Here is a 471856-nt window from a genome sequence, read left to right as displayed (position 1 = left end):
TTATTGTTCATTCGGGTGAGTTGAGTGATGTTTTCTCTATTAACCTTCGCTGTTTTCCACAAGTTGAATTACGAGAGTGCGAGGAGTGGCGGGAGTGAAGGGGTCAGAGGTATTGATGATGGCCAGGATGTCCGTAGTTATTCATGTCTGAGTAACCACTCTGAAGCTATAAGTATGGGCGGGGTGGAACCAGTTATAAAATGTACATATGAATTCATTACCGTTTTGAAAATGCGAAGTTGTGTAGCATTGTATCGAATGTTGATTTTCATCACACGGGATTCGTAGCCTGAATGGTTTAGTGCCTTTAACAAAGGATTCGGCTTCCCCCCCCCCCCCCCCCCCCCCGGACATGCTGAGCAAACCATTGTGTGTGATAGTTGATGCATAGCTTCGTCTGTTGAGAAGAATACAAAAAAAAACTACCTTATCATAATTAAATGTCTTCTCGTTGGAGGAATGGTAACTAGAAAGGGGACTGCTTTGGCCAGGCTAGAGGGAGCTGCAGGTACCACAAATATTGTTTGCGCAGATTCAGATCCTCCTCGCTCTGTAATTGGAAATCGAGTCGGCTCCCAGTCGGTGTGACTGCAGTCCAGTGTTGGCTACAGTTTGCCTCCAGAGGGGAGATCTGCCACCGTGGGTGCCGCTTTTCTTCTTGCTGACGCCACTAAGGAGCAGGACACGGGGCTCCACGGGGAAGGGCGTCGAGGCGGTCACTTTCGGGAATGGTGTCACCCGACGTGCTTTTTTAGAGTATTTCGATGCAGTAGAAATGGTTATCGGGGTGGGAAATTGGTTAATTAAGTGTACCCAGTACAAAGGTTTAGCAGCGTTATCGTCACGCGCTCCCTTTATTTGTAATACCAATGCAGCTTCCCACATGGCTTTGATGTTGACTCTAGAATCACCACGAAGGCACGAGGGTGCGTCCGTGTCTTTTTAGTTCGCGCTCGGAACTTAAAAACAAGAACAAAAAGCATTTGTGCCACACTTAAGCGGTGCACGTGTTAATTGATACGAGCCGTCGGAATCTGCACGTCGCTGTCCGATGATTTGCGTTGCGTGTTTTAAGGGCCGTGCCTCAACATTGTTCGGCGCGATGTCCAGCCGCTTCATTCCACGTGCCAGGGGATTCAGAAGGAGGTTTCCCGAAACGTCGGACACCGTGGCCGAAACAACGCGCGGTGCAACCCGAAAACACATCGGAGAGCCGCGTGGCACGACAGCGGGAAGAAATTAAAAAAAACAACCTACACAGAAAGCTGTACGTTGTTCACAAGGCGACGCACGTGCAGCCATCTTCATTATTTTCTTTTGATTGTCTCGGACAAGAGACCCCCATGAGGCTTAGTTTAAGAAAATGGGCTAAGTGCATCCGGCATCTGCTTTTCAGCAATCAACGCTGAAAATAATAATGATAAAAAAAAATACGAAATACAAACGTATTTACAAAGGAAAATCACATTTCACCGCAGGATTTTCTGACAGGGTTCTGCTTTTTAGATGTGAGGCTGATTGCCTGTGGCTTATTCGGTGCTCTCGCGCTAACAGGGGAGACAAGAATGTGTCTTTGAATTGAGCTCCTATTCTCACACCCCCCCCCCCCCCCCCCGGTTACCCAGATATCACCACTCCCCTATTTAAACAAATCACAAGAACAAAACATTACTTCTCTGTCAAAGTACATATCATGGCTTTGTGTGTGTGTGTGCTTTGGTGTAATGGACACAAATTATAAGATAACTCATTGATGTATATCTATGTGTACGCGCATGCGTATATGCAAGCACAAGCGCTTGTGTGTATGTGTTTGTGTCTGAGGCCGGTAGTGTAGTGGTTAGCACGCTGGGCTATGAACCAGGTGACCTGAGTTCGATTTCTGGTCGTGGCTGACAGAAGTGACGAATTTTTGAAACCGGTCTTGGGCCTCCCCTAGGTCGACTTAGCCTAAAATGAGTACCTCATATGGTGTGTAAGAATCACTATTGGGGAGACAAAGGCGGTCGGGTGTGGTGCTGGCCACCCACCCCCTGATGTGCCATGTCGGCCTTCATAGGTGCCACTTGCCCTAGCAGTCCATTAAGGCTGCATGTGGGATCTTTATATTTGTGTCTGAAAAGAATGGCAATCCGAAGTCTGACCTCCGGTATCGAGTCTGCAGCTTTGCAGGGCATTTTCTGTGGATTATTTGAGAAGGAAAAAACTCCTCGTGCCCAAACCTGCGAGAGTTGCAATTATCAAAAGTTGGAGGAAGTAGCCCCCCACTGCGGCTGGCTGGGAGATTTCCAGTCTGCCAAGGAGGTGCGAAGAGATATCAGGGGCTCGAGACCTCCAAATAAATTTGCTGTGGGAGCGTGGCGATTGTGTTTTTCAGGCTGACTTAGGTGGCATCATTTCAACTGCTTGGACCACGAGATGGGTTCTGCAGGAATGGAATGATTCTCACAGTGATTGTACAACTGCCCGGGGCATCTCGCTCCTTAGCATGCTGAGAAATGCCCTGACAGCATCGTCTTGCCGGGCAGGACTGAAGAAATATTTTCTGAAACCGAATGCGGTTTCAAGCAAGGGTGGTCCTCCACAGACACCCATGTTTTCCGTATGTCTGCTCCATCTGAGGTGTGAGGATATCACTGATCCTTGAACAATACGGATACATAGTCCTTACCAAGTTCCTGCAGCAAGCAAGGTTGCACTGATTGGATGGGTCATGTAGCCCAAATGTCCAGTCGATGCATACCCAAGCTTCTCTTTCACCAAACAGAGGGGAATAAATGGGAATTAATTGGTGAGAGAAGAGATGGGTAGATGCAGTACAGAATCATTTTGGTGCCGAGTGTCCTTTCCAATGACTGGAACCAGAAGGTGTCAAAATCGACTTCTGTGGAGGAGGCCGATGACGGACTAGGAGATAGATGAGGCAGAGGCTCAACAGTTACAACAATGAGCAAACCATCCTGCAGCAACACACAGCAATTTGCACAGTCGGAAGCAGAGGTGGTGCATCTGCCCGCGATCTCGGGCGTTTAACCCATGGGACCTAAGTCTGTCCCATAACCTCCTGCCAGGGAGCCTTCCAAACTTAATATGGCCTCAAGGGTGCACCGAGCCTGCCTGACATGCTGTGGTGATGCTTCCGCCACTGAGCGATGAATGGCAGCTGTTGTTGCTGTGCATGCGTGTTGCACACCCAAGTGGTTAGGGCAAGTGCACTTCGTATCCCAGTGACCTGGGATCAAGTCCTGAGCCAAGAATGACGTCAGTGGCAAGCGGTATCTGAATCTCTCCTGGGCCTCCCCTCGGCTGTCTCAAGATTAAACGAGAACCTGCCGAGTACAGACTCGGAATATTGATTTATACTGGAGGAATCCGATGAGCTATAAAGCTTTTTTTCACAGATGTTCAGTAGGGGGCGGGTAAGAACGTTACAACAACAAACAACACAACAACAACACGTGACAGGAGTGCAAAGTACAAGCAAGGCAAACAAATCACCCAAACACACAAACAAATACAAAACACTAAACCATCCCCATCCTACCAGGCAAAGCCTACTGAGGTATTAACTCATATTTTAGAAGGCACCTGGCCACAAGTGATAGCTCGACAAAGTGGCCCATGATTTGGACATTTATTGTACCAAAATAATCTAAATATTCTCAATGCATGCTTCTAAATGTGGAATGCAAAACCGGAGGACCTGGAGAGAAAAAAAAATCCATGCGACCACAGGGAGAAAACACAAACTCCAAATATACAGGCGTCAGGGTCAGGATCCAACCCCCGACCTTCCTGTATACTAGGCGGGGAAGATCACATCACACCACTCTCATCAACAATGTGAAGACAGAGGCGGCTGGGTGTGGAACTGGCTGTACCCTCCCTTCGCTGTATTATTACAGCCGTAATGGGTGTGTTCGCTAACAGCACTTGCCCCAACAATCTATCTGGCGAAATGATATAGCTCGGTGTGCGGCTGTGGTCACTAATGCAGCACCTAATAATGCCTCTGCCCACTTTGTTCATTCGCCGGCAGCATTTCAGATGTTCACCATGAGGCTACCCGTGAAGCCGTCCCTAACACAACCTACGGTCATCCTCGCAGCAGCGGCTTTCGGCCAGCCCTCGATCAAAGACGGCCACTGCATCGTGCGCTTTCAGATGCGCTTCTGCGGCCGTCTGGAACGCTCTTCCTTCCGATATTAGGAAGCCACTGGAGCTAAGCACTTTTACATCATCTGGGTTGACAACTCATTTTTTTAGAACACATTTTTGTGTTTAGTTTGTTGCCCTTCTCCCGCATCTCCGATTAGCGCAGTTGGTTATGCACGGTGCGAAAGAAGTTCAGTGTACGTACGTACATACATACACTGGATCGCCAACCTTGGCACGAACATACAAGTGTTGCTGACACATTCCCTAGCTTTATAAAAGAAGAATAGATGATGTTCTTCTTTGTGTCGCACACTCAGCATAGCTTCTCCACAAAACCAGCTCGCAGTAGTCAGGGCGACTATCTGTGACCAGCTGGACTGGCTGCCAGCCTAGCAGAGGATTGAATAGAAGCTGCGCGTCCTCCTCAAGTGTTCACACCAATATGCGCCATCCTGTGTGGCAGAAATGTGCGTGTCTAGTACCAGTCGTCCTAAACTCCAGTCGGCAAGCACACGACGACCTGGCCGTGACATGCACTCAGACGTCGAAGTCTAACCACCGTGGTTTAGCGGTGTCCTACCCATCTGATCACCTACCCACCGACTCACTAATTTACCCACTCGTTCACCAACTCACTCACCAACTCACTCGGTCACTCACCCACTTACACACCCACCCCTCACTCATCCAACCACCCACTCACTCAGTCACCCACACATCCACTCACGCAATCACTAGCTCATTTGCTCAATCATGCACCCCACTCACATTCCCATCCATTCACCTACTCAGCCACATACTATTGCGACGTCCGGCCAATCTACTCACCTACCTCCCCATCCACTCACCCACTTAACCACCCACTCTCACACCCACCCACCCACTCACACACCCATTCACTCGCTCATCTGCTCACTCATGCACTCCCTCACACTCAACGGTGTCCTTTCCTTGTCGGTGGAACTTACCGCTGTTCACTCTCCCTCATTTGCCACTAACCCTCATCCAGTTCTGCAGTCAACCCGAGGCACTAACCTTGACGGAACAATCGACCCTAGAAATGTTCTACAAAGCTTGCAAAGAATAACCTCGGCGTGTTCGAAATAGCCGCTCTGCTACCAGAATGGCACAAATACCAAATGTGCTTGCTGACTGCACCTCACGGCCCAAGGTCCCCTTGTCCGGTAGCCCACCAGGCCGCGGCGATATGTGGCTGAGCACAGCATGCATTCGCGGATCCTCACTTGGGGATCGCAGACCTTTATACAGATACCCATCGCTCTCCACGACGGCGGGCCACGGTATTGGTCACGTGTTTTGCTCCACCCACGTTAAAGTATTTGTTTCACGAAAGAGCAGTGGTGTTGCGCAAGCACACTGAGCGGATGGGCCTTTTACCATTCCATGCAAAAGACGTGCGACACAGACGAAAGGCATCCGTAGCGTACGGAAAATGCACCTCTGCTTTCACTCGTTTTTGATTGCAGCAACGATAAGGCCACTTGTGATCATTAGAGTGTTTGTGGTCCTGATAAGGAAGATGCTTTTATTTGGGAATGCTTGCAAAATTAGAAACGGAGAGCAATGGCAGGAGGAGATACTGTATGTTGGTACCAAATGGCAAGCAGTGATTGGCATTTTACAGGGCATTTTGCAGCATGATTAGGGCTTTTGTTTCGTTCGTGGTGCCTTGGACCAATCTTTAAAGCCAATAAAAAAAATTCCAATAATGTAAGGCTCTCTTAGCAGTTTTCACTGTTACATTACTTGTGAGAGATTAAATGAAAATGTGTTACCGTAGCATTTCATCTTTCCCCGTATTTGATATTAATGCAGACAATTACCATATCACCTGCTTCAAAGTGGAAGTTATTCCATCAATGGATTGGATTTGCTGCTTATAATATATATGCAGTATAACCTCTATAACAATAATTTACAAGCCACCTTTGGCTATTGTTTGATTCCTGTCAATGACTGATAAATAATTTCAGTGCCATTACCCAGTTATCTGAGTTAAATTCCCAGCCGCGGCTTACATCACTTGTGAGCGATATCGAACCAGTCCTGGGCCTCCTATTCACGAACCTCCGGTGAACCAGTGTGGTGAGGTATGGTCATAAAACCTCCCACAACCAACATGGCATGAGTGATAAATTACTATAAATCATGATTATTATTGTGGCACAGTGGTTAGTGCATTGTGCCACAAACCTGACAAACTCACTTTGATTATTACCAGCCATGGCTAAAAGCAATGACGAAGTAATATCTCAACGGTTCTGTGCCCGACTTTTACCAAACTAACCAGCATGATGGTGTATGGTTAAACAACCTCCATGAAGATATGGCGTGGGGAGGGATATATTCAGCAATGTATTGGTAAAAAGGCTGTATATTATTATGGGTATCATTACCAAATTGTGTACAATTTTAACATAAAAATATGTTTATGACAATGTGACCTTTTTTTACAAGACTAATCTTGCCTCGTCTGACTGTGGTTTACATTTGTGAATTATCTTAATGAATAAACCAATAAAAAATTGTATTTCTTTGCAGGGGTAAACAATCATGAAAATGAGATACAACTTCGCAGGTGAAGCTATGATTATTACTAAACAAAGATTTTCCTATAAACCAGTAACAACGTGTGGACCTTTTCCTAACCAGTTAGCAACAGTCACTGCTGGTAAGAATAAAACAAAGTAGGTAAAAGTGCAGACCCTGCAATTTCTTGTTCGTACCACTGCTGGCAGAAAGACGCCCACTGGGGGGACCCTCAGGTGAACTCCTCTGGGCTCTCGTGAGTATTTGGCCTCTTGATTCGCTCTTGACCCACCTGATTAGAGAAACGTTTGTCCTTTGTTTCGACTGCCATGCTTGGTTAACAAGAATGAATGTACGATTTTTTTAACGATATTTTTCGTCGGATAATTTATCAGCTGAATATTACAGTACGATCACAGATTTACACCTTCCTGTCATATTTATTGAAGTTTTTTTTTTGAATGATGTCTGAAATGCAATTTATTTGTCAAAGTTATGTTACGCAAATACAGATTCGCCTATTCAACTGCAATGGCGGATTTGCAATTAAAATCACAATCGGTGCAAATGTGCAACGTAAATAAATAATTTGCAAGCAGACAAATGCAATTTAAAATAAGAAGCAAGCAATATATAGTCTTAAAACAAATGTACAATACACTGCAAATATGAAAATCCAATATCTTATTAAAAATATATCTGATCAATTTCAATTTGCTTTTCGTGTTTTTTTCTCATTATGAACATTTAATAAAGGACTGTGCATATACGGCAACATAAAGTTATTTTAAATCAGTACTATTAGCACCATGCTGGATACCAGCCAGCATGACAGTCTATTGTCTTGCAAATGGGGCTTTTAATTGGTGCTTCAGAACGGAGGCCAAATCCATCAATTTAATTTGGCTGCTTATGGTAATATTAGCAGTATTATGGTGCATATACTCTTGTGCAGTATTCCAGTGCCCTTGGAATTCTTCAACTCTGACCTTTTCTCTCACACTCACGGCCCTCATTAAGTTTCCGTCTCCGCACTTGCCATCTGTTATATCCCACAATGCATATTCATTTCCATTTCAAAAGCAGTTAATTACACTCCACCGCATAAATTAAATGGCAACTGCGATTACCTCGACTTTGCTTGCTGATAGAAAGAGGTCTTCGTCTACAATCGTCGTCGACAAGTTTGGTGCCGTTTGTATCTACGTTATTTATTTTTTCTCCGCCCGTGAGAAGCATCAGCAGTGTGTGTGTGTGTTCCCAGGAGCAAGGTCTTCGTTAAATGAGACCATAGCGCTGTGGTTCGGATAAAAAAAAAACAGGAACAACAACAGTAAAAAAAACATGGTCAGCCTTTATCACTGAACGTCTCATTAAGACTAAGACATAAAAGAACAAATATACATATTTGTTGGGTTGTACCGTATTTTTTTTCAGCATGTTGTCAAAACGAGGGTTAGTTGGATGCAGGTAAGGGGGGGGCGGGGGAAGGGCAGTGGAGGTCACGTGGGGGTCCGTGGGATTTTGAGTGGTTTTGGCGGGTTCCGAAAAATATTCAGCCTAAAGATGCTCCCAGGGCACAGAGCGAAACGTCGGACATCGTGCCGAGCAGCGCGCGTGGCACGACACTAAGATTCGCGCGTCGGAGCGGTGTCGAGCACGATTGTGTGAAACTGCGTTTTAAAAGACGAATGTCTGAAGAAGATGCCCCGTGTAATTTACCAGACACAGGTCAATGTCTCTCGGAGTGCAGGATGCCATCGTGTATTGGGTTCTCGCTATGCCAGTGCTCTCGTCTGATGTATACGATTCCTCCCTGCCAATGCCATAAGGGGGGGGGGGAGTGGTAGCACAGTCGTTAGTGCACTGCAATATCAGCCCAATGTGCTGTGGAGTTAAGACTCCCAGCCACGGCTAGCATCAGACTGTGTTGACTGATTTATGAACCGGTTCAGAGAGCCCCGCTCCTTTCCCCCCCACACCCTTCACCCACCTTGCACTGTCTATCGTGGTGAAGTATGGTCATAATAACCTCCAATGACTTCCACGGCGTGGGGAGGCCTTCATTCAGCAGTGGATTGGTAAATGGGCAGTAAAAAAATATACCATTCTGTTTGGAGCCCCAAGTTTTACTGAACAAAAATCATGAAGTTTAACACAGGCTTTTGCAACTAATATAAATAATATAGGTTTTTGGGTTAGATAAAAACATGATGATTAAGACCGAAACAGGAGGCTTTCTCCACAACTCTGGCTGTCGCCTGATGAAGCTAGTTGTAATTACTGGCGAAACATCGTACTCGAATTGTAAACGTTGTGGGTTTACTTTCCAACACACCTGTGTCCTGTACTAGTAACGAATTGGCATGTTCTGTTTACGTGACAAACCTTACTAATTGGCTGTGTCGGGTGGTGGCGGATTTAATGACACATTCATATTCATCTAACCCAAACACCTATGTTATGGATAAAAAATCATGAATCCTTAAGGCTTTATTTTTAGTCTTGGATGTGAAAAGCATCATCCAGTGACGAGACCCAGCACTCGTGAAGCTGAACACGCTGGAGCTCACTGCCAGCTCACTCACCGCTCCGTGACGACTACAAAGATTGCCACTGCGTGTGAAGCAAGGAGGGTGTCTTCAGGGTCCAGCTACTATTGGCATAGGTGAGAGAAGTCACTCACACTCTGGTGCTCGTTCGTGTACCTGCACTGCCGTGAAACGGTTAACGGTGCATCCCGGCAGTTGCTTGCTCACACCGCTGTTGCTGGGAAGGCCTCCCAACTTGGAAGACATTTTCTAGAGAGGTCCTCTGGAAGGTGTTTGGCCTACTCTTACAAGCTGGCAACACATCTTGCATTGATAACTCGTGGAAAAAAATCGATTAAGTTCTAAATTAATACTGCGTCATGTTCATTTTTATTCTGAGCTTTGCGGTTGGATTGCCTTGCTGTTGTGAAATAAAATCAATCAGTCGACATGTTTCTGTGGGGGAGAGAGGGTGGTTGTATGTATGTTCGAAATTTTATTTCTAAAAGTAGTTTATTTCTATATGTTCGTTGTTTATTTGGGCACAATGCTGTACCCACATGCAAGCTAACTGGCGGTGGTGCACAAGCACAAATTGTAAAAAAAAAAAACCTCAGCACGTTTGTCAATGACACTGTGGCCTTGAAAGGAAAAGTTTTTAACAGGTGACGCTTTGCCTTCTTCACAGCGACACTTCTTCACATGACGAAGGACCCATTGCCCCAAAAACGTTTCCTTCTTTATTTTGATTTAGATACAGTGTTATTGGCAAGGTATTGAGTGGGTTTTTTTCGTTGCTAATATGTAAGCTATTAACCTCGGATCCTTTGTGTGCACCTAAGATGAGTAGATTATTTACGGACTAAGGTATTGCGAGTCCTGTTACAGTGCTGCCATGACACAACTCAATGGCACAAGGGAGGCGTTCAGAGGATCTGCATAGACCGGGGATCAGAGGTAAAGCCCTTCCCTAGTACCGCAGACACACCAACTACGGGCGCGCAGACGGACGTTTCAAATTGCTCGGCTAAGCAAATGCCTTGCAGAAATATTAATGCGGGATGTTGCGAAGTTAACGAGACATCTCACCGTGGTGCTTCTGGCACGACGATATCTGTAGGGCCTCTGCTTTAGTGCAGCTCACAATGTTTGCACGGGATTTAAAATAGATAACATCTCCAGAGGGTAACGCCTAAGGTAATACGCCAGATGCCCCTCTTCCCCCCCCCCCCCCCCCTGATTGCGGTAAAGCCTCCTGCAGTTGCCTTTAACAAAACATATCGCAACGCGTGTCCGTCGATGCGAATAAACCTTGCGAGAGGGCACGCGTTACACAAATTTCTCCCGAATTTGCGGTGCGTACGTACGCTGAACTTCTTTCGCACCAGACGTAACCAACCGTACTCTTTGGTTCTATTCGGTAAAGTCACGTAGGTAAAAAATAAAACAACGAAAAATCACGACGTTTCGGCCACAACACGAGCGGCCTTCATCAGGTGAAGGGACCAGGCTGTCTCGAGGACAGCGCTGGAGTGTAACACAGCCACGCTCAGACCGCGACCTTTAAGCTGTGTTCCACTCCAGCGCTGTCCTCGAGACAGCCTGATCCCTTCACCTGATGAAGGCCGCTTGTGTTGTGGCCGAAGCGTCGTGATTTTTTGGTCGTTTTACTTACCGAATAGAACCAAAGAGTATGGATCCTTGCAGTCACGAAAGCTTTAAATCTAGTAACCAACCGTGCTCATCGGAGGTGGGTTTTTTGCTGCCATGCCAACCGTAGAGCGATGTCTCTCTTCTCATTTGTAAAAATGTGTAAATTACAAATCTGAGACCAATGACCAAAACAATAGGCCAGTGCCTCATCAGTACAATGAGCATTGCTTGACGCTAATGCCTTGCACTAGTCGGTGGTAGAAATTATAATTTCCGTAAAATGTGTTTGTATTTTACCTGAGTTTATACCCACTGTGCTATCGCGTCAAGTGGGGTGCAGGGTCGATGTGGAATGCCTGCAAAGGAGTATATCGACCCTTGCTAGAGAACGATCCGTGGAATGTGATGCCATAGACCTACTTATGAGATCCATTAAGTGATCTTTCCCATCTACACACTGAGGGGTCATATATTCTCTCATACCTGGCTAAAAGAGAAATGTTTGTGGCATAGCAAGTGTTCTTTTATTTTCAAAGCTAAATTTTAGCCATAGCAAGTGAATTCCAAATGTAACATGATTAATTTGCTTTGTGTATTCATTGGTGACTGGGCTGAGAGAATCAACTCGCGATATTTGAGAACCCAGTTTAACCACTTGATTCTGACCCAGGACATTACCAATGCCAGATTTGCACTCTGACTTTAGTCACGTTGAAATATCCAAATTGGTATGATTAGAACCGAGTCTATCTATAGAACAAGTGCAGTTGACTTTCTATGAAAGCAGAACTAATTTGACCCTTGGAAATGTAATAGCCTGACACAACCTTCAGCAGGCATTTTAACGAATGACCTTTGCGATTGTCATCTTGCCACTGTACCATCCAGATCGTTTGTATTTACCATTCATGTATATAAATTACAGTTTAGTTTATATAACATTTCAGGATATATGGTGGCATACTTCGCAATTAAAATACTTAAACATACTGACTTTCATCCTTTTCTCCACAAAAAGCTAAACATTGTTTTAGATTGGCAAGCCTATGGGCCTTTTGGATTATTGTTATCAAGTGGCATTTGTTTCAGCGAGCAATTTCAGAGTCAGGCTTTTTAAACAAACACTGCTGTGTTGCCTGACGCTATTGGCAAGATCACTCCACAATTAGGTTGGGGCTCCGTTTCAGTGCACACGGAGATATTTTTTTACTTTTATGATGACTAGAGCTTGTTAATATTTGCTGCACTTTTTATGACATTCACGATATTCTCAATAAATGAATACGTAAATCTAGTCAAACGCATACACACACGCACATGCACACGCACCGGATTATAAGATGCTTGGGGTCGGGAGGAGGGAGGGATGTCTTATAATCCAGAGCATACAGTAATTGGCAATTTTTTAACGTCCTTTGCACAAGCATATTATAAGCGTCCACAGTGGTGCCCCTAAAATTTTAATTGCATTTTAAAACACGCGTTCCCCAACGTGGTTAGTCGCTTTTTTTTTTTTAAAGCACCCTGTTTCGTTGTTGCGTAAAAATAAATGTTACACGTGCACTTCATCAATCGTCGGCTGCCTCTCCCGTGCTGTCCTCTGAGTGCCAGTGGACATGACTGCAGAATGTACATCATTCTTCTTAATTACTAAACATCAATCCACGAGCCTGTACAGACTAACCCTGGGCCACACTCGAATCTTGCTCAAACCTGGCTATGCATCGGTAAACTGAATAACTGAAAACGCATAAGCCGAGCAATACTAGTAATAATGGTGATAACGGCACGTGATGAAATTAAGCACAACCAATGAAAGGATTTAGATGGGGTTTTATCTGCAGTGCGCTTTGTGTTTTGGAAGTGGGGGCGGGGCGGGGTGGTAAATATTTAATGCGCGTGTCAGACAGAGTCAGTTTGGCACTCTTTCGATAGCTGTTCTGGTGGGGCTAGCATCGTGTTACAAAACAGCATTACTCTTACACCCCATCTTGTTTCACTACAATATTCGAGGTTCCCAGAGGGTGTCCTCTGCCCAATGCTGCTCCATTCTTCGTACAACGAACGCACTTTGTTGTTGTCACGTCATTTGTTGGGACGTGACTGGACAACGCTGCCGAATATGCGTACCTTGGTGAATTATTCGAAGGCTGGATCAAGTTACAGATTATGACAAAATAGAGGTGAACAAGAGCAGTTTGGGGAGTTGTTATACGTTGTTGTTTTTTACCGAGTTTGATCATGAAAATTAACGTTTGCCATCGTGCCCGAGGAAAACGAAGGCATTTCACCCGCTGTGACTTATGGGTCAAGACAACATTGAGACTTGAAGCGCAAGGAACAAACGTTGAGAAGGGCACACGTGGTGTCAAGGAACGGATACAGTTCGTACCGAGACAGCACACAGACCGTCGAGGACAAGTGGGGGGGGGGGGGCTTGTGTAGGACACCTCACTGGAAGCGATGATGAGCCAATGGACGAGACTGGTGATGGAATCAAGTTCAATGGTTTCGAGTTGTTGTTGTTTTGTTCAATCAGGGTGAACGCTCGCGAGGCCGCAGAGTGAGCCTTCGTCCGCGAGAGGGGTCTGGGGTCGCCGAAGGTTGACGAATGTAAAAACAAGCAAAAAAATCAAATGCAGCAATGAAGTGACAAAATCTGAACGAAAATAACCATCACCACACGAGGTATAGCAGTCGGAGGAGATGCAACACCGGAGAATTTAACCAATGGGAGTATTGAGATTAGTTCGTGTGATTCAGATGGGATTCAGGATGGACGTGGGGAGGCTTTTATCCAGCATTGGCTAGGCAGTGGCTCATGTTCATGGTAATGCTGTATTTAGAGTCAGACATTCACGTGCTGTATTTGAATGAGAACTTTGTATTTATTAATTATCCTGTGTGTCCGTATTTCAATGTGCGGTGAGCACAATGACATTACCGCACTCCGCTATGAACCCGACGATCCGATTGCGATTCAAGTTCACGGCCAACAACAGCGGTGGATATTTTAACTAGTCCTGGGCCTCCCCTAGGTCAACTCGGCCTTTAAAAAATAATTTTTATACCTGGTGCGATATGTAAACATCAGCAATGGGTCGACAAAGACGGCCAGGCTGACCACCCACCCTGTCGTACGCCATGCCGGCCTTCACAGGTGTTCGCTAAAAGCACTCGCCCCAACAGTTTGTTTCGGCTGCATGGTGATCTCTGTCTTTGTATTGCAGCATGGTACTGCGTCACATAATACCTTCCTTAATAAATGGCAGTGAGTGTAAATTGATGATTGCTATCGTGCTGCAACAGGAATATTAATGTGCCACGTAATGCACTCACACTCATCATCACTTTAGAATATACGGTGTTAACATGAATATTTATTTTTTTATGTAGTCGAGTGTCTCTGTTTTGTTTCGCGTGTTAATATATATAAAAACATGTTGGCACTCCACGGAAACAAAGTAATCGTCTATACAACGCTGATGCTATTGTTCATGTTGTTGTGAAGAGAACGCCTTAAGCTCAAGTGCCTCTGCAGATCTCTCACAACATCTTAAGAGAGGCCCACTCCACTGACTAGCTCTCCCAGCTTGCTTTAAGCTAAATTATAAAATGTCACATTCAATGTGCATTGAAGGTTAGGATTACAGTAAGAGTGTGGGTTAGGAGTCAAGCTGACCCAAAAGCTCATTACCACAGTTTCATCTTGATTTGAAGCTTTCGTGACTTGCAGGAAATCCATACTCTTTGGTTCTTTCGGTAAAGTCGCGTAGGTAGAAAAAATAAAATAATCGATCACGACGTTTCGATCGCAGTGCGAGCAATCGCTATCAGGCGTAAGAAAGGCCGGCATGGCGTTCGATAGGGTGGGTGGTCCGCCTGGCCGTCTTTGTCCACCCTTTGCTGATGTTTACACATCGCACCGGGTATGGAAATTATTTTTAAGGCCGAGTTGACCTAGGACTAGTTAAAATATCCACCCGCTGTTGTTGGCCGTGAACTTGAATCGCAATCGGATCGTCGGGTTCATAGCGGAGTGCGGTAATTTCATTGTGCTCACGGCACATTGAAATACGGACACACAGGATAAGAAAGGCCGCCTCATGACGATTGCTTTGCTTTGCTATCAAAACGTCGTGATCGATTATTTTTTCTACCTACGTGACTTTACCGAAAGAACCAAAGAGTATGTCACAGTTATTATTGTTGAAATATACCGACAGTCTATATTTTTTACATTTCATATCAAAAAAACAATTCTAACTCTTCACATTTGAGCATTCTGCCACTCTCTTGTAAATACATTGTGAGGACGAATCTGAACACTGGCCTTGGATGCAACCAGTCAACTTCTGTATTTGTGTGCTTGTAGGTACGAATGTACGCATGTCAACGTGTCTAATGCGGTTAGCGCAGTGATTGGGGTGTTCGTTTTGCATGAAATTGTACCGTGTCTATCGATCATATCTACATTAAGTCTGTTCACTGAATTTGAATACAAATCTGAAGGCCGTATTTACGATCGAGTGCCTCTGTTGATCTTGCCTGGAGGCCGTCCGAAAACAGCGTGGAGGCTGCCGCTTGCGAGTTAGGCAAGGAGTTAAAGTTCAAGCGGGCAAGGCTGGCTCAGGGAATATAAAAACATGTTCAATGCTGACTTTCATGTCTGCCGCTGTCGCTGCTTTCTAAACAAATTTCACTGCGATTAAATTTTACAAATATATTTTGTATCTTACCAGGTAAGGCACCACTGAGCTATATATCTATTTTTAAGATGCGACCTGGCCACAAACGATGGCCCAATGTGGAAGTTTACAGCGGCCAAATCCTATTAACTGGCGTCGATTCTAAATGTTGAGGGAAAAACCGGAGGACCCCGAGAAAAATTCCACGCGACCACGGGGAGAACATACAAACTCCAAATATACAAGCATTAGGGTCCGGATCGAACCCATGACCTCCGGCATGCTGCCAGGCGAGATAGTTAACATCTCGCCACCACTGCTGTCAATCTACGTCCAGGCCATAGTCACTGGGAAGAGGACCTCAAGTCCGTCACTGCATTCATTTGAGCTCTGCGGGACAATTGATTTCTGAGAAAGTGTGTGGCATTGAAGGGGCAACTTTCCCTTTATGCACAGATGAATATTGTTTCAAAATTGGCTTTTGCGTTAATTAAATTATGAAAGAGCCTTGGTAAAAACGTATCACAGGGACTCTCATTTAAGGTCGGGCTTTGGGGTTATTTGGCCGTACTTCACACACGCTGGTCAGTGCGGAATGGTAAATGCAGGCATCATAGACATTAAAGCATAGAAAGAGCAGTACAACAATAGATTTTTCTGCACTGCCCTCTGAAACGATGTTTCGCCAGTAATTATAACAAGCATTGTCAGGTGACAGCCAGATATTGTAAGGGATTGGCATGTTTTGTTTACGTGACAAACCTTACTAATTGGCTGTGCCGGGTGGTGGCAGGTTTAACGACACATTTATATATTTATGCGATCTAACCTAAACACTTATGTCATGGATACAAATCATGAATCCTTAAGTTTTTTAGTTTTAGATGTGAAAAGCACCATCCGGTGACCAGACCCAACGGTCGTGAAGCCGAGCACGCTGGAGCTCACTGCCAGCTTGCTCACCGTGACGACTACAAAGATTGCCACTGCGTGTGAAACAAGGAGGGTAGTATCTTCAGGGTCCAGCTACTATTGGCATAGGTGAGAGAAGTGACTCACGCTCTGGTGCTCGATCGTGTACCTGCACTGCCGTGAGTTGCGGATAAATCCTCCTGTTTCGGTCTTAAACCTCTTGTTTCGATCTAACCCCCAAAAAAAACCCCCGATTATGGATGATAATATTGGTCGCAAAAGCCTTCGTGTTAAACTGCCCTCTGGTGTCTATCACGCAACCCTGCGTGCTGTTCTTCACCCGCACCTCCGATTAGCACGGTTGGCTATGTACGGTGCGAAAGAAGTGGAACGTGCTCACATGCACACGTACATACCGTAGCAGCCTACAACAACCTGAAGTGCACTGTGCTTGCCCATTTAGGCGCTAGCCAGGCTCAAGTCCGCTTAGCTTCCGAGCTCTGACGAGATCCAGGCACATTCTGGGTGAATTTCGTTGCAGGCAGCGAAGGATTGAATTCATGTGATGGAAGTGAAAAGACGAGAGGAAGAACAAGGTGAACACAGGAGCGCAAAAAACAAATATCCCAAAAAATGCACAAACACTGAAGTTCAAATTTCAACAGTTTGCGCACAGCAGGCTCCAAGAAACACATTTCAGGAGACATTACGTTACCGCCGCCATGCACGGTAAAATTAGCGCACAGTCCGGGAAAATTGCTGATTGCAGGTGAGAAGAGAGAACCAGACTTGATACACTCACCATTCGGACGAAAAGAGAAAGAACTCGACCAAGAATAGCCATTGCCGTGGACTCGACAAATAATTGCGTCTGCACTAAATGAACTCCACGCTTCTGTGAATTCCTTTTGTTCCTCGTAATGATCGAGCAAGAGAATGCTGCTAGTCAGCTAACGGGGATCAGAGGAGCTTATAGCGCACAATCCAATATCCACGTCGCTCTGCACCTAGCAATTACCGCAGTTTCTATCGCAGGAATCTACGCCAGTGCGCGAACGGCAGACTGAGTATTAGTGCAAGATTTAAAGCGGCAGTTCTACAAGATATAATATTAAGCCCGGGCTAAAATGTGATGTGCATTTGTTTTTTCCCCCCCCCCCCCAAGGGAGTCACAATGTTTTGCAGTAGCAACAACAACAAAATACGACTCCAATGGCAGAGGAGCAAAAAGCAATGCACGCTGTCAAAAAAGTGACAGCTTATTCACTATAATTAATGTTTTTCAACCATCAGCCAAGTGAATAATTATACATTTAAACTCCGTGACCCTTGGACTCAAAAGGTGGCCTGTCGGCTGGATTGATGTGTAAATTGTTAGATCAGTTAGAGAGAGTGTGTGTGTTATCTGCTCAGAAAATGTCAAAATGCAAGCAGCATAATAACTGCACCCTTTTACCGATGTGAAGCCGAATTTTTTTTGGTGTGGGGAAACATTGCGGCTTATTTGACTGCAACTGTTCAAAATGTCGCGAACCATACCATTTATTCATACCGTTACCAATTTATAAATTTGCTGTGTTTCACGTGAACCAAGCTATTTTATTTACCAGCTAAAACCCACTGAGCTATTACCTCTTTTTCAGTGGCGACCTGGCCACACGTGATGGTAGCTCATAGAAATGGCTTATATCATCATCATCATCACACATTGTAATGTATAGTAGCAAGCCAAATAATACAAATGCATGTTTCTGAATGTAGAGAGTTAAACCGAAGGAACCCAGGGAATAATCCACACGACCACCACAGGGAGAGAGATAACAAGGGAGCTCCAAATATACAACAGGCATCGTCAACACCTGGGGTCGAAACCTCGACCTCCTGTATACCAGCGGAGGGAGATAACATCTCACCACCTTGGCGCCTATAGGCATACTCTGAAAACAAATGCTGCATAAAAGACAACAGAGCATATGCAAGGAAATGTATGGGAAATGTTGATGCCGTGCAGGTGGATTCCATTTAAATCGTAGCTGAGAGACGAGCATTACTCTTAGTGGGAGAGCGAGTAGGAAAGTAAGGATCATAGGTCATGTGAATGAATTTCAGAAAGGGCTCTGTGGTATCCAGTTCCGTGAGCCGTTCTGTGATGCAAAGGGTTGGATGGCACTGCGAGAGAGATCTGGAACCTTTCGAGTCGGGATGCTTTTTCTCATGGCTTGACACTGAGAGCACACTCAGCATACAATTTGGGCACAAAGACAAACAAGAAAAAAGGAAAATCAAATCCTATCACAAGGAATGGATGTTGAATTACGCAACTGTGATTCAAGGTATTATTTGAAGGTCGTGTCTTTTTTGTTTGTTTTACAAGATGTATGAAGTGGCAGCTGATTCCTGCTGCGTGCAGCTCGCAATGCTGCTCATTGTCAGTCGCCATTACCCAAACATCCACTGCTGTTTGCTAATTTCTCTCCGTGCTACTGTTGCCTGAACATTGTACGCAGCTCACTGTCAAATGCTCTACATCGTGGAGAGCGAGGATCATCAACGGCAGCGGAATGTTGCGTGCGTTTCATTACAGTAAACAGACGTACTAATTTTGGTTTCGTGTACAATGATCATTCACTTGCTGTGTTCTGTTTCCGCGGGAGACTTTGGCGGCAGCGGTGGGATACCGTGTTGCCTGGCGGCACGAGCAGTGTGAGTTCGCTTCCATGACAACCAGAGATTTTTTTTAAGATTCAGTCCGTCGCTCGCTGCCCATGGCTCACACCATTTGATTTACTTACAAGTCGCGTGGTCAGGCTTCCCAAGTAGCGTTGCGCAGTAACTCGCCAAAACTACACGAGCCTTTATTTATTTTTTTCTGCACGCGGGCAGTCACGGTTGACTTTCTCATTTGTTTTGGCTCTGTTATTGTCGCTAGAATTGTTTATTTCAGCAATCGCTCCCTTTGCAAGGTGGGCGCACACTCAATGAAGCCACATGTCTGTTTGTCAGGACGGGGCATTGCTGAGCACGAGGAAACCTCAGCGCACGTATTCCCATTCTTTGAGCAATTCTGATACGTGCAGGGGGGCGTGCGACGGCGTGTCTGTGCATTCGTAACGCAAACATAAGCTGAACTCTGTTCTGTATATATTTAAATAAAACATGTGTTTTGGTCCATCGGTCTCTTGGTTTCATCGAGCAGAATTTTGTTGACAGCAAGCAAACTCTGGACCGCGGTTTCGACATTCGCAAGATGATCAAGCGAATGTTTGCCTGGATTTACCAGATGTTTTTTGTTTGTTGTTGTTAGCAAGGGCACTCAATACGCGATACGTGACCGCATTCAACAGCTCTAAGCGTCGCGGTAATGAGCCTGTGCGCAATCCGTCTGCAGCGCGGAGCGACGCAAGTGTCATAGGTTGCGTTTGTTTTCGTAAAATAACCAAAACAAACCGAAGCGCGCCCGTGTACACGTGCGTGCGACGAGGTGCACCTACGCCCTTGGCGGGGCTTTGCGAGCCACGTGCTCGGCTGGTCCACGCAAGTTGTAATGCTGACACTGTCAATCGCCTAAAAATCTATATTTAATCAAGCGTGAGCCTATTTCAATTCCTTGTGGGGTTTTTTTTTAAGAGGTAGAACGTGAGTGAGTGTAGTTACGCAGGAACGCTGTAGTTATATATTTTTTTTTGTCGTAGGGTTTAAACCCCCTCCTGAATGTAATTGTTTATTTCTTTCTGATTTCCGATGCGCTCACATCTTGGGTTCAAATCTCGCCGGTTCCATCCGTCATCTCATTGCCTCTGTGGTGTAACCGTCATCGAAAATATATGCGCCATTCCCAAACAGCAACAATCAGTTTTCTTCCACTTTGGCTTGTTTGAGGATTATCTGTGTATACATATATAGCACTGTATACACAGATCACTCATCTGCTATTGTACGCCTGTGTTCCACATATACAACATTTTCATGTAAGTCCCAAATTCCCCAAAGTACAATTGCCAAAAATTGTGCCCTGCTGTGTCCACAGTCATCCATATGGAGCTGGGGAATGTCACACATTAATAATATCACACATTAATAATACACACTAATGATAATGTGTGACATTACGGATGTGTGGTTCGCGTGATTTTTTTTCATCCGATCGGTGTGGCCTGTTTTTGTATCGGATATCTGACTGGCAAAAAACGCCTAGCCTAACCCACAATTATTGGAAATTGATCAGGATCGACCCGGTCAGTCAAATCAAGCGTGGTTTAAATCCAGTTGTAATTGCATCAGAGGCTCGGATCGATTCATTAACGTGAATCGTTTGATTGGATTATACATGCATTAAATTGAGTGTTGTGTGAGAAATCAATGGCAGTGTTTTTAGGATCCACACCATTTGTGTGAAAGTGTTGCATTAAGCCTCGTGAATGGGAGGAAAATAAGCGAAGAGACAGAACAAACTTGACAGTAAAAAAATTACAAAACAATGGATTACTGGATCCACGTGCGATGCTGAATCGTGAAAAATCTATTAATCATGTGGGAGATAGTGATTTGTTTTTTTAATAAATTAACAAATCAGAGATAGTGTTCTTAAATTCAAGACTGTTGAATTAAAATGCTGTTTGATATTCGATATTTACTGCGTATTCTTCTTATAACTTTTTTTATCCACAATATAACTCGAAAGTTAATACACAACCGTAAGCATTTAGTGTGATTAGACACCGTTTTGTGTATGACTGCCACGGAATATATTTCATGGATTTAACTGCTTCCCCCGTGCACAAAATCAATATCGTTTTTTTTCGTGACTAGATCCGGCAAAACCTGATTAAACTACTATTTTGTAAAAATCCGATTTTCATTCTCATCAAAGACGATCTTCTCAACCGGCCGATCAGACGGGTCAGGGATCGTGCACGCTCCAACCACGACCCGATCCTGAGGTTCACGCGCTGTGAATGCTCCATCACTGCAAGGCCGGAGGTGCCACTGGGCGCCCCTGGTGGCCTTTAATGTGGCTCCCTGGTGTGCGGCCCCCGGCAATACGCAGAATGTGATAACGCCCCTTGCAGGCGGTGTGGTGGCCCTCACGCTGCTGAGTAAAGAACACTGCTGTATATGTGTAATGACGAGTTGACACACTTCTCTTGAGGTACCACTTTATTGGAGACACGCTCACTTGACATCAGGCGGAGATCCCCACTGCAACAGCCCCGAGTCTCCCGCGCATCTCCCCCTTATATACCGACACGAAGCCACGCCCCCCCTACTCGAACCTTCTCGCTGACTCTGGACGCTCGCTTCACCGGCAGACTCCACCGTCCTCTTCCGTCACCTGACCACGCTCCCTTCTCGAACATTCCCGTAGCCACTAGTACCTTCGCACTCAGCTGACTCCCCTGTCATTACCTCCCGTGGGCACCAGTCCCCTCACACTCACAGCTGACTTCCCTGTCATTCCCTGCCGTGGCCACCAGTCCCTTCGCACTCACAGCTAACTCCCCTGTCATTACCTCCCGTGGCAAACAGTTCCTTCGCACTCACAGCTGACTCTCCTGTCATTACCTCCCGTGGCCATTCGTCCCCTCACACTCACAGCTGACTCCCCTGTCATTCCCTGCCGTGGCCACCAGTCCCTTCACACTCACAGCTGACTCCCCTGTCATTCCCTGCCGTGGCCACCAGTCCCTTCACACTCACAGCTGACTCCCCTTTCATTCCCTGCCGTGGCCACTCGTCCCTTCACACCGCATGCAGGCTCTATTGTCATTACAGATGTATCGGGCAAAGGTTAAAGGTGCAGCGCTGTAATTGCCTGCTCACACCACTGCTGAGTTCAACATGGAGTAGGCTTTCGCAATCATTATCATCCATGATACATGTGTTGTTGGGTTAGCCGCCACCCGCCACAGCCAATTAGTGTGGTTTTTCACGTAAACAGAACATGCCAATTCGTTACTAGCACAGCACACCGATGTGTTGGAGATCCAAGCCTCTGGAGGGCATTTGGCCTACCTTTCTACGGTGTCTTGGAAGAGCTGGCAAAACCCAAACTTTTCCACACCACGTGAGACTAGCCGATTGACTAACTGTGATATGCCCATATACAGATATATAGGGGTTACACCTTTATATGATTATCTATGACAGTTCCAAAACCTACATGGGCGATTGTGAACATAGTAGGGCATAACGTTGAATTAACTCTGCTTTTGGGAATTTGGAAATTAGATAACATATATATGTAAACACATGTATACATATGAGGTAGGGGAGTTGGTGGGAAAAGAGTGAGGTTGATTTCCTGGCCACGCCTCTAACGTCAGCGGTGAGGGATATGTGAACCAGTCCGGGCAAGTCTCCACCTTTCACCAACCAAGCACTGATCAACGTGGTGAATTATGGGTTAAATAAATCACCCCCTGACCGATACGGCGACGTGGGGTACGCGATCTCACCCAATAAATAATATTTAAAAATACTTTTTTTTTAAAACACGCTTTAATGAAATGTACCGTACGAGTAATGGCAAAACAGCCAACGTTAGTTGAGCGTTGACAATTAGACCCAAGCCGAAACATAACATATGAAAAAGGTGGTTTAAAAATATATATTTTTAATGATAGAATATAGTATTGTCATCAGTATGTCATAAGTATACCAAGTTTGCAGTCGATAGCACATTGGGAAGTGGGTTAAAATTGAGTTACAAGATTTGAGGATACAACAACAACAACAGACAGAGTGAGTTCAATAAAAGCGTGTAAAAACACTTCTATTGTGGATGATATTCGTCGCAAAAGCCTCCGTGTTGAACTGGGGTGGAGATGCCGTCGTTCAGCAGTGGATTGGCACCGGAGGGCCGGTTGTTGGATGTTTAGATAACCAAATCATACACATCTAAACAAATGAGTGCATGGGAGCGCAGTAATGACCCAAACAGAACAAGACTTCGAGTGTATACATGACTGATAACGGTACTCACAATGAAACGTTGTCATTTCCCAAAGGCGTGAGATAAGATGACGAGCTAACCCAATGCTTAGCAGTCTGACGATACAGCTTCAGAACATCAATACGGCAATTTGCCCCAATTAAATGTACAGGGTGCTTCAAAAATATGTTAACACTTCCGAGAACGTATTTTCATCTCCGATAGTGCCGTATAAATGTTAAACAAAAATTTAAGCACCCCGTATATGCCCCAAGGGCCTACCTGCAGTGCTGTTCTATTGTTTCTAGCAGGACAGCCACCGCCTTATCTTCTTCACTAATAACTGCTTATCCATATTTACATCCATGAGGGTGCGCTTAATACGATAACTTTGACGTACCATTGCACATGCGTGCAATGCTGTTTAACAAAGCCACTCATGAACACATAGACACCCAGCGTATGCGAGTACTTGTGTTGACGCAGGCTTCTTGCTCAAGCGTGAATATTTTTTTTATATTTTTTTAAACAAATTTTATCTGATGTGGTGGAGCAGTGCCGGCGTTTAGCGCACGGCGCTGTGAACCAGGCGATCGAGTTTGATTTCCGATCACGGCTAACATCAGTGGCGAGCGATATCTTGTCCGGTCCTGGTGAAGTATGCTAAAACAGCCCCCCACAATCGCTAGAGTTTGGTGACGCTTTCATTCATGCAGCATTGAATTGAGAACGGGCGCACACATATATATCCTGGATAACAATATGCAACTACTGAAGCAGCGTTAATTTACATTCATGCATGCATACATAATTAATACAGGTTGACAGATACAGTGAGGGAAAAAAAGTATTTGATCCCCTGCTGATTTTGTACGTTTTCCCACTGACAAAGAAATGATCAGTTTATTATTTTAATGGTAAGTTTATTTGAACAGTGAGAGACAGAATAACAAAAAAAAACATAAAAACGCATATCAAAAATGTTATAAATTGATTTGCATTTTAATTAGGGAAATAAGTATTTGACCCCTCTGCAAACCATGACTTAGTACTTGGTGGCAAAACCCTTGTTGGCAATCACAGAGGTCAGACGTTTCTTGTAGTTGGCCACCAGGTTTGCACACATCTCTGGAGGGATTTTATCCCACTCCTCTTTGCAGATCTTCTCCAAGTCATTAAGGTTTCGAGGCTGGCGTTTGGCAACTCGAACCTTCAGCTCCCTCCACAGATTTTCTATGGGATTAAGGTCTGGAGACTGGCTAGGCCACTCCAGGACCTTAATGTGCTTCTTCTTGAGCCACTCCTTTGTTGCCTTGGCCGTGTGTTTTGGGTCATTGTCATGTTTGAATACCCATCCACGACCCATTTTCAATGCCCTGGCTGAAGGAAAGAGGTTCTCACCCACGATTTGACGGTACATGGCTTCGTCCATCGTCCCTTTGATGTGGTGAAGTTGTCCTGTCCCCTTAGCAGAAAAACACCCCCAAAGCATAATGTTTCCACCTCCATGTTTGACGGTGGAGATGGTGTTCTTGGGGTCATAGGCAGCATTCCTCCTCCTCCAAACACGGCGAGTTGAGTTGATGCCAAAGAGCTCCATTTTGGTCTCATCTGACCCCAACACTTTCACCCAGTTGTCCTCTGAATCATTCAGATGTTCATTGGCAAACTTCAGACGGGCATGTATATGTGCTTTCTTGAGCAGGGGGACCTTGCGGGCGCTGCAGGATTTCAGTCCTTCACGGCGTAGTGTGCTACCAATTGTTTTCTTGGTGACTATGGTCCCAGCTGCCTTGAGATCATTGACAAGATCCTCCCGTGTAGTTCTGGTCTGATTCCTCACCGTTCTCATGATCATTGCAACTCCACGAGGTGAGATCTTGCATGGAGCCCCAGGCTGAGGGAGATTGACAGTTCTTTTGTGTTTCTTCCATTTGCGAATAATCGCACCAACTGTTGTCACCTTCTCACCAAGCTGCTTGGCAATGGTCTTGTAGCCCATTCCTGCCTTGTGTAGGTCTACAATCTTGTCCCTGACATCCTTGGAGAGCTCTTTGGTCTTGGCCATGGTGGAGAGTTTGGAATCTGATTGATTGATTGATTGCTTCTGTGGACAGGTGTCTTTTATACAGGTAACAAGCTGAGATTAGAAGCACTCCCTTTAAGAGTGTGCTCCTAATCTCAGCTCGTTACCTGTATAAAATACACCTGGGAGCCATAAATCTTTCTAATTGAGAGGGGGTCAAATACTTATTTCCCTCATTAAAATGCTAATCAATTTATAACATTTTTGACATGCGTTTTTCTGGATTTTTTGTTGTTATTCTGTCTCTCACTTCTCAACTAAACCTACCATTAAAATTATAGACTGATCATTTCTTTTCAGTGGGCAAACATACAAAATCAGCGGGGGATCAAATACTTTTTTTCCCTCACTGTAGATTGGGAGACAAGAAGATAAATATATTTTTTTAAATCTGTAAATACTATATTATTTATGATCCAGAGCAGTGGATCATGATGAACAAGGGAGGGCTGTTGCTTATATGCAAAAAAAAATTCTACCAGCTTGCAAACCTCATGCTCTCATAATGCCTGCACACACTTTACAGTTCTGCTCATGTGCCGCTGATGCGCAAAGCAACAAAGCAACGGTGCGTGGTGCCGTCTGCGAAGGGCGCCTCTTGGAGATGGAGGGCTGGAAAGGGGTGGTGGGTGGGGGGGGGTTTGTGTGTGGAGGTTTTGGAGGGCGCACCGTGTCAGGAAAGGAGATGGGGTTGGGCCATGGATGGCGAGATTGGACGGTTAGTTATCTGCAGGCAGCCTTCGTGTATTCCTGCTGGCTGTGTCCGACACTCGTAACATGACATCTGCCCACACAGCCAATAATGGCACGGGAGCTTGGAGAGAAACAGGCGAGCTGCCATTTAGCCTTTCATCGCACAGTACGCATTACCATATGTCCTTTAATGCCTGACGTTTAATGGAGATGGTGCGGCGAGAATTAAGCGACGCATTTACATATTGTAATGTTTGCCTTATGTCGCACGTGGCGTAAATACGAAGGAATTTACGCAACGTGCGACGGAGCGAGCGCCAGCCAACGGGTGGATCGCACGAGAGGGCAGGGGAGGGGGATTGCTTTGGTTGACGGGGCAAGCAGATAGGAGCTGCAGCGGTGGCAGCTTCGTCAGAATCGAAGGCAATAACGCATATATCAACATGTGTTGTGGCTTTTTTTTATTTGGAAATGCGCAGAGAAGAGAACGGTGATCTGTGCTGATCGGTGTGTGTCCGCAGTTTTGATCGAGAATCCTCCTGTGGTGGGGATTGTTTATATATTTATTTTTCTTCCACTCATTGGTATTATGCTTTTTCTTATCAAGTTCAGTTTTTATTTTCAAAAGTGCTCCGTCTGGCCGCAGCTTTATTTCTTAAGTTCGTTTTTTAAATCCGAATCTGTCTTCAATCAATTGCCCCGACCACACTTAAAACCGGCCCTGCCGTGTGGATCACACGAACACCGACAAAGAAGTGAAAAGGAAGCAACGCACACGGCAGCAGAGAGGATCAGTGCTCGGCCAATGCACCGACAAACCCGTGAGACGATCACATGCATCAGGGAACAACTACAGTGTGTCTATGTTGTGTGTCTCTCTCTCTGTGTCTCTGCGTTGTCTCTCTCTCTATGCTTGTGTGTCTGACTGTGCGTCTCCGTGTCTGTGTTTTGTCTCTCTCTCAAATTGAGTTCTACCTGATGACGATTGCTTGTGTTGCAATCGAAACGCCGTATTCTATTACTTAATTTAATTTTTAATTCTACGTGACTTTACCGAAAGAACCAAAGAGTAATTCCTGCAGTCACGAAAGCTTCAACTCAAGCGTCTTATTCACCCATTCGTAGTCGATCACTTTCCTTTTTTGCGGATGCATGGTGCACCGCACCAACCGCTCTGCACACCGCTGCAACAGGCAAACACGATGAACGAGCACGATCCACGGCGTTCGCCAAGAAGCAGCGGGGACATCACCGCCACGCTTGTGCTGGGCTCAGGGCACCTTGAGGCCAGTTAGGTGCAGTTGTAGGAGGCTCCCTGCTGGCAGGAGGTCACGGTACAGACCCAGGTGCCATGGATCGACTGACTGAGATGACTGGCAGATGCACCGCCCGTGCTCCTCGCTGTGGCAACTTGCCGAGTATTTTTTTTTATCCGCACGGAGCTCCGCTCGTTGTTGTGTGCTTCGCTCCTCCCGCCCTCCGCTCTTTTGCTGGAGTGCGACTGCCTCCAACTGCCCAGCAGTTCAAGTTTCATTTTCATTTATTTAGGTATAGCCCTGTGAGCCATGCGGCTCTTGAGTCGGGTGCAACCACAACAAACAAAAAATGAACAGAGAACATCTTAAAGCGACAACGCGTAACAGAAACATCCTGGATAAACCAGCAAATCTTCCAGGAAAAAAAACACCGTATTACAACGCTGTGTGCAAAAATCCCAGTGTGATGCAAGACAAACAATAACAACCATGAGACAATTTAGATTCAAGTTATCAGGCCAACTCCGCACTTCCGCAAGAAAACATGGCTTAACCATATGTTTTAGAAATCACCAAATAAAAGCTATAAAATACAATGTAACAACAGTAATCATAGGAACTTTGATTCAAATTTAACAATAAACGATATACATAACATGTACGAACAAACTTGCAGCCATATCTGTCAGCATGACACTCCCCGTGTATGATGTGTGAGTGAGTCAATGGTAGTGAGTGTACAGTATGATGTGTGAGTCAGCGTATGATAAGTGAGTCAGTGTATGATGTGTGAGTCAGTGGTAGTGTGAGTGAGTGTATGATGTGTGACTGAGTCAGCATGTTATGAGTGAGTGTATGATGAGCGAATCATTGTATGATGAGTGAATGGGTCAGTGGTTGTGTGAGTGTATGATGTGTGAGTAAGTCAGCGTATGATGAGTGAGTCAGTGTATGATGTGTGAGTGAGTCAGTGTAAGATGAGTGAGTGTATCACGGCATCCTCCCCGCCATCGCGGCCTCCTCCACGCCAATATGATGGCTGGAACTGCTTCTCTTTGGTGAGGCGTATAGGCAATTACCCGTCAAACCAGACTTCCTCTGCGGGATAAAGATGCATGTATCGCCGTTGCATGGATGGACGCCAGGGCTCTCCACTTTTGGATGGCCGCAGCCATTCGGCAGTGTCCTTCACGTGCCACCAACTCCACCGCCCAATTCACCAGCCCAATGAAGCAACAAGATAATCAACGCAGCAGAATATACATATTTATTCCCTGAATTTAAAAAAAACAACACTGCAAATTAAAGCAGTCCACGTACAGTTTAATGGCACTTACATACAGAAGGACTCAAACGCATTCGATCGGGCATTCACTGAGTAGACAGAGCGTTGACATAAGTAAAATTTGCAGGCGATAGGTAGATTATTAGATCGCAGGATTGTGTGACAGGTGCTGGTGCCTTGGGGAGCTGTAGTTCAAGCAGTGGATTGACCATGGATGATGGTGGTGATGATGAACTTGCTTCAAGATTTTCTAAGAAGCATTTGTGGGCTCATACTGATGCAATGTACCCTACGGAGGTAATCTCGGCGCTGTTATCTTCTCAAATGTCTAAGCCCACGCAGGCCACCGCATTCTAAAAGTGTGTCGTTTCGATGCAATATTCGGGGGGAAGAAAACTACTTGAAATAATAATAGGGTGTTGGCGAGAGAAAAAAGCCACACGTGATCCTCCACGAAGTGTTGGCAGTGGCACGGTGGCATTGGCAGTTACGGGCCGAATTCAGGAGTGCGTGCATTGCCTGAGCGGAGGGTTGACTTCCCCCTCGTGAATATGGCTCCCTGTTAAAGCGGGGAGCGATGAGATGAATCGGCGGTGATTTTTTTCCTCTCCCCCCCCCATTTGCGGCGAGAGGCTCAGCAGACGATGGAACGCTGGCCCAATTTAAAATCAAAACACACGATGGAACGCTGGCCCAATTTAAAATAAAAACACACGATGGAACGCTGGCCCAATTTAAAATAAAAAAAAACCTCGCGCCCTTTTATTCAACTCCACATCGGCTGTCACTGCAATCGGCGCAGTCGTGGGGGGGTTCGCCCCCCCCCCCCCCCCGCGACGTGAGCACGGTACGTACGGCGCACTTGCGAGTTTCCACGTTTTCTCTGACGGCACGAGCAGCCGACAAGGGCAGTGGGGGAAATGCGACATTCATATCCCAGGTCCCGTTAATAATAATAATGACTTTAAATCGCCTCTTTTTGCATATTTTTGTACATGCACGGTATAATTTTTTTTTATCTTTACAATATTTGAAGCTGTTTTACCCTTTGTACGCAAAGTGAACGACACTTCAGGTGCATGCGTGTGTGTACGTTGAACTTCTTTGAGCAACCACCAGTGCCAGATTATCCTCGTAGCAAAAGTAGCTACACATGTAGTAGCTACGGGCCCCGCACTTTCATGGGCAATGCGCGAAATGCTTTTGAGCTATCAATTCCGGTTCAGTGATTCTGCACTTGCTCTATTACTATAGTACTATACCGCCTTCAACTTTTATGAACGACTGGGTGTTTAAGGTTTGCGATTTGCCGTATTATCTGGCTGTATAGCAAATGAAAACATCCAATTACTTTACTATGTAAATTTTAAAAAATGTGTTTTTTTCATATTTACGTGGTTTTTTTTAATAACATATGCTACAGGCCCCGCACTAGCTTAATCCGGCACTGGCAACAATACGTAGCCAACCGTGCTAATCGGAGGTGAGTTGGCAATGAGAAGGGCTGGCTCACACGTTCACGTGTGAGCCAGCCCTTCTGCTTTTGTCATCGCCCTCCGAGCATTCATTTTCTGTACGACCTCCGCGTAACCTCGCCACGCAAGAACTAAGGGCGCAGTCTCGTTACCGCAGTTCGCCTGGCTGCTGGGAAGATAATTGCCATCGAAAGTTCCATTGCCATGGCCTCTGCATCGGGAGTTGATTTTTTTTTGTTGGTGTCTTTTCGATGCCCAACAAAGCAGGAAACGCAGGCCGTGCGTCAAATCGCTCACACAGACTTAAAGGGTAAGCCAGGTTTGAAGTTTTAATCAACGAACCCAGCATTCTCTTACAGTTACCACCCCGGGACAATGCACAGCCCATTTTTTGTAGTATTAATAGTTGTAACAATTATAATATTTCACATTTGTAAGGCACATTTCACCTATAGCTCCCAATCCACTACCGGATGGGGGGGGGGGGGACTTGCAGGATCACGTGGGTTATTTGGTTAAGGAAGCGATATTGATGTAGGGACGAGTCTTCTTCAGTTTCCATAGCTCTTCTCTTTAGAGATGACGAGGCCGAATGGGATCATTTCCACCTCTGTCTTGCATCAGCTGCGCAGCTTCGTTTGCTTGTGGGGGTAGCATAGAAATACAATACAACTATAGATTATCCTGCTCTGTCCTCTTGTCCATCACCTAGCCTCGAAAGCCTATGGCAATATTCAGGCTCAACCCTGCTTAGCTTCTGAGATACGATAAGATGGGACGCATCCTTGGTAATTTGGTCACAGTTTGTGACAATCAACGGTGGTTACGGGACCTAAATCCCAATGTTCGCATCGCGACTCGCATGCTGCCTTTACCATTTGCTTATGAGCGTTTATGAGAGTTCATGAAGCATATTGATTACATTGTATCTTCATTTACATACTTTTAATTAGACAATTATCCGAGTTAAGTTAAGGGCAGTGTTTGGAAAATTGCCGTTAGTATTTTAGTAATGGAGACCTATAATGTGTTGTTACATTTAAGACCCGTGTTTTAATGAGGATTAACGAAAAGTGTTACGCGACCGTGAAATAATGGAACACCTCACATTTTTAAGTTCATTATGATTAGTAATATTGATCATGATCGTCATCAGCCATGGTCTATCCACTGCTGAATGAAGCCCTCCTCACATCCGTTGTCGTCTCCTCGCGGTGCTGCGATTCCGCGACCCATCTGCCTCTGGCACCTGAACTGATCCTACCTCCGTCATGGTCAATCTCCCTGGGAAATTTCAACCCCTTTGGTTGCCATTCTGTCACCAGCTTCGCCCATCGGCCATCTGGGCCCCCATGGACTATGCCTGGAAGTACATTGACTGCAACATTGGGCACCGGGGTTGCGATGTGTTAACTCCCTCGCCTGGTATATATTTGAAGTAAGCATGTTCTCCCCGTGGTCGTATGGATTTTTTTCCGGGTCCTCCTGTCTTTTACCTCCACATTCAGAAACATGCGTTTAGAGTATTTGGCTGTCCTGGCATATGCTGGATAATAGGCATTTACATTATAGGCATTTACATCATTGTCCTAACGGCTCGTAACTTTTTGGCCACTCCACCACCCCTCCAGTGAAGGTTCTCCAAAATCAGGCTAAATATTGGGATTGTAGTCTGGGGTATGGAGACCGAATTGATTTTTGTTTTCTTTCTCTGCGATACATGTTCTTGTTAAGTGCATTTTTCTCGTGATTTATATATTCTTTTTTTTCTAAGTAGTGGGGTTTTATTTTTATTTTTTTGTACGGAACTGGATAACTAATGTGCAGCGTTGTGGAATGCAATTGCATGAATGATGCAAAACTATTTTAATTATTATTATGCATTTCTACATGATGAGCCACTTTGTTAAGCTATCATTTGTCGCCAAGTCGTTTCTGAAAAAGAGCTACATTAGCTCAGTGGAACTTACCTGGTAAAAAAATAGTATCTCCCTCTCAGTGTACTTCAAAGCTCACGTTATTTAATGTTTTTATTTGACCTCTTCAGCTTGTGCTAAATACACTCATTCAAAAACTGTCTTCTGCAGGCACATCGGCATTTTGCTTTTCATTCTCAATTCAGTTTTCCACAAGGACTCCCTGCTGCTCATGTGCGTGCACTTATTGCTTTATTGGTGTTCGGTTTGTATGATACAGCACGCAAGTTCATGTATGCATATGATAACAATGATAATTCATAGCCCCTTTTTCAATACACTGCTGGATGAAGGCCTTGCCACACCATGTCAGTTATGAGCGTTCTTTGACCATGCTTCACCATGCTGATCAGTGCAGGTTGGTGAAGGTGGCACCGAGGACCGATTAAAAAATCACTTGCCACTGATGGTGGCAGTGGCTGGGAATCAGATTCATGTCACTAGCCTCCCCACTTTATATATGTTCGGATTTTTTTATGACAATGTTATGCAGATGTGTGAATTTTAAGATACTTTAAATCATTTATTAGTTTAACTCATCTTTGTGCTAACCAGAGTGATGTCACCCGATTGATGCCAAACGACAGATAGCACATTGGCGGGAAATGTGTACACACACGTGATCGCTGAAGTGACATCATTCTCCGTGACATTTTATCTTCTGATCTATCCAAAACCTGTTTTTTTTTCTTTTTGGATCGCCCCAAGCACCTCCGATTTGCCCTGAACCTCCGATTAGCGTGGTTGACTACGTAGAGTACGAAAGAAGTTCAACGTAGTACATATATACATAACATTTCATGCCACGGTCCAATTTTTTTTTTATTTTTGTGGATTTTTCAGATGAGAAATGCTCTTAAAAGCTGCCCGTTTGGCACAGCCATGATGAGCGCTGCCCCCTTCTCCTTCGCGGCGTGGGAGGAATCCTCGTCCACCAATACATTTTTGAGGATTAACCAGAACATCAAGGAACATTCCGAATAAACACACTCTGCACACACACACACTGCGTGGCACTCGAAACGCGTAGAGGATGGGCAATGAAAACTCAGTCTTTAACGTTTAATATCCTGAAACTGAACATAGATCACGTTTGGACGCTTTTCAAAAGCAAAGCCATCCCTGAGTTGGCCCCATTAACAAAATGTAAACGTGTAGGTGCATCCTTTTCGTGAATCGTGTCCGTGAAAGCTGCAATGTTCTATTCAAATAGGTCGGCTACCCACTAAACTGCCATTCCCGTAATTCCCAGGCAACACTTGGTTTGCATGAGTTTGTAGTCATTATTTTCTACTCAACCTGTTAATTAGAAACAAATACGGTTATTATCTTTCGGTTACCGTGGGCGAATGGCAGACCTGCGAAGCTCGGAGCTACACGACTTGTGTCATGTAATCAGCAATTCAATTACATACGGGGAATCAGTCATATGCATTATACACATTATAGCCAGTAGCAATGGATAATATTGCACGGCGATATTTTATTTTGAATGTGACGCCGAAATGCACTTATCTAATATGGCTAGAATTTTTCACGCAAATATTTTTTGTTTGTTTTAAATCTTGGTATCTGCTCGTAGTCTTTGGTCATAATCATCGTCAGCCACGGTCAAGCCACTGCTGGATGAAGGCCTCCCCAAGCTTTCACCACGTCTTCACAATCCCGCGATTTAATAATGTGCCTAGTACGTGTACATGAACTGATTTCAGTGCTTGATATCCGCATTTTATATCTTCTCAGGCGCATTTCACTCCACGCATGCGAGTTACAAGATATCAATGAGATTACTGCTGTACCATAATTGTATATTTTCGCTGCTTTAATTTCAAATACGGTTCAACTTCTTAATTTCATCAACAGCTTGCCATTGTGCCTCCCGCAATACAGTTTCCAGAAGCCAGGGTAGGTGGATTGCTTTTTATTGGGTGGGATCACTAGATGAATATCAATGTGACATTCCCACAGATAGACCTGTGTTTTTTTATGAATTAGCAGGTGGTTTGGCCAGTCAAGTAGAGGTAGATGCAATTCATCCTTAATTTCACGTCAGTGTTTTGCATTTAGTATGCCTGCCAAAGTGGAATAATGTGTTTTGACCAATTTTGACGAAATATGTACACGTGATAAGCTGTTTTTTTGTATTCATATGTTTAACTGGATAATCCCTTGAGACGGAACATCTCATTTGCAAGGTAATTCTTACCTATTTTTAAAAATGACATCAATAATCTGATGCATTGGATTAGTACCTCTGAATGAATCCTCTCTCTCTGAACAAATTCAGAGCAATTTTCTTTTGTGCAAAATGCTGCACGGTTAATTTTGCTCCCCAAATATTGCACGATACACTTTTACACTTGTATACTTTATCTATTTACGTATTTATTTAAGCGATTCCCTTACCTTTCCTATACTTTGCACTCCAATCGTGTTTTGTTGTTGTGCTGGACTACTGGGCATCTGTGAAAAATAGCCTCATAGCTCATCGGATTTCTTGAGGATAAACACAGATTCTGATTCTGTGTCCGACTGTCAAACACACGTATGTAGATACACCCGTGCGCAGTTGTACATCAACACCGAATGATTCAACCCGTCAGTATCTGATGTAGTACAAAAATGTGGTACTCACTGCGACTGCGTTCGCCACCCGGTTTAATTAATGAGTCCCACGCACTATTTATCCACGGCGTGAACTACGTCGCCATTCGCGGTATAATTACGCAGCAGTTTCATGAGCCAATTGCAATACATTTCACTCTCAAGACAGTTGCTGATCACAGATTCTGGGTGACCTACAAAGAAGGTAATTAAACAACCGCTCTGGCCGTTTGCCCCAGGAATGTGTGTCACGTTATCCCATTAAATTTTCTCTCCGCTTCAAGGCACAGTGTTTTCGAGTCCCCTGTGCACTTTGTGTGTGCACAGTGATTTAACGTACTGGCAACTCACCGCACGTTTGTCCACTGCACCCGGAATACAACTGCGTTCACTGGGGGGCTGGAGGCAGCATCGAGAGCTGAAACCTACGAATGTAAAATGGTAAAGGTGCAGCGATTGCTTGCAAACTCCACTTGCTGGCAAAAGGGCCTCCGCTAGACAGAGCTCTGGTGCTCTTCACTCATTTTCAGAGGGCGGCCACTTTCGCCGATAAAAAAAAAATCATCGGTGCGAGGGCCGCCGCACCGCCTGCAAGGGGTGTTTTCACATTTGTGGATTGCCGTGGGCCGCACTAAAAACCGACCAGGGGCCGCCAGTGGCCCGCGGGCCTTGCAACGAAGAACACTGCCCTCGGAAGTTCCTCTAAGTGCGGTATTTGCGGCCAGACATTTAGGAAGAGATGGGAGTACCCACACCTTTACCCCTCTGCAAGTGACCCGCCAATTGAACAACTGTCGTGAACCCATTTATACCGCTCGCTGCACAGAGGTGGAGGGGATTAAACGAACATCCGCCGCATCAAATGCCCTGCCGGGAGATGGAATCGAGCCGCCGACCTCTTGATTGCACGTCCAGTCTGTCAACCATTATCTTGCGACGGCATACAAAGCCCTTCTTTAATTGTCGAGCCGGCATGGATGAGTAGGCGTTCTCTGGATTCCCCTCTAGCAGTGTAGCAGTGTGGTATGAGCTGGTTATTTGAGGGCTGCACCTTTATAATAATGCAATAAACAAGGAGAAATGGGTGAATGTGAGCTTTGTAAGGATGTGATCTATTGCTGCAGTTTTAAAGGGGAGTTTTCAATAGACCACAGTAGCATCTTCATATTTGAGGGCAATCTCTGACCGCTACGTGCAAGAACACCTTTCTCTCTGCATTGCATTTTGCAGTGCTATCTTGCATTGTCTCTGTTTCTTTGCTTGGCAGATCCCCTGGTGGCACCACAGAATATCGTTCCAAGGAGCCATCTGCTTCCCGCACCGTATGCTGGTAACCACTCTTAAATTCGTGCATTCAACGCGGTGCAGTAAACGCCACCAATAATCCAGGGATCAATTCGTGTGGGGGCCACTACACCAGGTGACACTAATAGCCGCTTTTTCCACTGGCCACATCCGAGCCGAGCCAGCGCAACGCCCACACGGTGCGAGTAGATTTCCACTGGCCATTGGCCATGCCGAGCTGGAACCAAACCATGATACGCTGGCCTCACTGGATACCTGAATCTGGCTCGCGGGCCAAGCAGGTGTTAAGATGTTAAAACACCAAACTGAAACCTTCTACAAGGAATCATGTCTGCATTCACCACAATACTTGTGGTCAGAATGCAAACAAAAAACATGAGAATAGGTTTTCCCCTTTTTTCTGGCAACAAAACAGGTCTAACACCGTTTTGAGACTAGGCTCAAAAGAAAGCTGTCTCTGGTGTGGACCAATCAGTTTCAAGGACAATGCATATGTTATCAGAGTATGTTTTTTTGTTTGCATTCTGACCACAAGTATTGTGGTTAATGCAGACATGATTCCTTGTAAAAGGTTTTAGTTTGGTGTTTTAACATCTTAACACCTGTTTGATTGCCAGAGAAAAGGGGAAAACCTACTCTCACGGTACTACTATGTGTTTATCTTACTGAAGTATCCATTTGATTTATTAGAACCAGAATAAGCATTCTTTTTTTAAACGGCATAATTCATTAATACGTTAAGCAATTCTACTATTCACGAACAGAGTGTTTACTTGCTTAGTCTCAGCCCGAAAAGATAAATTAAAGGTGACATTTTGACCTAAACTTTTTTGGACAAATAAGCTCGTGATTTCGGAGCATTTTAGGCGATGAAAGGTTAATGGGATTCCGTTCCTGGTGGAGAATTAAAGCAACGAACCTGCAGTTGAGCTTGAAAGTGATCTTACCCATAATACACTGACAATTGAGATGCACGGCAGAGTAAGGTATGCACGCCAGCCAAGTGGAATGTTTTCATGACATTTGTCTTCAGTGATTTCAAGTACATACGAGTATGTCATTTACCAATTTCACAGTGGTAAACGTAATGTTTTCGAGATTTAATTTACGACTGCGGTAAGCGCATACATGTTAAATAATGTAACGTTGAATAAAAAAACAAATCTGATTGTGGCATTGTAATATTTCGCTTTTGGAAATCAAATCGTAGTTCCCGTACGATACCCCGGCGTTATGTTGCTATGTACTGTATGCAAGCAATACAAATATATAATGCATTGTTTTTCCTACCTATGCCGTCATGTTTATTTTATGCAACGGATGAACTCCAAAAAATAGCTCGGATAATACGATGATTTTTCGATAACTTACGGAGAAAATAATTGGATTATAAATAGAAAAAAAAAGTGCCTCTTTAGTGTCACGACTTTTCGATGCCATTATCAAACTGAAAGCAATTAAATCGAATCCAAGGAGCGGCATTGTAAATGTGCACTATAATTAATAAAGCACGCGCTTCGACTTTGGAAAACTCACGACTTCAAACAAAAAAAGGGTATCATAAAATTACATTATCAGGCAGGGACGAAGAGTGAAAATGGGTCTCGGGGAGAGAGGAAAAATTCTTGCTATGTCCTCGCTTTTCTGATGGGGAAGGAGTGTCAGCTACTGTAGGTGGGATAATCGTATTATTCAAACAAATGAACACTGACTGATGTATGCTTACTGTGCTTGGAATTTATGTGACTTGACAGGCTTGGAGGCTCTAAAATTATTTTGCATGACAATGTCGAAACCCCTGAGAGAAGTCATGCAAAGAAGCAGTTCTGGAATAATTGGCGAGAATGGCGCGTGCAGAAGCAGCGTCTGGGTGCTCGCACAGCCACGTCTAGTTACAGAATCTCGCATCGCCCACTGCACGTTACACGTGTCAGTGCATACACATTGGCTTGCGGCAGTTTCATTCAAGTGGGGGGGGGGGGGGGGGGGGCAAACCTCATTGGCGCCACACTGCAATGGGACTTCCTTGCCTGGCAAGCATTTAAGGGAAAGATCCACTATATATGCAGGCTTGCCGTGAATAAGAGTAAAAACCAAGGCACATGGACATACAACAGACGTTGCATTATTTTAAAATGTCAGTGTGGTTATATTTGGGAAGTGTTCGCAGTAGTGTGGGTGTATCGTGTGTGTCTGTGTGTCAAAGAAAATCTAATTTTATTAGGATTATGCTGTCGGCTTGATGATACAAAATAACTATTCATTTGAAACTCTTGCAGAGCGGTTAGAGAAAACTTGATCAAATAATGGACTCCTAACTCTTTTTTCAAGTGACCTTTTTTACACTGGAGGGCACGCTTTCCCATACGTCCTGCGACAGAAATCGTCGTAAGAAAGTCAAGTATGTATATTATTATTCTTACAGCTGAAAATGCACCATATTAAGTTACATATAAAAATTAGATGTTATTGTTGTCCAGGCACGGGTGACCAGGCTGAGACCATTGAGTAACTATTTATTCATAGGTGGCCAAAGCCCACATTCAAAATCAAGATGAACATATCATCATGGCGAAAGCCATTGATATCACCATCCCTTGCCAGTGCTCTCGACCCTCCACCAGATCCCCGCATCTGTTGCACAGTACAAACACAACATCCAAAACATTCCCTTGCAGTAATTCCACCATCTGTTCTTTTGGTCTTCCGCTCGCTCGCTGGACTCGTGTCGATGCCTGTCCCAGGAATTGGCCCTCCCCGATCCCGAACGCACGGTCGTTTGTGCCTCGTCCATATCCAGAACGCCGGATTCAAACCCAAGAACCTCAGCGGTTGCCGGCTTCTAGTGTGCACATCTAAACTCCGTGAGTAGAAGCAGGAATTTGGTTCTGGGGGGGGGGGGGCGGGGGTGGCGGTTATGACACAACGCCTTTCGGAGCCTCGTGCTTGATTTATTTTTGGCTGCGATGAGCTGTGAGAGGAAGGAGCTCGGGGGAGAGGCGATTAATGGGAAATGTTTTGCCCGGCGGCACAAGAGGACCTAGATTCGTGGCACAAATAGTAAACTTCACTTTAATTGTGCAATATAGAAGACATTTAGAATTTACTTCAGCCAAGAATATTTAGTTTTGGACGCGCAGGCATAGTAGGCCTCGAAAACTCACAAATGTTTGGCTTCGCAAGGGTGTTTAGTATTTAAAATTGTTGCATTTCACAATTGTTTTCATGTGTACGCATGTCGCGTGTGTTGATGCAATCACTGTACGTGTAAGCAAACCTCTGCGCACCGTTCCTGCGTGCATCTATGCCGCTTCCTTCAGTCACACCTGTAACGCAGAAACACTCGATGCAATTTACATTTTTTTGCACAACTAATTTGCCGGAAGACAGTAATGGTGTCATTTCTTAAAACAATCACGGCAGAGGCTGAATTATTCCTCCGATTGCAAATGTGCATTTAGTATTAATCCAAATAGTTATTGCGAGCACGCACGCACGCACATGCGCCCACACGGTTCCCAGCGTTGGGAGGAATTTTCTGTATTGGTCTAATAGCCCTCACAAATAACAGACTCTGTCCCATAAGTATGGTGTGCACCACGGCATAAGACAAACTGCCATTATTATTGGTAAGCTGTGAGCCTCCAGAGTGTGATTTCCCTGTTTTAGATGGATTTCAGGTATTCTGGCTTGTCACAGGTGGCCCTAGAGAGCCAATTAATGCGAAAAATGGGAATATTTTGGCCACTCGTTAGTAGTAAATCATAGGCCGTTGACTCTGCATTGGCTTAACAAATTGAAAATATAAACTGTGGACCAAGCCAGGGTTTATGCTTTTTTAGCCCCAAACATGCTTGTGCCATTACAGATTACAGTTTAATCCTGTCAAATAATAACGATTGTAAATAGTGTGCTTTTAATGCTATTCATAAGAAGCAAGTGCCAAATGGTAACACGTGCAAATGTGCACTACATTTTACAAAAACAAAGACAAAGATTTCCTCCCCCCCCCCCCCCCCCGTGTGTGGCCTACGCAGGCTGTTGTTGGGGCAAGTGCTGTTACAGCGAGCCACTTACAAAGGCCGGAATTGTACACAAGGATGTGGTGTGGAGATCATGCCCGGCTGCCTTTGTCTTCCCAGTGTTGATGTTCACACACACTCCGCACCTCCGACGAGCACGGTTGGCTGCGTACGGTGCGAAAGAAGTGCAATATACGTACACACATACATACCGCATCGGGTTAGCTTTTAGGCAAAATTGAAATCAATTGATTTGTTTAAAAGCCTAAACATTTTGAAACAATACTTTAATAATAATGTTAACATTTCCCAACTTGATTTGAGTCCCAGTTATTTCTTAACAAATGAGAGCATTACCCTCAAATGGTCTCATACCCGGTTTAAATATAGGACACAGAATCGATAATCTCATTCGACATAATGACTTTATACGTTTGGCGCTATTATCATAATTATCATTGTTACGTAAATCAATCGATACCAGTTTCACCGTGAGGTTTTTGCAGCCCCATATATATATTTTTTTATATATACGAACCAATGCCAGCAATTCACCCCGAAATTGATATTATGCTCAAAAGAGCTCATTTGACAGACAGGTGGAGTAACAGCTGGTGATGAATGACCACATTTCGCATCTCCCCATTGCTTTTTGGCATTTGAAAAAAAAAACAACAATGCTCCTCTTTCTGCACCACCCACTTCGCCTCCCCATCCAGATTGGCAGGAATACGGAGCCAGTCGATTTTTGGCGGGGGGTTTGTTTTTCTGCGCCCGCTCGCGAACCGATGTTTCTTCCGCGTACCCCACGCTCCGCACGGCTGCTCGCTCACGGACACCTCCGTTGGGCAGGATGTGCGGCGCTGTGACGGGACGGCTCGCCCCGCGGTGAGCGCCGCTCTTGGGAGGGCGGCGAGGAGGCGATCGCGCCCGACAGATGGAGGCCATGCGCTGCTCTCGGAAGCGGGTGCGCACGCAGTTCGGAGTGGGCCTCGTCACCTGTGTGCTGTCCACGCTGCTGCTCCTCTTCCTTATCGACGAGGAGCTCTCGGGGTTTGGCGAGGTGAGTGTGACATTCCTGGTTGGGGTTTTTTTGTTTTTTTTCTTTCTCTCTTTTCCGTTTGAATATCATCGTTCCCATTGTCACCATCAGCCATGATCTCGGTCCGCTGCTGGATTAAGGCCTCCCCAAGCCATCGCCACTTCTCTGCGGCTCTACGGTATATCAATCGGCCGTGCACCGTCGCGCGAGCCGACGTAATGTTTTGGTGGATGTCCACTCAGAAGTATTTCATTCCTTGGCATGTCATTCTGTCACTGTTCGTTACCATCGGTAGTAATCTCTTGGAGCGATATGTCCTGCCCCCAAGCCTGCTTAGTTTTTATTTTAACCGTCAATGGTTTCTGGTTTGTGTTTGTCCCCTGATCCATGTATGCCTACTTTTTTCTGTCTCTCAATGCAATTCCAAAAATGCAGATTTCCACGCTTTCTTTGCACTACAGTAAAACCTTGGATTGCGAGTAACTTGGTCTGCGAGTGTTTTGCAAGACGAGCAAAAATTTTAAGTAAATATTAATTTGATAAACGAGCGAGGGTCTTGCAATACGAGTAGTACGTATACGCTTTGTCTGCCGAGCGTCACGTGATCACAACTGATATACGAGTGCTTTGATATACGAGTGCTTTGGATTACAAACACGTTTCCGGAACAAATTATGCTCGCAATCCAAGGTTTTACTGTATTAAAAAAATTATCCCAATTGTTCGGTACTGACCATGCTTTTAAACCATGTCATTGCAGTTAAGTACCAACTGATTAAAAACACAAATCATCATTGTCACCGGTTTATTATTTATAAGCGTTATCAGTAATTGGTGCAATCATCTAAATTGCATTCAGCAATACAAATTTCGTTGAGATTTAACCGAATGAAGTACTCAATACCTTTGCATTTGTTGCTAATGCAGTGCATGGCATTCCACAACACGGATGAAACATGTGATCAATCGTACGCAGAAGATGCGACACATTTCAAAGAAGCTCAGTCAACCTGATGATCGTCCTGTCTCATTTGGCTAGGGGCATCAATCGGCCAGTGGCATATGGGAAGGTATGAATGGCTAAAGAAGGTTTTGAAATTGCTTTCGAGTGTAGACATTCTCGTATATATTTTATTCATGAAGGAAAACTATTCTAAAGTTCTGAAGTTGCAACAAAGCATTCTCTCTCCATTTTCTTGAATTGGAAGGAACTTCCAAAAAAGCAAATGTACGTGCAAAATGCGCATAAGTTTTTACCGATAATTTGTCTCTCAATTGATCTGTTATTCAGTTATATGTTTACAACATTCGACTCGACGTTCTAGTGTCATATACCAATTGTCAGCAAAGAAGGGCATTCGTATCGGTTACATTTACGATGCAAAAAAGTGCTAAAGGTCACAAATGTTGTATGATAATGAAACGAATAATAATAATAATACAGTATTCTTAGCTCATTTCGGTAAAGTCACGTTGAAGGGAAACAATAAAATAATAAAATATATAAACAATAAAAAAATCTCACGACGTTTCGACCATAACACAAACGGTCGTCATCAGGTGTGTCGGTTCGCATAAATGTATTTATTTATAAACGGTGTATTTATTTATAAAGAACGTCAGCGCCACGCGCAGCGATTTGGCAGTTTATTTAGAAGGACTAGTCCATCTATGTTCTGAAAAGAGGAGGGGGGAGACGAAAAATTAATGTATGCTGTCTGATTGCTAAGCCAGAATCCATCTTCTCGGTTGAAATTGTCTCGATGTTTGTATATGTGGATAGCCTCATGAACGAATCTCTCATGGTAGCCAGATGGCTTACAAAGAACCTCTGTCTTGGAAAAGTCAATGCCATGTGAGCCTACTGAATTATAACAATGATCTGCCACGGCCGAGGTGTTGGTCCTACCATGTTTAAGGTCTGCTTTGTGTTCACGAATGCGGTCTGAGACATGGCGTTTGGTTTCTCCAATGTAACTACTACCACAGAGGCAACTTAGTTTGTGGACACCAGGGTACTGTATGTCCGGAATCACATCTTTTACAGACGGAACCAGATCACGGAGTTTATGTAATGTGTTGAAACGGACCTGGATCTTATTCAAGATTTTGGAGATCTTTTTTGTGATCCCCGCAATGTAGGGTAAAGTGATGGTTTTGAAAGGCTCCTCAAGAGGGTCCTTCTTCATGGTTTGAGTGATAGCTTTGCAGATTGTATAGTCAGAGTAACCATTAGCCTTAAGAGCTTGGTGTACGTGCTTGAGTTCACTGCCTATGTGTTCCTGGTCGGATATGCATTGGGCTCTATGATACAGAGTCTTGATGAGAGAATTCTTCTGTGACGGATGATGGTGGGAATCCGGTTTCAGATAAGCATCCGTTTGGGTAGCTTTCCTGTAGACAGAGTGGCTCATTGAACCATCAGGTCTCTTTTTAATTAGGACATCCAAAAAAGGTAGCTTGCCATCTTTTTCGACTTCCATGGTAAATCTGATGGCTAATGGTTACTCCGACTATACAATCCGCAAAGCTATCACTCAAACCATGAAGAAGGACCCTCTTGAGGAGCATTTCAAAACCATCACTTTACCATACATTGCGGGGATCACAAAAAAGATCTCCAAAATCTTGAATAAACACAAGATCCAGGTCCGTTTCAACACATTACATAAAATCCGTGATCTGGTTCCGTCTGTAAAAGATGTGATTCCGGACATACAGTACCCTGGTGTCTACAAACTAAGTTGCCTCTGTGGTAGTAGTTACATTGGAGAAACCAAACGCCATGTCTCGGACCGCATTCGTGAACACAAAGCAGACCTTAAACACGGTAGGACCAACACCTCGGCCGTGGCAGATCATTGTTATAATTCAGTAGGCTCACATGACATTGACTTTTCCAAGACAGAGGTTCTTTGTAAGCCATCTGGCTACCATGAGAGATTCGTTCATGAGGCTATCCACATATACAAGCATAGAGACAATTTCAACCGAGAAGATGGATTATGGCTTAGCAATCATTGGAAAGATTTGATTAACCATTTCAGGTCTTAATTGATTGTTCATGCTTACAGTGGCTTTCAGGCAGCATACATTAATTTTTCGTCTCCCCCCTCCTCTTTTCAGAACATAGATGGACTAGTCCTTCTAAATAAACTGCCAAATCGCTGCACGTGGCACTGACGTTTTTTATAAATAAATACACCGTTTAAAAATAAATTAATGCAAACCGACACACCTGATGACGACCGTTTGTGTTATGGTCGAAACGTCGTGAGAATTTGTATTGGTTTATATATATTTTATTATTTTATTGCTTCCCTTCAACGTGACTTTACCGAAAGAGCTAAGAATATGAATTACTGCAGTCACGAAAGCTTTAAATCAAAATAATACAGTAATACAATCATAATTTACAGTGCCTTGTCAATCCACTGTTGGATGAAGGCCTCTCCGTGCCGTTTGGGTCAATGGGATTATTTTTTGTGGGTTTTGGTGAAGGGAGGGAGTTAGCCCAGGACTGGTTCGACTTTCACTCACCACTGACATTAAGCCGTGGCAGGGAATCGAATGCAGGTGGGTGGGACCATTAACACATTGCACTAACCACCGCCACCACCACTCCACCAGCAAGTGTTGAATATCTGAAGGATATTTAAATAGTGCGTGCGCTTATATCACAAGTCTAGTAATGATACACTGAGAAATGAATATTAAATTACACGTATAAAATTCACAATTTCATCTTAAATCTAGACTCAATAACATTTATTTTCTGGCTTTGCAAAAGCATAATATTTAAATCACGATGTTTCGATCGCAACACAAGCGATCGTCTTCAGGTGAAACAATACAGCAGGCAGACTGCTGAGGCAGGATGAAATGTCGCGAGAGAGCTTCTGCAGACAAAGGTTATATAGGTTTGAGGTGGGTACAACCCATGGGTAAGTGGGCGGGGCTAGAGATGGCATTTGCAAGTGAATGTAAGATCGCAGAGCTAGGCATGCCTCGGTAATCCGAGGGGGGAGAGGGGAGGGGGATGGGCTGCCCTAACGGGCGAGAGGGTGGGGGTGAAATTCACAGATGGAACAAGGTGAGAGACAAAGAAAAAAGATCAAATTTAGCAAAATTTAGAAATGTAATGCAACTCAGAGGGTCGGCCAACAAAATAGTTAACACTTTACCTGGTTGATCAACGTCCTTCCAAAAATTGCAAAACAAAATTAATCCATCTTCTCGGTTGATGTCGTATCTATTAGTTATTTTTCTATCTACGTGACTTTACCGAATGAACCAAAGAGTATTAATTCTTGCATCCACGAAAGCTTAAGATCAAGATAATTATATGTATCTTTCTCTATCTTGCCAATATATGTCTTGACATGTATATATACACTTTTTTAAGTTAAAGGTGCAGCCCTGAAATGGCGTGATCATGCCACCGCTGGTGGGAGGGCCTCCTCTATAGATCCCCTCGAGAGCGTAATTGGCCAAACGTCTTAGAAGAAATGGGAGTACCCACACTTTATCCCACCACACACAACCTGCCAATCGACTAACTGCGATGTAACCATCGGGTGTACAGAAATGTAAGAAACTTGCACATTACTTTAAACTACCACGGCGGGAAATCGAACCGGCGATGTCTGGATTGCAAGCCCAGTGCGCTAACCATTACACCACGGCAACTTCCCATTTATAAGTGCCCGCTTTAAGAATAAGGTCACTTGCCAACGCTGATAGGATAGTGCAGGGGAATAAAACAACAGCCCAGCCACCCTGATTGACACTTAATTGAGGCAATAGGTGAGTAAGTAGTGCATTTCTCACATTGCGATTGATTTGGAATGACTCCAGCCTCCGCCACTGTCACGTAATCAGTCTGTTCACCATCCCGCGAACGCATGTCGTGCTCACCTATCGTAACATGTAATTGTCACTCAGGCCAGTAGCCGCTGGTGCTGTGCACGCCTGCGATAAAGCCGGAGACATATCACACACGCAGTATGCCCGCCATGAATTATGTGTGAGTGTCTCGACGCAACAAAACACGTGTAAGGATAAATTGCGATGTCGCAAAAGGAGTTCATTACATACTCTTTGGGTCTTTCGGTAAAGTCACGTAGATAGAAAATAAATAAATAAATAAAATTCACGACGTTTCGAGTGCAACACAAGCAATCGTCTTCAGGTGAAAAAAATTATCCTGCCTCAGCAGTTCGCCTGCTGTATTTTTTCACCTGAAGACGATTGCTTGTGTTGCACTCGAAACGTCGTGATTTTTTTTCTATCCACGTGATTTTACCGAAAGACCCAAAGAGTGTGAATTCCTGCAGTCACGAAAGCTTTAAGTCAAAGTTCATTACAGTCGCGTTTATTAACGGGGCAACGCCGCGCGTTCTGATGCTCCCAAATAGTTTAACAAAGTGAGTCGAGGTGCAACGTATCATTTGCAGTTAATGGCCCTGCCCTGATCTGGAGCGCTTGTGCGTTTCACCTCCACCGACGAAGTTCAGCGGCACAAGCTCCTAACGGACGCTCCCCCGATGTTGCATTACGAGCGCGAGATCAAACTGTGCGGTACCTTAATTACTTGTGGACATTGAAGCTCCCACAACTCTCCGGGCGAGAGCCGCCCGTTGTGCCCGGTGTCACGGCCAAAATTAACCGCCGTCAATAAATGTGCGACATCACTGGCGCAATGAGAAGCCTCATTGTAAACGGGCAGCACGTACGCCGCCTCCTGCCACCAAGAAATAATAAAAAAAAAAGCTATTATATTTCTATTTATGATCATGATAATAATGCTAAAACAACCAGCTGTCGACAACTAGCGTCAGAACAATTGCTGGCGCTCGCTCGCAGGAAGGTCGTAGGTTCAATCTGTGATGACCGCATGAGATCTGTTTAAACTTGTGGGCCAGAATAGTGAAGGTGCAACCCCGAAATTGTTTGTTCCTGCCACTGCTGAAGAAGGGCGTCCACTCGTGGAAAACTCTGGAGAGCCCCTTGTAGAGGACATTTAGCCCACTCGTCAACATTGGCCAGACATATTGGTCGAGGTTGAAATACCCACACTTTACCCAACCACACGCGACCTTCCGGTCAACTAAACTGCTGGTGTACCGATTTATACTGCCGGGTAGGCAGAGACCAGGGGGATTTAAGAATCATGCCCATATTTTTTTAACTGCCACACTGGGAGATTGAACCGGAGACCTATGGTTTGTCCATTGTGCGAACCGTTACACCACGGTAGCATCTGGGCTGATTATTGGCTATGTGAAACTCCCATTTGGAACGAATGGTAGGTGACTTACTATGGCGATTATAAGTATGACTCATATTAAGGCTCATCAATCTATCCCATCCGTGGACAATTTATGTGAGCACCTACCCCAGGCCGTGTCAAGTAAAAAAAATAAAAGTAGTTTCTGTTCAAAGTTTAATCTCAAATAGGTAGGAAGTCATCTACAGTTTACAGCCCTGAGCGAGTGATTAAAAATAATCCAAATTTATTTTGTGAGAATGAGTAAATCCACAGGACAATCACTGCAGACTTTCCACAAAGTGGGTACGCATTTTATTGACCCTGAAGGCATGAAGGGCTGAGCTCCCGACCAATTGCAAGTCGCCTGCTCTAGACACTGTAATTCCATCATGTTCCGAGGTAAAGGTACAGCCATTGCTGGTCGAAGGGCACCACCCCCCCCCCCCTCTAGAGAGCACTTGGCCTACTTTTCCACACTGGTCAGACATCTTCGAAGAGGTAGGAGTACCCACACTTTACCCCACCACCAATCAACCTGCTGCTAGTCGACTGTGGTGTGGTGTGAGCCACTTTTAGTAGCCCTTGCCGGACAGGCGACCTCTGGGCTGGTAAGTCCAGCATGTGATCCGTTACACACCACGGCAGCATGGGTATAATGGGATTTTGTAAAATCATTCAAGAAAACTGGTGGCTGATAAAGGCGGGCAAAGTAATCCGTTTAATGTGTCGTAAACCCTAATGAACATGTCATCAGGAAGACTTTGACAGTTTTCATGACCTATTTGGAATTCAAAAGAAAAAAAGATATATCTAATTTGCATGATTGGCTTCATTGAAATGGAATAGAAATTGTTTGTAATGAATATCCTGCAAGGTCATTGTAACCCGATTATGATTTATGGGATTGTTCAAACTAATTATATAATGAAATATATTAAGGCACATGCTATGGGTGTGTTAACATGTGCTTTGAGCCTTTGAGCAATAGATAGTCAACCATCTTCAGCGTATCTTTATAGTCAAATACAATGTAGCACGCTGCCACACAAAGACAAAGATGCCCATATTGCCTAACCAGACTGTTTTAGTCAAGTGCTGTTCGCGAGCACCTATTAAGGTTGAGACGGCGGTGTGCCCAGACAATGCCTAGCCACCTTTGTCTTCCTAGTGTTGATGTTTACACATGACACCAAGTGATGGCAGGACTGGTTCAGATATCACTCGCCACTGATGTTAGCCGGGGCCAGGAATCAAACTCAGGTGGTCAGGTTCATAGCACAGTGTGCTAACTAATGTGCCACTGCTCCACCCCCTGTGATTGGATATTGCAGATGATCAATTAATTGTTTACTCTGAACTCGGTGTTCAACATTCTACATGGCAAATATTGCAATCCTCAATTCTTTATAGGAATTCTTAATTATTATACAGCGAAAGGGACCCGACTTACGGAAATCCAACTTTACGGAAATGCTCCCAAAAAGCATGTAAAAAAGAATGCAATATGCGGACATTTTTTTGCGTTAATTGCGTAAGCACAAACGTTGCAGCTCGCTGAGGTTGTGGCCGAATACCGCCTTCACCGAGCCTAAGGCTCAAGGTAAATGGATTTTTTTGTAGCGTACGTAATTAGTTTCCTTTTGTATGATACAGTACTGAGAGAAAACGAACTAGTAATCGGGTAGGGGAGGCACAACTATATCTGGCTATGGGATTTTATCTTGATTTGGGGGGGGGGGGGAGATTGTTCAGGGTTACAGATCTTTCTGGGGAACCGAACCCTTTTGTAACCCGGGGACTGCATGCATTGATTCACACAATACAATGCTGGTCTTCTGTCTGGGCTGTTGAAGTCATGCACTTAGGTTAACTTGCCAACGTGGCAGCAGAGTCGTTAGTGCACTTGCCACGAACCGGCTCTACCTGAGTTTGATTCCTAGCCTCAGCTAACACCAGTGGCAAACCGGTGCTGGGCCACTCCCCCTTCAACCCACACAGATCAGCATGGTGAAGTATGGTCTTACAACCCTATATTACTGACACAGCATGGTGAGGCCTTCATATAGTTGTGGATTAACAATGAGCTGTAAATTACTTTATTATTAGTAGCAGTAGTAAATTTTACGTGGATTATTACATTGCAGGATCATGAGAAATAGTATCAACTCGAGGGTTCTTCATCCAGCAGTGGATTTATCATAGCTGATGATGAATGCCCAAATGAATAGCACATGAATTGTTACTTGAGGGTATACAGTATATGTAATTGTTTTATAAAGATTTCCCATGCCAAAAAATAACACCATTATCTGCCTTAAATTCCCTATAACTGTGCCGTGTAATGGTTTGTTGATTTGGGTGAAACGAACATGAATAGCTTTAAAAGCTAAGATATTTTTCTTCTATCCTTCAAGAGGGAAATAAACTTCCGATTACAGTGATAACCCAGGCTTCTCTTTCATTAACCTTAAGAATAGCCCTTAGACTCGTCCTGACCCGAGTTTAGACCTTCAGATATTGGGGTTGTTGCAAAGTCAATTGACCATTCTTTGCTCCCTGCTGCTTTTCACCCCAATCATATAACACTGACATTTTATATATATATAAATATTTCTTATATCGTGGTTGCGTGGATTTTTCTCCAGGGTCCTCCGGTTTCTCCCCTCCACATTTATAAACAACTTCACGCGTTTGGAGTGTTTGGCTGCTTTACATTTCCACAAGATACAGTGAGGGAAAAAAGTATTTGATCCCCTGCTGATTTTGTACGTTTGCCCACTTACAAAGAAATGATCAGTCTATAATTTTAATGGTAGGTTTATTTGAACAGTGAGAGACAGAATAACAACAAAATCCAGAAAAACGCATGTCAAAAATGTTATAAATTGATTTGCATTTTAATGAGGGAAATAAGTATTTGACCCCCTCTCAATCAGAACTATTTCTGGGTCCCAGGTGTATTTTATACAGGTAACGAGCTGAGATTAGGAGCACACTCTTAAAGGGAGTGCTCCTAATGTCAGCATGTTACCTGTATAAAAGACACCTGTCCACAGAAGCAATCAATCAATCAGATTCCAAACTCTCCACCATGGCCAAGACCAAAGAGCTCTCCAAGGATGTCAGGGACAAGATTGTAGATCTACACAAGGCAGGAATGGGCTACAAGACCATTGCTAAGCAGCTTGGTGAGAAGGTGACAACAGTTGGTGCGATTATTCGCAAATGGAAGAAACACAAAATAACTGTCAATCTCCCTCGGCCTGGGGCTCCATGCAAGATCTCACCTCGTGGAGTTGCAATGGTCATGAGAATGGTGAGGAATCAGCCCAGAACTACACGGGAGGATCTTGTCAATGATCTCAAGGCAGCTGGGACCATAGTCACCAAGAAAACAATTGGTAACACACTACGCCGTGAAGGACTGAAATCCTGCAGCACCCGCAAGGTTCCCCTGCTCAAGAAAGCGCATACACATGCCCGTCTGAAGTTTGCCAATGAACATCTGAATGAATTCAGAGGACAACTGGGTGAAAGTGTTGTGGTCAGATGAGACCAAAATGAAGCTCTTTGGTATCAACTCAACTCGCCGTGTTTGGAGGAGGAATGCTGCCTATGACCCCAAGAACACCATCCCCACCGTCAAAAATTGAGGGGGTGTTTTTCTGCTAAGGGGACAGGACAACTTCACCGCATCAAAGGGACGATGGACGGGGCCATGTACCGTCAAATCTTGGATAAGAACCTCCTTCCCTCAGCCAGGGCATTGAAAATGGGTCGTGGATGGGTAGTCCAGCATGACAATGACCCAAAACACACGGCCAAGGCAACAAAGGAGTGGCTCAAGAAGAAGCACATTAAGGTCCTGGAGTGGCCTAGCCAGTCTCCAGACCTTAATCCCATAGAAAATCTGTGGAGGGAGCTGAAGGTTCGAGTTGCCAAATGTCAGCCTCGAAACATTAATGACTTGGAGAAGATCTGCAAAGAGGAGTGGGACAAAATCCCGTCTGAGATGTGTGCAAACCTGGTGGCCAACTACAAGAAACGTCTGACCTCTGTGATTGCCAACAAGGGTTTTGCCACCAAGTACTAAGTCATGTTTTGCAGAGGGGTCAAATACTTATTTTCCTCATTAAAATGCCAATCAATTGATAACATTTTTGACATGCGTTTTTCTGGATTTTTTTGTTGTCATTCTGTCTCTCACTGTTCAAATAAACCTACCAATAAAAATATAGACTGATCATTTCGTTGTCAGTGGGCAAACGTGCAAAATCAGCAGGGGATCAAATACTTTTTTCCCTCACTGTAAGCCACTTCATTGAGCTATCATTTGTGGTCAGGTCGCTTCTAAAAAAAAGAGCTTTTCAGCTCAGTGGGCTTTACCTGGTGAAGCATAAACATAGTTTAGACAATAGTTTAGTTTCATAGTTTGAAGAATAAAACGATGATGGTGACAATGTGTGTATTTTTATTCATGTCCCTTTAGAATGAAGAGCAAAGAATCGCAAAAGAGGTTCTTCTGAAACAGCTCTACTCCGAGAAGAATGAACTGTCCTTCAGAAATCTTTCAGACATCGGCTCCCTTCTGAACATAACGTACTACCACCTCGCTGGTTATCCTTCAAATAAGAAAAGTAAGACGGTTAATGTTACAAAGTGGTTGACGCTGCTTGAGATTTATTTGAGTTTTAAAACAATGTCAGCGGTTCTTACTGGGCCCACGTAAACACACCGTATGTCTTTTTTAATATTGTATATAAATATGTTGTATTTGTTTACCTTGAGTGAATTTTACGATCACCGCACACTAAGAAATGAATGAGGCCGTTTGACAGTTTAAAATCTGACTGTGGTAACATGAATCACCATGCGTGTAATGTCTACTTTGCTGCTCACGTTTGATTTTGTGCTCGGGCGGGACTTTGCGAGTGGGCCGGTGGTAAATTCTCCTGCACCAAGGCATCTCAATGTATTACTCAGCTCAAACGATGCGAACAATCATTGATTCTCAAAATATGTGTGACTTTCTTGCGCAATGGCCGTTTTTCATTGCAGTGAAGAAGGCCATTTCCTGAAGAATGGACAATGTACCGCAACGTCACCTATTTATATAACTTTTCCTCTCTCGAGCAGTGTCATTGACGAATATGTCGAGATTTATTTACGCTTTTGCGCCACTGTCGAGGAAGTATGACTATTATTTTTTCGTTCGATTCGATTCGTTGTCGCAGAGTACCTGACGATCGGCATCTCGTCGGTGAAGAGGGCGAGGGGCAACTACCTGCTGCAGACGCTCAAGTCGATCTTCGAGCAGTCGAGCGACGAGGAGCTCGCGGACATGGTGATCGTCGTGCACCTCGCCGACTTCGACACGGAGTGGTGCGAGGGCACGGCGCGCGCCGTCGCCCGCAAGTTCTCGCAGCACGTCATGCGGGGCCGCCTGGTGGTCATCCACGCCCCGCGGCACACCTACCCGCCGCTGCAGGGCCTCAAGAGGAACTTCGACGACCCCGACGATAGGGTGACCTTCCGCTCCAAGCAGAACGTCGACTACGCCTTCCTCACCAACTTCTGCGCTAACCTGTCGGAGAACTACCTGATGCTGGAGGACGACGTGGCGTGCTCGCGCAACTTCCTTACCTACGTGCGCAAGTTCGTGTCCTCGCTCGAGGGCCAGCCCTGGGCCACGCTCGAGTTCTCCAAGCTGGGCTACATCGGCAAGCTGTACCGCTCGTGCGACCTGCCCCGCCTCGCCCGCTTCCTGCTCATGTTCTACCAGGAGATGCCGTGCGACTGGCTCCTCAACCACTTCCGCACGCTGTTGGCGCAGGGCGACGCCATCCGCTTCAAGCCGTCGCTCTTCCAGCACATGGGGTACTACTCGTCCTTCCGGGGCACGGCCAACAAGCTCAAGGACGACGACTTCGAGGACGAGCCGTCCGACGTGCCCGACAACCCGCCCGCCCTCCTCAGGACCAACATCGAGGTGTTCGAGGCCTACCACCCGTACAAGGCCTACGGCCTGGGCGGCGAGTACTTCTGGGGGAAGGCGCCGAGCGCCGGCAAGTTCTTCCTGCTCGTCTTCAAGAAGGCGGCGAAGATCGAGAGGATCAAGGTGCGCACGGGAACGGAGGACAGGAAAGGGGACGTGCTACGTCACGCCGCGCTGGCCGTGGGGGACGGCCTGAAGCCCACGTCCACGGGGAGAGACTGCAGCAACTACGTGCCACTCGGGGAGTTCGCCGACGGGCAATTTGACTCCATAGACGTGTTGAAAATGGCCCCTTTCGAAATCACATGCCTGCGCATCAATGTTCTTAGCGAGCAGTCGGATTGGGTCATCATAAGAAACATAGGCGTGTGGACAGCGCAGACTCCGTAGACGCCCCGAAGCAACCAAATGCAAAGCACAACTTGCAAAGATGTTCTCCTCTCAAGCCAAATTTGTAAAAAGTAAAAATTTTACTCGGGTTCAGAAGCATAGAATAAATTGTCAGCAGGGCAGCGTTTGCGGGCTTACCGGCAGCCGCTTCTTTAATGCCAGCTTTCGTCCAACTCCCTTCCTGCAGCAGGAAGCCTGCCCTTTGCATTTGTTATCTGTTGTGCTTCTGGATGTACACACCACTTTTGCTGTGGAATGGAATTTTAGGGAGGATGTTACGCCTTGAAGCAGTTAGCCGTTTAGCTGTTTTAGCTCGCAGGAAAACGTAAGCTCTTCGTCGACGTGAAAGGACTGCAGTCGTTTTGCCTCCCTCGTAAAAATCACTTTTTACCTTTTATACGTGCATTGGTACTAGTCTTTATATGCTACCAGCCGCGTGACGTTTTCACTAAATAAATACAAATCACCGTGTATAGACGCTTGTGTTTGCCGATGTAAATTATTTGATGAATAATGAGCTTGTATGCTGTGTTTCACAGAGCACTCTTACGTGACTTGAGGTGGGGCCATGTTTCCTCTCGGTGTCCATGCGGAGTTGTGACTCGCTCCTAGTGAAACATTTATAAATAACAAGCAATTTTTTTGTTGTTGAAACGATGCCCACTCTCTGCAGTACCAAGTTGTGATGGGAAAATGAATCGGGCTGGATTTTCCAACGGGCCCAATGTTGTGGTTGTCCAGCAAAGTGTGCACGAAATTGTCTAGAAAACTCTCGATAGAAGGTTAATCCCCAGTGCACAAAACAGTTGACATAATCTCAGTGGAAAAATCCAGACTGACTCATTTTTGTCCCGTTCATGCAGGCAAACATTGTGGTTTTAATTGAATCTTGGACCTGGTTTCTCTTAGCCTGCATTTGTTCTGAAGCAGAAACTCCAACCCCTAATATTTGCAGAAGTGCACAAGCTAGTTTTTAATTTGCAACTTGAAGATACATGTTTCTTTCTTAATTGATTGCAATTATTTATTATTGTGCTGTGACTAAAGTGATGTGACTAATGAAAACATTGTGGTTAGACCTGAGTAAACTCACTCTCGACGCATGTTTTATTCCCTACTCGGTATCATTTTACAGATAAGGTCTACAAGGAACATCCTTGCGTCGTTATTTTTGCCAACGAAATTGCCTCCGTGGACCCACTGTACCGCGGAGTGACTTTCACTGCTGCGGAAATATTCATATTTCCATCACTCTTCATTGACACATGGATAACGCTGCTTTAATAAAGAGAATAGGAAACACTGATTTGCCCGTTTCAATGGAAGCGTTTTCTCTCCCCCCCCCCTCCCCCCGTTTGCTGGCATCCCAAACACACTGAATTTTCAGATCGCGTATTGATCAGCCTTCAAGGTGTGTGGATTTGTAACATCTGCTGTGTAGTGGTGCAACTAATTGCACTAGCCCAAGTGAATGTGAATGAAGGAGTGTGCTTAAATTTATATTGCTGCCGTTACAAAGGTTGATCTATCCAAACTAAACCCTTGACCCATCCCATGAAAATTGTAAACGTCTAATTGTTTAACTGCTTGTTTATTCCCCCACGGTGGACCGTGACGTCTGATTAGAAAAAAAATGGGGCTTTTAATTTTGTTCATATTTTTTTTAGGGCAGCAGCAATCTGCACAGACAATGCACAGCCGTTTTCGCCCTGGCCACCATGAGGCTTAATTTGAATACACATAATGTAAATGATAAGCAGGGCTGTGTGTGTGCGGTAGATTTGGGGATTGGAAAAAAAAGATTAAAGATGCCACACGTTACTATATAAAGACACACGGGGGCCTTTTGGTAGCTCGCCCATATGCATGTGAGCCATTGAGTTGCCAAACGCATGTCATTCCTTTTAAATCTGATTACGCTAAATCCTAGCTTCATGGCTGTTATCTATAAGGAGACATACCCTATTACAATTGGCTTCAAACATGCAGCAGCATTCATGTGTGTGCAGCTTACTGCATTAAATTAGCTACAAACTCTCATCGCACCTGAGTAAAAGACTCATTTTTATAACGTTGGTTATGGGTGCAGCCCTGCACTATTACACCACTGCTGGCAGAAGGGTCTCTGTTCAGGGAGAGCTCCAGACAGCTCCTCTACAGAGGATATTATGCCTCCTCTTCCACGTTGGACAGTATTTTTTTTTTATTACTCCAAATCAAGTTTATTTTTTTATTGTTAATTACAAATATTTTTTCCAGGATACATATTCTATGGGTCTTTCGGTAAAGCCACGTAGATAGAAAAATAATTAACAAAAAATATCAGGACGTTTCGATCGCAACACAAACAATCGTCTTATCTCATCCGAAAACACAAGCAATCGTCTTCAGGTGAGAGAAGTCACGAAAGCTCTAAGTCAAGATTTTTCCAGGATAATCCCCTGAGATGGAACATCTCATTTAAAATATTGAGAACAGTGACTCTTAACCTGGGGTGCATGCACCTCCTGGGAGTGCGAGATGTCCCTTTCTGGGGGTGCGAGACATGTCCAGATTTTTTTAGAAGGTAAATAATTGAAAACACAAATTAAGCATGGGCACGTAAGTACGAACACTTTGTTTCATCAAACCAATGTATGTATTAACATCCGTGTGGATTTAATTTCACGTGTTTTACGATTGAGAAACAAAGGGGGTGCAAGGCTTCAGTAAAGGTTAAGACCCACTATTTCCGAGGTTGTCAAGTGACACATAGACGTTTTGGAAAAGTTGGGAGTACCCACGCTTTACCCCACCACATCCGACATGCCGATTGACTGTGGTGTGCCCGTTTATATCGCTGGATGGACATAGGCGGTGGGGGAGGTGGGGGGTTTTAATAACTTGCCATCTATTTAAACTGACACACAGGGAAATGGAATCGAACCAGCGACCAAGTGCGGTGTGCTGGCCATTACATCATGGCAGCGTCCCATCGCAACTGGGACAGAGAGAAGGAAAATCGTTTTAGTATTTTCAATGACATTTAATCACATTTTACATTTAAAAAAAAATACACTTTGTAGAATGTTCTGCTGGCTGGCTCAGTTTTAGCAATTTCACTGACAGAGAACTTCTGAGATGTAATTAAAATGATCATGGAAGTTGCTAGCACACAAGATTTATTTCTGTAAATGTTGGTTGAAAAAAAATGGAGTTTAACAAATGAAAATGCGTAAACACGAGTTAATTTAAATCCACAGACATTTAGAACTCCTCATGGTTGACAAAATATATATGAAGCTGAGCATGTGCTAAGTGTGTAAGTAAGCCTATAAGTCGCCTTAGGCATTATGGAATTGTAATGACTTTATTACTTTCTTTAAAATTATAATCTCGTTCCGTCATTAAAGAGGAATAAATATTTGAATGTCTTTGACTTGGCATTGGAACAGCAAGATAATATGAGAATTAAGCAATTAACCTTATTTTTTATGTTTTATAGCAAAACACAGCTGGCGAAATAGGTTTTTCATTTTCTTTTTATTTGTGCTTATTAGCATTACAATTGCTCTCTTACTATCTCAGAACTGTACGTTTGTTAACGGGAATAATGTATTTTTGTGTCTCAGTAAATCTTATGCATCAACAAGTTCTGCTTATATTTTAAAAGCAACTCTGAAGAGATGACGAGGCATTCGTGAACAATTTCATTTAGTTGAATGTGTATGTGCATCGTTTAAATATCAATACATATTTACAGGACAGTGGCAATAAATCAATTGCCATTTTGTGCAAATTATGCTGTTCATTCAAAATACACTTAACTAACAGAGGGTGCAATAATTGGTTCGTAAGTATTGATTATTAGTGACAGATTAAATAAAATGTGCAAAATATTGGCAATATAAATTGAGTGCCACAAACTAGTCTCCATAACCTTGTGTGCACTTAAGCTACCTTTAGTAACAGATAGTCACGTATTTTGGCAAAATAAAGTCTTTGCACATCACAACTTTAAAAAGATCGCAGGTGTCGTGACAAGTGTGGAAGATTGCCGAAGTGATAACACGTGTGCCTCACGGAAATAAGTTCCCTGGGTTGGATTCCAGACTCGAGCGCCTTTATGCGTGGAGCTTCAATGTTCTCCCACTGTTTTGCATGAGTTTACTTCGGGTTCTTTCGTTTCCCCGGGAGGTAAATGAACCAAACACACGCCGTAACTGGCATGGGCCACATATCCCAATGCTGAATATTTGACCTCCAAATTGCTCGTTTGGAATTACACAGCAGTAAAATCGCCCCCCATACTCAGAAAACTTGGCAGGGCCCTCCCGAAAATAATCTTGAGACTTCGGTGAGGCTTTCCCGTTTAAACAAGAATAATGATAATATACAGTATGCTACATAGGTTAATCGCAAAAAAAAACCTGAATCACTACTCATGGCTCAGCTTATGCTTTGAGCACGTTAATGTTTAGTAAAATTCATGGCTGAGGTGAGGAAACCTCCTCCTGCCCACCCCCCAAAAAAATATTAGAAAGGTCATGGAATAAGGTGTGGCAATGTGTTAAAGTGCCAGCTTGGAGTTTTTTTAAGGAAATAAAGGCAAGGAAATAAAAGCAATTGCCTTGAATGGAATGTGTTTTTGTTACAGCCATTGTCAAAATTTAGCGGACTAAATTTGCAATTTCCATCACCACCGTGACCTCCGTGCCAATATCTCTGCCTTACTTGAGGCCCAGTGGCAAGTTATCGGGTCACTGCTGGCTGATCTGAGTTTTGAACAGTGTAATCCATTTAACTAGCTCAAGCACCCATCGGAATGTGTCATGAGCTGCACCAGTTTCAAGGGCCAGGCAAGCAACAAAGTGCCCTGCTACAAAGTTGCTTTGGTCTGTTACTTTCTTTGACTGGGGTTTAGAGCACCTAATCATTAAAATGTTGAATAACATGAAGGGATAGATAACACACGTGCACACCACAACGTAAAAAGTGCACAATCCCTCTGTCTGTGAACCACCTTCCTGACAATGCCTATCTCCCACCAATGGGTGACGTGACCTTGTTTACTGAGGGATGACGCAGCAAAAAGCAAACTTCAAGTCGATCATACCACGAGTCATGGTGTCTATCGCGAATTCTGCGCGAGCTCTCTCACCCCGTGTGCATGAGCAAAGACCAGCGACAAGCAACGCTTACTTTTTAGAAATTATATTAGAATAACCTTGCAGATGAATTGAAGAAAATAACGCAGCAGATCAGTTGGTTTGTGAGCTGTCATTGCAATGCAGAAACCTCTCTCGCCTCTCTCCGTGCTTTGAATAAGGGTCACTTTACTTGAGCGTAGCCTATGCTGTACTTTTCCTTTTTAAGGCCACAGCGTTGTTGACGAATGTTTTGAGTTTATTACTTGTGCTTGTGCACCACTTCCACCGCAGCAGCAGCAGCAGCATCACCCAATAATAATGTGTGGAGCGTCCGTTACCCCCTCAGCGTATATCCAACACACCATACCCCGGGGCCCCTTGAAACGAGATAATTATTATCTCACAACGCTGTACAAGACAACAACGATAACACAATACGAAGAACAAAAACATTGCCTCTCGAAAGACACAAAGCATGTAAAATAAACAAAGAGATATTTAGAAAAAAAAATACCCAGGTCTATTTCGCCTTTGGCATTGTTTTTGATAGTCATCTTGGTGCCAAGTAGTTGTTTTGACTTAAAACTTTCGTGGCTGCAGGAATTCATATTCTTGGTTCTTACGGTAAAGTCACGTAAATAGAAGAAAAAGAAAAACCAAGAATATAAGTAGTTGTTTTTAGTAACGAGGCACTCTCGCCTTCATCCTGGATGAAACAACGAAATGCTCATCGCGTGAAAACTAAATGTGCCGTTAAACCCGCCACCACCCGACACAGCCAATTAGTAAGGTTTGTCACATAAACAGAACATGGCAATTCGTTGCGAATAAAGCACACCGGTGTGTTGGAGAATAAACTCCTTTAAAATAAGTTTTTAAAAAACAACGATTTTATTCAACGGTTCGTTTAACTCGTGGTCGAGAAGTGCGTCAATGACGCCTGAGACACGTGGCGCCTGCTTCTTGTGCGAGCCGATTCCACAGTTTAGCGACTGCAGCGTTTTTGACCTAAACAAATATATGTAAATAATAAGGCGTCCATTTAAAATGTAAATTGCTTTAAAGTAGCGAATTAATTGATTAATTGATGCCGACTTTGATACAGGCATGCATTGTCACTGGATCTGAGTACGTGTGCAAAATGTGGAATTGATTGGACAACGGGAAGTGGACGGAATTTTGATTACAAGATTTAACCACGACAAACAGAGGAATCAAGTAAAACCGTTGAATAAAGCCACAACGTTTACCAATTCAAGTACGACGTTTCGCCAGTAATTGCAACCAGCCTCATCAGGCAACAGCCAGAGTTGTGGAGGAATCCTCCTCCTATTCCGTTCTTAAATAGACGGGGGAGGGGGGGAGGGTACATGTGCCGTCATCGCCTGCGAGCCAATCAGGTGCGAAGGCTAGAGGGGTAGGCGTGGTTAATGAATTCACAAACTCGCAATGGTTATACATTACCGGTCGGGTTATTCACAGGGTAACCAACACACGTTTGTGCATGCACGCTCTTAAGCCTACGAGTTAAACGGGCACGACGCAACACGTCGCCTGTCCACAGAACGGACGTGCGCGTGCAACGTTCTCTTCCAATGTTCTGCGTCGACCTCCGACGATGTCGAGCCTATTGGCCGCCATGAAAGCAACGCGAGTGGTCGGGAACACCCCTTGACGTGTTTTATTTTCTAGGTAAATAAATAAATAAAAACGCCTCAAGCGATCGAATGCATTAATAATGCAGCTGTTTCCATCGAGCACAGATCCGAATGGCTGCACCGCAGTTGGTCGATCGGCAAGGTGTGGCACTGAACACACTGGACACCAAGGCCGTAATAATTAGATATATATTGGGGGCACCCCCCCCCCAATATTCAAATATGCTCAAAATTTACCCCCCCCCCCCAATATATTGCTATAAAATAGATTTCTGTTTATATGATTGTGGCTATGGTTGTACTTTATGCATCCCTAATCTCTGCCATTACATACAATGAAACGAGAAAAGGTGAAAAAAATAAAAAAACAGAGCAATGTAATACAATATACACTATTAGACATTATTGTAAAAAATCAATTAAAAGTCCATCCTATCTATGTATTAGTGAATTTTGTAATATTTTAGGCAGGAAATTCGTTTTCAAATTGAGATTGTTTTTCTGGGACCCCCAGAACCTCTGGGAGATTTGGTCCCCCCCCCCCCCAATACTCTTTGGTTCTATTGGGTAAAGTCACGTAGGTGAAAATAAAATAACAAAAAATCACGACGTTTCGGCCACAACACAAGCGGCCTTCATCAGGTGAAGGGACGAGACTGTCTGGAGGACAGCGCTGGAGTGGAAGAAGCCACGCTTAGATCACGACCTTTAAGCTGTGTGAGAAGAAAAAGGCCACGCGCCTTGACAAAGGAATTAGCATAGAATTTAGCATTGAAATGGCTCATTGAAATAGCTAAGTTAAAGTATACACATCCGCAGAGGTGCCCCTTGACAAAGGAATTAGCGATCAATGGCTACGGCCTTGCTGGACACCATTGCAAACGAGATGTTTAGTGGAGGCCCTTGTGTCGGCAGCGGTGTGAGCGACCAATTGCAGGGCTGCCTGCACCTTCGCCTTGCTCCACACCCTTCACCCGAACGGACATTCGGCTCACCCAACCGGGCTTACGACGATTCCGCGAGACCTCTCTGGGGGTCCGGCCCTCTCGCTCGTCTGCGTTTTCGTTTTCCACGGCGCTGCTTCAGGAGGGCGCGCTCCAAATTCGCGGGCAGCCAGCCTGTGCTGTGCGCGCCTGAGCATAAAACGACGCTCTTTCGAAACCAAAAATAACGCGTCCCTGTCGCGTATCCTCCCATCTCGCGTCCTTGTCAAGCGCAAAGCCCCAGCGACCAGCAAATCGCAACCAGCCGTTGTCCAATTCCCGCACTTTGAGCCCGTGTCTGTGCATGAATGAGGATGGAAAGGTCCTTCGAGCCGCGGGAAGTTTGTAGAGAATCTTAACAGTCATAAGAATCCAGGCTTTCCAAACGACGACGAACGTGGGGGGGGAGGGGGCCCGTGAACACCGTGCCACTTTGAAGGCCACTCGCAAAAGCGAGACCTATTTATTGTTTTGATCACAAACGCCTCATCCAGTGGCTGGTTCAACGCGAGGTTGCCACCTCTTGAGGTCCGAATAAGAAAACACTTCCCGTGTGACGAGAGTACGGATGTTTCACAATCCCGGATGAGGTGACAAGTACATGTTAGTGCATTGTCTTGAGTGGCGTATTCATAATCCTATATCACTCTGCCCTATATTTGTTATACTGCTATGAACAGTTTTATATATCAAAACAACATATATAGGGGTCGACTCAACATTTCTGCAGCATTATGAGGACAAAATAAGGCGAAATGGATGTGACGCGCCAAAATCATTCCTGGAACGGCCTTTCCGGTCTGCCCCGGCTTTAGATTAACTCGCCATGGTGCACTGTAGCACAACTGGAAAGTAACCGGGACGGCGGATGTCCCAGAAAAACATACAGATTTGCCAAAGTGAGGACGATCTTGGGCGAAAAAACCCGGGGCAGGTGTGCAAGGCCACTCGTTTAAGGCTGTCGCTACACCCGAGATTTTATTGGGCAAGCCACGGCGGGCCCTTCAGCAGCGTCTCAGCAAATAAAGCAGCAGAATGAAATAGGGCTGATGGACATTTACAAGATGTGAAGATACATTTTGATTCATGTGACTGCGGGTCAGCGAGGCGGAAAAGTTTATATAGAATATGCATCAGGCGCACGGGACTACCATCATTCTTGCAGATATGACATTGTCACGCATTAATAAATCATCCCTTGGTTTATTGCCTCGCCCGTGAGCTGATTTCAAAACCGTGAGAAAGGAGCAGCTTCAGGTGTCCTTGCTGGGTGCAGGGCACGAATTGGGAGACATACTTTATCAGAATCTGCATTTAGACTGGAGGAATCCGGTGAGCTATGAAGCTCGTTTTCACAGATGTCTCAGATGTCCATGCAGTGGGTGCAGATCTCGGTACTCATTAATTCCTGCCACCCTAACACAGATGCCAATTCCTGGACTGGGCAGGTCAAACTTGATTTAGGTTCGCGTACGATCAGCAACGAAATACACGCACTCCAATAGTCGGAGTCTTTCATTGCTATTGACAACGGTGGTAGTCTGTGCATAAAACATAGACAGGTGATGGTAACGTCTTTTATTAAATATACACGTTATATACCACATAACGCATGCTAGTGCATATAATATACATTATATACTACATAACGGTATCATAGTGCATTTAATGTAGCTTAAACATGCTGCGCAACTCAAAAAATGCAACTCAATTTGGTAGGAAGTCATCTCATGTAGTGCGAACATTTTTTTTTCCTCTGTTGCTTGTGCATAACGGTGCATATCGCCCAAATTTAAACACTGCTCAAACCTGAATACAGATTAGGATGACTCCGAAATCACGTTCAACCGTGAAGGTTGCTTTAAGGCTATCTCGATAGTCTGGTAAAAAGGAAATACCAGCAAGGAAGGCAATGGTCTATTTACATTTACTAATCATGTGACTAAATCAGGAATGCATTATACGTTTGGTAAAGATGTTCAGGAGGGCTGCGTGGGATAATATTGTGGAGTTAAAGTGCTGGGGGAACCAATTTGCAAGGAGACCTCTGAGAGAGAAAAAAACTGATTAGCGCCTGAAGAGCTGTGTGGGAGGACGGAGAACTTGAGTGAGATAGTGAATTGAAAGAGGGAGAGGGTGTGAACGTGGTGATGTGGATTGGTGTGAGAACACTTGGGGAATATCGGAGTCCGACACATCTAGAGACAGTGATTGGAGTCATGAGTTGTACGACATCAGCTCCCCTGCGTGTGTCTCCACAGAAATGGTGTCCAATGTTTCCCTACACATTTTCAGAGACCTTCTTCAGGAACTGATTTGGACATCATGCAAAACAAAAATGAATCATTATGCTTACCCAAAAATACGTTGGAGAGCGATTCAGCACAGCCGCGAACACATACACAGTAAGGTTGCACAACATTGCTAATGTTAATCAAATAAACGTTACATTGTTGTGGATATTGTTTTATGGGGTCTGCAAAAACTTGAAGCTCTACACAACCACAACTTCGCAAAGAAGCAACTAAGCTGCCAGGCACGCGCACAAACATGTAATAATTAAAATCACGTATGAAGTAAGAAACCCAATACAATCTTAATTAATTTAGTGAACTCACTAGACGTAGAAGTAAATATATAAATGGATATATCGCACTACTCACAGCCAAGTTTGTGGGCATCTTGATCATATTAGTCCTTTTTTGTAAATGTTTAACATTTAGATTTAATACGGTACGTGGCTGAGGTTTTAGCGCACTTAACATTGAACACATTTCTATTTGATGCTGGTGGCTGGTACATCGTGTCTTCAGCATCAAAGTTGGCTTGTGCTGGAGGCTGTGATATCCACCAAAGCCTGGTGCGAATGAACCAGACGCATAGCTGTTAACCACACGAGTTAAAGAAACCACATTTGTCACATAAAGGGGCACCACCGAAATATTGCCCCTTGTCTGTACAGCAATGGAGAAACAAGACAAATTTAACATTGTAATTGAAAATACTGTCAAGGCATTCGAAAGGAAAATCCTCACTGAGTCTCAAAGACCCCTTTTCAGGAGGTTCTGACATTGGAATGTTTAGCCAATTCCATGAATAATCGTTTTGCTTGTGGATGGAAATTCAAATAGCCGAAAAAAACCCACGGCTCTCACTCCGTACAGATAGATTTATAAATCCATAACTGTTCTGTCATCTTCTGGCCACCTCAGCTCAGGTCTATAACAACTGGTTGTTAATTGCCATGCAGCCGTTTCTGAGATTTGACAAAAGCCAGGACCATTCAAAATCAGTTTGGTTAAAGGCAAGCAGGGTGATTTAGTTATAGGCCAGGTAAACAAAAGATAAATCGACGTTTTCTTACAAATGGTGTACACTTATAGTGAGGGAAAAAAGTATTTGATCCCCTGCTGATTTGGTACGTTTGCCCACTGACAAATAAATTATCAGTCTATAATTTTAATGGTAGGTTTATTTGAACAGTGAGAGACAGAATAACAACAAAAAATCCAGAAAAACGCACGTCAAAAATGTTATAAATTGATTTGCATTTTAATGAGGGAAATAAGTATTTGGCCCCTCTGCAAAACATGACTTAGTACTTGGTGGCAAAACCCTTGTTGGCAATCACAGAGGTCAGACGTTTCTTGTAGTTGGCCACCAGGTTTGCACACTCAGAAGGGATTTTGTCCCACTCCTCTGCAGATCTTCTCCAAGTCATTAAGGTTTCGAGGCTGACGTTTGGCAACTCGAACCTTCAGCTCCCTCCACAGATTTTCTATGGGATTAAGGTCTGGAGACTGGCTAGGCCACTCCAGAAACTTAATGTGCTTCCTCTTGAGCCACTCCTTTGTTGCCTTGGCCGTGTGTTTTGGGTCATTGTCATGCTGGAATACCCATCCACGACCCATTTTCAATGCCCTGGCTGAGGGAAGGAGGTTCTCACCCAAGATTTGACGGTACATAGCCCCGTCCATCGTCCCTTTGATGTGGTGAAGTTGTCTTGTTCCCTTATCAGAAAAACACCCCCAAAGCATAATGTTTCCACCTCCATGTTTGACGGTGGGGATGGTGTTCTTGGGGTCATAGGCAGCATTCCTCCTCCTCCAAACACGGCGAGTTGAGTTGATGCCAAAGAGCTCCATTTTGGACTAATCTGACCACAACACTTTCACCCAGTTGTCCTCTGAATCATTCAGATGTTCATTGGCAAACTTCAGACGGGCATGCATATGTGCTAAAGAGCAGGGGGACCTTGCGGGTGCTGCAGGATTTCAGTCCTTCACGGCGTAGTGTGTTACCAATTGTTTTCTTGGTGACTATGGTCCCAGCTGCCTTGAGATCATTGACAAGATCCTTCCGTGTAGTTCTGGGCTGATTCCTCACCGTTCTCATGATCATTGCAACTCCATGAGGTGAGATTTTGCATGGAGCCCCAGGCCAAGGGAGATTAACAGTTATTTTGTGTTTCTTCCATTTGCGAATATTCGCACCAACTGTTGTCATCTTCTCACCAAGCTGCTTGGCAATGGTCTTGTAGCCCATTCCAGACTTGTGTAAGTCTACAATCTTGTCCCTGACATCCTTGGAGAGCTCTTTGGTCTTGGCCATGGTGGAGAGTTTGGAATCTGATTGATTGATTGCTTCTGTGGACAGGTGTCTTTTATACAGGTAACAAGCTGAGATTAGGAGCACTCCCTTTAAGAGTGTGCTCCGAATCTCAGCTCGTTACCTGTATAAAAGACACCTGGGCGCCAGAAATCTTTCTGATTGAGAGGGGGTCAAATACTTATTTCCCTCATTAAAATGTTATTCTGTCTCTCACTGTTCAAATAAACCTACCATTCAAATTATAGACTGATCATTTATTTGTCAGTGGGCAAACGTACGAAATCAGCAGGGGATCAAATACTTTTTTCCCTCACTGTATTAGAAGATTGGTCGAACGTGCCAGTGCAGGACCCTTTTGGAAAAGAGTTTCAATTTGCAATTACTTGTTTTCCCGGGCAAATAAAAAGCGTTATGGATATTAAGAATACGGCAATATTTATCTTCATTGCTGCTGTAGTGTAATGGTAAGCACACTGGACTTGAAATCCAGCAGTCACCGGTTGAAACATTGGGCACATTTCTTAAGTATCAATGCGCTCACCGGTTAGTGGACCGGCAGGATAAGATAATATGCAGATACCCTCACCTCTTCCAAGACGTCTGGACAGCGTGCAAGAGTAGGCCAATATATGAACTAAGATGGGCTCTCCAGAGCTCCCTCTGGTGGAGGCTTTTCGGCCAACAATTCCGCGAGCCATAAATTGCAGGGCGTCACCTTTACCTTTTATCACTTTAGTCATTACATCTGTCAGGGTTTACAGAGGTCAAGAGCTGCCTGTTGATGTGACGGCGCAAGCGACATCTGTGCAGTGCCACACGCGTGCCATTCTCTCACGTGCGGACGCCAAATATAGCACGGCCTGTAAAAAATACCGCAATGTTTTTTTTTTGTTACATAGCTAATGGCTCTTGTGTCACTGAGATGACCAATACCATGACAAACCCACTCATACTTGTCAGAATCGTGTTTTCAAAATATATACACTGATCCCCACTTTATCACCTGTCCTGTTTTAGTAATCATAGTTGTAAAATGGAACTTCTCTTACACGACATTCTTATTAATTGCAAAACCTGTAGGGCCTGCAGAAACTTCAATTGTCTGAGCTCCTACTTACTCTTATCCGCGATCATATGCAGTTGTGTTGTTGTTCCCATCCCGTTATTGCGGAACGGCTTATCCATGAATATTCCACTTATCCACAAGTATTTTGTGGATAAGTTACATAAATGTACAGATAACATCACGGATAATAGAATTCATGATTTTCAACCTTCAACATCATCAAAGATAAGAATAGTTCGACTGTAGTTCTCCATTGTCTGATGGAGTATTTTGTTTAGTTCTCTATACTCTTGTCCTTATGTTATGTATGACCTACCGCTGTCCAATGGGTAGCCTCAGATAAGAAACATCGGGATATTTATCCATGAAATGGGATGGAGTTAAATGAGAGCCATTCTCTTGCATGTATTTGCATGAGCATGTGAACAATGCTACTTAAATATCTTATGTTGAATGCATTTTAACACGTAGGCTTTCGCGACCAGTATCATTCATAATAAAGATTTTTGGGTTAGATCGCGTTATTCATAAATGCTGGATGTAATTTCCAGCGAAAGTCGTACTCAAATTGTAAATGTTGTGGATCCAATCTTCAACACACTGGTGGGCTAAAGTAGTGAACTATTTGTCTTTCGTCAACGTGACACATATTTTACTGATTGGCCGTGTCGGGTTGTGGAGGGTTGCGACACATTTAACTATAACGATATCTAACCCAAAAACCTTTATTATGTTAAATACATGCTATTCATTCCAGGTTACTCCGTAGTATTAACATTATAATTGCAAAAACGCACGTGCATTGGCAACTCATTTCAACCATAGTATAGTGGCATTGATCTTAGGTCATAATTACTTCCAACAAAAAGTAATAACATTTATTTTCATTATTCTTAAACTGCTAATATTTTTTTCATTAAATCAAAGTTTCATACTTTACAGGCAACAACTTTAAATGAAAATCTTCAATGGTTTCCCAATTAATTTGCAATTTAATCTTTCATCTCAGTAAATATAGTTGATATTTAATACGATATGAAGAATATTAAAATAGCCAATGAGTAGACATCATGACAAATGCTGAGACATCTATTAAAAAAAAATACTCGATCATATATGTGGTGACATTGAATGAGTCACTGGAGCGCGTGGCGCTGGGAGATTGGTAGACAATGGGATTGAGGGTAGCAGCCCGTTCTACCAGTTGGACCTGTGGGTGAAGCCCGGAACCTTCTGGGGGATCCAGAAGGGTGCGTGGCCGAGGGCGGAGCCTGGCCATGCCGGGGAGGATAAAAGGCGAGCTCCGACTCACAGTCAGGGCTGCTGCCATCTGGAGTGGAACTCGTCGTGCTATCATCATCGTGGTCTTCGCCTCTTTGAGCTGTGGGTCTGGAAGCATGTTGGCTGTCCTGACCCGGTATGGAGTTATCCCCTATGGCTGTGAAGGCCTGATTAAACAAGAGAGACTGCCTCCTACTAGTGTCTCTGAATTAGTACATGACATATATCAGCAAAGGCCTCGGGCCCCAATAAGCTGAAGGGGTCCTGGATTCATGACAATTATTGGGGTGAACAAATTATCAACTCGAATTTAAACCATAATAAACGAAGAGCTATTAAAATTAAACACGAATTAATCTCTCTCATCCCCACCTTGTTTGTATCTCTCCTCTCACTCTATCTCTGTATTTAGTCCACATCATTTCGATATGTCTCTCATCTGCATCTCTTTTTTTCCCCATCTCACTTCATCTCTTTTTTCTGTCCGTATCTTCTGTCGTGTCACTCGGATTTTATTTGACAGCAGAGGCCCAAAAAATAATTTCTGCTTTACATGCCAAGGGGCGACCGCCACCACTGATTAAATATGTCTGGCATTCAGCACTTGATAGAGCATGATGCTCTCGATGATTGGACGCAAATTGTATTTTGTTACCATTTCTCATTCATCATCCTAAACACCCCACACATCTATGAGATGCCCACTTCTCAAGGAAAATCTACAGAATGAACAGATGCATGCAAATATGAAGGCTGCATGAGCAATTTGGATAATAGTCACATGCCGGAGTGCCCACATATATTTTCAGCCAAGAGCCAGAACTAAATATTCAAACAAGATTACGGTCCAACTGATGGGTTTTGCACTTACCAGGGTCCATTGTCTGAACAGTGAGTCATATGAAAATTGCCAGCAATTGCTGTGCATAATACAGCAATTTGATTGTGTGCTGTAACTAAAACCAAGGAATAATTTTTAGATGGTACATTGCATCACAGTAAATATTTGTATTAACTACACGATTATTGGAATTCCTTCATCAACCGGCATTAACAAATGTGGTCAATTATGATCAAACAAACCCCCCCCCCCACTTCTTGACCGATGTAGCATGGAGAGGCCTTCACCCAGCAGTGGATGGACAAATTGCTATAAAAATGATTTTATTTCTATTACATTTCATTGTCGATCATTTGTTATTGAGAGTTGCGCTTGTATAGTGATTGTCCCACACGATCCCTGGGACAGAGCAATCAAGAAGGCTGTGGAGCAAACACTCCACGCTCTGATTGGTTAGGGCACGGGGAGCAAGATGATTGGCCGGAATATTCAAAAGGGGAAAGAGCTGAAGGGTTGGGTGAGAGTCAGGTGGGACGGTTAGGCCAGGTAAGGGTAAGAGAGGATGCATAATACAGGCTTTGTTTTGGGTTAGATCGCGTCAATATATAAATGTGCCGTTAAACCCGCCAACACCCGCCACGGACAATTAGTAAGGTTTGTCACGGAAACAGAACATGCCAATGCATCACTAGTACAGCACCGGTGTGTTGGAGAGTCAAGCCACAACATTTACAATCGGAGTACGACGTTTTGCCAGTAATTACATCTAGCTTAATCATAACTACAAATGGTTTCATCATAATTACTGGCGAAACGTCGTACTCAGATTGTAAATATTATGCCTTGGCTCTCTAACACACCGGTGTGATGTACGAGTAACGAATTGGCTTGTTCTGTTTACTTGACGAACCTTACATACCAATTGGTTGTGTCGGATGGTGGCGGCTTTAACGACACGTGTATATTTCCGCGATCTAACCTAAAAAAAAAACTGTACTATGGGCATGGCCGGATTAAGGCACGGGGCTTTAGGGACTACAGCCCAGGGGCCTCTGCCAGCTGGAGGGCCTCCAGAGTTTAAGTGAAAAGTGATTTCAGTTGTGAATGCTGAATTTTATTTGTTGTTAGCCTTGTAAAAAATAATTATATATTTATATTCTTGGTTCTTTCGGTAAAGTCACGTTGAAGGGAAACAATAAAATAATAAAATATTTTCTGGGGGCCTCACAGTACCTGTCGCCCAGGGGCCTACGAAATATTAATCGGGCCCTGACTATGGATGATATTGGTCGCGAAAGCCCGCTACTGCGTGTTAAACTACAGTGAGGGAAAAAAGTATTTGATCCCCTGCTGATTTTGTACGTTTTCCCACTGACTAAGAAATGATCAGTGTATAATTTTAATGGTAGGTTTATTTGAACAGTGAGAGACAGAATAACAACAAAATCCAGAAAAACGCATGTCAAAAATGTTATAAATTGATTTGCAAAAACATGACTTAGTACTGGTGGCAAAACCCTTGTTGGCAATCACAGAGGTCAGACGTTTCTTGTAGTTGGCCACCAAGTTTGCACACTCAGGAGAGATTTTGACCCACTCCTCTTTGCAGATCTTCTCCAAGTCATTAAGGTTTTGAGGCTGACGTTTGGCAACTCGAACCTTCAGCTCCTCCACAGATTTTCTATGGGATTAAGGTCTGGAGACTGGCTAGGCCACTCCAGGACCTTAATGTGCTTCTTCTTGAGCCACTCCTTTGTTGCCTTGGCTGTGTGTTTTGGGTCATTGTCATGCTGGAATACCCATCCACGACCCATTTTCAATGCCTTGGCTGAGGGAAGGAGGTTCTCACCCAAGATTTGACGGTACATGGCCCCGTCCATCGTCCCTTTGATGCGATGAAGTTGTCCTGTCCCCTTAGTAGAAAAACACCCCCAAAACATAATGTTTCTACCTCCATGTTTGACGGTGGGGATGGTGTTTTTGGGGTCATAGGCAGCATTCCTCCTCCTCCAAACACGGCGAGTTGAGTTGATGCCAAAGAGCTCCATTTTGGTCTCATCTGACCACAACACTTTCACCCAGTTGTCCTCTGAATCATTCTGATGTTCATTGGCAAACTTCAGACGGGCATGTATATGTACTTACTTGAGCAGAGGGACCTTGCGGGCGCTGCAGGATTTCAGTCCTTCACGACGTAGTGTGTTACCAAATGTTTTCTTGGTGACTATCGCCCCAGCTGCCTTGAGATCATTGACAAGATCCTCCCGTGTAGTTCTGGGCTGATTCCTCACCGTTCTCATGATCATTGCAACTCCACGAGGTGAGATCTTGCATGGAGCCCCAGGCCGAGGGAGATTGACAGTTCTTTTGTGTTTCTTCCATTTGCGAATAATCGCACCAACTGTTGTCACCTTCTCACCAAGCTGCTTAGCAATGGTCTTGTAGCCCATTCCTGCCTTGTGTAGGTCTGCAATCTTGTCCCTGACTTCCTTGGAGAGCTCTTTGAGATTAGGAGCACTCCCTTTAAGAGTGTGCTCCTAATCTCAGCTCGTATAAAAACATATGGTTAAGCCATGTTTCTTGTGGAAGTGCGGAGTTGGCCTGATAACTTGAATCTAAATAGTCTTATGGTTGTTATTGTTTGTCTTTCATCACACTGGGATTTTTGCACACAGCGTTGTAATACGGTGGTTTTTTTCTGGAAGATTTGCTGGTTTATCCAGGTTGTTTCTGTTGCGCGTCGTCGCTTTAAGATGTTTCTTTGTTCATATTTTTTGTTTGTTGCGGTTGCACCCGACTCAAGAGCCGCATGGCTCACAGGGCTATACCTAATAAATGAAAATTTGAAACTTGAGACGGAAGTGCGACGAGGTGCTAAGCCGGGAAGAGGTGAAAAAGAGGGAGCGGGAGGCTGAGCAGGGAGACGTTGCGGGAGAGAGCGCGGATGAAGGTGTGGACCCGTGCCGTAATATGAAGGGCCTCAAACCCTTGGTGGTCGAAGAAAAGGGCCCCCAAGAGGAGTGTAAGCACCCTGGCGAACATCATCAATGTTGAGCTTTGCAGTCTCTGATGACATCTCGTGGCCCTGTCGGGTACAATCCCGAAACGGAGTTGCTCAACATAAACACCGTCGCCGTGTATGCACCGAGCACCCCAATAAATAAACACCACTTTATTATTGTTGAACATATATTGTTTTTTTTATTTTATATAAAGCATGACGATCATAATCATCCTAAATCATCCAAAATCACCAGTTGTTCGTATTTACAGAGCAACGCTACTGGGCACGCCTATGACCAAATGAACTCAAAGTCAAAGCAGGCTTGAACGTGGGACCGGCGCTTTCGGAGCGGGCGGCTACCAATGCCTGGAGGTTTCGTGACGGGCTGCTGCGGAGACGAGCGGTGGGCAGCAGAGGGCAGGGCAGCACGATGCGTCTGTTGTACTGTGCTCTTGTTTCTATGCTGCAGCGTCTACGATCCCTGCCGCCACCGACACGCACTGACCAACGTGAAGTCCGGTCAATGTAAAGTCCCCTACAAGCCGCACGGCGTGGAGGGGACATCATCCAGCAGCGGATTCGACATAAGGGCTGTGCGTGTACATCACACGGTTACAGGCGTCCCTCGATGTACGAACGAACGTTCGGCTCACAAATAATGGGCACTTTTCGATGAACGAAATCGAATTTTCCGCGTGAGCGAAATTTCACGAACGGCACGCGCCACGTGATCGTCGAACGAGAAGCCCCTCCCGGGAGGCTGCGTCGTCCACCCGCGAAAGCGTCGCGGTGACCCTGCAGTGCTTGCAACAGGAACGCCTTCCACATCACCTTGCCAAGTCACTTCAACGTGCAGGTCTTTTGGTGAGCTTCCCCGAAAAGGTTATGTTTTTTATTAATTATTGTTCAATCGTTTTATATTCCTGTTTTATGTTTTGTTTTACGAACAGCGATATAGGTGTATATTTGTTAGGAGTAGAGTTTGAATGACCGTCCGAAACACATCCCTAGTTTTTAGCATTCAATTAATGGGAAAAGCCATTCCGATTTACCAAATTTCGTGTTTTTTTTAAGAACGCATCCCTTTCGTAAATAGAGGGATGCCCTGTACACCATGCACGCTCATGCATTCCGGTGGATGTCACCGGGCTCGAAGATCCACCAGAAAGCTATGACCGACCATTACCACTGGTGATGCAATGTTAACGTACTCTGTATATACTGTCTTTATTTAAAGGGGTGTCACGGTGGAGAGATGTTATCTTCCTTGCCGGGTATGCAGGAGGTATGGGGTTCGATCCCAATCCTGACGCCTGCTGTAGAATTTGAGTTTGCACTTTTTTCCCGTGGTATGGTGGATTTTTCCTCCACATTTAGAAATATGCGTTTAGACTACTTAGATTATTTTGCTGCTATAAATGTCCATGTGATAATCCACTTTGTTGAGCTATCATTTGTGGCCAGGTCGCTTTTTGAAAAATAACTTAATAACTCAGTGGGCTTTGGTTGGGGGGCTGTTTATATTTATGTGTTTGTGTTTAGGTGATTTGTTGATCTTTCTTGTACTTTGTACTCCTATCACGTGGTTTGTGTTGTTTGTTGTTGTAACGTTCTTACCCGCCCCGACTGAACATCTGTGAAAAAGAGGTTTACAGCTCAGATGATTCCTCCTGTATAAATAAATATTCTCAATCTGAGTAGAGACATAACGTACTAACGCCATCTATTGGTAGAAGATATATTTCTTTTCCGTGTATTAATTATTCTCTGGCGGATTGCTATTTTCCATCAGCCGCAATGAAAACTGCCATCTGCTTGTTGTGATTTGTCCTGAGATCCACGCAACAAAATGCTGTGATCCCCCTGTGGATCACGATCCATATGTTGACTACCACCGTTGATGTCCATGCCAGTCAACACGTTGACCTTGTTACTTATATTTAAAGTACAATAAATACTTTTACTTATTCTAAACACAGTAAAATGTATACAGTGCCTAAAGTGGCAACTGATAAGTTACTGTGTTTATAGACCTATACGCTAAGAGAGATACGGCCATTAATTTATTGAGCAAATTACATTAAGCCATTTGCCAACTGGGCGAAGGTCACGTGGGTTATATTTGGCAATCCTTGACCATGCCGGCCAACGCGGGTTGGTGAAGGTGAGATTGGGGGGGGGGAGGGCAAGACCGATTCAGATCTCACCTGCCACCAATGTTAGCCGTAGCTTGGAATCGATCGCAGATGGTCGGGTTCACAACGCAGTGTGCTAACAACTTCGCCCACCGGCTCCCAACCCCTTATTGATTAAATGCGATATTATATATTTATATATTTGAAACCAACCGGTTACAAATTTCCCCGGTAAGGGTAAATGGGGTAAATAATCAAGCCTCTGCCACCACAATCCCACCAGAATTGTTTGTCCAATCTGGATGAAGTGCCCAGCGATTGTGCTGTCCTAACACTTTCTCACATCCGATTGATTTTCCAGGTGAAAAGGTCAAATATCACGGTTGCAGGATTACAAAAAAGACCTGTATGTGACTCCGGGTTCTATTGTGTGTGGCCCTTGTCTTTGAATGCAAGAGCACAATGCATGTCACACGGACACAACGAACATACCAAGAACACAATGTACAACCACGCTATAGTAAAATCAGGTTTTTGTTGTGCTATTATTTGTGCTCGAGTGTATTATGACAGGATCACAAGTCGACAATTGGTAGGTCGACTGGGACAATTGCTGGCACGCGTGTAATACTATGATACATGATTTATATATTACGATATATATATTTACAATTTGGTTAAAATAAATGAATGTATATATATATCCTCTTGACATTATTGCACAGTTACAATATTGAACAAACCGATCTAACCAGTGTGGTGAAGTATGGTAAACAAAAAACTCATGACCGATATGGCACTGGGAGGCCTTCATCCATTGATGGATTGAGAATGGCTGGAATTTATTTAATATTTTACAACAGTGAAAACTGCATCATGTAACAAATTCAGAATTATTGCATCAAATGAGCACTACTTTCAGCAATATCCACAGTGACGTTATATCAATTACGTGTATTTCACAGTGGACCACTTTTGAACAGGCTGTTGTGCGTAATGTATTTAGAAAGCTAATTAACTGGGAGTGCAAAGTGCACAGCAAAGTTAAAAGCATCTTGTTCCCAGCACTGCCCAACATAGTCCGTGAACCCCAGACTAGATATTTGACGTTCCGGTACCACCTGAAGTGGCACAACTTTAGCTGTTCCATATTCTTCTTTACGTGGCCAACATCAGTGAGCTTCGTGATAACCGTTTGAAGGGAGTGGCTTGTCAAATAATTCACTCTCATTAGCCGTGCAAATAAATCGATGCTGCTAAACTGTTGCTACCTTAGTTGGTACCGATTTCTGCCATGGCCCATGGACTATAAAAGCAGGAAGTAAATTGAGACACAATTCTAATGGTGGCAGGGCACAGCTCACATTATACCGTGCCAGTGGCTCACACTGATTAAATATGTTGGGGTTCTGCTGAAATACATCACGGGCAAACTACTCACGGTGGTTGTATGAAAGTTTAAACATTTTTTCCCACACACACACACACACAAAGAAAAGTCAACTGGAATAAGCATTGAGGTGGTGATCATCTTCTATTACAGCCGTGAGCCAGTGGTGGAGATTCCACATTCCTATGATGAGGGCGCGTCTATTCATTGGACCACGGTTGACTGCCCCCCCCACCCCGGAAGTATTGTTGTGTTGATGAGGTTCAACCCTTAACCAAGATGTTAAGTTACAACCTTCTGATTGCGAGCCGCTGAGCAACCTGGTTGGATATTTATTTGACATATATATTTGTACTTATGCACATATCGTTTTACACACACGTGTATGAAAAAAAAAATCACATTTCGTGTATCCGATCTCATCAGATCTCAGACGCTAAGCAGGCCTGAGCCTGTATAGTCCTGGGATGGATGATCAAAATGCAAAGACCACCATGTGGGTATTACAGACACACACCGACCAGCATGATGAAGTGAAGTCAAATCACCCTCACACTGCTGTTTGAGAGACCCTCATGGATTAACACACGGGCTGGACATGTGCGGACAGTACAGCAAATTAGTTATAAATAGTGTGCATTATGCTTCATTGGGCAACTAAATATGCACGGGCAAAGAAGGTCCCTGACTTCTAATGGAAACATTTTGCTTTGTGGTCGCATTGGCAGCCGCACGGCACCGGTTTGATCGGGCAAACCTGCGCGCGGAAGTGTCTTTCAGCTTGTCCTCCAACAAGTCTGAAGAAGAAAGAAAGAAAAATAAATGCAACTTGTGCGGTTCATAAATTGGCTGAAAAAAAATAACCGGCGCCAAGAGACCGTGACCTTTTCCTTTTTAGGTATCGCCAGGCTCAGATTGGAGTCGCCGTGACGTGCCGAGCCTTTCAAATGGTCAGAGAAAGATCACTTTTTTCGTCTCTAATGGCCTCAAAGTCTGCGTCCCCCTATTAAAGGCCTCTCTCTCCTCGAGACGAGGTGGGGGGGGCACTGTCAAGAGAGAGAGAGAGAGAATGCGGCCCAATCACTTGGTTTTTGTTGGTGACGCGAGCGGGGTGCGGTTGATGCTTCGTTCCCTCGGTTTGGGAGGGCACGCGCACGTCTTCACGATCGCCTCGTCTCCACACGGACATTAAATAACGGCAGCACTGAGACAATTCTTCAAATGTCATCCGCCGAATAGGATTTTGTCGTAACGCAGTGCAAGCGTAACTGCGAAGTGGGCTTTGGTTGCCAGTCCTAGGACGGAAGCCGTAATATTTACGAAAAAATTGAGCAGAGTATAATGGTAACTTGTGTAAATATAATGGCAATGAATCATGCACAAAACTACGTGGTAAAACACTTCACTTCATGTCACTGTAGCGCTGTATATAAGTGACCTTCAATTTGTTCAAAGTCACTGCTCTGACACTTTATTCTCTTCTGCGTTTCGGTCGCTGGGGTTGAAATAAATTGGAATTCGATACAATATCTGGAAAATAACCGAGAAATGTCTATTGTACCATAATGTAGAAGCATAAATTAGACTTACCTTTTGTCTCAAGTGCTGAAGAAATAAATAAAGATACCAAATCCACTTTGTTGCTGCGTAGAATTATTTATTAGATTCACTTTCAATAAAGAAACGTCAAACTTAAAGCGAATTTGCGACAAAAAATTGTATTTCCGCTCGACCTTCTGTGTGAATGTAAAAATCCACCTGCTCATGAATATTAATGCAGGGGGGGTGGGGCATGTGGAGTGACGTCACGTACGTTACACACAAACATGCATTATTGGCTCATTGTATAATGTGCATGGATTGCATTACTTATGTTATATATATAATACTGTGTATACAAGCATGGTATAATTGTGTCATACACACTCGAGTGTGAAAACACAGCCAGACAATTATTTACAATTATACTGGTAGGAACGAAGTTGTAAACTGAGTGTACCAGCCTGCAATAGATTAATGTGTCCGTCCGTCCCCTTTCAATACTTTAACGAAGTGAAATCTCGTGCTGTTGGGTGTAAAATCAGCAATAGACAGCGCAGAGACTTGATATGTCTTATAAAATTGCGCAAAATTCCAATGTTCCTACCAGCCCACCCTGCAGGGACCTGTTAGGTGCAGTTAATTTTCGATTGCTAATAGTTTTCAATTCCTCATTCGTTTCAGTTTATTTTTTTTTGTATTATCTTTGCTCGTATTGCTGCACCTCGTTGCTGTACGTTGTTTTGTTTGGTGCTGATTTTTGCGACCCAGATCACTCTTGCAAATAAGACTCCTCCTGATTTGTCGAGTCCTCATCTGTATTCTTGCAAATAAGACTCCTCCTGATTTGTCGAGTCCTCATCTGTATTATTGAAATACACTTGGTACATTTGGTTTAGCGCGCTGCGTTAAAACAAAAACAAAAAAAACATCAGTCGCAAGTGGAATCTGAACCGGTCCTTGATCGCCCCTTTTACTAACCCACACTGACGGGCGTGGTGAAGTAAGGTCAATGGCCAATACGGCAATTGAATGCTTTCATCAATCAGCAGTGAAATAATAATAAAGTGCCGTACATATATTACGATTTACTCGAACACAACAGTTGTTTTTAAACCGTCGCAAATGACACTGCCCAGTCACACCAGTAAAATACTTTGCGATGGGTAATAGATAGGCGTTGCCTACGAAATACATTTCCATAATCCCTATATGCCTGGCTAATTAGTAATTAGCAAGCATGCAATCTTATCTCACAGGGTATCACATAAATTACTCTTTATAATTTTGTGATTTTCCTGCCTTTAATTATTTCACCCTGAAGGCTACGACTGTACGGGGAAAGAATTAGGATTTGAGGCATCTTCATTGGGACCATTTTCTGAGAGCACCATTTATATGATACATATCGTTAGTTGCTGCTCTACTGTCTCCTCATATATTTAAAATTAGCACCAGTTCGGAAATTCATTACCATAACGCCTAATCAGATACATCCCAAAAAATTGGATCATTGGAAATGTCATATCATGGCCCAATTGTCTGATTTTTAAAATGTTTTATTGTATTTTTTTTATTTCACATTTTAGATATAGGATTTTAAGATTTTTAGCCCCAATTTTGCATGTGTTAGTAATTTAGGCCTATTTATAAAATATTTAACTTTCATTGTTTATCCACTGAATTTAAAAAATGTCCATAGTTTTAAATGTTAACAGAGAGATTTACCTTAATGATACAGTAATGTTTCGTATATTTTAATAATCTAAGCAAAAGTGATGCCGCGTTTAAAAAAAGACACCACAGTACCTTTCGCAGACAAAAGCACGGACGTTACATTCATTCCTTGATGTCACATCCTTGCAACGATCCCAAAAAGTGTTTTGCCCAATTGTTCCGAAATGTCACATATTTCACCATTTTTTATTGATAAAAAAAAATCAGGAACATACGGTACTCACTATAGATAGATCAATCGTCCATTGCAATATCGTTAACCGATGCATGTGTAACAGGTGGGGTCTCCCTTCTGCAGTGCAGTGGGGAGCGGTGGTGTTGCGGTTAGCGCGCTGCGCGACGAACCCGATGTCCGAGTTCGATTCCCTGCTCACGGCCAACACCAGTGACGAGTATCTGAACCGGTCCTGGACCTCCCCTAGGTCGACTCAGCCTCAAATACGTACCTGTTGCGGTGTGTAAACATCGCCACTGGGGAGACAAAGGAGGTCGGGCGTGGTGCTGGCCACCCACCCCCTCGTGTACCGTTCCGGCCTTCATAGGTGCTCGCTAACAGCACTTGCCCCTACAGTCTGTTAAGGCTATACGGGGGATCTTTGTCTTTATTTTCTTTGTCTCCCTTGCTGTAAAATGTCATGTTTTCTGCAAACCTGACATCTATGGCACTCGTTAAGCAGTGCAATGTTTTCAAGCTTGGTGACAAATGGCAACAACGGGATCGTGGGGTAAGAGAGGAGGGAAGCAAAGTTAATTCAGTAAATGTGTTAAGGGCCTTTCTCTGCGGGAGAATGCGGAGGCTGCGGGTGCGGCTAAATTGACGGGCTTGGGGTGGAGGTAAAATCCCATCTCGCTCATCAATCGCGACGCATGCCTGACCAGATGTGTATCTCTTGGGGGGCCAACATGACGTGATGCTCGGCGTCAACACGGCGATTACCGAAGCCGGCGGTGTCGGAACACTAATGCGCTTAATGAGCGACGATCGGAGCGACATCAAAGCCTGCGGTCGGAGTGCAATTACAGCCTTCTAATTATGGACATTGTCTGTGTATATATATTGGAGATTTGTTTTGTTTGGGCCAATCCGAATTGCTAGACAATATGTGACTTGATGAGATGTATTAATGTTATATTTCTATTGCACGATAACGCAATTGGGGCAGTTTTAAAAATGTTGACGTAAATTGGCTAATGACTTCAGAATGGAATTGTTTTGCCTGCAGGCAAACCGCATTTATTTTAACTATTGATGGATTAGAGGGTTGGATATTCTTTGTAATGCCATAGAAGGACTTTCGTAGCGAGAGTTCAAGATTTTGTTGTGTAACATTACAACATACGTCTACATGCGCACAGGCAACAGATTTTAACTTACAAAAACCGAGCAAAACACTGACAATTTTTCTTTCATAATGTCTTTTCCATTTTGCAAAAAAAAATCAATTTGAAAATACAAGACAGAAATCGGTGGTAATTTTTTTAAATCTATTTTTTGTCTTTTACATATATATTTGGACGCCAATAACACTTCCTATTGCGAAGATTAAACAATACACATACAAATATATTATGAAATTGCGTCTTCGAAAATATATTTTTAAATGAATATAGCTTTCTGTTGAAATATACTTGGGATAGCATTCATGTCATGATTACAGCTCTGAGCCAATGGTGAACATTCCACATTCCTGTGGTGGGGGTGATTCTTTCCAATGAACAACCACTTGACTTTCCTACAAAGTGGTACTTATTTTATCACGCATGGAAAGGACAAAAAGCGCGAGTTGACCCCCCTCACCACGGGATTTCAATGCTCAACCTTAAATTGGAAGCTAAACACTTCCCCAATGCACCACCCAGCCAAATTACACATAGATAAAGAGTTGTTGGCATTTGTTGCTTTAATTACAGTGGTGAATTATATAAGTAAAACTAAAATAACAATATATACATGTTATTAAATATTGTGGGCTGCATGCTGGCACAGCAGTAACACGTGTGCCTCAGAAAAAAATGCCTCGGTTCTATTCTTTCTGTGTGGTGTTTGTATGTTCTCCCCCTGTTCTGCATGAGTTTCCTTCAGGTTCTCTGCCCCCCCCCCCGCCCCCATAGCAAAAAAAAATACCCAATGTAACAGCTATTGGCCACATATCCCTATATATACTCTTATATAAGCGCACAACTTTATCTGTGATGAACGCTGCACTTTCCGTAGTTTTCATGCAGGGGGCGCTGCAAATCTACACGTCCCCTGCATGAATGATGGAGGCGCAGGGACAGACGTTCGATTACGTTGGAATCGATCTGCAGACGGCGGTCTTCTCGCACGGCCAGCAGCTCCGTGTCGCCTTATCTCCATCCTGCAATCCCAAACGGGTGAAAGTCCCGCATCGAACCAAACCCCCCAGCAAGGCCATCTACTCAACGACGAGAGAAAATTCACACGAAACGTCCTTTTCAATGAAGTCTTCCAGATGTAAAATGATATAAGCTTTTAATTAAGAAATAATATTACCCAATTCAAAACGTAATACAATTCAAAGATGTTTCATTTTAAAACTTCAAAACGGAGCATCGGGTGCTTGCGTGAATGCGTCGTTCGTGTGCATCGTTGACACTACACATGTGTATAATGCTCTTGCAAGCGATGTTGAGCTGTTGATTAATGATGCAGCATAGTTTTCAGCCGAGGCTTTTTCCCAGTCGAGCTGTTTTTTTGGTATGGTTTTTAAAACCACTCTAGTTCTGCTCCCCCATTGTTTAAAAGCTAAAAAGACACCTTGTGGATGTAGTAATAAGCGTTTTGTTTTCCCAATCGCTTGGGCTGCATTATTACCAATGTGACCCAGATGATATAAACAATGATTTGTGGTTACCACTTGGAAACAAGCATACTTATAGATGACTCCACATTCAAATTGTCCTTCTATATATTTTTGCATTACTGTGTATTGGAATAGGCAACCACTCACCCAGGCAAGCATTTGCTTCACAAGACTGAGTCTGGTGATGAAACTCAGAGCGTTGATACAAGTCCAGAGTTTATCTGCTGAGACAAATGACGCTGTAAACCATTGGTCCAGATGACTAACAGGCTGACAGACTAAAATATACGTGTAATTACGACTTGACACACTTCTCTTGAGATGGCACTTTATTGAAGACACGCTCACTTGACATCAGGCGGAGATCCCCACTGCAACAGCCCCGAGTCTCCCGCGCATCTCCCCCTTATATACCAACACGAGGCCACGGCCCCCTTCTCGAACCTTCTCGCTGACTCTGGACGCTCGCTCGACCGGCAGATTCCACCGTCCTCTTCCATCACCTGACCACGCTCCCTTCTCGAACATTCCCGTAGCCACTAGTCCCTTCGCACTCACAGCTGACTCCTCTGTCATTACCTCCCGTGGCCACCAGTCCCTTCGCACTCACAGCTGACTCCCCTGTCATTACCTCCCGTGGCCACCAGTCCCTTCGCACTCACAGCTGACTCCCCTGTAATTACCTCCCGTGGCCGCCAGTCCCTTCGCACTCACAGCTGACTCCCCTGTCATTACCTCCCGTGGCCACCAGTCCCTTCGCACTCACAGCTGACTCCCCTGTCATTACCTCCCGTGGCCCATAGTGCACTCTTAATGTCGGCTGACTCCCCTGTCATTGCCTCCTGTGGCCACCAGTCCCTTCGCACTCACAGCTGACTCCCCTGTCATTACCTCCCGTAGCCACTAGTCCCTTCACGCTCACAGCTGACTCCCCTGTCATTACCTCCTGTGGCCACTCGTCCCCTCACACCACATGCTGGCTCTATTATCATTACAGATGTAATATAAGGTGGAAGTATGCATTTTTTTATGTTTATTATGTGTGCATGTACATGCAACAACCCTTTAGTCAATTCACTGCTGGATGAGTTTAAAGATAAGCATATGCGTGGCTCAATGTGAATCTGTGAAAATTGATATAGCTAATAAAAGGAAATTAGATGCATTTTACAAATTGCAAATTGTAACAGTGCACATGTCCAATGAGTAAAAAAGTCGAATTTCGTTCTGTCAGCTTTTTATCCACGGTTGATGTGGATTCCGTTGTAAAATATTGGAACCAAATCCACATCGTTTCGCTTTGTTGAAGGTGGTCAAGTAGGGTTGTGCAGCTCACCACCCCTGTAAGTCAAACAATGATTACAATTGAGAGATCATGATTTCCATTTGATAAGGCGTTATATTGTTTTACATTGCAGTTCAGTGATTGATAGGTCCTCTAGAAGCTGCACGGGTGGTGTTAATTAATACAAATCGACAAACGCGGATTCTTTCTTACATATGCAATGAGAATGTACGCATTATAAGCTTAAGATTAAATGTTAATCGATGAACCCGTGCATTGTTATATCATCCCTATGGTAGACATACATTCTTGGTACAACATAACTCCAAACTATAAATGTTTTGTAAGCCTGACATTTTAAAGACATACTTCACCACGAGAAGACTCATCTTCATAACAGTTTACAGACGTTTGTCCATCCACTGTTGGATGAAGTGTATTTGCATAGATTTAAAAGTGCATAGCCCACGCAACCGTCCGCATTTGAATTCCGCTCTTGGGGCTGGGGTGTGATCGTTGTCATATTAGAACAGCGTTTCTCATGCGCCTCAGACTCATTATACAATTATAGAGACGTTACATATACGATTAACATTTTTTCGTCACCATGCCTAAAACCCTAAATAAAAGCCACGTGTTCTGTATTGGAGCACTAAATTCTGCAACGCATGCTTTATGTTGGGCCGTTTGTCTAAAAATGTCAGCATGTTACCACAGGTAGAATATGTTCTAATGCAAGTATTAATCATACTTTCGTTTTATACAGCGTCATTTATGCCAACAGCATCCCACAACGCTGTACGTTAATTATATATAAGGACCAAATCCATTATACGCGGTTGACTACGCACAGCGCGAAAGAAGCCCAACACACACATTCGTACATGCTAAGCAAATGAAAATCCGACTACCAAGCAAAATAAAAAAATTATAATCGATTTAAGAAATGGTTCCTTTTGGGCTACAAATGTGTAGGTGTCATGTCGAGTACCGGTTTTTGCTTGATTTGCAACACAAACCAATTTCCTGAAGAAGAAGAAAAAAACTAATACATTTTTAACATTTGACCCACGTGACAACTTCATTTGTTTGGCTGTGTCGGGTGGTGGAGGGCTATAGCTCTAAATTACATCATACCTACGCAATTGAGCCCAAACACAACCAAATTAGAATCAGCCCTGCAATTGCGTATCCATGCCAATACATGCCAATGCATTGGCATGAATAAGCCCGTCAACAAGATATGTTCAACTATTCCGCACAAGTCAGACGTCTTTAAATACAGGTGTGAGTACCCAAACTTTACCCCACCACATCTTAAAACGTGTAACCATAATTTGTCTTGTTGTAATTCTAAACAATTCATTTCTATATGAACATTTTGTAAATAATACCGTATGTGCAAAATTTATCGTCGACTCTTACTTGGGTTTTTACATAAACATAAACTGGGCTGAACTAAAGTGAAACGAGGCTAACCATTGGTCTGCTTGTCTGCATGCTTATGATTCTCATCCTTGCTATTGTTGTTAAGCGCTGAAAAGGTATTGCCTTACCCATCAAAAATGTGCAATAGCAACTTTACAAATGGTCCAAGAATGCAGCTCTGACACCAACCAAAGCTCCTTGCCCTCCAGACTACACACTCAGCAAATATTTATTGCTCAGCGTGCAAGCGGAAAGAAATCATCTTTTGGACAAAAAAACATCATACAACGTACGAAACTAAGATAAAGGATTCAATTTGTAAAGTACAGTATGGCTGGCTTGTGTAATTCCAATGCTGGCAAATGTCCCATTTCTTTTGTTGTAAAGTGTGTGGCTGATTTATTTAGCAGCGCTAATGCGACTCGCACAATATTATTATTCACCGTAAAACTTGAAATGTTATGATACGTAAAAAGGTATTTTATTAAAATGTCCAGTATATAAAGAAACACAAAATGTAAATACACTCTAAGTAATTAACTTTTATGGTAAAAATAAACCCCCATTAGTGTATATGTGGCAATACCACATACTTTTTTGCGTATCTTTATTACTTGTAAATGTTTATAATAGCTAGAGAGAGCTGAGAGAATGGTGGTGGGAAAATGAGTGTAGGGTTTTACGAATATTTGTTATGTACAGTACATAGAAGTATTTAACACTTCAAATCAGACTCTTCATTTGTAGTAAATTTGACTGCTGGGTAATTTATTTTTTATTAATAAAGATATAGGGAGCATATTATAAAATGTTGTATTTCAAGGGAAATTTAAATATAACATCAGCTGTAATGTCGATTATAACATTCAAAAATGTTATGCTTTTACGCACTTATTTATAGTTCAGCAAATATATGCATCACACTAACATTTACCAAGAATGTTAGATTAGCTAATTTTGTAACGAGTGTTTGATATTTATTTTTAAATTTTTATTAATGAACCATTTTTATACCTGGGAGTTGGTATTATTATTGATATCAGTATTGCCTCGTATTTGTGTGATTTTTCCAGGATTGCTACTTTCCTCCCACAAAATATCATTATTGTTATTTCCTAAAGATGTGGAGATCAACACACAAACGAAGCAGTATAACAGTGCGAATGTTGTATATGTATTGCAATGTCATTTATAAATATCCACTGCTTGACATATTACCACACCCCACTATGTTGGCCACACTTGGCTGGCGGTATTAAAATTTGAAAGTTTTTGTCAGTTATTAAATGTAAAAATTGTAATAATATTTTACACTCAATATCCAAGTTTGTATGCACATTCAATGAAATTGAAATGGAAGAGAAATACGTTTTACACCAGCTGCAGAAACACTCTTCAGCATCACCACTGGAATAAATAGTTGCTACATGCAGCTAACATTTTGATTTAATAATTTGTCTGTTGGAAATGGACACTGGAAGAATGTGACCATGAGTTTGAGAGCTCCGCGGTTCTAGGCATTTGCCATTGCTAGTGGTTTCTATAGAAGGTCTTGCTTGCTAGCATTGTTGAAGTGTATGGCAGGTGGCTTCGCATGCACTTAAAAATGCGTAAAGGTGGATGGCCTTATTGATATTGTTCTACTTTTCAAATACATTGTGTGGAATCAAATAGGCCATCTAATGTAAAAGCAGTGCATTAGGGTTATGGCTTTAACACAATTCAATATCAGAACAAAAGTGTGCACTTATAAGTAATATTTCAGGAAACATTGTCTTTATTCGCTGAATAGTTTTTTTTCGCGAATGGCTTTCGCTCACGCGTACAAAGTATTGAATTGTCTCACCTTTATAAAGCTGAGCTATGTATAAAAATTCGGTCACCGTCCCTATGATCACTGTTGCGTTGCAATTATGGCTTTGTTTTTTGGTGATTTCGAAAACTTTTCTTATTTGGACATGTTTGTTTTGTTGTAGTACGGAGTTAGACTGACGGCCTTAATCTACGTTTCTTGTGGTTGTTGTTGTTTGACTTGCATCCCACTGGGATTTTTTGCACACAGCGTTGGTGTACGGTGCTTTTTTCAGGAATATTTTTCTGTTTTTTTCTGTTTGCACAGTCACATAGTCACTTTAAGATGTTTTCTTGTTCGTGTTTTGGTTTTTTTGTTTGTTGTGGTTGCACCCGATTCAAGAGCCGAATGGCTCACAGGGCTATACCAAAATAAATAAACTGAAACATTCTATGCAATTTCAAAAATGTGTAAGGCATGTTTACGGTTCTGTCATTCAATAAATTTTTGACCATGATTGACCACGCATGAGGACAGGCTGCACACGAGTTACAATAGCAAATCATAAAATATTATGATGACGGTATACCTTTACACCGCAGGTCTGCTAAAGCCATAACATGAATTTGTGAGCCAATTGTAGTGTCCTCAGCTAAGCTCTAGAATCGTACCGTGCCTTCGTCATAAAAGCCTGAGGCCACTCTTGTTGCATTTAAAAGAGGCTTGATGAGTACACAAGGAAGCAGGTGCAATGGCCATCTTCAAAGTCATTCCCTTTTTACTAACTTACCTGACTTTATGAGAATCCGAACGTGCGGGCTACCGAGTTGTATGGGTTTGTTTGAAAAGAGGCATGTGGCTTTGATGAATGAGCCGTTTAGTGCTGTTTGTTGCTAGCCGCTCGGCATGTTGTGCCTTTGAGGCTCTCTCTCTGTGCTTGGAAAACGTGGTAAAAAAAGCAGCCATTTTCACGAGGCACTGAACCCCAATTTAATCAATGACACACCGCGCTGCATTGTGGAGTATTGAACGCATACGCCCGAACGGAAAGCGACTCCATTAACTATTTCCACGTTGGCAGTTGGCTGAGATATTGACCTCTTGACATACGCGCCAGCTCTTGTGAAAGTCCGAGTTGCACGTTGCTAACCATTATTTATTTAAAAGTGTTTATCCAGGCATTACCCCGTGAGTTGAATAAAAGCTTCTGATGTGAGGGTCCTGGGGCAATCTTGAATGCACGCACACAACATTGAGACGTGACATCATATTTGTGCATTCTCCTCATGTGTATATTCAAAACGGTTCAGACTATTACACAGTACTGTATTTTAAATCATGTTTTTGATGAATATCTAGGTGAACAACCTAGATAGTGTATGTTCAGGAGGCACAAGAGACGCAATGTTTGGTTTCAGAGGTCATCCAAACATGGCTTAAAACTCAGTGCCATGATATGTCAGAGCCAGTGCGTAAATCATCGCTTCTCACATACCTGACCAAACGGAGTATGTAAATGAAATCTAATTAAATGTTTTACAAAGAATAAGCCACGATATGAACACATTTCACAAATTGTAAGATAAAATGTCCAATTAATATTTATGAATATTACCACTGGCTATGACAATTTCCCAAAACCTACCGCTCATCGGATCCCACTTGGATGGGTGTCCACCAGAAATGTCAAAATGTTGCAGGCATAGAGGCTGGGAGGTGGCCCGGAGATGGCAGTAGTGAGTGTCACCCCTGGTTATTTGTGCGTATTCTCGTGAGTTATTTAACTGGCCCACGTGAGATAAAATGCAGGACCTAGATGTGAATATATATTGATGAGATTCGATGACATTTTACTGGGTAAATACGGTCGCTGGCATTGCAAAAATGTTACATGCGATGCCAATTGATTGCTTTAAAAGTTCGTGATAACCAAGGCGTATACATAGTAAATAGCTCCCTTGGCCGTGAGATAAATTGTGTGTTTTGCAGATCTATAATCATGTCCCTTTGTCTTGTGCTGTCTTAGCAGCAGGTATGTCTGTTAAATACCGTACACGGACATTCACAGCCCTTTGTCAATCTGCTTCTCAATAGAGTCCCTCCCCCCATGAGTTGAGGGTTATTTGACCATACTTCACCACGTTGGTCAGTGGGGGTTGATGGTGGTGGAGAGCCCAGACTGGGGGGAGGGGGGGGCAGAGCGGTAAATGATCAGAAGAAATGTTTTGCACTGCCGTCTGCTGTTCACCACGCCGCCAAGACAACGTGTGGTCACCCATTCAAGGACTAACCAGGCTGAAACCTGCTTAGCTTCCGTGATCTGATGAAAACGTTGTACATTTCAGGTGATTTAGTAGCAAAATCGCTTTCACCCATCAAACATCCTAATATGTACACAAGTGGATGTCAAATTAAAAAAGCAACAATTTAGAAACGATTACGGCATTGAAAACGGTTCAAGTATTATCTTTGTGTATTGCCCCGGTAAATTGACAACTAAATGATCTGCAATGCTACCACCACATATAACCCCCTTCTTTCTTATGGTCTGTCAACCAGTCCGAACATGAGCGTTTGTGATTTGTTTGCTGCAGTAACAAACTTAATGTAATTTTGACCTGGTTATGTATTTGGATTTACAGCACCATGCCAATCTACTGCTGAATGAAGGCCTCCCCATGACTGTGTCAGTCATGCAGATTGTTTGGGCATACTTCTCTACCTTGGCCATTAAGGAATGGGGAAGGTGAGACCCAGAAAACCGGTTCAGCGATCACTCGTCACTGATGAGAGCCGTGGCTGCAGCTGGGTGGTATCAGGTGTGCAGGAGTGCAATTGAGGCAGGCAGGCTGGAGGGGCCAAGCTGCCGGGCTTCAAAGAGAGGGAAAATTGGACAGGGTGCCTCATTTTTGCAATAGGGGCCCATGCCAAGCGTGATATGCCAGTGTGTCTAGGAATCAAACTCAGGTGACTGGGTTCATAGGGCAGACCGCTCCACCCCAAAGATGTACTATATACAGTACCGTATTACAGAGTAGACTAAGCAATAATCTGAGACATCACACTTTTAATAAAAACAAGTGCACGGGAGCAGTGACATATAACCACAAAGGACAATAAGGCGTGACAAAAACAGTGATTGAAAGGCAGTAAAGAGAGGGACAGTGCATGGGGAAAAGCGCCAAAGGGGAGACATGGTGATTAAATCAAGGCACGTGAGAGAGATTACAACTGCACAGCGCAAATAACCGTAGGCGTGAGCATCAGCAATGGGTAGGGCCATCAACTAGTCGTGGTTAAATTAATAATATCTGTTATTCAAAGCCAGGTGAGAAACCAATTATAATGGAAGCTAGGCATCTTTTACGAGGCAGATCTGCAAGGTAACAAGGCGCAAGCAAATATGAACTTTTCCACCCTAATCGTTGTGAACGCAAGGCATTGTTTTCTGCTCGAATGATGTGCCAAGCAGCCGACGGATTTCAGGATTAATATATTGGAGAGAAGCCGCGGGCAAATAATTTAATGGTCAACGGTGTGAAGAGATTTCGCGGAGTCATTGAAGACAGCATCACAGATGCATCCTTGCTTGTTACGGAGGGGCATAAAGCCATGCTGTAAGTTGAGAAAAGTTTTCTGAAATGTAACTACAGTTCTAGTTGCCATATCTAAGGTACTAAAACTGGGACATGAGGTAGGGGAGGGGATCACAAGACCAAAAGAGGGGGTGACTGCACGTACGTCTATTGTCTTGAGTGGCGTATTATTACGCAAAGGACAAAAACCGGGATTTTTAAGGTCCCGGGAGGGCTTACAGATTTGCCAAGATTGCTGCCTCAAAGGGGGCATTCTGGGAAAAAAAGTCTGGGCAGGTGATAACCCTGTACAGTATTTCCTCATTGTTTCTTTTATTCGTGTCTCCACTATTTTCACTTTACATTTATTTATAGCCACAGGGCGACACACTGCGATGTTTCTGGCAAGGAAGAGCTGGGGTGATATGCAAGTCAAGCAGAATTACCACAAAGGGGGCCAAAACAGCAGAGGCAAACGTAGGTTTACAAAACATGTGCAAAGCGCCACTTCAAAGTAGAAAAGAACTATAAGTTGAAACCATTATATCCCGAATACAATGGTGTGTGTACTGGATTCTCTGGCTCGTTATTTGGTGTCTATGAATAGCACGCCAAAGTATAAACTGTCTCCCTCATGTTTTGTTGAATAATAATTATACTTATTAAAACATATCCTTCTGACCAAAAAAACACGACCACTGCTGTCAGGCCACATGTCCCCTTGTTCTCAGGGCCCTGAGTCCGACACTCCCCACGCATGCGCACAGAGAGTTCCCCCCCCCCACCACCTTGTTTTAAGCTACGCCCACTCCCCTAACTCGGCACCGCCCACAACCCCCACCCGCAGCCCCCACCGATCCACAGCTCCCACCGATCCACAGCCCCCACCGACCCATAGCCCCCACCCACCCACAGCTCCCACCGATCCACAGCCCCCACCGACCCACAGCCCCCACCGACCCACAGCCCCCACCGACCCACAGCCCCCACCCACCCACAGCCCCCACCCACCCACAGCCCCCAACCACCCCCAACCCCCCGACTGGTGGGGTTGTCTTCACAAGGCATGATGGGAGAAACCCACTGGTTTTTTCCTCTACATGCCCTCTGTTGGGCTGTAAACGCATAGCATTATGACCACTTGCCTTGCAGATGAAACAAGACGGAAAGTTCGTTTAAGCTGTAAAATATTTATTTTAAATGTGACAGTAAAACAATATTTGCAGGATTGTGATATATGGATGGCGACGGCTTCGAGAGGCCTTCAGCCAGGAAGTGAATTTATTGGTAGGGTTGGTGGTTGATGATGATGGTGAACAAATGATTAGGGATCAGCAGAAAAAAAATCTGTAACCCCCACTACATCACGGCAGTGCTTGGTTAATGAGACTAGATTTTCATACATTCTGCGGGACCTCCAGTAAAAATGGCATAACCTCATGGAAGTAAAACAGATTAGGGAGAGGCTTGATGATAAGTGGGGAAAGGGATACAATTACTGTAATCCTATGCTCAGGGAAAATCCCCAAAATTACCAGATATTTTTTAAAACATTTACACGTGAAGAGATGGGAGCCCCCCAGGCAGTATTAAGTACGCGGGCCCCAAATGTCTGATTAGGGATTTATTCAACAGCAACTGACATTAATCGGGCCAAGGATGGGAGTCTGTTGGGAGGAATGTTCACAATAACATTCCAGATGCAACTTATGACACAGTGAAAAAAGATGCATGAGTATAATTTCCGAATTGATTTTTCTATGAATAAAAAACCAAGGCCACAATTTAACATATTTTAATGTCTTCGGAATTAGACTATGATTCGTATTCAATTGGAGGCAGCATTGGGATAGTGCTGGGCTATGAACCCAAGCCAACTGAGTTCAATTCCCGGGGAAAGCTATCATCAGTCGGGAGTGATATCTGAACAGGTCCAGGACCCTTGTTGCAAACCTGCAGTGGCCAGCATGGTGAAACAGAAACTAGAAACTACAATGTTGTATTTTATGAGGTAAGACCCGCGGAGCTATACTGTATAGATCTTTTTGCAAAGCGATCTGGCAACAAATAATAGCTCAACAAAGTGGCTTATCATGGTCAAACTACCCACAAGTCTGACACGGTGTGGCGAGGCCTTCATCCAACAGTGCACTGATTATTTGATATCCTTATAAGGTACATGTTCTGAAACGTATTTGTATAAGAAATAATGTATAACATACCATTATTTCATATTCAAGAAACGTAATAATTTGTTTTAAAGATAATTGTTTGGGTGGAGCGGTGGTTAGCACACTGCGCTCTAAACCCGGCGATAGAGTTTGATTCCCCACCATGGCTAAGATCAGTGGCTAGTGATATCTGGACTGGCCCTGAGCATCTCAAGAGACACTGACCAGCACGATAAACTATGGTGAAATAACCCCCTGACTGACAGTGTGGTGAGGCCTTCATTCAGAACCAGACTGCCAAAAGGTTGTAAACTTTTATTCTTTTAGATTCATTGCTATGCAGATGTTTTAAATACATCTTAATAAAAATATACCTTTTGAAATAGTAATTGGAATCAATTATGATACTACGCTATAGGTAAACACGGTATTTAGTCAGGCTAAATACGTCGTTGAAATGGGGGTAAAATAAAATCAGATCAAATGGGATATTTTGATAGATCATTCAAGAGATATTTAACCAGATGAGAGGACATTGAAATTCACTCCATTTGCAGTGGAGACCAAGCAAATGCAGTATAAGCACAAAGAAAAAGGGTACACAATCGAGAACCAAACAGTAGAATGTAAGCATAACTCAAAATGTGCAAAATAAACAAATAAGGAAACACTTTGGAGCAATTAAACCACCCAACAAAACACACACACGTAAAAAAAATAATGATTGCGATTACAGGAGTAATAAAAAAGAACACGTCATCAGCTATAGCCAATCCATTGCTGAATGAAGGCCTTCCTAAGCCACCATGATCCAGTCCTATAATAATCCACCTGGTCACTGGGCATTAGCTGATTTTTCACTCCATCATATTCAAATAAAAACGTATCTTCCGAAACGATGGGTTTTAAATATAACAGTCACTAATGGCAGTGTGATGAAAGTATTGTTTTTACGGTATGTTAATGTCTGTCACTGGATAGAATCCATCCATTCAACAATATATGAAGGTCATATGTTTTATATGCTACTTTTAATCATGTGTGAAAGACATTGCGACTCAAGAATGGAACTGGCCAAACATTCCACTACCCGGACCCTCTAGAAATAGACTACAAAAACGCATATTTTTGGTGTCCATGCATTATGCCCGGGCAAATGTTTTTGTTGCTTTTGTGGTGCATTTCGGACAACAAAAATATACTTCCATTTTCATCTCGAGATAAAAAAATAAAATAACAGTATATTTTTTATGCCTCACCAATAGACTACCAAATCAATTCGGAAAAAAATTGTTGAAACTCTGCACTGGTTTGGACCGTTGGGGTCTCATCAGCAGACACGTTTATTCAATAGAAAGCAATCCAGACTTTGTTTCAACAAATGCTGCTAGATAATATATATATAGCCCTGCTGGATTGCAATATTTATTATTGGGAAACAAATAGTGGGTTATTTATTTATTTCATTCAGAAAAAAAAGTCTTGAGACTGTGAGGTTTTTTCTGGGGAAATAAGGGGAATTGTTATCGTATGTATCAACTTATATTCGTTATGCTTTGCGAAATTTTTTTGTCAAATAACTGTGACTTAGTTGAACGTAAAAACATGTAACAACAAATGTATAAACCAGTCCTGTTATTATTTTCATGCTAACGTTTGTTGTACGAATGCTCTTTGTTTATCTAGCAAAGCCTGAGTCTCGTGATTTTATCGCAAGAGGGTCCTGCACTGGGACGTTTGCCAAATTCAATAAAATAGTTATTTTGGCACCACTACTCTTAGTGACAAAGCGGGTGCGAGAGTCCATCGGACCATTGCACACAAACGTTTGTATTTATATGTGGAGACTTAGAAACGGAGTTTTTCTCATATTACGGTTGTTAAACGATAATCATTTTCAGAATTGATTACCGGTTCCGAAAATCAGGAAACGTTAACTGTTTCCAGTCGAATGTGGAAAAACAAATGCACCGATTGGCACAGTGCGTGAATGTACAAAAAAAACTACGTTTGAAAGTTGCGCTTCTTTATCATTTAATAAGTTAAGATACAACAACTCTTGCAATTGCGTGTTTGCTTAGGCCACTGCTGTTGGAAGAGCCTACTAAAGAGTGCTCCGTATTTGGTCTACTCTTTCACGTTGAGCAGACGCGCTGGGAAATGGAAGGGAAACAGTCACCCTCTGGATTGCAAGTACAACTCGTATCGGTGAGCTACCCATTACAGCTCCCTTCGTTTCTCCCTTCATTAATTTTGTTTGCAACGCCATACACTTCATATGTGCGGAAAACCGGCAACCGCTCTTTTTCATCTGATTACGGGCGATGTAATAAAAACACTTTCAATGACATTATTACACGTAATACCTCACTACAACGTATACATGTGCGGCAATGAGTTTGTGGCCCAGAGGTCATTTGAAGGTATGTCTGGGGTAGGTCTGTGACATACACTTCCGCGGGCCGAACTCAAACAACGTAAGCGGTCTGTGATGAGATCCGAATGACTCACGGCAAAAACGCCTCCCCCCCCTCCCCCCAACAATCTGGATTAAACAAATGTGCGGGGAGAATGACAACAACTTTAAAAGAGTTAGACCAGTAAACTACTGTAACTGCAAGCCGGGTATATATAAAAATAAAACCAGGGCTGGCCAATCAACAACTGACCCTGGCCATGGCAAGGCGAGAGAGAGGAGGACACGGTGGGGTGGGGTGGAGGATGTGGAGAGAGAAGGGGTTGGTGGGGTGGGTGAGTGGGGTGGGTGGGGTGAGTGGGGTTGGTGGGGTGGGTGAGTGGGGTGGGTGGGGTGAGTGGGGTTGGTGGGGTGGGTGAGTGGGGTTGGTGGGGTGGGTGAGTGGGGTGGGTGGGTGAGTGGGGTGGGTGGGTGAGTGGGGTTGGTGGGTGAGTGGGGTTGGTGGGGTGGGTGAGTGGGGTGGGTGAGTGGGGTGGGTGAGTGGGGGTGGGTGGGTGGGATGGGTGAGTGGGGGTGGGTGGGGGTGAGTGGGGGTGGATGGGGGTGAGTGGGGGTGGGTGGGGGTGAGTGGGGGTGGGTGGGGGTGGGTGGGGGTGAGTGGGGGTGGGTGGGGGTGAGTGGGGGTGGGTGCGGGTGAGTGGGGGTGGGTGGGGGTGGATGGGGTGGATGGGGTGGGTGGGTGAGTGGGTTGGAGGTGCCCCCCGGGTGGATGGATGGGAGGTGGCTCTCCTCCTCCCTCCCTCCCTCCCCCGGTGGTTCGCAGCCCGGGTCCCGCCTCTCGCTCCTCCTCTGTCCCCGCCCAGGGGCGCTCCGTCTCGCTCTCTCGCTGTCGCGGCGTTCATATCATTCCTTTTCTCATTCCTCGCATTCCTCGCGCCGCTCTATCATTTACAGCAAAAAAAAGAGAGAGAAAAAGAACCCCCTCGCCATAAAAAAACGATAAAGGCAGAAAATTTAAAAGCGGAAAACAATAGCAGCAACCAAATTGACATTTTGTTTTTGCCCTTCCAAACAATTTTTTTGTTTTAACTTACACATTTATACTCCGGTGTTTAAGTTCCGTGCCGGTATTGTTAGTGGTGGTTGGTGGTCGGTTGTTGGGTTTTTTTTTAAATTGACTTTGACTACACCGGATTTTTTTTTGCTCAGTTCTTGGTGGCTAGAGAGAGCGCGAGAGAGATAAAAGTGTTGTTGTTGTTGGTAGTGGTGGTGGTAGTAGTGGTAGTGGTGGGGGGCACACCCCCCCCCCACCTCGTGCAAGCCCCGCGGTTCCAGCGCGTTAAGGAGTAAAAAGGTGAGTAAAGTGTACCGGGAGCGTGAGTGGAGCCAGCCGCTCGCGGCGCGACAGGCGGAGGAGAGTGGCGTGGCGGCGGCGTTGTTGTTGTTGGTGGTGGTGGTGGGGGGCTCGTGTTGTTACCGCCGAATGATTCGCTTGCGAGAGTTGAGCGGCATAGGAGCGACGTGGGTGACTGTGCGAGTGAGTTGAGCCCCGTGTGGTGCGTGTGGTGTGAGTAGTGTCCGGGAAGAAGAGAGGAGAGAGAGAGAAAGGCTTGCCGATGTTTTCTGGCTGCCGCTTCGCTTGCCGCTCTCTCGGAGAGAGGCGACATTTTTCGGATTTTTCCAAAGGCGAACTTCCGGATGGTTGTGGAGGTGGGGGGGGGGGTGAAAAAACACAGAGAGAGAGAGAAGAGAGGGAAAAAAAGGCGCAGGGACGATGGAGTTTTGGCTCGAACGGCAGCAAAGAACGATTTTGATTAAAACTTCTTTTTTTTGTGTGTGTGTAAAAAAAAAATTCCCCAGTTTGCGCTTTGCTTCTTTGGCCCGATGTCTCTCTCTGCGTCTCTCGTGCTTAGCGGGAGTTGCCCTTGTGGGGTTTCGCTGTGGTTGCTGGATGGATGTTCTGTGTGGCTGTATGTGCTACTTGTGTGTGTGTGTATTACATGCTGTTGTACTCCGGTACGAATGTGTTGTGGAGTAGTATTGTACAGTTTACTGTAGTTGGAGGCTCGCTAACAAAACTTCACCACCACCACTCCCCCCCCCCGGGAGGTGACGAGGCTTAGCCCGGTAGAGAAGAGGAGAGACCCCCCCCCCCTTTGTCTCTTCAACTCATGCTAGTATATTACGGTACAAGTACATGCGAACTATTACCGTCTTATTTGCTCAGTAGATACCATGATTCGCGTGGGTATGCGATGTTCCGTTGTGTATCGCCGCGATGCCAGTCTGGGTCTACGTGCACTTGGCGTGCGCTTTCCCAACCGGGGTTTGAGTCGTTTTAAATCGGCTATGTCCGTCTGTACAAGAAAAAAAGTCCCGAGGAGGTTGTGTGTGTGTGTTGTGTGTTTAACTCTCGCAAAGACTTGATGATTCTAATTACTCGAATGGGATGATACGTAGCTGCGATCATCGCCCTCTGACAGACGAGAGGGGGCCCACACAGGGACAGCTGCCACTGGGGGGGGGGTGCCCCCCTTGAAACCGAGCTCCTGAAAACCACCACCTCTAATGTGCAATATTATAAAACAAACACAATCGTATGATTGTTCCAACGTGAACCAAAGATGTCAGTATACACGCGATCATTTTTCGTATTGTATTGAGACGTGCGATATTTTTTTTGCCGCGAGCGGACTTACGAACAGCGTGGGAAAGCCGGAAAAAAATTGTAGAGATAGTTTTGCCGGGTGAGCGAGTGAGCTTTTAGAGGTATATGTAACGTATGCAGATGTGTGTGTGTGTGCTTGTGTGTGTGTATAGTCGTGGTGGTTGCCGTGTGTCCTCCCGTGTGCTCAACTCGCTTAGCTTAGCAAGCGGAGGGGGGTCACGCCGTCGCTGGACTGGGACGAAGGAGGAAGTTTTTTTTTTGGGGGGGGGGGGTCTTTCTCTACTGCTAGATTCTAGCCGTGTGGGCCCCCCTTCCTACTCCTCCTCCCCGAGAGCTGGGGCATGGCAGACCTGCAAAACTTTATGCGAGAGGGGAGGGAGATGTGGTGGTGGAGGAGGGCCGAGGAGAAGTCTGTTGCGGGCCTTCTAGCAGCTTCAACAAAGAAAGGCAGGCGCTGGCTGGGCTTTGTGCCCGTGTGTTTGTGCGTGGTGTTTATATTTTTTTTTATTGTTATTTGGTTAGTTTTTTAAGAACCCCCCCTCTCTTTCTCTCCTATACCCCCCCACCACCACCCCCCCCCCCCCCACGTCTTCCCCAAGCCCGGTCTTGTACGAAGCGCACTTTGGTGACAATGTTGTGACCGGCAGTCGGAACGACGAGTTGGTGTTGGTTACATCGCCGCAGTAGTCTCGGGGAGTTTGCGCCCCCCGTGTTCCGATGTGATTGATGGTGAGTTGTTGTTGTTTGGGATTGTACGTTTATGACGGGGATTATTATACTACTACTACGGCTTGTTAGTTCATTCAAAATCCTCTTCTTTCAGCCACACTTTTGGGCCGATGTGCAACATCAAGAAGGGGGGGGGGCACCGATTGTTGTTTAATTTCGTCTCGGGAATCGGTTGCAACTCGTGCGGTGTCCGATGGTGATGCTGGTGGCGAGTTGCGTGTAACGTGGCGTTTCGTTGATCGCTCACCGATTATAAGAACGCGCGCAACTCTTTTTACCCTCTTGTGTTTTAAAAGCAAAGAAGTTGCGAGCGCGTCTTGAAATCCGATGTTCGCGTTTGTCTTTCTGGTCACAAATTGTACACGTTTGGTTGGGTACGTCTACGCAGAAGTCTTTTATTCGGGAGAGTTAGTAGGGTATATGATCATTTTGGTTGTTGGTTTCTTTAAAACCCTGTCTGCCAGATCCTCTCCATCTCTCTCCCATGCCCGGCGTAGAAGCGACTTGGTTAACAACGTGCAGTAGAACCCCGGAGGGTTTTTGGTTTTTAAAACCAGCCGAGTTTCGTTTGTGTGTGTGTGGCGTCTTCGCGAGTTGGTTGTGTGTGTGTGAGACTTGTGTGCGAGCCGTATTATTCACAGTAATTATTATTCGGTAGTTAATTAAAACGTCTGCCCATCAATAGTCTCGAAAGCGACTTTGGTTAAGAGATTGCGCCTTGTGTCAGATGGGATGTGATGATGATGGTGGTGGTGACGAGTCGAAACATGCAAGTGACAGATTTGGGATGTATCCGTTTGATTTGGGCTATATGGATGGAATTAGTTATTTTTAGATGTATATTTTTGTCGTTATAAATAAATACGTTGTGTGCAAATCATATATTTGTATTGGAATCCAGCAAGCCGTTACAGAACACAACTGCGTTGTCTGTTCTGTGTTCATATTTTCCCTTTTTCGGGTTTGAAAACAGAAAAAACTTAAACCGTATAAAGTAGCATTTATCGCAGCCGTAGGATTCTGTTACAGTAGTCATATTACCAAGCTTCAAAGTGCAATTACCCTATTATACAGTACAATCTAGTGGCTTACTATAATCTCCAGACTTTAAAGTCGTTTGCTTTTTGGGTCGTGATTAATTACCCAACTTTTGTTTGCAATTACATTTATTCTTATTTGAAGCTTTAGATGGACTTGTTAGGTTGTAGTTACGATATTTCATAGTATGATCAATGCGATGCGAGTTGTGTGCCTGTCTTTGTGCACGTTACAATTATAGGCGCAGAGTTCTATATATTACCGCCGAGTTGGACTTTAAAGGGTGTTTTGCAATCTCTTTGAAGCCACATTTGCTATATTGCTTCCTTATAAAGTTGGTTAGACCGAGGATGTGGCTAAGCATGGGGAAGTAATCAATTCCCCAACATTTGATTCAAATCACTCGAGCATTACGTTTTCTCAAGTGTTCTGCGATACGTTTACTGTCGTTAATGAGAAAGTCACCTGCAGATGTACACATACATCAAGGGTGTGTACAGTACGTATATGCCTTTTAAGCATTTGTAGAAATAGGTCAATTGTGTGTGTGTTTATGTATTTACAATATTTGGGCAATGTGGGTGTCTGTGATTTAAATGAGAGAAACACAATATGCAACAAGTCCCCTCTTAGTTGTCTATTTAAACATTGTAGCAAAACAACTTTACGCCCGGAAATTTGGCAATTTGTAAAAAAAAAAGTGTTGACATCGCCTTTGTTGCAAACCGACTTGATGGCCGAGTGTATCAATTTGCTTGTGAATCATAAGGTGAAAGTGTACATTTGTTGACAATGAATTGCAACATTGTTGTTTGCGTAGTGCGATTGCATCCAAATGTGTGATCGTTTGTGGCACAGAAAGCGTTGGTTTACAATCCCTGGCATATTCAGTTTTTCTTCTAAGCTAAACGCATACATTCTTTGGGGCCTCTTTGTGAAGTGGATTTCAATGTACACACGGCTATTTTACGCCGCAAACAAATTCTCGGGCAGTTGCCCGCTCGGATTTTTACAAGGTTTATTTTGTCGAAGCTAAACATGCCATGATGTTCCGTCTTTTTTTTTTAAACACAGCATCTGTTTCCGTACGCACAATGGCCACCTGCCGCTGTTTACACTGTTGAGATTAATTTTTGTACAGCCAAGTCATTAACCGGCCCTGGTCTGGCTTTTTTTTACGGCTTTGTCTCTGCGTGGTATATCAGTGGTGGACTTTTTTTTTGGGGGGGGGGGGGTAAAACGACTTGGTATAGGCATATTGCACATTAGAGGTACGGCCAAATGTCTTTGTGATGGTATATAACAACAAGTGGCAATTATGTAATAAGGTCATTATGTCCAATAGGAAAGGGTTGATATAAGGTAGCGTGGAATATTGACTGGTACGTCTAAATTTGCCTTTGTATGGTATGGGCTTGCTGGAGATTTGTCATTTAAATTTTGCCCAAATCTACTGTACACAGTACGTGGTTGTGTATCTACATTTACAGGTGACAGAATAGGGCCCAAGGCTTTATTGGATGACAGTTCTTATTGTCTTATTTTTTTACTTCGTTTAATGGACTGCAAGTGAAGCTGCATAATTTCATGGGCACTTTGTAAGTTTCATGAAACGTTATATCAAATGTCACTTGAGATGAGTGCAGCCTTATATGTGGGTCATTTTGTTTTAATTTAGCTTAGCATATTTTCTGAAACATTTTATTGTGGAACCAGCGGGTGTGTTGACGTAATGGCGCAGAAATGTCAGGAAAAATGTATTGCGTAAAAATTAATGACCTTTGCAAGATTCAACAAAATGATGACAACAGGACACTTTCACAGGCACAATTTGACGTTAAGAAAATGAACATAACGCAGAGGGACACGTGAATACATTTCGTCCTGTTTTTTAAGGTCTATAGTGATGCTTTTCTCTCCTGCCAAATTGATTTGTTTTTGCGTAGAGAATGATTATACACAGATTGTATCGTTACTGCTTCTTTCACTTCCCCGCTTAGGAAATTCGAGCCAACTCATTGTCATGTTATCAGGAAAGGCAGGCAGTTAGCCACCACCCTTATCCTTCCACCCGCTTGCCTTCTCTTTAGAACAAGTTATTTATTTTAACCGCCTACCCCCCCCCTCTCTCTCTGATTTCTGTGCTCCGAACCTCCTGTTGGCTCTTGTCAGCCGGGGGCCCCAGCTGCTCCCAATCTGAGCCGCCTGTGTACGTCTCTTCCCTCCTAATCCGTTCAGAGAGCGGCTCGTTCCTTCCATTAGCCAAACAGCTGCATCGTGCCAAACCAACGCTGCCTTTCACATAATGCTTTAAGCAAAAAGAAATGTTTTAGAAGAAATGAGGAACGCACAAAACAGCGCTAAGAACAAGTTTGGAAAAGGTTCGCTGTCTTTTTGAAGTGGCAAAGTTTGTACGTGTATCTTAAACTCACCCACAAGCACTGCAGTCAATACATCTTGCTTAGTGGTAAGTTAGTGTGCTCGGTTCGCAAAATCCTCAGCAGTAGAGTCCTAGCAACGGCACGATCAGTTTTGGCGACATTCCCAAACTACGGTTGATATTAATGACTAATTATGCCAAACTAATGTTTTAATCATTTATGATCTATCCCCTTTTGGAAGAATACCTCCCCAAGCCTTCGACATCTCTCGCGATGCAGCAATCCATTTGGCTCCTACACACGAATTGATTTCATCGCTCCATATTCACAACGGACGTCCTCATATAAATTACGAAAAGGCTCTTTAAACACAAAAGCTCCCAGATGTTTCTAAAGAGTTTTTATTTTCCCTTCCCTCAAGTCACCTTGCTCTAAATGAAAGAAAATGAATGTGTGTTCCTATACCCCCCCCCCCCACCTTGTACCGAAGTTTATATTATTATCATACTGCAAGGAAGGGTGGACGTGACGTTAATGGATTTCACTTGAATAGCTATATACAACACTCCAGCGTTGGCTTCATGTGCTGTGTGAATAACGTTGCTGAATGACCCCGGAAGTCACGTGATAGGGTTATATGCCCCCCCCCCCCAACACACCATGCCTTATCGCCATTGCGTCAAGTTCTGTAAAGCCTGTCGTTTTCTCAAGGAGACACTGAATTTTTTCGTTATGGGTGATGAAATTAAAAAATTCAAGCCCGTCACATTTTTGTTGCCGTCACATTGCGAACAAATTTAACTTTGCTCTTTTTTTTTGCTAAGCAATTTGAAAGCAACTTTGTAAACTACTCTTCCCAATTTGTCCGGTTTGTATTTCATTTAAATTATCGTTTTCGGTGCCAGCAAAAGGTTATTGTTTGCCGAGAACATTTATATTAGAGCCAGTAATAATTTGGTCTGATAGCACAAATTATCGTACGAATTATCTTGTAGCTAACCTTGAATGTATGAAACTTTGTTGCCATTAGAAGTGTATTAACAAGTTAAACACAAAGAGCACCATGTTCTTTCGTATGTTTTAGCTGTTCCTTGATTAAAGATTAATACACTCACAATTAGTGTTTCATATGCTTCAACGCCCTTTCTGCTTAGCGTCCATGTGAAGTTGTGTTATTAATATCCCTTAGGCTTTTTCGTTGCATGCAGACTGCACGCTTTATTTTACGTCGGTACTAATAATAGACGCGCTTAAAAGAAGCATTTCCCACCGCACTTGCTTTACTTGTGTGTTGAATATGTGAGGAGGCATTGCACAAAGTGCACCTTTAGAGATTAACTCACCTGCTTTATTTTAAATGGTACAGTGTGTTCTATGCAGCTCAGGGACACGGTGCACAGCATTTTGCTTGGCCAAATGACAATTCACCCACTTTCCTCGTCATTTGAGAATGGTCACAATTCTTTGTCTCAATTCTGTTTGAAACAATTACAACATTTTCTCCATTGTCAACTTACCTATTATCATTTTTTCATATCTCTTTGTTTGCATTGGTCCGTTAGCCTAAAATGTAACGCCATATAATTGGCAGTGAAATTTAAATATATCCTGACAATGATTTGGACGCACTTTTTTTGGTACATCTATTGAGGGAAGTGAAAGCCAAATGTTACTGATGAATCTCATGGATGCGTCGTGACGTGTTGGCTAATGCTCACCAGTAGGCCAGTTTGCAATAAGTTGATTCTTCGAGTACAGCACCTACCAGGTAACAATGCAGGTAATCATCGCAGTGTTGCAGTGTGCTGTAGATAGTGGGATTTAAAGATAGCCGTGCCGTTATCAAGAGGCACGCTATTGTGTGCAGGTGCCATTAGCCAAAATGTTAAATTCTAAATTATCTCAATTGGTATCAGAATAATACCACTTGCATTTCCCGATGTCCTCTTAACAAGATACATTATAGATACATTACGCCTAAATGGGATCTCAACTTGGTTCTTTAATAAAAGTTGAATGTGTGACATGGTGTTTATTTGCAAGGACTATTATTTTCTTTGGGCTCTTTTTGTCTCTTGTCCGAACACGACGAGGTGTGGTAAGGCGCATGCAGGGCTTATATATTTTTTTACAAGGCCGCAAGTCTGCTAAAAAAAATCTCTGCAGCCAATGGTGGTGCAGAAAGAAAGGTCTTCTCTCCGGCCTGACCATATTTGGCCAAAAGTGTGTGGGGTTGTTGTATTACCCGGCCTTCTTGCTGTTGGGGTTATTTCCACTGGCTGAGCCTCGGGGCCCCACAAAGTTGTCTGACGGGCTTTTCTCGTTTCCGTGATGAATCGTTTTTGAAACAACATGGCCAATGCACAGATTTTGTTTCTGGGGTGTGTGTGTGTGTGGTGGGGAAGGGGGGGGTCAGTTTTTAGACAGTCGCATGGACAGCCTTCGCTGGTGAAAAATGCACAATCGTCACCTGCTATAGTTAGTTGCACATGACCTTTTTTTTCCATGGCATTGCACCAACTTGTTCGGGTGCCTTTCCCCCCCCCCCTTACCAAGGATACAGCCTCGTTTTCTTTGTAGAGCAATCTAAGAGTTGACGTTAGGAAGAAGGCCTGCTTTGCACATTTCCTGTTTTCTTACCATTGTTCATTTCGCATACAGTATGGCTTTGAAGTGTGGGTTTTTTTCTCTTATAGGTAAAGCTATTTTGCCTGTGTTTTCACGGTTGTGGCTGTATATAGCTCTCTCCCAAGTGTTTTCGGGCTTGTAACCTCGTGGCTGTTCAAGATTCTGTCTGACGTTTCCCTTCGCTTACTGATAGCTTCTTCAGGAACTGAAACTAAACGCAATGTCACCTGAAAAAAAAACACGTCTGAGAGCCATAAAGCCATGGCATTGGCCTAGATTTTGCGGCAAGCTTTAACGTCGGCCAATGATTCACCGGCCGCTATTAATAAACGAACCCCTTTTTGCTCATGTGTCCATTCTTCACCGCGTCTGCTCTCGCTGCAGCGAGAATCTCATTCCGAAACAATGTTTAATTTGTTTCGAAATTTCTCAAAATTCCCGCAAACCTCATTTACGAACGAGCGGTGGCGTGAACGAAGTCACTTGCACAATTCTCAACTTGAAATGTGGGTGTTGTGATCATCAAGCGGGGGGTGCTAAGGGGGGGGGGGGGCTAAGTTCTCCGGTTACTACCGCCAACCTCTCTCCCCATGCCCTCCCCTTCCTTGCAAAAAAAAAAGTCTTTTGTCAGAAATATAAAAAAAAACTCCCGGCTCGCGCAGTAGAGCGAGCAGCTGTTTCCCCCCCCCCCCCCCGTGTGCTCGCAGTCAATAGCCTATTGTGTGGGTCGCGCGTAGAAAGAACGACACGCAGTCATTGCTCATAGAGACCCCCCTCCCCCTTCTTTTACTCCCCCTCCCCTTATTTTACTCCCCCCTCCCCCCCCCCATTTGCTCTCCCCCCTTTTTACCCCCCCCCCCCCTCTTCAGCTGTGTATGTGTGTGAAGCCTCAATGTGCGAGTCCGTGTACAGTACTGGTGGATTTCCTCGGTGCAGTTGAAACTCGGGAGATTAACCCACGGGGATAATAAATTCTGACTTAGTTTGAAATCCTAAAATGGGTGCAATTTTAGTTTAGGAGTGGGGGTGGAGGCGTAGGAAGGGGGGTATCCCCCCCCCCTACCCACCCCCATATGTAGCTCAATATATTTGTTGGCTATACAGCCCTCTTAACGTCATTTATTCGTGATAAATTGGCCTTGTGGAAGAAGCAAGTGCTTTGCAGCGAGCACCGTCATAAATATTGATGTTGCGTGTTTAATAATTGTTCTTTATAGAGTTAAGTATACATCGGAGACCACTGGTTGATTTTAAACAAACTAATTGTCTCTTAACCGGGTCGCAACTTTTAGTCAGGGCAGCGGTTGAAAAGTCAAAAACAAGATTTTAGGGTCAGAAAATATCGTGAGAAATGTAGTTTTGTTATTTTTTTAATAATATTAACAATAACTAATTTAGAAGCTTTATCATAATTAGTTTTTGTTTTGTTTTCTCCGTTCCTTAGCATATTTTTAATCCAATGTACACCAGTATTATTTTAAAAGTATTTCACAGTTTATTAAAATGCTGTATATGTTAAGCTTCGGATTAATGCGCCTTAACCGAGCAAAGCAATGTTTTATTGTTAAAGAAAATATTGAATTTTGCTTTAATTATTTGTTTTTAGTTCATATTCCATCCAAGGTTGGGAGGTGTGCACTTATTTTTAAACCCTCTTGCATTCAATTACGTGAGTTCGATAATTCGTTATAATTATGCACAGTACTGCTTGTGCTAATGCACACACAAACTCTATATATCTAACACTGTATTCAAGTAGTTAACTGTTTTTCTTTGAAATAAGAAATGGGTCACATTCACAAATCTGATTCGTGTTGTGCCTGCACTTGCAACAAATGTGCGTACACACAGCATCGGATTTTAAAGGAATAGCAAAACATGTGTGCACGCTTCATCTGGTGTGTGATGCCGGATATTTTTTCAAAGGCTAAACATCCACACGGACATTTAGCACGCTCCTGAAGATTCTTCAAGTTAAATTACCAAACAGCCCTAATAAAACTACACGCTACTTGTTCGGTGGTTTCTGTAGTGAAATTGAACGGTGAAATGGCTTTCCAATTATGAATGTAAAATAATGATAAGAATTGCATTTTTCGTGCCTTAGTTGATGAGGAAATTGATGTGAGAAAATATGCGACAGACTTTGTGGTTAGTTTGTGTGTCGGCATGGGTGGGGTCCATACAAAGTATATTTAACAATAGGAATCAATTGTTCCAAGAATTTGATTTATTCCAACACCATCTGGAATTGATTTCACACAACGCTCACGTTTAGACCAATAGGCCTTGATCACGTCTTGCCGTGAGCCAGATTGTTGACTTACTAATGTACTCCTAATAAGAGTTAATCATTGATGATGAAGGGTTTTTGACCTTGGCATGTCTTTTCCTATGTGAGTGCGTGTGGTCGTAAATCTTTTACGCATTTTTTTATTTAATGGCAACTATTATCATTGAACGAGCTAAAAAAATGGCATTCTTTTCGGGGTAGGAATTTTTCAAAACAATGTATATATCTATATGTATTTTTATATGTGTACGTATATAATGTGGGGAGCACATTGTATACGTTAGCGTGCTGTGCTACGAACCCGGCGGCCAGAGTTCGATTCCCACTCATGGCCCAAATTAGTGACGATTATCTGAATCGGTCCTGGGCCCTCCCCTAGGTCGACTCGGCCTCAAACGAGTACCTGGTGCGATGTGGAAACATCACCACTGGGGAGACAAAGGAGGCCGAGCATGGTGCTAGCCACTCACCCCCTCGTATGCCAGGCTGGCCTTCATAGGTACTCGGGTAGCAGCACTTGCTCCTACTGTCTGTTGAAGCTATATGAGGGAATTTGTCTTTGTATATAATGTGATGTGGACACACGCACAGAGTTGAACACGGCACAAGCCCAAGCCCCCACTTTCACGAGAACCCACACCATCATAGGGCCCCTCCCAGGCCATGTGACCTTGTGCCCTACAACTGGTGACCTGTGACCTGACTGGTTGCCACGTGACCAGCAAGCCACGATTGTCTCATGTTCATGTCACTTTATCGCCTTCCCTGCCGCACATGCTCGCATAAACAGCACTCGCATGCCTTGCATGTCACTGCACGTTACTGTATTGACCAGAGCTCGCCACTGCCACCTAGATAGCGAGTGTTTAGTAAATATGGTACAGTGCAAGCAGCAGTTTGGCCGATATTAAACTTTGAATTTTCACTGTAAGCATGCTTGAACTCTCCGTTAAGTAAATAATTATCTCGAGTCCATACCAATTCGTCATTCACCACCCCGCACTCCAGTGATTCATGGATTTCCACCGTTCAAGATCACTATTTGACTCGAGAACTACATGTTTTAAATGTTGCGAACTGAGCGCCTTCAAGTGGCTGCAGCGGTAGCATGAGGCTGTCACATGCGACAGGTGTGAATTTAAAATCGATTACGGCTCACGCGCGAATGTTCAACTTCTTTCGCACCGTACTTAGCCACCCATGCTAATCGGAGGTGCGGGATACCGCTGCTGACTGTGCCAGGCGCAGTATTTGGAAAATGATCTGTTTCAATATCAGTGGTTCTTAACCTTTACTGCAGCCTTGCACCCATTTGGTTCTCATTCGTATATATTTGTTTATGTAATGTTAATAAATACATATGTTTGATGAAACAAAGTAGTTGTACTTACATGTCCGTGCTTAATTTTCGCTCCAATGATTTACCTTCTAAAAAATATCTGGCATATTTTGCACCCCCAGAAAGGGCATCTTGCACCCCCAGGGGGTGTCTGCACCCCAGGTTAAGAACCACTGTTCTATATGAAATATATATTTAAGTATTTGTTGGTTTTTGCATTCCGTTGAACGTAACAGAGTCAAAATAGGTGGTTTGCTTACTTTTTCGGATTGTCCTTGAGAGTCTGGGTTTTCAGAAGCGGTGCGCCCTGAACAAAGGATATTGTTTTATGTGCTTAAAAACATAGTCTAATTGTTTCATGGATGTTCTGCACATCCTGTGTTCATGCTGCGTTGCATGTAAGCAAATGTGCACTTAGGATATAAACTGTAAATCTCACTTGGCCACGTGTTTGCTTCTCACGTATTTCCGTAGTTCCCCATCTTTATCTTTGGGGGTGGTGGGCGGGGTGGTGAACCTTTCTTACTGTGAATTCATCGTCCGGAGCCGAATGTTGAAGAGTGCAAGTCTGTCCATTACAATTAAGAGTGTCGGTGCAACTGTCACACAGTGACAAACATTACTCGGCCACGAGAGTTGTAATGGAATACTACTGCGTCAGGTTTTTTTTTTGCGGTTTGTGCTCGATAGCTCTCCCCATGTGTTTTCGGCTTGGACCCCGATGTATTGTTCGGCACGATGTCCGATGTTTCACTCGACGTTCCGGAAGCTTCTTCTGGAACTGAATACAGTATTCAGTTCCTGAAGGACATGGTAATGTCAGAAGCCATGCTGAAGAACACGCAGGTACATCCTGATAACACATCGGATAGTTGTAATGGATTGTTCAGATGTTTCTCTTGTGAGCACATTAACAGCCTGAGACACTGGACACACTCCACCTTTCAGGAGGAAGAATTACAATAGGGAACAGCGGTGTATTCAGGAACGATGGGAGTAGGCCTGTGAAGTTACTTATAACAAGGGGTGTGATGATAATCCCCTGCTTCGCAATGGAATGAAATGTCAGAAGTCAGGATCACGTCTCAAGATTTGATTCTTATTTTGAGCATTGTGATTGTGGTGGCTCGTCGTCGGTGTAGGGGTCACATCGTGAACCTATCACATGCAACATATACAACATATACAAATGTAAAAAACAAACACTGACAATTACGCAATTCAAGCCATTGTTCTGAGCATAAGGATGCATGTTAATAAATGCATCGTTGCATTCCCACCGATGACCAGCTGGCTTAAGGAAACTTGAACACATCCCTAGCTCCACAACTCCTCCATCCAACCAGTTGAAGTGCACAGTTGCTGGCAGCACGGCATCCGTGATCTGTTAATTAGATCCGAGACACGTCGAAGAGGTGGGGAAGTGGGTGCCTTTTGGGTGCCTTTTTAGCAACTCGTGTACGTGTGTGTATGTAGTGGGGGGGGGGGCCCAGCCCTTTCCTTGTTTGTTGTGATAGTTGTCCAGTACAGCGAGGAGAGAACAATGGCCAATTTATTTCCAGCGGATATGAAACACAAAAAAAAACTTTTTGGCCGCCGAAATGGTATGACGTCCCCTTTGCGCGGCGGGACGTTGCTCCCCATCTCACACTGCGCCGGCTTTGGCGTGCCGCTGCGCAGGCTGCCAGGTGATCGGGCCGCGCAGGTGTCGCCGGCGCTGCCAGCATGTCGGACTCGGTGGACAAGCCGATGGATAACGACGCCGAGGGGGTGTGGAGCCCCGACATCGAGCAAAGCTTCCAGGAGGCACTGGCCATCTACCCTCCCTGCGGACGACGGAAAATCATCCTGTCTGACGAGGGCAAGATGTATGGTGAGTGCCGCGCTGCCGTTTTTCAGGTGCCTTGCCAAGAGTTGGCAGGGGACGGGGGAGGGGGGTCCGGGAAGGACACTGGATCCTGGTGTAAACGGTGGGCACGCTCGACTTGCAATCCAGAGGTCCGCCGGTTGAGTTCGGCGCGGCAGTTGTGAAAAAGTGAAATCCTCTCGTCTCTGTCCACCCAGCGTTACAGAGTAACCGAGTGTTCCAAAGTTCGTCGATTGGCAGGTCGCGTGCGGTAGGGTGCAGTGTGGGTACTCTTACCTCTCCTGAAAGGTCTGGCTAGTGTGGGAAAGTCTGCCCCCATGATATATCCTCTTTGGGGGCTCTGGAGAGCTCTCTTTTAGCGAGGCCCTTCTGTCAGCAGTTGAGCAAGCAATTGTAGGGCTGCGCCTTTAACTTTTTGCCAAGACGAGGCCAGAGCTGGAAGCAATCTTGCTCAGAAAGCCCTTGGCGATGTGAAATTTTCGGGTAACAGCACCAAAATGGCTCCTTCTGGGATAGCATTTGCTGCTCTATCAAGGCCGTTGATAGAAAGGTCAAGTAGAGAGTACTTGTGTTCTATTCAATGGAGTGAGCTGTATTGCCATGTCGATTCCAAAAATTGTGTGCAGGTTTAAAACAAACTACGCTTGGACAGATATATTCTGCATAATCTATGTACACACACTTAGAAACGTAGATGTGTAATTTTCTCAAGGAGCCGTATGAAAAGGGACATTTTTGATAGACGACAAGTAGCTTTGCTTTTACATTTGCTCTAGGTTGGCAATTTCAAGCTTTGTGTGGGTAGATTTTCTACCGATAGCAGAATGCGTCATAAGCATTTTAATACATCATTACATCGTGTTTTATGTACGGCGTATATTAAAACATATATTTTCTAGGCCAGATTAATAATTTGACAGTTTGATGATAGGTATTGCTTTGCTGCGCATAACGAATATTATATTTTCACCATGACACACGCTTGCCATTTATGTTCTGATGTTGAAGATGATATATGCAGCCCATTGTTAATCCACCGCTGGATGAAAGCCTCCCCGACGCTGTGCAGGTCATGGCGACCTGAGTTTGATTCCCGGCCAGGGACTCTCAGCAGCCCCATGCCATGTCCGTCATTGGAGGGGGGGGGGGGGGTTTGACCATACTTCACCACCCTGGTCGGTTCGAATTGGTATAGGATGCCCCAGGACGATTTTAGATATCAATTTGGCACTGATATTAGCCGTTGCTTGGAATAACATCGCCAGGTTCATTGCGTAGGGCACTACCCACTGTTCTACCCCCGCCATCCCCTCCGTTCCCCCCTATCTTGTGATAAACGCAATTGATGTTTGTAATATGTGTAGGCATTGTGGACATTTGTATGTTTTTTACTGTGTGGCAGATTTCGGTCCACAGGAATCCATCTCAGCCGAGTTAGGGTCATCTAGTCCCAGAAAAGCATGCGGGAGATGACAGACTGATAATTTAGTGAGTGCAAGTGATTTTATTCCAGATCTGGCAATGACACCGCTACACAATGCCTGCCCCCGCCCCCCTCACGCTTGTGAACTGTGCTTTTGGATCTTTTCTTTTCTTACAAAACACAAATCGGCATGTCGAACATTAATCGGCGCTGTCTCGGCGGCACATATTATCACGGCGCAAGGCTTTATTCATATACAAAAAATAACCATGGAAATGGGTCAATGGGCTGACCGCCATGCCAACTGTGTTAGTCTGGTGGCATCGCTTGTTATGTGCACACGCATTAAGAAGGCCTTTGTGTTTGTGTGTGTGTTATATATAGATGAGTGTCGCCTTTACAGGTTGCCACCACTTCTTAAGTGAGGGTCCAGTCAAAGTGCCCACACGTGGCTTTGCATTTAAACGGACGTGGCTGCACGCTTAATTTATGTGTATGTGTTCAGTTTGACATGCCTCCCCCTGTTTATCACATGGAAGTCATTATGCAGGTTTCAATGGGAGAACTAGCCCATAGTTGTGGTGTGTAGGTGTAAATCACTCGTGGCTTAATCTAGTTGATACTTCCAAAATGTATTATTAATGAGCAGTCAAAAGTGTATTTAAAATATTCCCTATTCAACGACTGATTATAAACATATCCCATTATTTTATGATTAGTGCTGCATACACGATGATCAAAGTTATTGAATATTCCGCGTATTATGGGCTCTGTTAGATTCATGCTATGCTTGGGTAATGTGAAGTGCCGTTATGCACGTGGGCTCACAAAAGCAACGGGGGGTTTTAATGCAATACTTTCAGAGCATTACGATGTATTGAGTAGTCAGGTGCTTTAATTGATTTGCACATACATGTCGACCCTTAACATCAAACACGACTACAGCTTGGCGTCGCTTTAGATCAAATTAATAATCTGCAATGTGCCACGTGATTTCATTTCCAGCCCTGCAAATATTCAGAAATGTTCACGTGTTGGTATAATGCATGTTCTAGTATTATTGTGTTTGTGAGTTAGTCAGTGGTGGTTGTGCGCATGCACTACAGTATGTGATATGCAAAGAGTTGGTGTCCTATACAGCCATCACCATGCTAGCTTTTTAGAGACCCGAGTTAATTTGCAATTAATGCATAGCCATGATTCTTCTAGGTTGATTTGGCCTGAAAGAAATAATACCCGTACACTTTACGAGTGATGTGCGGAGTATATAACAATTAGTACACTGGACTTGATAGGTCGCTGGTTAAATCCATAAGGTCGCTGGTTAAATTCAATGTCCTTTCTGCAGCAGTTGAAACAATGGTGTACATTTAATTAAATACCCCTCTCCACATATGGCCTAAACTAACTAAACTAAACGTTTCATTTCACCAGGTAAGGCCCACTCAGCCATAGAGCTCTCTTTCAGAAGTGACCTGGTCACAAATGATAGCTGAACGAAGTGGCTTATGTGGAAATTAATAGCAGCCAAATACTGTAAACCCATGTTTCTAAATGTGGAGGGAAAAATTAGAGAACCCAGAGAAAAATCCACGCGAGCACGGGGAGAACATTCAAACTCCAAATTATACAAACGTCAGGTTTGGGATCGTAAACCCACGATATCCTCCATACCAGGCGAGGTAGTTAACATCTCGCCACCGCAGCGCCTTATAAATGGGTTCACCACAGTCAATCGATTGGCATGTTTAAGATCTTTGGCCATTGTGAGAAGATTCGGCTAAAATACCCTCAAGAAGGGCTCCCTAGAGCTCTGTCTAGTGCAGACCCTTTGGCCAGCAGTTGCCTGAGCAAGTGTAGACAATAGGAGGACATCACATTTGTGGTGGCTGGTCATCGTAGTAGGTGCACATAAGCGGAATATCCAAAAACAGTTTGACCATGGATTAGTAGTGAGAGATTGCGCATATATAATCCGTATAACCTCATGTGAAATTTAGATTTTAGTTTACTGCGAAGTAATTCACAAGTCATGATGGGCAATGTCCAGTTCATGTTTAGTGTTAACTATAAGGCAAAAAGCAGGTAATATTGTAGTGTGAATTATATATGGTAAATGTAATGTGTAAAAAAACCTTTAAAAAATATATCAAAAGGGCATGTTTCAGAAACTATCAATGCCAAATTAGACCCTGCAAATAATAAAGCCATGGCACTGATAAAATAATTAAATTCCTTTCAGCCTTTGTTGAAAATGTGAAAGTCCTTGTGCTTTCTAGGCAAATGAAGAATGCTGGCACAAAAAAAGTCTTAATCTTCCGTGATGTCATCCCTGCTCCAACACCCCTCCACATTTTTGCCACCTAACCTCTCCGTTCCGATTGCCAGGAGCCGCAATGCAACCCACAATTAATTATGGCTTCTATGTTATTGAGTGGCTCAAATCCTGGATCCACACAGTTAAAAATATCATTCGAATCTCTGTGAGAGACCATTTGTATAGGATGTCTTCCATTCTATCCTGCGCCTTCTGCTAGGATACCCCGCATCAAATGTACGTGTGTATGTACGTTAAACGTCTTTCGCACCGTACATAGCCAACTGTGCTGACGTTTTTCAATCTAGATTGAAGTAAAACATTTAGAGGCATCGTCAATTTCATCCGAAATGTGTTGCTTATGCATAGCTGTAGGGTTAACTACATCTCCTCCGATGAGCACAGTTGGCTACGTACGGTGCAAAAGAAGTTCAACATACATAGGGTAATGAGCTGAAAAGCTAAAGTATATTTTAACGACGTGTAATTGTTGTTCAAACGTTCATACTTGGCAAAATTAACGTTTCAGTTAACTAGAACTGTAGGGTTTCTGAGCAAATACAATGATCCGTGTTTGTTTTTTGGTGGGGGGCCAAATGTTGGACTTATTCCAAAATCTTGTAATGAACTCCCCAAGATCGTCACGTTTATAAATATATTATTTATATGTGCCAATGAAGCTCGCCGGTGGCTTAAGATTTTCATGACTGAATTTCAGTGATTTTCGTGAAGCCCTTGAAAAATGTACAAACTCTTTGCTTTGGGAGGTGTCAAATGTATTTATTTAGTTGTCATATTGATTCATGGCCTTTGATAACTCAACACCTATGGCAGTAAAGACCAACAAATGTAATCCTGGCAGCAACAACAACGACAACAATACATTTGCCCCTGAGAATTTTCATATTTCATTTAGCTTGCGAGCACGACTCAAGCGGGCCGCGTCCACGTCGCGGCCTTTGGGCTGCGGCAGGAAATGTGCGGAGGCCTTCCTCAAAGATGGTGTACATGTGGCCTGACCGGCCGGCCTACTGTGCGTGTGAAAAACAGATGGCAAAGGAAGTGGGACTCGAGGCAGAGGGGGCGGGGAAGGTGGGGGGAGCGTGAGTTGGATGAGGGAACTGGAGGGCGGGAGGGCAAGCGGCTGAGTCATCTCAAAGATTTACAAAGAATGGATTGGTGTGCGGAGACCCAATGAAAACGCGTTGGCACCGACAGAAGTAGGCGTTCCTTAGACGTAAGTTTTGCTGGTTTGTTAAAAAAATGGTTACTCAACTTTTATCCCCCCCCGCCGTCGCCCTTCAAACCCAGAAAGGAGGGTTGCAAGTTAAGTCCTGCATTCCGAGAAACAGAAATGCTATCGCAGGGAAAGTGAAATGTTTAACTTGAGCTTGGCCATTTGTGTCAGGAGCGGAGGAGTGCCACGAGATGTGAGTAGTTAATGACGTTAGGTTGAAGGAATGTGTGATAAGTATACGACACGCCACTGTCTCGCTCACAGGGGAGTCTTGCTTCCTGGCATTTTTATGATCTAATACCTTTACTGACTATAGTAGTGCCACTGTATTTTGGTTGTCTAATTCGTTTTACGGTTTACCTTTGTCCCCCAATTGTTGTAATACCGAATGGTTTATAGTGCCTTTTCATATTTTAAATGTACTACAGCCACCCTTTTTTTCACATAGATCGTTGGTATTATTACACAGTGACTACATCACCCATAAAATGTGCCCGATCTTATCAGATCGTGTAAGCCAAGCAAGGGGTGAGCCTGATGAATAGTGCTTGGATGAGGGAACCACCAAGCTCGACAGGTTGGCTGTAGTCTGCGGGGCAACGTTCACGGTTCTCATATCCATCTATGCTTCCACATGTATGCTCGCTGCCTTAATTGACCCGCACTGACCAGCGTGGTGAAGCGTGATCATATAACCCTCACAACCCGCATGGCACGAGGCTTACAAAAGGGCTGCACCGGTACATATTGTTAGTTTTGTGGAAGAGACGACCAATATTAATGCCGTAGCAGGGCGAATGAAGTTAGCGGGAATGATGAATCGCCTTCAATTTCGCGGGGAGGCTTTGACATTTATCCGCTACAATCTTCATGGGGAATTTCAAGGAACAAAAATAATAGCCGCTTCACGTTTGGCCTGGAGTAAAAAAAAATCGGACACAAAAGAGCACGGTCCCACTAAATATGTGCTCGTGAGAATAAGATGAATTACAGCCGTGTGTGGCCCGAGGCGATGGGCCCCCAGTGTCTGGCCGGCTCTCCTGCAGACATGGCAAAAGTGAGTGGTAAATGTTAGTTTTAATCTTGGCCACCTCGACAGCGTGGATATATTAAAGGGCAAAAGGAAGCATCGCAAGGATCGGATGTCCTACACACTGGGTCATGAGGGGCCAACTATTGAATGACATTGTGCAGTCTGGCGTCCTTGCTTGTTTGTTAGTAATGAACAAAGATACAAACAATTTTCTGTTTGGTCTTTGTAGTCCAATTTGGTCGGCATTTTGGAGAATTTAACATAATCTGGACGAAACATAGATCTCTCGTATTTTAATTATCAGACATATTCACCAAGTTTTCCTTATATCCAACTATCACATTTAATATATTTGAATTGATGTCGAAGCACTTCATGAATGATTGCCAATTATCGTTAAATGTAAATGTTGTTAGTCATTAGCATTGTTTTCTTATTATCATCTGATGTCTTTTTTATACCCCTGTACTACTAATAACCATAATAATTTACACCTCCTTGTTTTTTTTCAATGACCTACGAGAGGAAAGCCTTCCCATGTGGTGTGAGTAAGTGAGGTAGGTTGAACATAACTTCACCCAAGCTGGTTAGTAGTGCAGGTTAGTGAATTGGTCTGCCCAGGACCCATTCAGATATCACTCGCCACTGGCATTGGCCGTGGTCGGGAATCTAAACTCGAGTCACTGAGTTTTGTAACGCAGTGAGCTTACACCCCACCCTCCCACCCGTCCAGACCTCCAGATTTTTGTTTTGGGCCAGTAAAGATTGGTGCATAGCCATGCTGATAGAAACTGCCAGGTAATAATGGATCGTATTGTGTAAAGTAAGCGGTCTTATTAAACGTGTGCCAGAGTTTGCACGTCTTTCTCTTAAGTGCCCTTAACAGACGTATATGGAATTTGAATTCAAATGCTGCATACTGTTGACCTCTAACATGTGTGACTAATGGCTGAAAATAATTGCAACTTGTCTAAGGACAAAGGGGTCCCTGCTGGCAATTGGTTTTTCAACGATCATAAAAATGTCTTCATCTGTGGTTAAACTTGCCATCATCGGAACCACCTCTCTCATGCGTATGTAATTGATTATAAACACGTGTTATGTGTCATGGCCCCTTTCAATAATGCCTCCCTCACTTCAAAAGGGCATTAAGTTGGCAGACTTCGTTCACTCTGTTATTTGTGCTTTTCGGGAGATTAAACAGATTCTCGGCGAAAGAGGAAGCCAGCGGTGTTCTTGGCAGAGCAGCAAATCAAACGTGGCTTTTTCATCCGCTTAAAGTATACTTTTATCGTCATGTTCGATTGACGGTTCAATAAACCATCAGTATGATTTAGCTTGCTATTGTACGTGGATTGGTACGGACATCGCAGCATTTTTTTTAGGTAATCTTGAACTCCCATTGTGTTTTTTATTCAGTAGTTTGTGTTTTGATATTTCCACCAGAATGTAACACTGTATCTTTTAATCCTCCCTCGATAATGGCATCCTTAGAATGTGTCATTTACCATTTCTAAGAAGCACGGGTGTTTCTTAGAGATGCCATGCCCACCTTAATTTATCCCCCCCCCCCCCGCAGCAACGCCACAGCCGCCACCCAGATGGCACCTCGCTCCGACCCCCTCCCATTGTGTTACATATTCAACTTTGTCTCGGTGCATATTTACGCATATATACCCCCTCTCTTATGCATTTCCACCGCTGTGGTCAAAGACGGTAGTAGTAGTAGGACAAAAACAAAGATGAGTAAGGGATTGCGACTCTGCTTGCCATCTGCAAGGCTTTGTTGCCACAGGAAGGCATATGGACTGTGTTAACAGCTTGCGGTTTTGAGGTTGCCTGAGCATCGCTGAATGGAAACAAGAGGCGAAGCGGAGCCACGGTTTTTGTTTCTGCCACAGTCGGGTGGCGTCTGCTAATGAACACCGAGGAAGTGTTAGCCAGTCCACCTCCCGTCGGAAAGGCGGGCGGGGGGGTGGAAACACAGAAAGGAAGCGAGAGAGAGAGGGAGGAAAAAAAGGCACGCCGATAAATAACCCCGGCAACTGAGCCCCGCTGTAGCTATAGTGATTGTACGTGCGTGCGAGCCTTTGTATTGTGCATTCCGCTGGTCCACGTGATATCTTTTGAGCCTGTTGAGTCGCTCTCTTTGGATGTGGGGAGCGGAGGCGGTGGTGGGGGGGGGGGAGAGCTTTTTGGCCAAGAGATGAGCGGTGCCTCCCGGTACGGAGGGTGGGACCCAGAAGAGAGGAGTGGTGGGTGGGTGGGTGATGGGGGGGGGTCCAGGAAAAAAAGGAAAACCCTCCCTCACAGCAGCCCACGACAGAAGGCGAATGCACGCCAGGTATGAGAGGCATCTCGGGCGGCATTGTGAGGCTGCGAGCAGTGGTGGCTGCTCGTGAATAGCCACCCATGGCAGCTGGAGACGTCTGTTGTGAGGGGGTGCTGTTGGGTTGTGGGGTGGGAGGTGTAGCCCCCTCCTCATTCATTGACTCAAAGGGAAGGAAGCGGTGGGCGGGCTGGCAGTGGGGGGGGGGGGACTTTGGGGATGGGAGGGAGGGGGGCAGTGAGGGAAGAAGGGGGTGGGTGGAGCTCGGTTGGGAGAGGCTGTTGAGTTGTCGTGGATTTTGTGGAAGGTGGTTGTGTGGTTCGGGGAGTTGAGAGGGGAGGGAGGGAGGGAGGCAGAGAGGCAGGAGTGAGTGCAACACAGCAGATTAATGGGCGTTACCAGGGGGATCCGTCTGAGGTCGAACAATGCCCGCTTCAGGCCTCATTTATTTCTGTCTGGCTCCTTCCATTTGCCAGGGCCCCCACCACCCCTCCCGACTCTGCCGTCCCTACCATCCCCCACACCCCCCCCCCCTGCTCCCCACCACCACCAGCAAGTACCCCCCCTCGTCCACCCCAAGCACTGCTGCTGCTGCTGCACCTTGTGTGCTGACGCTCGGTGTTGTGTTGCCTGGGAAACAGGGCGTTTGGGAGATAACAAAGGCAGGCTGAGAGCGTTGGGAGCGCCAAGGGTCATTGCACCCTAAAGGGGATTTTGGTTTTGCTTTAAAGCCGCGAGACCGCACCCCCATCTTTTGTCGCTGCTTTTCCTCCTAAACAAAAAAAAATCGTCCCCTTCTTAAGTTGTTGCCAGTGTTGTCTATAAATTAAGAAACTTGTTTACATAACACCTGTGTGTGCAAGCTTTTTTTTCTCCTTTATATTTGTTTTTTCGTTTCTCGTCCATCGTACAAACACCACAAACTGGCTTCAACAATCAGAAACTTTTTCGTTGTTGAGGCGGCAGCAGGGGTGGGGGATCGTGCGCAGTTAAACGTAGCCTTGCTCCACTTCCACACAAATCTCGTTACTCGCACACGTTTTTGGAAGGAACTTATTACGTAAAACTTGATTTGCCCCCCCCACCACCACCGCCTTCCAGCCGCCTACTGTGTCACAATGTTCCTGGGTCCTTACAAATAACTACGTACCCTGTCCTACTTCACTTCGGTAGCAATTACGCAGTCACCATTGTCTCCGCCGGATAACCGTCGGGTGTCGAGTTCGTCACTGAGCCTCCTCTGCAGTGGAAATTTTAATTCTCAGGATAATGCTGGTGACGCTGCGTGACATCACTGCCGAGGAGCCCCCACTACATTAAAGCATCTGGTTTCGGACGGAGCCATCCGAGGTGGAGTTGGCAAGGCCTAAAAAAAAACCAACTAATTGTGGTGATTATTATGGCCCGGAATGCACCTGGGTACGACAGCCGGGGAAGAATCTGGAGCGGTTTTTTTTTTTAGGCCCTGCTTACAGTGGCCTCCCGCTTAAGGCTGTCACTGTCACATATTTGAATTGTTCCATTGATTATAGAATCTTTTGTTGTGTTTGGGTCAATTGAAACATGTTTGCGCGTACGTGTGGCCTGTGTCCTTCAACACGGAAGACCTGGCTTTGTGCTCATTGTACTTAAGCGCATGGCTTCGTGATCCGCAGTGGATTGATTGAATTATACTAAATTAATGTGCACCGCGTTCTCACGGACTGTTTGCGTTCTCCGCAACTAACTACATTTTTAGGGGAGAATATGAATGAAGCTGCTTTGTTAACAAAAAAAAATGCGTTTATACCAAGTGGGATTTTTGTGGGATTTTTTTTGTTAAAGAAACAATTCCTTTACTTTTATGAATAAAATTTCGACTTACAACTTTCGTGACTGCAGGAATTCATATTCTTGGTTCTTTCGGTAAAGTCACGTAGCTATAAAATTAATTAAAATTTAAAAATAAATTAAAAATAAAGGCATTTTATTATAAAAGCAAAAAAATAATTTTACATTTTATTTTCATTTTCTATCTACGTGACTTTGCCGAAAGAACCAAGAATATTTTTTTTATATATATAAATTATATGTATGTGTGTGGATTTTAAAGTCCAGGACAGTTTTTTTTATGGGGGTTCCCCCCCCTCACCTCATGAACATTTTCTAATTCAGCTTCTTGGCCACAATTGTATAACTTGTTGAAATAAAAAAATAATTGCATTCAAAGATGACGTACAAATACATTTCGCCGTCTATGAAAACGTCCTTGGACTGCCTCGCCGTCTGCCAGCTCACAAATGAATGGAGGAAAGTAACAATGTAATAAATTAGTTTTGTCTGTCAACTTGGTGAATCATACGATGGAAAGAAAGAGCCAGGAGGAGGGTAGAGGATAATGGGGTATGGAGAGAGGGGGGGCTTGCGGGGGATGGGGGCGGCGTGCTTTGGTGGTGGTTTAAAAAAAAATCTTGCTGTAAAAATACAGCCATCCATCTTGCACGCGGTTTGGGCAGTGCCGGTAGCTAAAAGCAGCTGGAAGCACTCTATTGGAGGCGGGCAGCGTTGGGTTACACCCGCCTTCTGTAAGAGGATAGGGTCCAGATTAGCTAAAACAGTCGCACGCAGCTGTCCCCCGCGGTCCGTGGGCTGTGCCTGCGATGATGGGGGCACGCTGTTGCGTAAACTTGGCGTGCTTCTACACCTGTCGAACGGCTAGCGGCGCTTGAGCGTGGCCTCCTTTTTTTTCTGTTGGCCACGCTCCGTGATGCCGCCACGTCGAATGCGTTGAGACGACCCCCCCCCCCCCTCTGCAGGTGTGGGCGATTTTTTTTTCCCCCGCAATTCGTGAAAAGTTTTTGGCGGACCTTACCGTCATCGTCAGCCTTGATCAATCTACTGCGCGGACGAAGGTTTTTTCCAAGCCCGTTGCCGTCTGTCATTGTTGCGGGATACACTGGTGCGCCTTGCGCCTGCTTACGCATGCGCAGATTTCATCGTTCCGTCTTCTTGGTTGGAGGCATTGTTGGATGTTGTTTCATTCCTTGCCTTGTCTTGGTCTCTATGGCTGTTATTAACCCCGATTAAACAATGTACAGTTCAATTTGAACTGCAGAAATTATCTGAGTGTAAAAAAAGTGCTAAATGCCAAGCATGTCTTGTGTGTTTCGTATTTCAAATATGAAGCCAATTTGAGACTGGAGCAATTTGAAAAACAGCAATAGCAAAGTTCCATCGTATAGAAAAATGCACAAATCCACATTAATTATTTATAAGCAAATATACAATCATATGCATATACATGTGTGCTTGTGCAAAGTTAAACCTGTCCAGTCTGCCAAGACCGTATTGTTTGGAGACTCTTTGCCAAAATATGCTCAAAATTTGTTTTAAACTTTCACATACGAAAACCAGTGTTTGTACTCCCGCGTAGGTTTTTGTTTCTTTGCGGTGATGCTGTTACAGCTCTCCAGTGTGTTTTCGGGTCATACCACACGCCGTTGAACACCGTGCCCAACGTTTCATATCCTGGAGAAGCTCCTGGCACGCAGAGTGAAATGTCGGACGTGATGCCGAAACAACGCGTGGTCCAACCCAAAAACGCAACGGACAGCCGAGCCGGTCTTCTTTTTTTTACTGTGCAAAACATAAATGCCAAATCACCACTTTTATCGGACCCATTGGTAGGAACAAAAAAAAAACCGCGTGCTTTTGTTCTTTTCTCAGCATGTTATTTTTCTCCAATGCTCGTGGAGTATTGTACAATTTTTGTTGGTTCGTGAATGTGGCATTGGAGGAGTGTGCATGCTTTAAAGGCATGCTGTACAAAACAAACAAACGAAAGTGACTCCATGTCATTTTCAGCAGGGGAGTTATTTTCCATTAAAGTTTGCCGTTCTATGTGACTAATGTACGGTCGACTTCTCACGGTGAATTATGTGACACGCGTGCTTTTGCAAGGTCCCTCACCTGTTCCCTTTCACTGCTTCACAATGCTTCCTGTACATTGCCTTCGTGTTGAATACATCCCTGATTTATTGACTGTGTGCACAAGAGGAGACCCAAGTCCTCGTTTTTGGTTCCAACACAACCCAAATGTGGGAAGGACGTCTTGAAACAAACCAGCTCGGTTTTACAGGGCACGCCTTGATGACGTTCAGTGCTGAGGGCCCTTGCGTGGAAATACAGTAGATGTCCCATGGGAAATTAATTTGGCACGTAAAAAAAATGAAACAAAAACTGGAAAGTGCACAGAAGAAGCATGGAGAGATGCATGCTTGGAATTATATTGAGTGACAGATGCATCACTTGGGTTAGAGAAAGTAAGCAGGTTAGTGATATCATAAAAACTATGAAAATCAAAGTAAGTGGGCTTGGGCAGGACACGTCGCCTGGAAAGTATGGTGACCGATGGTCAAGAATAATGAGGGAGTGGCAGCCAAGGCACAGGAGCGCATCTAAATGGATGTTCACCAAGGAGGTTGAGCGATTAAACCAGCTCACGTGCAGAGCTGGGTGGATTTCTCCATCGCAGGATTGCGAAGGATGTTGGGGGTGGGGGGGGTAGACCTTGATCCAGCAGTAGATTGACCGAGGCCAAAGGTGACGGATGATGAATGGCATAATCTTTCTAAAAAGCGTGGAGCGATCTCGCTGCCCACAGGTGGACGTGACGGCAGCGGTTAGCGCCCAGGCAACAGAAAATGCGTGCCACATGCCGCTACGCTGACCACGTGACACGGTGGAGGAGGCTAGGGTTACGGTAGTTGGCTTCAGATTTATGATGTACTCGGCATTCATATTAGCACTCTCGGTGTCTTTGCACCTATTCGGCATTCATATTAAGGAACCTTGAGCCTCTCCGTTGTTGCAATCATCTTGATTTACAGCTTTATGTCAATGCACTGCTGGATATGAAGCCTCTCCATGGCCTATCGGTCTTGGGGGTTGTTTGACCATACTTCATCATGCTGTTTGAAGAAGGTAGGTGGCCAGAGCTGGTTCCGGTGTTGCCTGCACCGATGTATCCGTGGCTGAGAACGGAAACTCTCGTCCGCCGGGTTCATAGCACATCGCGCTCACAGCTGTACCACCACTTCTGCACCCCCCCCCCCCCGATCGAATTTGACGAACGTTACAACAATTGTAGCAGTAGGGCTTTTCTTGTTTTTGACTTTATCTGTATAAGTAATAAACGTTTATTGAAAATAAAGATTGAACGTTCACGGAATAGTTTTTGCAAGAATTTCAGGAATGTTGTCCGCACTTTACATTTCCAAGTAGTGATGTTTTTATTTCCATATTCAGTATTTAAAATGAATTTACATTCCAATTTCTTTGTGCTATTGCAAAGTATGGGATATCGAAGTGGCTTTTAGAGCATGGTGTTTGCAGTTACTCTGAATCAAAACGTATTTTAAAAGCATGTGTGCTTACAATAATCAAAATGCCATATTTTCATAAGTACTATGTTTATAAATGACAAGGTCACCGGAGTGCTTTTAATGGAAGTGCAGGTGTAGAGCGTGTTTACCCCCCCCCCCCCACGTTCCCCCACTACCCATCCCCTCTCCACCATCATTTTTCCCTCGTCCCCCCCTCCCACCCCCCACCCCCTTTCATTTCAATTTGTTTTAACTCCCGCATCTGGGGATTGAACGCGTCTGCTTTGCATGGCTCTGCTTTTGAGCGGAGTATACAACCAGATTAGTGCAGATCACTTGGGTTGATTTTAGAACCGCCAGGAGCCAATGCTTTGCAGGCACCAGGGGCAGGTCTGAGAGGGGAAAGAGCGGGCGGGCGGGTGGAGGGCGGCCTGGTAAAGCCTGGATGGCTGGTAATACCAGCCCTAGAGGCAGTAACCAGATCTGGGCGAGAACTCTAAGCAGAGAAACGGGGTTAAGCACTAAAGGAGCCATTCAGTGTCTCGCAGATCTTCAGACTCATATGCGTGCCGTTTTCTCACGCGTTTTCTCTCGACGTGGGATCGCCTTCGAAATTAACAGCGGCTTTTGATTTTTACCAACTAAGCGTGGGTGGGTGGCTAACGTGCGGCAGTGGCGTCGGGTGTCAGGCCGCCAGCCACGGATGGATGCGAGCACTGTGCACAATATCATCGCGCTCTCTGTTGCCGGGCTGCTGCCACGTGTGCGACGTGGCGGTTGTGTTCCGTGTGCCGCGCGCGCGCTATGAATCGACGTCCGAACAAATCGCCCGGCAGCGCGCCCGAGCTCGTTGGGTCTCGGGAAGCTTAAGCGGGCTTTGGGCCTGCGCGGTGTTTGGAATGTGCGACCAACGCGCATTTAAGCAGGTTGTTGTAGGCTGCTGATGAGGGGGCAATGCAGCGAAATTCTCTGGATTGACAGTGCTGGCTGCGTGCCATGAATCGGATATTTATCGCCCCCTTGTTTTTCCGACATTGTCTCGGGATGTGGTCACATTTAGACGCTGCATCAACCCACAATTGTTTTGTATTTTATCGCCATTGCCTATGCTCTGTGGCACTTTGCGGAGTCTGCGTCTGTCGGTACATGTCACGGCATGTTGGATCCTGTTCCAAAACTGTTGTTGCCAGATGTTTTCAATTTTACGTTGATTTTGAATGGTTTAGTCTGTTTTGCTGTATGTGTTATTTTGAAAATATGCCAAAGACTAAAAGACGAGTGATAAATTACAAAGCTGACCACTTGCAACAGATGGTGAATGTGCGATTGGAACAATGCCTGTCCACTCCATATTAATACTATTTCTTGCAAAATAGGGCGAACATCCTTTGTTAGTACCGTATTTTGTACGACACACTTTTTCCCGTTGGTCACGTAATCTAAAAATGTATATATTCTGTTTGATATGGTGTAACATATTACTTGATGTGATCTTAAATGTTAAGGTCTGGCTAGACGTTATTCTCCTGAATTCGGCTTGATAAAAAAATAATTACGTGGATTGAAAGTTAGTACTGTAGATAAAACTGCTATTATAGTATTTCTTATGAAGTAATATAGGAATGCACTTTTAGGTTTCTACATTTTACACAGTGAATAGGTAACTTTAAGTAAGGAATGTTGAGAATAGGTTTTCCCATTTTTTCTGGAAACAAAACAGGTGTTAAGATGTTTAAACACCAAACTGAAACCTTTAACAAGGAATCATGTTTGCATTGACCACAATACTTGTGGTCAGAATGCAAACAAAAAACATACTCTGATAATATATGCATTGTCTTTGAAACTGATTGGTCCACACCAGAGACAGCTTTCTTTCGAGCCTCGTCTCAAACGGTGTTAGACCCAGAGGACGCCAAAAGGCGTACTGTATTATTTTATTATCTTAATAATAATTATTCTCAGCTTTTGTCAATGCCTGGTAGGTCTTTGTGGTTGGTTAACCATACTTTGCTATGCTGGTGAGTGCAGGTTGGTGAACGGGGGAATGGACTCGTCCGTATCTCTCTCGCCACTAATTTTATCTCTCGCTGAGAATCAAACTGGTCTCCAGGCTTGTAGCGCAGTGCACGAATAACTGCGCCACCACTCCGTCCCATTTTACTCTCTTGCACTATATTCCCCATATCTCTGATTAGCACGGTTGGCTATGTACTATGCGAAAGAAGTTCGACTTAGTTTCACAGTACAGTTTTTTGCCTCCCACCCATTGTGATATGTCGTGAGGCAAAGACTCCATTTGGAACTCACAGAGCAGTGCTACCCTTCCATGGAAGTAGATCTCACAGAATTACCACAGAAAGACCCTCTTCAACCGATCTCTGGTCTGGCAGTAGGGGTGGTGGGCAGCACTTTCCCACCTACTATGCATGTGAGCATAATTTTCGTCGCTTTACAGGTAAACCAAATACTTATAATTTCCTTTGCTGGATTATTCGCCAAATGAAGTGCAGAAGCAATTTAAAAATAAGCATCGTTGCGTTTGAGCGTTTCCAGCGTGGTATTCCTGTGCCTGATCGTTTCCAGTGTCCTCTATTCGCGGTCTGATTCCGCCTTCGATTCCGTCACCCAATTCCCCGCGTTGCGCCCATTTACACGTTTCCTGTGCTCGTGCGCAATGTGTCTCTTCGCAGGTTGTGCCGCAACACGCATGACATCTTTGCAAAGGGCAGGTGCTTTCCACGTCCCCCCTCCCCCACCGCCTTCCCCGTTAATATTTGTGCTGTGGCACGAGCTGTGGCTTTAGTGGCTAAGCACCCTTACTTCCTCCACCTTCACAAATTCCCCAGTCCCATAGGAACACTAACACACATGTACACAACACACACACGTGGGCACCCGGATTTAAGGAGTAAGCACACCACCGGCACAGGTTAAACGTTTTCAAGGTGCATCTAAATTGAGTTTTAACATTTCGGTATATATTTTTTTTTGCTGACCGCAAGCACAAGTAATAATTTGTGTCAGTGGTGTCTGAAACATTCAAAGCTTGCGTGTCCTTAATCTTGTTGGCCTTTATCTTGTTGGCCTTTGGTCTGGTTTAAGTTTCTGATTGTGCACTTGTTTTACATGTTTAGTTAAGTTGGAAAGATATAGCTTGGAATCAAGGTCTCGACTGACATGTGTTGGCATAGGCTACATGACTGAACAATGGTGATGAGAAATTGTGCTGTGTGTACATTTGGCTGTCGTTATTATATAAATAGGGCTTATAAAACGTGGTGGATGCCAAGATGTAAGTAATGTTTGCAGTGTGGCGAAGATGGTGGCACACTGCAGATAAGGTTATGAAACATGACAAATTATATTTCAGTCTGAACACAACCGACTTTAATGTTTAAACAGTCCAAACAAAAGCCGCCAAAGTCGTTTTAAGAGGAGAACTTGGGACATTACCAGTTGTGTTTCACGTTTCAGCCGCTGTTGCATTTCAAAGGCCTTTGCACTGCAAGTTTAAACATCGAAAAATCACGAAAGCATATTTTTTTAAGCAGCGGAAATTAAATAATGGGCAATATTTACAGCGATTCAACATTTCATTTATTTTTGTCCCAAGTCTGGGAAATCTGAGCCGTTTCTGGACAACCAATTTTTCTTTTAAAAAAATACTCTTGCTCACTTTTTACTGGGCAACTTGCCCAAGCATTTAAAAAAAAAAGGTACACTCATGATGCATTACATTTAAAAGGCATAACATAGACAATAGCGGTTTGGAGGGGCCGGAGAGTAGGAAAGATGGGGTGGAAGGATGCAGTGCATAAGACGCCGAGCCATATTTTTTTTGTAAAATTGTAAACAAGAAAAAAGTTTGGTCGCCACAAGAGAACTGCATGGTGTAATTGAAGCGACAGTAAATTCCCCCCCCCCCACCCCTCTCGGTTTGTCGAGAATATATTTTTTTTCTTTTGAGGCGTGCAGCGTGTCCCCTGGCCTTGGACTAAATCAATGAATGCACATGAAGGCAGTGATTAGCTGTCTCTGCATGTAGACGCATTGGGTGCTCCAGGTCTGTGAATCTTAATTGGTCTCAGGTGCGGCAGCTCAGTGACTCCCTACGGACGCGTTTATCACATCAATGCCAGGTGATTATTGTCCTGCATCGACTTGCTATTGATCGTCAGCAACCCATGCCAGCAGCGTTACGAGCGGCACGGAGGTTTTGTTTTGTGTGTAGGTTTTTTTTTTTTCTTAGGCGTCCGCCCTTGTGCAGAGGGGGAAGAAATGAAATAAAATACAAAAAATAGCGGCCGGGGATAGTATTTTTTCCTTCAAAATAAACTTTCCTTTCAACAAGTCGTTTAGCGACTCTACATTATTTAACATCGCCTTACAGATGTATCTTCGGAAGTGGGCGGGGGGGGGTGAGAGAGAAAAATAAATTAACGGCAAATTTCTACTTGGCTATTCATATGTGAAATACATTGTCAAAGGCAATTTGCAAGTGATGGATACGCCTTTGGCTGCTTAATAGGCGCACAAGAAGTCATGTTCATGAAAGCCAGAGCCTCCACAGCCACCGCGTGCTCTATTTTGCATGACTGCAGTGTTGCAGGCTGCTAACAGACCGGGCGGGATTGCTATAGAAACCTCTGCAGGTAGCATTACAGCACAAAAGCGGTCTGTACCCACGTGTGCTTTTTTCCATTGCCCAGAAAAACAAACAGAAAAATATTGTGTGGCTTAATTCATTGTGCAAAGATGGAATATTCCACCGAGAGTAAAAAGTAAATTAGTCGCCCATTGTGGAGCGTTAAAAGCCCAGTGACTGCCGCAATAATATCTATGCTGCGCTTCAAGCTGTTGGTTTTATCTTTTGAAATGTTGCTCTTAAAAAAAGATTTGCACACCAACCGGTAGTGCACTTTGCTGTGATTGCAGCCAAATGCGATGCACCTTTCCAATAAGGCATGCTCGAATATTTTTGTTGTAATCTTAATGGAAAAGAACGCGAATGCAAACCACGGGGCTTGAGTCCTCCAATTAATTCCGTATTGCGGCGTTGCTGCGGTTGCTTGCAGGTTTACCTGAAAAGCATAATCATGTGCGGGCAAGAGCCCCTCCGTGTGCCGGAATGCGCCAGGTATGCAGATGCTAGCAGTCGCGCGCCTTGATTGCTCCTGAAGCACTGAGCTGGCATAACTTCGTCGTCTGCCGAGACGTATATTGCACATCTGTCGGCATTTCGAGACACGCAGAAAGCGCGCGTCAATATGATCGTTTAATAGATCATCAGCATTGGCGTCGAGTTGCTCAAACATGTACTCAATAACACTGTGAGTGCTGCTAGGGCGAGTACATTCCTTGTTCGGTACGGGATGATGAAAATGCAATTCCTCCAAACCATATAACACCCCCCCCCCCCCCCCATTTATGCCAACGTGCGAATATTGGCCATTTTTATCACCGATCAACTTTTGTGGCCAGGCAGTGTGTCATCTCTGTGGCTTTAGCGATCTCAGAAGTTCTATCGGATTCCTCTGTTTTGTTGCGTCTCAGTTGAAGCTTGCAGGCCACCTCTGAATGGCTGGCCGTGCTTGAATCCTATCACTCGGCAAGACTTGTTAAAAGAGCTTCGTCTGCTCAGTGTTTGCCGCACTTGGTCCATCACTTTAAGACTCTCCACCAGTATTTGGCAACCTATTGCAGGGGGCCGTGGAGAGATTATTTGATGTTGTGAAGCAAATGAATGAATAAGCCACTCATCATAAACTTTGGGTGCACTTTCAAACTTCCCTCAAACTGTTGCTGCGCAATTAGTCCCATTGAGGTTTTTTTTCACATGCAATACACTAAATTTTGATTTAATGCTTTCGTGACTGCAGGGATTCATATTCTTGGTTCTTTCGGTAAAGTCACGTAGAAGGGAAACAATTAAATCATAAAAATACGTGGCTTTACCGAAGGAACCAAGAATAAGCAATACACTATAATAATATATCATCTTTGGTTCTTTCGGTAAAGTCACGTAGAATGAGAATAAATAATGTTTTATTTTATTATTATTTTATTCTCATTCTACGTGACTTTACCGAAAGAACCAAAGAAGATGAATCCTTGCAGTCACGAAAGCTTTAAATCGAAATAATAATATGTGGAACGGTGGTGGGTTTACGGTGGTTAGCCCACCACGCGATAAACCCAGCGACCCGAGTTTGATTTCCGACCACGGCTAACATCAGTGGCACGTGATGTCTGTACCACTCCTGGTCCCCTCCCTCCCTCCCTCCCCGCTTCCTCATCAACCCGCCGCACTGGCCACCATGGTGAAATATGGGGGGGACAAAACAACCCCCCCTATGCCTCCCCATGCACATAGCATAGGGGCAGGCCTTCATCCAGCAGTAGATTGACTGGAGTCTGTAACTGATTTGTAGTATTATTTTGATTATTTAATCTAGACAGCACGGGTATATACGTGTTTGCTGTGAGGTATACATTCCTAACATTTTTTTGGCCATGGTAAACCAAGCACGTGTGTGTGTGTGTTATTGTGTATGTCCGAGAATCAATTCCGCCGCACACATTTTTAACAAATAAATTTTTTTGTTGAAAACAAAACGCAAACGCCCCTCGCAGTGACCTGTCCATCTTGAATGGAATCTGTTGTGCCGTGGCTTTTCATGTTGAGTGGACGTATCCTGAGCTCGACGGCCAATCGATGCGTTCCTTTTGAAGCTCAATTCTGTGTTCTAAGCATTGGGAAAATGCACACTGGATTATGCAGCATTTGATGTTGTGAATGTTTTGTTCTATGTATTAAATTGCTTCCACTAGGTCTTGTTTTCAAGTACCTCATTAGATTTCGGGGATTGAGTGGTAATTGTTGCATAGTGATGTTCTAAGCAACTCAAACGTGTTGATGGATTCAGTTTAATATTGGTATTATACAACCCCCAGGCATTATCAAACCAAATATGCCATTGGGATTACCGGTATAATATATAAAGGATCGTGATCCGATTACTTTGCACTTTAAAATGGGGTAGATTTGAAGAGCCATTTTTATGTAACGGCAGAAAATCATTGTAAGTGGCTTAAAGTCTCTGATTTTAAAGCAGCCCGTTGCCTTCCGTGTTCTGGCAGGTTTGCCTTGTTGCTGTGGATACAAATGATGAAAGCAAGGCTGCGTATTTTTTTTTCAGCAGCAGCAACAGCAGCAACAGCAGCAAGCGAGATAAAAGTGAAGGAACATTTGCGCCCATTCACTTGCCTAATTAAACAACATGTGTTTCTTTGAAAAGGTGCTTTGCAGCGCTACCCTCCGTTATTGTTTTTCATTTGGTCCCTACGGGGGCACCAGATTACAAATGGGCGCACACGACACGCATTCGGAATGTCTCCCCGAAATAATTACATGTGTGGCGGGGACAATGTTATCAAGGAATTTTCAGCGGGCGTGCTTATGTCAGTCGCCATAACAAAATAACAATTTGAATTGGTGATTTTCATTTGCTGTCACATTCCCATTCTACATCGTCGGCAAGTCGAGGCAGCAGGAGGCTCGGTGATTACCCTCGAACAAAAATGCTTTTTTGAGAACTTCCCGAATTTTCTGCACGCGGTTTCGTACAAAAGTTACTGTGCAATGGCCGGGCCACATTTGTTGCCGTGTCTTGAACTTTTTTTGCAATTATTGTGTTAATGTGTGAATACAACGATGTTGTTAGGCTGCACGACTCGCGCGTAATTTGGACGTAGGTCTCCTATACACGACAGGCGAGAGTTAGCCAAATAAATTACCGTATAGCGAGCAGTGCAATGTAGCAGTGTGTCAATCTCTTGAAATCAGCAAACCTTGCTGCCCTTTGGATAATTGTCACGCGGCGCACAAAAATGACCTCTCGGCATGTGACACTTGGGGTAAGCAACTTTTTTTTTAAATGTTGACTTTGAATGCCGTCCATTTTTGAAATTCCACGTGGGTGACGGGTTTAGCCAGCTTTGCACTGTAAAGCGCAGATGGAGAGAGAGGCTCGCAACGCGACCCACCAAGTTTACATTGTGGCTGAAACAAAAAATTACAGAAACAAAGTGCGGGCACTTAGCAGACCGCTTGTGCATGCAAGGCGGATAGTCGTGGACCTGCGCACCGCGTTTCCTGCGACGGGAAGGAGAAACAGGCGCTGGATCTTGCCCCGGTGGAGGCTACCACCTCGCCCTTCTCTTCATGGCTTGGCAGAGACTCCGCCAGTCAAAGCGTTGTTTGTTCAGACCCAGGTCACATGATTCCCAGCCACAGTTGTTTCCTTGTGTCGTTGCTAGGCTCGGATAGCCCCCCCCCCCCCCGCATAAGGAATAAACGGCAGGCCTCAATTTTAACACACGGGCCAATTAGCAGATGGCCGTCTGCAATCTGACGCTTATTTGTAGCTGACGCGCGGGTTATTGTGGTTTGAAATTGAGTGTTGTTCCTTATTGAAATTTTCGGATTTTGTGAAAATAATTTATAGCACATCATGTGGGACATTGCTTCAGGTTATCACTATACTGTATGCGTACAGCATCTATAATGGAGAATTTACTGGCGGGTACGCTAAACAGAACCAGGTGGCTCAGCAGTAGAGCGAGCGGCGAGCAACTGGAAGGTTACGAGTTCTCATCCCAGTTGAAAGGTTGACTCATCTCATCATTCCTCCTGGGCCGCTAAAGTGAATACCACTCTGCGGGGAAGGCAACAGTGGTTGCAAGACCCAAAAAAAATGGGCCTTGTTTTTTTACGGTCAAGTTGGGTTACAGTTCCGCTCCATAATGAAAAGCTAATCCCGAGTGGGCTGAAGCAAAACACATGACAATTCGGCAAACGCTCTATTTCCGCGCGGGAACATTTGCCAACGTTTTAGACTTTAATCATCCTTTGATTGTAATTCCTTATTATTTTAATATCAGCAAGTTCCCTTTGTGGTGGTGGTTGTTGTTGCTGCTGCTGTTACAGCACTTAATCAAGAACAACTTGATGAAGGGCTGTAACAAGTAATTTATTTGTTTTCGCCCACGCTGCCAACACCCAAAATCGCCACTCTCCACCGCCCGCCACCCTGCCCGCAACCCGGCCCCAACTCGCCACCTCCCGCACCCCAACACAAACCCTCCTCGTGGCGAACGCGTCGGGGAGAGCACACAAGGAAGTGATGAAATCACGTGGGTGTTTCTGCCAGGTCCGTCGGCTGATCTGTGTGACAGCTGGCTGGCTGGCTGTCTTAGCCAGCAGGGTTAATGTTTAACGTGCTGGCAAATTCTGATCCTGCCAAATAACCAAGGGAAGGGTTGGGCTGTGGGGTAGCTCTCGGGGCTGCCGTAGCTGTGGGGCCAGAATTGGGGGGTGGGGTGGTGGTGGTGGTGGTCGGAGGATAAGAGTTGGGAGTTTGGTGGTTTGCTTGGAAGGGAGGGGGGAAAGAGGGGAGAGAAAAACAACTTTAAGCCAGGTGGTAAGCAGGGGGGGGGGGGGGAGGCCTTTGTTCATTCAACAAGCAGTTTGCCGCAGCAGCGTTTATTGCACAACTGGTCCCGTCGTCGTGCTGAGGATGTGCGCCTGAGATTTTTTTTTGCGTTGCGCGCGCGCGGCGTGGATGGGAACGGGGCTGCTGTACATAATCTTCGAGTAACACATTAAATGTTAATTGTTATTTTTCTTACAACATTGCTGACAATTTCCTTGTAATGTCATGCACGTGCGTGCGTGCGTCGGTAACTCCATGGTAACGTCTGAGCATTAGACATAACAGATTTGGCAAGTGATGGGCACAAACCAGTTTGATTTCTTATTCAAATCGTGCCTGTGGAAATCTGATAGCATTTATGTAATGCTTTAAATATAAAACTGCATCGGTGCGATCTGTGATCACGGGTGCGTAGTTTTTAACGCCGCTGCAGTATTTAGTTACCAAGAAATCGTGCAAATAAACACCGCTGCACTGTATCCTCGTACATTGCATGTAAACCACACGGATTGCTACGGAGGTGCGCCAAGGTTTTGCATCGGGCCCATATCTATCCGATCCATTTAGTATTTTAGACTTCTATCCGCACGCACAGAAGCGGCTTTTAGCGAGAGGACACCAACACAAAAACATGTTTAGCTCCTGCCGCAGCGTGTGTCCCTGTCTGCCCGGCCGCCTTTCCCCGCGCTCCCCCTTTTCCAAAAGGGGAGCAGGCGCACGTGGGTGTGTGGTAATGGCCTGAATCGGGGGATGACCCAAGCGGTTGTTGCTGCTGCCGCTGCCTGTGCCGCTGCCGCATCCCGTTTGGGCGTGGAATGCGCGGCACGCCGATCCTGCAGCGTGCACGCCAGCCGGGTCCGTGCTCTCGTATTTTAGACGCGCGGATCATCGGCCAGGAATGGCACGCCGGCGCATGCCAAGAGCTTGCGCTGGACACGCCATCCATCCCTCGCTAGCCCGCCCTCCCACTCAGTGTCGTCTCTACACAAGGAGGGTTTTTTTTTTTAATAACGAGCAGGCGCTGTATTAATAGCCAGCGCGCTTGTAGGTCGCGTGGGGATGCTGCCGTGGATGGAAGGGTTAGTGCGCCGGACTTACAATCCGGAGGGCACCAGTTCGTTTCGGTTCGATCTTGTGATGCAGGAGTTTAAAGCAATGCCGCAAATTTCTTAGGATCTCCCCTTGCTCCTCTCTCCAACATGGCAGTTTAAACGGGTGCACCCACAGCCCGTAGCAGATCGGCGGGGGTCGCTTTTGGTATATTTGGAGTTTGCATATTCTACCCGTGGTTGAGTGGATTTTTCTCCGGGCCCTCCGGTTTTTCCCTCCACATTTTAGAAACATTTCGGCTGCTATAAATTTCCACATGATCAGCCACTTCGTGGATATTATCATTTGTGGCCAGGTCGCTCCTGAAAAAATACCTATACAGCTCAGTTGGGCCTTACCCTGGTAAAAAAAAATTGTATCTAGTGGCGGAGTGAAGTTACCGTAACTCGCACTTCCAATGGTGTGTGGCCAGCGTGGAGGGGTCGGTCAAAATATTGGGAGGCCCTTCTGTTAGCATTGGCGTGAGCACGGATTTGCAGAACTGTCCGTTTTCACTTGGTCTCAGAATCTGAATATTTTTTTTGTTGGCAAATTTGCATGAATGGGCCAATACCTGAACATAAACACAAGTAGAACCATCAGTTGGGATTGCAAGACCTCAAGTCAAATTGTGATATATATTTTTTTGGTCCTGCTCCTGATTATATTTCCGGCACACGTATTGGCATCCGTGTCGGGAGACAACAAATCCATTGGGAATATCACAGAGTAGTGCGGACCCCCACGTGTCCGAGATTGGCTACCCAAAAGACTTTCACAGAGCTACTTCTGAAAATCACACTACTTATACAGTATTTATAGTTATACTGGAGGAATCCGATGAGCTATAATGCTCTTTTTTTCACAGATGTCCAGTTGGGGCTGATAAGAACTATACAACAAACAATACAAAAACACGGTGGGCGTGCAGAGTACAAGATAGATAAACAATTCGTCCAAACGCATACAAAATAAACTAAATCATCCCCATCTGACCAGACGTTGATGGTGTGCAGCGGCAGTCGGACACAAATCGGCCTTTAATGTTTTAATCGGCCTTGGGTCAATCCAATGCTGGATTAAAGCCCTCTGCATGCCGTGGGTGATAATCGGGGTTGTTTGCCCATACATCACCGCGCTGGGCAATGCAGGTCGGTGTGCAGTCGGGGTATGTGTACAACGTTAGCCGTGGCTAGAAATCAAATTTTGGTTACCGTGCTAATGCTTGGCCCCCAGTTTAATGGAACGCCATGCCCTGAAATTTAAAAGTACGTGTGCGTCTATTAAAGTGCAATGTCATTTTTAACTCCTTGATTTTATATCCATTCTTTTTTTTTGTATATTTGGTCACCCATCCCTCTTACAACTATCCAGTAGACTTGAGAGTTATGAATGTCCTTCACAGCTTTTTTTTACTAGTACAGCAGGATTCCCTTCATTTTTCCCCGTTGCGCTTCTATTGTCTGAAAGGGCCCATTATTGTCTCTCTTTCCCCTCCCATCTGTCTAGTTGGCCAAGCCAAGCGATAGACGACATCCCGAGACATGGGAAGGGAATTGCGATATCGATCGCCGAGGGTTAGCTTCAGAGAAATGTAATAAACTCGTGGTGGCAGAGTGATGATTGATGCGGGCTGTAGCAAAGCGCCTCTAAGTGACCGAGATCCTTGCCTTTCACACATCTAATTGTAGTCCACAGGAAACTTGTAGCCATGGAGGCTTTTTGCACCTGTATCATGGCAGGCCACGTGTGTGTGTGCCGAAAGAATCGTTTTCAGCTTCAAAGTGGTCTGTGTTGTTTGCTCGCGCTAACTAAAAGCGCCCTTTCTCTGTAAGTTCTATAAGTTATGCCTCAAGGTTACCTGCTGAAACTCTATGCTGTTGCAAAGGAAATACAACACGCTCGAATGTTTAGAATGCGATTTGATGGAGCATTCGGGTAGTTGGTTAGCTTTGCGCACCGTGAACCCAGCTAGCCGAGTTCAAATCCTAGTCATGGCTTATATTGGTGGCGATTTGATGTCTGAACCGGTCCTGGCCCCCCTGTATTTACCAACCCGCACTGACCAGCATAGTGAAGTATGGTTACACAAGCCACATGGCTGACGCGGCAGTGGATTGGCTCTGTAAAATGAAAGGCCGTATTTTACTCCTATTATTGACGATGTAAATGTATGGTTTCATACTTCAGGCACCAAGTATCAAACCGGGACCGAAATCTATAGTACTATGCGAGTGACAGAAGTTCATTGTGTACCGGTGGTGTGTGCCTTTGTTTAAATAATCTATTAAATATGGCAGGTGCCAGATGTCCCGGGGACAAAACGAATAGCTCGGTAAGTGTGCCAACTTTAATTTTCTCACTGGGTTCAATGGATACACGTCTGCTGTGCACACACCAACACTGTACAGCTTACTTTAACCCAGCTGAGTGAGTTCCTTGTATGGGTGTCCTCGGCAAGGCAACCGGCACAATTGTGGAATTAAATCGGGCCACGTGCTTTCTTAATGTTGATCGGAGTTGGGCTTTTCTTTTGCCGTTGTTGCTTTTTATATATTTAATAACGGTCTGATTGCTTACCAGAACAATTTTTTTAGCACAAGGGTTGCCATGGCTGTCTCTTGCTTGAGCTTTCAGATAAGGGCCGGCAAATTGCTGCTCTGGGATTTGTCAGGATAAAAAAGGCACGATAATTCCAATAAAAACTGCCCACCTGTCAAGATAGAGAGTGCCATTTGATGCAAGCTCCCGTGTGTTTTTTTTACAAGTAACTTACTTTGAAATGACAGAAGACCGGAACAATTTTGAGGATCCGCATTCACGTCCGTGCCGTTTTGGAAATGTTTACGGAGAGTCGAAAATATTTACCGTCAAATGCAAACGTGTCCTTGGTTTTGGGATGTAATAAGGTCAGAGAAGGTAAATGTGCAGCCCTGTAATTGCTTGCTCACTCCACTGCTGGCGAAAGGGCCTCCCACTAGAGGGAGCTCCAGAGAGGCCCCCAATCGGGGGTTATTGGTCTACTCTTCCACGCTATCCTAATGCATCGGAAGGGGTGAGAGTACACACACCATACCCCACCACACACGACCTGCCGATTGACTAACTCTGGTGTACCCATGTATACTGCTGGGTAGGCAGAGGTGGTGTTGTGGTGGTGGGGGGGGTATTTAATAAACTGCCACCATTGTTTTAACTTGCTGCGCTCGGAGATCGATCGAACTGGGAAAACTCTGGACTGCAAATCCAGCGTGCAAACCGCTACACCATGGCAGCATTCGGCTATAATAAGCGTCATTAAATATAACTGACTTGCAAAATGCTGAGAGAACACCGTTATGAAATAAAGCATTAGCCTCGTTCTTTTTTGTGAATAGGGTATGCAAAGGATTAATTTGAGAGTTTTATATTTCCAGTGCATTACTGTGTCGTAGACCTGCATATATTATTCATTGTCATATCAAGGTCGCTCGGAAATTGAAATATAGCATTTGATCAAACGCATGACCAACTTGTGTAGGTGTTTTATTTTTCATTGTCGTAATTTTTAAAAGGTTCATGGCAATGTCCACGTTGCTTAGCTTCGTCCAATAGTCGTGTAGTGGTTAACTTGCTGTTGTGTCATTTATAGTCACTTTGAGATGTTTTCTTGTTCATGTTTTTGTTTTTTTGTTTGTTGCGGTTGCACCCGATTCAAGAGCCGAATGGCTCACAGGGCTATACCAAATAAATGAAACTATGAGTGGTGCATATGTACGGTCTTAACGTAGAATCTAATTCACAGTTACTGAGCTGTCGAATGTATCCTGAGACCCATGATTAATCATGGAAGTATTATACGTGCTTACATGTATTTGGCACGTCATTGACACACGACTGTATAGGCTTTCGCGGATGTGCTGTGTAGCTTCCAATGTGTTTTTGAGCTGGTGCCGCGCGTCCTTCGGCACGATGTCTTGACGTTTCGCAGCATGCGCTGGGAGATTCTTCAGGAACCTGAATGTCTTCGGATGTTACTGTCGAGCCACGCGCGGTATAACCCGAGTGACGTTACCAATATGTTACCCTTCGCAAAGAGATTAATTCCAAATTACAGCAAAACCTCGCCATACCTGCCATGGTAAAACACAATCTTTGTTGTAGTCGCCACTGGATCCAGGAACTGATTATTAAGCAAGCATTTCAGTCTCCTTCAGAAAACCAAAAGGCAAAAGTTGAAAAGAAAGGGGCAGCCCTGTTATTGCTTGGTCACGCCACTGCTGACAGAAGGGCCTCCACTGGAGGCAGCTTTAGAGAGGCCCCTCTAGAGGGGAGGGTCATTTGGTTATACTCTTCCACGCTGACCAGAGGTCTTGGAAAGGGGTTATGGGACCATTGACACTTTATACCACCACCACCACCACACGCGACCCTACGATCGACTAATTACAGAGTGCTCATTCATTCTGCCGGGTGGACGAGGACAGAGGTGGGGGGGGGGGGGTTCTGTTTTTAAATCGAAACATTACGGAGATGGAGCAACTTGGTCTCTCGTGATTATGGTGGCTCACGCATTTGTCGTCGTTTTTTTTTGTCTTGCAGGGCGGAATGAGTTGATTGCACGCTACATTAAGTTGCGCACGGGAAAGACTCGTACCAGGAAACAGGTATGTTGGGTTAGGGACCAGCAGCTTTGGCGCAAAGTTGGAAATGAGCCATTGTGCCTTGATCCAGTGTCAGGTTGGGCCACCGTGACAATATGTAAAAGCTGCATGCCAAATAACCACGAGTGAGTGGGATATCACCGAATGTATATAGATACCATTAGAGCCCTCTTTCAGCCCACCGCCAGTTGAAGGCATCCCCTCAACGTGCACATTTGGGGAGTGTTTATTTGGCCCGGAAAAACCAGTTTTTTTATGAAGAGCGTTCACCCATCCAAGCACTATCCAGTCTCAACCCAGCTGAGACCGGTGTATTCTGGGTGATGTGATCACTCATGCAAAGTGATATACAGCCCTTCATCAGTCGACTGCTGGATAATGACTTCCCCACGCTGTGTGGGTTGTTTGACCATATTTTGCCACGCTGGTCAGCGCAGGTTGGTTGGAATATTACGTGCCAGTGGTTTTAACTGTGGCTGGAAGTCGAACTCAGTTGCCGGATTCATATCACGGCGAGCGCGCTAACCACTGCACTACTCCATGCTGCCTTTATATATACGAATTTTTGTACCTGGACATGTCACTTTTTCTATTTTGTCCTTCTATATGAAGGCTTCCCTTTATTTGTGCCTTTGTTTTCAGTACATTAAAGCCTCGTTGAATTGCAGTTTAATCGGTGGGATAGTGAACAATATGGCACATTAAATCTTGACTTAAAGCTATCGTGACTGCAGGAATTCTTATTCTTTGGGTCTTTCGGTAAAGTCACGTAGATGACGATTGCTTGTGGTGCGATCGAAACGTCGTGATATTTTCATAATTTTGTATTCACTTTATAATTTTTTTTATTATTTATTCTATCTATGTGACTTTACCGAAAGACCCAAAGAATATAAACATAACACATTATTAGACTTTTCCAGTATGATGAAAATCAAACTATGTAATGAATGCTTTTGCTAGAAATGCCATGTTTTTGTTTTGTAGAATTCCATAGGACACTACAGTTGACTGAAGGGGCCATTTTACCTTCGATCGATCAAGCAAATGAAAAGTTCCAAATAGAGAATGTAATTTGGTAGCATTGTTTGTTCTGCAGAGAAATGAAGTGATAAATGGCTGAATTCCAAATTGATGGTGTTGCATTGCATTTTTTATCATATATATTTTTTTAAGCTTGAGCATACTCAAACATATGTCATTTCTTTCCACCACTTAAGGACGTGGCTGAGAGTGACTGTATCATGACGTGCCATTTTGCTTACTTAATGTTTTGGATAAATGCCCCTAACTCAGCCATGTTGCTTAATAAATCTGGTGTGTCATAAAGATCTCGTTTTATATTTTCCCGTGAATAACAATGTTCGTGTTTATCTTAATTCATTAATTATATCTGTGCACTTGTTTTTAAAGTTCAATAACCTCGCCTTTGGCAGGCCTGAAATGTAGCCTGCGCTAGCGTGTGTGTGTGTGTGTGACAGAAAATGCTGGATGTTTCTTTGTTTTTCACCATGTTACCACTGCAGGTGTCTAGTCACATACAAGTGTTAGCCAGGAAGAAAATGCGCGAGTTTCAGACTTCCATCAAGGTACGTGCGTTCGGTCTTTTCGGCACTAAGCAATTCCAGGGTTGCACTCACCTCCAGGGTCCTGTCTCTTTCCTGCTCTCCCTCCATCTCTCCGGCAGGTGTCTAGTCACATACAGGTTCTGGCCCGGCGGAAATCTCGCGAGTTTCAGGCCAAGCTGAAGGTATGCGCTGCTGGTGGCTGCTCGGGACTTCCCTCTTCCCTCCGCCACTTCCTTGCCCCCCTACCCTTGCCCCGCCCCCCCCCCCCCCGAACTTTCCCTGGAACTGCGACTGGCTTCACCTGCTAGCTGCATGGCGCAGGGCTTCTGCTCAGGGGTTGCAAGTTTCTTATGGCCTGGCTCGCGAGATTGGACACCTTGCAGGACAACCTGCACCCGGGAGGGCAACCTGTAAACAAAACAACTGGAACAAAAACACATGGTGCATTCCTTTCTCAAGCAGGGGGGGGAGGGGCGAGGCGCGGTGTGTGTGTGTGTCTGTCTGTTCCTACCACGAGACTGATTTTCTGTTTCCTTAACGTCAGCACTATTACCTGATGCCCACGGACGTTTGGTTAATGTAAAGCCCCGTGTGTGTTGGTAATGTCTGTACGCGTGGGCTGTTATATTGTTCTCTGATGGCAGCAGCGTGCAAATGGCGTCTAATTCACCGACATTGGTGAAGATCCTCACGCAATCCGTTTTGTTCTGTGGCTCATAAAGCAATTTTATTGTATGCATGTATATGAAAAAGCATACGGCAATAATAATTAGTAGACCTTTATTTTAGCGATTTGCTTTAAACGTGTTCTTCTAAATTTCAAGTGTTCACTGGCCATGGTTCTTCTAAATTTCAAGTGTTCACTGGCCATTTTTTCACGATACAAAGACTTTATTCTTGGTTCTTTCGGTAAAGTCACGTAGAAGGGAAACAATAAAATAAAATAAAAAATCTAAAACAATAAAATTCTCACTTTTTTCAAATTTTCCTGCTGTGGTTTTAACACCTGATGATGATTGCTTGTGTTGCAGTCGAAACGTCGTGAGAATTTTATTGTTTTATATTTTTATTATTTTATTGTTTCCCTTCTACGTGACTTTACCGAAAGAACCAAGAATATGAATCTCCCTGCAGTCACGAAAGCTTTAAATCAAGATGCAAAGACTTTTGGCTAGACACGAGGTTCATCTCTGCTTCCGTTTCTTTGGCATGAATTTGCTTTGCATGTTCAGGCTACAGACTAAACAACGCAGACTTGGCCGCTTGTTTGATTAACCCTGTAGAGGCGGAATAGAGAGAGGGAGAGCAGCAAACTCGTCAGATCCTTCCACGCAGAGATGGTTTACCTCGTGGAACGAGGGCGATACCACACAACTTTTTTTTGGAGTCTTGCATTTCTTTCCCGAAAGAAAAGGAGGGGGGGGAGGAAATGACACTGGTTTGTCGATCACTTACAAAACATTTCTTGAACGTAATAATATTGATAACATATATTTGGTTTATTGTAAGTACGAGACGAAAACCATTCCATGGAGATGCAATACTATTCAAAGTGGATAAGTGATAACTTTGGTAATGAGTCAAGATGGTTATTGTTGCAGCTCTAGGTAATGTTCTGTTTATTAAATTCAATCAGTTGCTGGTCGCTATGGCATGCATTGGGTGATTGGCTGATTGGCTGCTAGTTTGTGCAGCAGGCTTTTAAGATCTTCCTTTGGCTGTTTCATTAACCAACAGCTTCAATTGACCTATTTACCGCTCACTCTTAGCTCACTCTTACCGTGACACCATCTTCATTCCTTTCAATTTCTAAACTCTTAAAACACATTTTTGTCTATCTTGTACAGTTATAAAGTAAAAAAAATCGCCTTTTTTGCCTCCTAAACATTTCAAACGTACACATATAACTATTACCGTATAATAATTGCTGTTTGTCTTATGGTCTTTTTTATGTTTCTTTTCAAATGTTATGCATGCTTACCGATAATCAAGTCATGATATATTTAATTAGGAGAAAATAATCCCACAAAGCTGAGATCTTCCAGTCTTGTGAATACAATGCTGTATTTAAAACGATAGCAGCCATTTCAGTTTTCTTAAATGTACAATGTTGTTGAGACAAAAGCCTACTGCATGCCTGCAATTGAGCAATGATTACGCATATTCTAAGCTAATTTATTCCTCTTGGTTATCACAACAATAGGTATTTTGCATCTTCTCATTATTAATATTAATTGTGAATTGCAGTCGCTAAATGTTTGCCTGTAGCAGGAAATTGTTTTGTAAGTGAAGGGATGGAAATAAAAAGGCTATATGCTCCTTTTTTTCACTTCTTCTGGATGGATACATTAACACGTCTTCTGTTGTTGTGCCCAGGGAATGAACATGGTAAGTTTATGTATCGCCATGCCCAACATTTCTAATGCCATTGTGCAATAATGCATTGTGGTGGAACCCTCGTAAAATGTTGTGCCAGCTTTGACGATTAAAAAAAAACTCCAACCCACACGGTACAGCCAAGCGCGTCACTTGGATGGCATTTCAACCCAAATTCTTGAACGGTGACGTGGCAATAACAAAGTAAATGAACTGCCCTCGCCGCGGGTTTTGTGCGCAACGCCGCCAAAATACACGCGAGTGAAAATGAGATTACAGGAAGGCAAAGAATGCCGGTTTGTATTTCAGTAGCCTTGCTTTGGGTCGTAAAACCTGTTAACAAGCTGACCACGTTGTGACAGTGAGAATTCGGCTATACTCGGCAAGCCGCTATTATTAAATTATTTAACAGCGATCCAGCTTGGCCACATGTAGAAAATTACCATATTGCCCCCCCCTCCCCTCTTGAATTCCTGAATGCCTCGTGGCTGAACCTTCCCGTGCCGAACCGGGAGGTCTCCCAGTGGGCCAAACTATTCCAAGACAACACTTAACAACGTATAATTATGAATACGGCAATATTAACGTGGGTTCTATTGCATTTTGCCTGTTGCACTTTCAGCCCGTCATGTTTTAATATCCCTTTGCCGTTGCCGATTGTTGTTACGATGCAGATGTTGTACGCGAAGTAGTTCAAGATGAAGTGCGTGTGCTTTGTGCCCCGTTAGCGCTACCAAAGTTGGAGGCGGCAGTGCAAACGGGCACGCTGACCTTTGCCTGCTGATTAAAGCCGCTTAATGTCATGTGACTGCCCTCCAGTGACCTTCCGTGGGTGGGGGGGGGGTTACACAAACCTCCCTGTCCGTGCCTCTTAGCGTCAGGCTGTAAGGAGGGCCGTTCCTCCTACCCCCCCCACCCCCTCACTTCGCCTGGCACACACACGCACTATATTAGCTGCTTAGTGGCAGTTCGCACCAAACTGCGAGAAATCGGTGGCTTCCATCATTTTGTGAGCGCCCGTGAATGCTGATTTTTGTGCCCTGTCGAACCTCCGAGACGGAGGTTTGTTGACGGCCCTGGGTCGGTGCCGCCCGTTAAAGTTCAGAAGGCGCTCCTCCGAGCCACAGGCACTTTGTTGTGGCACAAGTGGTTTTGTGTAAAACAATTAAAGCCGTGCTTTCTGTCTCCCAGTTTTTTGTTTTCTTGATCAAAATTGTTGGACTGTAAAATGTAATAATGTTTAACGTAATTCCTGCTAATGCCCGGGGCAAGCCTTCAGATTTACAGAAGCATTTAATCCTATTGGCATTATCTGGCTTTCTGGTCCACTGAATCTGTTTAACCTAATGAGGGAATGGCCAAATTGGCACTTAGTGTGAACCAGTGACCCTGTTTGAGCCAAAATGTACAGTGTGAGAATGACCCTGAATGCAGGTGAATGCAGACGAGCCAGTTTGTGATTGTGGTGGAAGTTGTTGCGTAATCCATGCTTTGTGCTGTTATTTTTTTCTTATCTGATATGACTTTCCAAATGTTTTGATTCATTTTTTGTTTGCCATGACAACTGATAAGTGATGCATTAATAATTTTGGATGTCAGAGTTATGAGCGGTCAATATGTTCTCACGTGTGATGTGTGTTTGTTTCTTGAATGCACCGTTTGTTAATGTAACCAAACATGTTCAATGAAAATATGTTATCTTTGTCCATTGCCTGGTTTAGCTTCATGATATAAGAAATGTTTATTCACTAAATAAATACATCCTAACGAGTGCATGTGTGCATAAAAGTCCAGGTAAGATGTGGACAAAAGGTTTAGGTTTTTAGACAGTCTTGAGACTTTTGAGTGTTTAGAAAATGTTTACACAAGCGACAGGATCTTAAGTGTCACTTTGTCACTTGAAAGATCGTCACCAAATCTTTTAGAGTTTGACTGCTATACATTTCCACATAAGCCACTTTGTTGAGCTATAATTGGTGATGGCCAGGTTGCATCTGAAAGAGTACTACATAGCTCAGTGAGCTTTACCTGGTAAAAAAAAAAAACTTGTAGTTGAAATCTTGATGTCGTTTGAATTTCATATATACATTTTCTGAATGTGAAAAAACAATCTCAGAAATGTGCCCCTGTTGTGCTCTACCTTTCCCTCAATAGTCCTTTCGTCCTTGTGCCTCTGAAGTGTAAACGTAACAACAGTTCCGTGCTCATACAGTGGAGGGCTCATTAAAGGAGCGGGCCTACAAACCTAAAATGTCACGACTCTGGAGCTTTACTGCACATCGGGATTTCACCCGTTAAATAAATAAATAACAACCTTTGTTCCACATTTCACAATATATAATGGATTTTACTGTGCAGTGGAATGGGAGAATTTAGCATGATACAAGGAAATGCAAGGAATTTGAATATCTCTTGATTTATGTATTACATGTGTTTTTTTTAATAATAGTGGGAAATGGATTACAACATTGTAAAATGGCCTGACAATCGGCTGTGTGACAAGCCTGAGCTTGTCTATATGTGATCCACTGCCATCGGCGTCCCACTGCTGTTGGTTGGTGTGAATGCTCATAGACATTGGTGCTGACACAGTGACCCTATCAACAAGTGGGCCCTAGCACGTGCCTCAGGTCCAAGGTGTAGTGCCCAAGTCTTAGACATCACCGATTTCAACCTGTGCTTTTTGTAGATGGCAAAGAGACTGCAAAAAGTTGCACCCAAACAAAGCAACCAGTTTTTTGCCGTAATGAGGCTAGGCTATAACTGACCGTCAGCCAGCCAGCCAAATGCATTGCACCTGTGTCAGGCTAAATTTATCCGGCGGTAGGCGCTGAAGGTGGCACGGTGGAGTGACGCCTGCGTTTGTGACATTCCCAGGATCAGACGACAAAGGAAAAAGCGATGCAGAGCATTGCCAACATGTCATCGGCACAGATCGTGTCAGCCACCGCTATCCACAACAAGGTGATGGGGCTCACGGCTCTGCCGCAGCCTTCCTACCCGACAGCAACCGGGGTGAGAACACTCGGCACACGTTCATTCGTTATCCACGAGCCAAAAATTACCTTGTGCCCGCAGAGGAATAATTGCAAGCGAGCTTCGCCGCTCCTTAAGCCACCCAGCGACGGGGCTGGGGGGGGGGGGAGTGCACCGTTGACACAGAACTCCGCTCGCCTCATAATTTGCTGAATTCTCAAATACGCCCCCCCCCCTGTACTCGCCTCTAGAGTAAAGTTGACGTGGCTGTCCTTTAAGTTAAAACCCATACCCTGCAGGTCATTCCTGATGGCGACCACGCCACAACAGCCCCTAAACCACGCCCCGCATGATAGAAAGACAGCTTTGTAAATCCAAATTGTATTGTAGTAAAGTTTACAAAGCTTTTGTTAGATCCGAGTATTGTAATTATTCTCCCCACCCCTGCTGTGATTCATTGAATTGTTATTCAAGGTTGCAGTTTGATTAGGGAATTGATGGAGCTGCCTCTTAGTGCTGTCACAAAGCCATTCCATGTAACGTTTACTAATATTAGAAACGCACATTCTTAGACGATGCGTGTATTGGGAGTTTAGCAATCAATGTTAAGTAATGCAACACAACCTATCATGTAATTTAAATTTAAAATATTGTTCAAATCTTAATCATATATACACAAAAAAGCAATGCGCTACATGTCTAAACATATTGCATCCAAATGTATTCATATTTCACATTCTGGTGTGAGGGCTAAAGCTGAATCTGATAGGTGAGATGTGCCGTATTTATGGAGGTTTTAAACATTCACTTTAGTAGATATGCACCGATGCAAATTCTGATAAACAAATAACGTGGTCCGCACATAAAGTTTGAAATGTAAGTAATTTGAAAGCCAATCACTTAAAAGTTACAACAAATATTTTGTCGGGCTTTGCTCCGTTCACGTTTTTCAGTGAGCACCATTTGGGAATGCTAAGTAGCGCTACTGCGCGGTGTCAAAAGCAAGATTGCGTTACATTTGTACGCGGGTTACCATACGCAAATTAATACCCACTCGTGATCATGTTATCCACAAGGGATATTTATTTCAAGTACTCAAAATAAACTCGTTATAAGCAATGAAAGACGCTCCTCATCAGTTGAACGTGATGCTTGAATTGTCAGTGTTACTGGAGTTTATTTTGTTGTTGAGAAAAACAAACATTGATTACTTGAAATGAAAGTATTGTTTTTAAATGACAAAGATAAACTGTAATTTGCTGGTACAGTTTACAGTAAGTGCTGGTGGTGAGATGTGAATTCCCTTTCCTGGTATACAGGAAGTCGTGGGTTCAACCTCGACCCAATATTTGGAGTTTGCGTGTCTCTCTCCCTGTGGTCGCTTGGATTTTTCTCTGGGTCCTCTGGTTTTTTTCCTCCGAATTTAGGAACATGCGTTTGGGAGTATTTGGCTGCTATCAATTTCCACATGATACTCCACTTCGTTGGCCAGATCTCTTCTGAGAAAGAGCAATATAGCTCAGTGGGCTTTACCTGGTAAAGTAATTATTGTTTATAGTTTACTATTTTTGTTGGCCCTGGCCTTTGTATATGGGATTTTTTTTTTCAGTATGGTTGGTAGAGATGGTATGTCAGTGAGCCATGCCAATCTCATAGAGATGTCCTCCTGATGGTTGGGTTAATCCAGGAAAATCTGAAAATTAGGGGAAGATATTTGTTATGAACGGGCTGATTTTTTGTAATTGGAAATGACATGGCAAACTGTCACTCCCTGTTTGTCCCGCCAAAAGTGGTGTCACGTGGCATTGCGTGATGTGGAGAGGCGTTAAATTATTCCATTCATGTAAACTATTTAGAAAATACAGAAATCTGACGAGATCTCCGAATAGCACGACTGGCTACGTACGGTGTGAAAGAAGTTATACAGACATACGTACGTCTGAAATTGTCCTAAACTCCAAAAATAGTTCTATTTTTACATCAGAAACTCATCCCTCCAAAATACAAAGAGAGTCGACCAGAAACAAACATTATGGAGATCTCCTGAAAGTTGCTGCAACGTACAGAATAGTATAAACAACCACCACACCAATGACGCTTCACTAAGGAATATAACGTATTTCGACACAATAAATAATGGCAATTACTGATGCAACCGCGTAATGCATTTATCTCGATCAGTTGTTCTTGTTATTTTAAAAGCCTGATTGGTTAGTTGGGGGGGGGGGGGGTATGTTTGTGTTACCATTAAAAATACCAAACCTGTTCGGGAGTGTTTCTATTCCCATTTAAAAAATATTAAACCTGTTCGCCAATGCACCTGTGAAGAAGCAAGTCGCCCATTTGCGTTATGAGAAAGGTATGCGCGCCCTAAACGTTCCTTGCGTTTGGTGTACATACGTCTTGTTTTGTGTATTTTTTTTGTTTGTTTTGCCGATGTTGGTGTTATTAACGTAAGCCTCTGAAACCACCCCCTCACCTCTCTTTTTGTAGTTCTGGCCAGGTGCTCTGCCAGGGCAGCCGGGGTCCTCACAAGAGTAAGTAATAATCCTCACTTCTGAATGCCGAAAAGCCAGATTTTCTGGTCACTTGATACTTACCAAGGGTGCCCGAGGCTTGTTACAACTCGCTCCACCTGTTTAAATTATAAATAACAATAAAAAAGACAGTAAAAAAATCTGCTCTGGCTGACATTTAAAAAAATGTCAGAAGTATATAAATGTCATTCTTTGATTTGTTTTCCATTTAAAATGTTGAGGGGGGGGGGAGTGTAGATGTGAGTTTAAGAGGCTAAACTTTGATCAAAATTGTATAATATCGTAAGACTTGTGTGTTTGGCCCATACATCTGTTGACAAGTCTTGAGTTGATGACGTGCACAATTCCTACTGCTTGCAGTAGCATTCGAGGCTGGCACAACATTGTTGCTCTTTTGTCATTGGTTAGTATCAGAGCAAGATTCCATTCAAACAAAGAAAAACCAAAAGAGCATAAGGTCATGCAGCTTTCAGCACATGGCTAAGATGCATTCAAGCATGCCGTTATATATACATACACCTTGTACAAAGTGGGTGTATACTGTATGTGAGTGTGCGTATGTATATATATGGGGAGCGGTAGTGTAGCGGTTAGCACGCTGCACTACGTGGGGGCCATGGTGCTGGCCATCCACCCCCTCAAGTGCCGTGCCGGCTTTCATTTGTGCTCGCTAACAGCACTTGCCCCAACAGTCTTTAAAGGCTATACGGGGGATAATTGTCTTTTTTTTTATATATATATAGCATGGAGCGATGACGAAATGGTTCATGTTCTGCGCTACAAAACCAACAGCCCAAGCTAAATTCCTGGCCACAGCTAACATCAGTGGCGAGTGAGATGCATGAACCGATCATGGCCTTAAAATGAGCACTCGATGCTGCTGTGTGTTAACATCAACACTGGGGAGACAAAGGTGGCTGGGCGTGGTGTCGGACACACCACACCCCCCTAATGTGCCAATGCCGGCCTTAATAGCTACTCACCAGCAGCACTTGCCCCGAAGGTATATTACGCAATTTGTGGATTTTCAATGTGTATATATATATTTATATATATAAATATCCTTTTTGCCCTTTTCGATGTGTGGAAATACTGAAGCACTGATGTAAACATTTGTGCACTTTTATCGCCTTTTGCAGCATCAAGCCCTTTGTGCAGCAGCCATATCCTCTGCAGGCAGTCGCCGCCATTCCAGGTGTGTTACATGCGCGCAGTGTTTGTCATGGGAGAGCTGACATCTGGGCTGGGTAGACTCAGTTGGTGGGCATACAGGCAACAGCCAAAGTTACTTCCTGCACAAATGAGAATTGATGCACTGGTTTCTACTGTTTTTACAGCTCTGAGACAGTGTCAGAAATTCCACATTCCTATGGCGGGGGAAAATCTAGACAAGGGACGACCACTGTTGATTCTCACCACAAAGTGGAATTAATTTTATTGACCACAGAGGGGAGGGATGATGGCCCAAGTCAATCCCCGTCTAGGATTTGAACTCGCAACTCTCCTTTTGCGTCTCGCTCGCTGCACCGCTGGGCCACATGGCCGGTAATCATTATTTTTTCTCGGCATAAATGTTGCACTTGACATCACAATGTGGCTTTGGTTCAAGCACGTTTTGGGAAAAAATTAGGCATTCAATTACTTATTTGAATTTCTGGAATACAATGCTTAAAAACACACACTTTGGACAATTTTAATCATTCTGGAATACTGTTTCTTGTCCCTCTGGTCTCTGTGGCATTAGAACTTCTTCCCCCCACACAAGAGGTTTGGATCGTTAGGATTGTTTTGAGTGGCTGCCAGGGAATGTGCACCTTGAGAAAAAAAGAGACGTTTGATTCTTTGCATCGGATGAACTATAAAGAGAATAAAAAGCACCGACTTGAAAGATACACGAGTATTTCGACAGAACACGTCTATACTTTTATTGGTTATATATATACACAGTACTCATGTGGTCGAATGTTTCATAAGGACAAGCTTTAAATGGGACCGTTGTCTAGTTTGCTATTTATATGTCTGATAAATGTTTCGGTTTAGTAAAGAAATATTGATGTGTTCGAGCTTGTCATGTTTTGGTATATTAGATGGGGTTTTTTTTTGCATGTTGTTGCACTTAGTCATAGCATTTTGGCAGGTTATTGGCTTTTTTGTGTGTACAGCTTCAGAGGTTGCGTGACTGCACGAGTTGGGTTGGTATTTTGAAAGTGCCTTCAGGCTTAGTGCGAGTCTTACCTTGAGCAGACGAATGTAAACCTTCTCTCAGCGCTCAACTGTCCAGGAGGGCTTACAGAGAAATCGACAGAGCCAGTTACTTCCTTTTAACAACCTTGTTTATATATATTTATTTTATTTACAAAGGCTGCCTTGCCATGCTTGGGGTTCAGTTCCAACCCGTGTTCATGTCAAAAGCAACTGGTACGCTTTCCTGTATGTCCACCACTGCATACCTACTTTTATGTTCAATCAGTACGGTGTATCACTGTGAAAGAAAAAAAAACCCATACTACTAAAATGGATTCTGATAACCCAGGATATCATGTTTCTAGCATATTCCATTTAAAAAAATATGTTTACAATGGAGAGCTCACTACAATACAACCCCGCCCGTGTAGGTATGTGCGTCTGTGGAACCACAAATGTCCATTTCATCTCTGGCATTAGCAATCAATTATTTAATCAGTCTAAGCTACCAATCACACTGAAAGGCTCCCCTGAGCAGTTGAGCCTTAGAGTGTGTACCAAAGTGGCACTGTTAGGGGAGAAAAGATGCCTCTGCAGTGTGACGAGAAACAGAGTATAAAAGTCAGATGCTATCTCAATGCCCCTTTTGCCCTGCTTAACGTCAACAGTGACTCAAAACATAAGCTGAAACTAAACTTGTCGCTGTCATTAAAGTACATGGTCTTATCATGGAAAACATGAATACGTTGACAATTCTGGAACGGTCCATTTTTTTGCTCTCACGAACGTTGGATATATTCTTCAGTCAAAAGGCTTTGCTTATAAATGAGTTATGGTGGTACATACATATTTTCAACCTGCGCTTCCACGCTTCTTCGGTTGCAGGCATTCTTGAGGTTTTCTTTAATTACTCAAAACACCTGCGCAGTTCATTGCCACATTACATTGATGAGTTGATCCTGGTTGATCCCAGTTATATAGAAAAAAATATCTAATAATTTTAAAGAAAATTAGACGACTTACTTTAGACTAGTCACTGCGACATTAAAACCCCAGCCTTCTTGCTTTTATATAGTATAATACATAACCTGATGTGCTTGAGCACCACTGCCGATGCAGTATCACCAAATAATTTGTTTCGTTTAGTATTGAGGTGTAGCTCTTTGAGCGACCATTGGGAATGTGCTTTTCATAGATATTTGCGCTGGGTTTGCAGCAAAGTGAGACGAACTCCATCGCCTACTTATAAATCGAAGATAATGCTGTTATGTTGTCAATGTATTTGTTAAAAAAAAAACCTGTACAGTCCACCAAGAAATTGGCATTGTGTTTACATTAGTCTGCTAAGCCCTGATTCACATCATGAGGCAGACTACAAAGACCCAACCCACAATCGTTGGAATATAGCCAGTGTTAAAACGACACCTTTTGCTGGTTGTCAGTGCCATCATTGTGGCATAAAAAAAAAAGAAAATCACGTATTTTTTTCTCTCTCCCTGTGTTTGTATAAATAAACGAACAAGCAAGGTGTCGTGCATTAATGATGTAGGTGCCGTTGATTATTTGGTACCTGTTTGAGCATACTCTACTGTGCTGGTTCGAGCGGGTAGTGAATGAAGCACATTTTGTCTTGCCTGTTGCCGAGCGACGGTGATGATCTGGGGATGCCTTCATCCAGCCGTGGATTGCTAACGGCAAATGATGGTGATAATGGTGACATTAATCCGCGGTGATTGGTGTTTTCTATTGCTATTAATTCGATGCATCATTGACGTGCCGAGGTTTTGGGTGTGTGTATGTATGTAATGAAAAGATTGCTTGTGTGATGCCCATTGGCATATGCAGCCAGGTTCTTGTAGGAGGCAGTACTGAGAGTAGGTTACTTAGCCTATCTTGTCCATCTTTGTCTTGCATGTGTGGGTTTTCTCGACACGTAGCAGTTTCTTTTGCGTACGTGAGAAATGCTGAAATAAAAAAAAATCCGAATATCAGTTTATTGGGCAACTGCTGAAAAGAGATTTCATTGATTAAAAATCAAAGATGAATATATGTTAATAACCTAAGACTAACACATCGTGTATTCATCGTGGATGATGATGGTAATATGCTGACATTTTAAATCGTTAACTTGTAACAGTCATATATGAATTTGACTGAGTGACCAATGTAATATCAAATACTTTTATAGTTAGGCTAGAAAGGTGAAAAATAGCACAATTGATCATCAAACTTTTTTTATTAAGTTTTCAATCATTTCCTGTAGTTCATTACCACATTCCCATTGGTTATTATTATGAATGTCATCAGCAATTCTGAGAGGGTTAATATTGTCACCATTTATCTCCAATCCTTTATTTCGGAAAATATTTTCTCGTGTGGCTGCGAAATAACCTTGGGGAGAGTGCTGTCCTTGCTTCAACCTCTTTGCTGATGTGTATTTTGTTACTTAATGTCATCTCAATACAGCTGTTTGTTCCAAAAGCTCAAATTATTTTGATATATTTTTTTTTATGAAAGCCTAATACAGTGAGGGAAAAAAGTATTTGATCCCCTGCTGATTTTGTACGTTTGCCCATTTACAAAGAAATGATCAGTCTAAAATTTTAATGGTAGGTTTATTTGAACAGTGAGAGAGAGAATAACAACAACAAAATCCAGAAAAACGCATGTCAAAAATGTTATAAATTGATTTGCATTTTAATGAGGGAAATAAGTATTTGACCCCCTCTCAATCAGAAATATTTCTGGCTCCCAGGTGTCTTTTATACAGGTAACGAGCTGAGATTAGGAGCACACTCTTAAAAGGAGTGCTCCTAATCTCAGCTTGTTACCTATATAAAATACACCTGTCCACAGAAGCAATCAATCAATCAGATTCCAAACTCTCCACCATGGCCAAGACCAAAGAGCTCTCCAAGGATGTCAGGGACAAGATTGTAGACCTACACAAGGCTGGAATGGGCTACAAGACCATTGCCAAGCAGCTTGGTGAGAAGGTGACAACAATTGGTGCGATTATTCGCAAATGGAAGAAACACAAAATAACTGTCAATCTCCCTCGGCCTGGGGCTCCATGCAAGATCTCACCTCGTGGAGTTGCAATGATCATGAGAACGGTGAGGAATCAGCCGAGAACTACACGGGAGGATCTTGTCAATGATCTCAAGGCAGCTGGGACCATAGTCACCAAAAAAACAATTGGTAGCACACTACGCCGTGAAGGACTGAAATCCTGCAGCGCCCGCAAGGTCCCCCTGCTCAAGAAAGCACATATCCATGCCCATCTAAAGTTTGCCAATGAACATCTGAATGATTCAGAGGACAACTGGGTAAACTTGTTGTGGTCAGATGAGACCAAAATGGAGCTCTTTGGCATCAACTCAACTCGCCGTGTTTGGAGGAGGAGGAATGCTGCTTATGACCCTAAGAACACCATCCCCACCGTCAAACATGGAGGTGGAAACATTATGCTTTGGGGGTGTTTTTCTGCTAAGGGGACAGGACAACTTCACCGCATCAAAGGGACGATGGACGGGGCCATGTACCGTCAAATATTGGGTGAGAACCTCCTTCCCTCAGCCAGGGCATTGAAAATGAGTCGTGGATGGGTATTCCAGCATGACAATGACCCAAAACACATGGCCAAGGCAACAAAGGAGTGGTATACTCTTTGGTTCTATTGGGTAAGGTCACGTAGGTGAAAATAAAATAACAAAAAATCACGACGTTTCGGCCACAACACAAGTGGCCTTCATCAGGTGAAGGGACGAGACTGTTCTAAATCTAGAACAAAGGAGTGGCTCAAGAAGAAGCACATTAAGGTCCTGGAGTGGCCTAGCCAGTCTCCAGACCTTAATCCCATAGCAAATCTGTGGAGGGAGCTGAAGGTTCGAGTTGCCAAACGTTAGCCTTGAAACCTTAATGACTTTGAGAAGATCTGCACAGAGGAGTGGGACAAAATCCCTCCTGAGATGTGTGCAAACCTGGTGGCCAACTACAAGAAACATCTGACCTCTGTGATTGCCAACAAGGGTTTTGCCACCAAGTACTAAGTCATGTTTTGCAGAGGGGTCAAATACTTATTTCCCTCATTAAAATGCAAATCAATTTATAACATTTTTGACATGCGTTTTTCTGGATTTTTTTGTTGTTATTCTGTCTCTCACTGTTCAAATAAACCTACCATTAAAATTATAGACTGATCATTTCTTTGTCAGTGGGAAAACGTACAAAATCAGCAGGGGATCAAATACTTTTTTCCCTCACTGTATGTGAGAGCTCTTATGAGTGCATTAGTTTCCCAATGCACTCATAGCCTGCAAAAGCCAGGCACAATGGTATTGGATATTCATTTGTTTTTTTCTGGAATCTGATGGAATTTGGTCAATGGTAGAATCATCATATCCTGAATCGGTGGCTGGGTGGTCTCTACATTGGCCACTATTCAGTTTTATGTGATCTTCATGAATAGTATGCATGTGATCTGTAATTTTTCGGGTCTGTTTTGGCTCTGTGTTTGAATAGACAAAGGATCGAGACAGTATTCCACGATCGATTTAACTCTTGCTATTTGTCTTCATATATACATTTAAAGAAGCATTTATATTTGTAGTTCAGCCTATTGGCCTTTTTTGAGGATGAGAATCCTGGGTTGGTTTCGACCTTTTGGGTCTCATCAGCAGAGTCAAGCGTTTGAATTAAATGCAGCCAGGATGTCAAATGTTATTGTAAAGAGCACTCCATCTAAACGATGGGGCCCTTTTCAACGCAAAAAGCAATGTTGTATACAAACTCTTACATTGTTTGAAACCTTTTGGGTAAAAACATACATATGCAGAACTCCGTCCTGTGTCTCCACATCACAAAAAACGATGTCCTGAACCTCCCCTATGTCAACTCAGCCTTGATATGAGTATCCGGTGTAGCGTGTGAACATCATCACTGGGGAGACAAAGGCAACTGGCTGGCTGTGGTGCTAACTACACCACCTCCTTGTGGGCTGTGGCAGCCTTACTGCAGATGCAGAGCACATGTCCAAAGGCCAACAATGGCAAATGGCCAGGAAAAAAACAGCACATTGATGGTACAATAGAAAAGAGTTTATAATTGTATTTGTTTTGTCTTGAGCAAGATTATAACAACGTGATAAAAGAGATGACGCAAGGCAATCCAAAGTCGGAGCGGCGTTACCGTTGTGTCCCCAACAGTCTGTTCAAGACCACGCACACACACGGCGGATCTCTGTCTTTGTCAGGATACGAGAGCGCGGCCGGCCTTAACCCTCCTCCTGGTGCGGGTCCCGCGTGGCAAGGCCGTGCCATCGGGACGTCAAAACTCCGCCTCGTGGAGTTCTCCGCCTTCCTGGAACAGGCGCGAGACCCAGACACGGTGAGTGACTCCCCCCCACCCATCACCACCACCCCCCCACCCACCCCCTTCACCACCACCCCCCCCACCCACCCCCATCACCACCACCCCCCCACCCACCCCCTTCACCACCACCGCGCACTCTCAGATGCGATGGCTGGCCATCGAACAAAGACCGTCACCGCATCGCGCGCTTTCAGATGCGCTTCCGCGGCCGTCTGGAACGCTCTTCCGAGATTAGGAAGCCACTGGAGCTTTGCACGTTTAAATAATCTAGATTGACAAACTAATTTCTTTAGCTCTGCCTTTTGTGTTTTAGTTTCTTATCCTTCCACCCCCACACCTCCGATTAGCACGGTTGGCTCCCTTTTGTGTGAAAGAAGTTCAACATGCATGCATGCATGCATACGTACACCCAGTCCCTCCCCCCCCCCCCCATTCCCAGTCCCCAAATCCTCACAATGGTGCAGGATGTGCCGTGATGGAGGAGCAACGCTGGTCCACTTGGGATGGGTTGAGCATGGCCTTTCCATGCACCAGCATAGGCCGCAAGCTGCGGTTACCTCGATCATATGGGCCACACACAGTTAAGGCTAAATACTACATGTGAACACTACTATGCATAGGTTAAATTACGTCCTTTATTTAAGCATGTACATGCGCAGCCCTTTCTGTCAATCGACTGCCTGATGACGGCCTCCCCATGCATCGTGGGTTGCGGGGGTCATTTGACCATGCTTCTCCACGCTGGTCATTGTGGGCGGCGAAGGAGGGGAGCACAAGTGTGCAGTCCAACAAGTACTGTCTTGTGCTGCACTCTTGACTACATTGTAGACTTGCAGTTGCTTTTTCATGCATGGTGGTCACCCGTCACACTTGCTCAGCTTGTGAGGTTTGATGAAATTTGCTGCATTTTTGGTGATTTTGGTATACACCAAGTTTTTGACTTATTTGACATAAAATTTTGATTTAAAGCTTTCGTGACTGCAGTAATTCATATTCTTAGTTTTTTCGGTAAAGTCACGTTGAAGAGAAACAACAAAATAATAAAATATATATAAAACAATAAACGTCGTGAAATTTTTTGTTTTATATATATTTTATTATTTTGTTGTTTATATGACATAGTTTTTCTGGTTGTTGGAGAGGCCAGGATGACCATAGCTACATACACAAGGTTTGCTTTTTTTGTTAGAATTTAGGTGTGAATGATTTTCCAATGTGAGATTTTGCCTGAATGGAGAAAAGTGCCAATCTCTTGCAAATTATTATAATACAGGGTCAAATGATATTGCCCATAGTCAGCCTGAATGTGTCCGGCCTCATCAGAGCTCGATAGCTAAGCAGGGTTGAGTCATGTTAGCAATTGGATGGGGAGTACTACTGGCTGGCATTGCCAGGAATTGTAGGCTTTGGCTGTGAGTTGGCCAACAAGGTAGCATTACGGCAACATCTCTGTGTGGAGAATTTTAGTGTTGTGCTCTCGTGAGCACGTGTTTTCTATGGGTGTTCCAGTTTACTCCCACAAGCCACGCGTTAATGGAATTGCTCAAACAACCCAAAGCAAAGTCCCTCGTGAAACTGAGTCTTAAGACTCAGGAGGGGGGGGTGGGGAGTCTTTGATGGATGTATGAAAGGCATTATTTGATGTATTCTAATACTTGATAACATATATGTATATGCTGTGTATATTTACACATGTATGCGTGCACGTTCATTCCTCCTTTGACAGTTTCCAATGCAATACAAGCAGCTTTATAAATCACAGATGCTCCAGTCATGTGCTTGGCACAGGCCGGCATGTACCGTGTGTATTAAGTGGCCTTCACAAAGCTGCGAGATCTGTAACTTTAGCCAGATGCCCTGTAGGAAAAGGTGACAAATCAATTCATCTGAGCAGGTGGCCGCTGCCTAATACACTGCTAATCATAACCGTGTTTATTTAGGATGCTCGGTCTTTAAAGTTGAATCCTCCAGAGTTAGGTCTGGGCACATTAAACAAACAACCTTAAAGTTATTTCCATTTTGTAGACAGTGAATCAATAAAGTTGGGACTCTGCCGTAACAGCCTCTCTTAGCTGAGTAGCTCGACACAAAATGAGCATCCTTGTTCACAAAGTAATAAAACTGTCGGCTGTTATTAGGTGGCATTCAATATACACTGTCTCATCACCTAACTTTAGAACTTGACCAGAGAATGCCACGGGCTTCATTACAGCAGTCACATAAGCTTGAAATAACGGGAAAGTTGGCAGCTTGTTGCTACAGGTCACCCAAAGTTCATGTTTTCTCGCCGGAATGTATGCAGCTCACTCAGCCTTTTGTAAAGTCTGCATTAAAAATCGCAAAGACTGAAAGCCTATATCCTGCAATGAATACTTTGCAAGAGTTAAGTGATGTTATACTGTTACTCTGCTTTAATGTATTTCCTTTTCTCTTTTCACCTCCCGTAAAGAATACTCCTGGAATATACAGTCACTAAATTTTGATTTAAAGCTTTCGTGACTGTAGTGATTCTTATTCTTGGTTCTTTCGGTAAAGTCACGTTGAAGGGAAACAATAAAATAATAAAATATATATAACGATAAAATTCTCACGACGTTTCGACTGCAACACAAGCAGTCAAACTAAGTTGCCTCTGTGGTAGTAGTTACATTGGAGAAACCAAACGACATGTCTCGGACCGCATTTGTGAACACAAAGCAGACCTTAAATACGGTAGGACCAACACCTCGGCCGTGGCAGATCACTGTTATAATTCAGTAGGCTCACATGACATTGACTTCTCCAAGACAGAGGTTCTTTGTAAGCCATCTGGCTACCATGAGAGATTCGTTCATGAGGCTACCCACATATACAAGCATAGAGACAATTTCAACCGAGAAGATGGATTCTGGCTTAGCAATCATTGGAAGGATTTGATAAACCATTTCGGGTCTTAATTGAGTGTTCACGCTTACGGTGGCTTTCAGACAGCATACATTAATTTTTCGTCTCCCCCCCTCCTCTTTTCTGAATATAGATGGACTCGTCCATCTAAACAAACTGTCAAATCGCTATCCGTGGTGCTAACGTTTAAAAATAATAAATACAAACCGCCACTTCTTTCAAATGTTCTTGCCGTTGGTTTTCACACCTGATGATGACTGCTTGTGTTGCAGTCGAAACGTCGTGAGAATTTTATTGTTTTATATATATTTTATTGTTTCCCTTCAACGTGACTTTACCGAAAGAACCAAGAATATACAGTCACTACTTTGCTTTGTAGAATTAAGTGGAAAATACACTTGAAAAATTTTATTTTTTTATATTATTTGTTGATGGTCGAAATAAACATTCTACTTGTGGGTTTTAATCTAAATTGCGTGTGTATTTAGAAAAAAAACAAGTTTTTTAAAAACAGACATGAGTAGTTCATTGCATATTTTTTTTCCTAAGCAACTTTAACCCCTGCCCACCTACCCGGAATTCACTTCTCTCCAAATGCAGTGCAAGCTTTGGCCATTTGAGTAGTTTTTATTTATTTTAAATAGGTTAATCTAAGATTATTAAATTGTTACGTTGCACCAGTTGTCTTAAGTCACCTTTTTCTTGGTGGCCAAACCAATTCCAAAATAGCACGGCATTGCACGTGTGCAGTTGTTGGTGCCGGTGTTGGCCGCCTTTCTGCCTATCTGTGTTTTCCCACGCCTCTGAATCATCTCTCTCTCGAGGGTGAACGGAAAATGTGTGTGTTAAAAATGTACATTAATATTATTCAGAATCTTTATTTTCACTGGAGGAATATTGTTTACAGTGTTGTATATTGCTTAATGTTTCATCCCAGGTCTCCCTTGAATGAGACACCTGTCTCAATGTGAGCTCTCACCTGTCTATACATAATCAGTGGAATCATATATGACTATAGCAATGTAACAGTGAGGACGACACTAAACGGTTGATTCCTTATCGCTCCCTCTACCCCTTCCCCCCGCCCGTGCAGTTCAACAAGCACCTGTTTGTCCACATTGGCCAGTCGAACCCAGCGTACAGCGACCCACTGCTGGAGGCAGTGGACATTCGCCAGATCTACGACAAGTTCCCCGAGAAGAAGGGTGGCCTCAAAGAGCTGTACGACAAGGGCCCACAGGAGGCGTTCTTCCTCGTAAAGTTCTGGGTGAGCCGCGCACACATGCACGATCGTAAGCAACCAGAGCCGCCGTTCGCCAATTAGGTGACGTGGCGTCCACCGCAGGGCCTCGTGCCAGACGAGGTGCACGTTGAAGTCACGTGTATTATGGCAGGTCCTCACTGGCAGGTCACTAGATGGACTCAGGTGCCAGGCCAGGTGCACTTTCAGGCCACGTGAGTTGTCGAAGGTCTCCGGTGGCAGAAAGTTGCCAGACAGAGGTCACTGGACAAAAGCCGGTGCTAAGCTAGGGGCCCGTTGAAGCCACTTGAAATATCAAAGGTGGTGTCCCTGGCAGGAGGTCGTGCGGGACATAAGTCATGGAGCAGACTCCGGTACCAAGCTAGGTGCATGTTGAGACCACGTGAATTGCCAAATGGAAAGGGACTGGCGGTCACGGGGATAGACCCAGGCGTTAATGGTTTCACTGCTTGATAAGAGATGACTGGCATATGAACCACCTGTGCTCCCTACTGTGCCAGCTTGCTATGTTTAAGCCACCTGGTTCTCTGCTCATTATTGACGCTCGCACACAACAAAGGCAAAGATCCCTCGTGTAGCTTTTAACGGAAGCTTTGGACAAGTGCTTTTACTGAACACCTTTTAAGGCTGGCATGGCACATGATGGGGTGGTGTGGCTAGCACCACACATGGCCAACCTTAACACCTCAGTGCTGATGTTTACACACTGCATCGTATACTAATTTAATGCTGAGTCAACCTAGGGGGAAGCCCATGACCGAATCACATATACGCCGCTGATGCTGTCCGCGTGTGGGAATCGAAATTAGGTTGCCATGTTCGTAGCACAGTACGCTAATGACACCCCACGGGCACAATCACTCACGTGATAGGACAAAAACTCAAAATTCACGGGCCAGTTAAAACCATGCGGCTAACGACGTGTTGATCCATCGTTTCATTCTTTCGATGATGATGCATGTGTCGTTTTGCCTGCAAGGATTGATATTGTTGTGTGATTTGTGTATGTTCTACGTGATAGGCTCACGTGTGAACCAACCAAACCACGATTATTTCCACACGTTGTGTTGGCCACATCTCACTGCGGACTCTTATTTGTTTCCACAAGCTCATCGCAAACACGTTATTTCGTTCCCTCAAAGACGCCATCGGCTAAACCACATCCTCGTGGTTGGGTAGAGTCCCCTGTTGATGCACGCAAGTTAATTGAAACCTTGTTTGGCCAAGACCGAAATTTCAAACCGCAATCTTGGAAATCGATTGTTACGCTCGCAATACACAATTTGAATTCGGCGTGTGCAAGAATGACTTGCATATAATGTACACATTATATTATTATTGCATATAATGTACACATTATATGCAAGTAATACGCCATTTCGTTTATACTGATTGAGTGAACACAACTGTACAAGACATACAAAAAAAACAAGTAACAAATACAAAGGAAACGTTAACAAGATAAAATAAATAATTCATTCTTAAATTAAATCACGACCCTGGATTGTGATCATTTGTTAACCCCCGTGGTGGACTGAATCAGTTGCATGCCCAGTTGAAACGCTTTTGGCGAAATATCGATGAAGCACCTCTGATTAGCACGGTTGGCTACGTACGGTGCAAATGAAGTTCAACGTACAGGCAATAACGAACCCAACGAGCGTTTGCTCAAAGCATTCATTGACGTGAAGTGGATGTGACTGCACTTTGGCAGTGTCGCCTACCGTGAGCTACGGTGCCCCATGGATGCATTGTCTCATTACAACATTTGTGGACTGTCTCAACTCAGCTCTAAGATGGTATGGGGGAAAAAATGTAAAACCTCAAACTGCTATCATCACTAACGCTGCCCTATTCAGCAATTGAAAAGCACGGAACATAATCGCCTAATGTTTCGGGCAGCCGCTGGCCTTCACAGCAGAAAGGGCAACAAAAACAATTTTATTAAATCGAGAGTTATTATTATTTTTGTATTGCGCCGATATATAATGTTCTGCAAAATTGTTACTTGGAGAGATACGTCAAATGGATTTTGTATGGAGCACAGAAAGCCCAAATGGGTTTTGGCCGGGGTTGGTTGAGCAATCGCGTTTTAGCTTGCTTGCAAATGTTAGTTTCATCTCAGCATTTCCTTGTAAAATCCTTTGCAAATTACAGCACCACCTCTGCTTTACTTTAAGATGACTTTCATGATAATAAGAATGCGTTATGCCTCATTTAACCTGTCCTTATACCACCTCATAATGCATGCAAGCCTACTGCATTACCCATTGCATACTTACACAGCCTTACATTTGCAGCTGCAGCACTGCAATTGCTTGCTCACAGCACTGCTGTGCCTCCACGAGCGAGAGGGAACTCTCGAGAGCGCTCCTTGGGGGGGGGGGGGGGGGGGGGTGTTTGTCCTCTTCCATGCCGGGCCAGACTTCTTGGAAGAAAGATGTGGGAGTACCCACACTTTACTCCACCGTGCACGATCTGCTGATCAACGGACTGGTCTACACATACTGCTGGTGTGGACAGAGGTGGGGGAAGATTTTTAAGATACTCGCCCCATTACTTCAACTGCCGTGCCCTGCGATAAAGTTGAACCGGCGACCTCTGGATTGGCAATCCAGTGTGCTAACCATTACAGCGCGGCAGCTTCGTGCTATGCCTTCTGAACCCTGAATAATTAACGGGGGTCACCACTCTCCCTCTCCACTGCTGTAACTTGCTCTTTGTCCCGGCTTGAGTCAATATTGAGCGAGTCTGGTTGACAGCTGCCTCCAGCCGATAGGAAGGCCCTCTCAGCTCCTCATGCCCCCCTCTCCTGCCTCACCGCCCCCCCCCCCCGCTCAGAAACCAACAATAAACAATAAACACATTCCCAGTGCAAAGGAAATGGATAATAGTGCAGATTAGCAGCACCCACAAAACATTGCTTCAGACTGTTTGTCTCACCCGTTGCTATGAAACACAGGAAATCGTATAATTTAGAAATCTATTAATTAACTGTTTATTTCCTATTATTAGTTTGTTCGGTAAAGTCACGTTGAAGAGAAACAACAAAATAATAAAATATATTTTTATTATTTTGATATCTATTTTATTATTTTGTTGTTTCTCTTCAACGTGACTTTACCGAAAAAACTAAGAATATGAATTACTGCAGTCACGAAAGCTTTAAATCAAAATGTTTATTTCCTTTTCACCACCTGTGTATTACTCTGTTCTTTGGTAGTTGTTATGTACGTTGTGAATCGTGAGTGTTAATGTGTATCTTGCAAGGTATTTTTCTCCCATACTGGGCTGATACCCAGTTTTTTTTCTGAGAGGTTAATACTTTACACTCCGTGCTTATAAGGAAGGGCATGTGCCCTAACCAGTGATCTGCCCTGTTGTCCTTCCAGTCTTATGTTAGCTAGCAGTATGAATTTAAAACACTCAAACTCCGGACCGGTGTTTTTCCCATGTTGTAGAGAGCGCACTGGCCAATAACACGTGATAAGCTGGCAAGGCAGTATTTTCATTGTAAGTCGTGGCTGCTGATGAGTCCCAAACGGGGAAACTTAGGATTTTCACGTATAAACAAATGCTGCCATTTACAAATACGTCTGGAAAGGCATACGGCTGATAGAATAGAATATTTTTTTAGTGAAAGTATGGAATGGAAGCTGATTAAATTCTTCCAAAATTCTTGGCCTTAGTATCATCAAAACTACCACCTCACGTTGGGAAATACCTCACAGACTGGTTTCTGCTGTGAAAAAAAGTGTCAAGAACACAGACGAGGACCTCCTTGTCTGTCCGTCAGCCCGGCCTTAAAATTAATCTGCGTGCATTGCAGTGGCTATCTCGCTGTGCTGGGAAACCCAGCGTCGATCTGTATCCCTGGGTTCCTGGCCACGGCTGACATTGGTGGCAAGCGATTTCCTTAGGTCGACTTAGCCTTAAATGAGTACCTGGTGCCGTGTGTAAACGCCAGCATTCGGAAAAGCAAAGACCGATCACAGATCCTGCTCATGTGCCATGCATAATAGGTGCTCACTTATAGCACTCTCCTCAACAGCTTTTATGGCTATGCGAAAGATATTTGTCCTCGTGTGTATATGTTTAGGGTAGTCAAGGATGTGGATATGTTGTTCGAAATGTTCCAAGTCAATTGGTTCACATGTGATGCGGAAAGTTTTTAATTGTCAAAAAATTGTGAAACATATCAATGTAACATTTTTACATTCCGGGCCAACAAACAATGTGTGTTTGGGGAGCCGTAGTGTAGCAGTTAGCGCGCCGCGCTACGAACCCGGCGGCGCGAGTTCGATTCTTGCTCACGGCCAACATCGGTGACGATTATCTGAACCTGTCCTGTGCCTCCCCTAGGTCGACTCGGCCTCAAATTAGTATCTAGTGCCGTGTGTAAACATCGTCACTAGGGAGACAAAGGCGGCCGGGCATGGTGTTGGCCACCCCCAACCCCCTCTTGTGCAATCGCGGCCTTCATAGGTGCTCGCTAACAGCACCCGCCCCGACAGTTTACTCGGGCTATATGAGGGATCTTTGTTTTTGCACTTTGTATGAAGATTGCCTTCCGCGGCAAGAAACTGACGGTGCCAGCTGGCGTCGCTGTGAAATGTTCAATAGGAGTATGATCGACAGTCCTTCCTGCCTTTGCAATGGGCAGGCGTCTATGGTGTACATTTACATCGAATGTCGCCATCTGCTGGTAGACAAAACGTTCAAACATTTTGTATGCAAGGAATGAAGTCTGCGTTAATCGCACGTACTTGTGGTCTGCATGCAGACTTGATTCCATGCAAACGATATCTATTTGCTGTTTGAACATCTTAACACCCTGTTTTATTGCCATAAAGGGTGAAACCTAATCCTATTTTTCATCCTTTGATACTGGCAAAAAAAAAAGATCCCATGATATTTTGTACGCAGTTTCATGTTGGCTTATTTTCCACAATATGATGCCAGGGACACTGTGGACTCCACCCCCAGAGGTGTGTTGCGTTATCGCAATTTATTATTAAATAATAATCAAGCGTGTCTTTTTAAGTGTAAACATAACACAATCGTATCATTGTTCGGATAAAGATAAATATGTGATCATAACCAGAGCCTGTAATGGCACCAGATCTTGCCAATGCTTTCTACCTTCTGCCAGATCATTTACACATAATTGATTATAAATTAAGAAGTTTAAATTCTTACCCGTGTAACTCTGCACATCTATAATGAACCTTAAGAATCTAAATTAATCAGGTTACATTCATCGTTACACCTCTGCTGTATGTGTGGTGTTAACCAACGTTGTGATATCGTAATTTTATTTTTTTATAATAGATTGTATTATTTTCAAGAGCCATGTTATATTAATTTCCCAAAAGTATTTCGGGTACATCATGCAATTTGCACGGTGAAGCTACAGTACTCATGATTTGCTGTACAATTTGATGTGTTTTTACCTCTATAAATGTGTACGTATTGCCCATATTTGTGAAAGTGATAGTCTAGGACAGGGGTCGGCAACCTGTGGCTCGCGAGCCAGATGTGGCTCTTTTGATGACTGCATCTGGCTCGCAAATAAATCTTAGCTGACATTTCTTTAGTTGTATTCAGTGTTAAAAAAATCTTATATGGCTCTCACCCAAATTTATTTTAAAATATGTGGCTTTCATGGCTCTCTCAGCCAAAAAGGTTCCCGACCCCTGGTCTAGGAGAAGCGTTGCGGTTGTTAAGAGTCTGTGTTATGGTTATGTAGTATATTTAAACATCCGTTTAAATTGTTGAACAGGCTTGTTTTAAAGTGAATGGCGTTTGAGAGCTGTTGGCCTAAGAAATGTAAAACCGACATTTAATACATAAATCTCCATCCTCCCGCTTGATGTTTATCTCTAAAGTCAATAAAGAAAAGTCATGGGGAAGGGCTTTTTTTTTTTGCATCAGCCTTTTGAAAGTAGATGGTGGTGTATGCTTTCACGCTGGTGTTTAAGTTATGTGGTTGGACAGCTTCAAATAATTAAGTAAACTTGCTTGAATGGCCGGGCTCATGCGTGTGGCTCAAAATGGGAAAAGCGACAACTGGCCTGGCGAAAAAGGCCGAAACACTTGAGCGCACATCAACGTATTTGGCCATACGAGGAGCAAACACAGCGCAACTGTGCTTGTGATAGAACGCACAGTTCTTAAGCTATTTGTCAGTGAAGGAAAATGGTTAGCGCACTGGATTTGTGTTCGCTGGTGCAGCCTCTCGACAACGTGGCAGTTAAAACAAGGCGCAAGTTTATTAAATCACCCCCCCCCCCCAATCCAACCCCCACCTCTCTCCTGCCCAGGAATATAGAAGGGGCCACTACAGTTAGTAGAGCAGCAGATTGTGTGTGCGGTGGGTTGAAGTGTAGGCTGTTCCCATCTCTCCTCCATGATGTCTGGACAACGTGCAAGAGAGAGATCCAAAAAAAAAAAACCTGTGAAAGGAACAATCTAGAGCTGATTGAACTGTGGCGAACCCATTTATATACCGCTCGATGCACAGAGGAGGACTGGATTTAAGGAACATTCGCCATTGTTTCAACTGCTGTGCCGGGAGATCGAATCGAACCGGTGACCTCCAGGTTGCAAGTCCAGTCTGTCAACCATTACCCTACAACGACATCCCGAGCCCTTCTATAATAGTCGAGCCGGCATGGGCGAGTGGGTCAGCATACCCCCTTGATGGGCTCTCTGGATTCCCCTCAAGCAGAAGGCTCGTCTGGCAGCAGTGGCACGAGCTTGTGGTTCGGGGGCTGCACCTTTATTTAAACTATACCCAGTGTATGATACAGCGCCACCAGAGCTTGCTGGCGGAGCCGCAGAAGTCGTGCCGTCTGCTTTAAGCCCTGTTTTGGAAAGCCTCGTGCGTGACGTTTGACCTAAGTGGGTGACATTGGGCCGCGTTTCAGAGGCAAAGTTGGCTCGTCCTGAGGGAGCTTTCCACCGTGAAATTGTCAAAGGAAACATGAGAGACTGTTTTAAAGGCTTCTTGAGGATTAAGAAGGGTAATCGAAACGGTGCACGGATAAATGCTCGCTACATGAAATGGTTTGCAAATGTCACTTCAGTGATGTTCGGGCCACAGAGGTATCGGTTGTTTTTTTTTTTTGTCAATGAGATGACTCGGATTTAAAAGTAAGCTGTGGCATTTCAAAAATAAATCTTACATGTTTAGAGGAAAGATTGAGGGGATGAAATAGCCTGTTGACAGATACTGTATTGCAGTTGTCTTAATTGTTGATCTAGGTTTCAGGTTCTGATACATTTCTCACGACAGATGTTTGCTGTGTTGTTGTATTTCAAGGGCGGTAGGTAAAAAAATGGGGTTATGGAGGCCGCAATTAAATTGAGTAGCGCGCCGCCGTGAGCTTTTGTTTAGGTTTTGTGCTTTAATGGGCGACATGGTAGTGCAGTGGTAGCACTTGTGCCTCAACAAGAAGGCCCCGGGCTCAATATACCGACTGAAGCGCATTTTTGCGTTACGTTTGTATGTTCTCTTTCCCTCTCCCCCTGTAATAATTATCATCGTGGTTTTCCTCTGCGTTGTCTGGTTTCCTTGCAGAGCTCATAAAAACACACGTGTTGCTGTAGGCTAGGGGTTGGCAGCATTCTGCTCCGGAGCCTCACGCGGCTCTTCAAGGACTGCTTTGTGACGTTCTTTATTACGGACCATAGTCTCGTATTCACCACATGCATTGTGGCTCTTGAAATATTGAGGGTTTTTTTACCGAATTCGAAAAAAATGGCTCTTGTCCTTTTGGTTGCCAACCCCTGGTATAGGCCAAACATCCCAATAGTGAAACATTAACTGCAAACTACTAAATTGGGATTACACACAGCACCATCAACCCCCTACTGTGAAAACTTTGTCAGGACCTTCCTGAAAGAGTCGATAGATGAGGGGAGGCTTTCCTCGATAAGCAAACATAGTCGGCATAGTAATAGTCCTGTTGGAGGTTTTGGTTTGTGTTAATATTTAACCTGTCAAGAGTTGCCATGGACTGGCTTGCCACAAAAATAAGAGAAAAGTACCACATCTCATCCCAAATCCACGTTCTCCGAATGTAAAGTCACACGTTCATGGGAAGAAATGAGATATTCTTCTGCAAGAAAACATGAACCACTTTTATTTTGTAGTTTTCCTTTAAATTAAATATTATCCTGCTAAGACCTTGATGTAAATGGAGAATCCCGAGTGAAAGTTGATACGGGCACTCGCATTCCTAATTGCTCCCAAATTTTCCTCTTGAAGTTAATGTGTCACGCTCATTTGCACTGATGATGTGTATAAGCGCCGCAAATGTTTATTTCTTGAATTCACACGTCAAAGATTAACTCACGTCGGTTCCCTTGGTTTACATTGCTGCAAGTTGTCAGTTAGGATGTAAGAAACTGTAAAAAAAAAAATCTAGATTTTCGTTTACTTTGTTTTTACTTTACTGTTGAGCCTTTTGTGGTATGAAACATTAGGGCTTTTTCACCAGACTTTAATATATCCATACATACTCTTTTTTTTTGGGCAAGTCATGTAGGTAAAAAAAATCAATGAAATAAATGAAAACAACTAAATCGTGATTTTATTTAGTAGTTTTCATTTATTTTATTTTATTGATTTTTTACCTACGTGACTTTACCGAAAAAACCAAAGAGTATGAATCCTTGCAGTCACGAAAGCTTCAAATCTAGAATATCCATACGTGTCACTAGTGCGTGCCAGAATGTTCATATGGACAAATGCAAATCATCGGGTGTGCAGCGATGCATCGATTCTTCGATCAGAGTCTCCTTTGACACTTGCCGCAAATGCATCGAATCACGCGCCAGAGTCCGTTGCCTTCGGTTTGTAAAAAGAGAATATTTTTTATCGATTGATTTTGTTCACGCGTCGGCTGGAGCCGAAATGGTCAGTAAAAATAATCGCTTCAACGCCGCTTCACTTTGGCCGCTCTGGGCCTTGCGCGTTTGGCCCGTCCGTGTTTTTTTTTTTTTTGCGCGGTCGCGTAGGCGGACTTGAACACGAACATCCAAGAAGAGGCCGGGGCGTTCTACGGAGTGACGAGCCAGTACGAGAGTGCAGAAAACATGACCATCACGTGTTCCACAAAAGTGTGTTCGTTTGGCAAGCAAGTCGTGGAGAAAGTGGAGGTAAGATGTTTTTCTATATTTATTTCAGGAACACGATGCTGGGTTCAATTCCTCGACACCACTCTCTGTAATGACGAGAACAGCTCGGGTTGTCACGATGTGGCGATACTGCGATGTATACATCGTACGACACAATATCCACGATAATGGTATCGTACATTTTCTAAATTTCGTTGTATCCAACTTGGCGTTGCTCATTTTCGTTTGGTAAATATTTTAATTCCGGACAAAATATTTTACCGAATAAATAAAGTTGTAATACTTTGCTTAATTGGGGCTTAGCAAGATGTTTTTTGGAGCAATTTAGTCGTTTGATATTATTTTTTCACAACTCGCAGCATGTGTGTTATGAGCATTACAGATTGTAAAGTTCGTTTTGTTAAAATACTCATGGTAGGATTATGTTGTGTGAACCGCAGTTAAAGAACTTGGGAATGGTCTTTATAATTTTAGAAGTGCAGCAAATCACAAAATATAAACAATAGATATGTAAAATACATTTACTAACATGTGAGAAACTGATATTGCTATCTTGTTAATATAGTGAAATTACATTTTGTGTAAAAAAAAATCACAGCAACTCTCGTAGTGTCAGCCTATTTTTTGTTGTTGTTATTATGACAGTGTTGTTCAGCCTCCTTGTACTTTGCTAATTGGGCATCAGATGTGGGACTCGGGGACACACTTGGACCTGATGTCGTGGTGCCATAAATGTCTGATATACAGTAGGCCACTGCGCTTTGGTAACGCCCTGAAGAAATACGCGGGTTGTCTTATGGTGACAAATGAACCACGATCTCTCTATAGAGTGCCAACTTGAAACAATGCCCACTGCTGGGCAGTCCCAAACATATATATGTATTTGAAATCTTGACAATAAACACTCTCTCCGCAGCTTGCACGGTCACTCAAAGAAGGCTGTGCATCAGTGACAATGCTTGCTACTCTGAATTGTGCTTCTAAAATATTTGATTGTCTTTGGCTGTAGGTGGGTCATGAGTGGGTCACGTACCATGGCTTGAGAGTCAATAAACCTGGAGGGGGTGGTGTTGAGCATCAGCCCCATAGCCGTTCCGTGCAGAACAGCCCTGACATGCGTCGTTTACAGACGCGTCACTCGTTCACATTTAAAAACACCGTCCTTTTATGTCCAGGCCTCGCACTGTCGTTCGGATATTTTCTTGCGACTTCAGGGTGTGTATCGCCAGCTTTTCGATCCGTGATCATATTTATTTGTCATAATCAATAATTGTCATCGTTAAAAGGTCAGCAGTATTAAATCATTGGAGGATGTATTTAAAGGGTGTGACATTGCCAATCTCAGAAAAGCTGAAAAGCAGATAGCTTAATGTAAAAAATGTGACCTTTGTCCAGCAACGGTTCATACTGTCTTATCCCACTAGTTATCTGACCCACTTCAGTTTATTGTGGGATTTTTATACCTCCTTGGCACCGATATTAGCCATGGCCAGGAATCAAACTCGGTACCAATTTCATCGCGCAGTATGCTAACCACTGTGCCACCCCTCCACTCATATGAGATGTACTGTTAAATTGTTCATTGTAAATGCCTGGTTTTATATTTGTAAATTGCTTCATATAGTATACCTGTAGAAAAACATCCATTGTGAAAGTTCTGTTGAGTCGATTTAAATGTATTAATGTTACCAATGTGGATGAACCCACAACAACAATGAAATGAAGGCTAAAATCCACCCGTGGGTCACGCGACTCCTCACCTCACGAAAGCGCTCTGCTCCCCCCCCCCCCCCCCCACAGACGGAGTACGCGAGGTTTGAGAACGGCCGCTTCGTCTACCGCATCCACCGTTCCCCGATGTGCGAGTACATGATCAACTTCATCCACAAGCTCAAGCAGCTGCCCGAGAAGTACATGATGAACAGCGTGCTGGAGAACTTCACCATCCTGCAGGTGCGCCTCCTGCTGGCCATACCGGTTCTCCTACCGCTAGCCCTTCTTCTTTCGTGTGGCTAATGTAGATGCAGAGCAACGGCTACAATTTCACATTCAGGTGGTGAAGCCAGACAACCGTGTCGGGAACAGCGGAATGTGGCGCTCTCATGCCTCCCTTCGTATTTGTGGATCGGGGCATTGCATCGTTATTATGTTGTACGGTCTGTTCAGGATGACCGCAGTCGCACACGACTAGACAGTTTAAAATTTTTCGTTTGTGCATCAGGTAAATCCGCATCTGCCATGGTTTGTGTAGTGGATGCGGTTTAGGGTGGACCGTGAGCTTGGTGGAAGATCAAACTCGGGTATCTTCAGCGTTGAGTTATTTCACTAGCCCCGACACTAGCCCTGCTCTGTGTATGCGCCACCTCTTGGTGGCACGCTCCAGGTTCGGCAGTAGGCCCCCAACTCCTGCTCAAAATGAGCATCAATTACCAGATCATCACCATACATCACATGGTTGAAAACATGTGCATTGTAATGAATAATTATTTGTCTCATGCAGGCACGAAAATTATTGCTAAGTGATATTCCATTCATCTTATCGCTGAGATCAGTGGTTCTTAACTTTTACTGCAGCCTTTGCACCCCTTTAGTTCTCAATCGTAAAAATGTTTTATAATGTTAATTAATACATAGGTTTGCTGAAACGAAGTAGTGTTACTTACGTGCCTGTGCTTAATTTGTGTTTTGATGATTTACCTTCTAAAACAATCTGGCCATGTCTCGCACCCCCAGAGAGGGTATCTTGCACCCCTAGTGGGTGTGTGCACACCCCAGGTTAAGAACCACTGGGTTAGGTGAAGGTCCGGTCAAAGCCAGTGCTTCAGGTTAGAGCCAAGAACCCATGCCATCGTTACGCATCGTTCCACACGGTTTTAAAAAGTCACTTTTATCGTCAGCTTGGACGAAAAGGAATAAAACATGTGGGATGGGCACCGGCGCTTGATTCCACACACACTCTCACAGACATCGCTTTGAAGTGATGCCTTAAGATTTACGAGCCGCGGGAGTACACAGAGTCTTAGCAGTTGTGCTTCTCCACTCCTTGAATCGATTATTTACAACTCAGTTTATGCTTTAATGTGGCTCCAAATTAGACTAATTTGATGTGGTGCTCTTGGTAACCCTTTGCAAGAAAAAAGTATTGTATCGAGCTGTGGGATTCTGAGAAGAGGTGGGCGAAATTGCTCCACTTACACGATTGAAAAGACATTTCTCCCCATCCAATGTTCATTTATTGAAAACATATGGACATTTTAATGTGTGTTGGTTTGTGAGTGCAGTACATTTGCTAAAGAATATATTTTTCTACTCTGTTGATTCTCCAAAAGCTTTTTTTACACGAGTAATTCCGTTTATTTGTGCCAAAAAAGCTAATTTCAAACCAAGCTTTTTTTGTCTTACTAATTGTTTTTAAATATTTGATTATACATTGCATTGAAATGTGAATTTTGTTCGTAATAAATAATCCATGCCCCCAAAACTGCCAACTGCGCGGGCTTCTTTGTCTCAACATAAGGCTATATTATTTTATTTTACCAATCCTGGCTTAGCTAACGTATGCATATAAACTCATGATCAGCAAATTATGTTTATAATATGTTTGGTCAGCGACTACATGCTGCGATACTGCAATCGCATAACCCGGGCCTGCAATCTCGCGGTCGCCGGTTGAATTCGATCTCCGAGCGCCTATGCCTCTCTAAATAATTGAATACAAATAATTAAATTTAGAGAGGGGATAGGGTCATTGTTTTTTAAAAAGACATTATACTCGTCGCAGAGAACTGTAGCGACACGACCCCGCGCTCCATGATAGCCGGCGCCAAACTTCCGCAAGCTCACCCGCGCGCACGGCCTTGTGGGATCCTCGGTACTGATGAAAGTTATTCACGCTGTTTGTATGAAGAAAACGTACACGTACGTCATCGCAATGGGGAAAGGGTTTTGTGTTTTTACCGGGTGCTGTAACTCTGCGCGTGTTTTTTTTTTCCTCTCCTCGTCTCTGACCGCACTGCAGGTTGTAACCAACAGAGATACTCAGGAGACGCTGCTGTGTGTGGCGTACGTGTTTGAGGTGTCCACAAGTGAGCACGGTGCGCAGCATCACATCTACAAGCTGGTTAAAGACTAAGCCCCACGCCAACCTGTACAATATATTAACAAACTTCAAAACATAAACAAAAATCACTTGTAAAGTACCAGTGCCTCAGACCCTGTTTTGGGGATATTGTCTAAAAACGTGTTCGAGCCTTGTGACAACACTCTAGTAACAGGTTAGAGGATGACTAAAGGTATGTTTGGTACTGCTTGAGTAAGGGGAGGCTTAAGGGATGGGTGATTTAGTCGTAAAAAAAAATACAGAACAATTTTAGATGTTGAAGCATCTTGTATTTTATTATACTGCAAAAAAAAATTGACTATTGGGGTACACCTTAGATTTATTTCTATAAACAGTGTATATTTTTTGGAAAGTATTTTGTAGAAGAGACTGGATATTTTTGCTGTCGTAGGAAACCAAGCGGTACTTGTCGTCGTTTCATTTTAATTTAACAACCCCCTCCTCCCCTCATACGCTCGCACCCCTGCGATGCTGTATTCACATTTCCGGCTTATTTAGAAAGTTCATATGTTTTGCCCTCGTTCAGTCAACCATCGCGTCATATCTGCACATAGTCTAGTTGCACATTTTTTTGTTGTCTTTGTGAAAGAAATCACTTTGTGTCGCTCATCGTGAAAGTGAAGGCATTTGGAATTGAATCGGTCTAAGCAACGTTAACCAAAATATTTCTGCCCTCAATTCCCCCCACCCATTATCTATACGTTTTAGATTTCCCATTTGTCATGACTAAACCTCACACGCTTGTGCTTAAAGATTTTATTCACGGTACAAGGAACGAGTTCCGTTTGGATGCGCTGATGTAAAAGACGGTGGTTATTTGTTTAGAAAAAGAAGTCAACTTTGCATTTTACTAGACGTTGCAATTGATGCAATAACATTGCAAAGATTCCCAGGGGCCTTGGATTAACTTTGACTGTGTATTGATACTGTGTACTGCCTTCTTTTTGGAAATTAACATTGGGTGCCTATGCTGTTGTCCGTACAAAATATCAAGTGGTTTGTAACTCAAAAATAAGGGTATTCCTAGGAGAAAACAAACAAAAAATGGGAAAATAATACTGAAATATTATATATATTAAAAAAAAACACAGAGCATTTAAATATCCATCCAAAGGCTGCGTTTGTGTGTTTACGACAGTTCACCGGGAAATGCCTTTTAGTCATTTTACAAGTGCAGTTCAACAGCCAGCAAAGTGTTTCTATAATCAAGACTGTTGTATCGGTCTGTGGAATGTGATTCTGTAAAGGGGAAAGAAAGCACTCTGTGCCGTCTTACGCGTTACTGTGATTTGAAATTAACAGGTACATTTATTTACACGGACGGTACTAAAAGTGTCATGTGGTTTAAAGTTTTGGTCAGTTTAAGTCCGTCGGCTCCGCGTGACTTGCTTTGTTGGTGGTGGGATCTGAGCTACTGTATAGTAATCTTAAAATAACACGTCAGTCAAAAACTGAGCTTACACTTTGTGACGTGGGAGATTTTTTTTTTAAATAGCGAGTAAAAAAAAATATATGAAAGAAAAAAAAAGGCTTAAAATTTGGAGGTGGCTAAAAATCATACATCACGTGCCTCAATGGAAATTTATACAAAGGTTTCTGGCTTTCTAAAAGTGTTCTTTTTGTATGTTTAGAGTGTACACTTCAGTATCATATAAAATATGAGTAAGGAACATTACCTCATTCTTATGCAGGTTTGTGTACATACATTTTTGTGTGTTGAATTCCAGTGCTTGATACAAAACAATAGTTGTGCGTAACGGCTGTCCCAGCGCTGTGCTTTCTCCCACCATAGGGCCCACCCTTTGGCTGCCTAGACTTGCTTTAACTTAACAGACTCGAAATTTGTGTTTTTGTTGTTTTAGTTTCACGATCAACACACTGCATTGTCACTGCAATGGTAAATAGTCATAATTTTACACTTAGTAGATTCCTCTGAGCCCAATTATTATGTCAGGGTTCTTGTAGAAAACGGTGAAATGACAACGTAAAATATTAAAACCCTCGCAGGCATGTGTGATTTTCTTTCTGTATGTTCACACATGCCGTATGCAATGTTCATCTCTACATGACTTGTTTTTTGCCCTTGAATTTTCTTTGAGAGAAAAAAAGGCTTAACATGGTTTGTAACCCAAACCCTTACTTGTCAGTATGTACGTGTTTGTCCACTTGTGGAGAAAGGATGGGTTTTAGGGACCCCTCCCTCACCCGCGAGCTATTTTGTAGTTGGGCCTTTGTTGTGGTTCACATTAAATCAGGTCCTCGCAATCCCATTCAAGTAAACGAATTGGTAGAACACTGAAACTCGCTCACGTTTATTAATGTATAAACACGACCTTTTTTTTTTAACTGGCACTTTTCGGGCTGCATAACAAATTGGTACCCTCCAATTTGGTCGTAACAGTCACTTCGTTCATCTGGCCGCGCCCCCTCCACTAACCCTCGCGTGCCAATTTCTTTTGTGTGTTGGCATCTGGCTTTTATTTGGGTAATTGAACTTGAAAAAAAAGGGATACACTATGATCTTTGTGACACTTGGACACATTTTTTTAATATCCCCACACACACACACACCCCGTGATGAAATAAATGGTTGCAATTGGCCCGCGTCCCACACACGGGTTCTGCCAGTGGATGGGGGGAGGGGCACATTTTCTCTCTCTCTATAAGCGATGGCCCATTTGTGGCAACTTTCACGAAAGTTAGCGGTGCCCATTCCAAATTCTGGGAGCGACTCGCCACGCACGCCACCTACTGCTGTCAGTGACGTGTTTTGTATTGAACACACGGTGAAGTGTGTGTGCGTGTGTATACTGTCTCTGATAGTCGTGTGTTGTCAATCAAAGTTGTACCCAAAAGTGTAGCAAACAGTACATATTAGGGATGAGTTTAGGATAAAAAATGTATACTATTCTTGGGGGAGATTTGTGAGGATAATTTCAGATGTTCTGATTGTTCAGAGCATTTACACGATCGGGTTATTGAACAAAAGTGACGTTACCACACTTGAAGCCACTTAAAAAAAATTGCAGAAGTGGCATTGTGACGTTTCCCACAAAGTTATGCTTTTGCATAAATCCGATTTTTTTTTATTACTATTCCCCCGGATCAGCCAAAATTTCGTATCTCGGCCTGATTTTTTTTACGGTTTATTTAAAAGTTGGGAGCAACATCCCTCATACATATATCATGAACACATACACACGCCCCTATGGCCAGGGAATTATTTTCCCCATGTCTATGTCGGGTTCAACCTTTCTCGTTGAATGTTTATGCCGTGATGAATTCCTTTGGGTTTGGAGGCTTGCAAAATATGATTAATATGAAAAAAGCCTTGCATTGTTAATGACTCCTAGTGCAGTACCCTGTATGATACAACTGCTCAGCAGGGGGCAGTATTCACTACCATAATATACTCTGAAAACAATGCAGTGATGACACGTTTGGCGATGTACGAGTTTCATGTATGTGCGTTTTATGAAAGGTAAATGACAAGTTTTTACTCCTGGTTGATGATATAAATATGTAATATAAATTATTTGGTTTTTAACTAAAACTTGCAGAATTTTTTTTTATGTTTTGATCATTTAAAAAGTTTATCACAAGGGTAACCAAAAATTATATATATGTATCCATACCTAATTTGGTAACTTGTTTAAACTATTCTGTTGTCCATAATGGTGTGGGAAAGGGTTGTCTGTATTGCTGTTTGGTGTGGGTTTTTTCAAAAGTACGCTACATGTCTGGTATCTTGTTACATATGGTGGCCGTGGTATATAGCCAGTAATGCTGGAGAATAAAACACACACGAAAAACCTTAAAAAAACACAAAAAAATGTACCCTAACAGTACTGTTACTCTAATTGAATTCTCTCTTGCGAGATCCAGTTAATCATGTACCTCCATGACAGACCAGTGCAATTGATTGGTCCTATTATCAAGGCCAAAAGCTTGTCTCAACATTAACATGTCTTTCTTACGCTATCCTTACCCACTGCCTTCTCAAACTGAATATATACAAATGCCGTATTTGTTGTGTTCATATTATTTGTGCCATTATGTTTGTACGTGAAATAAATTTCGTTATACATGACACGATGCGTTGACTTCCCGTGTTTGCGTTTTTTCGCCTGTGGAGAGAGTTGGGCCCTGGTGCAATTGGTATTTGAACGCTCGTTGAAGACAAGTTACCTGATGACGGTTGCTTGTGTAGCAATCGAAACGTCGTATTCTATTCTTGGTTCTTTCGGAGAGCAATTTGGCAGTTATTTAGATGGACTCGTCCATCTGAACAAACTGCCAAATCGCTCTCTGTGGTGCTAACGTTAAAAAAAACGCCACTTTTTTAAAATTTTCTTGCTGTGGTTTTCACACCTGATGATGGTCGCTTGTGTTGCAGTCGAAACGTCGTGAATTGTATTGATTTATTATTATTTTATTGTTTCCCTTCTACGTGACTTTACCGAAAGAACCAAGAATATGAATCCCTGCAGTCACGAAAGCTTTAAATAAAAATGTATTCTATTATTTATTTTATTTTTCTTACTACGTGACTTTACCGAAAGAACCAAAGATAAGTTCATGCTGTTTAGGAAAGGAAGTGGGTTTGTTTGGGACATGTCCCCTCGAAGGGATCACGGCAGATGGTGAAGAATAATGATGGGATTGTCAACCAAGGAACAGAATGCATCAATCAAAGAAGACTTGTACCGAGGAGATAGTGATTATATCAGCTCGTTATATAGATGGGCAAAAAACGTCTATAATCGTTGACATCGATGCTTCGGTTCTGGATATATTGATGTTTTGACATGCACGTTGATCCCTCTGACAACATTGGAACGTGTGTTTTCCTTTCGATGTTTTGGTTTTCATGCCGAAAAGAAAGATTTTTTTTAGGCGCTGATGAAAAAAACCCACTGGTGCCTCTACAAACGTCGGTGACCGGTGCATGCAATGTGGCCCGAAAGTCAGGAAACTGTAATATTTACGTTTACAAATCACAAAGGGTGATTTCATTTATTTTAACAAGTGTTAAAACTAAACTTTCATTTACACTAATGCATGCATGAATTATCTTTTGAAATTCATTTAGGACTTTTTTTTCAAGTTTTTATGGCTTGTCTTTTTTAGCATAGAAAAAAATTAACTCTTGTCTTTTGGCAGTTCTAAGTCCATTGTTAATTTTAGTCTGCAAAGGAATAAGAAAAATGTATAATGAGATAGTTAAAATTTTGACTTAAAGAGTAAACAATAAAAATGTTTAATGCCAGTGGTGAAATAAATGAAATATCTATTTTTGTCCAGACTTTTCGGTCCACCCTTTATAAAAGAGAGTGGTTGAAAGTGAATATTCTGGAAAGTAGACGTAAGTGCTGTTGGCAGACTGCTAACCGTTCAACGACAGCCTTAAGGCATTGCATTCTATCTTATTATTCATCATTCTTATTTACAATACATCCGGAAAGAAACCCAAGTTCACTTTGAGCATTAGCCTTACAACGGCAGCCTTCAGCAGTTGTATTATTCTTTTGCTATTTCATTTGATAATAGTTCAGATTTATATTTTCAATGCTCATGCCTGGAAGCAGAAAACGTAAACAAATCTAATACAGTATTTGAAAAAATCTAAAGGTTTTTTTTGTTCCAATCTTTTAGTGTACATGAATTTTTTCATTAATGTCGAGTGCATAATACATCGACTATATGGCAGTGGTGGGAAACCTATGGCCTGTCGGAGCGGTGGTGTCGCGGTTAACGCGCTGTGCTACAGATCCGGTGATTCGAGTTCACCAGTGACGAATATCTTAACTGGTCGTGGACCTCCCCAAGGTTGACTCGGCCTCAAATGAGTACTTAGTGTGGTGTGTAAATATCGCCACTGGGAGGAGAGAGACGTTCGTGCGTGGTTGCTTGCCACTCACCCCTGTTCTGGCCTCCATAGGTGCTTGCTAACAGCACTTGCCCCAACCGTCTGTTAAGGCTATACGGGGGATCATTGTTTAGGTTGCCCATCACTGCGATATGGTAAGCTCGTGAGAAATGGCCACAGTTTGGAAGAGGCCTTCATCCAGCAGTGGATTAACCAAGACACGATCATGACACCAGTTGGAAGTCAAAAGTGGTGAATAGACTAGCTCCCACCATGGTAACGTGGAATTGTCACCATTGGCTTTGGCCACCAATTGAGGCGAACGCCGCCTCCACTGCTCGTTTGAGCAGTAAGACAAGTTGATCAAACTGACGCACTGATCAACACACGGGTGACGTATGGTAAAGTAACCCCCACGACCCTCGGCGAGTGGAGAACGAGATTCATCAGTGGATTGACAATGCCTGTCGATTTATATTTTGTTCCATACATTGGTATAACTGATCAGTTGACTGATCTCTTGTTTTTTTTTATTGCTTCTTTGAACATTAGTACCAAAAAAACTGCCATGGCCCAGTAGATTAACTAAACGGATGTACATGCGTGTCGAACGTTGAACTTCTTTTGCACCGTACGTAGACAACCGTGCTATTTGGAGGTGACGAAAACAAGGTGAGAGACTCAAGCGACCAGCATGAGTCTCATTTGCAAGAGTGATCTGGGGCATGAGTCTGCCAGTAGGGATAGAAGTGATGATTGCCGATGTACGTAGTCCCAAGTGGAGTAATATCTGGGTGGTTCTCTAATTTGACACACACTGGCCTAGGGGAATCTTAACATCAGTATCGTTCTGTGAAGCAGACGGCGCGTAGTATTATTATGGTAAATATACGCGAGCAGTAAATAACCAGGGCGGCCGCTTGGTATTGAACCGTGAACCTTCTTGCAACAAGCGGCGAACGCCCTCCCGCTGGGCCCACGTCAACTTTGGGGCGACACGGGCTAAGTTTCTTGGGCTGTGCATGTACACATTATTATTATTCGCGTTTGTAATACACGAAGTTGCTCTCGGCACACAGAATCGTGTGCGTCGGTAACCCTCGCTAACATTGTCCACGGCTCAAACGCAAGAGGGCGTCTTGGCATTGCGGTTGAAACTTCGTCTGCTACGGTCGTATACTTGCACAGCTTTATTGTATTAAAGTTGCATTTGAAAGCGTTACTCGAGCAAGTTATTCCCTAATGCAGCTCTGATTAAAAATATATATATCTGCTTAGCTTTGGCAAGAAGTTGTAACATTGATTAAGCCGTTTTTAACCCAACGAGTGGAATGAGCATGGACGCTCCCCCCACCCACAATGTCCTCCTTGAAATAGAACGGTTAATCATTGCAAGAGTGAACATTGTTTGTCCAGTAATCATTGCACCTCCCCTAAGATCCATAATCCCATCTGCAGGTTTACTCGAATGACCCACACACACTCTTAATGCCGTTTAAATTAAAAATGAAGCAAAGAATATATTCAAAGTAGGATACGGTTTTTTTCTCACGCTGTGTATAAATGATAATATTTTAATTCTCTTCTTTGGTTCTTTCGGTAAAGTCACGTAGAATGATAATAAAATAATACATTGATAAAATAAAATAACACAATAATATTCTCACGACGTTTCGGCCACAACACAAGCGGCCTTCATCAGGTGAAGGGGGCGAGACTGTCTGGTAGGACAGCGCTGGAGTGAAAGAGCCACGTTCAGATACGGCCTTTAAGCTGTGTGAGAGGAAGAAAGCGCCTTGACAAAGGAATTAGCATATAATTTAGCATTGAAATTATCATTCTACGTGACTTTACCGAAAGAACCAAAGAAGATTAATCATTGCAGTCACGAAAGCTTTAAATCGAAATTTTAATTCTCGTTTATGGTTTCTGCAACAATAATACAATCATTTCCTGGGAAAAAAAAGTCTGCGATTTCTGCATTGGGATCTTTGGCTATTTCCATGAGCGAGTGGTACACGGGAGGAAACCGGCAAACCCCCATAGAACACCCACGCAGACGACGGATTGTCACACTCCGCACTAATTTCCTGGCCCGCATCACGGCCGCAACCCCCCCCAGCCCTGGCAAACCGCGGTGCTCATTCATTTAAATGCTAACCAGGCTCAATCCTGCTGCTTAGATTCCCAGACATGATGACTTCGGGTACATGTATGGTGGTGATATGAGCATAGCCAATACATGTTATAAGAGAGAGAGAGAGAAAAAAAACAGAAATTAATCGAAATATAACGTAATGGGTTTACTCGTTCCCATCCAGCTCCTTTACGCCAGGCGACTGGATCCATGAACTTCTGGGAGCAGCAGCAGCAGCTTTAATCCTCCACTCTTGGCTATCGTCATCCCATCAACACCTGCTGCCGATGTCATCCCTCTCCGCCGCAGCGCCGCCTCCTTCGCTCCATCCGCTCAAATTTGTCTCGGTCCTCCCCTGACTCCAATTCCGTCCACGAGCGTAGCCATTGCTTTCGCTGGAGTCACATTTGGTGCCATTCTTCTGACGTGACCTTAATGCGTTTCCTCCCTATGAAAATAAAATCCTAAGCCCAACAATAGCAGTGTTAGGTGCAAAAGACAACAAATCTAAACAACACATTCTTGCTCAGTGCTGTTTTGCTCATTGCCTGTTTACTGCTCTGAGCCAGTGGTGGAAATTCCTCCTTTCTTGTGACGGGGGGCAGAGTCTATCCACGACCACTGTTAACTTCTCTACAAAGTGGTACTTATTTGATTGACCCCAGAGGAATGATGGGCTGAGCAAACCCACATGCGAGCTGCGAGCGCTAAACCGTTGAGCCACCTGATCCGTGGGTGTCGGGTACACACCATGGAAACGCGAACACTGGGACTGCTGCTTCTAAAGCAACAATTTTGAGGAGACGGAATACTTTGGGGCGTCTTAAGGACCTGTGCCAAATTAATGCAAGTAGAAAATATCCTCACTAGTAAAGAGCACCAGGCGAATTACGTTGTGCCGGCACTTTTGAAAACAAGACCTGGAAGCAGTAGGCACAAATATATTAACCGTGTTTCTGCAAGAAAACTAAAAACTTGATTTGAGGTACATTTACAATCCTTGGTCAATCCACTGTTGGATCAAGCCCCCCTCCCCCCAATTCCCCATCCCCTGCCCCCCGTATTGGTTGTTTGACCATACTTTACCACTCTGGCCGGTCAGTGCCAATTGGTAAAGTGGGGGGCCCACAGGACTGGTGCAGACACCCCCTGCCACTGGCGTTCACCGTCGCCAGGAATTGAACTCAAGTGGCCGGGTACGTAGAGACGTGTGTTAACCACTCTGCCACCACTCCACCCAATTTGAGATGAATAGTTTATCATGTTATTTTTTTAGCTATTATTGTAAACTGTTGATTCAATTCAATTTTATTAATAAAAAATATCTATTGTGCCAAATTTTCTTGAGTTGATTCTTGACTATATTTCACGTGGATGATCCCTCGAGATGGAATATATTGTTTTCAAGGACGTCCAAGATTCGGATGGTTTGTTACTTCATGGCAAATTGGATAAACCCAAGTAACATTGGTTGGTAGTTCAAACGTTCAAATACTCGAGGTGGCAGGTTGGTAAGATCAGTTTGTCAGCACTGCTGAGATTCTGGGCTTGAATCCAGGTTTAAGCAACCCATGATTAAACCGGGTTCTCAGGTGCAGTGAGCTCATACTGTCAGCCGGGTCGGCAATAACTACGACTAAAAATATATATAACGTGTTTTCCTTACTCCATTTGGTGTAGTGACAGCTCTGAGAAATGAAATATGTATCTTCCACACGATGAGCATTGCTTTGCAGCATGGGATGTGGGAAAATGCTGTCCCTAGTGTGGAGATAAGAGGCCATTTGATGCGGTATCGGGAGGAGTTCTGTGATATGTGCTTCCGTGGGTCTTTCTCTAACAAGGAGTGATGCTGTGTGTGATGAGAGTTCTGAATGGTTTCTTTGTCCCATGACATGAAGCCAATTTGGTTGCACAATTGAAATAAAATTGAAGAAACGGACAAAAGCATTCAAATGCTCATGCAGTAGAATTCAAAATACATCAATGCTTTACTGTTATGAATCTTTAGGCCTGTTCTCAGATTCTATGGTAACATTGCATACCTGAAAATGGAGGTTGTGATGCATGAACAATAAGCAAGGAGCTCTTGTCATGTAATCTATGACATGCTTTTGCACAGTTAGGTGATAATATTTTCCCTTTTTGTGTTATTTTGCATTATACGCCACCCATGCTACAAGATTGTTGAATACGAATTTTTGAAAATAATTACAAAGCACGGTTTTAAAATTCTCAAAATAAATTGTGTCCTCGGAATACAGACAACATACATTTAAGACAGGCACCTGATGTGCCATTAATAAGGGCCGTTGCCTGAAACGTCACCTATTTGTTTTCCTTTTAAGGCCACAAACTTATTGACGAACATGTTGAGTTCTTTGTAACTTAGTCAAGTATGGTTTTGTATTGTTGCTATTACAAAGCGCACCTGTATTTATGTGCTTAAAGTAAAGTTGGAGTTCACGCATAGTGTTCTACCTCCTCGCCAAATTGAGGGATTGTGCTGACATGCGTTGGCACAAATCGTAGTGCACCTTAATTGGCGCTTTCTTGAGAGTAGCTCCGTGTACTACACTTGTAGGGATCCACAATTCAGCTATGACGATGCCCCCCCCCCCCCACTTCCATGGGATACAATGTTCATTTCGTAACATCCCTGCTGTGCTTCCTCGGGTGGGGCTAAAATCAGCACGTCTGAAGAAAAGACCAGTCGGCGTTCTCGCAGCTGCCTGTGCACCAACTTGTATCAACAGCGTGGTCCCAGAAGATGACGTCGCATAATTATCTCTGAAGTTGATTAAGTCAGCCTTTTTATCCACACTGAGAGCATATCGTGCATCTGCCCTGCAAATACTTGTTCGTGACAAGTCAATCAAACTTTGGTTTCTTTATTATTCCCACAGTCGAAATAATGCAAATTCGTCCAAACTTACATTTAAAGACGTTCTATGTGTGTGTGTGAGAGAGAGTTTGATTCCCGCTCACAGCCATCAATATTGACGATTATCTTAACCAGTCCTGTGCCTCGCCTAGCCTGAAATGAGTACCCAGTGGCGGTGTGCAAACACCGCCACTGGGTTTGACGGCTGTCCCCGGGTGTGGTGCTGGCCACCCACCCCCTGTTGCGCCGTGCCGGCCTTCGTAGGTGCTCGCGAACAGCACTTGCCCCAAACATCGGTCAAGGCCAGTGCGGGATTAAGCTAGTGCGGGTCCTGTAGCATATGTTATAAAGGGGCCATAATTAAAAAAACACAAATATTAAAACACACATTTTTAATATGCTTTGGGTCTTTCGGTAAAGTCACGTAGATAGGTTCAAAGAAAATAAAAAAAACTACGACGTTTCGATCGCAACACAAGCGGTCGTCAACACACATTTTTAACTCGCATAGTAAAGTAATTGTATTTTTTTTATTTGCTATACAGCCAGATAGCAAATTAAAAAAAATCGCTAACCTTAAACACTCAGTCGTTCATAAAAGTTGAAGACGGTATAGTACTATAGTAATAGAGCAGGTGCAGAATCACTGAACCGGAATTGATAGCTTGAAAGCATTTAGCGCGGGGCCCTTGAAAGTGCGGGGCCCGTAGCTACTACATGTGTAGCTACTTTTGCTACGAGGATAATCCGGCACTGGTCAAGGCTATATGGGGGGGGTGGTCTATGTCTTTATAGCTTTCATTTATGTCGTACCCACGCGCTCCGACCAACAACAATGAATTATGAATCGTACTTTGAGAGGATTCATCATATATATAAAAGACCGTGCATCACAAAATAACACACTTCGCTTGTCCTCGTGTTGCATCACCGCGTCGAAACAACCGCTCGACAACGGCAAGGTCTCTCCCCCTCTCTCTCTCTCTACCAAAGCCCCACTCTCTCGTCGTGGCTAGCAGAACTCGCGTCATTGGCACTTTAGCTCCCGAACTTGTAGTTGTCACACGTAAGAATGGGATGGAATTCGCCGCATCATTGTAGCTTCACTCGATTTGCTCCCTAAATGTCTGCTTGAAAGGAGGCAATCTATCATTTGGAAATCTGTCGCTTGTTTGTATTTAGTTGTCATTTAAGTAATGCGCTTTCCCGTGTTGTATGGAGTGCTTAATTACCATATTAGCCAATTTTCAGCCTTAATACACGAAATCGCATGAATGGATGATTACAAAGCGTAATTGATAAGCGTTGTTGGACATCACGTGAGACTGAAACAGATTAGCGGTAAGTCAAACAGTTGTCTCTGTGTGTGTGACGTGCAAGCGCACATGGGGCGTGCCTCTGTACGACAAACCCGGCCACATGAGTTCAATTCCAGACCACGGCCAACCAGAGTGGCAAATATTAGAACCGTTTCTGCCCCCCCTCCTCTCCCCCAGGTCGCTTCAGCATACGTGTCAACCCCTTATCAGTTGCCCTACCTTATTACAGACCAACTCAGACATTAGTGGTCACCCCGTACCCTAGTACAGCTCAACGTCCATCCTACAAAGTCCGATGACAACGGAGAAACGCAAACAAATAGGCTAAACAAATGTTTTGCCCGCGTTGAAACGGCTGTACGCCGTATGGACCTAAAAGCTCAATTACCCCGTACGAGAATACGGGTAAACCGCATGCGTTGAGAGGTATGCGGCGTGTTATAATTATAATCAGCGCCGGAGAATCAAAAGGGGCTGTGCGTGGTGTCCGCCGCAACCAAATCATCGCATGCGCCGTCTCTGGGCCGTCGGAAGACGCTCGCTAGCGAACAGCTCATGCCCCCGACAGACAGACCTCGCAAGCAACGAAAGCATATGTGCTCCATTGGCGAGTGAGAAACCAAGCTCCTATAACAATGAACAGAACACGCAACCTGTAGACGTTACCTCGCCAACACCCGGAGCGCAACTATCCCACGAGGTGGTGTAAAATACACCCAGTCTCGTGACAAAAAGGGGGTGGGGGGGGGGGAACTAACGGGTCAAAGGCTCGCCGGTGAAGAATATAAACAAATCGCCGGTGGATGTGTCGGTGGCATTGTCGACAAAGGATCCGTTGCACCGGAGCAAATGTACCTGGAAGAGAGGAAACGCCTCTGTGAAATGAGATGTCCATCGTTGAGCAGCACACGCCTGGCGCCAGCGTCAGCAGTGATAATTATCGCTGCTGACGCAAGCGTTAATTAGAATTATTGATCAGCGTTCACAAGGGAAGTTTGGTTGTCATATGCTGATGTGCTGATGGAGGTTTGCTGTCGCGGTGCAACTGTGAGCGCAATGGACGTGCACTCTGGAAGTCGTCTGTTCGGTTCCATCTCCGACGGTGGCAAATATAAACATCGGTGCCAGTTTGTTTTTCACACTCCCATATCACTGCCTCTGTCCACCGAGCGGTATCGATGTGCTCAGTTTGTTGTCCGTTGACCCCGCACCTCCGATGAGCACGGTTGGCTACGTACGGTGCGAAAGAAGTTCAATGTTCACCGTCGTGTGACAATCTGGAGATCGCGTGCATTGGGGGGTAAGGTGTTGGTTCTCCCATCAGTTGGAAAGTCGTCTGGTCAGCGTGGAAGAGTAGGCCAAACACCCCCAAGAGGGGGCCTCTCTAGGGCTCCCTCGAGTAGTGAAATCATTTCTGCCGGCAGATTCAGGAGCTGCGTCTTTATCTCGTCCATCCGAGGATACATGTAAATATGTATCCTCGGGTGGACGAGGATACATAGTAATGTATTTGTTTCCTGGACATTTGTAAAAAAATAAAAGAGCATTACATAGAGCAACGAGTTATTATACTGTACGAGTATGTAAGATTTTTTTTCTTCCTGTGCCCAAATAACCCGAGATGCATTTCCATTTCATCAGATCTCAACAAGCTGAGGAGCAGCCTAGCCTGGACACTGCCTTAAAAAGTACAGAACTGTAGCCACCTTTAGCGCAGCACAGGTGGTGCAGGCTCCTTTTGGGCCTTATTGTGCGCAGCAGAGGGCAGTGCAGCAACATGCCCTGTTGTACTGTACTACGCTCCAACGTCTATGCACCCCCCGCCCGCCGCTTTCACCAATCCACACTGACCAGCGTGGTGAGATACGGTCAATTTCCACGGCAAAGATCCCCTGTATAGCCTTAACAGACTGTTGGGGCAAGTGCAGGTTAGCGAGTAGCACCCATAAAGGTCGGCACGGCACACAAGGGGGGTGGGTGGCAAGCACCACGCCCGGCCGCCTTTGTCTCCCTAGTAGTGATGTTTATGCACCGCACCAGGTGCTCATTTGAGGCTGATGAGCACGTTTGGCTACGTACGGTGCGAACGAAGTTTAACACACATACAATGCCACTGGAGTTGGCCGTGAGCGGGAATTGAACTCTGGTACTCGGGTTCGTAGGGCAGCGCACTTACCGCTACACCACCGCTCCCCACCGACCAACATGTTTGGGGTGGGGTGAAAGGGGGAAAGACCCTGTAGATATACAACTTCTTACAAGAACAAAGTGTTTTTATTTTTTTACACCCTATTATAATTTTGCGCCCACACACAATCACCCTTGCTGGCCCAGATGCAGCGGCAGTCCACGGCAGGCATCATCGAGCCAAGATAATGAAGAACACAATTCCATTGTCCTTGTAAACCATAAACTCAACTACGTAATATTTTTATTTCACCAAGTAAGGCCAATTGAGATATACAGTATAGCTCTTTTCGACAAGCGACCTGGCCACAAATGATAGCTCAACAAAGTGGCTTATCACGTGTAAACTTATCGCAGCTAAATACTCCAAAGGCACGTTGATTCTAAATGTGGTGGGGAAAAGCAGCGGATCCGGAGAAAATCCACGCGACCACAGAGAGAGAGACATGCAAACTCCAAATATACAGCAAGCGTCAGGGTCGGGATCGAACCAACGCTTTCCTGTATACCAGGCGAGGTAGTTAACATCTCGCCACAGTGACACCATTGTAATCCAGCCTTAATCTCCTTTCACGTTTACTCTTTTTCTCTCTCTCTCTCTGTTCCTGCAATCTGTTGCTGCAACCTGAGATGAATTGCTGCAACATGACCCAAGGTGAGACCGGAGAGTCGCACAATCCCTTCACCCAATGTGACAGCATGCAAAGCAAGATTGTGGCATCTGTCAGTGCTCATTAGGCTGACGTGACAGCTACAATCACCGTTTTGATGAAGTACAGTACGAGTGTGTGGGGTGACATTCTCCACGGCCAGGGTAGCAATACACGCGGCAAGAGAGGCACGCGGGGAATTGCATGCAATGTTTAATTTTGCGGCGGTGAGATTTATAAATATGTCGCAATTATAAATCACTGTTCTCTTTTGCGCTACCTTTAATTACTGGGAGCTGCACGCCAATAGTTTTAACACGTAGGCTTTCGCGACCAATATTATCCATAATAGAGGTTTTTGGATTAGTTCGCGAAAATACATATGTGTCGTTAAATTCGAGTACTGGAATTGTAAATGGTGTGGGTTTCCCCTTCAACACACCGGTGTGCTGAACTCGTAACGCATTCGCATGTTTTGTTTACGTGACAAACCCTTACGTAACAAACTTTACTAATTGTCTGTATTGTGCGGTGGTGGGTTTAACGACACATTCAAATTTACGCGATCTATCCCAACAAACCCTATATTATGGCCATTGGTTTTATTACAGAGTTAAATAACATAGCATAGCTTAGGTGTTAATACAACAAGGCTTGCTCCCACCCACTTGATTGCTACAGCCCCTGTCTGATTACATTTCTCTGCGAAAAATGTAATGTCATGGACATTGCATAAAATACATTTGAAAGTGTCGCGAATATATTCGTGCAGCTGCTGTATAATCATACATACAATGCTATACACACACACACACCCTCAATCACACGACCTATTTCACTTGCGGAAAATAGAACGAATATACGGACCAGTGATTGAACAGGCGGGCGTGAAGTCGTTAAGATTGATGGGAGCCTATGGCCATTCGAGTGCTTCTCATTCTGGCCTCCTGAGACAGTGAGTATTTTGCATTAATGACCCGGCAGCAGAGACCCGCTGGAAGCGGCAATACATCTCCAAAGAGATCAAAAAGGTTGCACTGGGGTTCACCGAGAGTTAAACTTTAAACATTTTTCTTCGCCATTTTCATTTATTATTTTTATTGCTTTAATTATTTAGTTTACAATGTCTTTGTTTACCGTGGTGGTTTTGTGTGTGTGTGTGTGTCCATTATTAATAGGCCGTGCTGAAGCGCTCATTGAAATGCGACCGAATGAGCTGGCCGTTCCACATGAATCAGGAGTCGAGCCATTGTTTCATATGGTAATCCATGTAAATGAATGTAATGGCACTTGAGCCGACCACGTGTTCTCAGAGCGAAGAGGTGCGCATCGCAATGTATTTGCCGAGATCGGTTGACGTCTAGAGTGATCAGCAGCTCACCCATTTGTCCGCGCGCCACCCCGAGACCAGCGCGCCGCTGTCTGTGTTGGCTGACGAGCGTGAAAATAAAATACTCACCCAAAAATCATGCCACGGTATGTTGTCTCAGGACAATTCATCGATAAAGCGGGTGATTTTTCAATTGATGGAAAACAAAATCAATATTCCCATACTCAACGATGCAGCTCATCGGCATGCTCGTGTAAGAAATCAATCATTGACAATTTATGTCTATTTTATGCACATTGCAACGCTGAAGCACTGGACGAAACAGCACAAGACGGGCAATGCAAATGAGACGGTGACAATTCTACGAGGGAATCGTCATTTCTTGGATTGAATCGTGAGCCTGGATCACAACGATTGTGTTGCGATCGAAACGTCGTGATTTGTTTTATTTTATATCTACCTACGTGACTTTACCGAAAGAAGCAGTAGTCCCTCATTTTATTGAGGGACTACTGCTGTTGTGTGTGTCATCTTGGTGTGGTCTGGGACTGGTTTGTTGTTCTCATTGCTGTCTTGCTCAATCTTGATAAATCGGACTTATATAATGAACGTCTTATTTATTTATATTTCGTGACTTGCTTACGGTATTCTCCATTTTGCACTCCTATCGGTATTTTTGTTTTATTGTTTGCTGTTGCAACATTCAGACCCGCCTCGCAATGGACATCTGTGAAAAAATCGCTTCAAAGCTCATCGGATTCCTCCTCGAGTCTAAATAAAGATTCTGATTAGGTAAAAACAATTCTTCGCTGGTAAAACGCCCGTACGACATTGCCCCCAGATCATGCGATGTAAATTGTGTACTTTAACAATCATAATAATTATAATAACGAGTGAAAACAAAGAGTGTAAGAAAACGCAGGGAGGTCTTTGACCAGCAGTGGAACGTTGCAGGCTGACCTCCACCACGACAACAACAACAACTATATTCTTGGTTCAACAATAACAACTGTTTATTATTTGCTGGCAAACACATTTCGGATGACTGCAATACACCCCCAAAAAAAATCCAGGAACGGCAGAGGGTTTTTCCACTTATTTTTCTCGCTCTGTACTTTTTTTCTTGTGAAGACTCTTACACCGTTCGTCTATTTTATCACTGTGGTGGACAGACAACGGACACACAACTGAATGCCGAGGTTTTCGGTGAGCACACCGAAGGTAATCTAGAAGGAGCGCGGCTCCCCTGAATGTTTTGAACCCCACATTACTTGGCGGTTCACAGCCCAACCATTGCAGCGGCTTGCCCTGTCGCTCGACTATCTGTCTGCGTGGCGGGGGGCTGCAGGCGGTGATTCAACACGCGGGACAATGCTGTTCCATCTGCGTTTTATCTCTCGGCTTCTGGAAGAACGTGACGAATGTGACTTGCAAAACAATCATGATGAGCACGGTTAAAGGTGCAGCCCTCCAACTGCTTGCAAGCGCCACTGCCGGCAGAATGGCCACAGCTCGAGGGAGCTCAAGAGAGCTGCCTTCAGTGGGGATTTGGCCTACTCTTCTATACATGTATGTATGTATGTCGAACTTCTTTTGCACAGTATGGAGCCAACCGTGCTAATTGGAGACGTTGTGCAGACCTCCTGGAAGAGGTTCGGAATATCCCACACCTGCCGATCGCCTGTGGTCTTACCCATTTATAATGTTGGGTGCACAGAGGGGGGTGGGGGGGTTAAAAAAACTGGCCCATTAATACAAATGAAATTCTGGGAGACTGAACCAGCAACATCTAGATTGTAAGGTCAGTGTGCTAATAGTTACGCCATGACAGCACATTATTGTTTAATTTCACAGCCCTTTGTCTATATTCCCCACATCGTGGCAGTAAGGGAAGTTAATTGACCATGCTTCACCATGCTGGTCAGTGCAGGTTGGTGAAGGGGATGAGGCCCAGGACTGGTTCAGACATCACTCGCCATTCATGTTAGCTGCGGCCAGGAATTGAACTTGGGTCGCTGGGTTCATAGCTCTGAGCGCTAAGCCACTGCTCTACCCTCATCGCAAATATCTGGGTTCAACTTCGAAATCAGAAATGACTAAAGCTCATCATCCCAACAAACATTGATATAAACAACACTTGGGGAAAGGTGATAAGGTGTTGTTTTATGAATAACAGGGAACCTGTCCTAAGAATGTGGAAATGTTACCAGTGGTTTAGGACTATCAATGGAGATGAGCATCCTTGAACACTCAAAAGAGCTCCAGGTAATTAAAACAATCAAAAATTATTGTTGATATTTGTGGGTTCTGTGTGGAGTAGTGGTGCGGTGATTCGAGCACGCACCGCGTAACAGAGCCGGCAGTCGGAGTTACAATCCTAAGGGCAGCTGACATCGGTGGGGAATTGTCTTTGAACCAGTCCTGAGCCCCTCCTCTCCACCAACCCCCTCTAACCAGTGTGGTGAAGTATGATTAAACAACCTCACAGGACCAACACAACGCAGGGGAGACCGCCCAGTCGTGGATTGACAAAGGGCTGTAAATGAATCGCATTATTTTCATTCGTTATTGGTGGATTCAGGTGTTCATGCAGGGCGTGAGTAATCGTACATGTTAACCCCACATCATTGAGGAGGGGGGGGGGGGGCTTTTAATTTTTGGTGAGTGTGTCTGGTAAGAATACGTTTTATGGGAACATCAAAATATCGGGGGAAAATGTGCACCCTCCAAGAGCTAACATTAACAATAAATACTTTCGTTATATATGAGAAATACTTATTTATTCATACTTATTATTCCTTGAATATATTTGCACGATTAATGTTTAAAGGCAGTTGGCCAATGTGTTTTATTTTTTCAGTAAAAGCCTGGGGTGATTGGGAGGGGGTTCTGTGGCCAGACTAATAAAGAGCTCCCTCACAAACTTTTAACACATTTGGGCTGACACTGTGGCACCATGCAATTTGGAAGGAGAAAAAAGGCTCTGGGTAAAACTGAGGCAATTTTAATTAGCATGCAACAAACGATGCCCTATATATGTATGTGTCTCGCATGGAAGAATAGACCAGCAAGACCCGCTTGAGGGGCTCTCTGGAGAGCTCCTTCTAGTCAAGCCCCTTCTGGCAGTAGCAGCGTGAGCAAGCAATTGTGAGGGCTGCACCTTTATCTTTACCCCGAACATTTACCCGGCAAAGCCTCGCTGAGTCTCAAAGAAATGTCAAGACGGCCCAGCGATGGGATCAGAATCAGAGTCAGAAGTTTATTTCCCGAGTGAAATCCCACTGAGCCAGAACGCTGTTATTTCGAGGGTGACTCGGTTGGTGGGCGACAGTAGCGGAAAAGCATTCCGTCTCAACGATATCACACAGGTTTTAAACACACGCCTAATCAACGCGATCGCGTTCACGCTGACTGTTGTGATGTTTGGCCAATTCCACACGCGAAAGTTTGGCTTTGTGTGGGGAAGAAACGATGGGATAGTGTCCCGAGTCGAACACCCACCCCGCTCCCATGTCTTTAGTCCCACTATAATGTTTTTGTGTTGTTTGTTGTTGTAACGTTCTTATCCACCCCTACTGGAGATCAGTGAAAAAGAGAGAGCTTTACAGCTCATCGGATTCCTCCAGAATAAATATATATTGTTTCTGCATATTAGGAAGGTCACAACTCAAAACTCCAACAGAGACAGATTCCAGAATCCCTTGCTGGACTTCCATCTTCTGGCCACCTCTCAATCCTGCTACAACGTGGCATTCCCAAGACAGTATCTACCATCCACATTGTCCCAACCAGGTTAACCGTGCCGAGATGTGGAGAGAACGGCCACATGAAGGATGATTTGATTGTAGGCCAAAGTACTGTGAAACGAAAATTGGTAAAAGGCTAAGAAAATGTCAGAAAATATAATACAGTAGTCGTAAGAAGCACAATGCCGTGGGTCTAAATGCAAATATACGCCTCGTATTCCATGCATAACTCAACTATTCAAACACCGCCTTTTGATTCATTCATTTCTTTAGCTCTGGCGTTCTGGGATTCAGGTAAAGGGTGAAATAAAAAGCACTTCATATTCGTCTCCTCTCAGTCCACCAGTGCCGTCACGCGTGGAATTGCCTCCGTGAGCAATCCTCAGTGCGCACACCCCGACAAGCCCACAACTTCCCAAACCAGAGTCCACGGCCCCAACAGCGACCCCGCTCCACATCACCACACTACATTTACACACCCCTGGCTCGCTCGCTCGCTGGCCACCCGGCACCATCCCGTGATACCCGCTTGGGTGGCTGGCGGCTCTCCATCTCGCTGTCTTAGGCTCCAGCAGTGCATGGCTGATCAGGATGGAGTGCGAAGGAGGAACGATTGAATTGCGGCTCAGCTCTACTCTAAGGTGGGCCCCGTGTGCGGGAGAGACACAGCTTTGTTGCAGCGCTGCCTGGACGTTTGGAGCATAAATCTACAGTGGGTAGCCGGTGAATGTTGTTCTGTCTGCAGGGCAGCTTCGAGTTCATGCGCAGCAGCAAGCGAGCTGTGTCGGCCCCGTGGTTCTTTATAGTGAAGCATACAGGGGGACATGACGTCACCATTGGTGACGTCATCGTACCAGAGGGCGAGAGTGACATGACGTCACTAACTCCTACTCTACACACACACACCCCCGTGAGTTGATCACTCCCACCAGTCGCTGGTCTAACTCTGATGAAGAGCCATCGCCAAGTCACTTACGTCACACCTGTATAGTACTGCTGGGGTGGATTGGTTGTTGCGACACTTTCCCGAGTTCGATTCCCAGCCATGGCTAACATCTGTGTCTAGAGTGATATCGGTATCGGGGCATGTCCTACCCCACCACCTGCCCGACACCTTTCACTAACACGCACTGACCTGCTTAGGTGAAGTATGGTCAAAAAACACATGTGACCAGCATGGTGTGGGGAGGTCGCATCTGTATTTGTTTTGAGAATGGCTAGAATTTCGTTTTATATTGCTCTTTTTCCAGGAGGCTCCTGCGTTGGGGAGTTTGGCCATTGCCATGAACGAGGCAACCCACACATTCAGTACAAGTAAGAAACATTCAAACCTCCACACAGATAGATCTAATAATTCACTACTGCACTGCTTTCTCTTTGCCACCTCACACCCAATGCCTGCAGCAGCTGATGGTATTCTCAGGCTGCCTCGCATCTAAGTATGTACCAGGCTCAAAATTTGCTTAGCTTTTGAGACCTGGGCTACAGCATTCACAGTTCAAATTTTACCAAACATTCCATGGATTTTCAGAATACATGTTTACCGTTTTGAAAGTGAAATGGTAACAATGGGTGATGTAGATAAAAACGATTGACTGTTTTGCCTGCCCAGACTTGCGAATCTCTTGCGTGGTAATATCCTACTGAGCTGCAGCCCTGTGAACTGCATGATTTGTCTTTTTTTCCAATACCAATTTTATTTCATTCGTGCTACCGGTAACATGTCATGAAATATCACAGCGTATTGCATTGACCCCTCCCTCCCGTGTGTTGGGGAAGTCCTGCAGAAGAAGGTATATCACAACTACTTCTGAGATTCCTTCAAGTGACCTTTCAGAGCCGTGGACCGAAAGGGCACTTTCCCACATTCCCGAGTGCAGAGAAATGTTCGTCACGTGGCAGTGGCTACCAAAACTTTCCATTTTATTCTGAGCTGGAATTTTACCCAGAAGTGAAAATTAAATTTGCCGCAACATTTTTTTGTACGCTCATTTTGTGACCGAGCTGACAACCTTCAACGACCAACCCTGGAGAACCCAGCTGTAACCATGGCTTCTTACTAACTGGATCTAAACGAAGGGTCTCTGTGGCGGAAGTGCCGTAGGCGAGGGCCGGCAGCAGTGCCGTAGGCGAGGGCCCTACGGCACCGCCGCGGCCTTCTTCGCTGGAACCAAAGAAGGCCGTGGCAGTTTGGTGACTCAAAAAATTCGTGGCTGGGTGATGCTGGCGCCGCCTGTGCCGCAGCAGAATCAGAATATTTATTTACATTGGAGGAATCCGATGAGCTACAAAGCTCTTTTACGCAGATGTCCAGTAGGGGTGGGTAAGAACGTTACAACAACAAAGCAGTGCATAAACATGATAGGAGTGCAAAGTACAACAAAAAAGTAAACAAATCACCCGAACACATACAAATAAAACTTAACCATCCCCATCCTACCCAGGCAAAGCTCACTGGGGCATTCACTTATTTTTCCAGAAGCGACCTGGCCACAAATGACAGCTCAACAAAGCGGGAACGAGGATGGTGGCACCCTGGCCCGGGCACCGAAGTGTCTCAAGACCTTTCGACTCCGATCTCAGGAGTTGCCACCTAAGTTGCCTGATCCCCTGAGCCACAAAGCCACCATCCGAGTGCATGCCGCGGACTACGCGGGCGCGTGCTAAGTGCAGTTGCAGTAAATATGACCTAGGCTCGTATGACATTTGAGACGCGCAGGCGTATCTCACGGTCTGTTAAAGTCGATGGATCGGGTTCTGTTGCCAGCGCTGTACATACAATAACGCAGCGGTGCTGAAACTTCCTATCAAGTAGCACACGATGAAATATTAATCATAATGCAGGTGGCATCCTGTTGGTCAATTAAGGAACGGTCATGTGAGTTCGTGGACATGGTTAGGCCGTTATTGTTATCTTCGTGCTGGGTTTTGCGTTCTCTAAGTGACTCTTTGAGTGGGTGATTGGTTTAAAGTAGTTTCATATCTTATCATTGAGTGTAGGCGCAATTGTGAAAACAAACGTTGAGTTAACTTATCATGATATAGTTAGTACGGGCATTTGTATGCGTCATATAGAATTAGTACACCTCGGCTATCCATTATATTGGGAGGCATTATTATCCAGAACAGGCAACCCACTTACACATTCGATATGCACACTGTTTATTAAAGTACATATGTAGTGGGTTCAGTGTGTGGATGGGGTACTGGCTAAGAGAGAGAGAGAGAGAAAAAAATTAGGCCAGAAAATGACCTCCAGTGCAGAAAGTTGCCTTATCGATTTTCGACATAAAGTAAGTTAAATGGAAAATTCCTGCAGCTAATGAGAATTGACTGCAGGAGCGTTGCCAAATAAAAGGCGCTGCAGGTGTAAGGCCTGCGCGTGACGTACACAGAGCAAGTCTTCATAAGATTGCGCTCGTGATACAATTGCACGGGATGATTGACACGTGCGTGAATGTATACACAGGAGCGCGCGGGATTGTGCGTTCGGAATGTATTTGCGCGTTCCATCCCTTATTGTTTACTCCATTGCAAATTATAAGAAATTGGTTTAAAAAAATGCTTATTTGAATATTTGATTTCGATTTAAAGCTTTCGTGACTGCAGGGATTCATATTCTTGGTTCTTTCGGTAAAGTCATGTAGAAGGGAAATAATAATAATTGTTTTTATTTGTATAATTTTATTATTTCCCTTCTACGTGACTTTACCGAAAGAACCAAGAATATTAATATTTGATGTTTAACAAAAAATGTTTTGACCTCTTGCAGTTATGAGTACATATGGAGAGTGTATGGTGTTATTAAATTATTACAATTTAGGTTTGTTTGATTAGATTCGGCATTTATATTGTGCAAAAAAACTGCATGCGATGCTCCTATACTCCTGAATTTGGTTATGACCTCGAACGTCCACTTTACAGAGGATGTTGCAGTGATGGGCAAACCGACAACTAAGCAATTCGAATATATCACTCGGTAATGCTGAATGAAGTGTCTTTTACATAAGTGAAATCAAATGTCCTTCCCAAAGTGAAATGAAATCCTTTACATATACTGTAATAATACATTTGAACGAGAATAACTCCAGATTGTTAATCTTCTTTCACATTAATGACAGTGAAATGTATTTTTTTCCAAAATGCCTGACTGAGTGTGTATATATATATAAAAATATAACAGAAGGTTATTTAATACTAATGCTCTTTAACAAGTTTAGTTCCACCAGCGTGTAGTTACGGAACATATGAAAGCAACATAGATAGGGAGATTATGCAATTAAAACGAATCCAGATACACTATCGGAAAGGTGATATGACCTAAAAGCTTACTGGTAATGCATCCCTGGAAGGCCTGGCTTTAATGACGATTTTAGTTTCAGAGATCTGTTTAATAACTCCTTTTGAGTGCACACATCAAAGAAGCTGCATCCAAGAACGCAATGCCGACTCATCAACGTCCCCACTCATCAACATACGATCCGACAGTGGAAGTAGCCGAGATTCTCTCTTCTACGACCACTACAAACCCGGCGCGTGCACGTTCCATCAATGGAAAATCAAAGAATCGCCCAACTGCGACTGCGGAGAAGTCCACACCATCCAAGAACATCACCGATGAATGCTCCATCCATGCACATCGTGGCGGTATCGCTGAAATCCACACTGCGTCAACCACACCTCATTGGACTGGATGAGGAACCTTTGCATTCATGTATGACGATCATGTAGAAAAAATTAAAACTGTTGCTTTTCACGATGCCATACGAAAGAAGAAGAACATTCCCACTGTTACGTTGACTGATGGACCACTTCAAATCTCGTCAACGACGGATAAAAAAAAATCCCATCACAACAGTTATTTTGAACTGCCCGTTTCCGCATATTGTGTCGAGAGGCTGCGAGCTATTGCGCACGCAGTGCACATCTGTGTGTGGCGTTAGAGATATAATGGCCCGCTGTAGACTTTAGTGAGAACTCATTAATCATTCTGACGACACTTTTCAAATAACAAACATTTGACGTAAACCTTTTCTCATCATCAAATTACAATGACAATAATAATTTACAGCCCTTTAAACAATACATTTCTGGATGAGACCTCCCAATACTGTGTCCCCATTGGGGGGGGGGGGGGGGTTAACAATGCACCGTACTTCACCATGCTCGGCATCGCAAGTTGATGAACGTGTGATGGGGGGAAAGGAGCCTATGCCCAGTGCAGATATCACTCACAATCAATGTTATAGTCGCGGCCGGAATTTTTACTCATGCTGCTGGGTTCATCGCGCAACTCTCTGACCAATGGGTAACGACTGCTTGACCCCATCATCAAATTATGGCCCAATTTTAGAATTCTAGCGACTTAGCTTAAACCCTGACCCGAAAACTAGGCTGCACATTTGCGTGGAATTCATTTTACATGCCATGTAATAATGGCATTATTTAATCGCTGGAGTCAAAGCTAGCACGAAACTTCAAATCCAGATGCAATGGAATTTGTCCACCAAGCGAGATTTACGGCGTTGGACGGCATTTGACCAAATCCAAATGTCTTGAGAATAGTCCATCGTTAAAATCATTTTGACGTCGAATTCAGATTGCACGGCAATTTCCTCCTTTTGGATGCTTCCCTTTTTTTCCTTTTTCATAACGGCGCCACGCTCAGTGAGTCAATCAACGAGCGTCGTTTATCAGGAGTGATGGAGGGGGGGGCTGGAGGGAGCTTTAACAGATAAAGTGTGTTTGAGGTCACCCAGGTGGGCTGCTAAACACCCCCCCCCCCCCGGGAGCGCTCGGCACGCAGAATCTCATCTCTGAGCCCAGCGCCGAGCAGCACCAGACTTCAGGTGAGCAGACACCCCACTCCTCTGTCCACGTCAACTCGTGCGCAGTTGCAGACCGTGATTTGTTTTCGTATTTGTTGTAAACGCGTTTTATGCTGTCGCTGTAAAAGCATGACCCAGCTACATTTCGATTTAAAGCTTTCGTGACTGCAAGTATTCATCTTCTTTGGTTCTTTCGGTAAAGTCACGGAGAATGACAATAAGATAATAAATTGATAAAATAAAATAACACAATAAAATTCTCACGACGTTTCGGCCACAACAGGGCGCTTGTGTTGTGGCCGAAACGTCGTGAGAATTTTATTGTGTTATTTTATTTTATCAATTTATTATTTTATTCTCATTCTACGTGACTTTACCGAAAGAACCAAAGAACATGACCCAGCTGTTGAAAGGTTTGACACATATCCCACGTTTTTTTTTAAATGTCATCTTCCACCCCATCTACACCTCTCTCTCATCACCTGTCTGTGGAATAATAGCAGCGTACGAGAAACCATTGCGGGTTCTGAGTATAATAACATAGAAACGGTTGGCTTAGATTAACATTATTTTGTATATAAAGGTAAAGGTGCAGTCCAGCAATTACTTGCTCATGGCACTGCTGCTGGAAGGGAGCTCCATAGAGCTCACCCTAGAGGCTAATTGCCATTCTCTTCCATGCCGGCCAGACATCTTGGAATAGATGGGAGTACCCACACTTCATCCCATCACACTCTTCCTGACGATCGGCTAACTGTGGTTTACCCATTTATACAACAAATCATACATTTCGTACACTTCTCCATAATAGATGATTGCAGACAGGAGACATTGCTGGCGGAAGCAGTCTAAGTAGTCAATCGACCTCAGAGGATGTGGTCATGGAATCAGTTCAGGCGTAGCAAGTGAAATAGATTGTGGCATCACAAGACCGTGAAAAGGAAGGGTGGCAGCTTGTGAAGGTCTTCATCCAGCACTGGTTACGTCACCGCTGATGATGAAAATGTTCATGATTATGATGATGAGAGGTATCAACGTATTGTATGCATGTATGTTTAACTTCTTTCGCAACGTATGTAGCTGGCCGCGCTAATCGGAGGTGCGATATGATATGGCAATTCAAAATGAAGCAAAATGTTGAAATTTTTACAGGTGGCTCAGATCAATGCCCTAAGCTGGTTTTGTCAGTGCAATTATACTGGGTTCTCAAGTGTAGTGAATTGATGGTCTCAGTCCGGTCATCGACGATTGTGCAAATAAACCCGTTAAATATGGATCTACACTTAATTTGGCTAAACTCCAGCTCCAATAATTTAAATGTCAGTTTGTCATGCGACGAACATTTCTCTCATATTCAGCGTGGTCGAGGGAGTGCTGCCCTCTACCACGGTCGTTTGAAGGGTTCTGTAATTTCTACTTCTGTGCATCGCTCTCTATCACAGAGGATTTCACTGCTCGAGGAGAGATCAGATTCAACGATCTGTCTCATCATGACAGGACACCACAAGCGAGCGCAGCCGGGACTAAATTGCGATGAAAATTTTGCTAATAAAAAAACATATGTTAAATTTAAAAAAAAACCCCTGTATTTGTAAAAACCCTTTTGTTGTGATGCCTTGTTACAGTATTGTTACAAGTGTGAATGAACAACACGCGCTCGCAAAAAAAACTATTATGAGCATGACGACGGTTATGATGGTTTCAGGATTGTGTACGATGGTGGGGAAGGGGGTATATATTTTGGAAAAATGTGATAGTTCATTAATCTTGCTCAGGGAGGCTTTGACCAACGGAATTAATAGTTTAATTTGGCCAGTGGGCGAATCGGTTAAACAGGCAGAGAGATTTACTCGTTTCTGCTATTGCCTTCCCCATTATATATATAAAAAAATCTAATTATTTTAGTTGTGCATATTGTTTCCACGCTCGCATGGCCTCTTAAACCCGCTTGTAAATTACTTTACTCACCGTCTCATCCCACCGGCCCCATTCATAGCTTCGAAATTATATCCCGAGATTTAATTTACACGTGAAGTTAAACCTCGTTTGTGGCACTCATTTTCACCGACGTGTATTTATTCAAAAGTTATAATAAAAAAAAACATAGTTCGACTTCGCGTATGTAATTGTTTATAAATGTGGGATACAACATCGCATATCTGACTCCAGAGAGACTAAAGGCACAGGCGGATATGTGATTGTCTCTTTAAAAAAAATGCAGTTGCAACAGGCACGAAAACGTTACTGGACAAATATACAACACACACCGCATTAAACTCGGGGAAATGCTTCACCTTGCTTAAGAAGCGGGCGTTTGTACGCGCGATTCAGGTGTACGTTGCTGCTTGAGAAGAGGTTGGATTTGTGATTATCCGTCAAGAATGACGCTTGCAATGAGCACCAATTCTGTACTGGATGGCGGCTATGCAACGTATTGTAACACACAATCATTTAATCTAATTTACAATCTCAAAACTCGAATTTCACTCTTTGACATCAATGCATTACTAAATCACATTTTCTATGTTCGAATACGGAATTATTAGTAGTAGTAACTTTTTAACGACCAATTTCTTTGTTGATTTAAATCGGCCTCATTATAATTGTCGCTGAGTACAGCTTGGTCTAGGACTGGAGAATGTAATGCGACCACAGTCTTGAGTAAAGACGCCTTGTTTTTATTGTTGTGGCTAGTAGCCGCTGTGCTATCCACATTTACAGCCAGTTTCTCACTCCTCCCCTCCCCACGCGTACTCCCATTCCCTGCCTGGCTCCATCCCGCCCTCCCGCCCTCTCCCCACCACTGCACACTATGAACAAAACCCGCGACTCCTTGGACGGAGCAGCTGTTTCCGCTCGCAGCACGGTTCACAGCTAAAGCCTGCATTTATTTGATTATTCCACTTGTTATTGGAGCAGCCTGCTCTTTAATTCCACTGCAGGACTAGGGCTGCGCTGAAGGGCCACCCATTCAGCCGGCTTGCGCAAGCCCCGTGTCTCCGCCGCCTATAGCGAGACGTTATTACAATACTCTAGAAACTCTATCGGCAGCGCGGGGCAAATACGCAGTGACAGTGAAAAGGTCCTGTGTGTGTGTGTGTGTCTATTATTTTTCTTTTGTGCGGAAACAACAGCGCAGCCACAATTGTTCGTACGGCGGAGCTGATCAGCAGGCGACATGCTTCACGAGGAGAATACGACAGCATCGGAATTGGGGCAGCCTCGTGGGAAGGAGGCGCTCTCGGGGCTAGAGCCTTACGGGGGGCTCCAGCTTCAGGAGCTGCAGCCGGCTGCGGGACCCTCTCAGCCAAGCCTCGACGATCCTGGACCCGACTCGTGCCCCTACCCAGGTAAGGCAGCCAGCCCAGCCAGCCCAGACCCAGCCAGCCCCCCTAAACACTTTCATCAAAGTGGTTTCCTGCCCAAATGTGCGTTCAGGCGATGCTCATCTCTTGTTTACAGCCCCTCAGCCCGTGATGGGATGTCCACGTGTCTATTCATAGGACCAGGAAGGTAGGTTGTGCGAAACCCCCTACCGGGATTTGAACTCGCAATCTTGTGGCTATGGTTGCGAGTTGCTGCTGTCTCTACTGCTGAACCATCTCTGGCCAGCCTCTTGAGATACAAAATAAAACATCGGGGGCATGTCACGGGAAGAGGAATATCTCACAATACCAAAAGTATAGATCACTAAACGTTAACGCTTTGTATTGTTGTTATGCCGATTGACGAAAAAGAACCGGCACGTTCGATGTTCCCCCGGGGGAAGGGCGAACAGATTTCCCAGGACAGCTCCGTCAATGAGGACATCCTCGGGGAATCGGGGACCTGGGCGACCCTCGTAACCACTGATGCAGATTGCAGAAGTTGTAGCAGAATTTCCAGCCACACACCGAAACCTATGGGCTAAATATCCCGGCCTACTTGAAAATCAATTGAGGGATTTAACCATTTGCGCGTCGCCACCGTATACATTTTACAGCCATTGAACACTAACAAAGTGGCATTGTACCAATAAGTGGACTACTGCCTATGCGCTAATTAAAATAGGTTAATACGTGCATAAATATCCGCAGGTGATTTCGTTTGGCGATAGATCGGGAACCGGCTCTGTGATCTTACAGTTTTGTATATTTGTGGGATGGAGTGATGGGGATTAAGTGGATTGTGGCATCGCGGGACCGCGAGGGATAGCAACGAAATGCATAAGGGCTTCATCCAGCAGTGGATAGGACACGGTGGATGAGTTTGATCACGACGATGATGATGATAATGATCATGATGAGAAAATGCCCAATGAGGAACACACGTGTACCTTATCAGGTTAACACATTTGTAGGTGTGTAACGAAGGTCAATAACACTGTTTTATTTAAATCAACAGAGCTGCTTTACCAGCAATGAATGGGTGCAAGGATAGACAGGAAACGGACCATACAGTACCGCTACACACGAAAACAGTGTTGCAATGCCTATTGCATTGCGAAACTTTTGGCTCAGGCCTGTAAGACTTTACAAAACCGTCGGCCAAGACAAACCAAACACACTGATGACAGCGTGCCGTTAAGAGTGCCTCTTCGTTGTAAACAGAGCAACGGTCGAATATCCGACGCGCCACATATCCGCCCTGACCAATAAACCGCCCCTACACACAACGGTCCGAATGACCACACCCAGTGAGTCGGGCGTTCGTGCCACGGTTGCAACTATAATTTTCTATCGATTATTACATGTTCCACCTTTTTCACATATATACCGACGCGACGAGGGTACAACTCAAATTTTTTTTAGGGTCATACCCCCCCCCCCTTTTCCTGGTTTTTATTATTATATTTGCCCATTATAAAGTGAAGCGCTTACAGGTGAAAGACAATCCCTCGAAATATTCACGAGTTGCTCAACGGCGTTGGAAAATTCATTCCAGTAACAAAAATTGGGTGCAATTGTAGCCATATGAGGCATTACTATTACATCTAATCGTCATCATCATTGGGTCGCTGCAGCTCATAGACTCAGTCTCGTTCAAGGGTTGCTCGCCCTTGACCCCAGAAACACTTCGGCAGTGTGGTGGAGGTGTAACGCTATTCAGGACCTGATCTGAAAGCGTCCGAAGACTCATAACAGATTGTGCTCAGGCATGAGCCACTCGGTGAAGGGTGGGGTGGCCAGCGTTTTTGTTATACACCCACGACCCCGTGACGAAGGCAAAGTTGTTTAGCAGCATCGACGCAGTGAAGAAGAGGCAATGATTCGGATCAACTTGTAAAAAGTTGACAGATTTAAATGACATTCTCGGCAGTTTGACTTTTACGCTAAAAAGTAACAACGTTGAGAGGAGGATGGGATTGAAGGAAGACTGGAACTTCACTTTCCCATATGCATATTGAGTGACACCCTAGCCTGCACATTGGTCGACCCCCAGATATGCAACGGTGAACCGTGCAGTATTAATCATCGTATAAAGGCGGGGGGCATGGGATGTTGGGTGAGTGGAGTGACCAAAGCAGATGCCTGTTCTTTCGTAACGTATGTCTTATTTTTTATATGCGATTTCAACAATTCCATATAACAGTTGCCTTACAGTATACAACACACGTTTTATTAATGTTCTCATTGGGCAGCATTTTAACCTCTGTTGCTGAGTTTGTCAGTGCTCTTGTTTGTTTTTCGCAATGCCTTATGGTGTTTATTAAGAAATTACACGAGCATGGGCATAGCTGTTGTGGCTGCTGCCTTGGGCAATGTGTGTGTCTGTGAAGGTTCTCTGAATAGCACCATCACTGGCCCCATATTAAACTGAAACTAAACAAAACAATTTTATTTTACCAGACGCGACTTGGCCACAATTGATAGCTCAATGAAGTGGCTTATCGTGTGGAAATGTATAGCAGCCGAGTACTCTGAACGCAATTTTCTAAATTTTGAGGGAAAATCCATGCGACCACAGGGAGAGAGAGAGGCATGCAAACTCCAAATATACAGCAGGCGTCAGGATCAGGATCGTACCCATGACCTCCTGTATACCAGGCGAGGCAGTTAACATCTTCTAGCCACTGAGATGATGATTAGAGAGAGAGACACCGCAAGCTCTAAATATACAGCAGGCGTCAGGGTCAGGATCGAACCCACGAGCTCCTGTAAACCAGGCGAGGTAGTTAACATCTCATAGCCACTGCGATGATGATGAGAGAGAGAAACATGCAAACTCCAAATAAACAGGCGTCAGGGTCGGGATTGAACCCACGAGCTCCTGTATACCAGGCGAGGTAGTTAACATCTCACCACCGCGGCCGAAGCACCCAGACTGCACCCGATCTCATCGGCTCTCGGAAGCTCAGCGGGATTTCTTGAGCCTGGATAGTGCTTGGGTGAGCGACCACCGTTGTGTGTGCAAACAACAGGTGCAGTAGGCGTTGTGAGCAGCAGAGAGCAGTGTAGCACAATCCATGTTCGTTTTGCCCCCCCCCATCTCCCGCTTATCATCAACCCACACCTACCAGCGTGGTGAAGTATGGCCAATATATCACTCACAGCCCCGCAATGAGTGGGGATGCCCTCATCATTCAGCAGTGGGTTGACAACAAACCAAAAATACACGGGCCGTGCATGTACATCACAGCCTAGAATTGCAAACGCTTGAGAGGGCATGATACTTAAAACTTAGCACTTAGCCTTCTTGCTTTCCTGCTTTGAACTGCATGCCACGTTTACAGACACAAAACATGCGCACACACACAAGTTTATACACTTACAGTCGTTTCAGCAGCTTAATAACCAAGTCACGTACTGTATATGAAGCTATGTTACGATGCCAATGATCCTCGAGGGATAAGCCTCAAGCACTGTCAATAACTGCGGGAGTTGGACCGGTGGAAGTTGATAAGGATGTTGTGCTGCTTTTGCGGTGACTGTGCCAACAGCATCCACATATGGCGCGTAGTGTGATTACACTCGGATGTTGGGAAGGGCATGTGAGGGAATGAAAAATAATAAAGAGACCTTCTGTCTGTGGAAATCTGTTATCCCATAACACGGTAGTTGCGTTCCTGAAGAACGCTTGATGGAAACATCGCGTTATAATAAATAATATATAATATAGGGGTATAGAACAGTCCGCGATAACACGTGAGATGCATAACGCAGGCTGAGCAAAGATCGAGGCGCGTGGGTAGCGTCTGGAAGTATCCAGCAGCATCCCGCCTCGTGTGACGCTACGCCGAGGCAGCCGTACGACCGCCGTGCTCCTTAGTCGCGCGACGGAGTTCCGTTCGCTCAATCGCGTTATATCCAATTCGCATCCGCGTTGTGAGCGATGTGTTGCCCGATGCATTCGTCGCTTTACATCCAATTCGCATTGCGAAAACGCGCGTTATAGGAGAATGGGCTGCACGCTTTAGCCCACCAGCTTTTACTGGGCTCCCCAAGCCAAGTAAGCAGACCCCGCAGTGGCTTTGACATCGTGGGTCTCATCAGCAGAGCCAGGGGCTTGTTTAACAAATGCCACCGGGCTTGCGTTATGCTCCTGACAATTTCCCTAGGTCGACTCGGCACCAAATGAGGACCTGCTGCGGTGCGTAAACATCGCCACTGCTGAGATAACGGCGGCCGGGCGTGGTGCTGGCCACCCACCCCCTCGTGTGCCGTGCCGGCTTTCATAGGTACTCGTTAACAGCACTTGCCCCAACAGTCTGTTAAGGCGATACGGGGATTTTTGTGATTGGCAAGAGCACCCCATCTGCATTACCACCCAGTGTGTTCCTTAGCAATAGATGCTGATTAATAGAGGCAGTTTAATTCCTGTGATATTTTCCACGTAATTTGAAAACATGAATTGGCAAGACTAATTACAACTGTTTAGATTGTTTCATAATTAATCAAATATGTAATCCTTCCTCTATCCACCAACAGATGATGGCCCTCCCCCACATCATAGGATTTGTTTGTAATCATACTTCACCATGCTGGTCAGTGTGGGTTGATGAAGCAGCGGTGGCGGGGGTGGGGGTGAAGGCAGGACTGCTTGCCCCTGATGTTAGCCGTGTGTAGTATTTACATGAGCCACGTAAATACAACGGTTTACGTAAACATCTATTGACGTTTGCACGCGCAGTCGATGCGTGTATCATGAGGGTTAAAAATGGTCTTCAGCCAATGAATCGATGCGTCATTACGTTCTTAAAGGCCATTGTGAACGCACTCCGAAAGAGAGACCCCTCCTTCCTAACCCTGAATAATAACGTTTTATCCCATGCGTTTAGCAGCTGCTGAAAGCTTGTCAGAAGAAGTTTTTTTTTTTAAGGGATAAAGATGACAACCGCATTGAGCGCAAGTGTGCAGGAGAGCGTGGCTGAAAATCGTTTTCAAGTACGTTTAAAGCATTTGACCGGGGCCTAAATTTATCCTTGTGCCGCCATAGATGTCACCGCTTCGGTGCCTTTGTTCGTGAAGGCAGCAGAAGTGCAAAATTTGTTTGGGATCTCAATGTTCTCAGCGCTCACCAAAGGTGAACCGCTTTTTGTCCCATTGGCACCAGCTTCCAAGTGTGTGTGGTGATGCTTAACACTTGCCTCTTGTCACTGGCCTCTTCATCATCGGCCATGATCAATCCCCTGCTGGATAGAGACCTCCACCAAGCCGTCGCCACCTGTCGTGAGTCTGCAATAGAGTGTTCCCACTCAGCACCTGCACATGAGCTAATGTCCATCGCTGCATCTCCTGGGTGGACATCCCCCTCCACTCGGCACGCCTTCACCGGCTGGACGCCGCTGTGCTGGCATAGACGGGGCATTCCGCTGTGCCTCTTGTCTCGCCTCGGTCTGCTCTCATCAGAGCAGTGCCGGAGGATCCTCGTAGCAAAAGTGGCTACACGCGCTACGGGCCCCCACAATTTTCAAGGGCCCCGCGCTAAATGCTTTCAAGCTATCAATTCCGGTTCAGTGATTCTCAACCTGCTCTATTAACTACTTTTTGAACGGCTGGGTGTTTAACGTGAAGGATTTGTTGTATTATCTGGCCGTGTAAGCAAATTTAAAAAAATACAATTACTTTACTATGCAAGTTTTAAAAAAAAATGTGTGTTTCAAGTTATCAATTATGTCAGGAAGTGTGTGTTTTTTTTACGATGAGTCTTAGCGAGTGTGCGGCAAGGTCGCTGTCACCGTGCAATGGTGAGCAGACTGGACTTGCAGCCCAGGAAGTTGCCAGTTCGTTCTCCTGGCTCAGCTACCAGTTACTTAAACAGTGTACAAAGCCTCTTAAATCCCCCAACTCTGTCCACCCGGTGGTATAAATGGACGTACCACAGTCGATCGGCAGGTCACGTGTGACGTCTGGCCAGCGTGGAAGAGGAGGCCACATTCCCTCTAGATCAGAGCTTCTCAAACCTTATTTAGCCCATGGGCCACATCAGCCGATGCAAACATTTACACGGACCGCACAGCCCCCCCCCAACCCCTGTTGACAAAACGCATTCACTTCTCTTTAAATGCCATTCATACAAAATTACACATTTCCGGAACATACATATTTTTTCTGCAGCTAAAAGGGTGTTTTTTGTAGGGGGGGGAGGAGGTAATTAGATCTTAGGGTTAGTAATGATGATAATAATGATTTACATTTATAAAGCACCCTTAAACAATCGTTCTAATCAGGTTAGTCCAATCAGGGTAGTTTACCTAACTACATGTTTTTTAAATGAAATATGAGTAAAATATATATTCATGTCTGACACAAAAGGTATAAACGTTGTAATTATTGTCCGGATCAACCTGCGATTGCATCACAGCCCCGCGTGCCAACGTGGAGGACTGTCGTGGACCACCGCTGGTGCCAGGGACCACACACTGAGAACCACTGCTCTTGAGAGCCCCCCTCGAGAGCAGTGGTTCTCAATGTTGTGGTGCTCCACCAGACAACCACCACAACATTGACAGCCACTGCCCAATGGAGGCCCTTCCGCCAGCAATAGGCGCGAGCAAACTAATGGGAAGCTGCGCTTTGACAGACCGTGCCATCGTCGTAATTTGGCACAAGGCTTAATTCTATAAAGCCAACGGATGTATTGGTTCGCTGTGCATAGAGCTTGGTCAATTCTGCACGCTGGAGGTCAGAAGCGGTGACTTAAAAAAATTCGCCGTTTTTTTAACATGTTCGGCACAGCATGTTGATTGATTGTTGCTAAGTTTGAATTTTTTCGGTCGTTTTTTTTTCTTTCTCAGAAATGCATTATAAAGGTTGGTCTTATTAAACTTCAGAAAATATTACACCAGGACTATTGCTGTGGGCTTGGTCTTGCTGTGGCCTCTTGAGTGATGGTGTTGTTTATAGATTAAGTACTCTGTTACAAAGAGTATATTCGTTTTTCAAACTTTTATTAAATGTAGATTATTCATTCATGTGAAGACAATACTTGCCTTTGTTCCCTGTATAAAGGAGAGTAATGTTGTTAAGTAATGTTTGTGTTTATGCAGCTCATTGATGCTGCCATGGCATAATCGTTAGCACTATCCAGAGGTTGCCGGTTCGTTTCAGTCTCGCGGCACGGCAGCTGAAGTAGTGCGACAGCTTCTTAAATCTCCCCGCCTCTCTCCACTCATGAGTATGAAATGATTTGACCAGTTAGTCGATCAGCTGGTCGCCTGTGGTGGGGCAAAACGTGGGTACTCCCACCTCTTCCAAAATGGGTGGGTAGACTTGGCCAAACGCCCTCTAGAAGGGCGCGGCTCTGGCTGCAGCATGCGTACCACACACATGCCGGCGATGTGCACGTCTTCTTCGAACGCTGGGGAGCCGGACAAGCCCCTCTCTGTACCAGCATGGACGGCACCCCACGTGTTCACCTTCTGAAGCGCTCGCTCGTCAACGTGGCGTGCACGATGACCACCACCACCACAACCATTTCTTTCGTGTTGTGCGGGGTGCTTTTAGCGCCACAGCGCGTGGATTTGTAGCGTTTATTTTCATTTGTTTGTTGGTGACTTTGTATTTCATATCGAAATCGCCTCCAGTGCTGTTGCTGCTGGCGGCAATAAAAGTTGTTTAAAAGTCAAAGTCTAGAAGGGCCACCATAGAGCCCCCTCGAGTGGAGGCCCTTCTGTGTAAGCAGTGGCGGAGGAGCAAACAATTTGCAGGGCTGCACCTTTACACTTTTTTATTAACATCTCACTTTTCAAACTATATATTATTATCTTTTTTGACATGTGAAGTGTGAGATTTTTCGTTGAAAAATGCCAGAGCAATATCTTCTCTTCTTTGGCAGTCCCTCGGTCAAGGATAACTTCCTATATAAACCTCAAGGAAGGCGATCTGCAAAAAAGAATACAACAAATTATGACATTTAGAGAAGCCGCATACAAATATTCCTGCGACATTAAAGTTAATCGTGCAGCCAGTACGTGCCCCGCTTTAAGCAACAGTATTATGCTCACGTGACTCGTGTGTGTTTTCACTCTCGCAGCTAAAGTCTTCAACAGCAACGTGGCAAGGGAACTTGCCAACAGCAACGTGGCAAGGGAACTTAAAGCGCTGAGCCAATGCTAATTCAATCCTTGGTTCGAATCCACGTTTTAGCCACCCATGATCAAATCGGTCCCTCGGGTATGGCGAGGTGATGGTCTCAGCCAAGTCAACAAAAAATGGATACAAAAAATAAAGTGCAACATCAAATTCGGTTTTGAACTTAATTTTGGTCAAATTCTAGCTCGGAAAACTAAAAATGTTGGTGTGACCGTCGCGTGCCAATCTCGTTAAAAAAAGACGATTTTTTTAAAAAAATCTAGCAGCAAGTCTGAATGTCTAAGAGAATGTATTAACAGAAATCTCAACACATTCATCAATAGTACCGCCATAGCACCGCCCCAAAATGTAATAATAAAAATATATGAAAAGGTGACTTTTTTTTTCCTTTTCCGGAAGGGCCCTTCATGATAGCAGGCGAAGGTTCGTAGCGGGCTGTGCTTGTGGACCACCACCAATGCAGCATAACGTGAAATAACTCTATTATTTTTGCATTATTTGAAGAATTTGAACAATCTCTTCAACGCTGAAAACAAAACATGATGGGAAAAATGCACTTTGCCTTCGTAATAGTGGGTAAATAGCTCAAAGTATTATCGTAATTCTGTAATCTTATAATCCATTGATTTATTAAACTTCCATTTCCTTAATACTCTTCACTAAATGAGCAATTTTGTAGCATATCCAACGTTACAACTATTATCTACAAGCAAAGTTGAAAACAAGTTTTTACGTCTCGTTATAAGTTCCTAGTTTTATCTTCAGTCTGTTGGGACAAAACAGCCTCAAATAGAAACCAATGATAACAATGCACACAACAATTCACGGACGTAAACGACTGTGACTCTAAGGCGTGTCGTTGGAAATCCCGCACGTGGGGGACCTTTAAGTGACACTTTAAAGTCGGTGTGGATTGAACGCTGCACCCTGCCGCGAATGTTCAACAGAAGTGGGACAAATGATGATGCTGACAACGACGACGATAATGGTGGTGGTGGTGGTGATAGCCACATTCCCGATGGTGGGGTGACCATGGTCCTGGACTTTGTTGTCGAGAGGAGGAGGAGGTTGTGAGTCACGCTGCTACTGCTGCTACTGCTGCTACAGACAGTTCCACCGTGAGTTGTAGTGCAGGGGGGCAGGAGAGGAGAAAGAGAGATGCTGGGGCTGCTACGGATAAACGATGGCAGGAAGTGACCATGGTTCTGGACTTTGGTGTCGAGAGGAGGAGAAGGTTGTGAGTCGAGCTGTGGAGGATAATAATATGATTACACAATGCATAATAATAATAATAAACACAGCTGTGGCCGCACTCAAACAAAACGAAAGAGGCACAATAAAACAACGCTTAGGAATCAGGTGTTAATGAAAACTAACGTGCGGGTTACTGTGACTAAATCTGTTACGTAAGTGTAAAATAGCCTACTTTCTGAGCAAATAACTTTTCCGAAAACTGCACCCGCTCCTTGCCTGCCAGATAGCAATAACAATAGAACCAGCGCTTAATGAGGACCCGTGGAAGTTAATTGCTATGGAATAAAACAATTTCAAAGCCAATTCAAACCATCATTCTCATCCACGCTCAAGCTTCATCCCTCGGCGACATATCTGTGGGGATCACGCACGCAGACGCGGCGATTATTTATTATTGTTTTTCAAAACGGTACGTGCTCTTCAAGCCGGAAGGAAATGTTGCGAATCAACTCTGTTGTTTAAGAACATTCTGCCGGCGCCAGCTTAATGAATGTTTACATCTGAGGCAATCACAGATGCCCATTAACGTGTTTGAATTATTGCACGTGTCATTCTATAGTCGGAGTGTGCAAAAATACCAGGCGACAATTAATTTGCACACCGACATAATCGCTGCTTAATTAAATCTCATCGATGTTGACATGTTGTTTCTTTTACTCATCGAAGACACATCATTTTAGTTTTTTGTTTAATAAGAGCGTTATATTTTTTGAGCAAACAAAAGACAAAGATCCCCCGTATAGCCTTTACCAAACTGCGGGACAAACGCTGTCCGCAAGCACCTATGCAGGTCGGCACCACACACGAGAGGGTGGGTGGTCAGCACCACACCTGGCCAATGTTTTCCTCTCCAGTGCCGATGTTCACGCACCCACAGAAGCTATTAATTGAAGGCTAAGTGGACATAGGGCAGCCCCAGGCCCGGTTCAGATATTCATAACCGATATCTGCCAAGAGCAGGACTCGAACTCGGGCAGTCAGGTTCGTAGCGCAGCGGCTAATCAATACACTCACTCTCCTCCGTACGTGCAAACGCATATACACACAAACACACGCACACACCACTATAGAGTTTGCCAAACGCTAATGGAATTGGCCAAACATCCCGAAAGTCTTGAGGCTCAGCGAGGCTACATTGTGTAATAATATTAATAATAAAATAAAATTCCGTCCTTTGACAATCCGCTCCTGGATGAAGGGCTTCCCATGCTACGTCGGTCTTGGGGACTGAATATATTTCGCCCATGTTGGTCGAATCATGTTGGCGAAGGTTGTGGAAAAAGACAGGCGACGATATCTGGTGTCACTCGGCACTGATGTTCCATGGCTGGGGAATCAAACTTGGATCACCCGAGCTAACGGTCCAGTATGCCAGCATGCTTTCCCAATTGCGTGGCATTAGTAATTAATTACAATGATAAAAAAACCTCTATATGTGAGCATAAAGAGTTGGGAAATAAGTAGTAGTGATAACACAAGACACACCCAAATCCTGGTAGCACTGTGCTGTCCGTGTTTCGGAAGACTGTATCATCTCTGAGAAAACTCCTGCTTTCTGTGTGTATGAGAAACGATTGTGAAACTCATTACGTGTTCAGCAAAACGATGACGGTGTAAATGTGTGCGATGCCTGCCATATGTGCCCGGAGATTGAGAAAGATGAGTGCGCTATGCCCCATTTTGTGCTCATTACTGCAGTTTCAAAAGAAATGTTTCTCTTAAGTATAATGAATACGTTAATAGTTAATGATTGTATACAATATTTACATGCAGGGAATAAAAACAACATGTCAGAATACATTAAATCATTATTTATTTACTACTGCCGGGGAGAGAGTTATTTGCTTGATTAACTTTTGGCAACAATGTTTTCAACCAACAACGCACTCTGCATTTCCATTTGGAACATCTGTCCCAGGGCCCTTGATATAATTCAACACACAGGCTCGATCTGCTGACCTACACTGTCTCGTAAATAGTGACACCAGATGGCCACTTGAGGATCTGTGCGAAGTGTCTAGTCCTTTAGCTGCATGGTTTTGCACATCCCTCCGATAGCCCTCTGTCCACGCAACTCTCTAGTCACGACTGGGCCCTCCAGGTTTGGATGTGAATGGAAATCGAGGAGCCACATGGGCAGTTCACGGTGCCGGAGCAGAATTCGCTCGCCGTGGTTTAGTGGCGAAGGTCACTCTTGCAAATTAGACTATCCTGGTCTCTTGAGATCTCACCCCGGTTCAACAAATGCAACTTGATTTACGCCAACAAACGTATTTAGAGTTGTCAGTATCTGTACAGTACAGGGACTTATCTACTTACGAACATTCAACTTACGTACTTTCAGATATACGAGCAAACCTGTCCGTATGTCCAGTTGCCTATTCGGACCGAGAGTCGTAAGTTAAGCCGCCGCGCAATAGATGGCGGTGGTGGCATCTACATCTGCAGCATGTGAAGAAAGTGTGGCATCTACATCTGCAGAACATGAAGAACCAGTGGCATCTACATCAACGGGAGATTATACAACGTTTAAAGCCATTCCCCGTATTTAGTGTACATGCCCTACAATATGTTTGGAATCGACTGGGGTAAAGTTGGACTTACCAACAACTTGACTTACGAATATACCTTTGGAACACAGCTAGTTCTTATGTAGAGGGGTCTCTGTACAATGCATGGCAAATAAAAACAAATTCGTATAACTCAAGTTGTGCCATGTAAGGTGGTTACCAACAAGTCAAATATTTCGTCTGGTCATTTTATGAAGGTGGTTCTAATGTTCGAATCCATCTCTCTGTGCTCGGAGCTCGTGAAAGGAGGTTCGTTATTGAAGGTAGACGTTCCTCCAACCCCAACATTACTTTCACCAGTGTCCTTTCTCTAATGGCCACCTTAATGGATCATTTCATTACTGCTCACCTGGGGCTCCTCATTAAGCTGGAATGGCGCTTTTTCCTGCACTCAACAACAAATGGGCTAACACTAAACCTTGTAGTTGAGAGCCGAGTCGTAACGTTACGAGTCGTAACAAGGCGTGTCATGATTCATTCCCCATCCCCCATATCGATTTGGTTAATTGTTACAATCCAGGGTCATGATTCAATTCAAGGTGGATTATTTTTGTCTTGTTTTTACCGTCTCGTTTGTACTGCTGCTCGATTTTTTTTGCTCTATCTCGTTTACACGGTTGTAGATCTATCTCAGCTCAGCGATAACTGGAGAGTAAGAGAGCCCAACATTACACGTGCGTTTGCACTTGTAATGTTGACTGAATTCAAGCACTGATAATTGCAAGATATCAGTGTGACCGTCATTTGACAAATAGTCTCATGGCAGAGGGTGTGGAAAAATTGCAAACCCTGCTGCTGTGCAAATCATAAAAGGGACACTTGGAGGATTTTTATGGAGATGTCCGATGAAATATATGCTCCATCAGCCATGCACACTGCTTTTCGATATATTCAAATTAATTATTTGTCTCATAACATGTAGCAGCTCGCACAATTAGAATAAATTGCTGTACCAGCTTTACATATTGACTCGTCGCTTTTTGATATGATGCCAATGGTACGTTTTTTACACACATTTTTGAGCCAAACCATGACCTGTGATAATTAATTAAATCACTGAGTAGGAGGTGGGTGAGATGGGTGAATTGTGCCCCTTATAGTAAGCACCCTTAAACACGTACATTACACTTTAAAGACAAGCACGTGATAACATGCGTATAATGTAAACATAGATTAGATATTTAAATTCCCCTTCCTCCTCAAATTCCTTGGCATTTTCGGCCATTGGGGCATTGTTGTGCCCTTCACAGATATCTCCAGACGGTTGTCAGAATCAAAATATTTATTTATCCTGGAGAAATACGATGAGCTATATGTTGTTGTTTTTCACAGATGTCAAGTCGGTGTGGGTCATGAGGTTACAACAACAAACAACATGGGACCCTTCTTGCCAGCATCCAAATATAACAATACATTTTACCCTTTCTGGCATTAAAACAGTTGTGTTAAGATGTTAAAATACCAAACAGAATCCTTTTACAAGGAATCCTGTCTGCATTAACCACACGTACTTGTGGTGAACATGCAAATAAAAACACATGTTCTGATAATATATGATGCATTTGAAACCGATGTTCACCATTAATTCCCTGAAAAAGGATTCTGTTTGGTGTTTTAACATCTTAACACAACTGTTGTATTGCCAGAAAGGGTAAAACATATCGTTAAACAACAAACAATGCCAAGAAAACGATTGGAGAGCAACGTATAGGAAAGGCAAGCAAATCACGAAAGATAAATAAAATAGATAACGTTTATAAGTTCAAATTGCATATGTACACCAATTCCCAAGGTTGGGTAAGGCAGGGAAATAACAGAAAAAAAATAGGACCAGATCACACCAAGACAAGATGTCTTTCTCTCTGTCCATCGTGGCGTCATGCAAATGATCGCCGCGGTGGCGAGATGTTAGCTCCCTCGCCTGGCATGCAGGAGGAAATTGGGTTCGATCCCCGACACTGACGCCCTGCATATTTGGAGTTTGCACGTTCTCCCTGTGGTCGCGTGCATTTTACCCCAGCTCCTGTCATGTCTTTCCATGGAGAATCATGGAAAGACATGATTCTCCAAATGTAGACTCATGTCTTTCCATTATTTGGCTGTTATACATTTCCACACCACCTCGTCAAGCTACCATTTAGCGATCGCCAGGTCTCCTTCTGCCAAAAAAAGCAAAAAAAGCAACGTAGCTCGGTTGGGCCTTGCCTGGTGAAATAAAAGTTTTAGCTTAGCTTTAGGTCGCTCGCAACCCGTCCAGTGTGTGATGTTTCACATATTGTCAGAGCATTCTCGTCACCCCGACTCCACCAACCCCAAGGACCCTTCCCAGTTTCCCCTCCATTACCGCACGGTCACCGTTCATCCTTGCCAACATGTCCACGATATTTTAATTTCCCGTACTTGAACCGGCTTTGGTGGTCTTGACCTGACGCAGCATATGTTAGATTATCTTACGTATACTGATTAACCTTCAAAATATGACGTTCAAGATGGTTTTATTGGTCGTGACTGTAAGCTATAAAGCAATAACAAACACCTTATTAATCATGTAGCTCTTTTATGATAGTGATATTTTATGTTTTATAGCGCGTCATTAATGTAAATTGCATCTCGAAACGTTGCTAATTGTTATTAATTTAATGTTTGACATTGACAAGGAAGACACGTGTACATTTAATGTCAACACATTGAAGAAAACCGACGTATTGAAAATTCTTGATTCGCTTTTACCTGCTATAGCGGTACTACTGTGTAGGTACCCTCAGTTATGTTGTATACCTCTCGAATGTATTTACGGATCTGAATTTACATATTGAACACCTTGAGCGTGGCTTATCACTTCACGTATGACGATGATAATGCATTAATAACACACCTGGGAGTAGAATTACGAGCTCGCGTTGTTTCCAGGTGTATTCTTGCGTGGCTGCTCACTCAGCAGCATGTTAAATGGTACTTTAATCATTTAAACACTTTTTTTTTGCTTTGGTGGTCCTAAAGCAATGGTCAGTCACACTCACCCCCTGATGTTCACCGACACAACTGCCAGTGTCTGCGGATCTGTTATTGCCTCTCACCATGTGAATGTGATACGACTAATTGAATGCAGCTGGTGCTTGACATTGTTGTTCGCGTTGTACTGGCTCGAAATCGTTTTTTTTTACTTGGGAAATGTCCGTTGTATACAGTGGCACTTGAAAGCTGTCACGGGGCAATGATTAGCACACTGGACTTGTAATCAAGAGGTCATACATTCGATTCTAACCCCCAGTGCAGTCGTTGAAACAAAGGAAAGTTCCTTCAGTGCCCCTCTGCTCAACCCCTGACTGGTCCACCCAGCAACACCCATCTCCCATCGGTGTGAAAGGGGAGGCCAAAATACGTTGTAGAGGGGCTCTCCAGAGCTTCATCGAGTGAAGATGAATTCTGACAGCAGTGGCTTGGCAGGTGAATTGGACGGCCGTAGCATTACCTCGCTTTTTATTACACATTGACACAAAGGACATGCCACTGTGTTGCTACTCGTTGAACACAACCAACCGGCCCCCCAAGTTATGCACAAAATCCCCAGACAACCTTCGCTCATGCGAAGGTTACTCCTACTCAAAGGCTGCCTTTGTCATCTGGAGAGAAAAAAAAAATACTAAAACCCTTTCCCTGTTCAAATCCGAGGTCAAGACCTTGTTCTTGTAGTCTCCATGTGACTGATTGGCTCTCACGATGATTGGCTTTCGTTCACATCTTTGCATCCTCTATTCTTCCATGATTGGTAGCCTAATCTTCAATGCCCCCTAAAAAGGTCTGTCAAAATTACAGTATCTCGATGCACCTTTTCCCCATACGTGCATCTTTTTTTTAGATGTGGTCACATCAATACACTTTAATCAGCTTCATCATAAGCCCTGATTTATCCACTGCTGGATGAAAGCATCCCCAAATCAGCGACATATGCTATGATCTTACGATGCAACAAGTCCCTACTTACAAACTGATGTCCCATCTCTGCAGGAAATATCCTCTCAAACGCATTTCCCCTCGATCCTGGCCATCATCTCTCTGAGCGATGTGTTCCTGGTTATGCCCAATTATTTTTCGTAGCAGTCGGTATCATGTCTCCAATTCTTTGTATTTCCTCTGATCCATGTGTTCCGGCTCTTAGCTTGGTTATGCAACTCCAAGCTGGCATCTCTCAGAGTTTTCTTTGTACATACTCTCTGGTTCTTTCGGTAAAGTCACGTTGGTAAAAATAAAAAAAAATATAAGGTTAATCAAATCACGACGTTTCGGAGGTAACACAAACTTCCATCATCAGGTGTAACTAGCACAGCAAAAATGACTGTAAATGGAGCTATTTTGTAATAAGAGATGATTATATAGGGTAAAGAGGAGGGGGGGAGGAGCCAGGGAGGACGGACGCAGGGTGGGGGGGGGGTGTTTAGAGTTATTTCTTTATACACTTTTCAGCTTTTTGCCCTCCTAGTGGCGGTTGTGTTTTACCATTTAGCTTTGATTCCCTCTGCTTATGGCCCTGGGTGTTTCCAGTATCTTGTAAAGATTCGTTGAACCGTTGAGTGAAATCGATTCTCGCACTTAGGATACGTGCATCGAATGACGCCTGTTATAAGCAACCGTTTTCCATTCATATACCTTGTATGTAATTGGTTCACGTAACCTAAGCAGCTACGAGACGTGCTACATTGACCACAGTGATACATTTTTTTTGTATATAGGACATTGAATCGCGGCCATGGATTTTGACGATGCATCAAATCGGTGACAACTTGGCAAGAGGAAGTGAATCGAATAGCACAGTGCAGAAAGTAATATTTACCGAATTGTAAAGAGGCATTACGTGGGACTCTGCATTGCCAAGAGAGTGCAATGTGGTGTCGTGTGCCCCAAATTGTGTACCAGTGGTGAGCTACACATCATAAACTTGGGCCGTGACAATAAGGGATGTAAGGGATGGAAGTCAAGTCCACGAAGCAGAATTGAGGTTGTGTGTGTGTGTGTTTTTTTTAAGAAACACTGTGGTGCGGAAGGGGGGGGGAAAGACAAACAGGAAGGGAACCAGTGAAATGTGAAGTAAAATAATAGTTTGCATTTGAAGAAAACTCTGTGAGTGGCTATATTGAATTGGTATGGACATTATAATATAATGGGAACACACCAGGCAGCTAAACAGGATCCCCCTCAAGCAGAAATACTCGGGGGGGGGGGGGGGGTAGCAAAGGGGGCACATTCAAGAAAGAGCAGGAATGACAGGTGAAGGTGATATGAAGAATAATTATAGGATTTACCCTTTCTGGCAACAGAACAGGTGTTTAAGATGTTCAAATACTAAATAGAAACATTTAGCAAGGAATCAAGTCTGCCTTAACCACACACGGTACTTGTGGTGAACATGCAAACAAACATGCTCTGACAATATCTGGCATTGTCTTTTAAACTGATTGGCCTACACCAGAGGCAGCAGGCTTCTTTATGGCCTAGACTCACCGCCAGTGTCAGACCTGAGAACGCCAAAATGCGAACAGCACAAAGACAACGCCACACGTGTCAGAGCATTAATAGCCCGGGGTGAGCAGCTATATCATGAGATACCTTTTTGCCAGTAGCAATGTATGAAAAATAAGAAGAGGTTTCACACTTTCAGGCAATAAAACAGGTGTCAAGGTGTTTAGACACGTGTTTGTGATATGGGTTGTGGTAGTGATAGGGGTTGGGGTAGTGATAGGAGTTGGGGTAGTGATAGGGGTTGGCGCAGTGATAGGGTTTGGGGTAGTGATAGGGGTTGGGGTAGTGATAGGGGTTGGGATAGTGATAGGGTTTGGGGTAGTGATAGGGGTTGGGGTAGTGATAGGGGTTGGGATAGTGATAGGGTTTGGGGTAGTGATAGGGGTTGGGGTAGTGATAGGGGTTGGGGTAGTGATAGGGGTTGGGATAGTGATAGGGTTTGGGGTAGTGATAGGGGTTGGGATAGTGATAGGGGTTGGCGCAGTGATAGGGTTTGGGGTAGTGATAGGGGTTGGGGTAGTGATAGGGGTTGGGGTAGCGATAGGGGTTGGGATAGTGATAGGGGTTGGGGTAGCGATAGGGTTTGGGGTAGTGATAGGGGTTGGGATAGTGATAGGGGTTGGGATAGTGATAGGGGTTGCGGTAGGCCTGGTCGTAGCTGGGGGGCGAGGGTAGGGAGGAGCAGTCGGATGGGCTAGGGGAAAAGAGATGGGGGCTGTTTTAGGGGAGGAGCGGCATCACGTGAGTGAAGGTGATTATTTTGCGTGAGGTGGGAGTTTGTTCCAGTGAATGGGGAGCAAAAAGGGAAAAGTAACTGGAGCTTGACCGGATGCAGGGCGCGAGGGAGGCACAGACTGGGACATTAGAGATTGGGAGCGGAGTGGATGGAATGGGAGAGAGTGAGGTAATCAGATCACAAGGGGCATGAATTGTTACATGCCTCCTCAACACCGTTCACCCTCCCCAAAACCGTCAAATTGACAGAATCGGTATTTTACAAAGAGGAGACTTTTTTTCTATAATAGAGGTGTTTGGGTTAGATAGCGTCAATACAAATGTGCCGGTAAACCCGCCGTTGGCTCACAAGTGACGACATCACATCTATCCGTCTATTTAAGACCGAGACAGGAGGATTTCTCCATATATTTGGCTGTCGCCGGATGATGCTGGTTGCGAAACGTCGTAGACGAATTATAAATATTGTGAGGTTACTTTCAAACACACCGGTGTGCTGTACTAGTAACGAATTGGCACGTTTTGTTTACCTGACAAACCTTACTAATTGGCTGTGTCGAGTGGTGGAGGGTTTAACGACACGTTTCTATTTACGCGATCTAACCCAAAAACATCTATTGTGGGTAATATTGGTTGCTAAAGCCTACTTGGTAAGGAGACTGTTTCTTTCTCAGCATTTCCCTGCGGTCAGGCAACTACTAAGCAAAAGTTTATATGGCAGAGATATTTATTTTCAAAAGTTGTCGCAGATGGTAAATCTAATTTAGCGTTGCTTTGCATTCTAAGGGGATCTTTTTAAATTAAATATTCTTCGCAGATGAAGCTTGCGACACGTTTAAAATACGAGTTAAATGGTAAATTTGCTTTGGAGTGGCCGAACACTTCGTGTGGTTTGCGCGCTTGATGATGATTGCTTGTGTTGCAATTGAAACGTCGTGATTTAATTTATTTGATGTTTTTTCACCTGCATGACTTGACCGAAAGAACCAAAGAATATGGATCCTTGCAGTCACGAAAACTTCAAATCTAGAAGGAAGGCACTGACTAAGTAAAATATTTCCAAAATGTGCATTGTGCTCACCGTGTGTCACCCCTGGACATGTGTACACCAATTACAAAAATCCCCTCTATAGCCTAAACTGAATCTTGGAGCAAGTGCTGTTTGCACCTATGAAGGCCGATGCGGTACACGAGGGGGTGGGTGGCCAGCACCACGCCTGGCCGCCTTTGTCTCCCCAGTGGCGATGTTTACACACCGCACCAGGTACTCATTTGAGGCCGAATCGACCTAGGGGAGGCCCTGGACCGGTTTAGATAATCGTAACTGGCGTTGGCCATGAGTGGGAATCGAACTCGGGTTGCCGGGTTCGTAGCGCCACTACACTATCGATTCCTAGAATATGTGCGCCACACGTAAATAATCAAATGGACATAAAAAACTATATTTTTCTCATGGAGAGAAGAACCCTCCGTCTGTTCATTATTCTCCGCCACAATGCACATTTCGATTTGTAAAGTCTCGCTGTTTTTGTGCAGAAAAAGCCCGTCGTAATGAGGGAGGGTGTCACATCGACCAACTCAACAGCTGTTGCTTCATGGGTTTGATCCTGCTGATGAAACAACGAAGGTTGAAACTGTTCCAGGATTTGTGCATGCTTAAACAAATTGAGCTGGAATGCATCGGTCTTGGAGACCGATATGCTCATGGGAACATTTGTTTTTGTTTTATGTTTAGTGCAGACTTACTGTTTGTTCATTGTTTATTAATGACTTACTATCCTGAACAATACATGATGATTGGATTTTACCATATGCGTTTTCACTATGTTTATCACAGATTAAGATAATAAACTTAGTTTGCCCAAAAATGGGCAGTGACTATGACTTTATTGCTTACATCCGATTTATTTTATAGGGTAGTCGGTATAACAATGACAATCTAAAATGCGCTTGATTAACAGTGGTGTTTATAATAAGACCTTACTCTTTGGTAATTTCAGACCATTTTAATCCGTCAAAATATATTGCCTGTATTTATGTTCGAATTAGACATACTGTGCATTGCATGTGATTGTACAAACGCAATACTTGCAGTGGTAGCCAAGGAATGGAACGTCCGCTGATGAAATTGAACAATTAAATCCGTGAAAACTCAGAAAGTAATACGTTTTGATGGCTTGGGGTGGCCTTCATTCAGCAGTGCATTGACCATGGCTGATGATGGTGGTGATAATGCATTGTATTGGATTCTATAGAAACCTTAAGATGTGTTAGACGTGTATGGCCATTACTAAAGCGGTACATTAATTTATAATTTTCACATTAATTTTATTTCTGTCAAAATATTAAATTATCTTTGGTGAATAATCAGTATTATTTAGAAGTTTGGCGGATTGATGATTTATTCTAATTCTGTGATTATCGAAAAATATAAATAATTGGGTTCGAGCGGTGTGCATTACAAATTGGTTTTTACACTTTTCATCTGGAGTTTTTTATATGAGGTACAAAAAAATAATAATGTTTTGCAAGCAAAATACAGTAGGGCTAAATAGTGCACCTTTTCTAATGTGAAATATAAAATATCTACTTAAAATAGTTACATTTTTTTTAATGTCTCCCGTTTTTTTTTCACACTCAGACCTTTCATGATTACAAAAATGGGCAAAATCTCTTCAAAGTGAATGTAACAATACTGCCAGATTCTATCCCACCTTCAAATGACCTTGCTGAATGCATTACTTTTCCAATTGTATTATCATCCTTCCAAACGTGTTAACTGCATACTGAAACTTGCTTGGCAGGGCTGTAGCATATCGCAGACATTACCACACCCACAGGCATCTTGTTCCTATTCGTTCAGGTTTAGCCTCTGCATGTGCTTGCCATGGAAGACCGTTGAGCGTAATTATTTGCATTTATAGGGCACGAGCTTAAATGCTTCAGCAAACTCAAAGTGCCTTGTGTCACCTCTCGTCTCAACCATTCCCGTGCCCTGCTGCAGTGTCAGCTGTCCCTGCGCAACACGAGGAGCCAGCGGCACGGGCCTGCTCATGGGCATTTATTCTTTCTGCACTCGACCATTGGTGCGTCGCAATGACGTGCTCCTGTGCCGGCTGCAATGTGCACTGATGTCTACTTTATTGAGGGCGATATTGGCACGTAAAATAAAAATAAAATAGATGTATTGATTGACGTGGAATGCATAGCGAGCATCATAGCCGCTGTTTTCAAATGTGAAAATCATTGTACGAAGTGAAAGTAAATCTGCAGCCCCGAAGACTCCTTGGTCACGTCACTGCTGGTGGAAGGGGCTCCACTCGCAGCTCTAGGTAACCCCTCTTGAGTGTATGTTGGCCTACTCTTTCACACTGGCCAGACATCTTGGAAGGCGTGTGAGCACCCACACGTTACACTACCACGCACGACCTGCCGATCGACTAACTGTGGTGCGCACCTTCAAACCGCCGTGTGGACAGAGGCGGGTGGACGGACGGGATTCAATAAGCTTGCCCCATTATCTCAACTTCTTTCCCGAAAAGTGAAATCGAACCGGCGACCTCTGATTTGCCAGCGCGATAACTTTTGTTCCACGGCGAGCATCACACTCGTTGTTATAGCTCGTGCATAAATAGTTCCTTCTGCAATTACCCGTTCAGGTAAATAGTTCCTTCTGCAATTACCCGTTCAGGTAAATAGTTCCTTCTGCAATTACCCGTTCAGGTAAATAGTTCCTTCTGCAATTACCCGTTCAGGTAAATAGTTCCTTCTGCAATTACCCGTTCAGGTAAATAGTTCCTTCTGCAATTACCCGTTCAGGTAAATAGTTCCTTCTGCAATTACCCGTTCAGGTAAATAGTTCCTTCTGCAATTACCCGTTCAGGTAAATAGTTCCTTCTGCAATTACCCGTTCAGGTAAATAGTTCCTTCTGCAATTACCCGTTCAGGTAAATAGTTCCTTCTGCAATTACCCGTTCAGGTAAATAGTTCCTTCTGCAATTACCCGTTCAGGTAAATAGTTCCTTCTGCAATTACCCGTTCAGGTAAATAGTTCCTTCTGCAATTACCCGTTCAGGTAAATAGTTCCTTCTGCAATTACCCGTTCAGGTAAATAGTTCCTTCTGCAATTACCCGTTCAGGTAAATAGTTCCTTCTGCAATTACCCGTTCAGGTAAATAGTTCCTTCTGCAATTACCCGTTCAGGTAAATAGTGCCTTCTGCAATTACCCGTTCAGGTAAATAGTTCCTTCTGCAATTACCCGTTCAGGTAAATAGTTCCTTCTGCAATTACTCGTTCAGGTAAATAGTTCCTTCTGCAATTACCCGTTCAGGTAAATAGTTCCTTCTGCAATTACCCGTTCAGGTAAATAGTTCCTTCTGCAATTACCCGTTCAGGTAAATAGTTCCTTCTGCAATTACCCGTTCAGGTAAATAGTTCCTTCTGCAATTACCCGTTCAGGTAAATAGTTCCTTCTGCAATTACCCGTTCAGGTAAATAGTTCCTTCTGCAATTACCCGTTCAGGTAAATAGTTCCTTCTGCAATTACCCGTTCAGGTAAATAGTTCCTTCTGCAATTACCCGTTCAGGTAAATAGTTCCTTCTGCAATTACCCGTTCAGGTAAATAGTTCCTTCTGCAATTACCCGTTCAGGTAAATAGTTCCTTCTGCAATTACCCGTTCAGGTAAATAGTTCCTTCTGCAATTACCCGTTCAGGTAAATAGTTCCTTCTGCAATTACCCGTTCAGGTAAATAGTTCCTTCTGCAATTACCCGTTCAGGTAAATAGTTCCTTCTGCAATTACCCGTTCAGGTAAATAGTTCCTTCTGCAATTACCCGTTCAGGTAAATAGTTCCTTTTGCAATTACCCGTTCAGGTAAATAGTTCCTTCTGCAATTACCCGTTCAGGTAAATAGTTCCTTCTGCAATTACCCGTTCAGGTAAATAGTTCCTTCTGCAATTACCCGTTCAGGTAAATAGTTCCTTCTGCAATTACCCGTTCAGGTAAATAGTTCCTTCTGCAATTACCCGTTCAGGTAAATAGTTCCTTTTGCAATTACCCGTTCAGGTAAATAGTTCCTTCTGCAATTACCCGTTCAGGTAAATAGTTCCTTCTGCAATTACCCGTTCAGGTAAATAGTTCCTTCTGCAATTACCCGTTCAGGTAAATAGTTCCTTCTGCAATTACCCGTTCAGGTAAATAGTTCCTTCTGCAATTACCCGTTCAGGTAAATAGTTCCTTCTGCAATTACCCGTTCAGGTTAGACATTTTCATCTCTTCCGTAGATACAATTATTTTATCAGGGTTGCCCCCTTTGCAATTTGAACATAGTGACAACGCAATTCCGATCATGAAAACATTTGCGCGACCTTGCCCGCAGAGATTATTTTACAGCACAACAATGAAAAAGATCCGCATCGAAACAAATGCAAACTGTGGGCCCCAGTGTACTGTCAGTTTTGAAGTTTAAATAACAAAAAAAAACATTCACGGCTTGTAAGGCAGAGCCAGCAGACCGACAATATCCGACAGCCCCTCTTCGTTTCATTGAGCAGCTCGTGGTGTTTTCTTTTTTTTGACTCGGGGGTTTCATTATAGGCTCCGTCGGCCAGCCGAGCTGACAATCCGCCGTAAAACAGTGGCTTGCGAATTCAACAACAAAGAAGGAACGATAAATTTTGATTTAAAGCTTTCGTGACTGCAGTAATTCATATTCTTAGCTCTTTCGGTAAAGTCACGTTGAAGGGAAACAATAAAATAATAAAATATATAACAATAAAAAACATCTGTTTCCCATCAACGTGACTTTACCGAAAGAGCTAAGAATATGAAGCAACGATAGTTGGATTGACCACAGCTGATGGTCATGACGATGATTATTGCCGTGTGCGTTTTTCTATTTTTGTTTTAAACGGGGAAACTGATAAGTAAGTTACATAGTCGCAACAAACCCTAAACCGCATCAGCACAAACTATGGCAGCTGATGCAGATACTCGGTGCACAAATGGAATATAAAAAAACTCTCTGATGTGCCGCCCAGAAGAGACCATGGAACTCATAAATATTCAATGTCCCATGAACAAATATGAAGGGGGCATCAAAGTGGCACACTCGGCTACTTCTGAAGCAATTATATGACTCGGCCAGCTCGATGTAAAATCATTGTTGTCGTTCTACCACAACATCAGACATACGAAAAAGATAGTCGCAATTGTTCTGACTTTGTATGACACTTGATGGTAATCTTGGTTTGAAGCTTTCGTGACTGCAGGAATCCATAACTCTTTTGTTCTTTCGGTAAAGTCACGTAGGTAGAAAAAATAATAATACAAGCAATCGTCGATCGTCGATTGTCGATTGCTTGCGTGGCGATCATAGCATCGTGATCTATTATTTTTTCCACCTACCTGACTTTAGCGAAAAAACCAAAGAGTACTTCATGATTATTAGGACCGTTATTTGAACCTCATGGACGGGACCCAGGGATCCAGAAAAAACGGGAGCAAAAATCGTGATTAATTTTAATTTGTTTTTTTTGGCGACCCCATCCCACCGCGCGCACGAACGCCGCGACCCGCCTGGCACGGATCGTTCTGTGGTCACGTCGTGTTCAAGCAGCAGCAGCAGCAGCAGCGGCGGCGAGGACAAATGCGCACAAGAGCTGAAGAAGCGAATTCACTCCATGCTCGGGTATGGGCAGCATCATGTCGTGCCCAAAGCTGCTCAAACTGCCTACACGACTTACGTCCTTTATTTGTCATAACGGTATGCACAATAATACAGTGAAACCGCTCTCTTATCCTCATTATTATTTGTGACCTGTCTGCAGCCAGGATCAATCGATGGCAATCCTATTACCTGCAGATATTTAACAGATGAGATGCGTTGCACCGTTAATTCCTCCTGTTTCATTATAATACTTCTCTTGTCCGTAAGCATCTGTACAGATAGGTTTTTTTGCGTTTAAGCCATAGTCCCCACATACCGCTCGTATCAATGCGGATGAGAGGAGCGGCGACCCACTACTCTGTAGAGTAACATTGGTATAAACGCTTGTTACAATATGAACAACGCGTACTATGTTATGTACTGTTTACAAAGTGTGTTCACAAATCCACACTGAGAAAGACGATGATTGACAGAGGGGTGTACATATTTTTTTTCGATAATGTATTTAAATAGAGGTACTGCAGGTAAGTAGTTTTCAGTTTTAAGGGCATCGTTTAACAAAGACAACACTTGCCACCATCCTTCAAACCCATTGGTGAAAAAGGGCAAAGTTTGTGGTTACATTATTATAATAATACAATGTTTACATTATAACATAATGTTTGTGCGAGAGCCGGGGGCTTATGGTTAATAAGGACAACACAAGCGTGCTTGTCCAGCCTTCTTGTTTTAATGGGCCACGTTTGTCAGAGTTGTCAGTGGATGCAACGTGAACTTAAAGCAGTGATGTTCCCCCCGCACCCCCCAAGTGAGACTTTTTAGATCATTTCCACGTGATAAGCCACTTTGTTGATTCATCATTTGTAGCCAGTTCGCTTTCGAAAATGAAGCGAATAGCTCAGTGAGATTTACCTGGTAAATAAAAAAAATAGCTTCGTTATGTTTGTATATGTTTCAGTGGTTTGTTTACCTTTCCTATACTTTGCACTTGAATCGTGTGTTTGTATTGTTTGTTGTTTTAACATTCTGAGCTGCCCTTACTGGACATCTGTGAATAAAGAGATTTATAGCTCATCGGATTCCTCCAATATAAATACATAATCCGATCCTGATTCTTTCATAAATACTGCAACCCCTACCGTTATGCTTTAACCCAAAAGCTTGAGTGAATTTATTTTTAATCTCAAAGCATCCATGGAAATGTCATATTGAGGTTAATCTTGGAAAAGTTTTTTTTTAGATAAGCCTATCACCGTGTTAGATTAGGATGGCTCAAATAAACCATTATTATATCTGGAGATAATACTTCTCAATGGCACAGATTAAGAAATATGCATATCTGGCTGTGGAAACTCTCCAATATCCTAATTGGAGAGCTCTAATACCCAACATAATGTAACTACCAAATGCATAGTGAAACCAACTCAAACGTCTGAAATATAGCACGAAAATATGAACATTGTTCCTGAAAAAAATATTCACTGTGATTAAAGTTTTTTGCTGGTCCTTTTTTTTTGCTATAGACTTTCTAAATTGCAAAGATTAAACATTGTGGTTTTAGTCCACACCTGTTGCACGAATGCATTATTATTTTTGTTTACATCTAACAAACCGCATCCAGAGTGCCTAATACAGTCAGTTGTTGCTTTAAGGAATTTACATAAAAATTGTAAATTAGATTAACTTTGTTTGAATCCAAGGGTTGATGGTCTCTTGTAAACAACAGTGGTTTCTGTGCCTGTGTATTAAATACACCGCAGATAATCAACTGCAGTTACGTAATTCATGCTTCAGAGAAAAATTAATATTTGATGTTAATTACTTTTGCTTAATTAAACGTCTTCAATTAAGATTAAATGCCTCATTGTTTAAAATGTACACTCCTGAATAAATATGTGTAAAAAAAATGGCAACCAAGATTCGATTCCCTGAAAAGTTAAGATTTAATTATGATTTTAATAAATAGCTCCAAATTGTGTTTCTTCATTAGCAACCTTGAATTACCCAAACGTTGTTCCATCGGGTCTAATTGTGCATAAAATAGCCGTCCAGAGGGGTGTAATGATCTTATAAATGTTACATTACTGCCTCAATAACTGTTGCCAGTGAATGAGTTACTTTTAACTGTGCCAATGGAATGAGAAAGTTAAAGGTGCAGCCCTGAAATTGCTCACTTACGCCAATGCTGGTTGGGGCCTCCACGAGATGCAGCTTTAGAGAACCCCTCTGGAGGGTTTCGTAGCCTACTCGTCCACGCTGTTCAGACGTACGTACATATGTTCAATTTCTGTCGCATCCTACGTAGTCAACCATACCAATCGGAGGTGTGGTGAAACTTTGTACTCGAATGGTAAATATTGTGGGTTTATGGGTTTACTCTCCAATACACCGATGTGCTGAACTAGTAACGAATTGGCATGTTTTGTCTACGTGTCAGGTGGTGGCAGGTTTAAACGACATTTATATTTACGTTATTTAACCTAAAAAAAACCCCTCTATTATTGATAATGTTGGTCGCGAAAGCCTACGTGTCCAACTGAAGGGGTGGGAGTACCCACACTTGACCTCACCACATGCGACCGGCCGATCAAATAATCACGGTGTACCCAATTTTACACCGATGCTTGAACAAAAGTGGAGGGCATTTAAGAAAATGTTGCCCCCAGTGTTTTCAGCTGCCGCCACCGGCAGGGGCGAATCGAACCCGCGACCTGTGGGTCACGTCGAGTCGAGTGGTCTGCTCACCCTTACGCCACTGTGGTGGCAGCGTCGTCTAAAAATAATTATTATAACTCCACGTACATTTACAAGAACTGACGCAGTTGAAGATATGAAGCACAACAACGAGAGTGACTACCTCTTTTCTGAGAACACAGGAACATAACAACACGCGTAACGCCAGACTTCCCTTGCGCTTATTTTTCTTGTAGCTGTTAATCTGACAATCTGAAACGTTGACACGGACCCTGGAAAAGCAACATCCTGCTAATGCAGCAACCCCAACGCAGTGCTAACTCTGTGGCTTGGTCCAACGGCTTATTTTTATTATCATGGGCAATTGCTGAGGAATATTAAACAGCGGTGCATTAATTCATCTCGGCAATTCTCTCACATGTTTCTCACGCAAGATTAGTGACACCGGGAACACCCTTGGTTTTGAGTGCTTTGTGTAAATTGGCTTCGTTCCATGCTCTAACGACAGGGGATCGGAAAAGGCTTGCCCAGAAATGGCTCGCCCAGAAATGGCTCGCCCAGAAATCCTTGCAAAGTGTTTTTTTGTGGGATATCCTAAATTCCCATTTGACAACATTCCCAGGCATTCAGCCCTGTTTCATCACGATCGAGAAGCATATTTGAACCTCAAACGATCGAACCGGAGAATGATATTTACTTAGAGGCATTAACTTTGCAATTCTCTATCAAGCAGCCCCGTATATTTGCAACTTTAAATGGCTATGAATGCTTTTGGATCAACGCTGGAGCTGGCAGAGTTTAGCTTTACAATGCTCTTCTATTCATCTGTAAAGAGTGCGACTTCTGAACCGAAGCGACATTTCAGAACAAAAGCACATATATACCACGGCAAAATTAAATGTTGGCTAATCCATGGCTGTTTAGCAGCCTGTGCCAAGAATGGGGAAGCTGCCATTGGGTCTCATCACAGATAAATTCATGACATCTTTGTGAACTATGGCAATATTGATTTAAAGCTTTCGTGACTGCAGAGATTCATATTCTTGGTTCTTTCGGTAAAGTCACCACGTAGAAGGGAAACGATAAAATAATAAAAATATAAAACAATAAAATTCTCACGACGTTTCGACTGCAACACAAGCAATCATCATCAGGTGTGAAACCCACAGCAAGAAAATTTGAAAAAAATTGAAAAAAGTTGCATCTCCCCCCTCCTCAATTTATTATTTTATTCTCATTCTACGTGACTTTACCGAAAGAACCAAAGAAGACAGATGGACTCGTCCATCAAAAAAAATTCAAATTTTCTTGCTGTGGTTTTCACACCCGATGATGATTGCTTGTGTTGCAGTCGAAACGTCGTGAGAATTTTATTGTTTTATATTTTTATTATTTTATTGTTTCCCTTCTACGTGACTTTACCGAAAGAACCAAGAATATGGCAATATTGGCGGAAGGACACTGTACATATGACGTATTGTCTTTAAAATCCATGCGCGTTTGTTGGTATGTGCGTTTGGGATGGTTCCCTGATTTTCCTGAAAGTGTTTCATGTCCCAGAGGCTTTTAACTGCTGGCCGCATATTGTCTGCCCAGTCTGCTATCGTATTACACCCTCGCACTGCTGGAGACGTTGAATAGGCAGGTGCATTACTTCGTTTGAATTGTTCTGAAGGGTAGTCAATACTTTCTGGAAGATGGAGTCGAGTATAATTATCACGTAAAAAATAAGGCAGCGGTGTTATTTAGCAAACTGCCCTTGGTATTCAAGGGCATTTTAATTTAAGGAAATATGAGGTCTAAACAATATCATTGGTCGGCTTAAATAGCGCTAGACTTAAATAACAATATAGTTTAGAACTACATATTTTTGGTTGTTTAATGCCTATAGAATAAAGTGCCAACATTAACTTTAGTGGAGTGTGTGTGTTGGTGTATATACATCGTATGCTGTGTAGTATAATGCCTGTATATCTATAAATTAAACGGCCCAATTACGAATAATTGTTTTGTAAAATGTATTAAATGGGTGTCAACATTTTAAATAATGAATCAACTTGGTACAAATGGGTAGAGCGGTGGAAGTGTTGAGTAAGGTTCGAGAGCAAACACAGAGCAAATTGTCCAAAGCTACACTGAGGGAGAAGAAATTTACAGAATGGTGATGATTCGAGACTAAAGATTGACGACAAAAATACAAATAACCGATTTAAACGACTCGGAAATGAATGTGAATAGAAATCGGAGTACAGGTCGATGTTACAAATTCGCTCTGATGATAACCAAAGTCAATCCACATCTTGGCGTGAATTTTTTAAAAAAAACCCTCAAAATTAAGAGCGGTGGCTTTTGTGTGTGCACTCAGCCCCAGCAGCTACAGTCAATACATCGTGAATGGATGTTTGTGGCAGAAAAGGAAACCAACTGTCAATTGTGTCTAACTGCGCCTAATTGTGCCTGACCCGCTACTGATTATCATTAAACAACCAAGAGCAAAGTGCCTGTGGTGAGCTGGGGCATGCGCACCGCACAAACAGCGCTCTGATTTTTTTTTTCCCCGTGGTTGCTCAAGTATAACGTGTTACTATGCGCGCGGTGAATGTTTATTGCCTGCGTTTGTAGCCAGTGCTGTAGGTGCGGAATGGGAATAGGATTGACTGTAAGAAATCTGAAGCACATCTGGTCCGCGCGCTCAGTTGCAAACGCCCACACAACGTAATTCTGCTGTTGCTGCTGCTGCCGCTGTGGTTCCAGCTGCACAGGCTCCAGAAGAGTGCTCAAACACCTTTGAGAACGAAATCTGACCACGGTGTTGTATATCACTGCATGGCAGCGGCTGTCGGTTTATCACATTTGCTGCCGTTTTTAAAATGTTGTCGTTGCCCAAAGACAATAGCGCCACAATGCACTTCTTCAGGAAATGCTGATGCGTTTTGTCGGTGTGTGCATTTTCGTTGTTGTTGTTGTTGTTGTAAAGTTCTACAGCCCGAACTTTGGTTGTGTTTTTATAGGTTCTCGTCATTTACAGACTTGACCAGAAACTTTTCTTCAATTTTGAAACACGACAATTTCGGTGGCCCACGGTCAGCTCCCTCTCACTCCTGCGGAGGGCTTCTTAGCTCTCACGCCTCGCCTGTCGCCCCCACTGATGCCCTCTTCTTCACCCCATGTGTGCAGATACGACTGACTCTATTGTATGCAGGGTGTGTAGCCATATGTGCCTACAGACACTACACTACTGAATATTGTATGTAGGGTGTGTAGCCATATATGCCTACCGATACTACTGACACTATTGTATGTATGGTGTGTAGCAATATATGCCATATATGTTATCAACCAGTTGGATCAACTTTTTACCCCCACATTGAGGGGGGGGGGGGGGGGGCTGAGGTCCACTTTCCATAACTATTTGATTAAAGCCTTCTGAAAGGCTCTTATAATTCAGTTGACGGACAAATGGAACGCCGGGCTTTCATAATAGGTGATTGTGTGGGGAACAAGCACTCAACAAGCACATGCAAGCCAACAGAGGGCATTGTTAGATTAGCATAATTCATCAATGTCCACTGTGAACGTTTTTTTTTAATTTCCCATTAGTTGGGTGAATTTGGTTCTGGTTACAGAGATATTGTTTTATTGGCGAAGACGATGGTGGCATCAAACAAAATGCGTTGAATGTGATGTTTTTTTGTGTTGTTTAGAGAATGGCACAAATAATGATTTCCCAGATAATGTATTTTTTATCACTGCCATTCTTATCACAATAACTATTGTAATAATGCAGTATGAAGCTCGCGTGTGTTTACAATATGCTATACAATGCACACTATGGTTTAAAAGACTGATGATGACATCCGGTGGGTAGATTGGGTGAGGGGAAAAGAGAACCCAGATAATTAATTTAAATTAAATTAAGTAAAGGTTATAAAAAGGGGTAAAGGTGCAGCCCTGCAATTGCTTAATCACGCCACTGCTAGAAAAATCGTCGCCACCAGGCGGAGCTCTACAGAACCCTTTTAGGATGCATTTTGGCCGAATCTTAAATGTTCGCCAGAATCCTGGGACGGGGGGGGGTACCCAAACTTTACCCCACCACACGTCACCTACCGATTGACTGTAGTGCACCCATTTAAACCGCTGTTATACAGATGTGGGGGAGGGGGAAATCTTAAGAGACTTGTCTATTGTATCAACTGTGCATCGTTTCAACCGCCTCTGTATTGCTAAACCATTGTGGTAACCATAACGCTAAGGCAGGACCAAAATATTTAAAAAACTTAAAATGTATAGGGCATCGTTCCGTTTGAAGATACGTTAACTACCTTGCCTGGTATGCAGGAGGTCGTGGGTTCGATCCAGACCCTGATGCCTGTATATTTGAGTTTGAATGTTCTCCCCGTGGTCACGTGGATTTTCCTCCGGATACTCCGGTTTTTCCCTCCACATTTAGTAACATTCCATTAGAGCATTTTGCTGCTATAAATTTCCACATGATAAGCCACTTCGTTGAGCTATCACTTGTGGCCAAGTCGCGTCTGAAAACAAAGCTATAGAGTTCATTGGGCCTTACCTGGTAAAGAATAAAGAGTAGTAGTACAAAGTGCAATTATGGTTGCGTTATCATTGTTATTGGAATATGTTGCAGGCAAGACCCTTTGCAGTGCACGCATCAAATGTCGTCTCAATCTCATCTTGTTGTTTCGCCCCCCTCCCCTCCAGATCCCATAGACAACGACGAGGACCTGGCGTTTGGGAGTTTGTCGTACGACGACCTTCCGCCGCCTCCGTCGCCCCTGACGGAACCGTGGCCGAACTTTTCCACCATGCAGTGCTACCCACTGCCGCCCGAGGCGGTGGCAAGGGAGCCGCCGCTGAGCAAATCCCGCTCGGCGGGCGTGCAAGTGCCTTCCTTCTGCAGCTCCTACGACTCTTACAGCCAGGAGAGCGACGGTGAGGCCGCAACTCACGAACAAAAAGGCAAAGATCTCCCCCGTGCAGTAGTTCTTAATCGTGATTTGCTGCTGATTTGGGCGCCCATTGCGCCAGGGCGTCTCGGAGCGCTTTACACTCGATAAGCGACTCACATCTCTCATCTTAAACATTTAAAGGGCAACCTCCCCCTGCCCCCACCTTAAATGAGAGACTGCCTGACAAGACCAGGTGTTGTATGTTTGGGCTGTGTGGTGGCCAGGATATATTTATCGACGCAGCAATAGGTTATTGAATCTATCTGTAAAAAAAGTTTGACTGTGTTGCGTTGTCATCCACATATCCGTGGGTTACCCCCGGGTGATCCAATTGATCTTTCCCTATGAATACACTCATTTAATGGAATTGGCTAAACATCCCAATGTAGCATAACCCACTCCTGAAGTGGTATCCTCATAGATGGCGATGAGTTCCTGTATAAAGAAAATGAGAAATGCCATATTTTCCAGATTACATGATGCCCTTTCACCCCTGTGTTGTAAATCAGAAGTTGGTGGTTCTAATAATCCGATCGAGGTGCATGTGTGTGTGTGTGAGAGAGAGAGACTATAGTTTTGTGTAACACACTTTTGGAGGTGCATTTTACTTTACAGAGAGTTTTATAATCCAGAAAATACGGTATTAACTTTGCGGAAAGTCATAGAGGGTGGCAAAGGTTTAGCTTCGTGCAATATCCATATATTCACTGCAATCCTAATGAAAAATTGTCACTTATAATATATATTTTAAAAGGTGTTACTTTTGCATTCGTAAAAGGTGACGGCGATTTTGCTCAGCGCAGTGCCCATGTATTCACTTGCGCTCTTCATGACACATTGGCACCCAATAATCCATATAATAAGGTATTACTGTTATAATTGTAAAATGTGGAAATTAGTTTGCTGTGTGCAGTGCCCATGTGGTACATTACCCCGTGGCTACGCAAAGGCTGCAATTTGGGGAACTGAGAGACAGGTGGCATTTGAGTGTTTTACATTTCAGGATTAAATGCACATTCCAAAGCCAGCTGCCACAGGTGTGTAGATTTAGCGTGCCTTGCCGGTGGCGAGCGTTCTTAAATTGAATTTCATATCATGTTCAATTCCAGAGAGCTGGTGCGGAAAGCCCTGCACAGCTATTGTGCAGCCACATATGTTGTTTCCAAATCCTCAGGAAACAGTCCTTGGCTCAGAGTATAAAATAACATTAAATCCTTTCAGGCATATTTGTGTGCAAAGTCATAAAACCAAAATTTAAATTGTAGTGTGTAGTGTTTTTTGTTTTATATATATATTTTTATCGAGGCAATGTCGAGGGCCCGTCACATCACGTTGTGACGCACATACACACACACCGTTAACATACACACACACACACACCGTCAACACACACACACACACCGTCAACATACACACACGGTCAACATACACACACACTGTCAACACACACACACCGTCAACACACACACACACAGTCAACATACACACACACCGTCAACACACACACCGTCAACATACACACACCGTCAACACACACACACACACCGTCAACATACACACACCGTCAACACACACACACACCGTCAACACACACACACCGTCAACATACACACACACCGTCAACATACACACACCGTCAACACACACACACACCGTCAACACACACACACACCGTCAACACACACACACCGTCAACACACACACACACCGTCAACACACACACACACCGTCAACACACACACACCGTCAACACACACACACACACACAGTCAACACACACACACCGTCAAAACACACACACCGTCAACACACACACACACCGTCAACACACACACAGTCAACACACACACACAGTCAACACACACACACACCGTCAACACACACACACACAGTCAACACACACACACAGTCAACATACACATACATACACCGTCAACACACACACACTGTCAACACACACACACCGTCAACACACACACACCGTCAACACACACACACACCGTCAACACACACACCGTCAACACACACACAGTCAACATAAGCCAAACCGAGGATGAAGAGCAGGGGATAGAAAGATAGGGGAACGAGCTCGCTGCCCCAATGTTAGATATTTATTTTTGTATTAAATACATAAATTTTATGGAAATATTTCTGCACAGATCTTATCAGTACGGGATATGAGAGAAGGCTTTTGCAGAAGTTGCCATTCTGTGCCGTGTAATGCATGCTACTGTGTTAAGCTGGAATGCCGCTTGATGAAAACCAAGTGGAGGCATTACTTCACCCCGTGGACGTCTTCCACTCTAAGCCCCTTGGCCTTTAGAATCGTTTGCATTACTGATACCCCCTGACAGTCATCCGTCCACTTCTCTCCCTGTCCGTCGCCATGTCAATCGACTGAGACGGCTTTAACCCCATCTAACGTCTGATGAATGGCATCCGCTGAGATCGGGGTCTTCCTCCTCCTCCCCCTCTTTTGAGTTTATTCAAAATAACCATGGGCACTGCACACCAGTAACTAACTGATTCTGTTTATTCACCGCACGGTTGGCTACATACGGCGCGAAAGACGTTCAACACATATATACACACACACGTAAATTAAAATCTGATAATTTTACTTTTCATATTAAACAAATGTATACATATATTTTGAACGTTGATGGGTTTGTTTGAGAATCAATGTCAACTAATGATTAACTACTGCGCTTACGAATCATCATCATCATTATCCATGGCCAATCCACTCGTGTGGATGAAGGCAGTCTCAAAGCCACCACCACCACCACCACCGTCTCTCGCAATCCTGTGGCGGTGCAACAACGAACCGAGAGCGCTTGCACACACGAGCTGAGGTCATCACCCCATGTCTTGGTCGGTGTACGACCTCTCTGGCTGCCGCTCCGTCATCGCTGCTGTCCATCGGCGACCATTCCTTCTGGAGACGTTTCCTGCCTGAGCCACCCACCACCCACCCACCCTTCCACTTATTGCATCACCCGACGCTAGCAGCGGCCTCAATGAATCACGTTACTCAATTTTCATATACTGGGCCGAGTGCTTCATTTATTAGCGCGGATTTTAAATTATTTATTCAGAACTAATGCAGTGCTCTGTGGAACCACAATGATGCATGTATATGATGCATGGATGATGCGTATGTGTGCAATATGGTAATGTAGGTGGATTGTGCGTTAATTTTCCACATCATTCAACTGAAATATTAATTAATCAGAAAGTATTCCATGAGAGGACAGGATTTAATATATTACTTTTTGTGTGTGAATTTTTTTTTAATGCAGGGGTTTAACTGAGGGTAAATTAAAAGTTTGGTACGTCACGTTGATCAACGGTGAAGTTGCCGTGTGGAAGTTAGCACAGCGCACTTTAAAACCCGTCTGCCCGAGTTTGATTTCCAACAAGCGATGTCGGGAAGTATGGTTAAACAACTACCATAGCGGACAATAATAATACTTTAATTTTATATGGAGTCATTCATGCCAACAGCACCCCACAAACGCTGTACGTTAATTATATATAAGGACCAAATCCCATATACGAGGTTGGCTATGCACGGCGCTAAAGAAGCCCAACACACACACGTACATACCAAGCAAATCTAAACCCTACTTGCCAAGCAAACATCTAAAATGAATAAACAAATTAATAAATGAAATGGTATGGGGAAGCATTCGAAAAAGATTGTCCAATTTTATTTGTAATTGTTATTAATGGTAATCAATACTCAGGGCACATTCTGTGTCGTACTGTATGGGGTTTTTCCTTGACCTAGGACTCGTGGAAAGAAACATCGTGACGGAGTTTCTGTCTCCCATGGCAATGAGTCACCTCCGTTGGTAATGAGTGCATTGCACTTTAATTGCGCTCATTAGTGCGGCTGCACAGGGGCAGTGACGCGTGATCCCCTTCCTCATCACGGCCACTTGAACTGGGTTGCGGTAAAACGAACGTGTCCATCATAATGCTACAACGGTGCTCATATCACAACAAAATGAATTCATTCGAGGCGCTGTTATATGTCTGGTAGCACATTGGCGCAAAACTCCTCCGTTCCATCGCAGCTTGGAACACACGTGCATGGCCCCAGTGAATAATGCTTCGTAGTTGTTTTTTTTTCTTGGGATTTTCATGGGTTGAGCATGCTAATCAGGGGCAGAGGGGCGGCGCGTTAATTAGCACACCGCGTTATAAAACCTCTGACCGGAGATTGATGCTCCGATCGTGTCCTGGCATCACTCGTTTGATATCCGTAGCGATCCCTCCGCTCGCCCGGCTCCCACGACCTCCCCCCCCCCCCACCCCCCCGACATCCAGCAATCCACACTAACCATTACGGTGAAGTATGGTCATGCAAACCCCACTCGACCGACATGGCATGAGGAGGCCTTTCTTCAGCAGATTATTGACAAAGAATGTAAATTCTTACTATTGCCAACTTAGTCTACGCTATTGACCAATGCCTTTACTCATTTTGATCAGGATACCTATTTTTAAATACTTTCAAAAATATGTTTTATTATTATTAGATACAACAACAAATCTACAGTATTTTCACTCAGGTATGTCCTTACACAGTTTTGCATTTTACCTTGTATTTTCCTTAGTCTTCTTTGTTTAAACAAAAATAAAATAATTGCTTTCCTAAATATGTAGTTTATTAAAATTCAGCCTTCATTGGTGAATTTTGACGACGTCGGCTGAGGAGATGGAGCAATGTTAATGAGTAAATGTGCTAGGTGCTTCGGTGGATTGGTACATCGCCGGGTTGTGAGAGGTGCCAATGGCTTGAGGAGATCCTCATCCAGCAGGAGATAGAACACGGCTGACGACTACGACACGTTTCCCCCCACGTTAAACATTTTGATTCAAAACTTGCAACGAATACATCAACGGTCTCATTAAAAAAAAAACATATTTTCCTTATAGACAAATTCACAGTTTTACATTTGATCAACCTTGTTTATTTTAAGAACACTTTATACGTATAAAATTCGGAACCATTAAACACATATCCAACGTTTCCTCAATTTCCTTTCCATTAATGCCGGGTGACTTTGACGCGTATTAAATTATGCATTACGGAAACGCGCCTCGTGATGACATTGAAGGAAAACCGCCGAAAAATATCCAGCCGGAAGCAGGCGCCCTGGCATGTTGTTCATCTTGCATGTAGAAATTCATTGCAATGATGACAAAATATGTGGTCTCTCAGGTAATGTTGTTGAAATGTTGAAAGCTATTTTTTTTATCTATTCAATTTGGTGAGCGTACAGCTGTAATTGCATGCAATGTATATGATTTTTTTTACAGCATGTCCTGACAGATGGGGGATAATATTTTTTTGTCATGGTTATCAGTCCAAAATGATCAAATATGCCAGGTGCTTCATGGCAATGGTCCATATCAACAGGGGCCAATGGCAAACAGCTGGAGGGTATCCCCACTGCTCGCCCGCTGATGATAATGAGCCCGGAAACCCACACTGACATTCTCATGAGCCCCTTCTGCTTATGGCCTAGCTGTCCAACAGCCAACATAGCCCATAAATAATCAGTCGCAATACCGTTGGCGTATCAGCTTCCACTTCTCGCTTCACGGTACGCTACAGATTTCTGCCACAAAAACCTTCGGGGCGATTGATGATCCAGCACTTAACGATTCACTCCAATCTTTCCCTCAACAGCAGTCGGTCGCCCCCTCAGAATTCTTTCATGGCTACTACCATGATTATCGTGCAGATAAACTTTACTCGTTGATTCCTCCTACTGCCGTGTTGAGGACTCGGTCAACGAGACTGACCGTTTCGTCTCATCCACACTGCGTTCAACCACCACCACCACCATTCACCTACCCATCACCACCCACCACCACCACCACCCACCACCACCCACAACCACTCCTCCCTCGCCTTTGGAATCCCTTAACATTATATCTTTTCCCCAAGTTGTCACAAACCTTGCTCAATTCAAGAAACGTATTAACCCTCATATTAAATCTTAAATGTTTCCGGCCGCTTGCGGCGTCGGGCACTGTTCCCCCCTGCACTGGACAAACGTATTAAATATTATACACTGAGAGATATCGATGACGTACAGTTGGTATTTGTTTCATGACTATAATGCGGGGATATCGCAAGGCGCTGTTATTCACAGACGACTATAGTCCGCCAGTAGGCGGTTATGTTGCTTAGTGTTCCATAAAAGTGTTTTTTTGGGTGAGATAGCAAGAATATAAATGTGTCGTTATTCATGCGATCCAACCCCCACCTCCCCCCAAAAAAACGTCTATTATGGATAATACTGTCGTGAAAGTCCACGTGTTAAGTTGCTTCGTGCTGTCACGCAATTCGACCAACTTGTTGGTCATTTGTAAAATTGTGCAAATTTTAGTTTGAGTTGTAATCACGTCACTGGATCTGAACGTCCACTGCGACGCAGACGGCGTGTGTTCACGGTGAATATATCCGCAGCATTAATCTGCAACGAGCAGCAAATGTGCTACCCCCCCCCGCCCGCCCCCCTCCACATTGAGCCCTTGGACACGATTGGGAAGGAGGTGAAGCCCCTCGGCTGAGCCGAAGGCTTGGCGACGGAGCTACGTAATTGCTGTGATTGAGGGCAAAGGGTGACCTTAATCTGGGCCTGGCAGTTACCATAGCTAGAATAATGTGCTAATAATGCTTAATAAGGCTGAGAGGCTGTGGAAGTGTAATGGCTTGTTATGAATGTAATTAGGCATGTTTAAATGTTAAACACTTCATACATACTAAATTCTGCTCCGTTTAACCATTTCACTTTAGCCAATTTTTTTTTAACTTTTGATAATATGGGCTTCACAATAAAAAGGCGTAGTTGTCGAAATAGATATGTGTATATGAATCAAATGGAAATATCTGCAGCTCGAGACCAAAAAAGAGTGCATAAAAGCAATTTGTTGGAAGGAATTTTCATCCTTGCTATCCTGGGAATCGGAGGTGATGGCATCTCTATAAATGATTCATTATAGGAGAGAAGATGAGTGAGCTTTTGGAACGGCACAAAGCAATTGGGGTCCCACATCGATACTGTCCTCATAAGACTCTCATCTATGTCACTTGATTAAAAAAAACCCACTCCATGGCACAACGCCAGTCAATTAGAGATGGGACAGCTTGTTTATGATGAATGCCTCATAGTGCACGCGTGCGCCTGTTAACAGCTCGGACGTTAAGCTCCCAGAGCAATTTGCCTTTTTAAACATACGCGCAATTGAATGTGTTTTTGCTATACGTGGCTAGAAATAATTTTACCATGGATCAATGATGAGTGGGAGGTTCTGATTATTATGTATGACGGCCGCTAAAATAATATATGGCCCGTATCTCTTTGAGTGCCAATGTCTTGAAAAATTGCACTTATAATCCGATGCCTCCTAAGCAACTGAGGTCTGTACTTATAATTGTGTAAACAGGAGAGAATTAGCTGTGGTTTTTTTACATTAAGTGTTCCCTGGTTTTATGGTTGAACTTAATTATTTAAGTGATTAACAGCACTCTAAAACCACAACAATCCAATATTATTATTATTATTTCCCAGCTCAATATTATGATATTTGAGTGCAGACAAACACAAACGGAATGTTAAAGTGCTCTAATCTCTAAGTCAGCTCTGTGGATTTACAAAAGTGAACTCAGCAAGCATTACTTCTTGGCTGCACATTTTAGTCATGCATGTTTGATTTTTTTATTTAAGTTTGTTCAACCCGATTGTAACAAAGCTTTCTCCGTTCATTATCCAAACCCTATGAGGCCTTGTCAGTCAATTAACATGCGTTAAACAAATTAAACCCAATGAATTGGCAAGGTGTTTTTCAATCATCTGTGCATCATCGTTTATTGCTATTATTGATGCTTTCCGGTTGTCATTACACACAAAGTACTCGCCACAAATGAACCACAATACCTCGCTGATCTCGTCAAGGAGCATGAACCATCATCACGCAACTCCGGTCATCCTCGCAGCAGCGGCGGCTTTTGGCTAACCAATGAAAAAAAGACGATCACTGCATCACGCACTTCCGATATTACGAAGGCACTGGAGCTGTGAACTTTTAAATCTAGGTGGAAAATTAATTTCTTCAGAAGTTATTTTTGTGTTTAGCTGGTTGTCCTCCCCCCCGCACCTCCGATGAGCACGGTTGGCTATATACGGTGCGAAAGAAGTTCAACATAATTCTAGATTTGAAGTTTTCGTGACTGCAAGGATCCGTACTCTTTGGCTCTTTCGGTAAAGTCACGTAGACATACATCCGTGTGTTAATGCTGTCACTGGTGGTGACAAGAAGGAGCTTCCTCCGTGGGAGTTAACATCTTGACTTCTGGAGGAGGAATAAGGAAGGCAGGAAAGGACACATTGCCTTATTTCCATGGCATCTCTGGTTGATAGACCAAGGCTGAATCACACACACACATATATATCGCCAGAATATGGTTAGGTTATACATGTAAATATGCTCTTTGAACAGATTGTGTTCAGCACTTCAAACTGAATTTAATTTAAGGAAGAAGAATGACATAAGCTGATTAGATATGGGCTACAGCCAAAACGATCCTGGGAAGGAAGGTGGGCGTGAGTGGGACGTGACCCAAGAGGGCCACCGTTGTAGGCAGTACAAAGATGATTCTCCCAGGGAGAATGGATGTATAGGTGGGGAAGAGGGGAAGTGAAAGGAAACGGATCAGTTGGTGGGACAATGCGAGCAGTTGAATGAATGTGAGTAGTCGGTGGGTGGATGTGAAAGGTTGTACAGGACTGCCATTGAGAGATCCTTGAAGACCACGACAGATTGAAAGCGTTTGTCATGGACGTCAACCCTAAGTTATGAGGATGACAGTTTTTTAGAGGCGTAAATAGATGGATAGATACGATTGAACTAACCAGTGTGCTCTGAAATAACTTTTGGAGAAAACATTATTTTGGTGAATGCACATATATGCTCAAAGTGTAATGTTCCAAAGCATGCATATGATACCAAGCACATTCCTATTCGCTGTCTTCTTTATACAATGTCCTGGTACATGTGAAAGTGGCTCAAACTCACGTCATTCAGTAATTATTTATGTTACAAAGAAAAGGAAAGCTTATTCATCGTCATAAACAACGTTCAAGCTATGATCATGAACGATGGTTGTAAGAATTTCCCGGCATGAACCCTCCAAACTATTCGTCCTGAAGCAGCTCATGTTCACCGTTTTCTCACGGCAGAAACATCTGTAGATTAGGAACAAGACCCATACTACAACGTGCCAATTGGGGTGTGGTGGCGGTGTTCTGAGGAGAGGCTTGTGGAGCCCCAATGTGGTTTCAGGAAAGGGCGGTCCTGCACAGATGCCATATTTTCCATCCGTCTGCTACAGCAGAGGTGTAGGGAATCCAACAGGACCTATATTTCTGCTTCATTCACCTGGTCAAGGCTTATGATACCATCATTAGGCCTGGGCTTTGTTTTGTTCTTCATGCTTTGGAAGTTCCTGACTCTTTGCTCACAATCATGAATTACCTTCATGATGGTGGGCAGGCCCGGGTAAAACTACGTGGCCGGGAGTCGGAGCAATTGCCTCTTCACCTCTGGCTCCCACATAATTTTTACATCTATTTCGACCACGTAGTTCGTTCGTGAAGCCTTCGATGGCTGTACCGAAGGAATTTCCATCTGGTACAGATACAATGGGTAGCTAATCGATGCCCTGCTGCGGTCAAGGGATGGCTCCCTTTTGATGAACCATGTTATGTATGCTGATGATCTGGTGATTGCTGCTCACTCAGAGTAGGAGTTGGAGGCGCTGTTGCTGAACCTGGAGTATGCCACCTAGAGGTGGAGTCTTACCAGCAGCTCCACCAAAAGTAAGCACCTGCCTGGGCATTTTGTGCCATCAGCCACTCCACCTCCACAACTCGCAATTGGTGATGGGGCAGTTCTGGAGAGAGTGGAGAGTTTTCTATACCTGAGCAGCGTACTCATGACCTGCTCCGGTTTGACAGCAGAGGATTATGTGAGGAGCTCGCAAATCCTTGAAGATCTCGACAAAGACCCATCAGCGAGCACCTCCGGCAGGCAAGGCTGCGTTGGCTGGGTCATGTTCCCCGCATGCCCAGCCACCGCATGCCGAAACAGCTTTTGTTCAGCCGGATAGAGGGAGCTCAACGGGCACAGCACGTACTAGAGAAGAGATGGAGCGATGTGGTACAAGAGGATGTGGAGCTGAGTGGACTTGCCGATGACTAGTATCAGCGGTGTCAAGATCGGCCTCTGTGGAGGAGGCTTGTGAAGGACGCTACTGGGCAGTTGGAAGCAGTCGCCCTCCAACAACAACGGAGGGCAGAGGAGCGACGCTCACAACAACGAGCAGAGTGCAGGGTGGTTAAAACACAGCAAGTTTTCACAGTAGGGGAACAGATGGTGCATCGGCCAGTCATCTCAGTCAGTCGACCCATGGCACCTGGGTCTGCCCCGTGTGCTCCTGCCAGCGGGCGTTCGACACTCCACGTGGCCTTAACGTGCACGGAGCCTGGCACAAGTGCCGTCGTGATGTCACTGCCACCTAGTGACGAAAGGCGGTTGTTGTTGTCCTGAGAAATGACGGCATGTTTCGCCATCGTCGTACACCGGCACATTTCAACTGCTCATCATAGAACAATTGTATAGTCGGACGTGTTACGTTTAACTTCTTTCGCACCGTACGTGAGCCAAACAGTGCTAATCGAGAGGTGTGCGAAGCCCACCGTGCTGATTCAATTCTAGAATTGGATCAGCACGGTTGTCAGAGTGGGTGCCCGGATGCTGTAAGGCAAAATCAAAGCGAACAGCACATGTTGGCCACTTGAAAACATAACGACAGGGGGCAAGGACAATTGCAGACGTGAGCATTTTAACGCAATACAATTAGTCACTGGCTATGCGAACATAATTATTAAATACAAATTAACTGGCTCGCTGAAGTCCCCGTCGTCAAATAGTGCAAACGTGCATTTTAAGCAAGCTTTTTATTTCGAGACTTCGCCTATGGTAATTATATATGATTATAAATAAACGAATCAAAGCGTGATTTCTGTTGTTCAGCAATGAATTAGTATTCATAATAATTCATCCATCCTGGATAATGTGGCACTACATGATGTAAAACTCTTATTGGTGGTCGTGACAGCTCAGGCATAACCGTATGTAATTGCCTTTGTTGTCAATGTCACTCATTAGATACGATTTACAATACAAATGAGTGTTCAATACCTTCGAGTAATAACATATTTAGCAAATGGATAGCAGTCAGTTTCCATAAAAATGTATTAAAAGGACCATAAATCATTGGAAACCATCGCCAATCATTGGAAGATCATTGCACTTTAAGTTAACATACTGCAATACATGTGTTTTTTCAGTCTTCGTAATTAGCCATGATCCATCCACTGCAGGATGAAGGCTTGAGACATAATTCCCAGATAGATTGAGGTGTTCTATTTCTGTGCTGACATTTCATAAACAGGCCCACTTATTTCAATCAAACCGCCCGTCCCCACTTTATTGATGAGGTTCACAGTTACTCCATGTATTACTACAGTTACTACATCACTTGATATACAGCAGGTGATGGGTTCGAGCCCGACCCTGACGCCTGCTGTATATTTGGAGTTTGCATGTCTCTCTCCCCGTAGCCATGTGGATTTTTCTCCAGGTCCTTCGGTTTTTCCCTCCACATTTAGAAACACGCATTTAGAATATTTGGCTGCTAGAAATTTCCACATGACAAGCCACTTCGTTGGGCTACCATTTGTGGCCAAGTCACGTCTGAAAACAAAGCTACGTAGTTCAGTGAGCCCTACCTGGTAAAATGCCAAAAAAAGTAGGAGTACAAAGTAGTAGAATTACAAAATACAGTAGAACCTCGGAGATCGAACGCACCAGAACTCGAACAAATCGGTGTTGGAACCATATTTCCGAACATTTTTTGCCCCGGAAACCAAACGAAATTCGGAGGTCGAACGGCCAATCGCGACTTGAAAGAACTTGTACACGGCTGAGAAGCGTATGGCCAGCAGCGTGCATGACGCTTGCCCAGACAAACAGGACTCCCCTTCCAAACAATGACACCACCACCTCCTCCTCCTCCTTACCACCTTCCACTCAAGCCATCAACTCTCCTTACTACAGCTAAAGTGAAGTTCAATGTTCATTTATTTCATTTATTCCATATACTTATTCATTTAGTCCATTTATTTATTGTGTTTCTTGTTTTTTTGTATGATTTTTTTTGCGCGTAATTACTGTAAACTTCGTGTAAAATGCTTTATAATGAGAGATTTCTTGTGTCTGGAACCAACAATTAATGTAATGAACATTAATTCTTATGGGGAAAATTAATTCGGTGTTCGAACAAATCGGTGTTCGAATGGCCTTCTGGAACGAATTAAGTTCGATCTCCGGGGTACCACTGTATCCTGAAGCAGAAGATAAGAGCTTGATACTCTGTCATATTTGCAAATGTGATTTGCAACTTTGATCATTACCTGTGTGTTGATAGTTCAATGTTTTTTTTCATTGAGGGACTACTGTGTGGTGTTATCTTGGTGTGGTCTGGGACTGGTTTGTTGTGTTTTGCTGCATTGCCCAATCGTCATAAGTCGTACTTATATAATTAATGTTTATTGTTTATTTATATTTATTGACTTGCTTGCCATTTAAAAACATTTTCACTCCTATCGTGCTTTTGTATTGTTTGCTGCTGGAATTTGCTGACCCGCCCATACTGGACATCTGTTAGAAATAAATAAGCTTCGTAGCTAATCGGATTCTCCTGCAGTCTAAACAAAGATTCTGGAAATAAATAAATCGTTATACAGATTGCTCTACCCCATGAACTTCACTTAACATTCCTCTGCTTGTGTTATGATGAGATGAAGGTGGTTGTGTGAGCGATAGCTTGGTTTATAATGGCTCAGTGTTATGCTTGTGTCTCTTTCACGCATTGTGGTTTTAGAACAGTGTTCATGATGGCGGTAGTGGTGATGGGTTTTCTTATTTCGTTATGTTCGACCACCAAGGCTAATGCTGTGCCCCAAGGCTACGTTGGAAGTTACATAATTACCCAGCTGTTTAAGCTGAGCATTCAGCACGTGTCCAGTGATATTGAACTGCAGTCGATTGAAACAAATGGAAATTGTTTTTTTATTACTTTGTAGGTAAGCTAAAGGTTAATTACTTTAAAAGTTTGCAGTTGAAATTCGTTACTTTCATGAGATGTTTGAATTTTCACGGATGCTAATTCGGTCCTCATTGCTACAATCCTCATCCACGCTTCTCCCTCGACGACCATGGCAGCTCTTCAGCCATGAACTTCACTCCTTGACTCATCAAGCCACATTGAGGTCTCATCCACACTGTGTTCAACCACCACAACCACAACCACCAAAGATCCCCCGTATAGCCTGAACAGACTGTAGGAGCAAGTGCTGTTAGCGAGCACCTATGAAAGGCCGACACGGCACGCGAGGGGGTGGGTGGCCAGCACCACGCCCGGCCACCTTTGTCTCCCGAGTGGCGATGTTTACACACCGCACAATGTACTGAATTTGAGGCTGAGTCGACCTAGGGGAGGCCCAGGACCGGTTCAGATAATCGCCAAATGGTGTTGGCCGTGAGCGTTTACAATGTAAACGAGGGGGTGGGTGGCCAGCACCACGTCCTGCCGCCTTTGCAATGTAAACGCTCAATTTTAATAAATCACATTATTATCAGGGATGTTGACGTGACTTATGGCACTATCCATTTAGATTATTTAATATAAAATATGCCCATCAGTGTTTTCTCATTTCAGGTTGCATACACTTGCAACTTGTTTTGAAAAAGAAAAACATATTTTGTTATTGCTTTTGGCACAATGTTCATCTTGAAATCGCCCACCAAAAATATCTTTATTTTGGGCATCGAACTCATGACATTAGCACCCAGCTTGGATAGGTTGTGGCATTTTCCACAATTATCCCATTGTATAGCAGTGACGAAGATTGTACCTGGAGTGAACAAACATTGTCGGCAGCAAGAAGACCCTCAATTAGTTTCCCTTCTTGTGCATTGCGTTGCCGCGTAGAGCTCTGAAGCATTCGCTTTTGCAATGCAAATAAACAGGCTTGCTATGCACAGCTTGCCAAATGCGCTTTGCATCGCATGTTGGTGTTGGGGTGTGAGATGCCCGCATTCACACAGCCATTGGGACGAGGCCTGGCTCGGTTCAGGAACTAAGCTCGTGGGATTGGCCTCGCTTCTCATGGCAGCCTTACTGGACCGGCGGGTAACGAATCATCTTTTATTTTTCTCCCCCCCCACCATGGAACTGAGCTGCGCCGAGGCTGTTCTGAGCCAGCCCGGCGCAGAACAGGATGTTCCAGGTTGATTAATCCTGCCCGTGACCATGCTTGGATCCTGATTCAGACGCCTTGTGAGAGCAGCAAAGCACGGATTGGTTCCAGGGTACGCTTGGCAAGTAGCCGGTGAAAGCCACCTGTACAAAGAGGGCCCCATTCTGGCACAGCTCAGGTGGGCCAGTGGAAAAGGGGCACAAATGAGTTCCTTAAAGTGAACCGTGTGACACCCGAACTACAAACTGTCACCCGGGCAGCAGCTCTAGGGGTCATTGATGTTGTGGAGTCCATGTGGAAGTGAAATTCGTGGTCAATGGCATCTGTCACGTAATTCACTTTTTAGAACGGTATATTTGCGTGTAAAAAAAAATGAGCTGTAGAGATGCGGTCGACGTAACGTAACTCAGTCTAAGCTTGGCTAAAAGGTGTTCTATCGTTGTGCCTACAATTGCGAGGGTGATTGGAGAGGGTTGAGGAGACGCGAGGGGAGCGACTGAGCCACTGAAGAAGGCTCGTGGCTCACGAGCCTTCTTCAGTGGCTCAGACAAAATCTGATCTGTGATGGAACAACCCAGAGTCATGTCTGGGCTGCCAAGCCCACTTACCAGGGGTCATGGAAGTGTAGCAGGCTTTGTAATGGAGGGCTGAATACAAACTTAAACAAAGTGCTCCACAATTTACCCCCGGCTCCACACTCCCAAGAGCCCTTGAGTAGGATGATTGCCCCCTCTCGAGTTCTAAAGTACAAGGAAAATGGCACTTGGGAAGGAGAACATTTCGTAAAACGCGAAGGAAGCAGAGCTACATGTAAAATGGTTGTCTCGAGCGATGTATTGTTTTCCCAACCAAAAATGAAACTGAGGACATGTACCACAAAATTAGGATAATTATGCAAAAAAAAACTATACTCCTCGACTGCTTATAAGGGCCCCTTCAGATGTGAAGCCCGCGGCAAACACGCCCCACGTGCCCCGCCCCCCATGAACCCCCTTCTCTTTACGGCCCTGTCTGTAAGTTCCTGTAATAGGACAACAGCAGAGCCATTCGTGGTGCACCAGACAGCACGCAAGGGCATTATTATTATTATTCGTGGACTTCATCCACTCGCGTTTAAAAGGGCGGAAGCGATCTCGCTAAACCGGACAGCAGATGGACACGCGGAAACATTATCGCGCACAAATGATGTCACGTGCTATTTAAAATAAAGAACTCACTGCAGACTCAGTGTATTTTGGGGCGGAAGCATAGCAGTGCTTTGCACTGCTTGAGCGGCAGGTTAATGGTATTTTTGCCGAGTTAGCGACTGCACTCCCAGGCTATTGATGGCTGCTCCAGGGGAAGCACACGACCACAATAATGACCCATTATTAAGGAGGCTAATGGAAACATCCATATCCCACCGCCACTTAAATTTAAACCACGAAATGCAGACTGGTATAGGCTGTGAAATCCAGTGACTTGCAAAGCAGCATTCATGTTCTCCGCACATGCGGGACTTCCGCTGTGTGCTATTTTATATTGGAATTAATTTCAACTGGAGCTGCCTGAGGCTGGGGGAGGGGGCTCAGGGTATGGGGGGGGGCCCAAAAAATATCCCGTGAGAAATGAAGTCCTGGGTATAAGCGTGTGTGGAGAGTACCATTCACGATAAGGTAGAGAGAAAGAGGGCTTTCAAGGACAGAGAAGAGAATGCTGAGACGGATGTTGGAAATATCTCTATAGAAAACGAGGTGGAATGAACAAGTCAAAGCCTTAGCAGGGATAACAAATATTCTTGAGGTGAGGGAGGAGAGACGGTAGATGGTTTGGGCACGCGTTGAAAAGAGACGAAGAAGACGGAATTTGGAAGGGCTAATGAGATGCCACCGCTGCAGGTCAGAAGGAGTTTTTGGGAGATTGAGTGTGAGATGGTAGGATGCGGTGGAACGAGATAAGAGAACGGTGAACATGAAGACAGAAGAACCATGGAGTAGAAGCACGTGGAGACAGAAAGTCCGAGCAGCCAATCCTTGTGCAATAATCGGACTTGTGGTTTAGAAGACGGAATAGGGTGGCATGGTATATGTTGGCCGATGTTTCTTTTCGTCCGACTTCTAGAGAAATCGTGCCATTGTCTCCCATCGCCAATAATGGGGCAACTTGCTTCAGGGATATGTGTCATCGATGTCGTCAGATTCATAGTTTGGGCCAATGATATATTGGGGTGGAGCAGTGACGCAGCGAACCGCGCTTTTAAACCGGCAACCTGAGTTTGCTTCCCGGCTATGGCTAACGTTTGCGGCACGTAATATCTGAATCGGTGCTGCCTAGCCCCCCCCCCCCCCCCCCCGACTACACCAGCTCACACTCACCAGCATGATAAAGTATGGTCAAATACTGCTAATAACCAACATGACATAGCGAGGACATCATTAAGCAATAGACTGATAAAAGGTTGAAGGTACTATTTTTAATGATTGCGAGAGGAAGTACCCATCGCTGAGTAACCCCCCCCAGGCCCCCCTCCTCGTGTTTGACAACCCCAAGCCCCCCCCTACCCCTTATCTCTTGCACCCTTTTCGGAGGCGAGATGTTAACTACTTTGCCTGGTGTGCAGGAGGTCGTGGGTTCGATCCCAACCCTCATGACCCCTGTATATTTTGAGTTTGCATGTTCTCGCCCGTGGTAGTGTGGATTATTCTCCAGGTCCACCGGTTTTTCCCTCCACATTTAGAAACATGCTCTTAGAGTATTTGGCTGCTCGAAATTTTAATAATAGAGGCAGTTTTTGGGGTTAGATCAATATACATCTGTTGTTGAAACCCGCCACCACCCGACATAGCCAATCAGTAAGGTTTGTCATGGAAACAAAACATGCCAATTAGTTTCTAGTTCAGCACACTGGTGTGTTGGAAAGTAAATCCACAATATTTACAATTCGAGACGTTTCGCTGGGAATTAAATGTCCACGTGATAAGCCACTTTGTTGAGACATGATTTGTGGCCAGGTCGCATCTGAAAAACAACTATATACCTCAGTCAGCCTTACCTGGTAAAATTTAAAATAGTTTAGTTATTGCATAGGTGTGGTGTTGCAAATTAAATGCATCTGTTTCCCATGGTTTTACAGTTTGTTTTTGGTGTTTGGGAGGAATGTTGTTGAAGAGCAAAAATATCTGTTGATCTTCATCTGTAGGAGGCTTGTGATGTACGGTGGGAGCTTGGTTGTGTAATCCTTAATATGTTAGCAAGATGATTTTGAAATACATTATGGATTTCATAGGTAAGCCAGTGTAAGCTTTTTGAAGTCTGTGTGATGTGAGACGATTTCTGCAGATTGAGGATGAGCCGAGCTGCTTTATTTTGATATGAAAGTGTGGTAGCTGTGTTTGAAGTAACCCAAAATGACCGCCTCACTACTTATTTGAGCAAGAAACCAGTTTGACAGATGGGTTCATTCATGGTGGAGTGGTGGTGAAATGGTTAGCGCACTACACCATTAAGCCAGTTCAATTCCTGCCCATGGCTAACATTAGTTATATGTTAAGCAAGACAGAATTTGAGAATCTCGTCCATTAAACGAGTGTTGCCGGCTTATGGTGAATTCCAATTTGTTTAGTTCCTCTCACGGATAGCCTCTGGGAATTTCCAGGGCGGGTTTTTGCCACTTGTCACAGCCGACTGTGTTTATACGTGCCAGAAATCAATATAATTGCGGGTGTGGGCCGGAAACAGCGTTTACGACAACTGGAGTTAAAAACACAATGCATCTCTTAAAAATAGAAAGCATTTTTATGCACGTGCGGAAGTCAATGGGACAGTTATTGCTACCGCTTGCGTGGCGTGTTTTGCATCGACAAGCCGCGATGCCCGTTGTCCGCTGCTGTTCTACAGTTTACAAAGTCTACTGTTGAGTGACTCAATGCGTTATTTGTTCTCCCCTGGCCGAAAAGCCACAACCGAATGTGGCCCCAATGCTGTTGCATGGCGCGCACTTCGAATTACGTGTTCAGTCTTTAACGGGCGTTTGTGAAATTATGTTCTGCATTGGTGAAACAAACAAAATAAAGTTAACGAATGTGTGATGCCGTGATGTGCTCTCAAACGCGTTTGTTGTCTCAGGTACTCGCCTTGAATCATTCTAGGGAGCGCTTTTATAATTCCTCCTACGAGGAGACATTCGATACAATATTTATTTTTTTAAGTGGGAAATACACAGTACTGTGTAGCATGTATATATGTGGGTGTGGATTTTTAAAGGTAATACAAAAGTGAGACGATAGTCATACAATGTTCAGAGATAAATATCCGAAGTGTTTTTACCTTTTTTATCCATTCACTCATGGTATACTTTCAGCTGTAATGTCCCATTCTGCTAATTGAAATTTCCTGTTTAATGTATGTACGGCATAGGGCCATCCCGGTGGACATAAACGCAATTCGTTAAAATACCATCCATGTTTCGTCCACTCTGAAACAACGAGCCAGGATCGAATCGACAAATCTGCACCTGGGAAAGTAAGCCCTGCTCTTTTTTATTGCATCCCTCGCATTTCTATCGCCACCACGGATAACACGGACCACTTTTGTATGCATTGTTGCCTGAAAAATGAGGCGATCAGAAATGGGCTTAGAAAGGGCAGAGATAGCCTGTGAGTGTGATGAAGCGTGGCTCTGAAACCAATTGTTGCCTATTCCACCGAGGATGCGTTCCCACCGATCTCTTCATTTTCCTCTCTGGCTGGAGACTCTCGTGGAGATAAGTGGCCACGGATTAATGAGATAAGTCACTTGGGCAAGTGCCTTAATGGCTTCCTGCACACCAAATTCGGTTTCAACTTGCGCGTGGATCGATAGACGCCTTAACCAGAACTCTGAAATGAACCACTAATGGCCGTCTGACTATTTAGATCATTCTTGAGTTCACTAAATGCATAAATAGTGATCGCATCCAAATGAGAGGCGAGTTAACAGGTATATATATTTTTTTATGAATACCTTCAACTAGATTGTTGGTAAATGTTGGGCGCATACAACCAAAAGCTCCGAATGTGTTTCAGCGACTCAGCAACCATAATGTGCGTGAAGATAAATTGCATTTTCCTTTATAGCATGATTCATCGTATTTCCCAATTCATCACAATTGTGCTACCCTATCAGCATCATCTCATGAGACAAAGCATCAATTCCGATATTACAGAGCTACTTCTAACCTCTGCTCAATGTGTACCACTACACATGTATTCGCTGGGCAGCACTTTCCCACCCACACTGCCACCGCCGAGGCATTGTTCATCACATGACAGTCAATCCAGGTATTTTTAAATCTCAGAACGGGATATTTTCCCATATTAAGTGCAGAACCAAATTGAACGTGACACATTTAGTTGTGCAGTCAATGGTAATCGGGTTGAGGTAATGAACTCGCAACACTTGAGAACCCAGTTTTAATCGCAGGCAGCTGTCTTGGATTCGAATCCAGAATCTCAGTGCTCTGACCTCTGTGCATCTGGCCACCTCGATAATTTATTTTCTTGAGAGCAGGACCAATCGTATTGCCATTGCCAAAATATGATGTGGAGTCCCTTTGTCCTTTGTCCAAGCTGTATTAACACTTCAAACTTGGCTCCAAAACATGCTTGAGACATTGCTTTAACTGCGGGCGCCCACGTGATTCTTGCAAACATTATCTGCGCATGCAGACGCAAACTCATGACGAAACAGGCGTGACTTTACCAAATCTGTGCAGCCTGGATTTTTCTTCAAAATGTTTCTGATACCTGTGTCTTCATTTCGATATATTGTGTGGCTATAATTAGCGGGGGGGGGGGGGGGTGGTGTGGAGGGTGGAGTGGTGGCACAATGATTAGCACACTGCACTATGAACCCCTCGACCTGAGTTTGATTCCCAAGCCACAGCTAACATTAGTGGCAAGTGACATCGAAAACCGGACCTGGACCCACCCCCTTTACTAAGCTGCATTGACCAGGATGGTGAAGTACGGTTAAATAACCCCCGTAGCTGACACGGTGTGCGGAGGTCTTATTGTCGCTATTGTTTTCAATGGTGTAATGGTTGCTGAAATACAAGACCCGTTAAAATGTATGCAACGTGCTCCGCCCAGAAAAATTAATGACCATTGATTTGAATGAACGACGTTCCCCCTCTCATCGGCTTTGTCCGAGCTGATTGGCCGCTCGCCGACCACTCACCTGATTCGTGGAGAGTGAGGTGCTTGAATTCACGATTCGAAGGACGGGAGCGCGGCACATTCGAAATTGTAATTGAGGGTCGGTCAGAAGCCCATGGGAGGTCAAGTTGTGTGGATTGGTTAAGGGAAGGGAGCCCCCCCCCCTTTGAACATTCGAGAAGGTCTGGGATGAGGATGAAAAAGGCCTGGGTAGTGGTGACTCTGGTCTTCTTTTGAACGCAGCTCCCTGCATGCACATGTTTCGATAGTCCTATCAGCACGTACTTCGTCGGAGACTCATTTACAATGCTAATCATTACTCAGTCTGTGTTGTACTGTTCCTTTACCTAGGACTCGTGGAAAGAAATATCCTGACGAAGTTATTTTTTTCAAAATCTCCCGTGGCAATGAGTCACCTCTGTTGGTAATGAGTGCCATTGCACTTTAATTGTGCTCATTCGCGTGGCTGCACAAAACAGCGATTTGTTAGTCATTTCCTCGTCGCCGCAGGTTGGAACGCGGTGCACTAAACAAATGTATCCATCATAATGCCACAACGGTGCTCATACCTCAGCAAAATGAATTAATTCGAGGTGCCGCCACCATCATTATAGGGCTTGCAGCACACAGTGTAGCCCCAGTAAATATGCATGTGAAGCGATTCAAACTTATCACCCCCTGCTCGCTTGGCAAATTGCTTATCACGGTGTGCTGCACAGTAACAATAGCATTCCTTAATTTAAACAAGAATGGCTTACAACAGGCATAACTAACCCGTGACTTAATTATTATAATGGGGTCTAGGTTGTAAGCTTGGGACCACGGTGTTACCACACATGTTGGGGGTTTTGGTACAACATTGATCAGCATGGTGTCGTGTGGTCAAATAACCCCGAGTTGTGGATGTGGATTGACAACGGGCTGCACACGTTATTATACATATATTATCATTAACCTGCACAATATAATATGTATATAAAGGATATTAAAGATGGCAGTGGTGAATGCGTGAACTTGGCAAAACCTGTGCACTCCAGTATTGAATTAGCTACATTCTCTCTAAGTGTCACAATTTATAACAACTTAGCACCCACTCCTGCATGTGCCAAACAAAAGTACTTGTTGAACCACAGTCTCACATACAAGCGAACATTAACTATGTTTATGTTAACCAAAACAAGACCTATTCACCACTGCGAACCTGCTTAAGGATTCAAAATCATTGCCTAATGAGTTGTGGTGGAGCATTATAAGAAATAGCACATTTGAGCACAAATTCGTTCTGTCTCCACACACAAATAAAAATGATATATTTTAGTTTAACACGTAGAAGGCTTTCGCGACCAATATCATCCATAATACAGTTTTTGGGGAGTTAGATCGCGTAAATATATCAATGTGTCGTAAAACCCGCCACCACCAGACACAGCCAACTAGTAAGGGTTGTCACGTAAACAGAACGTGGCCATTCCTCACTAGTACAGCACACCGGTGTGTTGGAGAGCAAAGCCACAACATTTACAATCTGAGTACGTCGTTTCGCCAGTAATTACAACTAGCTTCATCAGGCGACAGCCAGATTTGTGGAGAAATCCTCCTGTTTCGTTCCTTAAATAGAGAGATAGATGTGACATCACTTGTAAGCACTTCTTTGAGCCATGTGCGGGGGGGGGGGGGTTAATGAATGCATATAAATTACAATGGGTCTCCATTGCCGGTTAGGTTATATATATGGTAATCAACGTACATTATGCAGGATTTGCCCACAAATCTGGCTGTATTTTAGTCCATCAACCTAATGGCTTTCCACACCAATATTATCAAGCAGCACTGATTCACCTAAAGCAAACTCCATTAGCAGGGTGGGCACTCCACAATGCTCTCGCCAGGGACATCTGACAATCCTTGAGCGTGTGTTTGGCAGGCCCGACTCAACCGATGAGGCCTGTGGAGTCAAGGGCTGCCCGGAGGTTTTCTTTCGTGATCGACTGCTGCTTGATAATTATACAGGTCTGGAAAGCCGATAGGTCGATGGACTAAAAAACACCTCCGATTAGCAGGGTTTGGCTACGCGCTGTGCGAAAGAAGTTCAACACGCATGCAACATATACTCGCGAAGACACAGAATGGAGTTCAGATTACGCACGCGCTCCAAATCCGAGTGCGATCTCCCTCCCTGCGCACTCCTATTGGGCGGTTATGCGTCGCCTTCATCTGCGGGAGCCCTTTCCACGGGAGCCGCGTGTGGCTTGTATTCTGGTCCGCCTTGGCCCACCCCCTCCGGAGTTGGATGAAGCTAGTGCGGGGCCTGTAACATATGTTATAAAGGGGCCCTAAATAAATAAAAATATATTAAAACAAATTTATAACTTGCATAGTAAAATAATAATATTTTTCCATTTGTTATACGGCCAGATAATACGACAAATCGCTAACCTTAAACACCCAGTCGTTCATGAAAGTTGAAGGCGGTATAGTACTATAGTAATAGAGTAAGTGCAGAATCACTGAACCGGCATTGATAGCTTGAAAGCATTTAGCCCGGGTCCTTGAAAGTGCGGGGCCCGTAGCCACTACTACATATGTAGTAGCTACTACATATGATGTAGTAGCTACTACATATGTAGCTACTACTACATATGTAGCTACTTGTGCTACGAGGGTAATCCGGCACTGGCCTCCCCCCCAACCTTCTCCTGGGAGAGCCACGCAAATGATCGCTATCGCTGTCTGCCGGCGTTCCTGCTGGAGCTGCGCATGACCCCCTCGATCGCGGTGCCAATTTATTCCCACCGGTGTCCCACACTCTGAGCGTCTCTCCGGCGGGTGTCTCGGCCTCCCTCCGCCACGAAAAAAAAACCTCCTCTCGCCCGGCGCCCCATAGGACGTGCCTCAACAGTTGTTGCCATTCGTGTGCATGGAGCAAAACCGCGCTGAATGGATCCTGACCGGATTTCATATCGAATTTGATTTGACCGTCTTCTCCTCCTGTTGGACATTCGCAAAGGAGCTGACGACTGCGCGTTGAGTCTGACAATCCGCTGGGTCGCACACGAGTGCCTGATTACAGTGTCTGTTTCTGAAATATGCGGATAATGCGACAAAGATCCCCCGTATAGCCCTAACAGATTGTTGGGGCAAGTGCTGTTAGCGAGCATCTATGAAGGCCGGCACGGCACACGAGGGGGTGGGTGACTAGCCACCACGCCCGGCCGCCTTTGTCTCCCTAATGGCGATGTTCACACACCGCACCAGGTACAAATTTGAGGCTGAGTCGACCTAGGGGAGGCCCAGGAGCGGTTCAGATAATCGTCACCGGTGTTGGCCGTGAGCGGGAATCGAACTCGGGTCACCGGTTTTGTGAGCACAGCGCTCACCGAGACGACACTTGACGACACGAGACGACACGACACTTGACGACACGAGACGACACGAGACGACACGAGACGACACGAGACGACACGAGACGGCACGAGGCGACACTTGACGACACGAGACGACACGAGACGACACTTGACGGCACGAGACGACACTTGACGACACGACACGAGACGACACTTGACGACACGAGACGACACGAGACGACACTTGACGACACGAGACGACACGAGACGGCACGAGACGACACGAGACGACACTTGACGACACGAGACGACACTTGACGACACTTGACGACACGAGACGACACGAGACGGCACGAGACGACACGAGACGGCACGAGACGACACTTGACCACACGAGATGACACGAGACGACACTTGACCACACGAGATGACACGAGACGACACTTGACGACACGAGACGACACGAGACGGCACGAGACGACACTTGACCACACGAGACGACACTTGACCACACGAGATGACACGAGACGACACGAGACGACACAAGACGACACGAGACGACACGACACGAGACGACACGAGACGGCACGCTTCACCGCATTCGCAATAGGGCGACTCTTTCAGTAGCCCGCACCTGCCGTGCGTTATTCGATCGCGAGTCGGCGTGGGCACTTTGACCCTCTATGTAGCCTGAAGCCCAGGTCGCAACATCGCAGGCTGTCCGGCTTCAAGAGAGTGTTCTATCGCCGTCTCGTTTTCACTGCGTCTTTTGGCCTTGTTTTTGATCTGCCCCCGTTTGCATCGTTACCATAAACGTAGCGTTTGCGTTGAGCTTATGTATCTTTTTTTTTCAATCGATGGTCACATTTGCACTTTGACGCATGTATTGTGTGTGAGTGTGAGAATCAATTTTAATTGATGATTTAATGCTACGCTAGATGCCTGGTGTCCGTATAACATCAATAGCAAGTATATTATGATTATTAGTCATTCGAGCATTGGGGCAGTTTACATCTCCAATGGCTATTGTGAGTCAATAATATAAATAACACTTTGTTATGACAGGGACCGTTCTAACTGTATGAATCACTTTGTTACTCATCTTGATTTAAATATATATTTTTATCTCTCTCGCTTCAGCAACAACAACTTATCGCAAAGGGATGCAGTCACATAGCAGGTGGCGCTCATCTATCGATCTCTCCACAAGGCAAACGATGATGATGCATGATGCTTTATGATGGGTCTGGGCTCAGGGGAGATTTGTGTTCATGCTTTCGCAATGAGGAGCCTTGATGCTCCCACTAAACCCATTAAGGGGTGATGTAATAGGTAAAGGTGCAGCACTGCAATTTATTTAGCTCAATCCGCTGCATGGCGGAAAGGCCTTAGTTTGTTGTCCTACCATTAGTCAGTTGTCCTTCCACGCGCCTCCGATTAGCACGGCTGGCTACGTATGGACGAAAGAAGTTCAACGTATATGCAGTGCTCCTCCACGCTGGACATACATCTTGGAAGAGTTCGGTGCTACCCACACTTGACCCCACCACAGGCGGGGTACTGATCAACTGGTCACTGAGTGATCAACTGTGTATTTCTCTGTGGAGAGGAGGGGTTATTTTAGACATTTGCCCCGTTGTTTCAACCGCTCTGCCGTGAGATGGAATCGTACCGGCGACCTGTGGTTTGCCAGTCCAGTGCGGATTGCAAGTCACGCTTACCACGCAGCCGCATCCTATGGGCTATGTAGAAGTCTGTAAACTTTAAAATGTTCAATCAAACTGAAATACTTATGCAGGATTTGTAATGCGTACACCAACACATTTATTCTCCGTAGATTTTTCTTTTTTTTATGTGTTATGTAAGGAAAAGTGCTGAAACAACATTTACATACACAGGCAGTGGCTGTGTATGTATGTAATTCATTTGGAATAATTCGTTTGAAAGATCAAACAACACCACAATATACCAAAATATATGTTTTTGTTTATTTCCTTTACACATGCAATGCTATATATTTTTTAAAAAACACTTTATACATTTTTAATGACCAACAGATATTGTCATTGACTCTAAGTGCATCAGCAGCATCATACTTGAAACAAAATGTACGTCATTTTCATTCCATTAAAATTTAATTATGAACATTCTTAATGGATCGTGCTAAATCAAAGCCATGGAAAAAAACACAACTCTGCTGCAGAGATAAAATATGATGAAGCTATTGCACAATGAAGCATCAAAGCCCAGCGTCGAGGCCAAATCTGATGCTTTTAAGTGGTCCCTTAAGACTGACTCATGGGTAAAAGGGTGCAGCCTTGCAATTGCTTGCTCACACCTCTGCTGGCAGAAGGGGTGCACGCTGCACCCCCGGGGGAGTGCGAGATGCCCTTTCTGGGGGTGCGAGACATGGTCAGATTTTTTTAGAAGGTTAATTATCGAAAACACACAAATTAAGCACGGTCACGTAAGTGCAACTTCTTTGTTTCATCAAACCTGTGTACTTATTAACATCATACTTTTTTTTTTTACGATTGAGAACCAAAGATATGCAGGCTGCAGTAAAGGTTCTGAACCATTGTTTTAGAGGGTGGTTTGGCCTCCTCTTCTACGCTGCCCAGAGCCCCAGACAATGGGAAAAGGTACGAGCGCCCACACTTTCCACCACCACCACACTCGGCACCCGCTGATATTCAGCTTGCTCTGGCGAAGCCGTTTATTCTGATGGGTGGAACAGAGGAGGTGGGGGGCATTCAAGAACCTCGTGCATTTTTGTTTTCATCCGCGCCACGCCGGGAGCTCGAACCGGAATCGACCTCCGCATTGCAAGTCGAACTCGCAAACTATTGCACAATGGGCAGAGCCATCCCCGTTCGGCGGACGAATACATTCCACGAGACTGCGATGCCCACAATTAAAACGACGCAACATTTCCAAACATTTCACCCACTGCTTTGGCGTTGCCGTGGCAATAATTGCTAGGCAATGCTCAACAATTATAAATTTGAGGGCTGCGGCGACACAGGTGTGAGCGAGCGTGGACGACCTTTTTTCTCTTCTCTTTCCTCCGCTAAATATCTCGCAGACTGCGCGGGGCGAGCGAGCGTCTCTCGCCCTTCCTCGCGCGTCCGGTCCGAGAGCGGCACGCGCGCGTGCTGGGGGGGGGGGGGGGGGGGGGAGGTGGGTTGGCAAGTAAACGAACGAAAACGAAATTTGGCTGGTGGCTGGGTGGGTGAAGTATACCGCGAGCCATGTGCTTTCGTAAGTTCCCTCCGTGGTCACTCGGAACCCGCGTGCATCGCATCGAGGAGTCGCCCGGCTCGGCGGAGTCCGGCGCGAGCGTGTCGCGCCAAGTGCCGCACGTTGCACGGGAGGCTCCGTCGACGGCTAAAGGTGACGCGCGAAACTTTCATCTCCCCCCCCCCCCTCCCTCATCGCAGAGTCGCTCACACCCGGTTGATGTTAAACGCTGCGCTGCTGCAAGAGCACAAAAAATGAGTGCTTTCATCGATTAAACGTACCGCTGTCTGTGCTGCTCTTTAAGTGAATCTCCATTCACGCTCAATTATTAATGGTTATAATGGCAAATGGGGCATTAGACGGGATGATCATTAGAGCCGATTTGAAGTAATTAACATTATTCGTTAATGAGGCCTTTTCTCTGCAGTTTAGATGCTTTCAGCTTCTTTACGGTTCTTATACCACAGACGTTTATTCTGTTCCATTGGGCTGACCGGATTTGAATGTTTCTGTCCTTCATAAAAAATAAAATAGGTGAGCGTAACGCCATCAAGATGCTCTTCGCTGTCATTTCCTGCAGTTAATTTTGGTTGGTCATTCTAAAGATGATTTTGTTTGCAGTTCTGAGATGGTCAATGTAATCTTCATATATATGCATCTTTGTTTCTCCAATACAATGTTAGGAAGTTATATATTTTAAAGGTCGCTGTGAACAACGTTGCATCAGAACCATGGACATTGACAGACAAAAGCTTAATATTGTGTAAAATAAGTGTGGGTATGTGTGCTTAGACCTCCACTTAGAGACAGACAGGGAAACATGGATAGGAGAAAATACACACGGTAGAGATATCGGATTAACTGTTTTTGTGCGTTTAGTTTGTCGTCCTTCCGCCGCACCTCCAATTAGCACGGTTGTCTATGTACGGTGCGAAAGAAGTTCAAAATAAATACATACATGTGGGTTTGGGCAGGGCGCATCGCTAGAAGGGATGATGGCCAGTGGTCGAGACTAAACACGGAGTGTCAGCCAAAGGTCGGAAGGAGCGCGAGAGGCTGTACACCGCAGATATGGACCGATGACATCAGATAATGTTCACGAGCTTAGACGGATTGTTACACTGTAGGACCGTGAGAGATGGTTGACAGCTTCGGGAGGATTTCATCCAGCAGTGAATCGATCGTGGCTGATTATGATGGCGATGCTGTTTTCTGGAACACTTTGTAATAAGGTCATGATCTTAATTTTCAATGTTAGCGTTTGTGGTCGATGCAATTGACAATAGTCCCATTATGGTCGTATATATTTTTAGCACGTATATAATTTTTCAAAAAATATATAAAACCCATTACACTTCCGTACATTGTGAACTTGGCATCAATTCTTGATCGACGATGCCCTTAATGCACGGAACACATTGTGTGTATTTTGATTTAAAGCTTTCGTGACTGCAGTAATTCATATTCTTAGTTTTTTCGGTAAAGTCACGTTGAAGAGAAACAACAAAATAACAAAATATATATAAATATATATATATATATATTTTGTTATTTTGTTATTTCTCTTCAACGTGACTTTACCGAAAAAACTAAGAATATACATTGTGTGTATATTCATTTATTTGTTCCTCGTACATTCCTCCACCAGCGTCACCGTATTTGGGCCACTGACATCTCCGCCAGGTCACGGATTTTTTTGTTTTGTTTTCCCCGCACGTACGGCCATTTATAGCGGTCTCACCGGCACTGGCGGTCCGTGCAAACCACACACACACACGCGCGCGCGTGAAGGGGTCCCCGGGCGAGTAGCACTGTACGACGCTCCTGCAAGTGGGGGCACTTGTCAACGCTCCAACGAGCGGCAGCTGGCGTGGGTGGCCTTTAGGGAGGGACACCGTGGGACGACTTTGGTTGCAGCGGTGACGCCTTGGTTACCTGACGTGTGCAAGCGTCCGTTGTGGCTCTTTGTCTAAACATTTAGACACCGCCGGTGTCGATTGCGGAAGGAAATGAAGAGTCGCGCTGTGAAGGCTTGTTTTGACCCATTTTGAACTCGTGTGTTGCTTGGATGAGGTCCGGTGTCGACCATTGGACGCTGGAGTGAATATTCGGCGCTGCTGAACTTGCGATCCACTGGTTTCCAGTTGAGTCTCCGCGGCACCGGCAGTTGAAGCAACAGAGTAGCGTTCTTCATTGCAAGGCCCGCGGGCCACTGGCGGTCCCTGGTGGCATCTAGTGCGGCCCCTGACGTGCGGCCCCCCACAATACACAACACGTGACAACACCCCCCCCCCCCCCCATCATCATCACCATCGCCATCGTGCTGCTCTTGACGCAAACCCCAATGGTTTCATATGTGTGGCGGACCCTCACCGCTGACGACGTCTTATCGGTGAGAGTGGCCCCCCTCTGAAGATGAGTGGAGACCACTGCGCAAGAGCAAGTTTCCTCATGTACACCAGCTCGGTCCACTCAGCAGTAGGCATGGTCGACCAGGGTTAGGCGATCTGAAAGTCGTGCGCGGTGGGGTAAAGTGTGGGTACTCCCTCCTCTCAAAGGCATTTGGCCAGCTTGGAAGAGTTTGCCTAAATACCGACTATTTGGGGCCTTCTGGAGTTACCTTTAGGGGAGACCCTTCCGACAGCAGTAGCGTGAGCAAGCAATTGCAGGGCCTGCATCTTTACCCTTTACGTAATGTCATCATTGCCCTTATGACCGTCATCGTCATTATTATTGGAGACGTTATTACAATGTCAGCACCACTATCGCCGCTCCCAGGTCTACGATAGCCATAATTCACTTGGCACAACCGCACATAAATATAAGAGAAGTTGAAAGGATGGGTTCTGTTTTCCTCAATTATCAATACATAATTAGTCATAGACGTTCATCTGGAGGTTTAAACACACAATTGCTGCAGGCGTGCACACAATTAGCGGGGCTCATTGGCACGGTATTCATACAGATATCAACCGTTATTAAAGCGTAACAAATATACATCAATTTTAACTAGGCGAAGACAACTTTTGCACGCACATAATTGCAAGTATGAGGTTTGATCCCTCTCATCAACCAAGTGTCAGCTGCAGATTTCGATTGAAAGCTTTCGTGACTGCAAGGATTCATCTTCTTTGGTTCTTTCGGTAAAGTCCCGTAGAATGAGAATAAAATAATAAAATAAAACAAAAATAATTCTCACGACGTTTCGGCCACAACACAAGTGGCCTTCTTCAGGTGAAAGGAACAAACCTGTCGGGACGACAGAGCTCTTCGGCCACAACACTTGTGTTGTTGTGGCCGAAACGTCATGATAATTTTATTGTTTTATTTTATTATTTTATTCTCATTCCACGTGACTTTACCGAAAGAACCAAAGAAGATGTCAGCTGCAGCTTTGGCGATTTTACAGTCCCAGGTGTTGAAATGAAGATCACTTGAAACTTTTTGTTAAAAAAAAAACCCGTAAATATCTCAGGGATATGTTTTGGCAACGTTTCAACCGCACCATTCAAAACTGAAGTTTAATTAAAGTTATTTAATAATGGATGATTCGATTTTGAACACTCTGTAGGTTGAACAAACACGTACATAACAATTGTCAAGTGCTTGTGTGTGTAGTCGTTTCAGCAACACTCTTGTTTTTTTTTAATATATTAGTATTTCCATATTCTCTGGATTATGAGATGCTCATAAAGTTATATAAATGTGGTCACACACACACCAACTGGATTATAAGACGCACCCACAACGTTTGCTTTACAATACAGGGTGGCGGCGGGCGTGTATTATTATCTGAATAATATTGTAGAGCAATAAAAACATGGGTTATTTACTATGACATTTACTTATGTACATTTCTTACTGACAACATTAGTGCATCTTTGTCAATGCTCTATATTCCATATTATAGCGATGCCAAATCATGTATTGGTGTGTATTTATAGCGATGCCAAATCATGTATTGGTGTGTATTTGTTACCTATTTAATTAAATATTGTCTCATTTACACCACAGCCTTACTTGCATTGCCGTGTCATAGACAGCACAGTGTGTTTAATTATTATTTGCAATAAAACACACAGCACACGTTGTAATAATGAAAATAATATATTTGGAGTGTTGTGGACTGTTTGGGGATGATTTATTCTTTATATACTTAAAATGTTCTCTGAATAGAATCTACCTGCATGTATCCAACCCTCGCTCATCGGCAGCTTAGCTCGGAAGAGGTGGGGTTACTCACACTTTATCCCACCAAATAACTAATATATAGAGAGACCAGATGGCTCAATGGGACACTGTCCACAGGAAAGCCACCCATATGGATTCCTATCTAAAACCTGACTCCCACCACCATCCATCCCAGAATTATTCCCTCATCAAAACTCTACACCATAGAGCTCGATGTATTTCCGACCATCATCACCTAGCCAGTGAACTGGAACACGTACACCAAGCTCTCAAGATGAATGGATATTCAGACTGCACAATCCGGAAAGCTATCACCCCAACCGTTGGGAAAGAACCATCTGAGGACCCAATCAAAACCATCACCTTGCCATACATAGCAGGGGTCACCAAAAATATTTCCAAAATCATGAGCAAACACAAGATCCAGGTTCAATTTAACAGAGTACATAAACTTCGTGATCTGATCCCATTTGTGAAGGATGTGATCACTGACATGCAATACCCCGGTGTCTACAAACTAAGCTGTGTCTGTGGCAGTAGTTACATTGGGGAAACTAAGCGACATGTCTCGGACCAAGTTCCTGAACATAAGGCAGATCTGAAACACGGTAGGACCAATACCTCGGCCGTGGTTGATCATTGGTTTAATGCGGTGGGCTCACACGAAATTGATTTAACTAAGACGAAGGTACTTTGCAAACCCATTGGCTATCAACAAAGATTCGTTCATGAAGCCATTCATATATACAGACACAGACACAATTTCAACGGAGAAGATGGGTACAAACCGAGGAATCATTGGAAGGAAGTTATCAACCAGTTTAAGTCATAACTGCCTGTGATGGTCCTATCTTACCACCTTCCGATGTTAGTTGTTATTTTCGGCTCTCTGATTTTACATTAACAGGTTAAATTTCTCACACTAACAGCCACCTTCACGCCGACCTAGAGGTGGCGGTGGCTCTGCGATCCTCCATTAACATGCTAGTCTCTCACATTAACTTAGCCACCTCAGCACGCTCGCTGTGGAGGCCGCTCACCGATCTCACATTAACATCCCCGCCCTTGGCTGCTGACATTTGGGCTACCCCCATTTCAAACCTTTATAAACAGTTTGCCTTTAGAAGCTAACCCCCTTTTCCTGATGACGACCGCTTGTGTTGCGATCGAAACGTCGTCGTTTTTTGTTATTTTCCTTGAACCTATCTACGTGACTTTACCGAAAGACCCAAAGAATATAAAACTAATTTATGACTTGACCGACTGCGTTTGAGCCCCATTTATGCTTTTATTGCAGGCGTTGGGGTAGGAAAGAAGCAACAACAAAATTATTCTTGGTTCTTTCGGTAAAGTCACGTAGAAGGGAAACAACGAAATAATAAAAATATAATACAATATTTTTATTGTTTCCCTTCTACGTGACTTTACCGAAAGAACCAAGAATATGAATCCCTGCAGTCACGAAAGCTTTAAATCAAAAGAACAAAATGTCAACACTTGAACTCTCTTGGCTGGGATTGGAGTTGGCACTTTGCTCAGTCTCCTTGCCATCTGTCCCTCCCCTCCTACAGCACCGGCGTACACTTGAAAAGCGCACCTTATACTGAACGCATCACATTAGCTTAACAGAAGCTACCATTCACCTCCTGTTGCTACCCAGTGGAATTCGCGGGATACTTGCAGATGTAATTAGCACTTTTATGTAAATGCTTTGAAGAGTTTAGGTCGAAAAATTAGGTAATTAAATTGAGTTTTTTAGCACGTAGGCTGATGGCGGGGGGGGGGGCGGACAGGAATTAAACTGACTTGAAGCAATTATGATCATCGCGTAGTCTGAAAGCACATAGTTTTGCCACCAGGGCATTCACACAAATCCAGGCTTAGAATAAAAAAAGATGGGATATTTAACATGCAAATTAATTGATGGTTTGTGTTTGTAGCATGTACAGTATTGATATAAAATAGTATAGTAATAGGTTTTACCCTTTTAACTAGCACAAAAACTGACACCTTTATTCAAGGCATCATGTTTGCAATAACCACAACACAAGCAGTCAAAATGCAAACAAAAGAGACAACTCTGATAATAATATGCACTGTCCTTGAATTTGATTGGTCCACACCCGAGACGGCTTTCTGGTGTTGGACCAGTTTTCGTGACTGCAGGGATCCATACTATTTGGTTCTTTCGGTAAAGTCACGTAGGTATAAAATAAAATAAATTAAATAACGACGTTTTGGGTGCAACACAATGCAGTTATGCAGTTTGTTATACGAAATAATAACACTGTAAAACCTTTGATCAATGATCTGCTGGATGAAGGCCGGATGAAGGTCATGGTAGGTTGTGTGACCATACTTCACCACATTGGTTAGTGAAGGTTGATGAAGAATGGGTCCCAGATATTGCTTCTGCTGATGTTCGTTATGGCTGGGAGCACCAATTGGGTCGAGGCTCAAAAGAAAGCCGTCCCTTGGTGTGGACCAATCAGTTTCAAGGATATATTATCATAGTATGTTTTTTGTTTGCATTTTGACTGCAGATATTGTGGTTAATGCAGACATGAATCCTTGTAAAAAGGTTTCAGTTTTGTTGCCAGAAAAATGGGGAAAAAACCCTATTCTTTTATTTTAAGTTCCTTGGTTATTTTAAGCTATACCTCTATTTGGATAGCATATACGTACACTATGATGAGGCCATCTGCTTTTCTATCATTCCTCCTCAGCTACATAATGGACACTGTCTGAGCACTCAACCGTGCAATGTATTGAGCCAGCACCACCGAGACCCTGGTTTCATGACCCTTTAGTGTACAAGAAAGATATTCACATTTTGTCTTCAGTCCAAAAAAATCCTCTTACTTGCCGCACGAAGTCATACCAGTGCACCTATTGATTATTGATATGTCATTTTTAAAGCATAATAATTTAGGGGAATTTGTTAGTCCAATGCTGGATGAAGGCTGCTCTACATTTACACTCATATGTTTGACCATACTTCACCATGCTTGTCAGTGCAGATAGGTGAAGAAAGGGGGTGATGGCGGGGGGGGACAGGAAATATTCAGAGCACTCGCTACCAATGTTAGCTGTGGCCAGGAATCAAACACCGGTGGGGCACTCAGGACTATGTCAGCCTTACCCCAACCTTACAAATGATAATTTACTGAGAATTATTTATTTTTAAACTAAAATTATCAATGGATCCCATCCAAAGGTCACAAGCTGTCATTTATTGATAACCAGTTGCATCGAATTATGAGCGACAAACCACTTTCCAACTGACGCGTCTCAGTCCGTGCGCTCCAGGTAGAATTGGTTTGATAAACCGCTATTTATTCCAAGGCCCGATCAATAAGCCTCGCTCCATAGACTCCGACTGGGGCAGCGAGCAATTTTCACATTGCCCAAAATGCCCCTTTGTGCCTTGTGTGTTCTGCATTCTGGGTGCAACCAAATTTAACATGAAACTTTTAGCGTACCAATTATGTTTTGGATCTGTTGTATCGAATGGCCTGAAAACTTTGAAACTCTTCCGTGAAAACTTTCTTTCATTTTAAATTATGGATTCATGTTATTTAAAAAAAAAATCTCAAATGATTGACGAATTGTGCTGTTAGTGTTAGGTACAAAAATAGAGTAAATAACGTCCTGGAGGTTTATGCATTCAGAAGAGAATGGCATGGCTGTAATGATCTCGGAGTGGAAGAGAGAAAACCAGGTGAAGATGGATGCAAGAGTAAGAGATTTAGAGATTTAATTAAGCAGAAACACTTGCCAAAGAATGAGAATGACGTTGGACATTCTCTCACCCCCATCATGGCTAATGAGCTAACAGAAGGGACATATGACGAAGATGATGATGAATGACCTTGGAAGATGACACGGAGGAGTTAGTGATGGATTAATTTCAATGATGTATTAACTCTGTGCAAATCATCCAAAACATATGGATCGTTATCATATTCTTGGTTCTTTCGGTAAAGTCACGTAGAAGGGAAACAATAAAATAACAAAAATATAAAACAATACAATTCTCACGACGTTTCGACTGCAACACAAGCAATCATTATCAGGTGTGAAAACCATAGCAAGAAAATTTGAAAAAAGTGGCGGTTATTTTTAACGTTAGCACCACGGAGAGAGATTTGACAGTTTGTTCAGATGGACGAGTCCATCTATGTTCGGAAAAGAGGAGGGGGGAGAAGAAAATAATGGATGCGGTCTGAAAGCCACCGTAAGCGTGAACAATCAATTAAGACCCGAAATGGTTTATCAAATCCTTCCAAGAATATGAATCCCTGCAGTCACGAAAGCTTTAAATCAAAATTTTATCGTCATCATGTTGACAAAATGTAGTCGTCTGAATTTGGTCAAAAGTAAATATACATGTTGGTGACCAGACTTGAATAAGCACAAGTGTCTGCTCAGAATTATATATAGGATCACAATTTGATTAATAAATCAATTATTAACCGTCATTACATTGTGATGAATGAAACCATCTCCAGTCGCCATACGGAGGTCATGTTACGTGCAACATATGAATCAAGACACACGGATTCTCTCAAATGTGATTTCAACGCATGCATCATGAGGCAGCGGGATTTGAAACTCTTAGATGCTGCACAACACGAAAGGGAATTTTTACTAAGAGAACAAAAACTCAAAATTCTCACTCATTCTCTGTTAATGCTTCAGAAACCTTGAATGCCATCACTTTAAGAATGTCTTCGGTAACTCTCCCATCTAAATCACAATTTTATGCTAATCTGTCGATTCTTCACTTCCAATTGCATTTGACATGATCCATCTACAGTATGTCAGTTTACATATTTGTACAATGGTCACTCTATATGATTTTAAGGTTTCTGGAACTTAATTTTGTAATAGTCCCATGATCTGTCTAAAAATAATATGCGACAAGCCGACTTAAGCCATGAGGAATTTATTATTTAACATACATTTCTGTCTGTGCAATATGTTTTGTAATGTTATGGCACAGTTGGTTTTTACTTATATTTGCTCAATTTTTTGCGCTATATTTTATTTGTTTAATTTTTTTTTCATTTCGGTGACCTAGGTGACAAATGAGACGATCATGATATCTTCAGCTCTCACCTGGTTTAACAAAAAAAACTTAAACATGAAATTTGAATTACCTGGGTTCGATTCCAGACTCGGGTGCCTTTGTGTGTGAAGTGTATTCGTTCTGCCCTTGTCCTGTAATGCTTTCCTTCGAGTTCTCCTGTTTCATCCCATACCAAAAAAAAAAACAGAACAACAATTTAACTGGTTTTGACCGCATATGCAATGGGGAAAATTACCTTCGAATTACTCAATTTGGGTAAACACGTCGCAACATCAACCCCTATTGTGAAATCTTGGCAGGGCCCTCCTGGAAGTGAAGCTTTCCTGGGTTAACAAGTGAAATAATAATAGGAATAATAAGCCTAAATTCGTTTAAATTAATGAATTGATGCATTCGTTCCACCACTGCTAGGAAATCGGGAGTTCTGGCACAGTGCTTTGGGAATTGTTCTCTGTCGTATTATCACTGCCACGTTAATGTAAATGTTCACCGTCATGCCTAGAAATGCACACGAGTGTAATTGTAGCATATGTTTGTGGCATATATGATTGATGTTTGTCTTCGGCTCAGGGGGTAGCGTGAGCAGCTCGCGATCAAAAGGTTGCGACTTCAAATAACTGCTTGGGGTTGACTCGGTCAATCATTATGAAAAAAAAAGAATAGGCTTTGCCCTTTCTGGTCTACAAATCCTTTCATGGTCTTGCCCCACCATATCTTGCCACGCTTGTATCTCTACGTTCACAATCTTTGCTGTCTCTCTCTCTCTCTGTTCCTCCTCCTTGCGCTCAATCCATGCTGTCACTCTCTCGCTATCTCTTCTCGCCCCCCCTTCACTGGAACAAACTTCCCCTTCCACATTAAACAGCCACCTTTGTTCACTAGTTTCCGCTCCGCACTCAAAACTCACGTATGATTCCCTAGCTCACCCCACGACTCCCTCACCGTTACTTTTCCCTCTTGATATTTTCATTATACGGCTCTCACTCATTCCCCCATCCATTCAATCCATTCATCATAATTTACCGTCATCAATTTCGCTTTCAACGAATTCACGCGTCACAAATTTGCCCCCATTGCTTGCTCTCATCTGTTTCATTCACCGCATCTCTACTATTACATTCATATGTTGTACCATTGTTAACTCCTTGTAAAGCGCCTTGGTTAACGCGCAATATACATTCCTTTCAGATAAAATAAGGTGTCAAGTTGTTCAAACACCAAAGAGACACCTATCACAAGGCATCAAGTCTGCATTAACCACACATGCTTGTGGTGAAACATGCAAACAAATATGCTTTGATATTATACGCATTGTCCTTGAAACTGATTGGCCTACACCAGAGACAGCCTTTTTTACGGCTTTGTCTCACCAGTGTTAGAGCAGAGAATGGCACGAAGGCGAACAGCACAATTTTTCTAAATCAATAAAATGGGCACCACTTTATGGGAAAGTCAACAGTGGTTGTCCTGTGGATTTACTCACCCCTGCCATCGAAAAGTGGAATTTCCACCAGATGAGCACTGCCTCACTGCTCATTTGCACAGTGATTGACTTTAACTTGATATATGGCAAGTATTTTATTTCATGCTGTATTTATACATGCAATGTTCTCAGAGAATTTGAACATCAATGGTCACGTCAATGGAAGAAGGTTCACAGTACTGTTCATTACAGCCTAGGAATGTCAGTCATACGTTCTAAGTGTTGACATCCAGAATATTCCTGTGAAATCTATTGTTGACTGGGTTTGCCAAGTGACACGCAGCATGATTGGAAAAAAATATGACTCCAACATACGAGGCATACATTTGCTGACCAATGCAATAAACCTGTTCGAATGAGATAACAGATTGGTATATGAATATCTATGACCTGGATGAGTTGCAACCAATTGGTATCTATTCAATAATCTCGGGTTATGAGATAGTTTTGGGTTATCTCATAGTAATAATATTACATACATATGGAGTGTATGAGATAGTAATCATGTTATATTGTGTTGTGCTTTACATTATTCATAAAAAAAATATTAAATGAATGTTGTTAATTCCTGTGCTACTTATCTACAGATGGGCTCCGTGCCTCAAAATTGTGTCTCTGGTCCTCAAGATTACGCGCGTTATAAATTGTATTATTATTTATTATAAATTCTCAAGATACAGGCTAAGAGGTCATCGCGGCTGATGCTGTTCATGGTACAGCACCTCTCAGTCCTTTCCTTGCTTCTGCTGGCGTCTCTGGCTGTTGTAAAGTTGACAATTGACCTCCACGATTCACCCTGACAGTCTCCCTCCATCTGCCCTCGAGGTCTTCCCATTGGTCACTGAATTCTGGGTGCCACTCCAATGCCCGTCTCGGCAACCCACCCTCCACCATCCTGCATGCAATTCCCCACCCATTAAACAGACTTCTTAATTGATTCTGTTTTTCCGTAGCTTCTTTTTTCTGCCCAATTTATTCTTTATTCTTTTTACTCTGCGTTCTTTCGTGATCAAGGTCACTCTTGAAAATAAGACTCATTCTGCTCTCTTGAGTTCTTGTCGAGTGAAACAAAGGAACTTGCATTTCTCTTTTTCAATAAATCTACAACACTTTTTTGCTATGTTACCCTCTGAACTTCAAAGTTGCTTTATAGAACCCTCGAAACGCTCTTGTTTTAAAAGGAAATCGGTCTCTTTTTCTAGTTTCTTCACGAAAATCCAGCTTACTAACCCATAGAGTGATGCAGACGTTACTGCTGGCTGAATTTTTGCTAATCTTTTAATACCAAATTTAAGCTCTAAAGCGGTTTTGAAATTCATTTTTAAAAAAATCCATCCTGCTACTGCAACACATCCCTTGATTACCTTCTCACAACCAGTGTATAATACGCATCGTGATCTAAATACTCAATGTCCTCTATGACCTCCACATTCTCACTTCCTACGAAAACATGAATAGTGGGTAAAATTGCATCCCAGCAATTAATCGCTCGAACCACTGCTGGTGGAAGGGCCTTTACTCTAGAGGGTATATGCCTATTTCATTCATGCTGGCCAGACTTCTTGGAAGAGATACCAGTACCCACGATTTACCCCACCACACGCCACCCACCTATCGACTGCTATGTACCGATGGATTCGACTGGGTGGACAGTGGCGAAGGGATTTGTTTCAAATTACTGCACCGGGAGATTGAACCTCTGGTTTGCAAGTCCAATGTGCCAGCCTTTACACCATGGCAGCATCCCATAAATATGACTTTAAAATGTTTGTGCAGATCACATCTAAAATTCACAGTCACATGTTAATATAATTGTAAACATTGGGATATGAATGTGAATTTCCTTGACCAAAGTTGTGGCTTTTGTTTTCAAATTACAATTTGACATATATATGCATTATAAATAAGATGCTATCTGTCGTACACATCACTCATAAAATATATTACTGTGTAGCCTATGACCACATCCACTTAAATGTGCCTGATGTTATTCGTTCTCAAAAGCTAAACTCATTTGAGCCTCCTTCTTGGTTCTTTCGGTAAAGTCACGTAGAATGGAAATAACATAATACAAATAAAACATAATAGAATTTTATTTGTACATATATTTCATATTATTATGTTTTATTTTTATTATGTTATTTCCATTCTACGTGACTTTACCGAAAGAACCAAGAAGATGAATCCCTGCAGTCACGAAAGCTTTAAATCGAAATCATTTGAGCCTGATAAGTATTTGAATTCTGCAAGGAATGCTAAACGTAGTCGAGTGAATGAGGCAAGGAGCCTGAAATGAGATTGTGACATCTTTAGACAACACAGCAAATGCATTTAAATTATGTTACATAGTAACTATATTGCAGAATGCTTTCTCTCAGGAACAAACTTTACTCTGTCGCGGCTGGGCTTTGGTTTCAAATTGATTACTGTGAGTGAGTGCGAGTAGCTTAAGCAGTCCTCATCATGCCATACGTTTTATAGATTATGATTGAACATCGAATACATATGCAGGTACTAGCATTCTAAAATCAGAATGCATCTCCTTTAGTTGATTATTTTCTGATTTGACCTTTCCCTTTTTCCGTATTCACCTCTCCTCCCTCCTTTTCATCGTCATCGCCATCATCACGACCCAACGGCAGATAGCCCGTTGGTGTTCACTGCACATTTCATCATTTGTTTGCACTTTCCTCTGTCTTGTGCCAATATACTCAAGTGGTGCGCACATCTTTCTGGCACCAATCTCTTGTGTCGTCATCAAGCCGTTCTCTGTTAGGTCTTCCTCACTTTCTGGATCCTTCCATTTTTCCGAACAACAACAACAACACACTTTTAAATGTTCTTGTTTTTATCTATCCTACATACGTCTCCAAATAGTGAAAGTTCCTTCTCATCGGGTCTTCTACGTGGAACCTTTTTTTTTTACTTCTTTGTTGGTCACTCTTTGTGTCCTTTTATGTCTTTATTATCCTGTCCTATTCCTGCTCTTTAGGTCGCAGATGGAGCTCTCTGCGGTAATGTGGTAATGTGGTAATGTGCGCCTCAACCAAAGCGGTGTTCTCCGGTCATTTATTTCCTTTGTATCGTTGTTGGAAATATCAACTAACGAATGTCAAAATAGAGAGATGCATGTATTTTATTTTACTTGGGTTGTCTGCGTATGCAAATGTGTTTCGTGCAAAAATCACCAAAGTGCTTTCTCAGTTTCAGTGAAAGTGCTATTTGGCATTCTTTGAGTTTAAAATTCTAGGCAATTTACGGGGGGGGGGGGATATGCACGTGAAGAGAGATACATGTTTAACATAGATAAAGTTTCACTGTGATGTGCTTCAATTAAGAAATTGTAGTTTCATTTATTTAATCCTTGACAACTTAGAACCAGCTACTTGACATGCTTGGAGAAATTTGCCAAGGGAAATTGCAGGGCTGCACCTTCGTGTTTTTCGATCGCCCCTTAATGGGCTTAGTGGGAGCATCAAGGCCCCCCGCCCCCCCCCCCCCCCCCCCATTGTGAAAGCATGAACACAAATCTCTTCTTATCCCACCGTCAACATAAAACGTCATCCATCATTATCATCATCCATCATCATCGTTAGCCCTGTGGAGAGATCGATATATGAGCCCCATCTGTTATGACTGCATCCCTTTGCGATAAGTTGTTGTTATCGTTGCAGAAGCAAGAGAGATATAAAAAATATATTTCAATAAAGTTGAGTAAATATGGGAAGGCTAAATGTGGATAACCCCCTCCCCCCCACCCCCACCTGTTCCAAGACGGCTGGCCAGCGTGGAGGAGTAGGCCAAATACACTCTAGAGCTCCCTCTCGTGGACGCTTATCCTTCAGATGGGGTGCGTGCCAGAAATTACGGGGCTGCCACCGTTTTACCCACCTTGATTCAGACGACGGACCAGATTTGTCCATTTGAGTAAATATCCGTGGCTATTGCCCTACTGTAACTGATGGAGACAGTAACGTGTTCGTTTTCAACTCATAATGCTTTTCCACTCATAACGTTCACCAAACATATCAATCACGCTGATTGTGTGTGTTTGTACAAAAAGTGAAATCTACATAATAAAAACTAAGGAATTTGGTGAGAGGAGTTGTTGGGAAACTGTCAAGCAGTGCTTGAATGTGTCAGCTGTACGTCTTATCGCGTGTAGATGTGACTCCATGCTACCAGTGATGCTGATTTTGCAAGAGATAAAGGAAGGAAACGCTTGAACAAAAGACAATTCTTGGCCGGAGACGATGGCCACCCTTTCTTTCCACGTATTCAGCGTGTGTGTCCTGTGCTCTAAATGTAGCTGTTAATTCCCCCCCCCCCCCCCCCCCACAATATTTAGCGGTGACAGTGGAGTGGTGGGGTGGCGGGTTAGCGCTCTGTGCGGTGAACACGTTGACTCGAGTATGATCCTCAGCCAGGGCTGACATCAGCGGTGGGCGAATGATATCTGGAGTGGTTCCTGTCCCCCTACTCTCCACCATCATCAACCCGCCCTGACCACTGTGATGAATTATAGTCAAACAAACCGCGTGTGTGACATTGCGTTGGGGAGGCCTTCATCCAACAGTAGATTGACACAGAGCCGTATATTATGTTGTATTATTTATTTCAGCAGCGGTTAGTGCACTGCACTATGAATTTGGCTAAACAAGTGTGATACCCGGTCATGGCTAATGTTCACAGCGGTCCTGTCTCTCCAAACCCTTCGCTGACCTAGATTGACCAGCTTGGTGAAGTATGGTCAAACAACCGCCATAACTGACATGCACTGGAGAGGCCTTCATCACGCACAGATTTGCCAAGGGGTTGTACATTATTATAAATATTATTCATAGCTATAATCCCAAAAAATTAAAGTGACAAAAATACGTTTTGCACCACCTTTGGATTACATGCTTGGGCAGTGGCTTGTTATTTAACATTTTTGAATGGATATACATTTTCGCAGATGTTCGAATTCAATTTTAAAATCGGTAAGCACCCAAGTATTTTTTATGATTGGTGTTTAGCTGCATAAATTGTCCATCGATGTGATCACGTGCAATATGCATGCATGAATAAACAGATTTCGTGTTATGAGGCTGTAAAAATGTAATATATATGCAAATGGTGTTGTTTAAAAACTACATTTGGACTTTTTTTCACAACAATTTTAGAGGTGTTTTATTGATTTGTTTCTGCCAAATAAAAAGAGGCATTTAATCATTTCAACATCAGTGAAATCAGGATTAAGAGCATCTCTGTGAATTGAGATTGTAATCTCTGCCATCACAAATTAGGAATGCCCTTTGAGTTGACAGTCATGCTTGCACGGTGCAGGCATGTCCGCGTATATTCGTAGCTTTCAAAATAATCAAATGTCCTCCGTCTTCATGTTTCCCTTCTGCTTTTTTTTTTACCGTTTTTGCAAGTCACCAGATACCATGTGTTCTTCTTGACCTATACATATCAAACACGTTCTCTTGTGCAATTTAACTGTTTAAGAAAGGGCAATCTGCCACAGCAATAGTGTGTTTTTGCCTTACATATGCCTTAATCATTTAACTTAGAGGCCACGATAAAACGTGAATTACCATTTCGCGTTTACACCACATCTGTCCTGAATGTCAGAAGCCATCTTAGTTTTGACCCGGTGGACAACACTGCTTAGACATTCACACTCATTCTAACCGTGGACACATTATATAAAACTGCCCGGGTAAAGATTGCCGTGCGTATGTATTGTAGTGTTATTGATTTGGGGAGTAATAGTGCTTCGTTTTTTTACGAGCTTCACAGTGTGTTGCTAGCCCACCTCTGTGGAGGTGCACAGCAGCTTCTTAATAAGAAAATAACATCACGCGTCCCCGCATATAATGATCTCACCTCTATGGCCTGAATATTTTGCGTCGGTAGCAAAGCTTATCATTTGTTAGTCTCTGTAATGTGGTGTGTTTGTGTGTGTGCTTGCAATGAATCTTGAATACCAACTTTAGCCTTTATGTAATGGAACATGACCTTATTGCTAATACCTAGACTAATCACATTACTGTATTTTAGGCGATCCGTTGTGAAAAAATATATTTGACGAGAACGATGAATGCATAATTTTCATTTTAATCCATTTTAATTTAACAAAAACTCAACACATTAATAAATTGCATTGCCTTCAAAGGCCACAATGGGTCCTTTTTCATAGATAATTAGAGAAGACAGACAGGGATCTACTACCAAGCAGGGGCATTGCCTGAAACGTTGCCTGTTATATGTTTACAACTAAGGCAGTGCTTATTGACAAATATATTGGTTGTTTATATTAATTCATGTTTTAAAAAAAAAAATACAGTTATAAGATATTTTTTGAAACACACGTAGAGGTTAGATATTTGAACTAATCAGCCAATTACATGTCTAAAACGCAAATTAATGTAGCCTGTTGTTTCAAAGTGGAAGTGGTGCAATGTTCTATATTGACTTTGGACTAGATTACTAAGCCATTAAAAGATACGGACAGCCTACATTCGGTGCTGCCCGCGTGCCGTTTTAAAACTTGTCATTGATTTTCTGCTCATGTTAAAAATGGGTGAATAATCCCACCGAAATTATGGAGGCGGGGTTCTCTAAAGGAACCTCATAAAACGCCACCAGCCATGCAATAGAATTGCAATTGTATTGTTGTGGCTAGTGCCCAAAAATAAATTGTCAGGATACACTGTGCTCTTGTGAACTTAAGTGTGTGATTAAACGGGATTAGTCACGTAGAAGAAATTGCAATTTAAAATGTGCTCTTAATGATTTTACGGAGCAATCTTTAAAATTACAGGTTTCAGTAGAGAAAATACCACGTCATGAACTGTAACGAATGTACATTGACGGATTAAACTTAATGAAGTTAACAGATAATAAACACGGCACACTCGTCAATAACACCACCGATAAAATGGGAAGTCTATCCACTCGACAATGCTTTGGGCAATGGCCTTTCTTCATCGCAAGAGCTATCGCCTGAAATGTTGCCTACATTACCCATGTATAATAATAATAACAATAGGTGACACTGTGGGCAACGGCCCTGGCCATCAATAAAGGACATTGCCCAAAACGCCACACAATATATACATATATAAATACTCTAAGGCAGCGTTTCTTACCCTGGGGTGTGAGATGCCCTTTCTGGGGATGCGAGACATGGCCAGATTTTTTTAGAAGGTAAATAATTGAAACACAAATTAAGCACGGGCACGTGAGTATAACTACTTTGCTTCATTATAATCTATGTATTTATTAACATGATACCTTTTTTTTACGATTGAGAACCAAAGCGGTGCAAGGCTGCACTAAAGGTTAAGAACCACTGCTCTTAGGCCATTGTAAAAAAAAAACATATGTGTAAAGTAAAGCATAATTTACGTACCCTAAATATGTATATACACATTCGTCAATAACAGTGCCTTAAGAGGATATACATTAGCGTGCAGTGGAAGGAGCCTCCTCCTTCTCTTCGAGGGACTTTGATATCCAGCTTGATTCCTACTAACTGGAGCGTCCGCTCAGTCAACTCTCCGCCAACACAAATGATCCAGAGCGCCTATCTACGTGCGTTGAACTTCACTCGCACCATATAATAATAATAATAATGTTTTGCCCATTCTGGCAATAAAACAGGTGTCAAGATGTTAAAACACCAAACAGAAACAGCTTTCTTTCAAGCCGAAAGAAGCCGAATAGCCATCTCTGTCGCACCCTGACAAGTAATGGGTAGAACTTCTTTCGCACCGCACGTAACCAACCGTGCTAATCGGAAGTGCGTGGGGGGTGGGGGACAACAGCAAATTGCACTCCGTGTGATGGGTGTCCGTGCAAAAATTGCACGCAGCTGGGGGTGCGAGACATGGGAAGATTTATTTTAGAAGGTAAATCGTCAAAACACGGCTTCTGAACGAGCTGGCACGCTGCACGGTTTGGAGTTTTGATACGCCTTTCGGCGAAGGTGTTAATTGAAAACCGTTATATAAGGTTTCTGGCACCGGTGGCGCAGCATACGCCACACGTCTCTTGCATGCGGCGTCGGCTGATGGGCCATAGAACGGAGTTGTGTTGTTCAGGGGCGTTATCGCGTGTGTTATTTAATGTTTTTTAGTAGGTTTGCAATACGTTAGAGGGACGGGGGTGGGGGGCGTGTTCAACGAGGGTGAATGGTGCGGAGCAAAAGTCAACGGTTGAATGAAGATTACAAGTGGCTCAACGTTGCACATCTACCGTGTATTTATATTGCAACAAGGAATCCGTAAGGTTAAATATTTCCAAACACTTCCATAAAACGCTAACTGGAAACATATAATTCTTTTAGAATCTGATCAATAGGCAACATCTAATTGTCATCATGATTTTGGGGGTTGCAAATGCATTTCTTTGCTCGAACTTTTTTTTTCAAAAAGGTTAATAATAATATGCTTACTTTATAGTCCGCTATAGTTTGCGAACATGCACTGCGGAATATGGTTCTGAAGATGCAGATTTATTGTAGAGCGCAGTGCGTCCTACATTCCGTGCCCAAGCGTGATGTTCTGCTGCTTTTTATGAGACTTCACTGCACTACACAAGTAGGCAGTCAAGTATGATGAGTGGCATTGGGGTGGGATAAGATAATGATAATTATAGAACTAGGCTGACGAGGCACGGTAATCTTTATCAGAATATTTATTCATCGTACGGTGCAAAAGAAGGTCAACATACGTACTGGAGGAATCCGATGAGCTATAAAGCTCTTTTTGACATGCCCAGTAGGGGCGGGTCAGAAAGTTACAACAACAAACAGTACAAAAACACGATAGGAGTGCAAAGTGTAGGAAAGGTAAGAAAAATCACTAAAACATTTTTATATTTCAAATAGATCAAGCATACAAGTTCAAATTCCATAAGTACACCGATTCCCAAGCTTCGGCAAGGCAACAAGAGAACAGCAACATCTAGATAATACAACGTGACGTGGACATTGCTCGATGGTAAGCCTGAGAAGCTGATACATTGCACTATGTATGGTCGCTTACGTAGGCGTACACCACAGTGCGCCCGTTGAATAAGTAAGGGACGAGTCAGCAGATAGACGAGCGAGGGAACCCTCGTTAGATCACACCCTGAGCTGAGCCAGCGCGGGTTCCTCAAAGCATCGGTGGCTTCCCGCTGAATATTTGCCGTGCTAAGCCAGAACCAAACCGTGATAGATACGATCACCTCGCAGGACATCTGAATCAGGGCTCAGGGCCTATCAGGACCAGCGGGCGGAGGTAGTGACCCGTTCGTTGCGTGTGGCATCAGACCGGTAACACTGCGTGGACACGGCGTCGCCGCTCCGTCTTCACGCGTCTCCACTCATTCGTTGCGCGTGACGTGACAGCGGCACGGCTGGGATTCTGCGGTGGAAAAGCAACCTGGCAGCCTCCCGAGCCATGCCGGGCTCGGCTCGGCGCGGTTCGGTTGCCATTTGGTTCAACGAGGCGCGAGAGAGCGGCGGTCCGCCCACGTGTGGAGCGGTTGCGAGCTCTGTGTTGTTGCTGTTGCGGTCGCGTTCTGGATGCCGCAGGTCTCACGGTGTCCACCGTGCAGTCGCCCGACAGCTACCCGCTGCACGGCTCCTACCCGTGCTCGTCCGCGTCACAGATGGACACGCTGCCCTTACAGCCGACGCGCTCGTACCCAGCGCACGGCCCCGGCTGCTGCACCTCGCCCGACGAGCCATACTCCATGTCGGTGGCTGTCAACATGAGAGGTGGGGACGGTCCCTGCACCGCATTTGTCAACAGCAGTGACCCCAGGGGTGCGGCTGCTGTTCCGCTGGAGACTGAATCTGGACATTACTTGAGTCGGTCGAGGTCTATCGATCAAGGACTGTGCAGTACACTGTGATGAAGTTCAACGCAATACTGGCACCAGTATAAATCGATTCATGCCACCCGAGCAAAGATGCTGATTCCCAGACTTGCACCGGGTCTAAGCATGGAAAGGTGGCAGCCTGAGGTGACCCATTGCCATGGTAGCCAGAAACTCCGTTGTGATATTACTGACCGCAATTCCCAGGTCGGAACACCCTATGTAGTGTGACACAGATTGTGGCCTGTTTATGATTACATTTAAGAACAATTATAATAACATTCGCAGTCATTTACAGTATCAATAGGTGCAATGCAGTTAGTCTATCGTCATGTTGGATGTGGTGAGGTAAAGTGTAGGTGCTGCCACCTCTTTCAGCATGTCTGTCCAGTGTGGAAAAGTAGGCCAAATACCCGATCGAAGATGGCCTTCCACCAGCCTTGGGAATGAAATTGAGCGACTGCACCTTTACCTTTCATTGCCATTTGTGTCTTGCCACCTCCGATTAGCACAGTTGACTACGTACGGTGCGAAAGAAGTTCGACATACGTACATACAAGTTATTACAGAATTGAATAAGTAAATCAATGATGACCACTTAAGCAGTTCTACATTTGAGTAATCTCGGGGATAGCCCGATTCACACATCAGTGAACCTGGCTCCTATCTGTCCGCCTCTTGTCGAAAATGTGCCAATGGCACCGTTAACAACGCCGTGGCAAATCGCCAAGCCGATACGTTTTGCCAATTGTGTCAAGATGCGAATCTGGCCCAGGGTGTATTGTAGACGGATGCTGTGCCATCATCTCCGCTGAAGGCTATAGAAAAAAAGGGCGATTAAGAACAATTTTACTTTTGCCAATAGAACAGCGTCTGAATCCGACGACCGTATTTCAAGACGCTGCACAGAAACCAGTGGACACATTTAATTTATGGAAAAGGGAAGTCAGTCGCTCATACAGGCAGAGTAGCAAACGCAGGTATCTGCAGCCTGGACTTGAACATGAGGTGAGAGGCATTCTGGGGCATGTGTCTATGTCCACACAAGGTGGTAAAGGTGCAGCCCTGCAATTGCTCAAGGCACTGTTGGTGAAAGGGCCTCCACTGGCAGGAGCTCTCGAGGGTAGTCTGACCTACCTTTCTACGCGACGCAGACGCCACACACAACCTCCCATAAACTGTCGACAGAGGTAGGGGCATTTCACCCCTTTCCCGTGCCGAGACATCTGCAAGTTGCAGGTTGGGTCCCATTCACTGCGGGATCTCGGAACGCGCAAGCGGTTCACGTTAATTTTATTGGAGAGGCATAGCACCGTTGTTTTTTAAAGACATTGTACTCACCGCAGAGAACCGTAGCGACCAGGACCGCACACTATGATAGCTGGCGCCAAACTGTGCCACGCCCTCCCGCATGGCCTTGTGGGAGCCTCGGTACCGATAAAGTTATTAATTTATCCAGATTCCGTTCCGATGACGTACACGTACCTCATCAGAATGGAAAGAGGGTTAAGAAATGAGCCCATTGCCTGAACTGCCTCGCCGGGCGATTGAACTGATGATAAGTGGGTACACAACTCAATCGGTAGGTCGTGTACGGTCCTGTACGGTGTGGGTATTCACACTTCTTCCGAGATGTCTCGCCAACGTGGAAGAGTAGGAGGCTCTGTCGGCAGCATTCAACCTTTCTGCGAGGCACTGACTAGATAACATAGGTGGACGTGTCGTTTTCCTTACACTGGCGCGCACACATTTCCTGGACACTTCCAAAAAGTGCGTCGACACTGCTGACGATGAAATAGAGACTGCGGCGAAAAACTGCCGTTGCCAACATCTCAGCACGGTGATTAATGAGGAGCAAACTCCACTAAATTGGGTTTTGCCTACTGCAGTGGATTTTAAATGTCAAGCGCTTGAATTGGTTTTAATTTACCCGGTCTTTGATGCCTTTTTTGACATTTCTCTCCAAGCAGGACGTCACCAGCTGCCTCCAGGATTCATGTTCGAAATGCAATAGCTGAAAGCGGAGAGAACTGCACATGCTGCATCACGTTTTAGCTGTACCACCGCCCCAGCTGTTGCTGAACCTCATTTTCATGTCACGTTTAATGTGTTGAAAGTCACGACGATACGATTAATCGCATTATATGTTCCTGAAGTATGTTTAATCACAATTACTTAATTGTTCACGAATTATATGATGGCATTTTGTTCAGAAATAATAAACTCAAAGATTATAATGACATCATAATTTATATTGACAAATTGCTGAGCAATTAATTTGCTTTGCATGCTTATTCGTTGACATCATTCCACAACGGAGAGATTTTTATTTTTGCATAAAAAATCTGGTGAAGAGGTCTTATAATTTTGATCCACAGCTGGTCCCTTTTTTTAATGATGTCCACAGTTGCTCTTCAATATCGTATTCTCCTTATCAATACTGTGAAGCGCAGTCGTTATTTATTCATTTGCGACATCTGGAAAATCATTCCCCTTATCCGAAGAGAGATTTTGTTTCCTACGGGTATGTAATTTGATTTTTTTTGTGTGCTTCAAAATTATGAACTATAAAAAAACTATAAACACATTTTTTTATTTTACCAATTAAGGCCAACTGAGCTACGTGGCTCTTTTTCGGAAGGAACTTGGCCACAAATGAAGTGGCTTATCACGTGGACATGTATAGCAGCCAAATACTCTAAACCCATGTTTCTCAATGTGGAGGGAAAAACCGGAAAACCCGGATAAAAATCCACACGACCACGGGGAGAAAGAACATGCAAACTCAAAATATGCATGCATCAGAGTCGGGATCAAATCCACGACCTCCTGTATACCAGGCGAGGTAGTTAACATCGCGCCATTTTAATATCTGCATCGCATTTCTCCGCTCGGTCTATGACTGTCTCCATCATTTGTTACGGCTGCAGCTTGCTCTCTCATGGCTTCTATTTGTTATTCGTGAATCGTCAGCTTCTTCTTTTTGCTGCCACATCTTCCTATTTCTTATTGTGGCATCTTCGGTCATGTTTGCGTTGTGTATTCTCACGGTCTTTTTTAGTTGTTGTTCTTTCCCCATTTATTTTACTTACTCTATTTTTTTTCTTATCTTTTCCCTTTCCTAATAGTTTTTGAAGTCAGTTTAACACGTAGGCTTTCGCGACCAATATTATCCAATATTTTTACGTAATCTCACCCAAAAACCTCTATTGTGTTTTTTCAAGTGTTTCTACGTGTGCGTGTAAATCCGTTTCTCGTGTAAGATGTGGCTGCGCATGTGTAGTGTGCGCACTACGTATTTGCACGGGTGCAAGCATAATGACCTGTGGGTAAATACATGGTGTGTTTTTATATGTATGCGGGATTTGTGGGAAGCGGTGGCACACTTTTCTATGAACCCAGCGACCCGAGTTTGATTCACATTCATGGCCGACATTGGTGAAGAATATCTGAACCGGTCCTGAGCCTCCCCTAGGTCGACTCAGCTTTAAAAAAAAAAGTACCTGGTGTGGTGTGTAAACATCACAGCTGGGGAGACAAAGGCGGCCGGGTGTAATGTTGGCCGCCTAGCCCCTTGTGTGCCGTGCTGGCATTCGTAAGGTGCTCGCTAACAGCACTTGCCCCAAAAGTCGGTTAAGGCTATACGGGGGATCTTGATCGATTACAAATGTATAACTGTTGCTTGTCAGTGTGCACATTGATCTGTATATGTGATTTCACGTACTATATATGCATGAAAAATTGCGATACCATGTGTCAGCATCATTGTGCTTTGAGTGACAGTCAAGGAAATGATTACTTACACTTTAGCAAATTCCCATTAGCTGTTGGATGATGAAATGTGCCTTCCATAGATTAACTGTGATCAATAAACACAGCCTATATGTTATTGTACCAACATACATCATTAAAGATAATAGTAATTCTATTAAACTTCATAGAACCCATTTATTACTCTTTTTCCCAAATCAATCGGAGGATCAATTCAGAGTGCTAAAGAGAATCTCCATATTGAAACGAGCATTGTGCTCATCTCTGTTGGCAGTCCATAACCAGTGGTGAAAAAATTCCAAATTCCAAGAGTCAGGGCGAGTCTGTCTATAAGGCAACCGCTGCTGACTTCCCATGAAGTGGTAATCATTTGATCGACCCCCAGCCGGGATTTGAACTCACACTTTCACAACTTCATCTTCAGTTGTACTACCACAACACTTTTCTTCCATTTATTGCTGTGTCTTCCGTCACTCATCACATAGGGCGCAGCAGTGGTGAGATGTTAAGTTCCTCACCTGGTATGCAGGAGGTTGTGTGTTCGATCGCGACCCTGACGATGCCTGCTGTATATTTGGGGTTTTGCATGCTTTATCCTTGGTTGCGTGGATTTTTGTTTTGCTCCACATTTAGAAACATGCGTTTAGAGTGTTTGGCTGCTCTAAGTTTCCACGTGATAAGCCACTTCGTTGAGCTATCGTTTGTTTCCAGGTTTGCTGCTGAAAAAGAGCTACATAGCTCAGTGGGCCTTACCTGGTAAAATAAAAAAAATCGTTTATAGTTTGTTTAAATTGTCTAGTTCGTAGCAGCTGATGCTGAAGCTGGATGAACTTCTTCCGCTCCTTCCTTTACTCCGGTGAGGGCGATCGCTTCCCGTAGGCCTTCGTTTTTCTCCGTCAAGTCCCCCTCTCGTTCGCGCCCCATGAGTCCACCACCTCGCTGCGTGCGTGGATGGCCTCTACTTCTTACTCCGTCCAAGCGGCAGTGCGAGGCCACCAAAGGTCACTTGTTGGCCTCCGTTCTCTTCGCATGTCCCAAACCAAAGAGGTGGCTTGTTTTTTGTTGTTGCTTGGGCCTAGCGTGTCAACAGCCTGTGAACAAATCACCCGGGAGTGTGCCCCTATCGCGTCAGATGTCAGAAGATCAGCAGGCTTTTAGCCTGGAGAGTGCTTGGACGCGCGTGCAACGGGTGTACTCGGCGTTGTGGGCCTTCGATGGCAGTGCAGCAAAATCCATTGTTGTTCTGCACTCCCCCCCCTCACCTTCACCAACTCTGACTGACCATCGTGGTGACATGTAGTCAAATATTCCTCAACGGCCCTGCAAGGTGTAAGGCAGGCCCTCATCCATCAGTGGATTGACAAACAGGCTGTACAAGTCCGTGTACAATCCAAACAAGTATGCCCGACTCGCCTTTTGTTCACGGTCTAATTTGTTAGTTTTTTATTCTCTCGGCACTCCCTGGATTTCATCTCATCCAGTTTATTTCTGCTACCAGTAATGTCGTCCGGCAATAATTTGTGTCGCTGCCATTCATCTTGCCATGTGACTTACAACTGTATTGGATTCTTGTTGTTGCAGTGAATGGCAAAAATCCAGCCTTCGTGGATGATTTGAACACCTCCAATTGCCACTACCATGACAAGGACACCCTTCTGTGCCCGGGCTCCCTCAGCATGTCTTCCATTGACACCCTCAGCCAGAGGGACAAGGTAAATATATATGCACTATGTTGCACTTATTTTACAGCGTAAGTAGCCAACGGTGCTAATCAGAGGTGCGATTAGCCCCCGTTCAGCGCTGGGTCAGCGTGACCCTTGCCCTGTCGACGGGGGTGAACGAAACATGAGCAGCACGTAGTTGTTGAATCCTCTGTTGGGCAGTTGTGATTTTAGAGTTGGCAACCCCTGGAATTGTGTTGCTGGCTGGCTTGCGTGTGAGGGGGTGGGGTGGGTGGGAGCTAGAGGGGGTTGAGCCGCCTCTTCTGAAGGCACAGCGCTCTCTCTCTACGTTTTTATAAGGGCAAGTGAAAAAAATGTTGGTTTCAAAATTGTCACAATTGAGGGATGGGGCGTTGCACAGCCTATCCTCATATGAACGGGGGAGATGAGAGCCAGGGCAGAACGCGTGGTAGACAAGAGAATATCGTATTGCTACTCATTCTGTTCAGCATTTTAACGTGAGTTTCAAGTTTGTTTTACATTCACTTGTCATTGTCAGCGTGCCTTTCTGAATGCTTCGCCTGCTTCTGTTTTAAACAAGGTTGTGCCACGGGGGTTTGTTTGCGTCTGTGCGCCTGCGTCCTCTGTGTGCGTGCGTCTGGGTGTTTTTTTTAGCGGAGGATGTACGCACACCCAACGTGGTCAGTCAGGCACGTCTGTGGCGAGCCTCCTCGTCCGTGTGGCCCGTCTCGCACATGGCAATGCTTTAAAGCCACCGAGAAAATGGGCACTTGACAAGAGCCGTGCTGAATTTTATTTATTGCCACATTCACAGGCAATCGGTATCTGTTGCAAAAAAAAAATAATTGAATCGACGTATTGCAAATAAAATACAGTGAAAGCGCCAGGAATAAAAAAAGATAACCATTTTTATCAGGTGATGTTTGACTTTTTTTGTGGAGGGGAGGGGGGGTGTGTGTTGGGGGATTTGGTTAACGCTGTTTAAGCAGGGTGCAGCATCAGGGACAGGTTAGGCTACACGCCAGTGGTGGTACAGGCCAATCGTGGGTGCCCCAAAACAGAATGCATATTTAATAACAGAGACAAAGATGCCCCGAATAGCCTGTAACAGACTGTTGGGGCAAGTGCTGTTAGTGAGTAGCGCCTACGAAGGCTGGCACGGCACACGAGGGGGTGCGTGGCCAGCACCACGCCCGGACGCCTTTGTCTCCCCGGTGGCGATGTTTACACTACGCGCCAGGTACTCGTTTGAGGCTGAGTCGACCTAGCGAAGGCACACGATCGGTTCAGATCATCGTCACCGGTGTTGGCCGAGAGCGGGAATCGAACTTGAGTCGCCGGGTTTGTAGCGCAGGGTAGCGCTAACCGCTAAACCACCGCTCCCCACACATTTAATGACAGCACCCCCCCCCGCTCCCCGCCAGCTCCCTCCCCCTCTCGGCCATTCAATTTATAAACTCCGAATGAGAGGACAAAATAAATAAAGAGTGGGGAGATACAGAGATGTAGCGAGATGACAAGGTAGTCGAGCTGAAGGTATTCATCAGACTTTTTGTTTACATGAATTAGATGGGTATTTGCTTCTAGGTTATAAACATTCTCGTTGATATTTGCCCCGTGAGCTGCTTGGGGCCTTAGGATGTCGCTTGGTTTGATTTATGCCGAGCGGCCACCACTGCTACTCACTGCGCTGTTCACTGGGTCCGACTGCCTTAGAGCCAGTCCTGCTATACAGCGCTTGCCATTGTGCCACAACTTCTCGGCTGTAAGGCCAACAGATTCAAGACGGATGGCCAACCATTTGTTAGTAATTTGATTTTTAAAAGAGCGAGGGAAAATGCAGCACTGCACGCCGGTGTTGGTGCGGAAGCTAATAGATGTTCTTCCTCGGGTTCATTTCGCTCCATCATCGCAACACATCATGAAGTGTGCGTGTGAATATTCGTTTGCAGTACTTTAGGAAGAAGTGCATCGGATCAAGACTGGCAAAACCGGGACTAGATTTCATGCAGGAGATGTAAATAAGCCCTTAACATACATAGCACAACTGCAAGCTCAGCCCTGAACTGGTTTCATTAAATTATTTGCTAAATTGTGGTGGAGTAGGCCAAATAGTCACTACAGGGGCTCTCTAGAGCTACCTCAGCTAGTGGGCCTCGACCCAGCAGTGGTGTGAGCAAGCAATTGCAGGGCTGCACCTTTGCCTCTCAATCTGACAAGCACATGTTTAAATAATCCATAATTTAATGTCCTCTTGCACATTTTGCTCAATTGCAAATTATTTAGGAACAATATGTATCACCACACATATATAGTCCACTGCTAATAGCCTTAATAACTTGTGTACAATTTATTGCAGTGGGATACGTGACAAAAACAACAGAATATCGGAATAACAAAAAATGTACATGAATAACACAGCATCTGGATACAAGAACAACGTATATTAATAATAACAGTTCTAATGTAACCGATACGTGCTTAGATTACACCCGTGGGTGAAAGGGTTAGGGTAACTTCTGATTGAAACGCACCACTTCTGATATAAGGACAGCTGGCCTTGCTCCCGAGGGGTGTGCTTGTATTCAACTTCAACTGCACCTTTGATTATTTTATCAGTGGCTCTATCGTCACTCACAGATGCCTCAAGCACTAAGTGTGTAACTATTTATTATAGGGACAAGTGTATGGAACTACGTATAGCAATTTGGATCGGCATGTATGCACAGGGAAATACTTGCTGTAGTAGACTCATTTACGTGGCCCCACAACGCATATCTGCGTTGGCGAACGCATGCAGCGCTCAGTGTAATGCGCAACATCCATGTGTAGTGTTCGACTTTACGCGGACAACTTCTGTCTTTCTTCGAACACCGCTTTATTTACAACATTCAACATGTCCTCCACACTCCACAGTATCCTGGTCACCACGGCTCGCTCGCCGTGCTCCGCTCGTCTCGCTCACCACCTTTGTCTCCCCACTATCACTTCACTTGCTTCGCACTCAGCGACTCCCCGTTCAGCAACTCCGCACACAGCGTCTTCAGCTTCGCTATCGCTATGCCCACTCCACTGCTAACTACTTCGTCTTGCTTCAGCTTCGCTATCGCTACGCTCACTCCACTGCTAACCACTTTGTCTTGCTTCACACTCTGTTCCAACTCCGTTTCCCACTCTGTCGCCAAACTCTGTTTCCAAACTCCACGTCTTCCTCGTCCAGCTCCCAACTCCAACTCCCCGCTCTCTGTGTGTCTCCCCCAATTTATCCCAATTCTCATTGTCGCTAATTAATTGGCCCGCGTGCCTCCGCACGCTTCGCGTCCTCAAACACCTGCCTTTCCCCAGACATCTCGACGCCTCCTCGCCCTTGACAACAGCCACAGCCAATCACCGCCATTGCTGATCCTCTGGCTTAATTGGCCCAACCGTTACCTCATCATCCCAGCCTTTGCACCTGGCTGTCCTAACACGACCCACGCTGTTTTCGCCTTCTCCACAGGCTGACCCCAGATAACCCCACACTGTCCGTGTGATCATGCAGTCGCGCAGTTTCCACAACACACCTTCATACTCCACTACACATGTACCTGTGCGGTTGCCCGTGTGTCTTGTCTATATGCACGCAATGTCTTGTGTGTGATATTTGTTGTTGTCGTCGTCTTAAATCCGAGCACATTGTGCTGATGGTTTTTAGCTAACCCGATTGAATGGACCCTGCCCGACGGGGTCGGCTGATTGCCTGTTTTATTAGTTTCGGAACAGCCGTCTGGGTGCGCCAGGCTCGGGGCTGTTCTTCCGGGACGGCAAGCGGCGCGTGGATTACCTGCTGGTGCATCGAATGTGCAGCCCACACCCCGAACGCCGGCACTTCTTTGAGAAGAATCTGCGCGGGGAAGGGCTGCAAGTGGAAAGAGAGGTGGGGAGGGGGGGGGGGTGTTGGGGTGGGGGGGGACATGCAGGAGGTGTTCTAAGATGATGAGCTGGCACACAGCTGTTAACTACCTCGCCTGCTATACAGGTGGTTCCTGGGTTCGACCCCGACCCTGATACCGGTTTATTTGGAGTTTGCATGGTCTCTCTGCCTGTCGTAACGTGGGGTTTTCTCCAGGGTCCTCTGGGTTTTCCCTCCACACTTAGAATCAACGTGCATCCAGAGTGTTTGGTTGCTTTCCATGTCCACATGATAAGCCACTTCATTGAGTTATCAATTGTGGCCAGGTCACTTCTGAAATTAAAAAAAGCCTAGATAGCTGAGTGGGCCTTACCTGGTAAAATAAAGCATTTTTTTTGTTATTTTAATTTACCTTGCTAGCACACGCTGGTAGTGTGCGTGCAAAATACAAAGATGCCATTACTCGCCCATGTGATGCAACAATAATGAACGCATGCGGCACCCTTGTCAATCCACTGCTGGATGCCCTCGACGCGGTGTGGGCCACGGTGGGTGATTAAAAAAAAAATACTTCGCCATGCTGGTCAAGGGGGGATCCGTGAGAGCAGGGGTCATAGCTGCAGGAGCTTAGAAGTACGGCACATTTGCATGCAATTCCCCAATACTAATCGATAGTAACGAGCAAGCAATTCAAATGATAGAGCTGTTCAGCACCATTGTCTTCAAGGTGGGTTGTTTTTTTTCAGTCAGAACAGTAACTTTTTTGTTGCTCTGGGCTTTACATTAGTCTGAAGCCAGTAATCATTTTTCACCAGTTCTGAGGATTTTTAATTTAGATGAGAATTACAAGGTATGCTTGCTTATAACCACAAATAACAAAAACTCAACACATTCATCAATAACACTGCCCTCGAGAGGAAACTTTATCATTGTTGGCAACGTCGTGTGCAGCGACTCTTATTGATAGCAAGAAACACATTGCGTATTACAATAGGGCAGTGTTATATTTTAAGGGAAATGCTATTGACTAATGTGTTAAGCTTTGGTTACCGTGAACTACTACAAACGCCAGGATCACAAACGAGATCTCCTGCATTCGGCTCCATCTGAAATGCCTGCCTGGTTTCTATCCCTGTCTTCCGGCAGCCTTCAGTGACGAACAGCGAGACCGTGTTTGTGAAGATTCACGCTCCGTGGGAGGTCTTGTGCAAGCACGCCGAAGAGATGTGCATCCGCATGCCGTTCAGGTAAAGCAGAGAGAAGTGCACAGCGCCCCATTAAGAAAGCACATGAACCATGTTTCGACTCATCCAGTGCATGCGGCCCAATTTGGTTGCTTGAACTAATTGAATTGCTTGGTTCACTTGCTGCCGTTATTCTTTTTTATTCAGCAATGGTAATCCAAACTCAAATCTCTGGGTTCGTTCTTAATTAGATTATAATTTTTTTCCCTTCTCCAGGCTTCGCGTTAATGTTCAGCTCAGTCATTTTGTCATAAAGGAATTTTTTTACCAATTAAATTTTTTTACGTAACATTTAATTTTTGGGAGTTGCAGCATAAACAGAAAAACATTACAGTAGTCAGTACAAATTAAAACAACAACAGCAACAACACATCGGGTAACATGACGAGATCCAAAGATTAAAGCACATCATGGCCAAAAGCATTCCATGCATGTCGTCTTGGCTCTTTGAGACCGATCCTCAGGCCTCATCCTTGGCCTTTCCTTGGTGTTGTGGCCTCAGTCTAAGGATTTGGATTAGAGACACCAACTTATATAATTCCATTGGGCTGCCCTTGACCCTGGCCTCGACCTAAAATGCTTCTGGCCTTGGCCTCGTCTTGATCTTGTGGCACCCGACCTTGACCTCAGCCTTGACCTTGCAGGTCCTGAGCTAAAATCCAAGACTGCAGATGTGCAACAGGCATCTTATCGGATTAGCGCATGTCTAAAATCTAAACAGATAACAGTATCTAAGGTACAGATTTTCTGAATAATTATTTAACTGTTACACAATACTTCTCTTATTGAAAACAAGTTATCATTGACCCAAGCTGGAATAACTCTCCAAATCAAATTCTCAGAGTTTCCACCCCCCCCCCCCCCCCCCCCCCAGTTATTCGTCTTCAAGCACTAAAAACAACAGATGTGCATTAAATGACAACACCTCCTCCAGACGGTGTTGTTATCACTACATGTGTCGACATTGGTTTTCCAGTCACACCTTATGCCGACGTTTGAGTCGTGTGCGTGAGTTTTGGCGACACTTAAGTGCACAGACAAATGGTATAAATTTGAATCCCAGCGCCCAGGTATTTACCATATTGTGCCAAGCTTCAGAGCGGCAATTCTGAGTGACCACCCGCTGTCGTGCCATCTTCTGGGAATGTGTAACAGGCACCGACATAATTATTCGTGGCAACATTGGCACGGAAATCCATTATTAACAACTTGTGCCCTTTATGGGGATCCCTTGTGTGGCAACTTTTTTTCTTCATATTTTCTTGATTCACATTTACTATGCATGGCACATTCCGGGCAATAAACATGCGGTCATGAATATCTTTATTTATAAGAGATCATTGTTGGGATTTTATTGGGTTGAGTTAGGATTTTCCAAAATGAAACACGCAAAGGGTGGGGTAGAGGAGGGGAGGAGAAGGGCATGAGTGGCTAACGTGTGGACGGGCTAGGAGCTGCACGTGTTGGCTGAAGAGGGATACCACGCCAGAGTGAACAAGGTGTGCATCCTGGTGACACTGGGCTTGAGGGTCTCGGACATGAGGCAGCTTTAACCCTTTCCATTCCGAGACGTGTCTGCAAGTTAGGGGATCGGTCCCGTTTACCGCTGAATCTCTGAAGGCGCGAGCGGTTGGCATTAATTTTATTTTGAGAGGCATAGCTCTTTTTTTTTAAGAGACATTATACTCGCCGCAGAGAACCGTAGCGACACGACCGCCCTCTATGATAGGTTGTTCCAAAACTGTGCCACGCCCTTCTGCATAGTATAGTGGGAGGGCATGTGGCACAGTTTGATGATGTACACGTATGTCATCAGAATGGGAAGGGGTTAATTGGCTTGTTCAAGAATGGGTCTAATATTATTTTAAAGTGCACCTTCTTACCTTTAAGCATGTGTCCCGGGTGGTCCAGAGAGGCCAGAGATGATATAGGGAGTGACGTAACTTTGATTATGTTTGATAACCTTGCTGCTTTTGCTCATTGACTCATGTGACAATCACCATGGCATTACATTTTAACTGAGCAGCAGAACTTGCTCGTGTATTCTACTTAATCCTCAGTCAACCAGTTTTAGGTATCGCAAAACCTCCCAGGTAGTTTTGATGCTTTAGGATACACACTCATTATGACTGTTTCGATACTTTTGGAAGATATTCCTCTTGCTTTCCTTGGCTTATGTAACGGTGTTATGAAACAGAGGTGAATCAAACACGTCTGGGTTTATCAACATTTGACATCGAAATAAGAAACACCATAATGCAGGCAAAACCTTGGGTGTGTTACAAATGCATTGCAATATTGCGCCCGTGCATTACAACTTATAAATATGGATTTTTTGTGAAAAGAAACAAAAATTGCGTCACGGCTCCAGGTGTAAATTTAAATGTGTGTGTGGCTCCCTTGATCTCTAGTCTGGTGAACAATTGCAGGTGATTTACCACGTCGGATGTGTAAAGCCCAGGAGCTACCGTGCGTAACAGTTCCAAAATAAATGGGAGCAGTCATGATTCATGACTGAAGTTGATTCATTTTTACAGCAGTGGGAAGCACACGACAGAAAATGTTTTATGGAAAAGCTCATTGTTATGCAGAGAAACAATATGGAATTATTCCCAGTTTCTTCCACCGATCCTGCTTGCTAATTCACGCAGCACTGTTGTTCTTGCACCAAAGAAATTGTTGCATTTTGGGAACAACTAAAAGATGTAGGGTCCCCATAAGACAAGGGTAATATTCATATCTGTTTGTGGTCCTGAAGCAATGGTGGGATTCCATATTTCTATGGCAGCGCCCAGACTCTACAGACCTACCACTATTGACTTTCCATCAAGTGATTAATCACAACAGTTAAGTTTACCCTGGATGGGTTTTAAACTGTTGTGAACTACAATACAATTTAGATTTATCGAGCGTCTAAATGTGGCTGGATCTCACTGTGCTGTACAAATACAGAAAACTTGTCCACATAGAGAGTTTGATGAGCGGTCTTTTAATTCGAGCAGAGAATAAGAAATGTAATCCTACATACCAGAGAGAGAATGCAGATGACATTATGGAAGAAGTGCATATGAAGACACTTCACAGAGACAGTAATATTTCAGAAGAGGACAGATGTTCTGAGTCTGGACTTGGACAGTGAAAGGTTCTCCGCAGTGGAGGCAGCTGACAGGAAAGGAATTATAGACCACAAGAGGAACAGCAGCAGAGAAAGAACAACCTCTCATCGACCATAGGTTGACATCATGTCCTGCCAATTGAGTTATGTCCCAACCAATGGATGGCGATTTCATCAGAAGTCAAAGCTCAGCCCATCATCCTCCTGGAGTCGATAAAATGAGCACCACTTGATGGGGAAGTAAGCAGTGGTTGTTTTTCGGATGTTCATTATTGTGAATACAAGATGGCAAATGTCTTAATTTTCTTATTAAAAGCTTGAATATAATACCTCTTTGATGATTGCGTTTTTCATTTTACAGGCGAAAAACGGATGGCCAAAAGAAAAAGGTCAAGTTTATACACAGGTGTGTGCTGAATGTGTGTTGGTTATTTACCTGCTTGTGACCTGCTATGTTTAGAGTGTCTGCCGTAGCAGGGAAGTAAAGACTCACTCACTTCGCAATCAAATTGGACACCGCGGTCCAATTCACAAATTGATTAGTTTTCACCCTTATCAATCTTATCGTTAATTTAGAATTCGTCGTGGCATCCATCGATAGAATCTAGCCTGGTATAAACATAACATGAAGTGGAAATAATATAATTGTATACTGTTCATCTCGTGCATCGAAGAAGATGATGTTCAATGAGTCGTTATGTCCACACTGCATAGGACGGTGGTCCGTATGCATGCCACTCGGCTTGGATTGAAAGTTCAATTCCTGCCACTGCCCACTACAATATTTCCTTCAGGTAATTAACCAAAGTGCAACATCTATTTACGTATGTAGGTTCTCGCGGTTGCGCTGTTGAGCTCCCCGCTGTGTTTTCGGATTGTACCGCGCGTGTTCTCCGTATGGTGGTTTGAGCTCCTTCGTGAACCGATTCAGCTCTGATATTTCGCTTCATGTGCTGGGAGCGACACGTCAGTCATTGCGCCAAACAACACAAGAGCACATCCGGACCCCACATCAGACAGCTGTTTTTAAATATTGGAAGATTTTGAAATAGATGACCGTGATAATCTTGCATACTAGACCATCGACTGGGGTAGTGTGCTACAGTAAAACATCAAAAAAATAATCACGTGTCTTTGCACGAATTGATCTCATCTTCTGCTTTCAAGGTGAGGGTGATACCAAGGAGATCGGAGCACAGAGTGATTACACTTCCCTTGAATTGCTTATCTGGCAGTTATACCCAGAGTGGTAACCTTGTGAGTGGGCCAGTGTTGACCACTGATAAATGAAGACACTTACACGGCATGCAGCGATGGGTCCTGCCGTGGTGTGGTGTAATGGTTGGCACACTGGACTTACAATCTAGAGGTCACCTGTTCAATCTCCGGGTGCGGCGTATGAAGCAATGGGAATGTTTATTCAATACCCCCCCCCCCCACCTCTATCCACGCCCCCCCCCCTCCCAGCAGTATAAATGGGTATACAACAGTTAGTCGGCTGGTCGCATGGAAGAGAGGCAAAATACCCTCTGAATGGGCTCTCTAAGGATGCCCCAAGTGGAGGACCTTCTGCCAGCAGTAGAATGAGTAAAACGTTGCAGGGATGCACCTATACAGACACGTGTATTCTTTGTTAAATATTGTGATTTTACAACAGTTGAGACATAGGGTGCAACAGTTGCGCAAGTGTAAATTCTGCAAGCGAAAGCGTAAATAAGTCTGTTCCATTACTGGTAAAGGTGGCATGACAATGACATTTAAGCAATGAAGGTGAACTCTGTTCATTATACTGATGTCAATGCATGGGAGTGGGGGTTTAATACCCTCAGAATGCATTCCATCGCTTCGCTCTTGAGTGGCACTTTGCATAATTGCAAGCCGCGCGCGCGCGCGCACACAGCTCTCACTCTCAAACGTTATCAGGGACGACCTTCACAGCCAGCTGTGCCCATGCAGTTTATGGGCTGGCAGCTACCGAGTTAGCGCATGAGGAATGTGGAATTACGGAGCCGTCGTGCAAATGCACGACGCACGCGGGCATCCGCATAGGTCACGCGTTGTGGAGAACGAGCCAATCAGACGTCGACGCAGAGAGGCAAATGTACACGCACGAGCCCGCCTTACGTATGCGCAATAGAAATATAATAATGTGAAACCCTTTCGTCGGTTAATCGTTGGATGAAGGCCTCCCCACGCCATGAACGGTCGTGGAAGGTGTTTGACCATACTTCGCCACGCTGGTCAACGCCCGATTGGTGATAGAGGTGCGGGGGGAAGAGGACCAGGATTGGTTTAGCTACCACACGCCACTGATGTTAGCCGCACGCAGGGAATCGAACCCAGGTCTCCGGGTATGTAGAGCGCTTGGGCTCGCTCACCACTGCCCTACCAACCTATAACTCTACTTACATAATTGAATAATATATCGCTTTTGTCAATCCACTGCTGGATGAAGGCCCTCCCTACACGATTTCGGTCGTGAGAGTTGTTTGACCATACTTCACCGTGCTGGTCAGTGCATATTAGTGACGGATTGCACCCATGAGAATTTCAAATATCACTTCCCACCGATGTATCCATAGGGAATTGAACTCAGGTCTCCAGGTTCGCAGCAGTGTGTGCCGTTGACCGCCACCCCTCCTCACTAACTGTAAATACAATTGCCACTGGGGTAAGGATTGGTCACCTTTAAATCTAGATTGAAAAATAATTTCTTTAGAAGTGAATTTTGTGTTTAGTTTCTTCTCCTTTCCCCCACACCTCCGATTAGCACGGTTGGCTACGTACGTTGCGAAAGAACTTCAAAATACACGCATACATACACATATACATACACACATATACGTCACAAAGCAAAATAATACAACACACAAGAAGAAATAAAAAAATACCTTTCGTGCTTTTCACTCAACAAACTGATTGCCAAACTTTGGAAGCCATGCCCACTGGCCTTTGTTGATATATTGCACATTGCACTTAGGTTAAAAGTAAACCATGAAGACTTAATGCACCGAAGTGTCAGTGTTGTTATTCGTTGTCACTCAAAGTTACACCCCATTTTCTGCCATGCACATTCTTTTTTTCAAAAGTTCAGGCTGTTGTTAATACAGAAAGCACTGCACACCTGTTCTGCGAATACTTTTAGAAAACGTACAGGGCGCAGTAGATGGTGGAATTCTGCACAAACGTTAAATAAATAAAATAATAATGCCATTCTACAGGGTGTTTCTGCGCTGCAATTCCCCTTACTAAATTGCTCTTGGAGTGCATTTATCTGCTTAATTGTTTACTGAATCAGCGGTGTTACCAGTTTGCCACAATAGCTATCCCGATCAATTGAGAGAATAATAACAATTCATTTTCCCACCAGGAAAACTGGGAAGCCATGGTGCTTGTTTTCGCGGGTGATATTTTTCACCAGGAAGAGGCCCCCCGTATGAATCCCCATTAAAATGTGCGCCCCGCGAATCCCGATTTGGTAGACGCTGGAGCCCGAGCACGTGGGGACTTGTTTAATGCAGTCGAGAGGCGAAGCTCAGGGAGTGCTCAGGGCATACAAAGAGTGAATTACTTCGCTCGCCCTTGCCTAGTGTGGCGCAGAGCATATTGGAGAAGTGCAGATTAATGCGGCTCTATTCCGCCCGGTGACTTCCCCTTTGTCAGCCGGGTAACCTATGACATGTATTTATGTTATGCCGCCCGCTGTCAATTCTCACAATATTGTTCACCTTTAAGCCCAGCTTGAACACAGATACAATCATTTCACAAACAGCAGTACGCACAATCCATTCGACACGTAATTTAGGCTTGGTGAATGCAGAGGAACGCTCTTTGTATACTCGTCACTGCTTTTCATTTAAAATAACAGCCCCTTGTGCTGTAATTTGCTCAGCGATGCAGTGGAAGGGAGGCTCATGAGCATTACGCTTTAGTTTTTTTGTATGAAAACGCTGATTTCCTGAAAGGCGTAACTAGACCCTCTAGAAGGGCTTTCTGGAGCACCCTCTACAGGAGACCATTTTTGCCAGTATTGTCGTGAGCAAGCTATACAGGACTGTACTTTTACCGTGATTTACACCCTGTAACTCACAATCTACGTATGCATTTATGCGGATGCATGCATGGCTTCGGATAATATAAAACACTGATGTAGTACCTATTGGAGCAAACTAAGAATAGTGGTGCTCTACAGCAGAGATCTGAAGTCACCAATTCTGGATTAATAACCCTTGATAAAGGGCATTCAAAAATATATTCAACTGCTAAACCAGACCAGCAGCAATTGGTTCAAATTTCCAATTTATAAAGCGAGAGAAGAGAGGAGTGGAATGGACATTAGAGCAGAGGAAAGGGTGCCCTGTGGCAGATGCGCATAAACAAACGGGGGATCGTACCACAAAGCAAACAGGCTACAGTGGACACAGCCTACCTGGCCATAAACAATGCCCTCCTAAGACATTTGAGTGAATGCCAACGTGCAGGGCCCTGCACTGCATTAACTGGCCATGTAGCCTATATGTAGGGGTGTTCAGTGGAATACCAGCCACGCTGGAGCACATTGTGGCCATTGTGCAAAAATGATGGTTATTATACCGGGGTACTTTGTACTGAGGAGAAGAACATTTGTAAAAACATGTGTGCGCCATTAAGTGTCCTCGCCGGCCGGCCTGCCTCTGTGGACTTCCATGCGGCTGCCATAGGCTGCCTGCACATGCGATGCCCATAGAAGCCGCTGCCGTTCATTGCTTCCCAAATATATTTTTAAAAAACCCTGGCAATACCGCTGCTGCTACTGCAGGCTGTGTGCAACTGAAGCAGCTACATCGGACGCACTCATTCCACTCTCCCCGTGGCCCTTTCCTCCCGTGCCCCACCCGTCGACACCCCCTGCCCCCTCCGTCAACAGAGTGAACAGGAACCTACAGAAGCTTCGCAGATGGTTGCCCAGGAACCCTATGCAGCTGGATAAGGATTTGCTGCCAGACCTGGAGGAAAACGACAACTACACGGCCCCATTCAGCCGGCAGCGAATCCACCAGTAAGTCGCTGCTACTGTTGCGTGCAAGCCTCGCTCTGTGCCGGATTTCAGATTTGAATGGGGTTTCCGCTTGGAAGGTACAAAAGAAACGGGTGTTTGGAGTATTTGGCTGTGATACATTTCCACATGATGAGCCACTTCGTTGAGCTGTCTTTTCTGGCCAGGTAGCTTCTGAAAAATAGCCATTTCTGGTAAAATAAAATAAAAATGTTTAGTTTTAACAGAAACCAGTGCATATCACGGGAAATAGAATAATATATCACACTCCTGGAAGACGAGAGATCTGCATGTAAATGCATGGTCTTTGAGTGATAGGCGTATTAATATGAACTGGTAAAACCAGGACTTGTAATGTCCCAGGAAGACCTGCACATTTCACAGGACAAGCACCTGAACAATCCTGGGGAAAACTGGACAAGTGGCAAACGTGAACATGAGGTGTATCACTTGCCCGTTTTCGATTATGTTTTACATTGATTTAGTAGAGCAGTCGGTTTTGTCAGGTTTGCGTGAGTTGATCTAGCTTAACAGCTTTCTCACTTGAGCTATACACCAGCCAGTTAAACACTTTTTCCCTCTGTTTTTGTTATTGGGTTTCGGGTAAAGTTTGGGTCGAAAGGTTTGTCCGTTAATGCTTTACATCCATGCTTAAAATCACCACACCGAGGACATATTTCACAATTATCTTTTAAAATTAGTTGACCATAAATCATTAATTGACTCTTTAATTGAATAAATTACAGCACCCTTTTCAATCTTTGTCAAGGTCTCTCCCACACCACGTTGGTCATGTGGGCCGTTTGCCAAGCTTCACCAAGCTGGTTAGTCAGTACAGGTTGGTTAAGGGAGGGCCCAGGACCGGTTCAGATGTCACTCACTACTGAAGTTAGCCATGGACTCAAACTCAGGTCACCGGATTCATAGCTTTGCGTGTTAAACACTGCACCACCGATACCCCCTGCATGATTAACAATACCATTTTTGTCAGCTGTTCTCATCAGTACTGACGGATAAGAAATCACTTGCCAGCAATGTTATCTGTGAATGGGAATCGAGCTTAGGTTATTGGGTTCAGAGCACAATGTGCTGACCACTCAGCCACAGCTCCATTTATTTTAATCCTCCATTACTGAGCAGCAGATGCATTAATTTAAATAATTGCAGAAATGTTAATTTAACACTAATTATAATAAACTGCAATTGTCAATTTAACGTCTCTATTTTTACGTTGCATTTTATATGCAGGCATTGCAGTTTGGTTATGGTGTAATCAAGATGAATCATATTTGGAAGTAATTTTAAGCAATAACATATCAAGGCAATGGGAATAAAAGTATCACCTGCCCACTTGTATTCCAGAGACCAGGGCAAAGGAAAGGATTGGTGTTGGTCTCTTGACTCAGAAACTAAAATAGACCGTGTGAATCTGTAATATCAACCCCTTGTTGCCTGATAAATAAAATCCCCCGTGTAAACATTTATCCATTACCAGTGGAAAATTATTCCTTTTCAAAATAACAATCTGTACCGCACTGCCTCTATAATTATCTGCGCTGAAAGGTGGAAATAATGGATTAACGAGTCAAGGGGATCTTTCCAGTTATTCAATTTTGTAATGTTTTTTTTTAGGTAATGTATTAATTTGTAATAGAAGAAATGTTTTATGGTGGGCTGGAGTACTGTCATCGTGTAATTGTTAGCACACACCGAACTTGCATTGCGTTGAGGTTGCTGGTGTTCGATCTTCTGGTGAGGCAGTTGGAAAACAATGGAGGGCCCAGTTTCTTAACGGCTCTCGCCCACTTCTGTCGAGCCAGCAGCAAAAATGGGTACGAGACAGGTAATCCGATCGGCAGGTCACGTGTGATGGGTATTACATTCTTGGGTACTCCACACCACTGCTGAGACGTCTGGTGCAGCGTGGAAGAGTCGGCTCAAAATACCACTCGAGGTGCTGTTCGGGGCCTCCCCCTAGTGGAGGCCCTGCCGTCAGCAGTTGGCACGACCATGCAATTGCAGGGCTGCCCGTTTGCACGCGCAAACCCGTTGGCACCGTCTCGCCACACGACCTTCGGTTGTCGAGTTGAAAGCGGGGAATATCGACATCCACCGCCCCTCCCACCTCCACCCAAATCTCAAGTTAGCGCACCGCTTTTCACATCAAATACACCGTTTGGTGGGACCCCTAGTGGCGACGAATGACAGCGATCACTCTTTGGGCTATTCCTCAATACCAGCGTGAGCACACACATTATGAGACCGCCCTTCCCAAGTTCAGGTCAATGCCCTCTCAAAACACACATTGCATCTTGGGAAGGGGGTTGTTATTTGCGGACCCGGTGGTGTTGCTGGTGCCGTGTACTACTTTTTGGTTGCCAGGTCATAAGCGCAATGGCACACTGAGAATGCGGTGTCGCTTATCCGACCGTCGCATTTCCTCCCTCTGAATTGACCGCAAAACACTCCATCCCAGCGCAGTATTTTACCATACTCTTTGCTTCTTTTTCGGTAAAGTCACGTAGGTAGAAATCAAATCAATCGCGACGTTTCGAGCGCAACACGAGCGCCCGTCTTCAGGTGAAAATCGCGACAGCTGTGACGCCTGCTGTGAACAGCACCATGTCTGATCATTTTACTGTTTACGTGAATAACTCAGACCTTTCTCCCGTGCGGTAATGTGTTCTTAATCTCGCATGTATCACTTCCAAAGCAGAGTAGAGCATTTACTGTTTAAAGTTTATAGCAGTTTGCACTTTATTTTTTTGTCCGGGAACCTATTTCTACGAACTGTAACAGCCGCTTTGGATAGTCACTCACATTTCTGACCTCGTCATCTGTATGCCTGTGCCAAAGTCTCCAGCGAGTCGGCTACGTGACATTGCACTGGAGGTGAACAAATCATTCGCGTTTCGCTGATTACGTCCTTTACAGCAGCAGTTTTGAAATGTTAATTCTGATGAGTGGTGGAGTGGTTGGCGGGAGGCGGAGAGAGTGGTGCAGAGTTTGATGTGGCAGAGGAAAAAAACATGGCTCGCAAACATAAAATGCGGATGTCGAAAATAGCCGAGCCTACCTGTCACTTTGTCCCTTCTTCTTTACCTTCCCTTCCCCATAATAAATTAAAACAAACACAAATACACGTCTCCACCCCCCCCCGCCCCCCATTTTCCCGCTTTCCCCTAACCCATGAGCTCTGTGTTTGGGGCTTCTTTTTTGGTTGGCAGAATTTCTGTGGCCTCCACCACTCCATTGGCATTGCTTGCGTTCTGTCCTGGCCCTCTTGTGGAATAATAAAAAGTAAAAAAACAATAGCCGAGCCCACAATCAAAAAGGCATCATATAAGAAATGCATCATATAATTCGTACTTTTGGTCTTCGTGCCATTCTTGCGGCACAAGGTTATATCAGGAAGGTGCCATGTTTCACACACCGGTATTGTCTGCTAGTAAGGGGTGGGGGGGGGGTGTAGTTGCTATGTGGTTTTACCCAATTAAGTAATTTGCAAGTAATTTTCCAAATTTGACAAATTTGGATCGTGCCACCGGCGAGCGTGGCCTGCTCTTTTTGAGCAGTGCCACGTGATCTTTTAACGTCCACGGTGAAGCAGACCGCACGTGGTTTCGATTAACACACCCCGCAGTATTAACTATGACTGATTCAGAGCTCGAACTGCAATCCCCCTGGGGCAATGACACGGGCCTCTGGGACGGTGGTGACAAGGCTACGCTGACGCTCGGCCATGTCGCCACCCCACTAACTATCCCTCCTAAATTTCAACATCAACATTCTGATAGAAAGTCGGCACTCAAACAAGAACCCTTCTTAGGCCGTCTCCTTCTCCTAATGTCAATAATTCGAGAGAGAGAGAGAGATAAAAACACATTTCCCTCCGTGGGTCACCCCAACAATGGGGCCACGCAACTCTTTCCCCGTCGTTTTTCAACGTGAGTAATTGCGGCAGCTTGAACGTTATTGCCAGACGAGGGCAGCCTACGTCCTTCGCGGACGAGTGTTGGCGGTGCAAGGCGTGCGCCTGTGAAAGATTGCGATAACAAAGAGAGGGAAAAGGGCAACAGCTGCACTGCCATGTCGACTCTGCTGTACTGTAATTTCGTTCTACTCGGCAATGGCCGCTGAGCTACATGGCTCTTATTCGCAACCGACCTGGCTACAAAATGGTAGCCCAACGAAGTGGCTTATCGCGTGGAAATATACGCAGCAGCCAAATAGTCGAAAGGCATGTTTCTAAATGTGCAGGGGTAAAACCGCCAGCGCGAGATGTTAACTACCTGGCCGATATGCGGGGCTACCTGGTTTGTAGGTTTGCCACCTGTTCTGGTTTTGCCAGGATTGCCCTCATTTTGAGGCAGCTGTCTTGGGAAATCTGTAAACCTTGGCAGGACATTAAAAGGCCCGCTTTATGTCAGTTGTGCAGTGTCACAGTAGCCAACAACACGCATTTACATGTAGTTCTTACCTCGTCTTGCGGTTATGTGATGTATTTTGTATTCCATGATACGTCCTACATTTTTTACCTCCGAGGGGCAACTCTTTCATCTAATGTCTCTCTCTCACAGCTTCATCATCCATGACAAGGGCACGTTTTTCAGCAACGCACAACGAAGCCGCATCGTTCACCACGTGCTGCAGAGAACCAAGTATGAAGAGGGCAAATGTAAAATAGGTAAGAGGGCCTTCGCACGCTCACAAGCCGCGGGCAAATCGGGTCATCTGTAACGAACAAATGTTTATTACATTTTGGAAAATCATCGTCCAACATAACTTTTAATTAAATAAAAACATGCACATTGACAATGGATATGGCTTTTGGCGAGCTATCGAGCAAAGATGGTCACAGCATTGCGCGCTTTCAGATGCGCTTCTGCGGCCATCTGGAATGCTCTTTCTCCCGATATTAGGAAGCCACTGGAGCTATGCACTTTGAAATCATCTAGATTGACAAACTCATTTCTTTAGAACTGCTGTTTGTGTTTAGTTTGTTGTCCTTCCCCCGCACCTCCGATTAGCACGGTTGGCTACGTACGGTGTCCAACATACACATGACTCATGGTTAGATGCACTTTGAATTATAGTGAGAGGCAGAAAGAGAAACACGCAGATGTGATAATATACACGTGTACATTTATACAAAAAAGGCAACAATCCCCCGTATAGCCTTAACAGACTGGTGGGACAAGTGCTGTTAGCGAACACCTATGAAGGCCGGCACGGCACACGAAGTGGGTGGGTGAGTGGCCAACACCACGCCCGGCAGCCTTTGTCTCCCTAGCGGCGATGTTTACACACCGCACCAGGTACGAATTTGAGGCTGAGTCGACGTAGGGGAGGCCCAGGGACCGTTTCAGATAACCGTCACTGGTGTTGACCGTGAGCGGGAATTGAACTCGGCCCGCCGGGTTCGTAGCGCAGCGCGTTAACCGGCTACACTACCGCTCCCCACATACTCCGTATTAAAGACATCATGTTCACTTTTGTTCACTGTGAAGCAATGTGAATACGGTGCGTCACAAGAAAGGATGACGGCCAGTGGCTGAGGCCAACAGCGGAGTGTCAGCCAAAGGTGGCGAATGCACCCCACGAGAAAGCTCACTGCAGAGATGAACCGATGACATCAGATCCACGTGCAGGAGCCAGATGGATTGTTGCATCGCAAGACTGAGAAATAATGACGGCTTGGGGGAGACCGTCATCCAGAAGCAAATTGACCATGGCTAATTATTTTAGGATCTACCTTGGCCCACTCTGTCCACATTTCTAAATTTGCATTGAAAATATTGTTAAAGAATGCAGTACCATTCTTACTATTTACGCAAAGCGGCACTGCTCGTGTATGCAATACAAGGATGGAAGTTGAAAACAAATCATTTTATTTCATTTCGAAGTCTGTGTTTGAAAAATACGCCGTAATCTTTGTCCATGCCGGAGTTATTGGTGCTTATCCAGGGGAATAGAAACTACTCGGTCAGGAATTTAAAATCAACAACACGTGCATAAAGTGGATTGATGTGGAATCACACTTTGGGTGGAGCAGCCTAACCAGGTGTACCATTACGGGCCACTTAATGAGTGCCTGTACGTCGTTAAACTCTATCAGCCGTGCCTTCCACGGCCAATGTGGAAAACCCATTTTGTGATCACTCTCACATCTCAACTATTGCACCTTTTCGCGGTTGTGCCGTGTAGCTCTTTCTCTCTCTCTCTGCAATGCATGTTTAAGTTGTTACCCGCGTGTTGTTGGGCACGGTGTCCGACGTTTCGCTCCGCTTGCTGCGAACTCGTGCCAAACAACAGAAATGTGGGATAACCTAAAATCAATATCGGAGAGCCATTGTCGACCTCTCTGCGCACACTCTGCAGTGGCCCCTGGTGGTTGGTTTTGCCTGCTGGAGTCTCGGGTGTTTGCTGCTGCTGCTGCTTATGTAAACTCTTGTTAGTCATCGAGTGCCAGATGCAGCCAAATTTGCAACTGTGATTTGAAACCACGAACCTTACCCATGTATCGATCGTTCACTTTTTTAGGTGCAATGTAATCGAGGGGACTGGCATTGTCTTGGTGTGGTCTTGGATGATTGTTGTTGTTGTTTTGCAGCCTTGTCCAAGGTTGCTATTGGAATGTATATACTCATGCAATTTGTCCATTCATGCTTTGTTTTTATTTATTTATTAGTAACTTGCTTAAACTGTCTCTTTCTTATTCTATTATCCTTTATTGTATGTTTTTTGTGATGTAACTTGATGACCCGCCCCGACTGGACATCCGTGAAAAAGATCCTCGTAGCTTCGTCAGGTTCCTCCGGTTTATAAAGAGAATCTGAATTCTGATCTACAGGGCTGAACCGAATGCTTAACAATGGAACCTACGAGGCTGCCTTCCCCCTCCATGAGGTAAACAAATTTAACTTGACAATATTCTGTCACCAACAATGATGCGTGCACATATTTAGCTTTTCACATGCAATTGTTTTTTTTCCCCTCCACGTGTGTGAACGCACACTTTTTTGCGTGCTTAACTTTACACCATATCCTCGCATAGGTAACGGGTTCAACCCTGCAATTGTTTCCTTACGCCACTGCTGGCAGAAGGTCCTCCACTAGAGGGGGCTCTAGAGAGACTCTTTAGATGTTACTTTGGCTTACTCTTCCATATTGTGTACAAGTTAATCATTAAATAGGGGTCAAGTTTCAAGTACATTTTATTTTGTTTAACCACGTGGGAACTTACGTGGGGCCAGGATAGTAGCATTCGCAAGAGTGACCTGGGGCATTAGTTTGTCAGAAGGAGGCGGTGACTGCTGCTGTGTGTAATCCCAAATGTAGAAATTTGCGGTGTAATTTTCTAAATTGCAATTTATTTACCCCGAAGCTGGCACACAATGGCCTAATCTCGCAAATGACATCACATTTTCTGAATCTAAAACACACAAATCAGTCTGCTTAAGCCCAGAATGGATCATGGGCAGGCGAGCATGGATTTTTCAAAACGGCGGAGATGTTCCTTCAAAGGAGTACACATATCACAAGCATAACTGTGGCCGAGACGACCTGGAGCTTCATATCGATCGATAGGGCAGGTAGTTATCATTCAGAATAACGCAGCTGATGAAAAGGTAATGCCACTTGACTGATTTGGTGCGAGACCTCTGCTTCTAATATGGAGCCGGTCATAAGCATACTTTCCAGATATGAAAACTTCTCCACTCTCGCCACAATTGCCCCATCCACTCATGGGGAGTTGAGGGGGTGGAGTATTTGGTTACATAAAATACGCCAGCAGGCGCTTTGTTTTTGTGGAACTGATGGCAAGGCCCCGTCCCTTAGTAGCCCGCTCCAGGTTCTGCAGCAGGGTATCGAACTCCTCAGAGTGAGCAAGCAATTACTAGCTCATCAGCATACATAACATGGTTGATCAATAGGGAGCCTTCCTCCCATTGCATCTGTGCCATATGGAAATTCCTCTGGCATAGCCATGGAAAAGGTCATGAACTACGTGGTCTAAGAAGATGTACGGGCCAGAGGACATCACTGTCGCACCCCAAGGTGAACAGGAAATGGCTCCGATTCCCTGGCATGCTACTTTACTCAGGCCTGTCCACCATCATTAAGGCCCTTAACGATTGTGAGAAGGTCAAGCACCCCCGAAAGCACCAACAATCTATCGTTATAAACCTGTGGCACATGCGCAAGTGTGAATTCAATTCACGGAGATGTATATTCTTTGGTTCTGTCGGTAAAGTCACGTAGATAGAAAAGAAAAGAAAAATAAGAAAGAATAATAAGAAAAAATTTAAACTCACGACGTTTCGATCGCAACACAAGCGTTCGTCGTCAGGCAGAGAGAAAAAGGGGATTAAGCATCGAATGCAACTGTTTATAAAGGTTTAAAATGGGCGTAGCCCAAGTGTCAGAATGAGTGGGGGACAAGAGCCGTGAAGCAGCATGCATGGACAAGCTAAAGTTGTGAGTGGGCAGGGCACGAGAGCCATAGAGCTCGTGCTGAGCGGTAAGTGGCGTAGTCCAAGTGTATCAGCAGCATGGGCGGGGCCGCTAATGTTAATGTAGCAGAAGACAAAGGGGAAGAGAGAAGGGTGAGAGATAGGGGGAGAGAGAATGGGGGTAGATATAGGGGGAGAGAGAGGGAGGGGAGAGATAGGGGGAGAGAGAAGGGGGGTTAGAGATAGGGGGAGAGAGAGGGGGGAGAGATAGGGGGAGAGAGAGGGGTTAGAGATAGGGAGATAGAGAAGGGGGGTAGAGGTAGGGGGAGAGAGAGGGGGGAGAGATAGGGGGAGAGAGAGGGGGGAGAGATAGGGGGAGAAAAAGGGGTTAGAGATAGGGGGAGAGAGAAGGGGGGTAAAAATAGGGGGAGAGAGGGGGGGGGTAGAGATAGGGGGAGAGAGGGGGGGGAGAGATAGGGGTAGAGAAAGGGGTTAGAGATAGGGAGAGAGAGAGGGGGGTAGAGATAGGGGAGAGAGAGGGGGGTAGAGATAGGGGGAGAGAGAGGGGGTAGAGATAGGGGGAGAGAGAGGGGGTAGATATAGGGGGAGAGAGGGGGTAGAGATGGGGAAGAGAGGGGGGAGAGATAGGGGGTAGAGATAGGGGGAGAGAGGGGGTAGAGATGGGGGGAATTGCACCTCGCTCCACACATCCACACTGCTGACGGTGGAGGTTGACAAGAAATTACAAATCAAGTCGTGACCCAAAGTGGTTGATGACATCTTTCCAATGATTGCTGAGTTTATAACCGTCTGCTCAGGTGAAATTCTCTCTGTGTCTGTATATATGTGTAGTGAGTCCAACTGAGTCGCAGACGTTGTTCCTTTTTAGAGGCAACACATTTATTTGTAACACGTAACACAAAGGGGTAACTGCCCCTTCACCAGATGCAGCCTAGGGTGGTGACCACCCAGCTGACTACTCTATACAGAGGAGTTACTGCTACGAAGGGTCAGGCCTCACTCGGGTCCGCGACCACGTGTTTGCCTCGGAAGACGTAGAGCTTCCAGCTTGAGATGAAGAGCTTCAGCTGGTGGACGTGGAGCTTCAGCTTGTAGAATGCAGCGACCCCGGTCCCTCTCAGGGACCCACCCTATACCCCCGCACGGGTCGGGGCCGCCCCGCCCCTGGCCCCGCCCCCTTCTGGAGCCTTCTAGCTCCCCCACGATCCCTCTCGAGAGCTCTCCCCGGACACGTGATCACCCCCTAGTCCCCCCACCTTGGGGCCTCTCTGTGGACACTCCGGATCACGTGTCTGCGGGGTCAACCAGAGTACCATGGCCCGAGGCAACCCTGTCCCTGGGCTGACATTCTCCCGCTCCCGCTAGGGCTGGTACTACACCCACCACGGGGTGTACGCGATCACGGTGCATCGAACGCCACGGCCCTTCTGGGCCGGCACCATACAGTGACATCCCCGATGTCACTACATATGGATGGCTTCATGAACGAATCTTTGTTGATAGCCAGTAGGCTTGCAAAGTACCATCGTCTTAGAGAAATACATTTTGCGTGATCTATCTACGTGACTTTACCGAAAGAACCAAAGAATATGAATTCCTGCAGTCACAAAAGTTTTATGTCAAACAAATTCACGGAGATGGATGAGTCATAGATTAATGTTGTGGTTAATCTGTAACATATGGCTCAATTTGTTTACCGAAATTGGTTATGACTGATAAAGACAAAGTCAAACAAATGCACCCAGGAATACAAATTTGAAGGATGAAACATTTTCTGAATGTAGAACAAGATAATGTAATAATGTAATATTGTTTGTAACTAACATTGGCTACACCTTGGGTGTACAATTGACACGTCGACCGTATGCACAGGGTGCTCGTCTTTGCCCCACGTTTGGTTCTTGAGTTATTTAGCAGAATAATGTACAAACATCTTACCATACATCATTACTAGGATGGTGCTGATGGTGATTATTACGATGATGATATTGATGATGAAAACAAACATCCGTCAATAAATGAATGCTAGGATGATTAGGATTTGAAAATTATTGTAATTCAGCCATTCACCATTAAGACTCTCTATAGCACAATCGCAACCAACCAACAGCGCCATTAAGCACATCCTCCCGCTCTCTTTAATTCAACAAACAAACTTCGCATTTGGACAGGGTGACTTTGCTGATCCTTGTAACACATTTAGATTCCGTGTTTTAAGCCCAATGACAAACGTATTTTGCTAAATGAACAGCTGCGTGATAGAAAACTGTTTTTTTTTCCCCCAAATAACATCTGAATCCACCGGCATGTTGTCATCTCACATGTGTACCGCGTGCGACGTGAATAATCTCCATCTCTCACTCAGGGGAGTTACAAGAGCAACAATCCCATCGTGACGCACGGCGCAGACAACCACAGACACCTGCTGTACGAGCGGTGGGCATGTTGGAGCATGTGGTACAAGTACCAGCCACTGGACCTCATCAGGTCTGCACTGACGCACGCGGCTGTGGGCTTGGAGACCCCCCCGGAACCACTTGACCCCTTTCCCATTCCGATCACGTACGTGCACGGAACAGATTCTGAATTTTAAAAGGCCATGCGGGAGGGCGTGTGGCACAGTTTGGCGCCAGCTATCGTAGAGTTGCAGTAATTTCGCAAAAGTTATCCGCGGTGAGTACAACGTCTTTAAAAGCAGCGGGGCCTATGCCTCTGAATAAAATTAACGCTAACCTCTTGCGCGTTCCGAGATTCAGTGGTGAACGGCATCCCACTGCAACTTGCACATGTCTCGGAACGGGAAAGGGCGAAAGTTGATTTGATTTGTTACATTGATGATGATGATGGTCCTGTTTAGCCAGTTGCCCGGCGATTTTACCAGGGAGATCCGTGGTGTGTAAGCACAGCAGCAACAAAAACAAAAGACGAAAACATTAATATTGCAGAGAACGAGTATAGGGTTCTGAAGGAATATTGCACAAATGAAGTGCTTAAAATTGGTTTTAAGGGACCAGGTTTCAGCTGACGGCACGGTGACCAGGCAGGGGAAACTTGTGTTTTAATTAACGTTGACCTTAAGAAGAGAGAGGAGATTGGAGGAGATTGGAGGCGTGAAGCACCCAGTTCGTCAAGTCCCAGCCAGAACAAGCGTGGCACCTTCAGCCGACTCCTGAAGGTAGGGGGGGGGGGGATTCAAGTATTTCAGAGTCAAATGGGTTTACATTGGATAGGGATATGTATTCGTGCAAGTGTGGCATTCTGTCAGTCCACTGCTGGACGAGGGGGTTCTTCCCTCACACCGTTTGCACTGTGGAGCGTCATGGGGATTTATTTGACCATACTTCACCACGCTGGTCAGTGCGGGTTGGTGAATGTGGGGGAGTACAGATGTCCATGTACGACGATGCATTTTGCTGCCCACAGTGTAGCTCCACAACCATTGACAACCCTGCAATGCACAACGATCACCCAAACAGCAAAGAACTAACTTTGGCTGCACTTTGGACCTTGCCTGGTAAAATATACAAAAACACATTCGTTTTAAATTTCGACTTAAAGCTTTCGTGACTGCAGGGATTCATCTTCTGGGTTCTTTCGGTAAAGTCACGTAGAATGGAGATCAAATAATAAAAAAAAATAATGACAGAATAAAATTCTCACGACGTTTCGGCCATAACACAAGTAGCCTTCCTCAGGTGAAGAAACAGGACTGTTTTAGTTTGACTATTCAGGTTCCACCCTACTTTGCTCGTCAGATCCTACGATATTGGGTGCATTTCCAGTGATATGGCCAGAGGGATAGGGGATCTATTCCAAGTAAAATCGGTTTCCCACTCAAGATAACTTTGGATTTGTGCTCATATCCTGTATAAATTCCTGAGCCAATGTGGAAATTCCACATTACTATGGCAGGGGTACGTCTATTACTTCCCACAAAGAGCTACAGTACTTATTTTTGTATTAATCAGGAGCTGAGTTGATCCCCATCCGGGATTTAAACTCGAAAGCCTCTGCTTACGAGTCGCGCTTTCTAACTACTGCACCACCCGGTCGGATGGGGAAATATGAATGAAATGTCTAAACTTTCCTTTGGCTTTCATGTTGAGTTATCGCAAGTGTTTTCAAAAGCCGGTGTCCCGCTGTGTTGACCGCATCACACAGCGTGCACCACTCAAATCAACAGGCTCGTAGCAAACATGTAATTCAATTCTATCACCAGAGACATCATTGACTCAAACAAATTTCCTCGAGATGATAATATGGCCATTGAAGTCACACGCAGGTTTGAAATTACATTAAACCTTGCACACAGACCGGATTTAAAACCGTGGTCTTGAAGCAATGGCCCTTGTATTTGCTCTAGGCGTGTAACGATGCATCTATCCGTCGATTGAAATCGACTTCTTATGCTCCTGAGGCATTCATCGAATTGTACAATGTGTGAAGTGATTATTACTATACTCTTTGATTCAAATTTTGTTTTAAAGCTTTCGTGACTGCAGGGATTCATGTTCTTGGTTCTTTCGGTAAAGTCACGTAGAAGGGAAACAATAACAATAAAAATATCAAACACTAAAAATTATCACGAATTTTCGACTGCAACACAAGCAATCATCATCAGGTGTGAAAACCACAGCAAGAATATGCTCTTGCAAAAACCACAGCAAGAACATTTTCTTGCTGTGGTTTTCACACCTAATGATGATTGCTTGTGTTGCAGTCGAAACGTCGTGATAATTTTTATTGTTTTATATTTTTTATTATTTTATTGTTTCCCTTGTACGTGAGTTTACCGAAATAACCAAAGAGTATGGATTCCTGCAGTCACGAAAGCTTCGAATCAAGATTGATGATTATAGTGTTGTGCACGTTATATACAAGGGATATACCAGCTCTACTTTTTGACTAAAGGTAGCAACAGAACTATGCAAATGAGACGGAACAAAACGAGAAAACAATGCACGTGAGATGGTAAGAACGGGAAAATAAATAATCGATTCTCGAATTTAACTGTTACTCCGAATCATGACAATATATTCAAGTATTGTTTAACACGTCGGCTTTCGCAACCAGTATTATTCATAATCAATGTTTTTGGGTTAGATCGCGTTATTAGAAATGTGTCGCAACCCTCTACCACCCAACATGGCCAATCAGTTAAAAATGTGTCACGTTGACAAAACGCCAATTAGATATTTTTTCAGCCCACCGTTGTGTTTGAAGAGTGAATCCGCAACATTTAAAATTTGAGTACGACGTTTTGCCGGTAATTTGCATCGGGCAAAAACAATGTCAGATGTTGAAAGTCCCAGGAGAGAGATTAAAACAGGTTAAAGAAGCACTACGACTGAATGACTGCAATAATGCTCAAATTAACAGAGCATTGAATGCCAAATCAAGACCGAACAACAATACTACTGAAAGCGATCAGATTATCAAAACAATTAAAATACCATATATCTCAGAAGTTACTGACAAATTAGCCCGTGTTTTGTAAAAGCAAAACATGAAAGTGAGATTTGGTACGGTACACAAAATTCTAAAACTAGTGTCTTATACTAGAGATGAATTACCGAAGTTATCAACAGAAGGCGTAGATCGGATCAATTGGTCATGCAGTAAATGCTATATTGGACAGATGGGACGTAACATTAGCGTAAGACTAAAAGAACACCAAAGGAACATGAAATTATTTCAAACACAGCTGTCAGCAGTGGCAGAGCATGCTTGCCGACAAGGACATTCAATTTATTTTTATGACGTTGAAGTCTTATGCAAAACTAATTAGTACTGGCCAAGACTAATTAGAGAATCAATCGAAATTGTGAAGAATACAAATAATTTCAACCGCTGTGATAGCTACAGACTCAGTGCAGCCTGGAAGCTAATTATTAAGTAACGAGCTTGTTTTCCCGTCCAAGGACGGATGTATATTGCAGTGAATCTGAACTATTCAATAGAAAAATTGTTCTGCTCATGATTATTAAAGAATTAATGAGGGGGGGGGGGGTTGCCCCATGTGGAGTGACGTCACCCGCTAATGGTTATTGGGGAGGGGTGCGGCATGTGGAGTGACGTCACCCCCTCATGGTTATTGTGGAGGGATGCCGCATCTGGAGTGACGTCACCCGCTCATGATTATTAATGAGGGGAGGGGTGCGGCATGTGGAGTGCGCGACCTTCTTGTACATTTCCACGTGGGCATGAATATTAATGAAGGGGGGGGGGCTCTTTTGCAGTGACGTCACGCATGGATGTAGCACTGTACTGCGTAGATTTATTTTTTACCGTTACTTTCTGTAAAGAAACGTTATATTTGAAGCGACTTTGCGTAATACATTATTGTCGACCTTCCTCTGCGTTAGTGTAAAAATCAAAAACTCAGTAATATTAATGAGGAGGGGTGGGCCTCGTGGAGTGACGTCACGTGGGGGGGGTGGGCCTCATGTGGAGTGACGTCACACGCGGGACGGACAGACATTTCTGGGTGATTATAGTAGGTAATACACAATACATATTGCAATTCCTTATAGAGGAGTCAAATGCTACGTGGCTGATTACTGATCTATTACATAATTTCAATACCCCCCCCCCCCCACCTCGGCCTCTGATCTCGAAACCTGATGGGGTTCTACAATGATGACGTCATCCTGCACTATTTAAGACCGGAAGCAGGTGAATAGCTTCACTATTCTGGAAAATCACCCGAAGATGCTGGATGTAATTACCAGCGAAACGTCGTACTAATCAGATTGTAAATGTTGTGGATTCACTCTTCAAACACACCGGTGGGCTGAAGAAGTAACTAATTGGCGTTTTGTTAACGTGACACATTTTTTTACTGATTGGCCGTGTCGGGTAGTGGAGGGTTGCAACACATTTATAATAGCGCGATCTAACCCAAAAACCTTTATTATATTTTGATTTAAAGCTTTCGTGACTGCAGTAATTCATATTCTTAGTTTTTTCGGTAAAGTCACGTTGAAGAGAAACAACAAAATAACAAAATATATATAACAATAAAAAATTCTCACGACGTTTCGACCATAACTCAAACGGTCATCATCAGGTGTGTCGGTTTGCATAAATTTATTTTTAAAACGGCACATTTATTTATTTATAAAAAACGTTGGCGTCACGCGCAGCGATTGGCAGTTTGCCCAGGACTAGTCCATCTATTTTTTTGAAAAGAGGAGGGGGGAGACGAAATTTTTTATAATGTATGCTGTCTGAAAGCCACTGTAAGCGTGAACAATCAATCAAGAACTGAAATGATTTATCAAATCTTTCCAATGATTGCTAAGATAGAATCCATCTTCTCGGTTGAAATTGTCTCTGTGCTTGTATATGTGGATAGCCTCATGAACGAATCTCTCATGGAAGCCAGATGGCTTACAAAGAACCTCCGTCTTGGAAAAGTCAATGGCATGTGAGCCTACTGAATTAGAACAATGATCTGCTACGGCCGAGGTGTTGGTCCTACCGTGTTTAAGGTCTGCTTTATGTTCACGAATGCGGTCCGAGACATGGCATTTGGTTTCTCCAATGTAACTACTACCACAGAGGCAACTTAGTTTGTAGACACCAGGGTATTGTATGTCCGGAATCACATATTTTACAGACGGAACCAGATCACGGATTTTATGTAATGTGTTGAAACGAAATAGATGGCAAGATACCTTTTTTGGATGTCCTAATTAAAAAGAGACCTGATGGTTCAATGAGCCACTCTGTCTACAGGAAAGCTACCCATACGGATGCTTATCTGAAACCGGATTCCCACCACCATCCATCACAGAAGAATTCTCTCATCAAGACTCTGTATCATAGAGCCCAATGCATATCCGACCAGGAACACATAAGCAGTGAACTCAAGCACGTACACCAAGCTCTTAGGGCTAATGGTTACTCCGACTATACAATCCGCAAAGCTATCACTCAAACCATGAAGAAGAACCCTCTTGAGGAGCCTTTCAAAACCATCACTTTACCCTACATTGCTGGGTTCACAAAAAAGATCTCCAAAATCTTGAATAAACACAAGATCCAGGTCCGTTTCAACACATTACATAAAATCCGTGATCTGGTTCCGTCTGTAAAAGATGTGATTCCGGACATACAATACCCTGGTGTCTACAAACTAAGTTGCCTCTGTGGTAGTAGTTACATTGGAGAAACCAAACGCCATGTCTCGGACCGCATTCGTGAACATAAAGCAGACCTTAAACACGGTAGGACCAACACCTCGGCCGTAGCAGATCATTGTTCTAATTCAGTAGGCTCACATGCCATTGACTTTTCCAAGACGGAGGTTCTTTGTAAGCCATCTGGCTTCCATGAGAGATTCGTTCATGAGGCTATCCACATATACAAGCACAGAGACAATTTCAACCGAGAAGATGGATTCTATTTTAGCAATCATTGGAAAGATTTGATAAATCATTTCAGTTCTTGATTGATTGTTCACGCTTACAGTGGCTTTCAGACAGCATACATTATAAAAAATTTCGTCCCCCCCCTCCTCTTTTCAAAAAAATAGATGGACTAGTCCTGGGCAAACTGCCAATCGCTGCGCGTGACGCCAACGTTTTTTATAAATAAATAAATGTGCCGTTTTAAAAATTAATTTATGCAAACCGACACACCTGATGATGACCGTTTGAGTTATGGTCGAAACGTCGTGAGAATTTTTTTATTGTTTTATATATATTTTGTTATTTTGTTGTTTCTCTTCAACGTGACTTTACCGAAAAAACTAAGAATATAACCTTTATTATGTTCAAATACGAGGGGAAGGGGGGGGATATAGCATTGTGCACCTATTTATACCACTGCCTCATGCCATAAGGCCATTTCTGAAATGAATACTGCCCTGGGGCTTGTTTTTGTCGGAGCTTAGACACCGATACATTGTCAGGCCCGGGTCAGTACTAGGAAGTGGGATCACTGAGCCTGATTGGGTTTCTGCAAGACGTGGTGTTGGTTTCTCAATACAGGCCATCTCAAGTCGTGACCGAGCCTCGGCTGATGATCCAAGAATTAATCAGTTTTGTTTACATTGTCCATAATACAGGGAATCCTCTATTTGCGAACAATCGACTTACGAACTTTCAGAGATACGAACAATCCTGTCCGTATGTCCAGTTGCCTGCTCGGATCGAGAGCCCGAAGTTCAGTCGCTGCGCAATAGATGGTGGTGGTGGCATCTACATCTGTAGAACATGAAGAACCAGTGGCATCTAAATCTACAGGAAATTATACAATTGATAAAGCAATTCCTCGTGTATAGTGTGCATGCCGTACAACATGTTTGGAATCGACAGAGTAAAGTGGGACTTACGGACAAATCGACTTACGAACAGACCTCTGGAACCTAACTCGTTCGTAAGTATAGGAGTCCCTGTAGAGGTTTTTTTTTGGGTTAGATCACATAAATATAAATGTGTCGTTAAACCCGCCACCACCCGACACAGCCAATTAGTAAGGTTTGTCACGTAAACAAAACATGCCAATTTGTTACTAGTTCAGCACGCACTGTGTTGGAGAGTAAACCCACAACATTTCCAAAACTCACAACTTGTGTTTACATTGCAGGCGTGGCACGAGGCCATTTCGTACAACAGTTCACCCCCGTATCTGACGATGCCATGAATTGTCATGATTTAATAATATCACAGTTTAATTCAAGTACGTATTACAGTATACACCCTCTTAACAACCACCCCTGTTAACGTAAAATCGCTTGACGACGGGCCTCCATAGAGCCCAATGTGTAATGTATAGTGTAGTGTATAGTAGTGTAGTGTATAGTGTTGTGTATAGTAGTGTAGTGCCTCCATAAAAATGTGTTCGCTTACTGACCATTCCCCTGTTAACGACGGGCTGTTGTCGGTCCAGTAAATATTAAACAATGGATTGATTAACCATGTTTCTTCTAGCATTACGTGTTTATAGTATTGTCTGTATCTTTATTCATTGATATCCATTGTTTAAATATTATAAAGTACGTTTTTGGGTGAAACAGGGGTAACTTTCGATGCTATCCGAACGAATTAAGCCTCTGACGTGCATTTCCTATACTCGCTTAACGACCAACTCGCTTAACGACCCGTCGAGTGGAACAAATTACCGTCGTGAAGGAGGGGGGAGGGGCGCGGGGTTCTTCTGTACTTTGTAAAATGAGACGAATGACATCACCAAGCCCTGTCATCAGCTCCCTCCCATTCAGCGGCACAGGTGGAAAGTAGAGACCCCCCCTCACCCCCCAGTTACTTCATATTATCCGATTGGTCGAGTAATTGAACACATATCTGGTAGAATAATTGATAAACTCGTATAACCACCAAGACGGCACAGTTCCAGACCCAAGCATTTATTGCCCGCGGGCATCTTTGTTCCCTGTACTTTGTGAGACTTAAGATGAACCGCTGGGCCGTGCACTCTTTCAACATTAAATAACTCGGGATTTAATGAGCGGTGGGTGAGTGGTTCGTGGTGAAATAAAATAATCACCCCCAAGTATTTACAATGTCTAGCCTAAGTTAAACAAAATTTGGGGGGTGGGAGGGGTGGTTTAACAACATCTGGTTTCAGTTAATGTGTTATTATCCCTTTACTCGCCTATTTAAAATGTTTTACTTCGTTTATTGTGAAGCACTTTGAGATGCTTATAAGCACTTAAGTGCTTAATATGTCAAAAACTCGCTTTTATTCCTACATATAGCTATCTCACCTGCAATTTTCGAATGTTTTTTTTTTATTAAATGCACGCGCGAAGGTTACACGATGAACAAATCCAGCGTAACTATGGTTCATTGAATTCTCTGACTAAACCAAAGAGGGTGTATCGATACAGTGCTCAGCACTTGGACAATGCATCCTTTGCAAATCTGTCTCCGTATAAACCAAAAAAAAACATTACACATCCAACCGGCCACACGACCTTCTGGGAGTACATTTTTTTTTTCAGCAGCGTTGGTTTAACACAAGCAAACTATGGACCGATTTCGACATTCGGTGTCTCATCTGCAGTGTGAGGCTTGCTTGAACTAATGCTGAACTGCCAGTTGTTTATAGGCAAGGACCCTTTCTGTTAGATATTACACACACATTGGTGCATGTATATTGAACTTAAGAATCAATTTTAATTACTTAATCCATGTAATGTTCCACCCTTACTGCAATATATATCTTAGCTATTGTGTACAACTGACTCATCTAGACAAACCTCAACACCAATACTGCACACGACTTTTAAACGTGAGGTCTTTTTTTTGCCACTGAAATTAACACACACGGAATAATGTCTGAGCCTGACCTACACTTCAATGCCATGTTTTGCAGGCGGTACTTTGGAGAGAAAATTGGGCTGTACTTTGCCTGGATTGGCTGGTACACGGGGATGCTGATCCCAGCGGCTGCCGTGGGTCTTGCCGTGTTCCTGTACGGCTGTTACACCATCAACACCAGCCAGGTCAGGTTGGTAGTGCACGGTGGAACACCATTTGTTATGAGGATTCTGCCACGTGGCGTAATGGTTAGTAGTGATGACGTCGTCCTGCTGCTCTGTTTAAGACCGGAAGCAGGTGGATGGCGTCACTATTCTGGCAAATTGCCCGATGATGCTGGATGTAATTACCAGCGAAACGTCTACTCAAATTGTGGGCTGAAGTAGTAAATAATTGACGTTTTGTTTACGTGACAAATCCCTTAATAATTAGCTGTGTCGGGTGGTGGAGGGTTACGACACATTAATACTTACGCGATCTAACCCAAAAACCTTTATTATGAATAATATTGGTCGCGAAAGCCTACGTGTTATACTAGTAGACTGTTCTTTACATCATATTTGCATGTTACAGATCCTACAAAGAAAACGTGCAAATTATATCTTCCACCTACTTGGTCTACCAAATTCACAATTTCTCCAAAATTAGTTCTATCGTGGTGGCATAAGTAGCATACTGGTCAGTGGCTCGATCTCCCAGCACAACAGTTTAAGAAAATGTGAAAGTTTATTAAATACCCCCCCCCCCCCGCCTCTGTTCACTCGGCAGTACACCACGGTTTGCCAATCGGCAGGTCGTGTGAAAAGTCATGTGGGGAATGGCTAATACCACCTGGAAGAGTAGGCCAAAATAGCCTCGATAGGGGCCCTCTAGAGCTATCTGCACTCGAGGCGCTATCTAGAACTCCCTCTCGTGGAGGTCTCTTCCAAGAGCAGCAGCGTTCGCAGACCATCACAGGGATTCCAGAAGTCTTTTTTCCACGGCCTTGTATTGTACACATTTTCAGATTTCCCCCACTTTACTTGTCAGTTTCCATGCCTCTGATCCGCGTATCACAGCAGGTGTTATTCACTGATTAGAAATCATATTCTTAGTTTTTTCGGTAAAGTCACGTTGAAGAGAAACAACAAAATATTATTTTGTTGTTTCTCTTCTTCAAAGTCACGTTGAAGAGAAACAACAAAATATTATTTTGTTGTTTCTCTTCAACGTGACTTTACCGAAAAAACTAAGAATATGAATTACTGCAGTCACGAAAGCTTTAAATCAAAATTTGATTAGAAATCATTAAGAGGCACCTGCCTCGGACTACACCGAGCCACAGGAAGTGGAACCCACGGATTAGAGAAATATAACGCAAGTTGGAGACATCATAATGACCGTTGATTTAACAAAAAGTAAATGAGCTTTGACAGGGCACATCGCTCGAAGCTATAATGGCTATTGGTCGAGACTAACGCCAGAGTGGCAGCCAAAGGCGGATATGCACCAGAGAGGGGTCGTCCGCGGTGGAGATGGAGCGTTGAAATCCGCTCGTGTGCAGGTGCCGGATGGATTGTTGCTTCGCGGCACCGTGAGGGATGGTTCATTGTGCGGATGGCTACGTGCGGCCCGAAAGAAGTTCAACATACGTACATGCAAACTTCCTCGGCTCAATGTTGTCGTGGCATAGTCGCACTATATTGGTGCCTCAACACTTGGTCGGGTTGTCAAAGGCAAATAATAAAAGATCTGGGACTTCTGTTCACGAACATGTCCTATCAGAAAGAAACAGGATGGTCCTAGTGAAGGATAATTGACAAATGTTCTGAATTTAATTATAAATGTGACCTTTTATTATTACGAAGCTTAGGATTACAAAACTGGATGATAATGTATGAGCATTGCTCAGAACATAATTCTGGTTTTTGTTCTACAAATACAAGCATCATGTCCACCTTTGTTTTTCTGAGTGATACCACTCATCCTTTATTATTAGCCTGCTCGGTTTTATTTTTGAGCTCCAATATTTTCCTTCATTTTATTCCCATTAACGTCGTAACTTTTCCATCAGCTGCAATTGGTAGTGCAATGTATTGAGCAATGCTATTCTATTACCGCAGCTATTATCCAGCAAAACACACATGCAAGCGTTTGTTCATTGTTTAGAACAGAGCAGCTGTATTTATTTTGATCCAATGTTCGTGTATTCACCGAAGGGTATTTTTTATCACTTGAATATAAACGCAGTAGGGTGTACATTTCATAGTTTTTTAACTAACACATTGTAGATTGACAAATTGGTCAAAATATAGTCATTTATAAAGCAGCCTTTATGTTTCACGTGTACAGGAGCGATGTATCGAAGCTGAATGCATATTTAGTTAAGGAGCAAAGTAGATTGCATGGGATATCAATAATATGCAATCACTGGAATGCATAATTTTCACTGAAGCTTGTGGATTTTTTTTATGGGGGACACCATTTCACTTAATTTGCGTTAGCCACGAAGTGGCGGTTGCTTGTACTAGGCGAGGTGCACCTTGAGTCCACGTGAAGTGAAGTGTCGGAAGGCTCGCTGGTAGGAGGTCACGGGACAGACCCAGGTGCCTTGCTTGGGTTGACTGAGATGACTGGCAGATGCACCGGCTGTGTTCTTTGCTGTGCCAACTTTCAGGAAACAGCCACCCAAACACCTTCTACGCACAAGCGTGCACACAAACAGCAGCCAAGGAACTTGGAATCCTGAATCGTCCCTTTAGCTGGCATAAGCCAAGTGGAAGGATTGTCCAAGACATGATGGCCTTGTCAAATCTGCTTTATTCAAATGTAGCAGAGCAGAGCTGTGTTGATAAAGGAAGGAATGAGATAGCTCATTTTTTTTTTACCTCCAAACAGAGCAACGGGAAAGTAATTATATACTCAAAGCCTGTCCGATGTGAAATTGCCTTATTAACATCAGCAGTAACATCTCTATTCTTTTCAGCTGAATCATATATAGCCTGCGACTGCACTGCCAAAATGTGTCATTGGCCCTTTCTGTATTGGTGATATCACTTTGAGTATCAGTATAATGAAAGAGATGGGTTCTCATGCATGTGACCCATGTGGAGGAAAAAAAACAGGGTCACTCCCTATTAATGTCAGCCATCCATGGCCACCACTTAACCCCACTGCAAGTATACGTGAGTTTGACACCAGAAGTTAGTTGGCTTAGCAGATTTACTGCTACCGGACGGATAAAAGTACCACATTTTGAATATGGGTATTTCAGTTCCTTGTGCAAAAATGTTGCTTAGTATCTTGGAAGGACGCTGGATTCCAAGTTGGCCAAAGTTTGTAAAACATTTTAAGTATATAACTTGGCTGCTCTTTAAATATGCGCGTCATGGACAGAGATATGGTGCCCATTATCATTGGCAAACTCCACAATCTGACTGTAATCCAGCCCCGGGGTAGTAATTTCTGCTTTTGCCACATCAGTAGAATATACGCCAGCCTTGGAAACAAAGTACAAGAGCCTTGCCTGTGTTGCACGCATTTTTTCTCATTGCAACGCAACATCCAAATTGTCAACCTGGCAGGCTTGGCAGCTCATGTGACGAGGTTACGGAGACATTTGTGCGCGTGGCCTGTCGCCCCTTTTGAATAGCTACACTTGCACTCCGATCACTTAAAAAGAAAATCTCAAAAGACTGTCTGTTGTCGTGTGTGACAAAACAAGCTCTCTCACCTATGCGAGGGGCCAAAATGGATCTCTTCTGTCTGAATAATTGAGCTGTGGACAAATGGGCACCCACTCAGGATGCTTTACTCACAACATGGTCGACAGGCTGTCTACCGTGCTGGAAATTTTGGTCACAAACACCACGTCACTGGCTCCTTCTCCAGAGGGCTTCGGTCGGACAAAAATGGACAAATCATGGGTGCCAATTTGGACGACAATTCCAGGGGAGTCTAAAGCATACAGAGAGATGATCAGGCGCTCCTGCAAAGGAGATTGTTTCAACTGTAGGCATGGGAAAGACACTGTCTGGATTGTTCACCATTTTGCAAAAGCAAATGGAAAAAATATGCGAAAGAAAACGGAGAGAGAGCAAAAGCTGTACACACCACTTTTCAAGTGGAATTGTGAGGAGCCTGAAACATTAATGTAAATATTAACGGTTATGACAGTTTACACATTTCTGGATATCAGAATCCATTTTCTGTAAGTGACATAGAGCTTGTTACACTGCCGGCCATGCTATAAAAAAAAATTATAAGGGCTTCTAGCCTAATATCGATTCTAAGGAATAAAAATACTAAAAGAAAATTGGTGCTTTTATTCACCATGTTACAGAAATGTTTAAAAAAAATATGCTACACCACCGAGCTGCTGCAATTGACACATGTAAAATGTTTAATTTCCATTACATACGCTCCTTATTGTTTAGTACTCCCACCTCTTCAAAGATGTGCGGCTAGCATCGACGTATAACTCTTAAACTATTTTTTATTTTACCAGGTAAGGCCCACTGAGCTATATAGCTTCATCAGATGCGACCTGGCCACAAATGGTAGCTCATTGCAGTGGCTTATCATGCGGACATTTAAAGCAACCAAATACTCTAAACGCAGGTTTATACATGTGGTGGGAATAACCGGAGGACCCGGAGGAAAATCCACACTAACACGGGGGGGAGATCATGCAAACTCCAAATGTACAGCAGGCGTCAAGGTCGAGATCGAACCCACGGCTTCCTGCATACCAGTCGATGGAGGTAACATCTCGCCACCATGGCACCCATATAGACGCCTCCACCATGAGGCCTCTCTCGAACTCCCTCTAGTCGAGATCTTTCTTCCAGCTGTGACGTGAGGAAGCAATTGCAGGCAGAACCTTTACCTTTTTCAACCATTTATTTTCCAAATGCATTTTTCTTATTTTGTATTTGATTTTCTTTTTGGATGGTTTATTTGCTTTATTGTTGAAAGGTCACACTATGCTCTGTGATTTCGCTGGAAACGTTCAGCTGAACTGGCCTGTGACATTCACCTGTCATGGGGAGCTGTGTTTTTGCTCTCTCCCACACTAAGCTCCTTCTCTGCGTGTGCAGCAAGGAAGTCTGCAGTGCCAACATAGAAATGTGTCCGATGTGCGAGAAGTGTGACTTCTGGAAGCTGTCTGACAGCTGCCTCTATGCCAAGGTAACTCACAGAGGTCTTTATTTAATTCTCATTGCGATGCCATTCATTGAGCAATGCTAAAAAAACATATTACGCAGAATGGAGTGTTTTAATTTTGCCTATAAACAAAATATTGTTTGTTCCATCGACCTATTGGATTTCTAGACCAATATTTCTTCAGCAGCATTTGTTTAACCAAGCAAACTGAGCCGATTTCAACCTAGATCTCATTAGCAGAGTCAGTCTTATAAACCGAATATTTATTCATATATGGAGATAGAGGACAAATGCTACTGGATAATTTGATCTGGAAAACCAATAGTCTGATGGATTCCACACATTTTATTTCGATATAGAGGTAGGGAACTCTTCCAATTAGCATGGTTGGCTACGTACGGTACAGAAGATGTTCAACATACTCCATCTACATATATTGGTTATTACCCATAACAGTGCAAAATGAGTTTGTTCTGAGAACACACACATACATATTTACCCAGATGTTGGAACTTGGATGTGCATTGACTTCAGAGCTTGACAATCCAACAGGTTCCCATTGCAATACCTACTGGAAGCATTGTCATGGAGAGGTGCCTTTGTTCTCATAAGATGTTTTTTTTTTTAACTGACGTGTCTACCCTTTGTTTGGATAAGTGCCCTGTAGCACACACTTGTGAAGATCGAGGGATTTTGCACAGCAATGACACTACCATTACAGCTTAATAACATGTGAGCATTGTCCACACAATTCATTTATAACTTTATAAATTGTCAACAATCAGGTGTTTCGTCTGGATCTACAAGTCACGTTAAATGTTGTTAAAAATGCAACCAAGGGAGATTGAATATTTGTCTTCTCGTTTTTCAATGGTTAACATGACTGTGTTCTCCGTGCTGCGAACAACCAGTCCTTGACCCCTTGATCATGGCAGTAAAAAGCATGGTCTTGTTTTCCAATCGATGATCCTCACCGTTTCCTTCCGAGTTACAGCCCAAGCTGGGTCATGTGCAGTGGTCATCTTTCACCTGCCGCGTTTGCTATTCATGTCTCCTTTGGCTGATCAGGATTTATTTGTAAACATTTTTTTTTCAGTGATGAAGTGGAAAAAGATGAGTATGAATGTAGTTATTTTTGTTTTTATTCATGATTGATACCAACAGAAAGTCACGTCATGTAACTAGATGTTTTATGCAATGAAATATAATTTCCGAATAACCTTTTATTTCACAAATTTGTTGCAGGTAACAAATCTCTTTGACAATGCAGCAACAGTGTTCTTTGCCATTTTCATGGCAATCTGGGGTAAGTTGTACAACTTTGCATTGCATCTCTTAACGTTGAGCATATACAATACATTCTCAAGATAATCACACATTTTACATGAAATTAGTACAGTTTTTAAAGTAGCAACTTGAATAATCTTCCTCTAATAATGATTGTCTTAGCGCTATTCGTATGTGCGGGTTTAAAGCCATGCAACAAGTATAAAACCAGTGAACAATTTATTCAGGTGGCAAAGTGGTCATTTAAAAATGTACATTGCCGTTTCAATGACTTTGCTGCAACTACAGAACTAAATATATAATGGGTTCACAAAACATGAATCATTTTTCTGTAACGTTTTTGTCTTCAATCGTGAAAGTAATTCACGCTGCATTATCATTGTCCATTCGTGCGCATCATATTTACAACTGTGCTGAGCTTGAGTTAGATGCAAAGGAATAATTCAAGGAGTCCTTTACCAGCCTTACAATTCTACTCTGACATTTTGCACCTGTGGTCGGCTCATTCCTGTCTTGTTATTGGGCTCATGGTACGCATCCACAGGCCCTTTTGATGAACAAAATAAAATAAGGGGCATGAGAAAAAATAAGTACATTCATCAGGTAAACATTAAAAGTTTAAAGTACAGCCCTGCAATTATTTGCTCGTACTATCGCTGTCAGAAAGGCCTTCACTAAATGGCGCTCTAGAGAACCCCTTTATAGGGCACTTGGCCTACTCTTCTACACTAGCCTGATGTCTTGGACAAATGAGAGTATACCCACACTTTACACCATCACACGTGACCTGCCGACTACTGCGTTGTACCCATATTTACCGCTGAGTGGAAAGAGGATTTAGTAAACGTGTTAATTGTTTTAACTGCCACACCGGGGCGATCGAATCGAACTGGCGACCTCTGGATTGCGAGTCCATAGTCCTAACCACGAGACCACGGCAGAGGGAAGCTCTTGAAGGGCTCTCTAGAATTCCCTCGAGGGAAGGCCCTTCCATCAGCAGTTGCACGAGCGAGCAAGCAACTGTAGGGTTGCACCGTTACCTCTCGCATCGATAAACACGTGAATAAATAACCCAATATTTAACGTCAGATAAAGTCGGGGGTAAAGCATGTTAAACATCTCATTCTCTGCTGTTGCGAGTCCATCTGTGGCAACCTGATCCCTTCTCCTGACGAGTCCGGGCCTGGTTTTTCGTGAATTCACGTGGATACGCTGCCGGGCGGCGGCTGCAGGTTGCTCCCGTAGGATGGCGTCGTATTGTGGGAGTAGGCGGTCGGAGAGAAGTCGTAAAACCTTGGGTTCCGGTGCTCGTTGAGGTCGTCCAGCCGAAAAACTGTTACGGTTAAAAAAACCGAATAACATTGGATTGGTGAGATAAAGGGCAATCAATATGAGCTGTTCAGGTTTTTACAATTACATTTTGGATTTCTGTACCGTCTGACTGCAGCTGCATGTCAAGACGCCGTTGGAAAAGTGGGACACGAACATCACAGGGATGAAAGGGATGTGCTTTTATTTAAAAAAATAATTTGCTATTGGAATCACTTCGTAGATGAGGGACGGAGAGGCATAGCTAGAGGAGAAAAGGAGGTTCCTGTAGCTCAACTTTGAAGAGAGGCAGGGAGCTGGCAGTATTAATGGCAGCGGAGGAAATAATGGGGGAGGGAATTTCAGACCATGGGGAATGCAGCATGATTAACTTCACTTTGAGCAGATATGTTCCTAAGAGATGCTTATTGAGACTGCTTGTACGTGGAAACGTGTGCGGATATTCAGGAACATAACCTGTGACCACAGGCAATACGAATGGGGAGCCAAGAGAGGCGCTGGAGAATTAATCAAGAACAATAATTAACACATCTCAAGAAAGTCACGATCCGTATCCTATTTAAGTCAGCGTTAAAAAAAATAGGTGTAATTTATAATAATCTTTTTACAATGTTTTCCATGCCAAACCCTCACATTCCCTGGTTAATCAACCCATAATGACCAGAGTGGTGATGTATGGTCAAGCAACCTCAATGACTGATACGACATGGGGAGGCCCTCAACTTGCAGTATATTGACCAACCTGGAATCGTATTATTATTGGTGATATTCTAAATGAATAATTTTCCAAGAGGATCCTGCATCATTGGTAAAAGAAATTGGCAATTACTTTTAGATGGGTGGTATTGTATGATGCTCGTTTACAATCTATAGGTTACAGTTCTAATTACGAGGCTCCGGGAGAGAGACAGACTTAGATACCTTGGTATTATTATTATGTTAGTTCAGCACTGCTGCAGAAAAAGCACATGGTCTTTATATTGAAAATATAACTTTACAATATCATCATCATCAGCTCTCCGATGCATTTGCCAGTTGTGGGCACGTTGTTCCGCATCATGTCCAACCTTTTACTCCACGTGTCGGGGGCTTCAGAAAATGAAGAGAATCTCCCAGCATGTGGAGCACAAACATGAGACATCGTACCGCAACAACACACGGCACAACACTGGAAACATATTGCAGAGCTGCACAGCACTACCGCAAAAACCTCAGAAGTGGTATGAGGTCATCTTCGTTATTATCAGTTCACCTCTATCTTTTTTTTTACTTTAAAGAAGCACGTTTGGCACGAGTGAGCCTCAGGCTTACCTACTTCCCCCGATTCATCGTACAGACGCTGGTGGTCAAACTGCACTGTCTTGATGTCTTTGCAGCACAAGCAGTAGATGGCAACGAGCAGCAGGATGAAAAAAGCAAAGATGCTCATAATTGCTGCCACGACTGGCCAGATGGTCTTCTTATAATCCGATGCTGCAAAACACAGTGCTCATATTACAACGAAGGCATTGGACATACACAATTTATTTTCGTATTGTACAATATATTTGTGTATTTTTTTTTGTTTTGTCCTGTGCCATTAGGTTGAAACGAGATGGATGTGAAATTATTTTTGAGATAATATGAATAAGAAAAAAACCCGTCAATTCAATCAAGGATCAGTTCTTCCATTAGGGCTTCGTGCATTGGCACAGTAGTTATTTCACTGCATGATTACATCAATTGATACAGGCCATGGCTACCATAATTGGCGAGTGATATCTGAACCAATCCTGACACCCCAAACTTTCCCCTTCCATAACCTCAAACAGCCTCCACGACTGGAACAGCATAGGTAAGATTCATTGAGCAGTGGGTGGATAATGGGCTGCAAATTATTATAATTTTAATTACCCTAGTTCACATGCAATGTTATGCATAGTTCCTCTAGGCAGCTGTGCTATGACACGTGCTCTGTGAGACTGGAAGTAAAGAATATTAACAAGACACGAATGGGCTAGAACATGTAATTTGGTATTGGCGGCGTTTTGGCTGCTGTGGGATTTTTATGAGCTACTTGCTTTCGTGCGGTGTGTGTTATGTTTGCTGGAGCAGTAGAACATGGCCTGTTACGTGTTTGAGTAATTGCACGTCATGGGAATTACGTCCAAAGATATCATGGCACTCCCATGGAAACCAGCCAGAACGCGTCCTGGCAACGTGGAGTTGCTAGGAGTCAGATGAATGGGGAAAAGAAAAGCGCAATGGCTGGAGGCTTTTTGGTCACTGCAAAGCCATGGTCTTACAGAGTTTGAGAAGCCTTATGTTATGGCCTTCCTCCCTGGACAATGGAGACAAATTTACAAAACGCTGTGGTTTATTACAGATGTCTATTGAGATCGCATTTAGGCTTAAAAGCAATATTCAATCTTTTTTGCGTTTAAGAAGATGAAAATAGTATTATTTTTAATTAAAGTGGGTACACGCACTGGTTAGGTTTGCTGAGCTACAGGTACTTGTTTGCAGGGTTATACAGCTTCACAGGGGAATTATTTATTTGCAAAATTGCCTGTTCCGGTATATATTTTTTTAAATGTATAGAATTTGGATTAAGATAAGTGCACACAATTATCATGGAACAATATGGTTTGGGCCTCAATTCTCGGTATTAGTAGAATTAGATTGTGTTTGAATGGTTATGGCTTTTTTATATATGTGAGCTCAATGTATGTATAAAAGCAGATCCATAAAATAAAAATGAGAAAATGAGGCTGCAGCGATGTACTTAATCGAGAACTCGTTTAGGTATTGTTCTACAAAACATTAACACTCTGATGCAATGAAACATTATGACAGATCCAAATGCTGCAGTGACTATTTATATTCAATGCCTCGTAACCATCAGCGGGTGTTGCACACTCTCTTATCAGCTTCAGCACTTTGTGGGAGGAAAATTACTTGTTTGGGTGATGATGGGGCAGATATAATCTTGAAAAAGTCCTTCACGAGATAGAGGAATATATAACTTGAAGCTGAAACTCGTTTTTTTGTGGTTCAAAATGAAAAATTCTTTTTTTCAGATAATTTTTTCTAATTAATAGCATTGACTCGAACTTCAACTTTCTCACCCTTCTAGAACATCATAAGAATCCACACGTCACTCAATTACAATTAATAATTCATATTAGATCTGGGATAGTTCCATATATAGCATGTGGTGGGGTAGAGTTTGGGTCCTCCCACCTCTTCCAAGACCTTTGGCCAGCATGGAAGAATTGGCCAAATATAAACTCCAGAGGGTCTCTCTAAAGCTTTCTCTAGTGGAGCCCCTTCCACCAGCAGTGGCATGACCAAGTAATTTCTGCACCGTTACTCTATTACATATGCACCACCTTGCGGTATGGCTTTTTGCAAACCACACCAATTCTACTTTGTCCTCACCGATGTGAACTGGTAGAAGTAAGGCGAAAACAACAATCTGCAAACGCGTTGATGAAAAGGGGACCTACTAGGAGAGTTGGGCAGTGCGGAGCGAGCCGTGGACACGCTGCCCTGTGCCGCCACGGTCGTCGTCGACGGGCTTGGCTTGGGGCCGGAGGGCAGCGGAGAAGCGGTGGGTGTCGTGCCGTAGGAATTCGTGCCATTTGGTGGCGCGCTCGAGGTCACGGTGCCGTTCGAGCCGCTCTGACTGGGCTGCAGAGTTGCCGCGCTGAGCGGCGTCGACTTTGAGGGCAGAGTAGTAGCTCCGCTCTGCTTGGTCCCCGCCGTGACAGCTGTGCCCGCCGTGCCCGCCGTGACGGTGGCGCTCACACTGCCATTGGGGGCGGTGCCGAACATAGGAGAGGTCACGGAGGTGTTTGAGGTCTGCGTCGAGGCTGCGGCGGTAACGTTGCTGAGCGCTGTGGCGCTGGCAGTGCTGTTTGGCAAGGGGGCCACGGAGGACGACTGGCATTTTCCTGACTCCACAGTCAACAGCACCGCGAGGAACGTGATGAAGGCTCTTTCCAGAGCCATTGTAGATGTTTTCAATTGATATATGTCCACTGAAAAGGATATATGGACGGACCTTTATCGAATCCTAAAAACAGGAAAAACAACATTGTAAATTGCTGCTCAGCTGCAAAAGCAAGCGTTTCACTCATTCCCTGCAAGTTACTTTTGTACCCTAAAAGATGAATAGGACTGAACATGGTGTAAAGCTTTTTTGGGGGGGTCTTTTTGCGCATTCATAATTGGCTGAGTTGAGGTTATCACGCCCGTTGAAAACGTTAGGCCCCGAGTGCCCCAAATAAACTACGCCAACGTTTGACCATCCTCCACGGTGTGGACTTGAACCAGGGATGTAACATAGGTTCTGCCTTTTTACCCTATCACGCGGATCATTTACCTGGGCTGCCTGGCCACTCTGTTAGAAGCTGTGTTGAAATGCCACTGTGCGGACATGTGTAAAATGACTCTAGTCGGCCGGGCCAGCCAACAGGGACTGATGCACTGAGGGGGCCTTTGTTGCGGCACAGTGCGCGTGTGGACTACGTGGGCACAGAGAAATACGTTTTCCTTCTCTCTCTTCCCCCAACACCGGATGCAAGCGGAAGCCTTGTGAGAGTGCTTATCTGTTGCATCAGCAGTCCCCAGGGTGAGCATTAGCTTCACTCCAGGCCAGAACAACCAATGACCAGCTCTCTCCGTGACTGCGCCGACCATGGCAACTGCTAACCACTACAGTTTGCCCCCCCCCCCCCCCAGCCTGTAATGCCTCTGTAATTATGTTCATTTATTTTGTAGTACCTGTTCATGATACGATGCAGTGGAGTTGTCGAATTCTCTGTTCATTCCGTGGCAACTGCTCACCCACTAATAACCTCCTCATCCTGCTCTTGCCTTCCCCAGGCTCACCTATAATGACGTCGCGTTCATTATTCATTTTTCTCCGAGTACCTGCCTCGTTTATTACGAACCGGTGGAACCGTGAACAATTCTCACGGAAAAAAAAAAACTTTTTTTTATTCCGTTAAATTATATGCCGCTGCTGCTATTTATGCGAAACCACATAATGCAAGAAAATGGTAGTGTGCGCATATATTTGTTCACATGCTAATGGTACACTGTGATCATTGCTTAGGTAACGCAAATGAAACTGCCACAACAGCCGTAAACACAAACAGGGTGCGATGGAAGCCGCAGAAGGTGCCACATTAAATGTTTGTCGGTTAAAACAAATACGCAGCCAATTACATTGTTGTGCTTTAGCTGTATATATGTTTAAAACAGATTCTCCGTTGCTCACCCTTACATTATCACGTTATATTTTACGTGGTTAATGTGTGCCATGGGAATATATGAACAAGAGGATAATAACACACACTTAGGTTATCATGTGCTCTAACCTTGTTTTTTTCAGTATGGTAACACCTGATATGAACGCCCTTTATTATTTTGGTCTGGCACAGATACGGGAAATAAATCCAAACGTGAGAGTAGTGAAACATTTCTCTAACGTATTTCATTCACAACACATTTTGACCACCACCCATGCATTTTTTTCACATTGTAAATTGAGCATCAGTGCATAAAGGTAATTTCTGATTGCATTCCTTGCAATTTAATTCACGAAACAATTTTACATAAAACACATCGGCTTAAATTGAAACATTTTTTATGCTGTAACATTAAATGTATCTTGGTTAATTAAAACCAGCGTGCACAAAAGTTACTTGCTGGATGTAGCCAGCAGACAGAGCATACATAAATTCACTACCATTGAAATTACCACCTTAATCTTGCATTTTAAAGATAACGCTGCGATTATTAAAATATTTGCTGGTCTCAACTGGCATGACATCAGTTGCAGGAAATCGTATGCAGCGCCCATAATAACTAACTCGACAAACACCGCAACATCTAGAAGATGGGTTTGTTTTTTTAGATATATTTATTTACTTATTTTCTATGCCATTAAAACTCGGGCTTACCTGGCTCGGTCGACGTGGTGAATAAACGAGCCTCGGTCTACGTGCATTGAGCTCCAACAGGGGGTGCAGATGTCCCCGCCGCTCATATTATCAGCTCGCCCGTGGCCCCACCCCAGCTGAAAGCCACTCCCTGCAGGCAAAGCTCGCTCTCTTCCTAGCCCGTGTGCCCTGCGCGCCACCCCCACTCATTAGCGCCTGCTGTGTGGGCACAGCAGTTGCATATTCAACGGCACTTGCCCGTAATTTACGCCGCTGTCTGTTTTTTTTTTAAATGCGCACACCGTAGATTCGTTTTTGTTTCTGTCATATTTCTTAGCCCGAGCTATCATCCGTGAGCGTCGTTTTACGTCTAAGCCAGGGGTCGGCAACCAAAACAAGAATGGCCATTTTTTTTAATTCGACAAAGAATTTCTATTTCAAGAGCCGTAATGCAATGTGAATACGAGACGGTCCTTAATCACGTCACGAAGCAGTCCTCCATTAGCGGCTCCGGAGCCGCAGGTTGCCGACCCGTGTCCATGGTGAACTGGCCTCCCATGGTGAACTGGACTCACATGGTAAACTGGACTTCCATGGTAAACTAGACTCACATGGTAAACTGGACTCCCATGATGAACTGGACTCACATGGTAAACTGGACTCACATGATAAACTGGACTTCCATGGTAAACTAGACTCACATGGTAAACTGGACTCCCATGGTAAACTGGACTCACATGGTAAATTGGACTCACATGGTAAACTGGACTTCCATGGTAAACTAGACTCACATGGTAAACTGGACTCACATGGTAAACTGGACTCCCATGACGAACTGGACTCACATGGTAAACTGGACTCACATGGTAAACTGGACTCCCATGATGAACTGGACTTCCATGGTAAACTGGGCTCCCATGATGAACTGGACTTCCATAGTAAACTGGACTTCCATGGTAAACTAGACTCCCATGGTAAACTAGATTCACATGGTAAACTGGACTCCCATGGTAAACTGGACTTCCGTGGAAAACTGGCCTCCTATGGTAAACTGGACCTCCATGGTAAACTGGACTCCCATGGTAAACTAGACTTCCATGGTAAACTGGGCTCCCATGGTGAACTGGACTTCTATGGTAAACTGGGCTCCCATGGTAAGCTGGACTTCCATGGTAAACTGGGCTCCCATGGTAAACTGGACTTCCATGGTAAACTGGACTCCCATGGTGAACTGGACTCCCATGGTAAACTGGACTTCCATGGCGAACTGGACTCCCATGGCGAACTGGACTTCCATGGTGAACTGGACTCCCATGGTGAACTGGACTCCCATGGTGAACTGGACTCCCATGGTAAACTGGACTTCCATGGTAAACTGGACTTCCATGGTAAACTAGACTCCCATGGTAAACTAGACTCACATGGTAAACTGGGCTCCCATGGTGAACTGGACTTCCATGGTAAACTGGGCTCCCATGGTAAGCTGGACTTCCATGGTAAACTGGGCTCCCATGGTAAACTGGACTTCCATGGTAAACTGGACTCCAATGGTGAACTGGACTCCCATGGTAAACTGGACTTCCATGGCGAACTGGACTCCCATGACGAACTGGACTTCTATGGTGAACTGGACTCCCATGGTGAACTGGACTCCCATGGTGAACTGGACTCCCATGGTAAACTGGACTCCCATGGTGAACTGGACTCCCATGGTAAACTGGACTTCCATGGCGAACTGGACTCCCATGGCGAACTGGACTTCCATGGTGAACTGGACTCCCATAGTAAACTGGACTTCCATGGTGAACTGGACTCCCATGGTGAACTGGACTCCCATGGCGAACTTGACTTCCATGGCGAACTGGACTCCCATGGCCAAGGGTGGGCAACCACAATAACAAAAAAGAGACATTATTTTCGCATTTCCGGAGCCACACTGTAGGCCTTAAAGAGCCACATGCAGCTCCGAAGCCGCAGGTTGCCGGCCCCCGGGGTCAAAACCGTTCCGGTCTTGTTTGACTGCCAATGAAACCGATATTCAGAAATGTGTGACAGTCATTTGCTCATGCATTACACTTTGGTCCTGGCTCAAAGTAGCACGCACTAAGTGTGCACCTTAGTGGGTTTCATTAATGATAACAGCGAATTAAAGCGATGAAAGAAACCTGACGTGTTTAAAAGAGGCGGAGCTGCATATACTTTGCAGCCTTAATACAAACGTTTGTGTTATGGTCGAAACGTCGTGAGAATTTTTATTGTTTTATATATATTTTATTATTTTATTGTTTCCCTTCAACGTGGCTTTACCGAAAGAGCTAAGAATATAAAAGTAACAGTACTTTACCGGCCGAAGTGCATAAAAAACAAAAGTTCTGAGGTGGCGCTTAAAGTGTGCTTACACAACTTGACTAGCAGCATCAGCAGCAACATCAACAATTTACTTGTTTAGATGCAAAAGGAGGACAGAGTGCTCAGAGGGAGCACGAAGTTAGTGGCATTGATGGCAGAAGAGCAGATACGAACTGTTTTACTGGTAGGAACCTCCTGGTTACACCAGCCCACAGGGGATTATTGTGTCCGTCCGTCCGTCGTGCATCCAAAAATGGGAGGGGTGGGGCTGGGTGGGGAGGGGAGGATGGGGAGGGGCTAGGTGGGGGAGGGAGGGGTGGGGCTGGGTGGGGAGGGGCTGGTCACCCCGTGGTGCCCTTATAAAACTCAACGTTTAACCTACTCTCGCCGGCTTATGCCCGCCCTCACAGTCGGGTATATTTGCGGAATACACCACGTGGTGCCGCCGTTGACCCTGGCCATTGACCGAGCAACCCAACGTTCCTACCAGCTCCCTCTGCAGGAATGTGTTAAACCATTCACCAGAAAGTGGAACCTCTTGGAAAATTGCCCTGAGATTAATTTAGGCATTCCTATGTAAAATATATGGCGCTATTAGTAGGAGTCTGATTACGTGCAAGTGTCACCTAGTATGTATACCTGGCTGGTATTCAAGTAACCTTTAATGTATAATGTAATCAATGATAATTAAAGTAATAATATACAGCTCTGTGTCAATCTACGACTGGATGAAGGCCTCCTCATACCGTGTCAGTTATGGGGGAATGTTTTAACCATACTTCACCACGCCTCTCAGTTTCTATTCTATTCTTGCGTAATGGCAATATGCTCAGAAAGCTAAGTGCCAATGTGGAGATCTGCTCGCCACGAGAGGGCTTCGGGAGATAGTTCGTGTAGTTTTGCTCGTCCTCCGTTGAAGGAGCGCACGCTACGGTGGTTTACTGTATGGTCCATAGTTTGGGTTGCATGGCCATAGTGGCATTGCGGTTTCTACACATCGCGTAGATTAGGTGTACAGTATGATGGCATCTGATGATTTTGGGCAACTTTCAGAAGCAGGCCATGATGCAAAAAAATAGTGTCATCGGCAGCAGCAGTGAGTTAAATATTTTCTGCAGCCCTGTCCCGGACAGACCTCCGGCTGAAATTAAGCCGACTTTTAACTCGCTGTCTACCAAAAACTCGATCTCCCAGAGCATCAATTGGTCAATGCCAAGTGTTCATCCAGGGAGAGGTGCCCACATGGGAACGTGTTCGTGTTGTCGCGTCAGTCGGTGGTATCGAAGAGATAAAATAAGCCACAACGCCTGCGTAGAGGGAGGCACCGAGGGTGCGCTGTAAACGGATGCTCTTGCCGCACGTCAGAATAAATATGCTTGCGTCAGGCACATGCCGTTCCAGTCCATCTCGGACATGAGATGAACAAAGAAAGTTATTTTAGCGCATTGTCTGCAATTTATTCTCGGCCAGAAACACGTCGGTGCGTCTGTTTGCTTGATCTCGTTTTTATGTGCAAAGAATAATACTCTGTCACTACGATATCACTTGTCTTGAGCAAAGAGCCATGACGGCCGCGATCATGTCATTACTTTTAACGCCGATGACAGTTTTGATGATGATGATGACGATGACGACGGTGATGAGCATGTGTTGATTGGTGAACATTTCCTCTGCCTCTGAAGCCACCGTATTCCTCGAGTTCTGGAAGAGGCGGAAATCGGAGCTTGCGTACGAGTGGGATCTCCTGGATTGGGAGGAAGAGGAGGTAACACACGCGGTCGCACCTCCTGTCACCAAGCGTGCCCCCCCCCCCCCCCATATGCACATCTAAAGACAGGGATAAATGGAACTATAGGCATTACTCGCTGCTATGGAAGAGCAGGCAGAAATACCCTCCCGAGAGCTCTCCCTCGTCGAGGCCCTTGCGCCAGCAGTGGCATGAGCAAGCAAATTGCAGGGCTGCACCTTTACCACCATGTATAGGAACTGCAACGAACATCAAGTAACGGCGTACATTGCACACAGATGCCACTGTCGAAGCCTTTTTTTTCTCGTAAGCTGCTAAGAATAAATTGGTTGTTGTTATTGGAAGCTTCCAAAACCACGCTCGTATGCCGAGAGTCAGACGTGTCTTGTGATGCTCCCGACAGACGGGCACGTGCTACGGTTACAGCACATGCGCAGTGCAAACAACGCAGATCAACGCATGCATCCAAGCAGAACGATGATCTCGCTGGGAATCGTGGCCAAGCCCTATTTATGTGATATCGATTAGTCTTCACTGCAACGTGGGCGATACGCCGGACTTTCTATTCATAGTCACTTTCCAAAATACATTACACTATGGACCGCTTGGTCCTGCCACTATCGTTCATGGCCCAGTTTTGTTGTTATTATTTCCCAACAATAAACACTATGACTTAGGGACCGGCTTCCTGATACAACACTGAGCGCAGGAAGTGGACCCTTTCACAGAATATAAAGACAAACACACGCACATACACACCTTTCACCAACCTATCTAGAGACGGAAGTGACACAGCCAATGTGGAATAGTTGTTCCCTGGGGTTTCATATTGGGTGGCCTAGGTCATGGGGCGAAAAGACACAATGCGAGACTTTACGACGGCGTAGGCTTTTGCGGTTGTGCTGTTCCGCTCTCTCCGATGTGTTTTTTTGGGTTGTGCCGCGTGTTGTTCAGTTACGACGCCAGAGTTTACGTCTGCTGCCCGAGTCTTTGAGCTCGCTGCCGTATGGGGTCGGTTTTTGTCTTCTTGCTTCGCACTGCGTGCATGTAGGAGGAGATCCGGCCACAGTTCGAGGCAAAGTACTCACAGAAGGAGCGTCTCAATGCCATCTCGGGAAAGCCGGAGCCATACCAGTCCTTTCACGACAAGTGCAGCAGACTGGTGGTTTCTGCCTCTGGCATCTTCCTCATGGTACGATATAATACTATGTGGATTTAGCATCATCGACATCGTCGTCAGCCAATATCAATCCACTTCTGGATGAAGGCCTCCCCCCCTCAGCTGACGCCATCGCTCATGATCTTTCGATTTAGTATTGTGCCTCACACCTGCACACGAGCTCATTTCGTCGCTCCACCCGCTCGGTGAATGGCCTCTCTGTTTCATGTGCCATTCCTTGGCCGCCACCCCCATCATTATTCTTGACCAGCGGCACATCCGATTGACACGGCTGGCTACGTGCGGCGTGGAAGAAGTGCAACATACGTACGCACATGATCCCTTTTAGCGTCGTGACCTGCCCAAGCCCCACTTTTACTAACAGTCTGAATTATTTTATTAACTTGTGAATGTTCTCCAATCAATGTGTTCCCTCTCTGTTTTCATGCATGCATTTTTGTTGCATGCTTTATTCACGCACTTTTCAATTTTTCTAAAAATGTATACGTGTTTCGGAACCGTATGTCGTAGCAGGCAGTACCTGGTGCTTCAAAACTATCTTCTGAAGGCGCGTGTGCACTTCAGAAGAACCGCATACAGAAACAGTGAGCATGTGTATGTTGTAGATCGCAGGGAAAGTCAGTTGTTATTGGCAGAGGAGAAGAGGAAGTTCTTGAGGCCGGCCTTGAACATTGACAGGGAGTCAAAGGCATTGATGTCTGAGGGAAGGCAGTTCTAGATTCTGGGGATAACCGTGGATAAATCTGTGTATGTGCGTATGTTGAACTTTACACCAGATGTAGCCAACCATGCTAATCGTAGGTGCGGGGCGGAAGGACATCAAACGAAACACATTTGGAGAATTCACCCTCCTCACAATTCGAAGGCGATGACCTCGCGTGCCTGCCTCTTGCCACCGTCACTTGCGAGGTGTGTGGTTGAGTTCAGCAGCTCAAAGCAACAGGCCCGTGAGTTTACATCCCAGCCAGGGTGAACTCGGCCCTTCACCGTCAACTCTGGTGTTGGTAAAATTAGCACTGCCCCGGTGAGCAGGCTGGTCTCCGCCATATGAATGTGGAATTTCCAATCACTAGCTCGGGATAACCAATGTATTTTAGCACCAGTAAAATGGGTACATAATTACTGTCCTGGTACGATTGTATCTCAGGAACATCATTTGAAATGATGGTCAGCAACATTTGTGCATATTATTATTACTGTCATGATAATGATACTACATCTATAGCAGTTCAATAAAATAACATGCATAATGAATGATTCATACATTCATTAACATGCCTCAATATAACATTTTCAAAAATGCAACTACTAACGCTTAACACTGCCTTATAACAAACAGAAACGTGCTTCAGAATTTTTATTCCGGTATGCTTTCAGTAGCTGTCCTCGGTAGATTTATTTCAGATTTATATTTCCACGTGCGGCCCTCCCACCAGTATCCCCGCTTACTCATTGCTTTTTTCGGTAAAGTCACGTATGTAGAAATACAATAAAATTATATATTATTGAAAAAAAAATCATATAATTTTATTGTATTTCTACATACGTGACTTTACCGAAAAAACCAATGAGTAATTGTATGCAGTCACGAAAGCTTTAATACTTTATTAGTATCCCCGCTTGTTTGATAAGTAATCAGCTCCTCGGCGGTGTTAAGGACGAGTGTGATGAGTTGTTTTTCATTCATGATTTGTGCATCGATTCGGTCTTTCAATATATATTTTTTTATTATTAAAGGAGGTACCAGTAATGTAGAGTTGGGATTTTTTTTGTACGGGGACTCCTCTACTTACGGACGAGTTAGGTTCCAGAGGTGTCGTCGTAAGTCGATTTGTTCGTAATTGCAACTTTACTCCTGTCGATTCCAAACATGTTGTACGGCATGTACACCAAACACGGGGAATGCCTTCAAAAGTTGTATATTCTCCTGTAGATGTAGATGCCACTGGTTCTTCTTACTACCACCCTCAACACTTTTACCACTCTTACGCTTATGAGACATGAGGGGGGTTGATAATGTTCGTGAAAAGCACAAAGAGAGCGTCGTAGTGAACCCCACAGCGACAACACAACAACAGACATTCGTGGCGGCCCTGGCAGAAATGCTGGGTAATGACACCGAACGACCACCGCCGGCTATTGCGCGGCGGTTGAACTCACGACTCTCGATCCGTACAGGCAACTGGACATACGGACAGGTTTGTTCGTACCTCTAAAACTTTCGTAAGTTGAATGTTCGTAAGTAGATGAGTCCCTGTATCTAGCAGTTGACTGACCCCTGCTGGTGATATTCCACCGGATAACATTTTAACCCCTTTATTTCATGCTGCAGTCGAAGGGTACTGCAATTTCGCCGGCTCAGAGGTATTGTGACTGCATCTTTAGATCAAAGAAAAACTGTGACAAATCTGGTGACTTTCTGCGAGAAGGTAAATTGCCCAGTGGGTTGACATTATGACTTTTGAAGGTTTATCTAGTGACAACTTCGTGACTTTTTGAAGTTCGTTTGGAAACTCTAACAAGGAGCCCGGCTCCCGCTCTAACGACGTGAGATTATGTCTCCAGCTGGTTGGCGCCATCTCAAAGTTTAAAAAAAAAAAAATTTCCGCACACTGTGATGTCGGTGATTTGCTTTCACTTTTGCAAGTTATTGTTGTCACACCAAAGAGGCATCCGGCAATGCGGTATTAAGCATTTCACTCGGATTGTTTATGTTCTCCATGTGAATGGCAGGTGGGTGCAGGGAGTGTTTTACATGCAGCAACTGATTCGCTCGAGTTTACTGGATACCCATTTGTGTTTTAAAATTCGCTCTCGATATCATCTCTCGTTTTTGCAAAATATAATACAGCCTCTATTTGGAAGTAATTATGTGCCACAATAAATAAATTAATGTAATTTATAACCACAGTGAAGAGATGTCCTGGTGAATCTTATCACACCTTAATAAAAATCGATTGTCAATATATATTTTTAGCACTACTTTTGTAACTTGAGTGCACTGTGAATTCGTAGTGGCGATGCGCAGAGCTCTCCGATCGCTTTTCAAGGAGTGCCACGCGTTGTTGGGTGACGTTCTATTCCCTCCACATGCTGGGAGCTTCTTCAGGGGCTGAATAAATGCTCCCGGCACGTGGAACAATACAAAGCGTCGTGCCAAACAACACGCGGCACATCCCGAATACACGTGCGGAGAGCTACATGGGGCAACCGCGATAAACCTGTGCTGTAGGAGGACGACGATGAAACACGACGATGATGATGACGGACGAGTGATTTTCTCGGACGTGATTTGGACCTGCAGATCTGCCTGGTGATTGTGGCTGTGTTCGGCGTGGTCGTGTATCGGGTCGTCATGCTGAGCGTCTTCACGACATCCGAGTTGGTGTTTGTGCGCAGCTACTCGCAGTTCTTCACCGCCGGGACGGGCGTCTGCATCAATTTCGTGATCATCATGCTCCTCAACATGGTAAGGTTCCGTGCACGTACATGGGTTGGTGGGGGTTGGAGCGATCCTGCCACAGTGGTGTAACGGTCAGCACACTGGACTTGCAATCCAGAGGTCGCCGCTTTGATTCCACGGCTGAAACGATGGAGCAGGTTTTTTTTTTTCTTTTTTTAATCTCCGCCTGTTCACCGAGCAGTATGAATGGGTCCACCACGGTTGATGGGCTCGCTGCGTGTGGTGGGGTCAAGTGGAGGCAACCACTCCGAATGGAGGAGCACGCAGGACACCCTCCAGTTGAGACCCTTCTGCCAGCGGTGGAGTGAGCAAGCAATTGCGGTGCTGTACCTTTATCTTTTACATCGCCCCTAATGGGTTTAGTGAGAGCATCAAGGGCCTCCATTGTAAAATCATAAAACACAAATCTCTGCTGAGCCCGGCCTCATCATAAAACGTCATCCATCATCATCATCATCGTTAGCCATGTGGAGAGATCGATAAATGAGCACCGCCCTGCTATGACTGCATCCCTTTGCGATAGGTTGTTGTTGCAGAAGCAAGCGAGTTTAAAAAAAAAACACAGGTGTAGATACTCCGACTTTTGGGGTCAGCATCGAAGTATCGGTCAAATGCCTTCTAAAGGGGCTTTCATAGAGTGCCCTCTGGTGGATGACCCCTTCCCACACCGGCGATGGCCATGAGAAAGAAATGTACAGCCGTTTGTCGATCCACTGCTCGATATTCGCCACCCGCACACGTGTGCAGAGGCGACGGGGAGTCAGTCATGTCACCGTGCTTCATCACGCTGGTCACTGCAGGAGCATGGAATTGTTGATGTTGTTGCTGTTGTTGTTGGTTGCAACTCAACACGAGCCCAGTACAAATCGCAGTACGGGGGGGTGGGGGGAAGAGAATCTCCACAAGCAACAACTTGAGATCAGCGTGCCAGGGCTTAATGAGTGGGGGGGGGGGGGGGTAACATTCGGGCTCTCTGCCTCGCCCACATGAGGACCACAAGCGAGAGCCTGAAAGATTACGTGCCAGTGGTCTCCACTCGTTTGCAGAGGGGGACCACTCCCGCCGATAAGACGTCGTCAGTGTTGAGAGTCCGCCACACATTTGAAACCATTGGGGTTTGTGTCAGCAGCACGATGGCGATGGTGATGATGATTGGGGGGGGGGGGGTGTTGTCACGTGTTGTGCTTTGTGGGGGGCCGCACGTCAGGGGCCGCACTAAAGGCCACCGGGGGGGGGGGGAGGGGGGGCAGTGGCCCACGGGCCTTGCAATGAAGAGCGCTGTTACATGGGGAGGGAAGGATGAGGGCAAAGATGAACCTGGGGTCCCGAATAAACGGAAGTTAAAATCGTAATTTATTTATTTTTGGCGACTCCGCCCCACCTCTGTCGCCGTGTCGTGTCCAAGCACAGCAGCGGCGAGGACGAATGCGCAGAAGAAACAAAACTTTTAAACTTCGATTGGCGCATCGTGTAGAGCTCGTCGAGCGGAATAGATTGCCTGCCGTGTCGTTCGCCTTCAGCAGACATAAAATGACGTCACAAAGCGATCGATTTATGCGAGAGCCGGGGCCTTATGGGACCGCGGGGTCCCGCCATAAGGTTCAGATAACTAACACAATGGGGGGGGGGGTGGGTAGAGAGGGGGCAGGGAAAGGGTGGGGAACCAGGGGGGGTGGGGGACCATGGGATTTTAACAAATGTTGTAGCTGCACCACCCGCTGCTGCCCCCCACACCTGTGCAGTGGGTAACGTGGCCCCTCGGCAGCCCCCGGGTTTCTCCCTCACGTGGCTGCGATCGCCACGTCACATGTTCCAATGAAAATTGTGCTGTCCTTTGTTTTCATTTAAAACGGTTGCCGCGAACGGCTCACTGTTCGTTTTTTTTGTTGTTGTTGTTGTTGCAGATTTATGAAAAAGTTGCTGTGTTCCTCACGAACCTAGGTATGATGGCCGTACATCATTTTGTTAGGCTTATAGTGACTATAAAAGCAATCACTTTAAAGACCATGCACTTAAACTCATTTGTCTGCACTGTGGAGTTTACCAAATGTCAATTCCTGCCTGTTTGTGATAATATATGGCGAGTCACGATTACTTGGAGCATGACATCTTGTGTGGCGGGACTTTTTAAAGCCCTCTTTGCATAACATAGGAAAGTGCTTTTTTGAATTACAGGAAAATCTCGGTTATCTGTTGGACGATTATCCATACTGCAGATTATCCATGCATGCAATAGGATAAATAAAATATCTTAACACGTGCTGGTATCATTCATAGCTGCTCCTCCCTCATCGAGGGTCAAGTGATGCATTTGTGGTCTTGCCCACGTGAATACAAACATGTCGGCAAGACAACCAATTACTTTAAGACAGATTTTTAAAAAGTTGGGCGGCACATTTCACTCCTACGCTGCCATCCTGCGTAGTTTAAACAAAAGCAACGAATGTCTCTACATGCTTTATCAACGTTGATAATTTAATATGTAGATTTCCAAGTAGAGGAGAGAAAACAATCTCGAAATGTGTGGGCACCTGGGGTACAGCCATTGCAGTTGTTGTGGTGAAGGTTAGGATGCCCTGAACATTTTTAGATGTGGCTCAAAGACACCCGCAGGTTTTGAACAACAATCAGGGCATTTTTTTTTTGTCTCTCTCCCTTCACCCGTGTCAAATAAATGCCAATCATGTCGTATGTATGTTGAACTTTTTTGCGCACCGTACGTAGCCAACCCGTGCTAATCGGAGGTGCGGGGAAGGACAACAATCTAAAGACAAAAAGCAATTCTAAAGAAATTAGTTTTCAATATTCTTGTTTCTTTCGGTAAAGTTACGTAGATATAAAACAAAATAATAAAATAAAACATTTCATTTTTTTATTAAAAAAAAAGAACACATTGAAAATAATAAAAGCAAAAAAACACGATAAAAATTTAAAAGTAAAATTAAATAAAAATTCAAGCTAGATTTTAAATATGCATGCTGACGACCTAACCTTTAAATACACAGTACTGCGCAAACAATCGGCTCAGGAGCAAGTACTTGTGTAGATTTATTATAATTATAGTGCAGAGAAACTCCACTAAACCGGAATTATGTGTAAGGTGAACGTGGCTGATCCTAGCTGTAAACAATTATTATTCGAGTTTACCTAGGAAAGCCTCACTGACTCTCAAGACACTTTTTCAGCAAGGTCCTTCCACGTTTTCGCAGTCGGGTGGTGTAATCCCATTTGAGTAATTTGCGGGCCATTTTGCCATCACCGGGAACCATCCGCTAAAGAGCAGAGTCCCGACCTCCAGAGTGCGGCTGTGTGGGGGCACAAGAGGGCCTCGTGCCGTGCAAGTCGCGCGCGTGACATTCTCTGTGTCCTGGATGTCGTGACGTGAACGTCGCCGCAGAGCAATGTCGCACGGAGGCAGAGTGGGAAAACAGCTTCACGCTCAAGATGTTCCTCTTTCAGTTCGTCAACCTCAACAGCTCCATCTTCTACGTCGCCTTCTTTCTCGGGAGGTAGGCGGTCGCACCTTCGGGAAGGACCCGTCGGTCGCCCTTCACGTTCGTAACCGACAAAAGAAACGCTCACACTCCGCCGCGCTTTAGCTTCGACAGAAATTACTCGGCACAACACGGAGGCAACACAGACTTTACCCTCACCATGTGCGGTACTGGCCTATGACCAATTCATCCAGCATGCGTCAGATCTCGGAAAGTTAACCAGGGTTGGGCCTGCATTATTATTATTGGATGTTATAGGCTGCTGCGGTACTATGCTGTGGGCTGCAGAGGGCAGTGCAGCAAGATCCATTGTTCTCTACTACATCTATGTTCCTTATATTCACTAACCCACACTTACCAGAGTGGTGAAGTATGGTCTAATAACCTCCATAACTCAGAGGGCGTGGGGAAGCCCTACAGTGGATTGACGCAAGGACTCTGCGTGGAGGGTTATTCCTCACTTTGTAATTTTTTGCCAACTCAATTAAAATCCGTCTCTCGGCACTGAGGCATGGAGTGAATACTTCCACTCCGAGAAACAACAGTGACGCGTTTAACAATACAACTCGTTCATTGTGTTATAGATCTCCGTCTGATATCCCTTAAGGGTCTATCTTACACACATCTATGGATTGCTTTCTGTGCAGTTGAGTGATTTGCGATAGGCACACAATATATATATGTGTGTGGCTTAACACATAGTGCTGGGATTGTAAATGTTGTGTATTTACTCTCCAACACACCGGTGTGCTGTACGAGTAACGAATTGCCACGTTCTGTTTACGTGACAAACCTGACTAGTTGGCAGTGTCGGGTGGTGGCGGGTTTAACGACACACGTGTTTACGCAATCTAATCCAAAATATCTATGTTATGCAAGCTTAATGTGCACATTTTGACTTTTGACGTTTGGTCTATGCCCTCTTGTAACAGAAAACCTCGATAACCACACCATGCCTGTCTTTGTGCTTCCAACAGATTTACTGGTCACCCTGGGAAATATGAAAAACTCTTTCATATTTGGAGGTTGGAAGAAGTAAGGAATTTTCAATCGACGAACGACATTTAAAGCAATAATAAATCATCCCGACGAGGGCGGTGTACAATACCTGTACAGTATATTTTTTCGAATGAAACCAACAGAAATGCATAAGCATGTGTGCACACATCACAAGAGTTCATTGTTACAGTGCGTTATATACTTGTAATGCCAAAATAACACGTGTCTTTGATGAAAAATATCAATTCCGTAAGCACTTATAACATTTGAGGAATGTCAGTCACAACAAAAATTAACACCTTCATATTATTACACCTGCGATTTTCGTGGCATATCAAGAGACAAAAAAATGCCCGTTTGGAACACTGCATCACCCCTCGTGTTAGAGAACAGTCTGCGGAAGCGGGTGTCACAGAACCTCTTCCGAGTTACCTTCAGGTGAAATTTGTATCACCACACCCTCACTTTCCTCGGCATCCTCCTACAGAAATAAATGTTGGTCGCATTCCAATCAAACTGCTATTTTGTTTTCATATCTCAGAGCTGGAATTTATCCAAATGAAATGAATGAAAATTTGTGTCATTGTGGTTTATTTGTGCAGTAACTGATTGGCTGTCTGAGACTACTTGAGAACACAGTTTAATCACAGATGGCTGCAACCTGGATTTCAATTCAAGAATATCAGTTGGGTCAGTTCAATGTTTTGACCTCTGAGCCACTCGGCCACTGCGAACTTAATTGCGAGTCCAGACACGAATATCGCGCAAAGTGTAGAGAGAAAGCCTATTGTTATCAAATACAAAACTCGCAAATGCCTCGTTGCATGTTGCATCCCTAAGATAATAATGCAAGGTAACGCACAGCGTTTTGTCAATCGACTGTTGGCTTAATTCCTTCCCCACACTGCGTCATACCTCACCACACTGCTCAACACGGGTTAGTGAAGTTGGGTGGCGACCCCAAATCAACTCATATGTCACCCAGTACCGATATTGACCGCGGTTGGGATTCACACTCAGGTTTCCGAGGTTCACAGTGGAGCGCCCTGACCGCGGCGCCACCGCTTCCACCGATGGAGGGTACATTCCCGTCATCGCAATGCCCTCTCGCTCGGTCTGGCAGACACGTGCAATCTTCTTCTTTGGTTCTTTCGGTAAAGTCACGTAGAATGAGAATAAAATAATAAATTGATAAAATAAAATAACACAATAATATTCTCACGACGTTTCGGCCACAACACAAGCGGCCTTCATCAGGTGAAGGGAGCGAGACTGTCTGGTAGGACAGCGCTGGAGTGAGAGAGCCACGTTCAGATCACGGCTTTTAAGCTGTGTGAGAGGAACAAAGAGCCTTAGAGTTGCGGCATCTCTTCAGAAAGGTGAGAGACTCGATTAGTTGAGCCTTCTTATCCCGAAGTCTGTTGAATGATCTTAAGGATGTGTGGAATCCCTCCCCGTAGAGGCGGTTAAATTTCGATTTAAAGCTTTCGTGACTGCAATGATTCATCTTCTTTGGTTCTTTCATTCTACGTGACTTTACCGAAAGAACCAAAGAAGATGAATCATTGCAGTCACAAAAGCTTTAAATCGAAACGTGCAATCTTATCTGCTGACGCGAACCCCTTTCTTACGTGTCCCCCTGCGCAGTGCCACCCCAGCGGCTGCCTGATCGACCTGTGCATGCAGATGGGAATCATAATGGTCCTGAAGCAAACGTGGAACAACTTCATGGAGCTCGGATTCCCGTAAGCCATCGCTGAACGCTGCTCATGTTCTGTCGCGACTAACCAAGGTTCCGGTTACTGTGAACGTCACTCCGCTGGTCTCTCCACCCACATCGAGGACCCGGTCGACAAGATTGACTGTTCTGTTTCACCCACAATGTTGTCAAACAACCACCACATTGCAGTTCACGCCTCTTCTCTTTCTACGCCTTCCCTTGCACTGCTCGACTTTTGAATCTGTTCGCGTCGTCTCTCCTCTTCCAAAGTTCCTATAACCTTTCTTGATTGAATAAACATGTTAGTTATTATCTGTTTAGTAGCTGACGACCACTCGTTCTTTTCTGGGCCTTTGCTCGGCAATTAATTGATCAACAGCTCCATTATTGTTGAACCAGCTGAAAACCCATTAAGACTAATTGCGTTTTTTTTTAATGGGGCGACCTTGATTATAATATCAGATATGGGAACACACCAGTGGCATACATTTAATGAAATTTGAAAGGTAAATAACATAATTTGAGCAAGGCTAATAGCTCTCTAGCGCTCCCTCTAGTGGAGGCCTTCCATCAGCAAAGTAATTGCAGCTGTAAACTTTTATCAGTTATTGACAGTTATGCAGAAACACCAACAAAAATCAAAACCCGAATCATTAGCACTGTGTTACAATAAGGAAATTGTTGTTTCAGGCAGTGGCCTTTCAGATGTCGCCTGTAGCCATGTCATCACAAGGACCAGAGATTTGTGTAGACTCTCTCGGATCTGGGTAGTAAGGAAACGTAACAAATCTATTCCTTGTGAGTAAACCTGAATCGTGTTTTCCAACACGAAACAGTGTTCAACATTCCAAGCCTTGATACTGTTCACTGCTTGTGGGGTGGCCAAGCCACCTGTTGCTTGAATGTTGTGTTAGGGAACACTGCGAGAAACTACAATAGACGTGAATAAACTTTACTTGCAGGTGTCTATTCTGTATGCACCTCCGATTAGCACGATTGGCTACATACGGTGCAAAATAAGTGCAACATACATACGTACGTACAATAAAATGTAGATATTTACAGCATGTCAGTGCAGCAGCATCTCAAGGTACCGTGCGGAATCATTGGGAATATTTGTTTCGTAGAGAGAGAGGAAGCTATCGGCAGTGGAGAAATGGCAAGGCCCTGAGCCTAGGACCTAAACAGGGGCAGGTGAGTTGGAGTTGACAGAGCAGGGAGAGTGCCGTTACAGAATACAGGGGGGCAGCAGAGGGGTAATGAGCAACATCCCACTGAGTATCAAGTGATTTGTCCATACTCTTTGGTTCTTTCGGTAAAGTCACGTAGTTAGAAATAAACTAACTACGTGACTTCTAACGTGGTTAGAAATAAACTAACTACAGTTACTTCTAACGTAGTTAGAAATAAACTAACTACAGTGACTTCTAACGTAATTAGAAATAAACTAACTACGTGACTTCTAACGTAGTTAGAAATAAACTAACTACAGTGACTTCTAACGTAGTTAGAAATAAACTAACTACGTGACTTCTAACGTAGGAATAGGTTTTACCCTTTTTAACTGGCACAAAAACTGACACCTTTATTCAAGGCATCATGTTTGCAAAGACCACAACACAAGCAGTCAGAATGCAAACAAAAAAGACAACCCTGATAATATGCACTGTCCTTGAATTTGATTGGTCCACACCCGAGACAGCTTTTCTTAGAGCCTAGTCTCCTTTTGGCGTCTTCTGGTCCAACACCAATGGAGACTAGGCTCTAAGAAAAGCTGTCTCGGGTGTGGACCAATCAAATTCAAGGACAGTGCATATTATCAGAGTTGTTTTTTTTGTTTGCATTCTGACTGCTTGTGTTGTGGTCTTTGCAAACATGATGCCTTGAATAAAGGTGTCAGTTTTTGTGCCAGTTAAAAAGGGTAAAACCTATTCCTATATCTTGTTTCTGGCAAAGGAGGTCTCATAATGTAAAGACTTCTAACGTAGTTAGAAATAAACTAACTACGTGACTCCTAACGTAGTCAGAAATAAACTAACTACGTGACTTCACCGAAAGAACCAAAGAGTATGGATTCCTACAGTCACAAAAGCTTCAAATCTTCAAATCAAGATTGATTTGTTCATGCAACATTAAACTACAATCAAACAGGAGAGGCGAATTTGTCACCATCTACGGTACACAACTTAAGGTATCTGATTAATATAGAATTATAGAGCGTATATAGCGTCCAGTTCACTGCTGAATTAGGATGTTCACACACCTCTGCGGGTCATCAGGGTTTATTTGACCATACTTCACCACGCTGGTCAATAATGTTTAAACTGGTATTTATTTTACCCACACGAGGGGGGTAATAAGATGAGTTGTTTCCGGCCAGGAATTGATCTCGTGATGATATTACAATAAGTAAAAGCGTTCTGCTTTACCAACAAATTTCAATCCTGAGAAAAAAAGGCGAAAGATATGAACAACTTAAATATGTGTTTTAACACAAAGCTATACTAATACTCAGAATCAGCTTTGTTTTAGCTGATCTTGATTGGTCATATGCACGAGGTTCCCTTGATAACCTGTAGCAATCTCTAGCGTCAATGCTGACTGCTTGGTCAATAATGATTTCCATGCCATTGGAGCCACAGGTGGCCTTAATGATGCCCTGTTGGCTGAAATGTTAAGTCAGAATATATTGATTTCTCTTGATAAAAATAAATCATGAGCACTGACACAGACACTGTAAATGCATTCCTGCGATGGAGTATCATTCTTATTTCCAATCGCTTAGGGCATTATTTTTGTTTCAGAAAAATGATAAGTGATGATGGCCATTTGTATTCTCATGTTATCACCGTTGATGTTGTGTTTTACTTAAATCTTATGTTACCGGGGCAGTCATTCATTACACATAGCATGACACTTTATTGAATTTTTTTATTATTGTGTTGTTGTGATACAAAGACAAAGATTCCCCATATAGTCATACAGTCTGTTTTCGCAACTATTTGTGAAGGCCAGAAAGCTTCTGATTGAGAGGGGTCAAATACTTATTTCCCTCATTAAAATGCAAATCAATTTATAACATTTTTGACATGCGTTTTTCTGGATTTTGTTGTTGTTATTCTGTCTCTCACTGTTCAAATAAACCTACCATTAAAATTATAGACTGATCATTTCTTTGTCAGTGGGCAAATGTACAAAATCAGCAGGGGATCAAATACTTTTTTCCCTCACTGTATGTTGAACTCCTTTCGCACCGTACGTAGCCAACCGTGCTAATCGGAGATGCGGGGAAGGACACCAAACTGAATACTAAAAGCAGTTCTAAAGAAATTAAAATGATTGAGTCAGCCTAGTGAAGGTCCCGTGCCGTTTCAAATATCTCTCACCACCGATGTCAGCCATGGGCTGTGAATCAAACTCGGGCTGTCAAGTTCAGAGTACAGCGCACTAACCACTCTTCCCTACTGTTTGTCCACCCCTACCCACACACACGCCCGCGTGGGTAAAGGCTCCTCCAGAACTGGTGGGCGAAGAAGAAGCTGCAGCACGAGATGGAGACGACAGAGGATGACATGGCGCTGCTGCCCCAGTGGGAGCAGGACTACAGCCTGCAGCAGATCAACACCTACGGCCTCTTTGACGAATACCTGGAGATGAGTGAGTATTTAGAGTGTCCATCGCTTAAGGGGGATACATCAATAAATCGCCGATGGCGTTAGCCGTGGAGTCGAATCGAGCTAAGTTGCATCGGATTTTTCACGCAGTTTTCTAACCACGGTGTGTGAACATCAGCACCAGGGAAACAAAGACTAAAACTATTTTAAACTCTTTATTGCTTTTTTTACCAGGTAAGACTCGCTAGGCTATACAGCTCTTGAAAAAGCGATCTGGTCACAAATGATAGCTGAACGAAGTGGCCTATCATGTAGAAATTTATCGCAGCCAAATACTCTAAATGCATATTTCTAAATGTGGAGGGAAAAACCAGAGTACCCGGAGAAAAATCCACGCGACCACGGGGAGAGAGAACATGGAAACTCCAAATATGCAGGCGTCAGGGTCGCGATCGAACCCACGACCTCCTGTATACCAGGCGAGGTAGTTAACAGCTCCACCACCGTGGCACCAAGACGACCGTGTGTGGAGCTTGCCTCACTATTCCCTCGTGCGCTGTGCCAGCCGTGCTCATCCCGCACCTCCGATTAGCACGGTTGGCTTCGAGCGGTGCGAATTAAGTTCGACATACATCCCTGCAGTCCTATAACATTGAACAGTCTTTAAAACCACTGCCACTGTGTCCTTCTTGTGCCGGGCGCAGTCTTGCAGTTTGGCTTCACCACCATCTTCGTGGCGGCTTTCCCGCTGGCGCCGTTGCTCGCTCTGCTCAACAACATCATCGAGATCCGTCTGGACGCGTACAAGTTCGTCACACAGTGGAGGCGCTCGCTGGCTTGCCGCGCCAAGGACATTGGTGAGCGCGCTCGTGCTCGCGGATTGTTTTGACAGCGCGTTCTATTCACCCCGCTTTTCCCCACAAAATTTTATCCCGCTTGTACAATCAGCGCCGTGTCATGAGATGAAGCATCCGTTCGGAGCTGTCGGCAAACTGAAATAAAGTAAAACGTGTATTTTACCAGGCAAAAGCCCACTGAGCTAGATGGCTATTTTTTCAGAAGTGACTTAGCCACAAATGATAGCTCAGTAAAGTGGCTTATGATGTGGACATTTATAGCAGCCAAATACTCGAAATGCATGTTGTTTCTAAATGTTGTGGGAAAAACCGGATGACCCGGAGAAAAATGCAAGTGACTATAGGGAGAACTTGCAAACTCCAAATATACATGCATCAGGGTCAGGATCGAATCCACGAACTGCTGCATGCCAGGCGAGGTAGTTAACACCTCATCTTGTTATGGAAGTCATTATTGACCCAGCAATCAGCAGAAGAGTGCAGCCCTTTATATTAGAGGACAGGCCACAGAAGTGGATATCACAGCTATACCTTTGAGATCCCTTAAAGTGACCTCTGACCCATGCAGGAGATATCCAACACCAATAACAATCATAACGATCCCACGTCATCTATCAATACTAACACACGGGCATGGAAATAGCCATAATGGATCCCCCTAAGCGACTCAAAGTAATTCCCCAAGTCTTCCTATCCCCTCCACTTGACATTCACTGGTAGTCGTAGTGGTAATGATAAGGAAGAAATATAATGGATATGCAGGGTTTGTCCTCGGTGGTATCTTAATTATATAAATTATTGTGAGCCGCCCATCGAGATGACATCACATGGTGCTTGGCATCATAGGGGAAGCGAGGTGCACGCACGGTGTGTGAAGTAACGTTAAATTATTACGTTATGTAAATGATCTCAGAAATCTGATTAAAGATGCGAAAGTTGTCTTCATGAATCCAAGACTTGGAAAGCTGACAATTTTTTACATCCAAAATTAATCTCTGATTTCTTTACATATGTATATGCTGTGCACACGTGTGTTGCAATTCCCACTGTGAAGGTGAATGTTAGAGTGGACACAAACTTGTCTGCGCTCGTGGTGTTACTGCGGGGTGTGGGGGGGGGTGCGTGCACAGTATTGGCTGTGACCTCACCTATTTTTTTGTCAAAGATTGTTTTTATTGTTGTTCAAGAGCCAAGGGTACAGAAGGAATCACAGAATATAGGCGGCTGTGACCTACCCTCTTAATGTGTGTGTGTGCGCGTGTGTGTGCGTGTGTGTGTGCGTGCGTGTGTGCGTGCGTGTGTGTGTGCGTGTGTGTGTGCGTGTGTGTGCGTGTGTGCGTGCGTGTGTGCGTGGAGCGGTAGCGTAGCGGTTTGCGCGCTGCGCTATGAACCCAGTGACCCCAGTTTGATTCCCGCTCACAGCCAACACCAGTGACAATTATCTGAACCGGTCCTGGGCCTCCCATAGGTCGACTCAACCTCAAATGAGTACCTGGTGCGGTGTGTGTAAACATCGCCACTGGGGAGACAAAGAAGGCCGGGCGTGGTCCTGGCCACCCCCTCGTGTACCGTGCCGGCCTTCATAGGTGCTCGCTAAAAGCACTCGCCCAAACAGTCTGTCAAGGCTATACGGGGGGGCGGGTGTCTGTGTCACTGTTCACACTCGCACGAGCGCTCCGACGCACGCACCTGACATATCGTCCTCGCGCGCAGGGGTTTGGTACGGCATATTGGAGGGCATCGGAGTCGTCTCCGTCATCACCAACGCGTTCGTCATCGCCGTGACGTCCGACTTCATCCCGCGTCTCGTCTACTTCTACCAATACGGGCCCTGTGCACGCATGAGGGAGTCGGAGAGAGAGTAAGCAGTGCCACCGGGCGGACCAAGATTCTCATTGGCGGTGGGGGGGGGTGTTGGAATGTTATTATTTGGACATAATACAAGCGCGCCCCAAATAAAACTAAACTCTGTTTTATTATAATAGATAAGGCCCACAGAGCTGTGTAGCTCTTTTGCAGAATCGACCTGGCCATAAATGATTGCTCAATTAAATGGCTCATCAGGTGGAAATTGCTATCAGCCAAATACTCTAAACGCGTTAAGTTGATTCTAATTGTGGAGGAAAAAACTGGGGGACCCAGAGGAAAATCCACGTGACCACAGGGAGCGAACATGCCAAGGCCAAATATACAGGCCTTAGGGTCGGGATCGAACCTACGACCGTCTGTATACCAGGCGAGGTAGTGAACATTTTGTCACCTTGGTGCCCATTGTGGCAGTACTCATCTCCCATGTATAGCCCTGAGCCAGTGGTGGAAGTTCCACATTCCTCTGGCACGGGTGCGAGTCTATACAAAGGACAATCACTGATGACTTCCCCGCAAAAGGGATGATGGGCAGTCAACCCCAAACCAGGGTTTGAACTCGCAACATCCTCATTGCAAGCTGCTCTCCCTGTCACTGAGCCACCTGGCCCAATTATATTTTACTTCACATTTTTAGAGAACAATATGTAATTGAGCAACTGTTTTGTACACCAGGCAACCCAATTATGAGTACATTATTATTAATTGTGTAGTCTATAAAATATAAATGGTTTTTTTTGTCTACGTTCCTAAATACTACGTATAAAAATAATCAATGCATTTGGTCTGAAGAACAAGATGTGAAAATACTGGATAATTATAACTTCATTCATACTGGTAGGAACGAAGTTGTAAACTGAGTGTACCAGCCTGCAATAGATTAATGTGTCCGTCCATCCGTCCCCTTTCAATACTTTAACGAAGTGAAATCTCGTGCTGTTGGGTGTAAAATCAGCAATAGACAGCGCAGAGACGTGATATGTCTTATTGCACCCAACATTTGGAAGTCACATTATCTCATTTGCGAACTTCGCGTTTGGAGATGTGGCAAATTCACACACAGCCCACAGCCGAATACCATTTGCGAGGCGAAGTTCGAAGGCACCGTGACGTTACTTTGCCAATGTTCCTACCAGCCCACCCTGCAGGGACCTGTTGATCTGGGATAAATGTTAAGGTAAAGGCTGTAGCCCTGCAAGTGCTTGCTCACGTTACTCATGGCGGAAGGGCTTCTACTAGAGGAAGCACGTGAGGCTATGTCGGCCTGCTTTTACACGCTGGCCAGGTGTCTTGGAAGAAGTGGGAGTACCCGCAGTCTCACACCAGCACATGGAACCTGCCGGATCACAAGCTGTGGGATAAATGTATCCTGGTGGTTTATTACGTGATCTGGCCTATTACAGAGCAGTGTTCAGCTCTCTATAGGGGAAGGAATCATAAGTGGCAGTATGCATGGTGGGTCAAGCCTGGTAGGCGAGGAATCCTTGCTTGATTTCACCTGCCTTGAATGTGTGGCTTGATGCTTTTGATATTTAAGAATGGATTGTGTTGACGAGCAAGCTCTGCTTTTATTGCATGCCCCTTATAAACAACAACAACGGCTTGCCCTGAGGCTTTTCTGACACACCGGTCCAGATGCAAGCAATAACCTTCATGCCTCCCGAGAACGAATTCTGAGATCGGTACCCATAATTCAAAACTGAAATCAATTTTCGCAATCCTGAAGGTATCCTTTCGTAGATAATTTCGTCGACTTGGCAACATACACGATAATCGTTTAAATTGGGTGAGGCTGATGTAAAAATTAATTGGGTTGCCCAGTGTACAAAAATTTAGTTTGAGTTTTGATAATAGTGCTGGATATATGAATATATGATTAGGTGGACATGCAATGATTAAAATGAATCATTATTTAAAATTACCTAATCAAATTGTGAATGTAATAATCGATCATTTACCATTCATCCCCAGAAAATTATATGCAAGCTATATGCTGATCAGGTGATGGAAACTTTTAGAAATAAAATTGAGAAAGTACAATAAATAAATAAAATGCAGCAATTAATTGCATCACAGGATTAGTAGGGTTATGGCAAAGGTGCAGCCTTGCAATTGCTTGCTCACACCACTGCTGTATCAAGGGCTTTCAGTAAAGGATGCTCTAGAGATCCCCTCTGGAGGGAATTTTACCTACTTGTATACACTGGCCAGATGTCTTGGAAAAAGGAGGGGGAGGACTATCCGAACTTTACCCCACCCAACGTGACTTTGCCGATCGATCGACTGTGCTGTACCCGTTCATTCTGTTGGGTGGACGGTACAAATACATTTTGCCCAACATTGTTTCAATTGCCATGCCAGGAGATCGAACCAGCGACCTCTCGATTACCGATCCAGTGAATACTAACAATCACACCCACGGCCAAACCAAGTTTGAAGGAGCTGGTGCATTTCATAGACCAAGTTGGCAGTAGGAGGCGGCGGGTGTGGCAGGGATATTGCACATTTTGTTCGTAGGTACATGAACAAAAGTATTGCTTTTTTGGTTTAACACGTAGGCTTTCGCAACCAATATCCACAATAGAGGTTTTTGGATTTGATTGCGTAAATATATAAATGGTGTGTAAGAGCGCAGAAGGGTGGTCAACATATCTACGCCTCTATATAAGGAACGAAACAGTAAGACTTCTCCACAAATCTGGCTGTCGCCTGATGAAGATAGTTGTAATTACTGGCGAAACGTCGTACTCAAATTGTAAATGTTGTGGCTTGGCTCTCCAACGCACCGGTGATGCTGTACTAGTGACGAATTGGCCACGTTCTGTTTACGTGACAACCCTTACTCGTTGGCTGTGTCGGGTGGTGGCGGGTTTTAACGACACATTTATATATTGACGCGATCTAACCCAAAAACCCCTATTTTGGATAACGCTTTTTTTGCATGCCATACTTGACCCTGAGCTCGTGAAAACATGCCGTTTTTCTGTCTTAATTCAAACAGTTGCCTGGAGGGCTACGTTAACAGCAGCCTTTCGGTGTTCAACGTCAGTGATTTTGAACCCACCGGGAATCCGTTGTCATCTCGATCGGACAAGAAGGACGGGCCACTGATTTGCAGGTATCAATGTGAAACGCTTGCGCACGTGCACACCCACACGGAGATCCTCCTCTGCAGCCCTGGCACAAATTGCCTGGAGCAAGTGCTGGCAGTGAGCAGAGATTGTTATTGGTAAGGATTATCATCATTATTATTATTATGGGAGTGGTACGCGGTGTGTAAGGATGCATTGATCAATCTAACAATATTGATTCTTACGCTGGCGATAGATGATGGGCGAAAGGTAAAGGTACAGCACTGCGATTGCTTGTTCATCCGACTGCTGGCAGAAAGGCCACTGACGAGTGGAGGCCCAGAACCGGTTCAGATATTCGCCCCCCCCCCCGATTCCGGCGGTGTACAAAAATAAAGCACAGGTCGCCGAGTTTGTAGCACAACATGCCAAGCACTACCGCACCACTCCCCACTCGGACTGATGTACAAACTCGCATGAATGCATCTACCATCACTTCACTGCAAAACACTTAGCTGCACTGTCAGTTATCCCCTCCCCCCCATTAATGCTCAATACACCATGGGTCCTATTCATAAATGCACTCTTAGTCGGATGAGCTCAGTGCATATATGAACACCCCATTTACAAAGCTAGGATTCAGAAAGCCTATGATGATGTTCATATTCAACTTTATTAGGGATCCTTCATCAATGATATTCTCAATCCTTTCAATCTGTCTTAATTGGTGCATGTTGGTTTAACACTCGTTTAGACGAAAGTGGACACCTTAACTTATGCCAGTCATTTTGCAAATAGCTGCAGCTGCCATGCACCATCAAATAAGGACCGTTGACATTCCACGATGACACGTGACAAAATACAACCAAGATTTTTTGTTAAACCTAGCACTTATTGTCAAATTATAAAATGCTACTGCATATGTTTTCTCGGTCATGCTGTACAGCTCTGGCGTGTGTTCGGATTGCACCGGATATTTATTTGTGGCACGATGTTCGACGTTTCGCTCCAAATGCTTGGGGCGCTCCTTCTCAAACTGAACTTCAGTTCCTGAATCCGCGCTTCAAGTTTGGGACGTGGAGTGAAACGTCGGACATCGCGCCGAAACAACACGCGCCACAGCCCGGAGCTCCCATCGGTGACCTGTTCAATGCGGAAAATTTCTGCTTTAATAAAGTGTTCCTTTAACCGTCACACCCTCCCGCCAGATACCGTGACTACAGAGAGGCCCCAAGCACACACAGGGAGGAGCCCTACAAGTTCACGCTGCAGTTCTGGCACGTGCTGGCCGCCCGACTGGCTTTCATCATCGTGTTTGAGGTACAGACGGCCAGAAACTTCATGAGCGTTGTTTTGGCTGGAAGTGGCCAGTTTAGCGCGCTATGGTTAGAATGCGCAGCTCACAAGTCAGAAGGTTGCAGGCTTCAAGTCTTGGTCAGGACTTGGAGAGAACAAAAACAAACGGAGTTGTTGTTTGGTTGTGGTCGCTTGCTCCGGGACGCCTGTTGACAAACGACTCAATTACGATCATCATATTACACTGATTTATTCAAATATATTTTAATTATCATCATCATATTGATGTTTTTTTAATTATGTTTGTTCATCATTCTGCTTTTAACTTGAAACTCAAAAGCACACATAATATAGATGTTGGCTTAGATCGCGTAAATATAAATGTGTCATTAAACCCACCACCACCCGACACAGCCGATTGGTAAGGTTTGTCATGTAAATAAAACATGTCAATTAGTCACTAGTTCAGCACACCGGTGTGTTGGAGAGTAAACCCACAACATTTACAATTCGAGTACGACATTTGGCCGGTAATTACACAGAGCCTCATCAGGCAACTCTGGCTGATGAACGAGTAACGAATTGGCATGTTTTCATTTTTTTTACGTGACACACCTTACTAATTGGCTGCGTCGGGTGGTGGCGGACTTAACGACACATTTATATTTACGCGGTCAAGCCCGAGAATCTCTGTTGTGGATGATATTAATTCGCGAAAGCTTACGCGTTAAGCAAAAGCAAACAGCAGCCTTCAGGTGTTCGCGGCAACCGAAAGTGCTGCCGGCGACCTTTAACGCTGCGGACTGTCTCCTTGCGCCTTGGTTGACAGCACCTGGTGTACTTCATCAAGCTCATCATCGCCTACATGATCCCGGACATCCCCAAGGGGCTGAAGGAGCGCATGCACCGCGAGAAGTTCCTCGTGCAGGAGATGGTGCACGAGGCCGACCTCGACGCCTTGCGCAAGGAGCGCAAGAAGACCGGGCGTTTCTTCCATGAGTGGCCCTGAGGGCTTTGGTTGCCCGTGCCACCGTTGAACTACTTAGAACACCCCTCCTCCCTACCACCCCCTCCCCCATGTGTCCACTCGCACCTGAACATATAAGAGCGTCTTTTTGTGACCTGGTTCATTAAAAAGAAGCACTTTTGTCTTCCGAATTTATTTATTTATGTCCTATTGTTGTCCCAACTGCCACTGAGACAAAGTATCCGTTCGGATATCTCGCAGTGCAACCCTTCGTGTTAGAAAGTCGCCCATGGAAGTGGATATCACAGAGCTACCTCTGAGATTCCTTTTAGTGACTTCTGGTTCACACAGTGGTGGGAAACATCTTTATACCCACTCTGCATATGAGAGTTAATGTCCGTCACATGAATCAAACTGATATAAAACCTCTTATGGATGATATATCGTTCTTAGAGCTGGAATGTAAGCCAAATTAAACGCAGAACCAAATTCAAGTACGGTAATCGGTTGGGTTTTTTTTGTGTGTGTGCAGTCATCGGCGACGGGGCCTGAGACCGTTTATCACGGGCGGCTGCACGAATTCAAACGCAGGGGTCTGATCGGTGACAATTCGGCGCTCTGACCTCGGAGCCTACCCGACGCCAAAAAAGGCGGCAACTGTGGCGTGGTTTATTTTTGCCGGAGATGCTCCCACGTGGAGAAAAGGGCACGTGGGAGTTATGACTGAACTAAAAAAACAGCAGACAAAAAAGAAGAGCAAAGCTTGAAGTAGTGAGAATGGATGATCATGTCGACTGGACGTCTGTGAAAAAGAGCTTTGTAGCTCATCGCATTCCTACAGTATAAATAATAAGATTTGATTTGATACTGCGCTGGAAATCAAAACATCACTGATGCGCCAGCGGTAATGTCAACGCACTAATAATATTCATGTAAATGTTCTACAGCGCTTTCCACAAATCTTCTTAAGATTGTTTAAGATTGTCGCCCTCTACAAGGCACTTGGGGTGGTACAACTCAGGGTGGAACTATTCACCCCACTGGCGAATTCAATTGATTGTCCGCGATTCAGGCTCGCAAATTCATGATTTTTTTTCATCATCATCGCGGTGAATAGCATCTCTAGTTGCTGCAGGGGTGCCATGAACACATGACATGTAACACACACAAATCAGAATACGTGAATTCTTACGTATGTGATTCGATTAATATATTGTAAACTAAGGAATTAATATTGATCGATGCACCACTCCAACACAAGTAATATCAATGTCTGGCATATATACTATGTATAGCAGGGGGAGAGGAATGATATTTATTGGAATTTGTTGGAACGTATTTAATATGATGGAAGATACTTTTTACTTGCTGTCTCTTCTTCAGATATCGTCTTCATACATTAAAATATAATCCAGTGCATGATATCTCATCCTGTTCCAAATGGCTGTTTCAAAGCCTGTTTCTTTACCATTATATCTCATTTTCACGAAATACAACTCTTTCCAACGTAGCGATTCACTTCAAATCAATAGTTTCTATTGCTGGAATCCTATTCAATTTCACAGCATTCTATTCAACTAGATTCAGATTAATTTCAGCCTATGTTATGCCCTTTCATTCCAACTGAAGTTTGGTCATTCATACAAATTATTAGTCGTTCCCTGTAAATTTTTGTACCGCATCTCAGGATTATACGGTTCACTTATTTCCCTTCTGTATTTTACAGAAAACGGGATGGTGCGTCTTATAATCTGGTAGGTGTGCGTTAGTAATCAAATATGTATAACTTTCTTGACTTTGGGTATAAGTTTGGAGGGAGGTGCGGCTTTCTTAGAATCTGAGGAATACGTTCAAATATACCCATCATTCCCGTTTCTCTGTCCCATTTGCTTTCAATACATTTTTCACAATTGAGCAATATCCAACGCACACTTTTCAACATACACATGCCCGATCCACGCATTGCCCATTAATGTGTCCTGCAGGTGCAGAATTAAGCACAAGGTTTGCTCTCGCATTTGCCTGGCATTGAGCAGAGAGGGGCAGCCAACCGCTCCGCGCTCGGCGCGACTGTGTCTCAATCGCTTCGCTCGTCAAAGCCTCAGTATATGGACCATCGTCTCTCTGGAAATGCGCAGTGCTCGCAGCCTGCGTTAACGTTGTACACACGAAGGCCCCGAAACTTAAGACTGTATCTGGCGAGTGCGCAGTGCGTACATGTGCGCGTTGCACTCGAGTACGTGGTGGGCCTGCGCAAAGAGTAAGGTGCAAATAGTGGCAAGTTCTTCCCAGGCGAGTGTTTTGTTATGTTTGCACTTTTGAGGATAATAATAGCACAGCCCTTTGATGTGTAATTGGACGGCTCTGGACCTGTTGCTGTTGTCAATGTGGTGTTCGTTTGCTCGTGGTGGTGGGGGTGTTTATACCAAATGACTCTATAAACTGAGGCTTTTAATCTCGCTCTTTTTTAAATAAATGTACTCCTCGGACATTATTTCAGCCAATATGTTTGTCTCGCAGTCTTCCCCATTCGTATGCGAGCAAGGCACAATTACAGTGCAGTCCTGAATGTGTTAGCAATCGTTTGCCATTCATGTTGTACAAATATCAAAGAGCATCATCCTTTAATAGTCATACCGCGCCTCGCAGGCAGTACATCTCGAGGCACCTTGTGGCAGAGGGGACCCCCCCGATGGCAGCTGTCCCTATGTGTCACGAGGTCAACGCAGCACCAACCAGATAGTGGACATTAGTCTGCCAGTAAGGGTGGGGGGGGGAGGTTGGCGAATGTGTCTTAATTCCCAATCGAGTAATTTCTGGGTATGTTAATCGGTGAATCCCATGCATCATCACACCTATAGTTGTCTGTGACAAGTGGCTCAGATTATAGTAGGATAAAGTGATGAGCCGGGGTTGATGAAAACCAACTGCAGACGCGTCTCTCCTCTTATGGTATTGGGGATGAGATGGCTTTGGGCTTGGTGCTCGGAACATCGAGATGGACAAAGTTTCGGTTGCAATTAGACCCCTTAGCCTTTGGATCGATACGCCTTAACTTGCACGCCGTTACAGATGTTTAGTGCATTTCTTTTTATTCATATAATTAATTTACCGTTATATATTCTAGTGTAGAAATGCCAGTGATGAATAACCCCCTCCCCCCCCCCCCCTTTTATAGCAATTTTTAAAAATAACGGTGTAATGTTATGATTGTTATAACGAGTGACTTCCTTGGCTTTTGAATAAATAGGGCACCTGTTGGTGTGCAATGAGAGGTAAATATGGGATCAAGACAAGTGTGGCGACAAAAGGCCGAGACATGTAATGTGACTCGGTGAAGCTTTCCATCATTGTAACGCTGACGAGGTTAAGTTTTGTTGTAATTTATTTCCACGCGAAGGCATCTGCGTTCAGCCATTCCCTCGCGTGAAATATTGCATACAACACATATTGGATGCTATCCACTTACTGTGTTATCATCGATCAATGTATTGGGGGGCGGGGGTGTCTTTAAAAAATATATATTCTAGGAATTTGAAATCTTTTTAAAATATAAGTTGTCACCCGCCAACCACCTTCCTCTCCATTGCACTTTTTGAAAATAAATTTTTTAAAAAGTTTTACGCCGTCATTGTAGAACAACGTTTGATTATATTTTAAAGTATTTAATGTTTTTTTTTTATTTGGAGGCATATTACTATTCAAGTTGTACACTACACTGTTATCAGTTTACACGGCTAAATAACAGTATGAATTCAATGCAAAACAGTTCTATGTATACCAACGTATGGCATGTTCTTTGTTAAAAAGAAGTCTTCACGTAATGTTGATGGATATAACGCAAACGCTCAGCATTGTCATTTTAGAATATTTAGACGAGAACATAGGCATATGGCCAAAGTATAGCTACAAATCATGTATACATGCATGCAGGTAAGCGCCATTTAATTACATTTCTTAATCATATGTATGTTTGCTTTAAAGCATGATGCACATGGGGAGACCTTGGAGAGAGAAGAATGGTAGTCATCTGACTGATTTACTTCCTAATTGGCAATTTCTCTCCATCGTTAATGGGCTATAAATGTGGGACGGTAAACCAGTTGAGACAAGGTCATGATCCATCCTCACATTGTATCTTGGAGACGCGTGGCTGCGTAGGGTTACGTCGCCGAGATGTATATTTCTCCGATGTGTTTGTGGGTTTGCCCAAGAAGCGTCCGGTCCTGAATAAGCTCGCAGCTTCGTTGAGCGAAACGTCGAATGTCGTGCCAAATAACAGGCTGTCTGCCCCCGAAAACCCATTGGAGACGCTATACCTTCCTAATAGAGGTGGGTTTTTGGGGGGGAGGGGTGGGGGAGTTTAGATGGCGTAAATATAAATGTGTCATTAAACCCGCCACCACCCGACGCAGCCAATTGTCACGTAAACAAAACGTGGCAATTCGTTACTAGTGCAGCACACCGGTGTGTTGGAGAGTCAACCCACAACATTACAATTACTAATTGGCTGTGTCGGATGGTGGCGGGTTTAACGACATTCATATTTATGCGATCTAACCCAAAAAAACACTTCTGGATAATATTGGTCGTGAAAGCCTACGTGTGAAACTGACACTATACCTAAGTCGGTATTTGGAGAGGTTCACAATTGCATTGTTGTTCTGTATATGATGCCCCTATTTGTAACCATGAGCCAAAACATTATTGCAAACTCTCAACGGCAGCATTTGCAACATACCAACTGGTTGAATGCTTATTTTACATAAACTGTTTACACGTAATTTTTGTTTTTATTATTTTCAAGAAATGTGTTTTCCAATGATGGCTACATACTCATGTGTTTATATTACATGGCATATTACAAAACCAGAGTTAACTAAAGTTGCCTTAATAGACTTCGAAAATAATAAATCGGAAATTCTGTTACTATTTCTTTGTCCGTGTGAAAATGTTCATGGTCGTGCCTGCACCGCTGCATTAGACGCGCAGTCATCCACAGAGGGAGCCACGGAGCTGTTTTTGCCACCGAATTACCTAAAACTCAATGCTCACTGATGGGAGCGCACGTTGACGTCATTAACGAGTACTTTTCACATTTGTTTTACAAAAATAGTCTGGTAGTCAAGAGAAACATGAGTGGCGTTTTTTTTTCTCAGATCAGTGACTCGCGAGTCTGTTTTCAGAAAGCTCTGAGACTTCACGCAAATGAGGTGCGAATGGATGGCTTGCACGATGCCTTGCACGATGTTGTCACCCTCGGGGCACTCGCGTCTTGTAAATGAAGTTATATAATCTTAGCGTGCGGGTGTAGCGGTGGCGTACCAATGAGCGCGCACGCGCTCTTAATGTGGCGTCCTGAGTTCATTCCCTGACCCACGGATGACATCAGTGGCGAGAGATATCTGAACTCCCCCCCCACCCCCCCCAACACTTCACCAACCTGCAAGGTGAAGTATGGTTAAATGGTGAAACAACCCCCACCATCGACACATCCAGCAGTGGATTTGAAAAAAAAAGGCCAGATCTTGTAGGCAAGAGAACTCCACAAGCACCTTGGAGACAATTTAGTGCAGATGATTTTGTACAAACGCTCATGATGTGTGGGCGTGGAGAACTTCGTAACTAATCAACAGGGTCCACCTCTCAACATAACCAATGTGTTCCTTCTGGAGCAATGTTTTCCAGCAGCAATTATCACAATTTTACGAGGCATGTTTTTTTTTTTTGACAGGGGACATGGGACACCAATAAAAGAGCCCCGAGTTTAATGTGATAAAACAATATATATATAATAATAATGCAGTACGTTGCACCTGACGCCGTTGGGTCACAACGCTTAAAGGTGCAGCCCTGAAATGTACTTAGTCGCACCGGTCGCTGGAAAAAAAAAAGGTTTCACGCTAGCGGGAACTTAAGAGAGCCACCCTCCAGGGGCAATTTGGCCTTCTCTTGCATGCTGGTCTTAGGAGAAGTGGGAGCGCCCACAATTTACTCCACCAACACGCGACCTTCCGACCGACTGGACTGATCGACTGACCCGTGGCATCGCCGTTCACACTGCCGGGTGCCCGCCCGTGAATTTCAACTTCCGCGCCTTGAGATGAAATTGGTAACCGGCAATCTCCGCGTTGCAAGTCGAGTGCGCTGACAATTTGACACCACGACAGCGTCCCCTAGTGAAATTAAATAAGCGATGTCAGTCATTGTGGCGTTTGTAGAACTGTAGATAATAAGGCTTTCGAGTCACAGTGATCTTCGGATTTAATTCGCTACTCTTTGCTCACCCAGTAATGCGATGAGGGCGAGAGGTAATACGTGCAGCCATCCTTGAAGTAGCATGTTGATCCTTCTTTGTTGAAGATTATAATGATCCTCAGAATACAGTAATTATTGGCCGTTGTGCGTCATATGTTGGCAATCTTAATAAACCATGTGCAATAGATAAAGCTGCCTCTTCTCGACTGTCACTTCTTTGTAGCATCAATCTAAACAGTGAAAACATCAAAGCACAAATTATACCATATCGCCAGCGGGCCCAAATTACTATTACAGAAAAACAAAATCTAACAGTAATCTTACATTGATAGAAAAAAAGCTAGAATTTCAGCTTAATATCAATATCTTTTTTTAGAGATTTTACATTTTTGGTTTAAAGAACACGCACAAACCGCGTAGCGATTGCACGACACATACGTCGCTACATTTATTTCCCCGACCTCTGGCTCTTCGATTGACCTCGAGGTCTTACTTTTATAACGGGGAAGATGAATGCAAAGTCATTCATCACACTTTGCCAAACTGTTGGCAATGTCCATCTGGAACTCTCGCTCTATTTTGTTCAGCGCGTGTATTATTTTGGGAACAAGTTGCGTCACACGTGTGGCCCGTTGGCTTGCGGAAGAATAAGTGCAAGGGGATGCGCTCGTTGTTAGGGCAGAACATCGTGGTTGTTCTATATTTGCAGTTATTTCCAAATGCCATCGGTGACCCTCTGACAACCCACACATTGCCCTCACGAGAAACTCCTCGGTCAAATTGTCATGGCCCTTTTTTGTTATTTTTGTGTTACTACCTTTTGTTTAACGTGTTTGTTACACGCAGAATAACGGGCGATAAGGTTGGTTTTTGTGTGTGTGTGCGGTCGTAGTAATGTGTCTGAAGGTTTTATTGTCCTCAGGCGTAACATTTTGTCAAAGTCATCCCAAGAGTGGCTGTAATTAGCAAGTTCAAGCACGTGGTGTGCAGCGCCTTCTTGACAATCCACTGCTGGATGAGGGCCTCCCCACACTGTTGCGCGTGCCGTGGGGAGTTATTCGACCACTAGCTCCTCCCACCCAGCTTAAAAGACGCTGCGAAGCTTAGCAGTGTCAATTGAAGCGCTGTTCCTTCACCTGAAGAAGGCTACTTGTGTTGTGGCCGAAAGTCGTGAGAAGCTTATTTTATTATGTTTTATTTTTGTTATTTTATTTCCATTGTACGTGACTTTACCGAAAGAACCAAGAAGATGAATCCCTGCAGTCACGAAAGCTTTAAATCGAAATTCACCACACCATTGTCAGTGGTGCGGGCTGGTGAATAATACCGATTTACATTTGTGAGGCGCATTTCATCCGTATATCCCAATGCACCGAGAGAGGTGAAAATAGATGTGGGAGCATATTATGTGCAGGACAACAATTGGTTATGCTGCACTATCGTCTTCTGACCACCACATAACCCTGCAGCAGCCTATAGCAACCTGGTATGCATGGTGGTCACCCATACAAGCACCATTCAGGCTCAAATCTGCTTAGCTTCTGAGATTTGACATGACCCGAGCACATTGCAGGGCATTTGGTCACGGGTCCACTCAGATATAGAATGTGGTGATATACTCTATATGTATACGAGAAATAGAGTGCATGTTAGTTGTCATACATGCAACACCATTGGTTCATTTGTATTGATTGTGTTACTCATGCAATGCAATTATGATATTGTCGGAGTGCAATATCAATTAATTGCACCGCAATAATTGGCGATTAATTTTTTACGAAAGTGTATTTGTCTCCCCCCCCCCCCCCCCAGGAATATTCCAATGTTTATTTAATATTTATTCTGTCCAGTAAATATTTTGAGGTTTTTTAGTTCATTTGAGGAAAAAGTATTCCTAACTAGTGTATATCGGCATATTGGCTTCCAATTCAATATTATCCAGCACTATTTGTTTAAGCGAGCAGACAGTGGGCTGGTTGCGACCTCCTGGCTTACCGGTTCTCGCTAGGAGAGTAAGGCTTATTAAACTAAAACGGAAAGTATTTTGCTGATTGAACGGAGAGGCAATGACAATGTGCTAGCTGCTCTACACAATGTGAAGCACACGATATAATTAATAAAATAATTATTAGTAAATAAAGTCTTTTTTTATATATGAATACAGACGAAGACAATTTGTCACAATTTTTTTCCGGCATGTTTTAAAGATACCCATCGTCATTAACACGCATTCATTAATCTACCCCCCCAACTTCGCGCAAGAAGTTGCTTCCAAGTGACGTCATCACATCTACGCCTCTATTTAAGGAACGAAACAGGATTTCACCACAAATCTGGCTGTCGCCTGATGAAGCTGGTTGTAATTACTGGCGAAACGTCGTACTCAGATTGTAAATGTTGTTGCTCGGCTCTCCAAAACACCGGTGTGCTGTACTAGTGACGAATTGGCCACGTTCTGTTTACGTGACAACCCTTACTAGTTGGCTGTGTCGAGGTGGTGGCGGATTTAACGACACATTGATATATGTGCGCGATCTAACCCACAAAAACGTCTACTACAGTTGTATCTTAATTTCACTGCTGCCTGTCGGTTGTCGTTGGTCAAAGACAAAATGACCACAATGCATTTCGTCTGAGCTGGTGGTTTCGCATAGTAGAAAAGGCTGAGAGGTGTGTGTACATGCAATGCACGTCGTTTTATTGGCTGAGAGATGTGTGTACATGCAATGCACGTCTCTGCGTGTAGTTAAATATGCAGTACTAGTTTGGTTGATGTCTTGAACCTGCGTGTGCTCGCTAATCCATATATTTCTCTTTCTGTCTCTCAATGTAATTCCATTCTGAGATTTGCACATACTATTATGTAATACCACAAACGAGGTTAAAGCGTATCATTTTTTTTGCCTGAATGCACAATTCCACTTCAGTCAATTTACAATCGTGTCCAAACAACTCAACTGAATTACCCACGAGTAACATTTACCTGCCTTGCACACAATTTAACACCTCAAGTTCCCGCACACAGATTTGAAAGTGGACAATTTTGTCCTCGGAGAAGGTGGAGGGGGGGGGGAATGTCCTCTGGGAAACATCACCGACGGATTTACTGAAGTGGCGGTTACAGTGCCAGATACAATTTCCCTCGCATATGTTTGCAATTTTACGTTACTTTTTTACGTGACAGTTTTACGTGACTGAATGACTTTCCATAATAATTGTTACACACGCATGACTTGTAAGCAGTGGTGGTGCTAGCCCATTGAGTACCCGAAACAGAAACGATCAATTTTGTAGAATCCTAGTGAGGGACAGAAGAGAGACAAGAAATATAACTACAGTGAGACAAGGGGAATGTAGACAGAGAAGCGAAATGCACACTGGACAGTGAGAAGATAGTTTGATTGTCTTTTATGCCAATTAGTGATATTTGATGCACCTCTCATATTTCCGTGAATCCAGGGGAACCGTGAGCTACTTCGGGCACGTAAGCTTCTGTTAAGTCCGGCGAGCATTTGTCCCGCACCACCCGCTCGCTGCCCGCCAGAATCCACTGATGGCACCGACATTGGCAAATGCACGTCGGGGCAAAGTCTGTTAACACTTTCATGAGCTCACAAAGGCTTGCTGGCAGGTTATATTATTATTACTATTATTCACACAAGTCACGGCATATGCATGGGGATTTGGTGGTAATGCGAAAACAAATCCACACCTTTTGTCGCTGCAATTTCCAATGTGGAAATTTGAAGCTGGCTCGTTCCAGAGTATTGGGAAAAAAAAAGTGGCCTTTCAGATCCCTCTGCCAAGAGACTCCAGCCTGGGGAACAGAGGCAGCTGAGTCGTCACCTACGTGAAGGACATTTCTATTGTCTCTTCTGGATTTGCTGGCAGCAGCAGCAACAAACTAAAACTTTATTTATTTTACCAGGTAAGGCTCACCGAGCTGTGTAGCTCTTTTTCAGAAGGGACCTGGCCACAAATGAAGGTCCAACAAAGCGATTCTTGCGTGGAAAGTTCTGGCAGCCAAGGACTCTAAACGCACGTTGATTCTAAATGTGGAGGGGGAAAAAAATCAGAGGACCCGGAGAAAAATCCACGCGACGTTTGATGGAGAACATGCAAACTTAAAATATACAGGCGTCAGGGTCGGGATCTAGATCGAACCTACGACTTCCTGCATACCAGGCGAGGTAGTTGACATCTCGCCAACGATGCACCCCAACTTTTGCAGTTGTACGTGCCCAACGGTGTTTTCTTCATGGTAAAGATATCGGTAAAGGTGCAGCCCTGCAATTGCTTGCTCAAGCAACTCCTGGTGGAAGGGTGTTCACGAGAGCGAGTCCGAGGGCCTACTATGCCATGGTGGCCAGACGTCTTGTAAGAGATGTGAGGCACCACACTTTACCCCACCACATGCGACTCACCGATCGACTGACATTGGTGCACCCATTTACATCGCTGGGTGGACAGAGATCGCAGAGATTTAGAGAAACGTGCACCATTTGCAGAGAGATTTAAGAAACCTGCACCATTTTTTCAACTGCCGTGCAGGGAAATTCAATCGAAATGGTGATTGCAAGGACAGTGTGATAACCATGACAGCACATGAGCATTCTTCATTGTGCCCCCAATAAGTATTAGTAGCATTACATACAGCCTGGTGTAGCTACACATGAATAAAAATGCAATTATAAGTAGAATCTTCCATTTAGCGCACAGCTAACACAGGACGAGCTCTCATTACATTTGTGTTTGGTTAAAGTGCTGATTGTCTTGTGTGTGTGTGGGTGTTTGAGTTGTTTTATCAAATGTCAGTGATCTCCTATTTTGTAACTACCTAAACTGTATTAGACAATGTTACTCGTGGTTTGATTTCTCTCATTAGAATAACCTCTTAAGATATCCCCAAACACAGTTGGTCACACGGATATTGTGTGGGCTGCGGTGGTGATAAACTGGTAAATTTCACCGACTTGACAATACTGGGAAATAAATAAACAATGTAGTGCAGTTCCAAAGTTAATTCGTCTACCTCCCAAAGCAACAGAAAATGCAATTCGGTCGGTGTCAAGATTCCAAGTAGGAACTTTTTAATTAATCATCATCAGCCGCGATGGTCAATCCACTGATGGTTAAAAGCCACTCACACGATCGTGCGATATAATAATTCACCACGATTGTTTTTCTTTATTATCAGAGCTAGAATTTAACCAAATTAAGTGTGAATGAAAACAATTGTATATGATGCGCTTGATCGTACAGTAACTGGAGCTGACACCGTGAACTCACTAAACTTGAAACCCCAGTTTAATCATGGGCAGCCGGTGACTGAATTCAAACGCAGGATCATAATCATACCGGCTCCGCGCTCTGACCAGTGATCCACCGAATATACTTGCAGGACATTGCTATCAAAGAGACACAACCTTCAATACACAGGTTTGATCATACACGGTCAGTCACTCGTGTTTACTCAATGCGTGTGTAGCCTAACATATTCCTGCTGCTGCTGCTGATGCGAGGTGCCGCGAGACAGTAAGTTATGCACCAACGAGCGGGCGACCGATGTCATGACCCCTGAGAAGCGGCTCTAACGGCGCCTGGCGGGTCCCATGATCTCAATCCCTGAGATAAGATGCTGGACGATGGCACCCTCAGCTGTCTCTGACGCCACGACCTCGCACAATGAGAAGGTCGTTAATGAATGAACAGTGGTTGGCTAAGGAGGGCCAAGGTGGGAGCGAGGAGTGTGTGCCCGCTGATGTCAGTGCGTGGGCAGCTGTGTAGAAAGCCTCATGTTACAAAGCAAATGAAATAGCAAGTAATTATCATCGATATGACTTCGTGTTCCTCCCTGTCATCATTTATCGAGGGTTTATTATCCATGACCATGACGCACGGTTGTTATTCCAAAGGGCAAATATACAAATTGATGGCTTTTTCTTACCCTATCCTGAATATTGTTGTAATTATTATAATGGTTCCGCTGTTTGTCTACTTGAACGGGGCAATTTGAAATGATTTGTCCTTTTTTGTGTGTTACTTTGTGAAACAACTCATCTCACCTTGAATGCGTATCCATCGCTCCTTACATCACCTACGCGCAGCTGAGTTTTAATTGGGAGAGGAATCCTTTGATATGCGAATGTATTAAATGCCCAAAAAGGCAAAATACACCAAAAATGTGCATTCCCGAACGAGGTATGTGCAGCAAAAACGAATCATTGGCCGTACAAATCCGTATGAGTAATGTTGACACAAGTATGTACTGTATCTTGCACTTCTTTCGCACCGTACATGGCCAATCGTGATAATTCTCGGGGGTGCGAAATGAATGTATTCTGGTCCACTGATTGACCTGAGGGTGAGCAAAGGTAGCTGATGTTAAAACATGCGTTGGCCCGATTTGTTTAACTTATTAGCCCAAAACAATTGATGGTATATTTTGTTGTGTAGTGTCGTGTACTGTACTTTAACTGATGACATGCCTGAAACGTTTGACCGTACAATGTCTATGACTGCCACTAATCATGAATCTACCGCTAGTTACAGGTACATCCAGCCCTCTGTTAATCCGTGTGGGTCGTGGTGTTTTTACACGCTTTTATTTAACTCACTCTGCCTGTTGTTGTTGTATCCTCAAATCCTGTAACTCAAATTTAACCCACTTCCCAATGTGGTATCGACTGCAAACTTGGTATAAATATGTCATACTGATGACAATACAGTACTATATTCTATCATAAAAAAAAAATATTTTGAAACAATATTTTTAATGTTATATTTCGGGCTTGGGTCTAAATGTCCACGCTCAACTGACGTTGGCTGTAAATCACCACGGTCCCCTTACGTTGTGGCAAGCTTCGGGGCCACTTCCTGCAGTCGTGGAGTTCTGCCATTTACTCGTACGGTACATTTCATTATAGCGTGTTTTTTTCAAAATTATTTTTAAATATTACTTGTTTTTATAACCACGCTTCACCACGCCGCTCAGTCACTGGGCTTATGAAGGTCGGGGGGGGGGGGGGTGGGGGACATCGACGTGGAACCATGAAAGTACAGCACAACAATGGATGTTGCTGCCCTGCCCACGGGTCCTCACAGTATAACTCCGCGGTGGCATCTAACGCCTGCTTCTTTTGTGCACATGGCTGTTGCCCCTTCCAAGCTTCGGAGATCTGACGAGATCGGTTGTATTCCAGGCAATGTGCGTTTGAGGTAGCTGCAGTGTGGCCAGCCTTAGAGAGATTGCCACAACAAGCACAGATGTGCTGAGCTTAAAACAGACGACAAAGTACTGTGTATCCTAACCACGGAGGATGCATTGTTCTATGTACGTGACTTATAGGGTTGTGTGGCAGCCACGTCACCTGAGCTGAAAAGCATGACCATTCATGTAATTTTTTTAGCATGAGTTTTTTTTTTACAGCTATGAATTTGAATCAGTTGGTCTCATTTCTAAATATTTATTTGCATCGCATGCATATGGGTAGTTTGTTGGTGCGTTCATAACTGTGCTTTTATTTTAGCTCTCTAATGTAACAGCACAACCATGAGAAATGCTGTAGTATGATGTTCTGTTATTAAGGTAGCCAATCGTCAACTTACTGCTGTATCCAGATAATAGACCCCTGGGATCTTCGGATCGCCTTCTTCTAAGTACTCAGAGGTCAAGGTTCATTTCCTGGCCTGATTGGTCTTTTTGCCAGTGCAGCTCCCAAGCTTTGGAACGCTTCGCCTTTGTTAATGAGACAATCAGAGTCGTTAGAGCTATTTAAGTCTGTCTTGAAAACTCACCTCTTTAAACTTTCCTCCCCTCCCTCCCACCTAGTTCTGGCCGTTTACCCTGCAGGTTATGTTTATTTCTATGCATGGCACATCGAGATCTATGAATGAAATGTACCACTTTACAAATCTAAATTATTATTCGTAATACTGGTAGTAAACGTAGTGGACTGGAAGCCCACCCGGGATTAATTGACAGGAGGCAGGGGATTAATTGTGTATGTCTGTGGATGTCTGTCCACGTGGGAGGGGTGGGGCTGAGTGGAGAGGGGAGGGTAGGGAGGGGCTGGGTGGGGAGGGGTTGGGTGGGGAGGGGTTGGGTGGGGAGGGGAGGGTGGGGAGAGTGGGGCTGGGTGGGGGTGGGAGGGGTGGGGCTGGGTGGGGTGGGGCTGGGTGGGGAGGGGCTGGTCACCCCATGGTGCCCTTATATGGACTGGAAGCCCAACCGGGATTAATTCACAGGAGGCAGGGGATTAATTGTGTATGTCTGTGGATGTCTGATCACGTGTATCCGGACACCCGGATATATAACAAATGCGCTCCTAGTGGGCATTATTGGTAGGACCAGCCCCCTCCGCATGAACGTGTTATTTTCTATGTCCAAGAACATTTCACGTTTTTACACAACCCCTCCTCTGCCAATGGTTACAAAACTAAACACATATCTTTGCCCACATCTGTATCTTTTTTGGACGAACGTTGGCAATTAAACACTTTCCAAAATGGTTTTACAGAAAATAATATATGTGAGATTTCGTACCAGTGCAATTCGTGCTTACACACGTGTGTCTGAGCTCACGTGACTAACGTATCGTTACATTTTACGTGTGGTTGGGCATGTGTCCGTGCACCCTTCTACTTAGAATTTTTTTTAAATCCATAAACAAAAGAAAGGCTCTCTTAAAGGATTGGCTTATCAGCTTGTTAAATCTACGCACGACTTTTTCTTAATCGATCATGTTGAGTTTCAAGGAAATTGTCAAAAGCCAAGAAAACAATATTGGCATCGGTACAAAAAACTATGCTTCAATAATATAAGCCAATCAATAACTAAAAAAAAACACTGCACTAATGGATCTGGCATTAATAATAAACAGCATAACACAACTTTAAGCTGTCAGATTTGTTCCGCGTGAGCAATGCACTCCCCAGTTTGCCATCCCGGTTAGGCAGAGCTTCTGAGGTGTTTTTCTGCTGCACATCTGCTTAGCCATCAAAAAGCTACGGTGATTCTATAATATTTCTTACAATATATAAAATACACAATAGTTATACTATCCACTTTGCTAAACAGTGCTGCATTGCAATATTGTTGCTCACTTCATTTTCTGGCAAAAAATGATTGAGATATTTTAAAAAAGAACCTTTAAACTGTGGTTGTAAATAAATTGTTAATAAATATTAAATTCGTGCTCTGAAAAATGTTTTTTTTTAGCGTAACTGACAGCATGGGAACTATATGATTTTATAATGATGTAATGCATTGCATTACTTAAGTATTGATTGTCTAACTGACAATAAACAGTACAGATTGTAAAGTTGCAATGATTAAAAGACGAATGGCAGGTTTATGTTGAATGGACTGCAGCTGATTAACTTTTGAGAGATGTTACTTTGCAGTAGCATTGCAACAAAGTATAAATAATTAAATAAAACTCTCTTTCTTTTTATTTATCGTCAAAAATCAGGTCACAGCAATCCTAGTGTATATACAAGAGCTTATGTGAGAAGGCAGCTGTGAGCTTGCGGGAGCAAGGGCCTCTGATTAACACGGTTGGCTACATATGGTGGGAAAGTAGTTCAATATACATACATACAAACATACAAACTCAAGTCCAGTCATAACTCGACTCTGCCTCGTCACCACCAACACCACAAAGTATTATTCTTTGGGTCTTTCGGTAAAGTCACGTCGATAGGTTCAAAGAAAATAACAAATACGACGTTTCGATCACAAACACAAGCGGTCCTGATGACAACCGCTTGTGTTGCGATAGAAACGTCGTTACTTTACCGAAAGACCCAAAGAATATGAATTCCTACAGTCGCGAAAGCTTTAAGTCAAGATTTACCCAAAAATCTTATTCCTATATCGAAACCAGACTCGAGAACGCCCTGTGATGCACATAGAGCCATCCCTGCAGCCGGGTGAACCCAATAGCCATCATCGTGGAGGAACTAGATTTCTCTTGCCCATAGCAAGGATCAGTGCACGTAATATTTAGTGCAGTGGCCTGGACACAATCTGGCAAAGTGAACACAGCGCTCTCGAGTGTCAGATTTGGAGCTCCTCTGGTGGCTGTGTCGGTCATGCCTGCACGCACAGCAATTTTTTGGCCTTCGTGTAACTGATAGCCAACAGGAAAATGTAGTAAGACGGCGTACGTTTTCGGGGTTGTGTTGTACAGCTCTCCGGCGTGTTTTGCCACGATGTCTGACATTTCAAGTCCGGGCAGATTATTTTCATTTCCTCAAGCAGCATGCCATCACTTGGAGTGGAAACGTCATTCGTCGTGCCGAGCAATACTCGTCACAACCCGAAAACACATCGGAGAGTTGTTATGCAGTTGCTTTACTGGACGTTTGTGAGAGAGGTTTGTGAGGCTGCAGTGGACTTTTACCTGGTAAGATTTAAAAACATTGTTTAGTTCTCTTTGTAACTTTTTTTAAGTGATCTGTTGACCTGTAAATGAGAATTTGGGAACAGTATTGGGTTAGTGAATATAATGTCGGTGTGGAAACTGAATGTACGCAATGAGGATTGTTTGCAACAAAAACAAATTTAGCAGAAATCGATTGAGAATGTTTGGCCTCCAAATTAGTGATCAATAGCCAACTACGGCGTGTTGTAGAAGGGCATTGCAGTAGGCTGGTATTTTTAAGTGGCAGGGAGACGTGCATATTGTATTTTGGGTTATTTGTTTACCTTATATGTACTTTGCACTATCTATCGTGTTTTTGTGATGTTTGTTGTTCTGACCTGCCCCGACTGGACATCTGTGAAAAAAGAGCTTCATAGCTCATCGGATTCCTCCAGTATAAATACATATTCTGGCTCTGAGGCTATTAAGATGAACTCCCAATGAAGATTTTCTTTGAGGAACTACTCTTCATGGAAGGACCCACTTAATACATTTAGAATGAATGTAAACAACCACTTTGAATGTATTCTTCGAATATGAAAGTTAATTATTTATTTGTTTGATTAATTATTGACCAAAAGATATGTTATGCACCAAGCATAATATATCGAAACAAGATATTGCATTGCCACTGCCCTCAATTTGTAAACAAAAAAACTAATCATAAAATCATATTTTTTCTGGTAGGTCGATATATTATACAGAGACGCTGTGTTCTACTCTTGGAAACCTCACCAATCACAGCTCACCACCTAACAAACCATAACATCAACAAATCTCACAATACCAATACAACTCTCCCCAGTATAGCCTTTAGCAGGCTGTTTTGGCAAGTGCCGTTGGGAGGCACCTATGAAGGCCAGAAAGGTACATGAGGGGGGTCCTTTGGCCACAATCAAACCGGAGCCACGGTGGTGAGATGTAAAACTACCTCGCCTGATATACAGGAGGTCGTAGGTTTGATCCTACTGTATATTTGGAGTCTGAATGTCTCTCTCCCCGTGGTCGCGTGGATTTATCTCCGGGTCCTCCGGTTTTTCCCTCCACATTTGGAAACAACATACATTTAGAGTGTTTGGCTGCGATACATTTCCACGTGATAAGTCACTTCGCTGAGCTGCCATTTAATACCAGGTTGCATCTGACAAAGAGTTATATAGTTCAGTGGCCCTTAACCTTGTAAAATAAAATAAAAACATTGTTTATTATTTTAGTTTGCCCAGATACTCGTATAATGCTGAATAAACTTAGGGGAGAACCAGAGCCAGCTCAGTTAATCACAACTGAGGTTGGTCGGAATTTAACTCGGGTTACCAGGTTTATTGTGCAGTGCGCTGACTACTACACTTCTGCTCCCTGTACACCAATACAAAGACAAAGATCCCCCGCGTAGCCTTAACAGACTGTTAGAGCAAGTACTGTTAGCGAGCAGCACCTATGAGTCCTGACAGGGCACACGAGGGGCTGGGCGGCCAGCACTGGGCCTGGCCCTCTTTTTCTCCCTCGTAGCGATGTTTATACATTGCACCACGTATTCATTTATGGCTGCGTCGACCTAGGGGATGCCCAGGACTGGTTCAGATAATCGTCACGCATGTTAGCCATGAGTGGAAATCGAACTCTTTGTCACCGGGTTCGTAGTGCAGTGCACTAACCATGGCACTATTGCTGCCCTCACGCCTATGCAAGCACACACACGTACACTCTCATAGCAAAGGGGAATCAAAACGATTGTTAAATTATGCTGTGTTCTGTAAAATGTATCTAAAGTCATTGTCCTGTACGTGCATTGCTATATTAGAAAACTCCGCATGCATGCAGGTTCATTATAAATGCCTTAATGGTTATTCATGTTCGAGAAAACAACAAGCATCTCTGTCCCTAAGTGCTGCTTTACTTTCCCTTGGGTTTCAAGTTTCAAGTTTCATTTATTAGGTATAGCCCTGTGAGCCATGCGGCTCTTGAGTCGGGTGCAACCGCAACAAACAAAATATGAACAGAGAACATCTTAAAGCGACGATGCGCAACAGAAACATCCTGGATAAACCAGCAAATCTTCCAGGAAAAAAAACACCGTATTACAACGCTGTGTGCAAAAATCCCAGTGTGATGCAAGACAAAGAATAACAACCATGAGACAATTTAGATTCAAGTTATCAGGCCAACTCCGCACTTCCCAAGAAACATGGTTTAACCATATGTTTTAGAAATCACCAAAATAAAGCTATAAAATACAATGTAGCAACAGTAATCATAGGAACTTTGATTCAAATTTAACAATAAACGATATACATAACATGTACGAACAAACTTGCAGCCATATCTGTCAGCATGACACTCCCCGTGTATGATGTGTGAGTGAGTCAATGGTAGTGAGTGTACAGTATGATGTGTGAGTCAGCGTATGATAAGTGAGTCAGTGTATGATGTGTGAGTCAGTGGTAGTGTGAGTGAGTGTATGATGTGTGAGTGAGTCAGCGTATTATGAGTGAGTGTATGATGAGTGAATCATTGTATGATGAGTGAATGGGTCAATGGTTGTGTGAGTGTATGATGTGTGAATAAGTCAGCGTATGATGAGTGAGTCAGTGTATGATGTGTGAGTGAGTCAGTGTATGATGTGTGAGTGAGTCAGTGTAAGATGAGTGAGTGTATCACGGCCTCCTCCACGCCATCACGGCCTCCTCTCTCTTCGTGGGTGAGGACATTATGAAAATATAATTACCCGATAGCAGAATCTTTATTCAGGTGGCCCGAAAAAATCCTCATTACTATGCAACAATAAATACAACCTTCAAACGAATGTACGGTACTGAAAATAATGCCAATCTATTTATAATTACGTGACATATGAGTAAGGCACAAAATAAATAAAAAGCCTTAGTTATTTGCTAAATTTAGACGACACGTTGTGAAAATGTCGTCGTAATTAATAATGTATCAAATAAGTTACGACAGTATTGCAGGACTTAATTCATATGCGATATTATCGGTATTGTTTTTCATTAATTTACCATTGGATGAAACTGATATGTATATGTGTAATACAGGATGTCACAAAATTCACTACACATAGGGTTATTTTAACAAATCACGGAGGGTTGTTTCATTAATTTTAACAAACGTTTAAACTGACTTTCATTCACACTAATGCATGCATGAATTCTCTTTTCAAATTAATGTAGGACTTTTTTTTAAGATTACAAGTGTAATGTTTGAACATTCATCAATGATGTTTCGTGCCAATTCATTCAATTCGGGCTTCTTGGTCGAGATTTGCAAACGACAGATTTGAGGTAACCCCCACAGGAAGCATAAAAATAGATTTCAATTGCAATAACTTCAATGACAAACAATTATATTTTTAATGACGATCTTAAAGTACATTCAACAACCCTACGTGTCCTGACTTTTGGGCCGTCCGGTATATTTAAGTTCACTGCACGGTCGCATGACACGAAGGCATTGCGCGTACATTCCAGATACTTCCCGCAAGATTCGTGTTATTGTTGTGATTTTTTTGCGTTGACATTGCTCTGCGTTGTTGCATTGTCAGCTGTAGGGGGAGCACAAACAACAACAAAACTCAAACAGCCCGAATAGTAAATATTTATTTACATATACTGTAAATAGGTTATGTTTCCGGCAATGGCCCTTCTTCAAAGATGCTATGAAAAATACATCTCTTCTGTGGAGAAGGACCAATGGCTGAAACGTCACCTATTACATATTAATATACGTCTCAAGTGAGGGTAGTGTTATCGGCGAATGCGTTGAGTTTTTGTTCGCATCGGCTGGCATATTATATATTTTTTCCCATCGCTCTGTCCACTGATTCCACATTGACCACTGATGAAAAATTCATGGTGGGACAGAGAGGGGCCGAAGGGCTTGTATTCTCAACCCCTTGGCTGCATTCCTTATGGATTTTTTTTCCACACAGATAATGCAGAATCACGGCGTTCTATTTATAGGGGCCACTGCTGGAAATCGGCCGCAACATCGGCAATGATGCGCTGGAATTGACCGCCGTTGTGGGCATTATGGATCGAGCTAAATATTCATTACTCCGAAGCTATACGGTGTTTTTTTTTATATATAGCAAGTAGTTCCATCCAAAGCATGCGCTACTTCAAACAATGTTCGCTGTGCGATTGATTTGCTTTATCCAATCATTCTTGTCCCATTCAACATGTAATTGTCATGTTGTAAAAAAAAGTTTAGAAACATTTACATTTGAATAACAGTCACTCGACGTGATTAAGACGTGGGTGAAGGGGAGGGGGGTAGGATTTTGGCTCGCTACGCTAAGATTCCATGGTGAACAGAATTCGTGATGGCTATTAGAGATTGCTAACGCAATTGTATCTGCAGGTCAAATAAAACATTTTTTTTGCCAAGATTAACCTCAAAATAACATTTCCATGGATGCTTTGTGATTACAAATGTTCACCCAAGCTTTTGGGTCAAAGGTTAATAGTATAGGTTGCAGTATTTTTGAAAGAATCAGAATATTTATTTATACTGGAGGAATCCGATGAGCTATAAAGCTCTTTTTTCACATATGTCCAGTCGGGGCAGGTCAGAACGTTACAACAACAGACAGACAGTACAAAAACCCCATAGTTAGTGCAAAGTACAATGAATATAAACATGTCACCCAAAATACATTGCACTGAAAAATACCAGACTACTTTAATGCCCTTTTATAAGACACCGCGGTTAGCTATTGCTCACTGATCTGGAGGCCAACATTGTTAATTAAGTGTAGCTAAATTGGATTTTGAGGTTAAAAAATCCTCAATGCGTACATGTGGTTTCCACAACGAAATTACATTCAATAAGTACACACATTCTCATTTACATGTTTTTTGATATGCCGTATTACCATAGGTCATATCATATTTTCTTTATTTAGCAAACAGATTCTTCAAATTAAAGTCGTAATCGTTAAAACACACACACAGAGCTAGATTAAACATTAAAAAAATCATAATCCACCGCAGTAGTTTATTTAGTGACATTCACACGCTCGTCTTTAAAATTACCTTTCTAATTTTGAGGCTAAAAAAATTCCTCAATGCGTACATGTGACATTCACACGCTCATCTTTAAATCACCTTTATAATTTTAATATTTTATCCACGTACATATATATCTATTTTTTTTTAAAAAGACCATTTCACCGCGATGTGGCCTGCGCGAAGCCCTATTGGGGCCTGCCTCTGCGCTCCGTGAATCACACAACGCCTCTGAGCGAATTCACGTTGCTAGGGGAACCCGGTTGCTAGGCAACCCTCCTCGGCCGCCTGCGTCAGCGGCCTGCGCCTTGACGTCAGCGGCCCCCTTTGTCTTGCGCCGGGCACGTGGTGCGCGGATTGTCGCCACTCGCTGCCGAGGGATTTAACCCCCTCGGTGCGGGTCAGCTACCGTGCCGAGCAGGTCGCGCGCGGTCAGGGCAGGCAGGGGAGGGCACAAGCCTCACCTGGCATGCTCCAATGAAAATAGCTGTTACGAATATAAAATAAAAAATAAAATAAAAATTGAGATTTTTTTTCCCCCCCACCCACCCCACTGATCTGTGTTATTAATGTCATTTCTCTATGATTCCAAGCATTACAGAGATATAGTTACAGGCACGCGCTTATTGCCCGCGCTCCTTCAGCGGGGAGGCTGAGCTCGTCGCTGACTCAACGCCTCTCGTCTCCGCAAATTTGGCGATTTTTGACTATAGATACAATTTTGGAATCATACAGAAATGACATAACACAGATCGGTGGAAAAATATACATTTCTATTTTATAATTTTTCACTTTTCTAAACAGCTATTTTCATTGGCGTTATGACAAGTGAGACTATGCCTCCACCTGCCTTCCCTGACCCCACGTCCCTGGTCTCAACCCCCCCCCCCCCAAAACCCCACCACCACCAACACCCCCCTCCCAAACCAGTTAGCACCTCACTCGCTCGCTACTTGCTCACTTCAAGGTGTGAACTCCCTCGCCTGGTGTACAGGAGGTTCGTGGGTTCGATCCCGACCCTGACGCCTGCTGCTGCTGTATATTTGGAGTGTGCGTGTCCCTCTTCCCCGTGGTCGCGTGGATTTTTCTCCGGGTCCTCCGGGTTTCCCCATCCACATTTAGAAGCGACATGCATTGAGAGTAATTGGCTGCGATAAATTTCCGCATAATGAGCCACTTTGTTGCGCTATCATTTGTGGCCAGGTCGCGTCTGAAAAAGAGCTGTATAGCTCAGTCGGCCTTACCCGGTAAAATAAAATAAAAAAGTAAATGGTTTTCTGCTGCTGCCAGCATATCCAGAAGGAAAATAAAAATGGCCTTTAAGTTTAAATTTATAAAATGTGTTGCTGGGGCTGGGATATTGGTCATATTTCACGTCCATATGGCAAAGACGGTCCCCAGAAACTGCTACTAAATGTATCGACCCTCCAGCAACATAATGGGCAGAATCAACCTCCCACTGGAAGTTAAATTCACAAACTTCCAACCAAGCACTTGATGTGCCTGTGATGGTAACCATCTGGTCACGAACATAGCGTCCTAAGGGTTAAGTATATTTTTTCCAATTGAAATGATAAACAACCCAATTTTGGTTTTGGCTAAAATTGTTTATATAATGCATTAGAAAGGTTAATACACACGATGACTAAAGGAGCACATATCCTCTCCAAGATATCTAAAATAAATAATTCCTTAGTTTTATGACCATATTGTTTAAAATGTACGAAGAACGTTGAACTAATCCGTTATGTTGGAACGCGATAAGCACCTATGCTAAAACACATGAACGTGGTGAACATCGATGCTTTGCAGCGGGCTAATTTGGTTGCCCGCTGGAATCAACGCAAGACGCTTCAACGTTCGTAGACCGATGACAATGTTGACGGGCGAGGGTGTTCATTAACCACTTCTCAAGCGCATGTAAACCACACACGCACGCACACACACACACACGTGCCACCCCCCCCCCCCCCCCCCAAACATTTACCCACTGCCTCCGAAGCTCTTGATAGGTTTTGTTTAATTTCACGTAAAAATGTATATTTTTTTAAAACTCGCGTGAAAGTGTTAAGGTGCGTTTGGGGGGGGGGAGGGACCAGACTTGAACTGAGTTGGGTCGCAAGCTAAACAAACTTCACCCCTCGTCAGAGACGCTCTAGGAGTGTGTGGTTGCCAGCGTGCACAGCGACGGTTTTAACGGAGGGCGGCCGCACGCCACGCAAGCGCCGAATTTAACGCCGCAGGTCTCCTTAAAAATGTTCCAAGGCGCCTGACAACCGGGTAATGAATTAAACAGAGAATGCCCCCTTTTTTTTAATCAAATGCAAGCGAGTTGCCGTGAGCGTCAGGCATGAAGCGGCTAAATCATGCTTTGAACAGTGCTGGAAAGCACTGGGGAAGCAAAGCCTTGGTGAGTTTGTGGGCCGTGAAAGACGTTTTCATGACAGGGCTGCAATGAGGTGGATGGAGAGGTGGTATGATAACGTGATATACAGTCATACAACTTGAAATCAGCTCGCACTTAAATGCAACTACATCTCAAGATGCTGTACAAAACAGTGGGACCTGTTTGTCATGGGGTACAAGGAGTTGTGTGTTCTTTTTTTGAGACTTTTTTTTATAGAAGACTCAGTCCTAGGCAGAGGAGAAGAGAATAGCCTTGAGCCTGAGATTGAACAGGGAGAGGGGAATCAGGAGGATGAATGGCTGGTGGGGAAATAGAGTGGCAGTGACCTCAAACTGAGTGAAGGTTGACTTGGGTCTTCAGAGCTTAGAGTATACGAGGGGGAGTATTGCAGACCTGGCTCCAGCTCCTCTTAGATGGCGGGGAGGTGAGCTCTTATGTGTGGGGGGGGGGGGGGCACCAGAAGAGCGTGTCACCGCAAAGGAGAGTGAAATTTTGTATAGGCCACAGATGATGCAGGGTCCTAACCCAGCATCGCCCCCAGCCACCCCTTCTCTAGAGCCGGCCCAGAAGTTAGTCAGTGGCGAGTTCGTGGAGGAACTTTGAAGACGTTGAGGGCAATGTTTGTAGTCGATCTGGGATTACATTGGCAACCGGCGTGATATTGGAGATGTGGTCATTTCTAGATTTAAAGCTTTCGTGACTGCTAGGATCCATACTCTTTGGTTCTATTGGGTAAAGTCACGTAGGTGATGCTAATTCCTTTGTCAAGGGGCACCTCTGCGGATGTGTATTCTTTAACTTAGCTATTTCAATGAGCCATTTCAATGCTAAATTATATGCTAATTCCTTTGTCAAGGCGCTTGGTCTTCTTTATCTTCTCACACAGCTTAAAGGTCGTGATCTAAGCGTGGCTTCTTCCACTCCAGCGCTGTCCTCCAGACAGGCTCGTCCCTTCACCTGATGAAGGCCGCTTGTGTTGTGGCCGAAACGTCGTGATTTTTTGTTATTTTATTTTCACCTACGTGACTTTACCCAATAGAACCAAAGAGATGTGGTCATGTTTACAGGTGGAAACAAAACCCGAATAGAAAGGATGGCAGTGAAAATAGGATGAGCGGGGGTAAAAGAAATTACAAAGCCAGACGTATTGTATAGTTTAGTCAAAACGACACCGACACTCGCGGTTGAGAGGCGGAAAGAGAAACGCGGATTCGAGGACATAGGCAGGTTAACGACATCATCTAAACAATTCGGAAAAGTTAGTGGGTTTGGGCAGGACAAGTCACTGGAAAGGATGTTCGTCGATGATTCTAATGGGAGCCAAGGAATGGAAAGCGTCAAAGGAAGGGGAGACACAAAATCAGTTGATTTGCAGGTGATCGGTGGATTCTTACATTGCACGTTTGTGGCAAGTGGCTTGGGGAAGCCGTCGTTCAGCAGTGGATTGACAATGGCTGCTTCTGCTGATGATGACAACGATGCCTTGTCAATCTACGTATTTGATTGCTGTTCAGGGACAATACACGGCAGTGGCATTGCCAAGACTGCAGTGGCCATAAAAAGAGAGCTCAAAGCTGCAGGAGCCCTGCTTTGTCATCCCGATGTCAATATAGGACCTGATTGTAATTGCTCCCTTTGCAACGCCACTGAATGTGCCACTACGCTTCATTTAAATCAGAACTCTACTGGTTTTGGTGAGCAGCTTACAATGTCCGGCTTACTGCCTTCACCATTGGCAATCAAAGTTCGAAAAGCATTGTAGATGGGGCATTATATATTTAGAGAGTATGTAATCTATTGTTTACAATGTTCATTATTAGTGTGTCAACAGTTCAGTCGTTGCGATGGGCAAAAGGCTTTGTGTGTGACTTCAATGGTTGGACAGTGCTCATTTCTGTTGCAGGCCCTGAGCTAATGGTGAAAGTTCCATATTACTATGGCAGGTGCGAGTCTGTCCATAAGAGGACTGCTGTTAGCTTGCCACAAAGTGGCGCTGCCTTTATTAACCCAGGAGGTGCTGATGGGCTGAGTAAACCCCACAAATTGGGGATTTCAACTCACGGGCTTCCAGTTGCAAGTAGGGACCTTTCACTATTCTGGAAAATCGCCCGGTGATGCTGGATGTAATTACCAGCGAAACGTCGTACTACTCAAATTGTAAATGTTGTGGATTTACTCTCCAACACACCGGTGGGCTAAAATAGTAACTAATTGGCGTTTTGTTTACGTGACAAATCCCTTACTAATTGGCTGTGTCGGGTGGTGGAGGGTTACGACACATTTATACTAACGCGCGATCTAACCCAAAAACCTTTATTATGAACGGGGCCTTTCCGCCCAGCAGCCACCACGATAAATGCCGTTTAGAGAACATTATTGACCACCCAGGAACGCGCTGACGAGGACGCCCAGCGCGGAGATGAAGCGACAGGATTATGCCTTGTGCGGGAGCGAGATGGATCGCGGCGTCACGGAATCGTGAGAGATAGCGGTGGCATGGAGAGGCCTTCGTTCAGTTGCACGCAAAGCAAAGGCCAACGATGGCGAGGAGAGACTCTGCTGTATCGGCAATCACTTGCAGGTGGAGTACACGCTTGAAGGTTTTCGTAAATGTCTCCTTTTGTCTCCGTCGATATCGACGATTCTTGTCAGCGTCGTGGTGGTTGCTGTCTCCTCCGTTGGGATCTCCGATGTTCGTGCAGGCCGGTGTTTCTCAGACTTCCCATAATAGAGGTTTTGGGTTAGATGTTTTGTTCACGTTGTACTAATTGGCTGTGTCAGGTGGTGGCGGGTTTAACGACGCAATTATATTTACGCGAACTAACCCAAAAACCTGTATTACGGATGATATTGGTCGTGAAAGTCTACGTGTTCAACTTTCTCGAACTTTGTTTGGCCCGCGGACCGCTCATCCGATGCAAACATTTCCACTGACCACCCAGCTCTCCACCCATGATGACAAAACGCAGTCACTTCTCTCTCTAAATACCAGCAATACAAAATGATTCAGATTATCGGAACATGCCTTTTTTTTACGCAGATATAAGTTAGCATTTAGACCTTAGGATTAGGGTGCTTATGGCACCCGTGGGCCCACGTCCGATTAGCACGGCCGGCTACGCATGGTGCAAAAGAAGTCCATCCTACACACACATAGGATCGTTTTATGACATTAAATATCACGAGTAAAATATCAATGAATGTCCGAAGCAAAAGGTACAATGAACGTTGTCGTTATTGTCCGGATCAACCTGCGATTGCATCACAGAAGCGCGGACCACCGGGAGGACCCGCGTGGCCCACCGGTAGTCCTGGAACCACACTGGTGTGGACTGATGCGGACACAGGCATCTGGTTAGGATATATTGTGAGTGGGTTGAAAGAAGCTGTTGCGTGGAAGCCCGAGGCGATTTTGCATGTATCCCAGGAGGATGCTTATGGCACCCGTGAGAACCACGTCTGTAATATTTCTGAGTAGAGATGCCGTGCCTGTTTTAGCCACAAATTGGTCGCATTACTGGCGCAATGCCTGAAGTTGCCGGCGCCTTCCCTCAAATTAATTGCCGTCCTTTTATTGTGGAATTTGAAGCAGCGGCTGGGGAAATTGATTAGGGTGATGTATTCTCACCCATCTATTTTCATCCACTCCAATTTTCCCAGATTCCAAACTAAAGAAAACAGTATCATTTTTTTTGCCATGTGTTTATTTTCCTGCTTGGGAAACAAAGTTGTACGGTTGTTTTTTTTTAGTGTGTCTGTGCTGAAACGACAACATTGTTTATCATTTTGCAACGAAAATAATGAGATGCCAAGCTCAGCAAAGTCACTTTGCCAGAAGCTGAACCGCAGACGACACACACGCGTGGCACGACATCGGGAAAAAGAGAGGACAAATGTGTCACACCTGCGTTTTCTCATCTGCGGAAGAATAAGAGAAAAAAAACGTTCCTTTGCTGCGCAAAGATAAAGAACATCGCATGAATGTTCTTCAAGGACAAAAGGGAAATGGTACAAGCAGCCACTTCTTGGTCGGGCAAGAAGTGAGTGACTGTTAACGTGCAAATCACTTGATGTTTTGCCATCGTCATTATTCGTGATTAGCCATTATCAATCCCCTGCTGAATGAGGGCCTCCCTACACCATCCTATCCCTTGTGGTCCTGGGAGGCCAGAATACATTTTTCTCCAGCATGTGAGCTGAGCTAACTGCTCCATCTCCGAGGTGGTTGTCCCATTTCGGACATGTTCTCTCTCATTCTGCAGCTGCCAACCCTGTTTGGGATGTGTCCTGCCAACTCAATTTTTTGTGTCGGTTTTCTGTATTTGTGTCTGTTTTCTGTATGGTAGTTTTTTTGTATGGTAATCGGTTATCTGTATGGTAGTTTTTGTGTCGGTTTTCTGTACGTGTCGGTTTTCTGTATGGTAGTTTTTGTGTCGGTTTTCTGTATGTGTCGGTTTTCTGTATGGTAGTTTTTGTGTCGGTTTTCTGTATGTGTCGGTTTTCTGTATGGTAGTTTTTGTGTCGGTTTTCTGTACGTGTCGGTTTTCTGTATGGTAGTTTTTGTGTCGGTTTTCTGTATGTGTCGGTTTTCTGTATGGTAGTTTTTGTGTCAGTTTTCTGTATGTGTCGGTTTTCTGTATGGTAGTTTTGTGTCGGTTTTCTGTATGTGTCGGTTTTCTGTATGGTAGTTTTTGTGTCGGTTTTCTGTATTTGTGTCGGTTTTCTGTGTCGGTTTTCTGTATTTGTGTCGGTTTTCTGTATGGTAGTTTTTTTGTATGGTAGTCGGTTTCCTGAATGGTAGGAAACAATTTTTCTAAAACTGATTGCCCCAAAAGTTGGTTGACTTAGAAAATTGTCTAGTATTCAGTTTCCTATTATCTTTCCCAATAGTGTATACATATGATAAGAGCATCGTGTCTTTATAATTCTTCAATAATTAGATGATTGTAATGTACAAACTCCATCAGGGAATTGACATTTTGACTTGACTTCAAATAATAAATAATGCATAACCCTCTATAAATGTATTTTACGAATTAATGTTTACGTGCTATAAACAAGAGCCAATGCCTTAAACATAACCTATTTTGTTTGTTTTACTTCTATAAAAAATGTTTTTTTCTTAACGGAGGCTTCCACACAGCTTTGGTGTCATGGGTTGCTGTTTGACCATACTTCACTCAAATTGTCAGTGTCGGTTGGTGACATGAAGGCCCATAACTGGCTCAGATACCACTTGGCCACTGATGTTAGCCGTAGCCAGCAATCAAACTCAGGTCACCGGGTTTGTAATGCAGCGTGCCAACCACTCTGTCACCACATTTATTAGCAAGCATCGTTCATATCTAGAGTTTATTTTAGTTCTTTGAGATAATATATGTAACTGCTGGATGTAGTGATAAAAATATATATTTGCAACGAAGCAGCCTAAAATTATTTAGAAGTTGGCCATATATCTGCTTGTGTTGAAACACTGTGTCATGGCATCGAATATCTAAAATGTTCTCATTAATTTCTAAAAGCAGCGTGGCGTGACATTCCGACAAAAAAAAGTGTCTTGCTTAAATATTTAATGCATCGTTATCAGTTTGCATAACAGATCACCGCGTCTACAAAGCAGACAGATTGACGACGTGCTGTTGGCACACACAGCCGACTTGGCGCTTAATTAAATTGAAATGTGAAGATACAAACACAAGTGTGCCACCTCCTTGGCACACCATCGGCAGCACTTTGCTCCCCCCCCCCCTCATCTGTTTGATTGAACACTAAGGGCAATAATTCATGGTGCTCTGCCTGATTGAATGGGGCTCCACGGGGGCGAGATGTTAACTCTCTCGCCTGGTATGAAGGAGATCGTGGGTTTGACCTTGACCCTGACACCTGTATATTTGGAGTTTGTATGTTCTCCCCGTGGTCGCGTGGATTTTTCTCCGGGTCCTCCGGTTTTTCCCTCCACATTTAGAAACATGCGTTGAGAGTATTTGGCTGCTATACATTTCTACATGATAAGTCACTTCACTGAGCTATCATGTTGTTTCTGACAAAGAGCTCGATAGTTCAGTGGACCTTACCTGGTAAAATAAAAAAACATAGTTTCGGTTGAATGGCAAAGGCGCTTAGGACGAGACTCTCTTGCTTCACAAGCTGAACTGTTGCCAAGAATATCAAGCTCAGACCTTGATGAAGACTTATCAGTATTCCAATCAAGGGTGAAGCATCGACCTAAGTTGTTTTCATTGTAATCCTTTAATGTCTCATTATAATACACACGTAAATGTTTGTATGGTTATCACACACACAATTTGTAATCTAGAGGTCACCGGGTTTTATTTCCCGCCAAGGAATTTGAAGAAATGGTGTCGGTTTCTTAAATCCTCCCACCTCTGTCCACCCAGGTGTATAAATGGTTGTGGTGGGTGATGGGGTAAAGTGTGAGTACTCCCACCTCCTACGAGACGTCTGGCCCAGTGTGGAAAAGAGGCAAATACCCTCGAGCAGGGCCCTCAAGAGCACTCTCTCGTGGAGGCACTTCTACCAGCAGTGGCGTGAGCAAGCAGTTGCAGGGCTGCGCCCTTTACCTTGTATACAAAAGGCTCCTTTAGCAATAATATCATAAAGACAAGTAAAGACCAAAAAAAAGAAAAACGGTGAATTTTGTTTAATCCTACATAATCTTAAAATTACAAATGTGTTGATTTGCTTGTATTGGAAGTTATTTCAAGTGTTAAACTGAATTCCATTTTGAAGCAGACGATCCAGATAAAAAACACACAAATATTTATTTAATACAATGAAAATACACACAATCTGCAATCAACGGCATTTTTCATTGCGTTCAATTGCAAGCACATAAACACACACGCACACAAAAGCATTCCATTGATATCTACACAATGTATATATATAATCCTAACTTAATCATGTTATTCGATTTTATTTTCTCTAACATGTCGACGGTACAGTATTTACATTATATTCTAACCAGCCATGCATAATTAGCAAAAAGCATGTTGGCAGTCTTCATATCGAGTTTTACATATTGCACATGCAACACAGCGTCAGGTTAGCAAATACCGTATCAACTATCACGTAACACTGGTGGACCTGAGATTACCACTCGGATGTATGCAGGAGAGAAGGTCAAGTCATTTTTACGTCCATCCCACAATAAGCTTGCACAGGACTGGGATTGCATTTTATATACCGCAGTTGAAAATGGCCAGGAACAAATGGACGGAAACGTGATGTACATCTGATTTTAGCGACGCATTATTTCTGCAAGTCCCGATGCACGTGATTGACTCATTTTAATCAAGGTCATCTCTTGTATCCGTGCGGTCAACAATGCAACGTTAACCAAGGGACGGGTGCTATGCGGCTTTCTCGTCTAAAACCTCGTGAATACCGTAAACACGTGATCCTGTGCTTGTGTGTTTTTTGTTAGGCTGAGCTATAGAGAGGGGCTGTTAGGCATAGCTATAGAGAAAGTGCTGCGATGATTGGTGTTTACTTTGCTTCAGACCACATCATTCGGCAACGCGAGGGAGAAGGTAATGTTAACAAATGGTGAACATTGCTAGAGAGGGTTTCTGTCCTTCGTTTGAAAGTGCGGGATAAAATTTCACGGTCAGCAAAGAGTGGCCAACGTTGCATAAACGACTCATTTCCACATATTTACATAACCAAGGCTTTTGAAGTCGAACTAAATAAGTAAACATTGCACATACATTCAATTAGATGTGACATTTTTTTTGGCACATGTTTGCATATTTATAAGTAACACCGTGAATATGCAGTAGTGGTTTTTATGTAAGGTTTAACATGATTTCACTTATCCCAGAGAGGCAATGTAGGCAAGGGTTTGTCAAAAATAGTGAGACACGATGTTTACTTTGACAAATAAAATAAACATAGATATGTATCCTAGTGACAAAAAAAATCTAAATGTTACATTTGAACATAAAGTCAACTGCGCAATTTCTATCAAATATAATTGTACTCAACACACTGGGGAAAATGTGAAGTTAAATATATATCCCGCATTAAGAGTAATGCAATTTTATTTAAAACTTTGTTTTAAATGATATAGACAGTAATTTGTTTGCCGATGGGAAATGTTATATTAGAGCAATTAAACCTGCTTGTACATTGTAAATATAAACGGCATGGTTGATAATGCATCGCTGATAAAGAGAGATGTATAAACGTAATATTGTGGTATAGAAGATTAAGATCATTTCCAAACGTTTTTTCCCTCCCGAGAACATTATTGGGACGGAGCCTGAAAAAAGGCGATGAGCGTTAAGTGCGTGTGGATATCGTGCAAAACCTGCACGGTGCAAAACACTTTGTAAAGTAAAGCACGGCGCATTGAAATGCAACCAATTTTGCTCTAAAAACAAATATTCAGTCACAGCATAGCTGCATTTAACACAGGTTCATTATTACAGCACATGCAAAAACGCCGAATATTTAATAAAGATCAGCCGTATATTTACAAATGGTCCCAATGATGCTACTCTAACGACACCGTTGTTAAAATGTTTTAAAGGCGGATGAACCATGTACGATAAACACGGTGAAGCATCCGCTGGGATGCAGGAGCAAAGACATTAATCAACGCTCACCACCCCGTCCATCCCATCGGCTCTTACGCAGGAGAGGTCAGCTGGAAGCAAATCTAGAGGGGGGGCGGCGGTGGGGGAGGGGGTCACGTTTACCCGCAGCCTCCACGAGTTAAACATCCGCCCTAGTTACGCCTTCATCCTTGCTGACTACGCTCACTAATTCGCTCTCACTAATACCGATTTTTTTTTTATATATATATCCATTGTACAACCGAGCCAGGCCGGCGTCGCTCGGTTGGCGCACACGGTTGCTTTTCCACCGCGGAAGCCAAGCCGTGTCGCCGACGTTACACGCAATGAACAAGTCCAACACGCATGTCGGCGACGCCGTGACATTGTCTCCACACACGGTATACGGACTGACGTCACGTGCCATGACGCGCGTGGGTGACTCTGTGTCCTCACACCGTGTACCGACCGACATGCACACACGCACGCAAAGGATGCGCAATTAGCCCCGCGCCTGGCCCCTGCTTGGCCACGAGCTAGATTTACATGCGCTGTGGAGCCGGTACGTCACGGTCTAGTTCTGGCTCGGCACGGCACAGCGAATATCAAATGGAATACCATCCGCGACCATGATAGGCCCGTGCTTGCTTGGCATGGATGTGCCGGTTGAAAAGGGATAGAATCAGTTATCAGCCACCCTCGCCGCCCCTCGCCGCGCGCATCTCAGTTGACGAGGTGCCACATGGCGATCTGCTTGCGCGGGTTGTTCACCATCTCCTCCCAGTGCTTGCCCTCGAGCCCGCCTGCGCGTGCGCCCACCAGGCAGCGGCCCAGCGCAGCGGCGCGCCCGCTGCGGTCGTAGTTGACGAGCGCCAGCTCCAGGGAGACGTTCTGCAGCTGCTCGAAGGGCACCTCGAACATCACCACCTCGTTCCACACCGGGTTCAGCTTGTACTTGACTCGCTTGGTCTGCTTCTTCTTCATGCGCGTGCCCTGGTGCCAGAGGCTCATCTTCACCGACAGGTCTGTCGGGAGACGGGGATGGGCCGGGGAGCGTAGGGGGTAGGGGGGGTTGATAAGAAAGGAAGATTAGGTTCAAAGTTTTCGCCGTGCCGTCAGGCATGTGATTTACACGAGTGGCATGAGGTCAAAAGAGACAATTAAGGTGGCATTCATCTCCATTGGCAGCCCTAAGCCGGTGAAGGATATTTTGCATTCACTGGATTAGACCAGCGGCTCTGTAGACTGACCCTGTAGCGTGACCTTCAAGGGAGGGGCGGGTGGGGGGCGTAACCATATTGTTACTGGAAAATAACGGGTGCACTTCTTCAATTGGGCTATGAGTCAATTCAGCTTTTTTGGTATACAATATTTAGATGGGTGAAATATTATCAAGGTTCATCATCGGTTTACTTTTGTTAAAACCACGGTTGTTTATGTGTCCATTAAAAAATGAATATTTATAGCCACTGCTGGATGAAGGCCTTTCCACACCACGGCGGTCACGGGAGTGCCAGTCAGTGCAGGTTGGTGACAGGACAGGCCCAGGACTGGTTCACATATCACACGCCACTGATGTTAGCCATGGTTGATGATCAGTCTCAGACTCGCAGGTTCGAAGCGCAGTGTACTAATAAACACTCCACTATTCCTCCACTCATGTACACATTGCAAGTTTAAAACAAGGCTGTTCATGTCACGCACCTTGTGCTGCTTAATCGTATGGCAGTCACGTGTGTGGAAGTAAAACTAGTTAATTGCAGTGGACTGTATGTTAAAGAGGTGTTGCCGAATATATATTCTGTAAAGGCGTCAGAGGTGTGTAATAATTTTACACTCTCAGTCGGTAAAAATGAGCACGCTCTATATCAGAAGGCCAAAGGACCTTATTTAATATTCTTATTTATTATTCTAAACTCTGCATATTAAAAGAAATGGGATATCCTATGGAATATAAGCGATGGAATATACATTTTTAAGTGAAACTGTGTATTTCAAATTATACGAAAAAAAGGCTACTTTTGCCAAACACTTTGTAATGCAAAAAGTTTTGGGCATCTCTGAAAATAAATACTTCGACAAAAAATGTCCGCATCATAACATTTACACATAGATTTATTGCCACGGATATAATTTACATTGCACGAAAGTATGTTTTGGTGATAAATTATAATGCGTAAGAGTGTCATTACTCATACATCTACATTTATGGGATGGATGTTATGAATAACTTTGCCTTCCATGCTGAAATGTGGCTCTCTCAAAAAAGTGGCAGGATAATTACACAAATTCCAAGATGTCTGGTTTACATTACCATCCACTAGGCCCTGTTTTGCTCTCAAAATCAACTAGCATGCGAAAATTTCAATGTAAAGAGCAGAGCGCATACAGACTGGCCGCTTTGTCTATCACAGCCATAGAACTAGAGCCGCTGGCTTTTTAAGCCGGACCAGTTTCACGACCTTAGACGTACACTCGTACCTGTCAACCCCTTATCAGTGCCTACCTTATTGTGGCACATTAGGAATGGACCACTCTTTAAATTATTTCCCTGTGCAGCAAGGGAGTAAAGTGTGGTTCTGTGAAAGTCCTGATGTGCTGTGCAGTGCATCAATGTATGTGTGTACGGCAGCATGTGATGACTGAGTTGGGCCTGTAGGTGGCTGGCAGGGTTATTGAATAACCGCCCTTGTACACCAGTCACATGGTTAATGGCGACTCGGTTCAAGAATTGCTGTGTGTGACACCCGTGCCGTTGCATTTTACAGATTAACCACAACAAATGTGTTTGCCCTCGATTTGGAGCACCTGCCCAACGTCCTTCATTTCGAGTGTGCAACATTGTTACAGACCAACTCAGACCTGATTGGTCACCCCGTGCCCTTAGAATCCTAACGTTCATCCTACAAAGTCCCATCACAAGGTAGAAACGCAAACAAATAGACAAAATAAAATGTATTGCCCGTATTTAAACGGCTGTACGCCGTATGGACCTGAAAACTCAATTTTCCTGTACAAGAATACAGGGTAAGCCGTATGGGTTGACACGGTAATGACACTTTAGACCCCGTAAAAAGACGTGGGCCATTGTCAGATAATTACTCAGCCAGTGCTCTTCTTACTGAGGCAGAGTGTGTCAACCAATTAGGAATGTAATTCTGAAATAAATGTTTTTAGAAATATCTCAACTTTCTTGATCATGAAGATGCATTCACTTGTGTGTACAAGTAAAACAACTGACTGATTTGCATTAATAACCCTTTTTATTTCAAGCCCTCTTGATGTATGAATGTTGAACTTCTACTGGACCGTTACGGAGCCAACCGTGCTAATTGGAAATGATGATGATTACATACGACACATATTCTTGGTCAGATTCTTGGTCAGATTTATTTTACTTTGAAAGTGAGGTTGCTCAATGTTTTGTGACTGCCCAGCCAGTGTGCTGTGAGATATATAAAAATTACGTACAGACAACAGAAATTGTAATTTTTTAAAGAACTGCTACGCGTGCGGGCGTGTGTTTTGGGCACCAGGTGACAAATGAGCACTGCATGTATCCTCTCTTGGCCACAGTCGTACAAGCTCCTTTTAAAAATAACAAAAATCAAAGTATCATCTTTGATTGGCTGCTGTGGTGGGTGTGCCACCCATTGTACAGCGATGATTGATATCAGAGTCTGTCATTGCTCTCTGTGCATGTGCGCAGGCATTCACGCAACGCCATCCAATTAGACACCCGTGCTGGCCCAGGATTTATAGTAAAATTACAAGCGAAGGGTTTATAACATCAGTAGTCCACTCTTGGCTAGAAGTCCGCAGTCAATCCCTGTATGTCTTTGCAATGGCCATGGTAAGTTAACCTTTATTCCCAACAGTGCACTGTACACCTCCGATTAGCACGGTTGGCTACGTACGGCGCGAAAGAAGTTCAACATATGTACACATGTCTTGCTGTCATACGTTGGAAATTTCATCATGATTCAGTACGAGCGCCTGGTCAGTGATAAAAGCCTTGGCTAGCGTACCGTGCCAAGAAGCCCTTAGAGCAAGTGGAGGATTTTGTGCTATACGGTGATAAGCACTGCCGACAAATATATGCAAATATCAATGGTTAGAACGTCCTTTGGTAAACACAAAGTGTACATGTAATTTGTTGGCAAAGAACCATTGGCTGAAATCTCAGCCAGCTGTAGATTTGTCTCAATAGGCAATGTAAATTATGATGATGATGATGGTGGTGATTTTTTTAATTTCTATTTTAGATGTAAACGAGGGACGGAACGCTCCGGCAATTCCTTGAATTTTCACGGTCTAATTGGGAAATATAATTCAAGAACTGATCATTTGCTTCTAAATTGTGGTGAATGGTAGTTCCTCTCGATGGTTTCAGGGGTGATGTAAGTCCATTACATACAACATATAAAAATCGAAAAAGTAGTATTTCACACGTGATTCAAATCACGTGTCCTGAGCTTAATCATTGGTATTGATACATGAATGCATCGATCCACCTATAATGGCTATGCTCCAACTAGAGCTGGGACAATTAGCCATTAAAATCGATTGATTAAACAAAAAAACATTGAAATCGACTTTTTTGTGATCAGTTACTGTGGCGCTTTTAAAAATGGCTGCCACCCCGAAATCTTGGCTCCTGAAGGCAGGAACCCCCCTATAAGCCACGCCCAGTGTGACACAGCAGCCGATGATGCCACTGTCTTCAGCAGGTCCTGTCAATCACCTCCCCAACCAGCGGCAAATCTTAGAACAGAGGTGAGATTTAATATTTTTCCCCCCAACGATTTTCGTGTTATTCGATCAGTCGCGCAACCGATCGGGTGATCAGTAGCATAATCGATTACTTGAATAATCGGAGAGAGAGCCCTGCTCTACTCGTAACATCATTCCCCAAAATAAACCTCGGTGCGAGCTTGACATCCACTAGCCAGCACGCCCAGGCCAGCGAAACGCACTCGAGTTGGTGCTCTTGAGGCACCGGCTTCCCGCACTGCAGACAGCACTTTAGATATGCCAAATCGAGAGAGCCAGCCAAAGGGGGATTTGTCGTCGACACGCTGGCTCCGTTTCAATCGCCGGACAAGAGCTCTAATGCACTTTTCTAGGAAAAACCGTAATGATATTACCTTACAAATGTGCCGCTCTGCGAAAAAATCTGGGTGACTCATTTGGATAATTGAGGTAGCATTAATCTCAATGCCTGAACCCGCTGCCGAAAATAAAATGCTCATAGGGTGCTGCTTTTGCGAAGGCACACGCGACTTTACTTTGGAAAGTGCTCTCATAAGAGAGGCTAAGATGTAATGCATACCAATGAGGTACATATGTGGTAGGTACAATGTCAGCAATTAAATTCTTCAGTGCGGAAAGATGAACAGTGACCACTGCTTCAGCGCAGGTTGTAAAACGTTATGATTGAGATGTATCTTTATCTTTGAAGATGATTAAAGGCTATGCATGGAGACTACAACAGATGTGGCACAATTTACAAAAACTTAAGATGAGAACACAGCATGTCCATCATAAGTGGAATGTATTCCACAAATTTGAGGCAATGGATCTGGCCCAGGCAGCGATGACCTTGATTTTTTTTAACAATGTAATTTAAGGAGGAGTGGTGACACAGTGGTTAGCATCATTAACCCGGTGATCTGGGCTCGATTCCTAGCCACAGCTGTCACCAATAGTCATGCCCACCAGTTTATAATTTTGAAAAGATATATAAACAATGCCTATGATCAGGATTTCACAAGCTAAGCATGTTTAAGCCTGGATAGTGATGGGATCAGTGACCGACATTCATAAAACTCATGGTGTGGGCTTCTGTGGTGGCTACATTGTCAACAGAGAGCAGTCCGAAAATAAAATGTTTTTTCTACTTTGGTATAATCCAATGTCTAATAGTCCCCACCTTCATAAACCCGGATAGACCAGCGTGGTGAAGTATGGTAAAATTATCCCCATTACCTGAATGGTGTGGGGTCAGGGGAGCAGGGGGAGGCCGTCATCCAGAAGGGAATTGACAAAAGTTGGTCTGTACGTGTAAATACGAACAATAAATTGTGGATTTTACAGGGCGTCTAAAACGCTACATGCAGCGGCATCGCAAGACTCCGTGCAGTTTTTTTTGTTCCCCCCCCACCATGAAAATCGCAATGCGAAAACGTTTGCCCGTTAAGTACTTTCCTGGTAAATGGCAGTGTCAATGATGATCGTGGTGAGATGCCCTCACTGGGGATGAGCGGTGGCTCTAGTTCAAGCAGGCAGTGCATTTTCGACTCAGGGTTTGTGCTTACGGGTGACATGAGCAGGTTGATTAATTAATTCGAGTTTCAATAGGAACGCAGAGGAAACAGCGAACGTGCCAGCGGCTGCTGGGCTGCCCGTACAGAATCTGTTCTCCCTGGAGGATGCGATAATTTATTTGGCAAAGGAAACCTGAAGTGGCTCTGACTGGCCGGGCTGACCTGGAGCCATTGTAAATCCCCGCATTCGCTCAACCGTGGCTCGTGTGCCGTGGTGCGCGTAGCCAAGTGAGGCGTGGTGCCCACCAGCGCAGTCTTTCAGGTTCCCAGAGTTGAGGCTCCTCGCTTTCATCAGCACCACCACCAAGCGGTTGGCAGTGGGCAGATACCCGATGGCAAACAGCAGCTCTCCCACATTGATGTCCCCATCCTGGTTTTTGAGACACGGAGAGATGCACGCATATACAACATCGAATAATATAAATTGTTGATTTTTAAAAAAATGTCGTATTGGTATTCCACCGCCCCTCCTGTTGAAGGTTTCCTGGCTTGGTTGAGAAGTTTTGATTGTGGTCTGGGGTGTGTAGACCTACTGGACTCATTTCTCTATTGTGATGACTTTTTCGTTGTTTGTGACTTTTGCTTTGGTGCCATTTCTTTATTTTTTCATTATTTTTTAACTTAGGTTGGTAGTAGAATTTTCGTTTGCTTGGAAGTAGCTGTATATAGGATTTGGTTCTTACATATAATTAATGTACGGCGTTATGGAACGCAATTAGCATGAATAACGCGATATAAAATGAAGTGTTATTATTAAATAGTTGAAATAAGAAATGCAAGGATCGTTCAAGTTGAATCTCCACTTTTGTTATAGATTATCATAAAAGAATGACAATTCACTGAGAGATTGTGAAGTGCAACTGGTAACACGTGGTAACTTCTGTGTGAATGTGATGTCACAGCTTTGCAAAGTTGGCCACGATCAGCACGGTTGTCGATGTACGGTGCAATAGTTCAACATTCATACTTAAAAAAAGCAGTCTGGGTATTTTCAAGATTACAGAGATCAATGTGCTGTGTGCAAGCTTTGTCAGATGACGTTTCTATCAAAGGAAAATGTCAAACAAGTTGAGGGGCGGTGTCAAACAAGTTGACATTTTCAGGAGGTTTTATATACAGTTTGGTAAAATGTGTCTCTTTAGCAGAAGGGTGTCTCATCGGTGTAAGTTTTAACAAGTAAAATGAATTTGATAGAAAGGTAATGATGTGAAAGCAGATACCCTGAAAGAATTCTATACTTGCTGGCATTTGGGCATTTTACGGCGGCAATGGGACACTATACGTTTGTGTAGCAGGAATACTTTCACATTTTCTAGAACCAACTTGTAGAGGATGGACAGCTGTGTCTTAAAAGTTCAACGACAATTCTAGATTTGAAGGTTTCGTGATTGCAATGATCCATACTCTTTGGTTCTTTCGGTAAAGTCACGTAGGTAAAAATAAAATAAAATAAAAATAAAATTAATCAAATCACGTCGTTTCGGAAGCAACAAAAACATTTTTACCACTACAGAATTTTTATTTTTACTTTGCTGTGGTTGTCCCGCCTGATGACGGAAGCTTGTGTTGCTTCCGAAACGTCGCGATTTGATTAATGTTATTTTTTTTTTTTATTCTTACCTACGTGACTTTACCGAAAGAAAGTTCAAAGACAGCTTTTGAGTCACAGCGGTGACAATTACGTCTGCTGTCTCCCGTCCCAGCGGCGTTATTAAGTAGCCAAGTGGCGTCGCGTAGAGTCCTCGTCAAGGAGCAGAGGCCATCATGAAAACTCCGGACATCCTCACAGCAGCGGATGTTTTTGCGAACCATCGAACAAAGACGGTCACCGCATCGCGTGCTTTCAGATGTGCTTCGGGCGCCATCTGGAACGTTCTTCCTTCCGAAATTATGACGCCACTAGAGCTACTCACTTTTAAATCTAGATTGAGAAAACTAGTTTCTTTAGAGCAGCTTGTTGCGTTTAGTCTTTCGTCCTTCCCCCGCATCTCCAATTAGCATGGTTGGCTACGTACGGTGCGAAAAAAGTTCGGCATGCATACAATGCTCCTGGAGTTTAAAAAATAATGTCCTGAAAGCAGGGCCGCCCCGAGGTTGCTTGGTGGCCAGGGGCTGGAGGCCTGGCATAGAATGCTTGCTGCATGAGGCCCAGGCCCGCTTTGGGGCTCTATTCTGTGTGAAGCCCACAGAATGTTGCCCCCTTTCCCCCACCACTCTGGACGGCCCTGCCTAAAGCCAAGTGTCCGGTAAATTTGCCATCATTCCCTCCATAACTCTGTCACTTGTGCTTTATGAAGCTACCAATCAACCGTCACCAATGCACGAGCAATGTATAGGGTGCTTGTGACCCCCAATTCATTCTCAAAAAACGTAATGGTTTTTTTTTGTTAGGTAAGGTTTATTTAAAAAAAGATATAAATATGCAAAGGAACAAAAAATGTCAGGGGTCAATTAATTGGGGGCCGCAAGACATCTGGACTAGCCTGTGGAGCGGCTGCGGTTCGTCACTTTTCTTCTTTAAAGGCGGATGAAATAGGCAAGAGGAGAGGGGGCGGGGGGGAACGGTTTCAAGATGGGTTAAACCAAATCGCGTCGTCTGAGCAAACCAAATTGGCGACGCTCGAGCCGAATGAACAAAACAAAACACGCTCTACTTTCTGCGTACACGCAGTGCTTGCGTAGATCTTAAATGGGGCAACATTTGTCAGCCCCGTCAGCGTGCAGGTTGTTTCAGGCCGCGTGTGGAATGAATCAGATGATGGAGAGTTTGTGTCACCCCTGTGGCAAAGCTAGAACGCTACATCTCACAATATGCCTCGCAAACGATGAATGTGCAGTGGACTTCTCCAGTACGCACGCGTGAGGATCTGTTTCCTTAAAGTAACAAGGGACGAGAAAAACATTATGCCTATGCACGCACAACTGCAATCGCTCTCTGACATGCACTTGCCCAGGATATGTTTAACCAGCGGTTATAACGGTAGCCAGGTGTGCAGGCCGCAGTACATCCGTGGGTCACGATGAGGCCGTGGGGCTCAGATAGCGGCACTGCCTGGGGGAGGGGGGGGCGCCTATCAGCTGGCCGAGCCGGGATGCCAAGGTTGGGGTCCTTTTGGCGCTGGTTTGCGTCTCTGCGTTGTTGGCAAACCCCCCCCCCCCCCTTGATCAATTCGGTCGATTATCTATAGCAGGGGGGCGGGCAGGCAAAGTAACGAGAAGAGGCATTTTTTTTTCTAATTCTGGAGAAAAAAATAAAACCTTAATATTAAAAAAATCCGCAATGCAACGTGGTGAATATGCGACGGTGGTCCTGGATAAATAACGGTCACGAAACGGTCCTCAAAGAGCCGCAGGCAGGCTCCGGAGCCGCAGGTTGCCGACCCCTGGTCTATAGGGTGAGTACTTGAATGACAGCGCAACTTTACAATGAATGTTCAATCGCAGCGCCCTCCCCATTGCGGACAGATGGATGTACGCATGCACGCATGTTGAACTTCTTTAGCGCCGTACGTTGCCAACCGCGCCAAATCGGAGGTGCGGGACGGTCAGAGCTAATGCACGGAGCATTCTCGTCCTCGGTCGGAACACCTTCAGTTTGAAAGCGTTAATACCGTGGCGTCTCCCCCTCCACCGATTGCACGCAAACTACGTACTCGCTCTAACGCCTTGAGATCCACGGAGGTGCTCCGTCCCGAGTGGACGTCCACGTCCGCGAGCTTCAGCCGGATGTCGCCCACGAAGTTGCAGCGGGAGAACTTGTCGAAGTCGTAGAGGGACAGGATGAGCGTGCTGTCGGTCAGCTCCTCGCAGGTGAGGTTGAAGGTGAAGGCCTCGTTCCACACCGGGTGCACCGTCTTCTGCTTGACGGACGTCTCGCCCTTCTGGCACACGGTCTTCGTGTAGAGGCTCAGGACCACGAACGGGTCGCAGAAGCCGGCTTTATCCGTCTTTGGAATCCCCGAAGCTGTGGATTAAAAAAAAAAAGAGAGAAAGAAAGATGAAGTACAATAATTCATTAACTAATATCGAGACACGATGAACTAATCTGTCACAATCTTGCACGGTCCTGCAATGTGGCAATCTACCTAACACGTGTACAAGAGCTGATTTCATCCCATGGTGGATGTCCTCTGAGCACATTCCAGTCCTCGGCTGCCATTATTCTTGCCATCATTATTTTTCATCGTACGCCATCATCCCTTCTAGCGAGGGTTGACGGCTGATAGTTAATGTTCATTCTGTGTATGTATGTTGAACTTCTTACGCACCGTGCAAAGCCAACCATGCTAATCAGAGGTGCGAGGATAGGACAACAACAAACTTAACACACAAAACAGCTCTAAATAAATGAGTTTTACATTTAAATTTAAAAGTGCATAACTCTAGTGGCCGATTAATATCGGAAGAGTCACAGACGGCTGCAGAGGCCCATCTGAAAGCACGCGATGCAGTGACAGTCTAATTATAATACAAAGTGGATGGCATTGTGTTTTGGTGTTAACGTCCATCATCATTACCAACATCACCATCATCAGTACAAATCGTATTTTGGGTCTCAATTCCCATACTGGCTTGTAGTACTTCGTGGCATTTGTAGTTGCGGCTGAGGATGATGATGATGACGATGAGTAGGATGATGATGATGATCAAAAATGTTCTCGCACCTTCGATAATGACGACGCGTAATTCGCACATTTGCTCGTTGTACTTCAGCGAGAAGTGGAGCTTCCCCTTTGACCTCCACACTTCTGTCTCTTCGCTTTCACCTGGCGGCTGCTGCTCTGCCGCGCTCGCAGAAGTGTTGCAAGACCCTGAAAAACACAAAGCAAGCGAAACACATTCCTGCGGAGGGAGCTGGTAGGAACGTTGGGTTGCTCGGTCAATGGCCAGGGTCAACGGCGGCACCACGTGGTGTATTCCGCAAATATGCCCGACTGTGAGGGCGGGCACAAGCCGGCGTGAGTAGGTTAAACGTTGAGTTTTATAAGAGCACCACGGGGTGATCAGCCCCTCCCCACCTAGCCCCACCCCTCCCACCCCCACCCAGCCCCACCCTCCCCACCCAGCCCCACCCTCCCCACCCCCACCCAGCCCCTCCCCACCCTCCCCAGCCCATCCCCACCCTCCCCTCCCCACCCTCCCCAGCCCCTCCCCACCCTCCCCTTCCCACCCAGCCCCACCCCTCCCATTTTATCTGGGTGTCCGGATACACGTGGACAGACATCCATAGACATACACAATGAATCCCCTGCCTCCTGTGAATTAATCCCGTTTGGGCTTCCAGTCCACTACGTTTCCTACCAGTATAAACAACCGTTTGAGCAGGTGCTATGGTATTACGTCACGGTGGGGAGATGTTATCTACTTCGCCAGGTATACAGGAGGGTCGTGGGTTCGATCCCGACTCTGACGCCTGCTGTATATTTGGAGTTTGCAAGTTCTCCCCATGGCAGCATAGATTTTGCTCCGCGTCCTCCGGTTTTTTCCTCCACATTTAGAAAAATACGTTTAGAGTATTTGGCTGTTGCTCTACATGTCCACGTGATATAACACTTCGTTGAGCTATCATTTGTGGCCAGGTCGTTTCTGAAAAAGATCTATGTAGCCCAGTGAGCCTTACCTGGTAATAAAGAAAAATTTTCATAATTCTAAATGTAAAGCCAAATGAGCTCTGCGATGTGCTTTCTGGTTGCACTGCGTATTGTTCGGCACGATGTCCGACCTTTCAGTTCCCGAATAAGCTCCCAGTACATGAAAGTAAGCTTCAAACACCAATCCAAACAACACGAGGTACAACCCGAAAACGCATCAGAGAGCTGAACAACACAACTACAAAGACCTACGGAGTGTTAGGCAAGATGTCAGCACAGGCTGGCCATATAAGCCCTACTTGAAAATATTTTTTCTTTCACGGTCATATTGCAGTTGTGCTACTGGCATCGCATCGCATCATGAGTTGTAGAAATGTTTATTCAGAACACTCGCAGCTACCACCAGCCCCCTGAGTAGGATCAAAGCCCTCGGAGACATTGTCATGGAACCCAGTCCCAGCAGTACTCTCACTCCTGAGCCACCCAGTCGCATAGCACGTGTTCATTTGGTCACAATATCATCATGATGATGACCATCTCGTAAAAAATATTAACAACGTTATTACAGACGCTTTCCATTCCACTGCAGGATGATGGCCTCCCATCCATGATGGTTGTTGGACCACACTCCACCTTGCTGGGTGTCGATCTCCACCCACTGCTATTGGCCTTGAGAAACTCAAACTCAGGTCTCCAAGTTCACAGTGCAGTGCGTGCTAACCCCAGCGCCGCCACAACTCCCTGCCCTGCACATCGAATTAAGAGTGTAAAAAAAAAACGTATTGCAGTGCTCGTACAATACAATTTTGGTTCTTCCCTCATTGAGTAGAACAGGAAATATAAGCAAATAATGCATCTTATGAAAGGAAAACTTGTCCACGGTTAACAAATATAGAGCACCGTCAGTCGTGGCATCATCCTTTATTCACTGCGGAGCGGTTGGCGTGTGTGTCACACCGTTTAGCGGAGGCTTTCTTTTCATTGACCTTTACCTATCACTGACGTGCAACACATACTGTTTGTCATTCAGGGTATGCGCCGTTCTGGGTTAGCGCTGCAAGGAGTTCACGATCGATACATTGCAATTGTCTACATTTGATGGCCACCGTGTGCACAGTGAGTAATGTCCCCCCCCCCTCCACCTCTATCTCTTTCTCTGTGCTTATGTAACTCACGTAGCTCGCACGCGAGTTCACTCCTCTCACCAGCCGGCACGCGGGGCCTGTTTTTTTTTTGTTGTTAAACCGCCGTGCTCTAATAATTGTTGTTTATTACAGGGCACTAAATCATTTGGCCATTGAATGGAATTTCAGCTGACTCGTCGCTTTACATTTGTTAGCGTGTAGAGGTTCTTGTTGTTATTGTTGTTGTTGGTTTTTTTTGCTATTCGTGCTTTATTACAGAAATGTTATACGTGTCACCAATTTGGGAGAGCAGAGAGAACGTTGACTTGAGAGGTAGGAGCCGTGTCCACGTTGCTGCATGGCTCAGCTAGATGGACTTTTAACGACAAGCAAACAAATACAAAATAATCCCCTGGCCTTTTAAGTACGGCTGAATGCAGAGGATGCCAGAAATGTCATGGGAGCAATGGGGCAAGCAACTTGGAAGTTCAGCCTAGAGCATGACAGGAACGATTTGTAGGAATATTGTGCAGGAAGAGGCTTTCAGGTGGACGGTATACATGTGTAGGATGGAGGAACGCGGGTTACAGGCAGTCACTTGGAGTAGCACTCAGCAGTCAGTGACCAAAGGCGAGACCGCAAGCCAGACAGTGGTAAGAGCAGATGTTGAATGTCGGTTATTGAAGGAAGTGATTGTTGGGTGTTTGTGGAATCAGTTGCATTTGGCCATTACGACTTCTTGACCTAACGTTATGTGTTTAATTAGACCACCTGTCTTTGACGTTTGTGGAAGACCAATTTTAGTCTAAACATACATTTACCTTTCTTTTAGAGTTTTTTGTAATGCGGATGCAGGCTATTCTCAAATTATATTCTTATTTTTGTTGCTGTTTTGGAGAAACATTGTAAATTATTATTATTATTATAATCTGCTGGTAGATTTGTGCCAAAATGTTGAATTTCCAACATTGGCTCAAATATATAAATGGGATATGTGTGTTGCCCCATTATTGCTTGAGCAGGAAACCAATTTTACTTTAAATTAATAAGTCACATTATGTTTAGTTCTGTACTTTGCCTCAATTCCAGCTCAGATAATTTAAATATCAGTTTGATGCAATACCACGAAACATTATTCTCGTGCAGAGCCAGCGCGAAAGGTTTATTATGTTTTATTTTCATTATTTTATTTCCATTCTACGTGACTTTACCGAAAGAACCAAGAAGATGCTGCCCCCTACTGTATGGGCCCGAGGTCACTTGAAGAGATCTCGGAGGTAGCTTTGTGATTCCTGCTTCCGTTGGCCATTCTCCAAACACAGGGGTTGCGCTGCTGTTCGAGGGCTCCAAACGAAGATGTCATTTCATCACAACAATGGCGATAACACGACTGGGAGCAAAATCGCGGGGGGAAATGTCAAAGCAAACTTCTTTCAAGAAAACAAATCTAGGAGCCGGACGCAATGGGAAACGAACCCTGGCGCAGCTTCCCCTCGACGCTATCCACCCTCCCGTCTCCGCGCTCCGCGCCGCGTTGCCGCGACCCGGCCGGCGACCCCCGGCCACCGCAGGCACCGGGGCCCGCATCGCCGCAGAAGCCGGAGGTCTCGGGAGACCCCCAGCGGGGGCCCCCGGCGGCGGCGGCGTCGTCGGTCTCCGCGGTCGACTCGTGCCGGGTGAGCAGCTTGGTCGCGGTGAGCGTCCCCCGTGGTGAGCACACGAGCGGCTCCTCGGGCACGGACGGGGGCTGCACCGGCTCGGGAGGCTTCTGGTCCAACACGACCTGCTGCGGGATGGACATCGCGCGAGTGCGGCCTGCTGTGAGGGGGGCGCGCCGTGTGTGTGTCGGGCCCCTTGCGACGACGGCGTGATATGGTCGGGGTGAATGTTTCCCATGAGCCCCGCTCTTGTAGGCCGTGTTGTAAGTTCCATAATACAGACGGGGGTGGGGGGGGGGGGTTTGTTGGGTGTGTCGTCAACCCGCCACCACCCGACACAGCCCAAGGGGTTTGTCACGTAAACAAAACGTGCCCATTAGTTACTACTTCAGCACACCGGTGTGTTGGAGAGTAAACCCACAACATTTACAGTTTTGAGTGCGACGTATCGCTGGTGATTACAACCAGCTTCATCAGGCGATTTGCCAGAATGGTGAAGAAAGTCTTCCTGTTTCGGTCTTAATTAGAGTCATGCTGAGAGTATCACTGTGAGCCTATCAGGCACGGAGATCAGAGGGTGGGTTAATTTAGTCATTTAGGGGACGTCCATAAATGACGTCACGCACCTAGGGGGGGGGGGGCGGGGTCAGACATTTGTGACGATGTGTGACGAGGGGGGGGGGGGTTGAGAAATGTGACGTCACCTCAAAATGCGCAACTTTAAATAAATATAGACAACACGTTCTACTTATTTAAATAGACTTTTTAATAAATGTTATCTCCTACAACATCAGAGTGCAGCGCCACATTAAATACGCACTACAATGACAATAGTTTAAAACGATTTGAAGCATATTCTTAGTTTTTTCGGTAAAGTCACGTTGAAGAGAAACAACAAAATAACAATATATATAAAACAATAAAAAATTCTCACGACGTTTCGACCATAACTCAAACGGTCATCATCAGGTGTGTCGGTTTGCATAAATTTATTTTGAAAACGGCATATTTATTTATATATATATAAAAATAACGTTTGCGTCACGCGCAACGATTGGCAGTTTGCCAGGACTAGTCCATCTATTTTTTGAAAAGAGGAGGGGGGAGACGAAATTTGTTTTTATGTATGCTGTCTGAAAGCCACTGTAAGCGTGAACAATCAATCAAGAACTGAAATGATTTATCAAATCTTTCCAATGATTGCTAAGATAGAATCCATCTTCTCGGTTGAAATTGTCTCTGTGCTTGTATATGTGGATAGCCTCATGAACGAATCTCTCATGGAAGCCAGATGGCTTACAAAGAACCTCCGTCTTGGAAAAGTCAATGGCATGTGAGCCTACTGAATTAGAACAATGATCTGCTACGGCCGAGGTGTTGGTCCTACCGTGTTTAAGGTCTGCTTTATGTTCACGAATGCGGTCCGAGATATGGCGTTTGGTTTCTCCAATGTAACTACTACCACAGAGGCAACTTAGTTTGTAGACACCAGGGTATTGTATGTCCGGAATCACATCTTTTACAGACGGAACCAGATCACGGATTTTATGTAATGTGTTGAAACGGACCTGGATCTTGTGTTTATTCAAGATTTTGGAGATCTTTTTTGTGATCCCAGCAATGTAGGGTAAAGTGATGGTTTTGAAAGGCTCCTCAAGAGGGTTTTTCTTCATGGTTTGAGTGATAGCTTTGCGGATTGTATAGTCGGAGTAACCATTAGCCCTAAGAGCTTGGTGTACGTGCTTGAGTTCACTGCTTATGTGTTCCTGGTCGGATATGCATTGGGCTCTATGATACAGAGTCTTGATGAGAGAATTCTTCTGTGATGGATGGTGGTGGGAATCCGGTTTCAGATAAGCATCCGTATGGGTAGCTTTCCTGTAGACAGAGTGGCTCATTGAACCATCAGGTCTCTTTTTAATTAGGACATCCAAAAAAGGTATCTTGCCATCTATTTCGACTTCCATGGTAAATCTGATGGCTGGGTGTATGGAATTGATGTGGTCGAAGAATTGGTCTAGAGCAGGCCGGCCATGTGGCCAGATGACAAAAGTGTCATCCACGTACCTCTTCCATAAGGTTGGGCGCAGAGTGGCAGTCTGGATGGCGTCAGTCTCAAATTTCTCCATGAAAATGTTAGCTATAACTGGAGAAAGGGGGGAGCCCATTGGGGTGCCCTCAGTTTGTTTGTAGAAAGTTCCATTCCAAGTGAAGTATGTATTGGTTAAACAGTGTCTCACCAGGGGGGGTACCTCAGTGTTTAGTCCTTGATGAACCAAGTCTTCAATGATTGCAATGGTGTCAGGTACAGGAACCTTGGTGAATAAGGAAACTACATCAAAACTGACAAGCAGGTCGTCTGGGGACAGGGAAATACCCTTGATTGTTGATACCAGGTGAGTAGAATTTTGTACCGCAGAGGTGGTTTTTCCAGTGAAAGGACGCAGGATTTCAGACAAAAAACGAGCTAGTTTGTAGGTGGGGGAGCTGATAGTAGAGACTATGGGACGAAGAGGTGTATCAACTTTATGTATTTTTGGTAAGCCGTATAATCTTGGTGGCCTGGCAGCAGAAGGTTTCAACGAAAACTGTTTAGATTGATCAATTAATGCGGTTGAATCAGAAATTATTTTGTTGGTTTGAGTGACGAGGCTGTTGGTGGGATCTCTTTTTATTTTTGTATAACTACCATCGTCGAGTAATTCTTTAATTTTGTTGTTGTATTCTATTTTATCCATGATAACAGTAGCGTTGCCTTTGTCAGCTGAGAGAACTACAATATCATTCCTCTTTTTTAATTTATATAATTCAAAACGCTCATCTTTGCTGAGGTTGCTAGCTGGCATCTTAGCGTTTTTGAGGGTTGCAGCGATTTCAGATCTTGCTACGTCTGCAGCGATGTGACCCAGGCCCCTGAGAGCAACGTCTACTTGGGCAATTATATCATTAACTGGTATGTGTTTAGGTGTGACTGCAAAGTTTAGACCTTTAGCTAAAACGGATTTCAGACCATCGGAAATAGAACTGTTACTGCGATTAATTACGACTTTATTAACGTCTAACTTTTTGGTGTATGGGTCCGGTCTTTTGTTGAAGAGGAGGTTAAATTTGGAAATCAGGTTTTCCTTACATTTGGTCGACATAGTAGCAGCTGAAGAGGCAGTCATATTGTCTACATGTTCCCAATCCGATGTGGACATTATTGCCGTCAATGATAAGTGTGATTTGTAGAGTGTCTTGTCTAACTGATCTAGTTCTGTGCGTATAAGTCTGATTTTTTCTGAGATAAGAGCTAAGCTAGTTTTGAAAAGAATTCGTTTCGCATTAGAAGAAGTTACAGTAGCAGAGGTGAGTGTAAATGCGATTGGTATTACCCCAGAGTCGCGGCATCTCTTCAGGAAGGTGAGAGACTCGATCAGCTGAGCTTTCTTATCCCGGAGTTTGTTGAACGATCTTAAAGTTATGTGAAAACCCTCCCCGTAGAGGCGATTAAATTTTGATTTAAAGCTTTCGTGACTGCAGTAATTCATATTCTTAGTTTTTTCGGTAAAGTCACGTTGAAGAGAAACAACAAAATAACAAAATATATATAAAACAATAAAAAATTCTCACGACGTTTCGACCATAACTCAAACGGTCATCATCAGGTGTGTCGGTTTGCATAAATTTATTTTGAAAACGGCATATTTATTTATTTATATATATATATATATATAAAAATAACGTTTGCGTCACGCGCAACGATTGGCAGTTTGCCAGGACTAGTCCATCTATTTTTTGAAAAGAGGAGGGGGGAGACGAAATTTGTTTTTATGTATGCTGTCTGAAAGCCACTGTAAGCGTGAACAATCAATCAAGAACTGAAATGATTTATCAAATCTTTCCAATGATTGCTAAGATAGAATCCATCTTCTCGGTTGAAATTGTCTCTGTGCTTGTATATGTGGATAGCCTCATGAACGAATCTCTCATGGAAGCCAGATGGCTTACAAAGAACCTCCGTCTTGGAAAAGTCAATGGCATGTGAGCCTACTGAATTAAAACAATGATCTGCTACGGCCGAGGTGTTGGTCCTACCGTGTTTAAGGTCTGCTTTATGTTCACGAATGCGGTCCGAGATATGGCGTTTGGTTTCTCCAATGTAACTACTACCACAGAGGCAACTTAGTTTGTAGACACCAGGGTATTGTATGTCCGGAATCACATCTTTTACAGACGGAACCAGATCACGGATTTTATGTAATGTGTTGAAACGGACCTGGATCTTGTGTTTATTCAAGATTTTGGAGATCTTTTTTGTGATCCCAGCAATGTAGGGTAAAGTGATGGTTTTGAAAGGCTCCTCAAGAGGGTTTTTCTTCATGGTTTGAGTGATAGCTTTGCGGATTGTATAGTCGGAGTAACCATTAGCCCTAAGAGCTTGGTGTACGTGCTTGAGTTCACTGCTTATGTGTTCCTGGTCGGATATGCATTGGGCTCTATGATACAGAGTCTTGATGAGAGAATTCTTCTGTGATGGATGGTGGTGGGAATCCGGTTTCAGATAAGCATCCGTATGGGTAGCTTTCCTGTAGACAGAGTGGCTCATTGAACCATCAGGTCTCTTTTTAATTAGGACATCCAAAAAAGGTATCTTGCCATCTATTTCGACTTCCATGGTAAATCTGATGGCTGGGTGTATGGAATTGATGTGGTCGAAGAATTGGTCTAGAGCAGGCCGGCCATGTGGCCAGATGACAAAAGTGTCATCCACGTACCTCTTCCATAAGGTTGGGCGCAGAGTGGCAGTCTGGATGGCGTCAGTCTCAAATTTCTCCATGAAAATGTTAGCTATAACTGGAGAAAGGGGGGAGCCCATTGGGGTGCCCTCAGTTTGTTTGTAGAAAGTTCCATTCCAAGTGAAGTATGTATTGGTTAAACAGTGTCTCACCAGGGGGGGTACCTCAGTGTTTAGTCCTTGATGAACCAAGTCTTCAATGATTGCAATGGTGTCAGGTACAGGAACCTTGGTGAATAAGGAAACTACATCAAAACTGACAAGCAGGTCGTCTGGGGACAGGGAAATACCCTTGATTGTTGATACCAGGTGAGTAGAATTTTGTACCGCAGAGGTGGTTTTTCCAGTGAAAGGACGCAGGATTTCAGACAAAAAACGAGCTAGTTTGTAGGTGGGGGAGCTGATAGTAGAGACTATGGGACGAAGAGGTGTATCAACTTTATGTATTTTTGGTAAGCCGTATAATCTTGGTGGCCTGGCAGCAGAAGGTTTCAACGAAAACTGTTTAGATTGATCAATTAATGCGGTTGAATCAGAAATTATTTTGTTGGTTTGAGTGACGAGGCTGTTGGTGGGATCTCTTTTTATTTTTGTATAACTACCATCGTCGAGTAATTCTTTAATTTTGTTGTTGTATTCTATTTTATCCATGATAACAGTAGCGTTGCCTTTGTCAGCTGAGAGAACTACAATATCATTCCTCTTTTTTAATTTATATAATTCAAAACGCTCATCTTTGCTGAGGTTGCTAGCTGGCATCTTAGCGTTTTTGAGGGTTGCAGCGATTTCAGATCTTGCTACGTCTGCAGCGATGTGACCCAGGCCCCTGAGAGCAACGTCTACTTGGGCAATTATATCATTAACTGGTATGTGTTTAGGTGTGACTGCAAAGTTTAGACCTTTAGCTAAAACGGATTTCAGACCATCGGAAATAGAACTGTTACTGCGATTAATTACGACTTTATTAACGTCTAACTTTTTGGTGTATGGGTCCGGTCTTTTGTTGAAGAGGAGGTTAAATTTGGAAATCAGGTTTTCCTTACATTTGGTCGACATAGTAGCAGCTGAAGAGGCAGTCATATTGTCTACATGTTCCCAATCCGATGTGGACATTATTGCCGTCAATGATAAGTGTGATTTGTAGAGTGTCTTGTCTAACTGATCTAGTTCTGTGCGTATAAGTCTGATTTTTTCTGAGATAAGAGCTAAGCTAGTTTTGAAAATAATTCGTTTCGCATTAGAAGAAGTTACAGTAGCAGAGGTGAGTGTAAATGCGATTGGTATTACCCCAGAGTCGCGGCATCTCTTCAGGAAGGTGAGAGACTCGATCAGCTGAGCTTTCTTATCCCGGAGTTTGTTGAACGATCTTAAAGTTATGTGAAAACCCTCCCCGTAGAGGCGATTAAATTTTGATTTAAAGCTTTCGTGACTGCAGTAATTCATATTCTTAGTTTTTTCGGTAAAGTCACGTTGAAGAGAAACAACAAAATAACAAAATATATATAAAACAATAAAAAATTCTCACGACGTTTCGACCATAACTCAAACGGTCATCATCAGGTGTGTCGGTTTGCATAAATTTATTTTGAAAACGGCATATTTATTTATTTATATATATATATATATATATAAAAAAATAACGTTTGCGTCACGCGCAACGATTGGCAGTTTGCCAGGACTAGTCCATCTATTTTTTGAAAAGAGGAGGGGGGAGACGAAATTTGTTTTTATGTATGCTGTCTGAAAGCCACTGTAAGCGTGAACAATCAATCAAGAACTGAAATGATTTATCAAATCTTTCCAATGATTGCTAAGATAGAATCCATCTTCTCGGTTGAAATTGTCTCTGTGCTTGTATATGTGGATAGCCTCATGAACGAATCTCTCATGGAAGCCAGATGGCTTACAAAGAACCTCCGTCTTGGAAAAGTCAATGGCATGTGAGCCTACTGAATTAGAACAATGATCTGCTACGGCCGAGGTGTTGGTCCTACCGTGTTTAAGGTCTGCTTTATGTTCACGAATGCGGTCCGAGATATGGCGTTTGGTTTCTCCAATGTAACTACTACCACAGAGGCAACTTAGTTTGTAGACACCAGGGTATTGTATGTCCGGAATCACATCTTTTACAGACGGAACCAGATCACGGATTTTATGTAATGTGTTGAAACGGACCTGGATCTTGTGTTTATTCAAGATTTTGGAGATCTTTTTTGTGATCCCAGCAATGTAGGGTAAAGTGATGGTTTTGAAAGGCTCCTCAAGAGGGTTTTTCTTCATGGTTTGAGTGATAGCTTTGCGGATTGTATAGTCGGAGTAACCATTAGCCCTAAGAGCTTGGTGTACGTGCTTGAGTTCACTGCTTATGTGTTCCTGGTCGGATATGCATTGGGCTCTATGATACAGAGTCTTGATGAGAGAATTCTTCTGTGATGGATGGTGGTGGGAATCCGGTTTCAGATAAGCATCCGTATGGGTAGCTTTCCTGTAGACAGAGTGGCTCATTGAACCATCAGGTCTCTTTTTAATTAGGACATCCAAAAAAGGTATCTTGCCATCTATTTCGACTTCCATGGTAAATCTGATGGCTGGGTGTATGGAATTGATGTGGTCGAAGAATTGGTCTAGAGCAGGCCGGCCATGTGGCCAGATGACAAAAGTGTCATCCACGTACCTCTTCCATAAGGTTGGGCGCAGAGTGGCAGTCTGGATGGCGTCAGTCTCAAATTTCTCCATGAAAATGTTAGCTATAACTGGAGAAAGGGGGGAGCCCATTGGGGTGCCCTCAGTTTGTTTGTAGAAAGTTCCATTCCAAGTGAAGTATGTATTGGTTAAACAGTGTCTCACCAGGGGGGGTACCTCAGTGTTTAGTCCTTGATGAACCAAGTCTTCAATGATTGCAATGGTGTCAGGTACAGGAACCTTGGTGAATAAGGAAACTACATCAAAACTGACAAGCAGGTCGTCTGGGGACAGGGAAATACCCTTGATTGTTGATACCAGGTGAGTAGAATTTTGTACCGCAGAGGTGGTTTTTCCAGTGAAAGGACGCAGGATTTCAGACAAAAAACGAGCTAGTTTGTAGGTGGGGGAGCTGATAGTAGAGACTATGGGACGAAGAGGTGTATCAACTTTATGTATTTTTGGTAAGCCGTATAATCTTGGTGGCCTGGCAGCAGAAGGTTTCAACGAAAACTGTTTAGATTGATCAATTAATGCGGTTGAATCAGAAATTATTTTGTTGGTTTGAGTGACGAGGCTGTTGGTGGGATCTCTTTTTATTTTTGTATAACTACCATCGTCGAGTAATTCTTTAATTTTGTTGTTGTATTCTATTTTATCCATGATAACAGTAGCGTTGCCTTTGTCAGCTGAGAGAACTACAATATCATTCCTCTTTTTTAATTTATATAATTCAAAACGCTCATCTTTGCTGAGGTTGCTAGCTGGCATCTTAGCGTTTTTGAGGGTTGCAGCGATTTCAGATCTTGCTACGTCTGCAGCGATGTGACCCAGGCCCCTGAGAGCAACGTCTACTTGGGCAATTATATCATTAACTGGTATGTGTTTAGGTGTGACTGCAAAGTTTAGACCTTTAGCTAAAACGGATTTCAGACCATCGGAAATAGAACTGTTACTGCGATTAATTACGACTTTATTAACGTCTAACTTTTTGGTGTATGGGTCCGGTCTTTTGTTGAAGAGGAGGTTAAATTTGGAAATCAGGTTTTCCTTACATTTGGTCGACATAGTAGCAGCTGAAGAGGCAGTCATATTGTCTACATGTTCCCAATCCGATGTGGACATTATTGCCGTCAATGATAAGTGTGATTTGTAGAGTGTCTTGTCTAACTGATCTAGTTCTGTGCGTATAAGTCTGATTTTTTCTGAGATAAGAGCTAAGCTAGTTTTGAAAAGAATTCGTTTCGCATTAGAAGAAGTTACAGTAGCAGAGGTGAGTGTAAATGCGATTGGTATTACCCCAGAGTCGCGGCATCTCTTCAGGAAGGTGAGAGACTCGATCAGCTGAGCTTTCTTATCCCGGAGTTTGTTGAACGATCTTAAAGTTATGTGAAAACCCTCCCCGTAGAGGCGATTAAATTTTGATTTAAAGCTTTCGTGACTGCAGTAATTCATATTCTTAGTTTTTTCGGTAAAGTCACGTTGAAGAGAAACAACAAAATAACAAAATATATATAAAACAATAAAAAATTCTCACGACGTTTCGACCATAACTCAAACGGTCATCATCAGGTGTGTCGGTTTGCATAAATTTATTTTGAAAACGGCATATTTATTTATTTATTTATTTATTTATATAAAAAAATAACGTTTGCGTCACGCGCAACGATTGGCAGTTTGCCAGGACTAGTCCATCTATTTTTTGAAAAGAGGAGGGGGGAGACGAAATTTGTTTTTATGTATGCTGTCTGAAAGCCACTGTAAGCGTGAACAATCAATCAAGAACTGAAATGATTTATCAAATCTTTCCAATGATTGCTAAGATAGAATCCATCTTCTCGGTTGAAATTGTCTCTGTGCTTGTATATGTGGATAGCCTCATGAACGAATCTCTCATGGAAGCCAGATGGCTTACAAAGAACCTCCGTCTTGGAAAAGTCAATGGCATGTGAGCCTACTGAATTAGAACAATGATCTGCTACGGCCGAGGTGTTGGTCCTACCGTGTTTAAGGTCTGCTTTATGTTCACGAATGCGGTCCGAGATATGGCGTTTGGTTTCTCCAATGTAACTACTACCACAGAGGCAACTTAGTTTGTAGACACCAGGGTATTGTATGTCCGGAATCACATCTTTTACAGACGGAACCAGATCACGGATTTTATGTAATGTGTTGAAACGGACCTGGATCTTGTGTTTATTCAAGATTTTGGAGATCTTTTTTGTGATCCCAGCAATGTAGGGTAAAGTGATGGTTTTGAAAGGCTCCTCAAGAGGGTTTTTCTTCATGGTTTGAGTGATAGCTTTGCGGATTGTATAGTCGGAGTAACCATTAGCCCTAAGAGCTTGGTGTACGTGCTTGAGTTCACTGCTTATGTGTTCCTGGTCGGATATGCATTGGGCTCTATGATACAGAGTCTTGATGAGAGAATTCTTCTGTGATGGATGGTGGTGGGAATCCGGTTTCAGATAAGCATCCGTATGGGTAGCTTTCCTGTAGACAGAGTGGCTCATTGAACCATCAGGTCTCTTTTTAATTAGGACATCCAAAAAAGGTATCTTCCCATCTATTTCGACTTCCATGGTAAATCTGATGGCTGGGTGTATGGAATTGATGTGGTCGAAGAATTGGTCTAGAGCAGGCCGGCCATGTGGCCAGATGACAAAAGTGTCATCCACGTACCTCTTCCATAAGGTTGGGCGCAGAGTGGCAGTCTGGATGGCGTCAGTCTCAAATTTCTCCATGAAAATGTTAGCTATAACTGGAGAAAGGGGGGAGCCCATTGGGGTGCCCTCAGTTTGTTTGTAGAAAGTTCCATTCCAAGTGAAGTATGTATTGGTTAAACAGTGTCTCACCAGGGGGGGTACCTCAGTGTTTAGTCCTTGATGAACCAAGTCTTCAATGATTGCAATGGTGTCAGGTACAGGAACCTTGGTGAATAAGGAAACTACATCAAAACTGACAAGCAGGTCGTCTGGGGACAGGGAAATACCCTTGATTGTTGATACCAGGTGAGTAGAATTTTGTACCGCAGAGGTGGTTTTTCCAGTGAAAGGACGCAGGATTTCAGACAAAAAACGAGCTAGTTTGTAGGTGGGGGAGCTGATAGTAGAGACTATGGGACGAAGAGGTGTATCAACTTTATGTATTTTTGGTAAGCCGTATAATCTTGGTGGCCTGGCAGCAGAAGGTTTCAACGAAAACTGTTTAGATTGATCAATTAATGCGGTTGAATCAGAAATTATTTTGTTGGTTTGAGTGACGAGGCTGTTGGTGGGATCTCTTTTTATTTTTGTATAACTACCATCGTCGAGTAATTCTTTAATTTTGTTGTTGTATTCTATTTTATCCATGATAACAGTAGCGTTGCCTTTGTCAGCTGAGAGAACTACAATATCATTCCTCTTTTTTAATTTATATAATTCAAAACGCTCATCTTTGCTGAGGTTGCTAGCTGGCATCTTAGCGTTTTTGAGGGTTGCAGCGATTTCAGATCTTGCTACGTCTGCAGCGATGTGACCCAGGCCCCTGAGAGCAACGTCTACTTGGGCAATTATATCATTAACTGGTATGTGTTTAGGTGTGACTGCAAAGTTTAGACCTTTAGCTAAAACGGATTTCAGACCATCGGAAATAGAACTGTTACTGCGATTAATTACGACTTTATTAACGTCTAACTTTTTGGTGTATGGGTCCGGTCTTTTGTTGAAGAGGAGGTTAAATTTGGAAATCAGGTTTTCCTTACATTTGGTCGACATAGTAGCAGCTGAAGAGGCAGTCATATTGTCTACATGTTCCCAATCCGATGTGGACATTATTGCCGTCAATGATAAGTGTGATTTGTAGAGTGTCTTGTCTAACTGATCTAGTTCTGTGCGTATAAGTCTGATTTTTTCTGAGATAAGAGCTAAGCTAGTTTTGAAAAGAATTCGTTTCGCATTAGAAGAAGTTACAGTAGCAGAGGTGAGTGTAAATGCGATTGGTATTACCCCAGAGTCGCGGCATCTCTTCAGGAAGGTGAGAGACTCGATCAGCTGAGCTTTCTTATCCCGGAGTTTGTTGAACGATCTTAAAGTTATGTGAAAACCCTCCCCGTAGAGGCGATTAAATTTTGATTTAAAGCTTTCGTGACTGCAGTAATTCATATTCTTAGTTTTTTCGGTAAAGTCACGTTGAAGAGAAACAACAAAATAACAAAATATATATAAAACAATAAAAAATTCTCACGACGTTTCGACCATAACTCAAACGGTCATCATCAGGTGTGTCGGTTTGCATAAATTTATTTTGAAAACGGCATATTTATTTATTTATATATATATATATATATATAAAAAAATAACGTTTGCGTCACGCGCAACGATTGGCAGTTTGCCAGGACTAGTCCATCTATTTTTTGAAAAGAGGAGGGGGGAGACGAAATTTGTTTTTATGTATGCTGTCTGAAAGCCACTGTAAGCGTGAACAATCAATCAAGAACTGAAATGATTTATCAAATCTTTCCAATGATTGCTAAGATAGAATCCATCTTCTCGGTTGAAATTGTCTCTGTGCTTGTATATGTGGATAGCCTCATGAACGAATCTCTCATGGAAGCCAGATGGCTTACAAAGAACCTCCGTCTTGGAAAAGTCAATGGCATGTGAGCCTACTGAATTAGAACAATGATCTGCTACGGCCGAGGTGTTGGTCCTACCGTGTTTAAGGTCTGCTTTATGTTCACGAATGCGGTCCGAGATATGGCGTTTGGTTTCTCCAATGTAACTACTACCACAGAGGCAACTTAGTTTGTAGACACCAGGGTATTGTATGTCCGGAATCACATCTTTTACAGACGGAACCAGATCACGGATTTTATGTAATGTGTTGAAACGGACCTGGATCTTGTGTTTATTCAAGATTTTGGAGATCTTTTTTGTGATCCCAGCAATGTAGGGTAAAGTGATGGTTTTGAAAGGCTCCTCAAGAGGGTTTTTCTTCATGGTTTGAGTGATAGCTTTGCGGATTGTATAGTCGGAGTAACCATTAGCCCTAAGAGCTTGGTGTACGTGCTTGAGTTCACTGCTTATGTGTTCCTGGTCGGATATGCATTGGGCTCTATGATACAGAGTCTTGATGAGAGAATTCTTCTGTGATGGATGGTGGTGGGAATCCGGTTTCAGATAAGCATCCGTATGGGTAGCTTTCCTGTAGACAGAGTGGCTCATTGAACCATCAGGTCTCTTTTTAATTAGGACATCCAAAAAAGGTATCTTGCCATCTATTTCGACTTCCATGGTAAATCTGATGGCTGGGTGTATGGAATTGATGTGGTCGAAGAATTGGTCTAGAGCAGGCCGGCCATGTGGCCAGATGACAAAAGTGTCATCCACGTACCTCTTCCATAAGGTTGGGCGCAGAGTGGCAGTCTGGATGGCGTCAGTCTCAAATTTCTCCATGAAAATGTTAGCTATAACTGGAGAAAGGGGGGAGCCCATTGGGGTGCCCTCAGTTTGTTTGTAGAAAGTTCCATTCCAAGTGAAGTATGTATTGGTTAAACAGTGTCTCACCAGGGGGGGTACCTCAGTGTTTAGTCCTTGATGAACCAAGTCTTCAATGATTGCAATGGTGTCAGGTACAGGAACCTTGGTGAATAAGGAAACTACATCAAAACTGACAAGCAGGTCGTCTGGGGACAGGGAAATACCCTTGATTGTTGATACCAGGTGAGTAGAATTTTGTACCGCAGAGGTGGTTTTTCCAGTGAAAGGACGCAGGATTTCAGACAAAAAACGAGCTAGTTTGTAGGTGGGGGAGCTGATAGTAGAGACTATGGGACGAAGAGGTGTATCAACTTTATGTATTTTTGGTAAGCCGTATAATCTTGGTGGCCTGGCAGCAGAAGGTTTCAACGAAAACTGTTTAGATTGATCAATTAATGCGGTTGAATCAGAAATTATTTTGTTGGTTTGAGTGACGAGGCTGTTGGTGGGATCTCTTTTTATTTTTGTATAACTACCATCGTCGAGTAATTCTTTAATTTTGTTGTTGTATTCTATTTTATCCATGATAACAGTAGCGTTGCCTTTGTCAGCTGAGAGAACTACAATATCATTCCTCTTTTTTAATTTATATAATTCAAAACGCTCATCTTTGCTGAGGTTGCTAGCTGGCATCTTAGCGTTTTTGAGGGTTGCAGCGATTTCAGATCTTGCTACGTCTGCAGCGATGTGACCCAGGCCCCTGAGAGCAACGTCTACTTGGGCAATTATATCATTAACTGGTATGTGTTTAGGTGTGACTGCAAAGTTTAGACCTTTAGCTAAAACGGATTTCAGACCATCGGAAATAGAACTGTTACTGCGATTAATTACGACTTTATTAACGTCTAACTTTTTGGTGTATGGGTCCGGTCTTTTGTTGAAGAGGAGGTTAAATTTGGAAATCAGGTTTTCCTTACATTTGGTCGACATAGTAGCAGCTGAAGAGGCAGTCATATTGTCTACATGTTCCCAATCCGATGTGGACATTATTGCCGTCAATGATAAGTGTGATTTGTAGAGTGTCTTGTCTAACTGATCTAGTTCTGTGCGTATAAGTCTGATTTTTTCTGAGATAAGAGCTAAGCTAGTTTTGAAAAGAATTCGTTTCGCATTAGAAGAAGTTACAGTAGCAGAGGTGAGTGTAAATGCGATTGGTATTACCCCAGAGTCGCGGCATCTCTTCAGGAAGGTGAGAGACTCGATCAGCTGAGCTTTCTTATCCCGGAGTTTGTTGAACGATCTTAAAGTTATGTGAAAACCCTCCCCGTAGAGGCGATTAAATTTTGATTTAAAGCTTTCGTGACTGCAGTAATTCATATTCTTAGTTTTTTCGGTAAAGTCACGTTGAAGAGAAACAACAAAATAACAAAATATATATAAAACAATAAAAAATTCTCACGACGTTTCGACCATAACTCAAACGGTCATCATCAGGTGTGTCGGTTTGCATAAATTTATTTTGAAAACGGCATATTTATTTATTTATATATATATATATATATATAAAAATAACGTTTGCGTCACGCGCAACGATTGGCAGTTTGCCAGGACTAGTCCATCTATTTTTTGAAAAGAGGAGGGGGGAGACGAAATTTGTTTTTATGTATGCTGTCTGAAAGCCACTGTAAGCGTGAACAATCAATCAAGAACTGAAATGATTTATCAAATCTTTCCAATGATTGCTAAGATAGAATCCATCTTCTCGGTTGAAATTGTCTCTGTGCTTGTATATGTGGATAGCCTCATGAACGAATCTCTCATGGAAGCCAGATGGCTTACAAAGAACCTCCGTCTTGGAAAAGTCAATGGCATGTGAGCCTACTGAATTAAAACAATGATCTGCTACGGCCGAGGTGTTGGTCCTACCGTGTTTAAGGTCTGCTTTATGTTCACGAATGCGGTCCGAGATATGGCGTTTGGTTTCTCCAATGTAACTACTACCACAGAGGCAACTTAGTTTGTAGACACCAGGGTATTGTATGTCCGGAATCACATCTTTTACAGACGGAACCAGATCACGGATTTTATGTAATGTGTTGAAACGGACCTGGATCTTGTGTTTATTCAAGATTTTGGAGATCTTTTTTGTGATCCCAGCAATGTAGGGTAAAGTGATGGTTTTGAAAGGCTCCTCAAGAGGGTTTTTCTTCATGGTTTGAGTGATAGCTTTGCGGATTGTATAGTCGGAGTAACCATTAGCCCTAAGAGCTTGGTGTACGTGCTTGAGTTCACTGCTTATGTGTTCCTGGTCGGATATGCATTGGGCTCTATGATACAGAGTCTTGATGAGAGAATTCTTCTGTGATGGATGGTGGTGGGAATCCGGTTTCAGATAAGCATCCGTATGGGTAGCTTTCCTGTAGACAGAGTGGCTCATTGAACCATCAGGTCTCTTTTTAATTAGGACATCCAAAAAAGGTATCTTGCCATCTATTTCGACTTCCATGGTAAATCTGATGGCTGGGTGTATGGAATTGATGTGAATAAACACAAGATCCAGGTCCGTTTCAACACATTACATAAAATCCGTGATCTGGTTCCGTCTGTAAAAGATGTGATTCCGGACATACAATACCCTGGTGTCTACAAACTAAGTTGCCTCTGTGGTAGTAGTTACATTGGAGAAACCAAACGCCATATCTCGGACCGCATTCGTGAACATAAAGCAGACCTTAAACACGGTAGGACCAACACCTCGGCCGTAGCAGATCATTGTTCTAATTCAGTATGCTCACATGCCATTGACTTTTCCAAGACGGAGGTTCTTTGTAAGCCATCTGGCTTCCATGAGAGATTCGTTCATGAGGCTATCCACATATACAAGCACAGAGACAATTTCAACCGAGAAGATGGATTCTATCTTAGCAATCATTGGAAAGATTTGATAAATCATTTCAGTTCTTGATTGATTGTTCACGCTTACAGTGGCTTTCAGACAGCATACATAAAAACAAATTTCGTCTCCCCCCTCCTCTTTTCAAAAAATAGATGGACTAGTCCTGGCAAACTGCCAATCGTTGCGCGTGACGCAAACGTTATTTTTTAATATATTTATAAATAAATAAATATGCCGTTTTCAAAATAAATTTATGCAAACCGACACACCTGATGATGACCGTTTGAGTTATGGTCGAAACGTCGTGAGAATTTTTTATTGTTTTATATATATTTTGTTATTTTGTTGTTTCTCTTCAACGTGACTTTACCGAAAAAACTAAGAATATGAATTACTGCAGTCACGAAAGCTTTAAATCAAGATTTGAAGCATGTTTTATATATTTTTGGGGGGGAGGGGGGCAGAGCTTTGTGACGTCATATTTGAGGGGGGGGGTCTGACTTTTTGTGACGCCGTGTGACGAAGGGGGGGGGGGGTCAAAAATCGTCCAAAATCGCGTGACGTCATTTATGGACGACCCCTTAATACGTTTCATTAGAGTGAGATCGTGCAAGTACGTCACGGTAGTGAAACTAGGGTGGTCATTCACCTGTCCTGATTTCCCCAGGTACGTCCTCTTGTTGAGCCAGCTGTCCTGGGCATTATGTAAATTTTCCCGGGACATTAAAAATCAATAATAATAATAGGGTTTTCCCCTTTTTTCTGGCAACAAAACTGAAACCGTTTTACAAGGACTCATGTCTGCATTAACCACAATACCTGCAGCTTTGTTGCCAGAAAAAAGGGGAAAACCCCTATTATTACATTTTGGTACTGGCAAAGGAGGTCTAATGATGTCGATTCAAAATCAAGTCAAGGGGGGAATGGGGGGGGGGTTGTCCAGTTGCATAACAATGGGCCGCTGAGGACAATGAGTTTACATGGAGTTACCCGCTCTTCGGGCATTGTGTGAATCTTCTTCTTATGATATTCTACGTTCTGGGTATTGTGTACCTCAGAGGTCGCCAAGCCCAATGCGAGTGTCACGTTAGCCCAGTACGAGAGGAGGAAGAGGGCGGTGGGTGAGAGCAACGTTGTACAAGAGGGACTTGTTGCGAGTGGTATGATGCACGTTACAATCGGCTGTGAACCCGACTTGGTGCCAGCATATTCTGTACCCGCAGTGACAGCAATGGAGAGCAAAGACAAAGATCACCCATATAGCCTGCACATACTGTTGGGGCAAGTGCTGTTAGCCGGCACGGCACACGAGGGGGTGTGTAGTGATATTTACACATCATACCAGGTACCCATTTGAGGCCGAGTCGACCTAGGGGAGGCCCATGACCGGTTCAGATAATCGTCACTGGTGTTGGTGGCCGTGAGCGGGAATCGAACTGGGGTCGCCGGGTTCACAGCGCAGCGCATTAACCACTACATTACAGCTCTCCAGCAATGGAGACAAAAAAAAGACAAAAGTCCCCCATATAGCCTGTAACAGACTGTAGGGGCAAGTGCTGTTAGCGAGCACCTATAAAGGCCGGCACGGCACACGAGGGGGTGGGTGGCCAACACCACGCCCGGCCTCCTTTGTCTCCCCAGTAGCGATGTTTACTACACCGCACCAGGTACTCCTTTTAAGGCCGAGTCGACCTAGGGGAGGCCCAGGACCGGTTCAGATAATCGTCACTGGTGTTGGCCGTGAGCGGGAATCGAACTCGGGTCGTCGGGTTCACAGCGCAGCGCGCTAACCGCTACATCACCGCTCCCCACCAGCAATGAAGAGCACACACGCGCACACATGCACACAGGGTCTTGTTCACTGCTGGCTTCAGTCCAAATGGCAATGAACCCCTCACTTCCTAGGCATACCATCACCACGTTTGTCTTGTTAGACTATATATACACCGTGTCAATTCTTCATCAATTAATTAAGTCTAATTTGGTGATTAAGAAATGTATGTAAGGTTCACGTTTTAATTTATTTAACCAGGTGAGAATTCCAGAGGCCAGGATAGTAACATATGCTATAGTACAACGGAGTCATAAAAATGGCAAAAGCAAAACTTTTTTTAAAAAATTGAGCAATGAAGCAAACAGAAGTCAGAGCAAAAAGCAACTCTGTCACATAAAACAAGTATCTAAAATACTGCACAAATACAATTCATATCAATTCAATACGCACTTTTCTCGTGGCCATTGTTCGTATTTTTTCATGTTTTGCAAGTGTTTGTCTATACTCACCACTGGTTACAATATCGAGGCATCGCGTGGGCTCGCTCCTGCGTGGTAAGGGTGCAAACGCAACCCGTGTCTGTTTTAACACCATTTGCAATGAAGCAAAAATGAATCCATAATGGAGTTCAGCACACCGGTGTGTTGGAATTGTGGGTTTACTCTCCAACACACCGATGTCCTGAATTAGTAGCGAATTGGCATGTTGTGTGTACATGACAAACCTTACTTAAATTGGCTGTGTCGGGTGGTGGCGGGTTTAACGGCACATTTATATTTACGCGATCTAACCGAAAAACATCTATGTATAATATTGGTCACGAAAGCCTACTTGTTAGACAAAACATTTTTTACCTCAAAGGTTTGTTGGTTCAAATAATATTGCTCATATAGTGTATTTCATTTATAAAGTGATTACTTATTCATTTCATTTACTTCATTTTCGCACAAGGCTTGTTATCTGCCTTTTTTAAATAACAAATATAGCAGGATGTGTCGGCAGCTCATTTCCTGTATAAACCGAATATTTCTGTGGTCAAAAGTTCTGACAACTAAGTCGAGAGAAGTCGTGACTACATATCTTCGATTTATTTTTGAATGGGAGCTATGAATCACACATGGGGAATGCATATATTATATTCAGTTGATCACTACCATCAAATTCTATCAATTTTATGCGAGACGGCTCTCGAGGGCCGTTGTGTACCATGCGCTATTTTTCAGATTTTTCACAAATGTTTTATGTTAAATAAATAACGAAAATGATTGATGTACATTTCATCTTAGATGCGTGCAATATTAAGTCGTGCAATCAATATTCCCCGAAACGGGTGACTTCGCATAGCAGTGGAGATATAACGTTCCACCCTCGGTAACAGCATGTTTTTAATCACGCATGCATGCCTGGTGAAAACTCTGAGAACAAAAACTACTCCGCAAATTCCAAGATAAGCTGTCTCTTGTGACCGAGGAACGAGCTACACTGGAATTGCGATGGAAAGTCAATTTCCCCATGTGCCACCTTTGTTGTTGGCTAAACTCCGAGCCAGCCATTCCCTCGATTAAACAAAAAGGCGTTCACATCTGAAAAGCGAGCGTGCGCGTGTTGCCCAAACCACACTTCACACACGAGCGCTCAGCGTGTGATGGGACTTGCAGCTCATAGTCTACCTTGTGGGTCATGGTTACCGGATTTGGTTGTGAACAGTAAACCTGATTGCACGTACCGTAAACGGGACTTGTAGTAATACGGAGTAGACTTACTCATCGGCGATCATTTGTAAAAATGAAAAATGCACGCGTCTGTGCACACAGCAATTATCGCAGAAAAGCACATTAAGGAAATGATGACACACCACGCAAGGACAAGCCTGAATATCCAATGCGCCTCGAAAGTCATTAAATCGTGTAGGTGTATCATACACTGTATTGTACAACAACGAGCGGAGCGCCGGGTGGCTAAAGCGCAGCAAGTTGGCACAGTAGGGGGCACAGGTGGTGCATCAGCCAGTCATCTCAGTCATCTCAGTCAGTCGACCCGTGGCACCTGGGTCTGCCCCGTGACCTCCTGCCAGCGGGCGTTCGACACTTCACGTGGCCTCAAGGTGCACATGGCCTGGCACAAGCGTTGTGGTGACGTCACCGCCACTTAGTGGCGAATGTCGGTTGTTACTCTTTGGTTTTATTCGGTAAAGTCACGTAGGTAAAACAACTTACAATAAATAAAAATATAAGAAACAAAACACGACGTTTCGGAGGCAACGCAAGCTTCCGTCTTCAGGTGGGACCAGTCACAGCAGGAAGCTTGCGTTGCCTCCGAAACGTCGTGTTTTAATTGTTTATTTTAATTTATTTTAATTTGTTTTATCTACGTGACTTTACCGAATAAAACCAAAGAGTATGAATCCTTGCAGTCACGAAAGCTTCAAATCTAGGATGTCGGTTGTTGATGTTGTACTGTACATTATCTGGATTATAAGACGCACGTTTTTTTTTCCCATAACATTTGTGATCAGATTCGTACACCTGTGTTGAACACCGGGCGCCAAGTGTTTAGGTGCGTCTAACATTCCCGGCGGTCTCTTTAATCCAGAGAATGCGGTATATACAACTTCATTCGGTTGTACATGTCACAATTATCCGTGGCACAGACGTTGTGCTATGTGCCCTATGTGAATATAACAAGTACGTTTAAAACTTAGCCTCCGTGGCCGGAGGTCAGCATTGCATTGTGAATAAATGCACAACCAAATTTAAGTGCATTATTAATAACTAGCTGTACTACCCGGCTTCGCCCGGGACTTGGACCCACCACGCGCAGCCGCCTTTGTCTCCCCAGTGGCGATGTTCACACACCACACCAGTTACTCGTTTGAGGCTGAGTCGACCTAGGGGAGGCCCAGGACCGGTTGAAATAATCGTCACCGGTGGTGGCCGTGAGTGGGAGTCGAACTCAGGTCGCCGGGTTCATAGCGCGGCGCGCTAACCGCTACACTACAATGCGTTACGCTTCCACATGCGCGGGTCACGTGACAGATTTGACGTCACAGCTCACTTGCCGTGAAAAAAATATATACATTATTGAGCTCCCCCCACAAAAAAATATAAAGTGTATTTTTATCATTTTTGCATGGTGTACAGTCTGGAAAGTACCCACATGGCAAATTTCAAGTTTGTTGCATGTCGTGAAGTACGCTAAACATTTTTAACAGACACACATATTCACAACTTTGCCTTTCATATACATGGAGATATGGAGATCGTAGCTCTGTGGAAGGAGCTGTTTGGGACTTGCTCATAGAGACATTTCAGGGCTGCCACCTTGATTAATAATGCTAGATCGTGGCGCCTTACCTGTCGTATGAGAACTTGCAATATTTTTTCTGTGTTCCCTTCTTTATTAAATTACCTGTAAGGCGTGTGAAAATTTTAAGTCAGTGCGCACGGATACAGCAGCCTTGGTAATTCAGTGCATTAGCCACGTCAGCAAGTTCCTCTTAAATGGGAATAAACTGGAAATTAAAACGCACATCTGGTCACTTCAAGTGGTGAGCCTGCCGATATAAATTATATCATCGGCAATGGCCCTTCATCATAGCACAAAGCCATGCGCGGGTCACGTGACATATTTCTCAGGCACCACTGCCAAAGAAGCAGCAGCAGCATTACCAACCACCGATTAGCAGTGTTGACTACGTACGGTGCAAAAGAAACTCAACATACCTGTGCGTACGTACAACCAACTTGTCCAATTTAAATTGTGGGTAAGGCACAGACAACTCTGTGTGACGTCTCGGTGGCGTGTTCCTGGCCGCCCCTCCATTAAAGCCTTGTTCTCTCATTAACTACTCCTATAAGTATGGCCAGTGTGGAAGAGTAGGCCGATGAACAAGCAACGGCATTGCTGCAACTCTATCTTTTAATTAACATTTTAATAGCGGCTGCAAAAATAATGAATCACTTTTCACACATTCATTGGACACGCTTACAGCGTGACATGCAGAGTCCATCGCATACTTAACAGATAATTAAATCATGGATTCTCCCTCCGTTGGCGTCACCGCACCAAAACAGAATATCTCGAATTCGGTCCATCGGCCAATTGACCTTCCAGACTTGTGTTGTCAACCAACATCATTTGTTTTCAACACGCAACATCTGGAGGGGTTTCGCAAACCTTCTGAGAATCATCGGCACAGAGTCAGTCTTGCTAAACAAAGGACAGAATCAGATGGGTTTTTTTTCTTAAGAATCCAGAATATTAATTTATCCTGGAGGAATCCGATCAGCTATGAAGCTCTTTATTCACAGATTTCCAGGAGGCGGGCTTACCAGATGTTATTGGGCAAGGGCGCGCTTATACTGTATATGCTGAACGTGTAATGTAATATCCTCTTTTTTTATTTCCCCAGTAACTTTTGAATTGCGATATTGCAGTAGGTCTATTAATTTTTACTGTACTGCGGTGTCAATGTCGTCTCCCCTGTGGCATCGATGCTGACTGGCGCGTGCCCCGCGTGTGTTTCTGTGTCTGCAGTTCTCTGTGGGGAGCGGTGGCATAGCGGTCAGCGCTACGCTGCGCTACGAACCCGGCGACCCGAGTTCGACTCCCGCTCACGGCCAACACCGGTGACGATTATCTGAACCGGTCCTGGGCCTCCCCTAGGTCGACTCAACCTCAAGCGAGTACCTGGTGCGTTGTGTAAGCATCGCCACTAGGGAGACAAAGGCGGCCGGGCGTGGTGCTGGACACCCACCGCCGCGTGTTCCGTGATGGCCTTCATAGGTGCTCTCTAGATTTGAAGTTTTCGTGGCTGCAAGGATCCATATTCTTTTGCTTGTGTTGCAATCGAAACGTCGTGATTTAATTTATTTTATTTTTTCACCTACGTGACTTTACCGAAAGAACCAAAGTGTTCATAGGTGCTGCTCGCTAACAGCACTTGCCCAAACAGTCTGTTCAGGCTATACGGGGGGATGATCTTTGTAGTTTTGTTTGCAGTTCTCTGAGAGTGAACGCAACCCGCTGTGGCATATGGATCAGCACAAAAGAAAAGAAAACCGTGGTCATTAACACAATCAAGTTGAAACGAAAAACTGAGAGGTGTTGCAAAGAGGCACGGCGAGATGCATGCTTGGGGATTACATTGAGAGATCAGTAAGAGGAGCACGTGGATAGCAGAGAACGCCGCAGGTGAACGACATCGTTCAAACTGTTAATACGGGTGGACTCGGGCGAGAGACGCTGCGAGAAGAGGCGATGACCGCTGGGTCAAGAATAATGACGAAGTGCCGACAAAGGAGGGGGGGGTGGTGGATGCCACGCGTCTGGGAGTACGCCGACTGAAAGTCCACGGAACGATGAAAACAGACTTCTGTATGGATTGTATACTCTAGATATTATCGCTAGGTCGCAATAGATGCCTCGTGATAATGACAATGGCGATTACGATCATTCACGTTCTGAATGGGAATTGATCAATAGCGTGCTTGTGCTCAAAATAATCCGGATAAATGAATACGTTACACCTATCAAACAAAATTGGTACGACTTGGGGGTGGGTGGGGGAGACTTTTCATCCAGCAGTGGATTGAGCATGGCTGATGATTCCGAGGACGACGATGACAGTAATCATTACTCACGGGAAGGGTCGAGGTCACGGTGATCTGCGCCGGGTCGTCAGCGTTGTCCTTGGGTCTCGACAGACACTTGCACAGGGCCAGGATCACGGCCAGTCCAGCGCCGGTCCCCAGCACTGACCCCAGCAGCACAGCGGCTAGCACCATGGTGGTCCAAGACTGTTCAAGGAGGCTTTGGGCAGCCGCTAAACAACTGTGAACCTGGTGCGCTTGGCAGCCACTGCCTTGGATAGAAAAGGCAATAACAAACACAACAACAACAAAAAAAACCCCAATAAAGCTGCTCGCAAAACAAAATCTGCTCTTCACTGTTTACATTGGCAGGGCCACGCCAGGCGTTCGTGCGCAGCCATATAGCGGTGTTATAGCTGAAGGTGAAACTCTACTGAGACAGGCGAGGAGGACGTGTGGTTCTGAGTGGGATGACTTCGGTAATGCGATAGATTCCCGCTCGGCGGAGTAGCTGCTGCGCTGCGCGATGCGCTTCGGGGTGGGGTGGGGAAGCTCCAACAAAGGGTTGGCTCGTGGAGTGCAATCGACGCAGGCTCATTCAGAAAAAGCTCAACGCACGCACCGACACACATGCACACTGACACACACACAGAGAGAGCGAGAGAGAGAGAGCCACACGCACGCCGAGAAGCCCTCAACACCACCCCCCACACACTCGTGCCCTGCGGGGTGGGAGAATGTGCGTCACGGCGCGGGCTCCCCACCATCCCGCCCACGCTCCAAGCCCATACAAGGAGCAAGCAGTCGAGATGCCGAATTCCCTCCTGCACACCAAAGATCCCCCATCAGCCCTCCCGTGTAGCCTTTAACGGACTGGTGGTGCAAGTGCCGATTGCGAGTAGCAGCCTTGTGTGCTTGCACAGCGCGCTGGCTAGCACCACGCCCGTCCGCCTTTGTCTCCCCGGTGCCGATTTTTAAACACCGCACACGGGCACTCAATTAAGGCTGAGTCGACCGAGTGGAGGCCATCACGACCGGCTCAGATATTGGTCATCGATATCGGTCGTGAGCGGGAATCGCGCAGTGCGCTCACCGCTGCGCCACCGCTCCATCACCTCCACTATAATCATCTCCACACATCCCCCCTCCACCAGATAAGAACTCCCTCCCACCACCGCCCACCGCGCCGGATGCTCGCTAATCACGTCGGCACACAGCGATAAGCCCCGCAAGCGCATCTGTCGAGGATCTGCGTGATTATTTGTTGGACGTTTCCATTTTTTTTAGCCGCTGCTTGCGACGATGTTTGGTGGTTGGTTTTTTTTATTGTTGTTGCTGCACCACCAGAGCGCAAATTAACGAATGCGTGCGTTGCGTGGACAGGGCCGGTCCGTGATCGCTGCGGGGACATCTCCTTGTGTGCGTGTGCGTTCGACGCGGTGTGGGCAGCGCTACAAACCCGGTGCCACCCGAGTTCGATTCCCGCTCACGGCCAACACCGGTGACGATTATCTGAACCGGTCCTGGGCCTCCCCTTAGGTCGACTCAGCCTCAAACGGGTACCCTGGTGCGGCGTGCAAACATCGCCACTGGGAAGACAAAGGCGGCCGGGCCTGATGTTGGCACACCCGCAAACCCCTCGTGTACCGTGCCGGTCTTCATAGGTGCTCGTTAACAGCACTTGCCCCAACAGTCTGTTCAGGCTATACGGGGGTTCTTTGTCTTTGCTCTACGAGGTGCATCCTGGTGCGCTGGCGTAGCGCTTGCTTCGTGTTGTAATTGTCGTTGTTGTTGCTTCGTGTCATTATTCATTAGCTCTGCATTGCAAATGTTGCGCTGTGAGAAATGTGCATTGTGGACCGTCAGAGATGACCATGGCTTTTCTTTGGGGGTCGCGTGATCAGATTCGTACACCTTTGTTGCGTGGCGAGATCACGGCTAATGACGGTGCCGACGAAGGGACATTTGACCTGATATCTCGTAAGAATTTAAGGGTTTGTTTTGGCGGTTGATTGTTTTTTTTGTCGTGATTATGCTGGGGTTTTTAAAAATTTATAGATTTTTGTAGCCCAGGATGCTACCGTGGCTGTAATGGTTCGCGGCACTGGACTGCCAGTTGAAAATAAATAGTGTTTGTTCAATCCTCCCCACCTCTCTCCACCCAGCAGTATAAATCCATAAACTCTCGCTTATCTATTGATGGGGTGAAGTGTGGGTACTCCCACATCCTTGAAGACGTTTGGCCGGGCGTGGAAGAGTCGCCCAAATATTCTTGGGAGGGATTGTCTAAAGCAGCTCCATCTTGTGGAAACCCTTCAGCCAGCAGCGGCGTAAGCAGGAAATTGCAAGTCTTCACCCTTGTATCCCGGGTCTCCCCTGTAAAACGAGACTTGTAGTCTCGTTGGCCTCGGTAAAACAGATTAGACTTAGTACTAATTGGTGCTCATTTGTAAAAAACGAAAAATTCACACGTCTGTGCATACAGCAATTATCTCACAAAGCACATTAAGGAAATGATGAAACACCGCGTCAGGATGTGACAAGCCTGATAATGCAATGCGCCTTTAAAGTTACCAAATAATATTCAAATCATGTTCCGTAGGTGTATCATTTACTGCACTCTACATTATGGGGAGCGGTAGTGTAGAGGTTAGTGCGCTGCGCTACGAACCTGGTGAACCCGAGTTCGATTCCCGCTCACGGCCAACACCAGTGACGATTATCTGAACTCTGTCCTGGGCTTCCCCTAGGCCGACTCAACCTCAAATGAGTACCTGGTGCGGTGTGTAAAAAGGCGTGGTGCTGGCCACCCACCCCCTCCTGTGCTGTTCCGGCCTTCATAGGTGCTCGCTAACGGCACTTTCCCCAACAGTCTGTTCAGGCTCTACGGGGGATCTTTGTCTTTCATAGTTCATTTATTTGGTATAGCCCTGTGAGCCATTCGGCTCTTGAATCGGGTGCAACCGCAACAAACAAAAAACATGAACAAGAAAACATCTTAAAGTGATTTTGTGACTGTGCAAAAGCTGGGCGTGTGTTTCATAGTCCGGGAGGTGTTTGTGTGATCAGATTCGTACACGTTTGTTTAACACCCGGCACAAGGCCTGTTGTTCATCTTACTTTCCGGAGTGTCTAAATATCTGGGGACTACGGTCTCAATGGAAATGCATTAATAAGTTAGGCGGACGATGTGGTGGCCAATCCACTGCTGGATGATAGCTTCCGCACGCCACTGCGGGGTGATTGGGGTCACTTGATCATACTTCACCACTCTGGTTGATACATGCGACGTAATTATTCTGCCTTCCACTGTCCACAAAGTGGTGGTCGGTCGCCTTTCCAAGCATTAGCCTGATTCAACCCTGCTTAACTTCCTAAATCTGATGGGACCGGGTGCATTCCACGCAATTCGGTACATAGATTGCCAACCCAGTGGTTGGAGTGGATAATAAAAAAAAATCCACTTGATCTTCTGTAGGGTAGAGAGAGCTTCCCGTGTCTTCGCATGCTACTGTGGGTGTGTAGTAATCTATTTTGATCAGTTAATGTGTTAAAGACACGGAGGCAAGGGCCCATGCCATATCTTCAGGTTTGTTTGGGTTATAATCAAATTCATTCATAATCAAATATTCATATCGTGTTCTCCATCGCGTTCTCCCCATCTGAGAAAAAGGAGCCAGGAGAATTCAACAGAGGGCCTTAGAAGGGGGCCACTGGGGCCCATGCACAGTTTTTTTTTACCTTTTTTAATTTATTGAAGTAATTAGAATTTGAATGTATTAAAATAATAACAAAAATTGCTCGACTAAAAACACACTGCAGCAGGGCAATATAGTCTGGTCATGCGTTTATTATTAATGAGCCCCATCCCTTGGCCAGCTATTACTAACATATTGAAAAATCCATGTTCATTAGGGGTGCTACTCTGTGCCAAGGCACCCCAGCCGGTCCCATATGAGTGGAATGTCAATTACAGTGTCTTTTTATTACTGGACATCTGTTGAAGAAAGCTTCATAGCTCATCAGATTTCTCCAGGATTAATTCTAGATTGTATATCATGGGACCTTTTTTTGCCAGTATCAAAGTATGAAAAATATGAATAGGTTTTCAACATCTTAACGCATCTTCTGGGCTCTTTCGGTAAAGTCACGTAGAATGGAGATAAAATAATAAAAATAATAACAGAATAAAATTCTGTTATTATTATTATTATTAAAAATAATAACAAAATAATAAAAATAACAGAATAAAATTATGTTATTATTAAAAATTATAAAAATAATAATAATAACAGAATTCTGTTAATAACAGAATTCTGTTATTATTATTTTTATTATTTTATCTCCATTCTACGTGACTTTACCGAAAGAGCCCAGAAGATTAATCCCTGCAGTCACGAAAGCTTTAAATCGAAATCTTAACGCATGTTTTATTGCCAGAAAAGGTAAAACCTCTTATTTTTCAATATAGATTCTGATTATAATTTCAATGCTCGCTAATCACGCTCCATAACCCCGCATTGAGCTACGGTAATGAAAGTCAGAGACGGTCAGGACTGCTGATTAATTAGTGGAAGAATACAGAAAAGCAAAAGGGCTCTTTAAAAATTAATGGTGATCCATAAAAACGGGGCCTAACAGGCAAAAGCCATTGCTAATACTTTATGATGCTGCATTTTTACATCAGCGTGCACGTATACATCAACACGCGCACACGTATACTTGTATGTATATTTGAAAGTGTAAAGGCCTATGTTCTTTGTATTTTAGATATTATTTTTCACACTGCATGTCTTATGTAATTTTATGCTTCAAGATATATGATGAGAACCCCGTGTCAATCCGTTGGTCACGAGAGCTGCTTGACCATACTTCACCACATTGGTAAGTGCAGTTTTTGCGAACGAGGTGTGGGGCCCAGGATTGGATAAGGTATCATTCGCCACTCATGTTCGTCGTGGCCAGGAATCTAACTCGCATCACCGTGTTCGAAGCACAGTGTGCTCATCACTGCACCACTGCTCCATCCACAATATTACTTCAACAATTGAAATCTGGGGAGAAAACTGCAGAACAATGCGATGGAGATGCAAATGTTGCTGTAAATCATTGGCAGCTATAACTCACAAGTATGTCTCTGATTCGCATTTGTTCTCCGTTCCACGTGTTTTCTCATTATCAGTCTTTTTATTTATTTTATACTGGAGGAATCCGATGAGCTATAAAGCTCTTTTTCACACACGTTCAGTCGATTATAATGACAGTAAATGAATGTGAGATGGGGCAGGACATGACGGTAGAGGGGATGATGGCCGATGGACTTAGAGGCCAGTGATGGAGCAGCAGCCAAAGGAGGGAACCCGCTTCACCGGGCGACCACCGCTGAGATGGAGCCGTGAGATCCCTGGTGCGGAGGAGCGAGACGGATTGTGACATCACGAGAACATTGAGGGTATGCAACGACGTAGGGAGAGGCCTTCTTCATACAGCGGTGGGTATATCATGGCTGATGGTAACATTATAAACAGCAATTGAACACTGCTTGTGTTCAAATAATATAGAAAATGTGTTACACGCTAAAGCCACGCGTAACATCAGGATCAGTTCTGCAAAAGCACCAAAAAATGAAAGTGTTTAGGTCCATTAACCTATGGGTCTTCTGTGTCCAATGTTTTCCATCTGCATTTTCTTTAACAAACTATGGACCAGTTATGACTTTCAGAGCCTCGTCAGCATGGTTTGCTTCATTAAGCAAATGCAGTTGGTGGTATAGTAGTTTCTTGCCCATTTGTAATGTTATTACTCATAATCTGTAGAGACAGAATAGACCAGCATGGCAAGGTATGGTCAAAAAAGCCCCAAGAGCACGATTCCATGAGCGGGCCGATCATCCAGCAGTGGATTGACAAAGTGCTGGAAATTATTTGGAATGCTATGGTTGAATGTGTTATTCTATTTAAAGTCATGCCTTTTAACTTATAGAAATACTTATTTTCAACGTTGTTTATTTTTATTTCAAAAATATATATAAAATAGTGCCAAACATAACTTTGGAAAACTATCATTAATTTTGAGGTGAGTCAAAGTAACCGAGTGGATTATAATTCACGGTCAATGTTGACTCGAAGGCTTCACGGCAAATCGTTCACCACTGCCCTCTCTTGGTCACACAAAGACATCACAACCATAACACGATGGAACACAATTTTTGTTCCTGGGTAGTAAGTGTTATTTCGTAATTGCTTATGCCTAAAAAGTGTAGAAAATGGCTATTTTTCCCCACAAACTTTGCTTTTGTGACCAGGACAGTGATATTGTAAAATGTACCTATTTTAAATGAGAAAACGGGAGAATTAGTGTCTTTTCGTTCACATAAAGTCAGAAAAAAACAACATGAATAAAAATTTACATGTATTTATACTAAAGTAATACAAAAATGACTACAAAAGATTTAGAAGTGAGTAGTTTTTCGAGATTTACGATTATACTGTAAATCACTTTCACGAATCAGCCCCCAAATGTAGTCTCCCATCATGGTCTCGTTATACTGTCCTTCGTAGCGGCGTTCAAAGTCCAGTATGTCCTGGTGGAAGCACTCGCCTTGCTCCTCCGAGTACGCTCCCAGTTCTCCTTGAATGTATCAAGATGAGCATCAAGGATATGGACTTTGAAAGACATCCTACAGCCCATTGTGCCGTAGTTCTTCACCAGAGTCTCAACCAGCTCCACATAGTTTTCGATCTTGTGATTGCCCAGGAAGCCACGAATCACTGCGACAAAGCTGTTCCAAGCTGCTTTCTCCTTACTAATGAGCTTCTTGGGGAATTCATTGCACTCCAGGATCTTCTTTATCTGTGGTCCGACGAAGACACCGGCTTTGACCTTTGCCTCAGACAGCTTAGAGAAGAAGTCTTGAAGGTACTTGAAGGCTGCCGACTCCTTATCTACAGCTCTGACAAATTGTTTCACAAGGCCCAATTTGATGTGCAGTGGTGGCATCAGCACCTTCTGGGGGTCCACCAGTGGCTCCAACTTGACGTTGTTTCTCCCCACAGAGAACTCGGTCCGCTGTGGCCAGTCCCACCTGTGGTAGTGCGCCTTGGTGTCTAAATCTTTTGCAGTCATTTTTGTATAACTTTAGTATAAATACATGTTAATTTTGATTTATGTGTTTTTTATGACTTTATGTGAACGAAAAGACACATTCGCCCGTTTTCTCATTCAAAATAGGTAAATTTCGAAATATCACCATCCTGGTCACAAAAGCAAAGTTTTTGGGGAATAATAGCCATTTTCTGTACTTTTGAGGCATAATCAATTAGGAAATAACACTTACTACCCAGGAACAAAAAATATTTTTGTTACACTGTAATCTATCAACCCAGTACTGCAGTGCAGAAGTTTTTAAATAAATAGTTTATTAGAATGATACAAATGTAACGTTCATGAATATGATATACACGCTTCCTGTAAATACATTAGACAAGTAAGTTTTAAAGAGACATGGAGCAAACGCCAGGTCGTATTTCTAAATTAGAGTTAATGTGCCCATGCGTAACACGAAACAGCACGCATACACTGCAGATAATTGGTAATCACATTTTTGCTATTGGGAGTGGAGGGTTAATGAGTTAAGTAACGATAACGATAAATATATATTCTATTAAGGTATGGCTTGCACTCATTGTCTAATTAATCAGTCATAGCACTTTGTTATTTCATTTTTGTAGGCCTTCTCACATCCCTCAATCGTAGAGGTTGTTTGACCATGCCTCACCACATTGGCCAGTTTGGGTCGGTGAATGAGGGATTACCAGAATCGGTTCATATATCACTTGCCACTGATGATAGCCTTGACCGGTCATCAAACTCAGGTCACCAAATTAATAGCACACTGCCTCTGACGACTGCACCGCTACTCCATGGCTTGTACTCAAGCAAAGTTAAACAACAACAAACACAATGATCATTTGTTCTATAGACTAAACCACTCACAAGGCCTGCTGTATGAGGCTATATACGTAATTGGAAGGAAAATTTTCTCACGATATTTTTTGTTAACGAAGGCATCGAAATATTATTTCAGCAATGTATAATTAATTAAAAACTTCCACTTTTATGATATGTTGATATGGGAATTCTTGAAAACAACCACCAGCCCCCCCTCCTTTAAAGTAAAATACTAATTTTAGGCACCTTTGAAAGAGTAAACTTACATCAATTATTTTTTTCCATCTTCATCTGTACATGTGTAAAACATACATACGCAATTAAAACATCTATATTCTACATCACCTTAAAATTAGAATCGAACATAGAATGTATTGTTTTCTGTAAATCGCACCCTGGAAGCCAGGCTACAGGTCCCGTGTGCAGGACATTCCCTTGCTGTGGTAATTCATCGAAAAAAACTGATTTCCATTTTTTGGGGAATTCCAACCAACCGACCTGAACCAAAGTAAAATACTAATTTTAGGCACATTTGATGTAAAGTAAACGCACGTAAAATTCATTTTGTCCTCCTACTTATGTACATTTGTAAAAAAATAAATAAACATGTATTCTCTAAGAGAGAAGTGCTTCTTGTTCAGTGCGAATCGCACCCAGGAAGCCAGGCTACAGGGCCCATGTGGAAGGGCATTCCTGTTCCCTGCAACATCCCCATGTTGGGCCATGGAATGCCACAGAAAGGGCCCTCTGCTCCGCCACTGAGACCCTGGGGGGCAGTGCCAATCGTGAAGAAGCCAGGTGGTACCATACACGCGGGGAAGCCCTGCATGGGCAGGGGCATGAGGTAGGGCGCTGGTGTAGAACCCGCGCTCACGCGCGTAGGGGTATTTCCTGCAAAAGCAAATAAAAACATTTAATCAGCTACAGTCCAATTGATTACAGTCATTACAAATTTACTGAAACAAGCGCACGCACACTTTACAAAGGGACGTTCAAAAGAGATGTTTTTGTCATGGAGCATACAACATCATGCAAACTCCGGTCATCATCGCAGCGGATTTTGGTTAACCATCGAACAAAGATGGTCACAGCGTCACGCGCTTTCAGATGCGCTTCTGCGGCCGTCTAGAATGCTATTATTTCCGATATTATGAAGCTACTAAAGCTCTGTACTTTTAAATTTAGATTGACAACTAATATCTCTAAAAGTGTTTTTTGTGTTTAGTTTGTTGTCCTTCCCCCGCACCTCCGATTAGCACGGTTGGCTACGTACGGTGTGCGAAAGAAGTTCAACATGCATATATACGTATGTACACAGAATGATCCTTGACTATCAACCGTCATCCGTCGCTAGAAGGGATGATGGCGCACAATGAAAAATAATCATGGCAAGGATAATGGCATCCAAGGACTCGAATGTGCCCAGAGGACATCCACCATGGGATGAAATCAGCTCGTGTACAGGCGTTCGGCTGGATTGCTACATCGCAGGATCGTGAAAGATGGCGTTGGACTGGGAAGGCCTTCATCCAGCAGTTGATCGAGCAATGCTGATGATATTTGGTAGGTATGCAAAGTTTCATCCCACAAGCAATTTTATGAACTGTCATGATCCAGGGTCATGAGTTTATTCAAAAGTTGATTATTTTATGTTTGTTTTTACTGTCCCAATTGGAATTGTTAATCGTTTTTTCTTGTCTTGTTTGCAGTTTTAGTCACACTGCTATCCTAAATATAACATTCGTTTGTAATTCACATACTATTTGCCTAGTACGTAAATAATCTACTCTCACGCACATGATTCGATGCATGTGTCGTGAGCTTAAGAAATTATTGCAGTTGATGAATCGATGCATCGGTGTATGCCAAACAATTACTGGTGGGAAAGGTCTTTTAAATGTTTTCGGCCACCACTGATGTAACGTTTTAAAGCAGGTGAACGAAAGTTCTAAAATTATCCCCCAACAATAAGTGCCCTGAGAGGTCAATGCCGGCAACATCCACCACAAAAAAAAAACCTGCCACGTATCAAACGTGCACAAGTTCCCACCTGACATTTCCGGAAAGGGAATAATATAAAAAACACATCAAGTGTACTGGAATGGCTGCTTTCATCTGCAAGAGAACTATCGTATTTGTTTGCACAGAACGTTCTTGGGTCGCGAGGTATGTGCGTGGTGGCTGCATCGCAGTGCTGACAGGTTGTGGCATTCCCACCTGCTGTGTGTTGCGATCGTTGCTGGTGCATCGCTGGTTCCCCACTGGGCCAGCCCGTGACAGCTGGGTCACATCCAAAAGGAATCCAGCAAAGGGATGGCATCATTGGCTAGAAAATTTAAGAAAACGACAAAAAGTTAGAAAAGTTTGAGACAACCTGATATGTGTTGCCTATTATTCTGAGCAATACGTTACCATAGTGGTAATTCCTCCTATCTTTAGTATAAAAAGATCAGAGTGGTATCCCACTCTAAAAACTAAGCAATTTTTTTTTTTATCTTACCAGGTAAGGCCCCACTGAGCTATGTAGCTCTTTTTTTCAGAAGCGACCTGGCCACAAACGATAGCTCAACGAAGTGGCTTGTCACGTGGAAATTTATAGTAGCCAAATGCTCTAAACGCATGTTTCTACATGTGCAGCTGTGAAATCTAATGCTGCACCTCTAGGCCAGTTCAATCTTCACTAGAATATGAAAAACTGACAATGTTGGTCACATTTTAATTTTCAGACTCTTCACATCCCTTACACGGTGCCATTCCCTAATGTGCTTAAGGTGATGGTTGCTATACGAAGGATATAGCAATGAAGTGAGTAAGAATCTTGGAGATGAAACAATACAGGACATACATGTGATCGGGGTGCAACAGTGTTTTGCAGACTTTGCTATGAACCTGGTGACCTTAGTTTGATTCCTGACCACAGTGGATTGGCATAATCGGTGATAAATGTAACGCAGGCGTGAGCTGTATGCATACGGGGAACAGCGCAATGGCCACAAAGCCCTTTCGGGCACCGAATTATGAATCGAATCAGTGGTAAGTGATACCTGAACAGGTCCTGGGCTCTGCACCCTTCACCAACCCGCATTGACCAGCATGGTAAAGTATGATCAAACAACGCCCACGCACTGCCTTCATCATTATTCTCCGTACGATTGTTTGGAATCGCTGTGAACGGACATGGGTTTGCTTGATGAAAATTGAGTGGATGAGAGTGAATTTTAGAATAATGTACACTGTATCGTGGATACCTCTGAAGCCCCATTGCTGAAGAACGCTGGACAAAACATCGAGATGCCTCTTGGAAAGTGTTTGTTTGGGGATTCCTGGCGTTCATTATTGGCCTCTGAGCCTGCAGCGTCCGTCTTGTCGTGCTCCCCTTCATCGGCGGAGCTGGTTATGCTGAGAGTTCCGTCAGATGCCTCTTGAAGCTGCCCGCACGTCCCGGTTGTTAGTGCATCACGAGCAGGATCGGGCAGAGGTTTTTGTTTGGATTTGAGTGAAGTTCTCGTCTTTTGGGGTTTCTTTTCGGGTTTCTTTTCAGTCGCCGAGTGTCTCTGCGGAACAATCCACCATTATTTCTCACTCATCACGCAGACGTGGGAAATGAAGGCGACATTTCTCATCGGAGTACGCTGAATTCGAGTCACGTACATACTTTAGTACAGACTATTGTTTACGTTTTCTTTTACTCCAAGTTATTGATATATTATCGAACAGCATCTTGAGATGCAGCTGTATTTAGATGCTCTATGAATACAATTTTTCTAATATTTTGGAAAGTTTAGGCTTTCACGCGAAACAATGGAGCATGTGGCTTTTTTCTAATGGCAGCTACGATAAAATGAAGGTCAGCTTGACAATGACACGTTTTAAAGTAGATTGAGTCCTAAGTCTACGTGGGGGACATAATCTAGCACAGGGGTCGGCAAATAAAATAACAATAAGAGGCTTTTTTTTTAAGTCGATAAAAAAACCTCTTTCACGAGCTGCAATGCATGTGGTGAATACAAGACGGTGGTCCTGAATAAATAACTTCACAAAGCAGTCCTTGAAGAGCCGCATGATGCTCTGTAGCCACAGGTTGCTGACTCCTGCTCATGACAAACTGGACTTCCATGGTAAACTGGACTTCCATGGTAAACTCGACTCCCATGGTAAATTGCACTCCCATGGTAAACTGGACTCCCATGATAAACTGGACTTCCATGGTAAACTGGACTTCCATGATAAACTGGACTCCCATGATAAACTGGACTTCCATGATAAACTGGATTCCCATGGAAAACTGGACTCCCATGGTAAGCTGGACTTCCATGGTAAAATGGACTTCCATGGTAAACTGGACTTCCATGGTAAACTCGACTCCCATGGTAAACTGGACTCCCATGGTAAACTGGACTTCCATGATAAACTGGACTTCCATGGTAAACTGGACTCCCATGGTAAACTGGACTCCCATGGTAAACTGGACTCCGATGGTGAACTCGACTCCCATGGTGAACTGGACTTCCATGGTAAACTGGACTTCCATGATAAACTGGACTTCCATGGTAAACTGGACTTCCATGGTAAACTCGACTTCCATGGTAAACTCGACTCCCATGGTGAACTGGACTTCCATGGTAAACTGGACTTCCATGATAAACTGGACTCCCAAGTTAAACTCGACTCCCATGGTAAACTGGAATCCCATGGTAAACTGGACTTTCATGGGAAACTGGACTCCCATGGTGAACTGGACTTCCATGGTAAACTCGACTTCCATGGTAAACTGGACTTCCATGATAAACTGGACTCCCATGATAAAATGGACTTCCATGGTAAACTGGACTTCCATGATAAAATGGACTCCCATGGTAAATTTGACTTCCATGGTAAACTGGACTTCCATGGTAAACTGGACTTCCATGGTAAACTGGACTCCCATGGTAAACTGGACTTCCATGATAAACTGGACTTCCATGGTGAACTGGACTTCCATGGTAAACTCGACTCCCATGGTAAACTGGACTCCCATGGTAAACTGGACTTCCATGGTAAACTGGACTTCCATGGTAAACTGGATTCCCATGGAAAACTGGACTCCCATGGTAAACTGGACTTCCATGGTAAAATGGACTTCCATGGTAAACTGGACTTCCATGGTAAACTCGACTCCCATGGTAAACTGGACTTCCATGATAAACTGGACTCCCATGGTAAACTGGACTCTCATGGTAAACTGGACTCCGATGGTGAACTCGACTCCCATGGTGAACTGGACTTCCATGGTAAACTGGACTTCCATGATAAACTGGACTTCCATGGTAAACTGGACTCTCATGGTAAACTGGACTCCGATGGTGAACTCGACTCCCATGGTGAACTGGACTTCCATGGTAAACTGGACTTCCATGATAAACTGGACTTCCATGGTAAACTGGACTTCCATGGTAAACTCGACTTCCATGGTAAACTCGACTCCATGGTGAACTGGACTTCCATGGTAAACTGGACTTCCATGATAAACTGGACTCCCAAGTTAAACTCGACTCCCATGGTAAACTGGAATCCCATGGTAAACTGGACTTTCATGGTAAACTGGACTCCCATGGTGAACTGGACTTCCATGGTAAACTCGACTTCCATGGTAAACTGGACTTCCATGATAAACTGGACTCCCATGATAAAATGGACTTCCATGGTAAACTGGACTTCCATGATAAACTGGACTTCCATGGTAAACTGGACTCTCATGGTAAACTGGACTCCGATGGTGAACTCGACTCCCATGGTGAACTGGACTTCCATGGTAAACTGGACTTCCATGATAAACTGGACTTCCATGGTAAACTGGACTTCCATGGTAAACTCGACTTCCATGGTAAACTCGACTCCATGGTGAACTGGACTTCCATGGTAAACTGGACTTCCATGATAAACTGGACTCCCAAGTTAAACTCGACTCCCATGGTAAACTGGAATCCCATGGTAAACTGGACTTTCATGGTAAACTGGACTCCCATGGTGAACTGGACTTCCATGGTAAACTCGACTTCCATGGTAAACTGGACTTCCATGATAAACTGGACTCCCATGATAAAATGGACTTCCATGGTAAACTGGACTTCCATGATAAAATGGACTCCCATGGTAAATTTGACTTCCATGGTAAACTGGACTTACATGGTAAACTGGACTTCCATGGTAAACTGGACTCCCATGGTAAACTGGACTTCCATGATAAACTGGACTTCCATGGTGAACTGGACTTCCATGGTAAACTCGACTCCCATGGTAAACTGGACTTCCATGGTAAACTGGACTTCCATGGTAAACTGGACTCCCATGGTGAACTCGACTCCCATGGTGAACTCGACTCCCATGGTAAACTGGACTTCCATGGTAAACTGGACTTCCATGGTAAACTGGACTTCCATGATAAACTGGACTTCCATGGTAAACTCGATTCCCATGGTAAACTGGACTTCCATGGTAAACTGGACTTCAATGATAAACTGTACTCCCATGGAAAACTGTACTTCCATGGTAAACTGGACTCCCATGATAAACTGGACTGCCACGGTAAACTGGACTTCCATGATAAAATGGACTCCCATGGTAAACTGTACTTCCATGATAAAATTGACTTCCATGATAAAATGGACTCCCATGGTAAATTTGACTTCCATGGTAAACTGGACTTCCATGGTAAACTGGACTCCCATGGTAAACTGGACTTCCATGGTAAACTGGACTTCCATGGTGAACTGGACTTCCATGGTAAACTCGACTCCCATGGTAAACTGGACTTCCATGGTAAACTGGACTTCCATGGTAAACTGGACTCCCATGGTGAACTTGACTCCCATGGTGAACTGGACTTCCATGGTAAACTGGACTTCCATGATAAACTGGACTTCCATGGTAAACTCGACTTCCATGGTAAACTCGACTCCCATGGTGAACTCGACTCCCATGGTAAACTGGAATCCCATGGTAAACTGGACTTTCATGGTAAACTGGACTCCCATGGTGAACTGGACTTCCATGGTAAACTCGACTTCCATGGTAAACTGGACTTTCATGATAAACTGGACTCCCATGATAAAATGGACTCCCATGGTAAACTGGACTCCCATGATAAACTGGACTTCCACGGTAAACTGGACTTCCATGATAAAATGTACTCCCATGGTAAATTTGACTTCCATGGTAAACTGGACTTCCATGGTAAACTGGACTCCCATGGTAAACTGGACTTCCATGGTAAACTGGACTTCCATGGTAAACTCGATTCCCATGGTAAACTGGACTTCCATGGTAAACTGGACTTCAATGATAAACTGTACTCCCATGGAAAACTGTACTTCCATGGTAAACTGGACTCCCATGATAAACTGGACTGCCACGGTAAACTGGACTTCCATGATAAACTGGACTTCCATGGTGAACTGGACTTCCATGGTAAACTCGACTCCCATGGTAAACTGGACTTCCATGGTAAACTGGACTTCCATGGTAAACTGGACTCCCATGGTGAACTTGACTCCCATGGTGAACTGGACTTCCATGGTAAACTGGACTTCCATGATAAACTGGACTTCCATGGTAAACTCGACTTCCATGGTAAACTCGACTCCCATGGTGAACTCGACTTCCATGGTAAACTGGACTTCCATGGTAAACTGGACTCCCATGGTAAACTGGACTCCCATGGTGAACTTGACTCCCATGGTGAAATGGACTCCCATGGTAAACTGTACTTCCATGATAAAATGGACTTCCATGATAAAATGGACTCCCATGGTAAATTTGACTTCCATGGTAAACTGGACTTCCATGGTAAACTGGACTCCCATGGTAAACTGGACTTCCATGGTAAACTGGACTTCCATGATAAACTGGACTTCCATGGTGAACTGGACTTCCATGGTAAACTCGACTCCCATGGTAAACTGGACTTCCATGGTAAACTGGACTTCCATGGTAAACTGGACTCCCATGGTGAACTTGACTCCCATGGTGAACTGGACTTCCATGGTAAACTGGACTTCCATGATAAACTGGACTTCCATGGTAAACTCGACTTCCATGGTAAACTCGACTCCCATGGTGAACTCGACTCCCATGGTAAACTGGAATCCCATGGTAAACTGGACTTTCATGGTAAACTGGACTCCCATGGTGAACTGGACTTCCATGGTAAACTCGACTTCCATGGTAAACTGGACTTTCATGATAAACTGGACTCCCATGATAAAATGGACTCCCATGGTAAACTGGACTCCCATGATAAACTGGACTTCCACGGTAAACTGGACTTCCATGATAAAATGTACTCCCATGGTAAACTGTACTTCCATGATAAAATGGACTTCCATGATAAAATGGACTCCCATGGTAAATTTGACTTCCATGGTAAACTGGACTTCCATGGTAAACTGGACTCCCATGGTAAACTGGACTTCCATGATAAAATGGACTTCCATGATAAAATGGACTCCCATGGTAAATTTGACTTCCATGGTAAACTGGACTTCCATGGTAAACTGGACTCCCATGGTAACCTGGACTCCCATGGTAAACTGGACTTCCATGATAAACTGGACTTCCATGGTAAACTGGACTTCCATGGTAAACTCGAGTTCCATGGTAAACTCGACTCCCATGGTGAACTGGACTTCCATGGTAAACTGGACTTCCATGATAAACTGGACTCCCAAGTTAAACTCGACTCCCATGGTAAACTGGAATCCCATGGTAAACTGGACTTTCATGGTAAACTGGACTCCCATGGTGAACTGGACTTCCATGGTAAACTCGACTTCCATGGTAAACTGGACTTCCATGATAAACTGGGCTCCCATGATAAAATGGACTTCCATGGTAAACTGGACTTCCATGGTAAACTGGACTCCCATGGTGAACTGGACTTCCATGGTAAACTGGACTTCCATGGTAAACTCGATTCCCATGGTAAACTGGACTTCCATGGTAAACTGGACTTCAATGATAAACTGAACTCCCTTGGTAAACTGTACTTCCATGGTAAACTGGACTCCCATGGTAAACTGGACTCCCATGATAAACTGGACTTCCACGGTAAACTGGACTTCCACGGTAAACTGGACTTCCATGATAAAATGGACTCCCATGGTAAACTGTACTTCCATGATAAAATGGACTTCCATGATAAAATGGACTCCCATGGTAAATTTGACTTCCATGATAAACTGGACTTCCATGGTAAACTGGACTCCCATGGTAAACTGGACTCCCATGGTAAACTGGACTTCCATGGTAAACTGGACTTCCATGATAAAATGGACTTCCATGATAAAATGGACTCCCATGGTAAATTTGACTTCCATGGTAAACTGGACTTCCATGGTAAACTGGACTCCCATGGTAAACTGGACTCCCATGGTAAACTGGACTTCCATGATAAACTGGACTTCCATGGTGAACTGGACTTCCATGGTAAACTCGACTCCCATGGTAAACTGGACTCCCATGGTAAACTGGACTTCCATGGTAAACTGGACTTCCATGGTAAACTGGACTCCCATGGTGAACTCGACTCCCATGGTGAACTGGACTTCCATGGTAAACTGGACTTCCATTATAAACTGGACTTCCATGGTAAACTGGACTTCCATGGTAAACTCAACTTCCATGGTAAACTGGACTCTCATGGTAAACTGGACTCCGATGGTGAACTCGACTCCCATGGTGAACTGGACTTCCATGGTAAACTGGACTTCCATGATAAACTGGACTTCCATGGTAAACTGGACTTCCATGGTAAACTCGACTTCCATGGTAAACTCGACTCCATGGTGAACTGGACTTCCATGGTAAACTGGACTTCCATGATAAACTGGACTCCCAAGTTAAACTCGACTCCCATGGTAAACTGGAATCCCATGGTAAACTGGACTTTCATGGTAAACTGGACTCCCATGGTGAACTGGACTTCCATGGTAAACTCGACTTCCATGGTAAACTGGACTTCCATGATAAACTGGACTCCCATGATAAAATGGACTTCCATGGTAAACTGGACTTCCATGATAAAATGGACTCCCATGGTAAATTTGACTTCCATGGTAAACTGGACTTCCATGGTAAACTGGACTTCCATGGTAAACTGGACTCCCATGGTAAACTGGACTTCCATGATAAACTGGACTTCCATGGTGAACTGGACTTCCATGGTAAACTCGACTCCCATGGTAAACTGGACTTCCATGGTAAACTGGACTTCCATGGTAAACTGGACTCCCATGGTAAACTGGAATCCCATGGTAAACTGGACTTTCATGGTAAACTGGACTCCCATGGTGAACTGGACTTCCATGGTAAACTCGACTCCCATGGTGAACTCGACTCCCATGGTAAACTGGAATCCCATGGTAAACTGGACTTTCATGGTAAACTGGACTCCCATGGTGAACTGGACTTCCATGGTAAACTCGACTTCCATGGTAAACTGGACTTCCATGATAAACTGGGCTCCCATGATAAAATGGACTTCCATGGTAAACTGGACTTCCATGGTAAACTGGACTCCCATGGTGAACTGGACTTCCATGGTAAACTGGACTTCCATGGTAAACTCGATTCCCATGGTAAACTGGACTTCCATGGTAAACTGGACTTCCATGATAAACTGGGCTCCCATGATAAAATGGACTTCCATGGTAAACTGGACTTCCATGGTAAACTGGACTCCCATGGTGAACTGGACTTCCATGGTAAACTGGACTTCCATGGTAAACTCGATTCCCATGGTAAACTGGACTTCCATGGTAAACTGGACTTCAATGATAAACTGAACTCCCTTGGTAAACTGTACTTCCATGGTAAACTGGACTCCCATGGTAAACTGGACTCCCATGATAAACTGGACTTCCACGGTAAACTGGACTTCCACGGTAAACTGGACTTCCATGATAAAATGGACTCCCATGGTAAACTGTACTTCCATGATAAAATGGACTTCCATGATAAAATGGACTCCCATGGTAAATTTGACTTCCATGGTAAACTGGACTTCCATGGTAAACTGGACTTCCATGGTAAACTGGACTCCCATGGTAAACTGGACTCCCATGGTAAACTGGACTTCCATGATAAAATGGACTTCCATGATAAAATGGACTCCCATGGTAAATTTGACTTCCATGGTAAACTGGACTTCCATGGTAAACTGGACTCCCATGGTAAACTGGACTCCCATGGTAAACTGGACTCCCATGGTAAACTGGACTTCCATGGTAAACTGGACTTCCATGGTAAACTGGACTCCCATGGTGAACTCGACTCCCATGGTGAACTGGACTTCCATGGTAAACTGGACTTCCATTATAAACTGGACTTCCATGGTAAACTGGACTTCCATGATAAAATGGACTTCCATGATAAAATGGACTCCCATGGTAAATTTGACTTCCATGGTAAACTGGACTTCCATGGTAAACTGGACTCCCATGGTAAACTGGACTCCCATGGTAAACTGGACTCCCATGGTAAACTGGACTTCCATGGTAAACTGGACTTCCATGGTAAACTGGACTCCCATGGTGAACTCGACTCCCATGGTGAACTGGACTTCCATGGTAAACTGGACTTCCATTATAAACTGGACTTCCATGGTAAACTGGACTTCCATGGTAAACTCAACTTCCATGGTAAACTGGACTCTCATGGTAAACTGGACTCCGATGGTGAACTCGACTCCCATGGTGAACTGGACTTCCATGGTAAACTGGACTTCCATGATAAACTGGACTTCCATGGTAAACTGGACTTCCATGGTAAACTCGACTTCCATGGTAAACTCGACTCCATGGTGAACTGGACTTCCATGGTAAACTGGACTTCCATGATAAACTGGACTCCCAAGTTAAACTCGACTCCCATGGTAAACTGGAATCCCATGGTAAACTGGACTTTCATGGTAAACTGGACTCCCATGGTGAACTGGACTTCCATGGTAAACTCGACTTCCATGGTAAACTGGACTTCCATGATAAACTGGACTCCCATGATAAAATGGACTTCCATGGTAAACTGGACTTCCATGATAAAATGGACTCCCATGGTAAATTTGACTTCCATGGTAAACTGGACTTCCATGGTAAACTGGACTTCCATGGTAAACTGGACTCCCATGGTAAACTGGACTTCCATGATAAACTGGACTTCCATGGTGAACTGGACTTCCATGGTAAACTCGACTCCCATGGTAAACTGGACTTCCATGGTAAACTGGACTTCCATGGTAAACTGGACTCCCATGGTAAACTGGAATCCCATGGTAAACTGGACTTTCATGGTAAACTGGACTCCCATGGTGAACTGGACTTCCATGGTAAACTCGACTCCCATGGTGAACTCGACTCCCATGGTAAACTGGAATCCCATGGTAAACTGGACTTTCATGGTAAACTGGACTCCCATGGTGAACTGGACTTCCATGGTAAACTCGACTTCCATGGTAAACTGGACTTCCATGATAAACTGGGCTCCCATGATAAAATGGACTTCCATGGTAAACTGGACTTCCATGGTAAACTGGACTCCCATGGTGAACTGGACTTCCATGGTAAACTGGACTTCCATGGTAAACTCGATTCCCATGGTAAACTGGACTTCCATGGTAAACTGGACTTCCATGATAAACTGGGCTCCCATGATAAAATGGACTTCCATGGTAAACTGGACTTCCATGGTAAACTGGACTCCCATGGTGAACTGGACTTCCATGGTAAACTGGACTTCCATGGTAAACTCGATTCCCATGGTAAACTGGACTTCCATGGTAAACTGGACTTCAATGATAAACTGAACTCCCTTGGTAAACTGTACTTCCATGGTAAACTGGACTCCCATGGTAAACTGGACTCCCATGATAAACTGGACTTCCACGGTAAACTGGACTTCCACGGTAAACTGGACTTCCATGATAAAATGGACTCCCATGGTAAACTGTACTTCCATGATAAAATGGACTTCCATGATAAAATGGACTCCCATGGTAAATTTGACTTCCATGGTAAACTGGACTTCCATGGTAAACTGGACTTCCATGGTAAACTGGACTCCCATGGTAAACTGGACTCCCATGGTAAACTGGACTTCCATGATAAAATGGACTTCCATGATAAAATGGACTCCCATGGTAAATTTGACTTCCATGGTAAACTGGACTTCCATGGTAAACTGGACTCCCATGGTAAACTGGACTCCCATGGTAAACTGGACTTCCATGATAAACTGGACTTCCATGGTGAACTGGACTTCCATGGTAAACTCGACTCCCATGGTAAACTGGACTTCCATGGTAAACTGGACTTCCATGGTAAACTGGACTCCCATGGTGAACTCGACTCCCATGGTGAACTGGACTTCCATGGTAAACTGGACTTCCATTATAAACTGGACTTCCATGGTAAACTGGACTTCCATGGTAAACTCGACTCCCATGGTGAACTGGACTTCCATGGTAAACTGGACTTCCATGATAAACTGGACTCCCAAGTTAAACTCGACTCCCATGGTAAACTGGACTCCCATGGTAAACTGGACTTCCATGATAAAATGGACTTCCATGATAAAATGGACTCCCATGGTAAATTTGACTTCCATGGTAAACTGGACTTCCATGGTAAACTGGACTCCCATGGTAAACTGGACTCCCATGGTAAACTGGACTTCCATGATAAACTGGACTTCCATGGTGAACTGGACTTCCATGGTAAACTCGACTCCCATGGTAAACTGGACTTCCATGGTAAACTGGACTTCCATGGTAAACTGGACTCCCATGGTGAACTCGACTCCCATGGTGAACTGGACTTCCATGGTAAACTGGACTTCCATTATAAACTGGACTTCCATGGTAAACTGGACTTCCATGGTAAACTCGACTCCCATGGTGAACTGGACTTCCATGGTAAACTGGACTTCCATGATAAACTGGACTCCCAAGTTAAACTCGACTCCCATGGTAAACTGGAATCCCATGGTAAACTGGACTTTCATGGTAAACTGGACTCCCATGGTGAACTGGACTTCCATGGTAAACTCGACTTCCATGGTAAACTGGACTTCCATGATAAACTGGACTCCCATGATAAAATGGACTTCCATGGTAAACTGGACTTCCATGGTAAACTGGACTCCCATGGTGAACTGGACTTCCATGGTAAACTGGACTTCCATGGTAAACTCGATTCCCATGGTAAACTGGACTTCCATGGTAAACTGGACTTCAATGATAAACTGTACTCCCATGGTAAACTGTACTCCCATGGTAAACTGTACTTCCATGATAAAATGGACTTCCATGATAAAATGGACTCCCATGGTAAATTTGACTTCCATGGTAAACTGGACTTCCATCGTAAACTGGACTTCCATGATAAACTGGACTTCCATGGTGAACTGGACTTCCATGGTAAACTCGACTCCCATGGTAAACTGGACTTCCATGGTAAACTGGGCTTCCATGGTAAACTGGACTTCCACGGTAAACTGGACTTCCATGATAAAATGGACTCCCATGGTAAACTGTACTTCCATGATAAAATGGACTTCCATGATAAAATGGAATCCCATGGTAAACTGGACTTTCATGGTAAACTGGACTCCCATGGTGAACTGGACTTCCATGGTAAACTCGACTTCCATGGTAAACTGGACTTCCATGATAAACTGGACTCCCATGATAAAATGGACTTCCATGGTAAACTGGACTTCCATGGTAAACTGGACTCCCATGGTGAACTGGACTTCCATGGTAAACTGGACTTCCATGGTAAACTCGATTCCCATGGTAAACTGGACTTCCATGGTAAACTGGACTTCAATGATAAACTGTACTCCCATGGTAAACTGTACTCCCATGGTAAACTGTACTCCCATGGTAAACTGTACTTCCATGATAAAATGGACTTCCATGATAAAATGGACTCCCATGGTAAATTTGACTTCCATGGTAAACTGGACTTCCATCGTAAACTGGACTTCCATGATAAACTGGACTTCCATGGTGAACTGGACTTCCATGGTAAACTCGACTCCCATGGTAAACTGGACTTCCATGGTAAACTGGGCTTCCATGGTAAACTGGACTTCCACGGTAAACTGGACTTCCATGATAAAATGGACTCCCATGGTAAACTGTACTTCCATGATAAAATGGACTTCCATGATAAAATGGACTCCCATGGTAAATTTGACTTCCATGATAAACTGGACTTCCATGGTAAACTGGACTCCCATGGTAAACTGGACTCCCATGGTAAACTGGACTTCCATGGTAAACTGGACTTCCATGATAAAATGGACTTCCATGATAAAATGGACTCCCATGGTAAATTTGACTTCCATGGTAAACTGGACTTCCATGGTAAACTGGACTCCCATGGTAAACTGGACTCCCATGGTAAACTGGACTTCCATGATAAACTGGACTTCCATGGTGAACTGGACTTCCATGGTAAACTCGACTCCCATGGTAAACTGGACTCCCATGGTAAACTGGACTTCCATGGTGAACTGGACTTCCATGGTAAACTCGACTTCCATGGTAAACTGGACTTCCATGATAAACTGGACTCCCATGATAAAATGGACTTCCATGGTAAACTGGACTTCCATGGTAAACTGGACTCCCATGGTGAACTGGACTTCCATGGTAAACTGGACTTCCATGGTAAACTCGATTCCCATGGTAAACTGGACTTCCATGGTAAACTGGACTTCAATGATAAACTGTACTCCCATGGTAAACTGTACTCCCATGGTAAACTGTACTCCCATGGTAAACTGTACTTCCATGATAAAATGGACTTCCATGATAAAATGGACTCCCATGGTAAATTTGACTTCCATGGTAAACTGGACTTCCATCGTAAACTGGACTTCCATGATAAACTGGACTTCCATGGTGAACTGGACTTCCATGGTAAACTCGACTCCCATGGTAAACTGGACTTCCATGGTAAACTGGGCTTCCATGGTAAACTGGACTTCCACGGTAAACTGGACTTCCATGATAAAATGGACTCCCATGGTAAACTGTACTTCCATGATAAAATGGACTTCCATGATAAAATGGACTCCCATGGTAAATTTGACTTCCATGATAAACTGGACTTCCATGGTAAACTGGACTCCCATGGTAAACTGGACTCCCATGGTAAACTGGACTTCCATGGTAAACTGGACTTCCATGATAAAATGGACTTCCATGATAAAATGGACTCCCATGGTAAATTTGACTTCCATGGTAAACTGGACTTCCATGGTAAACTGGACTCCCATGGTAAACTGGACTCCCATGGTAAACTGGACTTCCATGATAAACTGGACTTCCATGGTGAACTGGACTTCCATGGTAAACTCGACTCCCATGGTAAACTGGACTCCCATGGTAAACTGGACTTCCATGGTGAACTGGACTTCCATGGTAAACTCGACTTCCATGGTAAACTGGACTTCCATGATAAACTGGACTCCCATGATAAAATGGACTTCCATGGTAAACTGGACTTCCATGGTAAACTGGACTCCCATGGTGAACTGGACTTCCATGGTAAACTGGACTTCCATGGTAAACTCGATTCCCATGGTAAACTGGACTTCCATGGTAAACTGGACTTCAATGATAAACTGTACTCCCATGGTAAACTGTACTCCCATGGTAAACTGTACTCCCATGGTAAACTGTACTTCCATGATAAAATGGACTTCCATGATAAAATGGACTCCCATGGTAAATTTGACTTCCATGGTAAACTGGACTTCCATCGTAAACTGGACTTCCATGATAAACTGGACTTCCATGGTGAACTGGACTTCCATGGTAAACTCGACTCCCATGGTAAACTGGACTTCCATGGTAAACTGGGCTTCCATGGTAAACTGGACTCCCATGGTGAACTCGACTCCCATGGTGAACTGGACTTCCATGGTAAACTGGACTTCCATGATAAACTGGACTTCCATGGTAAACTGGACTTTCATGGTAAACTCGACTTCCATGGTAAACTCGACTCCCATGGTGAAATGGACTTCCATGGTAAACTGGACTTCCATGATAAACTGGACTCCCAAGTTAAACTCGACTCCCATGGTAAACTGGAATCCCATGGTAAACTGGACTTTCATGGTAAACTGGACTCCCATGGTGAACTGGACTTCCATGGTAAACTCGACTTCCATGGTAAACTGGACTTCCATGATAAACTGGACTCCCATGATAAATTTGACTTCCATGTTAAACTGGACTTCCATGGTAAACTGGACTCCCATGGTAAACTGGACTCCCATAGTGAACTGGACTTCCATGGTAAACTCGACTCCCATGGTGAACTGGACTTCCATGGTAAACTGGACTTCCATGGTAAACTGGACTCCCATGGTAAACTCGACCCCCATGGTAAACTCGACTCCCATGGTAAACTGGACTTCCATGGTAAACTGGACTTCCATGATAAACTGGACTTCCATGGTAAACTGGACTCCCATGGTAAACTGGACTCCCATGGTGAACTGGACTTCCATGGTAAACTCGACTCCCATGGTAAATTGGACTTCCATGGTAAACTGGACTCCCATGGTAAACTGGATTTCCATGGTGAACTGGACTTCCACGGTAAACTCGACTCCCATGGTGAACTGGACTTCCATGGTAAACTGGACTTCCATGGTAAACTGGACTCCCATGGTAAACTCGACTCGCATGGTAAACTCGACTCCCATGATAAACTGGACTCCCATGTTAAACTGGACTTCCATGATAAACTGGACTCCCATGATAAAATGAACTCCCATGGTAAACTGGACCCCCATGGTAAACTGGACTCCCGTGGTAAACTGGACTCCCATGGTCAGGGGTCCGCAACCAAAATAACAAGAGCCATTTTTTTCGAATTCGGTATGAAAACAAGTAAATATTTCAAGAGCAACAATGCAGTCCTTAAAGAGGCGCATGCGGCTCCGGAACCGCGGGTTGTCAACCCCTGGGGTCTAGCGGATTCACTGCTTCGTCGCAGTCGCACTGGATTCAACCACCACCACCAACGTACTTGCAGCTAAAAACACTGCCCTTCGTGATGCTTGCTACTTCACTCCCCATCGTTTCTTTGCCCGCGCTCTTAACAAAAAAAACTCTGACTTTGAGAAACGTTATTAACGCTCACATTTTACAATGTTCGTCGTGATGTGGCGTCACTTGGAGTTTTGGCCGTTTTGAGCCAGTGCTCAGCCACGGTCATTTGAAAACTAGTTTGAAGGGCACTCACTTTCGAGAATATGTCAGTCCTTTCATGGCGGCGTTTGGGGGCACCGGTCTTTCCTCTGGCCATTCTGAGCAACCTCCTGCCTTGTAAGGACACCTCTGTGCTGCATTCAGCTGGGTGGCGGGCCCTTGGGAGGCGTTTCAATCTCTTGCCGGCGTTTGGAGTGCCCAGGGGCGAGACCTCTTGCAAGCCAAGCATTGCAGCCCACTGTCTCTTGCTAATGGAGCACCGGTAATGCCTGTCGACAATGAGACACGCACACGCAGACACGGTTGCTTTAAGTTAGCGCTAGGAAATAAAACTACACTGTGTTTCCATTGGGTATTAATTATGAGGAACTGTAAATTAATGTAATTATCTGCATTTCCATTCTTGAACCACATTGTATTGTCACTTTGACTTTAAAATAAAGTAAATGGAGTAGAATCAGACCAGAGATAGCCTTGTTTGGGGCCTAGTCTCAACCAGTGTTATACCAGAGAACGCCAATCATTTTCAAAGACAATGCCATATATTACCAGAGCGTGTTTTTGTTTGTGTGTTCATCACAAGAATGCGTGGTTAATTCAGACTTGATTCCTTGCAAAAGGCTTCCTGTTTGGTGTTTGAACATCTTACCGCAACTGTTTTATTGCCAAAAAGGCTAAAACCTATTCTTATACACTGTACCACCTAATTGGATAACGGCAGAAATTCTGGAAACGTGCAATTTTTTTCAAATATCGACTGAAGAATTTAAGAAAATCTTCAATGAGAATGCTCGTGAAAATGTCTTGGCCTGATGCTGCGTTGCCACAGCCACTGAATAACGAGGTGGCTAAGCTTGAAAACTGTGCAAGTGGGCTCGGGCCTGGAATCCCATGGCAGCCGCACTGGGCCGTGTAAGCTCTACACGAGCTTTATGGCTCGTTTTTACTGAGCTAAGAAGATCACTTTGCAAAGGGAGCGCTGCTCTCTCACAAGGACCAGCCTCGGAAACGGTCAAAACATCCACAATAAATACTATTTGGGTTAGATTGCATAAGTATAAATGTGTCGTTAAACCCGCCACCACCCAACACAGCCAACCAGTAAGGTTTGTCACGTAAACGAAACATGCAAAGTGGTTACTACTTCAGCCCACCGCTGTGTTGGAGAGTTAAACCATGACATTTACAATTTGAGTACGACGTTTTGCTGGTAATTACATCCAGCATCATCGGACAATTTTGACAGAATTGTGAAGGGTCAATTTAGGAGAGATGTGTGTGGTCAGTGGCATCTCTCGCTTATCCTAATTCGCTTGGGTCGCCTTCAAGACCGTGTTGTTATCTAAATAAAATAAAAATAAAAACACCGCGAAAGATTACACACGTAAAATGTTATATCTTTGGCAAGACCAAGGCGACACGGGCAAGTGTTAAACCTTGTAAAACAAAACAAAAAACTTGTGAACATTCTTTTCATCTTTTCCCTCTCTGACCCTGGATGGAGCCGTGAATGAGGACAAGAAACAACGAATTCTTGGCTCGTCCTAAGAACACCGCGGCACGGCTTGGGTTTCATTTCTCATGGCCGTGGAAGCGTGGCATTGGTTTGCAAGCAACCCTTGAGTGCAACGTACCCATTCTCCTCCGCGCGTCGCGACTCGTCGTCGTCGTCATCGTCGTCGGCATCATCGTCGGCATCATCGCCATCTTGTTCTTCTTCGTCCGTGCTCGCAGGCGACGCAGGTGGCACTGGAACGCCAGGGCACCGCTCGGCGGTGGGCAGCTCGCACTGCGGGCTGCCCGGGGAAGGCTGCGGCTGCCCTTTGGTGCCGGTCCGTCGGCACTTCCGTGGCGACGGGACGTGGCAGTGAGGAGGCGACGGGACGGGGCAGCGAGGAGGCGACGTGCCCCGTCTCTCCGGGCTGTCGGGAGGGCTTGAACCCAGCGGCTGCTTCCCCCGCCATGGCTCGTCCGCACTCGCGGGCATCGACGCCCCCGCGGTTTGGTGCGGATGCAGCGAGTGCACCACCAACGATTTGTTCCCCACACGGTTTTCTGTGCAATGGAAGGGCACCAAAGTCATCGCCATACCCAGCACCTCCGATTAGCACGGTTGTCTACGTACGGTGCGAAAGAGCTTCAACACACATACAAAGTCTAGGAAAGTTTGAACTTTGTTTTTTGCCCTCATTTCCAACTCGCTAAGGAAGATGATGTCAGCTTCTCTCACCATCTAGATTTCCGGATCCGCCGACTCCAATCCACTGGAAGGCCGGCTTGCGTCCTCCCCCCTCCGACAGTCGCACCTTTTGGATGAGGCCCAGGCTGCTGAGCACGTTGGCGATGTCGTACAAGCGTCGCACCTTGGCTGTGGGTATGAGCGCAGAGGGCGTGTGTGTGTGTGAGGAGGCTGTCTGGGGAAATTGAATGTGAATCTAAAATACTGTTGCGAGTAGCACTCCCATATCGTTTTAATTAAACAACACGCTTTGAAAGTATACAAAGGAAAAAGGTGCAGCCTTGAAAATTCTTACTCGCACCACTGCTGATGGAAGGGCCTCCAATAGAGGGAGCAATAGAGAACCGCCCGAGAGGGTCTTTTGACCGACTCTTGCGCAATGTACAAACATCGTGTAAGAGCTACCATTATTAATAATGCACTTTAATGTGGTTGTGCATACATTCACAATGCAGTGCTGACCTCCAGCCATGGAGGATAACTTTTAAAGGTACTTTAATATTCACATAGGGCAAACACCAGAACTTTGTGGTGTGGATGACTGTGGAATATAAAACCGAACAAAGTTATGTTATTTTGGCCAGATATCTTGGAAGAGGTGGGAGTGCCCTCCTCCTTCCCCCCCCCTCTCATCTCATTCCACTCCCCCTCACGTGCTCTCCACTGTCAAATGGCCCGGTCAACCTTCGCTGAGTGGGCGGTCACACTCTTTCATTGCTGCCCTCAAAGTGTGGAGCTCCGTTTCCCCCCCCCCCCCCCCCCCCAGACATCTGTGCTCTCGACCCCCTGCCCCCACGAAAGTTCAGGCTCACGATTCACCCCCTCCCTCCCTCCTTCCCTCCTTCCCTCCCTCCCCTCTTTTACTCTGTCTATGACAAACCTCTTCTCTTAATTGTTACACGTACGTGATCACAATTTCCACCTCTAATATCAGAATCAGAATTCTTTGTATGGACTGGAGGAGGAATCCGATGAGCTATGAAGCTCTTTTTCATAGAAGTCTCCAGTATGGGCGGGTCAGCGAGTTGCAACGGCAAATAATACAAAATAAACTATAGGAGTGCAAAATAGAGAAAATTATTAGCAAGTCCAGACAAACATGCCTCCTGCATGAATATGCCTCCGCACCTACGATTAGCACGGTTGGCTACGTGCGGTGTTAAAGAAGTTCAACATACAAAGCAGTCGGGGTATTTCCAAGGCGACAGAGGATAACGTGCTGTGTCCTATGTCAGCTTTGTCAGGTAAAGTTTCCATTAAAGGAAAATGTAAAACCAGTTGAAATCTTCGGAAGGTTTTCTATACAGTTTTGGTAAAATGTGTATCTTAAGCAAATTGGTGTCTCATTGGTGGAAAATTATGAACAAGTAATGTGAATTTGATGGAAAGGCAATGGTGTGAAAGCAGATATCCTGAAAAATGTTTATACTGCTGTACATACATACGTACATACTTTCACCCCTTCAATTCGCAGTTACATGCAGATGAGATACGGTTGCATTCGGACATTTTCCAATATAAAATCTAAATATAAAAACCCGCAGCTATAAATGCTCTGACACGTGTGGCATTGTCTTTGTACTGGTCGCCTTTTTGGCGTTCTCTGTTCTGACACTGGCGGTGAGACTAGGCCATAAAAAAGGCTGTCTCTGGTGTAGGCCAATCAGTTTCAAAGACAATTTATATATTATATTCCTGGTTCTTTCGGTAAAGTCACGTTGAACGGAAACAATAAAATAATAAAATATATATAAAACAAAATTCTCACGACGTTTCGACTGCAACAAAAGCAGTCATCATCAGGTGATGACTGCTTTTGTCAGCAAGTGATGACTGCTTTTGTTGCAGTCGAAACGTCGTGAGAATTTTATTGTTTTATATATTTAATTATTTCCCTTCAACGTGACTTTACCGAAAGAACCAAGAATATGAATCACTGCAGTCACGAAAGCTTTAAATCAAAATTTATATATTATCAGAGCATGTTTGTTTGCATGTTCAGCAAAAGAACGTGTGGCTATTGCAAACTTGATTCCTTGCAAAAGGTATCTATTTGATGTTTGAACATCTTAACACCTATATTCTTGGTTCTTTCGGGAAAATCACGAAGAGAAACAACAAAATAATAAAAATATAAAACTATAAAATTCTCACGACGTTTCGACTGCAACACAAGCAATCATCATCAGATGGACTCGTCCATCTGAATAACTGCCAAATCGCTCTCCGTGGTGCTAATGTTAAAAAAAACCCACCACTTTTTTAAAATTTTCTTGCTGTGGTTTTCACACCTGATGATGATTGCTTGTGTTGCAGTCGAAACGTCGTGATAATTTTATTGCTTTATATTTTTATTATTTTATTGTTTCCCTTCTACGTGACTTTACCGAAAGAACCAAGAATATGAACCCCCGCAGCCACGAAAGCTTTAAATCAAAATCTTAACACCTGTTTTATTACCAGAAAGAGTAAAACCTATTCTTATTTTTTTCAATACCTTGATACTGGCAAAAAGGTCCCGTCATATAAGAAACTAAATTGCGTCGTTCGTGTAAGCCGCCTCACTCTTGAAGGTGCTCTTGCTGTGGACGTCGTCGAGTTTGCTGTCGCAGATCAGGATCTGTGCCGCCATGTCCAGGCTGATGGCTCTTGACCACGACACCAGGAAGAGCATGACAAACTTCTGGCTCATCATGCGCAGCGACTTTTCTTTCCGGCTGCCAGCAGCTGCGGGCGAGGACAGACAAAAAAAAATATACAAAGTGGTTATAGCCTCATCTTATTGCTCCCACATTGCACGCACATCAGGACGCTGCTTGGGTTTCATGTTGAACACCCCGGATTGGAAATTCAAGATGTTGGCGCTTCAATCTTTCAGTGAAAAGGGCACGGTCCTTAAAAGACCCGCCACGTTTAGTCAATTTGAAGGTCGCACCTAGTGGGATGAAGTGTGGGTATACACACACCTCTTCCGAGATAATCTTGCCAGCGTAGAAGAGTAGGCCAAAATACCCTCGAGAGGGGCTCTCCAGTGGATGCTCTTCCACCAACAGTGGAGTAAGCAAGTAATTGCAGGGCTGCACCTTTACCTATGCCTGCCGAAAAGTCTAAATTGAGCCCTAACACTCTTTCAGCAAGGGACTCGTCTGTGTTGCCCTCAGGGGGGGGCGTGCATGGCACACCACTGACTGCGGTGCATCCACACAGGCCGCTTCTGGACAACTCGAAAGGGCACTGCCACTGCGATCATGATGAAATCCCAATACCAGGAGCTGCGGAGCCTGACACCGCCCGGCCCGCGCTGTCTTCGCGGTGGCCCGGCTCCATCGTGGCCCCGCCCTCGGGTGACCCCCCTTGCTCCATCGCCGAGCAGGCGGCGGATCCGGCGTTGCCGCGACCCGGCGTTGGCTTTGGCGCGTCGGCTCGCAGGAGGCCCTCCAGCCTGGCGGGGTAGCCCTGGCGCCGGGCCTCGCGCTCCAGGTCGTCCAGCGTGCGCACCAGGCTGTCGCGGCCGTGCCAGCTGTAGCGATTCTTGGCCACGCGGCTCATGAGCTCCAGGCTCTCGAGAACGTTGACGATGTCGTAGATTCGGCGGCGCTCGACGCCTGTTGGGGAACAAGCCGCGGAGGGGTCGTGTATACGTGTATTAGGTTAGCACGGTTGGCTGCGAACGGTGTGAAAGAAGTCGTACATACACACTAATTGCACGTTTCCCCCCGTTTTATTCAAATACCCACCCCAAAGAGGCTCGCTGGCGCTCTGTCTAGTGGTGGCCCTTTTGCCAGCAGTGTCGTAAGCAATGTCAGGGCTGCACCCATACCTTCGTTCCGACTGTCCGCTCGACATAAGCTCACGAGACGAACTAAAATCGTTTGCAAACTCTTGCAGAGCAGTTGCGACCTTAATGTGTTAAAGAGAGTGGACCGTGGAAGGAGATCTCACACAACTACATCCAAGATGCCATCAAGTAACATCTTCTATCCACTTTAAAGGGGGGCATTGTACTTTCTCAAACACTCTGCTACAGAGAAATGCTCAATGTGTGGCAGTAGAGGAGATTTTTTTGTATTTCAAGGACAATCGGTTTTTTTGCTGCAGTCACTGGTGACCTCGCTGCTCTAATTCCTCAGCCACCGTTCCACATTCAAACACACATTTAAAAACAATCACCGCATAATTAGTCACAACGTTCTTTTGGTTCAATACAGGTTATGTTTGGGGGCGGGGCAGGAGATGTTCCGCATGTTTTTCCAACTGGACCAGCTGGTGTTGTCAGCTGTCCAGTAATTCCAGTGCGAGATGTACCAACACGTGCTCTATGTTGTAAAGCGTGAATTACATATACCCAATCCCAATTTAGAAAACAGCGTTTAACTACATTTGAAACAAAAGCATGCCTGTGCCTAGCCACTATAGTGACCCCTGTCTCCTGTGTAAAACTTTGTTTGGTTAAAGAACAAATAAAAACGTGGACATTAACAATGTATGCACCTTGAACTTCTTTCGCACCGGACGTAGCCAACCGCGATAACCGGAGGTACGGGAGAAGGACAAACAAACTAAACATAAATAGCTCTTTTAAAGAAATTAGTTTTCAATCTAGATTTGAAAGTCCATACCTCCAGTGGACAAAGAAAATGGTTAGAATGATACTGAGAGAAAGAGGAACACATGGATCATATGCAAGTTAGACATCCCACTGGCTGTTAACTCAACTGTGTTGGCTCGAGCAGGACCTGTTACTACAAAGGGTAATAGCCAATGGTCCAGACGAATGATGAAGTTGTAACCAAATGAGGGAACACAACGTGGCGATGACATCAGATCATGTGCAGGTGCGAGATTTGGTGTTGCCACCAGTCTGGGTTTGACCGGGAGAGTCTGGGAATTGGCATCTGTGTTCCAGTGGCAGAAATGGATTTCTGCTAAGATTTGCTGGCATTCATCATCATTAGACCTCCTTTGCCAGTACCAAAATATAATAATAGGGCTTTTCCCCTTTTTTTTCTGGCAACAAAACTGAAACCTTTTTACGAGGATTCATGTCTGCATTAACCACAATACCTGCAGTCAGAATGCAAACAGAAAACATACTATGATAATATATGCATTGTCCTTGAAACTGATTGGTCCACACCAAGGGACGGCTTTCTTTTGAGCATCGACCCAATTGGTGCTCGACCAGATGACGCCTAAAGGCCTTTTGGCGTTATCTGGTCGAGCAGATGTTTCAAGGACAATGCATATATTATCATAGTATGTTTTTTGTTTGCATTTTGACTGCAGGTATTGTGGTTAATGCAGACATGAATCCTTGTAAAAAGGTTTCAGTTTTGTTGCCAGAAAAAAGGGGAAAAACCCTATTATTACATTTGCTGGCATTGTTGTGTTGAACGTAACACAGAATTTAGATAGGGTGATCGAGAAAAATGCCTGGCCTTAGTCTGTAGAAAAGGTGACAACCCTACAGGACTGTGAGGGATAGGCATGGCATGTGGAAGCCTTCACCCAGCAGTAAAATTGATACAGTCATCAACAAACCGAGCTGGACGGCATATTGGTTCAACCCACTGCTTGTGCATTGTATGCCAGCCGTGCGAAGTATTAAGCTGGATGGCAACCTGGTCCAATCTATCCTTTCGCTTTGCCAGATTGCGGTTGTCCACCGGGACGGGAGACGGCGGGGCGGACGAGCGGGCGGGCGGGCGGGCGGGCAAACGTACGACGTACCAAGCTGCGCGGCGGCGTGGTCCAGGCTGACGTCCGGAGTGTGCGTGGGGCCAGCGTAGGGCGGCAGCTTGCGCAGGAATCGCAGACTCAGCAGACCCAGGCTCTTGTCCTTGCGGCTGCACTGGGCCGGGCAATCGCCCTCGTGCCGGACCTCGGGCCACGCCAACTGCGCGGCAGACCGGCAGCGCCCGTTCCCATTGGGTGAGCATCCGGCACGCCGCTGTGGAAGCGCTGCCAGTTTTAAGTGGGGGAGTTCCACACGTCCCGTGGCATGTCGTGCGTTATCGTTGGGGAAATTGGAGTTGTTAAATCGACTGTGGTACTGAGGTGGGTTATTGAGCGCAAACCGTGATGTTTGTGTACATGCGGCTCTTTGTTAATCCACTGCTGCATGATGGCCTCCCCCATACTGTGCGGGTCATGGGGTTTCATTTGACTATACGTGAACCACACTTGTCAACGTGGGTTGGTTAAGACAAGAAGCATAGATGTGAGGGCATTTTAATACAGTACAACAACTGATTTTTCTGCACTGCCCACTACTTACCTTGTAGCTCCGTGAGCCCTTAAAAACTCGTGTGTGCATGGTAGTCAACCATGCGAGCGCTATCCAGGCTCAAGCCTCTGAGCTTCTGAGATTTTCTTCTTGGTTCTTTCGGTAAAGTCACGTAGAATTGGAATTAAATAACAAAAATAAAACGTAATAAAATTCTACGTGACTTTACCAAGAACCAAGAAGATGAATCCCTGCAGTCACGAAAGCTTTAAATCGAAATTCTGAGATCTTATTGTGGGCATTGCGGGTGAGTTCACGCACCTCCGATAAGCACGGTTGGCTACGTATGGTGCGAAAGTAGTTCAACATACATAGAGTATTAATCCATGTGCACTTAATAGGCGGATACAATTAACACATAAGATATCTGATAGCAGGTGAACATTTAGCAAAAAAATGTAAATGACAAAAATTTATTGATGCTGCATCATATAATCAATCAGTTTAAGACAGAACTGGGTGATGACTCAACCCCCTCGCTCTCCCACCCACGGACATTCCATGAATTGTTGTGATTTTGCGTCGAAAATATATTCCTGAATCAATGAGTTGTTATTTTTCTTTTTTTACATTCTGTGGTCATTGTGCAAGCCGGTAACTGTAGTTGACTGCCAGGGTGACACAAACCCATCACATACATCATATATAATTAATATATATTCTTACTCATGCGATTTTATGCATGTATCATGATCTTTAGAATCAATATTAATCGACCAACTAATGCGTCATAAGACCCATAGGCATGTGCACTTCATTACGTAACCATAACTAGACGGATCATATTTTTCGTTCCTATCCTGTCTGCATCTTTTTTTCACGCATCTCATTACATCTCAGTGTATATCTGCATTTCTCTCTTCTCCCTGCATCTACATATCTTGTTCGTTTCTCTTCCGTGATCTCACCGGTATTTTACCACTTCTAAACAGGTGGGTGGTGTGTGGGTTGGTGGAAGAACCCCAAACGTAGTTTGTGCTTGGGGGCCCCCCAATGTGTCGGCCACCGCAACTTCATTCGGGACTCACGTTTGCTCAACAGCTCCTCACTTCGCACACCGCGCAAACTCCATTTCACACGCCGCGTACTTCCGTTCGCCGCCACAATGGTAGGTACGGGCGAAAGAAACGCGTTACTTTTTCCCGTAAAAAAAATTTTTTTTTCGCGATGTACACGCGCAATTTGTACGCGCGCGCATCGCCACCTTAAAAAAAAAAAACCAACGCCACCGATTGACGGAGCGGTTCCGCCACGAAGCCGTCCGCAGCGACGCCGCGGGACGGCGGTAACCTCGTGCTCCGCCGCTCACCTCCTCATCTCCGGCCGGCCGTTCTGGCTCCCAGCTCGCGCGGGGAAGCTCGGGGCCCTCCGCCGCCGCCGCCGCCGCGCCCGGCTCGGCCGCCAACGCCAGCAGCCGCTCGAGGCAGGACGCGTCGCGCGTGCCGGGCCGGCGCCCCGCTGCCGACGCCGCCGAGGCACGCGGCCGCGTCGCTGTCAGGGCAGCGGCCGCGGTGGCGTCCAGGGGCACGTGGGGCGCGGGAGCCCCGCGAGGAATGGCGGTGGCCGTGGCGGTGGCCGTGGCGGTGGCCGTGGCCGCCCCGTTGAGCTTGCACTGCGAAGTCGTTGCCAGGCCGAGGCTTTTCCTCAGCATTGGGTGCAGGGATTTCTGGACCGTCGACTCCAAACAATGGTTTTCCTGCGGCCGGAAGATAACAGTCTCACGGATCGTCTGCCACATTTGAGGAATTACCCGCAAAAAAAACCACTACAATTGTAAACGAGCAGGAATGTCACCCCCCAACTGTGAAACTACTCCAGAACGGACACCCGTCCGTGAAACACGGCGCCTTCGTAACCTTGCGCAATAAGAACGGCGAGGACACCAGATGTTCCGATGATTTGAATGAACGGACAATTGCTGCTGACGATAACTTACGACGATTATCGTGGGTGATTGCGGATGCCAAACAAAGTCGCGTTGCATCTATCGGTCACGCGTGACACCGTGTGCAGAGTTGCGGTCAGTCGCGCGAGGTTCCCCTGGTGCCTTGTCACCGATACCTTCTGTGTGTGGCGAGGCAAGCTTGCGTGTTCCCTCGCATGCCAGACTGGCCGAGGTCTGATGGGCATTTGGTGGCGCTTGGGCACAGTGGGATCACAGAGACTCGGACACCCGTCCGTCTCGCCTGCCATGCCCTGAGGGGAGACACACGGAGCCATCATCCACCAGGCAAAGCCCTCGGCATCGCTCCGGGTCCACGGAGAAGCTGGAGTCGAAGTCACTGACCTGAAACAGCCATAGTCACACTTAAGGCCAGTTTACGTTAAGAAATTGCATTTCTAAAGGTGAGCAATTAAGTTGTGTGGAGCCTGAAAGTGTTAAAATTCATGAACGGTTTAACACGGTTAATTTCCTCTTATCCACGTCCCCGTAATTTGTCCTTCCTATTAATTGCGGAACCCTCTGAATAAACTGCGAGCCAAGGGAGTCGTGCAGCAGTGCCTTCCTATTGTCCCTGCATTCCGCAGACAAGGAGCCGTACGGTAAAATCCATCCTGTTATCCGCAGGTAAAAGGCGCACCTCGAAAGCGGGCGTCGCAGGTCAACAACCCCCCAACGAGTATTCCCTGCGGTTTGTTTTTACAGATTAAAATAAAATGAAATTATCGCAGCAAATTCGTACTTGTTTCCCCATTTGCCGAGTGATTTCGCAGTCAAGGAGAAAAGCGTGGATAATAGGATGCTTCAATTGAGATGGGTTTTAAAATTTACCAATGGTCTAACTCTTGCGAGTGACGTTACGGGATCTTTAACGTCCACCGCGAAGCAAACGGGGCATAGATATACGGTTAATACACACCGCAGTATTAATCAGGGCGGCCGCTGGAATCGAACCTCGTGTAACCAGTAGCGAATCCCCTACAGCTAAGGCCATGTCATCACCCCAAAGACAACGATCCCCCGGTATAGCCTGAGGACCGGTTCAGATATTCGTGAGCAGTGTTGGCTCGGTTTATAGCTGAGCTCACTAACCACTGCGCCACCGCTCCCCGCTTGTGCATGAAATTCACATAACATGTTACATACATTATGTAACATGCGCACTCTTATACTGTTTGGTGTCATGTACGCGGTTTAAATAATCGGTCGTGTCATCCTGTTATCATCCTGTTCTCCGTCATGCAACGCTGTGCAACGTCATATGCTGTGGGAGTGCGGAGTAGACTACACACAGATGTTATTATAGTACTTGTAAGCGAGCTATCCGTGAACTCTGCTGTACTCCCGCAAGAAAATCACTCGAACAGAAACTTGGCCAAACGTCTCAATGCAGGGTTCCTCCTGACAAAAAAAATCATCTTGAGACTCAGCGAGAGCTACCGCTGTTAAATGCATGTCACTGGCGTATAATAATTGTGAGTGTCACGAACGTGTACTCAAAGGGTCTCATCTTTGCACAAATCTGGGCTTACTTTTAACCGCTCCCGTTCAAATGTGGAACGACGGAAAGGATGGGGGAAAAAAAACATCCCAACGCATCGATTGTGAGTACGTCCGTGCAATAGTAACTACTAATAGGACAACATTACGAATTCACGCATTCGGTGCGGTCATCCGAGGCTCGCTCGCCAGAAATCCACGAGTAAGAGACGGTAGTCAACCCCCAACACAACGCGTCTGTTCCGTCGTCACCATGTCTGGGACAAACAACAGGCACAGTCTCTGCACTTGCTGCTGCTGTTGTTGGCTCACCGTCGTACCGCCAGTACTTTCGGTTGTCAAGAGCCGTGACGATATCGAAACATTTAAATGCTATCACCATCGTGACGCCGCAATCAATCGGGTCGTTCGTTCGTGTGATACCACACACACACACAACAACAACAACAAGTGAACTCACCGTTCTGTCTGCGTGGTGCCACCGCATGAAATTGCTTGTGCTCCCAAAAGGACCGTCTTATTACACCCGCGGAAACGCCTTTGATGAGCAGCAGCTACACGAAGTCCACGCGAACTTTATTTTTTTTTTGTAATCGCCTTGTGACAAACAACTCGCAGGGCGCGACCAAGAGCTCCTGCCGAAACGTCGGACAACCAACGGACTCGCGCAAGCCTCTTCGGCTTTGCGCGCGACCCTTCTTCACAAGAGGGCCAGCAACTTCCACGAAGTTGCGTTTGTCGTCACGTGTTAATACTTACCATTGTTACTTGTGAGCTCGGCGGCTTTTAAAACGTCTGCGAAGGCGAGATGGGTGCGGACTCTGAACGGGCTAGGGAGGTGAGCGCGCGCAGAGAGAGAGAGAGAGCGAGCGGCTAGGACGAAACGCGTCGATTTAAAGTGCGGTGGATGCTCAACTGCACACAGCCAGGAACCAATTGCTGATCAATGGGATGCAGGCTGGGCGGTGCAGGCGAAGAACAGCAGCAGCAGCACCACCAGTGAGCTCTGCGCTATATAGGTCAGCCTTGGCGCGCCGCACACCCGAAATTTACCGCGCTTTCTCATGCCCCACCCCTCTCACACACACACACGCGCGCACACACGACGACAACCCAGCCCACCGACACGCATCGCATAGCCACCTCCTCACCCACCCACCTACAAGGCGACGAGGGGGTGGCCCCCACGCACCCAACCCCGAGTGATCAGAGAGCGGCGGTGGGGGGGGGGTGCACAAATAAGTGGTGGGAGGGGAGGAAGGTGACAGACGTTTACTCGCAGGCGGGGTTTTTTTTTGCTCTCCGTCCTGGCTGTTTATATTTCAACATCTCAACCCCGCCATCCCAGCCAACCAACTATCCACGCAGACGTCCACTTAACCAACCATCCACCCGGCCATCGGCTCATCCATCCAGCCACACATACACACAGCCAAACATCCAGCCATTCATCCAACTCAACCATCCAGTAGCTGTCTACCCACCCAGCCATACACTTAATCAATAATCCACGTAACTATCCGTACAACCACCCACTCAACCATCCACCTACCCAGTCATCCACTCAACCAACCATCCACCCAGCCAACCATCCACCCAGCCAGTCATCCACCCACGTATTCATCCACTGAACCAA

At 44.3% G+C, this 471856-nt stretch overlaps 6 protein-coding genes and 1 long non-coding RNA gene across 24 annotated transcripts in view; 4 read left to right on the top strand and 3 right to left on the bottom strand.

Moving 5' to 3' along the window:
- LOC116945563 (alpha-1,3-mannosyl-glycoprotein 4-beta-N-acetylglucosaminyltransferase C-like) overlaps positions 1–55129 on the top strand; it is a 60293-nt gene extending 5164 nt beyond the window's left edge. For 2 of the 6 annotated variants that reach the window (XM_076069423.1, XM_032959983.2), the window contains exons 2-5: positions 36066–36128; positions 40978–41188; positions 51928–52075; positions 52673–55129. In XM_076069423.1, the coding sequence (XP_075925538.1) occupies positions 41063–41188; positions 51928–52075; positions 52673–53823 (1425 nt within the window). In that variant the 5' untranslated portion in view covers positions 36066–36128; positions 40978–41062 and the 3' untranslated portion in view covers positions 53824–55129. Of the gene's footprint in view, positions 1–36065; positions 36129–38847; positions 38968–40140; positions 40300–40977; positions 41189–51927; positions 52076–52672 lie in introns of those variants that run through there. The other 4 variants (XM_076069425.1, XM_032959986.2, XM_076069424.1 and 1 more) reach the window with 3 other exon arrangements.
- A 40478-nt stretch (positions 55130–95607) lies between these two features.
- LOC116945562 (transcriptional enhancer factor TEF-1-like) lies at positions 95608–177080 on the top strand. Of its 7 annotated transcripts, none has more exons than XM_032959973.2 (14): positions 95608–96043; positions 109446–109638; positions 138502–138566; positions 140090–140152; positions 140251–140313; positions 142508–142519; positions 145385–145522; positions 147977–148020; positions 149160–149215; positions 155459–155592; positions 159554–159727; positions 168746–168886; positions 170666–170818; positions 172884–177080. In XM_032959973.2, exons 2-14 carry the CDS (start codon positions 109491–109493, stop codon positions 172995–172997), a joined length of 1305 nt encoding a protein of 434 aa, XP_032815864.1. In that variant the 5' UTR covers positions 95608–96043; positions 109446–109490; the 3' UTR covers positions 172998–177080. The 7 variants fall into 7 exon arrangements, with proteins under 7 accessions (XP_032815864.1, XP_032815870.1, XP_032815867.1 ...); XM_032959975.2 differs by lacking the exon at positions 95608–96043 and adding an exon at positions 97947–98086; XM_032959979.2 differs by lacking the exon at positions 140090–140152.
- A 24651-nt stretch (positions 177081–201731) lies between these two features.
- On the top strand, positions 201732–366397 carry ANO4 (anoctamin 4). 3 transcript variants are annotated; one of them, XM_032959969.2, is made up of 27 exons: positions 201732–202285; positions 234611–234841; positions 282361–282546; positions 288000–288130; positions 291852–292016; positions 293139–293239; positions 296713–296757; positions 301258–301389; positions 305967–306073; positions 308240–308295; positions 312229–312350; positions 321207–321341; positions 326230–326320; positions 327542–327602; positions 338874–338956; positions 339990–340130; positions 343423–343587; positions 345486–345522; positions 346979–347090; positions 348053–348110; positions 349722–349819; positions 353303–353451; positions 354113–354265; positions 355979–356126; positions 359133–359249; positions 360411–360522; positions 361328–366397. In XM_032959969.2, exons 1-27 carry the CDS (start codon positions 202114–202116, stop codon positions 361505–361507), a joined length of 3288 nt encoding a protein of 1095 aa, XP_032815860.1. In that variant the 5' UTR covers positions 201732–202113; the 3' UTR covers positions 361508–366397. The 3 variants fall into 3 exon arrangements, with proteins under 3 accessions (XP_032815860.1, XP_032815861.1, XP_032815862.1); XM_032959971.2 differs by lacking the exon at positions 201732–202285 and adding an exon at positions 202425–202448; XM_032959970.2 differs by lacking the exon at positions 282361–282546.
- MUC15 (mucin 15, cell surface associated) lies at positions 327421–334994 on the bottom strand. Of its 2 annotated transcripts, XM_032959972.2 has the most exons (4): positions 334864–334994; positions 332401–332969; positions 330224–330385; positions 327421–328916 (listed from the first exon to the last, which is right to left on the bottom strand). In XM_032959972.2, exons 2-4 carry the CDS (start codon positions 332903–332905, stop codon positions 328783–328785), a joined length of 801 nt encoding a protein of 266 aa, XP_032815863.1. In that variant the 5' UTR covers positions 332906–332969; positions 334864–334994; the 3' UTR covers positions 327421–328782. The 2 variants fall into 2 exon arrangements, with proteins under 2 accessions (XP_032815863.1, XP_075925537.1); XM_076069422.1 differs by lacking the exon at positions 334864–334994 and having other exon boundaries at positions 332401–333229.
- Positions 366398–372492: 6095 nt separating the features above from the next.
- On the top strand, positions 372493–466199 carry LOC142928914 (uncharacterized). Of its 2 annotated transcripts, XR_012945217.1 has the most exons (5): positions 372495–373162; positions 430984–431139; positions 459988–460258; positions 460491–460627; positions 466144–466199. It is a non-coding gene; the product is annotated as an uncharacterized LOC142928914 (long non-coding RNA). The 2 variants fall into 2 exon arrangements; XR_012945216.1 differs by lacking the exon at positions 466144–466199 and having other exon boundaries at positions 372493–373162; positions 459988–460379; positions 460491–460576.
- Positions 392342–432741, bottom strand: SYT13 (synaptotagmin 13). 2 transcript variants are annotated; one of them, XM_032959968.2, is made up of 6 exons: positions 432090–432741; positions 408675–408981; positions 405148–405294; positions 404137–404447; positions 400730–400853; positions 392342–395182 (listed from the first exon to the last, which is right to left on the bottom strand). In XM_032959968.2, exons 1-6 carry the CDS (start codon positions 432231–432233, stop codon positions 394881–394883), a joined length of 1335 nt encoding a protein of 444 aa, XP_032815859.2. In that variant the 5' UTR covers positions 432234–432741; the 3' UTR covers positions 392342–394880. The 2 variants fall into 2 exon arrangements, with proteins under 2 accessions (XP_032815859.2, XP_032815858.2); XM_032959967.2 differs by having other exon boundaries at positions 408675–408984; positions 432090–432739.
- On the bottom strand, positions 439434–471444 carry LOC116945558 (uncharacterized). Of its 2 annotated transcripts, none has more exons than XM_076069421.1 (12): positions 470980–471444; positions 468840–468974; positions 468088–468474; positions 466223–466388; positions 463759–464097; positions 463058–463219; positions 460484–460621; positions 459888–460308; positions 458288–458522; positions 443237–443542; positions 442206–442314; positions 439434–440879 (listed from the first exon to the last, which is right to left on the bottom strand). In XM_076069421.1, the coding sequence occupies exons 1-12, from the start codon at positions 470980–470982 to the stop codon at positions 440626–440628; spliced, it is 2655 nt and encodes an 884-aa protein (XP_075925536.1). In that variant the 5' UTR covers positions 470983–471444; the 3' UTR covers positions 439434–440625. The 2 variants fall into 2 exon arrangements, with proteins under 2 accessions (XP_075925536.1, XP_075925535.1); XM_076069420.1 differs by having other exon boundaries at positions 470681–471443.
- Positions 471445–471856: the final 412 nt, after the last annotated feature.

The sequence above is a fragment of the Petromyzon marinus genome, chromosome 24 (genome assembly GCF_048934315.1).
Source record: "Petromyzon marinus isolate PM22_M1 ecotype Great Lakes invasive population chromosome 24, UKy_Petmar_22M1.pri1.0, whole genome shotgun sequence".
NCBI lineage: Eukaryota > Metazoa > Chordata > Hyperoartia > Petromyzontiformes > Petromyzontidae > Petromyzon > Petromyzon marinus.
This window is presented reverse-complemented; position numbering and strand designations above follow the sequence as displayed.

Coding starts and splice junctions, on each gene's coding strand:
- LOC116945562 (XM_032959973.2), top strand. CDS start 109,491: ATGTCGGACTCGGTGGACAAGCCGATGGATAACGACGCCGAGGGGGTG. Junction 159,728..168,745: donor TCTTCCTCGTAAAGTTCTGG/GTGAGCCGCGCA, acceptor GCGGTCGCGTAG/GCGGACTTGAACACGAACAT. Junction 170,819..172,883: donor AGAACTTCACCATCCTGCAG/GTGCGCCTCCTG, acceptor ACCGCACTGCAG/GTTGTAACCAACAGAGATAC.
- ANO4 (XM_032959969.2), top strand. CDS start 202,114: ATGCTTCACGAGGAGAATACGACAGCATCGGAATTGGGGCAGCCTCGT. Junction 338,957..339,989: donor TGGATTGGGAGGAAGAGGAG/GTAACACACGCG, acceptor GCGTGCATGTAG/GAGGAGATCCGGCCACAGTT. Junction 347,091..348,052: donor GTCGCCTTCTTTCTCGGGAG/GTAGGCGGTCGC, acceptor TGCTTCCAACAG/ATTTACTGGTCACCCTGGGA.
- MUC15 (XM_032959972.2), bottom strand. CDS start 332,905: ATGGCTCTGGAAAGAGCCTTCATCACGTTCCTCGCGGTGCTGTTGACT. Junction 330,386..332,400: donor CGCACTGCCCAACTCTCCTA/GTAGGTCCCCTT, acceptor TGTGTTTTGCAG/CATCGGATTATAAGAAGACC. Junction 328,917..330,223: donor CGATGAATCGGGGGAAGTAG/GTAAGCCTGAGG, acceptor TAACCGTAACAG/TTTTTCGGCTGGACGACCTC.
- SYT13 (XM_032959967.2), bottom strand. CDS start 432,233: ATGGTGCTAGCCGCTGTGCTGCTGGGGTCAGTGCTGGGGACCGGCGCT. Junction 400,854..404,136: donor ATCTCAAGGCGTTAGAGCGA/GTACGTAGTTTG, acceptor CTCAAAAACCAG/GATGGGGACATCAATGTGGG. Junction 395,183..400,729: donor GAACCTGAAAGACTGCGCTG/GTGGGCACCACG, acceptor GTCTCCCGACAG/ACCTGTCGGTGAAGATGAGC.
- LOC116945558 (XM_076069420.1), bottom strand. CDS start 470,707: ATGCGGTGGCACCACGCAGACAGAACG. Junction 466,389..468,087: donor GGCCGGCCGGAGATGAGGAG/GTGAGCGGCGGA, acceptor TCTGCCGCGCAG/TTGGCGTGGCCCGAGGTCCG. Junction 460,309..460,483: donor CGGATCCGGAAATCTAGATG/GTGAGAGAAGCT, acceptor TCCATTGCACAG/AAAACCGTGTGGGGAACAAA.